Here is a 576,716-nt window from a genome sequence, read left to right on the forward strand (position 1 = left end):
AAGCTTCAGAACATGAAATTTTCACATCCCACTGTACGAGAAACGGTCTTTCTAGTAGTTGCACATCAAATCTAAGCTGTCTGAAGTGTTTTTCCAAAGTTATCAACATTCTTATGTTTGGCGTTTCGGAACCCACATTATGTCAGGCTGAAAATGCGTTTTCTGCATTGTGCCATAACTTTGCAGAGAAGTTTCAGAACATGCAATTTTTACCTCCCACTACAGCAGAAAGGGTCTTTCTAGCAGTTGCACATCAAATCTAAGCTTTCTGATGAGTTTTTCCAAAGTTATCAACATTTTTATGTTTGGCGTTCCGGAATCGACCTTTTCTCAGGCTAAAAACCCGTTTTCTGCATTGTGCCAAAACTTTGCAGGTAAGCTTCAGAACATGAAAATTTCACCTCCCACTAAAGTAGAAATGGTCTTTCCAGTAGTTGCACATCAAATCTAAGCTGTCTGCAGTGTTTTTCCAATGTTATCAACTTTTTTATGTTTGGCGTTCCGGAATCGACTTTATCTCAGGCTGAAAACGCGTTTTACGCATTGTGCCATAAATTTGCAGGGAAGCTTCAGAACATGAAATTTTCACCTGCCACTATAGCAGAACTGGTCTTTCTAGTAGTTGCACATCAAATCTAAGGTGTCTGAAGTGTTTTTCAAAAGTTATCAACATTTTCATGTTTGGCGTTACGGAATCGACCTTATCTCAGGCTGAAAACGCGTTTTACGCATTGTGCCATTACTTTGCGGCGAAGCTTCAGAACATGGAATTTTCACCTCCCAACATAGCAGAAATGGTCTTTCTAACAGTTGCACATCAAATCTAAGCTGTCTGAAGTGTTTTTCCAAAGTTATCAACATTCTTATGTTTGGCGTTTCGGAACCCACCTTATGTAAGGCTGAAAATGCGTTTTCTGCATTGTGCCATAACTTTGCAGAGAAGCTTCAGAACATGAAATTTTCACCTCCCACTGTGCCAGAAACGGTCTTTCTAGTAGTTGCACATCAAATCTAAGCTGTCTGAAGTGTTTTTCTAAAGTTATCAACATTTTTATGTTTGGCGTTCCGGAATCGACCTTATCTCAGGCTGAAAACGCGTTTTACGCATTGTGCGATAAAGTTGCAGGGAAGCTTCAGAACATGAAATTAGCATCTGCCACTATAGCAGAACTGGTCTTTCTAGTAGTTGCACATCAAATCTGAGCTGTCTGAAGTGTTTTTCTGAAGTCATCAACTTTTTTATGTATGGCCTTCCGGAATCGACCTTATCTCATGCTGAAAACGAGTTTTCTGCATTGTGCCATAACTTTGCAGAGAAGCTTCAGAACATGGAATTTTCACTGCCCACTATAGCAGAAAGGGTATTTCTAGTATTTGCACATCAAATATAAGCTGTCTGAAGTGTATTTCGAAAGTTATCAACATTTTTATGTTTGCCGTTTCGGAACTCACCTTATGTCAGGCTGAAAATGTGTTTTCTGCATTGTGCCATAACTTTGCAGGGAAGCTTCAGAACATGAAATTTTCACCTCCCACTATAACAGAAAGGGTCTTTCTAGCAGTTGCACATCAAATCTAAGCTGTCAGAAGTGTTTTTCCAAAGTTATCAACATTTTTATGTTTGGCGTTCCGTAATCCACCTTGTCTCAGTCTGAAAACGCGTTTTTCGCATTATGCCATAAATTCGCTGGGAAGCTTCAGAACATGAAATTTTCACGTGCCACTATAGCAGAAATGGTCTTTCTAGTAGTTACACATCAAATCTAAGCTGTCTGAAGTGTTTTTCCAAAGTTATCAACATTTTTATGTTTGGTGTTCCGGAATCTACCTTTTCTCAGGCTAAAAACGCGTTTTCTTCATTGTGCCATAAATTTACAGGGAAGCTTCAGAACATGACATTTTCACCTCCCACTATATCAGAAAGGGTCTTTCTAGTAGTTGCACATCAAATCTAAGCTGTCTGAAGTGTCTTTAGATAGTTATCAACATTTTTATGTTTGGCGTTCCGGAATCGACCTTATCTCAGGCTGAAAACGCGTTTTACGCATTGTGCCATTACTTTGCGGGGAAGCATCAGAACATGGAATTTTCACCTCCCAACATGGCAGAAATGGTCTTTCTAACAGTTGCACATCAAATCTAAGCTGTCTGAAGTGTTTTTCCAAAGTTATCAACATTCTTATGTTTGGCGTTTCGGAACCCACCTTATGTCAGGCTGAAAATGCGTTTTCTGCATTGTGCCATAACTTTGCAGAGAAGCTTCAGAACATGAAATTTTCACCTCCCACTGTGCCAGAAACGGTCTTTCTAGTAGTTGCACATCAAATCTAAGCTGTCTGAAGTGTTTTTCTAAAGTTATCAACATTTTTATGTTTGGCGTTCCGGAATCGACCTTATCTCAGGCTGAAAACGCGTTTTACGCATTGTGCGATAAAGTTGCAGGGAAGCTTCAGAACATGAAATTTGCATCTGCCACTATAACAGAACTGGTCTTTCTAGTAGTTGCACATCAAATCTGAGCTGTCTGAAGTGTTTTTCTGAAGTCATCAACTTTTTTATGTATGGCCTTCCGGAATCGACCTTATCTCAGGCTGAAAACGAGTTTTCTTCATTGTGCCATAACTTTGCAGAGAAGCTTCAGAACATGGAATTTTCACTGCCCACTATAGCAGAAAGGGTATTTCTAGTATTTGCACATCAAATATAAGCTGTCTGAAGTGTATTTCGAAAGTTATCAACATTTTAATGTTTGGCGTTCTAGAACCCAACTGATCTCAGGCTGAAAATGCGTTTTCTGCATTGTGCCATAGCTTTGCAGGGAAGCTCCAGAACATGAAATTTTCACCTCCCACTATAGCAGAAAGGGTCTTTCTAATAGTTGCACACCAAATCTAAGCTGTCTGAAGTGTTTTCCAAAGTTATCAACATTTTTATGTTTGCCGTTCCCTAACCCACCTTATCTCAAGCTGAAAGCGCGTTTTCTGCATTGTGCCATGACATTGCAGGGAAGCTTCAGAACATGAAGTTTTCACCTCCCACTATATCAGAAAGGGTCTTTCTAGTAGTTGCACATCAAATCTAAGCTGTCTGAAGTGTTTTTCGAAAGTTATCAACATTTTTATGTTTGGCGATCTGGAATCGACCTTATATCAGTCTTAAAATGCGTTTTCTGCATTGTGCCATAACTTTGCTAGGAAGGTTCAGAAAATGAAAATTTCACCTCTCACTTTAGTAGAAAGGGTCTTTCTAGTAGTTGCACTTCAAATCTAAGGTGTCTGAATTGTTTTTCCAAAGTTATCAACATTTTTATGTTTGGCGTTCCGCAATCCACCTTATCTCAGGCTGAAAACGCGTTTTCTGCATTGTGACATAACTTTGCAGGGAAGATTCAGAACATGAAATTTTCATCTCCCACAATAGCAGAAAGGGTCTTTCTAGTAGTTGCACATCAAATATAAGCTGTCTGAAGTGTTTTTCCAAAGGTATCAACATTTTTATGTTTGGCGTTCCGGAATCGATCTTATCTCAGGCTAAAAATGCGTTTTCTGCATTGTGCTATAACTTTGCGGAGAAGGTTCAGAACATGAAATTTCCACATCCCACTATAGCAGAAAGGGTCTTTCAAGTAGTTGCACATCAAATCTAAGCTGTCTGAAGTGTTTTTCAAAAGTTATCAACATTTTTATGTTTGGCGTTCTAGAACCCACCTTATCTCATGCTTAAAACGCGTTTTCTGCATTGTGCCATAATTTTGCTGGGAAGCTTCAGAACATGAAATTTTCACCTCCCACTGTATCAGAAATGGTCTTTCTAGCAGTTGCACATCAAATCTAAGCAGTCTGAAGTGTTTTTCCAAAGTTATCAACATTTTTATGTTTGGCGTTCCGGAATCGACCTTATCTCAGGCTGAAAACGTGTTTTACGCATTGTGCCATAAATTTGCAGGGAAGCTTCAGAACATGAAATTTTCACATCCCACTGTACCAGAAACGGTCTTTCTAGTAGTTGCACATCAAATCTAAGCTGTCTGAAGTGTTTTTCCAAAGTTATCAACATTCTTATGTTTGGCGTTTCGGAACCCACCTTATGTCAGGCTGAAAATGCGTTTTCTGCATTGTGCCATAACTTTGCAGAGAAGTTTCAGAACATGCAATTTTTACCTCCCACTACAGCAGAAAGGGTCTTTCTTGCAATTGCACATCAAATCTAAGCTTTCTGATGAGTTTTTCCAAAGTTATCAACATTTTTATGTTTGGCGTTCCGGAATCGACCTTTTCTCAGGCTAAAAACCCGTTTTCTGCATTGTGCCAAAACTTTGCAGGTAAGCTTCAGAACATGAAAATTTCACCTCCCACTAAAGTAGAAATGGTCTTTCCAGTAGTTGCACATCAATTCTAAGCTGTCTGCAGTGTTTTTCCAATGTTATCAACTTTTTTATGTTTGGCGTTCCGGAATCGACTTTATCTCAGGCTGAAAACGCGTTTTACGCATTGTGCCATAAATTTGCAGGGAAGCTTCAGAACATGAAATTTTCACCTGCCACTATAGCAGAACTGGTCTTTCTAGTAGTTGCACATCAAATCTAAGGTGTCTGAAGTGTTTTTCAAAAGTTATCAACATTTTTATGTTTGGCGTTCCGGAATCGACCTTATCTCAGGCTGAAAACGCGTTTTACGCATTGTGCCATTACTTTGCGGGGAAGCTTCAGAACATGGAATTTTCACCTCCCAACATAGCAGAAATGGTCTTTCTAACAGTTGCACATCAAATCTTAGCTGTCTGAAGTGTTTTTCCAAAGTTATCAACATTCTTATGTTTGGCGTTTCGGAACCCACCTTATGTAAGGCTCAAAATGCGTTTTCTGCATTGTGCCATAACTTTGCAGAGAAGCTTCAGAACATGAAATTTTCACCTCCCACTGTGCCAGAAACGGTCTTTCTAGTAGTTGCACATCAAATCTAAGCTGTCTGAAGTGTTTTTCTAAAGTTATCAACATTTTTATGTTTGGCGTTCCGGAATCGACCTTATCTCAGGCTGAAAACGCGTTTTACGCATTGTGCGATAAAGTTGCAGGGAAGCTTCAGAACATGAAATTTGCATCTGCCACTATAGCAGAACTGGTCTTTCTAGTAGTTGCACATCAAATCTGAGCTGTCTGAAGTGTTTTTCTGAAGTCATCAACTTTTTTATGTATGGCCTTCCGGAATCGACCTTATCTCAGGCTGAAAACGAGTTTTCTGCATTGTGCCATAACTTTGCAGAGAAGCTTCAGAACATGGAATTTTCACTGCCCACTATAGCAGAAAGGGTATTTCTGGTATTTGCACATCAAATATAAGCTGTCTGAAGTGTATTTCGAAAGTTATCAACATTTTTATGTTTGGCGTTTCGGAACTCACCTTATGTCAGGCTGAAAATGTGTTTTCTGCATTGTGCCATAACTTTGCAGGGAAGCTTCAGAACATGAAATTTTCACCTCCCACTATAACAGAAAGGGTCTTTCTAGCAGTTGCACATCAAATCTAAGCTGTCAGAAGTGTTTTTCCAAAGTTATCAACATTTTTATGTTTGGCGTTCCGTAATCCACCTTGTCTCAGGCTGAAAACGCGTATTTCGCATTATGCCATAAATTCGCTGGGAAGCTTCAGAACATGAAATTTTCACCTGCCACTATAGCAGAAATGGTCTTTCTAGTAGTTACACATCAAATCTAAGCTGTCTGAAGTGTTTTTCCAAAGTTATCAACATTTTTATGTTTGGTGTTCCGGAATCTACCTTTTCTCAGGCTAAAAACGCGTTTTCTTCATTGTGCCATAAATTTACAGGGAAGCTTCAGAACATGACATTTTCACCTCCCACTATATCAGAAAGGGTCTTTCTAGTAGTTGCACATCGAATCTAAGCTGTCTGAAGTGTCTTTAGATAGTTATCAACATTTTTATGTTTGGCGTTCCGGAATCGACCTTATGTCAGGCTGAAAATGCGTTTTCTGCATTGTGCCATAACTTTGCAGAGAAGCTTCAGAACATGAACTTTTCACTTCCCACTACAACAGAAAGGGTCTTTCTAGTAGTTGCACATCAAATCTAATGTGTCTGAAGTGTTTTTCAAAAGTTATCAAGATTTTTATGTTTGGCGTTCCGGAATCGACCTTATCTCAGCCTGGAAACGTGTTTTCTGCATTGTGCCATAACTTTGCAGGGAAGCTTCAGAATATGAAATTTTAACCTCCCACTAGAGCAGAAAGGGTCTTTCTAGTATTCGCACATCAAATCTAAGCTGTCTGAAGTGTTTTTCCAAAGTTATCAACATTTTTAAGTTTGGCGTTCCGGAACCCACCTTATCTCAGGCTGAAATCGCGTTTTCTGCATTGTGCCATAACTTTGCAGGGAAGCTTCAGAACAGGGAATGTTCACCTCCCACTATAGCAGACATGGTCTTTCTAGTAGTTGCACATCAAATCTAAGCTGTCTGAAGTGTTTTTCCAAAGTTATCAACTTTTTTATGTTTGCCGTTGCGGAATCGAACTTATCTCAGGCTGAAAACGCTTTTTACGCATTGTGCCATAACTTTTCAGGGAAGCTTCAGAACATGAAATTTTCACCTACCACTATATCAGAAAGGGTCTTTCTAGTAGTTGCACATCAAATCTAAGCTGTCTGAAGTGTTTTTCCAAAGTTATCAACATTTTTATGTTTGGCGTTCCGGAATCAACCTTATCTCAGGCTGACAACGCGTTTCCTACTTTGTGCCATAACTTTGCAGGTAAGCTTCAGAACATGAAATTTTCACCTCCCACTACAGCAGAAAGGGTCTTTCTAGTAGTTGCACATCAAATCTAAGCTGTCTGAAGTGTTTTTCCAAAGTTATCAACATTTTTATATTTGGCGATCTGGAATCGACCTTATATCAGTCTTAAAATGCGTTTTCTGCATTGTGCCATTACTTTGCTGGGAAGCTTCAGAAAATGAAAATTTCACCTCCCACTTTAGTAGAAAGGGTCTTTCTAGTAGTTGCACTTCAAATCTAAGGTGTCTGAATTGTTTTTCGAAAGTTATCAACATTTTTATGTTTGGCGTTCCGGAATCCACCTTATCTCAGGCTGAAAACGCGTTTTCTGCATTGTGCCATAACTTTGCAGGCAAGATTCAGAACATGAAAATTTCACCTCCCACTTTAGTAGAAAGGGTCTTTCTAGTAGTTGCACATCAAATCTAAGCTGACTGAAGTGTTTTTCCAAAGATATCAACATTTTTATGTTTGGCATTCCGGAACCCACCTTATGTCAGGCTTAAAACGCGTTTTCTTGTTTGTGCCATAACTTTGCAGGGAAGCTTCAGAAAATGGAATTTTCACCTCCCACTTTAGCAGAAACGGTCTTTCTAGTAGTTGCACATCAAAGCTAACCTGTCTGAATTGTTTTTCCAAAGTTATCAACATTTTTATGTTTGGCGTTCCGGAATCGACCTTATCTCAGGTTGAAAACGCGTTTACTGCATTGTGCCACAACTTTGCAGGGAAGCTTCAGAATATGAAATTTTCACATCCCACTATATCAGAAAGAGTCTTTCTAGTAGTTGCACATCAAATCTAAGCTGTCTGAAGTGTTTTTCCAAAGTTATCAACATTTTTATGTTTGGCGTTCCGGAATCGATCTTATCTCAGGCTAAAAATGCGTTTTCTGCATTGTGCTATAACTTTGCAGAGAAGGTTCAGAACATGAAATTTTCACATCCCACTATAGCAGAAAGGGTCATTCAAGTAGTTGCACATCAAATCTAAGCTGTCTGAAGTGTTTTTCAAAAGTTATCAACATTTTTATGTTTGGCGTTCTAGAACCCACCTTATCTCATGCTGAAAACGCGTTTTCTGCATTGTGCCATAAATTTGCAGGGAAACTTCAGAACATGAAATTTTCACATCCCACTGTACCAGAAACGGTCTTTCTAGTAGTTGCACATCAAATCTAAGCTGTCTGAAGTGTTTTTCCAAAGTTATCAACATTCTTATGTTTGGCGTTTCGGAACCCACCTTATGTCAGGCTGAAAATGCGTTTTTTGCATTGTGCCATAACTTGGCAGAGATGCTTCAGAACATGGAATTTTCACTGCCCACTATAGCAGAAAGGGTATTTCTAGTATTTGCACATCAAATATAAGCTGTCTGAAGTGTATTTCCAAAGTTATCAACATTTTATGTTTGGCGTTCCGAAACCCACCTTATCTCAGGTTGAAAATGGGTTTTCTGCTTCGTGCCATAACTTTGCAGGGAAGCTTCAGAACATGACATTTTCACATCCCACTACACCAGAAAGGGTCTTTCTAGTAGTTGCACATCAAATCCAAGCTGTCTGAAGTGTTTTTCCAAAGTCATCAACACTTTTATGTTTGGCGTTCCGGAATCAACATTTTCTCGGGCTCTAAATGCGTTTTCTGCATTGTGCCATAACTTTGCTGGGAAGCTTCAGAACATGAAATTTTGTCCTCCCACTATAACGGAAAGGGTCTTCTAGTAGTTACACATCAAATCTAAGCTGTCTGATGTGTTTTTCGAAAGTTATCAACACTTTTATGTTTGGCGTTCCGGAATCGACCTTATCTCGGGCTCAATATGCGTTTTCTGCATTGTGCCATAACTTTGCTGGGAAGCTTCAGAACAAGAAATTTTAAACTCCCACTATAGCAGAAAGGGTCTTTCTCGTAGTTGCACATCAAATCTAAGCTGTCTGAAGTGTTTTTCCAAAGTTATCAACATTTTTATGTTTGGCATTCCGGAACCCACCTTATCTGAGGCTGAAAACGTGTTTTCTGCATTCTGCCATAACATTGCAGGGAAGCCTCAAAACATGAAATTTTCACCTCCCACTATAGTATAAAGGATCTTTCTCGTAGTTGCACATCAAATCTAAGCTGTCTGAAGTGTTTTTCCAAAGTTATCAACATTTTTAAGTTTGGCGTTCCGGAATCGACCTTATCTCAGGCTGAAAACGCGTTTTACGCACTGTGCCATAAATTTGCAGGGAATCTTCAGAACATGAATTTTTCACCTGCCACTATAGCAGAAACGGTCTTTCTAGTAGTTGCACATTAAATCTAAGCTGTCTGAAGTGTTTTTCCAAAGTTATCAACTTTTTTATGCTTGGCGTTCCGGAATCGACCTTATCTCAGGCTTCAGAACATGAAATTTTCACCTCCCACTGTGCCAGAAACGGTCTTTCTAGTAGTTGCACATCAAATCTAAGCTGTCTGAAGTGTTTTTCTAAAGTTATCAACATTTTTATGTTTGGCGTTCCGGAATCGACCTTATCTCAGGCTGAAAACGCGTTTTACGCATTGTGCGATAAAGTTGCAGGGAAGCTTCAGAACATGAAATTTGCATCTGCCACTATAGCAGAACTGGTCTTTCTAGTAGTTGCACATCAAATCTGAGCTGTCTGAAGTGTTTTTCTGAAGTCATCAACTTTTTTATGTATGGCCTTCCGGAATCGACCTTATCTCAGCCTGAAAACGAGTTTCTGCATTGTACCACAACTTTCCAGGGAAGCTTCAGAACATGAAATTTTCACTTCCAACTATAGCAGAAAGGGTCGTTGGAGTAGTTGCACATCAAATCTAAGCTGTCTGCAGTGTTTTTCCAAGGTTATCACCATTTTTATGTTTGGCGTTCCGGAATCGACCTTTTCTCAGGCTAAAAACCCGTTTTCTGCATTGTGCCAAAACTTTGCAGGTAAGCTTCAGAACATGAAAATTTCACCTCCCACTAAAGTAGAAATGGTCTTTCCAGTAGTTGCACATCAAATCTAAGCTGTCTGCAGTGTTTTTCCAAAGTTATCAACTTTTTTATGTTTGGCGTTCCGGAATCGACTTTATCTCAGGCTGAAAACGCGTTTTACGCATTGTGCCATAAATTTGCAGCGAAGCTTCAGAACATGAAATTTTCACCTGCCACTATAGCAGAACTGGTCTTTCTAGTAGTTGCACATCAAATCTAAGCTGTCAGAAGTGTTTTTCCAAAGTTATCAACATTTTTATGTTTGGCGTTCCGGAATCGACCTTATCTCAGGCTGAAAACGCGTTTTACGCATTGTGCCATTACTTTGCGGGGAAGTTTCAGAACATGGAATTTTCACTACCAACTATAGCAGTAAGGGTCTTTCTAGTATTTGCACATCAAATCTAAGGTGTCTGAAGTGTATTTCGAAAGTTATCAACATTTTTATGTTTGGCGTTCTAGAACCCACCTTATCTCAGGCTGAAAATGTGTTTTCTGCATCGTGCCATAACTTTGCAGGGAAGCTTCAGAACATGACATTTTCACCTCACACCATAGCAGAAATGGTCTTTCTAACAGTTGCACATCAAATCTAAGCTGTCTGAAGTGTTTTTCCAAAGTTATCAACATTCTTATGTTTGGCGTTTCGGAACCCACCTTATGTCAGGCTGAAAATGTGTTTTCTGCATTGTGCCATAACTTTGCAGGGAAGCTTAAGAACATTAAATTTTCACCTCCCACCATAGCAGAAATGGTCTTTCTAACAGTTGCACATCAAATCTAAGCTGTCTGAAGTGTTTTTCCATAGTTATCAACATTCTTATGTTTGGCGTTTCGGAACCCACCTTATGTCAGGCTGAAAATGCGTTTTCTGCATTGTGCCATAACTTTGCAGAGAAGCTTCAGAACATGAAATTTTCACCTCCCACTGTGCCAGATACGGTCTTTCTAGTAGTTGCACATCAAATCTAAGCTGTCTGAAGTGTTTTTCTAAAGTTATCAACATTTTTATGTTTGGCGTACCGGAATCGACCTTATTTCAGCCTGAAAACGAGTTTTCTGCATTGTACCATAACTTTCCAGGGAAGCTTCAGAACATGAAATTTTCACTTCCCAGTATAGCAGAAAGGGTCTTTCGAGTAGTTGCACATCAAATCTAAGCTGTCTGCAGTGTTTTTCCAAAGTTATCAACATTTTTATGCTTGGCGTTCCGGAATCGACCTTATCTCAGGCTGAAAACGCGTTTTCCGCATTATGCCATAAATTCGCAGGGAAGCTTCAAAACATGAAATTTTCACCTGCCACTATAGCAGAAATGGTCTTTCTAGTAGGTGCACATCAAAATCTAAGCTGTCTGCAGTGTTTTTCCAAAGTTATCAACTATTTTATGTTTGGCGTTCCGGAACCGTCCTTTTCTCAGGCTGAAAACGCGTTTTTCGCATTGTGCCATAACTTTGCAGGGAAGATTCAGAACATGAAATTTTCACTACCCACTATAGCAGAAAGGGTATTTCTGGTATTTGCACATCAAATCTATGCTGTCTGAAGTGTATTTCGAAAGTTATCAACTTTTTTATGTATGGCGTTCCGGAATCGACCTTATCTCAGCCTGATAACGAGTTTTCTGCATTGTACCATAACTTTGCAGGGAAGCTTCAGAACACGAAATTTTCACCTCCCACTATAGCAGAAACGGTCTTTCTCGTAGTTGCACATCAAATCTAAGCTGTCAGAAGTGTTTTTCCAAAGTTATCAACATTTTTGTGTTTAGCGTTCCGGAACCCACCTAATCTCAGCCTGAAAACGCGTTTTCTGTATTGTGCCATAACTTTGCAGGGAAGCATCATAACATAAAATTTTCACCTCCCACTAACGTAGAAATGGTCTTTCTAGTAGTTGCACATCAAATCTAAGCTGTCTGCAGTGTTTTTCCAAAGTTATCAACTTTTTTATGTTTGGCGTTCCGGAACCGACCTTATCTCAGGCTGAAAGCGCTTTTTACGCATTGAGCCAGAACTTTGCAGGGAAGCTTCACAACATGACATTTTCATCTCCCACTATAGCAGGAAGGGTCTTTCTAGTAGTTGCACAACCAATCTTAGCTGTCTGAAGTGTTTTTCCAAAGTTATCAACATTTTTATGTTTGGCTTTCCGGAATAGACCTTATCTCAGGCTGAAAACGCGTTTTCTGCATTGTGCCATAACTTTGCAGGGAAGCATCAAAACATGAATTTTTCACCTCCCACTATAGCAGAACTGGTCTTTTTAGTAGTTGCACATCAAATCTAAGCCGTCTGAAGTGTTTTTCTGAAGTTATCAACTTTTTTATGTATGGCGTTCCGGAATCGACCTTATCTCAGCCTGATAACGAGTTTTCTGCATTGTACCATAACTTTGCAGGGAAGCTTCAGAACATGAAATTTTCACCTCCCACTATAGCAGAAACGGTCTTTCTCGTAGTTGCTCATCAAATCTAAGCTGTCAGAAGTGTTTTTCCAAAGTTATCAACATTTTTGTGTTTAGCGTTCCGGAACCCACCTTATCTCAGCCTGAAAACGCGTTTTCTGTATTGTGCCATAACTTTGCAGGGAAGCATCATGACATAAAATTTTCACCTCCCACTAACGTAGAAATGGTCTTTCTAGTAGTTGCACATCAAATCTAAGCTGTCTGCAGTGTTTTTCCAAAGTTATCAACTTTTTTATGTTTGGCGTTCCGGAACCGACCTTATCTCAGGCTGAAAGCGCTTTTTACGCATTGTGCCAGAACTTTGCAGGGAAGCTTCAGAACATGAAATTTGCACCTGCCACTATAGCAGAACTGGTCTTTCTAGTCGTTGCACATCAAATCTAAGCTGTCTAAAGTGTTTTTCCAAAATTATCAACTTTTTTATGTTTGGCGTTCCGGAACCGACCTTATCTCAGGCTGAAAACGCGTTTTACGCATTGTGCCATATCTTTGCAGGGAAGCTTCAGAACATGAAATTTTCACTTCCCACTATATCAGAAAGAGTCTTTCTAGTAGTTGCACATCAAATCTAAACTGTCTGAAGTGTTTTTCCAAAGTTATCAACATTTTTATGTTTGGCGTTCCAGAATCGATCTTATCTCAGGCTAAAAATGTGTTTTCTGCATTGTGCTATAACTTTGAATTGAAGGTTCAGAACATGAAATTTTCACATCCCACTATAGCAGAAAGGCTCTTTCAAGTAGTTGCACATCAAATCTAAGCTGTCTGAAGTGTATTTCCAAAGTTATCAACACTTTTATGTTTGGCTTTCCGGAACCCATCTTATTTCAGGCTGAAAATGTGTTTTACGCATTTTGCCATAAATTTACAGGGAAGCTTCAGAACATGAAATTTTCACCTGCCACGATAGCAGAACTGGTCTTTCTCGTAGTTGCAGATCAAATCTAAGCTGTCTGAAGTGTTTTTCCAAAGTTATCAACATTTTTATGTTTGGCGTTTCGGAACTCACCTTATGCCAGGCTGAAAATGCGTTTTCTGCATTGTGCCATAACTTTGCAGGGAAGCTTCAGAACATGAAATTTTAACCTCCCACTATAGCAGAAAGGGTCTTTCTAGTAGTTGCACATCAAATCTAAACTGTCTGAAGTGTTTTTCCAAAGTTATTAACACTTTTATGTTTGGCGTTCCGGAACCCACCTTATCTAAGGCTGAAAATGCGTTTTCTGCATTGTCCCATAACTTTGAAGGAAAGCTTCAGAACATGAAAGTTTCACCTCCCACTATAGCAGAAAGGGTCTTTCTAGTAGTTCCACATCAAATATAAGCTGTCTGAAATGTTTTTCCAAAGTTATCAACATTTTTATGTTTGGCGTTCCGGAATCGACCTTATCTCAGGCTGAAGACGCGCTTTACGCATTGTGCCATAACTTTGCAGGGAAGTTCCAGAAAATGAAATTTTCACCTCCCACTATAGCAGAAAGGGTTTTTCTAGTAGTTGCCCATTAAATCTAAGCAGTCTGAAGAGTATTTAGAAAGTTATCAACATTTTTACATTTGGTGTTCTAGAACCCATCTTATGTCAGGCTGAAAATGCGTTTTCTGCATAGTGCCATAACTTTGCAGGGAAGCTTCAGAACATGAAATTTTAACCTCCCACTATAGCAGAAAGGGTCTTTCTAGTAGTTGCACATCAAATCTAAGCTGTCTGAAGTGTTTTTCCAAAGTTATCAACATTTTTATGTTTGGCGTTCCGAAACCCACCTTATCTCAGCCTGAAAACATGTTTTCTGCTTTGTGGCATAACTTTGCAGGGAAGCTTCAGAACATGAATTTTTCACATCCCACTGTAGCAGAAAGGGTCTTTCTAGCATTTGCACATCAAATCTAAGCTGTCTGAAGTTTTTTTCCAAAGTTATCAACGTTTTTATGTTTGGCGTTCCGTAATCCACCTTGTCTCAGGCTGAAAACGCGTTTTTTCGCATTATGCCATAAATTCGCTGGGAAGCTTCAGAACATGAAATTTTCACCTGCCACTATAGCAGAATTGGTCTTTCTAGTAGTTACACATCAAATCTAAGCTGTCTGAAGTGTTTTTCCAAAGTTATCAACATTTTTATGTTTGGTGTTCCGGAATCTACCTTTTCTCAGGCTAAAAAAGCGTTTTCTTCATTGTGCCATAAATTTGCAGGGAAGCTTCAGAACATGAAATTTTCACCTCCCACTATAGCAGAAAGCGTCTATCTAGTAGTTGCACATCAAATCTAAGCTGTCTGAAGTGTTTTTCAAAAGCTATCAACATTTTTATGTTTGGCGCTGTGGAATCGACCTTATCTCAGCCCGAAAACGCGTTTTACATATTTTGCCATAACTTTGCAGGGAAGCTACAGAACATTAAATTTTAACATCCCACTATAGCAGAAAGGGTCTTTCTAGTAGTTGCACACCAAATCTAAGCTGTCTGAAGTGTTTTTCCAAAGTTATCAACATTCTTATGTTTGGCGTTTCGGAATCAACCTTATCTCAGGCTGAAAACGCGTTTTACGCATTGTGCCATAACTTTGCAGGAAAGCTTCAGAACATGAAATTTTCAACTCCCACTATAGCAGAAAGGGTCTTTCTAGTAGTTGCACATCAAATCTAAGCTGTCTGAAGTGTTTTTCCAAAGTTATCAATATTTTTATGTTTGGCGTTCCGGAATCGACCTTATCTCAAGCTGAAAACGCGTTTCCTGCATTGTGGCATAACTTTGCAGGGAAGCTTCAGAACATGAAATTTTCACCTCCCACTATAGCAGAAAGGGTCTTTCTAGTAGTTGCACATCAAATGTAAGCTGTCTGAAGTGTTTTTCCAAAGTTATCAACATTTTCATGTTTGGCGTTCTGGAACCCACCTTATCTCAGCCTGAAATCGCGTTTTACATATTTTGCCATAACTTTGCAGGGAAGCTTCAGAACATGAAATTTTAACATCCCACTATAGCAGAAAGGGTCTTTTTAGTAGTTGCGCATCAAATCTAAGCTGTCTGAATTGTTTTTCCAAAGTTATCAACATTTTTATGTTTGGCGTTTCGGAACTCACCTTATACCAGGCTGAAAATGCGTTTTCTGCATTGTGCCATAACTTTGAAGGGAAGCCTCAGAACATGAAATTTTAACCTCCCACTATAGCAGAAAGGGTCTTTCTAGTAGTTGCACATCAAATCTAAACTGTCTGAAGTGTTTTTCCAAAGTTATCAACATTTTTATGTTTGGCGTTTCGGAACTCACCTTATGCCAGGCTGAAAATGCGTTTTCTGCATTGTGCCATAACTTTGCAGGGAAGCTTCAGAACATGACATTTTAACCTCCCACTATAGCAGAAAGGGTCTTTCTAGTAGTTGCACATCAAATCTAAACTGTCTGAAGTGTTTTTCCTAAGTTATTAACACTTTTATGTTTGGCGTTCCGGAACCCACCTTATCAAAGGCTGAAAATGCGTTTTCTGCATTGTCCCATAACTTTGAAGGAAAGCTTCAGAACATGAAAGTTTCACCTCCCACTATAGCAGAAAGGGTCTTTCTAGTAGTTCCACATCAAATATAAGCTGTCTGAAATGTTTTTCCAAAGTTATCAACATTTTTATGTTTGGCGTTCCGGAATCGACCTTATCTCAGGCTGAAGACGCGTTTTACGCATTGTGCCATAACTTTGCAGGGAAGTTCCAGAAAATGAAATTTTCACCTCCCACTATAGCAGAAAGGGTTTTTCTAGTAGTTGCCCATCAAATCTAAGCAGTCTGAAGAGTATTTAGAAAGTTATCAACATTTTTACATTTGGTGTTCTAGAACCCATCTTATGTCAGGCTGAAAATGCGTTTTTGCATTGTGCCATAACTTTGCAGGGAAGCTTCAGAACATGAAATTTTAACCTCCCACTATAGCAGAAAGGGTCTTTCTAGTAGTTGCACATCAAATCTAAGCTGTCTGAAGTGTTTTTCCAAAGTTATCAACATTTTTATGTTTGGCGTTCCGAAACCCACCTTATCTCAGCCTGAAAACATGTTTTCTGTTTTGTGGCATAACTTTGCAGGGAAGCTTCAGAACATGAATTTTTCACATCCCACTGTAGCAAAAAGGTTATTTCTAGCAGTTGCACATCAAATCTAAGCTGTCTGAAGTGTTTTTCCAAAGTCATCAACATTTTTATGTTTGGCCTTGCGGAACCCACCTTATCTCAGGCTGAAAACAGGTTTTACGCATTGTGCCATAACTTTGCAGGGAAGCTTCAGAACATGAAATTTTCACCTGCCACTATAGCAGAAAGGGTCTTTCTAGCATTTGCACATCAAATCTAAGCTGTCTGAAGTTTTTTTCCAAAGTTATCAACGTTTTTATGTTTGGCGTTCCGTAATCCACCTTGTCTCAGGCTGAAAACGCGTTTTTTCGCATTATGCCATAAATTCGCTGGGAAGCTTCAGAACATGAAATTTTCACCTGCCACTATAGCAGAAATGGTCTTTCTAGTAGTTACACATCCAATCTAAGCTGTCTGAAGTGTTTTTCCAAAGTTATCAACATTTTTATGTTTGGTGTTCCGGAATCTACCTTTTCTCAGGCTAAAAACGCGTTTTCTTCATTGTGCCATAAATTTGCAGGGAAGCTTCAGAACATGAAATTTTCACCTCCCACTATAGCAGAAAGCGTCTATCTAGTAGTTGCACATCAAATCTAAGCTGTCTGAAGTGTTTTTCAAAAGCTATCAACATTTTTATGTTTGGCGCTGTGGAATCGACCTTATCTCAGGCTGAAAACGCGTTTTACGCATTGTGCCATTACTTTGCAGGGAAGCTTCAGAACAGGGAATTTTCATTACCCACTATAGCAGAAAGGGTCTTTCTAGTATTTGCACATCAAATCTAAGCTGTCTGAAATGTATTTCGAAAGTTATAAACATTTTTATGGTTCGCGTTCCGGAATCGACCTTATCACAGGCTGAAAACGCGTTTTACGCATTGTGCCATAATTTTGCAGGGAAGCTTCAGAACATGAAAATTTCACCTCCCACTATAGCAGAAAGGGTTTTTTCTAGTAGTTGCACATCAAATCTAAGCTGTCTGAAGTGTTTTTCCAAAGTTATCAACACTTTTATGTTTGGCGTTCCGGAATCGACCTTGTCTCAGGCTGAAAACGTGTTTTCTGCATTGTGCCATAACTTTGCAGGGAAGCTTCAGAATATGGATTTTTCACATCCCACTCTAGCAGAAAGGGTCTTTCTAGTATTCGCACATCAAATCTAAGCTGTCTGAGGTGTTTTTCCAAAGTTATCAACATTTTAATGTTTGGCGTTCCGGAACTCACCTTATCTCAGGCTGAAAACGCGTTTTCTGGTTTTTGCCATAACTTTGCAGGGAAGCTTCAGCACATGACATTTTCACCTCCCACTACAGCAGAAAGGGTCTTTCTAGTAGTTGCACATCAAATCGAAGCTGTTTGAAGTGTTTTTAGAAAGTTATCAACATTTTTATGTTTGGCGTTCCGTAATCCACCTTGTCTCAGGCTGAAAACGCGTTTTTTCGCATTATGCCATAAATTCGCTGGGAAGCTTCAGAACATGAAATTTTCACCTGCCACTATAGCAGAAATGGTCTTTCTAGTAGTTACACATCAAATCTAAGCTGTCTGAAGTGTTTTTCCAAAGTTATCAACATTTTTATGTTTGGTGTTCCGGAATCTACCTTTTCTCAGGCTAAAAACGCGTTTTCTTCATTGTGCCATAAATTTGCAGGGAAGCTTCAGAACATGAAATTTTCACCTCCCACTATAGCAGAAAGCGTCTATCTAGTAGTTGCACATCAAATCTAAGCTGACTGAAGTGTTTTTCAAAAGCTATCAACATTTTTATGTTTGGCGCTGAGGAATCGACCTTATCTCAGGCTGAAAACGCGTTTTACGCATTGTGCCATTACTTTGCAGGGAAGCTTCAGAACAGGGAATTTTCATTACCCACTATAGCAGAAAGGGTCTTTCTAGTATTTGCACATCAAATCTAAGCTGTCTGAAATGTATTTCGAAAGTTATAAACATTTTTATGGTTCGCGTTCCGGAATCGACCTTATCACAGGCTGAAAACGCGTTTTACGCATTGTGCCATAATTTTGCAGGGAAGCTTCAGAACATGAAAATTTCACCTCCCACTATAGCAGAAAGGGTTTTTTCTAGTAGTTGCACTTCAAATCTAAGCTGTCTGTAGTGTTTTTCCAAAGTTATCAACACTTTTATGTTTGGCGTTCCGGAATCGACCTTGTCTCAGGCTGAAAATGTGTTTTCTGCATTGTGCCATAACTTTGCAGGGAAGCTTCAGAACATGGATTTTTCACATCCCACTCTAGCAGAAAGGGTCTTTCTAGTATTCGCACATCAAATCTAAGCTGTCTGAGGTGTTTTTCCAAAGTTATCAACATTTTAATGTTTGGCGTTCCGGAACTCACCTTATCTCAGGCTGAAAACGCGTTTTCTGCTTTTTGCCATAACTTTGCAGGGAAGCTTCAGCACATGACATTTTCACCTCCAACTATAGCAGAAAGGGTCTTTCTAGTAGTTGCACATCAAATCTAAGCTGTCTGAAGTGTTTTTCCAAAGTTATCAACATTTTTATGTTTGGCGTTTCGGAACTCACCTTATGCCAGGCTGAAAATGCGTTTTCTGCATTGTGCCATAACTTTGCAGGGAAGCTTCAGAACATGAAATTTTAACCTCCCACTATAGCAGAAAGGGTCTTTCTAGTAGTTGCACATCAAATCTAAACTGTCTGAAGTGTTTTTCCAAAGTTATTAACACTTTTATGTTTGGCGTTCCGGAACCCACCTTATCTAAGGCTGAAAATGCGTTTTCTGCATTGTCCCATAACTTTGAAGGAAAGCTTCAGAACATGAAAGTTTCACCTCCCACTATAGCAGAAACGGTCTTTCTAGTAGTTCCACATCAAATATAAGCTGTCTGAAATGTTTTTCCAAAGTTATCAACATTTTTATGTTTGGCGTTCCGGAATCGACCTTATCTCAGGCTGAAGACGCGTTTTACGCATTGTGCCATAACTTTGCAGGGAAGTTCCAGAAAATGAAATTTTCACCTCCCACTATAGCAGAAAGGGTTTTTCTAGTAGATGCCCATTAAATCTAAGCAGTCTGAAGAGTATTTAGAAAGTTATCAACATTTTTACATTTGGTGTTCTAGAACCCATCTTATGTCAGGCTGAAAATGCGTTTTCTGCATTGTGCCATAGCTTTGCAGGGAAGCTTCAGAACATGAAATTTTAACCTCCCACTATAGCAGAAAGGGTCTTTCTAGTAGTTGCACATCAAATCTAAGCTGTCTGAAGTGTTTTTCCAAAGTTATCAACATTTTTATGTTTGGCGTTCCGAAACCCACCTTATCTCAGCCTGAAAACATGTTTTCTGCTTTGTGGCATAACTTTGCACCGAAGCTTCAGAACATGAATTTTTCACATCCCACTGTAGCAAAAAGGTTATTTCTAGCAGTTGCCCATCAAATCTAAGCTGTCTGAAGTGTTTTTCCAAAGTCATCAACATTTTTATGTTTGGCCTTGCGGAACCCACCTTATCTCAGGCTGAAAACAGGTTTTACGCATTGTGCCATAACTTTGCAGGGAAGCTTCAGAACATGAAATTTTCACCTGCCACTATAGCAGAAAGGGTCTTTCTAGCATTTGCACATCAAATCTAAGCTGTCTGAAGCTTTTTTCCAAAGTTATCAACGTTTTTATGTTTGGCGTTCCGTAATCCACCTTGTCTCAGGCTGAAAACGCGTTTTTTCGCATTATGCGATAAATTCGCTGGGAAGCTTCAGAACATGAAATTTTCACCTACCACTATAGCAGAAATGGTCTTTCTAGTAGTTACACATCAAATCTAAGCTGTCTGAAGTGTTTTTCCAAAGTTATCAACATTTTTATGTTTGGTGTTCCAGAATCTACCTTTTCTCAGGCTAAAAACGCGTTTTCTTCATTGTGCCATAAATTTGCAGGGAAGCTTCAGAACATGAAATTTTCACCTCCCACTATAGCAGAAAGCGTCTATCTAGTAGTTGCACATCAAATCTAAGCTGTCTGAAGTGTTTTTCAAAAGCTATCAACATTTTTATGTTTGGCGCTGTGGAATCGACCTTATCTCAGCCCGAAAACGCGTTTTACATATTTTGCCATAACTTTGCAGGGAAGCTTCAGAACATTACATTTTAACATCCCACTATAGCAGAAAGGGTCTTTCTAGTAGTTGCACACCAAATCTAAGCTGTCTGAAGTGTTTTTCCAAAGTTATCAACATTCTTATGTTTGGCGTTTCGGAATCAACCTTATCTCAGGCTGAAAACGCGTTTTACGCATTGTGCCATAACTTTGCAGGAAAGCTTCAGAACATGAAATTTTCAACTCCCACTATAGCAGAAAGGGTCTTTCTAGTAGTTGCACATCAAATCTAAGCTGTCTGAAGTGTTTTTCCAAAGTTATCAATATTTTTATGTTTGGCGTTCCGGAATCGACCTTATCTCAGGCTGAAAACGCGTTTCCTGCATTGTGGCATAACTTTGCAGGGAAGCTTCAGAACATGAAATTTTCACCTCCCACTATAGCAGAAAGGGTCTTTCTAGTAGTTGCACATCAAATGTAAGCTGTCTGAAGTGTTTTTCCAAAGTTATCAACATTTTCATGTTTGGCGTTCTGGAACCCACCTTATCTCAGCCTGAAAACGCGTTTTACATATTTTGCCATAACTTTGCAGGGAAGCTTCAGAACATGAAATTTTAACATCCCACTATAGCAGAAAGGGTCTTTCTAGTAGTTGCACATCAAATCTAAGCTGTCTGAATTGTTTTTCCAAAGTTATCAACATTTTTATGTTTGGCGTTTCGGAACTCACCTTATGCCAGGCTGAAAATGCGTTTTCTGCATTGTGCCATAACTTTGAAGGGAAGCCTCAGAACATGAAATTTTAACCTCCCACTATAGCAGAAAGGGACTTTCTAGTAGTTGCACATCAAATCTAAACTGTCTGAAGTGTTTTTCCAAATTTATTAACACTTTTATGTTTGGCGTTCCGAAACCCACCTTATCTCAGCCTGAAAAGCGTTTTCTGCATTGTGCCATAACTTTTCAGGGAAGCCTCAGAACATGAAATTTTAACCTCCCACTATAGCAGAAAGGGTCTTTCTAGTAGTTGCACATCAAATCTAAGCTGTCTGAAGTGTTTTTCCAAAGTTATCAACATTTTTATGTTTGGCGTTTCGGAACTCACCTTATGCCAGGCTGAAAATGCGTTTTCTGCATTGTGCCATAACTTTGCAGGGAAGCTTCAGAACATGAAATTTTAACCTCCCACTATAGCAGAAAGGGTCTTTCTAGTAGTTGCACATCAAATCTAAACTGTCTGAAGTGTTTTTCCAAAGTTATTAACACTTTTATGTTTGGCGTTCCGGAACCCACCTTATCTAAGGCTGAAAATGCGTTTTCTGCATTGTCCCATAACTTTGAAGGAAAGCTTCAGAACATGAAAGTTTCACCTCCCACTATAGCAGAAAGGGTCTTTCTAGTAGTTCCACATCAAATATAAGCTGTCTGAAATGTTTTTCCAAAGTTATCAACATTTTTATGTTTGGCGTTCCGGAATCGATCTTATCTCAGGCTGAAGACGCGTTTTACGCATTGTGCCATAACTTTGCAGGGAAGTTCCAGAAAATGAAATTTTCACCTCCCACTATAGCAGAAAGGGTTTTTCTAGTAGTTGCCCATCAAATCTAAGCAGTCTGAAGAGTATTTAGAAAGTTATCAACATTTTTACATTTGGTGTTCTAGAACCCATCTTATGTCAGGCTGAAAATGCGTTTTCTGCATTGTGCCATAACTTTGCAGGGAAGCTTCAGAACATGAAATTTTAACCTCCCACTATAGCAGAAAGGGTCTTTCTAGTAGTTGCACATCAAATCTAAGCTGTCTGAAGTGTTTTTCCAAAGTTATCAACATTTTTATGTTTGGCGTTCCGAAACCCACCTTATCTCAGCCTGAAAACATGTTTTCTGCTTTGTGGCATAACTTTGCAGGGAAGCTTCAGAACATGAATTTTTCACATCCCACTGTAGCAAAAAGGTTATTTCTAGCAGTTGCACATCAAATCTAAGCTGTCTGAAGTGTTTTTCCAAAGTCATCAACATTTTTATGTTTGGCCTTGCGGAACCCACCTTATCTCAGGCTGAAAACAGGTTTTACGCATTGTGCCATAACTTTGCAGGGAAGCTTCAGAACATGAAATTTTCACCTGCCACTATAGCAGAAAGGGTCTTTCTAGCATTTGCACATCAAATCTAAGCTGTCTGAAGTTTTTTTCCAAAGTTATCAACGTTTTTATGTTTGGCGTTCCGTAATCCACCTTGTCTCAGGCTGAAAACGCGTTTTTTCGCATTATGCCATAAATTCGCTGGGAAGCTTCAGAACATGAAATTTTCACCTGCCACTATAGCAGAAATGGTCTTTCTAGTAGTTACACATCAAATCTAAGGTGTCTGAAGTGTTTTTCCAAAGTTATCAACATTTTTATGTTTGGCGTTCCGTAATCCACCTTCTCTCAGGCTGAAAACGCGTTTTTTCGCATTATGCCATAAATTCGCTGGGAAGCTTCAGAACATGAAATTTTCACCTGCCACTATAGCAGAAATGGTCTTTCTAGTAGTTACACATCAAATCTAAGCTGTCTGAAGTGTTTTTCCAAAGTTATCAACATTTTTATGTTTGGTGTTCCGGAATCTACCTTTCCTCAGGCTAAAAACGCGTTTTCTTCATTGTGCCATAAATTTGCAGGGAAGCTTCAGAACATGAAATTTTCACCTCCCACTATAGCAGAAAGCGTCTATCTAGTAGTTGCACATCAAATCTAAGCTGTCTGAAATGTTTTTCAAAAGCTATCAACATTTTTATGTTTGGCGCTGAGGAATCGACCTTATCTCAGGCTGAAAACGCGTTTTACGCATTGTGCCATTACTTTGCAGGGAAGCTTCAGAACAGGGAATTTTCATTACCCACTATAGCAGAAAGGGTCTTTCTAGTATTTGCACATCAAATCTAAGCTGTCTGAAATGTATTTCGAAAGTTATAAACATTTTTATGGTTCGCGTTCCGGAATCGACCTTATCACAGGCTGAAAACGCGTTTTACGCATTGTGCCATAATTTTGCAGGGAAGCTTCAGAACATGAAAATTTCACCTCCCACTATAGCAGAAAGGGTTTTTTCTAGTAGTTGCACATCAAATCTAAGCTGTCTGAAGTGTTTTTCCAAAGTTATCAACACTTTTATGTTTGGCGTTCCGGAATCGACCTTGTCTCAGGCTGAAAATGTGTTTTCTGCATTGTGCCATAACTTTGCAGGGAAGCTTCAGAACATGGATTTTTCACATCCCACTCTAGCAGAAAGGGTCTTTCTAGTATTCGCACATCAAATCTAAGCTGTCTGAGGTGTTTTTCCAAAGTTATCAACATTTTAATGTTTGGCGTTCCGGAACTCACCTTATCTCAGGCTGAAAACGCGTTTTCTGCTTTTTGCCATAACTTTGCAGGGAAGCTTCAGCACATGACATTTTCACCTCCCACTACAGCAGAAAGGGTCTTTCTAGTAGTTGCACATCAAATCTAAGCTGTTTGAAGTGTTTTTAGAAAGTTATCAACATTTTTATGTTTGGCGTTCCGGAACCCACCTTATGTCAGGCTGAAATTGCGTTTTCTGCATTGTGGCATAACTTTGCAGGGAAGCTTCAGAACATGAAATTTTCACCTCCCACCATAGCAGAAATGGTCTTTCTAGTAGTTGCACATCAAATCTAAGCTGTCTGCAGTCTTTTTCCAAAGTTATCAACATTTTTATGCTTCGTGTTCCGGAATCGACCTTATCTCAGGCTGAAAACGCGTTTTACGCATTGTGCCATAATTTTGCAGGGAAGCTTCAGAACATGAAATTTTCACCTCTCACTATATCAGAAAGAGTCTTTCTAGTAGTTGCACATCAAATCTAAGCTGTCTGAAGTGTTTTTCCAAAGTTATCAACATTTTTATGGTTGGCGTTCCGGAATCGACCTTATCTCTGGCTGATAACGCGTTTTCTGCATTGTGCCATGACTTTGCAGGGAAGCTTCAGAACATGAAAATTTCACTTCCCCTTATAGCAGAAAGGGTCTTTCTAGTAGTTGCACATCAAATCTAAGCTGTCCGAAGTGTTTTTCAAAAGTTATCAACATTTCTATGTTTGGCGTTCCGGAATCCACCTTATCTCAGGCTGAAAACTCGTTTTCTGCATTGTGCCATAACTTTGCAGGTAAGCTTCAGAACATGAAATTTTCACCTCCCACGAAAGCAGAAAGGGTGTTTCTAGTAGTTGCAGTTCAAATCTAAGCTGTCTGAAGTGTGTTTCCAAAGTTATCAACATTTTTATGTTTGGCGTTCCAGAATCGACCTTATATCAAGCTGAAAACGCGTTTTCTGCGTTGTGCCATAACTTTGCAGGGAAGCTTCAGAACATGAAATTTTCACCTACTACAATATCAGAAAGGGTATTTCTAGTCGTGGCACATCAACTCTAAGCTGTCTGAAGTGTTTTTCCAAAGTTATCAACATTTTTATGTTTGGCGTTGCGGAATCGACCTTATCTCATGCTGAAAACGCGTTTTACGCATTGTGCCATAACTTTGCGGGGAAGCTTCAGAACATGGAATTTTCACTACCAACTATAGCAGAAAGGGTCTTTCTAGTAGTTGCACATCAAATCTACGCTGTCTGAAGTGCATTTCGAAAGTTATCAACGTTTTTATTTTTGGCGTTCTAGAACCCAACTTATCTCAGGCTTAAAATGTGTTTTCTGCATTGTGCCATAACTTTGCAGGGATGCTTCAGAACATGAAGTTTTCACCTGCCACAATAGCAGAAAGGGTCTTTCTAGTAGTTGCACATCAAATCTATGCTGTCTGAAGTGTTTTTCAAAAGTTATCAACATTTTTATATTTGCCATACCGGAATCGACCTTATCTCAGGCTGAAACCGTGTTTTCTGCATTGTGCCATTACTTTGCAGGGAAGCTTCAGAACATGACATTTTCACCTCCCACTATATCTGAAAGGGTCTTTCTCGTAGTTGCACTTCAAATCTAAGCTGTCTGAAGTGTTTTTCCAAAGTTATCAACATTTTTATGTTTGGCGTTCTAGAACCCACCTTATCTCAGGCTGAAAATGCGTTTTCTGCATTGCACCATTACTTTGCAGGGAAGCTTGAGAACATGAAATTTTCACCTCCCACTATAGCAGAACGGGTCTTTCTAGTAGTTGCACATCAAATCTAAGCTGTCTGAAGTGTTTTTCCAAAGTTTTCAAGTTTTTTATGTTTGGCGTTCCGGAATCGACCTTATCTCAGGCTGAAAACGCATTTTACGCGTTGTGCCATAAATTTGCTTGGAAGCTACAGAACATAAGATTTTCACCTGCCACTATAGCAGATATGGTCTTTCTAGTAGTTGCACATCAAATTTAAGCTGTCTGACATGTTTTTCCAAAGTTATCAACTTTTTTATGTTTGGCGTTCCGGAATCGACCTTATCTCAGACTGAAAACACGTTTTCTGCATTGTGCCATAACTTTGCAGGGAAGTTTCAAAACATGAAGTGTTCACCTCCCACTATGGCAGAAATGGTCTTTCTAGTAGTTGCACATCAAATCTAAGCTGTCTGAAGTGTTTTTCTGAAGTTATCAACATTTTTATGTTTGGCGTTCCGGAATCGACCTTACATCAGGCTGAAAACGCGTTTTCTCCATTGTGCCATAACTTTGCAGGGAAGCTTCAGAACATGAAGTGTTCACCTCCCACTATGGCAGAAATGGTCTTTTTAGTATTTGCACATCCAATCTAAGCTGTCTGAAGTGTTTTTCCAAAGTTATCCAATTTTTTTTTTTTTTGGTTTTTCCGGAATCGACCTTATCTCAGGCTGAAAACGCATTTTTCGCATTGTGCCATAAATTTGCAGGGAAGCTTCAGAAAATGGAATCTTCAATACCCACCATAGCAGAAAGGGTCTTTCTAATATTTGCACATCAAATCTAAGCTGTCCGCTGTATTTTTCAAAGTTATCAACATTTTTATGTTTGGCATTCCGGAAACGACCTTATCTCAGGCTGAAAATGTGTTTTCTGCATTGTGCCATAATTTTACAGGGAAGCTTCAGAACATGAAATTTTCACTTGTCACTACAGCAGAAATCGTCTTTCTAGTAGTTGCACATCAAATCTAAGCTGTCTGAAGTGTTTTTCAAAAGCTATCAACATTTTTATGTTTGGCGCTGTGGAATCGACCTTATCTCAGGCTGAAAACGCGTTTTACGCATTGTGCCATTACTTTGCAGGGAAGCTTCAGAACAGGGAATTTTCATTACCCACTATAGCAGAAAGGGTCTTTCTAGTATTTGCACATCAAATCTAAGCTGTCTGAAATGTATTTCGAAAGTTATAAACATTTTTATGGTTCGCGTTCCGGAATCGACCTTATCACAGGCTGAAAACGCGTTTTACGCATTGTGCCATAATTTTGCAGGGAAGCTTCAGAACATGAAAATTTCACCTCCCACTATAGCAGAAAGGGTTTTTTCTAGTAGTTGCACATCAAATCTAAGCTGTCTGAAGTGTTTTTCCAAAGTTATCAACACTTTTATGTTTGGCGTTCCGGAATCGACCTTGTCTCAGGCTGAAAACGTGTTTTCTGCATTGTGCCATAACTTTGCAGGGAAGCTTCAGAACATGGATTTTTCACATCCCACTCTAGCAGAAAGGGTCTTTCTAGTATTCGCACATCAAATCTAAGCTGTCTGAGGTGTTTTTCCAAAGTTATCAACATTTTAATGTTTGGCGTTCCAGAACTCACCTTATCTCAGGCTGAAAACGCGTTTTCTGCTTTTTGCCATAACTTTGCAGGGAAGCTTCAGCACATGACATTTTCACCTCCCACTACAGCAGAAAGGGTCTTTCTAGTAGTTGCACATCAAATCTAAGCTGTTTGAAGTGTTTTTAGAAAGTTATCAACATTTTTATGTTTGGCGTTCCGTAATCCACCTTGTCTCAGGCTGAAAACGCGTTTTTTCGCATTATGCCATAAATTCGCTGGGAAGCTTCAGAACATGAAATTTTCACCTGCCACTATAGCAGAAATGGTCTTTCTAGTAGTTACACATCAAATCTAAGCTGTCTGAAGTGTTTTTCCAAAGTTATCAACATTTTTATGTTTGGTGTTCCGGAATCTACCTTTCCTCAGGCTAAAAACGCGTTTTCTTCATTGTGCCATAAATTTGCAGGGAAGCTTCAGAACATGAAATTTTCACCTCCCACTATAGCAGAAAGCGTCTATCTAGTAGTTGCACATCAAATCTAAGCTGTCTGAAATGTTTTTCAAAAGCTATCAACATTTTTATGTTTGGCGCTGAGGAATCGACCTTATCTCAGGCTGAAAACGCGTTTTACGCATTGTGCCATTACTTTGCAGGGAAGCTTCAGAACAGGGAATTTTCATTACCCACTATAGCAGAAAGGGTCTTTCTAGTATTTGCACATCAAATCTAAGCTGTCTGAAATGTATTTCGAAAGTTATAAACATTTTTATGGTTCGCGTTCCGGAATCGACCTTATCACAGGCTGAAAACGCGTTTTACGCATTGTGCCATAATTTTGCAGGGAAGCTTCAGAACATGAAAATTTCACCTCCCACTATAGCAGAAAGGGTTTTTTCTAGTAGTTGCACATCAAATCTAAGCTGTCTGAAGTGTTTTTCCAAAGTTATCAACACTTTTATGTTTGGCGTTCCGGAATCGACCTTGTCTCAGGCTGAAAATGTGTTTTCTGCATTGTGCCATAACTTTGCAGGGAAGCTTCAGAACATGGATTTTTCACATCCCACTCTAGCAGAAAGGGTCTTTCTAGTATTCGCACATCAAATCTAAGCTGTCTGAGGTGTTTTTCCAAAGTTATCAACATTTTAATGTTTGGCGTTCCGGAACTCACCTTATCTCAGGCTGAAAACGCGTTTTCTGCTTTTTGCCATAACTTTGCAGGGAAGCTTCAGCACATGACATTTTCACCTCCCACTACAGCAGAAAGGGTCTTTCTAGTAGTTGCACATCAAATCTAAGCTGTTTGAAGTGTTTTTAGAAAGTTATCAACATTTTTATGTTTGGCGTTCCGGAACCCACCTTATGTCAGGCTGAAATTGCGTTTTCTGCATTGTGGCATAACTTTGCAGGGAAGCTTCAGAACATGAAATTTTCACCTCCCACCATAGCAGAAATGGTCTTTCTAGTAGTTGCACATCAAATCTAAGCTGTCTGCAGTCTTTTTCCAAAGTTATCAACATTTTTATGCTTCGTGTTCCGGAATCGACCTTATCTCAGGCTGAAAACGCGTTTTACGCATTGTGCCATAATTTTGCAGGGAAGCTTCAGAACATGAAATTTTCACCTCTCACTATATCAGAAAGAGTCTTTCTAGTAGTTGCACATCAAATCTAAGCTGTCTGAAGTGTTTTTCCAAAGTTATCAACATTTTTATGGTTGGCGTTCCGGAATCGACCTTATCTCTGGCTGATAACGCGTTTTCTGCATTGTGCCATGACTTTGCAGGGAAGCTTCAGAACATGAAAATTTCACTTCCCCTTATAGCAGAAAGGGTCTTTCTAGTAGTTGCACATCAAATCTAAGCTGTCCGAAGTGTTTTTCAAAAGTTATCAACATTTCTATGTTTGGCGTTCCGGAATCCACCTTATCTCAGGCTGAAAACTCGTTTTCTGCATTGTGCCATAACTTTGCAGGTAAGCTTCAGAACATGAAATTTTCACCTCCCACGAAAGCAGAAAGGGTGTTTCTAGTAGTTGCAGTTCAAATCTAAGCTGTCTGAAGTGTGTTTCCAAAGTTATCAACATTTTTATGTTTGGCGTTCCAGAATCGACCTTATATCAAGCTGAAAACGCGTTTTCTGCGTTGTGCCATAACTTTGCAGGGAAGCTTCAGAACATGAAATTTTCACCTACTACAATATCAGAAAGGGTATTTCTAGTCGTGGCACATCAACTCTAAGCTGTCTGAAGTGTTTTTCCGAAGTTATCAACATTTTTATGTTTGGCGTTCCAGAATCGACCTTATCTCAAGCTGAAAACGCGTTTTCTGCATTGTGCCATAACTTTGCAGGGAAGCTTCAGAGCATGAAATTTTCACTTGCCACTACAGTATAAATCGTCTTTCTAGTAGTTGCACATCAAATCTAAGCTGTCTGAAGTGTTTTTCCAAAGTTATCAACATTTTTATGTTTGGCGTTCCGGAACCCACCTTCTCTCAGGATGAAAACCCGTTTTCTGCATTGTGCCATAACTTTGCTGGTAAGCTTCAGAACATGAAATTTTCACTTCCCACTATAGCAGAAAGGGTCTTTCTAGTAGTTGCACATCAAATCTAAGCTGTCTGAAGTGTTTTTCCAAGGTTATCAACATTTTTATGTTTGGCGTTCCGGAATCGACCTTATCTCAGGCTGAAAACGCGTTTTCTGCATTGTGCCATAACTTTGGAGGGAAGCTTCAGAACGTGGAATTTTCACCTGCCACAATAGCATAAAGGGTCTTTCTAGTAGTTGCACATCAAATCTAAGCTGTCTGATGTGTTTTTCGAAAGTTATCAACACTTTTGTGTTTGGCGTTCCGGAATCAACCTTATCTCAGGCTGAAAATGCGTTTTCTGCATTGTGCCATAACTTTGCAGGGAAGCTTCAGAACATGAAATTTTCACCTCCCGTTATATCAGAAAGGGTCTTTCTAGTAGTTGCACATTAAATCTAAGCGGTCTGAAGTGTTTTTCCAAAGTTATCAACATTTTTATGTTTGGCGTTGCGGAATCGACCTTATCTCATGCTGAAAACGCGTTTTACGCATTGTGCCATAACTTTGCGGGGAAGCTTCAGAACATGGAATTTTCACTACCAACTATAGCAGAAAGGGTCTTTCTAGTAGTTGCACATCAAATCTACGCTGTCTGAAGTGCATTTCGAAAGTTATCAACGTTTTTATTTTTGGCGTTCTAGAACCCAACTTATCTCAGGCTTAAAATGTGTTTTCTGCATTGTGCCATAACTTTGCAGGGATGCTTCAGAACATGAAGTTTTCACCTGCCACAATAGCAGAAAGGGTCTTTCTAGTAGTTGCACATCAAATCTATGCTGTCTGAAGTGTTTTTCAAAAGTTATCAACATTTTTATATTTGCCATACCGGAATCGACCTTATCTCAGGCTGAAACCGTGTTTTCTGCATTGTGCCATTACTTTGCAGGGAAGCTTCAGAACATGACATTTTCACCTCCCACTATATCTGAAAGGGTCTTTCTCGTAGTTGCACTTCAAATCTAAGCTGTCTGAAGTGTTTTTCCAAAGTTATCAACATTTTTATGTTTGGCGTTCTAGAACCCACCTTATCTCAGGCTGAAAATGCGTTTTCTGCGTTGTGCCATAACTTTGCAGGGAAGCTTCAGAACATGAAATTTTCACCTACTACAATATCAGAAAGGGTATTTCTAGTCGTGGCACATCAACTCTAAGCTGTCTGAAGTGTTTTTCCGAAGTTATCAACATTTTTATGTTTGGCGTTCCAGAATCGACCTTATCTCAAGCTGAAAACGCGTTTTCTGCATTGTGCCATAACTTTGCAGGGACGCTTCAGAGCATGAAATTTTCACTTGCCACTACAGTATAAATCGTCTTTCTAGTAGTTGCACATCAAATCTAAGCTGTCTGAAGTGTTTTTCCAAAGTTATCAACATTTTTATGTTTGGCGTTCCGGAACCCACCTTCTCTCAGGATGAAAACCCGTTTTCTGCATTGTGCCATAACTTTGCTGGTAAGCTTCAGAACATGAAATTTTCACTTCCCACTATAGCAGAAAGGGTCTTTCTAGTAGTTGCACATCAAATCTAAGCTGTCTGAAGTGTTTTTCCAAGGTTATCAACATTTTTATGTTTGGCGTTCCGGAATCGACCTTATCTCAGGCTGAAAACGCGTTTTCTGCATTGCGCCATAACTTTGGAGGGAAGCTTCAGAACGTGGAATTTTCACCTGCCACAATAGCATAAAGGGTCTTTCTAGTAGTTGCACATCAAATCTAAGCTGTCTGATGTGTTTTTCGAAAGTTATCAACACTTTTGTGTTTGGCGTTCCGGAATCAACCTTATCTCAGGCTGAAAATGCGTTTTCTGCATTGTGCCATAACTTTGCAGGGAAGCTTCAGAACATGAAATTTTCACCTCCCGTTATATCAGAAAGGGTCTTTCTAGTAGTTGCACATTAAATCTAAGCGGTCTGAAGTGTTTTTCCAAAGTTATCAACATTTTTATGTTTGGCGTTGCGGAATCGACCTTATCTCATGCTGAAAACGCGTTTTACGCATTGTGCCATAACTTTGCGGGGAAGCTTCAGAACATGGAATTTTCACTACCAACTATAGCAGAAAGGGTCTTTCTAGTAGTTGCACATCAAATCTACGCTGTCTGAAGTGCATTTCGAAAGTTATCAACGTTTTTATTTTTGGCGTTCTAGAACCCAACTTATCTCAGGCTTAAAATGTGTTTTCTGCATTGTGCCATAACTTTGCAGGGATGCTTCAGAACATGAAGTTTTCACCTGCCACAATAGCAGAAAGGGTCTTTCTAGTAGTTGCACATCAAATCTATGCTGTCTGAAGTGTTTTTCAAAAGTTATCAACATTTTTATATTTGCCATACCGGAATCGACCTTATCTCAGGCTGAAACCGTGTTTTCTGCATTGTGCCATTACTTTGCAGGGAAGCTTCAGAACATGACATTTTCACCTCCCACTATATCTGAAAGGGTCTTTCTCGTAGTTGCACTTCAAATCTAAGCTGTCTGAAGTGTTTTTCCAAAGTTATCAACATTTTTATGTTTGGCGTTCTAGAACCCACCTTATCTCAGGCTGAAAATGCGTTTTCTGCATTGCACCATTACTTTGCAGGGAAGCTTGAGAACATGAAATTTTCACCTCCCACTATAGCAGAACGGGTCTTTCTAGTAGTTGCACATCAAATCTAAGCTGTCTGAAGTGTTTTTCCAAAGTTTTCAAGTTTTTTATGTTTGGCGTTCCGGAATCGACCTTATCTCAGGCTGAAAACGCATTTTACGCGTTGTGCCATAAATTTGCTTGGAAGCTACAGAACATAAGATTTTCACCTGCCACTATAGCAGATATGGTCTTTCTAGTAGTTGCACATCAAATTTAAGCTGTCTGACATGTTTTTCCAAAGTTATCAACTTTTTTATGTTTGGCGTTCCGGAATCGACCTTATCTCAGACTGAAAACGCGTTTTCTGCATTGTGCCATAACTTTGCAGGGAAGTTTCAAAACATGAAGTGTTCACCTCCCACTATGGCAGAAATGGTCTTTCTAGTAGTTGCACATCAAATCTAAGCTGTCTGAAGTGTTTTTCTGAAGTTATCAACATTTTTATGTTTGGCGTTCCGGAATCGACCTTACATCAGGCTGAAAACGCGTTTTCTCCATTGTGCCATAACTTTGCAGGGAAGCTTCAGAACATGAAGTGTTCACCTCCCACTATGGCAGAAATGGTCTTTTTAGTATTTGCACATCCAATCTAAGCTGTCTGAAGTGTTTTTCCAAAGTTATCCAATTTTTTTTTTTTTTGGTTTTTCCGGAATCGACCTTATCTCAGGCTGAAAACGCATTTTTCGCATTGTGCCATAAATTTGCAGGGAAGCTTCAGAAAATGGAATCTTCAATACCCACCATAGCAGAAAGGGTCTTTCTAATATTTGCACATCAAATCTAAGCTGTCCGCTGTATTTTTCAAAGTTATCAACATTTTTATGTTTGGCATTCCGGAAACGACCTTATCTCAGGCTGAAAATGTGTTTTCTGCATTGTGCCATAATTTTACAGGGAAGCTTCAGAACATGAAATTTTCACTTGTCACTCCAGCAGAAATCGTCTTTCTAGTAGTTGCACATCAAATCTAAGCTGTCTGAAGAGTTATTCCAAAGTTATCAACTTTTTTATGTTTGGCGTTCCGGAATCGACCTTATCTCCGGCTTAAAACGCGTTTTACGTGTTGCGCCATAACTTTGCAAGGAAGCTTCAGAACATGGAATTTTCAATACCCACTATAGCAGAAAGGGTCTTTCTAGTATTTGCACATCAAATCTAAGCTGTCCGCAGTATTTTTCCAAAGTTATCAACATTTTTATGTTTGGCGTTCCGGAATCGATCTTATCTCAGGCTGAAAATGCTTTTTCTGCATTGTGCCATAACTTTGCAGGGAAGCTTCAGAACATGAAATTTTCACCTCCCACTATAGCAGAAAGGGTCTTTCTAGTAGTTGCACATCAATTCTAAGCTGTCTGAAGTGTTTTTCCAAAGTTATCAACTTTTTTATGCTTGGCGTTCCAGAATCGACCTTATCTCAGGCTAAAAACGCGTTTTACGCATTATGCCATGACTTTGCAGTGAAGCTTCAGAACATGGAATTTTCACCTCCCATTATATCAGAAAGTGTCTTTCTAGTAGTTGCACATCAAATCTACGCTGTCTGAAGTGCATTTCGAAAGTTATCAACGTTTTTAATTTTGGCGTTCTAGAACCCAACTTATCTCATGCTTAAAATGCGTTTTCTGCATTGTGCCATAACTTTGCAGGGAAGCTTCAGAACATGAAGTTTTCACCTGCCACAATAGCAGAAATGGTCTTTCTAGTAGTTGCACATCAAATCTAAGCTGTCTGAAGTGTTTTTCAAAAGTTATCAACATTTTTGTGTTTGGCGTTCCGGAATCGACCTTATCTCAGGCTGAAAACGCGTTTTACGCATTGTGCCATAAATTTGCAGGGAAGCTTCAGAACATGAAATTTTCACGTACCACGATAGCAGAACTGGTCTTTCAAGTAGTTGCACATCAAATCTAAGCTGTCTGAAGTGTTTTTCCAAAGTTATCAACATTTTTATGTTTGGCATTCCGGAAACGACCTTATCTCAGGCTGAAAATGCGTTTTCTGCATTGTGCCATAATTTTACAGGGAAGCTTCAGAACATGAAATTTTCACTTGTCACTACAGCAGAAATCGTCTTTCTAGTAGTTGCACATCAAATCTAAGCTGTCTGAAGATTTATTCCAAAGTTATCAACTTTTTTATGTTTGGCGTTCCGGAATCGACCTTATCTCCGGCTTAAAATGCGTTTTACGTATTGTGCCATAACTTTGCAAGGAAGCTTCAGAACATGGAATTTTCAATACCCACTATAGCAGAAAGGGTCTTTCTAATATTTGCACATCAATTCTAAGCTGTCTGAAGTGTTTTTCCAAAGTTAGCAACTTTTTTATGCTTGGCGTTCCAGAATCGACCTTATCTCAGGCTAAAAACGCGTTTTACGCATTATGCCATAACTTTGCAGTGAAGCTTCAGAACATGGAATTTTCACCTCCCATTATATCAGAAAGTGTCTTTCTAGTAGTTGCACATCAAATCTACGCTGTCTGAAGTGCATTTCGAAAGTTATCAACGTTTTTATTTTTGGCGTTCTAGAACCCAACTTATCTCAGGCTTAAAATGCGTTTTCTGCATTGTGCCATAACTTTGCAGGGAAGCTTCAGAACATGAAGTTTTCACCTGCCACAATAGCAGAAATGGTCTTTCTAGTAGTTGCACATCAAATCTAAGCTGTCTGAAGTGTTTTTCAAAAGTTATCAACATTTTTGTGTTTGGCGTTCCGGAATCGACCTTATCTCAGGCTGAAAACGCGTTTTACGCATTGTGCCATAAATTTGCAGGGAAGCTTCAGAACATGGAATCTTCAATACCCACCATAGCAGAAAGGGTCTTTCTAATATTTGCACATCAAATCTAAGCTGTCCGCTGTATTTTTCAAAGTTATCAACATTTTTATGTTTGGCATTCCGGAAACGACCTTATCTCAGGCTGAAAATGCGTTTTCTGCATTGTGCCATAATTTTACAGGGAAGCTTCAGAACATGAAATTTTCACTTGTCACTACAGCAGAAATCGTCTTTCTAGTAGTTGCACATCAAATCTAAGCTGTCTGAAGAGTTATTCCAAAGTTATCAACTTTTTTATGTTTGGCGTTCCGGAATCGACCTTATCTCCGGCTTAAAACGCGTTTTACGTATTGCGCCATAACTTTGCAAGGAAGCTTCAGAACATGGAATTTTCAATACCCACTATAGCAGAAAGGGTCTTTCGAGTATTTGCACATCAAATCTAAGCTGTCCGCAGTATTTTTCCAAAGTTATCAACATTTTTATTTTTGGCATTCCGGAATCGACCTTTTCTCTGGCTGAAAATGCGTTTTCTGCATTGTGCCATGACTTTACAGGGAAGCTTCAGAACATGAAATTTTCATCTCCCACTATGGCAGAAAGGGTCTTTCTAGTAGTTGCACATCAAATCTAAGGTGTCTGAAGTGTTTTTCCAAAGTTATCAACATTTTTATATTTGCCATACCGGAATCGACCTTATCTCAGGCTTAAAACGCGTTTTACGTATTATGCCATAACTTTGCAGGGAAGCTTCAGAACATGGAATTTTCAATACCCACTATAGCAGAAAGGGTCTTTCTAGTATTTGCACATCAAATCTAAGCTGTCTGATGTGTTTTTCCAAAGTTATCAACATTTTTATTTTTGGAATTCCGGAATCGACCTTATCTCTGGCTGAAAATGCGTTTTCTGCATTGTGCCATGACTTTAAAGGGAAGCTTCAGAACATGAAATTTTCATCTCCCACTATGGCAGAAAGGGTCTTTCTAGTAGTTGCACATCAAATCTAAGGTGTCTGAAGTGTTTTTCCAAAGTTATCAACATTTTTATGTTTGGCGTTCCGGAATCAATCTTATCTCAGGCTGAAAATGCGTTTTCTGCATTGTGCCATAACTTTGCAGGGAAGCTTCAGAACATGGAATTTTCACCTCCCATTATATCAGAAAGTGTCTTTCTAGTAGTTGCACATCAAATCTACGCTGTCTGAAGTGCATTTCGAAAGTTATCAACGTTTTTATTTTTGGCGTTCTAGAACCCAACTTATCTCAGGCTTAAAATGCGTTTTCTGCATTGTGCCATAACTTTGAAGGGAAGCTTCAGAACATGAAACTTGCACCTCCCACTATAGCAGAAAGGGTCTTTCTAGCAGTTGCACATCGAATCTAAGCTGTCTGAAGTGTTTTTCCAAAGTTATCAACATTTTTATATTTGCCATACCGGAATCGACCTTATCTCAGGCTGAAAACGCGTTTTCTGCATTGTGCCATTACTTTGCAGGGAAGCTTCAGAACATGAAATTTTCACCTCCCACTATAGCAGAAAGGGTCTTTCTAGTAGTTGCACATCAAATCTATGCTGTCTGAAGTGTTTTTCAAAAGTTATCAACATTTTTATATTTGCCATACCGAAATCGACCTTATCTCAGGCTGAAACCGTGTTTTCTGCATTGTGCCATTACTTTGCAGGGAAGCTTCAGAACATGACATTTTCACCTCCCACTATATCTGAAAGGGTCTTTCTCGTAGTTGCACTTCAAATCTAAGCTGTCTGAAGTGTTTTTCCAAAGTTATCAACATTTTTATGTTTGGCGTTCTAGAACCCACCTTATCTCAGGCTGAAAATGCGTTTTCTGCATTGCACCATAACTTTGCAGGGAAGCTTGAGAACATGAAATTTTCACCTCCCACTATAGCAGAACGGTTCTTTCTAGTAGTTGCACATCAAATCTAAGCTGTCTGAAGTGTTTTTCCAAAGTTTTCAAGTTTTTTATGTTTGGCGTTCCGGAATCGACCTTATCTCAGGCTGAAAACGCATTTTACGCGTTGTGCCATAAATTTGCTGGGAAGCTACAGAACATAAGATTTTCACCTGCCACTATAGCAGCTGTGGTCTTTCTAGTAGTTGCACATCAAATCTAAGCTGTCTGACATGTTTTTCCAAAGTTATGAACTTTTTTATGTTTGGCGTTCCGGAATCGACCTTATCTCAGACTGAAAACGCGTTTTCTGCATTGTGCCATAACTTTGCAGGGAAGTTTCAAAACATGAAGTGTTCATCTCCCACTATGGCAGAAATGGTCTTTCTAGTAGTTGCACATCAAATCTAAGCTGTCTGAAGTGTTTTTCTGAAGTTATCAACATTTTTATGTTTGGCGTTCCTGAATCGACCTTACATCAGTCTGAAAACGCGTTTTCTCCATTGTGCCATAACTTTGCAGGGAAGCTTCAGAACATGAAGTGTTCACCTCCCACTATGGCAGAAATGGTCTTTTTAGTAGTTGCACATCCAATCTAAGCTGTCTGAAGTGTTTTTCCAAAGTTATCCACTTTTTTATGTTTGGTTTTTCCGGAATCGACCTTATCTCAGGCTGAAAACGCATTTTTCGCATTGTGCCATAAATTTGCAAGGAAGCTTCAGAACATGGAATCTTCAATACCCACCATAGTAGAAAGGGTCTTTCTAATATTTGCACATCAAATCTAAGCTGTCTGAAGTGTTTTTCGAAAGTTATCAACATTTTTATGTTTGGCGTTCAGGAACCCACCTTATCTCTGGCGGAAAACGCGTTTTCTGCTTTATGCCATAACTTTGCTCGGAATCTTCAGAACATGAAATTTTAACCTCCCACAATAGCATAAAGGGTCTTTCTAGTAGTTGCACATCAAATCTAAGCTGTCTGAAGTGGTTTTCCAAAGTTATCAACATTTTTATGTATGGCGTTCTAGAATCCACCTTATCTCAGGCAGAAAATGCATTTTCTGCATTGTGCCATAACTTTGCAGAGAAGCTTCAGAACATGAAATTTTCACCTCCAACTATAGCAGAAAGGGTCTTTCTAGCAGTTGCACATCAAATCTAAGCTGTCGGAAGTGTTTTTCTAAAGTTATCAACATTTTTATGTTTGGCGTTCCGGAATCGACCTTATCTCCGGCTGAAAACGCGTTTTACGCATTGTTCCATTACTTTGCGGGGAAGCTTCAGAACATGGAATTTTCTCTACCCACTATAGCAGAAAGGGTCTTTCTAGTATTTGCACATCAAATCTAAGGTGTCTGAAGTGATTTTCGAAAGTTATCAACATTTTTATGTTTGGCGTTCTAGAACCCACGTGATCTCAGGCTGAAAATGCGTTTTCTGCATTGTGCCATAACTTTGCAGGGAAGCTTCAGATCATGAAATTTTCACCTCCAACTATAGCTGAAAGGGTCTTTCTAGTAGTTGAACATCAAATCTAAGCTGTCTGAAGTGTTTTTCCAAAGTTATCAACATTTTTATGTTTGGCGTTTCGGAACCCACCTTATTTCAGGCTGAAAATGCGTTTTCTGCATTGTGCCATAACTTTGCAGAGAAGCTTCAGAACATGAAATTTTCACCTCCAACTATAGCAAAAAGGGTCTTTCTAGCAGTTGCACATCAAATCTAAGGTGTCTGAAGTGTATTTCGAAAGTTATCAACATTTTTATGTTTGGCGTTCAAGAACCCACCTTATCTCAGGCTGAAAATGCGTTTTACGCATTGTGCCAATACTTTGCGGGGAAGCTTCAGGACATGGAATTTTCACTACCCACTATAGCAGAAAGGGTCTTTCTAGTATTTGCACATCAAATCTAAGGTGTCTGAAGTGTATTTCGAAAGTTATCAACATTTTTATGTTTGGCTTTCTAGAACCCACCTTATCTCAGGCTGAAAATGCGTTTTCTGCATTGTTCCATGACTTTGCAGGGAAGCTTCAGAACATGAAATTTTGACATCCCACTGTACCAGAAACGGTCTTTCTAGTAGTTGCACATCAAATCTAAGCTGTCGGAAGTGTTTTTCTAAAGTTATCAACATTTTTATGTTTGGCGTTCCGGAATCGACCTAATCTCCGGCTGAAAACGCGTTTTACGCATTGTGCTATAAATTTGCAGGGAAGCTTCAGAACATGAAATTTTCACCTCCCACTATAGCAGAAAGGGTCTTTCTCGCAGTTGCACATCAAATCTAAGCTGTCTGAAGTGTTTTTCCAAAGTTATCAACATTTTTATGTTTGGCGTTCCGGAATCGAACTTGTCTCAGGCTGAAAACGCGTTTTTCGCATTATGCCATAAATTCGCAGGGAAGCTTCAGAACATGAAATTTTCACCTGCCACTACAGCAGAATGGGTCTTTCTAGCAGTTGCACATCAAATCTAAGCTGTCTGAAGTGTTTTTCCAAAGTTATCAACATTTTTATGTTTGGCGTTCCGGAATCGACCTTATCTCAGGCTGAAAACGCGTTTTTTGCATTGTGCCATAACTTTGCAGGGAAGCTTCAGAACATGAAATTTCCACATCCCACTATAGCAGAAAGGGTTTTTCTAGTAGTTCCACATTGAATCTAAGCTGTCTGAAGTGTTTTTCCAAAGTTATCAACATTTTTATGTTTGGCGTTCCGGAATCGACCTTATCTCAGGCTGAAAACGCGTTTTACGCATTGTGCCATTACGTTGCGGGGAAGCTTCAGAACATGGAATTTTCACTACCCACTATAGCAGAAAGGGTCTTTCTAGTATTTGCACATCAAATCTAAGGTGTCTGAAGTGATTTTCGAAAGTTATCAACATTTTTATGTTTGGCGTTCTAGAACCCACCGTATCTCAGGCTGAAAATGCGTTTTCTGCATTGTGCCATAACTTTGCAGGGAAGCTTCAGATCATGAAATTTTCACCTCCCACTATAGCATAAAGGGTCTTTATAGTAGTTGCACATCAAATCTAAGCTGTCTGAAGTGTTTTTCCAAAGTTATCAACATTTTTATGTTTGGCGTTTCGGAACCCACCTTATTTCAGGCTGAAAATGCGTTTTCTGCATTGTGCCATAACTTTGCAGAGAAGCTTCAGAACATGAAATTTTCACCTCCCACTACAGAAGAAACGGTCTTTCTAGTAGTTGCACATCAAATCTAAGCTGTCTGAAGTGTTTTTCCAAAGTTATCAACATTTTTATGTTTGGCGTTCCGGAATCGACCTTATCTCAGGCTGAAAACGCGTTTTACGCATTGCGCCATAACTATGCAGGGAAGCTTCAGAGCATGGGATTTTCACTACCCACTATAGCAGAAAGGGTCTTTCTAGTATTTGCACATCAAATCTAAGCTGTCTGAAGTGTATTTCGAAAGTTATCAACATTTTTATGTATGGCGTTCTAGAATCCACCTTATCTCAGGCTGAAAATGCATTTTCTGCATTGTGCCATAACTTTGCAGAGAAGCTTCAGAACATGAAATTTTCACCTCCAACTATAGCAGAAAGGGTCTTTCTAGCAGTTGCACATCAAATCTAAGCTGTCGGAAGTGTTTTTCTAAAGTTATCAACATTTTTATGTTTGGCGTTCCGGAATCGACCTTATCTCCGGCTGAAAACGCGTTTTACGCATTGTTCCATTACTTTGCGGGGAAGCTTCAGAACATGGAATTTTCTCTACCCACTATAGCAGAAAGGGTCTTTCTAGTATTTGCACATCAAATCTAAGGTGTCTGAAGTGATTTTCGAAAGTTATCAACATTTTTATGTTTGGCGTTCTAGAACCCACGTGATCTCAGGCTGAAAATGCATTTTCTGCATTGTGCCATAACTTTGCAGAGAAGCTTAAGAACATGAAATTTTCACCTCCAACTATAGCAGAAAGGGTCTTTCTAGCAGTTGCACATCAAATCTAAGCTGTCTGAAGTGTTTTTCCAAAGTTATCAACATTTTTATGTTTGGCGTTCCGGAATCGACTTTATCTCAGGCTGAAAACGCGTTTTACGCATTGTGCCAATACTTTGCGGGGAAGCTTCAGGACATGGAATTTTCACTACCTACTATAGCAGAAAGGGTCTTTCTAGTATTTGCACATCAAATCTAAGGTGTCTGAAGTGTATTTCGAAAGTTATCAACATTTTTATGTTTGGCGTTCCGGAATCGACCTTATCTCAGGCTGAAAACGCGTTTTACGCATTGTGCTATAAATTTGCAGGGAAGCTTCAGAACATGAAATTTCCACATCCCACTATAGCAGAAAGGGTTTTTCTAGTAGTTCCACATTAAATCTAAGCTGTCTGAAGTGTTTTTCCAAAGTTATCAACATTTTTATGTTTGGCGTTCCGGAATCGACCTTATCTCAGGCTGAAAACGCGTTTTACGCATTGTGCCATTACTTTGCGGGGAAGCTTCAGAACATGGAATTTTCACTACCCACTATAGCAGAAAGGGTCTTTCTAGTATTTGCACATCAAATCTAAGGTGTCTGTAGTGATTTTCGAAAGTTATCAACATTTTTATGTTTGGCGTTCTAGAACCCACCTTATCTCAGGCTGAAAATGCGTTTTCTGCATTGTGCCATAACTTTGCAGGGAAGCTTCAGATCATGAAATTTTCAACTCCAACTATAGCTGAAAGGGTCTTTCTAGTAGTTGAACATCAAATCTAAGCTGTCTGCAGTGTTTTTCCAAAGTTATCAACATTTTTATGTTTGGCGTTTCGGAACCCACTTTATCTCAGGCTGAAAATGCATTTTCTGCATTGTGCCATAACTTTGCAGAGAAGCTTCAGAACATGAAATTTTCACCTCCAACTATAGCAGAAAGGGTCTTTCTAGCAGTTGCACATCAAATCTAAGGTGTCTGAAGTGTATTTCGAAAGTTATCAACATTTTTATGTTTGGCGTTCTAGAACCCACCTTATCTCAGGCTGAAAATGCGTTTTCTGCATTGTGCCATAACTTTGCAGGGAAGCTTCAGATCATGAAATTTTCAACTCCAACTATAGCAGAAAGGGTCTTTCTAGTATTTGCACATCAAATCTAAGCTGTCTGAAGTGTATTTCGAAAGTTATCAACATTTTTATGTATGGCGTTCTAGAACCCACCTTATCTCAGGCTGAAAATGCATTTTCTGCATTGTGCCATAACTTTGCAGAGAAGCTTCAGAACATGAAATTTTCACCTCCAACTATAGCAGAAAGGGTCTTTCTAGCAGTTGCACATCAAATCTAAGGTGTCTGAAGTGTATTTCGAAAGTTATCAACATTTTTGTGTTTGGCGTTCTAGAACCCACCTTATCTCAGGCTGAAAATGCGTTTTCTGCATTGTGCCATGACTTTGCAGGGAAGCTTCAGAACATGAAATTTTGACATCCCACTGTACCAGAAACGGTCTTTCTAGTAGTTGCACATCAAATCTAAGCTGTCGGAAGTGTTTTTCTAAAGTTATCAACATTTTTATGTTTGGCGTTCCGGAATCGACCTTATCTCCGGCTGAAAACGCGTTTTACGCATTGTGCCATAAATTTGCAGGGAAGCTTCAGAACATGAAATTTTCACCTGCCGCTACAGCAGAAAGGGTCTTTCTAGCAGTTGCACATCAAATCTAAGCTGTCTGAAGTGTTTTTCCAAAGTTATCAACATTTTTATGTTTGGCGTTCCGGAATCGACCTTATCTCAGGCTGAATACGCGTTTTTTGCATTGTGCCATAACTTTGAAGGAAGCTTCAGAACATGAAATTTTCACATCCCACTATAGCAGAAAGGGTCTTTCTAGTAGTTCCACATTAAATCTAAGCTGTCTGAAGTGTTTTTCCAAAGTTATCAACTTTTTTATGCTTGGCGTTCCGGAATCGACCTTATCTCAGGCTGAAAACGCGTTTTACGCATTGTGCCATTACTTTGCAGGGAAGATTCAGAACATGAAATTTTCACTACCCACTATAGCCGAAAGGGTATTTCTGGTATTTGCACATCAAATCTATGCTGTGTGAAGTGTATTTCGAAAGTTATCAACATATTTATGTTTGGCGTTCCGGAATCGACCTTATCTCAGGCTGAAAACGCGTTTTACGCATTGTGCGATAAAGTTGCAGGGAAGCTTCAGAACATGAAATTTGCATCTGCCACTAGAGGAGAACTGGTCTTTCTAGTAGTTGCAGATCAAATCTTAGCTGTCTGAAGTGTTTTTCTGAAGTCATCACCTTTTTTATGCTTGGCGTTCCGGAATCGACCTTATCTCAGTCTGAAAACGAGTTTTCTGCATTGTACCATAACTTTCCAGGGAAGCTTCAGAACATGAAATTTTCACTTCCCACAATAGCAGAAAGGGTCTTTCGAGTAGTTGCATATCAAATCTAAGCTGTCTGCAGTGTTTTTCCAAAGTTATCAACATTTTTATGTTTGGCGTTCCGGAATCGACCTTTTGTCTGGCTAAAAACCCGTTTTCTGGATTGTGCCAAAACTTTGCAGGTAAGCTTCAGAACATGAAATTTTCACCTCCCGCTAAAGTAGAAATGGTCTTTCCAGTTGTTGCACATCAAATCTAAGGTGTCTGAAGTGTTTTTCTAAAGTTATCAACATTTTTATGTTTGGCGTTCCGGAATCGACCTTATCTCAGGCTGAAAACGCGTTTTACGCATTGAGCCACAAAGTTGCAGGGAAGCTTCAGAACATCAAATTTTCACCTGCCACTACATCAGAAAGGGTCTTTCTAGCAGTTGCACATCAAATCTAAGCTCTCTGAAGTGTTTTTCCAAAGTTATCAACATTTTTATGTTTGGCGTTCCGGAATCGACCTTATCTCAGGCTGAAAACGCGTTTTTTGCATTGTGTCATAAATTTGCAGGGAAGCTTCAGAACATGAAATTTTCACCTCCCACTATAGCAGAAAAAGTCTTTCTAGTAGTTGCACATTAAATCGAAGCTGTCTGAAGTGTTTTTCCAAAGTTATCAACTTTTTTATGCTTGGCGTTCCGGAATCGACCTTATCTCAGGCTGAAAACGCGTTTTTCGCATTATGCCATAACTTTGCAGGGAAGCTTCAGAACATGGAATTTTCACCTCCCATTATATCAGAAAGGGTCTTTCTAGTAGTTGCAGATCAACTCTAAGCTGTCTGAAGTGTTTTTCGAAAGTTATCAACATTTTTATGTTTGACGTTCCGGAATCGACCTTATCTCAGGCTGAAAACGCGTTTTACGCATTGTGCCATAACTTTGCAGGGAAGATTCAGAACATGATATTTTCACTACCCACTATAGCAGAAAGGGTATTTCTGGTATTTGCACATCAAATCTATGCTGTCTGAAGTGTATTTTGAAAGTTATCAACATTTTTATGTTTGGCGTTCTAGAACCCACCTTATCTCAAGCTGAAAATGTGTTTTCTGCATTGTGCCATAACTTTGCAGGGAAGCTTCAGAACATGAAATTTTCACCTCCAACTATAGCAGAAAGGGTCTTTCTAGTAGTTGCACGTCAAATCTAAGCTGTCTGAAGTGTTTTTCCAAAGTTATCAACATTTTTATGTTTGGCGTTTCGGAACCCACCTTATTTCAGGCTGAAAATGCGTTTTCTGCATTGTGCCATAACTTTGCAGAGAAGCTTCAGAACATGAAATTTTCACCTCCCACTACAGCAGAAAGGGTCTTTCTAGCAGTTACACATCAAATCTAAGCTGTCTGAAGTGTTTTTCCAAAGTTATCAACATTTTTATGTTTGGCGTTCCGGAATCGACCTTATCTCAGGCTGAAAACGCGTTTTACGCATTGTGCCATTACTTTCCAGGGAAGCTTCAGAACATGAAATTTTCACTTCCCACTATACCAGAAAGGGTCTTTCTAGTAGTTGCACATCAAATCTAAGCTGTCTGCAGTGTTTTTCCAAAGTTATCAACATTTTTATGTTTGGCGTTCCGGAATCGACCTTATCTCAGGCTGAAAACGTGTTTTCCGCATTATGCCATAAATTCGCAGGGAAGCTTCAAAACATGAAATTTACACCTGCCACTATAGCAGAAATGGTCTTTCTAGTAGTTGCACATCAAATCTAAGCTGTCTGAAGTGTTTTTCCAAAGTTATCAACATTTTAATGTTTGGCGTTCCGGAATCGACCTTTTCTCAGGCTAAAAACCCGTTTTCGGCATTGTGCCAAAACTTTGCAGAGAGGCTTCAGAAAATGAAATTCTCACCTCCAACTATAGCAGAAAGGGATTTTTCTAGTAGTTGCACATCAAATCTATGCTGTTTGAAGTGTTTTTCCAAAGTTATCAACATTTTTATGCTTGGCGTTCCGGAATCGACCTTATTTCAGGCTGAAAATGCGTTTTCTGCATTGTGCCATAACTTTGCAGGTAAGCTTCAGAACATGAAATTTTCACCTCCCACTACAGCAGAAACGGTCTTTCTAGTAGTTGCACATCAAATCTAAGCTGTCTGAAGTGTTTTTCCAAAGTTATCAACATCTTTATGTTTGGCGTTCCGGAATCGACCTTATCTCAGGCTGAAAAAGCGTTTTACGCATTGTGCCATAACTATGCAGGGAAGCTTCATAGCATGGAATTTTCACTACCCACTATAGCAGAAAGGGTCTTTCTAGTATTTGCACATCAAATCTAAGCTGTCTGAAGTGTATTTCGAAAGTTATCAACATTTTTATGTATGGCGTTCTAGAACCCACCTTATCTCCGGCTGAAAATGCATTTTCTGCATTGTGCCATAACTTTGCAGGGAAGATTCAGAACATGAAATTTTCACTACCCACTATAGCAGAAAGGGTATTTCTGGTATTTGCACATCAAATCTATGCTGTGTGAAGTGTATTTCGAAAGTTATCAACATATTTATGTTTGGCGTTTCGGAACCCACCTTATTTCAGGCTGAAAATGCGTTTTCTGCATTGTGCCATAACTTTGCAGAGAAGCTTCAGAACATGAAATTTTCACCTCCCACTACAGCAGAAAGGGTCTTTCCAGCAGTTACACATCAAATCAAAGCTGTCTGAAGTGTTTTTCCAAAGTTATCAACATTTTTATGTTTGACGTTCCGGAATCGACCTTATCTCAGGCTGAAAACGCGTTTTACGCATTGTGCCATTACTTTGCGGGGAAGCTTCAGAACATGGAATTTTCACAACCCACTGGAGCAGAAAGGGTCTTTCTCGTATTTTCACATCAAATCTAAGGTGTCTGAAGTGTATTTCGAAAGTTATCAACATTTTTATGTTTGGCGTTCTAGAACCCACCTTATCTCAGGCTGAAAATGTGTTTTCTGCATTGTGCCATAACTTTGCAGGGAAGCTTCAGAACATGAAATTTTCACCTCCCACCACAGCAGAAAGGGTCTTTCTAGCAGTTGCACATCAAATCTAAGCTCTCTGAAGTGTTTTTCCAAAGTTATCAACATTTTTATGTTTGGCGTTCCGGAATCGACCTTATCTCAGGCTGAAAACGCGTTTTTTGCATTGTGTCATAAATTTGCAGGGAAGCTTCAGAACATGAAATTTTCACCTCCCACTATAGCAGAAAAAGTCTTTCTAGTAGTTGCACATTAAATCTAAGCTGTCTGATGTGTTTTTCCAAAGTTATCAACTTTTTTATGTTTGGCGTTCCGGAATCGACCTTATCTCCGGCTGAAAACGCGTTTTACGCATTGTGCCATAAATTTGCAGGGAAGCTTCAGAACATGAAATTTTCACCTGCCACTACAGCAGAAAGGGTCTTTCTAGCAGTTGCACATCAAATCTAAGCTGTCTGAAGTGTTTTTCCAAAGTTATCAACATTTTTATGTTTTGCGTTCCGGAATCGACCTTATCTCAGGCTGAATACGCGTTTTTTGCATTGTGCCATACCTTTGAAGGAAGCTTCAGAACATGAAATTTTCACATCCCACTATAGCAGAAAGGGTCTTTCTAGTAGTTCCACATTAAATCTAAGCTGTCTGAAGTGTTTTTCCAAAGTTATCAACTTTTTTATGCTTGGCGTTCCGGAATCGACCTTATCTCAGGCTGAAAACGCGTTTTACGCATTGTGCCATTACTTTGCAGGGAAGATTCAGAACATGAAATTTTCACTACCCACTATAGCCGAAAGGGTATTTCTGGTATTTGCACATCAAATCTATGCTGTGTGAAGTGTATTTCGAATGTTATCAACATATTTATGTTTGGCGTTCCGGAATCGACCTTATCTCAGGCTGAAAACGCGTTTTACGCATTGTGCGATAAAGTTGCAGGGAAGCTTCAGAACATGAAATTTGCATCTGCCACTAGAGGAGAACTGGTCTTTCTAGTAGTTGCAGATCAAATCTTAGCTGTCTGAAGTGTTTTTCTGAAGTCATCACCTTTTTTATGCTTGGCGTTCCGGAATCGACCTTATCTCAGTCTGAAAACGAGTTTTCTGCATTGTACCATAACTTTCCAGGGAAGCTTCAGAACATGAAATTTTCACTTCCCACTATAGCAGAAAGGGTCTTTCGAGTAGTTGCATATCAAATCTAAGCTGTCTGCAGTGTTTTTCCAAAGTTATCAACATTTTTATGTTTGGCGTTCCGGAATCGACCTTTTGTCTGGCTAAAAACCCGTTTTCTGCATTGTGCCAAAACTTTGCAGGTAAGCTTCAGAACATGAAATTTTCACCTCCCGCTAAAGTAGAAATGGTCTTTCCAGTTGTTGCACATCAAATCTAAGGTGTCTGAAGTGTTTTTCTAAAGTTATCAACATTTTTATGTTTGGCGTTCCGGAATCGACCTTATCTCAGGCTGAAAACGCGTTTTACGCATTGAGCCATAAAGTTGCAGGGAAGCTTCAGAACATCAAGTTTTCACCTGCCACTACATCAGAAAGGGTCTTTCTAGCAGTTGCACATCAAATCTAAGCTCTCTGAAGTGTTTTTCCAAAGTTATCAACATTTTTATGTTTGGCGTTCCGGAATCGACCTTATCTCAGGCTGAAAACGCGTTTTTTGCATTGTGTCATAAATTTGCAGGGAAGCTTCAGAACATGAAATTTTCACCTCCCACTATAGCAGAAAAAGTCTTTCTAGTAGTTGCACATTAAATCGAAGCTGTCTGAAGTGTTTTTCCAAAGTTATCAACTTTTTTATGCTTGGCGTTCCGGAATCGACCTTATCTCAGGCTGAAAACGCGTTTTTCGCATGATGCCATAACTTTGCAGGGAAGCTTCAGAACATGGAATTTTCACCTCCCATTATATCAGAAAGGGTCTTTCTAGTAGTTGCAGATCAACTCTAAGCTGTCTGAAGTGTTTTTCGAAAGTTATCAACATTTTTATGTTTGACGTTCCGGAATCGACCTTATCTCAGGCTGAAAACGCGTTTTACGCATTGTGCCATAACTTTGCAGGGAAGATTCAGAACATGATATTTTCACTACCCACTATAGCAGAAAGGGTATTTCTGGTATTTGCACATCAAATCTATGCTGTCTGAAGTGTATTTTGAAAGTTATCAACATTTTTATGTTTGGCGTTCTAGAACCCACCTTATCTCAAGCTGAAAATGTGTTTTCTGCATTGTGCCATAACTTTGCAGGGAAGCTTCAGAACATGAAATTTTCACCTCCAACTATAGCAGAAAGGGTCTTTCTAGTAGTTGCACGTCAAATCTAAGCTGTCTGAAGTGTTTTTCCAAAGTTATCAACATTTTTATGTTTGGCGTTTCGGAACCCACCTTATTTCAGGCTGAAAATGCGTTTTCTGCATTGTGCCATAACTTTGCAGAGAAGCTTCAGAACATGAAATTTTCACCTCCCACTACAGCAGAAAGGGTCTTTCTAGCAGTTACACATCAAATCTAAGCTGTCTGACGTGTTTTTCCAAAGTTATCAACATTTTTATGTTTGGCGTTCCGGAATCGACCTTATCTCAGGCTGAAAACGCGTTTTACGCATTGTGCCATTACTTTCCAGGGAAGCTTCAGAACATGAAATTTTCACTTCCCACTATACCAGAAAGGGTCTTTCTAGTAGTTGCACATCAAATCTAAGCTGTCTGCAGTGTTTTTCCAAAGTTATCAACATTTTTATGTTTGGCGTTCCGGAATCGACCTTATCTCAGGCTGAAAACGTGTTTTCCGCATTATGCCATAAATTCGCAGGGAAGCTTCAAAACATGAAATTTACACCTGCCACTATAGCAGAAATGGTCTTTCTAGTAGTTGCACATCAAATCTAAGCTGTCTGAAGTGTTTTTCCAAAGTTATCAACATTTTAATGTTTGGCGTTCCGGAATCGACCTTTTCTCAGGCTAAAAACCCGTTTTCTGCATTGTGCCAAAACTTTGCAGAGAGGCTTCAGAAAATGAAATTCTCACCTCCAACTATAGCAGAAAGGGATTTTTCTAGTAGTTGCACATCAAATCTAAGCTGTTTGAAGTGTTTTTCCAAAGTTATCAACATTTTTATGCTTGGCGTTCCGGAATCGAACTTATTTCAGGCTGAAAATGCGTTTTCTGCATTGTGCCATAACTTTGCAGGTAAGCTTCAGAACATGAAATTTTCACCTCCCACTACAGCAGAAACGGTCTTTCTAGTAGTTGCACATCAAATCTAAGCTGTCTGAAGTGTTTTTCCAAAGTTATCAACATCTTTATGTTTGGCGTTCCGGAATCGACCTTATCTCAGGCTGAAAAAGCGTTTTACGCATTGTGCCATAACTATGCAGGGAAGCTTCATAGCATGGAATTTTCACTACCCACTATAGCAGAAAGGGTCTTTCTAGTATTTGCACATCAAATCTAAGCTGTCTGAAGTGTATTTCGAAAGTTATCAACATTTTTATGTATGGCGTTCTAGAACCCACCTTATCTCCGGCTGAAAATGCATTTTCTGCATTGTGCCATAACTTTGCAGGGAAGATTCAGAACATGAAATTTTCACTACCCACTATAGCAGAAAGGGTATTTCTGGTATTTGCACATCAAATCTATGCTGTGTGAAGTGTATTTCGAAAGTTATCAACATATTTATGTTTGGCCTTTCGGAACCCACCTTATTTCAGGCTGAAAATGCGTTTTCTGCATTGTGCCATAACTTTGCAGAGAAGCTTCAGAACATGAAATTTTCACCTCCCACTACAGCAGAAAGGGTCTTTCTAGCAGTTACACATCAAATCTAAGCTGTCTGAAGTGTTTTTCCAAAGTTATCAACATTTTTATGTTTGACGTTCCGGAACCCGCCTTATCTCAGGCTGAAAACGCGTTTTACGCATTGTGCCATTACTTTGCGGGGAAGCTTCAGAACATGGAATTTTCACAACCCACTGGAGCAGAAAGGGTCTTTCTCGTATTTTCACATCAAATCTAAGGTGTCTGAAGTGTATTTCGAAAGTTATCAACATTTTTATGTTTGGCGTTCTAGAACCCACCTTATCTCAGGCTGAAAATGTGTTTTCTGCATTGTGCCATAACTTTGCAGGGAAGCTTCAGAACATGAAATTTTCACCTCCCACCACAGCAGAAAGGGTCTTTCTAGCAGTTGCACATCAAATCTAAGCTCTCTGAAGTGTTTTTCCAAAGTTATCAACATTTTTATGTTTGGCGTTCCGGAATCGACCTTATCTCAGGCTGAAAACGCGTTTTTTGCATTGTGTCATAACTTTGCAGGGAAGCTTCAGAACATGAAATTTTCACCTCCCACTATAGCAGAAAAAGTCTTTCTAGTAGTTGCACATTAAATCTAAGCTGTCTGAAGTGTTTTTCCAAAGTTATCAACTTTTTTATGCTTGGCGTTCCGGAATCGACCTTATCTCAGGCTGAAAACGCGTTTGTCGCATTATGCCATAACTTTGCAGGGAAGCTTCAGAACATGAAATTTTCACCTCCCATTATATCAGAAAGGGTCTTTCTAGTAGTTGCACATCAACTCTAAGCTGTCTGAAGTGTTTTTCGAAAGTTATCAACATTTTTATGTTTGACGTTCCGGAATCGACCTTATCTCAGGCTGAAAACGCGTTTTCTGCATTGTGCCATAACTTTGCAGGGAAGCTTCAGAACAGGGAATGTTCACCTCCCACTACAACAGAAAGATTCTTTCTAGTAGTTGCACATCAAATCTAAGCTGTCTGAAGTGTTTTTCCAAAGTTATCAACATTTTTATGTTTGGCGTTGCGGAATCGACCTTATCTCAGGCTGAAAACGCGTTTTACGCATTGTGCCATAACTTTGCAGGGAAGCTTCAGAACATGGAAGTGTTTTTCCAAAGTTATCAACATTTTTACGTTTGGCGTTCTAGAACCCACCTTATCTCAGGCTGAAAATGCATTTTCTGCATTGTGCCATAATTTTGCTGGGAAGCTTCAGAACACGAAATTTTCATCTCCCACTATATCAGAAAGGGTCTTTCTAGTAGTTGCACATCAAATCTAAGGTGTCTGAAGTGTTTTTCCAAAGTTATCAACTTTTTTATGTTTGGCGTTCCGGAATCGAACTTATCTCGGGCTGAAAACGCTTTTTACGCATTGTGCCATAACTTTGCAGGGAAGCTTCAGAACATGAAATTTTCACCTCCCACCATAGCAGAAATGGTCTTTCTAGTAGTTGCACATCAAATCTAAGCTGTCTGCAGTCTTTTTCCAAAGTTATCAACATTTTTATGTTTCGCGTTCCGGAATCGACCTTATCTCAGGCTGAAAACGCGTTTTACGCATTGTGCCATAATTTTGCAGGGAAGCTTCAGAACATGAATTTTTCACCTCCCACTATATCAGAAAGACTCTTTCTAGTAGTTGCACATCAAATCTAAGCTGTCTGAAGTGTTTTTCCAAAGTTATCAACATTTTTATGTTTGGCGTACCAGAATCGATCTTATGTCAGGCTGAAAACGGGTTTTCTGCATTGTGCCATAACTTTGCAGGGAAGCTTCAGAACATCAAATTTTCACCTCCCACTATAGCAGAAAGGGTCTTTCTAGTAGTTGCACATCAAATCTAAGCTGTCTGAAGTGTTTTTCAAAAGTTATCAACATTTTTATGTTTGGCGTTCCGGAATCCAACTTATCTCAGGCTGAAAACTCGTTTTCTGCATTGTGCAATAACTTTGCAGGTAAGCTTCAGAACATGAAATTTTCACCTCCCGCTAAAGTAGAAATGGTCTTTCCAGTAGTTGCACATCAAATCAAAGGTGTCTGAAGTGTTTTTCTAAAGTTATCAACATTTTTATGTTTGGCGTTCCGGAATCGACCTTATCTCAGGCTGAAAACGCATTTTACGCATTGAGCCATGAAGTTGCAGGGAAGCTTCAGAACATCACATTTTCACCTGCCACTACAGCAGAAAGGGTCTTTCTAGCAGTTGCACATCAAATCTAAGCTCTCTGAAGTGTTTTTCCAAAGTTATCAACATTTTTATGTTTGGCGTTCCGGAATCGACCTTATCTCAGGCTGAAAACGCGTTTTTTGCATTGTGTCATAACTTTGCAGGGAAGCTTCAGAACATGAAATTTTCACCTCGCACTATAGCAGAAAAAGTCTTTCTAGTAGTTGCACATTAAATCTAAGCTGTCTGAAGTGTTTTTCCAAAGTTATCAACTTTTTTATGCTTGGCGTTCCGGAATCGACCTTATCTCAGGCTGAAAACGCGTTTTTCGCATTATGCCATAACTTTGCAGGGAAGCTTCAGAACATGAAATTTTCACCTCCCATTATATCAGAAAGGGTCTTTCTAGTAGTTGCACATCAACTCTAAGCTGTCTGAAGTGTTTTTCGAAAGTTATCAACATTTTTATGTTTGACGTTCCGGAATCGACCTTATCTCAGGCTGAAAACGCGTTTTACGCATTGTGCCATTACTTTGCGGGGAAGCTTCAGAACATGGAATTTTCACAACCCACTGGAGCAGAAAGGGTCTTTCTCGTATTTTCACATCAAATCTAAGGTGCCTGAAGTGTATTTCGAAAGTTATCAACATTTTTATGTTTGGCGTTCTAGAACCCACCTTATCTCAGGCTGAAAATGTGTTTTCTGCATTGTGCCATAACTTTGCAGGGAAGCTTCAGAACATGAAATGTTCACCTCCCACCACAGCAGAAAGGGTCTTTCTAGCAGTTGCACATCAAATCTAAGCTCTCTGAAGTGTTTTTCCAAAGTTATCAACATTTTTATGTTTGGCGTTCCGGAATCGACCTTATCTCAGGCTGAAAACGCGTTTTTTGCATTGTGTCATAACTTTGCAGGGAAGCTTCAGAACATGAAATTTTCACCTCCCACTATAGCAGAAAAAGTCTTTCTAGTAGTTGCACATTAAATCTAAGCTGTCTGAAGTGTTTTTCCAAAGTTATCAACTTTTTTATGCTTGGCGTTCCGGAATCGACCTTATCTCAGGCTGAAAACGCGTTTTTCGCATTATGCCATAACTTTGCAGGGAAGCTTCAGAACATGAAATTTTCACCTCCCATTATATCAGAAAGGGTCTTTCTAGTAGTTGCACATCAACTCTAAGCTGTCTGAAGTGTTTTTCGAAAGTTATCAACATTTTTATGTTTGACGTTCCGGAATCGACCTTATATCAGGCTGAAAACGCGTTTTACGCATTGTGCCATAACTTTGCAGGGAAGATTCAGAACATGAAATTTTCACTACCCACTATAGCAGAAAGGGTATTTCTGGTATTTGCACATCAAATCTATGCTGTCTGAAGTGTATTTCGAAAGTTATCAACATTTTTATGTTTGGCGATCCGGAATCGACCTTATCTCAGGCTGAAAACGCGTTTTCTGCATTGTGCCATAACTTTGCAGCGATGCTTCAGAACAGGGAATGTTCACCTCCCACTACAACAGAAAGATTCTTTCTAGTAGTTGCACATCAAATCTAAGCTGTCTGAAGTGTTTTTCCAAAGTTATCAACATTTTTATGTTTGGCGTTGCGGAATCGACCTTATCTCAGGCTGAAAACGCGTTTTACGCATTGTGCCATAACTTTGCAGGGAAGCTTCAGAACATGGAAGTGTTTTTCCAAAGTTATCAACATTTTTACGTTTGGCGTTCTAGAACCCACCTTATCTCAGGCTGAAAATGCATTTTCTGCATTGTGCCATAATTTTGCTGGGAAGCTTCAGAACACGAAATTTTCATCTCCCACTATATCAGAAAGGGTCTTTCTAGTAGTTGCACATCAAATCTAAGGTGTCTGAAGTGTTTTTCCAAAGTTATCAACTTTTTTATGTTTGGCGTTCCGGAATCGAACTTATCTCAGGCTGAAAACGCTTTTTACGCATTGTGCCATAACTTTGCAGGGAAGCTTCAGAACATGAAATTTTCACCTCCCACCATAGCAGAAATGGTCTTTCTAGTAGTTGCACATCAAATCTAAGCTGTCTGCAGTCTTTTTCCAAAGTTATCAACATTTCTATGTTTCGCGTTCCGGAATCGACCTTATCTCAGGCTGAAAACGCGTTTTACGCATTGTGCCATAATTTTGCAGGGAAGCTTCAGAACATGAAATTTTCACCTCCCACTATATCAGAAAGAGTCTTTCTAGTAGTTGCACATCAAATCAAAGGTGTCTGAAGTGTTTTTCTAAAGTTATCAACATTTTTATGTTTGGCGTTCCGGAATCGACCTTATCTCAGGCTGAAAACGCATTTTACGCATTGAGCCATAAAGTTGCAGGGAAGCTTCAGAACATCAAATTTTCACCTGCCACTACAGCAGAAAGGGTCTTTCTAGCAGTTGCACATCAAATCTAAGCTCTCTGAAGTGTTTTTCCAAAGTTATCAACATTTTTATGTTTGGCGTTCCGGAATCGACCTTATCTCAGGCTGAAAACGCGTTTTTTGCATTGTGTCATAACTTTGCAGGGAAGCTTCAGAACATGAAATTTTCACCTCGCACTATAGCAGAAAAAGTCTTTCTAGTAGTTGCACATTAAATCTAAGCTGTCTGAAGTGTTTTTCCAAAGTTATCAACTTTTTTATGCTTGGCGTTCCGGAATCGACCTTATCTCAGGCTGAAAACGCGTTTTTCGCATTATGCCATAACTTTGCAGGGAAGCTTCAGAACATGAAATTTTCACCTCCCATTATATCAGAAAGGGTCTTTCTAGTAGTTGCACATCAACTCTAAGCTGTCTGAAGTGTTTTTCGAAAGTTATCAACATTTTTATGTTTGACGTTCCGGAATCGACCTTATCTCAGGCTGAAAACGCGTTTTACGCATTGTGCCATAACTTTGCAGGGAAGCTTCAGAACATGAAATTTTCACCTCCAACTATAGCAGAAAGGGTCTTTCTAGTAGTTTCACGTCAAATCTAAGCTGTCTGAAGTGTTTTTCCAAAGTTATCAACATTTTTATGTTTGGCGTTTCGGAACCCACCTTATTTCAGGCTGAAAATGCGTATTCTGCATTGTGCCATAACTTTGCAGAGAAGCTTCAGAACATGAAATTTTCACCTCCTACTACAGCAGAAAGGGTCTTTCTAGCAGTTACACATCAAATCTAAGCTGTCTGAAGTGTTTTTCCAAAGTTATCAACATTTTTATGTTTGGCGTTCCGGAACCCACCTTATGTCTGGCTGAAAATGCGTTTTCTGCATTGTGCCATAACTTTGCAGAGAAGCTTCAGAACATGAAACTTTCACCTCCCACTACAACTGAAAGGGTCTTTCTAGTAGTTGCACATCAAATCTAAGCTGTCTGAAGTGTTTTTCCAAAGTTATCAACATTTTTATGTTTGGCGTTGCGGAATCGACCTTATCTCAGGCTGAAAACGCGTTTTACGCATTGTGCCATAACTTTGCAGGGAAGCTTCAGAACATGGAAGTGTTTTTCCAAAGTTATCAACATTTTTACGTTTGGCGTTCTAGAACCCACCTTATCTCAGGCTGAAAATGCATTTTCTGCGTTGTGCCATAATTTTGCTGGGAAGCTTCAGAACACGAAATTTTCATCTCCCACTATATCAGAAAGGGTCTTTCTAGTAGTTGCACATCAAATCTAAGGTGTCTGAAGTGTTTTTCCAAAGTTATCAACTTTTTTATGTTTGGCGTTCCGGAATCGACCTTATCTCAGGCTGAAAACGCGTTTTACGGATTGTGCCATAATTTTACAGGGAAGCATCAGAACATGAATTTTTCACCTCCCACTATATCAGAAAGAGTCTTTCTAGTAGTTGCACATCAAATCTAAGCTGTCTGAAGTGTTTTTCCAAAGTTATCAACATTTTTATGTTTGGCGTACCGGAATCGATCTTATGTCAGGCTGAAAACGCATTTTACGCATTGAGCCATAAAGTTGCAGGGAAGCTTCAGAACATCAAATTTTCACCTCCCACTATAGCAGAAAGGGTCTTTCTAGCAGTTGCACATCAAATCTAAGCTCTCTGAAGTGTTTTTCCAAAGTTATCAACATTTTTATGTTTGGCGTTCCGGAATCGACCTTATCTAAGGCTGAAAACGCGTTTTTTGCATTGTGTCATAACTTTGCAGGGAAGCTTCAGAACATGAAATTTTCACCTCCCACTATAGCAGAAAAAGTCTTTCTAGTAGTTGCACATTAAATCTAAGCTGTCTGAAGTGTTTTTCCAAAGTTATCAACTTTTTTATGCCTGGCGTTCCGGAATCGACCTTATCTCAGGCTGAAAACGCGTTTTTCGCATTATGCCATAACTTTGCAGGGAAGCTTCAGAACATGAAATTTTCACCTCCCATTATATCAGAAAGGGTCTTTCAAGTAGTTGCACATCAACTCTAAGCTGTCTGAAGTGTTTTTCGAAAGTTATCAACATTTTTATGTTTGACGTTCCGGAATCGACCTTATCTCAGGCTGAAAACGCGTTTTACGCATTGTGCCATAACTTTGCAGGGAAGATTCAGGACATGAAATTTTCAGTACCCACTATAGCAGAAAGGGTATTTCTGGTATTTGCACATCAAATCTATGCTGTCTGAAGTGTATTTCGAAAGTTATCAACATTTTTATGTTTGGCGTTCTAGAACCCACCTTATCTCAAGCTGAAAATGTGTTTTCTGCATTGTGCCATAACTTTGCAGGGAAGCTTCAGAACATGAAATTTTCACCTCCAACTATAGCAGAAAGGGTCTTTCTAGTAGTTGCACGTCAAATCTAAACTGTCTGAAGTGTTTTTCCAAAGTTATCAACATTTTTATGTTTGGCGTTTCGGAACCCACCTTATTTCAGGCTGAAAATGCGTATTCTGCATTGTGCCATAACTTTGCAGAGAAGCTTCAGAACATGAAATTTTCACCTCCCACTACAGCAGAAAGGGTCTTTCTAGCAGTTATACATCAAATCTAAGCTGTCTGAAGTGTTTTTCCAAAGTTATCAACATTTTTATGTTTGGCGTTGCGGAATCGACCTTATCTCAGGCTGAAAACGCGTTTTACGCATTGTGCCATAACTTTGCAGGGAAGCTTCAGAACATGAAATTTTCACCTCCCACCATAGCAGAAATGGTCTTTCTAGTAGTTGCACATCAAATCTAAGCTGTCTGCAGTCTTTTTCCAAAGTTATCAACATTTTTATGTTTCGCGTTCCGGAATCGACCTTATCTCAGGCTGGAAACGCGTTTTACGCATTGTGCCATAATTTTGCAGGGAAGCTTCAGAACATGAATTTTTCACCTCCCACTATATCAGAAAGAGTCTTTCTAGTAGTTGCACATCAAATCTAAGCTGTCTGAAGTGTTTTTCCAAAGTTATCAACATTTTTATGTTTCTCGTTCCTGAACCCACCTTATATCAGGCTGAAAATGCGTTTTCTGCATTGTGAAATCACTTTGCAGGGAAGCTTCAGAACATGGAATTTTCACCTCCCACTATAACAGAAAGGGTCTTTCTAGTAGTTGCACTTCAAATCTAAGCTGTCTGAAGTGTTTTTCGAAAGTTATCAACATTTTTATGTTTGGCGTTCCGGAACCCACCTTATCTCAGGCTGAAAACGTGTTTTCTGCATTGTGCCATAACTTTGCAGGGAAGCTTCAGAACATGACATTTTCACCTCCCACTATAGCCGAAAGGGTCTTTCTAGTAGTTTCACGTGAAATCTAAGCTGTCTGAAGTGTTTTTCCAAAGTTTTCAACATTTTTATGTTTGGCGTTCTGGTACCCACCTTATCTCAGTCTGAAAACGTGTTTTTTGCATTGTGCCATAACTTTGCAGGGAAGCCACAGAACATGAAATTTTCACCTGCCGCCATAGTAGAAAGGGTCTTTCTAGCAGTTGCACATCAAATCTAAGCTGTCTGAAGTGGCTTTCCAAAGTTATCAACATTTTTATGTTTGGCGTTCCGGAATCAATCTTATCTCAGGCTTAACACCCGTTTTCTGCATTGTGCCATATCTTTGCAGGGATGCATCAGAACATGACATTTTAAAGTTCCACTATAGCAGAAAAGGTCTTTCTAGTAGTTGCACATCAAATCTAAGCTGCCTGAAGTGTTTTTCCAAAGTTATTAACATTTTTATGTTTGGCGTTCCGGAACCCACCTTATCTCAGGCTGAAAACGCGTTTTCTCCATTGTGGCATAACTTTGGATGGAGGCATCAGAATATGAAATTTTCACCTCCCAATATTGCAGAAAGAGTCTGTCTTGTAGTTGCACATCAAAACTAAGCTGTCTGAAGTGTTTTTTCCAAAGTCTTCAACATTTTTATGTTTAGCGTTCTGGAACCCACTTTATCTCAGGCTGAATATGCGTTTTACGCATTGTGCCATAACTTTGCAGGGAAGCTTCAGAACATCGAATTTTCACCACTCACTATAGCAGAAAGGGTCTTTCTAGTAGTTTCACGTGAAATCTAAGCTGTCTGAAGTGTTTTTCCAAAGTTTTCAACATTTTTATGTTTGGCGTTCTGGTACCCACCTTATCTCAGTCTGAAAACGTGTTTTTTGCATTGTGCCATAACTTTGCAGGGAAGCCACAGAACATGAAATTTTCACCTGTCGCCATAGTAGAAAGGGTCTTTCTAGCAGTTGCACATCAAATCTAAGCTGTCTGAAGTGGCTTTCCAAAGTTATCAACATTTTTATGTTTGGCGTTCCGGAATCAATCTTATCTCAGGCTTAACACCCGTTTTCTGCATTGTGCCATATCTTTGCAGGGATGCATCAGAACATGACATTTTAAAGTTCCACTATAGCAGAAAAGGTCTTTCTAGTAGTTGCACATCAAATCTAAGCTGCCTGAAGTGTTTTTCCAAAGTTATTAACATTTTTATGTTTGGCGTTCCGGAACCCACCTCATCTCAGGCTGAAAATGCGTTTTCTGCATTGTGCCATAACTTTGCAGGGAAGCTTCAGAACGTGAAATTTTCACCTCCCACTATAGCAGAAAGGGTCTGTCTTGTAGTTGCACATCAAATCTAAGCTGTCTGAAGTGCTTTTCCAAAGTTATCAACATTTTTATGTTTGGCGTTCCGGAACCCACCTTATCTCAGGCTCAAAACGCGTTTTCTCCATTGTGGCATATCTTTGCAGGGAAGCTTCAGAACATGAAATTTTCACCTCCCACTATAGCAGACAGGGTCTGTCTTGTAGTTGCACATCAAATCTAAGCTGTCTGAAGTGTGTTTCCAAAATTATTAACATTTTTATGTTTGGCGTTCCGGAACCCACCTTATCTCAGGCTGAAAACGCGTTTTCTCCATTGTGGCATAACTTTGCAAGGAAGCTTCAGAACATGAAATTTTCACCTCCCACTATAGCAGAAAGGGTCTTTCTAGTAGTTTCACATGAAATCTAAGCTGTCTGAAGTGTTTTTCCAAAGTTATCAACATTTTTATGTTTGGCGTTTCGCAATCGACCTTATCTCAGGCTGAAAACGCGTTTTCTGCATTGTGCCATAACTTTGCAGGGATTCTTCAGAACATGAAATTTTCCACATCCCACTATAGCAGAAAGGGTCTTTCTAGTAGTTGCACATCAAATCTAAGCTGTCTGAAGTGTTTTTACAAAGTTATCAACATTTTCATGTTTGGCGTTCCGGAATCAACCTTATCTCAGCCTGAAAACGCGTTTTCTGCTTTGAGCCATAACTTTGCATGGAAGCATCAGAATATGAAATTTTCACCTCCGAATATTGCAGAAAGAGTCTGTCTTGTAGTTGCACATCAAAACTAAGCTGTCTGAAGTGTTTTTTCCAAAGTCTTCAACATTGTTATGTTTAGCGTTCTGGAACCCACTTTATCTCAGGCTAAATATGCGTTTTACGCATTGTGCCATAACTTTGCAGGGAAGCTTCAGAACATCGAATTTTCACCACTCACTATAGCAGAAAGGGACTTTCTAGTAGTTTCACGTGAAATCTAAGCTGTCTGAAGTGTTTTTCCAAAGTTTTCAACATTTTCATGTTTGGCGTTCTGGTACCCACCTTATCTCAGTCTGAAAACGTGTTTTTTGCATTGTGCCATAACTTTGCAGGGAAGCCACAGAACATGAAATTTTCACCTGCCGCCATAGTAGAAAGGGTCTTTCTAGTAGTTGCACATCAAATCTAAGCTGTCTGAAGTGTTTTTCCAAAGTTATCAACATTTTTATGTTTGGCGTTCCGGAATCGACCTTAACTCAGGCTGAAAACGCGTTTCACGCATTGTGCCATAACTTTGCAGGGAGGCTTCAGAACATCGAATTTTCACCACTCACTATCGCAGAAAGGGTCTTTCTCCTAGTTGCACATCAAATCTAAGCTGTCTGAAGTGTTTTTTCCAAAGTCTTCAACATTTTTATGTTTAGCGTTCTGGAACCCACCTTATCTCAGGCTGAAAATTCATTTTCTGCATTGTGCCATAACTTTGCAGGGACGCTTCAGAACATGAAATTTTCACCTCCCACTATAGCAGAAAGGGTCTTTCTAGTAGTTGCACATCAAATCTAAGCTGTCTGGTGTTTTTCCAAAGTTATCAACATTTTTATGTTTCTCGTTCCTGAACCCACCTTATATCAGGCTGAAAATGCGTTTTCTGTATTTTGAAATCACTTTGCAGGGAAGTTTCAGAACATGGAATTTTCACCTCCCACTATAACAGAAAGGGTCTTTCTAGTAGTTGCACTTCAAATCTAAGCTGTCTGAAGTGTTTTTCGAAAGTTATCAACATTTTTATGTTTGGCGTTCCGGAACCCACCTTATCTCAGTCTGAAAACGTCTTTTCTGGATTGTGCCATAACTTTGCAGGGAAGCTTCAGAACATGAAATTTTCACCTCCCACTTTAGTAGAAAGGGTCTTTCTAGTAGTTGCACATCAAATCTAAGCTGTCTGAAGTGTTTTTCCAAAGTTATCAACATTTTTATGTTTGGCGTTTCGGAATCGACCTTATCTCAGGCAGAAAACGCGTTTTACTCATTGTGCCATAACTTTCCAGGGAAGCTTCAGAACATCGAATTTTCACCACCCACTGTAGCAGAAAGGGTATTTCTAGTAGTTGCACGTCAAAACTAAGCTGTCTGAAGTGTTTTTCCAAAGTAATCAACATTTTTATGTTTGGCGTTCCGGAATCAACCTTATCTCAGGCTGAAAACGCGTTTTTGGAATTGTGCCATAACTTTGCAGGGAAGCTTCAGAACATGAAATTTTAAACTTCCACTATAGCAGAAAAGGTCTTTCTGGTAGTTGCACATCAAATCTAAGCTGTCTGAAGTGTTTTTCCAAAGTTTTCAACATTTTTATGTTTGGCGTTCGGGAACCCACCTTATGTCAAGTTGAAAACGCGTTTTCTGCATTGTGCCTTAACTTTGCAGGAAACTTCAGAACATGAAATTTTCACCTCCCACTATAGCAGAAAGGGTCTTTCTAGAAGTTGCAGATCAGATCTAAGCTGTCTGAAATGTTTTTCCAAAGTTATCAACATTTTTATGTTTGCCGCTTTGGAACCCACCTTATCTCAGTCTGAAAACGTGTTTTCTGCATTGTGCCATAACTTTGCAGAGAAGCCTCAGAACATGAAATTTTCACCTGCCTCTATAGTAGAAAGTGTCTTTCTAGTTGTTGCACATCAAATCTAAGCTGTCTGAAGTGTCTTTCCAATGTTATCAACATTTTTATGTTTGGCGTTCCGGAATCGACCTTATCTCTGTCTGAAAGCGCGTTTTACGCATTGTGCCATAACTTTGCATAAAGCTTCAGAACATTACATTTTCACATCCCACTATAGCAGAAAGGTTTTTCTCGTAGTTGCATATCAAATCTAAGCTGTCTGATGTGTTTTTCCAAAGTTATCAACATTTTTATTTTTGGCATTCCGGAATCGACTTTATCTCAGGCTCAAAATGCGTTTTCTGCATTGTACCATAACTTTGCAGAGAAGCTTCTGAACATTAAATTTTAAACTCCCACTATAGCAGAAAGGGTTTTTCTAGTAGTTGCACATCAAATCTAAGCTGTCTGAAGTGTTTTCCCAAAGTTATCAACATTTTTATGTTTGGCGTTGGGGAATCAACCTTATCTCAGGCTGAAATCACGTTTTCTGCATTGTACCATAACTTTGCAGGGAAGCTTCAGAACATGGAATTTTAACCTCCCACTATAGCAGAAAGGGTCTTTCTAGTAGTTGTACATCAAATCTAAGCTGTCTGAAGTGTTTTTCCAAAGTTTTCAACATTTTTATGTTTGTCGTTCCGGAACCCGCCTTATCTCAGGCTGAAAGCGCGTTTTCTGCATAGTGCCATAACATTGCAGGGAAGCTTCAGAACATGAAATTTTCACCTTCCACTATAGCAGAAAGGGTCTTTCTAGTAGTTGCACTTCAAATCTAAGCTGTCTGAAGTGTTTTTCCAAAGTTATCAACACTTTTATGTTTGGCGCTCCGAAACCCACCTTATCTCAGGTTGAAAACGGGTTTTCTGCTTCGTGCCATAACTTTGCAGGGAAGCTTCAGAACATGACATTTTCACATCCCACTACACCAGAAAGGGTCTTTCTAGTAGTTGCACATCAAATCTAAGCTGTCTGAAGTGTTTTTCCAAAGTTATCAACACGTTTATGTTTGGCGTTCCGAAACCCACCTTATCTCAGGTTGAAAACGGGTTTTCTGCTTCGTGCCATAACTTTGCATAAAGTTTCAGAACATGAAATTTTCACCTTCCACTGTATCAGAAAGGGTCTTTCTCGAAGTTGCACATCAAATCTAAGCTGTCTGAAGTGTTCTTCCAAAGTTATCAACATTTTTATGTTTGGCGTTCCGGAATCGACCTTATCTCAGGCTGAAATCGCGTTTTCTGCATTGTGCCATAACTTTGCAGGGAAGCTTCAGAACATGAAATTTTCACCTCCCACTATAGTATAAAGGATCTTTCTAGTAGTTGCACATCAAATCTAAGCTGTCAGAAGTGTTTTTCCAATGTTATCAACATTTTTATGTTTGGCGTTTCGGAACCCACCTTATCTCAGGCTGAAAACGCGTTTTCTGCATTGTGCCACAACTTTGCAGGGAAGCTTCAGAACATTAAATTTTCACTTCCCACTATAGCAGAAAGGGTCTTTCTAGAAGTTGCTAATCAAATCTAAGCTGTCTGAAGTGTTTTTCCAAAGTTATCAACATTTTTATGTTTGGCGTTCCCGAACCCACCTTTTCTCAGGCTGAAAACTTGTTTTCTGCATTGTGCCATAACTTTGCAGGGAAGCTTCAGAACATGAAATTTTTTCTACCCACTATAGCAGAAAGGGTATTTCTAGTAGTTGCACATCAAATCTAAGCTGTCTGAAGTGTTTTTCAGAAGTTATCAACATTTTTATGTTTGGCGTTCCGGAATCGACCTTATCTAAGGCTGAAAACAGGTTTTACGCATTGTGCCATAACTTTGCAGGGAAGCTTCAGAACATGAAATGTTCACCTCCTACTATAGGAGAAAGGGTCTTTCTAGTCGTTGCACATCAAATCTAAGCTGTCTGAAGTGTTTTTCCAAAGTTATCAACATTTTTATGTTTGGCGTTCCGGAACCCACCTTATCACAGTCTGAAAACGCTTTTTCTCTATTGTGCCATAACTTTGCAGGGAAGCTTCAGAATATGAAATTTTCACCTCCCACTTTCGCAGAAAGGGTCTTTCTAGTAGGTGCACATCAGTATAAGCTGTCTGAAGTGTTTTTCCAAAGTTATTAACATTTTTATGTTTGGCGTTCCGGAATCGACATTATCTCTGATTGAAAACGTGTTTCACTCATTGTGCCATAAATTTGCAGTGAAGCTTCAGAACATGAAATTTTCACCTGCCACTACAGCAGAACTGGTCTTTCTAGTAGTTGCACATCAAATCTAAGCTGTCTGAAGTGTTTTTCAATAGTTAAAAACATTTTTAAGTTCGGCGTTCCGGAATCGATCTTATCTCAGGCTGAAAACGGGTTTTACGCATTGTGCAATAACTTTGCAGGGAACGTTCAGAACATGAAATTTTCAGCTGCCACTATAGCAGAACTGGTTTTTCTAGTAGTTGCACATCAAATCTAAGCTGTCTGAAGTGTTTTTCCAAAGTTATCAACATTTTTATGTTTGGCGTTCCGGAATACACCTTCTCTCAGGCTGAAGACGTATTTTACGCATTGTGCCATAAATTTGCAGTGAAGCTTCAGGACATGAAATTTTCACCTGCCACTATAGCAGAACTGGTGTTTCTAGTAGTTGCATATCAAATCTGTGCTGTCTGTAGTGTTTTTCCAAAGTTATCAACATTTTTATGTTTGGCGTTCCGGAATTGACCTTATCTCAGGCTGAAAACGCGTTTTTCGCATTATGCCATAAATTTGCAAGGAAGCTTCAGAACATGAAATTTTCACCTGCCACTAGAGCAGAAATGGTCTTTCTAGTAGTTGCACATCAATTCTAAGCTGTCTGTAGTGTTTTTCCAAAGTTATCAACATTTTTATGTTTGGCGTTCCAGAGTTGACCTTATCTCAGGCTGAAATCGCCTATAACGCATTGTGCCATAAATTTGCATACAGCTTAAGAACATGAAATTTTCACCTCCCACTATGGCAGAAATGGTCTTTCTAGTAGTTGCACATCAAATCTAAGCTGTCTGAAGGTTTTTTCCAAAGATATCTACATTTTTTTGTTTGGCGTTCCGGAATCGACCTTATCTCAGGCTGAAAAAGCGTTTAACGCATTGTGCCATAACTTTGCAGGGAAGCTTCAGAACATGGAATTTTCACGACCCACTATCGCAGAAAGGGTCTTTCTAGTATTTGCACATGAAATCTAAGGTGTCTGAAGTGTATTTCGAAAGTTATCAACATTTTTATGTTTGGCGTTCTAGAACCCACCTTATCTCAGGCTGAAAATGCGTTTTCTGCATTGTGCCATAACTTTGCAATGAAGCTTCAGAACATGAAATTTTCACCTCACATTATATCAGAAAGGGTCTTTCTAGTAGTTGCACATCAAATCTAAGCTGTCTGAAGTGTTTTTCCAAAGTTATTAACATTTTTATGTTTGGCGTTGCGGAATCGACCTTATCTCATGCTGAAAACGCGTTTGACGCATTGTGCCATAACTTTGCAGGGAAGCTTCAGAACATGGAATTTTCACTACCAACTATAGCACAAAGGGTCTTTCTAGTAGCTGCACATCAAATCTAAGCTGTCTGAAGTGTTTTTCCGAAGTTATCAACATTTTTATGTTTCGAAGTCCGGAATCGACCTTATCTCAGGCTGAAAACAGGTTTTTCGGAGTATGCCAAGAATTTGCAGGGAAGCTTCAGAACATGAAATTTTCACCAGCCACTATAACAGAAATGGTCTTTCTAGTAGTTGCACATCAATTCTACGCTGTCTGAAGTGTTTTTCCAAAGTTATCATCATTTTTATGTTTGGTGTTCTAGAACCCACCTTATTTCAGGCTGAAAACGTGTTTTCTGCATTGTTTCATTACTTTGCAGTGAAGCCTGAGAACTTAAAATTTTCACCTCCCACTATAGTAGAAAGGGTCTTTCTAGTAGTTGCACATCAAATCTAAGCTGTCTGAAGTGTTCTTCCAAAGTTATCAACATTTTTATGTTTGCCGTTCCGGAATCGACCTTATCTCAGGCTGAAAACGCGTTTTCTGCATTGTGCCATAACTTTGGAGGGAAGCTTCAGAACATGAAAATTTCACCTCCCACTATATCAGAAAGGGTCTTTCCAGTAGTTGCACATCAAATCAAATTGTCTGACGTGTTTTTCCAAAGTCATCAACATTTTCATGTTTGGCCTTCCGGAACCCACCTCATATCAAGCTAAAAACGTGTTTTCTGCATTGTGCAATAACATTGCAGGGAAGCTTCAGAACATGAAGTGTTCACCTCCCACTATGGCAGAAATGGTCTTTTTAGTAGTTGCACATCCAATCTAAGCTGTCTGAAGTGTTTTTCCAAAGTGATCTACTTTTTTTTGCTTGGCGTTCCGGAATCGACCTTATCTCAGGCGGAAAACGCGTTTTCATCTCAGGGTCTTTCTAGTAGTGCAACTACTAGAAAGACCCTTTCCACTATAAAGGGTCTTTCTAGTAGTTGCACATCAAATCTAAGCTGTCTGAAGTGTCTTTCGAAAGTTATCAACATTTTTGTGTTTGGCGTTCCGGAATCGACCTTATCTCAGGCTGAAAATGCGTTTTCTCCATTGTGCCATGACTTTGCAGGGAAGCTTCAGAACATGAAATTTTCACCTCCCACAATAGCAGAAAGGGTCTTTCTAGTAGTTGCACATCAAATCCAAGCTGTCTCAAGTGTATGTCGAAAGTTTTCAACATTTTTATGTTTGGCGTTCTAGAACCCACCTTATCTCAGGCTAAAAATGCATTTTCTGCATTGTGCCATCACTTTGCAGAGAAGCTACAGAACATGGAATTTTCACTACCCACTATAGCAGAAAGGGTATTTCTAGTATTTGCACATCAAATATAAGCTGTCTGAAGTGTATTTCGAAAGTTATCAACATTTTTGTGTTTGGCGTTCCGGAATCGACCTTATGTCAGGCTGAAAATGCGTTTTCTGCATTGTGCCATAACTTTGCATGGAAGCTTCAGAACCTGAAATTTTCACCTCCCACAATAGCAGAAAGGGTGTTTCTAGTTGTTGCATTTCAAATCTAAGCTGTCTGAAGTGATTTTCCAAAGTTATCAACATTTTTATGTTTGGCGTTGCGGAATCGACCTTATCTCAGGCTGGAAACGCGTTTTACGCATTGTGCAATAACTATGCAGGGAAGATTCAGAACATGGAATTTTCACTACCCACTATATCAGAAAGGGTCTTTCTAGTAGTTGCACATCAAATCTAAGCTGTATGAAGTGTTTTTCAAAAGTTATCAGCATTTTTTTGTTTGGCGTTCCGGAATCGAACTTATCTCTGGCTGAAAACGCGTTTAACGCATTGTGCCATAACTTTGCAGCCAAGCTTATGAACATGAAATTTTCACCTCCCACTATAGCAGAAAGGGTCTTTCTAGTAGTTGCACATCAAATCTAAGCTGTATGAAGTGTTTTTCAAAAGTTATCAACATTTTTATGTTTGGCGTTGCGGAATCGACCTTATCTCATGCTGAAAACGCGTTTTACGCATTGTGCCATAACTTTGCAGGGAAGCTTCAGAACATGAAATTTTCACCTCCCGTTATATCAGAAAGGGTCTTTCTAGTATTCGCACATCAAATCTAAGCTGTCTGAAGTGTTTTTCCAAAGTTATCAACATTTTTATGTTTCGAGCTCCGGAATCGACCTTATCTCAGGCTGAAAACGGGTTTTACGCAGTATGCCATGAATTTGCAGGGAAGCTTCAGAACATGAAATTTTCATCAGCCACTATAACAGAAATGGTCTTTCTAGTAGTTGCACATCAATTCTCCGCTGTCTGAAGTGTTTTTCCAAAGTTATCATCATTTTTATGTTTGGCGTTCTAGAACCCACCTTATCTCAGGCTCAAAATGCGTTTTCTGCATTGTGCCATAACTTTCCAGGGAAGTTTTTGAACATGAAATTTTCACCTGCCACTGTCGGAGAAACGGTCTTTCTAGTAGTTGCACAATAAATCTAAGCTGTCTGAAATGTTGTTCCAAAGTTATCAACATTTTTATGTTTGGCGTTCCGGAACCCACCTTATTTCAGGCTGAATACGTGTTTTCTGCATTGTTTCATTACTTTGCAGTGAAGCCTGAGAAAATGAAATTTTCACCTCCCACTATAGTAGAAAGGGTCTTTCCAGTAGTTGCACATCAAATCTAAGCTGTCTGAAGTGTTTTTCAAAAGTTACAAAAATTTTTAAGTTTGGCGTTCCTTAATCAACCTTATCTCAGGCTGAAATCGCGTTTTACGCATTGTGCCATAACTTTGCAGGGAAGATTCAGAACATGAAATTTTCACCTGCCACTATAGCAGAACTGGTCTTTCGAGTAGTTTCACATCAAATCTATGCTGTCTGTAGTGTTTTTCCAAAGTTATCAACATTTTTATGTATGGCGTTCCGGAATCGACCTTATCTCAGCCTGAAAACGAGTTTTCTGCATTGTACCATAACTTTGCAGGGAAGCATCAGAACATGAAATTTGCACCTGCCACTGTAGCAGAACTGGTCTTTCTTGTAGTTGCACATCAAATCTAAGCTGTCTGGAGTGTTTTTCAAAAGTTATCAGCATTTTTTTGTTTGGTCTTCCGGAGTCGACCTTATCTCAGGCTGAAATCGCGTTTTACGCATTGTGTCATAACTTTGCATAAAGCTTAAGAACATGAAATTATAACATCCCACTATAGCAGAAAGGATCTTTCTAGTAGTTGCACATCAAATCTAAGGTGTCTGAAGTGTTTTTCCAAAGTTATCAACATTTTTATGTTTGGCCTTCCGGAATCGACGTTATCTCAGGCTGAAAAGCGTTTTTCGCATTTGCCATAAATTTGCAGTGAAGCTTCAGGACATGAAATTTTCACCTGCCACTATAGCAGAACTGGTATTTCGAGTAGTTGCACATCAAATCTAAGCTGTATGAAGTGTTTTTCAAAAGATAACAACATTTTTAAGTTTGGCGTTCCGGAATCGACCTTATCTCTGGCTGAAAACGCGTTTTACGCATTGTGCCATAACTTTGCAGGGAAGCTTCAGAACATGAAATTTTCACCTGCCACTATTGCAGAAATGGTCTTTCTAGTAGTTCCACATCAAATCTAAGCTGTCTGTAGTGTTTTTCTAAAGTTATCAACAATTTTATGTTTGGCGTTCCGGAGTCGACCTTATCTCAGATTGAAATCGCGTTTTACGCATTGTGCCATAACTTTGCATAAAGCTTAAGAATATGACATTTTCACCTCCCACTATAGCAGAAATGGTCTTTCTAGTAGTTGCACATTAAATCTAAGCTGTCTGTAGTGTTTTTCAAAAGTTATCAACATTTTTATGCTTGGCGTAATGAAATGGTTCTTATCTCAGGCTGAAAACGCGTTTTCTGTATTGTGCCAAAACTTTGTAGGGAAGCTTCAGAACATAAAATTTTCACCTGCCACTATAGCAGAAATGGTCTTTCTTGTAGTTGCACATCAAATCTAAGCTGTCTGAAGTGTTTTTCCAAAATTATTAACATTTTTATGTTTGGCGTTCCGAAATCGACACAATCTCAGGGTGAATACGCGTTTTACACATTGTGCCATAACTTTGCAGGGAAGCTTCAGAACATGAAATTTTCACCTCCCACTATATCAAAAAGGGTCTTTCTGGTAGTTGCACATCAAGTCTAAGCCGTCTGAAGTGTTTTTCCAAAGTTATCAACTTTTTTATGTTTGGCGTTCTAGAACCCACCTTATCTCAGGCTGAAAATGCGTTTTACGCATTGTGCCATTACTTAGCAGAGAAGCTTCAGAACATGAAATTTTCACCTCCCACTATGGCAGAATGTGTCTTTCTATTAGTTGCACATCAAATCTAAGCTGTCTGAAGTGTTTTTCCAAAGCTATCAATATTTTTTTGTTTGGCGTTCCGGAACCCACCTTATCTCAGGTTCAAAAAAGGTTTCTGCATTGTGCCATATCTTTGCAGGGAAGCTTCAGAACATCAAATTTTCACATCCAAGTATAGCAGAAAGGGTCTTTCTAGTAGTTGCACATCAAATCAAAGCTGTCTGAATTGCTTTTCCAAAGTTATCAACATTTTTATGTTTGGCGTTCCGGAACCCACCTTATCTCAGGCTGAAAACGCGTTTTCTTCATTGTGCCATTACTTTGCAGGGAAGCTTCAGAACATGAAAATTTCACCTCCCACTATAGCAGAAAGGGTATTTCTAGTAGTTGCACATCAAATCTAAGCTGTCTGAAGTGTTTTTCCAAAGTTATCAATATTTTTATGTTTGGCGTTCCGGAACCCACCTTATCTCAGGCTGAAAACGCCTTTTCTGCATTGTGCCATAACTTTGCAGGGAAGATTCAGAACATGAAATTTTCACCTCCCACTATAGCAGAAAGGGTCTTTCTAGTAGTTGCATATCAAATGTAAGCTATCTGAAGTGTTTTTCCAAAGTTAACAACATGTTTATCGTTAGCGTTCCGGAACCCACCTTATCTCAGGCTGAAAATGCGTTTTCTGCATTGTGCCATAACTTTGTAGGGAAGCTTCAGAACATAAAATTTTCACCTGCCACTATAGCAGAAATGGTCTTTCTTGTAGTTGCACATCAAATCTAAGCTGTCTGAAGTGTTTTTCCAAAATTATTAACATTTTTATGTTTGGCGTTCCGGAATCGACACAATCTCAGGGTGAATACGCGTTTTACACATTGTGCCATAACTTTGCAGGGAAGCTTCAGAACATGAAATTTTCACCTCCCACTATATCAAAAAGGGTCTTTCTGGTAGTTGCACATCAAGTCTAAGCCGTCTGAAGTGTTTTTCCAAAGTTATCAACTTTTTTATGTTTGGCGTTCTAGAACCCACCTTATCTCAGGCTGAAAATGCTTTTTACGCATTGTGCCATTACTTAGCAGAGAAGCTTCAGAACATGAAATTTTCACCTCCCACTATGGCAGAATGTGTCTTTCTATTAGTTGCACATCAAATCTAAGCTGTCTGAAGTGTTTTTCCAAAGCTATCAATATTTTTTTGTTTGGCGTTCCGGAACCCACCTTATCTCAGGCTCAAAAAAGGTTTCTGCATTGTGCCATATCTTTGCAGGGAAGCTTCAGAACATCAAATTTTCACATCCAAGTATAGCAGAAAGGGTCTTTCTAGTAGTTGCACATCAAATCAAAGCTGTCTGAATTGCTTTTCCAAAGTTATCAACATTTTTATGTTTGGCGTTCCGGAACCCACCTTATCTCAGGCTGAAAACGCGTTTTCTTCATTGTGCCATTACTTTGCAGGGAAGCTTCAGAACATGAAAATTTCACCTCCCACTATAGCAGAAAGGGTATTTCTAGTAGTTGCACATCAAATCTAAGCTGTCTGAAGTGTTTTTCCAAAGTTATCAATATTTTTATGTTTGGCGTTCCGGAACCCACCTTATCTCAGGCTGAAAACGCCTTTTCTGCATTGTGCCATAACTTTGCAGGGAAGATTCAGAACATGAAATTTTCACCTCCCACTATAGCAGAAAGGGTCTTTCTAGTAGTTGCATATCAAATGTAAGCTATCTGAAGTGTTTTTCCAAAGTTAACAACATGTTTATCGTTAGCGTTCCGGAACCCACCTTATCTCAGGCTGAAAATGCGTTTTCTGCATTGTGCCATAACTTTGCAGAGAGGCTTCAGAACATGAAATTTTCACCTCCCACTATAGCAGAAACGGATTTTTCTTGTAGTTGCACATCAAATCTAAGCTGTTTGAAGTGTTTTTCCAAAGTTATCAACATTTTTATGTTTGGCGTTCCGGAATCGACCTTATCTCAGGCTGAAAAAGCGTTTTCTGCAATGTTCCATAACTTTGCAGGGAAGATTCAGAACATGAATTTTTCACCTCCCACTATAGCAGAAAGGGTCTTTCTAGTAGTTGCACATCAAATCTAAGCTGTCTGAAGTGTTTTTCCAAAGTTATCAACATTTTTATGTTTGGCGTTCCGGAATCGACCTTATCTCAGGCTGACAACGCGTTTTCTGCATTGTGCCATAACTTTGCATGGAAGCCTCAGAACATGAAATTTTCACCTCCCACTACAGCAGAAAGGGTCTTTCTAGTAGTTGCACATCAAATCTAAGCTGTCTGAAGTGTTTTTCCAAAGTTATCAACATTTTTATGTTTGGCGTTCCGGAACCCACCTTATCTCAGGCTGAAAACGAGTATTCTGCTTTGTGTCATAATTTTTCAGGGAAGCTTCAGAACATGACATTTTCACCTCCCACTACAGCAGAAAGGGTCTTTCTAGAAGTTGCACATCAAATCTAAGGTGTCTGAAGTGTTTTTTGAAAGTTATCAACATTTTTATGTTTGGCGTTCTGGAATCGACCTTATCTCAGTCTTAAAATGCGTTTTCTGCTTTGTGTCATAATTTTTCAGGGAAGCTTCAGAACATGACATTTTCACCTCCCACTACAGCAGAAAGGGTCTTTCTAGTAGTTGCACATCAAATCTAAGCTGTCTGAAGTGTTTTTTGAAAGTTATCAACATTTTTATGTTTGGCGTTCCGGAATCGACCTTATCTCAGGCTGAAAAAAGGTTTCTGCATTGTGCCATATCTTTGCAGGGAAGCTTCAGAACATCAAATTTTCACATCCCAGTATAGCAGAAAGGGTCTTTCTAGTAGTTGCACATCAAATCAAAGCTGTCTGAATTGCTTTTCCAAAGTTATCAACATTTTTATGTTTGGCGTTCCGGAACCCACCTTATCTCAGGCTGAAAACGCCTTTTCTTCATTGTGCCATTACTTTGCAGGGAAGCTTCAGAACATGAAAATTTCACCTCCCACTATAGCAGAAAGGGTATTTCTAGTAGTTGCACATCAAATCTAAGCTGTCTGAAGTGTTTTTCCAAAGTTATCAACATTTTTATGTTTGCCGTTCCGGAACCCACCTTATCTCAGGCTGAAAACGCCTTTTCTGCATTGTGCCATAACTTTGCAGGGAAGATACAGAACATGAAATTTTCACCTCCCACTATAGCAGAAAGGGTCTTTCTAGTAGTTGCATATCAAATGTAAGCTGTCTGAAGTGTTTTTCCAAAGTTATCAACATGTTTATCGTTAGCGTTCCGGAACCCACCTTATCTCCGGCTGAAAATGCGTTTTCTGCATTGTGCCATAACTTTGCAGAGAGGCTTCAGAACATGAAATTTTCACCTCCCACTATAGCAGAAAGCGTCTTTCTCGCAGTTGCACATCAAATCTAACCTGTCTGAAGTGTTTTTCCATAGATATCAACATTTTTATGTTTGGCGTTCCGGAATCGACCTTATCTCAGGCTGAAAATGCGTTTTCGGCATTGTGCCATGACTTTGCAGGGATGCTTCAGAGCATGAAATTTTCACCTCCCACGAGAGCAGGAAGGGTCTTTCTCGTAGTTGCACATCAAATCTAAGCTGTCTGAAGTGTTTTTCCAAAACAATCAACATTTTTATGTTTGGCGTTCAGGAACCCACCTTATCTCAGGCTGAAAACGCGTTTTACGCAATGTGCCATAACTTTGCATGAAGCTTCAGAACATAAAATTGTCACCTCCCACTATATCAGAAAGGGTCTTTCTAGTAGTTGCAGATCAAATCTAAGCTGTCTGAAATGTTTTTCCAAAGTTATCAACATTTTTATGATTAGCGTTCCGGAATCGAACTTATCTCAGCCTGAAAACGCATATTACGCATTGTGCCATAACTTTGCAGGGAAGCTTCAGAACATGCAATTTTCACCTCCCACTACACCAGAAAGGGTCTTTCTAGTAGTTGCACATCAAATCTAAGCTGTCTGAAGTGTTTTTCCAAAGTTATCAACACGTTTATGTTTGGCGTTCCGAAACCCACCTTATCTCAGGTTGAAAACGGGTTTTCTGCTTCGTGCCATAACTTTGCATAAAGTTTCAGAACATGAAATTTTCACCTTCCACTGTATCAGAAAGGGTCTTTCTCGAAGTTGCACATCAAATCTAAGCTGTCTGAAGTGTTCTTCCAAAGTTATCAACATTTTTATGTTTGGCGTTCCGGAATCGACCTTATCTCAGGCTGAAATCGCGTTTTCTGCATTGTGCCATAACTTTGCAGGGAAGCTTCAGAACATGAAATTTTCACCTCCCACTATAGTATAAAGGATCTTTCTAGTAGTTGCACATCAAATCTAAGCTGTCAGAAGTGTTTTTCCAATGTTATCAACATTTTTATGTTTGGCGTTTCGGAACCCACCTTATCTCAGGCTGAAAACGCGTTTTCTGCATTGTGCCACAACTTTGCAGGGAAGCTTCAGAACATTAAATTTTCACTTCCCACTATAGCAGAAAGGGTCTTTCTAGAAGTTGCTAATCAAATCTAAGCTGTCTGAAGTGTTTTTCCAAAGTTATCAACATTTTTATGTTTGGCGTTCCCGAACCCACCTTTTCTCAGGCTGAAAACTTGTTTTCTGCATTGTGCCATAACTTTGCAGGGAAGCTTCAGAACATGAAATTTTTTCTACCCACTATAGCAGAAAGGGTATTTCTAGTAGTTGCACATCAAATCTAAGCTGTCTGAAGTGTTTTTCAGAAGTTATCAACATTTTTATGTTTGGCGTTCCGGAATCGACCTTATCTAAGGCTGAAAACAGGTTTTACGCATTGTGCCATAACTTTGCAGGGAAGCTTCAGAACATGAAATGTTCACCTCCTACTATAGGAGAAAGGGTCTTTCTAGTCGTTGCACATCAAATCTAAGCTGTCTGAAGTGTTTTTCCAAAGTTATCAACATTTTTATGTTTGGCGTTCCGGAACCCACCTTATCACAGTCTGAAAACGCTTTTTCTCTATTGTGCCATAACTTTGCAGGGAAGCTTCAGAATATGAAATTTTCACCTCCCACTTTCGCAGAAAGGGTCTTTCTAGTAGGTGCACATCAGTATAAGCTGTCTGAAGTGTTTTTCCAAAGTTATTAACATTTTTATGTTTGGCGTTCCGGAATCGACATTATCTCTGATTGAAAACGTGTTTCACTCATTGTGCCATAAATTTGCAGTGAAGCTTCAGAACATGAAATTTTCACCTGCCACTACAGCAGAACTGGTCTTTCTAGTAGTTGCACATCAAATCTAAGCTGTCTGAAGTGTTTTTCAATAGTTAAAAACATTTTTAAGTTCGGCGTTCCGGAATCGATCTTATCTCAGGCTGAAAACGGGTTTTACGCATTGTGCAATAACTTTGCAGGGAACGTTCAGAACATGAAATTTTCAGCTGCCACTATAGCAGAACTGGTTTTTCTAGTAGTTGCACATCAAATCTAAGCTGTCTGAAGTGTTTTTCCAAAGTTATCAACATTTTTATGTTTGGCGTTCCGGAATACACCTTCTCTCAGGCTGAAGACGTATTTTACGCATTGTGCCATAAATTTGCAGTGAAGCTTCAGGACATGAAATTTTCACCTGCCACTATAGCAGAACTGGTGTTTCTAGTAGTTGCATATCAAATCTGTGCTGTCTGTAGTGTTTTTCCAAAGTTATCAACATTTTTATGTTTGGCGTTCCGGAATTGACCTTATCTCAGGCTGAAAACGCGTTTTTCGCATTATGCCATAAATTTGCAAGGAAGCTTCAGAACATGAAATTTTCACCTGCCACTAGAGCAGAAATGGTCTTTCTAGTAGTTGCACATCAATTCTAAGCTGTCTGTAGTGTTTTTCCAAAGTTATCAACATTTTTATGTTTGGCGTTCCAGAGTTGACCTTATCTCAGGCTGAAATCGCCTATAACGCATTGTGCCATAAATTTGCATACAGCTTAAGAACATGAAATTTTCACCTCCCACTATGGCAGAAATGGTCTTTCTAGTAGTTGCACATCAAATCTAAGCTGTCTGAAGGTTTTTTCCAAAGATATCTACATTTTTTTGTTTGGCGTTCCGGAATCGACCTTATCTCAGGCTGAAAAAGCGTTTAACGCATTGTGCCATAACTTTGCAGGGAAGCTTCAGAACATGGAATTTTCACGACCCACTATCGCAGAAAGGGTCTTTCTAGTATTTGCACATGAAATCTAAGGTGTCTGAAGTGTATTTCGAAAGTTATCAACATTTTTATGTTTGGCGTTCTAGAACCCACCTTATCTCAGGCTGAAAATGCGTTTTCTGCATTGTGCCATAACTTTGCAATGAAGCTTCAGAACATGAAATTTTCACCTCACATTATATCAGAAAGGGTCTTTCTAGTAGTTGCACATCAAATCTAAGCTGTCTGAAGTGTTTTTCCAAAGTTATTAACATTTTTATGTTTGGCGTTGCGGAATCGACCTTATCTCATGCTGAAAACGCGTTTGACGCATTGTGCCATAACTTTGCAGGGAAGCTTCAGAACATGGAATTTTCACTACCAACTATAGCACAAAGGGTCTTTCTAGTAGCTGCACATCAAATCTAAGCTGTCTGAAGTGTTTTTCCGAAGTTATCAACATTTTTATGTTTCGAAGTCCGGAATCGACCTTATCTCAGGCTGAAAACAGGTTTTTCGGAGTATGCCAAGAATTTGCAGGGAAGCTTCAGAACATGAAATTTTCACCAGCCACTATAACAGAAATGGTCTTTCTAGTAGTTGCACATCAATTCTACGCTGTCTGAAGTGTTTTTCCAAAGTTATCATCATTTTTATGTTTGGTGTTCTAGAACCCACCTTATTTCAGGCTGAAAACGTGTTTTCTGCATTGTTTCATTACTTTGCAGTGAAGCCTGAGAACTTAAAATTTTCACCTCCCACTATAGTAGAAAGGGTCTTTCTAGTAGTTGCACATCAAATCTAAGCTGTCTGAAGTGTTCTTCCAAAGTTATCAACATTTTTATGTTTGCCGTTCCGGAATCGACCTTATCTCAGGCTGAAAACGCGTTTTCTGCATTGTGCCATAACTTTGGAGGGAAGCTTCAGAACATGAAAATTTCACCTCCCACTATATCAGAAAGGGTCTTTCCAGTAGTTGCACATCAAATCAAATTGTCTGACGTGTTTTTCCAAAGTCATCAACATTTTCATGTTTGGCCTTCCGGAACCCACCTCATATCAAGCTAAAAACGTGTTTTCTGCATTGTGCAATAACATTGCAGGGAAGCTTCAGAACATGAAGTGTTAACCTCCCACTATGGCAGAAATGGTCTTTTTAGTAGTTGCACATCCAATCTAAGCTGTCTGAAGTGTTTTTCCAAAGTGATCTACTTTTTTTTGCTTGGCGTTCCGGAATCGACCTTATCTCAGGCGGAAAACGCGTTTTCATCTCAGGGTCTTTCTAGTAGTGCAACTACTAGAAAGACCCTTTCCACTATAAAGGGTCTTTCTAGTAGTTGCACATCAAATCTAAGCTGTCTGAAGTGTCTTTCGAAAGTTATCAACATTTTTGTGTTTGGCGTTCCGGAATCGACCTTATCTCAGGCTGAAAATGCGTTTTCTCCATTGTGCCATGACTTTGCAGGGAAGCTTCAGAACATGAAATTTTCACCTCCCACAATAGCAGAAAGGGTCTTTCTAGTAGTTGCACATCAAATCCAAGCTGTCTCAAGTGTATGTCGAAAGTTTTCAACATTTTTATGTTTGGCGTTCTAGAACCCACCTTATCTCAGGCTAAAAATGCATTTTCTGCATTGTGCCATCACTTTGCAGAGAAGCTACAGAACATGGAATTTTCACTACCCACTATAGCAGAAAGGGTATTTCTAGTATTTGCACATCAAATATAAGCTGTCTGAAGTGTATTTCGAAAGTTATCAACATTTTTGTGTTTGGCGTTCCGGAATCGACCTTATGTCAGGCTGAAAATGCGTTTTCTGCATTGTGCCATAACTTTGCATGGAAGCTTCAGAACCTGAAATTTTCACCTCCCACAATAGCAGAAAGGGTGTTTCTAGTTGTTGCATTTCAAATCTAAGCTGTCTGAAGTGATTTTCCAAAGTTATCAACATTTTTATGTTTGGCGTTGCGGAATCGACCTTATCTCAGGCTGGAAACGCGTTTTACGCATTGTGCAATAACTATGCAGGGAAGATTCAGAACATGGAATTTTCACTACCCACTATATCAGAAAGGGTCTTTCTAGTAGTTGCACATCAAATCTAAGCTGTATGAAGTGTTTTTCAAAAGTTATCAGCATTTTTTTGTTTGGCGTTCCGGAATCGAACTTATCTCTGGCTGAAAACGCGTTTAACGCATTGTGCCATAACTTTGCAGCCAAGCTTATGAACATGAAATTTTCACCTCCCACTATAGCAGAAAGGGTCTTTCTAGTAGTTGCACATCAAATCTAAGCTGTATGAAGTGTTTTTCAAAAGTTATCAACATTTTTATGTTTGGCGTTGCGGAATCGACCTTATCTCATGCTGAAAACGCGTTTTACGCATTGTGCCATAACTTTTCAGGGAAGCTTCAGAACATGACATTTTCACCTCCCACTACAGCAGAAAGGGTCTTTCTAGAAGTTGCACATCAAATCTAAGGTGTCTGAAGTGTTTTTTGAAAGTTATCAACATTTTTATGTTTGGCGTTCTGGAATCGACCTTATCTCAGTCTTAAAATGCGTTTTCTGCTTTGTGTCATAATTTTTCAGGGAAGCTTCAGAACATGACATTTTCACCTCCCACTACAGCAGAAAGGGTCTTTCTAGTAGTTGCACATCAAATCTAAGCTGTCTGAAGTGTTTTTTGAAAGTTATCAACATTTTTATGTTTGGCGTTCCGGAATCGACCTTATCTCAGGCTGAAAAAAGGTTTCTGCATTGTGCCATATCTTTGCAGGGAAGCTTCAGAACATCAAATTTTCACATCCCAGTATAGCAGAAAGGGTCTTTCTAGTAGTTGCACATCAAATCAAAGCTGTCTGAATTGCTTTTCCAAAGTTATCAACATTTTTATGTTTGGCGTTCCGGAACCCACCTTATCTCAGGCTGAAAACGCCTTTTCTTCATTGTGCCATTACTTTGCAGGGAAGCTTCAGAACATGAAAATTTCACCTCCCACTATAGCAGAAAGGGTATTTCTAGTAGTTGCACATCAAATCTAAGCTGTCTGAAGTGTTTTTCCAAAGTTATCAACATTTTTATGTTTGCCGTTCCGGAACCCACCTTATCTCAGGCTGAAAACGCCTTTTCTGCATTGTGCCATAACTTTGCAGGGAAGATACAGAACATGACATTTTCACCTCCCACTATAGCAGAAAGGGTCTTTCTAGTAGTTGCATATCAAATGTAAGCTGTCTGAAGTGTTTTTCCAAAGTTATCAACATGTTTATCGTTAGCGTTCCGGAACCCACCTTATCTCCGGCTGAAAATGCGTTTTCTGCATTGTGCCATAACTTTGCAGAGAGGCTTCAGAACATGAAATTTTCACCTCCCACTATAGCAGAAAGCGTCTTTCTCGCAGTTGCACATCAAATCTAACCTGTCTGAAGTGTTTTTCCATAGATATCAACATTTTTATGTTTGGCGTTCCGGAATCGACCTTATCTCAGGCTGAAAATGCGTTTTCGGCATTGTGCCATGACTTTGCAGGGATGCTTCAGAGCATGAAATTTTCACCTCCCACGAGAGCAGGAAGGGTCTTTCTCGTAGTTGCACATCAAATCTAAGCTGTCTGAAGTGTTTTTCCAAAACAATCAACATTTTTATGTTTGGCGTTCAGGAACCCACCTTATCTCAGGCTGAAAACGCGTTTTACGCAATGTGCCATAACTTTGCATAAAGCTTCAGAACATAAAATTGTCACCTCCCACTATATCAGAAAGGGTCTTTCTAGTAGTTGCAGATCAAATCTAAGCTGTCTGAAATGTTTTTCCAAAGTTATCAACATTTTTATGATTAGCGTTCCGGAATCGAACTTATCTCAGCCTGAAAACGCATATTACGCATTGTGCCATAACTTTGCAGGGAAGCTTCAGAACATGCAATTTTCACCTCCCACTACACCAGAAAGGGTCTTTCTAGTAGTTGCACATCAAATCTAAGCTGTCTGAAGTGTTTTTCCAAAGTTATCAACACGTTTATGTTTGGCGTTCCGAAACCCACCTTATCTCAGGTTGAAAACGGGTTTTCTGCTTCGTGCCATAACTTTGCATAAAGTTTCAGAACATGAAATTTTCACCTTCCACTGTATCAGAAAGGGTCTTTCTCGAAGTTGCACATCAAATCTAAGCTGTCTGAAGTGTTCTTCCAAAGTTATCAACATTTTTATGTTTGGCGTTCCGGAATCGACCTTATCTCAGGCTGAAATCGCGTTTTCTGCATTGTGCCATAACTTTGCAGGGAAGCTTCAGAACATGAAATTTTCACCTCCCACTATAGTATAAAGGATCTTTCTAGTAGTTGCACATCAAATCTAAGCTGTCAGAAGTGTTTTTCCAATGTTATCAACATTTTTATGTTTGGCGTTTCGGAACCCACCTTATCTCAGGCTGAAAACGCGTTTTCTGCATTGTGCCACAACTTTGCAGGGAAGCTTCAGAACATTAAATTTTCACTTCCCACTATAGCAGAAAGGGTCTTTCTAGAAGTTGCTAATCAAATCTAAGCTGTCTGAAGTGTTTTTCCAAAGTTATCAACATTTTTATGTTTGGCGTTCCCGAACCCACCTTTTCTCAGGCTGAAAACTTGTTTTCTGCATTGTGCCATAACTTTGCAGGGAAGCTTCAGAACATGAAATTTTTTCTACCCACTATAGCAGAAAGGGTATTTCTAGTAGTTGCACATCAAATCTAAGCTGTCTGAAGTGTTTTTCAGAAGTTATCAACATTTTTATGTTTGGCGTTCCGGAATCGACCTTATCTAAGGCTGAAAACAGGTTTTACGCATTGTGCCATAACTTTGCAGGGAAGCTTCAGAACATGAAATGTTCACCTCCTACTATAGGAGAAAGGGTCTTTCTAGTCGTTGCACATCAAATCTAAGCTGTCTGAAGTGTTTTTCCAAAGTTATCAACATTTTTATGTTTGGCGTTCCGGAACCCACCTTATCACAGTCTGAAAACGCTTTTTCTCTATTGTGCCATAACTTTGCAGGGAAGCTTCAGAATATGAAATTTTCACCTCCCACTTTCGCAGAAAGGGTCTTTCTAGTAGGTGCACATCAGTATAAGCTGTCTGAAGTGTTTTTCCAAAGTTATTAACATTTTTATGTTTGGCGTTCCGGAATCGACATTATCTCTGATTGAAAACGTGTTTCACTCATTGTGCCATAAATTTGCAGTGAAGCTTCAGAACATGAAATTTTCACCTGCCACTACAGCAGAACTGGTCTTTCTAGTAGTTGCACATCAAATCTAAGCTGTCTGAAGTGTTTTTCAATAGTTAAAAACATTTTTAAGTTCGGCGTTCCGGAATCGATCTTATCTCAGGCTGAAAACGGGTTTTACGCATTGTGCAATAACTTTGCAGGGAACGTTCAGAACATGAAATTTTCAGCTGCCACTATAGCAGAACTGGTTTTTCTAGTAGTTGCACATCAAATCTAAGCTGTCTGAAGTGTTTTTCCAAAGTTATCAACATTTTTATGTTTGGCGTTCCGGAATACACCTTCTCTCAGGCTGAAGACGTATTTTACGCATTGTGCCATAAATTTGCAGTGAAGCTTCAGGACATGAAATTTTCACCTGCCACTATAGCAGAACTGGTGTTTCTAGTAGTTGCATATCAAATCTGTGCTGTCTGTAGTGTTTTTCCAAAGTTATCAACATTTTTATGTTTGGCGTTCCGGAATTGACCTTATCTCAGGCTGAAAACGCGTTTTTCGCATTATGCCATAAATTTGCAAGGAAGCTTCAGAACATGAAATTTTCACCTGCCACTAGAGCAGAAATGGTCTTTCTAGTAGTTGCACATCAATTCTAAGCTGTCTGTAGTGTTTTTCCAAAGTTATCAACATTTTTATGTTTGGCGTTCCAGAGTTGACCTTATCTCAGGCTGAAATCGCCTATAACGCATTGTGCCATAAATTTGCATACAGCTTAAGAACATGAAATTTTCACCTCCCACTATGGCAGAAATGGTCTTTCTAGTAGTTGCACATCAAATCTAAGCTGTCTGAAGGTTTTTTCCAAAGATATCTACATTTTTTTGTTTGGCGTTCCGGAATCGACCTTATCTCAGGCTGAAAAAGCGTTTAACGCATTGTGCCATAACTTTGCAGGGAAGCTTCAGAACATGGAATTTTCACGACCCACTATCGCAGAAAGGGTCTTTCTAGTATTTGCACATGAAATCTAAGGTGTCTGAAGTGTATTTCGAAAGTTATCAACATTTTTATGTTTGGCGTTCTAGAACCCACCTTATCTCAGGCTGAAAATGCGTTTTCTGCATTGTGCCATAACTTTGCAATGAAGCTTCAGAACATGAAATTTTCACCTCACATTATATCAGAAAGGGTCTTTCTAGTAGTTGCACATCAAATCTAAGCTGTCTGAAGTGTTTTTCCAAAGTTATTAACATTTTTATGTTTGGCGTTGCGGAATCGACCTTATCTCATGCTGAAAACGCGTTTGACGCATTGTGCCATAACTTTGCAGGGAAGCTTCAGAACATGGAATTTTCACTACCAACTATAGCACAAAGGGTCTTTCTAGTAGCTGCACATCAAATCTAAGCTGTCTGAAGTGTTTTTCCGAAGTTATCAACATTTTTATGTTTCGAAGTCCGGAATCGACCTTATCTCAGGCTGAAAACAGGTTTTTCGGAGTATGCCAAGAATTTGCAGGGAAGCTTCAGAACATGAAATTTTCACCAGCCACTATAACAGAAATGGTCTTTCTAGTAGTTGCACATCAATTCTACGCTGTCTGAAGTGTTTTTCCAAAGTTATCATCATTTTTATGTTTGGTGTTCTAGAACCCACCTTATTTCAGGCTGAAAACGTGTTTTCTGCATTGTTTCATTACTTTGCAGTGAAGCCTGAGAACTTAAAATTTTCACCTCCCACTATAGTAGAAAGGGTCTTTCTAGTAGTTGCACATCAAATCTAAGCTGTCTGAAGTGTTCTTCCAAAGTTATCAACATTTTTATGATTGCCGTTCCGGAATCGACCTTATCTCAGGCTGAAAACGCGTTTTCTGCATTGTGCCATAACTTTGGAGGGAAGCTTCAGAACATGAAAATTTCACCTCCCACTATATCAGAAAGGGTCTTTCCAGTAGTTGCACATCAAATCAAATTGTCTGACGTGTTTTTCCAAAGTCATCAACATTTTCATGTTTGGCCTTCCGGAACCCACCTCATATCAAGCTAAAAACGTGTTTTCTGCATTGTGCAATAACATTGCAGGGAAGCTTCAGAACATGAAGTGTTCACCTCCCACTATGGCAGAAATGGTCTTTTTAGTAGTTGCACATCCAATCTAAGCTGTCTGAAGTGTTTTTCCAAAGTGATCTACTTTTTTTTGCTTGGCGTTCCGGAATCGACCTTATCTCAGGCGGAAAACGCGTTTTCATCTCAGGGTCTTTCTAGTAGTGCAACTACTAGAAAGACCCTTTCCACTATAAAGGGTCTTTCTAGTAGTTGCACATCAAATCTAAGCTGTCTGAAGTGTCTTTCGAAAGTTATCAACATTTTTGTGTTTGGCGTTCCGGAATCGACCTTATCTCAGGCTGAAAATGCGTTTTCTCCATTGTGCCATGACTTTGCAGGGAAGCTTCAGAACATGAAATTTTCACCTCCCACAATAGCAGAAAGGGTCTTTCTAGTAGTTGCACATCAAATCCAAGCTGTCTCAAGTGTATGTCGAAAGTTTTCAACATTTTTATGTTTGGCGTTCTAGAACCCACCTTATCTCAGGCTAAAAATGCATTTTCTGCATTGTGCCATCACTTTGCAGAGAAGCTACAGAACATGGAATTTTCACTACCCACTATAGCAGAAAGGGTATTTCTAGTATTTGCACATCAAATATAAGCTGTCTGAAGTGTATTTCGAAAGTTATCAACATTTTTGTGTTTGGCGTTCCGGAATCGACCTTATGTCAGGCTGAAAATGCGTTTTCTGCATTGTGCCATAACTTTGCATGGAAGCTTCAGAACCTGAAATTTTCACCTCCCACAATAGCAGAAAGGGTGTTTCTAGTTGTTGCATTTCAAATCTAAGCTGTCTGAAGTGATTTTCCAAAGTTATCAACATTTTTATGTTTGGCGTTGCGGAATCGACCTTATCTCAGGCTGGAAACGCGTTTTACGCATTGTGCAATAACTATGCAGGGAAGATTCAGAACATGGAATTTTCACTACCCACTATATCAGAAAGGGTCTTTCTAGTAGTTGCACATCAAATCTAAGCTGTATGAAGTGTTTTTCAAAAGTTATCAGCATTTTTTTGTTTGGCGTTCCGGAATCGAACTTATCTCTGGCTGAAAACGCGTTTAACGCATTGTGCCATAACTTTGCAGCCAAGCTTATGAACATGAAATTTTCACCTCCCACTATAGCAGAAAGGGTCTTTCTAGTAGTTGCACATCAAATCTAAGCTGTATGAAGTGTTTTTCAAAAGTTATCAACATTTTTATGTTTGGCGTTGCGGAATCGACCTTATCTCATGCTGAAAACGCGTTTTACGCATTGTGCCATAACTTTGCAGGGAAGCTTCAGAACATGAAATTTTCACCTCCCGTTATATCAGAAAGGGTCTTTCTAGTATTCGCACATCAAATCTAAGCTGTCTGAAGTGTTTTTCCAAAGTTATCAACATTTTTATGTTTCGAGCTCCGGAATCGACCTTATCTCAGGCTGAAAACGGGTTTTACGCAGTATGCCATGAATTTGCAGGGAAGCTTCAGAACATGAAATTTTCATCAGCCACTATAACAGAAATGGTCTTTCTAGTAGTTGCACATCAATTCTCCGCTGTCTGAAGTGTTTTTCCAAAGTTATCATCATTTTTATGTTTGGCGTTCTAGAACCCACCTTATCTCAGGCTCAAAATGCGTTTTCTGCATTGTGCCATAACTTTCCAGGGAAGTTTTTGAACATGAAATTTTCACCTGCCACTGTCGGAGAAACGGTCTTTCTAGTAGTTGCACAATAAATCTAAGCTGTCTGAAATGTTGTTCCAAAGTTATCAACATTTTTATGTTTGGCGTTCCGGAACCCACCTTATTTCAGGCTGAATACGTGTTTTCTGCATTGTTTCATTACTTTGCAGTGAAGCCTGAGAACATGAAATTTTCACCTCCCACTATAGTAGAAAGGGTCTTTCCAGTAGTTGCACATCAAATCTAAGCTGTCTGAAGTGTTTTTCAAAAGTTACAAAAATTTTTAAGTTTGGCGTTCCTTAATCAACCTTATCTCAGGCTGAAATCGCGTTTTACGCATTGTGCCATAACTTTGCAGGGAAGATTCAGAACATGAAATTTTCACCTGCCACTATAGCAGAACTGGTCTTTCGAGTAGTTTCACATCAAATCTATGCTGTCTGTAGTGTTTTTCCAAAGTTATCAACATTTTTATGTATGGCGTTCCGGAATCGACCTTATCTCAGCCTGAAAACGAGTTTTCTGCATTGTACCATAACTTTGCAGGGAAGCATCAGAACATGAAATTTGCACCTGCCACTGTAGCAGAACTGGTCTTTCTTGTAGTTGCACATCAAATCTAAGCTGTCTGGAGTGTTTTTCAAAAGTTATCAGCATTTTTTTGTTTGGTCTTCCGGAGTCGACCTTATCTCAGGCTGAAATCGCGTTTTACGCATTGTGTCATAACTTTGCATAAAGCTTAAGAACATGAAATTATAACATCCCACTATAGCAGAAAGGATCTTTCTAGTAGTTGCACATCAAATCTAAGGTGTCTGAAGTGTTTTTCCAAAGTTATCAACATTTTTATGTTTGGCCTTCCGGAATCGACGTTATCTCAGGCTGAAAAGCGTTTTTCGCATTTGCCATAAATTTGCAGTGAAGCTTCAGGACATGAAATTTTCACCTGCCACTATAGCAGAACTGGTATTTCGAGTAGTTGCACATCAAATCTAAGCTGTATGAAGTGTTTTTCAAAAGATAACAACATTTTTAAGTTTGGCGTTCCGGAATCGACCTTATCTCTGGCTGAAAACGCGTTTTACGCATTGTGCCATAACTTTGCAGGGAAGCTTCAGAACATGAAATTTTCACCTGCCACTATTGCAGAAATGGTCTTTCTAGTAGTTCCACATCAAATCTAAGCTGTCTGTAGTGTTTTTCTAAAGTTATCAACAATTTTATGTTTGGCGTTCCGGAGTCGACCTTATCTCAGACTGAAATCGCGTTTTACGCATTGTGCCATAACTTTGCATAAAGCTTAAGAATATGACATTTTCACCTCCCACTATAGCAGAAATGGTCTTTCTAGTAGTTGCACATTAAATCTAAGCTGTCTGTAGTGTTTTTCAAAAGTTATCAACATTTTTATGCTTGGCGTAATGAAATGGTTCTTATCTCAGGCTGAAAACGCGTTTTCTGTATTGTGCCAAAACTTTGTAGGGAAGCTTCAGAACATAAAATTTTCACCTGCCACTATAGCAGAAATGGTCTTTCTTGTAGTTGCACATCAAATCTAAGCTGTCTGAAGTGTTTTTCCAAAATTATTAACATTTTTATGTTTGGCGTTCCGGAATCGACACAATCTCAGGGTGAATACGCGTTTTACACATTGTGCCATAACTTTGCAGGGAAGCTTCAGAACATGAAATTTTCACCTCCCACTATATCAAAAAGGGTCTTTCTGGTAGTTGCACATCAAGTCTAAGCCGTCTGAAGTGTTTTTCCAAAGTTATCAACTTTTTTATGTTTGGCGTTCTAGAACCCACCTTATCTCAGGCTGAAAATGCGTTTTACGCATTGTGCCATTACTTAGCAGAGAAGCTTCAGAACATGAAATTTTCACCTCCCACTATGGCAGAATGTGTCTTTCTATTAGTTGCACATCAAATCTAAGCTGTCTGAAGTGTTTTTCCAAAGCTATCAATATTTTTTTGTTTGGCGTTCCGGAACCCACCTTATCTCAGGCTCAAAAAAGGTTTCTGCATTGTGCCATATCTTTGCAGGGAAGCTTCAGAACATCAAATTTTCACATCCAAGTATAGCAGAAAGGGTCTTTCTAGTAGTTGCACATCAAATCAAAGCTGTCTGAATTGCTTTTCCAAAGTTATCAACATTTTTATGTTTGGCGTTCCGGAACCCACCTTATCTCAGGCTGAAAACGCGTTTTCTTCATTGTGCCATTATTTTGCAGGGAAGCTTCAGAACATGAAAATTTCACCTCCCACTATAGCAGAAAGGGTATTTCTAGTAGTTGCACATCAAATCTAAGCTGTCTGAAGTGTTTTTCCAAAGTTATCAATATTTTTATGTTTGGCGTTCCGGAACCCACCTTATCTCAGGCTGAAAACGCCTTTTCTGCATTGTGCCATAACTTTGCAGGGAAGATTCAGAACATGAAATTTTCACCTCCCACTATAGCAGAAAGGGTCTTTCTAGTAGTTGCATATCAAATGTAAGCTATCTGAAGTGTTTTTCCAAAGTTAACAACATGTTTATCGTTAGCGTTCCGGAACCCACCTTATCTCAGGCTGAAAATGCGTTTTCTGCATTGTGCCATAACTTTGTAGGGAAGCTTCAGAACATAAAATTTTCACCTGCCACTATAGCAGAAATGGTCTTTCTTGTAGTTGCACATCAAATCTAAGCTGTCTGAAGTGTTTTTCCAAAATTATTAACATTTTTATGTTTGGCGTTCCGGAATCGACACAATCTCAGGGTGAATACGCGTTTTACACATTGTGCCATAACTTTGCAGGGAAGCTTCAGAACATGAAATTTTCACCTCCCACTATATCAAAAAGGGTCTTTCTGGTAGTTGCACATCAAGTCTAAGCCGTCTGAAGTGTTTTTCCAAAGTTATCAACTTTTTTATGTTTGGCGTTCTAGAACCCACCTTATCTCAGGCTGAAAATGCGTTTTACGCATTGTGCCATTACTTAGCAGAGAAGCTTCAGAACATGAAATTTTCACCTCCCACTATGGCAGAATGTGTCTTTCTATTAGTTGCACATCAAATCTAAGCTGTCTGAAGTGTTTTTCCAAAGCTATCAATATTTTTTTGTTTGGCGTTCCGGAACCCACCTTATCTCAGGCTCAAAAAAGGTTTCTGCATTGTGCCATATCTTTGCAGGGAAGCTTCAGAACATCAAATTTTCACATCCAAGTATAGCAGAAAGGGTCTTTCTAGTAGTTGCACATCAAATCAAAGCTGTCTGAATTGCTTTTCCAAAGTTATCAACATTTTTATGTTTGGCGTTCCGGAACCCACCTTATCTCAGGCTGAAAACGCGTTTTCTTCATTGTGCCATTACTTTGCAGGGAAGCTTCAGAACATGAAAATTTCACCTCCCACTATAGCAGAAAGGGTATTTCTAGTAGTTGCACATCAAATCTAAGCTGTCTGAAGTGTTTTTCCAAAGTTATCAATATTTTTATGTTTGGCGTTCCGGAACCCACCTTATCTCAGGCTGAAAACGCCTTTTCTGCATTGTGCCATAACTTTGCAGGGAAGATTCAGAACATGAAATTTTCACCTCCCACTATAGCAGAAAGGGTCTTTCTAGTAGTTGCATATCAAATGTAAGCTATCTGAAGTGTTTTTCCAAAGTTAACAACATGTTTATCGTTAGCGTTCCGGAACCCACCTTATCTCAGGCTGAAAATGCGTTTTCTGCATTGTGCCATAACTTTGCAGAGAGGCTTCAGAACATGAAATTTTCACCTCCCACTATAGCAGAAACGGATTTTTCTTGTAGTTGCACATCAAATCTAAGCTGTTTGAAGTGTTTTTCCAAAGTTATCAACATTTTTATGTTTGGCGTTCCGGAATCGACCTTATCTCAGGCTGAAAAAGCGTTTTCTGCAATGTTCCATAACTTTGCAGGGAAGATTCAGAACATGAATTTTTCACCTCCCACTATAGCAGAAAGGGTCTTTCTAGTAGTTGCACATCAAATCTAAGCTGTCTGAAGTGTTTTTCCAAAGTTATCAACATTTTTATGTTTGGCGTTCCGGAATCGACCTTATCTCAGGCTGACAACGCGTTTTCTGCATTGTGCCATAACTTTGCATGGAAGCCTCAGAACATGAAATTTTCACCTCCCACTACAGCAGAAAGGGTCTTTCTAGTAGTTGCACATCAAATCTAAGCTGTCTGAAGTGTTTTTCCAAAGTTATCAACATTTTTATGTTTGGCGTTCCGGAACCCACCTTATCTCAGGCTGAAAACGAGTATTCTGCTTTGTGTCATAATTTTTCAGGGAAGCTTCAGAACATGACATTTTCACCTCCCACTACAGCAGAAAGGGTCTTTCTAGAAGTTGCACATCAAATCTAAGGTGTCTGAAGTGTTTTTTGAAAGTTATCAACATTTTTATGTTTGGCGTTCTGGAATCGACCTTATCTCAGTCTTAAAATGCGTTTTCTGCTTTGTGTCATAATTTTTCAGGGAAGCTTCAGAACATGACATTTTCACCTCCCACTACAGCAGAAAGGGTCTTTCTAGTAGTTGCACATCAAATCTAAGCTGTCTGAAGTGTTTTTTGAAAGTTATCAACATTTTTATGTTTGGCGTTCCGGAATCGACCTTATCTCAGGCTGAAAAAAGGTTTCTGCATTGTGCCATATCTTTGCAGGGAAGCTTCAGAACATCAAATTTTCACATCCCAGTATAGCAGAAAGGGTCTTTCTAGTAGTTGCACATCAAATCAAAGCTGTCTGAATTGCTTTTCCAAAGTTATCAACATTTTTATGTTTGGCGTTCCGGAACCCACCTTATCTCAGGCTGAAAACGCCTTTTCTTCATTGTGCCATTACTTTGCAGGGAAGCTTCAGAACATGAAAATTTCACCTCCCACTATAGCAGAAAGGGTATTTCTAGTAGTTGCACATCAAATCTAAGCTGTCTGAAGTGTTTTTCCAAAGTTATCAACATTTTTATGTTTGCCGTTCCGGAACCCACCTTATCTCAGGCTGAAAACGCCTTTTCTGCATTGTGCCATAACTTTGCAGGGAAGATACAGAACATGAAATTTTCACCTCCCACTATAGCAGAAAGGGTCTTTCTAGTAGTTGCATATCAAATGTAAGCTGTCTGAAGTGTTTTTCCAAAGTTATCAACATGTTTATCGTTAGCGTTCCGGAACCCACCTTATCTCCGGCTGAAAATGCGTTTTCTGCATTGTGCCATAACTTTGCAGAGAGGCTTCAGAACATGAAATTTTCACCTCCCACTATAGCAGAAAGCGTCTTTCTCGCAGTTGCACATCAAATCTAACCTGTCTGAAGTGTTTTTCCATAGATATCAACATTTTTATGTTTGGCGTTCCGGAATCGACCTTATCTCAGGCTGAAAATGCGTTTTCGGCATTGTGCCATGACTTTGCAGGGATGCTTCAGAGCATGAAATTTTCACCTCCCACGAGAGCAGGAAGGGTCTTTCTCGTAGTTGCACATCAAATCTAAGCTGTCTGAAGTGTTTTTCCAAAACAATCAACATTTTTATGTTTGGCGTTCAGGAACCCACCTTATCTCAGGCTGAAAACGCGTTTTACGCAATGTGCCATAACTTTGCATAAAGCTTCAGAACATAAAATTGTCACCTCCCACTATATCAGAAAGGGTCTTTCTAGTAGTTGCAGATCAAATCTAAGCTGTCTGAAATGTTTTTCCAAAGTTATCAACATTTTTATGATTAGCGTTCCGGAATCGAACTTATCTCAGCCTGAAAACGCATATTACGCATTGTGCCATAACTTTGCAGGGAAGCTTCAGAACATGCAATTTTCACCTCCCACGAAAGCAGAAAGGGTGTTTCTAGTAGTTGCACATCAAATCCAAGCAGTCTGAAGTGTTTTTCCAAAGTTATCAATGTTTTTATATTTGCCGTTCCGGAACTCACCTTATCTCAGGCTGAAAATGCGTTTTCTGCATTGTGCCATAACTTTGCAGGGAAGCTTCAGAACATGAAATTTTCACCTCCCACTATAGCAGAAAGGGTCTTTCTCGTAGTTGCACATCAAATCTAAGCTGTCTGAAGTGTGTTTCCAAAGTTATCAACATTTTTATGTTTGGCGTTCCAGAATCGACCTTATCTCAAGCTGAAAATGCGTTTTCTGCATTGTGCCATAACTTTGCAGGGAAGCTTCAGAACATGAAATTTTCACCTCCCATTATATCAGAAAGTGTCTTTCTAGTAGTTGCACATCAAATCTACGCTGTCTGAAGTGTATTTCGAAAGTTATCAACGTTTTTATTTTTGGCGTTCTAGAACCCAACTCATCTCATGCTTAAAATGCGTTTTCTGCATTGTGCCATAACTTTGCAGAGAAGCTTCTGAACATGAAATTTTCACTTCCTACTATAGCAGAAAGGGTCTTTCTAGTAGTTGCACTTGAAATCTAAGCTGTCTGAATTGTTTTTTCAAAGTAATCAACATTTTTATGTTTGGCGTTCCGGAATCGACCTTATCTCAGGCTGAAAACGCGTTTTCTGCTATGTGCCATAACTTTGCAGGAAAGCTTCAGAACATGAAATTTTCACCTCCCACTATATCAGAAAGGGTCTTTCGAGTGGTTGCACATCAAATCAAAGCTGCCTGAAGTGTTTTTCCAAAGTTATCAACAAATTTATTTTTGGCGTTCCGGAATCGACCTTATCTCAGGCTGAAAACGCGTTCTACGCATTGTGCCATAACTTTGCGGGGGACCTTCAGAACATGACATTTTCACAACCCACTTTCGCAGAAAGGGTCTTTCTAGTAGTTGCACATGAAATCTATGCTGTCTGAAGTGTTTTTCAAAAGTTATCAACATTTTTATGTTTGGCGTTCTGGAATCGGCCTTATCTCAGGCTGAAATTGCGTTTTCTGCATTGTGCCATAACTTTGCAGGGAATCTTCAGAACATGACATTTTCAGCTGCCACTATAGCAGAACTGGTCTTTCGAGTAGTTGCACATCAAATCTAAGCTGTCTGAAGTGTTTTTCCAAAGTTATCAACATTTTTATGTATGGCGTTCCGGAATCGACCTTATCTCAGCCTGAAAACGAGTTTTCTGCATTGTACCATAACTTTGCAGGGAAGCATCAGAACATGAAATTTGCACCTGCCAATGTAGCAGAACTGGTCTTTCTTGTAGTTGCACATCAAATCTAAGCTGTCTGGAGTGTTTTTCAAAAGTTATCAACATTTTTATGTTTGGCCTTCCGGAACCCACCTGATCTCAGGCTGAAATGCGTTTTCTGCATTGTGCCATAACTTTGCAGGGAAGCTTCAGAACATGAAATTTTCATATTCCACTGTAGCAGAAAGGGTCTTTCTAGTAGTTGCACATCAAATCTAAGCTGTCTGAAGTGTTTTTCTAAAGTTATCAACATTTTTATGCTTGGCGTACCGGAATCGACCTTATGTGAGGCTGAAAACGCGTTTTCTGCATTGTGCCATAACTTTGCAGGGAAGGTTCAGAAAATGAAAATTTGACCTCCCACTATATCAGAAAGGGTCTTTCTAGTAGTTGCACATCAAATCTAAGCTGTCTGAAGTGTTTTTTCTGAAGTTATCAACTTTTTTATGTATGGCGTTCCGGAATCGACCTTATCTCAGCCTGAAAACGAGTTTTCTGCATTGTACCATAACTTTGCAGGGAAGCTTCAGAACATGAAATTTGCACCTGCCACTGTAGCAGAAATGGTCTTTCTAGTAGTTGCACATCAAATCTAAGCTGTCTGAAGTGTTTTTCCAAAGTTATCAACATTTTTTTGTTTGGTGTTCCGGAATCGACCTTTTCTCAGGCAAAAAACGGGTTTTCTGCATTGTGCCATAACTTTGCAGGGAAGCTTCAGAACATGAAATTTTCACCTCCCACTAAAGCAGAAATGGTCTTTCTAGTAGTTGCACATCAAATCTAAGCTGTTTGGAGTGTTTTTCCAAAGTTATCAACTTTTTTATGTTTGGCGTTCCGGAACCGACCTTATCTCAGGCTGAAAACGCGTTTTACGCATTGTGCCATAACTTTGCAGTGAAGCTTCAGAACATGACATTTTCACCTCCCACTAAAGCAGAAAGGGTCTTTCTAGTAGTTGCACATCAAATCTAAGCTGTCTGAAGTGTTTTTCTAAAGTTATCAACATTTTTATGCTTGGTGTACCGGAATCGACCTTATGTCAGGCTGAAAACGTGTTTTCTGCATTGTGCCATAACTTTGCAGGGAAGCTTCAAAACATGGAATTTTCACCTCCCACTATATCAGAAAGGGTCTTTCTAGTAGTTGCACATCAAATCTAAGCTGTCTGAAGTATTTTTCTGAAGTTATCAACTTTTTTATGTTTGGCGTTCCGGAATCGACCTTATCACAGGCTGAAAACGGGTTTTACGCATTGTGCCATAACTTTGCAGGGAAGCTTCAGAACATGAAATTTTCACCTCCCACTACAGCAGAAAGGTTCTTTCTAGCAGTTGCACATCAAATTTAAGCTGTCTGAAGTGTTTTTACAAAGTTATCAACATTTTTATGTTTGGCGTTCCGGAACCCACCTTATGTGAGGCTGAAAACGCGGTTTACGCATTGTGCCATAACTTTGCAGGGAAGATTCAGAACATGGAATTTTCACCTCCCGCTATAGCAGAAAGGGTGTTTCTGGTATTTGCACATCAAATCTAAGCTGTCTGAAGTGTATTTCGAAAGTTATCAACATTTTTACGTTTGGCGTTCTAGAACCCACCTTATCTCAGGCTGAAAATGCATTTTCTGCATTGTGCCATAACTTTGCAGAGAAGCTTCAGAACATGGAATTTTCACTGCCCACTACAGCAGAAAGGGTATTTCTAGTATTTGCAGATCAAATATATGCTGTCTGAAGTGTATTTCGAAAGTTATCAACATTTTTATGTTTGGCGTTGTAGAACTCACCTTATGTCAGGCTGAAAATGCGTTTTCTGCATTGTGCCATAACTTTGCAGGGAAGCTTCAGAACATGAAATTTTAACCTCCCACTGTAGCAGAAAGGGTCTTTCTAGTAGTTGCACATCAAATCTAAGCTGTCAGAAGTGTTTTTCCAAAGTTATCAACATTTTTACGTTTGGCGTTCCGGAACCCACCTTATCTCAGGCTGAAAACGCGTTTTCCTAATTATGCTATAAATTCGCAGGGAAGCTTCAAAACATGAAAATTTCACCTGCCACTGTAGCAGAAATGGTCTTTCTAGTAGTTGCACATCAAATCTAAGCTGTCTGAAGTGTTTTTCCAATGTTATCAACATTTTTATGTTTGGTGTTTCGGAATCGACCTTTTCTCAGGCTAAAAACGGGTTTTCTGCATTGTGCCATAACTTTGCAGGGAAGCTTCAGAACATGAAGTTTTCACCTGCCACAATAGCAGAAATGGTCTGTCTAGTAGTTGCTCATCAAATCTAAGCTGTCTGAAGTGTTTTTCAAAAGTTATCAACATTTTTGTGTTTGGCGTTCAGGAATCGACCTTATCTCAGGCTGAAAACGCGTTTTACGCATTGTGCCATAAATTTGCAGGGAAGCTTCAGAACATGAAATTTTCACGTACCACGATAGCAGAACTGGTCTTTCAAGTAGTTGCACATCAAATCTAAGCTGTCTGAAGTGTTTTTCCAAACTAATCAACATTTTTATGATTGGCGTTCCGCAATCGACCTTATCTCAGGCTGAAAACGCGTTTTCTGCATTGTGCCATAACTTTGCAGGGAAGCTTCAAAACATGATGTTTTCACCTCCCACTATAGCAGAAAGGGTCTATCTAGTAGTTGCACATCAAATCTAAGCTGTCCGAAGTGTTTTTCCAAGGTTATCAACTTTTTTTATGTTGGCGTTCCGGAATCGACCTTATCTCAGGCTGAAAACGCGTTTTTCGCATTGTGCCATAAATTTGCCAGGAAGCTTCAGAACATGAAATTTTCACTTACCACTACAGCAGAAAGGGTCTTTCTAGTAGTTGCACATCAAATCTAAGCTGTCTGAAGTGTTTTTCAAAAGTTATCAACATTTTTGTGTTTGGCGTTCCGGAATCGACCTTATCTCAGGCTGAAAACGCGTTTTACGTATTGTGCCATAACTTTGCAGGGAAGCTTCAGAACATGGAATTTTCAATGCCCACTATAGCAGAAATGGTCTTTCTAGTATTTGCACATCAAATCTAAGCTGTCTGATGTGTTTTTCCAAAGTTATCAACATTTTTATTTTTGGCATTCCGGAATCGACCTTATCTCTGCCTGAAAATGCGTTTTCTGCATTGTGCCATGACTTTACAGGGAAGCTTCAGAACATTAAATTTTCATCTCCCACTATGGCAGAAAGGGTCTTTCTATTAGTTGCACATCAAATCTAAGGTGTCTGAAGTGTTTTTCCAAAGTTATCAACATTTTTATGTTTGGCGTTCCGGAATCGATCTCATCTCAGGCTGAAAATGCGTTTTCTGCATTGTGCCATAACTTTGCAGGGAAGCTTCAGAACATGAAATTTTCACCTCCCACTATAGCAGAAAGGGTCTTTCTAGTAGTTGCACATCAATTCTAAGCTGTCTGAAGTGTTTTTCCAAAGTTATCAACTTTTTTACGCTTGGCGTTCCAGAATCGACCTTATCTCAGGCTAAAAACGTGTTTTACGCATTGTGCCATAACTTTGCAGTGAAGCTTCAGAACATGGAATTTTCACCTCCCATTATATCAGAAAGTGTCTTTCTAGTAGTTGCACATCAAATCTACGCTGTCTGAAGTGCATTTCGAAAGTTATCAACGTTTTTATTTTTGGCGTTCTAGAACCCAACTTATCTCAGGCTTAAAATGCGTTTTCTGCATTGTGCCATAACTTTGCAGGGAAGCTTCAGAACATGAAATTTTCACCTCCCACTATTGCAGAAAGGGTCTTTCTAGTAGTTGCACATCAAATCTATGCTGTCTGAAGTGTATTTCAAAAGTTATCAACATTTTTAGATTTGCCATACCGGAATCGACCTTATCTCAGGCTGAAACCGTGTTTTCTGCATTGTGCCATTACTTTGCAGGGAAACTTCAGAACATGAAGTTTTCTCCTGCCACAATAGCAGAAGTGGTCTTTCTAGTAGTTGCACATCAAAATCTAAGCTGTCTGAAGTGTTTTTCAAAAGTTATCAACATTTTTGTGTTTGGCGTTCCGGAATCGACCTTATCTCAGGCTGAAAACGCGTTTTACGCATTGTGCCATAAATTTGCAGGGAAGCTTCAGAACATGAAATTTTCACGTACCACGATAGCAGAACTGGTCTTTCAAGTAGTTGCACATCAAATCTAAGCTGTCTGAAGTGTTTTTCCATACTAATCAACATTTTTATGATTGGCGTTCCGCAATCGACCTTATCTCAGGCTGAAAACGCGTTTTCTGCATTGTGCCATAACTTTGCAGGGAAGCTTCAAAACATGAAGTTTTCACCTCCCACTATAGCAGAAAGGGTCTATCTAGTAGTTGCACATCAAATCTAAGCTGTCTGAAGTGTTTTTCAAAAGTTATCAACATTTTTATATTTGCCATACCGGAATCGACCTTATCTCAGGCTGAAACCGTGTTTTCTGCATTGTGCCATTCCTTTGCAGGGAAGCTTCAGAACATGACATTTTCACCTCCCACTATATCTGAAAGGGTCTTTCTCGTAGTTGCACTTCAAATCTAAGCTCTCTGAAGTGTTTTTCCAAAGTTATCAACAATTTTATGTTTGGCGTTCAAGAACCCACCTTATCTCAGGCTGAAAATGCGTTTTACGTATTGTGCCATAATTTTGGAGGGAAGCTTCAGAACATGGAATTTTCAATACCCACTATAGCAGAAAGGGTCTTTCTAGTATTTGCACATCAAATCTAAGCTGTCTGATGTGTTTTTCCAAAGTTATCAACATTTTTATTTTTGACATTCCGGAATCGACCTTATCTCTGGCTGAAAATGCGTTTTCTGCATTGTGCCATTCCTTTGCAGGGAAGCTTCAGAACATGACATTTTCACCTCCCACTATATCTGAAAGGGTCTTTCTCGTAGTTGCACTTCAAATCTAAGCTGTCTGAAGTGTTTTTCCAAAGTTATCAACATTTTTATGTTTGGCGTTCTAGAACCCACCTTATCTCAGGCTGAAAATGCGTTTTCTGCATTGCACCATAACTTTGCAGGGAAGCTTGAGAACATGAAATTTTCACCTCCCACTATAGCAGAACGGGTCTTTCTAGTAGTTGCACATCAAATCTAAGCTGTCTGAAGTGTTTTTCCAAAGTTTTCAAGTTTTTTATGTTTGGCGTTCCGGAATCGACCTTATCTCAGGCTGAAAACGCATTTTACGCGTTGTGCCATAAATTTGCTTGGAAGCTACAGAACATAAGATTTTCACCTGCCACTATAGCAGATATGGTCTTTCTAGTAGTTGCACATCAAATCGAAGCTGTCTGACATGTTTTTCCAAAGTTATCAACTTTTTTATGTTTGGCGTTCCGGAATCGACCTTATCTCAGACTGATAACGCGTTTTCTGCATTGTGCCATAACTTTGCAGGGAAGTTTCAAAACATGAAGTGTTCACCTCCCACTATGGCAGAAATGGTCTTTCTAGTAGTTGCACATCAAATCTAAGCTGTCTGAAGTGTTTTTCTGAAGTTATCAACATTTTTATGTTTGGCGTTCCGGAATCGACCTTACATCAGGCTGAAAACGCGTTTTCTCCATTGTGCCATACCTTTGCAGGGAAGCTTCAGAACATGAAGTGTTCACCTCCCACTGTGGCAGAAATGGTCTTTTTAGTATTTGCACATCCAATCTAAGCTGTCTGAAGTGTTTTTCCAAAGTTATCCAATTTTTTTTTTTTTGGTTTTTCCGGAATCGACCTTATCTCAGGCTGAAAACGCATTTTTCGCATTGTGCCATAAATTTGCAGGGAAGCTTCCGAACATGGAATCTTCAATACCCACCATAGCAGAAAGGGTCTTTCTAATATTTGCACATCAAATCTAAGCTGTCCGCTGTATTTTTCAAAGTTATCAACATTTTTATGTTTGGCATTCCGGAAACGACCTTATCTCAGGCTGAAAATGCGTTTTCTGCATTGTGCCATAATTTTACAGGGAAGCTTCAGAACATGAAATTTTCACTTGTCACTACAGCAGAAATCGTCTTTCTAGTAGTTGCACATCAAATCTAAGCTGTCTGAAGAGTTATTCCAAAGTTATCAACTTCTTTATGTTTGGCGTTCCGGAATCGACCTTATCTCCGGCTTAAAACGCGTCTTACGTATTGTGCCATAACTTTGCAAGGAAGCTTCAGAACATGGAATTTTCAATACCCACTATAGCAGAAAGGGTCTTTCTAGTATTTGCACATCAAATCTAAGCTGTCTGATGTGTTTTTCCAAAGTTATCAACATTTTTATTTTTGGCATTCCGGAATCGATCTTATCTCAGGCTGAAAATGCGTTTTCTGCATTGTGCCATAACTTTGCAGGGAAGCTTCAGAACATGAAATTTTCACCTCCCACTATAGCAGAAAGGGTCTTTCTAGTAGTTGCACATCAATTCTAAGCTGTCTGAAGTGTTTTTCCAAGGTTATCAACTTTTTTATGCTTGGCGTTCCAGAATCGACCTTATCTCAGGCTAAAAACGCGTTTCACGCATTGTGCCATAACTTTGCAGTGAAGCTTCAGAACATGGAATTTTCACCTCCCATTATATCAAAAAGTGTCTTTCTAGTAGTTGCACATCAAATCTACGCTGTCTGAAGTGCATTTCGAAAGTTATCAACGTTTTTATTTTTGGCGTTCTAGAACCCAACTTATCTCAGGCTTAAAATGCGTTTTCTGCATTGTGCCATAACTTTGCAGGGAAGCTTCAGAACATGAAACTTGCTCCTCCCACTATAGCAGAAAGGGTCTTTCTAGCAGTTGCACATCGAATCTAAGCTGTCTGAAGTGTTTTTCCAATGTTATCAACATTTTTATATTTGCCATACCGGAATCGACCTTATCTCAGGCTGAAAACGCGTTTTCTGCATTGTGCCATTTCTTTGCAGGGAAGCTTCAGAACATGAAATTTTCACCTCCCACTATAGCAGAAAGGGTCTTTCTAGTAGTTGCACATCAAATCTATGCTGTCTGAAGTGTTTTTCAAAAGTTATCAACATTTTTATATTTGCCATACCGGAATCGACCTTATCTCAGGCTGAAACCGTGTTTTCTGCATTGTGCCATTACTTTGCAGGGAAGCTTCAGAACATGACATTTTCACCTCCCACTATATCTGAAAGGGTCTTTCTCGTAGTTGCACTTCAAATCTAAGCTGTCTGAAGTGTTTTTCCAAAGTTATCAACATTTTTATGTTTGGCGTTCTAGAACCCACCTTATCTCAGGCTGAAAATGTGTTTTCTGCATTGCACCATAACTTTGCAGGGAAGCTTGAGAACATGAAATTTTCGCCTCCCACTATAGCAGAACGGGTCTTTCTAGTAGTTGCACATCAAATCTAAGCTGTCTGAAGTGTTTTTCCAAAGTTTTCAAGTTTTTTATGTTTGGCGTTCCGGAATCGACCTTATCTCAGGCTGAAAACGCATTTTACGCGTTGTGCCATAAATTTGCTTGGAAGCTACAGAACATAAGATTTTCACCTGCCACTATAGCAGATATGGTCTTTCTAGTAGTTGCACATCAAATCTAAGCTGTCTGACATGTTTTTCCAAAGTTATCAACTTTTTTATGTTTGGCGTTCCGGAATCGACCTTATCTCAGACTGAAAACGCGTTTTCTGCATTGTGCCATAACTTTGAAGGGAAGTTTCAAAACATGAAGTGTTCACCTCCCACTATGGCAGAAATGGTCTTTCTAGTAGTTGCACATCAAATCTAAGCTGTCTGAAGTGTTTTTCTGAAGTTATCAACATTTTTATGTTTGGCGTTCCGGAATCGACCTTATCTCAGACTGAAAACGCGTTTTCTGCATTGTGCCATAACTTTGAAGGGAAGTTTCCAAACATGAAGTGTTCACCTCCCACTATGGCAGAAATGGTCTTTTTAGTATTTGCACATCCAATCTAAGCTGTCTGAAGTGTTTTTCCAAAGTTATCCAATTTTTTTTTTTGGGTTTTTCCGGAATCGACCTTATCTCAGGCTGAAAACGCATCTTTCGCATTGTGCCATAAATTTGCAGGGAAGCTTCCGAACATGGAATCTTCAATACCCACCATAGCAGAAAGGGTCTTTCTAATATTTGCACATCAAATCTAAGCTGTCCGCTGTATTTTTCAAAGTTATCAACATTTTTATGTTTGGCATTCCGGAAACGACCTTATCTCAGGCTGAAAATGCGTTTTCTGCATTGTGCCATAATTTTACAGGGAAGCTTCAGAACATGAAATTTTCACTTGTCACTACAGCAGAAATCGTCTTTCTAGTAGTTGCACATCAAATCTAAGCTGTCTGAAGAGTTATTGCAAAGTTATCAACTTTTTTATGTTTGGCGTTCCGGAATCGACCTTATCTCCGGCTTAAAACGCGTTTTACGTATTGCGCCATAACTTTGCAAGGAAGCTTCAGAACATGGAATTTTCAATACCCACTATAGCAGAAATGGTCTTTCTAGTATTTGCACATCAAATCTAAGCTGTCCGCAGTATTTTTCCAAAGTTATCAACATTTTTATGTTTGGCGTTCCGGAATCGATCTTATCTCAGGCTGAAAATGCTTTTTCTGCATTGTGCAATAACTTTGCAGGGAAGCTTCAGAACATGAAATTTTCACTTGTCACTACAGCAGAAATCGTCTTTCTAGTAGTTGCACATCAAATCTAAGCTGTCTGAAGAGTTATTCCAAAGTTATCAACTTTTTTATGTTTGGCGTTCCGGAATCGACCTTATCTCTGGCTTAAAACGCGTTTTACGTATTGTGCCATAACTTTGCAGGGAAGCTTCAGAACATGGAATTTTCAATACCCACTATAGCAGAAAGGGTAGTTCTAGTATTTGCACATCAAATCTAAGCTGTCTGATGTGTTTTTACAAAGTTATCAACATTTTTATTTTTGGCATTCCGGAATCGACCTTATCTCTGGCTGAAAATGCGTTGTCTGCATTGTGCCATGACTTTACAGGGAAGCTTCAGAACATGGAATTTCCATCTCCCACTATGGCAGAAAGGGTCTTTCTAGTAGTTGCACATCAAATCTAAGGTGTCTGAAGTGTTTTTCCCAAAGTTATCAACATTTTTATGTTTGGCGTTCCGGAATCGATCTTATCTCAGGCTGAAAATGCGTTTTCTGCATTGTGCCATAACTTTGCAGGGAAGCTTCAGAACATGAAATTTTCACCTCCCACTATAGCATAAAGGGTCTTTCTAGTAGTTGCACATCAATTCTAAGCTGTCTGTAGTGTTTTTCCAAAGTTATCAACATTTTTATGTTTGGCATTCCGGAAACGACCTTATCTCAGGCTGAAAATGCGTTTTCTGCATTGTGCCATAATTTTACAGGGAAGCTTCAGAACATGAAATTTTCACTTGTCACTACAGCAGAAATCGTGTTTCTAGTAGTTGCACATCAAATCTAAGCTGTCTGAAGAGTTATTCCAAAGTTATCAACTTTTTTATGTTTGGCGTTCCGGAATCGACCTTATCTCCGGCTTAAAACGCATTTTACGTATTGTGCCATAACTTTGCAAGGAAGCTTCAGAACATGGAATTTTCAATACCCACTATAGCAGAAAGGGTCTTTCTAGTATTTGCACATCAAATCTAAGCTGTCCGCAGTATTTTTCCAAAGTTATCAGCATTTTTATTTTTGGCATTCCGGAATCGACCTTATCTCTGGCTGAAAATGCGTTTTCTGCATTGTGCCATGACTTTACAGGGAAGCTTCAGAACATGAAATTTTCATCTCCCACTATGGCAGAAAGGGTCTTTCTAGTAGTTGCACATCAAATCTAAGGTGTCTGAAGTGTTTTTCCAAAGTTATCAACATTTTTATGTTTGGCGTTCCGGAATCGATCTTATCTCAGGCTGAAAATGCTTTTTCTGCATTGTGCCATAACTTTGCAGGGAAGCTTCAGAACATGAAATTTTCACCTGCCACTATAGCAGAAAGGGTCTTTCTAGTAGTTGCACATCAAATCTATTCTGTCTGAAGTGTTTTTCAAAAGTTATCAACATTTTTATATTTGCCATACCGGAATCGACCTTATCTCAGGCTGAAACCGTGTTTTCTGCATTGTGCCATTACTTTGCAGGGAAGCTTCAGAACATGACATTTTCACCTCCCACTATATCTGAAATGGTCTTTCTCGTAGTTGCACTTCAAATCTAAGCTGTCTGAAGTGTTTTTCCAAAGTTATCAACATTTTTATGTTTGGCGTTCTAGAACCCACCTTATCTCAGGCTGAAAATGCGTTTTCTGCATTGCACCATAACTTTGCAGGGAAGCTTGAGAACATGAAATTTTCACCTCCCACTATAGCAGAACGGGTCTTTCTAGTAGTTGCACATCAAATCTAAGCTGTCTGAAGTGTTTTTCCAAAGTTTTCAAGTTTTTTATGTTTGGCGTTCCGGAATCGACCTTATCTCAGGCTGAAAACGCATTTTACGCGTTGTGCCATAAATTTGCTTGCAAGCTACAGAACATAAGATTTTCACCTGCCACTATAGCAGATATGGTCTTTCTAGTAGTTGCACATCAAATCTAAGCTGTCTGACATGTTTTTCCAAAGTTATCAACTTTTTTATGTTTGGCGTTCCGGAATCGACCTTATCTCAGACTGAAAACGCGTTTTCTGCATTGTGCCATAACTTTGCCGGGAAGTTTCAAAACATAAAGTGTTCACCTCCCACTATGGCAGAAATGGTCTTTCTAGTAGTTGCACATCAAATCTAAGCTGTCTGAAGTGTTTTTCCAAAGTTATCAACATTTTTATGTTTGGCGTTCCGGAATCGATCTTATCCCAGGCTGAAAATGCTTTTTCTGCATTGTGCCATAACTTTGCAGGGAAGCTTCAGAACATGAAATTTTCACCTGCCACTATAGCAGAAATGGTCTTTCTAGTAGTTGCACATCAAATCTAAGCTGTCTGAAGTGTTTTTCCAAAGTTATCAACTTTTTTATGCTTGGCGTTCCAGAATCGACCTTATCTCAGCCTAAAAACGCGTTTTACGCATTATGCCATGACTTTGCAGTGAAGCTTCAGAACATGGAATTTTCACCTCCCATTATATCAGAAAGTGTCTTTCTAGTAGTTGCACATCAAATCTACGCTGTCTGAAGTGTTTTTCCAAAGTTATCAATATTTTTATGTTTGGCGTTCCGGAACCCACCTTATCTCAGGCTGAAAACGCGTTTTCTCCATTGTGCCATAACTTTGCAGGGAAGCTTCAGAACATGAAGTTTTCACCTGCCACAATAGCAGAAATGGTCTTTCTAGTAGTTGCACATCAAATCTAAGCTGTCTGAAGTGTTTTTCAAAAGTTATCAACATTTTTGTGTTTGGCGTTCCGGAATCGACCTTATCTCAGGCTGAAAACGCGTTTTACGCATTGTGCCATAAATTTGCAGGGAAGCTTCAGAACATGAAATTTTCACGTACCACGTTAGCAGAACTGGTCTTTCAAGTAGTTGCACATCAAATCTAAGCTGTCTGAAGTGCTTTTTCCAAGGTTATCAACTTTTTTTAAGTTGGCGTTCCGGAATCGACCTTATCTCAGGATGAAAACGCATTTTTCGCATTGTGCCATAAATTTGCAAGGAAGCTTCAGAACATGAAATTTTCACTTGCCACTACAGCAGAAAGGGTCTTTCTAGTAGTTGCACATCAAATCTAAGCTGTCTGCAGTGTTTTTCCAAAGTTATCAACTTTTTTATGTTTGGTGTTCCGGAACCGACCTTATCTCAGGCTGAAAACGCGTTTTACGCATTGTGCCATAACTTTGCAGGGAAGCTTCAGAACAAGAAATTTTCAACTCCCACTATAGCAGAAAGGGTCTTTCTAGTACTTGCACATCAAATTGAAGCAGTCTGAAGTGTTTTTCCAAAGTTATCAACATTTTTATGTTTGGCGTTCCGGAACCCACCTTATCTCAGCCTGAAAATGCGTTTTCTGCATTGTGCCATAACTTTGCAGGGAAGCTTCAGAACATGAAACTTGCACCTCCAACTATAGCAGAAATGGTCATTCTAGTAGTTGCACATCAAATCTAAGCTGTCTGAAGTGTTTTTCTGAAGTTATCAACATTTTTATGTTTGGCGTTCCGGAATCGACCTTATCTCAGGCTGAAAACGCGTTTTACCCATTGTGCCATAATTTTGCAGGGAATCTTCAGAACATGAAATTTTCACCTCCCACTATGGCAGAAATGGTCTTTTTAGTAGTTGCACATCCAATCTAAGCTGTCTGAAGTGTTTTTCCAAAGTTATCCACTTTTTTATGTTTGGTTTTTCCGGAATCGACCTTATCTCAGGCTGAAAACGCATTTTTCGCATTGTGCCATAAATTTGCAGGGAAGCTTCAGAACATGGAATCTTCAATACCCACCATAGCAGAAAGGGTCTTTCTAATATTTGCACATCAAATCTAAGCTGTCCGCTGTATTTTTCAAAGTTATCAACATTTTTATGTTTGGCATTCCGGAAACGACCTTATCTCAGGCTGAAAATGCGTTTTCTGCATTGTGCCATAATTTTACAGGGAAGCTTCAGAACATGAAATTTTCACTTGTCACTACAGCAGAAATCGTCTTTCTAGTAGTTGCACATCAAATCTAAGCTGTCTGAAGAGTTATTCCAAAGTTATCAACTTTTTTATGTTTGGCGTTCCGGAATCGACCTTATCTCCGGCTTAAAACGCGTTTTACGTATTGCGCCATAACTTTGCAAGGAAGCTTCAGAACATGGAATTTTCAATACCCACTATAGCAGAAAGGGTCTTTCTAGTATTTGCACATCAAATCTAAGCTGTCCGCAGTATTTTTCCAAAGTTATCAACATTTTTATTTTTCGCATTCCGGAATCGACCTTATCTCAGGCTGAAAACGCGTTTTACGCATTGTGCCATAATTTTGCAGGGAATCTTCAGAACATGAAATTTTCACCTCCCACTATGGCAGAAATGGTCTTTTTAGTAGTTGCACATCCAATCTAAGCTGTCTGAAGTGTTTTTCCAAAGTTATCCACTTTTTTACGTTTGGTTTTTCCGGAATCAACCTTATCTCAGGCTGAAAACGCATTTTTCGCATTGTGCCATAAATTTGCAGGGAAGCTTCAGAACATGGAATCTTCAATACCCACCATAGCAGAAAGGGTCTTTCTAATATTTGCACATCAAATCTAAGCTGTCCGCTGTATTTTTCAAAGTTATCAACATTTTTATGTTTGGCATTCCGGAAACGACCTTATCTCAGGCTGAAAATGCGTTTTCTGCATTGTGCCATAATTTTACAGGGAAGCTTCAGAACATGAAATTTTCACTTGTCACTACAGCAGAAATCGTCTTTCTAGTAGTTGCACATCAAATCTAAGCTGTCCGCAGTATTTTTCCAAAGTTATCAACATTTTTATTTTTGGCGTTCAGGAATCGACCTTATCTCCGGCTTAAAACGCGTTTCACGTATTGTGCCATAACTTTGCAGGGAAGCTTCAGAACATGGAATTTTCAATACCCACTATAGCAGAAAGGGTCTTTCTAGTATTTGCACATCAAATCTAAGCTGTCTGATGTGTTTTTCCAAAGTTATCAACATTTTTATTTTTGGCATTCCGGAATCGACCTTATCTCTGGCTGAAAATGCGTTTTCTGCATTGTGCCATGACTTTACAGGGAAGCTTCAGAACATGAAATTTTCATCTCCCACTATGGCAGAAAGGGTCTTTCTAGTAGTTGCACATCAAATCTAAGGTGTCTGAAGTGTTTTTCCAAAGTTATCAACATTTTTATGTTTGGCGTTCCGGAATCGATCTTATCTCAGGCTGAAAATGCGTTTTCTGCATTGTGCCATAACTTTGCAGGGAAGCTTCAGAACATGGAATTTTCACCTCCCATTATATCAGAAAGTGTCTTTCTAGTAGTTGCACATCAAATCTACGCTGTCTGAAGTGCATTTCGAAAGTTATCAACGTTTTTATTTTTGGCGTTCTAGAACCCAATTTATCTCAGGCTTAAAATGCGTTTTCTGCATTGTGCCATAACTTTGAAGGGAAGCTTCAGAACAGGAAACTTGCACCTCCCACTACAGCAGAAAGGGTCTTTCTAGCAGTTGCACATCGAATCTAAGATGTCTGAAGTGTTTTTCCAAAGTTATCAACATTTTTATATTTGCCATACCGGAATCGACCTCATCTCAGGCTGAAAACGCGTTTTCTGCATTCTGCCATTACTTTGCAGGGAAGCTTCAGAACATGAAATTTTCACCTCCCACTATAGCAGAAAGGGTCTTTCTAGTAGGTGCATATCAAATCAAAGCTGTTTGAAGTGTTTTTCCATAGTTATCAACACTTTTATGTTTGGCGTTCCGGAATCGACCTTATCTCAGGCTGAAAACACGATTTACGCATTCTGCCATAACTTTGCAGGGAAACTTCAGAACATGAAATTTTCACCTCCAACTATAGCAGAAAGGGTCTTTCTAGTAGTTGCACATCAAATCTAAGCTGTCTGAAGTGTTTTTCCAAAGTTATCAACATTTTTATGTTTGGCGTTCTGGAACCCACCTTATCTCAGGCTGAAAACGCGTTTTCTGCATTGTGCCATAACTTTGCAGGGCGACTTCAGAACATGAAATTTTCTCCTCCCACTATATCAGAAAGGGTATTTCTAGTAGTTGCACATCAAATCTAAGTTGTCTGAAGTGTTTTTCCAAAGTTATTAACATTCTTATGTTTGGCGTTCCGGAATCAACCTTATCTCAAGCTGAAAACGCGTTTTACGCAATTTGCCATAACTTTGCAGGAAAGCCTCAGAACATGAAATATTCACCTCCCACTATAGCAGAAAGGGTCTTTCTCGTAGTTGCACATCAAATCTAAGCTGTCTGAAGTGTTTTTCCAAAGTTATCAACATTTTTATGTTTGGCCTTCTGAAATCAACCTCATCTCAGGCTGAAAACGAGTTTTACGCATTGTGCCATAACTTTGCAGCGAAGCTTCAGAACATGAAATTTTCACCTCCCACTATAGCAGAAAGGGTCTTTCTCGTAGTTGCACATCAAATCTAAGCTGTCTGAAGTGTTTTTCGAAAGTTTTCAACATTTTTATGTTTGGTGTTCCTGAATCGACCTTTTCTCAGGCTGAAAACGCGTTTTCTGCATTGTGCCATAACTTTGCAGGGAACCTTCAGATCATGAAATGTTCAAATCCCTCTGTAGCAGAAAGGGTCTTTCTAGTAGTTGCACATCAAATCTAAGCTGTCTGAAGTATTTTTCGAAAGTTTTCAACATTTTTATGTTTGGTGTTCCTGAATCAACCTCATCTCAGGCTGAAAAGCGTTTTTGTGCATTGTGCCATAACTTTTCAGGGAAGCTTCAGAACATGAAATTTTAACCTCCCACTATAGCAGAAAGGGTCTTTCGAGTAGGTGCATATCAAATCAAAGCTGTTTGAAGTGTTTTTCCATAGTTATCAACACTTTTATGTTTGGCGTTCCGGAATCGACCTTATCTCAGGCTGAAAACACGATTTACGCATTCTGCCATAACTTTGCAGGGAAACTTCAGAACATGAAATTTTCACCTCCAACTATAGCAGAAAGGGTCTTTCTGGTAGTTGCACATCAAATCTAAGCTGTCTGAAGTGTTTTTCAAAAGTTATCAACATTTTTATATTTGCCATACCGGAATCGACCTTATCTCAGGCTGAAACCGTGTTTTCTGCATTGTGCCATTACTTTGCAGGGAAGCTTCAGAACATGACATTTTCACCTCCCACTATATCTGAAAGGGTCTTTCTCGTAGTCGCACTTCAAATCTAAGCTGTCTGAAGTGTTTTTCCAAAGTTATCAACATTTTTATGTTTGGCGTTCTAGAACCCACCTTATCTCAGGCTGAAAATGCGTTTTCTGCATTGCACCATAACTTTGCAGGGAAGCTTGAGAACATGAAATTTTCACCTCCCACTATAGCAGAACGTTTCTTTCTAGTAGTTGCACATCAAATCTAAGCTGTCTGTAGTGTTTTTCCAAAATTTTCAAGTTTTTTATGTTTGGCGTTCCGGAATCGACCTTATCTCAGGCTGAAAACGCATTTTACGCGTTGTGCCATAAATTTGCTGGGAAGCTACAGAACATAAGATTTTCACCTGCCACTATAGCAGAAAGGGTCTTTCTCGTAGTTGCACATCAAATCTAAGCTGTCTGAAGTGTTTTTCCATATGTATCAACATTCTTATGTTGGGCGTTCCGGAATCAACCTTATCTCAGACTGAAAACGTGTTTTCTGCATTGTGCCATAACTTTGCAAGGAAACTTCAGAACATGAAATTTTCACCTCCAACTATAGCAGAAAGGGTCTTTCTAGTAGTTGCACATCAAATCTAAGCTGTCTGAAGTGTTTTTCCAAAGTTATCAACATTTTTATGTTTGGCGTTCTGGAACCCACCTTATCTCAGGCTGAAAACGTGTTTTCTGCATTGTGCCATAACTTTGCAGGGCGACTTCAGAACATGAAATTTTCTCCTCCCACTATATCAGAAAGGGTATTTCTAGTAGTTGCACATCAAATCTAAGTTGTCTGAAGTGTTTTTCCAAAGTTATCAACATTCTTATGTTTGGCGTTCCGGAATCAACCTTATCTCAAGCTGAAAACGCGTTTTACACAATTTGCCATAACTTTGCAGGAAAACCTCAGAACATGAAATTTTCACCTCCCACTAGAGCAGAAAGGGTCTTTCTCGTAGTTGCACATCAAATCTAAGCTGTCTGAAGTGTTTTTCCAAAGTTATCAACATTTTTATGTTGGCCTTCTGAAATCAACCTCATCTCAGGCTGAAAACGCGTTTTACGCATTGTGCCATAACTTTGCAGGGAAGCTTCAGAACATGATATTTTCACCTCCCACTATAGCAGAAAGGGTCTTTCTCATAGTTGCACATCAAATCTAAACTGTCTGAAGTATTTTTCGAAAGTTTTCAACATTTTTATGTTTGGTGTTCCTGAATCGACCTTATCTCAGGCCGAAAACCCGTTTTCTGCATTGTGCCATAACTTTGCAGGGAAGCTTCAGAACATGAAAATTTCACCTCCCACTATAGCAGAAAGGGTCTTTCGAGTAGGTGCATATCAAATCAAAGCTGTTTGAAGTGTTTTTCCATAGTTATCAACACTTTTATGTTTGGCGTTCCGGAATCGACCTTATCTCAGGCTGAAAACACGATTTACGCATTCTGCCATAACTTTGCAGGGAAACTTCAGAACATGAAATTTTCACCTCCAACTATAGCAGAAAGGGTCTTTCTAGTAGTTGCACATCAAATCTAAGCTGTCTGAAGTGTTTTTCCAAAGTTATCAACATTTTTATGTTTGGCGTTCTGGAACCCACCTTATCTCAGGCTGAAAACGCGTTTTCTGCATTGTGCCATAACTTTGCAGGGCGACTTCAGAACATGAAATTTTCTCCTCCCACTATATCAGAAAGGGTATTTCTAGTAGTTGCACATCAAATCTAAGTTGTCTGAAGTGTTTTTCCAAAGTTATTAACATTCTTATGTTTGGCGTTCCGGAATCAACCTTATCTCAAGCTGAAAACGCGTTTTACGCAATTTGCCATAACTTTGCAGGAAAGCCTCAGAACATGAAATTTTCACCTCCCACTATAGCAGAAAGGGTCTTTCTCGTAGTTGCACATCAAATCTAAGCTGTCTGAAGTGTTTTTCCAAAGTTATCAACATTTTTATGTTTGGCCTTCTGAAATCAACCTCATCTCAGGCTGAAAACGAGTTTTACGCATTGTGCCATAACTTTGCAGCGAAGCTTCAGAACATGAAATTTTCACCTCCCACTATAGCAGAAAGGGTCTTTCTCGTAGTTGCACATCAAATCTAAGCTGTCTGAAGTGTTTTTCGAAAGTTTTCAACATTTTTATGTTTGGTGTTCCTCAATCGACCTTTTCTCAGGCTGAAAACGCGTTTTCTGCATTGTGCCATAACTTTGCAGGGAACCTTCAGATCATGAAATGTTCAAATCCCTCTGTAGCAGAAAGGGTCTTTCTAGTAGTTGCACATCAAATCTAAGCTGTCTGAAGTATTTTTCGAAAGTTTTCAACATTTTTATGTTTGGTGTTCCTGAATCAACCTCATCTCAGGCTGAAAACGCGTTTTACGCATTGTGCCATAACTTTGCAGGGAAGCTTCAGAACATGAAAATTTCACCTCCCACTATAGCAGAAAGGGTCTTTCGAGTAGGTGCATATCAAATCAAAGCTGTTTGAAGTGTTTTTCCATAGTTATCAACACTTTTATGTTTGGCGTTCCGGAATCGACCTTATCTCAGGCTGAAAACACGATTTACGCATTCTGCCATAACTTTGCAGGGAAACTTCAGAACATGAAATTTTCACCTCCAACTATAGCAGAAAGGGTCTTTCTGGTAGTTGCACATCAAATCTAAGCTGTCTGAAGTGTTTTTCCAAAGTTATTAACATTTTTATGTTTGGCGTTCTGGAACCCACCTTATCTCAGGCTGAAAACGCGTTTTCTGCATTGTGCCATAACTTTGCAGGGCGACTTCAGAACATGAAATTTTCTCCTCCCACTATATCAGAAAGGGTATTTCTAGTAGTTGCACATCAAATCTAAGTTGTCTGAAGTGTTTTTCCAAAGTTATTAACATTCTTATGTTTGGCGTTCCGGAATCAACCTTATCTCAAGCTGAAAACGCGTTTTACGCAATTTGCCATAACTTTGCAGGAAAGCCTCAGAACATGAAATTTTCACCTCCCACTATAGCAGAAAGGGTCTTTCTCGTAGTTGCACATCAAATCTAAGCTGTCTGAAGTGTTTTTCCAAAGTTATCAACATTTTTATGTTTGGCCTTCTGAAATCAACCTCATCTCAGGCTGAAAACGAGTTTTACGCATTGTGCCATAACTTTGCAGCGAAGCTTCAGAACATGAAATTTTCACCTCCCACTATAGCAGAAAGGGTCTTTCTCGTAGTTGCACATCAAATCTAAGCTGTCTGAAGTGTTTTTCGAAAGTTTTCAACATTTTTATGTTTGGTGTTCCTGAATCGACCTTTTCTCAGGCTGAAAACGCGTTTTCTGCATTGTGCCATAACTTTGCAGGGAACCTTCAGATCATGAAATGTTCAAATCCCTCTGTAGCAGAAAGGGTCTTTCTAGTAGTTGCACATCAAATCTAAGCTGTTTGAAGTGTTTTTCCAAAGTTATCAACACTTTTATGTTTGGCGTTCCGGAATCGACCTTATCTCAGGCTGAAAACGCGTTTTACGCATTGTGCCATAACTTTGCAGGAAAGCTTCAGAACATGAAATTTTCACCTCCCACTATACCAGAAAGGGTCTTTCTCGTAGTTGCACATCAAATAGAAGCTGTCTGAAGTGTTTTTCCAAAGTTATCAACACTTTTATGTTTGCCGTTCCGGAATCGACCTTATCTCAGGCTGAAAATACGATTTACGCATTCTGCCATAATTTTGCAGGGAAGCTTCAGAACGTGAAATTTTAATATCCCACTATAGCAGAAAGGGTCTTTCTAGTAGTTCCACATCAAATCTAAGCTGTCTGAAGTGTTTTTCCAAAGTAATCAACATTTTTATGTTTGGCGTTCTGGAAACCACCTTATCTCAGGCTGAAAACAGGTTTTCTGCATTGTGCCATTACTTTGCAGGGAAGCTTCAGAACATGAAATTTTCAACTCCCACTATAGCAGACAGGGTCTTTATAGTAGTTGCACATCAAATCTAAGCTGTCTGAAGTGTTTTTCCAAAGTTATCAACATTTTTATGTTTGGCGTTCTGGAACCCACCTTATCTCAGGCTGAAAACACGTTTTCTGCATTGTGCCATAACTTTGCAGGGAGACTTCAGAACATGAAATTTTCTCCTCCCACTATAGCAGAAAGGGTATTTCTAGTAGTTGCACATCAAATCTAAGCTGTCTGAAGTGTATTTCCAAAGTTATCAACATTTTTATGTTTGGCGTTCTGGTACCCACCTTATCTCAGGCTGAAAACGCGTTTTCTGCATTGTGCCATAACTTTGCAGGGAAGCTTTAGAACATGACATTTTCACCTCCCACTAGAGCAGAAAGGGTATTTCTAGTAGTTGCACATCAAATCTAAGCTGTCTGTAGAGTTTTTCCTGAGTTATCAACATTTTTATGTTTGGCGTTCTGAAATCAACCTCATCTCAGGCTGAAAACGCGTTTCACGCATTGTGCCATTACTTTGCAGGGAAGCTTCAGAACATGAAATTTTAACCTCCCACTATAGCAGAATGGGTCTTTCTAGTCGTTGCACATCAAATCTTAGCTGTCTGAAGTGTTTTTCCAAAGTTGTCAACATTTTTATGTTTGGCGTTCTGAAATCAACCTCATCTCAGGCTGAAAACGCGTTTTACGCATTGTGCCATAACTTTGCAGGGAAGCTTCAGAAAATGAAAATTTAACCTCCCACTATAGCAGAAAGGGTCTTTCTTGTAGTTGCACATCAAATCTAAGCTGTCTTGAAGTGTTTTTCTAAAGTTATCAACATTTTTATGTTTGGCGTTCCGGAACCCACCTTATCTCAGCCTGAAAACGCGTTTTACATATTTTGCCATAACTTTGCAGGGAAGCTTCAGAACATGAAATTTTCTCCTCCCACCATAGCAGAAAGGGTATTTCTAGTAGTTGCAAATCAAATCTAAGTTGTCTGAAATGTTTTTCCAAAGTTATCAACAGTCTTATGTTTGGTGTTCCGGAACCCACCTTATTTCAGCCTGAAAACGCGTTTTACATATTTTGCCATAACTTTGAGGGAAGCTTCAGAACATGAAATTTCACCTCCCATCATAGCAGAAAGGGTCTTTCTAGTAGTTGCACATCATATGTAAGCTGTTTGAAGTGTTTTTCCAAAGTTATCAACACTTTTATGTTTGGCGTTCCGGAATCGACCTTATCTCAGGCTGAAAACACGATTTACGCATTCTGCCATAACTTTGCAGGGAAGCTTCAGAACATAAAATTTTCATATCTCACTATAGCAGAAAGGGTCTTTCTAGTAGTCTCACATCAAATCTAAGCTGTTCTGAAGTGTTTTTCCAAAGTTATCAACATTTTTATGTTTGGCGCTCCGGAATCGACCTTATCTCAGTCTGAAAACGCGTTTTCTGCATTGTGCCATAACTTTGCAGGGAAGCTTCAGAACATGAAATTTTTACCTCCCACTATAGCAGAAAGGGTCTTTTTAGTAGTTGCACATCAAATCTAAGCTGTCGAAAGTGTTTTTCCAAAGTTATCAACATTTTTATGTTTGGCGTTTCAGAATCGAACTTATCTCCGGCTGAAAACGCGTTTTCTGCATTGTGCCATAACTTTGCAGGGAAGCTGTAGAACATGAAATTTTCACCTCCCACTAGAGCAGAAAGGGTATTTCTAGTAGTTGCACATCAAATCTAAGCTGTCTGTAGAGTTTTTTCTGAGTTATCAACATTTTTATGTTTGGCGTTCTGAAATCATCCTCATCTCAGGCTGAAAACGCGTTTCACGCATTGTGCCATTACTTTGCAGGGAAGCTTCAGAACATGAAATTTTAACCTCCCACTATAGCAGAATGGGTCTTTCTAGTAGTTGCACATCAAATCTTAGCTGTCTGAAGTGTTTTTCCAAAGTTCTCAACATTTTTATGTTTGGCGTTCTGAAATCAACCTCATCTCAGGCTGAAAACGCGTTTTACGTATTGTGCCATAACTTTGCAGGGAAGCTTCAGAAAATGAAATTTTAACCTCCCACTGTAGCAGAAAGGGTCTTTCTTGTAGTTGCACATCAAATCTAAGCTGTCTGAAGTGTTTTTACAAAGTTATCAACATTCTTATGTTTGGCGTTCCGGAATCAACCTTATCTCAGGCTGATAACGCGTTTTACGCATTGTGCCATAACTTTGCAGGGAAGCTTCAGAACATGAAATGTTCGCCTCCCACTATAGCAGAAAGGGTCTTTCTCGTAGTTGCACATCAAATCTAAGCTGTCTGAAGTGTTTTTCGAAAGTTTTCAACATTTTTATGTTTGGTGTTCCTGAATCGACCTTATCTCAGGCCGAAAACGCGTTTTCTGCATTGTGACATAACTTTGCAGGGAAGCTTCAGAACATGAAAATTTCACCTCCCACTATAGCAGAAAGGGTATTTCGAGTAGGTGCACATCAAATCAAAGCTTTTGAAGTGTTTTTCCAAAGTTATCAACACTTTTATGTTTGGCGTTCCGGAATCGACCTTATCTCAGGCTGAAAACACGATTTACGCATTCTGCCATAACTTTGCAGGGAAGCTTCAGAACATAAAATTTTCATATCCCACTATAGCAGAAAGGGTCTTTCTAGTAGTCTCACATCAAATCTAAGCTGTCTGAAGTGTTTTTCCAAAGTTATCAACATTTTTATGTTTGGCGCTCCGGAATCGACCTTATCTCAGTCTGAAAACGCGTTTTCTGCATTGTGCCATAACTTTGCAGGGAAGCTTCAGAACATGAAATTTTTACCTCCCACTATAGCAGAAAGGGTCTTTCTAGTAGTTGCACATCAAATCTAAGCTGTCGAAAGTGTTTTTCCAAAGTTATCAACATTTTTATGTTTGGCGTTTCGGAATCGACCTTATCTCCGGCTGAAAACGCGTTTTCTGCATTGTGCCATAACTTTGCAGGGAAGCTGTAGAACATGAAATTTTCACCTCCTACTAGAGCAGAAAGGGTATTTCTAGTAGTTGCCCATCAAATCTAAGCTGTCTGAAGTGTTTTTCCAAAGTTATCAACATTTTTATGTTTGGCGTTCTGAAATCAACCTCATCTCAGGCTGAAAACGCCTTTCACGCATTGTGCCATTACTTTGCAGGGAAGCTTCAGAACATGAAATTTTAACCTCCCACTATAGCAGAATGGGTCTTTCTAGTAGTTGCACATCAAATCTAAGCTGTCTTGAAGTGTTTTTCTAAAGTTATCAACATTTTTATGTTTGGCGTTCAGGAACCCACCTTATCTCAGCCTGAAAACGCGTTTTAAATGTTTTGCCATAACTTTGCAGGGAAGCTTAAGAAGATGAAATTTTAACCTCCCACTATAGCAGAAATGGTCTTTCTTGTAGTTGCACATCAAATCTAAGCTGTCTTGAAGTGTTTTTCCAAAGTTATCAACATTTTTATGTTTGGCGTTCAGGAACCCACCTTATCTCAGCCTGAAAACGCGTTTTACATATTTTGCCATAACTTTGCAGGGAAGCTTAAGAACATGAAATTTTAACATCCCACTATAGCAGAAAGGGTCTTTCTAGTAGTTGCACATCAAATCTAAGCTGTCTGAAGTGTTTTTCCAAAGTTATCAACATTCTTATGTTTGGCGTTCCGGAATCAACCTTATCTCAGGCTGATAACTCGTTTTACGCATTGTGCCATAACTTTGCAGGGAAGCTTCAGAACATGAAATGTTCGCCTCCCACTGTAGCAGATAGGGTCTTTCTAGTAGTTGCAGATCAAATCTAAGCTGTCTGAAATGTTTTTCCAAAGTTATCAACATTTTTATGTTTGCCGTTCTGGAACCCACCTTATCTCAATCTGAAAACGTGTTTTCTGCATTGTGCCATAACTTTGCAGGGAAGCCTCAGAACATGAAATTTTCACCTACCGCTATAGTAGAAAAGGTCTTTCTAGTAGTTGCACATCAAATCTAAACAGTCTGAAGTGTCTTTCATAAGTTATCAACATTTTTATGTTTGGCGTTCCGGAATCAACCTTATCTCAGGCTGAAAACGCTTTTTCGGCATTGTGCCATAACTTTGCAGGGAAGCTTCAGAACATGAAATTTTCAATTCCCATTATAGCAGAAAGGGTCTTTCTCGTACTTGCACATAAAATCTAAGCTGTATGAAGTGTTTTTTGAAAGTTTTCAACATTTTTATGTTTGGCGTTCCGGAATCGACCTTATCTCAGGCTGAAAATGCGTTTTCTGCAATGTGCCATAACTTTGCAGGGAAGTTTCAGAACATGAAATTTTCAACTCCCACTATAGCAGAATGGGTCTTTCTAGTAGTTGCACATCAAATCTAAGCTGTCTGAAGTGTTTTTCCAAAGTTTTCAACATTTTTATGTTTGGCGTTCCGGAATCGACCTTATCTCAGGCTGAGAACGCGTTTTAAGCATTGTGCCATAACTTTGCATAAAGCTTCAGAACATTACATTTTCACATCCCACTATAGCAGAAAGGGTCTTTCTCGTAGTTGCACGTCAAATCTAAGCTGACTGATGTGTTTTTCCGAAGTTATCAACATTTTTATGTTTGGCGTTCCGGAATCAACCTTATCTCAGGCTGAAAACGCGTTTTACGCATTGTGCCATAACTTTGCAGGAAAGCTTCAGAACATGAAATTTTCAATTCCCTCTAAAGCAGAAAGGGTTTTTCTCCTACTTGCACATCAAATCTAAGCTGTCTGAAGTGTTTTTCCAAAGTTATCAACATTCTTATGTTTGGCGTTCCGGAATCAACCTTATCTCAGGCTGATAACGCGTTTTACGCATTGTGCCATAACTTTGCAGGGAAGCTTCAGAACATGAAATGTTCGCCTCCCACTATAGCAGAAAGGGTCTTTCTCGTAGTTGCACATCAAATCTAAGCTGTCTGAAGTGTTTTTCGAAAGTTTTCAACATTTTTATGTTTGGTGTTCCTGAATCGACCTTATCTCAGGCCGAAAACGCGTTTTCTGCATTGTGACATAACTTTGCAGGGAAGCTTCAGAACATGAAAATTTCACCTCCCAATATAGCAGAAAGGGTATTTCGAGTAGGTGCACATCAAATCAAAGCTTTTGAAGTGTTTTTCCAAAGTTATCAACACTTTTAAGTTTGGCGTTCCGGAATCGACCTTATCTCAGGCTGAAAACACGATTTACGCATTCTGCCATAACTTTGCAGGGAAGCTTCAGAACATAAAATTTTCATATCCCACTATAGCAGAAAGGGTCTTTCTAGTAGTCTCACATCAAATCTAAGCTGTCTGAAGTGTTTTTCCAAAGTTATCAACATTTTTATGTTTGGCGCTCCGGAATCGACCTTATCTCAGTCTGAAAACGCGTTTTCTGCATTGTGCCATAACTTTGCAGGGAAGCTTCAGAACATGAAATTTTTACCTCCCACTATAGCAGAAAGGGTCTTTCTAGTAGTTGCACATCAAATCTAAGCTGTCGAAAGTGTTTTTCCAAAGTTATCAACATTTTTATGTTTGGCGTTTCGGAATCGACCTTATCTCCGGCTGAAAACGCGTTTTCTGCATTGTGCCATAACTTTGCAGGGAAGCTGTAGAACATGAAATTTTCACCTCCTACTAGAGCAGAAAGGGTATTTCTAGTAGTTGCACATCAAATCTAAGCTGTCTGAAGTGTTTTTCCAAAGTTATCAACATTTTTATGTTTGGCGTTCTGAAATCAACCTCATCTCAGGCTGAAAACGCCTTTCACGCATTGTGCCATTACTTTGCAGGGAAGCTTCAGAACATGAAATTTTAACCTCCCACTATAGCAGAATGGTTCTTTCTAGTAGTTGCACATCAAATCTAAGCTGTCTTGAAGTGTTTTTCTAAAGTTATCAACATTTTTATGTTTGGCGTTCAGGAACCCACCTTATCTCAGCCTGAAAACGCGTTTTACATATTTTGCCATAACTTTGCAGGGAAGCTTAAGAAGATGAAATTTTAACCTCCCACTATAGCAGAAATGGTCTTTCTTGTAGTTGCACATCAAATCTAAGCTGTCTTGAAGTGTTTTTCCAAAGTTATCAACATTTTTATGTTTGGCGTTCAGGAACCCACCTTATCTCAGCCTGAAAACGCGTTTTACATATTTTGCCATAACTTTGCAGGGAAGCTTAAGAACATGAAATTTTAACATCCCACTATAGCAGAAAGGGTCTTTCTAGTAGTTGCACATCAAATCTAAGCTGTCTGAAGTGTTTTTCCAAAGTTATCAACATTCTTATGTTTGGCGTTCCGGAATCAACCTTATCTCAGGCTGATAACTCGTTTCACGCATTGTGCCATAACTTTGCAGGGAAGCTTCAGAACATGAAATGTTCGCCTCCCACTGTAGCAGATAGGGTCTTTCTAGTAGTTGCAGATCAAATCTAAGCTGTCTGAAATGTTTTTCCAAAGTTATCAACATTTTTATGTTTGCCGTTCTGGAACCCACCTTATCTCAATCTGAAAACGTGTTTTCTGCATTGTGCCATAACTTTGCAGGGAAGCCTCAGAACATGAAATTTTCAATTCCCATTATAGCAGAAAGGGTCTTTCTCGTACTTGCACATAAAATCTAAGCTGTATGAAGTGTTTTTTGAAAGTTTTCAACATTTTTATGTTTGGCGTTCCGGAATCGACCATATGTCAAGCTGAAAACGCGTTTTCTGCATTGTGCCATAACTTTGCAGGGAAGCTTCAGAACATGAAATTTTCAACTCCCACTATAGCAGAATGGGTCTTTCTAGTAGTTGCACATCAAATCTAAGCTGTCTGAAGTGTTTTTCCAAAGTTTTCAACATTTTTATGTTTGGCGTTCCGGAATCGACCTTATCTCAGGTTGAGAACGCGTTTTAAGCATTGTGCCATAACTTTGCATAAAGCTTCAGAACATTACATTTTCACATCCCACTATTGCAGAAAGGGTCTTTCTCGTAGTTGCACGTCAAATCTAAGCTGACTGATGTGTTTTTCCGAAGTTATCAACATTTTTATGTTTGGCGTTCCGGAATCAACCTTATCTCAGGCTGAAAACGCGTTTTACGCATTGTGCCATAACTTTGCAGGAAAGCTTCAGAACATGAAATTTTCAATTCCCTCTAAAGCAGAAAGGGTTTTTCTCCTACTTGCACATCAAATCTAAGCTCTCTGAAGTGTTTTTCCAAAGTTATCAACATTTTTATGTTTGGCGTTCCAGAATCGACCTTATCTCTGGCTGAAAACACGTTGTCTGCATTGTGGCATAACTTTGCATGGAAGCTTTCGAACATGAAATTTTAACCTCCCACTATAGCTGAAAGGGTCTTTCTAGTAGTTGCACATCAAATCTAAGCTGTCTGATGTGTTTTTCCAAAGCTATCAACATTTTTATGTTTGGCGTTCCGGAATCGACCTTATCTCAGGATGAAAAATCGTTTTTTGCTTTGTCCCATAACTTTCCAGGGAAGCTTCAAAACATGAAATTTTGACCTCCCACTATAGCAGACAGGGTCTTTCAAGGAGTTGCACATCAAATCTAAGCTGTCTGATGTGTTTTTCGAAAGTTATCAACATTTTTACGTTTGGCGTTCCGGAACCCACCATATGTCAAGCTGAAAACGCGTTTTCTGCATTGTGCCATAACTTTGCAGGGAAGCTTCAGAACATGAAATGTTCACCTCCCACTATGGCAGAAAGGGTCTTTCTAGTAGTTGCACATCAAATCTGAGCTGTCTGAAGTGTTTTTTGAAAGTTATCAACATTTTTATGATTGGCGTTCCAGAATCGACCTTATCTCAGACTGAAAACGCGTTGTCTGCATTGTGCCATAACTTTGCATGGAAGCTTTCGAACATGAAATTTTAACCTCCCACTATAGCAGAAAGGGTCTTTCTAGTAGTTGCACATCAAATCTAAGCTGTCTGATGTGTTTTTCCAAAGCTATCAACATTTTTATGTTTGGCATTCCGGAATCGACCTTATCTCAGGATGAAAAATCGTTTTCTGCATTGTCCCATAACTTTCCAGGGAAGCTTCAGAACATGAAATTTTCACTTCCCACTATAGCAGAAAGGGATTTTCTAGTAGTTGCACATCAAATCTAAGCTGTCTGAAATGTTTTTTCCAAAGTTATCAACATTTTTATTTTTGGCGTACCGGAACCCACCTTATCTCAGGCTGAAAACGCGTTTTCTGCATTGTGCCTTAACATTTCTGGGGAGCTTGAGTACATGGAATTTTCACCTCCCACTATAACAGAAAGGGTCCTTCTAGTAGTTGCACATCAACTCTAAGCTGTCTGAAGTGTTTTTCCAAAGTTATCAACATTTTTAAGTTTGGCGTTCGGGAAGCCACCTTATCTCAGGTTGAAAACGCGTTTTCTGCATTGTGCCATAACTTTGCAGGGAAGCTTCAGAACATGAAATTTTCGCCTCCCACTATAACAGAAAGGGTCGTTCTAGTAGTTGCACATCAACTCTAAGCTGTCTGAAATGTTTTTCCAAAGTTATCAACATTTTTATGTTTGCCGTTCTGGAACCCACCTTATCTCAATCTGAAAACGTGTTTTCTGCATTGTGCCATAACTTTGCAGGGAAGCCTCAGAACATGAAATTTTCACCTACCGCTATAGTAGAAAAGGTCTTTCTAGTAGTTGCACATCAAATCTAAACAGTCTGAAGTGTCTTTCATAAGTTATCAACATTTTTATGTTTGGCGTTCCGGAATCAACCTTATCTCAGGCTGAAAACGCTATTTCGGCATTGTGCCATAACTTTGCAGGGAAGCTTCAGAACATGAAATTTTCAATTCCCATTATAGCAGAAAGGGTCTTTCTCGTACTTGCACATAAAATCTAAGCTGTATGAAGTGTTTTTTGAAAGTTTTCAACATTTTTATGTTTGGCGTTCCGGAATCGACCTTATCTCAGGCTGAAAATGCGTTTTCTGCAATGTGCCATAACTTTGCAGGGAAGTTTCAGAACATGAAATTTTCAACTCCCACTATAGCAGAATGGGTCTTTCTAGTAGTTGCACATCAAATCTAAGCTGTCTGAAGTGTTTTTCCAAAGTTTTCAACATTTTTATGTTTGGCGTTCCGGAATCGACCTTATCTCAGGCTGAGAACGCGTTTTAAGCATTGTGCCATAACTTTGCATAAAGCTTCAGAACATTACATTTTCACATCCCACTATAGCAGAAAGGGTCTTTCTCGTAGTTGCACGTCAAATCTAAGCTGACTGATGTGTTTTTCCGAAGTTATCAACATTTTTATGTTTGGCGTTCCGGAATCAACCTTATCTCAGGCTGAAAACGCGTTTTACGCATTGTGCCATAACTTTGCAGGAAAGCTTCAGAACATGAAATTTTCAATTCCCTCTAAAGCAGAAAGGGTTTTTCTCCTACTTGCACATCAAATCTAAGCTCTCTGAAGTGTTTTTCCAAAGTTATCAACATTTTTATGTTTGGCGTTCCAGAATCGACCTTATCTCTGGCTGAAAACACGTTGTCTGCATTGTGGCATAACTTTGCATGGAAGCTTTCGAACATGAAATTTTAACCTCCCACTATAGCTGAAAGGGTCTTTCTAGTAGTTGCACATCAAATCTAAGCTGTCTGATGTGTTTTTCCAAAGCTATCAACATTTTTATGTTTGGCGTTCCGGAATCGACCTTATCTCAGGATGAAAAATCGTTTTTTGCTTTGTCCCATAACTTTCCAGGGAAGCTTCAAAACATGAAATTTTGACCTCCCACTATAGCAGAAAGGGTCTTTCAAGGAGTTGCACATCAAATCTAAGCTGTCTGATGTGTTTTTCGAAAGTTATCAACATTTTTACGTTTGGCGTTCCGGAACCCACCATATGTCAAGCTGAAAACGCGTTTTCTGCATTGTGCCATAACTTTGCAGGGAAGCTTCAGAACATGAAATGTTCACCTCCCACTATGGCAGAAAGGGTCTTTCTAGTAGTTGCACATCAAATCTGAGCTGTCTGAAGTGTTTTTTGAAAGTTATCAACATTTTTATGATTGGCGTTCCAGAATCGACCTTATCTCAGACTGAAAACGCGTTGTCTGCATTGTGCCATAACTTTGCATGGAAGCTTTCGAACATGAAATTTTAACCTCCCACTATAGCAGAAAGGGTCTTTCTAGTAGTTGCACATCAAATCTAAGCTGTCTGATGTGTTTTTCCAAAGCTATCAACATTTTTATGTTTGGCATTCCGGAATCGACCTTATCTCAGGATGAAAAATCGTTTTCTGCATTGTCCCATAACTTTCCAGGGAAGCTTCAGAACATGAAATTTTCACTTCCCACTATATCAGAAAGGGATTTTCTAGTAGTTGCACATCAAATCTAAGCTGTCTGAAATGTTTTTTCCAAAGTTATCAACATTTTTATTTTTGGCGTACCGGAACCCACCTTATCTCAGGCTGAAAACGCGTTTTCTGCATTGTGCCTTAACATTTCTGGGGAGCTTGAGTACATGGAATTTTCACCTCCCACTATAACAGAAAGGGTCCTTCTAGTAGTTGCACATCAACTCTAAGCTGTCTGAAGTGTTTTTCCAAAGTTATCAACATTTTTAAGTTTGGCGTTCGGGAAGCCACCTTATCTCAGGTTGAAAACGCGTTTTCTGCATTGTGCCATAACTTTGCAGGGAAGCTTCAGAACATGAAATTTTCGCCTCCCACTATAACAGAAAGGGTCGTTCTAGTAGTTGCACATCAACTCTAAGCTGTCTGAAGTGTTTTTCCAAAGTTATCAACATTTTTATGTTTGGCGTTCGGGAACCCACCTTATCTCAGGCTGAAAACGCGTTTTCTGCATTGTGCCATAACTTTGCAGGGAAGCTTCAGAACATGAAATTTTCAACTCCCACTACAACAGACAGGGTCTTTGTAGTAGTTGCACATCAAATCTAAGCTGTCTGAAGTGTTTTTCGAAAGTTGTCAACATTTTTATGTTTGGCGTTCCGGAACCCACCTTGTCTCTGGCTGAAAACGCGTTTTCTGCTTAGTGCCATAACTTTGCTGGGAATCTTTAGAACATGAAATTTTAACCTCCCACAATAGCATAAAGGGTCTTTCTTGTAGTTTCACATCAAATCGAAGCTGTCTGAAGTGTTTTTCCAAAGTTATCAACATTTTTACGTTTGGCGTTCCGGAGCCCACCTTATCTCAGGCTGAAAACGCGTTTTCTGCATTGTCCCATAACTTTGCAGGGAAGCTTCAGAACATGAAATTTTCTCTTCCCACTATAGCAGAAAGGGATTTTCTAGTAGTTGCACATCAAATCTAAGCTGTCTGAAATGTTTTTTCCAAAGTTATCAACATTTTTATTTTTGGCGTTCCGGAACCCACCTTATCTCAGGCTGAAAACGCGTTTTCTGCATTGTGCCATAACTTTGCAGGGAAGCTTCAGAACATGAAATTTTAACCTCCCACAATTGCAGAAAGGGTCTTTCTAGTAGTTGCACATCAAATCTAAGCTGTCTGAAGTGGTTTTCCAAAGTTATCAACATTTTTATGTTTGGCGTTCCGGAACCCACCTTATCTCTGGCTGAAAACGCTTTTTTTGCATGGTGCCTTTACTTTTCTGGGGAGCTTCAGAACATGGAATTTTCACCTCCCACTATAGCAGAAAGGGTCTTTCTAGTAGTTGCACATCAAATCTAAGCTGTCTGAAGTGTTTTTCCAAAGTTATCAACATTTTTACGTTTGGCTCTCCGGAATCCACATTACCTCAGGCTGAAAACGCGTTTTCTGCATTGTGCCATCACTTTGCAGGGAAGCTTCAGAATATGAAATTTTCACCTCCCAATATAGCAGAAAGGGTTTTTCTAGTAGTTGCACATCAAATCTAAGCTGTCTGAAATGTTTTTTCCAAAGTTATCAACATTTTTATTTTTGGCGTTCCGGAAGCCACCTTATCTCAGGCTGAAAACGCGTTTTCTGCATTGTGCCATAACTTTGCAGGGAAGCTTCAGAACATGAAATTTTCAACTCCCACTACAACAGACAGGGTCTTTGTACTAGTTGCACATCAAATCTAAGCTGTCTGAAGTGTTTTTCGAAAGTTATCAACATTTTTATGTTTGGCGTTCCGGAACCCACCTTATCTCAGGCTGAAAGAGCGTTTTCTGCATTGTGCCATGACTTTGCAGGGAAGCTTCAGAACATGACATTTTAACCTCCCACTGTAGCAGAAAGGGTCTTTCTAGTAGTTGCACATCAAATCTAAGCTGTCTGAAGTGTTTTTCCAAAGTTATCAAAATTTTTATGTTTGGCGTTCCGGAATCGACCTTATCTCAGGCTGAAAACGCGTTTTTTGCATTGTGCCATAACTTTGCATGGATGCTTCCGAACATGAAATTTTCATGTCCCACTATCGCAGAAAGGGTCTTTCTAGTAGTTGCACATCAAATCTAAGCTGTCTGAAGTGTTTTTCCAAAGTTATCAACATTTTTATGTTTGGCATTCCGGAATCGACCTTATCTCAGGCTGAAAACGCATTTTCTGCATCGTGCCATAACTTTGCAGGGAAGCTTCAGAACATGAAGTTTTCACCTCCCACTATAGCAGAAAGGGTCTTTCGAGTAGTTGCACATCAAATCTATGCGGTCTGAAGTGTTTTTCCAAAGTTATCAACATTTTTATGTTTGCCGTTCCGGAATCGACCTTATCTCAGGCTGAAAACGCGTTTTCTGCTTTTTGTCATAACTATGCAGGGAAGTTTCAGAACGTGAAATTTTCACATCCCACTATAGCAAAAAGGGTCTTTCTAGTACTTGCACATCAAATCTAAGCTGTCTGAAATGTTTTTCCAAAGTTATCAACATTTTTATGTTTGGCGTTCCAGAATCGACCTTATCTCAGGCTAAAAATGCGTTTACTGCATTGTGCCATAACTTTGCAGGGAAGCTTCAGAACATGAAATTTTCACATCCCACTATAGCAGAAAGGGTCTTTCTAGTACTTGCACAACAAATCTAAGCTGTCTGAAATGTTTTTCCAAAGTTATCAACATTTTTATGTTTGGCGTTCCGGAACCCACCTTATCTCAGGCTGAAAACGCGTTTTCTGCATTGTGCCATAACTTTGCATGGATGCTTCCGAACATGAAATTTTCATGTCCCACTATCGCAGAAAGGGTCTTTCTAGTAGTTGCACATCAAATCTAAGCTGTCTGAAGTGTTTTTCCAAAGTTATCAACATTTTTATGTTTGGCGTTCCAGAATCGACCTTATCTCAGGCTGAAAATGCGTTTTCTGCATTGTGCCATAACTTTGCAGGGAAGCTTCAGAACATGAAATTTTCACATCCCACTATAGCAGAAAGGGTCTTTCTAGTACTTGCACATCAAATCTAAGCTGTGTGAAATGTATTTCCAAAGTGATCAACATTCTTATGTTTGGCGTTCCGGAACCCGCCTTATCTCAGGCTGAAAACGCGTTTCCTGCATTGCGCCATAACTTTGCAGAGAAGCTTCAAAACATGAAAATTTCACCTCCCACTATCGCAGAAAGGGTCGTTCTAGTAGTTGCACATCAAATCGTAGCAGTCTGAAGTGTTTTTCCAAAGTTATCAAAATCTTTATGTTTGGCGTTCCGGAACCCACCTTATGTCAGGCTGAAAACGAGTTTTCTGCATTGTGTCATAACTTTGCAGAAAAGCTTCAGAACATGAAATTTTCACATCCCACTATAGCAGAAAGGGTCTTTCTAGTAGTTGCACATCAAATCTTAGCTGTCTGAAGTGTTATTCCAAAGTTATCAACTTTTTTTATTTTTGGCCTTCCGGAATCGACCTTATCTCAGTCTGAAAACACGTTTTCTGCATTGTGCCGTAACTTTGCAGAGAAGCTTCAGAAAATGAAATTTTCACTTCCAACTACAACAGAAAGGGTGTTTCTAGCAGTTGCACATCAAATCTAAGCTGTCTGAAGTGTTTTTCAAATGTTATCAACATTTTATAGTTGGCGTTCCGGAATCAACCTTATCTCAGGCTGAAAACGTGTTTCACGCATTGTGCCATAACTTTACAGGGAAGCTTCAGAATATGAAATGTTCACCTCCCACTGTAGCAGAAAGGGTCTTTCTAGTAGTTGCACATCAAATCAAAGCTGTCTGAAGTGTTTTTGCAAAGTTATCAACATTTTTATGTTTGGCGTTCCGGAATCGACCTTATCTCAGGCTGAAAACGCGTTTTTTGCATTGTGCCATAACTTTGCATGGATGCTTCCGAACATGAAATTTTCATGTCCCACTATCGCAGAAAGGGTCTTTCTAGTAGTTGGACATCAAATCTAAGCTGTCTGAAGTGTTTTTCCAAAGTTATCAACATTTTTATGTTTGGCATTCCGGAATCGACCTTATCTCAGGCTGACAACGCGTTTTCTGCATTGTGCCATAACTTTTCAGGGAAGCTACAGAACATGAAATGTTCGCCTTCCACTATAGCAGAAAGGGTATTTCTCGTAGTTGCACATCAAATCTAAGTTGTCTGAAGTGTTTTTCCAAAGTTATCAACATTCTTATGTTTGGCGTTCCGGAATCAACCTTATCTCAGACTGAAAACGTGTTTTCTGCATTGTGCCATAACTTTGCAGGGAAACTTCAGAACATGAAATTTTCAACTCCAACTACAGCAGAAAGGGTCTTTCTAGTAGTTGCACGTCAAATCTAAGCTGTTTGAAGTGTTTTTCCAAGGTTAACACCATTTTTATGTTTGGCGTTCCAGAAACAACCTTATCTCAGGCTGAAAACGCGTTTTACGCAATTTGCCATAACTTTGCAGGAAAGCATCAGAACATGAAATTTTCACATCCCACTATAGAAAAAAGGGTTTTTCTAGGAGTTGCACATCAAATCTAAGCTGTCTGAAGTGTTTTTCCAAAGTTATCAACATTCTTATGTTTGGCGTTCCGGAATCAACCTTATCTCAGGCTGAAAACGCGTTTTACGCATTGTGCCATAACTTTCCAGGAAAGCTTCAGAACATGAAATTTGCAACTCCCACTATACCAGAAAGGGTCTTTCTAGTAGTTGCACATTAAATCTAAGCTGTTTGAAGTGTTTTTCCAAAGTTATCAATATTTTTATGTTTGGCGTTCCGGAATCGACCTTATCTCAGGCTGAAAACGCGTTTTCTGCATTGTGCCATAACTTTGCAGGGAAGCTTCAGAACATGAAATTTTCACATCCCACTATAGCAGAAAGGGTCTTTCTAGTACTTGCACATCAAATCTAAGCTGTGTGAAATGTATTTCCAAAGTGATCAACATTCTTATGTTTGGCGTTCCGGAACCCGCCTTATCTCAGGCTGAAAACGCGTTTCCTGCATTGCGCCATAACTTTGCAGAGAAGCTTCAAAACATGAAAATTTCACCTCCCACTATCGCAGAAAGGGTCTTTCTAGTAGTTGCACATCAAATCGTAGCAGTCTGAAGTGTTTTTCCAAAGTTATCAAAATCTTTATGTTTGGCGTTCCGGAACCCACCTTATGTCAGGCTGAAAACGCGTTTTCTGCATTGTGTCATAACTTTGCAGAGAAGCTTCAGAACATGAAATTTTCACATCCCACTATAGCAGAAAGGGTCTTTCTAGTAGTTGCACATCAAATCTTAGCTGTCTGAAGTGTTATTCCAAAGTTATCAACTTTTTTTATTTTTGGCCTTCCGGAATCGACCTTATCTCAGTCTGAAAACACGTTTTCTGCATTGTGCCGTAACTTTGCAGAGAAGCTTCAGAAAATGAAATTTTCACTTCCAACTTCAACAGAAAGGGTGTTTCTAGCAGTTGCACATCAAATCTAAGCTGTCTGAAGTGTTTTTCAAATGTTATCAACATTTTATAGTTGGCGTTCCGGAATCAACCTTATCTCAGGCTGAAAACGTGTTTCACGCATTGTGCCATAACTTTACAGGGAAGCTTCAGAATATGAAATGTTCACCTCCCACTGTAGCAGAAAGGGTCTTTCTAGTAGTTGCACATCAAATCGAAGCTGTCTGAAGTGTTTTTGCAAAGTTATCAACATTTTTATGTTTGGCGTTCCGGAATCGACCTTATCTCAGGCTGAAAACGCGTTTTTTGCATTGTGCCATAACTTTGCATGGATGCTTCCGAACATGAAATTTTCATGTCCCACTATCGCAGAAAGGGTCTTTCTAGTAGTTGGACATCAAATCTAAGCTGTCTGAAGTGTTTTTCCAAAGTTATCAACATTTTTATGTTTGGCATTCCGGAATCGACCTTATCTCAGGCTGAAAACGCGTTTTCTGCATTGTGCCATAACTTTTCAGGGAAGCTACAGAACATGAAATGTTCGCCTCCCACTATAGCAGAAAGGGTATTTCTCGTAGTTGCACATCAAATCTAAGTTGTCTGAAGTGTTTTTCCAAAGTTATCAACATTCTTATGTTTGGCGTTCCGGAATCAACCTTATCTCAGACTGAAAACGTGTTTTCTGCATTGTGCCATAACTTTGCAGGGAAACTTCAGAACATGAAATTTTCAACTCCAACTACAGCAGAAAGGGTCTTTCTAGTAGTTGCACGTCAAATCTAAGCTGTTTGAAGTGTTTTTCCAAGGTTAACACCATTTTTATGTTTGGCGTTCCAGAAACAACCTTATCTCAGGCTGAAAACGCGTTTTACGCAATTTGCCATAACTTTGCAGGAAAGCATCAGAACATGAAATTTTCACATCCCACTATAGAAAAAAGGGTTTTTCTAGGAGTTGCACATCAAATCTAAGCTGTCTGAAGTGTTTTTCCAAAGTTATCAACATTCTTATGTTTGGCGTTCCGGAATCAACCTTATCTCAGGCTGAAAACGCGTTTTACGCATTGTGCCATAACTTTCCAGGAAAGCTTCAGAACATGAAATTTGCAACTCCCACTATAGCAGAAAGGGTCTTTCTAGTAGTTGCACATTAAATCTAAGCTGTTTGAAGTGTTTTTCCAAAGTTATCAATATTTTTATGTTTGGCGTTCCGGTATCGACCTTATCTCAGGCTGAAAACGCGTTTTCTGCATTGTGCCATAACTTTGCAGGGAAGCTTCAGAACATGAAATTTTCACATCCCACTATAGCAGAAAGGGTCTTTCTAGTACTTGCACATCAAATCTAAGCTGTGTGAAATGTATTTCCAAAGTGATCAACATTCTTATGTTTGGCGTTCCGGAACCCGCCTTATCTCAGGCTGAAAACGCGTTTCCTGCATTGCGCCATAACTTTGCAGAGAAGCTTCAAAACATGAAAATTTCACCTCCCACTATCGCAGAAAGGGTCTTTCTAGTAGTTGCACATCAAATCGTAGCAGTCTGAAGTGTTTTTCCAAAGTTATCAAAATCTTTATGTTTGGCGTTCCGGAACCCACCTTATGTCAGGCTGAAAACGCGTTTTCTGCATTGTGTCATAACTTTGCAGAGAAGCTTCAGAACATGAAATTTTCACATCCCACTATAGCAGAAAGGGTCTTTCTAGTAGTTGCACATCAAATCTTAGCTGTCTGAAGTGTTATTCCAAAGTTATCAACTTTTTTTATTTTTGGCCTTCCGGAATCGACCTTATCTCAGTCTGAAAACACGTTTTCTGCATTGTGCCGTAACTTTGCAGAGAAGCTTCAGAAAATGAAATTTTCACTTCCAACTACAACAGAAAGGGTGTTTCTAGCAGTTGCACATCAAATCTAAGCTGTCTGAAGTGTTTTTCAAATGTTATCAACATTTTATAGTTGGCGTTCCGGAATCAACCTTATCTCAGGCTGAAAACGTGTTTCACGCATTGTGCCATAACTTTACAGGGAAGCTTCAGAATATGAAATGTTCACCTCCCACTGTAGCAGAAAGGGTCTTTCTAGTAGTTGCACATCAAATCGAAGCTGTCTGAAGTGTTTTTGCAAAGTTATCAACATTTTTATGTTTGGCGTTCCGGAATCGACCTTATCTCAGGCTGAAAACGCGTTTTTTGCATTGTGCCATAACTTTGCATGGATGCTTCCGAACATGAAATTTTCATGTCCCACTATCGCAGAAAGGGTCTTTCTAGTAGTTGGACATCAAATCTAAGCTGTCTGAAGTGTTTTTCCAAAGTTATCAACATTTTTATGTTTGGCATTCCGGAATCGACCTTATCTCAGGCTGACAACGCGTTTTCTGCATTGTGCCATAACTTTTCAGGGAAGCTACAGAACATGAAATGTTCGCCTCCCTCTATAGCAGAAAGGGTATTTCTCGTAGTTGCACATCAAATCTAAGTTGTCTGAAGTGTTTTTCCAAAGTTATCAACATTCTTATGTTTGGCGTTCCGGAATCAACCTTATCTCAGACTGAAAACGTGTTTTCTGCATTGCGCCATAACTTTGCAGGGAAACTTCAGAACATGAAATTTTCAACTCCAACTACAGCAGAAAGGGTCTTTCTAGTAGTTGCACGTCAAATCTAAGCTGTTTGAAGTGTTTTTCCAAGGTTAACACCATTTTTATGTTTGGCGTTCCAGAAAAAACCTTATCTCAGGCTGAAAACGCGTTTTACGCAATTTGCCATAACTTTGCAGGAAAGCATCAGAACATGAAATTTTCACATCCCACTATAGAAAAAAGGGTTTTTCTAGGAGTTGCACATCAAATCTAAGCTGTCTGAAGTGTTTTTCCAAAGTTATCAACATTCTTATGTTTGGCGTTCCGGAATCAACCTTATCTCAGGCTGAAAACGCGTTTTACACATTGTGCCATAACTTTCCAGGAAAGCTTCAGAACATGAAATTTGCAACTCCCACTATAGCAGAAAGGGTCTTTCTAGTAGTTGCACATCAAATCTAAGCTGTTTGAAGTGTTTTTCCAAAGTTATCAATATTTTTATGTTTGGCGTTCCGGAATCGACCTTATCTCAGGCTGAAAACGCGTTTTCTGCATTGTGCCATAACTTTTCAGGGAAGCTTCAGAACATGAAATGTTCGCCTCCCACTATAGCAGATAGGGTCTTTCTAGTAGTTGCACATCAAATCTAAGCTGTCTGAAGTGTTTTTCCAAAGTTATCAACATTTTTATGTTTGGTGTTCTGGAACCCACCTTATCTCAGGCTCAAAACGCGTTTTTTGCATTGTGCCATTACTTTGCAGGGAGACTTCAGAACATGAAATTTTCTCCTCCCACTATAACAGAAAGGGTATTTCTAATAGTTGCACATCAAATCTAAGTTGTCGGAAGTGTTTTTCCAAAGTTATCAACATTCTTATGTTTGGCGTTACGGAATCAACCTTATCTCAGACTGAAAACGTGTTTTCTGCATTGTGCCATAACTTTGCAGGGAAACTTCAGAACATGAAATTTTAACCTCCCACTATAGCAGAAAGGGTCTTTCTAGTAGTTGCACATCAAATCTAAGCTGTCGAAAGTGTTTTTTTAAAGTTATCAACATTTTTATGTTTGGCGTTTCGGAATCGACCTTATCTCAGGCTGAAAACGCGGTTTCTGCATTGTGCCATTACTTTGCAAGGAAGCTTCAGAACATGAAATTTTAACCTCCCACTATAGCAGAAAAGGTCATTCTAGTAGTTGCACATCAAATCTAAGCTGTCTTGAAGTGTTTTTCTGAAGTTATCAACATTTTTATGTTTGGCGTTCCGGAACCCACCTTTTCTCAGCCTGAAAACGCGTTTTACATATTTTGCCATAACTTTGCAGGGAAGCTTCAGAACATGAAATTTTCACCTCCCACTATAGCAGAAAGGGTATTTCTCGTAGTTGCACATCAAATCTAAGTTGTCTGAAGTGTTTTTCCAAAGTTATCAACATTCTTATGTTTGGCGTTCCGGAATCAACCTTATCTCAGACTGAAAACGTGTTTTCTGCATTGTGCCATAACTTTGCAGGGAAACTTCAGAACATGAAATTTTCACCTCCAACTACAGCAGAAAGGGTCTTTCTAGTAGATGCACGTCAAATCTAAACTGTTTGAATTGTTTTTCCAAAGTTAACACCATTTTTATGTTTGGCGTTCCAGAAACAACCTTTTCTCAGGCTGAAAACGCGTTTTACGCAATTTGCCATAACTTTGCAGGAAAGCCTCAGAACATGAAATTTTCACATCCCACTATAGAAAAAAGGGTTTTTCTAGGAGTTGCACATCAAATCTAAGCTGTCTGATGTGTTTTTCCAAAGTTATCAATATTTTTATGTTTGACGTTCCGGAATCGACCTTATCTCAGGCTGAAAACGCGTTTCCTGCTTTGTGGCATAACTTTGCAGGGAAGCTTCAGAACATGAAATTTTCACCTCCCACTGTAGCAGAAAGCGTCTTTCTAGTAGTTTCACATCAAATGTAAGCTGTCTGAAGTGTTTTTCCAAAGTTATCAACATTGTTATGTTTGGCGTTCCGGAATCAACCTTATCTCAGGCTGAAAACGCGTTTTCTGCATTGTGCCATAACGTTGATAGGAAGTTTCAGAACATGAAATTTTAACCTCCCACTATAGCAGAAAAGGTCATTCTAGTAGTTGCACATCAAATCTAAACTGTCTTGAAGTGTTTTTCTAAAGTTATCAACATCTTTATGTTTGGCGTTCCGGAACCCATGTTATCTCAGCCTGAAAACGCGTTTTACATAATTTGCCATAACTTTGCAGGGAAGCTTCAGAACATGAAATTTTAATTTCCCACTATAGCAGAAAGGGTCTTTCTAGTAGTTGCACATCAAATCTAAGCTTTCTGAAGTGTTTTTCAAAGTTATCAACATTCTTATGTTTGGCGTTCCGGAATCAACCTTATCTCAGGCTGAAAACGCGTTTTACGCATTGTGCCATAACTTTCCAGGAAAGCTTCAGAACATGAAATTTGCAACTCCCACTATAGCAGAAAGGGTCTTTCTGGTAGTTGCACATCAAATCTAAGCTGTCTGAAGTGTTTTTCCAAAGTTATCAACATTTTTATGTTTGGCGTTCCGGAACCCGCCTTATCTCAGGCTGAAAACGCGTTTCCTGCATTGCGCCATAACTTTGCAGAGAAGCTTCAAAACATGAAAATTTCACCTCCCACTATCGCAGAAAGGGTCTTTCTAGTAGTTGCACATCAAATCGTAGCAGTCTGAAGTGTTTTTCCAAAGTTATCAAAATCTTTATATTTGGCGTTCCGGAACCCACCTTATGTCAGGCTGAAAACGCGTTTTCTGCATTGTGTCATAACTTTGCAGAGAAGCTTCAGAACATGAAATTTTCACATCCCACTATAGCAGAAAGGGTCTTTCTAGTAGTTGCACATCAAATCTTAGCTGTCTGAAGTGTTATTCCAAAGTTATCAACTTTTTTTATTTTTGGCCTTCCGGAATCGACCTTATCTCAGTCTGAAAACACGTTTTCTGCATTGTGCCGTAACTTTGCAGAGAAGCTTCAGAAAATGAAATTTTCACTTCCAACTACAACAGAAAGGGTGTTTCTAGCAGTTACACATCAAATCTAAGTTGTCTGAAGTGTTTTTCCAAAGTTATCAACATTCTTATGTTTGGCGTTCCGGAATCAACCTTATCTCAGACTGAAAACGTGTTTTCTGCATTGCGCCATAACTTTGCAGGGAAACTTCAGAACATGAAATTTTCAACTCCAACTACAGCAGAAAGGGTCTTTCTAGTAGTTGCACGTCAAATCTAAGCTGTTTGAAGTGTTTTTCCAAGGTTAACAACATTTTTATGTTTGGCGTTCCAGAAACAACCTTATCTCAGGCTGAAAACGCGTTTTACGCAATTTGCCATAACTTTGCAGGAAAGCATCAGAACATGAAATTTTCACATCCCACTATAGAAAAAAGGGTTTTTCTAGGAGTTGCACATCAAATCTAAGCTGTCTGAAGTGTTTTTCCAAAGTTATCAACATTCTTATGTTTGGCGTTCCGGAATCAACCTTATCTCAGGCTGAAAACGCGTTTTACGCATTGTGCCATAACTTTCCAGGAAAGCTTCAGAACATGAAATTTGCAACTCCCACTATAGCAGAAAGGGTCTTTCTAGTAGTTGCACATCAAATCTAAGCTGTTTGAAGTGTTTTTCCAAAGTTATCAATATTTTTATGTTTGGCGTTCCGGAATCGACCTTATCTCAGGCTGAAAACGCGTTTTCTGCATTGTGCCATAACTTTTCAGGGAAGCTTCAGAACATGAAATGTTCGCCTCCCACTATAGCAGATAGGGTCTTTCTAGTAGTTGCACATCAAATCTAAGCTGTCTGAAGTGTTTTTCCAAAGTTATCAACATTTTTATGTTTGGTGTTCTGGAACCCACCATATCTCAGGCTGAAAACGTGTTTTCTGCATTGTGCCATAACTTTGCAGGGAAGCTTCAGAACGTGAAATTTTCACCTCCCACTATAGCAGAAAGGGTCTTTCTAGTAGTTGCCCATCAAATGTAAGCTGTCTGAAGTGTTTTTCCAAAGTTATCAACATTTTCATGTTTGGCGTTCTGGGACCCACCTTATCTCAGGCTGAAAACGCGTTTGCTGCATTGTGCCATAACTTTGCAGGGAGACTTCAGAACATGAAATTTTCACCTCCCAATATAGCAGAAAGGGTCTTTCTAGTAGTTGCACATCAAATCTAAGCTGTCTGAAGTGTTTTTCCAAAGTTATCAACATTCTTATGTTTGGCGTTCCGGAATCAACCTTATCTCAGGCTGAAAATGCGTTTTACGCATTGTGCCATAACTTTGCAGGAAAGCATCAGAACATGAAATTTTCAACTCCCACTATAGCAGAAAGGGTCTTTCTAGTAGTTGCACATCAAATCTAAGCTGTCTGAAGTGTTTTTCCAAGGTTATCAATATTTTTATGTTTGGCGTTCCGGAATCGACCTTATCTCAGGCTGAAAACGCGTTTCCTGCATTGTGGCATAACTTTGCAGGGATGATTCACAACATGAAATTTTCACCACCCACTGTAGCAGAAAGGGTATTTCTAGTAGTTGCACATCAAATCTAAGCTGTCTGAAGTGTTTTTCCAAAGTTATCAACATTTTTATGTTTGGCGTTCTGGAACCCACCTTATCTCAGCCCGAAAACGCGTTTTACATATTTTGCCATAACTTCGCAGGGAAGCTTCAGAACATTAAATTTTAACATCCCACTATAGCAGAAAGGGTCTTTCTCGTAGTTGCACATCAAATGTAAGCTGTCTGAAGTGTTTTTCCAAAGTTATCAACATTTTCATGTTTGGCGTTCTGGAACCCACCTTATCTCAGGCTGAAAACGCGTTTTACATATTTTGCCATAACTTTGCAGGGAAGCTTCAGAACATGAAATTTTAACATCCCACTATAGCAGAAAAGGTCATTCTAGTAGTTGCACATCAAATCTAAGCTGTCTTGAAGTGTTTTTCTAAAGTTATCAACATTTTTATGTTTGGCGTTCCGGAACCCACCTTATCTCAGCCTGAAAACGCGTTTTACATATTTTGCCATAACTTTGCAGGGAAGCTTCAGAACATGAAATTTTAACATCCCACTATAGCAGAAAGGGTCTTTCTAGTAGTTGCACATCAAATCTAAGCTGTCTGAAGTGTTTTTCCAAAGTTATCAACATTCTTATGTTTGGCGTTCCGGAATCAACCTTATCTCAGGCTGAAAACGCGTTTTACGCATTGTGCCATAACTTTGCAGGAAAGCTTCAGAACATGAAATTTTCACCACCCACTGTAGCAGAAAGGGTCTTTCTAGTAGTTGCACATCAAATCTAAGCTGCCTGAAGTGTTTTTCCAAAGTTATCAACATTTTTATGTTTGGCGTTCTGGAACCCACCTAATCTCAGGCTGAAAACGCGTTTTCTGCATTGTGCCATAACTTTTCAGGGAAGCTACAGAACATGAAATGTTCGCCTCCCACTATAGCAGATAGGGTCTTTCTAGTAGTTGCACATCAAATGTAAGCTGTCTGAAGTGTTTTTCCAAAGTTATGAACATTTTCATGTTTGGCGTTCTGGGACCCACCTTATCTCAGGCTGAAAACGCGTTTTCTGCATTGCGCCATAACTTTGCAGGGAGACTTCAGAACATGACATTTTCACCTCCCACTATAGCAGAAAGGGTCTTTCTAGTAGTTGCACATCAAATCTAAGTTGTCGGAAGTGTTTTTCCAAAGTTATCAACATTCTTATGTTTGGCGTTCCGGAATCAACCTTATCTCAGACTGAAAACGTGTTTTCTGCATTGTGCCATAACTTTGCAGGGAAACTTCAGAACATGAAATTTTAACCTCCCACTGTAGCAGAAAGGGGCTTTCTAGTAATTGCACACCAAATCTAAGCTGTCTGAAGTGTTTTTCCAAAGTTATCAACATTCTTATGTTTGGCGTTCCAGAATCGACCTTATCTCAGGCTGAAAACGCTTTTTACGCTTTGTGACATAACTTTGCAGGGAAGCTTCAGAAAATGAAATTTTCACCTCCCACTATAGCAAAAAAGGGGTTTTCTCGTAGTTGCATATCAAAATCTCAGCTGTCTGAAGTGTTTTTCCAAAGTTATCAACATTTTTATGTTTGGCGTTACGGAACCCACCTTATGTCAGGCTGAAAATGCGTTTTCTGCATTGTGCCATAACTTCTCAGGGAAGCTTCAGAACATGAAATGTTCACCACCCACTATAGCAGAATGGGTCTTTCTAGTAGTTGCACATCAAATCTAAGCTCTCTGAAGTGTTGTTCCAAAGTTATCAACATTTTTACGTTTGGCGTTCCGGAACCCACCTTATCTCAGGCTGAAAACGCGTTTTGTGCATTGTGCCATAACTTCTCAGGGAAGCTTCAGAACATGAAATGTTCACCTCCCACTATAGCAGAAAGGGTCTTTCTAGTAGTTGCACATCAAATCTAAGCTGTCTGAAGTGTTTTTCCAAAGTTGTCAACATTTTTATGTTTGGCGTTCCGGAATCGACCTTATCTCAGGCTTAAAACGCGTTTTACGCATTGTGCCATAACTTTGCAGGGAACCTTTAGAACATGAAATGTTCACCTCCCACTATAGCAGAAAGGGTCTTTCTAGTAGTTGCACATCAAATCTAAGCTGTTTTAAGTGTTTTTCCAAAGTTATGAACATTTTTATGTTTGGCGTTCCAGAATCGACTTATCTGAGGCTGAAAACGCGTTTTACGCATTTTGCTATAACTTTGGAGGGAAGCTTCAGAAAATGAAATTTTCACCTCCCACAATAGCAGAAAGGGTCTTTCTAGTAGTTGCACATCAAATGTAAGCTCTCTGAAGTGTTGTTCCAAAGTTATCAACATTTTTACGTTTGGCGTTCCGGAACCCACCTTATCTCAGGCTGAAAACGCTTTTTGTGCATTGTGCCATAACTTCTCAGGGAAGCTTCAGAACATGAAATGTTCACCTCCCACTATAGCAGAAAGGGTCTTTCTAGTAGTTGCACATCAAATCTAAGCTGTCTGAAGTGTTTTTCCATAGTTATCAACATTTTTATGTTTGGCGTTCTGGAACCCACGTTATCTCAGTCTGAAAACGTGTTTTTTGCATTGTGCCACAACTTTGCAGGGAAGCCACAGAAAATGAAATTTTCACCTGCCGCCATAGTAGAAAGGGTCTTTCTAGCAGTTGCACATCAAATCTAAGCTGTCTGAAGTGGCTTTCCAAAGTTATCAACATTTTTATGTTTGGCCTTCCGGAATCAACCTTATCTCAGGCTGAACACCCGTTTTCTGCATTGTGCCATATCTTTGCAGGGATGCATCAGAACATGACATTTTAAAGTTCCACTACAGCAGAAAAGGTCTTTCTAGTAGTTGCACATCAAATCTAAGCTGCCTGAAGTGTTTTTCCAAAGTTATTAACATTTTTATGTTTGGCGTTCCGGAACCCACCTTATCTCAGGCTGAAAACGCGTTTTCTGCATTGTGCCATAACTTTGCAGGGAAGCTTCAGAACTTGAAATTTTCACCTCCCACTATAGCAGAAAGAGTCTGTCTTGTAGTTGCACATCAAATCTAAGCTGTCTGAAGTGTTTTTCCAAAGTTATGAACATTTTTATGTTTGGCGTTCCGGAACCCTCCTTATCTCAGGCTGAAAACGTGTTTTCTGCATTGTGCCATAACTTTGTAGGGAAGCTTCAGAACATGAAATTTTCACCTCCCACTATAGCAGAAAGGGTCTTTCTAGTACTTGCACATCAAATCTAAGCTGTCTGAAGTGTATTTCAAAAGTTATCAACTTTTTTATGTTTGGCGTTCCTGAATGGACCTTTTCTCAGGCTGAAAACGCGTTTCACGCATTGTTCCATAACTTTGCAGGGAAGCTTCAGAACATGAAATTTTCACCTCTCAGAATGGCAGAAAGGGTCTTTCTAGTAGTTGCACATCAATCTAAGCTGTCTGAAGTGTTTTTCCAGAATTATCAACATTTTTATGTTTGGCGTTCCGGAATCGACCTTATCTCTGGCTGAAAACGCGTTTTACGCATGGTGCCATAACTTTGCAGGGAAGCTTCAGAACATGAAATGTTCACCTCCCACTATAGCAGAAAGGGTCTTTCAAGTAGTTGCACATCAAATCTAAGCTGTCTGAAGTGTTTTTTCAAAGTTATCTACCTTTTTATGTTTGGCGTTCTGGAACCCACCTTATCTCAGGCTGAAAACGCGTTTTACGCATGGTGCCATAACTTTGCAGGGAAGCTTCAGAACATCGAATTTTCACCTCCCACAATGGCTGAAAGGGTCTTTCTAGTAGTTGCACATCAAATCTAAGCTGTCTGAAGTGTTTTTCCAGAATTATCAACATTTTTATGTTTGGCGTTCCGGAATCGACCTTATCTCTGGCTGAAAACGCGTTTTACGCATGGTGCCATAACTTTGCAGTGAACCTTCAGAACATCGAATTTTCACCTCCCACTATAGCAGAAAGGGTCTTTCTAGTAGTAGCACATGATATCTAAGCTGTCTGAAGTGTTTTTCAAAAGTTATCAACATTCTTATGTTTTGCGTTCCGGAATCGACCTTATCTCAGGCTGAAAACGCGTTTTCTGCACTGTGCCATAACTTTGCAGGGATGCTTCAGAACATGAAATGTTCACCTCCCACTATAGCAGAAAGGGTCTTTCAAGTAGTTGCACATCAAATCTATGCTGTCTGAAGTGTTTTTCCAAAGTTGTAAACATTTTTATGTTTGGCGTTCTGAAACCCACATTATCTCAGGTTGAAAACGTGTTTTCTGCATTGTGCCATAACTTTGCATGAAACTTCAGAATATGAAATTTTAACCTGCCACTATTGCAGAAAGGGTCTTTCTAGTAGTTGCAGATCAAATCTAAGCTGTCTGAAGTGTTTTTCCAAAGTTAACAACATTTTTATGTTTGGCGTTCTGGAACCCACCTTATCACAGTCTGAAAACGTGTTTTTTGCATTCTGCCATAACTTTGCAGGGAAGCCTCAGAAGATGAAAATTTCACCTGCCGCTATAGCAGAAAGGGTCTTTCTAGTAGTTGCACATCAAATCTATGCTGTCTGAAGTGTTTTTCCAAAGTTATCAAAATCTTTATGTTTGGCGTTCTGGAACCCACCTTATCTCAGTCTGATAACTTCTTTTCTGGATTGTGCCATAACTTTGCAAGAAAGCCTCAGAACATGAAATTTTCACCTCCCACTATAGCAGAAAGGGTCTTTCTAGTAGTTGCACATCAAATCTAAGCTGTCTGAAGTGTTTTTCCAAAGTTATCAAAATCTTTATGTTTGGCGTTCCGGAATCGACCTTATCTCAGGCTGAAAACGCGTTTTACGCATTGTGCCATAACTTTCCAGGGAAGCTTCAGAACATCGAATTTTCACCACCCACTGTAGCAGAAAGGGTCTTTCTAGTAGTTGCACATCAAATCTAAGCTGTCTGAAGTGTTTTTCCAAAGTTATCAACATTTTTATGTTTGGCGTTCCGGAATCGACCTTTATCTGAGGGTGAAAACGCGTTTTCCGCATTGTGCCATAACTTTGCAGGGAAGCTTCAGAACATCGAATTTTCACCACCCACTATAGCAGAAATGGTCTTTCTCCTACTTGCACGTCAAATCTGAGCTGTCTGAAGTGTTTTTTCCAAAGTTATCAACATTTTTATGTTTAGCCTTCTGGTACCCACCTTATATCAGGCTGAAGATGCGTTTTCTGCATTGTGCCATAACTTTGCAGGGAAGCTTCAGAACATGAAATTTTCACCTCCCACTATAGCAGAAAGGGTCTTTATAGTAGTTTCACGTGAAACCTAAGCTGTCTGAAGTGTTTTTCCAATGTTATCAACATTTTTATGTTTGGCGTTCTGGAACCCACCTTATCTCAGTCTGAAAACGTATTTTCTGGATTGTGCCATAACTTTGCAGGGAAGCCTCAGAACATGAAATTTTCACCTCCCACTATAGTAGAAAGGGTCTTTCTAGTAGTTGCACATCAAATCTAAGCTGTTTGAAGTGTTTTTCCAAAGTTATCAACATTTTTATGTTTGGCGTTCCGGAATCGACCTTATCTCAGGCTGAAAACGCGTTTACGCATTGTGCATTAACTTTCCAGGGAAGCTTCAGAACATCGAATTTTCACCACCCACGATAGCAGAAAGGGTCTTTCTAGTAGTTGCACATCAAATCTAAGCTGTCTGCAGTGTTTTTCCAAAGTTATCAACATTTTTAGGTTTGGCGTTCCGGAATCGACCTTATCTCAGGCTGAAAACGCGTTTTACGCATTGTGCCATAACTTTGCAGGGAAGCTTCAGAACATCGAATTTTCACCACCCACTATAGGAGAAAGGGTCTTTCTAGTAATGGCTCATCAAAGCTAAGCTGTCTGAAGTGTTTTTCCAAACTTATCAACATTTTTATGTTTGGCGTTCTGGAACCCACCTTATCTCAGGCTGTAAACGCTTTTTTTTGCATTCTGCCATAACTTTGCAGGGAATCTTCAGAACATGAAATTTTCATATCCCGCTATAGCAGAAAGGGTCTTTCTAGTAGTTGCACATCAAATCTAAGCTGTCTGAAGTGTTTTTCCAAAGTTATAAACATTTTTATGTATGGCGTTACGGAATCGACCTTATCTCAGGCTGAAAACGCGTTTTCTGCATTGTGCCATAACTTTGCAGGGAATCTTCAGAACATGAAATTTTCACCTCCCACTATAGCAGAAAGGGTCTTTTTAGTAGTTGCACATCAAATCTAAGCTGTTTGAAGTCTTTTTCCAAAGTTATCAACATTTTTATGCTTGGCGTTCCGAAACCCACCTTATCTCAGGCTGAAAACGCGTTTTCTGCATTGTGCCATAACTTTGCAGGGAAGCTTCAAAACATGAATTTTTTACCTCCCACTATAGCAGAAAGGGTCTTTCTAGTAGTTGCACATCAAATCTATGCTGTCTGAAGTGTTTTTCCAAGGTTATCAACTTTTTTTATGTTGGCGTTCTGGAATCGACCTTATCTCAGGCTGAAAACGCGTTTTTCGCATTGTGCCATAAATTTGCAAGGAAGCTTCAGAACATGAAAATTTCACTTGCCACTACAGCAGAAATCGTCTTTCTAGTAGTTGCACATCAAATCTAAGCTGTCTGAAGTGTTTTTCCAAAGTTATCAACATTTTTATGTTTGGGGTTCCGGAATCTATCTTATCTCAGGCTAAAAATGCGTTTTATGCATTGTGCCATAACTTTGCAGGGAAGCTTCAGAACATGACATTTTCACTTCCCACTATATCGGAAAGAGTCTTTCTAGTAGTTGCACATCAAATCTAAGATGTCTGAAGTGTTTTTCCAAAGTTATCAACATTTTTATGTTTGGCGTTCCGGAATCGATCTTATCTCAGGCTAAAAATACGTTTTCTGCATTGTGCTATAACTTTGCAGGGAAGGTTCAGAACATGACATTTCCACATCCCACTATAGCAGAAAGGGTCTTTCAAGTAGTTGCACATCAAATCTAAGCTGTCTGAAGTGTTTTTCAAAAGTTATCAACTTTTTTATGTTTGGCGTTCCGGAACCGACCTTATCTCAGGCTGAAAACTCATTTTTTCGCATTGTGCCATAAATTTGCAAGGAAGCTTCAGAACATGAAAATTTCACTTGCCACTACAGCAGAAATCGTCTTTCTAGTAGTTGCACATCAAATCTAAACTGTCTGAAGTGTTTTTCCAAAGTTATCAACTTTTTTATGTTTGGCGTTCCGGAATCGACTTTATCTCAGGCTGAAAACGCGTTTTACGCATTGTGCCATAAATTTGCAGGGAAGCTTCAGAACATGAAATTTTCACTTCCCACTGTATCAGAAAGAGTGTTTCTAGTAGTTGCTCATCAAATCTAAGCTGTCTGAAGTGTATTTCGAAAGTTATCAACATTTTTATGTTTGGCGTTGTAGAACTCACCTTATGTCAGGCTGAAAATGCGTTTTCTGCATTGTGCCATAACTTTGCAGGGAAGCTTCAGAACATGAAATTTTCACCTCCCGCTATAGCAGAAAGGGTGTTTCTAGTTGTTGCATTTCAAATCTAAGCTGTCTGAACTGTCTTTCGAAAGTTATCAACATTTTTATGTTTGGCGTTCCGGAATCGACCTTATCTCAGCCTGAAAACGCGTTTTCCGCATTATGCTCTAAATTCGCAGGGAAGCTTCAAAACATGAAATTTTCACCTGCCACTGTAGCAGAAATGGTCTTTCTAGTAGTTGCACATCAAATCTAAGCTGTCTGAAGTGTTTTTCCAAAGTTATCAACATTTTTATGTTTGGTGTTCCGGAATCAACCTTTTCTCAGGCTAAAAACGGGTGTTCTGCATTGTGCCATAACTTTGCAGGGAAGCTTCAGAACATGAAATTTTCACCTCCCACTATATCAGAAAGGGTCTTTCTAGTAGTTGCACATCAAATCTAAGCTGTCTGAAGTATTTTTCTAAAGTTATCAACTTTTTTATGTTTGGCGTTCCGGAATCGACCTTATCTCAGGCTGAAAACGGGTTTCACGCATTGTGCCATAACTTTGCAGGGAAGCTTCAGAACATGGAATTTTCACTACCCACTATAGTAGAAAGTGTCTTTCTGGTATTTGCACATCAAAAATAAGCTGTCTGAAGTGTATTTAGAAAGTTATCAACATTTTTATGTTTGGCGTTCCGGAACCCACCTTATGTCAGGCTGAAAATGCGTTTTCTGCATTGTGCAATAACTTTGCAGAGAAGCTTCAGAACATGAAATTTTCACCTCCCACTGCAGCAGAAAGGTTCTTTCTAGCAGTTGCACATCAAATCTAAGCTGTCTGAAGTGTTTTTCCAAAGTTATAAACATTTTTATGTTTGGCGTTGCGTAATCGACCTGATCTCAGGCTGAAAACTCGTTTTACGCATTGTGCCATAACTTTGCAGGGAAGCTTGAGAACATGGAATTTTCACTACCCACTATAGCAGAAAGGGTCTTTCAAGTAGTTGCACATTAAAATCTATGCTGTCTGAAGTGTTTTTCCAAAGTTATCAACATTTTTATGTTTGGCGTTCTGGAACCCACCTTATGTGAGGCTGAAAACGCATTTTACGCATTGTGCCATAACTTTGCAGGGAAGATTCCGAACATGGAATTTTCACCTCCCGCTATAGCAGAAAGGGTGTTTCTGGTATTTGCACATCAAATCTAAGCTGTCTGAAGTGTATTTCGAAAGTTATCAACATTTTTACGTTTGGTGTTCTAGAACCCACCTTATCTCAGGCTGAAAATGCATTTTCTGCATTGTGCCATAACTTTGCAGAGAAGCTTCAGAACATGAAATTTTCACCTCCCGCTATAGCAGAAAGGGTGTTTCTAGTTGTTGCATTTCAAATCTAAGCTGTCTGAACTGTCTTTCGAAAGTTATCAACATTTTTACGTTTGGCGTTCCGGAATCGACCTTATCTCAGGCTGAAAACGCGTTTTCTGCATTATGCTATAAATTCGCAGGGAAGCTTCAAAACATGAAATTTTCACCTGCCAATGTAGCAGAAATGGTCTTTCTAGTAGTTGCACATCAAATCTAAGCTGTCTGCAGTGTTTTTCCAAAGTTATCAACTTTTTTATGTTTGGCGTTCCAGAATCGACCTTATCTCAGGATGAAAACGCGTTTTACGCATTGTGCCATAACTTTGCAGGAAAGCTTCAGAACATGACATTTTCACCTCCCACTATAGCAGAAAGGGTCTTTCTAGTAGTTGCACATCCAATCTTAGCTGTCTGAAGTGTTTTTCCAAAGTTATCAACATTTTTATGTTTGGCGTTCCAGAATCGACCTAATCTCAGGCTGAAAACACGTTTTCTGCATTGTGCCATAACTTTGCAGGGAAGCTTCAGAACATGAAATTTTCACCTCCAACTATAGCAGAAAGGGTCTTTCTAGTAGTTGCACATCAAATCTAAGCTGTCTGATGTGTTTTTCGAAAGTGATCAATACTTTTATGTTTGGCGTTCCGGAATCAACCTTATCTCGGGTTCAAAATGTGTTTTCTACATTGAGCCATAACTTTGCTGGGAAGCTTCAGAACATGAAATTTTAACCTCCCACTATAGCAGAAAGGGTCTTTCTCGTAGTTGCACATCAAATCTAAGCTGTCTGAAGTGTTTTTCCAAAGTTATCAACACTTTTATGTTTGGCGTTTCGGAATCGACCTCATCTCAGGCTGAAAATGCGTTTTCTGCATTGTGCAATAACTTTGCAGAGAAGCTTCAGAACATGAAATTTTCACCTCCCACTGCAGCAGAAAGGTTCTTTCTAGCAGTTGCACATCAAATCTAAGCTGTCTGAAGTGTTTTTCCAAAGTTATAAACATTTTTATGTTTGGCGTTGCGTAATCGACCTGATCTCAGGCTGAAAACTCGTTTTACGCATTGTGCCATAACTTTGCAGGGAAGCTTGAGAACATGGAATTTTCACTACCCACTATAGCAGAAAGGGTCTTTCAAGTAGTTGCACATTAAAATCTATGCTGTCTGAAGTGTTTTTCCAAAGTTATCAACATTTTTATGTTTGGCGTTCTGGAACCCACCTTATGTGAGGCTGAAAACGCATTTTACGCATTGTGCCATAACTTTGCAGGGAAGATTCCGAACATGGAATTTTCACCTCCCGCTATAGCAGAAAGGGTGTTTCTGGTATTTGCACATCAAATCTAAGCTGTCTGAAGTGTATTTCGAAAGTTATCAACATTTTTACGTTTGGTGTTCTAGAACCCACCTTATCTCAGGCTGAAAATGCATTTTCTGCATTGTGCCATAACTTTGCAGAGAAGCTTCAGAACATGAAATTTTCACCTCCCGCTATAGCAGAAAGGGTGTTTCTAGTTGTTGCATTTCAAATCTAAGCTGTCTGAACTGTCTTTCGAAAGTTATCAACATTTTTACGTTTGGCGTTCCGGAATCGACCTTATCTCAGGCTGAAAACGCGTTTTCTGCATTATGCTATAAATTCGCAGGGAAGCTTCAAAACATGAAATTTTCACCTGCCAATGTAGCAGAAATGGTCTTTCTAGTAGTTGCACATCAAATCTAAGCTGTCTGCAGTGTTTTTCCAAAGTTATCAACTTTTTTATGTTTGGCGTTCCAGAATCGACCTTATCTCAGGATGAAAACGCGTTTTACGCATTGTGCCATAACTTTGCAGGAAAGCTTCAGAACATGACATTTTCACCTCCCACTATAGCAGAAAGGGTCTTTCTAGTAGTTGCACATCCAATCTTAGCTGTCTGAAGTGTTTTTCCAAAGTTATCAACATTTTTATGTTTGGCGTTCCAGAATCGACCTAATCTCAGGCTGAAAACACGTTTTCTGCATTGTGCCATAACTTTGCAGGGAAGCTTCAGAACATGAAATTTTCACCTCCAACTATAGCAGAAAGGGTCTTTCTAGTAGTTGCACATCAAATCTAAGCTGTCTGATGTGTTTTTCGAAAGTGATCAATACTTTTATGTTTGGCGTTCCGGAATCAACCTTATCTCGGGTTCAAAATGTGTTTTCTACATTGAGCCATAACTTTGCTGGGAAGCTTCAGAACATGAAATTTTAACCTCCCACTATAGCAGAAAGGGTCTTTCTCGTAGTTGCACATCAAATCTAAGCTGTCTGAAGTGTTTTTCCAAAGTTATCAACACTTTTATGTTTGGCGTTTCGGAATCGACCTCATCTCAGGCTGAAAACGTGTTTCCTGCATTGTGCCATAACTTTGCAGGGAAGCTTCAGAACATGAAATTTTCACCTCCCACTATAGCAGAAAGGGTATTTCTAGGAGTTGCACATCAAATCTAAGCTGTCTGAAGTGTTTTTCAGAAGTTATCAACATTTTTATGTTTGGCGTTGTTGAACCCACCTTATCTCAGGCTGAAAATGCGTTTTCTGCATTGTGCCATAACTTTGCAGGGAAGCTTGAGAACATGAAATTTTCTTCTCCCACTATAGTAGAAAGTTTCTTTCTAGTAGTTGCACATCAAATCTAAGCTGTCTGAAGTGTTTTTCAAAAGTTATCAACATTTTTATGTTTGGAATTGTAGAACCCACCTTATCTCAGGCTGAAAATGCGTTTTCTGCATTGTGCCATAACTTTGCAGAGAAGCTTCTGATCATTAAATTTTCACTTCCTACTATAGCTGAAAGGGTCTTTCTAGTAGTTGCACATCAAATCTAAGCTGCCTGAAGTGTTTTTCCAAAGTTATCAACATTTTTATGTTTGGCGTTCCGGAATCGACCTTATCTCAGGCTGAAAACGCGTTTTACGCATTGTGCCATAACTAAGCGGGGGACCTTCAGAACATGACATTTTCACATCCCACTATAGCAGAAAGGGTCTTTCTCGTAGTTGCACATCAAATCTAAGCTGTCTGAAGTGTATTTAGAAAGTCATCAACTTTTTTATGTTTGGCGTTCCGGAACCCACCTTATGTCAGGCTGAAAATGCGTTTTCTGCATTGTGCAATAACTTTGCAGAGAAGCTCCAGAACATGAAATTTTCACCTCCCACTACAGCAAAAAGGTTCTTTCTAGCAGTTGCACATCAAATCTAAGCTGTCTGAAGTGTTTTTCAAAAGTAATCAACATTTTTATGATTGACGTTCCGGAATCGACCTGATCTCAGGCTGAAAACACATTTTACGCATTGTGCCATAACTTTGCAGGGAAGCTTCAGAACATGAAATTTTCACATCCCACTATAGCAGAAAGGGTCTTTCAAGTAGTTGCACATCACATCTATGCTGTCTGAAGTGTTTTTCAAAAGTTATCAACATTTTTATGTTTGGCGGTCCGGAATCGACCTTATCTCAGGCTGAAAACGCGTTTCACGCATTGTGCCATAACTTTGCAGGGAAGCTTCAGAACATGAAATTTTCACATCACACTGTAGCAGAAAGGGTCTTTCTAGTAGTTGCACATCAAATCTTAGCTGTCTGAAGTGTTTTACTGAAGTTATCAACTTTTTTATGTTTGGCGTTCCGGAACCGACCTTATCTCAGGCTGAAAACGGGTTTTACGCATTGTGCCATAACTTTGCAGGGTAGCTTCAGAACATGACATTTTCACCTCCCACTATTGCAGAAAGGGTCTTTCTAGTAGTTGCGTATCAAATCTAAGCTGTCTGAAGTGTTTTTCCAAAGTTATCAAAACTTTTATGTTTGGCGTTCTAGAACCCACCTTATCTCATGCTGAAAACGTGTTTTCTGCATTGTGCCATAATTCTGCTGGGAAGCTTCAGAACACGAAATTTTCACCTCCCACTGTATCAGAAAGGGTCTTTCTAGTAGTTGCACATCAAATATAAGGTGTCTGAAGTGTTTTTCCAAAGTTATCAACATTTTTATTTTTGGCGTTCCGGAATCTCACCTTATCTCAGGCTGAAAACGGGTTTTACGCATTGTGCCATAACTTTGCAGGGAAGCTTCAGAACATGGAATTTTCACTACCCACTATAGCAGAAAGGGTCTTTCTCGTAGTTGCACATCAAATCTAAGCTGTCTGAAGTGTATTTAGAAAGTTATCAACATTTTTATGTTTGGCGTTCCGGAACCCACCTTATGTCAGGCTGAAAATGTATTTTCTGCATTGTGCAATAACTTTGCAGAGAAGCTTCAGAACATGAAATTTTCACCTCCCACTCCAGCAGAAAAGTTCTTTCTAGCAGTTGCACATCAAATCTAAGCTGTCTGAAGTGTTTTTCAAAAGTTATCAACATTTTTATGTTTGGCGTTCCGGAATCGACCTGATCTCAGGCTGATAACGCGTTTTACGCATTGTGCCATAACTTTGCAGGGAAGCTTCAGAACATGAAATTTTCACATCCCACTATAGCAGAAAGGGTCTTTCAAGTAGTTGCACATCAAATCTATGCTGTCTGAAGTGTTTTTCAAAAGTTATCAACATTTTTATGTTTGGCGGTCGATAATCGACCTAATCTCAGGCTGAAAACGCGTTTTCTGCATTGTGCCATAACTTTGCAGGGAAGCTTAGGATCATGAAATTTTAACCTCCCACGAAAGCAGAAACGGTCTTTCTAGTAGTTGCACATCAAATCTAAGCTGTCTGAAGTGTTTTTCCAATGATATCAAAATTTTTAAGTTTGGCGTTCCGGAACCCACCTTATTTCAGGCTGAAAACGCGTTTTCTGCATTGTGCCATAACTTTCCAGGGAAGCTTCAGATCATGAAATGTTAACCTCCCACTAAAGCAGAAAGGGTCTTTCTAATAGTTGCACATCTAATCTAAGCTGTCTGAAGTGTTTTTCCTAAGTTATCTACATTTTTATGTTTGGCGTTCCAGAATCGACCTTATCTCAGGGTGAAAACGCGTTTTCTGCCTTGTGCCATAACTTTGTAGACAAGCTTCAGAACATACAATTTTCACCTCCCTCGAAAGCAGAAAGGGTCTTTCTAGTAGTTGCACATCAAATCTAAGCTGTCTGAAGTGTTTTACCAAAGTTATCACCATTTTTATGTCTGGCGTTCCGTAATCGACCTTATCTCAGGCTGAAAACGCGTTTTCTGCATTGTGCCATAACTTTGCAGGCAAGCTTCAGAACATGAAATTTTAACCTCGCACTATAGCAGAAAGGGTCTTTCTAGTAGTTGCACATCAAATGTAAGCTGTCTGAAGTGTTTTTCCAAAGTTATCAACATTTTTATGTTTGGCGTTCCGGAACCGACCTTATCTCAGGCTGAAAACGCGTTTTACGCATTGTGCCAGAACTTTGCAGGGAAGCTTCAGAACATGACATTTTCACCTCCCACTATAGCAGAAAGGGTCTTTCTAGTAGTTGCACAAGCAATCTTAGCTGTCTGAAGTGTTTTTCAAAAGTTATCAACATTTTTATGTTTGGCGTTCCGGAATAGACCTTATCTCAGGCTGAAAACCCGTTTTCTGCTTTATACCATAACTTTGCAGGGAAACTTCAGAACATGTCATTTTCACCTCCCACTATATCAGAAAGGGTCTTTCTAGCAGTTGCACATCAAATCTAAGCTGTCTGAAGTGTTTTTCCAAAGTTATCAACATTTTATGTTTGGCGTTCTAGAACCCACTTTATCTCAGCCTGAAAATGCGTTTTCTGCATTGTAACATAACTTTGCAGGGAAGCTTCAAAACATGAAATTTTCAGCTCCAACTATAGCAGAAAGGGTCTTTCTAGTAGTTGCACATCAAATCTAAGCTGTCTGAATTTTTTTTCCAAAGTTATTAACATTTTTATGTTTGGCGTTCCGGAATCGACCTTATCTCTGGCTGAAAACGCGTTTTCTGCATTGTGCCATAAATTTGCAGGGAAGCTTCAGAACATGAAATTTTCACCTGCCACTGTAGCAGAACTGGTCTTTCTAGTAGTTGCACATCAAATCTAAGCCGTCTGAAGTGTTTTTCTGAAGTTATCAACTTTTTTATGTATGGCGTTTCGGAATCGACCTTATCTCTGCCTGAAAACGAGTTTTCTGCATTGTACCATAACTTTGCAGGGAAGCTTCAGAACATGAAATATTCACTTCCCACTATAGCAGAAAGGGTCTTTCTAGTAGTTGCGCATCAAATCTAAGCTGTCTGAAGTGTTTTTCATAAGTTATCAACATTTTTATGTTTGGCGTTCCGGAATCGACCTTATCACAGGCTGAAAACGCGTTTTACGCATTGTGACATAAATTTTTCAGGGAATCTTCAGAACATGAAATTTTCACCTGCCACTATAGCAGAAACGGTCTTTCTCGTAGTTGCACATCAAATCTAAGCAGTCAGAAGTGTTTTTCCAAAGTTATCAACTTTTTTATGTTTCGCGTTCCGGAACCGACCTTATCTCAGGCTGAAAACGCGTTTTTCGCATTGTGCCATGAATTTGCAAGGAAGCTTCAGAACATGAAATTTTCACTTGCCACTACAGCAGAAATCGTCTTTCTAGTAGTTGCACATCAAATCTAAACTGTCTGAAGTGTTTTTCCAAAGTTATCAACTTTTTTATGTTTGGCGTTCCGGAATCGACTTTATCTCAGGCTGAAAACGCGTTTTACGCATTGTGCCATAACTTTGCAGGGAAGCTTCAGAACATGAAATTTTCACTTCCCACTATGTCAGAAAGAGTCTTTCTAGTAGTTGCACATCAAATCTAAGCTGTCTGAAGTGTTTTTCCAAAGTTATCAACATTTTTATGTTTGGCGTTCCGGAATCGACCTTATCTCAGGCTGAAAACGCGTTTTACGCATTGTGCCATTACTTTGCGGGGAAGCTTCAGAACATGAAATTTTCAACTGCCACTACAGCAGAAAGGGTCTTTCTAGCAATTGCACATCAAATCTAAGCTCTCTGAAGTGTTTTTCCAAAGTTATCAACATTTTATGTTTGGCGTTCTAGAACCCACCTTATCTCAGGCTGAAAATGCGTTTTCTGCATTGTGCCATAACTTTGCAGGGATGCTTCAAAACATGAAATGTTCACCTCCAACTATAGCAGAAAGGGTCTTTCTAGTAGTTGCACATCAAATCTAAGCTGTCTGAAGTGTTTTTCCAAAGTTATTAACATTTTTATGTTTGGCGTTCCGGAATCGACCTTATCTCTGGCTGAAAACGCGTTTTCTGCATTGTGCCATAAATTTGCAGGGAAGCTTCAGAACATGAAATTTTCACCTGCCACTGTAGCAGAACTGGTCTTTCTAGTAGTTGCACATCAAATCTAAGCCGTCTGAAGTATTTTCCTGAAGTTATCAACATTTTTATGTTTTGCGTTCCGGAATCGACCTTGTCTCAGGCTGAAAACGCGTTTTACGCATTTTGCCATACATTTACAGGGAAGCTTCAGAACATGAAATTTTCACCTCCCACGATAGCAGAACTGGTCGTTCTAGTAGTTGCACATCAAATCTAAGCTTTCTGAAGTGTTTTTCCAAAATTATCAACATTTTTATGTTTGGCGTTCCGGAATCGACCTTATCTCAGGCTGAAAACGTGTTTTACGCATTGTGCCATAAATTTGCAGGGAAGCTTCAGAACATGAAATTTTCACATCCCACTGTACCAGAAATGGTCTTTCTAGTAGTTGCACATCAAATCTAAGCAGTCTGAAGTGTTTTTCTAAAGTTATCAACATTTTTATGTTTTGCGTTCCGGAATCGACCTTGTCTCAGGCTGAAAACGCGTTTTTCGCATTATGCCATAAATTCGCAGGGAAGCTTCAGAACATGAAATTTTCACCTGCCACTATAGCAGAAAGGGTCTTTCTAGCAGTTGCACATCAAATCTAAGCTGTCTGCAGTGTTTTTCCAAAGTTATCAACTTTTTTATGTTTGGCGTTCCGTAACCAACCTTATCTCAGGCTGAAAACGCGTTTTTCGCATTGTGCCATAAATTTGCAAGGAAGCTTCAGAACATGAAATTTTCAATTGCCACTATAGCAGAACTGGTCTTTCTAGTAGTTGCACATCAAATCTAAGCTGTCTGAAGTGTTTTTCTGTAGTTATCAACTTTTTTATGTATGGCGTTCCGGAATCGACCTTATCTCAGCCTGAAAACGAGTTTTCTGCATTGTACCATAACTTTGCAGGGAAGCTTCAGAACATGAAATTTTCACTTCACACTATAGCAGAAAGGGTCTTTCTTGTAGTTGCGCATCAAATCTAAGCTGTCTGAAGTGTTTTTCAAAAGTTATCAACATTTTTATGTTTGGCGTTCCGGAATCGACCTTATCTCAGGCTGAAAACGCGTTTTACGTATTGTGCCATAAATTTGCAGGGAATCTTCAGAACATGAAATTTTCAACTGCCACTATAGCAGAAACGGTCTTTCTCGTAGTTGCACATCAAATCTAAGCTGTCTGCCGTATTTTTCCAAAGTTATCAACATTTTTATGTTTGGCGTTCCGGAATCGACCTTATCTCAGGCTGAAAACGCGTTTTCCGCATTATGCTATAAATTCGCAAGGAAGCTTCAAAACATGAAATTTTCACCTGCCACCATAGCAGAACTGGTCTTTCTAGTAGTTGCACATCAAATCTAAGCTGTCTGAAGTGTTTTTCCAAAGTTATCAACTCTTTTATGTTTGGCGTTTCGGAACCCATCTTTTTTCAGGCTGAAAATGCGTTTCCTGCATTGTGCCATAACTTTGCAGGGAAGATTCAGAACATGGAATCTTCACTACCCACTATAGCAGAAAGGGTCTTTCTGGTATTTGCACATCAAATCTAAGCTGTCTGAAGAGTATTTAGAAAGTTATCAACATTTTTACATTCGGTGTTCTAGAACCCACCTTATGTCAGGCTGAAAATGCGTTTTCTGCATTGTGCCATAACTTTGCAGGGAAGCTTCAGAACATGAAATTTTCACCTCCAACTATAGCAGAAAGTGTCTTTCTAGTAGTTGCACATCAAATCTAAGCTGTCTGAAGTGTTTTTCCAAAGTTATCAACATTTTTATGTTTGGCGTTTCGGAACTCACCTTATGTCAGGCTGAAAATGCGTTTTCTGCATTGTGCCATAACTTTGCAGGGAAGCTTCAGAACATGAAATTTTCACCTCCCACTATAGCAGAAAGGGTCTTTCTAGCAGTTGCACATCAAATCTAAGCTGTCTGAAGTGTTTTTCCAAAGTTATCAACATTTTTATGTTTGGCGCTCAGTTATCCACCTTGTCTCAGGCTGAAAACGCGTTTTTCGCATTATGCCATAAATTCGCTGGTAAGATTCAGAACATGAAATTTTCACCTGCCACTATAACAGAAATGGTCTTTCTAGTAGTTACACATCAAATCTAAGCTGTCTGAAGTGTTTTTCCAAAGTTATCAACATTTTTATGTTTGGTGTTCCGGAATCTACCTTTTCTCAAGCTAAAAACGCGTTTTCTTCATTGTGCCATAAATTTGCAGGGAAGCTTCAGAACATGACATTTTCACCTCCCACTATATCAGAAAGGGTCTTTCTAGTAGTTGCAGATCAAATCTAAGCTGTCTGAAGTGTTTTTCCAAAGTTATCAACATTTTTATGTTTGGCGTTCCGGAATCGACCTTATGTCAGGGTGAAAATGCAATTTCTGCATTGTGCCATAACTTTGCAGAGAAGCTTCAGAACATGAAATTTTCACATCCCAGTATAGCAGAAAGCGTCTTTCTAGTAGTTGCACATCAAATCTAAGCTGTCTGAAGTGTTTTTCCAAAGTTATCAACATTTTTATGTTTGGCGTTCCGAAACCCACCTTATCTCAGCCTGAAAACGTGTTTTCTGCTTTGTGGCATAACTTTGCAGGGAAGATTCAGAACATGGATTTTTCACCTCCAACTATAGCAGAAAGGGTCTATCTAGTAGTTTCACATCAAATCTCAGCTGTCTGAAGTGTTTTTCAAAAGCTATCAACATTTTTATGTTTGGCGCTGCGGAATCGACCTTATCACAGGCTGAAAACGCGTTTTACGCATTGTGCCATAACTTTGCAGGGAAGCTTCAGAACATGAAATTTTCACCTCCCACTATATCAGAAAGAGTCTTTCTAGTAGTTGCACATCAAATCTAAGCTGTCTGAAGTGTTTTTCCAAAGTGATCAACATTTTTATGTTTGGCGTTCCGGAAACCACCTTATCTCAGGCTGACAACGCGTTTCCTACTTTGTGCCATAACTTTGCAGGTAAGTTTCAGAACATGAAAATTTCACCTCCCACTATAGCAGAAAGGGTCTTTCTAGTAGTTGAACATCATATCGAAGCTGTCTGAAGTGTTTTTCCAAAGTTATCAACACTTTTATGTTTGGCATTCTGGAATCGACCTTATCTCAGGCTCAAAATGCGTTTTCTGCATTGTGCCATAACTTTGCAGAGAAGCTTCTGAACATTAAATTTTAAACTCCCACTATAGCAGAAAGGGTTTTTTCTAGTAGTTGCACATCAAATCTAAGCTGTCTGAAGTGTTTTTCCAAAGTTATCAACACTTTTATGTTTGGCGTTCCGGAATCAACCTTATCTCGGGCTCAAAATGCGTTTTCTGCATTGTGCCATAAATTTGCAGAGAAGCTTCAGAAAATGTAATTTTCACCTCACACTGTAGCAAAAAGGGTCTTTCTACTAGTTGCACATCAAATCTAAGCTGTCTGAAGTGTTTTTCCAAAGTTATCAACACTTTTATGTTTGGCGTTCCGGAATCGACCTTGTCTCAGGCTGAAAACGTGTTTTCTGCATTGTGCCATAACTTTGCAGGGAAGCTTCAGAACATGGATTTTTCACATCCCACTATAGCAGAAAGGGTCTTTCTAGTATTCGCACATCAAATCTAAGCTGTCTGAAGTTTTTTTCCAAAGTTATCAACATTTTAATGTTTGGCGTTCCGGAACTCACCTTATCTCAGGCTGAAAACGCGTTTTCTGCTTTGTGCCATAACTTTGCAGGGAAGCTTCAGCACAGGACAGACCTTATCTCAGGCTGAAAACGGGTTTTACGCATTGTGCCATAACTTTGCAGGGTAGCTTCAGAACATGACATTTTCACCTCCCACTATTGCAGAAAGGGTCTTTCTCGTAGTTGCGTATCAAATCTAAGCTGTCTGAAGTGTTTTTCCAAAGTTATCAAAACTTTTATGTTTGGCGTTCTAGAACCCACCTTATCTCATGCTGAAAACGTGTTTTCTGCATTGTGCCATAATTTTGCTGGGAAGCTTCAGAACACGAAATTTTCACCTCCCACTGTATCAGAAAGGGTCTTTCTAGTAGTTGCACATCAAATATAAGGTGTCTGAAGTGTTTTTCCAAAGTTATCAACATTTTTATTTTTGGCGTTCCGGAATCTCACCTTATCTCAGGCTGAAAACGGGTTTTACGCATTGTGCCATAACTTTGCAGGGAAGCTTCAGAACATGGAATTTTCAATGCCCACTATAGCAGAAAGGGTCTTTCTCGTAGTTGCACATCAAATCTAAGCTGTCTGAAGTGTTTTTCAAAAGTTATCAACATTTTTATGTTTGGCGTTCCGGAATCGACCTGATCTCAGGCTGATAACGCGTTTTACGCATTGTGCCATAACTTTGCAGGGAAGCTTCAGAACATGAAATTTTCACATCCCACTATAGCAGAAAGGGTCTTTCAAGTAGTTGCACATCAAATCTATGCTGTCTGAAGTGTTTTTCAAAAGTTATCAACATTTTTATGTTTGGCGGTCGATAATCGACCTAATCTCAGGCTGAAAACGCGTTTTCTGCATTGTGCCATAACTTTGCAGGGAAGCTTAGGATCATGAAATTTTAACCTCCCACGAAAGCAGAAACGGTCTTTCTAGTAGTTGCACATCAAATCTAAGCTGTCTGAAGTGTTTTTCCAATGTTATCAAAATTTTTAAGTTTGGCGTTCCGGAACCCACCTTATTTCAGGCTGAAAACGCGTTTTCTGCATTGTGCCATAACTTTCCAGGGAAGCTTCAGATCATGAAATGTTAACCTCCCACTAAAGCAGAAAGGGTCTTTCTAATAGTTGCACATCTAATCTAAGCTGTCTGAAGTGTTTTTCCTAAGTTATCTACATTTTTATGTTTGGCGTTCCAGAATCGACCTTATCTCAGGGTGAAAACGCGTTTTCTGCCTTGTGCCATAACTTTGTAGACAAGCTTCAGAACATACAATTTTCACCTCCCTCGAAAGCAGAAAGGGTCTTTCTAGTAGTTGCACATCAAATCTAAGCTGTCTGAAGTGTTTTACCAAAGTTATCACCATTTTTATGTCTGGCGTTCCGTAATCGACCTTATCTCAGGCTGAAAACGCGTTTTCTGCATTGTGCCATAATTTTGCAGGCAAGCTTCAGAACATGAAATTTTAACCTCCCACTGTAGCAGAAAGGGTCTTTCTAGTAGTTGCACATCAAATGTAAGCTGTCTGAAGTGTTTTTCCAAAGTTATCAACATTTTTATGTTTGGCGTTCCGGAACCGACCTTATCTCAGGCTGAAAACGCGTTTTACGCATTGTGCCAGAACTTTGCAGGGAAGCTTCAGAACATGACATTTTCACCTCCCACTATAGCAGAAAGGGTCTTTCTAGTAGTTGCACAACCAATCTTAGCTGTCTGAAGTGTTTTTCAAAAGTTATCAACATTTTTATGTTTGGCGTTCCGGAATAGACCTTGTCTCAGGCTGAAAACGCGTTTTCTCCATTGTGCCATAACTTTGCAGGGAAGCTTCAGAACATGAAATTTTCACCTCCCACAATAGCAGAAAGGGTCTTTCTACTAGTTGCACATCAAATCTAAGCTGTCTGAAGTGTTTTTCCAAAGTTATCAACATTTTTATGTTTGGCGTTCTGGAACTCACCTCATCTCAGGCTGAAAACCCGTTTTCTGCTTTATAACATAACTTTGCAGGGAAGCTTCAGAACATGTCATTTTCACCTCCCACTATATCAGAAAGGGTCTTTCAAGTAGTTGCACATCAAATCTAAGCTGTCTGAAGTGTTTTTCCAAAGTTATCAACTTTTTTATGTTTGGCGTTCCGGAACCGACCTTATCTCAGGCTGAAAACGCGTTTTTCGCATTGTGCCATGAATTTGCAAGGAAGCTTCAGAACATGAAATTTTCACTTGCCACTACAGCAGAAATCGTCTTTCTAATAGTTGCACATCAAATCTAAACTGTCTGAAGTGTTTTTCCAAAGTTATCAACATTTTTATGTTTGGCGTTCCGGAATCGACCTTATCTCTGGCTGAAAACGCGTTTTCTGCATTGTGCCATAAATTTGCAGGGAAGCTTCAGAACATGAAATTTTCACCTGCCACTGTAGCAGAACTGGTCTTTCTAGTAGTTGCACATCAAATCGAAGCCGTCTGAAGTATTTTTCTGAAGTTATCAACTTTTTTATGTATGGCGTTCCGGAATCGACCTTATCTCAGCCTGAAAACGAGTTTTCTGCATTGTACCATAACTTTGCAGGGAAGCTTCAGAACATGAAATATTCACTTCCCACTATAGCAGAAAGGGTCTTTCTAGTAGTTGCGCATCAAATCTAAGCTGTCTGAAGTGTTTTTCATAAGTTATCAACATTTTTATGTTTGGCGTTCCGGAATCGACCTTATCTCAGGCTGAAAACGCGTTTTACGCATTGTGCCATAAATTTTTCAGGGAATCTTCAGAACATGAAATTTTCACCTGCCACTATAGCAGAAACGGTCTTTCTCGTAGTTGCACATCAAATCTAAGCTGTCAGAAGTGTTTTTCCAAAGTTATCAACATTTTTATGTTTGGCGTTCCGGAACCCACCTTATCTCAGGCTGAAAACGCGTATTCTGTATTGTGCCATAACTTTGCAGGGTAGCATCATAACATAAAATTTTCACCTGCCACTAACGTAGAAATGGTCTTTCTAGTAGTTGCACATCAAAACTAAGCTGTCTTCAGTGTTTTTCCAAAGTTATGAACTTTTTTATGTTTGGCGTTCTGGAATCGACCTTATCTCAGGCTGAAAACGCGTTTTACGCATTGTGCCATGAATTTGCAAGGAAGCTTCAGAACATGAAATTTTCACTTCCCACTATATCAGAATGGGTCTTTCAAGTAGTTGCACATCAAATCTAAGCTGTCTGAAGTGTTTTTCCAAAGTTGTCAACTTTTTTATGTTTGGCGTTCCGGAATCGACTTTATCTCAGGCTGAAAACGCGTTTTTCGCATTGTGCCATAAATTTGCAGGGAAGCTTCAGAACATGAAATTTTCACTTGCCACTACAGCAGAAATCGTCTTTCTAGTAGTTGCACATCAAATCTAAGCTGTCTGAAGTGTTTTTCCAAAGTTATCAACATTTTTATGTTTGGCGTTCTGGAAACGATCTTATCTCAGGCTAAAAATGCGTTTTCTGCATTGTGCTATAACTTTGCAGGGAAGGTTCAGAACATGAAATTTCCACATCCCACTATAGCAGAAAGGGTCTTTCAAGTAGTTGCACATCAAATCTAAGCTGTCTGAAGTGTTTTTCAAAAGTTATCAACATTTTTATGTTTGGCGTTCCGGAATCGACCTTATCTCAGGCTGAAAACGTGTTTTACGCATTGTGCCATAAATTTGCAGGGAAGCTTCAGAACATGAAATTTTCACTTGCCACTACAGCAGAAATCGTCTTTCTAGTAGTTGCACATCAAATCTAAGCAGTCTGAAGTGTTTTTCTAAAGTTATCAACATTTTTATGTTTTGCGTTCCGGAATCGACCTTGTCTCAGGCTGAAAACGCGTTTTTCGCATTATGCCATAAATTCGCAGGGAAGCTTCAGAACATGAAATTTTCACCTGCCACTTTAGCAGAAAGGGTCTTTCTAGCAGTTGCACATCAAATCTAAGCTGTCTGCAGTGTTTTTCCAAAGTTATCAACTTTTTTATGTTTGGCGTTCCGGAACCGACCTTATCTCAGGCTGAAAACGCGTTTTTCGCATTGTGCCATAAATTTGCAAGGAAGCTTCAGAACATGAAATTTTCACTTGCCACTATAGCAGAACTGGTCTTTCTAGTAGTTGCACATCAAATCTAAGCTGTCTGAAGTGTTTTTCTGAAGTTATCAACTTTTTTATGGATGGCGTTCCGGAATCGACCTTATCTCAGCCTGAAAACGAGTTTTCTGCATTGTACCATAACTTTGCAGGGAAGCTTCAGAACATGAAATTTTCACTTCCCACTATAGCAGAAAGGGTCTTTCTTGTAGTTGCGCATCAAATCTAAGCTGTCTGAAGTGTTTTTCAAAAGTTATCTACATTTTTATTTTTGGCGTTCTAGAACCCACCTTATCTCAGGCTGAAAACGCGTTTTCCGCATTATGCTATAAATTCGCAAGGAAGCTTCAAAACATGAAATTTTCACCTGCCACCATAGCAGAACTGGTCTTTCTAGTAGTTGCACATCAAATCTAAGCTGTCTGAAGTGTTTTTCCAAAGTTATCAACTCTTTTATGTTTGGCGTTTCGGAACCCATCTTTTTTCAGGCTGAAAATGCGTTTTCTGCATTGTGCCATAACTTTGCAGGGAAGATTCAGAACATGGAATCTTCACTACCCACTATAGCAGAAAGGGTCTTTCTGGTATTTGCACATCAAATCTAAGCTGTCTGAAGAGTATTTAGAAAGTTATCAACATTTTTACATTCGGTGTTATAGAACCCCCCTTATGTCAGGCTGAAAATGCGTTCTCTGCATTGTGCCATAACTTTGCAGGGAAGCTTCAGAACATGAAATTTTCACCTCCAACTATAGCAGAAAGGGTCTTTCTAGTAGTTGCACATCAAATCTAAGCTGTCTGAAGTGTTTTTCCAACGTTATCAACATTTTTATGTTTGGCGTTTCGGAACTCACCTTATGTCAGGCTGAAAATGCGTTTTCTGCATTGTGCCATAACTTTGCAGGGAAGCTTCAGAACATGAAATTTTCACCTCCCACTATAGCAGAAAGGGTCTTTCTAGCAGTTGCACATCAAATCTAAGCTGTCTGAAGTGTTTTTCCAAAGTTATCAACATTTTTATGTTTGGCGCTCCGTTATCCACCTTGTCTCAGGCTGAAAACGCGTTTTTCGCATTATGCCATAAATTCGCTGGTAAGATTCAGAACATGAAATTTTCACCTGCCACTATAACAGAAATGGTCTTTCTAGTAGTTACACATCAAATCTAAGCTGTCTGAAGTGTTTTTCCAAAGTTATCAACATTTTTATGTTTGGTGTTCCGGAATCTACCTTTTCTCAAGCTAAAAACGCGTTTTCTTCATTGTGCCATAAATTTGCAGGGAAGCTTCAGAACATGACATTTTCACGTCCCACTATATCAGAAAGGGTCTTTCTAGTAGTTGCACATCAAATCTAAGCTGTCTGAAGTGTTTTTCCAAAGTTATCAACATTTTTATGTTTGGCGTTCCGGAATCGACCTTATGTCAGGCTGAAAATGCATTTTCTGCATTGTGCCATAACTTTGCAGGGAAGCTTCAGAACATGAATTTTTCACCTCCAACTATAGCAGAAAGGGTCTATCTAGTAGTTTCACATCAAATCTCAGCTGTCTGAAGTGTTTTTCAAAAGCTATCAACATTTTTATGTTTGGCGCTGCGGAATCGACCTTATCACAAGCTGAAAACGCGTTTTACGCATTGTGCCATAACTTTGCAGGGAAGCTTCAGAACATGAAATTTTCACCTCCCACTATATCAGAAAGAGTCTTTCTAGTAGTTGCACATCAAATCTAAGCTGTCTGAAGTGTTTTTCCAAAGTTATCAACATTTTTATGTTTGGTGTTCCGGAAACCACCTTATCTCAGGCTGACAACGCGTTTCCTACTTTGTGCCATAACTTTGCAGGTAAGTTTTAGAACATGAAAATTTCACCTCCCACTATAGCAGAAAGGGTCTTTCTAGTAGTTGAACATCATATCGAAGCTGTCTGAAGTGTTTTTCAAAAGTTATCTATATTTTTATGTTTGGCGTTCTAGAACCCACCTTATCTCAGGCTGAAAACGCGTTTTCCGCATTATGCTATAAATTCGCAAGGAAGCTTCAGAACATGAAATTTTCACTTCCCACTATAGCAGAAAGGGTCTTTCTTGTAGTTGCGCATCAAATCTAAGCTGTCTGAAGTGTTTTTCAAAAGTTATCTACATTTTTATGTTTGGCGTTCTAGAACCCACCTTATCTCAGGCTGAAAACGCGTTTTCCGCATTATGCTATAAATTCGCAAGGAAGCTTCAAAACATGAAATTTTCACCTGCCACCATAGCAGAACTGGTCTTTTTAGTAGTTGCACATCAAATCTAAGCTGTCTGAAGTGTTTTTCCAAAGTTATCAACTCTTTTATGTTTGGCGTTTCGGAACCCATCTTTTTTCAGGCTGAAAATGCGTTTTCTGCATTGTGCCATAACTTTGCAGGGAAGATTCAGAACATGGAATCTTCACTACCCACTATAGCAGAAAGGGTCTTTCTGGTATTTGCACATCAAATCTAAGCTGTCTGAAGAGTATTTAGAAAGTTATCAACATTTTTACATTCGGTGTTCTAGAACCCACCTTATGTCAGGCTGAAAATGCGTTTTCTGCATTGTGCCATAACTTTGCAGGGAAGCTTCAGAACATGAAATTTTCACCTCCAACTATAGCAGAAAGGGTCTTTCTAGTAGTTGCACATCAAATCTAAGCTGTCTGAAGTGTTTTTCCAACGTTATCAACATTTTTATGTTTGGCGTTTCGGAACTCACCTTATGTCAGGCTGAAAATGCGTTTTCTGCATTGTGCCATAACTTTCCAGGGAAGCTTCAGAACATGAAATTTTCACCTCCCACTATAGCAGAAAGGGTCTTTCTAGCAGTTGCACATCAAATCTAAGCTGTCTGAAGTGTTTTTCCTAAGTTATCAACATTTTTATGTTTGGCGCTCCGTTATCCACCTTGTGTCAGGCTGAAAACGCGTTTTTCGCATTATGCCATAAATTCGCTGGTAAGATTCAGAACATGAAATTTTCACCTGCCACTATAACAGAAATGGTCTTTCTAGTAGTTACACATCAAATCTAAGCTGTCTGAAGTGTTTTTCCAAAGTTATCAACATTTTTATGTTTAGTGTTCCGGAATCTACCTTTTCTCAAGCTAAAAACGCGTTTTCTTCATTGTGCCATAAATTTGCAGGGAAGCTTCAGAACATGACATTTTCACCTCCCACTATATCAGAAAGGGTCTTTCTAGTAGTTGCACAACAAATCTAAGCTGTCTGAAGTGTTTTTCCAAAGTTATCAACATTTTTATGTTTGGCGTTCCGGAATCGACCTTATGTCAGGCTGAAAATGCATTTTCTGCATTGTGCCATAACTTTGCAGGGAAGCTTCAGAACATGAATTTTTCACCTCCAACTATAGCAGAAAGGGTCTATCTAGTAGTTTCACATCAAATCTCAGCTGTCTGAAGTGTTTTTCAAAAGCTATCAACATTTTTATGTTTGGCGCTGCGGAATCGACCTTATCACAGGCTGAAAACGCGTTTTACGCATGGTGCCATAACTTTGCAGGGAAGCTTCAGAACATGAGATTTTCACCTGCCACTATATCAGAAAGAGTCTTTCTAGTAGTTGCACATCAAATGTAAGCTGTCTGAAGTGTTTTTCCAAAGTTATCAACATTTTTATGTTTGGTGTTCCGGAAACCACCTTATCTCAGGTTGACAACGCGTTTCCTACTTTGTGCCATAACTTTGCAGGTAAGTTTCAGAACATGAAAATTTCACCTCCCACTATAGCAGAAAGGGTCTTTCTAGTAGTTGAACATCATATCGAAGCTGTCTGAAGTGTTTTTCCAAAGTTATCAACACTTTTTTGTTTGGCATTCTGGAATCGACCTTATCTCAGGCTCAAAATGCGTTTTCTGCATTGTGCCATAACTTTGCAGAGAAGCTTCTGAACATTGAATTTTAAACTCCCACTATAGCAGAAAGGGTTTTTTCTAGTAGTTGCACATCAAATCTAAGCTGTCTGAAGTGTTTTTCCAAAGTTATCAACACTTTTATGTTTGGCGTTCCGGAATCAACCTTATCTCGGGCTCAAAATGCGTTTTCTGCATTGCGCCATAAATTTGCAGAGAAGCTTCAGAAAATGAAATTTTCACCTCCCACTATAGCAAAAAGGGTCTTTCTACTAGTTGCACATCAAATCTAAGCTGTCTGAAGTGTTTTTCCAAAGTTATCAACACTTTTATGTTTGGCGTTCCGGAATCGACCTTGTCTCAGGCTGAAAACGTGTTTTCTGCATTGTGCCATAACTTTGCAGGGAAGCGTCAGAACATGGATTTTTCACATCCCACTATAGCAGAAAGGGTCTTTCTAGTATTCGCACATCAAATCTAAGCTGTCTGAAGTTTTTTTCCAAAGTTATCAACATTTTAATGTTTGGCGTTCCGGAATTCACCTTATCTCAGGCTGAAAACGCGTTTTCTGCTTTGTGCCATAACTTTGCAGGGAAGCTTCAGCACAGGACATTTTCACCTCCCACTATAGCAGAAAGGGTCTTTCTAGTAGTTGCACATCAAATCTAAGCTGTTTGAAGTGTTTTTCCAAAGTTATCAACATTTTTAAATTTGGCTTTCCGGAACCCACCTTATCTCAGGCTGAAATCGCGTTTTCTGCATTGTACCATAACTTTGCAGGGAAGCTTCAGAACATGAAATTTTAACCTTCCACTATAGCAGAAAGGGTCTTTCTAGTAGTTGCACATCAAATCTAAGCTGTCTAAAGTGTTTTTCCAAAGTTATCAACATTTTTATGTTTGGCGTTCCGAAACCCACCTTATCTCGGGCTCAAAATGTGTTTTGTGCATTGAGCCATAACTTTGCTGGGAAGCTTCAAAACATGAAATTTTAACCTCCCACTATAGCAGAACTGGTCTTTCTAGTAGTTGCACATCAAATTGAAGCTGTCTGAAGTGTTTTTCCAAAGTTATCAACATTTTTATGTTTGGCGTTCCTGATCCCACGTTATCTCAGACTGAAAACGCGTTTTCTGAATTGTGCCATAAATTTGCAGGGAAGCTTCAGAACATGAAATTTTCACCTCCCACTATAGCAGAAAGGGTCTTTCTAGTGGTTGCACATCAAATCTAAGCTGTCTCAAGTGTTTTTCCAAAATTATCAACATTTTTTTTTTTGGCGTTCCGGAATCGACCTTATCTCAGGCTGAAAATGCGTTTTCGGCATTGTGCCATGACTCTGCAGGGAAGCTTCAGAGCATGAAATTTTCACCTCCCACTATAGCAGAAAGGGTCTTTCCAGTAGTTGCGGATCAAATCTAAGCTGTCTGAAGTGTTTTTCCAAAGTTATCAACATTTTTATGTTTAGCGTTCCGGAATTGACCTTATCTCAGGCTTAAAATGCATTTTACGCATTGTGCCATAACTTTGCATAAAGCTTCAGAACATGAAATTTTCATCTTCCACTGTAGCAGAAAGGGTCTTTCTAGTAGTTGAAAATTAAATCTACGTTGTCTGAAGTGTTTTTCAAAAGTTATCAACATTTTTATGTTTGGCGTTCCGGAATTGACCTCATCTCCGGCTGAAAACGCGTTTTCTGCATTGTGCCATAACTTTGCAGGGAAGCTTCAGAACATGAAATTTTCACATCCCGCTATAGCAGAAAGGGTCTTCCTAGGAGTTGCACATCAAATCTAAGCTGTCTGAAGTGTTTTTCCTAAGTTATCAACATTTTTATGCTTGGCGTTCCGGAACCCACCTTATCTCAGGCTGAAAACGCGTTTTCTGTATTGTGCCATAACTTTGGAGGGAAGCTTCAGAACATGGAATTTTCACTCCCCACTATATCAGAAAGGGTCTTTCTAGTAGTTGCACATCAAATCTAAGCTGTCTGAAGTGTTTTTCGAAAGTTATCAACATTTTTATGTTTGGCGATCTGGAATCGACCTTATATCAGTCTTAAAATGCGTTTTCTGCATTGTGCCATAACTTTGCTAGGAAGCTTCAGAAAATGAAAATTTCACCTCCCACTTTAGTGGAAAGGGTCTTTCTAGTAGTTGCACTTCAAATCTAAGGTGTCTGAATTGTTTTTCCAAAGTTATCAACATTTTTATGTTTGGCGTTCCGGAATCCACCTTATCTCAGGCTGAAAACGCGTTTTCTGCATTGTGACATAACTTTGCACGGAAGATTCAGAACATGAAATTTTCATCTCCCACAATAGCAGAAAGGGTCTTTCTAGTAGTTGCACATCAAATATAAGCTGTCTGAAGTGTTTTTCCAAAGTTATCAACATTTTTATGTTTGGCGTTCCGGAATCGATCTTATCTCAGGCTAAAAATGCGTTTTCTGCATTGTGCTATAACTTTGCGGAGAAGGTTCAGAACATGAAATTTTCACATCCCACTATAGCAGAAAGGGTCTTTCAAGTAGTTGCACATCAAATCTAAGCTGTCTGAAGTGTTTTTCAAAAGTTATCAACATTTTTATGTTTGGCGTTCTAGAACCCACCTTATCTCATGCTTAAAACGCGTTTTCTGCATTGTGCCATAATTTTGCTGGGAATCTTCAGAACATGAAATTTTCACCTCCCACTGTATCAGAAATGGTCTTTCTAGCAGTTGCACATCAAATCTAAGCAGTCTGAAGTGTTTTTCCAAAGTTATCAACATTTTTATGTTTGGCGTTCCGGAATCGACCTTATCTCAGGCTGAAAACGTGTTTTACGCATTGTGCCATAAATTTGCAGGGAAGCTTCAGAACATGAAATTTTCACATCCCACTGTACCAGAAACGGTCTTTCTAGTAGTTGCACATCAAATCTAAGCTGTCTGAAGTGTTTTTCCAAAGTTATCAACATTCTTATGTTTGGCGTTTCGGAACCCACCTTATGTCAGGCTGAAAATGCGTTTTCTGCATTGTGCCATAACTTTGCAGAGAAGTTTCAGAACATGCAATTTTTACCTCCCACTACAGCAGAAAGGGTCTTTCAAGTAGTTGCACATCAAATCTAAGCTTTCTGAAGAGTTTTTCCAAAGTTATCAACATTTTTATGTTTGGCGTTCCGGAATCGACCTTTTCTCAGGCTAAAAACCCGTTTTCTGCATTGTGCCAAAACTTTGCAGGTAAGCTTCAGAACATGAAAATTTCACCTCCCACTAAAGTAGAAATGGTCTTTCCAGTAGTTGCACATCAAATATAAGCTGTCTGCAGTGTTTTTCCAATGTTATCAACTTTTTTATGTTTGGCGTTCCGGAATCGACTTTATCTCAGGCTGAAAACGCGTTTTACGCATTGTGCCATAAATTTGCAGGGAAGCTTCAGAACATGAAATTTTCACCTGGCACTATAGCAGAACTGGTCTTTCTAGTAGTTACACATCAAATCTAAGGTGTCTGAAGTGTTTTTCAAAAGTTATCAACATTTTTATGTTTGGCGTTCCGGAATCGACCTTATCTCAGGCTGAAAACGCGTTTTACGCATTGTGCCATTACTTTGCGGGGAAGCTTCAGAACATGGAATTTTCACCTCCCAACATAGCAGAAATGGTCTTTCTAACAGTTGCACATCAAATCTAAGCTGTCTGAAGTGTTTTTCCAAAGTTATCAACATTCTTATGTTTGGCGTTTCGGAACCCACCTTATGTAAGGCTGAAAATGCGTTTTCTGCATTGTGCCATAACTTTGCAGAGAAGCTTCAGAACATGAAATTTTCACCTCCCACTGTGCCAGAAACGGTCTTTCTAGTAGTTGCACATCAAATCTAAGCTGTCTGAAGTGTTTTTCTAAAGTTATCAACATTTTTATGTTTGGCGTTCCGGAATCGACCTTATCTCAGGCTGAAAACGCGTTTTACGCATTGTGCGATAAAGTTGCAGGGAAGCTTCAGAACATAAAATTTGCATCTGCCACTATAGCAGAACTGGTCTTTCTAGTAGTTGCACATCAAATCTGAGCTGTCTGAAGTGTTTTTCTGAAGTCATCAACTTTTTTATGTATGGCCTTCCGGAATCGACCTTATCTCAGGCTGAAAACGAGTTTTCTGCATTGTGCCATAACTTTGCAGAGAAGCTTCAGAACATGGAATTTTCACTGCCCACTATAGCAGAAAGGGTAGTTCTGGTATTTGCACATCAAATATAAGCTGTCTGAAGTGTATTTCGAAAGTTATCAACATTTTAATGTTTGGCGTTCTAGAACCCACCTGATCTCAGGCTGAAAATGCGTTTTCTGCATTGTGCCATAGCTTTGCAGGGAAGCTCCAGAACATGAAATTTTCACCTCCCACTATAGCAGAAAGGGTCTTTCTAATAGTTGCACACCAAATCTAAGCTGTCTGAAGTGTTTTCCAAAGTTATCAACATTTTTATGTTTGCCGTTCCCTAACCCACCTTATCTCATGCTGAAAGCGCGTTTTCTGCATTGTGCCATGACATTGCAGGGAAGCTTCAGAACATGAAGTTTTCACCTCCCACTATATCAGAAAGGGTCTTTCTAGTAGTTGCACATCAAATCTAAGCTGTCTGAAGTGTTTTTCGAAAGTTATCAACATTTTTATGTTTGGCGATCTGGAATCGACCTTATATCAGTCTTAAAATGCGTTTTCTGCATTGTGCCATAACTTTGCTAGGAAGCTTCAGAAAATGAAAATTTCACCTCCCACTTTAGTAGAAAGGGTCTTTCTAGTAGTTGCACTTCAAATCTAAGGTGTCTGAATTGTTTTTCCAAAGTTATCAACATTTTTATGTTTGGCGTTCCGGAATCCACCTTATCTCAGGCTGAAAACGCGTTTTCTGCATTGTGACATAACTTTGCAGGGAAGATTCAGAACATGAAATTTTCATCTCCCACAATAGCAGAAAGGGTCTTTCTAGTAGTTGCACATCAAATATAAGCTGTCTGAAGTGTTTTTCCAAAGTTATCAACATTTTTATGTTTGGCGTTCCGGAATCGATCTTATCACCAGGCTAAAAATGCATTTTCTGCATTGTGCTATAACTTTGCGGAGAAGGTTCAGAACATGAAATTTTCACATCCCACTATAGCAGAAAGGGTCTTTCAAGTAGTTGCACATCAAATCTAAGCTGTCTGAAGTGTTTTTCAAAAGTTATCAACATTTTTATGTTTGGCGTTCTAGAACCCACCTTATCTCATGCTTAAAACGCGTTTTCTGCATTGTGCCATAATTTTGCTGGGAAGCTTCAGAACATGAAATTTTCACCTCCCACTGTATCAGAAATGGTCTTTCTAGCAGTTGCACATCAAATCTAAGCAGTCTGAAGTGTTTTTCCAAAGTTATCAACATTTTTATGTTTGGCGTTCCGGAATCGACCTTATCTCAGGCTGAAAACGTGTTTTACGCATTGTGCCATAAATTTGCAGGGAAGCTTCAGAACATGAAATTTTCACATCCCACTGTACCAGAAACGGTCTTTCTAGTAGTTGCACATCAAATCTAAGCTGTCTGAAGTGTTTTTCCAAAGTTATCAACATTCTTATGTTTGGCGTTTCGGAACCCACCTTATGTCAGGCTGAAAATGCGTTTTCTGCATTGTGCCATAACTTTGCAGAGAAGTTTCAGAACATGCAATTTTTACCTCCCACTACAGCAGAAAGGGTCTTTCTAGCAGTTGCACATCAAATCTAAGCTTTCTGATGAGTTTTTCCAAAGTTATCAACATTTTTATGTTTGGCGTTCCGGAATCGACCTTTTCTCAGGCTAAAAACCCGTTTTCTGCATTGTGCCAAAACTTTGCAGGTAAGCTTCAGAACATGAAAATTTCACCTCCCACTAAAGTAGAAATGGTCTTTCCAGTAGTTGCACATCAAATCTGAGCTGTCTGCAGTGTTTTTCCAATGTTATCAACTTTTTTATGTTTGGCGTTCCGGAATCGACTTTATCTCAGGCTGAAAACGCGTTTTACGCATTGTGCCATAAATTTGCAGGGAAGCTTCAGAACATGAAATTTTCACCTGCCACTATAGCAGAACTGGTCTTTCTAGTAGTTGCACATCAAATCTAAGGTGTCTGAAGTGTTTTTCAAAAGTTATCAACATTTTTATGTTTGGCGTTACGGAATCGACCTTATCTCAGGCTGAAAACGCTTTTAACGCATTGTGCCATTACTTTGCGGGGAAGCTTCAGAACATGGAATTTTCACCTCCCAACATAGCAGAAATGGTCTTTCTAACAGTTGCACATCAAATCTAAGCTGTCTGAAGTGTTTTTCCAAAGTTATCAACATTCTTATGTTTGGCGTTTCGGAACCCACCTTATGTAAGGCTGAAAATGCGTTTTCTGCATTGTGCCATAACTTTGGAGAGAAGCTTCAGAACATGAAATTTTCACCTCCCACTGTGCCAGAAACGGTCTTTCTAGTAGTTGCACATCAAATCTAAGCTGTCTGAAGTGTTTTTCTAAAGTTATCAACATTTTTATGTTTGGCGTTCCGGAATCGACCTTATCTCAGGCTGAAAACGCGTTTTACGCATTGTGCGATAAAGTTGCAGGGAAGCTTCAGAACATGAAATTTGCATCTGCCACTATAGCAGAACTGGTCTTTCTAGTAGTTGCACATCAAATCTGAGCTGTCTGAAGTGTTTTTCTGAAGTCATCAACTTTTTTATGTATGGCCTTCCGGAATCGACCTTATCTCAGCCTGAAAACGAGTTTTCTGCATTGTGCCATAACTTTGCAGAGAAGCTTCAGAACATGGAATTTTCACTGCCCACTATAGCAGAAAGGGTATTTCTAGTATTTGCACATCAAATATAAGCTGTCTGAAGTGTATTTCGAAAGTTATCAACATTTTTATGTTTGCCGTTTCGGAACTCACCTTATGTCAGGCTGAAAATGTGTTTTCTGCATTGTGCCATAACTTTGCAGGGAAGCTTCAGAACATGAAATTTTCACCTCCCACTATATCAGAAAGGGTCTTTCTAGTAGTTGCACATCAAATCTAAGCTGTCTGAAGTGTTTTTCGAAAGTTATCAACATTTTTATGTTTGGCGATCTGGAATCGACCTTATATCAGTCTTAAAATGCGTTTTCTGCATTGTGCCATAACTTTGCTAGGAAGCTTCAGAAAATGAAAATTTCACCTCCCACTTTAGTAGAAAGGGTCTTTCTAGTAGTTGCACTTCAAATCTAAGGTGTCTGAATTGTTTTTCCAAAGTTATCAACATTTTTATGTTTGGCGTTCCGGAATCCACCTTATCTCAGGCTGAAAACGCGTTTTCTGCATTGTGACATAACTTTGCAGGGAAGATTCAGAACATGAAATTTTCATCTCCCACAATAGCAGAAAGGGTCTTTCTAGTAGTTGCACATCAAATATAAGCTGTCTGAAGTGTTTTTCCAAAGTTATCAACATTTTTATGTTTGGCGTTCCGGAATCGATCTTATCACCAGGCTAAAAATGCATTTTCTGCATTGTGCTATAACTTTGCGGAGAAGGTTCAGAACATGAAATTTTCACATCCCACTATAGCAGAAAGGGTCTTTCAAGTAGTTGCACATCAAATCTAAGCTGTCTGAAGTGTTTTTCAAAAGTTATCAACATTTTTATGTTTGGCGTTCTAGAACCCACCTTATCTCATGCTTAAAACGCGTTTTCTGCATTGTGCCATAATTTTGCTGGGAAGCTTCAGAACATGAAATTTTCACCTCCCACTGTATCAGAAATGGTCTTTCTAGCAGTTGCTCATCAAATCTAAGCAGTCTGAAGTGTTTTTCCAAAGTTATCAACATTTTTATGTTTGGCGTTCCGGAATCGACCTTATCTCAGGCTGAAAACGTGTTTTACGCATTGTGCCATAAATTTGCAGGGAAGCTTCAGAACATGAAATTTTCACATCCCACTGTACCAGAAACGGTCTTTCTAGTAGTTGCACATCAAATCTAAGCTGTCTGAAGTGTTTTTCCAAAGTTATCAACATTCTTATGTTTGGCGTTTCGGAACCCACCTTATGTCAGGCTGAAAATGCGTTTTCTGCATTGTGCCATAACTTTGCAGAGAAGTTTCAGAACATGCAATTTTTACCTCCCACTACAGCAGAAAGGGTCTTTCTAGCAGTTGCACATCAAATCTAAGCTTTCTGATGAGTTTTTCCAAAGTTATCAACATTTTTATGTTTGGCGTTCCGGAATCGACCTTTTCTCAGGCTAAAAACCCGTTTTCTGCATTGTGCCAAAACTTTGCAGGTAAGCTTCAGAACATGAAAATTTCACCTCCCACTAAAGTAGAAATGGTCTTTCCAGTAGTTGCACATCAAATCTGAGCTGTCTGCAGTGTTTTTCCAATGTTATCAACTTTTTTATGTTTGGCGTTCCGGAATCGACTTTATCTCAGGCTGAAAACGCGTTTTACGCATTGTGCCATAAATTTGCAGGGAAGCTTCAGAACATGAAATTTTCACCTGCCACTATAGCAGAACTGGTCTTTCTAGTAGTTGCACATCAAATCTAAGCTGTCTGAAGTGTTTTTCAAAAGTTATCAACATTTTTATGTTTGGCGTTACGGAATCGACCTTATCTCAGGCTGAAAACGCTTTTAACGCATTGTGCCATTACTTTGCGGGGAAGCTTCAGAACATGGAATTTTCACCTCCCAACATAGCAGAAATGGTCTTTCTAACAGTTGCACATCAAATCTAAGCTGTCTGAAGTGTTTTTCCAAAGTTATCAACATTCTTATGTTTGGCGTTTCGGAACCCACCTTATGTAAGGCTGAAAATGCGTTTTCTGCATTGTGCCATAACTTTGGAGAGAAGCTTCAGAACATGAAATTTTCACCTCCCACTGTGCCAGAAACGGTCTTTCTAGTAGTTGCACATCAAATCTAAGCTGTCTGAAGTGTTTTTCTAAAGTTATCAACATTTTTATGTTTGGCGTTCCGGAATCGACCTTATCTCAGGCTGAAAACGCGTTTTACGCATTGTGCGATAAAGTTGCAGGGAAGCTTCAGAACATGAAATTTGCATCTGCCACTATAGCAGAACTGGTCTTTCTAGTAGTTGCACATCAAATCTGAGCTGTCTGAAGTGTTTTTCTGAAGTCATCAACTTTTTTATGTATGGCCTTCCGGAATCGACCTTATCTCAGCCTGAAAACGAGTTTTCTGCATTGTGCCATAACTTTGCAGGGAAGCTTCAGAACATGAAATTTTCACTGCCCACTATAACAGAAAGGGTCTTTCTAGCAGTTGCACATCAAATCTAAGCTGTCAGAAGTGTTTTTCCAAAGTTATCAACATTTTTATGTTTGGCGTTCCGTAATCCACCTTGTCTCAGGCTGAAAACGCGTTTTTCGCATTATGCCATAAATTCGCTGGGAAGCTTCAGAACATGAAATTTTCACCTGCCACTATAGCAGAAATGGTCTTTCTAGTAGTTACACATCAAATCTAAGCTGTCTGAAGTGTTTTTCCAAAGTTATCAACATTTTTATGTTTGGTGTTCCGGAATCTACCTTTTCTCAGGCTAAAAACGCGTTTTCTTCATTGTGCCATAAATTTACAGGGAAGCTTCAGAACATGACATTTTCACCTCCCACTATATCAGAAAGGGTCTTTCTAGTAGTTGCACATCAAATCTAAGCTGTCTGAAGTGTCTTTAGATAGTTATCAACATTTTTATGTTTGGCGTTCCGGAATCGACCTTATCTCAGGCTGAAAACGCGTTTTACGCATTGTGCCATTACTTTGCGGGGAAGCATCAGAACATGGAATTTTCACCTCCCAACATGGCAGAAATGGTCTTTCTAACAGTTGCACATCAAATCTAAGCTGTCTGAAGTGTTTTTCCAAAGTTATCAACATTCTTATGTTTGGCGTTTCGGAACCCACCTTATGTCAGGCTGAAAATGCGTTTTCTGCATTGTGCCATAACTTTGCAGAGAAGCTTCAGAACATGAAATTTTCACCTCCCACTGTGCCAGAAACGGTCTTTCTAGTAGTTGCACATCAAATCTAAGCTGTCTGAAGTGTTTTTCTAAAGTTATCAACATTTTTATGTTTGGCGTTCCGGAATCGACCTTATCTCAGGCTGAAAACGCGTTTTACGCATTGTGCGATAAAATTGCAGGGAAGCTTCAGAACATGAAATTTGCATCTGCTACTATAACAGAACTGGTCTTTCTAGTAGTTGCACATCAAATCTGAGCTGTCTGAAGTGTTTTTCTGAAGTCATCAACTTTTTTACGTATGGCCTTCCGGAATCGACCTTATCTCAGGCTGAAAACGAGTTTTCTTCATTGTGCCATAACTTTGCAGAGAAGCTTCAGAACATGGAATTTTCACTGCCCACTATAGCAGAAAGGGTATTTCTAGTATTTGCACATCAAATATAAGCTGTCTGAAGTGTATTTCGAAAGTTATCAACATTTTAATGTTTGGCGTTCTAGAACCCAACTGATCTCAGGCTGAAAATGCGTTTTCTGCATTGTGCCATAGCTTTGCAGGGAAGCTCCAGAACATGAAATTTTCACCTCCCACTATAGCAGAAAGGGTCTTTCTAATAGTTGCACACCAAATCTAAGCTGTCTGAAGTGTTTTCCAAAGTTATCAACATTTTTATGTTTGCCGTTCCCTAACCCACCTTATCTCATGCTGAAAGCGCGTTTTCTGCATTGTGCCATAACTTTGCAGAGAAGCTTCAGAACATGGAATTTTCACTGCCCACTATAGCAGAAAGGGTATTTCTAGTATTTGCACATCAAATATAAGCTGTCTGAAGTGTATTTCGAAAGTTATCAACATTTTTATGTTTGGCGTTTCGGAACTCACCTTATGTCAGGCTGAAAATGTGTTTTCTGCATTGTGCCATAACTTTGCAGGGAAGCTTCAGAACATGAAATTTTCACCTCCCACTATAACAGAAAGGGTCTTTCTAGCAGTTGCACATCAAATCTAAGCTGTCAGAAGTGTTTTTCCAAAGTTATCAACATTTTTATGTTTGGCGTTCCGTAATCCACCTTGTCTCAGGCTGAAAACGCGTTTTTCGCATTATGCCATAAATTCGCTGGGAAGCTTCAGAACATGAAATTTTCACCTGCCACTATAGCAGAAATGGTCTTTCTAGTAGTTACACATCAAATCTAAGCTGTCTGAAGTGTTTTTCCAAAGTTATCAACATTTTTATGTTTGGTGTTCCGGAATCTACCTTTTCTCAGGCTAAAAACGCGTTTTCTTCATTGTGCCATAAATTTACAGGGAAGCTTCAGAACATGACATTTTCACCTCCCACTATATCAGAAAGGGTCTTTCTAGTAGTTGCACATCAAATCTAAGCTGTCTGAAGTGTCTTTAGATAGTTATCAACATTTTTATGTTTGGCGTTCCGGAATCGACCTTATGTCAGGCTGAAAATGCGTTTTCTGCATTGTGCCATAACTTTGCAGAGAAGCTTCAGAACATGAACTTTTCACTTCCCACTACAACAGAAAGGGTCTTTCTAGTAGTTGCACATCAAATCTAATCTGTCTGAAGTGTTTTTCAAAAGTTATCAAGATTTTTATGTTTGGCGTTGCGGAATCGACCTTATCTCAGGCTGAAAACGCGTTTTACGCATTGTGCTATAAATTTGCAGGGAATCTTCAGAACATTAAATTTTCACATCCCACTAAGGCAGAAAGGGTCTTTCAAGTAGTTGCATATTAAATCTATGCTGTCTGAAGTGTTTTTCAAAAGTTATCAACATTTTTATGTTTGGCGATCCGGAATCGACCTTATCTCAGGCTGAAAACGCGTTTTCTGCATTGTGCCATAACTTTGCAGGGAAGCTTCAGAACAGGGAATGTTCACCTCCCACTATAGCAGACATGGTCTTTCTAGTAGTTGCACATCAAATCTAAGCTGTCTGAAGTGTTTTTCCAAAGTTATCAACTTTTTTATGTTTGCCGTTGCGGAATCGAACTTATCTCTGGCTGAAAACGCTTTTTACGCATTGTGCCATAACTTTTCAGGGAAGCTTCAGAACATGAAATTTCCACGTACCACTATATCAGAAAGGGTCTTTCTAGTAGTTGCACATCAAATCTAAGCTGTCTGAAGTGTTTTTCCAAAGTTATCAACATTTTTATGTTTGGCGTTCCGGAATCAACCTTATCTCAGGCTGACAACGCGTTTCCTACTTTGTGCCATAACTTTGCAGGGAAGCTTCAGAACAGGGAATGTTCACCTCCCACTATAGCAGACATGGTCTTTCTAGTAGTTGCACATCAAATCTAAGCTGTCTGAAGTGTTTTTCCAAAGTTATCAACTTTTTTATGTTTGCCGTTGCGGAATCGAACTTATGTCAGGCTGAAAATGCGTTTTCTGCATTGTGCCATAACTTTGCAGAGAAGCTTCAGAACATGAACTTTTCACTTCCCACTACAACAGAAAGGGTCTTTCTAGTAGTTGCACATCAAATCTAATCTGTCTGAAGTGTTTTTCAAAAGTTATCAAGATTTTTATGTTTGGCGTTGCGGAATCGACCTTATCTCAGGCTGAAAACGCGTTTTACGCATTGTGCTATAAATTTGCAGGGAATCTTCAGAACATTAAATTTTCACATCCCACTAAGGCAGAAAGGGTCTTTCAAGTAGTTGCATATTAAATCTATGCTGTCTGAAGTGTTTTTCAAAAGTTATCAACATTTTTATGTTTGGCGATCCGGAATCGACCTTATCTCAGGCTGAAAACGCGTTTTCTGCATTGTGCCATAACTTTGCAGGGAAGCTTCAGAACAGGGAATGTTCACCTCCCACTATAGCAGACATGGTCTTTCTAGTAGTTGCACATCAAATCTAAGCTGTCTGAAGTGTTTTTCCAAAGTTATCAACTTTTTTATGTTTGCCGTTGCGGAATCGAACTTATCTCTGGCTGAAAACGCTTTTTACGCATTGTGCCATAACTTTTCAGGGAAGCTTCAGAACATGAAATTTCCACGTACCACTATATCAGAAAGGGTCTTTCTAGTAGTTGCACATCAAATCTAAGCTGTCTGAAGTGTTTTTCCAAAGTTATCAACATTTTTATGTTTGGCGTTCCGGAATCAACCTTATCTCAGGCTGACAACGCGTTTCCTACTTTGTGCCATAACTTTGCAGGGAAGCTTCAGAACAGGGAATGTTCACCTCCCACTATAGCAGACATGGTCTTTCTAGTAGTTGCACATCAAATCTAAGCTGTCTGAAGTGTTTTTCCAAAGTTATCAACTTTTTTATGTTTGCCGTTGCGGAATCGAACTTATCTCAGGCTGAAAACGCTTTTTACGCATTGTGCCATAACTTTTCAGGGAAGCTTCAGAACATGAAATTTTCACCTACCACTATATCAGAAAGGGTCTTTCTAGTAGTTGCACATCAAATCTAAGCTGTCTGAAGTGTTTTTCCAAAGTTATCAACACTTTTATGTTTGGCGTTCCGGAATCGACCTTATCTCAGCCTGGAAACGTGTTTTCTGCATTGTGCCATAACTTTGCAGGGAAGCTTCAGAATATGAAATGTTAACCTCCCACTATAGCAGAAAGGGTCTTTCTAGTATTCGCACATCAAATCTAAGCTGTCTGAAGTGTTTTTCCAAAGTTATCAACATTTTTAAGTTTGGCGTTCCGGAACCCACCTTATCTCAGGCTGAAATCGCGTTTTCTGCATTGTACCATAACTTTGCAGGGAAGCTTCAGAACATGAAATTTTATCCTCCCACTATAACGGAAAGGGTCTTTCAAGTAGTTGCATATTAAATCTATGCTGTCTGAAGTGTTTTTCAAAAGTTATCAACATTTTTATGTTTGGCGATCCGGAATCGACCTTATCTCAGGCTGAAAACGCGTTTTCTGCATTGTGCCATAACTTTGCAGGGAAGCTTCAGAACAGGGAATGTTCACCTCCCACTATAGCAGACATAGTCTTTCTAGTAGTTGCACATCAAATCTAAGCTGTCTGAAGTGTTTTTCCAAAGTTATCAACTTTTTTATGTTTGCCGTTGCGGAATCGAACTTATCTCAGGCTGAAAACGCTTTTTACGCATTGTGCCATAACTTTTCAGGGAAGCTTCAGAACATGAAATTTTCACCTACCACTATATCTGAAAGGGTCTTTCTAGTAGTTGCACATCAAATCTAAGCTGTCTGAAGTGTTTTTCCAAAGTTATCAACATTTTTATGTTTGGCGTTCCGGAATCAACCTTATCTCAGGCTGACAACGCGTTTCCTACTTTGTGCCATAACTTTGCAGGTAAGCTTCAGAACATGAAAATTTCACCTCCCACTATAGCAGAAAGGGTCTTTCTAGTAGTTGAACATCAAATCTAAGCTGTCTGAAGTGTTTTCCCAAAGTTATCAACAATTTTATGTTTGGCGTTCAGGAACCCGCCTTATCTCAGGCTGAAAGCGCGTTTTCTGCATTGTGCCATAACATTGCAGGGAAGCTTCAGAACATGAAATTTTCACCTTCCACTATAGCAGAAAGGGTCTTTCTAGTAGTTGCACATCAAATCTAAGCTGTCTGAAGTGTTTTTCCAAAGTTATCAACACTTTTATGTTTGGCGTTCCGGAATCAACCTTATCTCGGGCACTAAATGCGTTTTCTGCATTGTGCCATAACTTTGCTGGGAAGCTTCAGAACATGAAATTTTCACCTCCCACTACAGCAGAAAGGGTCTTTCTATTAGTTGCACATCAAATCTAAGCTGTCTGAAGTGTTTTTCCAAAGTTATCAACATTTTTATGTTTGGCGATCTGGAATCGACCTTATATCAGTCTTAAAATGCGTTTTCTGCATTGTGCCATTACTTTGCTGGGAAGCTTCAGAAAATGAAAATTTCACCTCCCACTTTAGTAGAAAGGGTCTTTCTAGTAGTTGCACTTCAAATCTAAGGTGTCTGAATTGTTTTTCCAAAGTTATCAACATTTTTATGTTTGGCGTTCCGGAATCCACGTTATCTCAGGCTGAAAACGCGTTTTCTGCATTGTGCCATAACTTTGCAGGGAAGATTCAGAACATGAAAATTTCACCTCCCACTTTAGTAGAAAGGGTCTTTCTAGTAGTTGCACATCAAATCTAAGCTGACTGAAGTGTTTTTCCAAAGATATCAACATTTTTATGTTTGGCATTCCGGAACCCACCTTATGTCAGGCTTAAAACGCGTTTTCTTGTTTGTGCCATAACTTTGCAGGGAAGCTTCAGAAAATGGAATTTTCACCTCCCACTTTAGCAGAAACGGTCTTTCTAGTAGTTGCACATCAAATCTAACCTGTCTGAATTGTTTTTCCAAAGTTATCAACATTTTTATGTTTGGCGTTCCGGAATCGACCTTATCTCAGGTTGAAAACGCGTTTACTGCATTGTGCCACAACTTTGCAGGGAAGCTTCAGAATATGAAATTTTCACATCCCACTATATCAGAAAGAGTCTTTCTAGTAGTTGCACATCAAATCTAAGCTGTCTGAAGTGTTTTTCCAAAGTTATCAACATTTTTATGTTTGGCGTTCCGGAATCGATCTTATCTCAGGCTAAAAATGTGTTTTCTGCATTGTGCTATAACTTTGCAGAGAAGGTTCAGAACATGAAATTTTCACATCCCACTATAGCAGAAAGGGTCATTCAAGTAGTTGCACATCAAATCTAAGCTGTCTGAAGTGTTTTTCAAAAGTTATCAACATTTTTATGTTTGGCGTTCTAGAACCCACCTTATCTCATGCTGAAAACGCGTTTTCTGCATTGTGCCATAAATTTGCAGGGAAACTTCAGAACATGAAATTTTCACATCCCACTGTACCAGAAACGGTCTTTCTAGTAGTTGCACATCAAATCTAAGCTGTCTGAAGTGTTTTTCCAAAGTTATCAACATTCTTATGTTTGGCGTTTCGGAACCCACCTTATGTCAGGCTGAAAATGTGTTTTTTGCATTGTGCCATAACTTTGCAGAGAAGTTTCAGAACATGAAATTTTCACCTCCCACTACAGCAGAAAGGGTCTTTCTAGCAGTTGCACATCAAATCTAAGCTGTCTGAAGAGTTTTTCCAAAGTTATCAACATTTTTATGTTTGGCGTTCCTGAATCGACCTTATCTCAGGCTGAAAACGAGTTTTCTGCATTGTGCCATAACTTTGCAGAGAAGCTTCAGAACATGGAATTTTCACTGCCCACTATAGCAGAAAGGGTATTTCTAGTATTTGCACATCAAATATAAGCTGTCTGAAGTGTATTTCCAAAGTTATCAACATTTTATGTTTGGCGTTCCGAAACCCACCTTATCTCAGGTTGAAAATGGGTTTTCTGCTTCGTGCCATAACTTTGCAGGGAAGCTTCAGAACATGACATTTTCACATCCCACTACACCAGAAAGGGTCTTTCTAGTAGTTGCACATCAAATCCAAGCTGTCTGAAGTGTTTTTCCAAAGTCATCAACACTTTTATGTTTGGCGTTCCGGAATCAACATTATCTCGGGCTCTAAATGCGTTTTCTGCATTGTGCCATAACTTTGCTGGGAAGCTTCAGAACATGAAATTTTATCCTCCAACTATAACGGAAAGGGTCTTCTAGTAGTTACACATCAAATCTAAGCTGTCTGATGTGTTTTTCGAAAGTTATCAACACTTTTATGTTTGGCGTTCCGGAATCGACCTTATCTCGGGCTCAATATGCGTTTTCTGCATTGTGCCATAACTTTGCTGGGAAGCTTCAGAACAAGAAATTTTAAACTCCCACTATAGCAGAAAGGGTCTTTCTCGTAGTTGCACATCAAATCTAAGCTGTCTGAAGTGTTTTTCCAAAGTTATCAACATTTTTATGTTTGGCATTCCGGAACCCACCTTATCTGAGGCTGAAAACGTGTTTTCTGCATTCTGCCATAACATTGCAGGGAAGCCTCAAAACATGAAATTTTCACCTCCCACTATAGTATAAAGGATCTTTCTCGTAGTTGCACATCAAATCTAAGCTGTCTGAAGAGTTTTTCCAAAGTTATCAACATTTTTATGTTTGGCGTTCCTGAATCGACCTTATCTCAGGCTGAAAACGAGTTTTCTGCATTGTGCCATAACTTTGCAGAGAAGCTTCAGAACATGGAATTTTCACTGCCCACTATAGCAGAAAGGGTATTTCTAGTATTTGCACATCAAATATAAGCTGTCTGAAGTGTATTTCCAAAGTTATCAACATTTTATGTTTGGCGTTCCGAAACCCACCTTATCTCAGGTTGAAAATGGGTTTTCTGCTTCGTGCCATAACTTTGCAGGGAAGCTTCAGAACATGACATTTTCACATCCCACTACACCAGAAAGGGTCTTTCTAGTAGTTGCACATCAAATCCAAGCTGTCTGAAGTGTTTTTCCAAAGTCATCAACACTTTTATGTTTGGCGTTCCGGAATCAACATTATCTCGGGCTCTAAATGCGTTTTCTGCATTGTGCCATAACTTTGCTGGGAAGCTTCAGAACATGAAATTTTATCCTCCCACTATAACGGAAAGGGTCTTCTAGTAGTTACACATCAAATCTAAGCTGTCTGATGTGTTTTTCGAAAGTTATCAACACTTTTATGTTTGGCGTTCCGGAATCGACCTTATCTCGGGCTCAATATGCGTTTTCTGCATTGTGCCATAACTTTGCTGGGAAGCTTCAGAACAAGAAATTTTAAACTCCCACTATAGCAGAAAGGGTCTTTCTCGTAGTTGCACATCAAATCTAAGCTGTCTGAAGTGTTTTTCCAAAGTTATCAACATTTTTATGTTTGGCATTCCGGAACCCACCTTATCTGAGGCTGAAAACGTGTTTTCTGCATTCTGCCATAACATTGCAGGGAAGCCTCAAAACATGAAATTTTCACCTCCCACTATAGTATAAAGGATCTTTCTCGTAGTTGCACATCAAATCTAAGCTGTCTGAAGTGTTTTTCCAAAGTTATCAACATTTTTAAGTTTGGCGTTCCGGAATCGACCTTATCTCAGGCTGAAAACGCGTTTTACGCACTGTGCCATAAATTTGCAGGGAATCTTCAGAACATGAAATTTTCACCTGCCACTATAGCAGAAACGGTCTTTCTAGTAGTTGCACAGTAAATCTAAGCTGTCTGAAGTGTTTTTCCAAAGTTATCAACTTTTTTATGCTTGGCGTTCCGGAATCGACCTTATCTCAGGCTTCAGAACATGAAATTTTCACCTCCCACTGTGCCAGAAACGGTCTTTGTAGTAGTTGCACATCAAATCTAAGCTGTCTGAAGTGTTTTTCTAAAGTTATCAACATTTTTATGTTTGGCGTTCCGGAATCGACCTTATCTCAGGCTGAAAACGCGTTTTACGCATTGTGCGATAAAGTTGCAGGGAAGCTTCAGAACATGAAATTTGCATCTGCCACTATAGCAGAACTGGTCTTTCTAGTAGTTGCACATCAAATCTGAGCTGTCTGAAGTGTTTTTCTGAAGTCATCAACTTTTTTATGTATGGCCTTCCGGAATCGACCTTATCTCAGCCTGAAAACGAGTTTCTGCATTGTACCACAACTTTCCAGGGAAGCTTCAGAACATGAAATTTTCACTTCCAACTATAGCAGAAAGGGTCTTTGGAGTAGTTGCACATCAAATCTAAGCTGTCTGCAGTGTTTTTCCAAAGTTATCACCATTTTTATGTTTGGCGTTCCGGAATCGACCTTTTCTCAGGCTAAAAACCCGTTTTCTGCATTGTGCCAAAACTTTGCAGGTAAGCTTCAGAACATGAAAATTTCACCTCCCACTAAAGTAGAAATGGTCTTTCCAGTAGTTGCACATAAAATCTAAGCTGCCTGAAGTGTTTTTCAAAAGTTATCAACATTTTTATGTTTGGCGTTCCGGAATCGACCTTATCTCAGGCTGAAAACGCGTTTTACGCACTGTGCCATAAATTTGCAGGGAATCTTCAGAACATGAAATTTTCACCTGCCACTATAGCAGAAACGGACTTTCTCGTAGTTGCACTTTAAATCTAAGCTGTCTGAAGTTTTTTTCCAAAGTTATCAACTTTTTTATGCTTGGCGTTCCGGAATCGACCTTATCTCAGGCTGAAAACACGCTTTTCGCATTATGCCATAACTTTGCAGGGAAGCTTCAGAACATGAAATTTTCACCTCCCATTATATCAGAAAAGGTCTTTCTAGTAGTTGCACATCAAATCTAAGCTGTCTGAAGTGTTTTTCCAAAGTTATCAACATTTTTATGTTTGGCGTTCCGGAATCGACCTTATCTCAGGCTGAAAACGCGTTTTACGCATTGTGCCATTACTTTGCGGGGAAGTTTCAGAACATGGAATTTTCACTACCCACTATAGCAGAAAGGGTCTTTCTAGTATTTGCACATCAAATCTAAGGTGTCTGAAGTGTATTTCGAAAGTTATCAACATTTTTATGTTTGGCGTTCTAGAACCCACCTTATCTCAGGCTGAAAATGTGTTTTCTGCATCGTGCCATAACTTTGCAGGGAAGCTTCAGAACATGACATTTTCACCTCACACCATAGCAGAAATGGTCTTTCTAACAGTTGCACATCAAATCTAAGCTGTCTGAAGTGTTTTTCCAAAGTTATCAACATTCTTATGTTTGGCGTTTCGGAACCCACCTTATGTCAGGCTGAAAATGTGTTTTCTGCATTGTGCCATAACTTTGCAGGGAAGCTTAAGAACATTAAATTTTCACCTCCCACCATAGCAGAAATGGTCTTTCTAACAGTTGCACATCAAATCTAAGCTGTCTGAAGTGTTTTTCCATAGTTATCAACATTCTTATGTTTGGCGTTTCGGAACCCACCTTATGTCAGGCTGAAAATGCGTTTTCTGCATTGTGCCATAACTTTGCAGAGAAGCTTCAGAACATGAAATTTTCACCTCCCACTGTGCCAGATACGGTCTTTCTAGTAGTTGCACATCAAATCTAAGCTGTCTGAAGTGTTTTTCTAAAGTTATCAACATTTTTATGTTTGGCGTACCGGAATCGACCTTATCTCAGCCTGAAAACGAGTTTTCTGCATTGTACCATAACTTTCCAGGGAAGCTTCAGAACATGAAATTTTCACTTCCCACTATAGCAGAAAGGGTCTTTCGAGTAGGTGCACATCAAATCTAAGCTGTCTGCAGTGTTTTTCCAAAGTTATCAACATTTTTATGCTTGGCGTTCCGGAATCGACCTTATCTCAGGCTGAAAACGCTTTTTCCGCATTATGCCATAAATTCGCAGGGAAGCTTCAAAACATGAAATTTTCACCTGCCACTATAGCAGAAATGGTCTTTCTAGTAGGTGCACATCAAAATCTAAGCTGTCTGCAGTGTTTTTCCAAAGTTATCAACTATTTTATGTTTGGCGTTCCGGAACCGTCCTTATCGCAGGCTGAAAACGCGTTTTTCGCATTGTGCCATAACTTTGCAGGGAAGATTCAGAACATGAAATTTTCACTACCCACTATAGCAGAAAGGGTATTTCTGGTATTTGCACATCAAATCTATGCTGTCTGAAGTGTATTTCGAAAGTTATCAACTTTTTTATGTATGGCGTTCCGGAATCGACCTTATCTCAGCCTGATAACGAGTTTTCTGCATTGTACCATAACTTTGCAGGGAAGCTTCAGAACACGAAATTTTCACCTCCCACTATAGCAGAAACGGTCTTTCTCGTAGTTGCACATCAAATCTAAGCTGTCAGAAGTGTTTTTCCAAAGTTATCAACATTTTTGTGTTTAGCGTTCCGGAACCCACCTTATCTCAGCCTGAAAACGCGTTTTCTGTATTGTGCCATAACTTTGCAGGGAAGCTTCACAACATGACATTTTCATCTCCCACTATAGCACGAAGGGTCTTTCTAGTAGTTGCACAACCAATCTTAGCTGTCTGAAGTGTTTTTCCAAAGTTATCAACATTTTTATGTTTGGCTTTCCGGAATAGACCTTATCTCAGGCTGAAAACGCGTTTTCTGCATTGTGCCATAACTTTGCAGGGAAGCATCAAAACATGAATTTTTCACCTCCCACAATTGCAGAAAGGGTCTTTCTCGTAGTTGCACATCAAATCTAAGCTGTCAGAAGTGTTTTTCCAAAGTTATCAACATTTTTGTGTTTAGCGTTCCGGAACCCACCTTATCTCAGCCTGAATATGCGTTTTCTGTATTGTGCCATAACTTTGCAGGGAAGCATCATGACATAAAATTTTCACCTCCCACTAACGTAGAAATGGTCTTTCTAGTAGTTGCACATCAAATCTAAGCTGTCTGCAGTGTTCTTCCAAAGTTATCAACTTTTTTATGTTTGGCGTTCCGGAACCGACCTTATCTCAGGCTGAAAGCGCTTTTTACGCATTGTGCCAGAACTTTGCAGGGAAGCTTCAGAACATGAAATTTGCACCTGCCACTATAGCAGAACTGGTCTTTCTAGTAGTTGCACATCAAATCTAAGCTGTCTGAAGTGTTTTTCCAAAGTTATCAACATATTTATGTTTGGCGTTCCGGAATCGACCTTATCTCAGGCTGAAAAGGCGTTTTCCGCATTATGCTATAAATTCGCAGGGAAGCTTCAAAACATGAAATTTTCACCTGCCACTATAGCAGAACTGGTCTTTCTAGTCGTTGCACATCAAATCTAAGCTGTCTAAAGTGTTTTTCCAAAATTATCAACTTTTTTATGTTTGGCGTTCCGGAACCGACCTTATCTCAGGCTGAAAACGCGTTTTACGCATTGTGCCATATCTTTGCAGGGAAGCTTCAGAACATGAAATTTTCACTTCCCACTATATCAGAAAGAGTCTTTCTAGTAGTTGCACATCAAATCTAAACTGTCTGAAGTGTTTTTCCAAAGTTATCAACATTTTTATGTTTGGCGTTCCAGAATCGATCTTATCTCAGGCTAAAAATGTGTTTTCTGCATTGTGCTATAACTTTGAATTGAAGGTTCAGAACATGAAATTTTCACATCCCACTATAGCAGAAAGGCTCTTTCAAGTAGTTGCACATCAAATCTAAGCTGTCTGAAGTGTATTTCCAAAGTTATCAACACTTTTATGTTTGGCTTTCCGGAATCGACCTTATCTCAGGCTGAAAACGCGTTTTACGCATTTTGCCATAAATTTACAGGGAAGCTTCAGAACATGAAATTTTCACCTGCCACGATAGCAGAACTGGTCTTTCTCGTAGTTGCAGATCAAATCTAAGCTGTCTGAAGTGTTTTCCCAAAGTTATCAACATTTTTATGTTTGGCGTTTCGGAACCCATCTTATTTCAGGCTGAAAATGCGTTTTCTGCATTGTGCCATAACTTTGCAGGGAAGATTCAGAACATGAAATTTTCACCTCCAACTATAGCAGAAAGGGTCTTTCTAGTAGTTGCACATCAAATCTAAGCTGTCTGAAGTGTTTTTCCAAAGTTATCAACATTTTTATGTTTGGTGTTCCGGAATCTACCTTTTCTCAGGCTAAAAACGCGTTTTCTTCATTGTGCCATAAATTTGCAGGGAAGCTTCAGAACATGAAATTTTCACCTCCCACTATAGCAGAAAGCGTCTATCTAGTAGTTGCACATCAAATCTAAGCTGTCTGAAGTGTTTTTCAAAAGCTATCAACATTTTTATATTTGGCGCTGTGGAATCGACCTTATCTCAGCCCGAAAACGCGTTTTACATATTTTGCCATAACTTTGCAGGGAAGCTTCAGAACATTAAATTTTAACATCCCACTATAGCAGAAAGGGTCTTTCTAGTAGTTGCACACCAAATCTAAGCTGTCTGAAGTGTTTTTCCAAAGTTATCAACATTCTTATGTTTGGCGTTTCGGAATCAACCTTATCTCAGGCTGAAAACGCGTTATACGCATTGTGCCATAACTTTGCAGGAAAGCTTCAGAACATGAAATTTTCAACTCCCACTATAGCAGAAAGGGTCTTTCTAGTAGTTGCACATCAAATCTAAGCTGTCTGAAGTGTTTTTCCAAAGTTATCAATATTTTTATGTTTGGCGTTCCGGAATCGACCTTATCTCAGGCTGAAAACGCGTTTCCTGCATTGTGGCATAACTTTGCAGGGAAGCTTCAGAACATGAAATTTTCACCTCCCACTATAGCAGAAAGGGTCTTTCTAGTAGTTGCACATCAAATGTAAGCTGTCTGAAGTGTTTTTCCAAAGTTATCAACATTTTCATGTTTGGCGTTCTGGAACCCACCTTATCTCAGCCTGAAAACGCGTTTTACATATTTTGCCATAACTTTGCAGGGAAGCTTCAGAACATGAAATTTTAACATCCCACTATAGCAGAAAGGGTCTTTCTAGTAGTTGCACATCAAATCTAAGCTGTCTGAATTGTTTTTCCAAAGTTATCAACATTTTTATGTTTGGCGTTTCGGAACTCACCTTATGCCAGGCTGAAAATGCGTTTTCTGCATTGTGCCATAACTTTGCAGGGAAGTTCCAGAAAATGAAATTTTCACCTCCCACTATAGCAGAAAGGGTTTTTCTAGTAGTTGCCCATCAAATCTAAGCAGTCTGAAGAGTATTTAGAAAGTTATCAACATTTTTACATTTGGTGTTCTAGAACCCATCTTATGTCAGGCTGAAAATGCGTTTTCTGCATTGTGCCATAACTTTGCAGGGAAGCTTCAGAACATGAAATTTTAACCTCCCACTATAGCAGAAAGGGTCTTTCTAGTAGTTGCACATCAAATCTAAGCTGTCTGAAGTGTTTTTCCAAAGTTATCAACATTTTTATGTTTGGCGTTCCGAAACCCACCTTATCTCAGCCTGAAAACATGTTTTCTGCTTTGTGGCATAACTTTGCAGGGAAGCTTCAGAACATGAATTTTTCACATCCCACTGTAGCAAAAAGGTTATTTCTAGCAGTTGCAGATCAAATCTAAGCTGTCTGAAGTGTTTTTCCAAAGCTATCAACATTTTTATGTTTGGCGCTGTGGAATCGACGTTATCTCAGGCTGAAAACGCGTTTTACGCATTGTGCCATTACTTTGCAGGGAAGCTTCAGAACAGGGAATTTTCATTACCCACTATAGCAGAAAGGGTCTTTCTAGTATTTGCACATCAAATCTAAGCTGTCTGAAATGTATTTCGAAAGTTATAAACATTTTTATGGTTCGCGTTCCGGAATCGACCTTATCACAGGCTGAAAACGCGTTTTACGCATTGTGCCATAATTTTGCAGGGAAGCTTCAGAACATGAAAATTTCACCTCCCACTATAGCAGAAAGGGTTTTTTCTAGTAGTTGCACATCAAATCTAAGCTGTCTGAAGTGTTTTTCCAAAGTTATCAACACTTTTATGTTTGGCGTTCCGGAATCGACCTTGTCTCAGGCTGAAAACGTGTTTTCTGCATTGTGCCATAACTTTGCAGGGAAGCTTCAGAACATGGATTTTTCACATCCCACTCTAGCAGAAAGGGTCTTTCTAGTATTCGCACATCAAATCTAAGCTGTCTGAGGTGTTTTTCCAAAGTTATCAACATTTTAATGTTTGGCGTTCCGGAACTCACCTTATCTCAGGCTGAAAACGCGTTTTCTGCTTTTTGCCATAACTTTGCAGGGAAGCTTCAGCACATGACATTTTCACCTCCCACTACAGCAGAAAGGGTCTTTCTAGTAGTTGCACATCAAATCTAAGCTGTTTGAGGTGTTTTTAGAAAGTTATCAACATTTTTATGTTTGGCGTTCCGTAATCCACCTTGTCTCAGGCTGAAAACGCGTTTTTTCGCATTATGCCATAAATTCGCTGGGAAGCTTCAGAACATGAAATTTTCACCTGCCACTATAGCAGAAATGGTCTTTCTAGTAGTTACACATCAAATCTAAGCTGTCTGAAGTGTTTTTCCAAAGTTATCAACATTTTTATGTTTGGTGTTCCGGAATCTACCTTTTCTCAGGCTAAAAACGCGTTTTCTTCATTGTGCCATAAATTTGCAGGGAAGCTTCAGAACATGAAATTTTCACCTCCCACTATAGCAGAAAGCGTCTATCTAGTAGTTGCACATCAAATCTAAGCTGTCTGAAGTGTTTTTCAAAAGCTATCAACATTTTTATGTTTGGCGCTGAGGAATCGACCTTATCTCAGGCTGAAAACGCGTTTTACGCATTGTGCCATTACTTTGCAGGGAAGCTTCAGAACAGGGAATTTTCATTACCCACTATAGCAGAAAGGGTCTTTCTAGTATTTGCACATCAAATCTAAGCTGTCTGAAATGTATTTCGAAAGTTATAAACATTTTTATGGTTCGCGTTCCGGAATCGACCTTATCACAGGCTGAAAACGCGTTTTACGCCTTGTGCCATAATTTTGCAGGGAAGCTTCAGAACATGAAAATTTCACCTCCCACTATAGCAGAAAGGGTTTTTTCTAGTAGTTGCACATCAAATCTAAGCTGTCTGAAGTGTTTTTCCAAAGTTATCAACACTTTTATGTTTGGCGTTCCGGAATCGACCTTGTCTCAGGCTGAAAACGTGTTTTCTGCATTGTGCCATAACTTTGCAGGGAAGCTTCAGAACATGGATTTTTCACATCCCACTCTAGCAGAAAGGGTCTTTCTAGTATTCGCACATCAAATCTAAGCTGTCTGAGGTGTTTTTCCAAAGTTATCAACATTTTAATGTTTGGCGTTCCGGAACTCACCTTATCTCAGGCTGAAAACGCGTTTTCTGCTTTTTGCCATAACTTTGCAGGGAAGCTTCAGCACATGACATTTTCACCTCCCACTACAGCAGAAAGGGTCTTTCTAGTAGTTGCACATCAAATCTAAGCTGTTTGAAGTGTTTTTAGAAAGTTATCAACATTTTTATGTTTGGCGTTCCGGAACCCACCTTATGTCAGGCTGAAATTGCGTTTTCTGCATTGTGCCATAACTTTGCAGGGAAGCTTCAGAACATGAAATTTTCACCTCCCACCATAGCAGAAATGGTCTTTCTAGTAGTTGCACATCAAATCTAAGCTGTCTGCAGTCTTTTTCCAAAGTTATCAACATTTTTATGCTTCGCGTTCCGGAATCGACCTTATCTCAGGCTGAAAACGCGTTTTAAGCATTGTGCCATAATTTTGCAGGGAAGCTTCAGAACATGAAATTTTCACCTCTCACTATATCAGAAAGAGTCTTTCTAGTAGTTGCACATCAAATCTAATCTGTCTGAAGTGTTTTTCCAAAGTTATCAACATTTTTATGGTTGGCGTTCCGGAATCGACCTTATCTCTGGCTGATAACGCGTTTTCTGCATTGTGCCATGACTTTGCAGGGAAGCTTCAGAACATGAAAATTTCACTTCCCCTTATAGCAGAAAGGGTCTTTCTAGTAGTTGCACATCAAATCTAAGCTGTCCGAAGTGTTTTTCAAAAGTTATCAACATTTCTATGTTTGGCGTTCCGGAATCCACCTTATCTCAGGCTGAAAACTTGTTTTCTGCATTGTGCCATAACTTTGCAGGTAAGCTTCAGAACATGAAATTTTCACTACCCACTATAGCAGAAAGGGTCTTTCTAGTAGCTGCACATCCAATCTTAGCTATCTGAAGTGTTTTTCCAAAGTTATCAACATTTTTATGTTTGGCGTTCCGGAATCGACCTTATCTCAGGCTGAAAACGCGTTTTCTGCATTGTGCCATAACTTTGCATGGAAGCTTCAGAACATGAAAATTTCACTTCCCATTATAGCAGAAAGGGTCTTTCTAGTAGTTGCACATCAAATCTAAGCTGTCTGAAGTGTTATTCCAAAGTTATCCACATTTTTATGTTTGGCGCTCCGGAACCCACCTTATGTCAGGCTGAAATTGCGTTTTCTGCATTGTGCCATAACTTTGCAGGGAAGCTTCAGAACATGAAATTTTCACCTCCCACCATAGCAGAAATGGCCTTTCTAGTAGTTGCACATCAAATCTAAGCTGTCTGCAGTCTTTTTCCAAAGTTATCAACATTTTTATGCTTCGCGTTCCGGAATCGACCTTATCTCACGCTGAAAACGCGTTTTACGCATTGTGCCATAATTTTGCAGGGTAGCTTCAGAACATGAATTTTCACCTCTCACTATATCAGAAAGAGTATTTCTAGTAGTTGCACATCAAATCTAAGCTGTCTGAAGTGTTTTTCCAAAGTCATCAACATTTTTATGGTTGGCGTACCGGAATCGACCTTATCTCAGGCTGATAACGCGTTTTCTGCATTGTGCCATGACTTTGCAGGGAAGCTTCAGAACATGACAATTTCACTTCCCCTTATAGCAGAAAGGGTCTTTCTAGTAGTTGCACATCAAATCTAAGCTGTCTGAAGTGTTTTTCAAAAGTTATCAATATTTCTATGTTTGGCGTTCCGGAATCCACCTTATCTCAGGCTGAAAACTCGTTTTCTGCATTGTGCCATAACTTTGCAGGTAAGCTTCAGAACATGAAATTTTAACTACCCACTATAGCAGAAAGGGTCTTTCTAGTAGCTGCACATCCAATCTTAGCTGTCTGAAGTGTTTTTCCAAAGTTATCAACATTTTTATGTTTGGCGTTCCGGAATCGACCTTATCTCAGGCTGAAAACGCGTTTTCTGCATTGTGCCATAACTTTGCATGGAAGCTTCAGAACATGAAAATTTCACTTCCCATTATAGCAGAAAGGGTCTTTCTAGTAGTTGCACATCAAATCTAAGCTGTCTGAAGTGTTATTCCAAAGTTATCCACATTTTTATGTTTGGCGTTCCGGAATACACCTTCTCTCAGGCTGAAATTGCGTTTTCTGCATTGTGCCATAACTTTGCAGGGAACCTTCAGAACATGAAATTCTCACCTCCCACTATAGCAGAAAGGGTCTTTCTGGTATTTGCATTTCAAATCTAAGCTGTCTGAAGTGTATTTCCATAGTTATCAACATTTTTATGTTTGGCGTTCTAGAACCCACCTGACCTCAGGCTGAAAATGCGTTTTCTGCATTGCGCCATAACTTTGCAGCGAAGCTTCAAGACATGAAGTTTTCACCTCCCACTATAGCAGAAAGGGTCTTTCTTGTAGTTGCACAAGCTTCAGAACATGGAATTTTCACTACCCACTATACCAGATAGGGTCTTTCTAGTAGTTGCACATCAAATCAAGCTGTCTGAAGTTTTTTTCCAAAGTTATCAACATTTTTACGTTTGGCGTTCTAAAACCCACCTTATCTCAGGCTGAAAATGCGTTTTCTGCATTGTGCCATAACTTTGCAGGGAAGCTTCAGAACATGCAATTTTCACCTCCCACGAAAGCAGAAAGGGTGTTTCTAGTACTTGCAGTTCAAATCTAAGCTGTCTGAAGTGTGTTTCCAAAGTTATCAACATTTTTATGTTTGGCGTTCCAGAATCGACCTTATATCAAGCTGAAAACGCGTTTTCTGCAATGTGCCATAACTTTGCAGGGAAGCTTCAGAACATGAAATTTTCAGCTACTACAATATCAGAAAGGGTATTTCTAGTAGTGGCACATCAACTCTAAGCTGTCTGAAGTGTTTTTCCGAAGTTATGAACATTTTTATGTTTGGCGTTCCCGAATCGACCTTATCTCAAGCTGAAAACGCGTTTTCTGCATTGTGCCATAACTTTGCAGGGAAGCTTCAGAGCATGAAATTTTCACTTGCCACTACAGTATAAATCGTCTTTCTAGTAGTTGCACATCAAATCTAAGCTGTCTGAAGTGTTTTTCCAAAGTTATCAACATTTTTATGTTTGGCGTTCCGGAACCCACCTTCTCTCAGGATGAAAACCCGTTTTCTGCATTGTGCCATAACTTTGCTGGTAAGCTTCAGAACATGAAATTTTCACTTCCCACTATAGCAGAAAGGGTGTTTCTAGTAGTTGCACATCAAATCTAAGCTGTCTGAAGTGTTTTTCCAAGGTTATCAACATTTTTATGTTTGGCGTTCCGGAATCGACCTTATCTCAGGCTGAAAACGCGTTTTCTGCATTGTGCCATAACTTTGCAGCCATGCTTCTGAACATGAAATTTTCACCTCCCACTATTGCAGAAAGGGTCTTTCTAGCAGTTGCACATCAAATCTAAGCTGTCTGAAGTGTTTTTCCAAGGTTATCAACATTTTTATGTTTGGCGTTCCGGAATCGACCTTTTCTCAGGCTGAAAACGCGTTTTCTGCATTGTGTCATAACTTTGCAGGGGAGCTTCAGAACATGGAATGTTCACCTCTCACTATAGCAGAAATGGTCTTTCTAGTAGTTGCACATTAAATCTAAGCTGTCTGAAGTGTTTTTCCAAAGTTATCAACATTTTTATGTTTGGCGTCGCGGAATCGACCTTATCTCATGCTGAAACCGCGTTTTACGCATTGTGCCATAACTTTGCAGGGACGCTTCAGAACATGAAATTTTCACCTCCCGTTATATCAGAAAGGGTCTTTCTAGTAGTTGCACATTAAATCTAAGCGGTCTGAAGTGTTTTTCCAAAGTTATCAACATTTTTATGTTTGGCGTTGCGGAATCGACCTTATCTCATGCTGAAAACGCGTTTTACGCATTGTGCCATAACTTTGCGGGGAAGCTTCAGAACATGGAATTTTCACTACCAACTATAGCAGAAAGGGTCTTTCTAGTATTTGCACATCAAATCTAAGCTGTCTGAAGTGTTTTTCCAAAGTTATCAACATTTTTATGTTTCAAGGTCCGGAATCGACCTTATCTCAGGCTGAAAATGCGTTTTTCGCAGTATGCCATGAATTTGCAGGGAAGCTTCAGAACATGAAATTTTCACCAGCCACTATAACAGAAATGGTCTTTCTAGTAGTTGCACATCAATTCTACGCTGTCTGAAGTATTTTTCCAAAGTTATCATCATTTTTATGTTTGGCATTCCGGAACCCACCTTATCACAGTCTGAAAAGGCATTTTCTCTATTGTGCCATAACTTTGCAGGGAAGCTTCAGAATATGAAATTATAACCTCCCACTATAGCAGAAAGGGTCTTTGTAGTAGTTGCACATCAAATCCAAGCTGTCTGAAGTGTTTTTCCAAAGTTATCAACATTTTTATGTTTGGCGTTCCGGAATCGACCTTATCTCAGGCTGAAAAGCGTTTTTCGCATTGTGCCATAAATTTGCAGGGAAGCTTCAGAACATGAAATTTTCACATTCCACTATAGCACAACTGGTCTTTCTAGTAGTTGCACATCAAATCTAAGTTGTCTGAAGTGTTTTTCAAAAGTTAAAAACATTTTTAAGTTTGGCGTTCCGGAATCGACCTTATCTCAGGCTGAAAACGCGTTTTCTGCATTGTCCCTTAACTTTGCAGGGAAGCATCAGAACATAAAATTTTCAGCTCCCACTATGACAAACAGGGTCTTTCTAGCAGTTGCACATCAAATCTAAGCTGTCAGAAGTGTTTTTCCAAAGTTATCAACATTTTTATGTTTGGCGTTCCGTAATCCACCTTGTCTCAGGCTGAAAACGCGTTTTTCGCATTATGCCATAAATTCGCTGGGAAGCTTCAGAACATGAAATTTTCACCTGCCACTATAGCAGAAATGGTCTTTCTAGTAGTTGCACATCAAATCTAAGCTGTCTGAAGTGTTTTCCAAAGTTATCAACTTTTTTATGTTTGGCGTTCCGGAATACACCTTCTCTCAGGCTGAAGACGTATTTTACGCATTGTGCAATAAATTTGCAGTGAAGCTTCAGGACATGAAATTTTCAACTGCCACTATAGCAGAACTGATGTTTCTAGTAGTTGCATATCAAACCTGTGCTGTCTGTAGTGTTTTTCCAAAGTTATCAACATTTTTATGTTTGGCGTTCCAGAGTTGACCTTATCTCAGACTGAAAACGCGTTTTCTGCATTGTGCCATAACTTTGCAATGAAGCTTCAGAAAATGAAATTTTCACCTCCCACTATAGCAGAAAGGGTCTTTCTAGTAGTAGCACATCAAATCTAAGCTGTATGAAGTATTTTTCAAAAGTTATCAACATTTTTTTGTTTGGCGTTCCGGAATCGAACTTATCTCTGGCTGAAAACGTGTTTAACGCATTGTGCCATAACTTTGCAGCCAAGCTAATGAACATGAAATTTTCACCTCCCACTATAGCAGAAAGGGTCTTTCTAGTAGTTGCACATCAAATCTAAGCTGTATGAAGTGTTTTTCAAAAGTTATCAACATTTTTATGTTTGGCGTTGCGGAATCGACCTTATCTCATGCTGAAAACGCGTTTTACGCATTGTGCCATAACTTTGCAGGGAAGCTTCAGAACATGAAATTTTCACCTCCCGTTATATCAGAAAGGGTCTTTCTAGTATTTGCACATCAAATCTGAGCTGTCTGAAGTGTTTTTCCAAAGTTATCAACATTTTTATGTTTCGAGCTCCGGAATCGACCTTTTCTCAGGCGAAAAACGGGTTTCACGCAGTATGCCATGAATTTGCAAGGAAGCTTCAGAACATGAAATTTTCATCAGCCACTATAACAGAAATGGTCTTTCTTGTTGTTGCACATCAATTCTACGCTGTCTGAAGTGTTTTTCCAAAGTTATCATCATTTTTATGTTTGGCGTTCTAGAACCCACCTTATCTCAGGCTCAAAATGCGTTTTCTGCATTGTGCCATAACTTTCCAGGGAAGTTTTTGAACATGAAATTTTCACCTGCCACTGTCGGAGAAACGGTCTTTCTAGTAGTTGCACAATAAATCTAAGCTGTCTGAAATGTTGTTCCAAAGTTATCAACATTTTTATGTTTGGCGTTCCGGAACCCACCTTATTTCAGGCTGAATACGTGTTTTCTGCATTGTTTCTTTACTTTGCAGTGAAGCCTGAGAACATGAAATTTTCACCTCCCACTATAGTAGAAAGGGTCTTTCCAGTAGTTGCACATCAAATCTAAGCTGTCTGAAGTGTTTTTCAAAAGTTACAAAATTTTTTAAGTTTGGCTTTCCTTAATCAACCCTATCTCAGGCTGAAAACGCGTTTTACGCATTGTGCCATAACTTTGCAGGGAAGATTCAGAACATGAAATTTTCACCTGCCACTATAGCAGAACTGGTCTTTCGAGTAGTTTCTCATCAAATCCATGCTGTCAGTAGTGTTTTTCCAAAGTTTTCAACATTTTTATATTTGGCCATCCGGAGTCGACCTTATCTCAGGCTGAAATCGCGTTTTACGCATTGTGTCATAACTTTGCATAAAGCTTAAGAACATGAAATTATAACATCCCACTATAGCAGAAAGGGTCTTTCTAGTAGTTGCACATCAAATCTAAGGTGTCTGAAGTGTTTTTCCAAAGTTATCAACATTTTTATGTTTGGCGTTCCGGAATCGACGTTATCTCAGGCTGAAATGCGTTTTTCGCATTTGCCATAAATTTGCAGTGAAGCTTCAGGACATGGAATTTTCACGTCCCACTATAGCAGATCTGGTCTTTCGAGTAGTTGCACATCAAATCTAAGCTGTCTGAAGTGTTTTTCAAAAGTTAACAACATTTTTAAGTTTGGCGTTCCGGAATCGACCTTATCTCAGGCTGAAAACGCGTTTTACGCATTGTGCCATAACTTTGCAGGGAAGCTTCAGAACATGAAATTTTCACCTGCCACTATTGCAGAAATGGTCTTTCGAGTAGTTCCACATCAAATCTAAGCTGTCTGTAGTGTTTTTCTAAAGTTATCAACAATTTTATGTTTGGCGTTCCGGAGTCGACCTTATCTCAGACTGAAATCGCGTTTTACGCATTGTGCCATAACTTTGCATAAAGCTTAAGAATATGACATTTTCACCTCCCACTATAGCAGAAATGGTCTTTCTAGTAGTTGCACATTAAATCTAAGCTGTCTGTAGTGTTTTTCAAAAGTTATCAACATTTTTATGCTTGGCGTAATGAAATGGTTCTTATCTCAGGCTGAAAACGCGTTTTCTGCATTGTGCCAAAACTTTGTAGGGAAGCTACAGAACATGAGATTTTCACCTGCCACTATAGCAGAAAGGGTCTTTCTCGCAGTTGCACATCAAATCTAAGCTGTCTGAAGTGTTTTTCCGAGGTTATCAACATTTTTATGTTTGGCGTTCCGGAATCGAACTTATCTCAGGCTGAACACGCGTATTCTGCATTGTGCCATAATTTGCAGGGAAGCTTCAGAACATGAAATTTTCACGTCCAACTATAGCAGATAAGGTCATTCTAGCAGTTGCACATCAAATCTAAGCTGTCTGAAGTGTTTTTCCAAAGTTATCGACATTTTTATGTTTGGCGTTCCGGAACTCACCTTATCTCTGGCTGAAAACGCGTTTTCTGCATTGTGCCATGACTTTGCAGGGAAGCATCAGAACATGAATTTTTCACCTCCCACTATAGCAGAAATTGTCTTTCTACTAGTTGCGCATCCAATCTAACCTGTCTGAAGTGTTTTTCCAAAGCTATCAACATTTTTTTGTTTGGCGTTCCGGAATCGACCTTATCTCAGACTGAAAACGCGTTTTCTGCATTGTGCCATAACTTTGCTGGGAAGCTTCAGAACATGAAAATTTTACCTCCCACAATAGCAGAAAGGATCTTTCTAGTTGTTGCACATCAAATCTAAGCTGTCTGACTTGTTTTTTCCAAAGTTATCAATATTTTTATGTTTGGCGTTCCGGAATCGACCTTATCTCAGGCTGAAAACGCGTTTTCTGCATTCTGCTATAAGTTTGCAGGGAAGCTTCAGAACATGGAATTTTCACCCCCCACTATAGCAGAAATGGCCTTTCTCGTAGTTGCACATCAAATTTAAGCTGTCTGAAGTGTTTTTCCAAAGTTATCAACATTTTTATGTTTGGCGTTCCGGAACCCACCTTATCTCAGGCTGAAAACGCGGTTTCTGCATTGTGCCAAAACTTTTCAGGCAAGCTTCAGAACATGAAATTTTCACCTCCCACTACAACAGAAAGTGTGTTTCTAGCAGTTGCACAACAAATCTAAACTGTTTGGAGTGTTTTTCAAAAGTTATCAACATTTTTATGTTTGGCGTTCGGGAATCAACCTTATCTCAGGATGAAAACGCGTTTTACGCATTGTGCCATAACTTTGCAGGGAAGCTTCAGAACATGAAATTTTCACATCCCACGAAAGCAGAAAGGGTCTTTCTAGTAGTTGCACATCAAATCTAAGCTGTCTGAAGTGTTTTTTCGAAAGTTATCAACATTTTTATGTTTGGCATTCTAGAACCCACCTTATCTCAGGCTGAAAATGCGTTTTCTGCATTGTGCAATAACTTTCCAGGGAAGCTTCAGAACATAAAATTTTCACCTGCCACTATAGCAGAAATGGTCTTTCTTGTAGTTGCACATCAAATCTAAGCTGTCTGAAGTGTTTTTCCAAAGTTATCAACTTTTTTATGTTTGGCGTTCTAGAACCCACCTTATCTCAGACTGAAAATGCGTTTTACGCATTGTGCCATTACTTAGCAGAGAAGCTTCAGAACATGAAATTTTCACCTCCCACTACAGCAGAAAGGGTCTTTCTCGCAGTTGCACATCAAATCTAAGCTGTCTGAAGTGTTTTTCGAAAGTTATCAACATTTTTTTGCTTGGCGTTCCGGAATCGACCTTATCTCAGGCTGAAAACGCGTTTTACGCATTGTGTCATTACTTTGCAGGAAAGCTTCAGAACATGGAATTTTCACCTCCCACTACAGCAGAAAGGGTCTTTCTCGCAGTTGCACATCAAATCTAAGCTGTCTGAAGTGTTTTTCCAAAGTTATCAACATTTTTTTGCTTGGCGTTCCGGAATCGACCTTATCTCAGGCTGAAAACGCGTTTTACGCATTGTGCAATTCCTTTGCAGGAAAGCTTCAGAACATGGAATTTTCACATCCCACTACAGCAGAAAGGGTCTTTCTAATATTTGCACATCAAATCTAAGCTGTCTGAAGTGTTTTTCCAAAGTCATCAACATTTTTATGTTTGCCCTTCCGGAATCGACCTTATCTGAGGCTGAAAACGCGTTTTCTACATTGTGCCATAACATTGCAGGGATGCTTCAGAAAATGAAAATTTCACATCCAACTATAGCAGAAAGGGTCTTTCTAGTAGTTTCACATCAAGTCTAAGCGGTGTTAAGTGTTTTTCCAAAGTTATCAACATTTTTATGTTTGGCGTTCCGGAATCAACCTTATCTCAGGCTGAAAACGCGTTTTCTGCATTGTGCCATAACTTTGGAGGGAAGCTTCAGAACATGGAATTTTCACTTCCCACTATACCAGAAAGGGTCTTTCTAGAAGTTGCACATCAAATCCAAGCTGTCTGAAGTGTATTACGAAAGTTATCAACATTTTAATGTTTGGCCTTCTAGAACCCACCTGATCTCAGGCTGAAAATGCGTTTTCTGCATTGTGCATTAGCTTTGCAGGGAAGCTTCAGAACATGAAATTTTCACCTCCCACTATAGCAGAAAGGGTCTTTCTAATAGTTGCACACCAAATCTAAACTGTCTGAAGTGTTTTCCAAAGTTATCAACATTTTTATGTTTGCCTTTCCCTAACCCACCTTATCTCATGCTGAAAACGCGTTTTCTCCATTGTGCCATAACTTTGCAGGGAAGCTTCAGAACATGAAGTTTTCACCTCCCACTATGGCAGAATGTGTCTTTCTATTAGTTGCACATCAAATCTAAGCTGTCTGAAGTGTTTTTCCAAAGCTATCAATATTTTTTTGTTTGGCGTTCCGGAACCCACCTTATCTCAGGCTGAAAACGCGTTTTCTGCATTGTGCCATAACTTTGCAGGGAAGATTCAGAACATGAATTTGTCACCTCCCACTATAGCAGAAAGGGTCTTTCTAGTAGTTGCACTTCAAATCTAAGGTGTCTGAATTGTTTTCCCAAAGTTATCAACATTTTTATGTTTGGCGTTCCGGAATCGACCTTATCTCAGGCTGAAAAAAGGTTTCTGCATTGTGCCATATCTTTGCAGGGAAGCTTCAGAACATCAAATTTTCACATCCCAGTATAGCAGAAAGGGTCTTTCTAGTAGTTGCACATCAAATCAAAGCTGTCTGAATTGCTTTTCCAAAGTTATCAACATTTTTATGTTTGGCGTTCCGGAACCCACCTTATCTCAGGCTGAAAACGCCTTTTCTGCATTGTGCCATAACTTTGCAGGGAAGATTCAGAACATGAAATTTTCACCTCCCACTATAGCAGAAAGGGTCTTTCTAGTAGTTGCATATCAAATGTAAGCTGTCTGAAGTGTTTTTCCAAAGTTATCAACATGTTTATCGTTAGCGTTCCGGAACCCACCTTATCTCAGGCTGAAAATGCGTTTTCTGCATTGTGCCATAACTTTGCAGAGAGGCTTCAGAACATGAAATTTTCACCTCCCACTATAGCAGAAACGGATTTTTCTTGTAGTTGCACATCAAATCTAAGCTGTTTGCAGTGTTTTTCCAAAGTTATCAACTTTTTTATGTTTGGCGTTCCGGAACCGACCTTATCTCAGGCTGAAAACGCGTTTTACGCATTGTGCCATAACTTTGCAGTGAAGCTTCAGAACATGACATTTTCACCTCCCACTATAGCAGAAAGGGTCTTTCTAGTAGTTGCACATCGAATCTTAGCAGTCTGAAGTGTTTTTCCAAAGTTATCAACATTTTTATGTTTGGCGTTCCGGAACCCACCTGATCTCAGGCTGAAAAGCGTTTTCTGCATTGTGCCATAACTTTGCATTGAAGCTTCAGAACATGAAATTTTCATATCCCACTGTAGCAGAAAGGGTCTTTCTAGTAGTTGCACATCAAATCTAAGCTGTCTGAAGTGTTTTTCTAAAGTTATCAACATTTTTATGCTTGGTGTACCGGAATCGACCTTATGTCAGGCTGAAAACGTGTTTTCTGCATTGTGCCATAACTTTGCAGGGAAGCTTCAGAACATGGAATTTTCACCTCCCACTATATCATAAAGGGTCTATCTAGTAGTTGCGCATCAAATCTAAGCTGTCTGAAGTATTTTTCTGAAGTTATCAACTTTTTTATGTTTGGCGTTCCGGAATCGACCTTATCACAGGCTGAAAACGGGTTTTACGCATTGTGCCATAACTATGCAGGGAAGCTTCAGAACATGAAATTTTCACCTCCCACTACAGCAGAAAGGTTCTTTCTAACAGTTGCACATCAAATTTAAGCTGTCTGAAGTGTTTTTCCAAAGTTATCAACATTTTTATGTTTGGCGTTCCGGAACCCACCTTAGGTGAGGCTGAAAACGCGGTTTACGCATTGTGCCATAACTTTGCAGGGAAGATTCAGAACATGGAATTTTCACCTCCCGCTATAGCAGAAAGGGTGTTTCTGGTATTTGCACATCAAATCTAAGCTGTCTGAAGTGTATTTCGAAAGTTATCAACATTTTTATGTTTGGCGTTCTAGAACCCACCTTATCTCAGGCTGAAAATGCATTTTCTGCACTGTGCCATAACTTTGCAGAGAAGCTTCAGAACATGGAATTTTCACTGCCCACTACAGCAGAAAGGGTATTTCTAGTATTTGCAGATCAAATATATGCTGTCTGAAGTGTATTTCGAAAGTTATCAACATTTTTATGCTTGGCGTTGTAGAACTCACCTTATATCAGGCTGAAAATGCGTATTCTGCATTGTGCCATAACTTTGCAGGGAAGCTTCAGAACATGAAATTTTCACCTCCCGCTATAGCAGAAAGGGTGTTTCTACTTGTTGCATTTCAAATCTAAGCTGTCTGAACTGTCTTTCGAAAGTTATCAACATTTTTATGTTTGGCGTTCCGGAATCGACCTTATCTCAGGCTGAAAACGCGTTTTCCGCATTATGCTATAAATTCGCAGGGAAGCTTCAAAACATGAAATTTTCGCCTGCCACTGTAGCAGAAATGGTCTTTCTAGTAGTTGCACATCAAATCTAAGCTGTCTGAAGTGTTTTTCCAAAGTTATCAACTTTTTTATGTTTGGTGTTTCGGAATCGACCTTTTCTCAGGCTGAAAACGGGTTTCACGCATTGTGCCATAACTTTGCAGGGAAGCTTCAGAACATGGAATTTTCACTACCCACTATAGTAGAAAGTGTCTTTCTGGTATTTGCACATCAAAAATAAGCTGTCTGAAGTGTATTTAGAGAGTTATCAACATTTTTATGTTTGGCGTTCCGGAACCCACCTTATGTCAGGCTGAAAATCCGTTTTCTGCATTGTGCAATAACTTTGCAGAGAAGCTTCAGAACATGAAATTTTCACCTCCCACTACAGCAGAAAGGTTCTTTCTAGCAGTTGCACATCAAATCTAAGCTGTCTGAAGTGTTTTTCCAAAGTTATCAACATTTTTATGTTTGGTGTTTCGGAATCGACCTTTTCTCAGGCTAAAAACGGGTTTTCTGCATTGTGCCAGAACTTTGCAGGGAAGCTTCAGAACATGAAATTTTCACCTCCCACTAAAGCAGAAATGGTCTTTCTAGTTGTTGCATTTCAAATCTAAGCTGTCTGAACTGTCTTTTGAAAGTTATCAACATATTTATGTTTGGCGTTCCGGAATCGACCTTATCTCAGGCTGAAAACGCGTTTTCCGCATTATGCTGTAAATTCGCAGGGAAGCTTCAAAACATGAAATTTTTGCCTGCCACTGTAGCAGAAATGGTCTTTCTAGTAGTTGCACATCAAATCTAAGCTGTCTGAAGTGTTTTTCCAAAGTTATCAACATTTTTATGTTTGGTGTTTCGGAATCGACCTTTTCTCAGGCTGAAAACGGGTTTCACGCATTGTGCCATAACTTTGCAGGGAAGCTTCAGAACATGGAATTTTCACTACCCACTATAGTAGAAAGTGTCTTTCTGGTATTTGCACATCAAAAATAAGCTGTCTGAAGTGTATTTAAAGAGTTATCAACATTTTTATGTTTGGCGTTCCGGAACCCACCTTATGTCAGGCTGAAAATCCGTTTTCTGCATTGTGCAATAACTTTGCAAGGAAGCTTCAGAACATGAAATTTTCACCTCCCACTAAAGCAGAAATGGTCTTTCTAGTAGTTGCACATCAAATCTAAGCTGTCTGAAGTATTTTTCTGAAGTTATCAACTTTTTTATGTTTGGCGTTCCGGAATCGACCTTATCTCAGGCTGAAAACGGGTTTTACGCATTGTGCCATAACTTTGCAGGGAAGCTTCAGAACATGGAATTTTCACCTCCCGCTATAGCAGAAGGGTGTTTCTGGCATTTGCAGATCAAATCTAAGCTGTCTGAAGTGTTTTTCCAAAGTTATCAACATTTTTATGTTTGGCGTTCCGGAACCCACCTTATGTGTGGTTGAAAACGCGGTTTACGCATTGTGCCATAACTTTGCAGGGAAGATTCAGAACATGGAATTTTCACCTCCCGCTATAGCAGAAAGGGTGTTTCTGGTATTTGCAGATCAAATCTAAGCTGTCTGAAGTGGATTTCGAAAGTTATCAACATTTTTACGTTTGGCGTTCTAGAACCCACCTTATCTCAGGCTGAAAATGCATTTTCTGCATTGTGCCGTAACTTTGCAGAGAAGCTTCAGAACATGAAATTTTCACGTCCCGCTATAGCAGAAAGGGTGTTTCTAGTTGTTCCATTTCAAATCTAAGCTGACTGAACTGTCTTTCGAAAGTTATCAACATTTTTATGTTTGGCGTTCCGGAATCGACCCTATCTCAGGCTGAAAACGCGTTTTCCGCATTATGCTATAAATTCGCAGGGAAGCTTCAAAACATGAAATTTTCGCCTGCCACTGTAGCAGAAATGGTCTTTCTAGTAGTTGCACATCAAATCTAAGCTGTCTGAAGTGTTTTTCCAAAGTTATCAACATTTTTATGTTTGGTGTTTCGGAATCGACCTTTTCTCAGGCTGAAAACGGGTTTCACGCATTGTGCCATAACTTTGCAGGGAAGCTTCAGAACATGGAATTTTCACTACCCACTATAGTAGAAAGTGTCTTTCTGGTATTTGCACATCAAAAATAAGCTGTCTGAAGTGTATTTAGAGAGTTATGAACATTTTTATGTTTGGCGTTCCGGAATCGACCTAATCTCAGGCTGAAAACATGTTTTCTGCATTGTGCCATAACTTTGCAAGGAAGCTTCAAAACATGAATTTTTCACCTCCCACTATAGCAGAAAGGGTCTTTCTAGTAGTTGCACATCAAATCTAAGCTGTCAGAAGTGTTTTTCCAAAGTTATCAACATTTTTATGTTTGGCGTTCCGGAACCCACCTTATCTCAGGCTGAAAACGTGTTTTCTGTATTGTGCCATAACTTTGCAGGTAAGCTTCATAACATAAAATTTTCACCTCCCACTAACGTAGAAATGGTCTTTCTTGTAGTTGCACATCCATTCTAAGCTGTCTGCAGTGTTCTTCCAAAGTTAACAACATTTTTATGTTTGGCGTTCCGGAATCGACCTTATCTCAGGCTGAAAACGCGTTTTCAGCATTATGCTATAAATTCGCAGGGAAGGTTCAAAACATGAAATTTTCACCTGCCACTGTAGCAGAAATGGTCTTTCTAGTAGTTGCACATCAAATCTAAGCTGTCTGAAGTGTTTTTCCAAAGTTTTCAAGTTTTTTATGTTTGGCGTTCCGGAATCGACCTTATCTCAGGCTGAAAACGCATTTTACGCGTTGTGCCATAAATTTGCTTGGAAGCTACAGAACATAAGATTTTCACCTGCCACTATAGCAGATATGGTCTTTCTAGTAGTTGCACATCAAATCTAAGCTGTCTGACATGTTTTTCCAAAGTTATCAACTTTTTTATGTTTGGCGTTCCGGAATCGACCTTATCTCAGACTGAAAACGCGTTTTCTGCATTGTGCCATAACTTTGCAGGGAAGTTTCAAAACATGAAGTGTTCACCTCCCACTATAGCAGAAATGGTCTTTCTTGTAGTTGCACATCAAATCTAAGCTGTCTGAAGAGTTATTCCAAAGTTATCAACTTTTTTATGTTTGGCGTTCCGGAATCGACCTTATCTCCGGCTTAAAACGCGTTTTACGTATTGCGCCATAACTTTGCAAGGAAGCTTCAGAACATGGAATTTTCAATACCCACTATAGCAGAAAGGGTCTTTCTAGTATTTGCACATCAAATCTAAGCTGTCCGCAGTATTTTTCCAAAGTTATCAACATTTTTATGTTTGGCGTTCCGGAATCGATCTTATCTCAGGCTGAAAATGCTTTTTCTGCATTGTGCCATAACTTTGCAGGGAAGCTTCAGAACATGAAATTTTCACCTCCCACTATAGCAGAAAGGGTCTTTCTAGTAGTTGCACATCAATTCTAAGCTGTCTGAAGTGTTTTTCCAAAGTTATCAACTTTTTTATGCTTGGCGTTCCAGAATCGACCTTATCTCAGGCTAAAAACGCGTTTTACGCATTATGCCATGACTTTGCAGTGAAGCTTCAGAACATGGAATTTTCACCTCCCATTATATCAGAAAGTGTCTTTCTAGTAGTTGCACATCAAATCTACGCTGTCTGAAGTGCATTTCGAAAGTTATCAACGTTTTTATTTTTGGCGTTCTAGAACCCAACTTATCTCATGCTTAAAATGCGTTTTCTGCATTGTGCCATAACTTTGCAGGGAAGCTTCAGAACATGAAGTTTTCACCTGCCAAAATAGCAGAAATGGTCTTTCTAGTAGTTGCACATCAAATCTAAGCTGTCTGAAGTGTTTTTCAAAAGTTATCAACATTTTTGTGTTTGGCGTTCCGGAATCGACCTTATCTCAGGCTGAAAACGCGTTTTACGCATTGTGCCATAAATTTGCAGGGAAGCTTCAGAACATGAAATTTTCACGTACCACGATAGCAGAACTGGTCTTTCAAGTAGTTGCACATCAAATCTAAGCTGTCTGAAGTGTTTTTCCAAAGTTATCAACATTTTTATGTTTGGCATTCCGGAAACGACCTTATCTCAGGCTGAAAATGCGTTTTCTGCATTGTGCCATAATTTTACAGGGAAGCTTCAGAACATGAAATTTTCACTTGTCACTACAGCAGAAATCGTCTTTCTAGTAGTTGCACATCAAATCTAAGCTGTCTGAAGAGTTATTCCAAAGTTATCAACTTTTTTATGTTTGGCGTTCCGGAATCGACCTTATCTCCGGCTTAAAATGCGTTTTACGTATTGTGCCATAACTTTGCAAGGAAGCTTCAGAACATGGAATTTTCAATACCCACAATAGCAGAAAGGGTCTTTCTAATATTTGCACATCAAATCTAAGCTGTCCGCAGTATTTTTCCAAAGTTATCAACATTTTTATTTTTGGCATTCCGGAATCGACCTTATCTCTGGCTGAAAATGCGTTTTCTGCATTGTGCCATGACTTTACAGGGAAGCTTCAGAACATGAAATTGTCATCTCCCACTGTGGCAGAAAGGGTCTTTCTAGTAGTTGCACATCAAATCTAAGGTGTCTGAAGTGTTTTTCCAAAGTTATCAACATTTTTATGTTTGGCGTTCCGGAATCGATCTTATCTCAGGCTGAAAATGCGTTTTCTACATTGTGCCATAACTTTGCAGGGAAGTTTCAGAACATGAAATTTTCACCTCCCACTATAGCAAAAAGGGTCTATCTAGTAGTTGCACATCAATTCTAAGCTGTCTGAAGTGTTTTTCCAAAGTTATCAACTTTTTTATGCTTGGCGTTCCAGAATCGACCTTATCTCAGGCTAAAAACGCGTTTTACGCATTATGCCATAACTTTGCAGTGAAGCTTCAGAACATGGAATTTTCACCTCCCATTATATCAGAAAGTGTCTTTCTAGTAGTTGCACATCAAATCTACGCTGTCTGAAGTGCATTTCGAAAGTTATCAACGTTTTTATTTTTGGCGTTCTAGAACCCAACTTATCTCAGGCTTAAAATGCGTTTTCTGCATTGTGCCATAACTTTGCAGGGAAGCTTCAGAACATGAAGTTTTCACCTGCCACAATAGCAGAAATGGTCTTTCTAGTAGTTGCACATCAAATCTAAGCTGTCTGAAGTGTTTTTCAAAAGTTATCAACATTTTTGTGTTTGGCGTTCCGGAATCGACCTTATCTCAGGCTGAAAACGCGTTTTACGCATTGTGCCATAAATTTGCAGGGAAGCTTCAGAACATGGAATCTTCAATACCCACCATAGCAGAAAGGGTCTTTCTAATATTTGCACATCAAATCTAAGCTGTCCGCTGTATTTTTCAAAGTTATCAACATTTTTATGTTTGGCATTCCGGAAACGACCTTATCTCAGGCTGAAAATGCGTTTTCTGCATTGTGCCATAATTTTACAGGGAAGCTTCAGAACATGAAATTTTCACTTGTCACTACAGCAGAAATCGTCTTTCTAGTAGTTGCACATCAAATCTAAGCTGTCTGAAGAGTTATTCCAAAGTTATCAACTTTTTTATGTTTGGCGTTCCGGAATCGACCTTATCTCCGGCTTAAAACGCGTTTTACGTATTGCGCCATAACTTTGCAAGGAAGCTTCAGAACATGGAATTTTCAATACCCACTATAGCAGAAAGGGTCTTTCTAGTATTTGCACATCAAATCTAAGCTGTCCGCAGTATTTTTCCAAAGTTATCAACATTTTTATTTTTGGCATTCCGGAATCGACCTTTTCTCTGGCTGAAAATGCGTTTTCTGCATTGTGCCATGACTTTACAGGGAAGCTTCAGAACATGAAATTTTCATCTCCCACTATGGCAGAAAGGGTCTTTCTAGTAGTTGCACATCAAATCTAAGGTGTCTGAAGTGTTTTTCCAAAGTTATCAACATTTTTATATTTGCCATACCGGAATCGACCTTATCTCAGGCTGAAACCGTGTTTTCTGCATTGTGCCATTACTTTGCAGGGAAGCTTCAGAACATGACACTTTCACCTCCCACTATATCTGAAAGGGTCTTTCTCGTAGTTGCACATCAAATCTAAGCTGTCTGAAGAGTTATTCCAAAGTTATCAACTTTTTTATGTTTGGCGTTCCGGAATCGACCTTATCTCCGGCTTAAAACGCGTTTTACGTATTGTGCCATAACTTTGCAGGGAAGCTTCAGAACATGGAATTTTCAATACCCACTATAGGAGAAAGGGTCTTTCTAGTATTTGCACATCAAATCTAAGCAGTCTGATGTGTTTCTCCAAAGTTATCAACATTTTTATTTTTGGAATTCCGGAATCGACCTTATCTCTGGCTGAAAATGCGTTTTCTGCATTGTGCCATGACTTTAAAGGGAAGCTTCAGAACATGAAATTTTCATCTCCCACTATGGCAGAAAGGGTCTTTCTAGTAGTTGCACATCAAATCTATGCTGTCTGAAGTGTTTTTCAAAAGTTATCAACATTTTTATATTTGCCATACCGGAATCGACCTTATCTCAGGCTGAAACCGTGTTTTCTGCATTGTGCCATTACTTTGCAGGGAAGCTTCAGAACATGATATTTTCACCTCCCACTATATCTGAAAGGGTCTTTCTCGTAGTTGCACTTCAAATCTAAGCTGTCTGAAGTGTTTTTCCAAAGTTATCAACATTTTTATGTTTGGCGTTCTAGAACCCACCTTATCTCAGGCTGAAAATGCGTTTTCTGCATTGCACCATAACTTTGCAGGGAAGCTTGAGAACATGAAATTTTCACCTCCCACTATAGCAGAACGGTTCTTTCTAGTAGTTGCAGATCAAATCTAAGCTGTCTGAAGTGTTTTTCCAAAGTTTTCAAGTTTTTTATGTTTGGCGTTCCGGAATCGACCTTATCTCAGGCTGAAAACGCATTTTACGCGTTGTGCCATAAATTTGCTGGGAAGCTACAGAACATAAGATTTTCACCTGCCACTATAGCAGATGTGGTCTTTCTAGTAGTTGCACATCAAATCTAAGCTGTCTGACATGTTTTTCCAAAGTTATGAACTTTTTTATGTTTGGCGTTCCGGAATCGACCTTATCTCAGACTGAAAACGCGTTTTCTGCATTGTGCCATAACTTTGCAGGGAAGTTTCAAAACATGAAGTGTTCACCTCCCACTATGGCAGAAATGGTCTTTCTAGTAGTTGCACATCAAATCTAAGCTGTCTGCAGTGTTTTTCTGAAGTTATCAACATTTTTATGTTTGGCGTTCCTGAATCGACCTTACATCAGGCTACAAACGCGTTTTCTCCATTGTGCCATAACTTTGCAGGGAAGCTTCAGAACATGAAGTGTTCACCTCCCACTATGGCAGAAATGGTCTTTTTAGTAGTTGCACATCCAATCTAAGCTGTCTGAAGTGTTTTTCCAAAGTTATCCACTTTTTTATGTTTGGTTTTTCCGGAATCGACCTTATCTCAGGCTGAAAACGCATTTTTCGCATTGTGCCATAAATTTGCAAGGAAGCTTCAGAACATGGAATCTTCAATACCCACCATAGCAGAAAGGGTCTTTCTAATATTTGCACATCAAATCTAAGCTGTCTGAAGTGTTTTTCGAAAGTTATCAACATTTTTATGTTTGGCGTTCAGGAACCCACCTTATCTCTGGCTGAAAACGCGTTTTCTGCTTTATGCCATAACTTTGCTCGGAATCTTCAGAACATGAAATTTTAACCTCCCACAATAGCATAAAGGGTCTTTCTAGTAGTTGCACATCAAATCTAAGCTGTCTGAAGTGGTTTTCCAAAGTTATCAACATTTTTCAGTTTGGCGTTCCGGAACCCACCTTATCTCAGGCTGAAAACGCGTTTTTGTGCATTGTCCCATAACGTTTCAGGGAAGCTTCAGAACATAAAATGTTCACCTCCCACTATAGCATAAAGGGTCTTTATAGTAGTTGCACATCAAATCTAAGCTGTCTGAAGTGTTTTTCCAAAGTTATCAACATTTTTATGTTTGGCGTTTCGGAACCCACCTTATTTCAGGCTGAAAATGCGTTTTCTGCATTGTGCCATAACTTTGCAGAGAAGCTTCAGAACATGAAATTTTCACCTCCCACTACAGCAGAAACGGTCTTTCTAGTAGTTGCACATCAAATCTAAGCTGTCTGAAGTGTTTTTCCAAAGTTATCAACATTTTTATGTTTGGCGTTCCGGAATCGACCTTATCTCAGGCTGAAAACGCGTTTTACGCATTGTGCCATAACTATGCAGGGAAGCTTCAGAGCATGGAATTTTCACTACCCACTTTAGCAGAAAGGGTCTTTCTAGTATTTGCACATCAAATCTAAGCTGTCTGAACTGTATTTCGAAAGTTATCAACATTTTTATGTATGGCGTTCTAGAATCCACCTTATCTCAGGCTGAAAATGCATTTTCTGCATTGTGCCATAACTTTGCAGAGAAGCTTCAGAACATGAAATTTTCACCTCCAACTATAGCAGAAAGGGTCTTTCTAGCAGTTGCACATCAAATCTAAGCTGTCGGAAGTGTTTTTCTAAAGTTATCAACATTTTTATGTTTGGCGTTCCGGAATCGACCTTATCTCCGGCTGAAAACGCGTTTTACGCATTGTTCCATTACTTTGCGGGGTAGCTTCAGAGCATGGAATTTTCTCTACCCACTATAGCAGAACGGGTCTTTCTAGTATTTGCACATCAAATCTAAGGTGTCTGAAGTGATTTTCGAAAGTTATCAACATTTTTATGTTTGGCGTTCTAGAACCCACGTGATCTCAGGCTGAAAATGCGTTTTCTGCATTGTGCCATAACTTTGCAGGGAAGCTTCAGATCATGAAATTTTCACCTCCAACTATTGCTGAAAGGGTCTTTCTAGTAGTTGAACATCAAATCTAAGCTGTCTGAAGTGTTTTTCCAAAGTTATCAACATTTTTATGTTTGGCGTTTCGGAACCCACCTTATTTCAGTCTGAAAATGCGTTTTCTGCATTGTGCCATAACTTTGCAGAGAAGCTTCAGAACATGAAATTTTCACCTCCAACTATAGCAGAAAGGGTCTTTCTAGCAGTTGCACATCAAATCTAAGGTGTCTGAAGTGTATTTCGAAAGTTATCAACATTTTTATGTTTGGCGTTCTAGAACCCACCTTATCTCAGGCTGAAAATGCGTTTTACGCATTGTGCCAATACTTTGCGGGGAAGCTTCAGGACATGGAATTTTCACTACCCACTATAGCAGAAAGGGTCTTTCTAGTAATTGCACATCAAATCTAAGGTGTCTGAAGTGTATTTCGTAAGTTATCAACATTTTTATGTTTGGCTTTCTAGAACCCACCTTATCTCAGGCTGAAAATGCGTTTTCTGCATTGTGCCATGACTTTGCAGGGAAGCTTCAGAACATGAAATTTTGACATCCCACTGTACCAGAAACGGTCTTTCTAGTAGTTGCACATCAAATCTAAGCTGTCGGAAGTGTTTTTCTAAAGTTATCAACATTTTTATGTTTGGCGTTCCGGAATCGACCTTATCTCCGGCTGAAAACGCGTTTTACGCATTGTTCCATTACTTTGCGGGGAAGCTTCAGAACATGGAATTTTCTCTACCCACTATAGCAGAAAGGGTCTTTCTCGTATTTGCACATCAAATCTAAGGTGTCTGAAGTGATTTTCGAAAGTTATCAACATTTTTATGTTTGGCGTTCTAGAACCCACGTGATCTCAGGCTGAAAATGCATTTTCTGCATTGTGCCATAACTTTGCAGAGAAGCTTAAGAACATGAAATTTTCACCTCCAACTATAGCAGAAAGGGTCTTTCTAGCAGTTGCACATCAAATCTAAGCTGTCTGAAGTGTTTTTCGAAAGTTATCAACATTTTTATGTTTGGCGTTCCGGAATCGACCTTATCTCAGGCTGAAAACGCGTTTTACGCATTGTGCTATAAATTTTCAGGGAAGCTTCAGAACATGAAATTTCCACATCCCACTATAGCAGAAAGGGTTTTTCTAGTAGTTCCACATTAAATCTAAGCTGTCTGAAGTGTTTTTCCAAAGTTATCAACATTTTTATGTTTGGCGTTCCGGAATCGACCTTATCTCAGGCTGAAAACGCGTTTTACGCATTGTGCCATTACTTTGCGGGGAAGCTTCAGAACATGGAATTTTCACTACCCACTATAGCAGAAAGGGTCTTTCTAGTATTTGCACATCAAATCTAAGGTGTCTGAAGTGATTTTCGAAAGTTATCAACATTTTTATGTTTGGCGTTCTAGAACCCACCTTATCTCAGGCTGAAAATGCGTTTTCTGCATTGTGCCATAACTTTGCAGGGAAGCTTCAGATCATGAAATTTTCAACTCCAACTATAGCTGAAAGGGTCTTTCTAGTAGTTGAACATCAAATCTTAGCTGTCTGAAGTGTTTTTCCAAAGTTATCAACATTTTTACGTTTGGCGTTTCGGAACCCACCTTATCTCAGGCTGAAAATGCATTTTCTGCATTGTGCAATAACTTTGCAGAGAAGCTTCAGAACATGAAATTTTCACCTCCAACTATAGCAGAAAGGGTCTTTCTAGCAGTTGCACATCAAATCTAAGGTGTCTGAAGTGTATTTCGAAAGTTATCAACATTTTTATGTTTGGCGTTCTAGAACCCACCTTATCTCAGGCTGAAAATGCGTTTTCTGCATTGTGCCATAACTTTGCAGGGAAGCTTCAGATCATGAAATTTTCAACTCCAACTATAGCAGAAAGGGTCTTTCTAGTATTTGCACATCAAATCTAAGCTGTCTGAAGTGTATTTCGAAAGTTATCAACATTTTTATGTATGGCGTTCTAGAACCCACCTTATCTCAGGCTGAAAATGCATTTTCTGCATTGTGCCATAACTTTGCAGAGAAGCTTCAGAACATGAAATTTTCACCTCCAACTATAGCAGAAAGGGTCTTTCTAGCAGTTGCACATCAAATCTAAGGTGTCTGAAGTGTATTTCGAAAGTTATCAACATTTTTATGTTTGGCGTTCTAGAACCCACCTTATCTCAGGCTGAAAATGCGTTTTCTGCATTGTGCCATGACTTTGCAGGGAAGCTTCAGAACATGAAATTTTGACATCCCACTGTACCAGAAACGGTTTTTCTAGTAGTCGCACATCAAATCTAAGCTGTCGGAAGTGTTTTTCTAAAGTTATCAACATTTTTATGTTTGGCGTTCCGGAATCGACCTTATCTCCGGCTGAAAACGCGTTTTACGCATTGTGCCATAAATTTGCAGGGAAGCTTCAGAACATGAAATTTTCACCTCCCACTATAGCAGAAAGGGTCTTTCTCGCAGTTGCACATCAAATCTAAGCTGTCTGAAGTGTTTTTCCAAAGTTATCAACATTTTTATGTTTGGCGTTCCGGAATCGAACTTGTCTCAGGCTGAAAACGCGTTTTTCGCATTATGCCATAAATTCGCAGGGAAGCTTCAGAACATGAAATTTTCACCTGCCACTACAGCAGAAAGGGTCTTTCTAGCAGTTGCACATCAAATCTAAGCTGTCTGAAGTGTTTTTCCAAAGTTATCAACATTTTTATGTTTGGCGTTCCGGAATCGACCTTATCTCAGGCTGAATACGCGTTTTTTGCATTGTGCCATAATTTTGCAGGGAAGCTTCAGAACATGAAATTTTCACATCCCACTATAGCAGAAAGGGTCTTTCTAGTAGTTCCACATTAAATCTAAGCTGTCTGAAGTGTTTTTCCAAAGTTATCAACTTTTTTATGCTTGGCGTTCCGGAATCGACCTTATCTCAGGCTGAAAACGCGTTTTACGCATTGTGCCATTACTTTGCAGGGAAGATTCAGAACATGAAATTTTCACTACCCACTATAGCCGAAAGGGTATTTCTGGTATTTGCACATCAAATCTATGCTGTGTGAAGTGTATTTCGAAAGTTATCAACATATTTATGTTTGGCGTTCCGGAATCGACCTTATCTCAGGCTGAAAACGCGTTTTACGCATTGTGCGATAAAGTTGCAGGGAAGCTTCAGAACATGAAATTTGCATCTGCCACTAGAGGAGAACTGGTCTTTCTAGTAGTTGCAGATCAAATCTTAGCTGTCTGAAGTGTTTTTCTGAAGTCATCACCTTTTTTATGTATGGCGTTCCGGAATCGACCTTATCTCAGTCTGAAAACGAGTTTTCTGCATTGTACCATAACTTTCCAGGGAAGCTTCAGAACATGAAATTTTCACTTCCCACTATAGCAGAAAGGGTCTTTCGAGTAGTTGCATATCAAATCTAAGCTGTCTGCAGTGTTTTTCCAAAGTTATCAACATTTTTATGTTTGGCGTTCCGGAATCGACCTTTTGTCTGCCTAAAAACCCGTTTTCTGCATTGTGCCAAAACTTTGTGTGACAAAGTGGCTGCGAGTCACCCATTTGTCTCAGTTAAAGTTATTGTTGTATGCTTGTTTAGTTGATTTAATTCCATCGTTAACCTGGATCATGCGTTCAAACTATCCCGGGTCATGTTTGAGTTGCATCTTCTGGTGTATCAAAAAAATCAACACAAGGAGTTTGGTTATGTTAAAGCACGTTTATTGGTTCAATTAAATGTCAGTTATTTAGGAATTATTTGTTAAGCATGTTGGTTGTGTTACTCACCACGAGGCCTTCAGGTAAAAGGAGGACGTGGCGGCTCACTTCCTGGTTTTATCACCTTGGTGATGTCATTAGTGACGTCATAGAAAGATTCAACTGTGGGGGAGGCCAAGGTAGTGAAGTGTTTTGTTTTGTTTTATTATCTATGATGGAGTGATGGAGCGAGGTTGAGCGTGATGCGGCAGATTGTGGTCAAAGTTTGCTGAGCAGTGCACTTTGTTTCTTACAGTAGAAAGGAGTTGTGGTTGTTAGTGGTATTGGGGATTTACCTGTTGAGAGGTACAGTCCATGTTCAAACGCTTAAAGAGAGCAGCGTGCAGGCCAGAGGGGGAGGCTGCAGCGTGCAGAGGTGTGCACAAGTGTGTAAGAGCAATTTCTGTTATTTCAGTCTTTTCAGTTACGCTGAGTTAACTGTTGAGTTTCTTGGCAATCCATGGTTTTTCTTTTATTATTTCTGGCTATTTTTTTTGCATCCTGGAGCAGCTTGTCAATAAATTTTCTTTGGTGAAGCAAGAAAAGTGTCTCCAGCGTCTGCCTCCTACACCTACTCTGGCCTGGATTACCACACTTTGCAGGTAAGCTTCAGAACATGAAATTTTCACCTCCCGCTAAAGTAGAAATGGTCTTTCCAGTTGTTGCACATCAAATCTAAGGTGTCTGAAGTGTTTTTCTAAAGTTATCAACATTTTTATGTTTGGCGTTCTAGAACCCACCTTATCTCAAGCTGAAAATGTGTTTTCTGCATTGTGCCATAACTTTGCAGGGAAGCTTCAGAACATGAAAATTTCACCTCCAACTATAGCAGAAAGGGTCTTTCTAGTAGTTGCACGTCAAATCTAAGCTGTCTGAAGTGTTTTTCCAAAGTTATCAACATTTTTATGTTTGGCGTTTCGGAACCCACCTTATTTCAGGCTGAAAATGCGTTTTCTGCATTGTGCCATAACTTTGCAGAGAAGCTTCTGAACATGAAATTTTCACCTCCCACTACAGCAGAAATGGTCTTTCTAGTAGTTGCACATCAAATCTAAGCTGTCTGAAGTGTTTTTCCAAAGTTATCAACATTTTAATGTTTGGCGTTCCGGAATCGAGCTTTTCTCAGGCTAAAAACCCGTTTTCTGCATTGTGCCAAAACGTTGCAGGTAAGCTTCAGAACATGAAATTTTCACCTCCCGCTAAAGTAGAAATGGTCTTTCCAGTTGTTGCACATCAAAACTAAGGTGTCTGAAGTGTTTTTCTAAAGTTATCAACATTTTTATGTTTGGCGTTCCGGAATCGACCTTATCTCAGGCTGAAAACGCGTTTTACGCATTGAGCCATAAAGTTGCAGGGAAGCTTCAGAACATCAAATTTTCACCTGCCACTACATCAGAAAGGGTCTTTCTAGCAGTTGCACATCAAATCTAAGCTCTCTGAAGTGTTTTTCCAAAGTTATCAACATTTTTATGTTTGGCGTTCCGGAATCGACCTTATCTCAGGCTGAAAACGCGTTTTTTGCATTGTGTCATAAATTTGCAGGGAAGCTTCAGAACATGAAATTTTCACCTCCCACTATAGCAGAAAAAGTCTTTCTAGTAGTTGCACATTAAATCGAAGCTGTCTGAAGTGTTTTTTCAAAGTTATCAACTTTTTTATGCTTGGCGTTCCGGAATCGACCTTATCTCAGGCTGAAAACGCGTTTTTCGCATTATGCCATAACTTTGCAGGGAAGCTTCAGAACATGGAATTTTCACCTCCCATTATATCAGAAAGGGTCTTTCTAGTAGTTGCAGATCAACTCTAAGCTGTCTGAAGTGTTTTTCGAAAGTTATCAACATTTTTATGTTTGACGTTCCGGAATCGACCTTATCTCAGGCTGAAAGCGCGTTTTACGCATTGTGCCATAACTTTGCAGGGAAGATTCAGAACATGAAATTTTCACTACCCACTATAGCAGAAAGGGTATTTCTGGTATTTGCACATCAAATCTATGCTGTCTGAAGTGTATTTCGAAAGTTATCAACATTTTCATGTTTGGCGTTCTAGAACCCACCTTATCTCAAGCTGAAAATGTGTTTTCTGCATTGTGCCATAACTTTGCAGGGAAGCTTCAGAACATGAAATTTTCACCTCCAACTATAGCAGAAAGGGTCTTTCTAGTAGTTGCACGTCAAATCTAAGCTGTCTGAAGTGTTTTTCCAAAGTTATCAACATTTTTATGTTTGGCGTTCCGGAACCCACCTTATGTCAGGCTGAAAATGCGTTTTCTGCATTGTGCCATAACTTTGCAGAGAAGCTTCAGAACATGAAACTTTCACCTCCCACTACAACAGAAAGGGTCTTTCTAGTAGTTGCACATCAAATCTAAGCTGTCTGAAGTGTTTTTCCAAAGTTATCAACATTTTTATGTTTGGCGTTGCGGAATCGACCTTATCTCAGGCTGAAAACGCGTTTTACGCATTGTGCCATAACTTTGCAGGGAAGCTTCAGAACATGGAAGTGTTTTTCCAAAGTTATCAACATTTTTACGTTTGGCGTTCTAGAACCCACCTTATCTCAGGCTGAAAATGCATTTTCTGCGTTGTGCCATAATTTTGCTGGGAAGCTTCAGAACACGAAATTTTCATCTCCCACTATATCAGAAAGGGTCTTTCTAGTAGTTGCACATCAAATCTAAGGTGTCTGAAGTGTTTTTCCAAAGTTATTAACTTTTTTATGTTTGGCGTTCCGGAATCGAACTTATCTCAGGCTGAAAACGCTTTTTACGCATTGTGCCATAACTTTGCAGGGAAGCTTCAGAACATGAAATTTTCACCTCCCACCATAGCAGAAATGGTCTTTCTAGTAGTTGCACATCAAATCTAAGCTGTCTGCAGTCTTTTTCCAAAGTTATCAACATTTTTATGTTTGGCGTTCCGGAATCGACCTTATCTCAGGCTGAAAACGCGTTTTACGGATTGTGCCATAATTTTACAGGGAAGCATCAGAACATGAATTTTTCACCTCCCACTATATCAGAAAGAGTCTTTCGAGTAGTTGCACATCAAATCTAAGCTGTCTGAAGTGTTTTTCCAAAGTTATCAACATTTTTATGTTTGGCGTACCGGAATCGATCTTATGTCAGGCTGAAAACGCATTTTACGCATTGAGCCATAAAGTTGCAGGGAAGCTTCAGAACATCAAATTTTCACCTCCCACTATAGCAGAAAGGGTCTTTCTAGCAGTTGCACATCAAATCTAAGCTCTCTGAAGTGTTTTTCCAAAGTTATCAACATTTTTATGTTTGGCGTTCCGGAATCGACCTTATCTCAGGCTGAAAACGCGTTTTTTGCATTGTGTCATAACTTTGCAGGGAAGCTTCAGAACATGAAATTTTCACCTCCCACTATAGCAGAAAAAGTCTTTCTAGTAGTTGCACATTAAATCTAAGCTGTCTGAAGTGTTTTTCCAAAGTTATCAACTTTTTTATGCTTGGCGTTCCGGAATCGACCTTATCTCAGGCTGAAAACGCGTTTTACGCATTGTGCCATAACTTTGCAGGGAAGCTTCAGAACATGGAAGTGTTTTTCCAAAGTTATCAACATTTTTACGTTTGGCGTTCTAGAACCCACCTTATCTCAGGCTGAAAATGCATTTTCTGCATTGTGCCATAATTTTGCTGGGAAGCTTCCGAACACGAAATTTTCATCTCCCACTATATCAGAAAGGGTCTTTCTAGTAGTTGCACATCAAATCTAAGGTGTCTGAAGTGTTTTTCCAAAGTTATCAACTTTTTTATGTTTGGCGTTCCGGAATCGAACTTATCTCAGGCTGAAAACGCTTTTTACGCATTGTGCCATAACTTTGCAGGGAAGCTTCAGAACATGAAATTTTCACCTCCCACCATAGCAGAAATGGTCTTTCTAGTAGTTGCACATCAAATCTAAGCTGTCTGCAGTCTTTTTCCAAAGTTATCAACATTTTTATGTTTCGCGTTCCGGAATCGACCTTATCTCAGGCTGGAAACGCGTTTTACGCATTGTGCCACAATTTTGCAGGGAAGCTTCAGAACATGAATTTTTCACCTCCCACTATATCAGAAAGAGTCTTTCTAGTAGTTGCACATCAAATCTAAGCTGTCTGAAGTGTTTTTCCAAAGTTATCAACATTTTTATGTTTCTCGTTCCTGAACCCACCTTATATCAGGCTGAAAATGCGTTTTCTGCATTGTGAAATCACTTTGCAGGGAAGCTTCAGAACATGGAATTTTCACCTCCCACTATAACAGAAAGGGTCTTTCTAGTAGTTGCACTTCAAATCTAAGCTGTCTGAAGTGTTTTTCGAAAGTTATCAACATTTTTATGTTTGGCGTTCCGGAACCCACCTTATCTCAGGCTGAAAACGTGTTTTCTGCATTGTGCCATAACTTTGCAGGGAAGCTTCAGAACATGACATTTTCACCTCCCACTATAGCCGAAAGGGTCTTTCTAGTAGTTTCACGTGAAATCTAAGCTGTCTGAAGTGTTTTTCCAAAGTTTTCAACATTTTTATGTTTGGCGTTCTGGTACCCACCTTATCTCAGTCTGAAAACGTGTTTTTTGCATTGTGCCATAACTTTGCAGGGAAGCCACAGAACATGAAATTTTCACCTGCCGCCATAGTAGAAAGGGTCTTTCTAGCAGTTGCACATCAAATCTAAGCTGTCTGAAGTGGCTTTCCAAAGTTATCAACATTTTTATGTTTGGCGTTCCGGAATCAATCTTATCTCAGGCTTAACACCCGTTTTCTGCATTGTGCCATATCTTTGCAGGGATGCATCAGAACATGACATTTTAAAGTTCCACTATAGCAGAAAAGGTCTTTCTAGTAGTTGCACATCAAATCTAAGCTGCCTGAAGTGTTTTTCCAAAGTTATTAACATTTTTATGTTTGGCGTTCCGGAACCCACCTAATCTCAGGCTGAAAACGCGTTTTCTCCATTGTGGCATAACTTTGGATGGAGGCATCAGAATATGAAATTTTCACCTCCCAATATTGCAGAAAGAGTCTGTCTTGTAGTTGCACATCAAAACTAAGCTGTCTGAAGTGTTTTTTCCAAAGTCTTCAACATTTTTATGTTTAGCGTTCTGGAACCCACTTTATCTCAGGCTGAATATGCGTTTTACGCATTATGCCATAACTTTGCAGGGAAGCTTCAGAACATCGAATTTTCACCACTCACTATAGCAGAAAGGGTCTTTCTAGTAGTTGCACATCAAATCTAAGCTGTCTGAAGTGTGTTTCCAAAATTATTAACATTTTTATGTTTGGCGTTCCGGAACCCACCTTATCTCAGGCTGAAAACGCGTTTTCTCCATTGTGGCATAACTTTGCAAGGAAGCTTCAGAACATGAAATTTTCACCTCCCACTATAGCAGAAAGGGTCTTTCTAGTAGTTTCACATGAAATCTAAGCTGTCTGAAGTGTTTTTCCAAAGTTATCAACATTTTTATGTTTGGCGTTTCGCAATCGACCTTATCTCAGGCTGAAAACGCGTTTTCTGCATTGTGCCATAACTTTGCAGGGATTCTTCAGAACATGAAATTTTCACATCCCACTATAGCAGAAAGGGTCTTTCTAGTAGTTGCACATCAAATCTAAGCTGTCTGAAGTGTTTTTACAAAGTTATCAACATTTTCATGTTTGGCGTTCCGGAATCAACCTTATCTCAGCCTGAAAACGCGTTTTCTGCTTTGAGCCATAACTTTGCATGGAAGCATCAGAATATGAAATTTTCACCTCCCAATATTGCAGAAAGAGTCTGTCTTGTAGTTGCACATCAAAACTAAGCTGTCTGAAGTGTTTTTTCCAAAGTCTTCAACATTGTTATGTTTAGCGTTCTGGAACCCACTTAATCTCAGGCTGAATATGCGTTTTACGCTTTGTGCCATAACTTTGCAGGGAAGCTTCAGAACATCGAATTTTCACCACTCACTATAGCAGAAAGGGACTTTCTAGTAGTTTCACGTGAAATCTAAGCTGTCTGAAGTGTTTTTCCAAAGTTTTCAACATTTTCATGTTTGGCGTTCTGGTACCCACCTTATATCAGGCTGAAAATGCGTTTTCTGCATTGTGAAATCACTTTGCAGGGAAGCTTCAGAACATGGAATTTTCACCTCCCACTATAACAGAAAGGGTCTTTCTAGTAGTTGCACATCAAATCTAAGCTGTCTGAAGTGTTTTTCCAAAGTTATCAACATTTTTATGTTTGGCGTTCCGGAATCGACCTTAACTCAGGCTGAAAACGCGTTTCACGCATTGTGCCATAACTTTGCAGGGAAGCTTCAGAACATCGAATTTTCACCACTCACTATCGCAGAAAGGGTCTTTCTCCTAGTTGCACATCAAATCTAAGCTGTCTGAAGTGTTTTTTCCAAAGTCTTCAACATTTTTATGTTTAGCGTTCTGGAACCCACCTTATCTCAGGCTGAAAATGCGTTTTCTGCATTGTGCCATAACTTTGCAGGGACGCTTCAGAACATGAAATTTTCACATCCCACTATAGCAGAAAGGGTCTTTCTAGTAGTTGCACATCAAATCTAAGCTGTCTGGTGTTTTTCCAAAGTTATCAACATTTTTATGTTTCTCGTTCCTGAACCCACCTTATATCAGGCTGAAAATGCGTTTTCTGCATTGTGAAATCACTTTGCAGGGAAGCTTCAGAACATGGAATTTTCACCTCCCACTATAACAGAAAGGGTCTTTCTAGTAGTTGCACTTCAAATCTAAGCTGTCTGAAGTGTTTTTCGAAAGTTATCAACATTTTTATGTTTGGCGTTCCGGAACCCACCTTATCTCAGTCTGAAAACGTCTTTTCTGGATTGTGCCATAACTTTGCAGGGAAGCCTCAGAACATGAAATTTTCACCTCCCACTTTAGTAGAAAGGGTCTTTCTAGTAGTTGCACATCAAATCTAAGCTGTCTGAAGTGTTTTTCCAAAGTTATCAACATTTTTATGTTTGGTGTTTCGGAATCGACCTTAACTCAGGCAGAAAACGCGTTTTACTCATTGTGCCATAACTTTCCAGGGAAGCTTCAGAACATCGAATTTTCACCACCCACTGTAGCAGAAAGGGTATTTCTAGTAGTTGCACGTCAAATCTAAGCTGTCTGAAGTGTTTTTCCAAAGTAATCAACATTTTTATGTTTGGCGTTCCGGAATCAACCTTATCTCAGGCTGAAAACGCGTTTATGGAATTGTGCCATAACTTTGCAGGGAAGCTTCAGAACATGAAATTTTAAACTTCCACTATAGCAGAAAAGGTCTTTCTGGTAGTTGCACATCAAATCTAAGCTGTCTGAAGTGTTTTTCCAAAGTTTTCAACATTTTTATGTTTGGCGTTCGGGAACCCACCTTATGTCAAGCTGAAAACGCGTTTTCTGCATTGTGCCATAACTTTGCAGGAAACTTCAGAACATGAAATTTTCACCTCCCACTATAGCAGAAAGGGTCTTTCTAGTAGTTGCAGATCAGATCTAAGCTGTCTGAAATGTTTTTCCAAAGTTATCAACATTTTTATGTTTGCCGCTTTGGAACCCACCTTATCTCAGTCTGAAAACGTGTTTTCTGCATTGTGCCATAACTTTGCAGGGAAGCCTCAGAACATGAAATTTTCACCTGCCTCTATAGTAGAAAGGGTCTTTCTAGTTGTTGCACATCAAATCTAAGCTGTCTGAAGTGTCTTTCCAATGTTATCAACATTTTTATGTTTGGCGTTCCGGAATCGACCTTATCTCTGTCTGAAAGCGCGTTTTACGCATTGTGCCATAACTTTGCATAAAGCTTCAGAACATTACATTTTCACATCCCACTATAGCAGAAAGGTTTTTCTCGTAGTTGCATATCAAATCTAAGCTGTCTGATGTGTTTTTCCAAAGTAATCAACATTTTTATTTTTGGCATTCCGGAATCGACCTTATCTCAGGCTCAAAATGCGTTTTCTGCATTGTACCATAACTTTGCAGAGAAGCTTCTGAACATTAAATTTTAAACTCCCACTATAGCAGAAAGGGTTTTTCTAGTAGTTGCACATCAAATCTAAGCTGTCTGAAGTGTTTTCCCAAAGTTATCAACATTTTTATGTTTGGCGTTGGGGAATCAACCTTATCTCAGGCTGAAATCACGTTTTCTGCATTGTACCATAACTTTGCAGGGAAGCTTCAGAACATGGAATTTTAACCTCCCACTATAGCAGAAAGGGTCTTTCTAGTAGTTGTACATCAAATCTAAGCTGTCTGAAGTGTTTTTCCAAAGTTTTCAACATTTTTATGTTTGTCGTTCCGGAACCCGCCTTATCTCAGGCTGAAAGCGCGTTTTCTGCATAGTGCCATAACATTGCAGGGAAGCTTCAGAACATGAAATTTTCACCTTCCACTGTAGCAGAAAGGGTCTTTCTAGTAGTTGCACTTCAGATCTAAGCTGTCTGAAGTGTTTTTCCAAAGTTATCAACAGTTTTATGTTTGGCGTTCCGAAACCCACCTTATCTCAGGTTGAAAACGGGTTTTCTGCTTCGTGCCATAACTTTGCAGGGAAGCTTCAGAACATGACATTTTCACATCCCACTACACCAGAAAGGGTCTTTCTAGTAGTTGCACATCAAATCTAAGCTGTCTGAAGTGTTTTTCCAAAGTTATCAACACGTTTATGTTTGGCGTTCCGAAACCCACCTTATCTCAGGTTGAAAACGGGTTTTCTGCTTCGTGCCATAACTTTGCATAAAGTTTCAGAACATGAAATTTTCACCTTCCACTGTATCAGAAAGGGTCTTTCTCGAAGTTGCACATCAAATCTAAGCTGTCTGAAGTGTTCTTCCAAAGTTATCAACATTTTTATGTTTGGCGTTCCGGAATCGACCTTATCTCAGGCTGAAATCGCGTTTTCTGCATTGTGCCATAACTTTGCAGGGAAGCTTCAGAACATGAAATTTTCACCTCCCACTATAGTATAAAGGATCTTTCTCGTAGTTGCACATCAAATCTAAGCTGTCAGAAGTGTTTTTCCAATGTTATCAACATTTTTATGTTTGGCGTTTCGGAACCCACCTTATCTCAGGCTGACAACGCGTTTTCTGCATTGTGCCATAACTTTGCAGGGAAGCTTCAGAACATTAAATTTTCACTTCCCACTATAGCAGAAAGGGTCTTTCTAGAAGTTGCTAATCAAATCTAAGCTGTCTGAAGTGTTTTTCCAAAGTTATCAACATTTTTATGTTTGGCGTTCCCGAACCCACCTTTTCTCAGGCTGAAAACTTGTTTTCTGCATTGTGCCATAACTTTGCAGGGAAGCTTCAGAACATGAAATTTTTTCTCCCCACTATAGCAGAAAGGGTATTTCTAGTAGTTGCACATCAAATCTAAGCTGTCTGAAGTGTTTTTCAGAAGTTATCAACATTTTTATGTTTGGCGTTCCGGAATCGACCTTATCTAAGGCTGAAAACAGGTTTTACGCATTGTGCCATAACTTTGCAGGGAAGCTTCAGAACATGAAATGTTCACCTCCTACTATAGGAGAAAGGGTCTTTCTAGTCGTTGCACATCAAATCTAAGCTGTCTGAAGTGTTTTTCCAAAGTTATCAACATTTTTATGTTTGGCGTTCCGGAACCCACCTTATCACAGTCTGAAAACGCATTTTCTCTATTGTGCCATAACTTTGCAGGGAAGCTTCAGAATATGAAATTTTCACCTCCCACTTTCGCAGAAAGGGTCTTTCTAGTAGGTGCACATCAGTATAAGCTGTCTGAAGTGTTTTTCCAAAGTTATTAACATTTTTATGTTTGGCGTTCCGGAATCGACATTATCTCTGATTGAAAACGTGTTTCACTCATTGTGCCATAAATTTGCAGTGAAGCTTCAGAACATGAAATTTTCACCTGCCACTATAGCAGAACTGGTCTTTCTAGTAGTTGCACATCAAATCTAAGCTGTCTGAAGTGTTTTTCAAAAGTTAAAAACATTTTTAAGTTCGGCGTTCCGGAATCGATCTTATCTCAGGGTGAAAACGGGTTTTACGCATTGTGCAATAACTTTGCAGGGAACGTTCAGAACATGAAATTTTCAGCTGCCACTATAGCAGAACTGGTTTTTCTAGTAGTTGCACATCAAATCTAAGCTGTCTGAAGTGTTTTTCCAAAGTTATCAACATTTTTATGTTTGGCGTTCCGGAATACACCTTCTCTCAGGCTGAAGACGTATTTTACGCATTGTGCCATAAATTTGCAGTGAAGCTTCAGGACATGAAATTTTTACCTGCCACTATAGCAGAATTGGTGTTTCTAGTAGTTGCATATCAAATCTGTGCTGTCTGTAGTGTTTTTCCAAAGTTATCAACATTTTTATGTTTGGCGTTCCGGAATCGACCTTATCTCAGGCTGAAAACGCGTTTTCTGCATTGTGCCATAACTTTGCAGTGAAGCTTCAGGACATGAAATTTTCACCTGCCACTATAGCAGAACTGGTGTTTCTAGTAGTTGCACATCAAATCTAAGCGGTCTGAAGTGTTTTTCAAAAGTTAAAAACATTTTTAAGTTTGGCGTTCCGGAATTGACCTTATCTCAGGCTGAAAACGCGTTTTTCGCATTATGCCATAAATTTGCAAGGAAGCTTCAGAACATGAAATTTTCACCTGCCACTAGAGCAGAAATGGTCTTTCTAGTAGTTGCACATCAATTCTAAGCTGTCTGTAGTGTTTTTCCAAAGTTATCAACACTTTTATGTTTGGCGTTCCAGAGTTGACCTTATCTCAGGCTGAAATCGCCTATAACGCATTGTGCCATAAATTTGCATACAGCTTAAGAACATGAAATTTTCACCTCCCACTATAGCAGAAATGGTCTTTCTAGTATTTGCACATGAAATCTAAGGTGTCTGAAGTGTATTTCGAAAGTTATCAACATTTTTATGTTTGGCGTTCTAGAACCTACCTTATCTCAGGCTGAAAATGCGTTTTCTGCATTGTGCCATAACTTTGCAATGAAGCTTCAGAACATGAAATTTTCACCTCACATTATATCAGAAAGGGTCTTTCTAGTAGTTGCACATCAAATCTAAGCTGTCTGAGGTGTTTTTCCAAAGTTATTAACATTTCTTATGTTTGGCGTTGCGGAATCGACTTTATCTCACGCTGAAAACGCGATTGACGCATTGTGCCATAACTTTGCAGGGAAGCTTCAGAACATGGAATTTTCACTACCAACTATAGCACAAAGGGTCTTTCTAGTAGCTGCACATCAAATCTAAGCTGTCTGAAGTGTTTTTCCGAAGTTATCAACATTTTTATGTTTCGAAGTCCGGAATCGACCTTATCTCAGGCTGAAAACAGGTTTTTCGGAGTATGCCATGAATTTGCAGGGAAGCTTCAGAACATGAAATTTTCACCAGCCACTATAACAGAAATGGTCTTTCTAGTAGTTGCACATTAATTCTACGCTGTCTGAAGTGTTTTTCCAAAGTTATCATCATTTTTATGTTTGGTGTTCTAGAACCCACCTTATTTCAGGCTGAAAACGTGTTTTCTGCATTGTTTCATTACTTTGCAGTGAAGCCTGAGAACTTAAAATTTTCACCTCCCACTATAGTAGAAAGGGTCTTTCTAGTAGTTGCACATCAAATCTAAGCTGTCTGAAGTGTTCTTCCAAAGTTATCAACATTTTTATGTTTGCCGTTCCGGAATCGACCTTATCTCAGGCTGAAAACGCGTTTTCTGCATTGTGCCATAACTTTGGAGGGAAGCTTCAGAACATGAAAATTTCACCTCCCACTATAACAGAAAGGGTCTTTCCAGTAGTTGCACATCAAATCAAATTGTCTGACGTGTTTTTCCAAAATCATCAACATTTTCATGTTTGGCCTTCCGGAACCCACCTCATGTCAAGCTAAAAACGTGTTTTCTGCATTGTGCAATAACATTGCAGGGAAGCTTCAGAACATGAAGTGTTCACCTCCCACTATGGCAGAAATGGTCTTTTTAGTAGTTGCACATCCAATCTAAGCTGTCTGAAGTGTTTTTCCAAAGTTATCAGCATTTTTTTGTTTGGCGTTCCGGAATCGAACTTATCTCTGGCTGAAAACGCGTTTAACGCATTGTGCCATAACTTTGCAGCCAAGCTTATGAACATGAAATTTTCACCTCCCACTATAGCAGAAAGGGTCTTTCTAGTAGTTGCACATCAAATCTAAGCTGTATGAAGTGTTTTTCAAAAGTTATCAACATTTTTATGTTTGGCGTTGCGGAATCGACCTTATCTCATGCTGAAAACGCGCTTTACGCATTGTGCCATAACTTTGCAGGGAAGCTTCAGAACATGAAATTTTCACCTCCCGTTATATCAGAAAGGGTCTTTCTAGTATTTGCACATCAAATCTAAGCTGTCTGAAGTGTTTTTCCAAAGTTATCAACATTTTTATGTTTCGAGCTCCGGAATCGACCTTATCTCAGGCTGAAAACGGGTTTTACGCAGTATGCCATGAATTTGCAGGGAAGCTTCAGAACATGAAATTTTCATCAGCCACTATAACAGAAATGGTCTTTCTAGTAGTTGCACATCAATTCTACGCTGTCTGAAGTGTTTTTCCAAAGTTATCATCATTTTTATGTTTGGCGTTCTAGAACCCACCTTATCTCAGGCTCAAAATGCGTTTTCTGCATTGTGCCATAACTTTCCAGGGAAGTTTTTGAACATGAAATTTTCACCTGCCACTGTCGGAGAAACGGTCTTTCTAGTAGTTGCACAATAAATCTAAGCTGTCTGAAATGTTGTTCCAAAGTTATCAACATTTTTATGTTTGGCGTTCCGGAACCCACCTTATTTCAGGCTGAATACGTGTTTTCTGCATTGTTTCATTACTTTGCAGTGAAGCCTGAGAACATGAAATTTTCACCTCCCACTATAGTAGAAAGGGTCTTTCCAGTAGTTGCACATCAAATCTAAGCTGTCTGAAGTGTTTTTCAAAAGTTACAAAAATTTTTAAGTTTGGCGTTCCTTAATCAACCTTATCTCAGGCTGAAATCGCGTTTTACGCATTGTGTCATAACTTTGCAGGGAAGATTCAGAACATGAAATTTTCACCTGCCACTATAGCAGAACTGGTCTTTCGAGTAGTTTCACATCAAATCTATGCTGTCTGTAGTGTTTTTCCAAAGTTTTCAACATTTTTATATTTGGCCTTCCGGAGTCGACCTTATCTCAGGCTGAAATCGCGTTTTACGCATTGTGTCATAACTTTGCATAAAGCTTAAGAACATGAAATTATAACATCCCACTATAGCAGAAAGGATCTTTCTAGTAGTTGCACATCAAATCTAAGGTGTCTGAAGTGTTTTTCCAAAGTTATCAACATTTTTATGTTTTGCGTTCCGGAATCGACGTTATCTCAGGCTGAAAAGCGTTTTTCGCATTTGCCATAAATTTGCAGTGAAGCTTCAGGACATGAAATTTTCACCTGCCACTATAGCAGAACTGGTCTTTCGAGTAGTTGCACATCAAATCTAAGCTGTCTGAAGTGTTTTTCAAAAGTTAACAACATTTTTAAGTTTGGCGTTCCGGAATCGACCTTATCTCAGGCTGAAAACGCGTTTTACGCATTGTGCCATAACTTTGCAGGGAAGCTTCAGAACATGATATTTTCACCTGCCACTATTGCAGAAATGGTCTTTCTAGTAGTTCCACATCAAATCTAAGCTGTCTGTAGTGTTTTTCTAAAGTTATCAACAATTTTATGTTTGGCGTTCCGGAGTCGACCTTATCTCAGACTGAAATCGCGTTTTACGCATTGTGCCATAACTTTGCATAAAGCTTAAGAATATGACATTTTCACCTCCCACTATAGCAGAAATGGTCTTTCTAGTAGTTGCACATTAAATCTAAGCTGTCTGTAGTGTTTTTCAAAAGTTATCAACATTTTTATGCTTGGCGTAATGAAATGGTTCTTATCTCAGGCTGAAAACGCGTTTTCTGCATTGTGCCAAAACTTTGTAGGGAAGCTTCAGAACATAAAATTTTCACCTGCCACTATAGCAGAAATGGTCTTTCTTGTAGTTGCACATCAAATCTAAGCTGTCTGAAGTGTTTTTCCAAAATTATTAACATTTTTATGTTTGGCGTTCCGGAATCGACACAATCTCAGGGTGAATACGCGTTTTACACATTGTGCCATAACTTTGCAGGGAAGCTTCAGAACATGAAATTTTCACCTCCCACTATATCAAAAAGGGTCTTTCTGGTAGTTGCACATCAAGTCTAAGCCGTCTGAAGTGTTTTTCCAAAGTTATCAACTTTTTTATGTTTGGCGTTCTAGAACCCACCTTATCTCAGGCTAAAAATGCGTTTTACGCATTGTGCCATTACTTAGCAGAGAAGCTTCAGAACATGAAATTTTCAACTCCCACTACAGCAGAAAGGGTCTTTCTCGCAGTTGCACATCAAATCTAAGCTGTCTGAAGTGTTTTTCCAAAGTTATCAACATTTTTTTGCTTGGCGTTCGGGAATCGACTTTATCTCAGGCTGAAAACGCGTTTTACGCATTGTGCCATTACTTTGCAGGAAAGCTTCAGAACATGGAATTTTCACCTCCCACTACAGCAGAAAGGGTCTTTCTCGCAGTTGCACATCAAATCTAAGCTGTCTGAAGTGTTTTTCCAAAGTTATCAACATTTTTTTGCTTGGCGTTCCGGAATCGACCTTATCTCAGGCTGAAAACGCGTTTTACGCATTGTGCAATTCCTTTGCAGGAAAGCTTCAGAACATGGAATTTTCACATCCCACTACAGCAGAAAGGGTCTTTCTAATATTTGCACATCAAATCTAAGCTGTCTGAAGTGTTTTTCCAAAGTTATCTACATTTTTATGTTTGGTGTTCCGGAATCGACCTTTTCTCAGGCTAAAAACGCGTTTTCTGCATTGTGCCATAAATTTGCAGGGAAGCTTCAGAACATGAAATTTTCACTTGCCACTCCTGCAGAAATGGTCTTTCTAGTTGTTGCACATCAAATCTAAGATGTCTGAAGTGTTTTTCCAAAGTTATCAAGTTTTTTATGTTTGGCCTTCCGGAACCCACCTTATCTCAGGCTGAAAACGCGTTTTCTGCATTGTGCCATAACTTTGCAGGTAAGCTTCAAAACATGAAGTTTTCACCTCCCACTATAGCAGAAAGGGTTTTTCTAGTAGTTGCACATCAAATCTAAGCTGTCTGAAGTGTTTTTCCAAAGTCATCAACATTTTTATGTTTGGCCTTCCGGAATCGACCTTATCTGAGGCTGAAAACGCGTTTTCTACATTGTGCCATAACATTGCAGGGATGCTTCAGAAAATGAAAATTTCACATCCAACTATAGCAGAAAGGGTCTTTCTAGTAGTTGCACATCAAGTCTAAGCGGTGTTAAGTGTTTTTCCAAAGTTATCAACATTTTTATGTTTGGCGTTCCGGAATCAACCTTATCTCAGGCTGAAAACGCGTTTTCTGCATTGTGCCATAACTTTGGAGGGAAGCTTCAGAACATGGAATTTTCACTTCCCACTATACCAGAAAGGGTCTTTCTAGAAGTTGCACATCAAATCCAAGCTGTCTGAAGTGTATTACGAAAGTTATCAACATTTTAATGTTTGGCCTTCTAGAACCCACCTGATCTCAGGCTGAAAATGCGTTTTCTGCATTGTGCCATAGCTTTGCAGGGAAGCTCCAGAACATGAAATTTTCACCTCCCACTATAGCAGAAAGGGTCTTTCTAATAGTTGCACACCAAATCTAAACTGTCTGAAGTGTTTTCCAAAGTTATCAACATTTTTATGTTTGCCTTTCCCTAACCCACCTTATCTCATGCTGAAAACGCGTTTTCTCCATTGTGCCATAACTTTGCAGGGAAGCTTCAGAACATGAAGTTTTCACCTCCCACTATGGCAGAATGTGTCTTTCTATTAGTTGCACATCAAATCTAAGGTGTCTGAAGTGTTTTTTGAAAGTTATCAACATTTTTATGTTTGGCGTTCTGGAATCGACCTTATCTCAGTCTTAAAATGCGTTTTCTGCATTGTGCCATAACTTTGCTGGGAAGCTTTAGAAAATGAAAATTTCACCTCCCACTTTAGTAGAAAGGGTCTTTCTAGTAGTTGCACTTCAAATCTAAGGTGTCTGAATTGTTTTTCCAAAGTTATCAACATTTTTATGTTTGGCGTTCCGGAACCCACCTTATCTCAGGCTGAAAACGCCTTTTCTTCATTGTGCCATTACTTAGCAGGGAAGCTTCAGAACATGAAAATTTCACCTCCCACTATAGCAGAAAGGGTATTTCTAGTAGTTGCACATCAAATCTAAGCTGTCTGAAGTGTTTTTCCAAAGTTATCAATATTTGTATGTTTGGCGTTCCGGAACCCACCTTATCTCAGGCTGAAAACGCCTTTTCTGCATTGTGCCATAACTTTGCAGGGAAGATTCAGAACATGAAATTTTCACCTCCCACTATAGCAGAAAGGGTCTTTCTAGTAGTTGCATATCAAATCTAAGCTGTTTGAAGTGTTTTTCCAAAGTTATCAACATGTTTATCGTTAGCGTTCCGGAACCCACCTTATCTCAGGCTGAAAATGCGTTTTCTGCATTGTGCCATAACTTTGCAGAGAGGCTTCAGAACATGAAATTTTCACCTCCCACTATAGCAGAAACGGATTTTTCTTGTAGTTGCACATCAAATCTAAGCTGTTTGAAGTGTTTTTCCAAAGTTATCAACATTTTTATGTTTGGCGTTCCGGAATCCACCTTATCTCAGGCTGAAAAAGCGTTTTCTGCATTGTTCCATAACTTTGCAGGGAAGATTCAGAACATGAATTTTTCACCTCCCACTATAGCAGAAAGGGTCTTTCTAGTAGTTGCACATCAAATCTAAGCTGTCTGAAGTGTTTTTCCAAAGTTATCAACATTTTTATGTTTGGCGTTCCGGAATCGACCTTATCTCAGGCTGACAACGCGTTTTCTGCATTGTGCCATAACTTTGCATGGAAGCCTCAGAACATGAAATTTTCACCTCCCACTACAGCAGAAAGGGTCTTTCTAGTAGTTGCACATCAAATCTAAGCTGTCTGAAGTGTTTTTCCAAAGTTATCAACATTTTTATGTTTGGCGTTCCGGAACCCACCTTATCTCAGGCTGAAAACGAGTTTTCTGCTTTGTGTCATAATTTTTCAGGGAAGCTTCAGAACATGACATTTTCACATCCCACTACAGCAGAAAGGGTCTTTCTAGTAGTTGCACATCAAATCTAAGGTGTCTGAAGTGTTTTTTGAAAGTTATCAACATTTTTATGTTTGGCGTTCTGGAATCGACCTTATCTCAGTCTTAAAATGCGTTTTCTGCATTGTGCCATAACTTTGCTGGGAAGCTTTAGAAAATGAAAATTTCACCTCCCACTTTAGTAGAAAGGGTCTTTCTAGTAGTTGCACTTCAAATCTAAGGTGTGTGAATTGTTTTTCCAAAGTTATCAACATTTTTATGTTTGGCGTTCCGGAATCGACCTTATCTCAGGCTGAAAAAAGGTTTCTGCATTGTGCCATATCTTTGCAGGGAAGCTTCAGAACATCACATTTTCACATCCCAGTATAGCAGAAAGGGTCTTTCTAGTAGTTGCACATCAAATCAAAGCTGTCTGAATTGCTTTTCCAAAGTTATCAACATTTTTATGTTTGGCGTTCCGGAACCCACCTTATCTCAGGCTGAAAACGCCTTTTCTTCATTGTGCCATTACTTTGCAGGGAAGCTTCAGAACATGAAAATTTCACCTCCCACTATAGCAGAAAGGGTATTTCTAGTAGTTGCACATCAAATCTAAGCTGTCTGAAGTGTTCTTCCAAAGTTATCAATATTTTTATGTTTGGCGTTCCGGAACCCACCTTATCTCAGGCTGAAAACGCCTTTTCTGCATTGTGCCATAACTTTGCAGGGAAGATTCAGAACATGAAATTTTCACCTCCCACTATAGCAGAAAGGATCTTTCTAGTAGTTGCATATCAAATCTAAGCTGTTTGAAGTGTTTTTCCAAAGTTATCAACATGTTTATCGTTAGCGTTCCGGAACCCACCTTATCTCAGGCTGAAAATGCGTTTTCTGCATTGTGCCATAACTTTGCAGAGAGGCTTCAGAACATGAAATGTTCACCTCCCACTATAGCAGAAACGGATTTTTCTTGTAGTTGCACATCAAATCTAAGCTGTTTGAAGTGTTTTTCCAAAGTTATCAACATTTTTATTTTTGGCGTTCCGGAATCGACCTTATCTGAGGCTGAAAACGCGTTTTCTACATTGTGCCATAACATTGCAGGGATGCTTCAGAAAATGAAAATTTCACATCCAACTATAGCAGAAAGGGTCTTTCTAGTAGTTGCACATCAAGTCTAAGCGGTGTGAAGTGTTTTTCCAAAGTTATCAACATTTTTATGTTTGGCGTTCCGGAATCAACCTTATCTCAGGCTGAAAACGCGTTTTCTGCATTGTGCCATAACTTTGGAGGGAAGCTTCAGAACATGGAATTTTCACTTCCCACTATACCAGAAAGGGTCTTTCTAGAAGTTGCACATCAAATCCAAGCTGTCTGAAGTGTATTACGAAAGTTATCAACATTTTAATGTTTGGCCTTCTAGAACCCACCTGATCTCAGGCTGAAAATGCGTTTTCTGCATTGTGCCATAGCTTTGCAGGGAAGCTCCAGAACATGAAATTTTCACCTCCCACTATAGCAGAAAGGGTCTTTCTAATAGTTGCACACCAAATCTAAACTGTCTGAAGTGTTTTCCAAAGTTATCAACATTTTTATGTTTGCCTTTCCCTAACCCACCTTATCTCATGCTGAAAACGCGTTTTCTCCATTGTGCCATAACTTTGCAGGGAAGCTTCAGAACATGAAGTTTTCACCTCCCACTATGGCAGAATGTGTCTTTCTATTAGTTGCACATCAAATCTAAGCTGTCTGAAGTGTTTTTCCAAAGCTATCAATATTTTTTTGTTTGGCGTTGCGGAACCCACCTTATCTCAGGCTGAAAAAAGGTTTCTGCATTGTGCCATATCTTTGCAGGGAAGCTTCAGAACATCAAATTTTCACATCCCAGTATAGCAGAAAGGGTCTTTCTAGTAGTTGCACATCAAATCAAAGCTGTCTGAATTGCTTTTCCAAAGTTATCAACATTTTTATGTTTGGCGTTCCGGAACCCACCTTATCTCAGGCTGAAAACGCGTTTTCTTCATTGTGCCATTACTTTGCAGGGAAGCTTCAGAACATGAAAATTTCACCTCCCACTATAGCAGAAAGGGTATTTCTAGTAGTTGCACATCAAATCTAAGCTGTCTGAAGTGTTTTTCCAAAGTTATCAATATTTTTATGTTTGGCGTTCCGGAACCCACCTTATCTCAGGCTGAAAACGCCTTTTCTGCATTGTGCCATAACTTTGCAGGGAAGATTCAGAACATGAAATTTTCACCTCCCACTATAGCAGAAAGGGTCTGTCTAGTAGTTGCATATCAAATGTAAGCTGTCTGAAGTGTTTTTCCAAAGTTATCAACATGTTTATCGTTAGCGTTCCGGAACCCACCTTATTTCAGGCTGAAAATGCGTTTTCTGCATTGTGCCATAACTTTGCAGAGAGGCTTCAGAACATGAAATTTTCACCTCCCACTATAGCAGAAACGGATTTTTCTTGTAGTTGCACATCAAATCTAAGCTGTTTGAAGTGTTTTTCCAAAGTTATCAACATTTTTATGTTTGGCGTTCCGGAATCCACCTTATCTCAGGCTGAAAAAGCGTTTTCTGCATTGTTCCATAACTTTGCAGGGAAGATTCAGAACATGAATTTTTCACCTCCCACTATAGCAGAAAGGGTCTTTCTAGTAGTTGCACATCAAATCTAAGCTGTCTGAAGTGTTTTTCCAAAGTTATCAACATTTTTATGTTTGGCGTTCCGGAATCGACCTTATCTCAGGCTGACAACGCGTTTTCTGCATTGTGCCATAACTTTGCATGGAAGCCTCAGAACATGAAATTTTCACCTCCCACTACAGCAGAAAGGGTCTTTCTAGTAGTTGCACATCAAATCTAAGCTGTCTGAAGTGTTTTTCCAAAGTTATCAACATTTTTATGTTTGGCGTTCCGGAACCCACCTTATCTCAGGCTGAAAACCAGTATTCTGCTTTGTGTCATAATTTTTCAGGGAAGCTTCAGAACATGACATTTTCACCTCCCACTACAGCAGAAAGGGTCTTTCTAGTAGTTGCACATCAAATCTAAGGTGTCTGAAGTGTTTTTTGAAAGTTATCAACATTTTTATGTTTGGCGTTCTGGAATCGACCTTATCTCAGTCTTAAAATGCGTTTTCTGCATTGTGCCATAACTTTGCTGGGAAGCTTTAGAAAATGAAAATTTCACCTCCCACTTTAGTAGAAAGGGTCTTTCTAGTAGTTGCACTTCAAATCTAAGGTGTCTGAATTGTTTTTCCAAAGTTATCAACATTTTTATGTTTGGCGTTCCGGAACCCACCTTATCTCAGGCTGAAAACGCCTTTTCTGCATTGTGCCATAACTTTGCAGGGAAGATACAGAACATTAAATTTTCACCTCCCACTATAGCAGAAAGGGTCTTTCTAGTAGTTGCATATCAAATGTAAGCTGTCTGAAGTGTTTTTCCAAAGTTATCAACATGTTTATCGTTAGCGTTCCGGAACCCACCTTATCTCAGGCTGAAAATGCGTTTTCTGCATTGTGCCATAACTTTGCAGAGAGGCTTCAGAACATGAAATTTTCACCTCCCACTATAGCAGAAACGGATTTTTCTTGTAGTTGCACATCAAATCTAAGCTGTTTGAAGTGTTTTTCCAAAGTTATCAACATTTTTATTTTTGGCGTTCCGGAATCGACCTTATCTCAGGCTGAAAAAGCGTTTTCTGCATTGTTCCACAACTTTGCAGGTAAGCTTCAGAACATGAAATTTTCACCTCCCACTATAGCAGAAAGGGTCTATCTAGTAGTTGCACATCAAATCTAAGCTGTCTGAAGTGTTTTTCCAAAGTGATCAACATTTTATGTTTGGCGTTCCGGAATCGACCTTATCTCAGCCTGAAAACGCGTATTACGCATTGTGCCATAACTTTGCAGGGAGGCCTCAGAACATGAAATTTTCACCTCCCACTATAGCAGAAAGCGTCTTTCTCGCAGTTGCACATCAAATCTAACCTGTCTGAAGTGTTTTTCCATAGATATCAACATTTTTATGTTTGGCGTTCCGGAATCGACCTTATCTCAGGCTGAAAATGCGTTTTCGGCATTGTGCCATGACTTTGCAGGGATGCTTCAGAGCATGAAATTTTCACCTCCCACGAGAGCAGGAAGGGTCTTTCTCGTAGTTGCACATCAAATGTAAGCTGTCTGAAGTGTTTTTCCAAAACAATAAACATTTTTATGTTTGGCGTTCAGGAACCCACCTTATCTCAGGCTGAAAACGCGTTTTACGCATTGTGCCATAACTTTGCATAAAGCTTCAGAACATAAAATTGTCACCTCCCACTATATCAGAAAGGGTCTTTCTAGTAGTTGCAGATCAAATCTAAGCTGTCTGAAATGTTTTTCCAAAGTTATCAACATTTTTATGATTAGCGTTCCGGAATCGAACTTATCTCAGCCTGAAAACGCATATTACGCATTGTGCCATAACTTTGCAGGGAAGCTTCAGAACATGCAATTTTCACCTCCCACGAAAGCAGAAAGGGTGTTTCTAGTAGTTGCACATCAAATCCAAGCAGTCTGAAGTGTTTTTCCAAAGTTATCAATGTTTTTATATTTGCCGTTCCGGAACTCACCTTATCTCAGGCTGAAAATGCGTTTTCTGCATTGTGCCATAACTTTGCAGGGAAGCTTCAGAACATGAAATTTTCACCTCCCACTATAGCAGAAAGGGTCTTTCTCGTAGTTGCACATCAAATCTAAGCTGTCTGAAGTGTGTTTCCAAAGTTATCAACATTTTTATGTTTGGCGTTCCAGAATCGACCTTATCTCAAGCTGAAAATGCGTTTTCTGCATTGTGCCATAACTTTGCAGGGAAGCTTCAGAACATGAAATTTTCACCTCCCATTATATCAGAAAGTGTCTTTCTAGTAGTTGCACATCAAATCTACGCTGTCTGAAGTGTATTTCGAAAGTTATCAACGTTTTTATTTTTGGCGTTCTAGAACCCAACTTATCTCATGCTTAAAATGCGTTTTCTGCATTGTGCCATAACTTTGCAGAGAAGCTTCTGAACATGAAATTTTCACTTCCTACTATAGCAGAAAGGGTCTTTCTAGTAGTTGCACTTGAAATCTAAGCTGTCTGAATTGTTTTTTCAAAGTAATCAACATTTTTATGTTTGGCGTTCCGGAATCGACCTTGTCTGAGGCTGAAAATGCGTTTTCTGCATTGTGCCATAACTTTGGAGGGAAGCTTCAGAACATGGATTTTTCTCCTCCCACAACAGCAGAAAGGGTCTTTCTAGTAGTAGCACATCATATCTGAGCTGTCTGAAGTGTTTTTCAAAAGTTATCGACATTTTTATGTTTTGACGTTCCGGAACCCACCTTATCTCAGGCTGAAAACGCGTTTTCTGCTATGTGCCATAACTTTGCAGGAAAGCTTCAGAACATGAAATTTTCACCTCCCACTATATCAGAAAGGGTCTTTCGAGTGGTTGCACATCAAATCAAAGCTGCCTGAAGTGTTTTTCCAAAGTTATCAACAAATTTATGTTTGGCGTTCCGGAATCGACCTTATCTCAGGCTGAAAACGCGTTCTACGCATTGTGCCATAACTTTGCGGGGGACCTTCAGAACATGACATTTTCACAACCCACTTTCGCAGAAAGGGTCTTTCTAGTAGTTGCACATGAAATCTATGCTGTCTGAAGTGTTTTTCAAAAGTTATCAACATTTTTATGTTTGGCGTTCCGGAATCGGCCTTATCTCAGGCTGAAATTGCGTTTTCTGCATTGTGCCATAACTTTGCAGGGAATCTTCAGAACATGACATTTTCAGCTGCCACTATAGCAGAACTGGTCTTTCGAGTAGTTGCACATCAAATCTAAGCTGTCTGAAGTGTTTTTCCAAAGTTATCAACATTTTTATGTATGGCGTTCCGGAATCGACCTTATCTCAGCCTGAAAACGAGTTTTCTGCATTGTACCATAACTTTGCAGGGAAGCATCAGAACATGAAATTTGCACCTGCCACTGTAGCAGAACTGGTCTTTCTTGTAGTTGCACATCAAATCTAAGCTGTCTGGAGTGCTTTTCAAAAGTTATCAACATTTTTATGTTTGGCCTTCCGGAACCCACCTGATCTCAGGCTGAAATGCGTTTTCTGCATTGTACCATAACTTTGCAGGGAAGCTTCAGAACATGAAATTTTCATTTTCCACTGTAGCAGAAAGGGTCTTTCTAGTAGTTGCACATCAAATCTAAGGTGTCTGAAGTGTTTTTCTAAAGTTATCAACATTTTTATGCTTGGCGTACCGGAATCGACCTTATGTGAGGCTGAAAACGCGTTTTCTGCATTGTGCCATAACTTTGCAGGGAAGCTTCAGAACATGAAATTTTGACCTCCCACTATATCAGAAAGGGTCTTTCTAGTAGTTGCACATCAAATCTAAGCTGTCTCAAGTGTTTTTCAAAAGTTATCAACATTTTTATATTTTGCGTTCCAGAAACGACCTTTTCTCAGGCTGAAAACGCGTTTTACGCATTGTGCCATAAATTTGCAGGGAAGCTTCAGAACATGAAATTTTCACCTGCCACTATAGTAGAAATGGTCTTTCTCGTAGTTGCACATCAAATCTAAGCTGTCTGAAGTGTTTTTTCTGAAGTTATCAACTTTTTTATGTATGGCGTTCCGGAATCGACCTTATCTCAGCCTGAAAACGAGTTTTCTGCATTGTACCATAACTTTGCAGGGAAGCTTCAGAACACGAAATTTGCACCTGCCACTGTAGCAGAAATGGTCTTTCTAGTAGTTGCACATCAAATCTAAGCTGTCTGAAGTGTTTTTCCAAAGTTATCAACATTTTTTTGTTTGGTGTTCCGGAATCGACCTTTTCTCAGGCAAAAAACGGGTTTTCTGCATTGTGCCATAACTTTGCAGGGAAGCTTCAGAACATGAAATTTTCACCTCCCACTATAGCAGAAATGGTCTTTCTAGTATTTGCACATCAAATCTAAGCTGTCTGAAGTGTTTTTCCAAAGTTATCAACATTTTTATGCTTGGTGTACCGGAATCGACCTTATGTCAGGCTGAAAACGTGTTTTCTGCATTGTGCCATAACTTTGCAGGGAAGCTTCAGAACATGGAATTTTCACCTCCCACTATATCAGAAAGGGTCTTTCTAGTAGTTGCACATCAAATCTAAGCTGTCTGAAGTATTTTTCTGAAGTTATCAACTTTTTTATGTTTGGCGTTCCGGAATCGACCTTATCACTGGCTGAAAACGGGTTTTACGCATTGTGCCATAACTTTGCAGGGAAGCTTCAGAACATGAAATTTTCACCTCCCACTACAGCAGAAAGGTTCTTTCTAGCAGTTGCACATCAAATTTAAGCTGTCTGAAGTGTTTTTCCAAAGTTATCAACATTTTTATGTTTGGCGTTCCGGAACCCACCTTATGTGAGGCTGAAAACGCGGTTTAAGCATTGTGCCATAACTTTGCAGGGAAGATTCAGAACATGGAATTTTCACCTCCCGCTATAGCAGAAAGGGTGTTTCTGGTATTTGCACATCAAATCTAAGCTGTCTGAAGTGTATTTCGAAAGTTATCAACATTTTTACGTTTGGCGTTCTAGAACCCACCTTATCTCAGGCTGAAAATGCATTTTCTGCATTGTGCCATAACTTTGCAGAGAAGCTTCAGAACATGGAATTTTCACTGCCCACTACAGCAGAAAGGGTATTTCTAGTATTTGCAGATCAAATATATGCTGTCTGAAGTGTATTTCGAAAGTTATCAACATTTTTATGTTTGGCGTTGTAGAACTCACCTTATGTCAGGCTGAAAATGCGTCTTCTGCATTGTGCCATAACTTTGCAGGGAAGCTTCAGAACATGAAATTTTAACCTCCCACTGTAGCAGAAAGGGTCTTTCTAGTAGTTGCACATCAAATCTAAGCTGTCAGAAGTGTTTTTCCAAAGTTATCAACATTTTTACGTTTGCCGTTCCGGAACCCACCTTATCTCAGGCTGAAAACGCGTTTTCCTAATTATGCTATAAATTCGCAGGGAAGCTTCAAAACATGAAAATTTCACCTGCCACTGTAGCAGAAATGGTCTTTCTAGTAGTTGCACATCAAATCTAAGCTGTCTGAAGTGTTTTTCCAATGTTATCAACATTTTTATGTTTGGTGTTTCGGAATCGACCTTTTCTCAGGCTGAAAACGCGTTTTACGCATTGTGCCATAACTTTGCAGGAAAGCTTCAGAACATGACATTTTCACCTCCCACTATAGCAGAAAGGGTCTTTCTAGTAGTTGCACATCCAATCTTAGCTGTCTGAAGTGTTTTTCCAAAGTTATCAACATTTTTATGTTTGGCGTTTCGGAACCCACCTTATGTCAGGCTGAAAATGCGTTTTCTGCATTGTGGCATAACTTTGCAGGGAAGCTTCAGAACGTGAAATTTTCACATCCCACTGTAGCAGAAACGGTCTTTCTAGTAGTTGCACATCAAATCTAAGCTGTCTGATGTGTTTTTCGAAAGTGATCAACACTTTTATGTTTGGCGTTCCGGAATCAACCTTATCTCGGGCTCAAAATGCGTTTTCTACATTGAGCCATAACTTTGCTGGGAAGCTTCAGAACATGAAATTTTAACCTCCCACTATAGCAGAAAGGGTCTTTCTCGTAGTTGCACATCAAATATAAGCTGTCTGAAGTGTTTTTCAAAAGTTATCAACATTTTTATATTTGGCGTTCCGGAATCGACCTCATCTCACGCTGAAACCACGTTTTCTGCATTGTACCATAACTTTGGAGGGAAGCTTCAAAACATGAAATTTTGTCCTCCCACAATAGCAGAAAGGGTCTTTCTAGTAGTTGCACATCAAATCTAAGCTGTCCGCTGTATTTTTCCAAAGTTATCAACATTTTTATGTTTGGCATTCCGGAAACGACCTTATCTCAGGCTGAAAATGCGTTTTCTGCATTGTGCCATAATTTTACAGGGAAACTTCAGAACATGAAATTTTCACTTGTCACTACAGCAGAAATCGTCTTTCTAGTAGTTGCACATCAAATCTAAGCTGTCTGAAGTGTTTTTCCAAAGTTATCAACATTTTTATTTTTGGCATTCCGGAATCGACCTTATCTCTGGCTGAAAATGCGTTTTCTGCATTGTGCCATGACTTTACAGGGAAGCTTCAGAACATGAAATTTTCATCTCCCACTATGGCAGAAAGGGTCTTTCTATTAGTTGCACATCAAATCTAAGGTGTCTGAAGTGTTTTTCCAAAGTTATCAACATTTTTATGTTTGGCGGTCCGGAATCAATCTCATCTCAGGCTGAAAATGCGTTTTCTGCATTGTGCCATAACTTTGCAGGGAAGCTTCAGAACATGAAATTTTCACCTCCCACTATAGCAGAAAGGGTCTTTCTAGTAGTTGCACATCAATTCTAAGCTGTCTGAAGTGTTTTTCCAAAGTTATCAACTTTTTTACGCTTGGCGTTCCAGAATCGACCTTATCTCAGGCTAAAAACGTGTTTTACGCATTGTGCCATAACTTTGCAGTGAAGCTTCAGAACATGGAATTTTCACCTCCCATTATATCAGAAAGTGTCTTTCCAGTAGTTGCACATCAAATCTACGCTGTCTGAAGTGCATTTCGAAAGTTATCAACGTTTTTATTTTTGGCGTTCTAGAACCCAACTTATCTCAGGCTTAAAATGCGTTTTCTGCATTGTGCCATAACTTTGCAGGGAAGCTTCAGAACATGAAATTTTCACCTCCCACTATTGCAGAAAGGGTCTTTCTAGTAGTTGCACATCAAATCTATGCTGTCTGAAGTGTTTTTCAAAAGTTATCAACATTTTTATATTTGCCATACCGGAATCGACCTTATCTCAGGCTGAAACCGTGTTTTCTGCATTGTGCCATTACTTTGCAGGGAAGCTTCAGAACATGAAGTTTTCTCCTGCCACAAAAGCAGAAATGGTCTTTCTAGTAGTTGCACATCAAATCTAAGCTGTCTGAAGTGTTTTTCAAAAGTTATCAACATTTTTGTGTTTGGCGTTCCGGAATCGACCTTATCTCAGGCTGAAAACGCGTTTTACGCATTGTGCCATAAATTTGCATGGAAGCTTCAGAACATGAAATTTTCACGTACCACGATAGCAGAACTGGTCTTTCAAGTAGTTGCACATCAAATCTAAGCAGTCTGAAGTGTTTTTCCAAAGTTATCAACATTTTTATGTTTGGCGTTCCGGAACCCACCTTATGTCAGGCTGAATACGCGTTTTCTGCATTGTGCCATAACTTTGCAGGGAAGCTTCAGAACATGAAATTTTCACCTGCCACTATAGCAGAAATGGTCTTTCTAGTAGTTGCACATCAAATCTAAGCTGTCTGAAGTGTTTTTCCAAACTAATCAACATTTTTATGATTGGCGTTCCGCAATCGACCTTATATCAGGCTGAAAACGCGTTTTACGCATTGTGCCATAACTTTGCAGGAAAGCTTCAGAACATGACATTTTCACCTCCCACTATAGCAGAAAGGGTCTTTCTAGTAGTTGCACATCCAATCTTAGCTGTCTGAAGTGTTTTTCCAAAGTTATCAACATTTTTATGTTTGGCGTTTCGGAACCCACCTTATGTCAGGCTGAAAATGCGTTTTCTGCATTGTGGCATAACTTTGCAGGGAAGCTTCAGAACGTGAAATTTTCACATCCCACTGTAGCAGAAACGGTCTTTCTAGTAGTTGCACATCAAATCTAAGCTGTCTGATGTGTTTTTCGAAAGTGATCAACACTTTTATGTTTGGCGTTCCGGAATCAACCTTATCTCGGGCTCAAAATGCGTTTTCTACATTGAGCCATAACTTTGCTGGCAAGCTTCAGAACATGAAATTTTAACCTCCCACTATAGCAGAAAGGGTCTTTCTCGTAGTTGCACATCAAATATAAGCTGTCTGAAGTGTTTTTCAAAAGTTATCAACATTTTTATATTTGGCGTTCCGGAATCGACCTCATCTCACGCTGAAACCACGTTTTCTGCATTGTACAATAACTTTGGAGGGAAGCTTCAAAACATGAAATTTTGTCCTCCCACAATAGCAGAAAGGGTCTTTCTAGTAGTTGCACATCAAATCTAAGCTGTCCGCTGTATTTTTCCAAAGTTATCAACATTTTTATGTTTGGCATTCCGGAAACGACCTTATCTCAGGCTGAAAATGCGTTTTCTGCATTGTGTCATAATTTTACAGGGAAACTTCAGAACATGAAATTTTCACTTGTCACTACAGCAGAAATCGTCTTTCTAGTAGTTGCACATCAAATCTAAGCTGTCTGAAGAGTTATTCCAAAGTTATCAACTTTTTTATGTTTGGCGTTCCGGAATCGACCTTATCTCCGGCTTAAAAGGCGTTTTACGTTTTGTGCCATAACTTTGCAAGGAAGCTTCAGAACATGGAATTTTCAATACCCACTATAGCAGAAAGGGTCTTTCTAGTATTTGCACATCAAATCTAAGCTGTCCGCAGTATTTTTCCAAAGTTATCAACATTTTTATTTTTGGCATTCCGGAATCGACCTAATCTCTGGCTGAAAATGCGTTTTCTGCATTGTGCCATGACTTTACAGGGAAGCTTCAGAACATGAAATTTTCATCTCCCACTATGGCAGAAAGGGTCTTTCTATTAGTTGCACATCAAATCTAAGGTGTCTGAAGTGTTTTTCCAAAGTTATCAACATTTTTATGTTTGGCGTTCCGGAATCGATCTCATCTCAGGCTGAAAATGCGTTTTCTGCATTGTGCCATAACTTTGCAGGGAAGCTTCAGAACATGAAATTTTCACCTCCCACTATAGCAGAAAGGGTCTTTCTAGTAGTTGCACATCAATTCTAAGCTGTCTGAAGTGTTTTTCCAAAGTTATCAACTTTTTTACGCTTGGCGTTCCAGAATCGACCTTATCTCAGGCTAAAAACGTGTTTTACGCATTGTGCCATAACTTTGCAGTGAAGCTTCAGAACATGGAATTTTCACCTCCCATTATATCAGAAAGTGTCTTTCTAGTAGTTGCACATCAAATCTACGCTGTCTGAAGTGCATTTCGAAAGTTATCAACGTTTTTATTTTTGGCGTTCTAGAACCCAACTTATCTCAGGCTTAAAATGCGTTTTCTGCATTGTGCCATAACTTTGCAGGGAAGCTTCAGAACATGAAATTTTCACCTCCCACTATTGCAGAAAGGGTCTTTCTAGTAGTTGCACATCAAATCTATGCTGTCTGAAGTGTTTTTCAAAAGTTATCAACATTTTTATATTTGCCATACCGGAATCGACCTTATCTCAGGCTGAAACCGTGTTTTCTGCATTGTGCCATTACTTTGCAGGGAAGCTTCAGAACATGAAGTTTTCTCCTGCCACAAAAGCAGAAATGGTCTTTCTAGTATTTGCACATCAAATCTAAGCTGTCTGAAGTGTTTTTCAAAAGTTATCAACATTTTTGTGTTTGGCGTTCCGGAATCGACCTTATCTCAGGCTGAAAACGCGTTTTACGCATTGTGCCATAAATTTGCATGGAAGCTTCAGAACATGAAATTTTCACGTACCACGATAGCAGAACTGGTCTTTCAAGTAGTTGCACATCAAATCTAAGCTGTCTGAAGTGTTTTTCCAAAGTTATCAACATTTTTATGTTTGGCGTTCCGGAACCCACCTTGTGTCAGGCTGAATACGCGTTTTCTGCATTGTGCCATAACTTTGCAGTGAAGCTTCAGAACATGAAATTTTCACCTGCCACTATAGCAGAAATGGTCTTTCTAGTAGTTGCACATCAAATCTAAGCTGTCTGAAGTGTTTTTCCAAACTAATCAACATTTTTATGATTGGCGTTCCGCAATCGACCTTATCTCAGGCTGAAAACGCGTTTTCTGCATTGTGCCATAACTTTGCAGGGAAGCTTCAAAACATGAAGTTTTCACCTCCCACTATAGCAGAAAGGGCCTATCTAGTAGTTGCACATCAAATCTAAGCTGTCTGAAGTGTTTTTCAAAAGTTATCAACATTTTTATATTTGCCATACCGGAATCGACCTTATCTCAGGCTGAAACCGTGTTTTCTGCATTGTGCCATTCCTTTGCAGGGAAGCTTCAGAACATGACATTTTCACCTCCCACTATATCTGAAAGGGTCTTTCTCGTAGTTGCACTTCAAATCTAAGCTGTCTGAAGTGTTTTTCCAAAGTTATCAACATTTTTATGTTTGGCGTTCAAGAACCCACCTTATCTCAGGCTGAAAATGCGTTTTACGTATTGTGCCATAATTTTGCAGGGAAGCTTCAGAACATGGAATTTTCAATACCCACTATAGCAGAAAGGGTCTTTCTAGTATTTGCACATCAAATCTAAGCTGTCTGAAGTGTTTTTCCAAAGTTATCAACATTTTTATGTTTGGCGTTCTAGAACCCACCTTATCTCAGGCTGAAAATGCGTTTTCTGCATTGCACCATAACTTTGCAGGGAAGCTTGAGAACATGAAATTTTCACCTCCCACTATAGCAGAACGGGTCTTTCTAGTAGTTGCACATCAAATCTAAGCTGTCTGAAGTGTTTTTCCAAAGTTATCAACATTTTTATGTTTGGCGTTCCGGAATCGACCTTATCTCAGGCTGAAAACGCATTTTACGCGTTGTGCCATAAATTTGCTTGGAAGCTACAGAACATAAGATTTTCACCTGCCACTATAGCAGATATGGTCTTTCTAGTAGTTGCACATCAAATCGAAGCTGTCTGACATGTTTTTCCAAAGTTATCAACTTTTTTATGTTTGGCGTTCCGGAATCGACCTTATGTCAGACTGAAAACGCGTTTTCTGCATTGTGCCATAACTTTGCAGGGAAGTTTCAAAACATGAAGTGTTCACCTCCCACTATGGCAGAAATGGTCTTTCTAGTAGTTGCACATCAAATCTAAGCTGTCTGAAGTGTTTTTCTGAAGTTATCAACATTTTTATGTTTGGCGTTCCGGAATCGACCTTACATCAGGCTGAAAACGCGTTTTCTCCATTGTGCCATACCTTTGCAGGGAAGCTTCAGAACATGAAGTGTTCACCTCCCACTATGGCAGAAATGGTCTTTTTAGTATTTGCACATCCAATCTAAGCTGACTGAAGTGTTTTTCCAAAGTTATCCAATTTTTTTTTTTTTGGTTTTTCCGGAATCGACCTTATCTCAGGCTGAAAACGCATTTTTCGCATTGTGCCATAAATTTGCAGGGAAGCTTCAGAACATGAAATTTTCACTTGTCACTACAGCAGAAATCGTCTTTCTAGTAGTTGCACATCAAATCTAAGGTGTCTGAAGAGTTATTCCAAAGTTATCAACTTTTTTATGTTTGGCGTTCCGGAATCGACCTTATCTCCGGCTTAAAACGCGTTTTACGTATTGCGCCATAACTTTGCAAGGAAGCTTCAGAACATGGAATTTTCAATACCCACTATAGCAGAAATGGTCTTTCTAGTATTTGCACATCAAATCTAAGCTGTCCGCAGTATTTTTCCAAAGTTATCAACATTTTTATTTTTGGCATTCCGGAATCGACCTTATCTCTGGCTGAAAATGCGTTTTCTGCATTGTGCCATGACTTTACAGGGAAGCTTCAGAACATGAAATTTTCATCTCCCACTATGGCAGAAAGGGTCTTTCTAGTACTTGCACATCAAATCTAAGGTGTCTGAAGTGTTTTTCCAAAGTTATCAACATTTTTATGTTTGGCGTTCCGGAATCGATCTTATCTCAGGCTGAAAATGCTTTTTCTGCATTGTGCCATAACTTTGCAGGGAAGCTTCAGAACATGAAATTTTCACTTGTCACTACAGCAGAAATCGTCTTTCTAGTAGTTGCACATCAAATCTAAGCTGTCTGAAGAGTTATTCCAAAGTTATCAACTTTTTTATGTTTGGCGTTCCGGAATCGACCTTATCTCTGACTTAAAACGCGTTTTACGTATTGTGCCATAACTTTGCAGGGAAGCTTCAGAACATGGAATTTTCAATACCCACTATAGCAGAAAGGGTAGTTCTAGTATTTGCACATCAAATCTAAGCTGTCTGATGTGTTTTTCCAAAGTTATCAACATTTTTATTTTTGGCATTCCGGAATCGACCTTATCTCTGGCTGAAAATGCGTTGTCTGCATTGTGCCATGACTTTACAGGGAAGCTTCAGAACATGAAATTTTCATCTCCCACTATGGCAGAAAGGGTCTTTCTAGTAGTTGCACATCAAATCTAAGGTGTCTGAAGTGTTTTTCCCAAAGTTATCAACATTTTTATGTTTGGCGTTCCGGAATCGATCTTATCTCAGGCTGAAAATGCGTTTTCTGCATTGTGCCATAACTTTGCAGGGAAGCTTCAGAACATGAAATTTTCACCTCCCACTATAGCAGAAAGGGTCTTTCTAGTAGTTGCACATCAATTCTAAGCTGTCTGAAGTGTTTTTCCAAAGTTATCAACATTTTTATGTTTGGCATTCCGGAAACGACCTTATCTCAGGCTGAAAATGCGTTTTCTGCATTGTGCCATAATTTTACAGGGAAGCTTCAGAACATGAAATTTTCACTTGTCACTACAGCAGAAATCGTCTTTCTAGTAGTTGCACATCAAATCTAAGCTGTCTGAAGAGTTATTCCAAAGTTATCAACTTTTTTATGTTTGGCGTTCCGGAATCGACCTTATCTCCGGCTTAAAACGCGTTTTACGTATTGTGCCATAACTTTGCAAGGAAGCTTCAGAACATGGAATTTTCAATACCCACTATAGCAGAAAGGGTCTTTCTAGTATTTGCACATCAAATCTAAGCTGTCTGATGTGTTTTTCCAAAGCTATCAACATTTTTATTTTTGGCATTCCGGAATCGATCTTATCTCAGGCTGAAAATGCGTTTTCTGCATTGTGCCATAACTTTGCAGGGAAGCTTCAGAACATGAAATTTTCACCTCCCACTATAGCAGAAAGGGTCTTTCTAGTAGTTGCACATCAATTCTAAGCTGTCTGAAGTGTTTTTCCAAGGTTATCAACTTTTTTATGCTTGGCGTTCCAGAATCGACCTTATCTCAGGCTAAAAACGCGTTTTACGCATTGTGCCATAACTTTGCAGTGAAGCTTCAGAACATGGAATTTTCACCTCCCATTATATCAAAAAGTGTCTTTCTAGTAGTTGCACATCAAATCTACGCTGTCTGAAGTGCATTTCGAAAGTTATCAACGTTTTTATTTTTGGCGTTCTAGAACCCAACTTATCTCAGGCTTAAAATGCGTTTTCTGCATTGTGCCATAACTTTGCAGGGAAGCTTCAGAACATGAAACTTGCTCCTCCCACTATAGCAGAAAGGGTCTTTCTAGCAGTTGCACATCGAATCTAAGCTGTCTGAAGTGTTTTTCCAATGTTATCAACATTTTTATATTTGCCATACCGGAATCGACCTTATCTCAGGCTGAAAACGCGTTTTCTGCATTGTGCCATTTCTTTGCAGGGAAGCTTCAGAACATGAAATTTTCACCTCCCACTATAGCAGAAAGGGTCTTTCTAGTAGTTGCACATCAAATCTATGCTGTCTGAAGTGTTTTTCAAAAGTTATCAACATTTTTATTATTGCCATACCGGAATCGACCTTATCTCAGGCTGAAACCGTGTTTTCTGCATTGTGCCATTACTTTGCAGGGAAGCTTCAGAACATGACATTTTCACCTCCCACTATATCTGAAAGGGTCTTTCACGTAGTTGCACTTCAAATCTAAGCTGTCTGAAGTGTTTTTCCAAAGTTATCAACATTTTTATGTTTGGCGTTCTAGAACCCACCTTATCTCAGGCTGAAAATGCGTTTTCTGCATTGCACCATAACTTTGCAGGGAAGCTTGAGAACATGAAATTTTCACCTCCCACTATAGCAGAACGGGTCTTTCTAGTAGTTGCACATCAAATCTAAGCTGTCTGAAGTGTTTTTCCAAAGTTTTCAAGTTTTTTATGTTTGGCGTTCCGGAATCGACCTTATCTCAGGCTGAAAACGCATTTTACGCGTTGTGCCATAAATTTGCTTGGAAGCTACAGAACATAAGATTTTCACCTGCCACTATAGCAGATATGGTCTTTCTAGTAGTTGCACATCAAATCTAAGCTGTCTGACATGTTTTTCCAAAGTTATCAACTTTTTTATGTTTGGCGTTCCGGAATCGACCTTATCTCAGACTGAAAACGCGTTTTCTGCATTGTGCCATAACTTTGCAGGGAAGTTTCAAAACATGAAGTGTTCACCTCCCACTATGGCAGAAATGGTCTTTCTCGTAGTTGCACATCAAATCTAAGCTGTCTGAAGTGTTTTTCTGAAGTTATCAACATTTTTATGTTTGGCGTTCCGGAATCGACCTTACATCAGGCTGAAAACGCGTTTTCTCCATTGTGCCATAACTTTGCAGGGAAGCTTCAGAACATGAAGTGTTCACCTCCCACTATGGCAGAAATGGTCTTTTTAGTATTTGCACATCCAATCTAAGCTGTCTGAAGTGTTTTTCCAAAGTTATCCAATTTTTTTTTTTTTGGTTTTTCCGGAATCGACCTTATCTCAGGCTGAAAACGCATTTTTCGCATTGTGCCATAAATTTGCAGGGAAGCTTCCGAACATGGAATCTTCAATACCCACCATAGCAGAAAGGGTCTTTCTAATATTTGCACATCAAATCTAAGCTGTCCGCTGTATTTTTCAAAGTTATCAACATTTTTATGTTTGGCATTCCGGAAACGACCTTATCTCAGGCTGAAAATGCGTTTTCTGCATTGTGCCATAATTTTACAGGGAAGCTTCAGAACATGAAATTTTCACTTGTCACTACAGCAGAAATCGTCTTTCTAGTAGTTGCACATCAAATCTAAGCTGTCTGAAGAGTTATTCCAAAGTTATCAACTTTTTTATGTTTGGCGTTCCGGAATCGACCTTATCTCCGGCTTAAAACGCGTTTTACGTATTGCGCCATAACTTTGCAAGGAAGCTTCAGAACATGGAATTTTCAATACCCACTATAGCAGAAATGGTCTTTCTAGTATTTGCACATCAAATCTAAGCTGTCCGCAGTATTTTTCCAAAGTTATCAACATTTTTATGTTTGGCGTTCCGGAATCGATCTTATCTCAGGCTGAAAATGCTTTTTCTGCATTGTGCCATAACTTTGCAGGGAAGCTTCAGAACATGAAATTTTCACTTGTCACTACAGCAGAAATCGTCTTTCTAGTAGTTGCACAACAAATCGAAGCTGTCTGAAGAGTTATTCCAAAGTTATCAACTTTTTTATGTTTGGCGTTCCGGAATCGACCTTATCTCTGGCTTAAAACGCGTTTTACGTATTGTGCCATAACTTTGCAGGGAAGCTTCAGAACATGGAATTTTCAATACCCACTATAGCAGAAAGGGTAGTTCTAGTATTTGCACATCAAATCTAAGCTGTCTGATGTGTTTTTCCAAAGTTATCAACATTTTTATGTTTGGCGTTCCGGAATCGATCTTATCTCAGGCTGAAAATGCGTTTTCTGCATTGTGCCATAACTTTGCAGGGAAGCTTCAGAACATGAAATTTTCACCTCCCACTATAGCAGAAAGGGTCTTTCTAGTAGTTGCACATCAATTCTAAGCTGTCTGAAGTGTTTTTCCAAAGTTATCAACATTTTTATGTTTGGCATTCCGGAAACGACCTTATCTCAGGCTGAAAATGCGTTTTCTGCATTGTGCCATAATTTTACAGGGAAGCTTCAGAACATGAAATTTTCACTTGTCACTACAGCAGAAATCGTGTTTCTAGTAGTTGCACATCAAATCTAAGCTGTTTGAAGAGTTATTCCAAAGTTATCAACTTTTTTATGTTTGGCGTTCCGGAATCGATCTTATCTCAGGCTGAAAATGCTTTTTCTGCATTGTGCCATAACTTTGCAGGGAAGCTTCAGAACATGAAATTTTCACCTCCCACTATAGCAGAAAGGGTCTTTCTAGTAGGTGCACATCAAATCTAAGCTGTCTGAAGTGTTTTTCAAAAGTTATCAACATTTTTATATTTGCCATACCGGAATCGACCTTATCTCAGGCTGAAAATGCGTTTTCTGCATTGCACCATAACTTTGCAGGGAAGCTTGAGAACATGAAATTTTCACCTCCCACTATAGCAGAACGGGTCTTTCTAGTAGTTGCACATCAAATCTAAGCTGTCTGAAGTGTTTTTCCAAAGTTTTCAAGTTTTTTATGTTTGGCGTTCCGGAATCGACCTTATCTCAGGCTGAAAACGCATTTTACGCGTTGTGCCATAAATTTGCTTGGAAGCTACAGAACATAAGATTTTCACCTGCCACTATAGCAGATATGGTCTTTCTAGTAGTTGCACATCAAATCTAAGCTGTCTGACATGGTTTTCCAAAGTTATCAACTTTTTTATGTTTGGCGTTCCGGAATCGACCTTATCTCAGACTGAAAACGCGTTTTCTGCATTGTGCCATAACTTTGCAGGGAAGTTTCAAAACATAAAGTGTTCACCTCCCACTATGGTAGAAATGGTCTTTCTAGTAGTTGCACATCAAATCTAAGCTGTCTGAAGTGTTTTTCCAAAGTTATCAACATTTTTATGTTTGGCGTTCCGGAATCGATCTTATCCCAGGCTGAAAATGCTTTTTCTGCATTGTGCCATAACTTTGCAGGGAAGCTTCAGAACATGAAATTTTCACCTGCCACTATAGCAGAAATGGTCTTTCTAGTAGTTGCACATCAAATCTAAGCTGTCTGAAGTGTTTTTCCAAAGCTATCAACTTTTTTATGCTTGGCGTTCCAGAATCGACCTTATGTCAGCCTAAAAACGCGTTTTACGCATTATGCCATGACTTTGCAGTGAAGCTTCAGAACATGGAATTTTCACCTCCCATTATATCAGAAAGTGTCTTTCTAGTAGTTGCACATCAAATCTACGCTGTCTGAAGTGTTTTTCCAAAGTTATCAATATTTTTATGTTTGGCGTTCCGGAACCCACCTTATCTCAGGCTGAAAACGCGTTTTCTCCATTGTGCCATAACTTTGCAGGGAAGCTTCAGAACATGAAGTTTTCACCTGCCACAATAGCAGAAATGGTCTTTCTAGTAGTTGCACATCAAATCTAAGCTGTCTGAAGTGTTTTTCAAAAGTTATCAACATTTTTGTGTTTGGCGTTCCGGAATCGACCTTATCTCAGGCTGAAAACGCGTTTTACGCATTGTGCCATAAATTTGCAGGGAAGCTTCAGAACATGAAATTTTCACGTACCACTACAGCAGAAAGGGTCTTTCTAGTAGTTGCACATCAAATCTAAGCTGTCTGCAGTGTTTTTCCAAAGTTATCAACTTTTTTATGTTTGGTGTTCCGGAACCGACCTTATCTCAGGCTGAAAACGCGTTTTACGCATTGTGCCATAACTTTGCAGGGAAGCTTCAGAACAAGAAATTTTCAACTCCCACTATAGCAGAAAGGGTCTTTCTAGTACTTGCACATCAAATTGAAGCAGTCTGAAGTGTTTTTCCAAAGTTATCAACATTTTTATGTTTGGCGTTCCGGAACCCACCTTATCTCAGCCTGAAAATGCGTTTTCTGCATTGTGCCATAACTTTGCAGGGAAGCTTCAGAACATAAAACTTGCACCTCCAACTATAGCATAAAGGTTCTTTCTAGCAGTTGCACATCAAATCTAAGCTGTCTGAAGTGTTTTTCTGAAGTTATCAACTTTTTTATGTTTGGCGTTCCGGAATCTACCTTATCTCAGGCTGAAAAAGCGTTTTTCGGAGTATGCCATAAATTTGCAGGGAAGCTTCAGAACATGAAATTTTCTCCAGCCACTATAGCAGAAATGGTCATTCTAGTAGTTGCACATCAAATCTAAGCTGTCTGAAGTGTTTTTCCAAAGTTATCAACATTTTTATGTTTGGCGTTCCGGAATCGACCTTATCTCCGGCTTAAAACGCGTTTTACGTATTGCGCCATAACTTTGCAAGGAAGCTTCAGAACATGGAATTTTCAATACCCACCATAGCAGAAAGGGTCTCTCTAATATTTGCACATCAAATCTAAGCTGTCCGCTGTATTTTTCAAAGTTATCAACATTTTTATGTTTGGCATTCCGGAAACGACCTTATCTCAGGCTGAAAATGCGTTTTCTGCATTGTGCCATAATTTTACAGGGAAGCTTCAGAACATGAAATTTTCACTTGTCACTACAGCAGAAATCGTCTTTCTAGTAGTTGCACATCAAATCTAAGCTGTCTGAAGAGTTATTCCAAATTTATCAACTTTTTTATGTTTGGCGTTCCGGAATCGACCTTATCTCCGGCTTAAAACGCGTTTTACGTATTGCGCCATAACTTTGCAAGGAAGCTTCAGAACATGGAATTTTCAATACCCACTATAGCAGAAAGGGTATTTCTAGTATTTGCACATCAAATCTAAGCTGTCCGCAGTATTTTTCCAAAGTTATCAACATTTTTATTTTTGGCATTCCAGAATCGACCTTATCTCTGGCTGAAAATGCGTTTTCTGCATTGTGCCATGACTTTACAGGGAAGCTTCAGAACATGAAATTTTCAATACCCACTATAGCAGAAAGGGTCTTTCTAGTATTTGCACATCAAATCTAAGCTGTCCACAGTATTTTTCCAAAGTTATCAACATTTTTATTTTTGGCGTTCCGGAATCGACCTTATCTCCGGCTTAAAACGCGTTTCACGTATTGTGCCATAACTTTGCAGGGAAGCTTCAGAACATGGAATTTTCAATACCCACTATAGCAGAAAGGGTCTTTCTAGTATTTGCACATCAAATCTAAGCTGTCTGATGTGTTTTTCCAAAGTTATCAACATTTTTATTTTTGGCATTCCGGAATCGACCTTATCTCTGGCTGAAAATGCGTTTTCTGCATTGTGCCATGACTTTACAGGGAAGCTTCAGAACATGAAATTTTCATCTCCCACTATGGCAGAAAGGGTCTTTCTAGTAGTTGCACATCAAATCTAAGGTGTCTGAAGTGTTTTTCCAAAGTTATCAACATTTTTATGTTTGGCGTTCCGGAATCGATCTTATCTCAGGCTGAAAATGCGTTTTCTGCATTGTGCCATAACTTTGCAGGGAAGCTTCAGAACATGGAATTTTCACCTCCCATTATATCAGAAAGTGTCTTTCTAGTAGTTGCACATCAAATCTACGCTGTCTGAAGTGCATTTCGAAAGTTATCAACGTTTTTATTTTTGGCGTTCTAGAACCCAACTTATCTCAGGCTTAAAATGCGTTTTCTGCATTGTGCCATCACTTTGAAGGGAAGCTTCAGAACATGAAACTTGCACCTCCCACTATAGCAGAAAGGGTCTTTCTAGCAGTTGCACATCGAATCTAAGCTGTCTGAAGTGTTTTTCCAAAGTTATCAACATTTTTATATTTGCCATACCGGAACCCACCTTATCTCAGGCTGAAAATGCGTTTTCTGCATTGCACCATAACTTTGCAGGGAAGCTTGAGAACATGAAATTTTCACCTCCCACTATAGCAGAACGTTTCTTTCTAGTAGTTGCACATCAAATCTAATCTGTCCGAAGTGTTTTTCCAAAGTTTTCAAGTTTTTTATGTTTGGCGTTCCGGAATCGACCTTATCTCAGGCTGAAAACGCATTTTACGCGTTGTGCCATAAATTTGCTGGGAAGCTACAGAACATTAGATTTTTACCTGCCACTATAGCAGATATGGTCTTTCTAGTAGTTGCACATCAAATCTAAGCTGTCTGACATGTTTTTCCAAAGTTATCAACTTTTTTATGTTTGGCGTTCCGGAATCGACCTTATCTCAGACTGAAAACGCATTTTTCGCATTGTGCCATGAATTTGCAAGGAAGCTTCAGAACATGGAATCTTCAATACCCACCATAGCAGAAAGGGTCTTTCTAATATTTGCACATCAAATCTAAGCTGTCTGAAGTGTTTTTCGAAAGTTATCAACATTTTTATGTTTGGCGTTCCGGAACCCACCTTATCTCTGGCTGAAAACGCGTTTTCTGCTTTATGCCATAACTTTGCTCGGAATCTTCAGAACATGAAATTTTAACCTCCCACAATAGCATAAAGGGTCTTTCTAGTAGTTGCACATCAAATCTAAGCTGTCTGAAGTGGTTTTCCAAAGTTATCAACATTTTTAAGTTTGGCGTTCCGGAACCCACCTTTTCTCAGGCTGAAAACGCGTTTTTGTGCGTTGTGCCATAACTTTTCAGGGAAGCTTCAGAACATGAAATGTTCACCTCCCACTATAGCAGAAAGGGTCTTTATAGTAGTTGCACAACAAATCTAAGCTGTCTGAAGTGTTTTTCCAAAGTTATCAACATTTTTATGTTTGGCGTTTCGGAACCCACCTTATTTCAGGCTGAAAATGCGTTTTCTGCATTGTGCCATAACTTTGCAGAGAAGCTTCAGAACATGAAATTTTCACCTCCCACTACAGCAGAAACGGTCTTTCTAGTAGTTGCACATCAAATCTAAGCTGTCTGAAGTGTTTTTCCAAAGTTATCAACATTTTTATGTTTAGCGTTGCGGAATCGACCTTATCTCAGGCTGAAAACGCGTTTTACGCATTGTGCCATAACTATGCAGGGAAGCTTCAGAGCATGGAATTTTCACTACCCACTATAGCAGAAAGGGTCTTTCTAGTATTTGCACATCAAATCTAAGCAGTCTGATGTGTATTTCGAAAGTTATCAACATTTTTATGTATGGCGTTCTAGAATCCACCTTATCTCAGGCTGAAAATGCATTTTCTGCATTGTGCCATAACTTTGCACAGAAGCTTCAGAACATGAAATTTTCACCTCCAACTATAGCAGAAAGGGTCTTTCTAGCAGTTGCACATCAAATCTAAGCTGTCGGAAGTGTTTTTCAAAAGTTATCAACATTTTTATGTTTGGCGTTCCGGAATCGACCTTATCTCCGGCTGAAAACGCGTTTTACGCATTGTGCCATTACTTTGCGGGGAAGCTTCAGAACATGGAATTTTCTCTACCGACTATAGCAGAAAGGGTCTTTCTAGTATTTGCACATCAAATCTAAGGTGTCTGAAGTGATTTTCCAAAGTTATCAACATTTTTATGTTTGGCGTTCTAGAACCCACCTTTTCTCAGGCTGAAAATGCGTTTTCTGCATTGTGCCATAACTTTGCAGAGAAGCTTCAGAACATGAAATTTTCACCTCCCACTACAGCAGAAACGGTCTTTCTAGTAGTTGCACATCAAATCTAAGCTGTCTGAAGTGTTTTTCCAAAGTTATCAACATCTTTATGTTTGGCGTTCCGGAATCGACCTTATCTCTGGCTGAAAATGCATTTTCTGCATTGTGCCATAACTTTGCAGAGAAGCTTCAGAACATGAAATTTTCACGTCCAACTATACCAGAAAGGGTCTTTCTAGCAGTTGCACATCAAATCTAAGGTGTCTGAAGTGTATTTCGAAAGTTATCAACATTTTTATGTTTGGCGTTCCTAAACCCACCTTATCTCAGGCTGAAAATGCGTTTTCTGCATTGTGCCATGACTTTGCAGGGAAGCTTCAGAACATGAAATTTTGACATCCCACTGTACCAGAAACGGTCTTTCTAGTAGTTGCACATCAAATCTAAGCTGTCTGAAGTGTTTTTCCAAAGTTATCAACATTTTTATGTTTGGCGTTTCGGAACCCACCTTATTTCAGGCTGAAAATGCGTTTTCTGCATTGTGCCCTAACTTTGCAGAGAAGCTTCAGAACATGAAATTTTCACCTCCCACTACAGGAGAAACGGTCTTTCTAGTAGTTGCACATCAAATCTAAGCTGTCTGAAGTGTTTTTCAAAAGTTATCAACATTTTTATGTTTGGCGTTCCGGAATCGACCTTATCTCAGGCTGAAAACGCGTTTTACGCATTGTGCCATAACTATGCAGGGAAGCTTCAGAGCATGGAATTTTCACTACCCACTATAGCAGAAAGGGTCTTTCTAGTATTTGCACATCAAATCTAAGCTGTCTGAAGTGTATTTCGAAAGTTATCAACATTTTTATGTATGGCGTTCTAGAATCCACCTTATCTCAGGCTGAAAATGCATTTTCTGCATTGTGCCATAACTTTGCAGAGAAGCTTCAGAACATGAAATTTTCACCTCCAACTATAGCAGAAAGGTTCTTTCTAGCAGTTGCACATCAAATCTAAGCTGTCTGAAGTGTTTTTCCAAAGTTATCAACATTTTTATGTTTGGCGTTCCGGAATCGACCTTATCTCAGGCTGAAAACGCGTTTTACGCATTGTGCCAATACTTTGCGGGGAAGCTTCAGGACATGGAATTTTCACTACCCACTATAGCAGAAAGGGTCTTTCTATAATTTGCACATCAAATCTAAGGTGTATGAAGTGTATTTCGAAAGTTATCAACATTTTTATGTTTGAATTCTAGAACCCACCTTATCTCAGGCTGAAAATGCGTTTTCTGCATTGTGCCATGACTTTGCAGGGATGCTTCAGAACATGAAATTTTGACATCCCACTGTACCAGAAAGGGTCTTTCTCGCAGTTCCACATCAAATCTAAGCTGTCTGAAGTGTTTTTCCAAAGTTATCAACATTTTTATGTTTGGCGTTCCGGAATCGAACTTGTCTCAGGCTGAAAACGCGTTTTTCGCATTATGCCATAAATTCGCAGGGAAGCTTCAGAACATGAAATTTTCACCTGCCACTACAGCAGAAAGGGTCTTTCTAGCAGTTGCACATCAAATCTAAGCTGTCTGAAGTGTTTTTCCAAAGTTATCAACATTTTTATGTTTGGCGTTCCGGAATCGACCTTATCTCAGGCTGAAAACGCGTTTTTCGCATTGTGTCATAACTTTGCAGGGAAGCTTCAGAACATGAAATTTTCACCTCCCACTCTAGCAGAAAAAGTCTTTCTAGTAGTTGAACATTAAATCTAAGCTGTCTGAAGTGTTTTTCCAAAGTTATCAACTTTTTTATGCTTGGCGTTCCGGAATCGACCTTATCTCAGGCTGAAAACGCGTTTTTCGCATTATGCCATGACTTTGCAGGGAAGCTTCAGAATATGAAATTTTCACGTCCCATTATATCAGAAAGGGTATTTCTGGTGTTTGCACATCAAATCTATGCTGTCTGAAGTGTATTTCGAAAGTTATCAACATTTTTATGTTTGGCGTTCTAGAACCCACCTTATCTCAAGCTGAAAATGTGTTTTCTGCATTGTGCCATTACTTTGCAGGGAAGCTTCAGAACATGAAATTTTCATCTCCAACTATAGCAGAAAGGGTCTTTCTAGTAGTTGCACGTCAAATCTAAGCTGTCTGAAGTGTTTTTCCAAAGTTATCAACATTTTTATGTTTGGCGTTTCGGAACCCACCTTATTTCAGGCTGAAAATGCGTTTTCTGCATTGTGCCATAACTTTGCAGAGAAGCTTCAGAACATGAAATTTTCACCTCCCACTACAGCAGAAAGGGTCTTTCTAGCAGTTACACATCAAATCTAAGCTGTCTGAAGCGTTTTTCCAAAGTTATCAACATTTTTATGTTTGGCGTTCCGGAATCGACCTTATCTCAGGCTGAAAACGCGTTTTATGCATTGTGCCATTACTTTCCAGGGAAGCTTCAGAACATGAAATTTTCACTTCCCACTATACCAGAAAGGGTCTTTCTAGTAGTTGCACATCAAATCTAAGCTGTCTGCAGTGTTTTTCCAAAGTTATCAACATTTTTATGTTTGGCGTTCCGGAATCGACCTTATCTCAGGCTGAAAACGCGTTTTACGCATTGTGCCAATACTTTGCGGGGAAGCTTCAGGACATGGAATTTTCACTACCCACTATAGCAGAAAGGGTCTTTCTATAATTTGCACATCAAATCTAAGGTGTATGAAGTGTATTTCGAAAGTTATCAACATTTTTATGTTTGAATTCTAGAACCCACCTTATCTCAGGCTGAAAATGCGTTTTCTGCATTGTGCCATGACTTTGCAGGGATGCTTCAGAACATGAAATTTTGACATCCCACTGTACCAGAAAGGGTCTTTCTCGCAGTTCCACATCAAATCTAAGCTGTCTGAAGTGTTTTTCCAAAGTTATCAACATTTTTATGTTTGGCGTTCCGGAATCGAACTTGTCTCAGGCTGAAAACGCGTTTTTCGCATTATGCCATAAATTCGCAGGGAAGCTTCAGAACATGAAATTTTCACCTGCCACTACAGCAGAAAGGGTCTTTCTAGCAGTTGCACATCAAATCTAAGCTGTCTGAAGTGTTTTTCCAAAGTTATCAACATTTTTATGTTTGGCGTTCCGGAATCGACCTTATCTCAGGCTGAAAACGCGTTTTTCGCATTGTGTCATAACTTTGCAGGGAAGCTTCAGAACATGAAATTTTCACCTCCCACTCTAGCAGAAAAAGTCTTTCTAGTAGTTGAACATTAAATCTAAGCTGTCTGAAGTGTTTTTCCAAAGTTATCAACTTTTTTATGCTTGGCGTTCCGGAATCGACCTTATCTCAGGCTGAAAACGCGTTTTTCGCATTATGCCATGACTTTGCAGGGAAGCTTCAGAATATGAAATTTTCACGTCCCATTATATCAGAAAGGGTATTTCTGGTGTTTGCACATCAAATCTATGCTGTCTGAAGTGTATTTCGAAAGTTATCAACATTTTTATGTTTGGCGTTCTAGAACCCACCTTATCTCAAGCTGAAAATGTGTTTTCTGCATTGTGCCATTACTTTGCAGGGAAGCTTCAGAACATGAAATTTTCATCTCCAACTATAGCAGAAAGGGTCTTTCTAGTAGTTGCACGTCAAATCTAAGCTGTCTGAAGTGTTTTTCCAAAGTTATCAACATTTTTATGTTTGGCGTTTCGGAACCCACCTTATTTCAGGCTGAAAATGCGTTTTCTGCATTGTGCCATAACTTTGCAGAGAAGCTTCAGAACATGAAATTTTCACCTCCCACTACAGCAGAAAGGGTCTTTCTAGCAGTTACACATCAAATCTAAGCTGTCTGAAGCGTTTTTCCAAAGTTATCAACATTTTTATGTTTGGCGTTCCGGAATCGACCTTATCTCAGGCTGAAAACGCGTTTTATGCATTGTGCCATTACTTTCCAGGGAAGCTTCAGAACATGAAATTTTCACTTCCCACTATACCAGAAAGGGTCTTTCTAGTAGTTGCACATCAAATCTAAGCTGTCTGCAGTGTTTTTCCAAAGTTATCAACATTTTTATGTTTGGCGTTCCGGAATCGACCTTATCTCAGGCTGAAAACGTGTCTTCCGCATTATGCCATAAATTCGCAGGGAAGCTTCAAAACATGAAATTTACACCTGCCACTATAGCAGAAATGGTCTTTCTAGTAGTTGCACATCAAATCTAAGCTGTCTGAAGTGTTTTTCCAAAGTTATCAACATTTTAATGTTTGGCGTTCCGGAATCGACCTTTTCTCAGGCTAAAAACCCGTTTTCTGCATTGTGCCAAAACTTTGCAGAGAGGCTTCAGAAAATGAAATTCTCACCTCCAACTATAGCAGAAAGGGATTTTTCTAGTAGTTGCACATCAAATCTAAGCTGTCTGAAGTGTTTTTCCAAAGTTATCAACATTTTTATGTTTGGCGTTCCGGAATCGACCTTATCTCAGGCTGAAAACGCGTTTTACGCATTGTGCCATTACTTTGCAGGGAAGCTTCAGAACATGAAATTTTCACTTCCCACTATAGCAGAAAGGGTCTTTCGAGTAGTTGCACATCAAATCTAAGGTGTCTGAAGTGTTTTTCTAAAGTTATCAACATTTTTATCTTTGGCGTTCCGGAATCGACCTTATCTCAGGCTGAAAACGCGTTTTACGCATTGAGCCATTAAGTTGCAGGGAAGCTTCAGAACATCAAATTTTCACCTGCCACTACAGCAGAAAGGGTCTTTCTAGCAGTTGCACATCAAATCTAAACTCTCTGAAGTGTTTTTCCAAAGTTATCAACATTTTTATGTTTGGCGTTCCGGAATCGACCTTATCTCAGGCTGAAAACGCGTTTTTTGCATTGTGTCATAACTTTGCAGGGAAGCTTCAGAACATGAAATTTTCACCTCCCACTCTAGCAGAAAAAGTCTTTCTAGTAGTTGAACATTAAATCTAAGCTGTCTGAAGTGTTTTTCTAAAGTTATCAACTTTTTTATGCTTGGCGTTCCGGAATCGACCTTATCTCAGGCTGAAAACGCGTTTTTCGCATTATGCCATGACTTTGCAGGGAAGCTTCAGAACATGAAATTTTCACGTCCCATTATATCAGAAAGGGTATTTCTGGTGTTTGCACATCAAATCTATGCTGTCTGAAGTGTATTTCGAAAGTTATCAACATTTTTATGTTTGGCGTTCTAGAACCCACCTTATCTCAAGCTGAAAATGTGTTTTCTGCATTGTGCCATAACTTTGCAGGGAAGCTTCAGAACATGAAATTTTCACCTCCAACTATAGCAGAAAGGGTCTTTCTAGTAGTTGCACGTCAAATCTAAGCTGTCTGAAGTGTTTTTCCAAAGTTATCAACATTTTTATGTTTGGCGTTTCGGAACCCACCTTATTTCAGGCTGAAAATGCGTTTTCTGCATTGTGCCATAACTTTGCAGAGAAGCTTCAGAACATGAAATTTTCACCTCCCACTACAGCAGAAAGGGTCTTTCTAGCAGTTACACATCAAATCTAAGCTGTCTGAAGCGTTTTTCCAAAGTTATCAACATTTTTATGTTTGGCGTTCCGGAATCGACCTTATCTCAGGCTGAAAACGCGTTTTACGCATTGTGCCATTACTTTCCAGGGAAGCTTCAAAACATGAAATTTCCACCTGCCACTATAGCAGAAATGGTCTTTCTAGTAGTTGCACATCAAATCTAAGCTGTCTGAAGTGTTTTTCCAAAGTTATCAACATTTTAATGTTTGGCGTTCCGGAATCGACCTTTTCTCAGGCTAAAAACCCGTTTTCTGCATTGTGCCAAAACTTTGCAGAGAGGCTTCAGAAAATGAAATTCTCACCTCCAACTATAGCAGAAAGGGATTTTTCTAGTAGTTGCACATCAAATCTAAGCTGTTTGAAGTGTTTTTCCAAAGTTATCAACATTTTGATGTTTGGCGTTCCGGAATCGACCTTATCTCGCGCTGAAAAAGCGTTTTCTGCATTGTTCCATAACTTTGCAGGTAAGCTTCAGAACATGAAATTTTCACCTCCCACTATAGCAGAAAGGGTCTTTGTAGTAGTTGCACATCAAATCCAAGCTGTCTGAAGTGTTTTTCCAAAGTGATCAACATTTTATGTTTGGCGTTCCGGAATCGACCTTATCTCAGGCTGAAAACGCGTTTTACGCATTGTGCCATTACTTTGCAGGGAAGCTTCAGAACATGAAATTTTCACCTCCAACTATAGCTGAAAGGGTCTTTCTAGTAGTTGAACATCAAATCTAAGCTGTCTGAAGTGTTTTTCCAAAGTTATCAACATTTTTATGTTTGGCGTTTCGGAACCCACCTTATTTCAGGCTGAAAATGCGTTTTCTGCATTGTGCCATAACTTTGCAGAGAAGCTTGAGAACATGAAATTTTCACCTCCCACTACAGCAGAAAGGGTCTTTCTAGTAGTTGCACATCAAATCTAAGCTGTCTGAAGTGTTTTTCCAAAGTTATCAACATCTTTATGTTTGGCGTTCCGGAATCGACCTTATCTCAGGCTGAAAACGCGTTTTACGCATTGTGCCATAACTATGCAGGGAAGCTTCATAGCATGGAATTTTCACTACCCACTATAGCAGAAAGGGTCTTTCTAGTATTTGCACATCAAATCTAAGCTGTCTGAAGTGTATTTCGAAAGTTATCAACATTTTTATGTATGGCGTTCTAGAACCCACCTTATCTCAGGCTGAAAATGCATTTTCTGCATTGTGCCATAACTTTGCAGGGAAGATTCAGAACATGAAATTTTCACGACCCACTATAGCAGAAAGGGTATTTCTGGTATTTGCACATCAAATCTATGCTGTGTGAAGTGTATTTCGAAAGTTATCAACATTTTTATGTTTGGCGTTCCGGAATCGACCTTATCTCAGGCTGAAAACGCGTTTTACGCATTGTGCCATTACTTTGCGGGGAAGCTTCAGAACATGGAATTTTCACTACCCACTGGAGCAGAAAGGGTCTTTCTAGTATTTTCACATCAAATCTATGGTGTCTGAAGTGTATTTCGAAAGTTATCAACATTTTTATGTTTGGCGTTCCGGAATCGACCTTATCTCAGGCTGAAAATGTGTTTTCTGCATTGTGCCATAACTTTGCAGGGAAGCTTCAGAACATGAAATTTTCACCTCCCACCATAGCAGAAAGGGTCTTTCTAACAGTTGCACATCAAATCTAAGCTGTCTGAAATGTTTTTCCAAAGTTATGAACATTCTTATGTTTGGCGTTTCGGAACCCACCTTATGTCAGGCTGAAAATGCGTTTTCTGCATTGTGCCATAACTTTGCAGAGAAGCTTCAGAACATGAAATTTTCACCTCCCACAGTGCCAGAAACGGTCTTTCTAGTAGTTGCACATCAAATCTAAGCTGTCTGAAGTGTTTTTCTAAAGTTATCAACATTTTTATGTTTGGCGTTCCGGAATCGACCTTATCTCAGGCTGAAAACGTGTTTTACGCATTGAGCCATAAAGTTGCAGGGAAGCTTCAGAACATCAAATTTTCACCTGCCACTACAGCAGAAAGGGTCTTTCTAGCAGTTGCACATCAAATCTAAGCTCTCTGAAGTGTTTTTCCAAAGTTATCAACATTTTTATGTTTGGCGTTCCGGAATCGACCTTATCTCAGGCTGAAAACGCGTTTTTTGCATTGTGTCATAACTTTGCAGGGAAGCTTCAGAACATGAAATTTTCACCTCCCACTATAGCAGAAAAAGTCTTTCTAGTAGTTGCACATTAAATCTAAGCTGTCTGAAGTGTTTTTCCAAAGTTATCAACTTTTTTATGCTTGGCGTTCCGGAATCGACCTTATCTCAGGCTGAAAACGCGTTTTTCGCATTATGCCATAACTTTGCGGGGAAGCTGCAGAACATGAAATTTTCACCTCCCATTATATCAGAAAGGGTCTTTCTAGTAGTTGCACATCAACTCTAAGCTGTCTGAAGTGTTTTTCGAAAGTTATCAACATTTTTATGTTTGACGTTCCGGAATCGACCTTATCTCAGGCTGAAAACGCGTTTTACGAATTGTGCCATAACTTTGCAGGGAAGCTTCAGAACATGAAATTTTCACTACCCACTACAGCAGAAAGGGTATTTCTGGTATTTGCACATCAAATCTATGCTGTCTGAAGTGTATTTCGAAAGTTATCAACATTTTTATGTTTGGCGTTCTAGAACCCACCTTATCTCAAGCTGAAAATGTGTTTTCTGCATTGTGCCATAACTTTGCAGGGAAGCTTCAGAACATGAAATTTTCACCTCCAACTATAGCAGAAAGGGTCTTTCTAGTAGTTGCACGTCAAATCTAAGCTGTCTGAAGTGTTTTTCCAAAGTTATCAACATTTTTATGTTTGGCGTTTCGGAACCCACCTTATTTCAGGCTGAAAATGCGTTTTCTGCATTGTGCCATAACTTTGCAGAGAAGCTTCAGAACATGAAATTTTCACCTCCCACTACAGCAGAAAGGGTCTTTCTAGCAGTTACACATCAAATCTAAGCTGTCTGAAGTGTTTTTCCAAAGTTATCAACATTTTTATGTTTGGCGTTCCGGAATCGACCTTATCTCAGGCTGAAAACACGTTTTACGCATTGTGCCATTACTTTCCAGGGAAGCTTCAGAACATGAAATTTTCACTTCCCACTATACCAGAACGGGTCTTTCTAGTAGTTGCACATCAAATCTAAGCTGTCTGCAGTGATTTTCCAAAGTTATCAACATTTTTATGTTTGGCGTTCCGGAATCGACCTTATCTCAGGCTGAAAACGTGTTTTCCGCATTATACCATAAATTCGCAGGGAAGCTTCAAAACATGAAATTTACACCTGCCACTATAGCAGAAATGGTCTTTCTAGTAGTTGCACATCAAATCTAAGCTGTCTGAAGTGTTTTTCCAAAGTTATCAACATTTTAATGTTTGGCGTTCCGGAATCGACCTTTTCTCAGGCTAAAAACCCGTTTTCTGCATTGTGCCAAAACTTTGCAGAGAGGCTTCAGAAAATGAAATTCTCACCTCCAACTATAGCAGAAAGGGATTTTTCTAGTAGTTGCACATCAAATCTAAGCTGTTTGAAGTGTTTTTCCAAAGTTATCAACATTTTTATGTTTGGCGTTCCGGAATCGACCTTATCTCGCGCTGAAAAAGCGTTTTCTGCATTGTTCCATAACTTTGCAGGTAAGCTTCAGAACATGAAATTTTCACCTCCCACTATAGCACAAAGGGTCTATCTAGTAGTTGCACATCAAATCTAAGCTGTCTGAAGTGTTTTTCCAAAGTGATCAACATTTTATGTTTGGCGTTCCGGAATCGACCTTATCTCAGGCTGAAAATGCGTTTTCGGCATTGTGCCATGACTTTGCAGGGATGCTTCAGAGCATGAAATTTTCTCCTCCCACTATAGCAGAAAGGGTCTTTCTCGTAGTTGCACATCAAATCTAAGCTGTCTGAAGTGTTTTTCTAAAGTTATCAACATTTTTATGCTTGGCGTACCGGAATCGTCCTTATGTCAGGCTGAAAACGCGTTTTCTGCATTGTGCATTAACTTTGCAGGGAAGCTTCAGAACATGAAATTTTCACCTGCCACTATAGCAGAAATGGTCTTTCTAGTAGTTCCACATCAAATCTAAGCTGTCTGAAGTGTTTTTCCAAAGTTATCAAAATTTTTTTGTTTGGTGTTCCGGAATCGGCCTTTTCTCAGGCTAAAAACGGGTTTTCTGCATTGTGCGATAACGTTGCAGGGAAGCTTCAGAACATGAAATTTTCACCTCCCACTAAAGCAGAAATGGTCTTTCTAGTAGTTGCACATCAAATCTAAGCTGTTTGCAGTGTTTTTCCAAAGTTATCAACTTTTTTATGTTTGGCGTTCCGGAACCGACCTTATCTCAGGCTGAAAACGCGTTTTACGCATTGTGCCATAACTTTGCAGTGAAGCTTCAGAACATGACTTTTTCACCTCCCACTAAAGCAGAAATGGTCTTTCTAGTAGTTGCACATCAAATCTAAGCTGTTTGCAGTGTTTTTCCAAAGTTATCAACTTTTTTATGTTCGGCGTTCCGGAACCCACCTGATCTCAGGCTGAAATGCGTTTTCTGCATTGTGCCATAACTTTTCAGGGAAGCTTCAGAACATGAAATTTTCATATCCCACTGTAGCAGAAAGGGTCTTTCTTGTAGTTGCACATCAAATCTATGCTGTCTGAAGTGTTTTTCTAAAGTTATCAACATTTTTATGTTTGGCGTTCCGGAATCGACCTTATCTCAGGCTGAAAACGCGTTTTACGCATTGTGCCATTACTTTCCAGGGAAGCTTCAGAACATGAAATTTTCACTTCCCACTATACCAGAACGGGTCTTTCTAGTAGTTGCACATCAAATCTAAGCTGTCTGCAGTGTTTTTCCAAAGTTATCAACATTTTTATGTTTGGCGTTCCGGAATCGACCTTATCTCAGGCTGAAAACGTGTTTTCCGCATTATACCATAAATTCGCAGGGAAGCTTCAAAACATGAAATTTACACCTGCCACTATAGCAGAAATGGTCTTTCTAGTAGTTGCACATCAAATCTAAGCTGTCTGGAGTGTTTTTCCAAAGTTATCAACATTTTAATGTTTGGCGTTCCGGAATCGACCTTTTCTCAGGCTAAAAACCCGTTTTCTGCATTGTGCCAAAACTTTGCAGAGAGGCTTCAGAAAATGAAATTCTCACCTCCAACTATAGCAGAAAGGGATTTTTCTAGTAGTTGCACATCAAATCTAAGCTGTTTGAAGTGTTTTTCCAAAGTTATCAACATTTTTATGTTTGGCGTTCCGGAATCGACCTTATCTCGCGCTGAAAAAGCGTTTTCTGCATTGTTCCAGAACTTTGCAGGTAAGCTTCAGAACATGAAATTTTCACCTCCCACTATAGCAGAAAGGGTCTATCTAGTAGTTGCACATCAAATCTAAGCTGTCTGAAGTGTTTTTCCAAAGTGATCAACATTTTATGTTTGGCGTTCCGGAATCGACCTTATCTCAGGCTGAAAATGCGTTTTCGGCATTGTGCCATGACTTTGCAGGGATGCTTCAGAGCATGAAATTTTCTCCTCCCACTATAGCAGAAAGGGTGTTTCTCGTAGTTGCACATCAAATCTAAGCTGTCTGAAGTGTTTTTCTAAAGTTATCAACATTTTTATGCTTGGCGTACCGGAATCGGCCTTTTCTCAGGCTAAAAACGGGTTTTCTGCATTGTGCGATAACGTTGCAGGGAAGCTTCAGAACATGAAATTTTCACCTCCCACTAAAGCAGAAATGGTCTTTCTAGTAGTTGCACATCAAATCTATGCTGTTTGCAGTGTTTTTCCAAAGTTATCAACTTTTTTATGTTTGGCGTTCCGGAACCGACCTTATCTCAGGCTGAAAACGCGTTTTACGCATTGTGCCATAACTTTGCAGTGAAGCTTCAGAACATGACTTTTTCACCTCCCACTAAAGCAGAAATGGTCTTTCTAGTAGTTGCACATCAAATCTAAGCTGTTTGCAGTGTTTTTCCAAAGTTATCAACTTTTTTATGTTCGGCGTTCCGGAACCCACCTGATCTCAGGCTGAAATGCGTTTTCTGCATTGTGCCATAACTTTTCAGGGAAGCTTCAGAACATGAAATTTTCATATCCCACTGTAGCAGAAAGGGTCTTTCTTGTAGTTGCACATCAAATCTAAGCTGTCTGAAGTGTTTTTCTAAAGTTATCAACATTTTTATGCTTGGCGTACCGGAATCGACCTTATGTCAGGCTGAAAACGCGTTTTCTGCATTGTGCCATAACTTTGCAGGGAAGCTTCAGAACATGGAATTTTCACCTCCCACTATATCAGAAAGGGTCTTTCTAGTAATTGCACATCAAATCTAAGCTGTCTGAAGTGTTTTTCTAAAGTTATCAACATTTTTATGCTTGGCGTACCGGAATCGACCTTATGTCAGGCTGAAAACGCGTTTTCTGAATTGTGCCATAACTTTGCAGGGAAGCTTCAGAACATGGAATTTTCACCTCCCACTATATCAGAAAGGGTCTTTCTAGTAATTGCACATCAAATCTAAGCTGTCTGAAGTGTTTTTCAAAAGTTATCAACATTTTTATGTTGGGCGTTCCGGAATCTCACCTTATCTCTGGCTGAAAACGGGTTTTACGCATTGTGCCATAACTTTGCAGGGAAGCTTCAGAACATGGAATTTTCACTACCCACTATAGCAGAAAGGGTCATTCTCGTAGTTGCACATCAAATCTAAGCTGTCTGAAGTGTATTTAGAAAGTTATCAACTTTTTTATGTTTGGCGTTCCGGAACCCACCTTATCTCTCAGGCTGAAAACGAGCTTTCTGCATTGTGCCATAACTTTGGAGGGAAGCTTCAGAACATGGATTTCTCTCCTCCCACTATAGCAGAAAGGGTCTTTCTAGTAGTTGCACATCAAATCTAAGCTGTCTGAAGTGTTTTTCAAAAGTTATCAACATTTTCATGTTTGGCGTTCCGGAACCCACCTGATCTCAGGCAAAAAACGTGTTTTCTGCATTGTGCCATAACTTTGCAGGGAAGCTTCAGAACATGAAATTTTCTCATCCCACTGTAGCAGAAAGGGTATTTCTAGTAGTTGCACATCAAATCTAAGCTGTCTGAAGTGTTTTTCAAAAGTTATCAACAGTTTTATGTTTGGCTTTCTAGAACCCACCTTATCTCATGCTGAAAACGTGTTTTCTGCATTGTGCCATAATTTTGCTGGGAAGCTTCAGAACACGAAATTTTCACCTCCCACTGTATCAGAAAGGGTCTTTCTAGTAGTTGCACATCAAATCTAAGCTGTCTGAAGTGTTTTTCAAAAGTAATCAACATTTTTATGTTTGGCGTTCCGGAATCGACCTGATCTCAGGCTGAAAACGCGTTTTACGCATTGTGCCATAACTTTGCAGGGAAGCTTCAGAACATGAAATTTTCACATCCCACTATGACAGAAAGGGTCTTTCAAGTAGTTGCACATCAAATCTATGCTGTCTGAAGTTTTTTTCAAAAGTTATCAACATTTTTATGTTTGGCGATCCGGAATCGACCTTATCTCAGGCTGAAAACGCGTTTCACGCATTGTGCCATAACTTTGCAGGGAAGCTTCAGAACATGAAATTTTCACATCCCACTGTAGCAGAAAGGGTCTTTCTAGTAGTTGCACATCAAATCTTAGCTGTCTGAAGTGTTTTACTGAAGTTATCAACTTTTTTATGTTTGGCGTTCCGGAACCGACCAAATCTCAGCCTGAAAACGGGTTTTACGCATTGTGCCATAACTTTGCAGGGAAGCTTGAGAACATGAAATTTTCACATCCCACTGTAGCAGAAACGGTCTTTCTAGTAATTGCACATCAAATCTAAGCTGTCTGAAGTGTTTTTCAAAAGTTATCAACATTTTTATGTTTGGCGTTCCGGAATCGACCTTATTTCAGGCTGAAAACGCGTTTCAGGCATTGTGCCATAACTTTGCAGGGAAGCTTCAGAACATGAAATTTTCACATCCCACTGTAGCAGAAAGGGTCTTTCTAGTAGTTGCAGATCAAATCTCAGCTGTCTGAAGTGTTTTTCCAAAGTTATCAAAACTTTTATGTTTGGCGTTCCGGAACCCACCTTATCTCTCAGGCTGAAAACGAGCTTTCTGCATTGTGCCATAACTTTGGAGGGAAGCTTCAGAACATGGATTTCTCTCCTCCCACTATAGCAGAAAGGGTCTTTCTAGTAGTTCCACATCAAATCTAAGCTGTCTGAAGTGTTTTTCAAAAGTTATCAACATTTTCATGTTTGGCGTTCCGGAACCCACCTGATCTCAGGCTGAAATGCGTTTTCTGCATTGTGCCATTACTTTGCAGGGAAGCTTCAGAACATGAAATTTTCCTATCCCACTGTAGCAGAAACGGTATTTCTAGTAGTTGCACATCAAATCTAAGCTGTCTGAAGTGTTTTTCAAAAGTTATCAACATTTTTATGTTTGGCGTTCCGGAATCGACCTTATCTCAGGCTAAAAACGTGTTTTCTGCATTGTGCCATAACTTTGCAGGGAAGCTTCAGAACATGAAATTTTCTCATCCCACTGTAGCAGAAAGGGTCTTTCTAGTAGTTGCACATCAAATCTAAGCTGTCTGAAGTGTTTTTCAAAAGTTATCAACAGTTTTATGTTTGGCTTTCTGGAACCCACCTTATCTCATGCTGAAAACGTGTTTTCTGCATTGTGTCATAATTTTGCTGGGAAGCTTCAGAACACGAAATTTTCACCTCCCACTGTATCAGAAAGGGTCTTTCTAGTAGTTGCACATCAAATCTAAGCTGTCTGAAGTGTTTTTCAAAACTTATCAACATTTTTATGTTTGGCGTTCCGGAATCGACCTGATCTCAGGCTGATAACGCGTTTTACGCATTGTGCCATAACTTTGCAGGGAAGCTTCAGAACATGAAATTTTCACATCCCACTAAAGCAGAAAGGGTCTTTCAAGTAGTTGCACATCAAATCTATGCTGTCTGAAGTGTTTTTCAAAAGTTATCAACATTTTTATGTTTGGCGATCCGGAATCGACCTTATCTCAGGCTGAAAACGTGTTTCACGCATTGTGCCATAACTTTGCAGGGAAGCTTCAGAACAGGACATTTTCACCTCCCACTATATCAGAAAGGGTCTTTCTAGTAGTTACGTATCAAATCTAAGCTGTCTGAAGTGTATTACCAAAGTTATCAACAGTTTTATGTTTGGCGTTCCGGAACCCACCTTATCTCAGGCTGAAAACGAGCTTTCTGCCTTGTGCCATTACTTTGCAGGGAAGCTTCAGAACATGGACTTTTGACCTCCCACTATAGCAGAAATGGTCTTTCTAGTAGTTGCACATCAAATCAAGGCTGTCTGAAGTGTTTTTCCAAAGTTATCAACACTTTTATGTTTGGCGTTCCGGAACCCACCTTATCTCAGGCTGAAAACCAGTTTTCTCCTTTGAGCCATAACTTTGCAGGGAAACTTCAGAACATGAAATTGTCACCTCCCACTATAGCAGAAAGGGTCTTTCTAGTATTTGCACATCAAATCTAAGCTGTCTGAAGTGTATTTCGAAAGTTATCAACATTTTTATGTTTGGTGTTCTAGAACTCACCTTATCTCAGGCTGAAAACGCGTTTTCTGCTTTTTGCCATAACTCTGCAGGGAAGCTTCAGAACATGTCATTTTCACCTCCCACAAAAGCAGAAAGGGTCTTTCTAGTAGTTGCACATCAAATCTAAGCTGTCTGAAGTGTCTTTTCAAAGTTATCTACACTTTTATGTTTGGCGTTCCGGAATCGACCTTATCCCCTGCTGAAAACGCGTCTTACGCATGGTGCCATAACTTTGCAGGGATGCTTCAGAACATGAAATTTTCACCTCCCGCTATAGTAGAAAGGGTCTTTCTAGTAGTTGCACATCAAATCTAAGCTGTCTGAAGTGTTTTTCCAAAGTTATCTACATTTTTATGTTTGGCGTTCCGGAATCAACCTTATCTCAGTCTGAAAATGTGTTTTCTGCATTGTGCCGTAACTTTGCAGGGAAGCCTCAGAACATGAAATTTTCAGTTCCCGCTATAGTAGAAAGGGTCTTTCTAGTAGTTGGACATCAAATCTAAGCTGTCTGAATTGTTTTTCCAAAGTCATCAACCTTTTTATGTTTGACGTTCCGGAACCCACCTTATCTCAGGCTGAAAACGCGTTTTCTGCATTGTGTCAAAACTTTGCTGGGACGCTTCAGAACATGAAATTTTCACCTCCCACTATAGCAGAAAGGGTCTTTCGAGTAGTTTCACGTGAAATCTAAGCTGTCAGAAGTGTTTTTCCAAAGTTATCAACATTTTTATGTTTGGCGTTCTGGAACCCACATTATCTCAGTCTGAAAACGCTTTTTCTGCATTGTGCCATAACCTTGCAGGGATACATCAGAACATGAAATTTTCACCTCCCACAATAGCATAAAGGGTCTTTCTGGTAGTTGCACATCAAATCTAAGCTGTCTGAAGTGTTTTTCCAAAGTTATCAACATTTTTATGTTTGGCATTCCGGAATCAACCTTATCACAACTTGAAAACGCATTTTCTGCTTTGTGCCATAACTTTGCAGGGAAGCCTCAGAACATGAAATGTTCACCTCCCACAATAGCAGAAAGGGTCTTTCTAGTAGTTGCACATCAAATCTAAGCTGTCTGAAGTGTATTTGAAAAGTGATCAACATTTTTATGTTTGGCGTTCCGCAATCGACCTTATGTCAGGCTGAAAACGCGTTTTACGCATTGTGCCATAACTTTGCAGGGAAGCTTCAGAACATCGAATTTTCACCACCTACTATAGCAGAAAGGGTCTTTCTCCTAGTTGCACATCAAATCTAAGCTGTCTGATCTGTTTTTCCAAAGTTATCAACATATTTATGTTTGGCGTTCTGGAATCGACCTTATCTCAGGTTGAAAACGCGTTTTTCGCATTGTGCCATAACTTTGCATGGAAGCTTCAGAACATGAAATTTGCACCTCCCACTATAGCAGAAAGGGTCTTTCTAGTAGTTGCACATCAAATCTAAGCTGTCTGGTGTTTTTCCAAAGTTATCAACATTTTTATGTTTCTCGTTCCTGAATCGACCTTATCTCAGGCTGAAAACGTGTTTTACGCATTGTGCTATAACTTTGCATAAAGCGTCAGCACATGACATTTTCACCTCCCACTATAGCAGAAAGGGTCTTTCTAGTAGTTGCAGATCAAATCTAAGCTGACTGAAATATTTTTCCAAAGTTATCAACATTTTTATGTTTGGCTTTCTGGAACCCACCTGATCTCAGTCTGAAAACGTGTTTTTTGCATTGTGCCATAACTTTGCAGGGAAGCTTCAGAACATGAAATTTTCACCTCCCACTATAGCAGAAAGGGTCTTTCTAGTAGTTGCACATCAAATCTAATCTGTCTGAAGTTTTTTGACATGGTTATCAACATTTTTATGTATGGCGTTCCGGCATAGACCTTATCTCAGGCTGAAAACGTGTTTTCTGAATTGTGCCATAACTTTGCAGGGAAGCTTCAGAACATGAAATTTTCACCTCCCACTATAGCAGAAAGGGTCTTTCTCGTAGTTGCACATCAAATCTAAGCTGTCTGAAGTGTTTTTTCCAAAGTCTTCAACATTTTTATGTTTAGCGTTCTGGAACCCACCTTATCTCAGGCTGAAAATGCGTTTTCTGCATTGTGCCATAACTTTGCAGGGACGCTTCAGAACATGAAATTTTCACCTCCCACTATAGCAGAAAGGGTCTTTCTAGTAGCTGCACATCAAATCTAAGCTGTCTGGTGTTTTTCCAAAGTTATCAACATTTTTATGTTTCTCGTTCCTGAACCCACCTTATATCAGGCTGAAAATGTGTTTTCTGCATTGTGAAATCACTTTGCAGGGAAGCTTCAGAACATGGAATTTTCACCTCCCACTATAACAGAAAGGGTCTTTCTAGTAGTTGCACTTCAAATCTAAGCTGTCTGAAGTGTTTTTCGAAAGTTATCAACATTTTTATGTTTGGCGTTCCAGAACCCACCTTATCTCAGGCTGAAAACGTGTTTTCTGCATTGTGCAATAACTTTGCAGGGAAGCTTCAGAACATGAAATTTTCACCTCCCACTATAGCCGAAAGGGTCTTTCTAGTAGTTTCACGTGAAATCTAAGCTGTCTGAAGTGTTTTTCCAAAGTTTTCAACATTTTTATGTTTGGCGTTCTGGAACCCAACTTATCTCAGTCTGAAAACGTGTTTTTTGCATTGTGCCATAACTTTGCAGGGAAGCTTGAGAACATGAAATTTTCACCTCCCACTATAGCAGAAAGGGTCTTTCTAATGGTTTCAGGTGAAATCTAAGCTGTCTGAAGTGGTTTTCCAAAGTTTTTAACATTTTTTTGTTTGGCCTTCGGGAACCCACCTTATCTCAGGCTAAAAACGCGTTTTACGCATTGTACCATAACTTTGCATAAAGCTTCAAAACATGAAATTTTCACCTCCCACTATGGCAGAAAGGGTCTTTGTAGTAGTTACACTTCAAATCTAAGCTGTCTGAAGTGTTTTTCGAAAGTTATCAACATTTTTATGTTTGGCGTTCCGGAACCCGCCTTATCTCAGTCTGAAAACGTGTTTTTTGCATTGTGCCATAACTTTGCAGGGAAGCCACAGAACATGAAATTTTCACCTGCCGCCATAGTAGAAAGGGTCTTTCTAGCAGTTGCACATCAAATCTAATCTGTCTGAAGTGGCTTTCCAAAGTTATCGACATTTTTATGTATGGCGTTCCGGAACCCACCTCATCTCAGGCTGAAAACGCGTTTTCTGCATTGTGCCATAACTTTGCAGGGAAGCTTCAGAACGTGAAATTTTCACCTCCCACGACTGCAGAAAGGGTCTGTCTTGTAGTTGCACATCAAATCTAAGCTGTCTGAAGTGGCTTTCCAAAGTTATCGACATTTTTATGTATGGCGTTCCGGAACCCACCTTATCTCAGGCTGAAAACGCGTTTTCTCCATTGTGTCATAACTTTGCAAGGAAGCTTCAGAACATGAAATTTTCACCTCCCACTATAGCAGAAAGGGTCTTTCTAGTAGTTGCACATCAAATCTAAACTGTCTGAAGTGTTTTTACAAAGTTATCAACATTTTTATGTTTGCCGTTCCGGAATCGACCTTATCTCAGCCTGAAAACGCGTTTTACGCATTGTGCCATAACTTTGCATAAAGCTTCAGCAGATGAAATTTTCACCACCCACTATAGCAAAAAGGGTCTTTCTAGTAGTTGCAGATCAAATCTAAGCTGTCTGAAATGTTTTTCCAAAGTTATCAACAATTTTATGTTTGGAGTTCTGGAACCCACCTTATCTCAGTCTGAAAACATGTTTTTTGCATTGTGCCATAACTTTGCAGGGAAGCCTCAGAACATGAAATTTTCACCTGCCGCTATAGTAGAAAGGGTCTTTATAGTAGTTGCACATCAAATCTAAGCTGTCTGAAGTGTTTTTCCAAAGTTATCAACATTTTTATGTTTGGCGTTCCGGAATCAACCTTATCACACCCTGAAAACGCGTTTTCTGCTTTGTCCCATAACTTTGTAGGGAAGCCTCAGAACATGAAATTTTCACCTCCCACTTTAGTAGAAAGGGTCTTTCTAGTAGTTGCACATCAAATCTAAGCTGTCTGAAGTGTTTTTCCAAAGTTATCAACATTTTTATGTTTGGCGTTCCGGAATCGACCTTATCTCAGTCAGAAAACGCGTTTTACTCATTCTGCCATAACTTTCCAGGGAAGCTTCAGAACATCGAATTTTCACCACCCACTGTAGCAGAAAGGGTATTTCTAGTAGTTGCACATCAAATCTAAGCTGTCTGAAGTGTTTTTCCAAAGTAATCAACATTTTTATGTTTGGCGTTCCGGAATCAACCTTATCTCTGGCTGAAAACGCGTTTTTGGAATTGTGCCATAACTTTGCAGGGAAGCTTCAGAACATGAAATTTTAAACTTCCACTATAGCAGAAAAGGTCTTTCTGGTAGTTGCACTTCAAATCTAAGCTGTCTGAAGTGTTTTTCCAAAGTTTTCAACATTTTTATGTTTGGCGTTCGGGAACCCACCTTATGTCAAGCTGAAAACGCGCTTTCTGCATTGTGCCTTTACTTTGCAGGAAACTTCAGAACATGAAATTTTCACCTCCCACTATAGCAGAAAGGCTCTTTCTAGTAGTTGCAGATCAGATCTAAGCTGTCTGAAATGTTTTTCCAAAGTTATCAACATTTTTATGTTTGCCGCTTTGGAACCCACCTTATCTCAGTCTGAAAACGTGTTTTCTGCATTGTGCCATAACTTTGCAGGGAAGCCTCAGAACATGAAATGTTCACCTCCCACTATAACTGAAAGGGTCTTTCTCGTACTTGCACATTAAATCTAAGCTGTCTGAAGTGTTTTTCCAAAGTTATCAACATTTTTATGTTTGGCGTTCCGGAATTGACCTTATGTGAGGCTGAAAACGCGTTTTCTGCATTGTGCAATAACTTTGCATGGAAGCTTCAGAACATGAAATTTCCACCTCCCACTATAGCAAAAAGGGTCTTTCTAGTAGTTGCACACCAGATCGAAGCTGTCTGAAGTGTTTTTCCAAAGTTATCAACATTCTTATCTTTGGCGTTCCGGAATCAACCTTATCTCAGGCTGAAAACGCGTTTTCTGCATTGTGTCATCACTTTGCAGGAAAGGTGCAGAATATGAAATTTTCACCTCTCACTATAGCAGAAAGGGTCTTTCTAGTAGTTGCACAACAAATCTAAGCTGTCTGAAGTGTTTTTCGAAAGTTATCAACATTTTTATGTTTGGCGTACCGGATCGCACCTTATTGAAAACGACTTTTCTGCATTGTGCCATAACTTTGCAGGGAAGCTTCAGAACATGAAATTTTAAACTTGCGCTATACCAGAAAAGGTCTTTCTAGTAGTTGCACATCAAATCTAAGCTGTCTGAAGTCTTTTTCCAAAGTTATCAACATTTTAATGTTTGGCGTTCCGGAATCGACCTTATCTCAGGCTGAAAACGCGTTTTATGCATTGTGCCATAACTTTGCATAAAGCTTCAGAACATGAAATTTTCACCTCCCACTATAGCAGAAATGGTCTTTCTAGTAGTTGCAGATCAAATCTAAGCTGTCTGAAATGTTTTTCCAAAGTTATCAACATTTTTATGTTTGGCGTTCTGGAACCCACCTTATCTCAGTCTGAAAATGTGTTTTCTGCATTGTGAAATCACTTTGCAGGGAAGATTCAGAGCATGAAATTTTAACCTGCCACTATAGCAGAAAAGGTCATTCTAGTAGTTGCACATCAAAGCTAAGCAGTCTGAGGTGTTTTCCCAAAGTTATCAACATTTTTACGTTTGGCGTACCGGAATCGACCTTATCTCATGCTGAAAACGTGTTTTCTGCATTGTGCCATAACTTTGCAGGGAAGCTTCAGAACATGAAATTTTAAACTTGCGCTATACCAGAAAAGGTCTTTCTAGTAGTTGTACATCAAATCTATGCTGTCTGAAGTGTTTTTCCAAAGTTATCAACATTTTAATGTTTGGCGTTCCGGAATCGACCTTATCTCAGGCTGAAAACGCGTTTTACGCATTGTGCCATAACTTTGCATAAAGCTTCAGAACATGAAATTTTCACCTCCCACTATAGCAGAAAGGGTCTTTCTAGTAGTTGCACATCAAATCTTAGCTGTCTGAAGTGTTTTTCCAAAGTTCTCAACATTTTTATGTTTGGCGTTCTGAAATCAACCTCATCTCAGGCTGAAAACGCGTTTTCTGCATTGTGCGATAACTTTGAAGGGAAGATTCAGAGCATGAAATTTTAACCTGCCACTATAGCAGGAAAGGTCATTCTAGTAGTTGCACATCAAATCTAAGCTGTCTGAAGTGTTTTTCAAAAGTTATCAACATTCTTATGTTTGGTGTTCCGGAATCAACCTTATCTCAGGCTGAAAACGTGTTTTACGCATTGCGCCATAACTTTGCAGGAAAGCTTCAGAACATGAAATTTTCAACTCCCACTATAGCAGAAAGGGTCTTTCTAGTACTTGCACATCAAATCTAAGCAGTCTGAGGTGTTTTCCCACAGTTATCAACATTTTTATGTTTGGCGTTCCGGAATCTATCTTATCTCAGGCTAAAGACGTGTTTTCTGCATTGTGCAATAACTTTGCAGGGAAGCGTCAGAACATGAAATTTTAAACTTGCGCTATAGCAGAAAGGGTCTTTCTAGAAGTTGTACATCAAATCTAAGCTGTCTGAAGTGCCTTTTCAAAGTTATCAACATTTTTATTTTTGGCGTTCTGGAACCCACCTTATCTCAAGCTGAAGATGCGTTTTCTGCATTGTGCCATAACTTTGCAGGGATGCTTCAGAACATGAAATTTTCACATCCCACTATAGCAGAAAGGGTCTTTCTAGTAGTTGCACATCAAATCTAAGCTGTCTGGTGTTTTTCCAAAGTTATCAACATTTTTATGTTTCTCGTTCGTGAAACCCACCTTATCTCAGGCTGAAAACGCGTTTTCAACATTGTGCCATAACTTTGCAGGGAAGCTTCAGAACATGAAATTTTCACCTCCCACTATAGCAGAAAGGGTCTTTCTAGTAGTTTCACGAGAAATCTAAGCTGTCTGAAGTGTTTTTCCAAAGCTTTCAACATTTTTATGTTTGGCCTTCGGGAATCCACCTTATCGCAGGCTGAAAACGCGTTTTACGCATTGTGCCATAACTTTGCATAAAGCTTCAGAACATGAAATTTTCACCTCCCACTATAGCAGAAAGGGTCTGTCTTGTAGTTGCACATCAAATCTAAGCAGTCTGAAGTGTTTTTCCAAAGTTATCAACATTTTTAGCTTGGCGTACCGGAATCTATCTTATCTCAGGCTAAAGACGTGTTTTCTGCATTGTGCAATAACTTTGCAGGGAAGCGTCAGAACATGAAATTTTAAACTTGCGCTATAGCAGAAAAGGTCTTTCTAGAAGTTGTACATCAAATCTAAGCTGTCTGAAGTGTTTTTCCAAAGCTATCAACATTTTAACGTTTGGTGTTCTGGAACCCACCTTATCTCAGTCTGTAAATGTGTTTTCTGCATTGTGACGTAACTTTGCTGGGAAGTCTCAGAACATGAAATTTTCACCTGCTGCTATTGTAGAAACGGTCTTTCTAGTAGTTGTACATCAAATCCAAGCTGTCTGAAGTGTCTTTCCAAAGTTATCAATATTTTTATGTTTGGAGTTCCGGAATCAACCTTATCTCAGGCTGAACAAAAGTTTTCTGCATTGTGCCATAACTTGCAGGGATGCATCAGAACATGACATTTTAAACTTCCACGATAGCAGAAAAGGTCTTTCTAGTAGTTGCACATCAAATCTAAGCTGTCTGAAGGGTTTTTCCAAAATTATTAACATTTTTATGTTTGGCGTTCCGGAACCCACCTTATCTCAGGCAGAAAACGCGTTTTCTGCATTGTGCCATAACTTTGCAGGGAAGCTTCAGAATATGATATTTTAACCTCCCACTATTGCAGAAAAGGTCTGTCTTGTAGTTGCACATCAAATCTAAGCCGTCTGAAGTGTTTTTCCAAAGTTATCAACATTTTTATGTTTGGCGTTCCGGAACCCACCTTATCTCAGGCTGAAAACGTGTTTTCTCCATTGTGCCATAACTTTGCAGGGAAGCTTCAGAACATGAAATTTTCACCTCCCACTATAGCAGAAAGGGTCTTTCTCGTACTTGCACATCAAATCTAAACTGTCTGAAGTGTATTTCAAAAGTTATCAACTTTTTGATGTTTGGCGTTCCTGAATCAACCTTATCTCAGGCTGAATACGCGTTTAACGCATTGTTCCATAAATTTGCAGGGAATCTTCAGAACATCGAATTTCAACCTCCCACTATAGCAGAAAGGGTCTTTCTAGTAGTTGCACATCAAATCTAAGCTGTCTGAAATGTTTTTCCAAAGTTATCTACTTTTTTCTGTTTGGCGTTCTGGAACCCACCTTATCTCAGTCTGAAAACGCGTTTTCTGCATTGTGCCATAACTTTGCAGGGAAGCTTCAGAACATGAAATTTTCACATCCCACTATAGCAGAAAGGGTTTTTCTAGTAGTTGCACATCAAAGCTAAGCTGTCTGAAGTGTTTTTCCAAAGTTATCAACATTTTTATGTTTGGCGTTCCGGAATCGACCTTATCTCAGGCTAAAAACGCGTTTTCTGCATTGTGCCATAACTTTGCAAGGAAGCTTCAGAACATGAAATTTTAAACTTGCGCGATTGCAGAAAAGTTCTTTCTAGTAGTTGTACATCAAATCTAAGCTGTCTGAAGTGTTTTTCCAAAGTTATCCACATTTTAATGTTTGGCGTTCCGGAATCGTCTTTATCTCAGGCTGAAAACGTGTTTTCCGCATTGTGCCGTAACTTTGCAAGGAAGCTTCAGAGCATGAAATTTTAAACTTCCACTATAGCGGAAAAGGTCTTTCTGGTAGTTGCACATCAAATCTAAGCTGTCTGAAGTGTTTTTTCGAAGTTATCAACATTTTTATGTTTGGCGTTCCGGAATCAACCTTATCTCAGGCTGAAAACGCTTTTTCTGCATTGTGCCATAACTTTGCAGGGATGCATCTGTACATGAAATTTTCACTTCCCACAATAGCATATAGGGTCTTTCTAATAGTTACACATCAAATCTATGCGGTCTAAAGTGTTTTTCCAAAGTTATCAACATTTTTATGTTTGGCGTTCCGGAATCGTCCTTATCTCAGGCTGAAAACACGTTTTACGCATTGTGCCATAACTTTGCATAAAGCTACAGAACATTACATTTTCATATCCCACTATAGCAGAAAGGGTCTTTCTCGTAGTTGCACCTCAAATCTAAGCTGACTGATGTGTTTTTCCGAAGTTATCAACATTTTTATGTTTGGCGTTCCGGAATCGACCTTATCTCAGGCTGAAAATGCCTTTTACACATTGTTTCATAACTTTGCAGGGAAGCCTCAGAACATCACATTTTCACCTCCCACTATAGTAGAAAGGGTCTTTCTAGTAGTTGCACATCAAATCTAAGCTGTCTGAAGTGTTTTTCCAAAGTTATCAACATTTTTATGTTTGGCATTCCGGAATCGACCTTATCTCAGGCAGAAAACGCGTTTTACGCATTGTGCCATAACTTTGGAGGGAAGCTTCAGAACATGAAATTTTCAATTCCCATTATAGCAGAAAGGGTCTTTCTCATACTTGCACATCAAATCTAAGCTGTCTGAAGTGTTTTTTGAAAGTTTTCAACATTTTTATGTTTGGCATTCCTGAATCGATCTTATCTCAGGCTGAAAACGCGTTTTCTGCAATGTGCCATAACTTTGCAGGGAAGCTTCAGAACATGAAATTTTCAACTCCCACTATAGCAGAAGGGGTCTTTGTAGTAGTTGCACATCAAATCTAAGCTGTTTGAAGTGTTTTTCCAAAGTTATCAACATTTTTTGGTTTGGCGTTCCGGAATCGACCTTATCTCAGGCTGAAACGCGTTTTCTGCCTTGTAGCATAACTTTGCAGGGAAGCTTCAGAACATGACATTTTCACATCCCATTATAGCAGAAAGGGTCTTTTAAGTAGTTGCACATCAAATCTAAGCTGTCTGAAGTGTTTTTCCAAAGTTATCAACATTTTTATGTTTGGCGTTCCGGAATCTACCTTATCTCAGGCTGAATAAGCGTTTTCTGCATTGTGCCATAAGTTTGCAGGGAATCTTCAGAACATGAAATTTTCACCTCCCACTATAACAGAAAGGGTCTTTCTAGTAGTTGCACATCAAATCTAAGCTGTTTGAAGTGTTTTTCCAAAGTTATCAACATTTTTATGTTTGGCGTTCCGGAATCAACCTTATCTCAGGCTGAAAACGCTTTTTACGGATTGTGCCATAACTTTGCAGGAAAGCTTCAAAACATGAAATTTTCAATTCCCACTACAGCAGAAAGGGTCCTCTAGTAGTTGCACGTCAAATCTAAGCTGTCTGAAGTGTTTTTCCAAAGTTATCAACATTTTTATGTTTGGCATTCCAGAATCGACCTTATGTCTGGCTGAAATCGCGTTTTCAGCATTGTGCCTTCACTTTGCAGGAAAGCTGCAGAATATAAAATTTTCGCCTCCCACTATAGCAGAAAGGGTCTTTCTAGTAGTTGCACAACAAATCTAAGCGGTCCGAAGTGTTTTTCGAAAGTTATCAACATTTTTATTTTTGGCGTTCCGGATCGCACCTTATTGAAAACGCCTTTTCTGCATTGTGCAATACATTTGCAGGGAAACTTCAGAACATGAAATTGTCACATCACACTATAGCAGAAATGGTCTTTCTAGTAGTTGCACATCAAATCTAAGCTGTCTGAAGTGTTTTTCCCAAGCTATCATATTTTTATGTTTGGCGTTCCGGAATTGACCTTGTCTCATGCTGAAAACGCGTTTTCTGCATTGTGCCATAACTTTGCAGGGAAGCTTCAGAACATGACATTTAAACATCCCACTATAGCAGATAGGGTCTTTCTAGTAGTTGCACATCAAATGTAAGCTGTTTGAAGTGTTTTTCCAAAGTTATCAACATTTTTATGTTTGGCGTTCCGGAATCAACCTTATCTCAGGCTGAAAACGCATTTTACATATTTTGCCATAACTTTGCAGGGAAGCTTCAGAACATGAAATTTTCACCTCCCACTATAGCAGAAATGGTCTTTCTAGTACTCGCACGTTAAATCTAACCTGTCTGAAGTGTTTTTCCAAAGTTTTCAACATTTTTATGTTTGGCGTTCCGGAATCGACCTTATCTCAGGCTGAAAACGCGTTTTTACTCAATGTGCCATAACTTTGCATAAAGCTTCAGAACATGAAATTTTCACCTCCCACAATAGCAGAAAGGGTATTTCTAGTCGTTGCAGATCAAATCTAAGCTGTCTGAAATGTTTTTCCAAAGTTATCAACTTTTTTATGTTTGGCGTTCCTGAATCGTCCTTATCTCATGCTGAAAACGCGTTTAACGCATTGTTACATAACTTTGCAGGGAAGCTTCAGAACATCGAATTTTCACCACCCACTATAGCAGAAAGGGTCTTTCTCGTAGTTGCACATCAAATCTAAGCTGTCTGAAGTGTTTTTCCAAAGTTATCAACATTTTTCTGTTTGGCGTTTGCGAATCGACCTTATCTCAGGCTGAAAACGCGTTTTCGGAATTTTGCCATGCAGGGAAGCTTCAGAACATGAAGTTTTCACCTCCCACTATAGCAGAAAGGGTCTTTCTCGTAGTTGCACGTCAAATCTAAGCTGTCTGATGTGTTTTTTCCGAAGTTATCATATTTTTTTGTTTGACGTTCCGGTACCCACATTATCTCAGGCTGATAACGCGTTTTCTGCATTGTGCCATAACTTTGCAGGGAAGCTACAGAACATGAAATTTTCAACTCCCACTATAGCAGAAAGGGTCTTTCTAGTAGTTGCACGTCAAATCTAAGCTGTCTGAAGTGTTTTTCCAAACTTATCAACATTTTTATGTTTGGCTTTCCAGAATGGACCTAATCTGTGGCTGAAAACGCCTTTTCTGCATTGTGATATAACTTTGCAGGCAAGTTTCAGAACATGAAATTTAAACCAGCCACTATAGCAGAAAGGGTCCTTCTAGTAGTTGCACATCAAATCTAACCTGTCTGAAGTGTTTTTCCAAAGTTATCAACATTCTTATCATTGGCGTTCCGGAATCAACCTTATCTCAGGCTGAAAACGCGTTTTCTGCATTGTGTCATCACTTTGCAGGAAAGCTGCAGAATATGAAATTTTCACCTCTCACTATAGCAGAAAGGGTCTTTCTAGTAGTTGCACAACAAATCTAAGCTGTCTGAAGTGTTTTTCGAAAGTTATCAACATTTTTATGTTTGGCGTACCGGATCGCACCTTATTGAAAACGCCTTTTCTGCATTGTGCCATAACTTTGCAGGGAAGCTTCAGAACATGAAATTTTCACCTCCCGCTATAGCAGGAAGGGTCTTTCTAGTAGTTGCACATCAAATCTAAGCTGTCTGAAGTGTTTTTCCAAAGTTATCATATTTTGTTGTTTGGCGTTCCGGAACCCACCTTATCTCAGGCTGAAAACGCGTTTTCTGCATTGTGCCATACCTTTGGAGGAAAGCTTCAGAACATGAAATTTTCAAATCCCACTATAGCAGAAAGGGTCCTTCTCGTAGTTGCACATCAAATCTAACCTGTCTGAAGTGTTTTTCCAAAGTTATCAACAGTCTTAAGTTTGGCGTTCCGGAATCAACCTTATCTCAGGCTGAAAATGCATTTTCTGCATTGTGCCATAACTTTGCAGGGAAGCTTCAGAACATGACATTTAAACATCCCACTATAGCAGAAAGGGTCTTTCTAGTAGTTGCACATCAAATCTAAGCTGTCTGAAGTGTTTTTCCAAAGTTATAAACATGTTTATGTTTGGCGTTCCGGGATCGATCTTATCTCCGGCTCAAAACGCGTTTTCTTCATTGTGCCATAACTTTGCAGGGAATTTTCAGAACATAAAATTTTCACTTCCCACTATAGCAGAAAGGGTCATTCTAGGAGTTGCACATCAAATCTAAGCTGTTTGAAGTGTTTTTCCAAAGTAATCAACATTTTTATGTTTGGCGTTCCGGAATCAACCTTATCTCAGGCTGAAAACGCGTTTTCTGCATTGTGCCATAACTTTGCAGGGAAGCCTCAGAACATGAAATGTTCACCTCCCACTACAACGGAAAGGGTCTTTCTAGTACTTGCAAATCAAATCTAAGCTGTCTGAAGTGTTTTTCCAAAGTTATCAACATTTTTATGTTTGGCGTTCCGGAATTGACCTTATGTGAGCCTGAAAACGCGTTTTCTGCATTGTGCCATAACTTTGCAGGAAAGCTGCAGAATATGAAATTTTCTCCTCCCACTATAGCAGAAAGGGTCTTTCTAGTAGTTGGACATCAAATCTAAGCTGTTTGAAGTGTTTTTCCAAAGTTATCAACATTTTTATGTTTGGCGTTCCGGAATCAACCTTATCTCAGGCTGAAAACGCTTTTTCTGCATTGTGCCATAACTTTGCAGGGAAGCCTCAGAACATGAAATGTTGACCTCCCACTATAACGGAAAGGGTCTTTCTAGTACTTGCACATCAAATCTAAGCTGTCTGAAGTGTTTTTCCAAAGTTATCAACATTTTTATGTTTGGCGTTCCGGAATTGACCTTATGTGAGCCTGAAAACGCGTTTTCTGCATTGTGCAATAACTTTGCATGGAAGCTTCAGAACATGAAATTTCCACCTCCCACTATAGCAAAAAGGGTCTTTCTAGTAGTTGCACACCAGATCGAAGCTGTCTGAAGTGTTTTTCCAAAGTCATCAACACTTTTATGTTTGGCGTTCCGGAATCGACCTTATCTCAGGCTGAAAACACGATTAACGCATTCTGCCATAACTTTGCAGGGAAGCTTCAGAACATGAAATTTTCATATCCCACTATAGCAGAAAGGGTCTTTCTCGTAGTTGCACATCAAATCTAAGCTGTCTGAAGTGTTTTTCCAAAGTTATCAACATTTTTATGTTTGGCGTTCCGGAATCCACCTTATCTCAGGCTGAAAACGCGTTTTCTGCATTGTGCCATAACATTGCAGGGAAGTTTCTGAACATGAAATGTTCACCTCCCAGTATAGCAGAAAGGGTCTTTCTCGTAGTTGCACATCAAATCTGAGCTGTTTGAAGTGTTTTTCCGAAGTTATCAACATTTTTATGTTTGGCGTTACGGAATCAACCTTATCTCAGGCTGAAAACGCGTTTTCTGCATTGTGCCATAACTTTGCAGGGAAGCCTCAGAACATGAAATGTTCACCTCCCACTGTAACTGAAAGGGTCTTTCTAGTACTTGCACATCAAATCTAAGCTGTCTGAAGTGTTTTTCCAAAGTTATCAACATTTTTATGTTTGGCGTTCCGGAATTGACCTTATGTGAGGCTGAAAACGCGTTTTCTGCATTGTGCAATAACTTTGCATGGAAGCTTCAGAACATGAAATTTCCACCTCCCACTATAGCAAAAAGGGTCTTTCTAGTAGTTGCACGCCAGATCGAAGCTGTCTGAAGTGTTTTTCCAAAGTTATCAACACTTTTATGTTTGGCGTTCCGGAATCGACCTTATCTCAGGCTGAAAACACGATTAACGCAATATGCCATAACTTTGCAGGGAAGCTTCAGAACATGAAATTTTCATATCCCACTATAGCAGAAAGGGTCTTTCTCGTAGTTGCACATCAAATCTAAGCTGTCTGAAGTGTTTTTTCCAAAGTTATCAACATTTTTATGTTTGGCGTTCCGGAATCCACCTTATCTCAGGCTGAAAACGCGTTTTCTGCATTGTGCCATAACATTGCAGGGAAGTTTCTGAACATGAAATGTTCACCTCCCAGTGTAGCAGAAAGGGTCTTTCTCGTAGTTGCACATCAAATCTGAGCTGTTTGAAGTGTTTTTCCGAAGTTAACAACATTTTTATGTTTGGCGTTCCGGAATCGACCTTATCTCAGGCTGAAAACGCGTTTTCTGCATTGTGCCATAACTTTGCAGGGAAGCCTCAGAACATGAAATGTTCACCTCCTACTATAACTGAAAGGGTCTTTCTAGTACTCGCACATCAAATCTAAGCTGTCTGAAGTGTTTTTCCAAAGTTATCAACATTTTTATGTTTGGCGTTCCGGAATTGACCTTATGTGAGGCTGAAAACGCGTTTTCTGCATTCTGCAATAACTTTGCATGGAAGCTTCAGAACATGAAATTTCCACCTCCCACTATAGCAAAAAGGGTCTTTCTCGTAGTTGCACACCAGATCGAAGCTGTCTGAAGTGTTTTTCCAAAGTTATCAACACTTTTATGTTTGCCGTTCCGGAATCGACCTTATCTCAGGCTGAAAACACGATTAAAGCATTCTGCCATAACTTTGCAGGGAAGCTTCAGAACATGAAATTTTCATATCCCACTATAGCAGAAAGGGTCTTTCTCGTAGTTGCACATCAAATCTAAGCTGTCTGAAGTGTTTTTCCAAAGTTATCAACATTTTTATGTTTGGCGTTCCGGAATCCACCTTATCTCAGGCTGAAAACGCGTTTTCTGCATTGTGCCATAACATTGCAGGGAAGTTTCTGAACATGAAATGTTCACCTCCCAGTGTAGCAGAAAGGGTCTTTCTCGTAGTTGCACATCAAATCTGAGCTGTTTGAAGTGTCTTTCCGAAGTTATCAACATTTTTATGTTTGGCGTTCCGGAATCGACCTTATCTCAGGCTGAAAACGCGTTTTCTGCATTGTGCCATAACTTTGCAGGAAAGCTTCAGATCATGAAATTTTAACCTCCCACTATAGCAGAATATGTCTTTCTAGTAGTTGCACATCAAATCTTAGCTCTCTGAAGTGCTTTTCCAAAGTTCTCAACATTTTTATGTTTGGCGTTCTGAAATCAACCTCATCTCAGGCTGAAAACGCGTTTTCTGCATTGTGCGATAACTTTGCAGAGAAGATTCAGAGCATGAAATTTTAACCTGCCACTATAGCAGAAAGGGTCTTTCTAGTACTTGCACATCAAATCTAAGCTGTCTGAGGTGTTTTCCCACAGTTATCAACATTTTTATGTTTGGCGTTCCGGAATCGACCTTATCTCAGGCTGAAAACGCGTTTTCTGCATTGTGCCATAACTTTGCAGGGAAGCTTCAGAACATGAAATTTTAAACTTGCGCTATACCAGAAAAGGTCTTTCTAGTAGTTGTACATCAAATCTAAGCTGTCTGAAGTGTTTTTCCAAAGTTATCAACATTTTAATGTTTGGCGTTCCGGAATCGACCTTATCTCAGGCTGAAAACGCGTTTTACGCATTGTGCCATAACTTTGCATAAAGCTTCAGAACATGAAATTTTCACCTCCCACTATAGCAGAAAGGGTTTTTCTAGTAGTTGCAAATCAAATCTTAGCTGTCTGAAGTGTTTTTCCAAAGTTCTCAACATTTTTATGTTTGGCGTTCTGAAATCGACCTTATCTCAGGCTGAAAACGCGTTTTCGGAATTGTGCCATAACTTTGCAGGGAAGCTTCAGAACATGAAATTTTAAACTTGCGCTATACCAGAAAAGGTCTTTCTAGTAGTTGTACATCAAATCTAAGCTGTCTGAAGTGTTTTTCCAAAGTTATCAACATTTTAATGTTTGGCGTTCCGGAATCGACCTTATCTCAGGCTGAAAACGCGTTTTACGCATTGTGCCATAACTTTGCATAAAGCTTCAGAACATGAAATTTTCACCTCCCACTATAGCAGAAAGGGTCTTTCTAGTAGTTGCACATCAAAGCTAAGCAGTCTGAGGTGTTTTCCCAAAGTTATCAACATTTTTATTTTTGGCCTACCGGAATCGACCTTATCTCAGGCTGAAAACGCGTTTTCTGCATTGTGCCATAACTTTGCAGGGAAGCTTCAGAACATGAAATTTTAAACTTGCGCTATACCAGAAAAGGTCTTTCTAGTAGTTGTACATCAAATCTAAGCTGTCTGAAGTCTTTTTCCAAAGTTATCAACATTTTAATGTTTGGCGTTCCGGAATCGACCTTATCTCAGGCTGAAAACGCGTTTTACGCATTGTGCCATAACTTTGCATAAAGCCTCAGAACATGAAATTTTCACCTCCCACTATAGCAGAAATGGTCTTTCTAGTAGTTGCAGATCAAATCTAAGCTGTCTGAAATGTTTTTCCAAAGTTATCAACATTTTTATGTTTGGCGTTCTGGAACCCACCTTATCTCAGTCTGAAAATGTGTTTTCTGCATTGTGCCGTAACTTTGCAGGGAAGATTCAGAGCATGAAATTTTAACCTGCCACTATAGCAGAAAAGGTCATTCTAGTAGTTGCACATCAAAGCTAAGCAGTCTGAGGTGTTTTCCCAAAGTTATCAACATTTTTATGTTTGGCGTACCGGAATCGACCTTATCTCAGGCTGAAAACGCGTTTTCTGCATTCTGCCATAACTTTGCAGGGAAGCTTCAGAACATGAAATTTTAAACTTGCGCTATACCAGAAAAGGTCTTTCTAGTAGTTGTACATCAAATCCAAGCTGTCTGAAGTCTTTTTCCAAAGTTATCAACATTTTAATGTTTGGCGTTCCGGAATCGACCTTATCTCAGGCTGAAAACGCGTTTTACGCATTGTGCCATAACTTTGCATAAAGCTTCAGAAATGAAATTTTCACCTCCCACTATAGCAGAAAGGGTCTTTCTAGTAGTTGCAAATCAAATCTTAGCTGTCTGAAGTGTTTTTCCAAAGTTCTCAACATTTTTATGTTTGGCGTTCTGAAATCAACCTCATCTCAGGCTGAAAACGCGTTTTCTGCCTTGTGCGATAACTTTGCAGGGAAGATTCAGAGCATGAAATTTTAACCTCCCACTATAGCAGAAAAGGTCATTCTAGTAGTTGCACATCAAATCTAAGCTGTCTGAAGTGTTTTTTCAAAAGTTATCAACATTCTTATGTTTGGTGTTCCGGAATCAACCTTATCTCAGGCTGAAAACGTGTTTTACGCATTGCGCCATAACTTTGCAGGAAAGCTTCAGAACATGAAATTTTCAACTCCCACTATAGCAGAAAGGGTCTTTCTCGTACTTGCACATCAAATCTAAGCAGTCTGAGGTGTTTTCCCACAGTTATCAACATTTTTATGTTTGGCGTTCCGGAATCGACCTTATCTCAGGCTGAAAACGCGTTTTCGGAATTGTGCCATAACTTTGCAGGGAAGCTTCAGAACATGAAATTTTAAACTTGCGCTATACCAGAAAAGGTCTTTCTCGTAGTTGTACATCAAATCTAAGCTGTCTGAAGTGTTTTTCCAAAGTTATCAACATTTAAATGTTTGGCGTTCCGGAATCGACCTTATCTCAGGCTGAAAACGCGTTTTACGCATTGTGCCATAACTTTGCATAAAGCTTCAGAACATGAAATTTTCACCTCCCACTATAGCAGAAAGGGTCTTTCTAGTAGTTGCAGATCAAATCTAAGCTGTCTGAAATGTTTTTCCAAAGTTATCAACATTTTTATGTTTGGCGTTCTGGAACCCACCTTATCTCAGTCTGAAAATGTGTTTTCTGCATTGTGCCGTAACTTTGCAGGGAAGATTCAGAGCATGAAATTTTAACCTGCCACTATAGCAGAAAAGGTCATTCTAGTAGTTGCACATCAAATCTAAGCTGTCTGAAATGTTTTTCCAAAGTTATCAACATTTTTATGTTTGGCGTTCTGGAACCCACCTAATCTCAGGCTGAAAACGTGTTTTACACATTGTGCCATAGCTTTGCAGGAAAGCTTCAGAACATGAAATTTTCAACTCCCACTATAGCAGAACGGGTCTTTCTAGTACTTGCACATCAAATCTAAGCAGTCTGAGGTGTTTTCCCAAAGTTATCAACATTTTTATGTTTGGTGTTCCGGAATCGACCTTATCTCAGGCTGAAAATGTGTTTTCGGAATTGTGCCATGACTTTGCAGGGAAGCTTCGGAACATGAAATTTTCACATCCCACGATAGCAGAAAGGGTCTTTCTAGTAGTTTCACTTCAAATCTAAGCTCTCTGAAGTGTTTTTCGAAAGTTATCAACATTTTTATGTTTGGCTTTCCGGTACCCGCCTTATCTCAGGCTGAAAACCCGTTTTACGCATTGTGCCATAACTTTGCATAAAGCTTTAGAACATGAAATTTTCACCTCCCACTATAGCAGAAAGGGTCTTTCTAGTAGTTGCAGATTATATCTAAGCTGTCTGAAATGTTTTTCCAAAGTTATCAACTTTTTTATGTTTGGCGTTCTGGAACCCACCTTATCTCAGTCTGAAAACGTGGTTTTTGCATTGTGCCATAATTTTGCAGGGAAGCCACAGAACATGAAATTTTCACCTCCCACAATGGCAGAAAGGGTCTTTCTAGAAGTTGCACATCAAATCGAAGCTGTCTGGTGTTTTTCCAAAGTTATCAACATTTTTATGTTTCTCGTTCCTGAACCCACCCTATATCAGGCTGAAAATGCGTTTTCTGCATTGTGCCATAACTTTGCAGGGAAGCTTCAGAACATGAAATTTTCACCTCCCACTATAGCAGAAAGGGTCTTTCTAGTAGTTGCACATCAAATCTAAGCTCTCTGAAGTGTTTTTCGAAAGTTATCAACATTTTTATGTTTGGCGTTCCTGAATCGACCTTATTTCAGGCTGAAAACGCGTTTTACGCATTGTGCCATAAGTTTGCATAAAGCTTCAGAACATGAAATTTTCACCTCCCACTATAGCAGAAAGGGTCTTTCTAGTAGTTTCACGAGAAATCTAAGCTGTCTGAAGTGTTTTTCCAAAGCTTTCAACATTTTTATGTTTGGCCTTCGGGAATCCACCTTATCGCAGGCTGAAAACGCGTTTTACGCATTGTGCCATAACTTTGCATAAAACTTCAGAACATGAAATTTTTACCTCCCACTATAGCAGAAAGGGTATGTCTTGTAGTTGCACATCAAATCTAAGCAGTCTGAAGTGTTTATCCAAAGTTATCAACATTTTTATCTTTGGCGTACCGGAATCTATCTTATCTCAGGCTAAAGACGTGTTTTCTGCATTGTGCCATAACTTTGCAGGGAAGCTTCAGAACATGAAATTTTCACCTGCTGCTATTGTAGAAATGGTCTTTCTAGTAGTTGTACATCAAATCCAAGCTGTCTGAAGTGTCTTTCCAAAGTTATCAACATTTTTATGTTTGGAGTTCCGGAATCAACCTTATCTCAGGCTGAACGCCCGTTTTCTGCATTGTGCCATAACTTTGCAGGGATGCATCAGAACATGACATTTTAAACTTCCACTATAGCAGAAAAGGTCTTTCTAGTAGTTGTACATCAAATCTAAGCTGTCTGAAGTGTTTTTCCAAAGTTATCAACATTTTAATGTTTGGCGTTCCGGAATCGACCTTATCTCAGGCTGAAAACGCGTTTTACGCATTGTGCCATAACTTTGCATAAAGCTTCAGAACATGAAATTTTCACCTCCCACTATAGCAGAAAGGGTCTTTCTAGTAGTTGCACATCAAAGCTAAGCAGTCTGAGGTGTTTTCCCAAAGTTATCAACATTTTTATTTTTGGCCTACCGGAATCGACCTTATCTCAGGCTGAAAACGCGTTTTCTGCATTGTGCCATAACTTTGCAGGGAAGCTTCAGAACATGAAATTTTAAACTTGCGCTATACCAGAAAAGGTCTTTCTAGTAGTTGTACATCAAATCTAAGCTGTCTGAAGTCTTTTTCCAAAGTTATCAACATTTTAATGTTTGGCGTTCCGGAATCGACCTTATCTCAGGCTGAAAACGCGTTTTACGCATTGTGCCATAACTTTGCATAAAGCCTCAGAACATGAAATTTTCACCTCCCACTATAGCAGAAATGGTCTTTCTAGTAGTTGCAGATCAAATCTAAGCTGTCTGAAATGTTTTTCCAAAGTTATCAACATTTTTATGTTTGGCGTTCTGGAACCCACCTTATCTCAGTCTGAAAATGTGTTTTCTGCATTGTGCCGTAACTTTGCAGGGAAGATTCAGAGCATGAAATTTTAACCTGCCACTATAGCAGAAAAGGTCATTCTAGTAGTTGCACATCAAAGCTAAGCAGTCTGAGGTGTTTTCCCAAAGTTATCAACATTTTTATGTTTGGCGTACCGGAATCGACCTTATCTCAGGCTGAAAACGCGTTTTCTGCATTCTGCCATAACTTTGCAGGGAAGCTTCAGAACATGAAATTTTAAACTTGCGCTATACCAGAAAAGGTCTTTCTAGTAGTTGTACATCAAATCCAAGCTGTCTGAAGTCTTTTTCCAAAGTTATCAACATTTTAATGTTTGGCGTTCCGGAATCGACCTTATCTCAGGCTGAAAACGCGTTTTACGCATTGTGCCATAACTTTGCATAAAGCTTCAGAAATGAAATTTTCACCTCCCACTATAGCAGAAAGGGTCTTTCTAGTAGTTGCAAATCAAATCTTAGCTGTCTGAAGTGTTTTTCCAAAGTTCTCAACATTTTTATGTTTGGCGTTCTGAAATCAACCTCATCTCAGGCTGAAAACGCGTTTTCTGCCTTGTGCGATAACTTTGCAGGGAAGATTCAGAGCATGAAATTTTAACCTCCCACTATAGCAGAAAAGGTCATTCTAGTAGTTGCACATCAAATCTAAGCTGTCTGAAGTGTTTTTTCAAAAGTTATCAACATTCTTATGTTTGGTGTTCCGGAATCAACCTTATCTCAGGCTGAAAACGTGTTTTACGCATTGCGCCATAACTTTGCAGGAAAGCTTCAGAACATGAAATTTTCAACTCCCACTATAGCAGAAAGGGTCTTTCTCGTACTTGCACATCAAATCTAAGCAGTCTGAGGTGTTTTCCCACAGTTATCAACATTTTTATGTTTGGCGTTCCGGAATCGACCTTATCTCAGGCTGAAAACGCGTTTTCGGAATTGTGCCATAACTTTGCAGGGAAGCTTCAGAACATGAAATTTTAAACTTGCGCTATACCAGAAAAGGTCTTTCTCGTAGTTGTACATCAAATCTAAGCTGTCTGAAGTGTTTTTCCAAAGTTATCAACATTTAAATGTTTGGCGTTCCGGAATCGACCTTATCTCAGGCTGAAAACGCGTTTTACGCATTGTGCCATAACTTTGCATAAAGCTTCAGAACATGAAATTTTCACCTCCCACTATAGCAGAAAGGGTCTTTCTAGTAGTTGCAGATCAAATCTAAGCTGTCTGAAATGTTTTTCCAAAGTTATCAACATTTTTATGTTTGGCGTTCTGGAACCCACCTTATCTCAGTCTGAAAATGTGTTTTCTGCATTGTGCCGTAACTTTGCAGGGAAGATTCAGAGCATGAAATTTTAACCTGCCACTATAGCAGAAAAGGTCATTCTAGTAGTTGCACATCAAATCTAAGCTGTCTGAAATGTTTTTCCAAAGTTATCAACATTTTTATGTTTGGCGTTCTGGAACCCACCTAATCTCAGGCTGAAAACGTGTTTTACACATTGTGCCATAGCTTTGCAGGAAAGCTTCAGAACATGAAATTTTCAACTCCCACTATAGCAGAACGGGTCTTTCTAGTACTTGCACATCAAATCTAAGCAGTCTGAGGTGTTTTCCCAAAGTTATCAACATTTTTATGTTTGGTGTTCCGGAATCGACCTTATCTCAGGCTGAAAATGTGTTTTCGGAATTGTGCCATAACTTTGCAGGGAAGCTTCGGAACATGAAATTTTCACATCCCACGATAGCAGAAAGGGTCTTTCTAGTAGTTTCACTTCAAATCTAAGCTCTCTGAAGTGTTTTTCGAAAGTTATCAACATTTTTATGTTTGGCTTTCCGGTACCCGCCTTATCTCAGGCTGAAAACCCGTTTTACGCATTGTGCCATAACTTTGCATAAAGCTTTAGAACATGAAATTTTCACCTCCCACTATAGCAGAAAGGGTCTTTCTAGTAGTTGCAGATCATATCTAAGCTGTCTGAAATGTTTTTCCAAAGTTATCAACTTTTTTATGTTTGGCGTTCTGGAACCCACCTTATCTCAGTCTGAAAACGTGGTTTTTGCATTGTGCCATAATTTTGCAGGGAAGCCACAGAACATGAAATTTTCACCTCCCACAATGGCAGAAAGGGTCTTTCTAGAAGTTGCACATCAAATCGAAGCTGTCTGGTGTTTTTCCAAAGTTATCAACATTTTTATGTTTCTCGTTCCTGAACCCACCCTATATCAGGCTGAAAATGCGTTTTCTGCATTGTGCCATAACTTTGCAGGGAAGCTTCAGAACATGAAATTTTCACCTCCCACTATAGCAGAAAGGGTCTTTCTAGTAGTTGCACATCAAATCTAAGCTCTCTGAAGTGTTTTTCGAAAGTTATCAACATTTTTATGTTTGGCGTTCCGGAATCGACCTTATTTCAGGCTGAAAACGCGTTTTACGCATTGTGCCATAAGTTTGCATAAAGCTTCAGAACATGAAATTTTCACCTCCCACTATAGCAGAAAGGGTCTTTCTAGTTGTTTCACGAGAAATCTAAGCTGTCTGAAGTGTTTTTCCAAAGCTTTCAACATTTTTATGTTTGGCCTTCGGGAATCCACCTTATCGCAGGCTGAAAACGCGTTTTACGCATTGTGCCATAACTTTGCATAAAACTTCAGAACATGAAATTTTTACCTCCCACTATAGCAGAAAGGGTATGTCTTGTAGTTGCACATCAAATCTAAGCAGTCTGAAGTGTTTATCCAAAGTTATCAACATTTTTATCTTTGGCGTACCGGAATCTATCTTATCTCAGGCTAAAGACGTGTTTTCTGCATTGTGCCATAACTTTGCAGGGAAGCTTCAGAACATGAAATTTTCACCTGCTGCTATTGTAGAAATGGTCTTTCTAGTAGTTGTACATCAAATCCAAGCTGTCTGAAGTGTCTTTCCAAAGTTATCAACATTTTTATGTTTGGAGTTCCGGAATCAACCTTATCTCAGGCTGAACGCCCGTTTTCTGCATTGTGCCATAACTTTGCAGGGATGCATCAGAACATGACATTTTAAACTTCCACTATAGCAGAAAGGGTCTTTCTAGTAGTTGTACATCAAATCTAAGCTGTCTGAAGTGTTTTTCCAAATTTATCCACATTTTAATGTTTGGCGTTCCAGAATCGACCTTATCTCATGCTGAAAACGCGTTTTACGCATTGTGCCATAACTTTGCATAAAGCTTCAGAACATGAAATTTTCACCTCCCACTATAGCAGAAAGGGTCTTTCCAGTAATTGCACATCAAATCTAAGCTGTCTGAAATGTTTTTCCAAAGTTATAAACATTTTTATGTTTGGCGTTCTGGAACCCACCTTATCTCAGTCTGAAAATGTGTTTTCTGCATTGTGCCGTAACTTTGCAGGGAAGCCACAGAACATGAAATTTTCACCTCCCGCTATAGTAGAAAGGGTCTTTCTAGTAGTTGCACATCGAATCTAAGCTGTCTTAAGTTTCTTTTCAAGTTATCAACACTTTTATGTTTGGCGTTCCAGAATCGACCTTATCTCAGCCTGAAAACGCGTTTTACGCATGGTGCCATTACTTTGCAGGGAAGCTTCAGAACATCGAATTTTCACCTCCAACAATGGCAGAAAGGGTCTTTCTAGTAGTTGCACATCAAATCTAAGCTGTCTGAAATGTTTTTCCAAAGTTATCAACATTTTTATGTTTGGCGTTCTGGAACCCACCATATCTCAGTCTGAAAACGTGTTTTTTGCATTGTGCCATAACTTTGCAGGGAAGCTTCAGAACATGAAATTTTCACCTGCCGCTATAGTAGAAAGGGTCTTTCTAGTAGTTGCACATCAAATCCAAGCTGCCTGAAGTGGCTTTCCAAAGTTATCAACACTTTTATGTTTGGAGTTCCGGAATCAACCTTATCTCAGGCTGAACACCCGTTTTCTGCATTGTGCCATAACTTGCAGGGATGCATCAGAACATGACATTTAAAACTTCCACTATAGCAGAAAAGGTCTTTCTAGTAGTTGCACATCAAATCTAAGCTCTCTGAAGTGTTTTTCCAAAGTTATTAACATTTTTATGCTTGGCGTTCCGGAACCCACCTTATCTCAGGCTGAAAACGCGTTTTCTGCATTGTGCCATAACTTTGCAGGGAAGCTTCAGAACATCGAATTTTCACCTCCCACAATGGCAGAAAGGGTCTTTCTAGTAGTTGCACATCAAATCTAAGCTGTCTGAAATGTTTATCCAAAGTTATCTACTTTTTTCTGTTTCTCGTTCCTGAACCCACCCTATATCAGGCTGAAAATGCGTTTTCTGCATTGTGCCATAACTTTGCAGGGAAGCTTCAGAACATGAAATTTTCACCTCCCACTATAGCAGAAAGGGTCTTTCTAGTAGTTGCACATCAAATCTAAGCTCTCTGAAGTGTTTTTCGAAAGTTATCAACATTTTCATGTTTGGCGTTCCGGAATCGACCTTATCTCAGCCTGAAAAAGAGTTTTCTGCATTGTGCCATAACTTTGCAGGGAAGCTTCAGAACATGACATTTAAACATCCCACTACAGCAAAAAGGGTCTTTCTAGTAGTTGCTCATCAAATCTAAGCTGCTTGAAGTGTTTTTCCAAAGTTATCAACATTTTTATGTTTGGCGTTGCGGAACCCACCTTATCTCAGGCTGTAAACGCGTTATCTGCATTGTGCCATAACTTTGGAGGGAAGCTTCAGAACATGAAATTTTAACCTGCCACTATAGCAGAAATGGTCTTTCTAGCAGTTGCAAAACAAATCTAAGCTGTCTGAAGTGTTTTTTTTAAAGTTATGAACATGTTTATGTTTGGCGTTCCGGAATCGATCTTATCTCTGGCTGAAAACACGTTTTCTTCATTGTGCCATAACTTTGCAGGGAATTTTCAGAACATGACATTTTCACCTCCCACTATAGCAGAAAGGGTCTTTCTAGTACTTGCTCATCAAATCTAAGCTGTCTGAAGTGTTTTTCCAAAGTTCTCAACATTTTTATGTTTGGCGTTCCGGAATTGACCTTATGTGAGGCTGAAAACGCGTTTTCTGCATTGTGCCATAACTTTGCACGGAAGCTTCAGAACATGACATTTTCACCTCCCACTATAGCAAAAAGGGTCTTTCTAGTAGTTGCACATCAGATCGAAGCTGTTTGATGTGTTTTTCCAAAGTTATCAACACTTTTATGTTTGGCGTTCCGGAATCGACCTTATCTCAGGCTGAAAACACGATTTACGCATTCTGCCATAACTTTGCAGGGAAGCTTCAGAACATGAAATTTTCATATCCCACTATAGATGTGCAACTACGAGAAAGGGTCTTTCTCGTAGTTGCACATCAAATCTAAGCTGTCTGAAGTGTTTTTCCAAAGTTATCAACATTTTAATGTTTGGCGTTCCGGAATCGACCTTATCTCAGGCTAAAAACGCGTTTTACGCATTGTGCCATAAGTTTGCATAAAGCTTCAGAACATGAAATTTTCACCTCCCACTATAGCAGAAAGGGTCTTTCTAGTAGTTGCACATCAAATCTAAGCTGTCTGGTGTTTTTCCAAAGTTATCAACATTTTTATGTTTCTCGTTCGTGAAACCCACCTTATATCAGGCTGAAAATGCGTTTTCTGCATTGTGCCATAAGTTTGCAGGGAAGCTTCAGAACATGAAATTTTCACCTCCCACTATAGCAGAAAGGGTCTTTCTAGTAGTTGCACTTCAAATCTAAGCTCTCTGAAGTGTTTTTCGAAAGTTATCAACATTTTTATGTTTGGCGTTCCGGAACCCACCTTATCTCAGGCTGAAAACGCGTTTTCAACATTGAGCCATAACTTTGCAGTGAAGCTTCAGAACATGAAATTTTCAACTCCCACTATAGCAGAAAGGGTCTTTCTAGTAGTTTCACTTGAAATCTAAGCTGTCTGAAGTGTTTTTCCAAAGCTTTCAACATTTTTATGTTTGGCCTTCGGGAATCCACCTTATCTCAGGCTGAAAACGCGTTTTACGCATTGTGCCATAACTTTGCATAAAGCTTCAGAACATGAAATTTTCACCTCCCACTATAGCAGAAAGGGTCTGTCTTGTAGTTGCACATCAAATCTAAGCAGTCTGCAGTGTTTTTCCAAAGTTATCAACGTTTTTATGTTTGGCGTACCGGAATCTATCTTATCTCAGGCTGAAGACGTGTTTTCTGCATTGTGCCATAACTTTGCAGGGAAGCTTCAGAACATGAAATTTTAAACTTGCGCAATAGCAGAAAAGGTCTTTCTAGTAGTTGTACATCAAATCTGAGCTGTCTGAAGTGTTTTTCCAAAGCTATCAACATTTTAATGTTTGGTGTTCTGGAACCCACCTTATCTCAGTCTGTAAATGTGTTTTCTGCATTGTGACGTAACTTTGCAGGGAAGTCTCAGAACATGAAATTTTCACCTGCTGCTATTGTAGAAAGGGTCTTTCTAGTAGTTGTACATCAAATCCAAGCTGTCTGAAGTAACTTTCCAAAGTTATCAACATTTTTATGTTTGGAGTTCCGGAATCGACCTTATCTCAGGCTGAAAACGCGTTTTCGTAATTGTGCCATAACTTTGCAGGGAAGCTTCAGAAAATGAAATTTTAAACTTGCGCTATAGCAGAAACCGTCTTTCTAGTAGTTGTACATCAAATCTAAGCTGTCTGAAGTGTTTTTCCAAATTTATCCACATTTTAATGTTTGGCGTTCCGGAATCGACCTTATCTCATGCTGAAAACGCGTTTTAGGCATTGTGCCATAACTTTGCATAAAGCTTCAGAACATGAAATTTTCACCTCCCACTATAGCAGAAAGGGTCTTTCCACTAGTTGCAGATCAAATCTAAGCTGTGTGAAATGTTTTTCCAAAGTTATAAACATTTTTATGTTTGCCGTTCTGGAACCCACCTTATCTCAGTCAGAAAATGTGTTTTCTGCATTGTGCCGTAACTTTGCAGGGAAGCCTCAGAACATGAAATTTTCACCTCCCGCTATAGTAGAAAGGGTCTTTCTAGTAGTTGCACATCAAATCTAAGCTGTCTTAAGTGTCATTTCGAAGATATCAACACTTTTATGTTTGGCGTTCCAGAATCGACCTTATCTCAGTCTGAAAACGTGTTTTTTGCATTGTGCCATAACTTTGCTGGGATGCCACAGAACATGAAATTTTCACCTGCCGCTATAGTAGAAAGGGTCTTTCTAGTAGTTGCACATCAAATCCAAGCTGTCTGAAGTGGCTTTCCAAAGTTATCAACATTTTTATGTTTGGAGTTCCGGAATCAACCTTATCTCAGGCTGAACAAAAGTTTTCTGCATTGTGCCATAACTTGCAGGGATGCATCAGAACATGACATTTTAAACTTCCACGATAGCAGAAAAGGTCTTTCTAGTAGTTGCACATCAAATCAAAGCTGTCTGAAGGGTTTTTCCAAAATTATTAACATTTTTATGTTTGGCGTTCCGGAACCCACCTTATCTCAGGCTGAAAACGCGTTTTCTGCATTGTGCCATAACTTTGCAGGGAAGCTTCAGAATATGATATTTTAACCTCCCACTATTGCAGAAAAGGTCTGTCTTGTAGTTGCACATCAAATCTAAGCCGTCTGAAGTGTTTTTCCAAAGTTATCAACATTTTTATGTTTGGCGTTCCGGAACCCACCTTATCTCAGGCTGAAAACGCGTTTTCTCCATTGTGCCATAACTTTGCAGGGAAGCTTCAGAACATGAAATTTTCACCTCCCACTATAGCAGAAATGGTCTTTCTCGTACTTGCACATCAAATCCAAACTGTCTGAAGTGTATTTCAAAAGTTATCAACTTTTTGATGTTTGGCGTTCCTGAATCAACCTTATCTCAGGCTGAATACGCGTTTAACGCATTGTTCCATAAATTTGCAGGGAAGCTTCAGAACATCGAATTTCAACCTCCCACTATAGCAGAAAGGGTCTTTCTAGTAGTTGCACATCAAATCTAAGCTGTCTGAAATGTTTTTCCAAAGTTATCTACTTTTTTCTGTTTGGCGTTCAGGAACCCACCTTATCTCAGTCTGAAAACGCGTTTTCTGCATTGTGCCATAACTTTGCAGGGAAGCTTCAGAACATGAAATTTTCACATCCCACTATAGCAGAAAGGGTTTTTCTAGTAGTTGCACATCAAAGCTAAGCTGTCTGAAGTGTTTTTCCAAAGTTATCAACATTTTCATGTTTGGCGTTCCGGAATCGACCTTATCTCAGGCTGAAAACGCGTTTTCTGCATTGTGCCATAACTTTGCAAGGAAGCTTCAGAACATGAAATTTTAAACTTGCGCGATTGCAGAAAAGTTCTTTCTAGTAGTTGTACATCAAATCTAAGCTGTCTGAAGTGTTTTTCCAAAGTTATCCACATTTTAATGTTTGGCGTTCCGGAATCGACTTTATCTCAGGCTGAAAACGTGTTTTCCGCATTGTGCCATAACTTTGCAAGGAAGCTTCAGAGCACGAAATTTTAAACTTCCACTATAGCAGAAAAGGTCTTTCTGGTAGTTGCACATCAAATCTAAGCTCTCTGAAGTGTTTTTCCAAACTTTTCAACATTTTTATGTTTGACGTTCGGGAACCCACCTTATCTAAAGCTGAAAATGCGTATTCTGCATTGTGCCATAAATTTGCAGGAAACTTCAGAATATGAAATTTTAACCTCACACTATTGCAGAAAGGGTCTGTCTTGTTGTTGCACATCAAATCTAAGCTGTCTGAAGTGTTTTTCCAAAGTTATCAACTTTTTTATTTTTGACATTCCTGAAGCGACCTTATCTCAGGCTGAAAACGCGTTTTACGCATTGTGCCATAACTTTGCATAAAGCTTCAGAACATGAAATTTTCACCTCCCACTATAGCAGAAACGGTCTTTCTCGTAGTTGCAGATCAAATCTAAGCTGTCTGAAATGTTTTTCCAAAGTTATCAACATTTTTATGTTTGGCATTCCAGAATCGACCTTATGTCTGGCTGAAATCGCGTTTTTAGCATTGTGCCATCACTTTGCAGGAAGGCTGCAGAATATAAAATTTTCGCCTCCCACTATAGCAGAAAGGGTCTTTCTAGTAGTTGCACAACAAATCTAAGCGGTCTGAAGTGTTTTTCGAAAGTTATCAACATTTTTATTTTTGGCGTTCCGGATCGCACCTTATTGAAAACACCTTTTCTGCATTGTGCAATACATTTGCAGGGAAACTTCAGAACATGAAATTGTCACATCACACTATAGCAGAAAGGGTCTTTCTAGTAGTTGCAGATCAAATCTAAACTGTCTGAAGTGTTTTTCCAAAGTTATCATATTTTTATGTTTGGCGTTCCGGAATTGACCTTGTCTCATCCTTAAAACGCGTTTTCTGCATTGTGCCATAACTTTGCAGGGAAGCTTCAGAACATGACATTTAAACATCCCACTATAGCAGATAGGGTCTTTCTAGTAGTTGCACATCAAATGTAAGCTGTTTGAAGTGTTTTTCCAAAGTTATCAACATTTTTATGTTTGGCGTTCCGGAACCCACCTTTTCTCAGGCTGAAAACGCGTTTTCTGCATTGTGCCATAACTTTGCAGGGAACCTTCAGATCATGAAATGTTCAATTCCCACTATAGCAGAAAGGGTCTTTCTAGTCGTTGCACATCAAATCTAAGCTGTCTGAGGTGTTTTTCCAAAGTTATCAACATTTTTATGTTTGGCGTTCCGGAATCAACCTTATCTCAGGCTGAAAACGCATTTTACGCATTGTGCCATAACTTTGCAGGAAAGCTTCAGAACATGAAATTTTCACCTCCCACTATAGCAGAAAGGGTCTTTCTAGTAGTTGCACATCAAATCTAAGCTGTCTGAAGTGTTTTTTCGAAGTTATCAACATTTTTATGTTAGGCGTTCCGGAATCGACCTTATGTGAGGCTGAAAACGCGTTTTCTGTATTGTGCCATAACTTTGCCGGGAAGCTTCAGAAAAAGAAATTTTCACCTCCCACTATAGCAGAAAGGGTCTTTCTCGTAGTTGCACATCAAATCTAAGCTGTCTGAAGTGTTTTTCCAAAGTTATCAACATTTTTATGTTTGGCGTTCCGGAATCGACCTTAGGTGATACTGAAAACTCGTTTTCTGCATTGTGCCATAACTTTGCAGGGAATCTTCAGAACATGAAATTTTAACATCCCACTATCGCAGAAAAGGTCATTCTAGTAGTTGCACATCAAATCTAAGCTGTCTTGAAGTGTTTTTCTGAAGTTATCAACATTTTTATGTTTGGCGTTCCGGATCCCACCTTATCTCAGCCTGAAAACGCGTTTTACATATTTTGCCATAACTTTGCAGGGAAGCTTCAGAACATGAAATTTTAACATCCCACTATAGCAGAAAGGATCTTTCTAGTAGTTGCACATCAAATCTAAGCTGTCTGAAGTGTTTTTCTAAAGTTATCAATATTTTTATTTTTGGCGTTCCGGAATCGACCTTATCTCAGGCTGAAAACGCGTTTCCTGCATTGTGGCATAACTTTTCAAGGAAGCTTCAGAACATGAAATGTTCGCCTCCCACGATAGCAGATAGGGTCTTTCTAGTACTTGCACATCAAATCTAAGCTGTCTGAAGTGTTTTTCCAAAGTTATCAACATATTTATGTTTGGCGTTCTGGAACCCACCTTATCTCAGGCTGAAAACGCGTTTTCTGCATTGTGCCATAACTTTGCAGGGAAGCTTCAGAACATGACATTTTCACCTCCCACTATAGCAGAAAGGGTCTTTCTAGTAGTTGCACATCAAATCTAAGCTGTCTGGAGTGTTTTTCCAAAGTTATCAACATATTTATGTTTGGCGTTCTGGAACCCACCTTATCTCAGGCTGAAAACGCGTTTTCTGCATTGTGCCATAACTTTGCAGGGTAGCTTCAGAACATGACATTTTCACCTCCCACTATAGCAGAAAGGGTATTTCTAGTAGTTGCACATCAAATCTTAGCTGTCTGAAGTGTTTTTCCAAAGCTATCAACATTTTTAAGTTTGGCGTTCTGAAATCAATCTTATCTCAGGCTGAAAACGCGTTTTACGCAATTTGCCATAACTTTGCAGGGAAGCTTCAGAACATGACATTTTAACCTCCCACTATAGCAGAAAGGGTCTTTCTAGTAGTTGCACATCAAATCTAAGCTGTCGAAAGTGTTTTTCCAAAGTTATCAACATTTTTATGTTTGGCGTTTCGGAAGCGAACTTATCTCCGGATGAAAACGCGATTTCTGCATTGTGGCATAACTTTGCAGGGAAGCTTCAGAACATGAAATTTTCACCTCCCACTGTAGCAAAAAGGGTCTTTCTAGTAGTTGCACATCAAATCTAAGCTTTTTGATGTGTTTTTCCAAAGTTAACACCATTTTTATGTTTGGCGTTCCAGAAACATCCTTATCTCAGGCTGAAAACGCGTTTGATGCAATTTGCCATAACTTTGCAGGAAAGCTTCAGAACATGAAATTTTCACCTCCAACTATAGCAGAAAGGGTCTTTCTAGCAGTTGCACATCAAATCTAAGCTGTCTGAAGTGTTTTTCCAAAGTTATCAACATTCTTATGTTTGGCGTTCCGGAATCAACCTAATCTCAGGCTGAAAACGCGTTTTCTGCATTGTGTAATAACTTTTCAGGGAAGCTTCAGAACATGAAATGTTCGCCTCCTACTATAGCAGATAGGGTCTTTCTAGTAGTTGCACATCAAATCTAAGCTGTCTGAAGTGTTTTTCCAAAGTTATCAACATTTTTATGTTTGGCGTTCTGGAATCCACCTTATCTCAGGCTGAAAACGCCTTTTCTGCATTGTGCCATAACTTTGCAGGGAAGCTTCAGAACATGAAATTTTCACCTTCCACTATAGCAGAAATGGTCTTTCTAGTAGTTGCACATCAAATCTAAGCTGTTTGAAGTGTTTTTTCCAAAGTTATCAACATTTTTTGGTTTGGCGTTCCGGAATCGACCTTATCTCAGGCTGAAAACGCGTTTTCTGCCTTGTGGCATAACTTTGCAGGGAAGCTTCAGAACATGACATTTTCACATCCCACTATAGCAGAAAGGGTCTTTTAAGTAGTTGCACATCAAATCTAAGCTGTCTGAAGTGTTTTTCCAAAGTTATCAACATTTTTATGTTTGGCGTTCCGGAATCTACCTTATCTCTGGCTGAATAAGCGTTTTCTGCATTGTGCCATAACTTTGCAGGGAATCTTCAGAACATGAAATTTTCACCTCCCACTATAACAGAAAGGGTCTTTCTAGTAGTTGCACATCAAATCTAAGCTGTTTGAAGTGTTTTTCCAAAGTTATCAGCATTTTTATGTTTGCCGTTCCGGAATCAACCTTATCTCAGGCTGAAAACGCTTTTTACGGATTGTGCCATAACTTTGCAGGAAAATTTCAAAACATGAAATTTTCAATTCCCACTAAAGCAGAAAGGGTTTTTCTCCTACTTGCACATCAAATCTAAGCTGTCTGAAGTGTTTTTCGATAGTTTTCAACATTTTTTTATTTGGCGTTCCTGAATCGACCTTATCTCAGGCTGAAAACACATTTTCTGCATTGTGCCATAACTTTGCAGGGAAGCTTCAGAACATGAAATTTTCAACTCCCACTACAGCAGAAAGGGTCCTTCTAGTAGTTGCACGTCAAATCTAAGCTGTCTGAAGTGTTTTTCCAAAGTTATCAACATTTTTATGTTTGGCATTCCAGAATCGACCTTATGTCTGGCTGAAATCGCGTTTTCAGCATTGTGCCATCACTTTGCAGGAAAGCTGCAGAATATAAAATTTTCGCCTCCCACTATAGCAGAAAGGGTCTTTCTAGTAGTTGCACAACAAATCTAAGCGGTCTGAAGTGTTTTTCGAAAGTTATCATATTTTTATGTTTGGCGTTCCGGAATTGACCTTGTCTCATGCTGAAAACGCGTTTTCTGCATTGTGCCATAACTTTGCAGGGAAGCTTCAGAACATGACATTTAAACATCCCACTATAGCAGATAGGGTCTTTCTAGTAGTTGCACATCAAATGTAAGCTGTTTGAAGTGTTTTTCCAAAGTTATCAACATTTTTATGTATGGCGTTCCGGATTCAACCTTATCTCAGGCTGAAAACGGGTTTTCTGCATTGTGCCATAACTTTGCAGGGAAGCTTCAGAACATGAAATTTTAACATCCCACTATCGCAGAAAAGGTCATTCTAGTAGTTGCACATCAAATCTAAGCTGTCCTGAAGTGTTTTTCTGAAGTTATCAACATTTTCATGTTTGGCGTTCCGGAACCCACCTTATCTCAGCCTGAAAACGCGTTTTACATATTTTGCCATAACTTTGCAGGGAAGCTTCAGAACATGAAATTTTAACATCCCACTATAGCAGAAAGGGTCTTTCTAGTAGTTGCACATCAAATCTAAGCTGTCTGAAGTGTTTTTCCAAAGTTATCAATATTTTTATTTTTGGCGTTCCGGAATCGACCTTATCTCAGGCTGAAAACGCGTTTCCCGCATTGTGGCATAACTTTTCAAGGAAGCTTCAGAACATGAAATGTTCGCCTCCCACTACAGCAGAAAGGGTCCTTCTAGTAGTTGCACGTCAAATCTAAGCTGTCTGAAGTGTTTTTCCAAAGTTATCAACCTTTTTATGTTTGGCATTCCAGCATCGACCTTATGTCTGGCTGAAATCGCGTTTTCAGCATTGTGCCATCACTTTGCAGGAAAGCTGCAGAATATAAAATTTTCGCCTCCCACTATAGCAGAAAGGGTCTTTCTAGTAGTTGCACAACAAATCTAAGCGGTCTGAAGTGTTTTTCGAAAGTTATCATATTTTTATGTTTGGCGTTCCGGAATTGACCTTGTCTCATGCTGAAAACGCGTTTTCTGCATTGTGCCATAACTTTGCAGGGAAGCTTCAGAACATGACATTTAAACATCCCACTATAGCAGATAGGGTCTTTCTAGTAGTTGCACATCAAATGTAAGCTGTTTGAAGTGTTTTTCCAAAGTTATCAACATTTTTATGTATGGCGTTCCGGATTCAACCTTATCTCAGGCTGAAAACGGGTTTTCTGCATTGTGCCATAACTTTGCAGGGAAGCTTCAGAACATGAAATGTTCACCTCCCACTATAGCAGAAAGGGTCTCTCTAGTAGTTGCACATCAAATCTAAGCTGTCTGAAGTGTTTTTCCAAAGTTATCAACATTTTTATGTTTGGGGTTCCGGAATCAACCTTATCTCAGGCTGAAAACGCATTTTACGCATTGTGCCATAACTTTGCCGGAAAGCTTCAGAACATGAAATTTTCACCTCCCACTATAGCAGAAAGGGTCTTTCTAGTAGTTGCACATCAAATCTAAGCTGTCTGAAGTGTTTTTTCGAAGTTTTCAACATTTTTATGTTTGGCGTTCCGGAATCGACCTTATGTGAGGCTGAAAACGCGTTTTCTGCATTGTGCCATAACTTTGCCGGGAAGCTTCAGAACAAGAAATTTTCACCTCCCACTATAGCAGAAAGGGTCTTTCTAGTAGTTGCACATCAAATCTAAGCTGTCTGAAGTATTTTTCCAAAGTTATCAACATTTTTATGTTTGGCGTTCCGGAATCGACCTTATGTGATACTGAAAACTCGTTTTCTGCATTGTGCCATAACTTTGCAGGGAATCTTCAGAACATGAAATTTTAACATCCCACTATCGCAGAAAAGGTCATTCTAGTAGTTGCACATCAAATCTAAGCTGTCTTGAAGTGTTTTTCTGAAGTTATCAACATTTTCATGTTTGGCGTTCCGGAACCCACCTTATCTCAGCCTGAAAACGCGTTTTACATATTTTGCCATAACTTTGCAGGGAAGCTTCAGAACATGAAATTTTAACATCCCACTATAGCAGAAAGGGTCTTTCTAGTAGTTGCACATCAAATCTAAGCTGTCTGAAGTGTTTTTCCAAAGTTATCAACATTTTTATTTTTGGCGTTCCGGAATCGACCTTATCTCAGGCTAAAAACGCGTTTCCTGGATTGTGGCATAACTTTTCAAGGAACCTTCAGAACATGAAATGTTCGCCTCCCACGATAGCAGATAGGGTCTTTCTAGTATTTGCACATCAAATCTAAGCTGTCTGAAGTGTTTTTCCAAAGTTATCAACATATTTATGTTTGGCGTTCTGGAACCCACCTTATCTCAGGCTGAAAACGCGTTTTCTGCATTGTGCCGTAACTTTGCAGGGAGACTTCAGAACATGAAATTTTGTCCTCCCACTATTGCAGAAAGGGTATTTCTAGTAGTTGCACATCAAATCTTAGCTGTCTGAAGTGTTTTTCCAAAGCTATCAACATTTTTAAGTTTGGCGTTCTGAAATCAATCTTATCTCAGGCTGAAAACGCGTTTTACGCAATTTGCCATAACTTTGCAGGGAAGCTTCAGAACATGAAATTTTAACCTCCCACTATAGCAGAAAGGGTCTTTCTAGTAGTTGCACATCAAATCTAAGCTGTCGAAAGAGTTTTTCCAAAGTTATCAACATTTTTATGTTTGGCGTTTCGGAAGCGAACTTATCTCCGGATGAAAACGCGATTTCTGCATTGTGGCATAACTTTGCAGGGAAGCTTCAGAACATGAAATTTTCACCTCCCACTGTAGCAAAAAGGGTCTTTCTAGTAGTTGCACATCAAATCTAAGCTGTCTGAAGTGTTTTTCCAAAGTTATCAACATTTTTATGTTTGGCGTTCTGGAACCCACCTAATCTCAGGCTGAAAACACGTTTTCTGCATTGTGCCATAACTTTTCAGGGAAGCTTCAGAACATGAAATGTTCGCCTCCCACTATAGCAGATAGGGTCTTTCTAGTAGTTGCACATCAAATCTAAGCTATCTGAAGTGTTTTTCCAAAGTTATCAATATTCTTATGTTTTGCGTTCCGGAATCATCCTTATCTCAGACTGAAAACGTGTTTTCTGCATTGTGCCATATCTTTGCAGGGAAACTACAGAACATGAAATTTTCACCTCCAACTATAGCAGAAATGGTCTTTCTAGTAGTTGCACATCAAATCTAAGCTTTTTGATGTGTTTTTCCAAAGTTAACACCATTTTTATGTTTGGCGTTCCAGAAACAATCTTATCTCAGGCTGAAAACGCGTTTTACGCAATTTGCCATAACTTTGCAGGAAAGCTTCAGAACATGAAATTTTCACCTCCAACTATAGCAGAAAGGGTCTTTCTAGTAGTAGCACATCAAATCTAAGCCGTCTGAAGTGTTTTTCCAAAGTTAACACCATTTTCATGTTTGGCGTTCCAGAAACAACCTTATCTCAGGCTGAAAATGCGTTTTACGCAATTTGCCATAACTTTGCAGGAAAGCTTCAGAACATGAAATTTTAACCTCGCACCATAGCAGAAAAGGTCATTCTAGTAGTTGCACATCAAATCTAAGCTGTCTTGAAGTGGTTTTCTAAAGCTATCAACATTTTTATGTTTGGCGTTCCGGAACACACCTCATCTCAGCCTGAAAACGCGTTTTACACATTTTGCCATAACGTTGCAGGGGAGCTTCAGAACATGAAATTTTAACATCCCACTATAGCAGAAAGGGTCTTTCTAGCAGTTGCACATCAAATCTAAGCTGTCTGAAGTGTTTTTCCAAAGTTATCAACATTCTTATGTTTGGCGTTTCGGAATCAACCTAATCTCAGGCTGAAAACGCGTTTTCTGCATTGTGCTATAACTTTTCAGGGAAGCTTCAGAACATGAAATGTTCGCCTCCTACTATAGCAGATAGGGTCTTTCTAGTAGTTGCACATCAAATCTAAGCTGTCTGAAGTGTTTTTCCAAAGTTATCAACATTTTTATGTTTGGCGTTCTGGAATCCACCTAATCTCAGGCTGAAAACGCGTCTTACGCAATATGCCTTAACTTTGCAGGAAAGCTTAGGAAAATGAAATTTTCACCTCCCACTATTGCAGAAAGTGTCTTTCTCGTAGTTGCACATCAAATCTAAGCTGTCTGAAGTGTTTTTCCAAAGTTATCAACATTTTTATGTTTGGCGTTCCGGAACCCACCTTATCTCTGCCTGAAAACGCGTCTTACATATTTTGCCATAATTATGCAGGGAAGCTTCAGAAGATGACATTTTAACATCCCACTTTTGCAGAAAGGGTCTTTCTAGTAGTTTCACATCAAATCTAAGCAGTCTGAAGTGTTTTTCCAAAGTTATCAATATTTTTATGTTTGGCGTTCCGGAATCGACCTTATCTCAGGCTGAAAACGCGTTTCCTGCATTGTGGCATAACTTTGCAGGGAAGCTTCAGAACATGAAATTTTCACCTCCCACTGTAGCAGAAAGGGTCTTTCTAGTAGTTGCACATCAAATCTAAGCTGTCTGAAGTGTTTTTCCAAAGTTATCAACATTTTTATGTTTGGCGTTCCGGAATCGACCTTATCTCAGGCTGAAAACGCGTTTCCTGCATTGTGGCATAACTTTGCAGGGAAGCTTCAGAACATGAAATTTTTACCTCCCACTGTAGCAGAAAGGGTCTTTCTAGTAGTTGCACATCAAATCTAAGTTGTCTGAAGTGTTTTTCCAAAGTAATCAACATTCTTATGTTTGGCGTTCCAGAATCAACCTTATCTCAGACTGAAACCGTGTTTTCTGCATTGTGCCATAACTTTTCAGGGAAGCTTCAGAACATGAAATGGTCGCCTCCCACTATAGCAGATAGGGTCTTTCTAGTAGTTGCACATCAAATCTAAGCTGTCTGAAGTGTTTTTCCAAAGTTATCAACATTTTTATGTTTGGCGTTCTGGAACCCACCTTATCTCAGGCTGAAAACGCGTTTTCTGCATTGTGCCATAACTTTGCAGGGAAGCTTCAGAACATGAAATTTTCACCTCCCACTATAGCAGAAAGGGTCTTTCTAGTAGTTGCACATCAAATCTAAGCTGTCTGAAGTGTTTTTCCAAAGTTATCAACATTTCCATGTTTGGCGTTCTGGAACCCACCTAATCTCAGGGTGAAAACGCGTTTTCTGCATTGTGCCGTAACTTTGCAGGGAGACTTCAGAACATGAAATTTTCTCCTCCCACTATAGCAGAAAGGGTATTTCTCGTAGTTGCACATCAAATCTAAGTTGTCTGAAGTGTTTTTCCAAAGTTATCAACATTCTTATGTTTGGCGTTCCAGAATCAACCTTATCTCAGACTGAAACCGTGTTTTCTGCATTGTGCCATAACTTTGCAGGGAATCTTCAGAACATGAAATTTTAACATCCCACTATCGCAGAAAAGGTCATTCTAGTAGTTGCACATCAAATCTAAGCTGTCTTGAAGTGTTTTTCTGAAGTTATCAACATTTTTATGTTTGGCGTTCCGGAACCCACCTTATCTCAGCCTGAAAACGCGTTTTACATATTTTGCCATAACTTTGCAGGGAAGCTTCAGAACATGAAATTTTAACATCCCACTATAGCAGAAAGGATCGTTCTAGTAGTTGCACATCAAATCTAAGCTGTCTGAAGAGTTTTTCCAAAGCTATCAACATTTTTAAGTTTGGCGTTCTGAAATCAATCTTATCTCAGGCTGAAAACGCGTTTGACGCAATTTGCCATAACTTTGCAGGGAAGCTTCAGAACATGAAATTTTAACCTCCCACTATAGCAGAAAGGGTCTTTCTAGTAGTTGCACATCAAATCTAAGCTGTCGAAAGTGTTTTTCCAAAGTTATCAACATTTTTATGTTTGGCGTTTCGGAAGCGAACTTATCTCCGGATGAAAATGCGATTTCTGCATTGTGGCATAACTTTGCAGGGAAGCTTCAGAACATGAAATTTTCACCTTCCACTGTAGCAAAAAGCGTCTTTCTAGTAGTTGCACATCAAATCTAAGCTTTTTGATGTGTTTTTCCAAAGTTAACACCATTTTTATGTTTGGCGTTCCAGAAACATCCTTATCTCAGGCTGAAAACGCGTTTTACGCAATTTGCCATAACTTTGCAGGGAAGCTTCAGAACATGAAATTTTCACCTTCCACTGTAGCAAAAAGGGTCTTTCTAGTAGTTGCACATCAAATCTAAGCTTTTTGATGTGTTTTTCCAAAGTTAACACCATTTTTATGTTTGGCGTTCCAGAAACATCCTTATCTCAGGCTGAAAATGCGTTTTACGCAATTTGCCATAACTTTGCAGGAAAGCTTCAGAACATGAAATTTTCACCTCCCAATATAGCAGAAAGGGTCTTTCTAGTAGTTGCACATCAAATCTAAGCTGTCTGATGTGTTTTTCCAAAGTTATAAACATTTTCATGTTTGGCGTTCCGGAATCGACCTTATCTCAGGCTGACAAGGCGTTTTACGCATTGTGCAATAACTTTGCAGGGAAGCATGAGAACATGAAATTTTCAGCTCCCACTATGACAAACAGGTTCATTCTAATAGTTGCACATCAAATCTAATCTGTCTGAAGTGTTTTTCCAAAGTTATCAACATTTTTATGTTTGGCGTTCCGAAACCCACCTTATCTCTGGCTGAAAAGCGTTTTTGTGCATTGTGCCATAACTTTTCAGGGAAGCTTCAGAACATGAAATTTTAACCTCCCACAATAGCAGAAAAGGTCATTCTAGTAGTTGCACATCAAATCTAAGCTGTCTTGAAGTGGTTTTCTAAAGCTATCAACATTTTTATGTTTGGCGTTCCGGAACACACCTCATCTCAGCCTGAAAACGCGTTTTACACATTTTGCCATAACTTTGCAGGGAAGCTTCAGAACATGAAATTTTAACATCCCACTATAGCAGACAGGGTCTTTCTAGCAGTTGCACATCAAATCTAAGCTGTCTGAAGTGTTTTTCCAAAGTTATCAACATTCTTATGTTTGGCGTTCCGGAATCAACCTAATCTCAGGCTGAAAACGCGTTTTCTGCATTGTGCCATAACTTTTCAGGGAAGCTTCAGAACATGAAATGTTCGCCTCCTACTATAGCAGATAGGGTCTTTCTAGTAGTTGCACAACAAATCTAAGCTGTCTGAAGTGTTTTTCCAAAGTTATCAACATTTTTATGTTTGGCGTTTTGGAATCCACCTTATCTCAGGCTGAAAACGCGTTTTCTGCATTGTGCCATAACTTTGCAGGGAAGCTTCAGAACATGAAATTTTCACCTCCCACTATAGCAGAAAGGGTCTTTCTAGTAGTTGCACATCAAATCTAAGCTGTTTGAAGTGTTTTTCCAAAGTTATCAACATTTTTTGGTTTGGCGTTCCGGAATCGACCTTATCTCAGGCTGAAAACGCGTTTTCTGCCTTGTGGCATAACTTTGCAGGGAAGCTTCAGAACATGACATTTTCACATCCCACTATAGCAGAAAGGGTCTTTTAAGTAGTTGCACATCAAATCTAAGCTGTCTGAAGTGTTTTTCCAAAGTTATCAACATTTTTATGTTTGGCGTTCCGGAATCTACCTTATCTCTGGCTGAAAACGCTTTTTACGGATTGTGCCATAACTTTGCAGGAAAGCTTCAAAACATGAAATTTTCAATTCCCACTAAAGCAGAAAGGGTTTTTCTCCTACTTGCACATCAAATCTAAGCTGTCTGAAGTCTTTTTCGATAGTTTTCAACATTTTTTTATTTGGCGTTCCTGAATCGACCTTATCTCAGGCTGAAAACACATTTTCTGCATTGTGCCATAACTTTGCAGGGAAGCTTCAGAACATGAAATTTTCAACTCCCACTACAGCAGAAAGGGTCCTTCTAGTAGTTGCACGTCAAATCTAAGCTGTCTGAAGTGTTTTTCCAAAGTTATCAACATTTTTATGTTTGGCATTCCAGAATCGACCTTATGTCTGGCTGAAATCGCGTTTTCAGCATTGTGCCATCACTTTGCAGGAAAGCTGCAGAATATAAAATTTTCGCCTCCCACTATAGCAGAAAGGGTCTTTCTAGTAGTTGCACATCAAATCTAAGCTGTCGAAAGTGTTTTTCCAAAGTTATCAACATTTTTATGTTTGGCGTAACGGAATCGACCTTATCTCCGGCTGAAAACGCGTTTTCTGCATTGTGCCATAACTTTGCAGGGAAGCTTCAGAACATGAAATTTTAACCTCCCACTATAGCAGAAAAGGTCATTCTAGTAGTTGCACATCAAATCTAAGCTGTCTTGAAGTGGTTTTCTAAAGCTATCAACATTTTTATGTTTGGCGTTCCGGAACACACCTCATCTCAGCCTGAAAACGCGTTTTACACATTTTGCCATAACTTTGCAGGGAAGCTTCAGAACATGAAATTCTAACATCCCACTATAGCAGAAAGGGTCTTTCTAGCAGTTGCACATCAAATCTAAGCTGTCTGAAGTGTTTTTCCAAAGTTATCAACATTCTTATGTTTGGCGTTCCGGAATCAACCTAATCTCAGGCTGAAAACGCGTTTTCTGCATTGTGCCATAACTTTTCAGGGAAGCTTCAGAACATGAAATGTTCGCCTCCTACTATAGCAGATAGGGTCTTTCTAGTAGTTGCACATCAAATCTAAGCTGTCTGAAGTGTTTTCCAAAGTTATCAACATTTTTATGTTTGGCGTTCTGGAATCCACCTTATCTCAGGCTGAAAACGCGTTTTCTGCATTGTGCCATAACTTTGCAGGGAAGCTTCAGAACATGAAATTTTCACCTCCCACTTTAGCAGAAAGGGTCTATCTAGTAGTTGCACATCAAAGCTAAGCTGTTTGAAGTGTTTTTCCAAAGTTAACACCATTTTTATGTTCGGCGTTCCAGAAACAACCTTATCTCAGGCTGAAAACGCGTCTTACATATTTTGCCATAACTATGCAGGGAAGCTTCAGAAGATGACATTTTAACATCCCACTTTTGCAGAAAGGGTCTTTCTAGTAGTTTCACATCAAATCTAAGCAGTCTGAAGTGTTTTTCCAAAGTTATCAATATTTTTATGTTTGGCGTTCCGGAATCGACCTTATCTCAGGCTGAAAACGCGTTCCTGCATTGTGGCATAACTTTGCAGGGAAGCTTTAGAACATGAAAATTTCACCTCCCACTTCAGCAGAAAGGGTATTTCTAGTAGTTGCACATCAAATCTAAGCTGTCTGTAGAGTTTTTCCTGAGTTATCAATATTGTTATGTTTGGCGTTCCGGAATCTACCGTATCTCAGGCAGAAACCGTGTTTTCTGCATTGTGCCATAACTTTGCAGGGAAGCTTTAGAACATGAAATTTTCACCTCCCACTGGAGCAGAAAGGGTCTTTCTAGTAGTTGCACATCAAATCTAAGCTGTCTGATGTGTTTTTCCAAAGTTATCAACATTTTTATGTTTGGTGTTCTGGAACCCACCTAATCTCAAGCTGAAAACGCGTTTTCTGCATTGTGCCAAAACTTTTCAGGGAAGCTTCAGAACACGAAATGTTCGCCTCCCACTATAGCAGAAAGGGTCTTTCTAGTAGTTGCACATCAAATCTAAGCTGTCTGAAGTGTATTTCCAAAGTTATCAACATTTTTATGTTTGGCGTTCTGGAACCCGCCTTATCTCAGGCTGAAAACGCGTTTTCTGCATTGTGCCATAACTTTGCAGGGAGACTTCAGAACATGAAATTTTCTCCTCCCACTATATCAGAAAGGGTATTTCTAGTAGTTGCACATCAAATCTAAGTTGTCTGAAGTGTTTTTCCAAAGTTATCAACATTCTTATGTTTGGCGTTCTGGAATCAACCTTATCTCAGACTGAAAACGTGTTTTCTGCATTGTGCCATAACTTTGCAGGGAAACTTCAGAACATGAAATTTTCACCTCCAACTATAGCAGGAAGAGTCTTTCTAGTAGTTGCCCGTCAAATCTAAGCTGTTTGAAGTGTCTTTCCAAAGTTATCACCATTTTTATGTTTGGCGTTCCAGAAACAACCTTATCTCCGGCTGAAAACGCGTTTTACGCAATTTGCCATAACTTTGCAGGAAAGCCTCAGAACATGAACTTTTCACCTCCCACTATAGCAGAAAGGGTCTTTCTAGTAGTTGCACATCAAATCTAAGCTGTCTGAAGTGTATTTCCCAAGTTATCAACATTTTTATGTTTGGCGTTCCGGAATCGACCTTATCTCAGGCAGAAAACGCGTTTTCTGCATTGTGATATAACTTTGCAGGGAAGCTTCAGAACATGAAATTTTCACCTCCAACTATAGCAGGAAGAGTCTTTCTAGTAGTTGCCCGTCAAATCTAAGCTGTTTGAAGTGTCTTTCCAAAGTTATCACCATTTTTATGTTTGGCGTTCCAGAAACAACCTTATCTCCGGCTGAAAACGCGTTTTACGCAATTTGCCATAACTTTGCAGGAAAGCCTCAGAACATGAACTTTTCACCTCCCACTATAGCAGAAAGGGTCTTTCTAGTAGTTGCACATCAAATCTAAGCTGTCTGAAGTGTATTTCCCAAGTTATCAACATTTTTATGTTTGGCGTTCCGGAATCGACCTTATCTCAGGCAGAAAACGCGTTTTCTGCATTGTGATATAACTTTGCAGGGAAGCTTCAGAACATGAAATTTTCACCTCCCACTGTAGCAGAAAGGGTCTTTCTAGTAGTTGCACATCAAATCTAAGCTGTCTGAAGTGTTTTTCCAAAGTTATCAACATTTTTATGTTTGGCGTTCCAGAATCGACCTTATCTCAGGCAGAAAACGTGTTTTCTGCATTGTGCCATAACTTTGCAGGGAAGCTTTAGAACATGAAATTTTCACATCCCACTGGAGCAGAAAGGGTCTTTCTAGTAGTTGCACATCAAATCTAAGCTGTCTGATGTGTTTTTCCAAAGTTATCAACATTTTTATGTTTGGTGTTCTGGAACCCACCTAATCTCAAGCTGAAAACGCGTTTTCTGCATTGTGCCAAAACTTTTCAGGGAAGCTTCAGAACACGAAATGTTCGCCTCCCACTATAGCAGAAAGGGTCTTTCTTGTAGTTGCACATCAAATCTAAGCTGTCTGAAGTGTATTTCCAAAGTTATCAACATTTTTATGTTTGGCGTTCTGGAACCCGCCTTATCTCAGGCTGAAAACGCGTTTTCTGCATTGTGCCATAACTTTGCAGGGAGACTTCAGAACATGAAATTTTCTCCTCCCACTATATCAGAAAGGGTATTTCTAGTAGTTGCACATCAAATCTAAGTTGTCTGAAGTGTTTTTCCAAAGTTATCAACATTCTTATGTTTGGCGTTCTGGAATCAACCTTATCTCAGACTGAAAACGTGTTTTCTGCATTGTGCCATAACTTTGCAGGGAAACTTCAGAACATGAAATTTTCACCTCCAACTATAGCAGGAAGAGTCTTTCTAGTAGTTGCCCGTCAAATCTAAGCTGTTTGAAGTGACTTTCCAAAGTTATCACCATTTTTATGTTTGGCGTTCCAGAAACAACCTTATCTCTGGCTGAAAACGCGTTTTACGCAATTTGCCATAACTTTGCAGGAAAGCCTCAGAACATGAACTTTTCACCTCCCACTATAGCAGAAAGGGTCTTTCTAGTAGTTGCACATCAAATCTAAGCTGTCTGAAGTGTATTTCCCAAGTTATCTACATTTTTATGTTTGGCGTTCCGGAATCGACCTTATCTCAGGCAGAAAACGCGTTTTCTGCATTGTGATATAACTTTGCAGGGAAGCTTCAGAACATGAAATTTTCACCTCCCACTGTAGCAGAAAGGGTCTTTCTAGTAGTTGCACATCAAATCTAAGCTGTCTGAAGTGTTTTTCCAAAGTTATCAACATTTTTATGTTTGGCGTTCCAGAATCGACCTTATCTCAGGCTGAAAACGCGTTTCCTGCATTGTGGCATAACTTTGCAGGGAAGCTTCAGAACATGAAATTTTCACCTCCCACTGTAGCAGAAAGGGTCTTTCTAGTAGTTGCACATCAAATCTAAGCTGTCTGAAGTGTTTTTCCAAAGTTATCAACATTTTTATGTTTGGCGTTCTGGAACCCACCTAATCTCAGGCTGAAAACGCGTTTTCTGCATTGTGCCATAACTTTTCAGGGAAGCTTCAGAACATGAAATGTTCGCCTCCCACTATAGCAGATAGGGTCTTTCTAGTAGTTGCACATCAAATCTAAGCTGTCTGAAGTGTTGTTCCAAAGTTATCAACATTTTTATGTTTGGCGTTCCGGAACTCACCTTATCTCACGCTTAAAAAGCGTTTTCTGCATTGTGCCATAACTTTACAGGGAAGCTTTAGAACATGAAAATTTCACCTCCCACTTCAGCAGAAAGGGTATTTCTAGTAGTTGCACATCAAATCTAAGCTGTCTGTAGAGTTTTTCCTGAGTTATCAATATTGTTATGTTTGGCGTTCCGGAATCTACCGTATCTCAGGGAGAAAACGTGTTTTCTGCATTGTGCCATAACTTTGCAGGGAAGCTTTAGAACATGAAATTTTCACCTCCCACTGGAGCAGAAAGGGTCTTTCTAGTAGTTGCACATCAAATCTAAGCTGTCTGATGTGTTTTTCCAAAGTTATCAACATTTTTATGTTTGGTGTTCTGGTACCCACCTAATCTCAAGCTGAAAACGCGTTTTCTGCATTGTGCCAAAACTTTTCAGGGAAGCTTCAGAACACGAAATGTTCGCCTCCCACTATAGCAGAAAGGGTCTTTCTAGTAGTTGCACATCAAATCTAAGCTGTCTGAAGTGTATTTCCAAAGTTATCAACATTTTTATGTTTGGCGTTCTGGAACCCGTCTTATCTCAGGCTGAAAACGCGTTTTCTGCATTGTGCCATAACTTTGCAGGGAGACTTCAGAACATGAAATTTTCTCCTCCCACTATATCAGAAAGGGTATTTCTAGTAGTTGCACATCAAATCTAAGTTGTCTGAAGTGTTTTTCCAAAGTTATCAACATTCTTATGTTTGGCGTTCCGGAATCAACCTTATCTCAGACTGAAAACGTGTTTTCTGCATTGTGCCATAACTTTGCAGGGAAACTTCAGAACATGAAATTTTCACCTCCAAGTATAGCAGAAAGAGTCTTTCTAGTAGTTGCCCGTCAAATCTAAGCTGTTTGAAGTGTCTTTCCAAAGTTATCACCATTTTTATGTTTGGCGTTCCAGAAACAACCTTATCTCAGGCTGAAAACGCGTTTTACGCAATTTGCCATAACTTTGCAGGAAAGCCTCAGAACATGAACTTTTCACCTCCCACTATAGCAGAAAGGGTCTTTCTAGTAGTTGCACATCAAATCTAAGCTGTCTGAAGTGTATTTCCCAAGTTATCAACATTTTTATGTTTGGCGTTCCGGAATCGACCTTATCTCAGGCAGAAAACGCGTTTTCTGCATTGTGCCATAAGTTTGCAGGGAAGCTTTAGAACATGAAATTTTCACCTCCCACTAGAGCAGAAAGGGTCTTTCTAGTAGTTGCCCGTCAAATCTAAGCGGTTTGAAGTGTTTTTCCAAAGTTATCACCATTTTTATGTTTGGCGTTCCGGAATCGACCTTATCTCAGGCTGAAAACGCGTTTTCTGCATTGTGCCATAACTTTGCAGGGAAGCTTCAGAACATGAAATTTTCACCTCCCAAGAGAGCAGAAAGGGTCTTTCTAGTAGTTGCACATCAAATCTAAGCTGTTTGAAGTGTTTTTCCAAAGTTATCAAGATTCTTATGTTTGGCGTTCCGGAATCGACCTTTTCTCAGGCTGAGAACGCGTTTTCTGCATTGTGCCATAACTTTGCAGGGAAGCTTTAGAACATGAAATTTTCACCTCCCACTTCAGCAGAAAGGGTATTTCTAGTAGTTGCACATCAAATCTAAGCTGGCTGTAGAGTTTTTCCTGAGTTATCAACATTTTTATGTTTGGCGTTCCGGAATCGACCTTATCTCAGGCTGAAAACGCGTTTTCTGCATTGTGCCATAACTTTGCAGGGAAGCTTCAGAACATGAAATTTTCACCTCCCACGAGAGCAGAAAGGGTCTTTCTAGTAGTTGCACATCAAATCTAAGCTGTTTGAAGTGTTTTTCCAAAGTTATCAAGATTTATATGTTTGGCGTTCCGGAATCGACCTTTTCTCAGGCTGAAAACGCGTTTTCTGCATTGTGCCATAACTTTGCAGGGAAGCTTTAGAACATGAAATTTTCACGTCCCACTAGAGCAGAAAGGGTATTTCTAGTAGTTGCACATCAAATCTAAGCTGCCTGAAGTGTTTTTGGAAAGTTATCAACATTTTTATGTTTGGCGTTCCGGAATCGACCTTATCTCAGGATGAAAAATCGTTTTCTGCATTAGCCCATAACTTTGCAGGGAAGCTTCAGAACATGAAATTTTGACCTCCCAATATAGCAGAAAGGGTCTTTCTAGTAGTTGCACATCAAATCTAAGCTGTTTGAAGTGTTTTTCCAAAGTTATCACCATTTTTATGTTTGGCGTTCCAGAAACAACCTTATCTCAGGCTGAAAACGCGTTTTACGCAATTTGCCATAACTTTGCAGGAAAGCCTCAGAACATGAACTTTTCACCTCCCACTAGAGCTGAAAGGGTATTTCTAGTAGTTGCACAACCAATCTAAGCTGTCTGAAGTGTTTTTCGAAAGTTATCAACATTTTTATGTTTGACGTTCTGAAATCAACCTCATCTCAGGCTGAAAACGCGTTTTACGCATTGTGCCATAACTTTGCAGGGAAGCTTCAGAACATGATATTTTCACCTCCCACTATAGCAGAAAGGGTCTTTCTCGTAGTTGCACATCAAATCTAAGCTGTCTGAAGTGTATTTCCCAAGTTATCAACATTTTTATGTTTGGCGTTCCGGAATCGACCTTATCTCAGGCAGAAAACGCGTTTTCTGCATTGTGATATAACTTTGCAGGGAAGCTTCAGAACATGAAATTTTCACATCCCACTATAGCAGAAAGGGTCTTTCCAGTAGTTGCACATCAAATCTAAGCTGTCTGTAGAGTTTTTCCTGAGTTATCAACATTTTTATGTTTGGCTTTCCGGAATCGACCTTATCTCAGGCAGAAAACGCGTTTTCTGCATTGTGCCATAAGTTTGCAGGGAAGCTTTAGAACATGAAATTTTCACCTCCCACTAGAGCAGAAAGGGTCTTTCTAGTAGTTGCCCGTCAAATCTAAGCGGTTTGAAGTGTTTTTCCAAAGTTATCACCATTTTTATGTTTGGCGTTCCGGAATCGACCTTATCTCAGGATGAAAACGCGTTTTCTGCATTGTGCCATAACTTTGCAGGGAAGCTTCAGAACATGAAATTTTCACCTCCCAAGAGAGCAGAAAGGGTCTTTCTAGTAGTTGCACATCAAATCTAAGCTGTTTGAAGTGTTTTTCCAAAGTTATCAAGATTCTTATGTTTGGCGTTCCGGAATCGACCTTTTCTCAGGCTGAAAACGCGTTTTCTGCATTGTGCCATAACTTTGCAGGGAAGCTTTAGAACATGAAATTTTCACCTCCCACTTCAGCAGAAAGGGTATTTCTAGTAGCTGCACATCAAATCTAAGCTGGCTGTAGAGTTTTTCCTGAGTTATCAACATTTTTATGTTTGGCGTTCCGGAATCGACCTTATCTCAGGCTGAAAACGCGTTTTCTGCATTGTGCCATAACTTTGCAGGGAAGCTTCAGAACATGAAATTTTCACCTCCCACGAGAGCAGAAAGGGTCTTTCTAGTAGTTGCACATCAAATCTAAGCTGTTTGAAGTGTTTTTCCAAAGTTATCAAGATTTATATGTTTGGCGTTCCGGAATCGACCTTTTCTCAGGCTGAAAACGCGTTTTCTGCATTGTGCCATAACTTTGCAGGGAAGCTTTAGAACATGAAATTTTCACGTCCCACTAGAGCAGAAAGGGTATTTCTAGTAGTTGCACATCAAATCTAAGCTGCCTGAAGTGTTTTTGGAAAGTTATCAACATTTTTATGTTTGGCGTTCCGGAATCGACCTTATCTCAGGATGAAAAATCGTTTTCTGCATTAGCCCATAACTTTGCAGGGAAGCTTCAGAACATGAAATTTTGACCTCCCAATATAGCAGAAAGGGTCTTTCTAGTAGTTGCACATCAAATCTAAGCTGTTTGAAGTGTTTTTCCAAAGTTATCACCATTTTTATGTTTGGCGTTCCAGAAACAACCTTATCTCAGGCTGAAAACGCGTTTTACGCAATTTGCCATAACTTTGCAGGAAAGCCTCAGAACATGAACTTTTCACCTTCCACTAGAGCTGAAAGGGTATTTCTAGTAGTTGCACAACCAATCTAAGCTGTCTGAAGTGTTTTTCGAAAGTTATCAACATTTTTATGTTTGACGTTCTGAAATCAACCTCATCTCAGGCTGAAAACGCGTTTTACGCATTGTGCCATAACTTTGCAGGGAAGCTTCAGAACATGATATTTTCACCTCCCACTATAGCAGAAAGGGTCTTTCTCGTAGTTGCACATCAAATCTAAGCTGTCTCAAGTGTTTTTCGAAAGTTTTCAACATTTTTATGTTTGGTGTTCCTGAATCGACCTTATCTCAGGCCGAAAACGCGTTTTCTGCATTGTGCCATAACTTTGCAGGGAAGCTTTAGAACATGAAATTTTCACCTCCCACTTCAGCAGAAAGGGTATTTCTAGTAGTTGCACATCAAATCTAAGCTGTCTGTAGAGTTTTTCCTGAGTTATCAACATTTTTATGTTTGGCGTTCCGGAATCGACCTTATCTCAGGCTGAAAACGCGTTTTCTGCATTGTGCCATAACTTTGCAGTGAAGCTTCAGAACATGAAATTTTCACCTCCCACGAGAGCAGAAAGGGTCTTTCTAGTAGTTGCACATCAAATCTAAGCTGTTTGAAGTGTTTTTCCAAAGTTATCAAGATTCTTATGTTTGGCGTTCCGGAATCGACCTTTTCTCAGGCTGAAAACGCGTTTTCTGCATTGTGCCATAACTTTGCAGGGAAGCTTTAGAACATGAAATTTTCACGTCCCACTAGAGCAGAAAGGGTATTTCTAGTAGTTGCACATCAAATCTAAGCTGCCTGAAGTGTTTTTGGAAAGTTATCAACATTTTTATGTTTGGCGTTCCGGAATCGACCTTATCTCAGGATGAAAAATCGTTTTCTGCATTAGCCCATAACTTTGCAGGGAAGCTTCAGAACATGAAATTTTGACCTCCCAATATAGCAGAAAGGGTCTTTCTAGTAGTTGCACATCAAATCTAAGCTGTTTGAAGTGTTTTTCCAAAGTTATCACCATTTTTATGTTTGGCGTTCCAGAAACAACCTTATCTCAGGCTGAAAACGCGTTTTACGCAATTTGCCATAACTTTGCAGGAAAGCCTCAGAACATGAACTTTTCACCTCCCACTAGAGCTGAAAGGGTATTTCTAGTAGTTGCACAACCAATCTAAGCTGTCTGAAGTGTTTTTCGAAAGTTTTCAACATTTTTATGTTTGGTGTTCCTGAATCGACCTTATCTCAGGCCGAAAACGCGTTTTCTGCATTGTGCCATAACTTTGCAGGGAAGCTTTAGAACATGAAATTTTCACCTCCCACTTCAGCAGAAAGGGTATTTCTAGTAGTTGCACATCAAATCTAAGCTGTCTGTAGAGTTTTTCCTGAGTTATCAACATTTTTATGTTTGGCGTTCCGGAATCGACCTTATCTCAGGCTGAAAACGCGTTTTCTGCATTGTGCCATAACTTTGCAGTGAAGCTTCAGAACATGAAATTTTCACCTCCCACGAGAGCAGAAAGGGTCTTTCTAGTAGTTGCACATCAAATCTAAGCTGTTTGAAGTGTTTTTCCAAAGTTATCAAGATTCTTATGTTTGGCGTTCCGGAATCGACCTTTTCTCAGGCTGAAAACGCGTTTTCTGCATTGTGCCATAACTTTGCAGGGAAGCTTTAGAACATGAAATTTTCACGTCCCACTAGAGCAGAAAGGGTATTTCTAGTAGATGCACATCAAATCTAAGCTGTCTGAAGTGTTTTTGGAAAGTTATCAACATTTTTATGTTTGGCGTTCCGGAATCGACCTTATCTCAGGATGAAAAATCGTTTTCTGCATTAGCCCATAACTTTGCAGGGAAGCTTCAGAACATGAAATTTTAACCTCCCACTAGAGCAGAAAGGGTCTTTCTCGTAGTTGCACATCAAATCTAAGCTGTCTGAAGTGTTTTTCGAAAGTTTTCAACATTTTTATGTTTGGTGTTCCTGAATCGACCTTATCTCAGGCTGAAAACGCCTTTTCTGCATTGTGCCTTAACTTTGCAGGGAAGCTTCAGAACATGAAATTTCCACATCCCACTATAGCAGAAAGGGTCTTTCTAGTAGTTGCACATCAAATCTAAGCTGTCTGAAGTGTTTTTCCGAAGTTATTAACATTTTTATGTTTCGCGTTCCGGAATTGACCTTAAGTGAGGCTGGACACGAGTTTTCTGCATTGTGCCATAACTTTGCAGGGAAGCTTCAGAACATGAAATTTTCATATCCCACTATAGCAGAAAGGGTCTTTCTCGTAGTTGCACATCAAATCTAAGCTGTCTGAAGTGTTTTTCCAAAGTTATCAACATTTTTATGTTTGGCGTTCTGGAACCCACCTTATCTCAGGCTGAAAACGCGTTTTCTACATTGTGCCATAAATTTGCAGGGAAGCTTCAGAACATGAAATTTTCACCTCCCACTATAGCAGAAAGGGTCTTTCTCGAGGTTGCACATCAAATCTAAGCTGTCTGAAGTGTTTTTCCAAAGTTATCAACATTTTTATGTTTGGCGTTCCGAAACCCACCTTATCTCAGGCTGAAAAGCGTTTTTACGCATTGTGCCATAACTTTTCAGGGAAGCTTCAGAACATGAAATTTTCACCTCCCACTATAGCAGAAAGGGTCTTTCTAGTAGTTGCGCATCAAATCTAAGCTGTCTGAAGTGTTTTTCCAAAGTTATCAACATTTTTATGTTTGGCGTTCTGGAACCCACCTAATCTCAGGCTGAAAACGCGTTTTCTGCATTGTGCCATAACTTTGCAGGGCGACTTCAGAACATGAAATTTTCTCCTCCCACTATATCAGAAAGGGTATTTCTAGTAGTTGCACATCAAATCTAAGTTGTCTGAAGTGTTTTTCTAAAGTTATCAACATTCTTTTGTTTAGCGTTCCGGAATCAACCTTACCTCAAGCTGAAAACGCGTTTTACGCAATTTGCCATAACTTTGCAGGAAAGCCTCAGTACATGAAATTTTCACCTCCCACTATAGCAGAAAGGGTCTTTCTAGTAGTTGCACATCAAATCTAAGCTGTCTGTAGAGTTTTTCCTGAGTTATCAACATTTTTATGTTTGGCGTTCTGAAATCAACCTCATCTCAGGCTGAAAACGCGTTTTACGCATTGTGCCATAACTTTGCAGGGAAGCTTCAGAACATGATATTTTCACCTCCCACTATAGCAGAAAGTGTCTTTCTCGTAGTTGCACATCAAATCCAAGCTGTCTGAAGTGTTTTTCGATAGTTTTCAACATTTTTATGTTTGGTGTTCCTGAATCGACCTTATCTCAGGCCGAAAACGCGTTTTCTGCATTGTGCCATAACTTTGCAGGGAAGCTTCAGAACATGAAATTTTCCCCTCCCACTATAGCAGAAAGGGTCTTTCCAGCAGTTGCACATCAAATCTAAGCTGTCTGATGTGTTGTTCCAAAGTTATCAACATTTTTATGTTTGGCGTTCCGGAACTCTCCTTATCTCACGCTTAAAACGCGTTTTCTGCATTGTGCCATAACTTTGCAGGGAAGCTTCAGAACATGAAATTCTGACCTCCCAATATAGCAGAAAGGGTCTTTCTAGTAGTTGCACATCAAATCTAAGCTGTCTGATGTGTTTTTCCAAAGTTATCAACATTTTTATGTTTGGCGTTCTGGAACCCACCCAATCTCAAGCTGAAAGCGCATTTTCTGCATTGTGCCAAAGCTTTTCAGGGAAGCTTCACAACATGAAATTTTCACGTCCCACTATAGCAGAAAGGGTATTTCTGGTAGTTGCACATAAAATCTAAGTTGTCTGAAGTGTTTTTCCAAAGTTATCAACATTCTTTTGTTTGGCGTTCCGGAATCAACCTTATCTCAGACTGAAAACGTGTTTTCTGCATTGTGCCATAACTTTGCAGGGAAACTTCAGAACATGAAATTTTCACCTCCAACTATAGCAGAAAGGGTCTTTCTAGTAGTTGCACATCAAATCTAAGCTGTTTGAAGTTTTTTTCCAAAGTTAACACCATTTTTATGTTTGGCGTTCCAGAAACAACCTTATCTCAGGCTGAAAATGCGTTTTACGCAATTTGCCATAACTTTGCAGGAAAGCTTCAGAACATGAAATTTTCACCTCCCACTATAGCAGAAAGGGTCTTTCTAGTAGTTGCACATCAAATCTAAGCTGTCTGAAGTGTTTTTCCAAAGTTATCAACATTTTTATGTTTGGCGTTCTGGAACCCACCTTATCTCAGGCTGAAAACGCGTTTTCTGCATTGTGCCATAACTTTTCAGGGAAGCTTCAGAACATGAAATTTTGACCTCCCAACATAGTAGAAAGGGTCTTTGTAGTAGTTGCACATCAAATCTAAGCTGTCTGATGTGTTTTTCCAAAGTTATCAACATTTTTATGTTTGGCGTTCTGGAACCCACCCAATCTCAAGCTGAAAACGCGTTTTCTGCATTGTGCAAAAGCTTTTCAGGGAAGCTTCAGAACAAGTAATTTTCACTCCCCACCATAGCAGAAAGGGTCTTTCTAGTAGTTGCACATCAAATCTAAGCTGTCTGAAGTGTTTTTCAATAGTTATCAACATTTTTATGTTTGGCGTTCCGGAACCTACCTTATCTCAGGCTGAAAACGCGTTTTCTGCATTGTGCCATAACTTTGCAGTGAAGCCTGAGAACATATAATTTTCACCTCCCGCTATAGTAGAAAGGGTCTTTCGAGTAGATGCACATCAAATCTAAGCTGTCTGAAGTGTTTTTGGAAAGTTATCAACATTTTTATGTTTGGCGTTCTGAAATCAACCTCATCTCAGGCTGAAAACGCGTTTTAAGCATTGTGCCATAACTTTGCAGGGAAGCTTCAGAACATGATATTTTCACCTCCCACTATAGCAGAAAGGGTCTTTCTCGTAGTTGCACATCAAATCTAAGCTGTCTCAAGTGTTTTTCGAAAGTTTTCAACATTTTTATGTTTGGTGTTCCTGAATCGACCTTATCTCAGGCCGAAAACGCGTTTTCTGCATTGTGCCATAACTTTGCAGGGAAGCTTTAGAACATGAAATTTTCACCTCCCACTACAGCAGAAAGGGTATTTCTAGTAGTTGCACATCAAATCTAAGCTGTCTGTAGAGTTTTTCCTGAGTTATCAACATTTTTATGTTTGGCGTTCCGGAATCGAGCTTATCTCAGGCTGAAAACGCGTTTTCTGCATTGTGCCATAACTTTGCAGGGAAGCTTCAGAACATGAAATTTTCACCTCCCACGAGAGCAGAAAGGGTCTTTCTAGTAGTTGCAAATCAAATCTAAGCTGTTTGAAGTGTTTTTCCAAAGTTATCAAGATTCTTATGTTTGGCGTTCCGGAATCGACCTTTTCTCAGGCTGAAAACGCGTTTTCTGCATTGTGCCATAACTTTGCAGGGAAGCTTTAGAACATGAAATTTTCACCTCCCACTTCAGCAGAAAGGGTATTTCTAGTAGTTGCACATCAAATCTAAGCTGTCTGCAGAGTTTTTCCTCAGTTATCAACATTTTTATGTTTGGCGTTCCGGAATCGACCTTATCTCAGCCTGAAAACGCGTTTTCTGCATTGTGCCATAACTTTGCAGGGAAGCTTCAGAACATGAAATTTTCACCTCCCACGAGAACAGAAAGGGTCTTTCTAGTAGTTGCACATCAAATCTAAGTTGTTTGAAGTGTTTTTCCAAAGTTATCAAGATTCTTATGTTTGGCGTTCCGGAATCGACCTTTTCTCAGGCTGAAAACGCGTTTTGTGCATTAGCCCATAACTTTGCAGGGAAGCTTCAGAACATGAAATTTTGACCTCCCAATATAGCAGAAAGGGTCTTTCTAGTAGTTGCACATCAAATCTAAGCTGTTTGAAGTGTTTTTCCAAAGTTATCACCATTTTTATGTTTGGCGTTCCAGAAACAACCTTATCTCAGCCTGAAAACGCGTTTTACGCAATTTGCCATAACTTTGCAGGAAAGCCTCAGAACATGAACTTTTCACCTCCCACTAGAGCTGAAAGGGTATTTCTAGTAGTTGCACAACCAATCTAAGCTGTCTGAAGTGTTTTTCGAAAGTTATCAACATTTTTATGTTTGGCGTTCTGAAATCAACCTCATCTCAGGCTGAAAACGCGTTTTACGCATTGTGCCATAACTTTGCAGGGAAGCTTCAGAACATGATATTTTCACCTCCCACTATAGCAGAAAGGGTCTTTCTCGTAGTTGCACATCAAATCTAAGCTGTCTCAAGTGTTTTTCGAAAGTTTTCAACATTTCTATGTTAGGTGTTCCTGAATCGACCTTATCTCAGGCCGAAAACGCGTTTTCTGCATTGTGCCATAACTTTGCAGGGAAGCTTTAGAACATGAAATTTTCACCTCCCACTTGAGCAGAAAGGGTATTTCTAGTAGTTGCACATCAAATCTAAGCTGTCTGTAGAGTTTTTCCTGAGTTATCAACATTTTTATGTTTGGCGTTCCGGAATGGACCTTATCTCAGTCTGAAAACGCGTTTTCTGCATTGTGCCATAACTTGGCAGGGAAGCTTCAGAACATGAAATTTTCTCCTCCCACTATATCAGAAAGGGCATTTCTAATAGTTGCACATCAAATCTAAGTTGTCTGAAGTGTTTTTCCAAAGTTATCAATATTTTTATGTTTGGCGTTCCGGAATCGACCTTATCTCATGCTGAAAACGCGTTTCCTGCATTGTGGCATAACTTTGCAGGGATGCTTCAGAACATGAAATTTTCACCTCCCACTGTAGCAGAAAGGGTCTTTCTAGTAGTTGCACATCAAATCTAAGCTGTCTGAAGTGTTTTTCCAAAGTTATCAACATTTTTATGTTTGGCGTTCTGGAACCCACCTAATCTCAGGCTGAAAACGCGTTTTCTGCATTGTGCCATAACTTTTCAGGGAAGCTTCAGAACATGAAATGTTCGCCTCCCACTATAGCAGATAGGGTCTTTCTAGTAGTTGCACATCAAATCTAAGCTGTCTGAAGTGTTTTTCCAAAGTTATCAACATTTTTATGTTTGGCGTTCTGGAACCCACCTTATCTCAGGCTGAAAATGCGTTTTGTGCATTGTGCCATAACTTTGCAGGGAAGCTTCAGAACATGAAAATTTCACCTCCCACTATAGCAGAAAGGGTCTTTCTCGTAGATGTACATCAAATCTAAGCTGTTTGAAGTGTTTTTCCAAAGTTAACACCATTTTTATGTTTGGCGTTCCAGAAACAACCTTATCTTAGGCTGAAAACGCGTTTTACGCAATTTGCCATAACTTTGCAGGAAAGCCTCAGAACATGAAATTTTCAACTCCCACTATAGCAGAAAGGGTCTTTCTAGTAGTTGCACATCAAATCTAAGCTGTCTGAAGTGTTTTTCCAAAGTTATTTACATTTTTATGTTTGGCGTTCTGGAACCCACCTTATCTCAGGCCGAAAACGCGTTTCCTGCATTGTGCCATAACTTTGCAGGGAAGCTTCAGAACATGAAATTTTCACCTCCCACTATAGCAAAAAGGGTCTTTCTAGTAGTTGCACATCAAATCTAAGCTGTCTGAAGTGTTTTTCCAAAGTTATCAACATTTTTATGTTTGGCGTTCTGGAACCCACCTTATCTCAGGCTGAAAACGTGTTTTCTGCATTGTGCCATAACTTTGCAGGGCGACTTCAGAACATGAAATTTCCTCCTCCCACTATATCAGAAAGGGTATTTCTAGTAGTTGCACATCAAATCTAAGTTGTCTGAAGTGTTTTTCTAAAGTTATCAACATTCTTTTGTTTAGCGTTCCGGAATCAACCTTACCTCAAGCTGAAAACGCGTTTTACGCAATTTGCCATAACTTTGCAGGAAAGCCTCAGTACATCAAATTTTCACCTCCCACTATAGCAGAAAGGGTCTTTCTAGTAGTTGCACATCAAATCTAAGCTGTCTGATATGTTTTTCCAAAGTTATCAACATTTTTATGTTTGGCGTTCTGGAACCCACCTTATCTCAGGCTGAAAATGCGTTTTGTGCATTGTGCCATAACTTTGCAGGGAAGCTTCAGAACATGAAAATTTCACCTCCCACTATAGCAGAAAGGGTCTTTCTCGTAGATGTACATCAAATCTAAGCTGTTTGAAGTGTTTTTCCAAAGTTAACACCATTTTTATGTTTGGCGTTCCAGAAACAACCTTATCTCAGGCTGAAAACGCGTTTTACGCAATTTGCCATAACTTTGCAGGAAAGCCTCAGAACATGAAATTTTCACCTCCCACTGTAGCAGAAAGGGTCTTTCTAGTAGTTGCACATCAAATCTAAGCTGTCTGAAGTGTTTTTCCAAAGTTATCAAGATTCTTATGTTTGGCGTTCCGGAATCGACCTTTTCTCAGGCTGAAAACGCGTTTTCTGCATTGTGCCATAACTTTGCAGGGAAGCTTTAGAACATGAAATTTTCACCTCCCACTACAGCAGAAAGGGTATTTCTAGTAGTTGCACATCAAATCTAAGCTGTCTGTAGAGTTTTTCCTGAGTTATCAACATTTTTATGTTTGGCGTTCCGGAATCGACCTTATCTCAGGCTGAAAACGCGTTTTCTGCATTGTGCAATAACTTTGCAGGGAAGCTTCAGAACATGAAATTTTCACCTCCCACGTGAGCAGAAAGGGTCTTTCTAGTAGTTGCACATCAAATCTTACCTGGCTGAAGTGTTTTTCCAAAGTTATCAACATTATTATGTTTGGCGTTCCGGAATCGACTTTATCTCAGGCTGAAAACACGTTTTCTACATTGTGCCATAAATTTGCAGGGAAGCTTCAGAACATGAAATTTTCACCTCCCACTATTGCAGAAAGGGTCTTTCTCGTGGTTGCACATCAAATCTAAGCTGTCTGAAGTGTTTTTCCAAAGTTATCAACATTTTTATGTTTGGCGTTCTGGAACCCACCCTATCTCAGGCTGAAAACGCATTTTCTGCGTTGTGCCATAACTTTGCAGGGAGACTTCAGAATATGAAATTTTCTCCTCCCACTATATCAGAAAGGGCATTTCTAATAGTTGCACATCAAATCTAAGTTGTCTGAAGTGTTTTTCCAAAGTTATCAATATTTTTATGTTTGGCGTTCCGGAATCGACCTTATCTCATGCTGAAAACGCGTTTCCTGCATTGTGGCATAACTTTGCAGGGATGCTTCAGAACATGAAATTTTCACCTCCCACTGTAGCAGAAAGGGTCTTTCTAGTAGTTGCACATCAAATCTAAGCTGTCTGAAGTGTTTTTCCAAAGTTATCAACATTTTTATGTTTGGCGTTCTGGAACCCACCTAATCTCAGGCTGAAAACGCGTTTTCTGCATTGTGCCATAACTTTTCAGGGAAGCTTCAGAACATGAAATGTTCGCCTCCCACTATAGCAGATAGGGTCTTTCTAGTAGTTGCACATCAAATCTAAGCTGTCTGAAGTGTTTTTCCAAAGTTATCAACATTTTTATGTTTGGCGTTCTGGAACCCACCTTATCTCAGGCTGAAAATGCGTTTTGTGCATTGTGCCATAACTTTGCAGGGAAGCTTCAGAACATGAAAATTTCACCTCCCACTATAGCAGAAAGGGTCTTTCTCGTAGATGTACATCAAATCTAAGCTGTTTGAAGTGTTTTTCCAAAGTTAACACCATTTTTATGTTTGGCGTTCCAGAAACAACCTTATCTTAGGCTGAAAACGCGTTTTACGCAATTTGCCATAACTTTGCAGGAAAGCCTCAGAACATGAAATTTTCACCTCCCACTATAGCAGAAAGGGTCTTTCTAGTAGTTGCACATCAAATCTAAGCTGTCTGAAGTGTTTTTCCAAAGTTATTTACATTTTTATGTTTGGCGTTCTGGAACCCACCTTATCTCAGGCCGAAAACGCGTTTCCTGCATTGTGCCATAACTTTGCAGGGAAGCTTCAGAACATGAAATTTTCACCTCCCACTATAGCAAAAAGGGTCTTTCTAGTAGTTGCACATCAAATCTAAGCTGTCTGAAGTGTTTTTCCAAAGTTATCAACATTTTTATGTTTGGCGTTCTGGAACCCACCTTATCTCAGGCTGAAAACGTGTTTTCTGCATTGTGCCATAACTTTGCAGGGCGACTTCAGAACATGAAATTTCCTCCTCCCACTATATCAGAAAGGGTATTTCTAGTAGTTGCACATCAAATCTAAGTTGTCTGAAGTGTTTTTCTAAAGTTATCAACATTCTTTTGTTTAGCGTTCCGGAATCAACCTTACCTCAAGCTGAAAACGCGTTTTACGCAATTTGCCATAACTTTGCAGGAAAGCCTCAGTACATCAAATTTTCACCTCCCACTATAGCAGAAAGGGTCTTTCTAGTAGTTGCACATCAAATCTAAGCTGTCTGATATGTTTTTCCAAAGTTATCAACATTTTTATGTTTGGCGTTCTGGAACCCACCTTATCTCAGGCTGAAAATGCGTTTTGTGCATTGTGCCATAACTTTGCAGGGAAGCTTCAGAACATGAAAATTTCACCTCCCACTATAGCAGAAAGGGTCTTTCTCGTAGATGTACATCAAATCTAAGCTGTTTGAAGTGTTTTTCCAAAGTTAACACCATTTTTATGTTTGGCGTTCCAGAAACAACCTTATCTCAGGCTGAAAACGCGTTTTACGCAATTTGCCATAACTTTGCAGGAAAGCCTCAGAACATGAAATTTTCACCTCCCACTATAGCAGAAAGGGTCTTTCTAGTAGTTGCACATCAAATCTAAGCTGTCTGAAGTGTTTTTCCAAAGTTATCAACATTTTTATGTTTGGCGTTCTGGAACCCACCTTATCTCAGGCTGAAAACGCGTTTTCTGCATTGTGCCATAACTTTGCAGGGCGACTTCAGACCATGAAATTTCCTCCTCCCACTATATCAGAAAGGGTATTTCTAGTAGTTGCACATCAAATCTAAGTTGTCTGAAGTGTTTTTCTAAAGTTATCAACATTCTTTTGTTTAGCGTTCCGGAATCAACCTTACCTCAAGCTGAAAACGCGTTTTACGCAATTTGCCATAACTTTGCAGGAAAGCCTCAGTACATGAAATTTTCACCTCCCACTATAGCAGAAAGGGTCTTTCCAGCAGTTGCACATCAAATCTAAGCTGTCTGATGTGTTGTTCCAAAGTAATCAACATTTTTATGTTTGGCGTTCCGGAACTCTCCTTATCCCACGCTTAAAACGCGTTTTCTGCATTGTGCCATAACTTTGCAGGGAAGCTTTAGAACATGAAATTTTCACCTCCCACTTCAACAGAAAGGGTATTTCGAGTAGTTGCACATCAAATCTAAGCTGTCTGATGTGTTTTTCCAAAGTTATCAACATTTTTATGTTTGGCGTTCTGAAATCAACCTCATCTCAGGCTGAAAACGCGTTTTACGCATTGTGCCATAACTTTGCAGGGAAGCTTCAGAACATGATATTTTCACCTCCCACTGTAGCAGAAAGGGCCTTTCTCGTAGTTGCACATCAAATCCAAGCTGTCTGAAGTGTTTTTCGATAGCTTTCAACATTTTTATGTTTGGTGTTCCAGAATCGACCTTATCTCAGGCCGAAAACGCGTTTTCTGCATTGTGCCATAACTTTGCAGGGAAGCTTCAGAACATGGAATTTTCCCCTCCCACTATAGCAGAAAGGGTCTTTCCAGCAGTTGCACATCAAATCTAAGCTGTCTGATGTGTTGTTCCAAAGTTATCAACATTTTTATGTTTGGCGTTCCGGAACTCTCAATTATCTCACGCTTAAAACGCGTTTTCTGCATTGTGCCATAACTTTGCAGGGAAGCTTTAGAACATGAAATTTTCACCTCCCACTTCAACAGAAAGGGTATTTCTAGTAGTTGCACATCAAATCTAAGCTGTCTGATGTGTTTTTCCAAAGTTATCAACATTTTTACGTTTGGCGTTCTGGAACCCACCCAATCTCAAGCTGAAAACGCGTTTTCTGCATTGTGATATAACTTTGCAGGGAAGCTTCAGAACATGAAATTTTCACATCCCACTATAGCAGAAAGGGTCTTTCTAGTAGTTGCACATCAAATCTAAGCTGTTTGAAGTTTTTTTCCAAAGTTATCAACATTTTTATGTTTGGCGTTCTGGAACCCACCTTATCTCAGGCTGAAAACGCGTTTTCTGCATTCTGCGTTAACTTTGCAGGGAAGCTTCAGAACATGAAATTTTCACCTCCCACTATATCACAAAGGGTCTTTCTAGTAGTTGCACATCAAATCTAAGCTGTTTGAAGTGTTTTTCCAAAGTTATCAAGATTCTTATGTTTGGCGTTCCGGAATCGACCTCATCTCAGGATGAAAAATCGTTTTCTGCATCGTCCCAGAACTTTGCAGGGAAGCTTCAGACCATGAAATTTTGACCTCCCAATATAGCAGAAAGGGTCTTTCTAGTAGTTGCACATCAAATCTAACTTGTCTGAAGTGTTTTTCGAAAGTTATCAACATTTTTATGTTTGGCGTTCCGGAATCGACCTTATCTCTGGCTGAAAACGCGTTTTCTGCATTGTGCCATAACTTTGCAGGGAAGCTTCAGAACATGAAATTTTAACCTCCCACTATAGCAGAAAGGGTCTTTCTAGTAGTTGCACATCAAATCTTAGCTGTCTGAAGTGTTTTTCGAAAGTTATCAACATTTTTATGTTTGGCGTTCTGGAACCCACCTTATCTCAGGCTGAAAACGCGTTTTCTGCATTGTGCGTTAACTTTGCAGGGAAGCTTCAGAACATGAAATTTTCACCTCCCACTATATCACAAAGGGTCTTTCTAGTAGTTGCACATCAAATCTAAGCTGTTTGAAGTGTTTTTCCAAAGTTATCAAGATTCTTATGTTTGGCGTTCCGGAATCGACCTCATCTCAGGATGAAAAATCGTTTTCTGCATTGTCCCAGAACTTTGCAGGGAAGCTTCAGACCATGAAATTTTGACCTCCCAATATAGCAGAAAGGGTCTTTCTAGTAGTTGCACATCAAATCTAACTTGTCTGAAGTGTTTTTCGAAAGTTATCAACATTTTTATGTTTGGCGTTCCGGAATCGACCTTATCTCAGGCTGAAAACGCGTTTTCTGCATTGTGCCATAACTTTGCAGGGAAGCTTCAGAACATGAAATTTTAACCTCCCACTATAGCAGAAAGGGTCTTTCTAGTAGTTGCACATCAAATCTTAGCTGTCTGAAGTGTTTTTCCAAAGTTATCAACATTTTTATGCTTGGCGTTCTGAAATCAACCTCATCTCAGGCTGAAAACACATTTGACGCATTGTGCCATAACTTTGCAGGGAAGCTTCAGAACATGAAATTTTAACCTCCCACTATAGCAGAAAGGGTCTTTCTCGTAGTTGCACATCAAATCTAAGCTGTCTGAAGTGTTTATCGAAAGTTTTCAACATTTTTATGTTTGGTGTTCCTGAATCGACCTTATCTCAGGCTGAAAACGCGTTTTCTGCATTGTGCCATAACTTTGCAGCGAACCTTCAGATCATGAAATGTTCATTTCCCACGATAGCAGAAAGGGTCTTTCTAGTAGTTGCACATCAAATCTAAGCTGTCTGAAGTGTTTGTCCAAAGTTATCAACATTTTTATGTTTGGCGTTCCGGAATCAACCTTATCTCAGGCTGAAAACGCATTTTACGCATTGTGCCATAACTTTGCAGGAAAGCTTCAGAACATGAAATTTTCACCTCCCACTATAGCAGAAAGGGTCTTTCTAATAGTTGCACATCAAATCTAAGCTGTCTGGCGTGTTTTTCCGAAGTTATCAACATTTTTATGTTTGGCGTTCCGGAATCGACCTTATGTGAGGCTGAAAACGCGTTTTCTGCATTGTCCCATAACTTTGCAGGGAAGCTTCAGAACATGAAATTTTCACCTCCCACTATAGCAAAAAGGGTCTTTCTAGTACTTGCACATCAAATCTAAGCTGTCTGAAATGTTTTTCGAAAGTTATCAACATTTTTATGTTTGGCGTTCAGGAATCGACCTTATCTCAGGCTGAAAACGCGTTTTCTGCATTGTGCCTTAACTTTGCAGGGAAGCTTCAGAACATGAAATTTTCACCTCCCACTATAGCAAAAAGGGTCTTTCTAGTAGTTGCACATCAAATCTAAGCTGTCTGAAGTGTTTTTCCAAAGTTATTAACATTTTTATGTTTCGCGTTCCGGAATTGACCTTAAGTGAGGCTGAACACGAGTTTTCTGCATTGTGCCATAACTTTGCAGGGAAGCTTCAGAACATGAAAATTTCACCTCCCACTTTCGCAGAAAGGGTCTTTCTAGTAGGTGCACATCAAATCGAAGCTGTCTGAAGTGTTTTTCCAAAGTTATCGACACTTTTATGTTTGCCGTTCCGGAATCGACCTTATCTCAGGCTGAAAACACGATTTACGCATTCTGCCATAACTTTGCAGGGAAGCTTCAGAACATGAAATTTTCATATCCCACTATAGCAGAAAGGGTCTTTCTAGTAGTTGCACATCAAATCTAAGCTGTCTGAAGTGTTTTTCCAAAGTTATCAATATTTTTATGTTTGGCGTTACGGAATTCACCTTATCTCACGCTTAAAACGCGTTTTCTGCATTGTGCCATAGCTTTGCAGGGAAGCTTTAGAACATGAAATTTTCACCTCCCACTTCAGCAGAAAGTGTATTTCTAGTAGTTGCACATCAAATCTAAGCTGTCTGTAGAGTTTTTCATGAGTTATCAACATTTTTATGTTTGGCGTTCCGGAATCGACCTCATCTCAGGCTGAAAACGCGTTTACTGCATTGTGCCATAACTTTGCAGGGAAACTTCAGAACATGAAATTTTCACGTCCCACTATAGCAGAAAGGGTCTTTCTAGTAGTTGCACATCAAATCTAAGCTGTTTGAAGTGTTTTTCCAAAGTTATCAACATTTTTATGTTTGGCGTTCCGGAATCGACCTTATCTCAGGCTGAAAACGCGTTTTCTGCGTTGTGCCATAACTTTGCAGGGAAGCTTTAGAACATGAAATTTTCACGTCCCACTAGAGCAGAAAGGGTATTTCTAGTAGTTGCACATCAAATCTAAGCTGTTTGAAGTGTTTTTCCAAAGTTAAACATTTTTATGTTTGGCGTTCCGGAATCGACCTTATCTCAGGCTGAAAACGCGTTTTCTGCATTGTGCCATAACTTTGCAGGGAAGCTTCAGAACATGAAATTTTAACCTCCCACTATAGCATAATGGGTCTTTCTAGTAGTTGCACATCAAATCTTAGCTGTCTGTAGAGTTTTTCCTGAGTTATCAACATTTTTATGTTTGGGGTTCTGAAATCAACCTCATCTCAGGCTGAAAACGCGTTTTACGCATTGTGCCATAACTTTGCAGGGAAGCTTCAGAACATGATATTTTCAACTCCCACTATAGCAGAAAGGGTCTGTCTCGTAGTTGCACATCAAATCTAAGCTGTCTGAAGTGTTTTTCGAAAGTTTTCAACATTTTTTTGTTTGGCGTTCCTGAATCGACCTTATCTCAAGCTGAAAACGCGTTTTCTGCATTGTGCCATAACTTTGCAGGGAAGCTTCAGAACATGAAATTTTCACATCCCACGAGAGCAGAAAGGGTCTTTCTAGTAGTTGCACATCAAATCTAAGCTGTTTGAAGTGTTTTTCCGAAGTTATCAAGATTCTTATGTTTGGCGTTCCGGAATTGACCTTATCTCAGGATTAAAAATCGTTTTCTGCATTGTCCCAGAACTTTGCTGGGAAGCGTCAGAACATGAAATTTTGACCTCCCAATATAGCAGAAAGGGTATTTCTAGTAGTTGCACATAAAATCTAAGTTGTCTGAAGTGTTTTTTGAAAGTTATCAACATTTTTATGTTTGGCGTTCCAGAAGCGACCTTATCTCAGGCTGAAAACGCGTTGTCTGCATTGTGCCATAACTTTGCATGGAAGCTTCCGAACATGATATTTTAACCTCCCACTATAGCAGAAAGGGTCTTTCTAGTTGTTGCACATCAAATCTAAGCTGTCTGAAGTGTTTTTCAAAAGTTATCAACATTTTTATGTTTGGCGTTCCGGAATCAACCTTATCTCAGGCTGAAAACGCATTTTCTGCATTGTGCCATAACTTTGCAGGGAAGCTTCAGAAAATGAATTTTTCACCTCCCACTATATCAGAAAGGGTCTTTCTAGTAGTTGCACATCAAATCTAAGCTGTCTGAAGTGTTTTTCAAAAGTAATCAACATTTTTATGTTTGGCGTTCCGGAATCGACCTTATCTCAGGATGAAAATGCGTTTTCTGCATTGTGCCATAACTTTGCAGGGAAGATTCAGAACATGAAATTTTCACCTCCCACTATAGCAGAAAGGGTCTTTCTAGTACTTGCACATCAAATCTAAGCTGTCTGAAGTGTTTTTCGAAAGTTTTCAACATTTTTATGTTTGGCGTTCCTGAATCGACCTTATCTCAGGCTGAAAACGCATTTTCTGCAATGTGCCATAACTTTGCAGGGAAGCTTCAGAACATGAAATTTTCAACTTCCACTATAGCAGAAAGGCTCTTTCCAGCAGTTGCACATCAAATCTAAGCTGTCTGAAGTGTTTTTCCAAAATTATCAACAATTTTATGTTTGGTTTTCCGGAATCGACCTTATCTCAGGCTGAAAACGCGTTTTCTGCATTGTGCCATAACTTTGCAGGGAAGCTTCAGAACATGAAATTTTCACCTCCCACTATAGCAAAAAGGGTTTTTCTAATAGTTGCACATCAAATCTAAGCTGTTTGAAGTGTTTTTCCAAAGTTGTCAACATTTTTATGTTTGGCGTTCCGGAACCGACCTAATCTCAAGCTGTAAACGCATTTTGTGCATTGTGCCATAACTTTGGAGGGAAGCTTCAGAACATGAAATTTTAACCAGCCACTATTGCAGAAAGGGTCTTTCTAGTAGTTGCACATCAAATCTATGCTGTTTGAAGTGTTTTTCCAAAGTTATCAACATTCTTATGTTTGGCGTTCCGGAATCGACCTTTTGTCAGGCTGAAAACGCGTTTTCTGCGTTGTGCCATAACTTTGCAGGGAAGCATTAGAACATGAAATTTTCACGTCCCACTAGAGCAGAAAGGGTATTTCTAGTAGTTGCACATCAAATCTAAGCTGTCTGAAGTGTTTTTCCGAAGTTATCAACATTTTTATGTTTGGCGTTCCGTAATCGACCTTATGTGAGGCTGAAAACGCGTTTTCTGCATTGTCCCATAACTTTGCAGGGAAGCTTCAGAACATGAAATTTTCACCTCCCACGATAGCAGAAAGGGTCTTTCGAGTAGTTGCACATCAAATCTAAGCTGTCTGAAATGTTTTTCGAAAGTTATCAACATTTTTATGTTTGGCGTTCAGGAATCGACCTTATCTCAGGCTGAAAACGTGTTTTCTGCATTGTGCCTTAACTTTGCAGGGAAGCTTCAGAACATGAAATTTCCACATCCCACTATAGCAGCAAGGGTCTTTCTAGTAGTTGCACATCAAATCTAAGCTGTTTGAAGTGTTTTTCCAAAGTTATCAACATTTTTATGTTTGGCGTTCCGGAATCAACCTTATCTCAGCCTGAAAACGTGCTTCACATATTTTGCCATAACTTTGCAGGGAAGCTTCAGAACATGACATTTTCACCTCCCACTATAGCAGAAAGGGTCTTTCTAGTAGTTGCACATCAAATCTAAGCTGTCTGAAGTGTTTTTCCAAAGTTATCAACATTTTTATGTTTGGCGTTCTGGAACCCACCTTATCTCAGGCTGAAAACGCGTTTTCTGGATAGTGCCATAACTGTCACGAATCAAGAGATGAGGGAAGTAGGAGCGGGAGCCACGTATAGTGGACGTGGAGACTGGAGCGAGTTATAATAACATTTAATAATTAACCAAACAAGAAAACACAACGGAAAGCGTCACCGAACCGGGAAAAAACAGAGCAAACGCAGAGTGTAAAAACAGTAACGAAACTAACAGAAGTGCACAAACATGAGTAAAAAGTCAAAACAGAAAGCGTCACCGAAAAGGGAGTTAAATGAACATAAATCACAAATGAAACCGAGAATAAACTACAAAAGAAACCAAGAAACACACGGCAAACAGCAAGAAACCAAAAACACTAACTCAGGAACCACAGTTAAACAGACAAAACCAAAATAAGCTAGCTCACAGAACGAGAGAAACGAGAACCAGGAGTTACCACAGGAGCTAGCAAACAGAACCAAAAAAAGCCGAACACAGGGAGAGACACGAGAACCGCAGAAGCCGAACACAGGGAGAGACACGAGAACCAGGAGTTAAACGAGCTAGCTAGCAGACAGAACAAGAGGAGCCGAACACAGGGAGAGATACGAGAACCAGGAGTTAAACGAGCTAGCTGCAGACGAAACAAAAAGCTGAACAGAGAGGGAGTGACACGAGAACCAGGAGTTACCACAGGGGAACGAGAGGAGTCCAAAATCACAGGAATCATCACAGGGAACGTGGAAACACACAGGGACTAGGAGAAGTGGCAAAAAACAAAGACAACGATCTGGCAAACGTTGCTGGAGCCCAGGTGTTCTTGAAGACAGTAATCAGGTGGTAATCGGCTCCAGCCGTGTGCCAAAGGAACAGAGGGAGAGAAGCAAAACCAGGACTCGGAGCCTGGAAGCGGAGCCATGACAATTACTTTGCAGAAAGACTTCAGAACATGAAATTTTCTCCTCCCACTATAGCAGAAAGGGTCTTTCTAGTAGTTGCACATCAAATCTAAGTTGTCTGAAGTGTTTTTCCAAAGTTATCAACATTTTATGTTTGGCGTTCCGGAACCCACCTTATCTCAGCCTGAAAACGCGTTTTACATATTTTGCCATAACTTTGCAGGGAAGCTTCAGAACATGAAATTTTAACATCCCACTATAGCAGAAAGGGTCTTTCTAGAAGTTGCACATCAAATCTAAGCTGTCTGAAGTGTTTTTCCAAAGTTATCAACATTCTTATGTTTGGCGTTCCGGAATCAACCTTATCTCAGGCTGAAAACGTGTTTCCTGCATTGTGGCATAACTTTGCAGGGAAGCTTCAGAACATGACATTTTCAACTCCCACTATAGCAGAAAGGGTCATTCTCGTAGTTGCACATCAAATCTAAGCTGTCCGAAATGTTTTTCGAAAGTTATCAACATTTTTATGTTTGGCGTTCAGGAATCGACCTTATCTGAGGATGAAAACGCGTTTTCTGCATTGTGCCAAAACTTTGAAGTTAAGCTCCAGAACATGAAATTTTCACCTCCCACTATAGCAGAAAGGGTCTTTCTAGTAGTTGCACATCAAATCTAAGCTGTTTGAAGTGTTTTTCCAAAGTTATCAACACTTTTATGTTTGGCGTTCCTGAATCGACCTTATCTCAGGCTGAAAACGCGTTTTCTGCATTGTGCCATAACTTTGCAGGGAAGCTTCAGAACATGAAATTTTCAGCTCCCACTATAGCAGAAAGGGTCTTTCTCGTAGTTGCACATCAAATCTAAGCTGTCTGAAGTTTTTTTCCAAAGTTACCAACATTCTTATGTTTGGAGTTCCAGAGTCAACCATACCTCAGGCTGAAAACATGTTTTCCGCATTGTGCCATAACTTTGCAGGCAAGCTTCAGAACATGAAATTTCCACATCCCACTATATCAGAAAGGGTCTTTCTAGTAGTTGCACATCAAATCTAAGCTGTCTGAAGTGTTTTTCCGAAGTTATTAACATTTTTATGTTTCGCGTTCCGGAATTCACCTTATGTGAGGCTGAACACAAGTTTTCTGCATTGTGCCATAACTTTGCAGGGAAGCTTCAGAACATGAAAATTTCACCTCCCACTATAACAGAAAGGGTCTTTCTAGTAGGTGCACACCAAATCTAAGCTGTCTGTAGAGTTTTTCCTGAGTTATCAACATTTTTATGTTTGGGGTTCTGAGATCAACCTCATCTCAGGCTGAAAACGCGTTTTCTGCATTGTGCCATAACTTTGCAGGGAAGCTTCAGAACATGAAAATTTCACCTCCCACTATAGCAGAAAGGGTCTTTCTAGTAGGTGCACATCAAATCTAAGTTGTCGGAAGTGTTTTTCCAAAGTTATCAACATTCTTGTGTTTGGCGTTCCGGAATCAACCTTATCTGAGACTGAAAACGTGTTTTCTGCATTGTGCCATAACTTTGCAGGGAAACTTCAGAACATGAAATTTTAACCTCCCACTGTAGCAGAAAGGGGCTTTCTAGTAGTTGCACACCAAATCTAAGCTGTCTGAAGTGTTTTTCCAAGGTTATCAATATTTTTATGTTTGGCGTTCCGGAATCGACCTTATCTCAGGCTCAAAACGCGTTTCCTGCATTGTGGCATAACTTTGCAGGGAAGCTTCAGAACATGAAATTTTCACCACCCACTGTAGCATAAAGGGTCTTTCTAGTAGTTGCACATCAAATCTAAGCTGTCTGAAGTGTTTTTCCAAAGTTATCAACATTTTTATGTTTGGCGTTCTGGAACCCACCTTATCTCAGCCCGAAAACGCGTTTTACATATTTTGCCATAACTTTGCAGGGAAGCTTCAGAACATTAAATTTTGACATCCCACCATAGCAGAAAGGGTCTTTCTAGTAGTTGCACACCAAATCTAAGCTGTCTGAAGTGTTTTTCCAAAGTTATCAACATTCTTATGTTTGGCGTTTCGGAATCAACCTTATCTCAGGCTGAAAACGCGTTTTACGCATTGTGCCATAACTTTGCAGGAAAGCTTCAGAACATGAAATTTTCAACTCCCACTATAGCAGAAAGGGTCTTTCTAGTAGTTGCACATCAAATCTAAGCTGTCTGAAGTGTTTTTCCAAAGTTATCAATATTTTTATGTTTGGCGTTCCGGAATCGACCTTATCTCAGGCAGAAAACGCGTTTCCTGCATTGTGGCATAACTTTGCAGGGAAGCTTCAGAACATGAAATTTTCACCTCCCACTATAGCAGAAAGGGTCTTTCTAGTAGTTGCACATCAAATGTAAGCTGTCTGAAGTGTTTTTCCAAAGTTATCAACATTTTCATGTTTGGCGTTCTGGAACCCACCTTATCTCAGCCTGAAAACGCGTTTTACATATTTTGCCATAACTTTGCAGGGAAGCTTCAGAACATGAAATTTTAACATCCCACTATAGCAGAAAGGGTCTTTCTAGTAGTTGCACATCAAATCTAAGTTGTCTGAAGTGTTTTTCCAAAGTTATCAACATCCTTATGTTTGGCGTTCCGGAATCAACCTTAACTCAGACTGAAAATGTGTTTTCTGCATTGTGCCATAACTTTGCAGGGAAACTTCAGAACATGAAATTTTCTCCTCCAACTAAAGCAGAAAGGGTCTTTCTAGTAGTTGCACATCAAATCTAAGCTGTTTGAAGTGTTTTTCCAAAGTTAACATCATTTTTATGTTTGGCTTTCCAGAAACAACCTTATCTCAGGCTGATAACGCGTTTTACGCAATTTGCCGTAACTTTGCAGGAAAGCCTCAGAACATGAAATTTTCACCTACCACTATAGCAGAAAGGGTCTTTCTAGTAGTTGCACATCAAATCTAAGCTGTCGAAAGTGTTTTTCCAAAGTTATCAACATTTTTATTTTTGGCGTTTCGAAATCGACCTTATCTCCGGCAGAAAACGCGTTTTCTGCATTGTGCCATAACTTTGCAGGGAAGCTTCAGAACATGAAATTTTTACCTCCCACTATAGCAGAAATCGTCATTCTAGTAGTTGCACATCAAATCTAAGCTGTCTTGAAGTGTTTTTCTAAAGTTATCAACATTTTTATGTTTGGCGTTCTGGAACCCACCTAATCTCAGGCTCAAAACGCGTTTTCTGCATTGTGCCGTAACTTTGCAGGGAAGCTTCAGAACATGAAATTTTAACCTCCCACTATAGCAGATAGGGTTTTTCTAGAAGTTGCACATCAAATCTAAGCTGTCGAAAGTGTTTTTCCAAAGTCATCAACATTTTTATGTTTGGCGTTTCGCAATCGATCTTATCTCCGGCTGAAAACGGGTTTTAACATTGTGCCATAACTTTGCAGGGAAGCTTCAGAACATGAAATTTTCACCTCCCACTATAGCAGAAACGTCTTTCTAGTAGTTGCACATCAAATCTAAGCTGTCTGAAGTGTTTTTCCAAAGTTATCAACATTTTTATGTTTGGCGTTCCGGAATCGACCTTATCTGAGGCTGAAAACGCGTTTTATGCATTGTGCCATAACTTTGCAGGGAAGCTTCAGAACATGAAATTTTAACCTCCCACTATAGCAGAAAGGGTCTTTCGAGTAGTTGCACATCAAATCTAAGCTGTCGAAAGTGTTTTTCCAAAGTTATCAACATTTTTATGTTTGGCGTTCCGGAACCCACCTTATCTCACCCTGAAAACGCGTTTTACGTATTTTGCCATAACTTTGCAGGGAAGCTTCAGAACATGAAATTTTAACTTCCCACTATAGCAGAATGGGTCTTTCTAGTAGTTGCACATCAAATCTTAGCTGTCTGTAGTGTTTTTCCAAAGTTATCAACATTTTTAAGTTTGGCGTTCTGGAACCCACCTAATCTCAGACTGAAAACGCGTTTTCTGCATTGTGCCATAACTTTTCAGGGAAGCTTCAGAACATGAAATGTTCGCCTCCCACTATAGCAGAAAGGGTATTTCTAGTAGTTGCACATCAAATCTAAGTTGTCTGAAGTGTTTTTCCAAAGTTATCAACATTCTTATGTTTGGCGTTCCGGAACCCACCTTATCTCAGCCTGCAAACGCGTTTTACATATTTTGCCATAACTTTGCAGGGAAGCTTCAGAACATGAAATTTTAACATCGCACTATAGCAGAAAGGGTCTTTCTAGTAGTTGCACATCAAATCTAAGCTGTCTGAAGTGTTTTTCCAAAGTTATCAACATTCTTATGTTTGGCGTTCCGGAATCGACCTTATCTCAGGCTGAAAACTCGTTTTACGCATTGTGCCATAACTTTGCAGGAAAGCTTCAGAACATTAAATTTTCAACTCCCACTATAGCAGAAAGGGTCTTTCTAGTAGTTGCACATCAAATCTAAGCTGTCTGAAGTGTTTTTCCAAAGTTATCAATATTTTTATGTTTGGCGTTCCGGAATCGACCTTAACTCAGGCTGAAAACGCGTTTCCTGCATTGTGGCATAACTTTGCAGGGAAGCTTCAGAACATGAAATTTTCACCTCCCACTATAGCAGAAAGGGTCTTTCTAGTAGTTGCACATCAAATCTAAGCTGTCTGAAGTGTTTTTCCAAAGTTATCAACATTTTTATGTTTGGCGTTCTGGAACCCACCTAATCTCAGACTGAAAACGCGTTTTCTGCATTGTGCCATAACTTTTCAGGGAAGCTTCAGAACATGAAATGTTCGCCTCCCACTATAGCAGAAAGGGTATTTCTGGTAGTTGCACATCAAATCTAAGTTGTCTGAAGTGTTTTTCCAAAGTTATCAACATTCTTATGATTGGCGTTCCGGAATCAACCTTATCTCAGGCTGAAAACGCGTTTTCTGCATTGTGCCATAACTTTGCAGGGAAGCTTCAGGACATGAAATTTTCACCTCCCACTATAGCAGAAAGGGTCTTTCTAGTAGTTTCACATCAAATCTAAGCTGTCTGAAGTGTTTTTCCAAAGTTATCAACATTTTTTTGTTTGGCTTCGGGAATCGACCTTATCTCGGGCTGAAAACGCGTTTTCTGCATTGTGCCATAACCTTCCAGGGAAGCTTCAGAACATGAAATTTTAACCTCACACTATAGCAGAAAAGGTTATTCTTGTAGTTGCACATCAAATCTAAGCTGTCTGAAGTGTTTTTCCAAAGTTATCAACATTTTTATGTTTGGCGTTCCGGAACCCACCTTATCTCTGGCTGAACACGCGTTTTCTGCATTGTGCCATAACTTTGCAGGGAAGCTTCAGGACATGAAATTTTCACCTCCCACTGTAGCAGAAAGGGTCTTTCTAGTAGTTGCACATCAAATCTAAGCTGTCTGAAGTGTTTTTCCAAAGTTATCACCATTCTTATGTTTGGCGTTCCGGAATCAACCTTATCTCAGGCTGAAAACGCGTTTTACGCATTGTGCCATAACTTTGCAGGGAAGCTTCAGAACATGAAATGTTCACCTCCCAGTATAGCAGAAAGGTCTTTCTAGTTGTTGCACAACAAATCTAAGCTGTCTGATGTGTTTTTCCAAAGTTATCAACATTTTTATATTTGGCGTTCCGGAATCGACCTTATCTCAGGCTGAAAACGCGTTGTCTGCATTGTGCCATAACTTTGCATGCCAACTTCTGTACATGAAATTTTCACCTCCCACTGTAGCAGAAAGGGTGTTTCTAGTAGTTGCACATCAAATCTAAGCTGTCCAAAGTGTTTTTCCATAGTTATCAACATTTTTATGTTTGGCGTTCTGGAACCCAAATAATCTCAGGATGAAAACGCGTTTTCTGCATTGTGCCATAACTTTGCAGGGAGACTTCAGAACATGAAATTTTCTCCTCCCACTATAGCAGAAAGGGTCTTTCTAGTAGTTGCACATCAAATCTAAGCTGTCTGATGTGTTTTTCCAAAGTTATCAACATTTTCATGTTTGGCGTTCCGGAATCGACCTTATCTCAGGCTGACAAGGCGTTTTACGCATTGTGCAATAACTTTGCAGGGAAGCTTCAGAACATGAAATTTTCACCTCCCACTGTAGCAGAAAGGGTCTTTCTAGTAGTTGAACATCAAATCTAAGCTGTCTGAAGTGTTTTTCCAAAGTTATCAACATTTTTATGTTTGGCGTTCCGGAATCAACATTATCTCAGACAGAAAACGCGTTTTCTGCATTGTGCCATAACTTTTCAGGGAAGCTTCAGAACATGAAATGTTCGCCTCCCACTATAGCAGAAAGGGTATTTCTGGTAGATGCACATCAAATCTAAGTTGTCTGAAGTGTTTTTCCAAAGTTATCAACATTCTTATGATTGGCGTTCCGGAATCAACCTTATCTCAGGCTGAAAACGCGTTTTCTGCATTGTGCCATAACTTTGCAGGGAAGCTTCAGGACATGAAATTTTCACCTCCCACTATAGCAGAAAGGGTCTTTCTAGTAGTTTCACATCAAATCTAAGCTGTCTGAAGTGTTTTTCCAAAGTTATCAACATTTTTTTGTTTGGCTTCCGGAATCGACCTTATCTCGGGCTGAAAACGCGTTTTCTGCATTGTGCCATAACTTTCCAGGGAAGCTTCAGAACATGAAATTTTAACCTCACACTATAGCAGAAAAGGTTATTCTTGTAGTTGCACATCAAATCTAAGCTGTCTGAAGTGTTTTTCCAAAGTTATCAACATTTTTATGTTTGGCGTTCCGGAACCCACCTTATCTCTGGCTGAACACGCGTTTTCTGCATTGTGCCATAACTTTGCAGGGAAGCTTCAGGACATGAAATTTTCACCTCCCACTGTAGCAGAAAGGGTCTTTCTAGTAGTTGCACATCAAATCTAAGCTGTCTGAAGTGTTTTTCCAAAGTTATCACCATTCTTATGTTTGGCGTTCCGGAATCAACCTTATCTCAGGCTGAAAACGCGTTTTACGCATTGTGCCATAACTTTGCAGGGAAGCTTCAGAACATGAAATGTTCACCTCCCAGTATAGCAGAAAGGTCTTTCTAGTTGTTGCACAACAAATCTAAGCTGTCTGATGTGTTTTTCCAAAGTTATCAAAATTTTTATATTTGGCGTTCCGGAATCGACCTTATCTCAGGCTGAAAACGCGTTGTCTGCATTGTGCCATAACTTTGCATGCAAGCTTCTGTACATGAAATTTTCACCTCCCACTGTAGCAGAAAGGGTGTTTCTAGTAGTTGCACATCAAATCGAAGCTGTCCAAAGTGTTTTTCCATAGTTATCAACATTTTTATGTTTGGCGTTCTGGAACCCAAATAATCTCAGGCTGAAAACGCGTTTTCTGCATTGTGCCATAACTTTGCGGGGAGACTTCAGAACATGAAATTTTCTCCTCCCACTATAGCAGAAAGGGTCTTTCTAGTAGTTGCACATCAAATCTAAGCTGTCTGATGTGTTTTTCCAAAGTTATCAACATTTTCATGTTTGGCGTTCCGGAATCGACCTTATCTCAGGCTGACAAGGCGTTTTACGCATTGTGCAATAACTTTGCAGGGAAGCTTCAGAACATGAAATTTTAACCTCCCACTTTAGCAGAAAGGGTCTTTCGAGTAGTTGCACATCAAATCTAAGCTGTCGAAAGTGTTTTTCCAAAGTTATCAACATTTTTATGTTTGGCGTTCCGGAACCCACCTTATCTCAGCCTGAAAACGCGTTTTACGTATTTTGCCATAACTTTGCAGGGAAGCTTCAGAACATGAAATTTTAACTTCCCACTATAGCGGAAAGGTTCTTTCTAGTAGTTGCACATCAAATCTAAGCTGTCTGAAGTGTTTTTCGAAAGTTATCAACATTTTTATGTTTGGCGTTCCGGAACCCACCTTATCTCAGGCTGAAAACAGGTTTTCTGCATTGTGCCATAACTTTGCATGGAAGCTTCCGAACATGAAATTTTAACCTCCCACTATAGCAGAAAGGGTCTTTCTAGTTGTTGCACAACAAATCTAAGCTGTCTGATGTGTTTTTCCAAAGTTATCAACATTCTTATGTTTGGCGTTCCGGAATCAAACTTATCTTAGGCTGAAAACGCGTTTTACGCATTGTGCAATAACTTTGCAGGGAAGCTTCAGAACATGAAATGTTCACCTCCCACTATAGCAGAAAGGGTCTTTCTAGTAGTTGCTCATCAAATCTAAGCTGTCTGAAGTGTTTTTCCAAAGTTATCAACATTTTTATGTTTGGCGTTCCGGAATCAACATTATCTCAGACAGAAAACGCGTTTTCTGCATTGTGCCATAAGTTTTCGGTGAAGATTCAGAACATGAAATTTTCACCTCCCACTATAGCAGAAAGGTTCTTTCTAGTAGTTGCACATCAAATCTAAGCTGTCTGAAGTGTTTTTCGAAAGTTATCAACATTTTTATGTTTGGCGTTCTGGAACCCACCTTATCTCAGGCTGAAAACAGGTTTTCTGCATTGTGCCATAACTTTGCATGGAAGCTTCCGAACATGAAATTTTAACCTCCCACTATAGCAGAAAGGGTCTTTCTAGTTGTTGCACAACAAATCTAAGCTGTCTGATGTGTTTTTCCAAAGTTATCAACATTCTTATGTTTGGCGTTCCGGAATCAAACTTATCTTAGGCTGAAAACGCGTTTTACGCATTGTGCAATAACTTTGCAGGGAAGCTTCAGAACATGAAATGTTCACCTCCCACTATAGCAGAAAGGGTCTTTCTAGTAGTTGTACATCAAATCTAAGCTGTCTGAAGTGTTTTTACAAAGTTATCAACATTTTTATGTTTGGCGTTCTGGAACCCACCTTATCTCAGGCTGAAAACGCGTTTTCTGCATTGTGCCATAACTTTGCAAGGAGACTTCAGAACATGAAATTTTCACCTCCAACAAAAGGAGAAAGGGTCTTTCTAGTAGTTGCACATCAAATCTAAGCTGTTTGAAGTGTTTTTCAAAGTTAACACCATTTTTATTTTTGGCGATCCAGAAACAACCTTATCTCAGTCTGAAAACGCGTTTTACGCAATTTGCCATAACTTTGGAGGAAAGCTTCAGAACATGAAATTTTCACCTCCAACTATAGATGAAAGGGTCTTTCTCGCAGTTGAACATCAAATCTAAGCTGTCTGAAGTGTATTTCCAATGTTATCAACATTTTTATGTCTGGCGTTCTTGATCCCACCTTATCTCAGGCTGAAAACGCGTTTTCTGCATTGTGCCATAACTTTGCAGGGAAGCTTCAGAACATGAAATTTTCACCTCCCACTACAGTAGAAAGGGCCTTTCTAGTAGTTGCAGATCAAATCTAAGCTGTCTGATGTGTTTTTCCAAAGTTATCAACATTTTTATGTTTGGCGTTCCGGAATCGACCTTATCTCTGCCTGAAAACGCGTTTTACGCATTGTGCCATAACTTTGCAGGGAAGCTTCAGAACATGAAATGTTCACCTCCCACTATAGCAGAAAGGGTCTTTATAGTAGTTGCACATCAAATCTAAGCTGTCTGAAGTGTTTTTCCAAAGTTATCAACATTTTTATGTTTGGCGTTCTGGAACCCAAATAATCTCAGGCTGAAAACGCGTTTTCTGCATTGTGCCATAACTTTTCAGGAAAGCTTCAGAACATGAAATTTTGACCTCCCACTATAGCAGAAAGGGTCTTTCTAGTTGTTGCACAACAAATCTAAGCTGTCTGATGTGTTTTTCCAAAGTTAACACCATTTTTATGTTTGGCGTTCCAGAAACAACCTTATCTCAGGCTGAAAACGCGTTTTACGCATTGTGCAATAACTTTGCAGGGAAGCTTCAGAACATGAAATGTTCACCTCCCACTATAGCAGAAAGGGTCTTTCTAGTAGTTGCACATCAAATCTAAGCTGTCTGAAGTGTATTTCCAATGTTATCAACATTTTTATGTTTGGCGTTCCGGAACCCACCTTATCTCAGGCTGAAAACGCGTTTTCTGCATTGTGCCATAACTTTGCAGGGAAGCTTCAGAACATGAAATTTTCACCTCCCACTATAGCAGAAAGGGTCTTTCTAGTAGTTGCAGATCAAATCTAAGCTGTCTGATGTGTTTTTCCAAAGTTATCAACATTTTTATGTTTGGCGTTCCGGAATCGACCTTATCTCAGGCTGAAAACGCGTTTTACGCATTGTGACATAACTTTGCAGGGAAGCTTCAGAACATGCAATTTTGACCTCCCAATATAGCAGAAAGGGTCTTTCTAATAGTTGCACATCAAATCTAAGCTGTCTGAAGTGTTTTTCCAAAGTTATCAACATTTTTATGTTTGGCGTTCCGGAATCGACCTTATCTCTGGCTGAAAACGCGCTTTACGCATTGTGCCATAACTTTGCAGGGAAGCTTCAGAACATGAAATTTTCACCTCCCACTATAGCAGAAAGGTTCTTTCTAGTAGTTGCACATCAAATCTAAGCTGTCTGAAGTGTTTTTCGAAAGTTATCAACATTTTTATGTTTGGCGTTCCGGAACCCACCTTATCTCAGGCTGAAAACAGGTTTTCTGCATTGTGCCATAACTTTGCATGGAAGCTTCCGAACATGAAATTTTAACCTCCCACTATAGCAGAAAGGGTCTTTCTAGTTGTTGCACAACAAATCTAAGCTGTCTGATGTGTTTTTCCAAAGTTATCAACATTCTTATGTTTGGCGTTCCGGAATCAAACTTATCTTAGGCTGAAAACGCGTTTTACGCATTGTGCAATAACTTTGCAGGGAAGCTTCAGAACATGAAATGTTCACCTCCCACTATAGCAGAAAGGGTCTTTCTAGTAGTTGCACATCAAATCTAAGCTGTCTGAAGTGTTGTTCCAAAGTGATCAACATTTTTACGTTTGGCATTTCGGAACCCACCATATCTCAGGCTGAAAACGCGCATTACGCAGTGTGCCATAACTTTTCAGGGAACCTTTAGAACATGACATTTTCACCTCCCACGATAGCAGAAAGGGTCTTCCTAGTAGTTGCACATCAAATCTTAGCTGTCTGAAGTGTTGTTCCAAATTGATCAACATTTTTACGTTTGGCATTTCGGAACCCACCATATCTCAGGCTGAAAACGCGTTTTCTGCATTGTGCCATAACTTTGCAGGGAAGCTTCAGAACATGGAATTTTAACCTCCCACTGTAGCAGAAAGGGTCTTTCTAGTAGTTGCACATCAAATCTAAGCTGTCTGAAGTGTTTTTCCAAAGTTATTAACATTTTTATGTTTGGCGTTCCGGAATCTACCTTATCTCAGGCTGAAAACGCTTTTTACGCTTTGTGCCATAACTTTGCAGGGAAGCTTCAGAAAATGAAATTTTCACCTCCCACTGTAGCAAAAAAGGGGTTTTCTCGTAGTTGCATATCAAAATCTCAGCTGTCTGAAGTGTTTTTCCAAAGTTATCAACATTTTTATGCTTGGCGTTACGGAATCAACCTTATCTCAGGCTGAAAACGCGTTTTGTGCATTGTGCCATAACTTCTCAGGGAAGCTTCAGAACATGAAATGTTCACCTCCCACTATAGCAGAAAGGGTCTTTCTAGTAGTTGCACATCAAATCTAAGCTGTCTGAAGTGTTTTTCCAAAGTTATCAACATTTTTATGTTTGGTGTTCCGGAATCGACCTTATCTCAGGATGAAAAATCGTTTTCTGCATTGTCCCATAACTTTGCAGGGAAGCTTCAGAACATGAAATTTTCAACTCCAACTATAACAGACAGGGTTCTTTGTAGTAGTTGCACGTCAAATCCAAGCTGTCTGAAGTGTTTTTCCAAAGTTATCAACATTTTTATGTTTGGCGTTCCGGAACCCTCCTTATCTCAGGCTGAAAATGCGTTTTCTGCATTGTGCCATAACTTTGCAGAGAAGCTTCAGAACATGAAATTTTCACCTCCCACTGTGCCAGAAACGGTCTTTCTAGTAGTTGCACATCAAATCTAAGCTGTCTGAAGTGTTTTTCTAAAGCTATCAACATTTTTATGTTTGGCGCTGCGGAATCGACCTTATCTCAGGCTGAAAACGCGTTTTACGCATTGTGCCATAACTTTGCAGGGAAGCTTGAGAACATGGAATTATCATTACCCACTATTGCAGAAAGGGTCTTTCTAGTATTTGCACATCAAATCCAAGCTGTCTGAAGAGTATTTCGAAAGTTATCAACATTTTTATGTTTCGCGTTCCGGAATCTACCATATCTCAGGCTGAAAACGCGTTTTACGCATTGTGACATAACTTTGCAGGGAAGCTTCAGAACATGCAATTTTGACCTCCCAATATAGCAGAAAGGGTCTTTCTAATAGTTGCACATCAAATCTAAGCTGTCTGAAGTGTTTTTCCAAAGTTATCAACATTTTTATGTTTGGCGTTCCGGAATCGACCTTATCTCTGGCTGAAAACGCGCTTTACGCATTGTGCCATAACTTTGCAGGGAAGCTTCAGAACATGAAATTTTCACCTCCCACTATAGCAGAAAGGTTCTTTCTAGTAGTTGCACATCAAATCTAAGCTGTCTGAAGTGTTTTTCGAAAGTTATCAACATTTTTATGTTTGGCGTTCCGGAACCCACCTTATCTCAGGCTGAAAACAGGTTTTCTGCATTGTGCCATAACTTTGCATGGAAGCTTCCGAACATGAAATTTTAACCTCCCACTATAGCAGAAAGGGTCTTTCTAGTTGTTGCACAACAAATCTAAGCTGTCTGATGTGTTTTTCCAAAGTTATCAACATTCTTATGTTTGGCGTTCCGGAATCAAACTTATCTTAGGCTGAAAACGCGTTTTACGCATTGTGCAATAACTTTGCAGGGAAGCTTCAGAACATGAAATGTTCACCTCCCACTATAGCAGAAAGGGTCTTTCTAGTAGTTGCACATCAAATCTAAGCTGTCTGAAGTGTTGTTCCAAAGTGATCAACATTTTTACGTTTGGCATTTCGGAACCCACCATATCTCAGGCTGAAAACGCGCATTACGCAGTGTGCCATAACTTTTCAGGGAACCTTTAGAACATGACATTTTCACCTCCCACGATAGCAGAAAGGGTCTTCCTAGTAGTTGCACATCAAATCTTAGCTGTCTGAAGTGTTGTTCCAAATTGATCAACATTTTTACGTTTGGCATTTCGGAACCCACCATATCTCAGGCTGAAAACGCGTTTTCTGCATTGTGCCATAACTTTGCAGGGAAGCTTCAGAACATGGAATTTTAACCTCCCACTGTAGCAGAAAGGGTCTTTCTAGTAGTTGCACATCAAATCTAAGCTGTCTGAAGTGTTTTTCCAAAGTTATTAACATTTTTATGTTTGGCGTTCCGGAATCTACCTTATCTCAGGCTGAAAACGCTTTTTACGCTTTGTGCCATAACTTTGCAGGGAAGCTTCAGAAAATGAAATTTTCACCTCCCACTGTAGCAAAAAAGGGGTTTTCTCGTAGTTGCATATCAAAATCTCAGCTGTCTGAAGTGTTTTTCCAAAGTTATCAACATTTTTATGCTTGGCGTTACGGAATCAACCTTATCTCAGGCTGAAAACGCGTTTTGTGCATTGTGCCATAACTTCTCAGGGAAGCTTCAGAACATGAAATGTTCACCTCCCACTATAGCAGAAAGGGTCTTTCTAGTAGTTGCACATCAAATCTAAGCTGTCTGAAGTGTTTTTCCAAAGTTATCAACATTTTTATGTTTGGTGTTCCGGAATCGACCTTATCTCAGGATGAAAAATCGTTTTCTGCATTGTCCCATAACTTTGCAGGGAAGCTTCAGAACATGAAATTTTCAACTCCAACTATAACAGACAGGGTTCTTTGTAGTAGTTGCACGTCAAATCCAAGCTGTCTGAAGTGTTTTTCCAAAGTTATCAACATTTTTATGTTTGGCGTTCCGGAACCCTCCTTATCTCAGGCTGAAAATGCGTTTTCTGCATTGTGCCATAACTTTGCAGAGAAGCTTCAGAACATGAAATTTTCACCTCCCACTGTGCCAGAAACGGTCTTTCTAGTAGTTGCACATCAAATCTAAGCTGTCTGAAGTGTTTTTCTAAAGCTATCAACATTTTTATGTTTGGCGCTGCGGAATCGACCTTATCTCAGGCTGAAAACGCGTTTTACGCATTGTGCCATAACTTTGCAGGGAAGCTTGAGAACATGGAATTATCATTACCCACTATTGCAGAAAGGGTCTTTCTAGTATTTGCACATCAAATCCAAGCTGTCTGAAGAGTATTTCGAAAGTTATCAACATTTTTATGTTTCGCGTTCCGGAATCTACCATATCACAGGCTGAAAACGCGTTTTACGCATTGTGCCATAATTTTGCCGGGAAGCTTCAAAACATGAAATTTTCACCTCCCACTATATCAGAAAGAGTCTTTCTTATAGTTGCACATCAAATCTAAGCTGTCTGAAGTGTTTTTCCAAAGTTATCAACATTTTTATGTTTGGCGGTCCGGAATCGACCTTATCTCAGGCTGAAAACGTGTTTTCTGCATTGTGCCACAACTTTGCAGGGAAGCTTAAGAACATGAAATTTTCACGTCCCACTATAGCAGAAAGGGTATTTCTAGTAGTTGCACATCAAATCTAAGCTGTCTGAAGTGTTTTTCGAAAGTTAGCAACATTTTTATGTTTGGCGTTCCGGAATCGACCTTATCTCCGGATGAAAAATCGTTTTCTGCATTGTCCCATAACTTTCCATGGGAAGCTTCAGAACATGAAATTTTCACCTCCCACTATAGCAGAAAGGGTCTTTCTAATAGTTGCACATCAAATCTGAGCTGTCTGAGGTGTTTTTCGAAAGTTATCAACATTTTTATGTTTGGCGTTCCGGAACCCACCTTATCTCAGGATGAAAATGCGTTTTCTGCATTGTCCCATAACTTTCCAGGGAAGCTTCAGAACATGAAATTTTGACCTCCCACTCTAGCAGAAAGGTTCTTTCTAGTAGTTGCACATCAAATCTAAGCTGTCTGATGTGTTTTTCCAAAGTTATCAACATTTTTATGTTTGGCGTTCCGGAATCATCCTTATCTCAGGCTGAAAATTCGTTTTCTGCATTGTGCCATAACTTCTCAGGGAAGCTTGAGAACATGAAATGTTCATCTCCCACTATAGCAGAAACTGTCTTTCTAGTAGTTGCACATCAAATCTAAGCTGTCTGAAGTGTTGTTGCAAAGTCATCATCATTTTTACGCTTGGCGTTCCGGAACCCACCTTATCTCAGGCTGAAAACGCGTTTTCTGCATTGTGCCATAACTTCTGAGGGAAGCTTCAGAACATGAAATGTTCACCTCCCACTATAGCAGAAAGGTTCTTTCTAGTAGTTGCACATCAAATCTAAGCTGTCTGAAGTGTTTTTCCAAAGTTATCAACATTTTTATGTTTGGTGTTCCGGAATCGACCTTATCTCTGGATGAAAAATCGTTTTCTGCATTGTCCCATAACTTTCCAGGGAAGCTTCAGAACATGAAATTTTGACCTCCCACTATAGCAGAAAAGGTCTTTCTAGTAGTTGCACATCAAATCTAAGCTGTCTGAAGTGTTTTTCGAAAGTTATCAACATTTTTATGTTTGGCGTTCCGGAACCCACCTTATCTCAAGCTGAAAACGCCTTTTTTGCATTGTGCCACAACTTTGCAGGGAAGCTTCGGAACATGAAATGTTCACCTCCCACTATAGCAGGAAGGGTCTTTCTAGTAGTTGCACATCAAATCTAAGCAGTCTGAAGTGTTTTTCGAAAGTTATCTACATTTTTATGTTTGCCGTTCAAGAATCAACCTTATCTCAGGCTGAAAACGCGTTGTCTGCATTGTGCCATAACTTTGCATGGAAGCTTCCGAACATGAAATTTTAACCTCCCACTATAGCAGAAAGGGTCTTCCTAGTAGTTGCACATCAAATCTTAGCTGTCTGAAGTGTTGTTCCAAAGTGATCAACATTTTTACGTTTGGCATTTCGGAACCCACCATATCTCAGGCTGAAAACGCGCATTACGCAGTGTGCCATAACTTTTCAGGGAACCTTTAGAACATGACATTTTCACCTCCCACGATAGCAGAAAGGGTCTTCCTAGTAGTTGCACATCAAATCTTAGCTGTCTGAAGTGTTGTTCCAAAGTGATCAACATTTTTACGTTTGGCATTTCGGAACCCACCATATCTCAGGCTGAAAACGCGTTTTCTGCATTGTGCCATAACTTTGCAGGGAAGCTTCAGAACATGGAATTTTAACCTCCCACTGTAGCAGAAAGGGTCTTTCTAGTAGTTGCACATCAAATCTAAGCTGTCTGAAGTGTTTTTCCAAAGTTATTAACATTTTTATGTTTGGCGTTCCGGAATCTACCTTATCTCAGGCTGAAAACGCTTTTTACGCTTTGTGCCATAACTTTGCAGGGAAGCTTGAGAAAATGAAATTTTCACCTCCCACTGTAGCAAAAAAGGGGTTTTCTCGTAGTTGCATATCAAAATCTCAGCTGTCTGAAGTTTTTTTCCAAAGTTATCAACATTTTTATGCTTGGCGTTACGGAATCAACCTTATCTCAGGCTGAAAACGCGTTTTGTGCATTGTGCCATAACTTCTCAGGGAAGCTTCAGAACATGAAATGTTCACCTCCCACTATAGCAGAAAGGGTCTTTCTAGTAGTTGCACATCAAATCTAAGCTGTCTGAAGTGTTTTTCCAAAGTTATCAACATTTTTATGTTTGGTGTTCCGGAATCGACCTTATCTCAGGATGAAAAATCGTTTTCTGCATTGTCCCATAACTTTGCAGGAAAGCTTCAAAAATGAAATTTTCACCTTCCACTATAGCAGAAAGGGTCTTTCTAGTAGTTGCACATCAAATCTAAGCTGTCTGAAATGTTTTTTCCAAAGTTATCAACATTTTTATGTTTGGCGTTCCGGAACCCTCCTTATCTCAGGCTGAAAACGCGTTTTCTGCATTGTGCCATAACTTTGCAGGGAAGCTTCAGAACATGAAATGTTAACCTCCCACTGTAGCAGAAAGGCTCTTTCTAGTAGTTGCACATCAAATATAAGCTGTCTGATGTGTTTGTCCAAAGTTATCAACATTTTTATGTTTGGCGTGCCGGAACCCACCTTATCTCAGGCTGAAAACGCGTTTTCTGCATTGTGCCATAACTTTGCAGGAAAGCTTCAAAAATGAAATTTTCACCTTCCACTATAGCAGAAAGGGTCTTTCTGGTAGTTGCACATCAAATCTAAGCTGTCTGAAGTGTTTTTCCAAAGTTATAAACATTTTTGTGCTTTGCGTTCCGGAACCCACCTTATGTCAGGCTGAAAACGCGTTTTCTGCATTGTTCCTTAACTTTGAAGGGAAGCTTCAGAACATGAAATTTTCAACTCCCACTATAACAGACAGGGTCTTTCTAGTAGTTGCACATCAAATCTAAGTTGTCTGAAGTGTTTTTCGAAAGCTATCAACATTTTTTAGGTTGGTGTTCCGGAAACGACCTTATCTCGGGCTGAAAACGCATGTCTGCATTGTGCCATAACTTTGCAGGGAAGCTTCAGAACATGAAATTTTAACCTCCCACTGTAGCAGAAAGGGTGTTTCTAGTAGTTGCACATCAAATCTAAGCTGTCTGAAGTGTTTTTCCAAAGTCATAAAAATTTTTGTCTTTGGCGTTCCGGAATCGACCTTATATCAGGCTGAATACGTGTTTTCTGCATTGTGCCATAACTTTGCAGGAAAGCTTCAGAACATGAAATTTTCAATTCCCACTAAAGCAGAAAGGGTCTTTCTCCTACTTGCACATCAAATCTAAGCTGTCTGAAGTGTTTTTCCAAAGTTATAAACATTTTTATGTTTGGCGTTCCGGAACCCACCTTATTTCAGGCTGAAAACGCGTTTTCTGCATTGTTCCTTAACTTTGTAGGGAAGCATCAGAACATGAAATTTTCAACTCCCACTATAACAGACAGGGTCTTTCTAATAGTTGCACATCAAATCTAAGTTGTCTGAACTGTTTTTCGAAAGCTATCAACATTTTTTAGGTTGCCGTTCCGGAAACGACCTTATCTCGGGCTGAAAACGCGTTTTCTGCATTGTGCCATAACTTTCCATGGAAGCTTCAGAACATGAAATTTTCAATTCCCACTAAAGCAGAAAGGGTCTTTCTCCTACTTGCACATCAAATCTAAGCTGTCTGAAGTGTTTTTCGAAAGTTATCAACATTTTTATGTTTGGAGTTCCGGAATCAACCTTATCTCAGGCTGAAAACGCGTTTTACGCATTGTGCCATAACTTTGCATGGAAGCTTCAGAACATGAAATTTTAACCACCCACTTTAGCAGAAAGGCTCTTCCTAGTAGTTGCACATCAAATATAAGCTGTCTGGTGTGTTTGTCCAAAGTTATCAACATTTTTATGTTTGGCGTGCCGGAACCCACCTTATCTCAGGCTGAAAACGCGTTTTCTGCAATGTGCCATAACTTTGCAGGAAAGCTTCAAAAATGAAATTTTCACCTTCCACTATAGCAGAAAGGGTCTTTCTAGTAGTTGCACATCAAATCTAAGCTGTCTGAAATGTTTTTTCCTAAGTTATCAACATTTTTATGTTTGGCGTTCCGGAACACTCCTTATCTCAGGCTGAAAACGCGTTTTCTGCATTGTGCCATAACTTTGCAGGGAAGCTTCAGAACATGAAATTTTAACCTCCCACTGTAGCAGAAAGGTAGTTGCACATCAAATCTAACCTGTCTGAAGTGTTTTTCCAAAGTTATAAACATTTTTGTGTTTTGCGTTCCGGAACCCACCTTATGTCAGGCTGAAAACGCGTTTTCTGCATTGTGCCATAACTTTGAAGGGAAGCTTCAGAACATGAAATTTTCAACTCCCACTATAACAGAAAGGGTCTTTCTAATACTTGCACATCAAACCTAAGCTGTTTGAAGTGTTTTTCCAAAGTTATCTACATTTTTATGTTTGGAGTTCCGGAATCAACCTTATCTCAGGCTGAAAACGCGTTTTACGCATTGTACCATAACTTTGCAGGGAAGCTTCAGAACATGAAATTTTAACCTCCCACTGTAGCAGAAAGGGTGTTTCTAGTAGTTGCACATCAAATCTAAGCTGTCTGAAGTGTTTTTCCAAAGTTATAAACATTTTTGTGTTTTGCGTTCCGGAAACCACCTTATGTCAGGCTGAAAACGCGTTTTCTGCATTGTTCCTTAACTTTGAAGGGAAGCTTCAGAACATGAAATTTTCAACTCCCACTATAACAGACAGGGTCTTTCTTATAGTTTCACATCAAATCTAAGTTCTCTGAAGTGTTTTTCGAAAGCTATCAACATTTTTTAGGTCGGCGTTCCGGAAACGACCTTATATCGGGCTGAAAACGCGTTTTCTGCATTGTGCCATAACTTTGAAGGGAAGCTTCAGAACATGAAATTTTCAACTCCCACTATAACAGACAGGGTCTTTCTTATAGTTGCACATCAAATCTAAGCTGTCTGAAGTGTTTTTCCAAAGTTATCAACATTTTTACGTTTGCCGCTCCGGAACCCACATTATTTCAGGCTGAAAACGCGTTTTCTGCATTGTGCCACAACTTTGCAGGGAAGCTTTAGAACATGAAATGTGCAACTCCCACTATAACAGACAGGGTCTTTGTAGTAGTTGCACATCAAATCTAAGCTGTCTGAATTGTTTTTCAAAAGTTATCAACATTTTCACGTTTGGCGCTTCGGAACCCACCTTATCTCTGGCTGAAAACGCGTTTTCTGCTTTGTGCCATAACTATGCTGGGAATCTTCAGAACATGAAATTGTAACCTCCCACAATAGCATAAAGGGTCTTTCAAGTAGTTGCACATCAAATCTAAGCTGACTGAAGTGTTGTTCCAAAGTTATCAACAATTTTGTGTTTGGCGTTCCGGAACCCACCTTATCTCAGGCTGAAAACACGTTTTCTGCATTGTGCGATAACTTTGAAGGGAAGCTTCAGAACATGACATTTTCACCTCCCACTATAGCAGAAAGGGACTTTCGAGTAGTTGCACATCAAATCTAAGCTGACTGACATGTTATTTCCAAAGTTGTCAAGAATTTTATGTTTGCCGTTCCGGAACCCACCTTATCTCAGGCTGAAAACGCGTTTCCTTCATTGTGCCATAACTTTGCAGGGAAGATTCAGAACATGAAAGTTTCACCTACCACTATAGCAGAAATTGTCTTTCTAGTAGTTGCACATCAAATATAAGCTGTCTGAAATGTTTTTTCCAAAGTTATCCAGAATTTTACGTTTGGCGTTCCGGAACCCACCTTATCTCAGGCTGAAAACGCGTTTTCTGCATTGTGATATAACTTTGCAGGGAATCTTCAGAACATGAAATTTTAACCTCCCACAATAGCATAAAGGGTCTTTCTTGTAGTTGCACATCAAATCTAAGCTGTCTGAAGTGTTTTTCCAAAGTTATCAACATTTTTATGTTTGGCATTCTGAAATCAACCTCATCTCAGGCTGAAAACGCGTTTAACGCATTGTGCCATAACTTTGCAGGGGAGCTTCAGAACATGAAATTTTAACCTCCCACTATAGCAGAAAGGGTCTTTCTAGTAGTTGCACATCAAATCTAAGCTGACGAAAGTGTTTTTCCAAAGTTATCAACATTTTTACGTTTGGCGTTCCGGAACCCACCTTATCTCAGCCTGAAAACGCGTTTTACATATTTTGCCATAACTTTGCAGGGAAGCTTCAGAACATGAAATTTTAACATCCCACTATGGCAGAAAGGGTCTTTCCAGTAGTTGCACATCAAATCTAAGCTGTCTGAAGTGTTTTTCCAAAGTTATCAACATTTTTACGTTTGGCGTTCGGGAACCCACCTTATCTCAGGCTGAAAACGCATTTTCTGCATTGTGCCATAACTTTGCAGGGAAGCTTCAGAACATGAAATTTTCACCTCCCACTACAGCAGAAAGGGTCTTTCTCGTAGTTGCAGAGCAAATCTAAGCTGTCTGAAGTGTTTTTCCAAAGTTATCAATATTTTTATGTTTGGCGTTCTGAAATCAACCTCATCTCAGGCTGAAAGCGCTGTTAACGCATTGTGCCATAACTTTGCATGGAAGCTTCAGAACATGATATTTTCACCTCCCACTATAGCAGAAAGGGTCTTTCTAGTAGTTGCACATCAAATCTAAGCTGTCTGAAGTGTTTTTCGAAAGTTTTCAACATTTTTATGTTTGGCGTTCCGGAGTCGACCTTATCTCAGGCTGAAAACACGCTTTCTGCATTGTGCCATAACTTTGCAGGGAATCTTCAGAACATGAAATTTTGACCTCCCAATATAGCAGAAAGGGTCTTTCTAGTAGTTGCACATCAAATCTAAGCTGTCTGAAGTGTTTTTCGAAAGTTATCAACATTTTTATGTTTGGCGTTCCGGAATCGACCTTATCTCGGGATGAAAAATCGTTTTCTGCATTGTCCCATAACTTTGCAGGGAAGCTTCAGAACATGGAATTTTGACCTCCCAATATAGCAGAAAGGGTCTTTCTAGTAATTGCACATCAAATCTAAGCTGTCTGAAGTGTTTTTCCAAAGTTATCAACATTTTTATGTTTGGCGTTCCGGAACCCACCTTATCTCAGGCTGAAAACGCGTTTTCTGCCTTGTGCCGTAACTTTGCAGGGAAGATTCAGAACATGACATTTTCACATCCCACTAGAGCAGAAAGGGTCTTTCTAGTAGTTGCCCATGAAATCTAAGCTGTTTAAAGTGTTTTTCCAAAGTTATCAACATTTTTATGTTTGGCGTTCCGGAATCGACCTTATCTCAGGCTGAAAACGCAATTCACGCATTCTGCCATAACTTTGCAGGGAATCTTCAGAACATGAAATTTTCACATCCCACTATAGCAGAAAGGGTCTTTCTTGTAATTGCACATCAAATCTAAGCTGTCTGAAGTGTTTTTCCAAAGTTATCAACATTTTTATGTTTGGCGTTCCGGAACCCACCTTATCTCAGGCTGAAAACGCGTTTTCTGCCTTGTGCCATAACTTTGCAGGGAAGCTTCAGAACATGACATTTTCACATCCCACTATAGCAGAAAGGGTCTTTCTAGTAGTTGCACATGAAATCTAAGCAGTTTGAAGTGTTTTTCCAAAGTTATCAACATTTTTATGTTTGGCGTTCCGGAATCGACCTTATCTCAGGCTGAAAATGCGTTTTCTGGATTGTGCCATAACTTTGAAGGAAAGCTTCAGAACATGAAAGTTTCACATCCCACTATAGCAGAAAGGGTCTTTCTAGTAATTGCACATCAAATCTAAGCTGTCTGAAGTGTTTTTCCAAACTTATCAAGATTTTTATGTTTGGCATTCCAGAATCGACCTTATCTCTGGCTGAAAACGCGTTTTCTGCATTGTGATATAACTTTGCACGGAAACTTCAGAACATGAAATTTTCACATCCCACTATAGCAGAAAGGGTCTTTCTAGTAATTGCACATCAAATCTAAGCTGTCTGAAGTGTTTTTCCAAAGTTATCAACATTTTTATGTTTGGCGTTCCGGAACCCACCTTATCTCAGGCTGAAAACGCGTTTTCTGCCTTGTGCCATAACTTTGCTGGGAAGCTTCAGAACATGACATTTTCACATCCCACTATAGCAGAAAGGGTCTTTCTAGTAGTTGCACATGAAATCTAAGCAGTTTGAAGTGTTTTTCCAAAGTTATCAACATTTTTATGTTTGGCGTTCCGGAACCCACCTTATCTCAGGCTGAAAACGCGTTTTCTGCATTGTGCCATAACTTTGCAGGGAAGCTTCAGAACATGACATTTTCAGCTCCCACTATAGCAGAAAGGGTCTTTCTAGTAGTTGCACATCAAATCTAAGCTGTCTGATATGTTTTTTCCAAAATTATCAACATTTTTATGTTTGGCGTTCCGGAACCCACCTTATCTCAGCCTGAAAACGCGTTTTCTGCATTGTCCCATAACTTTGCAGGGAAGCTTCAGAACATGAAATTTTCACTTCCCACTATAACAGACAGGGACTTTGTAGTCGTTGCACATCAAATCTAAGCTGTCTGTAGTGTTTTTCGAAAGTTATCAACATTTTTATGTTTGGCGTTCCGGAACCCACCTTATCTCTGGCTGAAAACGCGTTTTCTGCTTTATGCCATAACTTTGCTGGGAATCTTCAGAACATGAAATTTTAACCTCCCACAATAGCATAAAGGGTCTTTCTAGTAGTTGCACATCAAATATAAGCTGTCTGAAGTGTTTTTTCCAAAGTTATCAACATTTTTATGTTTGGCGTTCCGGAACCCACCTTATCTCAGGCTGAAAACGCGTTTTCTGCATTGTGCCATAACTTTGCAGGGAAGCTTCAGAACATGGAATTTTAACCTCCCACTGTAGCAGAAAGGGTCTTTCTAGTAGTTGCACATCAAATCTAAGCTGTCTGAAGTGTTTTTCCAAAGTTATCAACATTTTTATGTTTGGCGTTCCGGAACCCACCTTATGTCAGGCTGAAAACGCGTTTTCTGCATTGTTCCTTAACTTTGCAGGGAAGCTTCAGAACATGAAATTTTCAACTCCAACTATAACAGACAGGGTTCTTTGTAGTAGTTGCACGTCAAATCCAAGCTGTCTGAAGTGTTTTTCCAAAGTTATCAACATTTTTATGTTTGGCGTTCCGGAACCCTCCTTATCTCAGGCTGAAAATGCGTTTTCTGCATTGAGCCATAACTTTGCAGAGAAGCTTCAGAACATGAAATTTTCACCTCCCACTGTGCCAGAAACGGTCTTTCTAGTAGTTGCACATCAAATCTAAGCTGTCTGAAGTGTTTTTCTAAAGCTATCAACATTTTTATGTTTGGCGCTGCGGAATCGACCTTATCTCAGGCTGAAAACGCGTTTTACGCATTGTGCCATAACTTTGTAGGGAAGCTTGAGAACATGGAATTATCATTACCCACTATTGCAGAAAGGGTCTTTCTAGTATTTGCACATCAAATCCAAGCTGTCTGAAGAGTATTTCGAAAGTTATCAACATTTTTATGTTTCGCGTTCCGGAATCTACCATATCACAGGCTGAAAACGCGTTTTACGCATTGTGCCATAATTTTGCCGCGAAGCTTCAAAACATGAAATTTTCACCTCCCACTATATCAGAAAGAGTCTTTCTTATAGTTGCACATCAAATCTAAGCTGTCTGAAGTGTTTTTCCAAAGTTATCAACATTTTTATGTTTGGCGTTCCGGAATCGACCTTATCTCAGGCTGAAAACGTGTTTTCTGCATTGTGCCATAACTTTGCAGGGAAGCTTAAGAACATGAAATTTTCACGTCCCACTATAGCAGAAAGGGTATTTCTAGTAGTTGCACATCAAATCTAAGCTGTCTGAAGTGTTTTTCGAAAGTTAGCAACATTTTTATGTTTGGCGTTCCGGAATCGACCTTATCTCCGGATGAAAAATCGTTTTCTGCATTGTCCCATAACTTTCCATGGGAAGCTTCAGAACATGAAATTTTCACCTCCCACTATAGCAGAAAGGGTCTTTCTAATAGTTGCACATCAAATCTGAGCTGTCTGAGGTGTTTTTCGAAAGTTATCAACATTTTTATGTTTGGCGTTCCGGAACCCACCTTATCTCAGGATGAAAATGCGTTTTCTGCATTGTCCCATAACTTTCCAGGGAAGCTTCAGAACATGAAATTTTGACCTCCCACTCTAGCAGAAAGGTTCTTTCTAGTAGTTGCACGTCAAATCTAAGCTGTCTGATGTGTTTTTCCAAAGTTATCAACATTTTTATGTTTGGCGTTCCGGAATCATCCTTATCTCAGGCTGAAAATTCGTTTTCGGCATTGTGCCATAACTTCTCAGGGAAGCTTGAGAACATGAAATGTTCATCTCCCACTATAGCAGAAACTGTCTTTCTAGTAGTTGCACATCAAATCTAAGCTGTCTGAAGTGTTGTTGCAAAGTCATCATCATTTTTACGCTTGGCGTTCCGGAACCCACCTTATCTCAGGCTGAAAACGCGTTTTCTGCATTGTGCCATAACTTCTGAGGGAAGCTTCAGAACATGAAATGTTCACCTCCCACTATAGCAGAAAGGTTCTTTCTAGTAGTTGCACATCAAATCTAAGCTGTCTGAAGTGTTTTTCCAAAGTTATCAACATTTTTATGTTTGGTGTTCCGGAATCGACCTTATCTCTGGATGAAAAATCGTTTTCTGCATTGTCCCATAACTTTCCAGGGAAGCTTCAGAACATGAAATTTTGACCTCCCACTATAGCAGAAAGGGTCTTTCTAGTAGTTGCACATCAAATCTAAGCTGTCTGAAGTGTTTTTCGAAAGTTATCAACATTTTTATGTTTGGCGTTCCGGAACCCACCTTATCTCAAGCTGAAAACGCGTTTTCTGCATTGTGCCACAACTTTGCAGGGAAGCTTCGGAACATGAAATGTTCACCTCCCACTATAGCAGGAAGGGTCTTTCTAGTAGTTGCACATCAAATCTAAGCAGTCTGAAGTGTTTTTCGAAAGTTATCTACATTTGTATGTTTGCCGTTCAAGAATCAACCTTATCTCAGGCTGAAAACGCGTTGTCTGCATTGTGCCATAACTTTGCATGGAAGCTTCCGAACATGAAATTTTAACCTCCCACTATAGCAGAAAGGGTCTTTCTAGTAATTGCACATCAAATCTAAGCTGTCTGATGTGTTTTTCCAAAGTTATCAACATTTTTATGTTTGGCGTTCCGGAATCATCCTTATCTCAGGCTGAAAATTCGTTTTCTGCATTGTGCCATAACTTCTCAGGGAAGCTTGAGAACATGAAATGTTCATCTCCCACTATAGCAGAAACTGTCTTTCTAGTAGTTGCACATCAAATCTAAGCTGTCTGAAGTGTTGTTGCAAAGTCATCATCATTTTTAGGCTTGGCGTTCCGGAACCCACCTTATCTCAGGCTGAAAACGCGTTTTCTGCATTGTGCCATAACTTCTGAGGGAAGCTTCAGAAAATGAAATGTTCACCTCCCATTATAGCAGAAAGGTTCTTTCTAGTAGTTGCACATCAAATCTAAGCTGTCTGAAGTGTTTTTCCAAAGTTATCAACATTTTTATGTTTGGTGTTCCGGAATCGACCTTATCTCTGGATGAAAAATCGTTTTCTGCATTGTCCCATAACTTTCCAGGGAAGCTTCAGAACATGAAATTTTGACCTCCCACTATAGCAGAAAGGGTCTTTCTAGTAGTTGCACATCAAATCTAAGCTGTCTGAAGTGTTTTTCGAAAGTTATCAACATTTTTATGTTTGGCGTTCCGGAACCCACCTTATCTCAAGCTGAAAACGCGTTTTCTGCATTGTGCCACAACTTTGCAGGGAAGCTTCGGAACATGAAATGTTCACCTCCCACTATAGCAGGAAGGGTCTTTCTAGTAGTTGCACATCAAATCTAAGCAGTCTGAAGTGTTTTTCGAAAGTTATCTACATTTTTATGTTTGCCGTTCAAGAATCAACCTTATCTCAGGCTGAAAACGCGTTGTCTGCATTGTGCCATAACTTTGCATGGAAGCTTCCGAACATGAAATTTTAACCTCCCACTATAGCAGAAAGGGTCTTCCTAGTAGTTGCACATCAAATCTTAGCTGTCTGAAGTGTTGTTCCAAAGTGATCAACATTTTTACGTTTGGCATTTCGGAACCCACCATATCTCAAGCTGAAAACGCGCATTACGCAGTGTGCCATAACTTTTCAGGGAACCTTTAGAACATGACATTTTCACCTCCCACGATAGCAGAAAGGGTCTTCCTAGTAGTTGCACATCAAATCTTAGCTGTCTGAAGTGTTGTTCCAAAGTGATCAACATTTTTACGTTTGGCATTTCGGAACCCACCATATCTCAGGCTGAAAACGCGTTTTCTGCATTGTGCCATAACTTTGCAGGGAAGCTTCAGAACATGGAATTTTAACCTCCCACTGTAGCAGAAAGGGTCTTTCTAGTAGTTGCACATCAAATCTAAGCTGTCTGAAGTGTTTTTCCAAAGTTATTAACATTTTTATGTTTGGCGTTCCGGAATCTACCTTATCTCAGGCTGAAAACGCTTTTTACGCTTTGTGCCATAACTTTGCAGGGAAGCTTCAGAAAATGAAATTTTCACCTCCCACTGTAGCAAAAAAGGGGTTTTATCGTAGTTGCATATAAAAATCTCAGCTGTCTGAAGTGTTTTTCCAAAGTTATCAACATTTTTATGCTTGGCGTTACGGAATCAACCTTATCTCAGGCTGAAAACGCGTTTTGTGCATTGTGCCATAACTTCTCAGGGAAGCTTCAGAACATGAAATGTTCACTTCCCACTATAGCAGAAAGGGTCTTTCTAGTAGTTGCACATCAAATCTAAGCTGTCTGAAGTGTTTTTCCAAAGTTATCAACATTTTTATGTTTGGCGTCCCGGAATCGACCTTATCTCAGGCTGAAAACGCGTTTTACGCATTGTCCCATAACTTTCCAGGGAAGCTTCAGAACATGAAATTATGTCCTCCCGCTATGGCAGAAAGGGTCTTTCTATTAGTTGCACATCAAATCTAAGCTGTCTGAAGTGTTTTTCGAAAGTTATCAACATTTTTACGTTTGCCGTTCCGGAACCCACCTTATATCAGGCTGAAAACGCGTTTTGTGCATGTGCCATTAATTCTCAGGGAAGATTCAGAAAATGAAATTTTCACCTCCCACTATAGCAGAAAGGGTCTTTCTAGTAGTTGCACATCAAATCTAAGCTGTCTGAAGTGTTTTTCGAAAGTTATCAACATTTTCAAGTTTGGCGTTCCGGAATCGAGCTTATCTCAAGCTGAAGACGCGTTTTACGCATTGTGCCATAACTTTGCAGGAAAGCTTCAAAAATGAAATTTTCACCTTCCACTATAGCAGAAAGGGTCTTTCTAGTAGTTGCACATCAAATCTAAGCTGTCTGAAATGTTTTTTCCAAAGTTATCAACATTTTTATGTTTGGCGTTCCGGAACCCTCCTTATCTCAGGCTGAAAACGCGTTTTCTGCATTGTGCCATAACTTTGCAGGGAAGCTTCAGAACATGAAATGTTAACCTCCCACTGTAGCAGAAAGGCTCTTTCTAGTAGTTGCACATCAAATATAAGCTGTCTGATGTGTTTGTCCAAAGTCATCAACATTTTTATGTTTGGCGTGCCGGAACCCACCTTATCTCAGGCTGAAAACGCGTTTTCTGCATTGTGCCATAACTTTGCAGGAAAGCTTCAAAAATGAAATTTTCACCTTCCACTATAGCAGAAAGGGTCTTTCTAGTAGTTGCACATCAAATCTAAGCTGTCTGAAGTGTTTTTCCAAAGTTATAAACATTTTTGTGCTTTGCGTTCCGGAACCCACCTTATGTCAGGCTGAAAACGCGTTTTCTGCATTGTTCCTTAACTTTGAAGGGAAGCTTCAGAACATGAAATTTTCAACTCCCACTATAACAGACAGGGTCTTTCTAGTAGTTGCACATCAAATCTAAGTTGTCTGAAGTGTTTTTCGAAAGCTATCAACATTTTTTAGGTTGGCGTTCCGGAAACGACCTTATCTCGGGCTGAAAACGCATGTCTGCATTGTGCCATAACTTTGCAGGGAAGCTTCAGAACATGAAATTTTAACCTCCCACTGTAGCAGAAAGGGTGTTTCTAGTAGTTGCACATCAAATCTAAGCTGTCTGAAGTGTTTTTCCAAAGTCATGAAAATTTTTGTCTTTGGCGTTCCGGAATCGACCTTATATCAGGCTGAATACGTGTTTTCTGCATTGTGCCATAACTTTGCAGGAAAGCTTCAGAACATGAAATTTTCAATTCCCACTAAAGCAGAAAGGGTCTTTCTCCTACTTGCACATCAAATCTAAGCTGTCTGAAGTGTTTTTCCAAAGTTATAAACATTTTTATGTTTGGCGTTCCGGAACCCACCTTATTTCAGGCTGAAAACGCGTTTTCTGCATTGTTCCTTAACTTTGTAGGGAAGCATCAGAACATGAAATTTTCAACTCCCACTATAACAGACAGGGTCTTTCTAATAGTTGCACATCAAATCTAAGTTGTCTGAACTGTTTTTCGAAAGCTATCAACATTTTTTAGGTTGCCGTTCCGGAAACGACCTTATCTCGGGCTGAAAACGCGTTTTCTGCATTGTGCCATAACTTTCCATGGAAGCTTCAGAACATGAAATTTTCAATTCCCACTAAAGCAGAAAGGGTCTTTCTCCTACTTGCACATCAAATCTAAGCTGTCTGAAGTGTTTTTCGAAAGTTATCAACATTTTTATGTTTGGAGTTCCGGAATCAACCTTATCTCAGGCTGAAAACGCGTTTTACGCATTGTGCCATAACTTTGCATGGAAGCTTCAGAACATGAAATTTTAACCACCCACTTTAGCAGAAAGGCTCTTCCTAGTAGTTGCACATCAAATATAAGCTGTCTGATGTGTTTGTCCAAAGTTATCAACATTTTTATGTTTGGCGTGCCGGAACCCACCTAATCTCAGGCTGAAAACGCGTTTTCTGCAATGTGCCATAACTTTGCAGGAAAGCTTCAAAAATGAAATTTTCACCTTCCACTATAGCAGAAAGGGTCTTTCTAGTAGTTGCACATCAAATCTAAGCTGTCTGAAATGTTTTTTCCTAAGTTATCAACATTTTTATGTTTGGCGTTCCGGAACACTCCTTATCTCAGGCTGAAAACGCGTTTTCTGCATTCTGCCATAACTTTGCAGGGAAGCTTCAGAACATGAAATTTTAACCTCCCACTGTAGCAGAAAGGTAGTTGCACATCAAATCTAAGCTGTCTGAAGTGTTTTTCCAAAGTTATAAACATTTTTGTGTTTTGCGTTCCGGAACCCACCTTATGTCAGGCTGAAAACGCGTTTTCTGCATTGTGCCATAACTTTGAAGGGAAGCTTCAGAACATGAAATTTTCAACTCCCACTATAACAGAAAGGGTCTTTCTAATACTTGCACATCAAACCTAAGCTGTTTGAAGTGTTTTTCCAAAGTTATCTACATTTTTATGTTTGGAGTTCCGGAATCAACCTTATCTCAGGCTGAAAACGCGTTTTACGCATTGTACCATAACTTTGCAGGGAAGCTTCAGAACATGAAATTTTAACCTCCCACTGTAGCAGAAAGGGTGTTTCTAGTAGTTGCACATCAAATCTAAGCTGTCTGAAGTGTTTTTCCAAAGTTATAAACATTTTTGTGTTTTGCGTTCCGGAAACCACCTTATGTCAGGCTGAAAACGCGTTTTCTGCATTGTTCCTTAACTTTGAAGGGAAGCTTCAGAACATGAAATTTTCAACTCCCACTATAACAGACAGGGTCTTTCTTATAGTTGCACATCAAATCTAAGTTCTCTGAAGTGTTTTTCGAAAGCTATCAACATTTTTTAGGTCGGCGTTCCGGAAACGACCTTATATCGGGCTGAAAACGCGTTTTCTGCATTGTGCCATAACTTTGAAGGGAAGCTTCAGAACATGAAATTTTCAACTCCCACTATAACAGACAGGGTCTTTCTTATAGTTGCACATCAAATCTAAGCTGTCTGAAGTGTTTTTCCAAAGTTATCAACATTTTTACGTTTGCCGCTCCGGAACCCACATTATTTCAGGCTGAAAACGCGTTTTCTGCATTGTGCCACAACTTTGCAGGGAAGCTTTAGAACATGAAATGTGCAACTCCCACTATAACAGACAGGGTCTTTGTAGTAGTTGCACATCAAATCTAAGCTGTCTGAATTGTTTTTCAAAAGTTATCAACATTTTCACGTTTGGCGCTCCGGAACCCACCTTATCTCTGGCTGAAAACGCGTTTTCTGCTTTGTGCCATAACTTTGCTGGGAATCTTCAGAACATGAAATTGTAACCTCCCACAATAGCATAAAGGGTCTTTCAAGTAGTTGCACATCAAATCTAAGCTGACTGAAGTGTTGTTCCAAAGTTATCAACAATTTTGTGTTTGGCGTTCCGGAACCCACCTTATCTCAGGCTGAAAACGCGTTTTCTGCATTGTGCGATAACTTTGAAGGGAAGCTTCAGAACATGACATTTTCACCTCCCACTATAGCAGAAAGGGACTTTCGAGTAGTTGCACATCAAATCTAAGCTGACTGACTTGTTATTTCCAAAGTTGTCAAGAATTTTATGTTTGCCGTTCCGGAACCCACCTTATCTCAGGCTGAAAACGCGTTTCCTTCATTGTGCCATAACTTTGCAGGGAAGATTCAGAACATGAAAGTTTCACCTACCACTATAGCAGAAATTGTCTTTCTAGTAGTTGCACATCAAATATAAGCTGTCTGAAATGTTTTTTCCAAAGTTATCCAGAATTTTACGTTTGGCGTTCCGGAACCCACCTTATCTCAGGCTGAAAACGCGTTTTCTGCATTGTGATATAACTTTGCAGGGAATCTTCAGAACATGAAATTTTAACCTCCCACAATAGCATAAAGGGTCTTTCTTGTAGTTGCACATCAAATCTAAGCTGTCTGAAGTGTTTTTCCAAAGTTATCAACATTTTTATGTTTGGCATTCTGATATTAACCTCATCTCAGGCTGAAAACGCGTTTAACGCATTGTGCCATAACTTTGCAGGGGAGCTTCAGAACATGAAATTTTAACCTCCCACTATAGCAGAAAGGGTCTTTCTAGTAGTTGCACATCAAATCTAAGCTGACGAAAGTGTTTTTCCAAAGTTATCAACATTTTTACGTTTGGCGTTCCGGAACCCACCTAATCTCAGTCTGAAAACGCGTTTTACATATTTTGACATAACTTTGCAGGGACGCTTCAGAACATGAAATTTTAACATCCCACTATGGCAGAAAGGGTCTTTCCAGTAGTTGCACATCAAATCTAAGCTGTCTGAAGTGTTTTTCCAAAGTTATCAACATTTTTACGTTTGGCGTTCGGGAACCCACCTTATCTCAGGCTGAAAACGCATTTTCTGCATTGTGCCATAACTTTGCAGGGAAGCTTCAGAACATGAAATTTTCACCTCCCACTACAGCAGAAAGGGTCTTTCTAGTAGTTGCAGAGCAAATCTAAGCTGTCTGAAGTGTTTTTCCAAAGTTATCAATATTTTTATGTTTGGCGTTCCGGAATCGACCTTATCTCAGGCTGAAAACGTGTTTCCTGCATTGTGGCATAACTTTGCAGGGAAGCTTCAGAACATGAAATTTTCACTCCCACTGTAGCAGAAAGGGTCTTTCTAGTAGTAGCACATCAAATCTAAGCTGTCTGAAGTGTTTTTCCAAAGTTATCAACATTTTTATGTTTGGCGTTCTGGAACCCACCTTATCTCAGGCTGAAAACGCGTTTTCTGCATTGTGCCATAACTTTGCAGGGAAGCTTCACAACATGAAATTTTCACTTTCCACTCTAGCAGAAAGTGTCTTTCCAGTAGTTGCACATCAAATCTAAGCTGTCTGAAGTGTTTTTCCAAAGTTATCAACATTTTTATGTTTGGCGTTCTGAAATCAACCTCATCTCAGGCTGAAAGCGCTGTTAACGCATTGTGCCATAACTTTGCATGGAAGCTTCAGAACATGATATTTTCACCTCCCACTATAGCAGAAAGGGTCTTTCTAGTAGTTGCACTTCAAATCTAAGCTGTCTGAAGTGTTTTTCGAAAGTTTTCAACATTTTTATGTTTGGCGTTCCGGAGTCGACCTTATCTCAGGCTGAAAACACGCTTTCTGCATTGTGCCATAACTTTGCAGGGAATCTTCAGAACATGAAATTTTGACCTCCCAATATAGCAGAAAGGGTCTTTCTAGTAGTTGCACATCAAATCTAAGCTGTCTGAAGTGTTTTTCGAAAGTTATCAACATTTTTATGTTTGGCGTTCCGGAATCGACCTTATCTCGGGATGAAAAATCGTTTTCTGCATTGCCCCATAACTTTGCAGGGAAGCTTCAGAACATGGAATTTTGACCTCCCAATATAGCAGAAAGGGTCTTTCTAGTAATTGCACATCAAATCTAAGCTGTCTGAAGTGTTTTTCCAAAGTTATCAACATTTTTATGTTTGGCGTTCCGGAACCCACCTTATCTCAGGCTGAAAACGCGTTTTCTGCCTTGTGCCGTAACTTTGCAGGGAAGATTCAGAACATGACATTTTCACATCCCACTAGAGCAGAAAGGGTCTTTCTAGTAGTTGCCCATGAAATCTAAGCTGTTTAAAGTGTTTTTCCAAAGTTATCAACATTTTTATGTTTGGCGTTCCGGAATCAACCTTATCTCAGGCTGAAAACGCAATTCACGCATTCTGCCATAACTTTGCAGGGAATCTTCAGAACATGAAATTTTCACATCCCACTATAGCAGAAAGGGTCTTTCTAGTAATTGCACATCAAATCTAAGCTGTCTGAAGTGTTTTTCCAAAGTTATCAACATTTTTATGTTTGGCGTTCCGGAACCCACCTTATCTCAGGCTGAAAACGCGTTTTCTGCCTTGTGCCATAACTTTGCAGGGAAGCTTCAGAACATGACATTTTCACATCCCACTATAGCAGAAAGGGTCTTTCTAGTAGTTGCACATGAAATCTAAGCAGTTTGAAGTGTTTTTCCAAAGTTATCAACATTTTTATGTTAGGCGTTCCGGAATCGACCTTATCTCAGGCTGAAAATGCGTTTTCTGGATTGTGCCATAACTTTGAAGGAAAGCTTCAGAACATGAAAGTTTCACATCCCACTATAGCAGAAAGGGTCTTTCTAGTAATTGCACATCAAATCTAAGCTGTCTGAAGTGTTTTTCCAAACTTATCAAGATTTTTATGTTTGGCATTCCAGAATCGACCTTATCTCTGGCTGAAAACGCGTTTTCTGCATTGTGATATAACTTTGCACGGAAACTTCAGAACATGAAATTTTCACATCCCACTATAGCAGAAAGGGTCTTTCTAGTAATTGCACATCAAATCTAAGCTGTCTGAAGTGTTTTTCCAAAGTTATCAACATTTTTATGTTTGGCGTTCCGGAACCCACCTTATCTCAGGCTGAAAACGCGTTTTCTGCCTTGTGCCATAACTTTGCAGGGAAGCTTCAGAACATGACATTTTCACATCCCGCTATAGCAGAAAGGGTCTTTCTAGTAGTTGCACATGAAATCTAAGCAGTTTGAAGTGTTTTTCCAAAGTTATCAACATTTTTATGTTTGGCGTTCCGGAATCGACCTTATCTCAGGCTGAAAATGCGTTTTCTAGATTGTGCCATAACTTTGAAGGAAAGCTTCAGAACATGAAAGTTTCACATCCCACTATAGCAGAAAGGGTCTTTCTAGTAATTGCACATCAAATCTAAGCTGTCTGAAGTGTTTTTCCAAAGTTATCAACATTTTTACGTTTTGCGTTCCGGAACCCACCTTATCTCAGGCTGAAAACGTATTTTCTGAAATGTGCCATAACTTTTCTGGGAAGCTTCAGATCATGAAATTTTCACCTCCCACTAAAGCAGAAATGGTCTTTCTAGCAGTTGCACATCAAATCTAAGCTGTCTGAAGTGTTTTTCCAAAGTTCTCAACATTTTTATGTTTGGCGTTCCGGAACTCACCTTATCTCAGGCTGAAAACACGCTTTCTGCATTGTGCCATAACTTTGCAGGGAATCTTCAGAACATGAAATTTTGACCTCCCAATATAGCAGAAAGGGTCTTTCTAGTAGTTGCACATCAAATCTAAGCTGTCTGAAGTGTTTTTCCAAAGTTATCAACATTTTTATGTTTGGCGTTCCGGAATCGACCTTATCTCGGGATGAAAGATCGTTTTCTGCATTGTCCCATAACTTTGCAGGGAAGCTTCAGAACATGGAATTTTGACCTCCCAATATAGCAGAAAGGGTATTTCTAGTAATTGCTCATCAAATCTAAGCTGTCTGAAGTGTTTTTCCAAAGTTATCAACATTTTTATGTTTGGCGTTCCGGAACCCACCTTATCTCAGGCTGAAAACGCGTTTTCTGCCTTGTGCCGTAACTTTGCAGGGAAGATTCAGAACATGACATTTTCACATCCCACTAGAGCAGAAAGGGTCTTTCTAGTAGTTGCCCATGAAATCTAAGCTGTTTAAAGTGTTTTTCCAAAGTTATCAACATTTTTATGTTTGGCGTTCCGGAATCGACCTTATCTCAGGCTGAAAACGCAATTCACGCATTCTGCCATAACTTTGCAGGGAATCTTCAGAACATGAAATTTTCACATCCCACTATAGCAGAAAGGGTCTTTCTAGTAATTGCAGATCAAATCTAAGCTGTCTGAAGTGTTTTTCCAAAGTTATCAACATTTTTATGTTTGGCGTTCCGGAACCCACCTTATCTCAGGCTGAAAACGCGTTTTCTGCCTTGTGCCATAACTTTGCAGGGAAGCTTCAGAACATGACATTTTCACATCCCACTATAGCAGAAAGGGTCTTTCTAGTAGTTGCACATGAAATCTAAGCAGTTTGAAGTGTTTTTCCAAAGTTATCAACATTTTTATGTTTGGCGTTCCGGAATCGACCTTATCTCAGGCTGAAAATGCGTTTTCTGGATTGTGCCATAACTTTGAAGGAAAGCTTCAGAACATGAAAGTTTCACATCCCACTATAGCAGAAAGGGTCTTTCTAGTAATTGCACATCAAATCTAAGCTGTCTGAAGTGTTTTTCCAAACTTATCAAGATTTTTATGTTTGGCATTCCAGAATCGACCTTATCTCTGGCTGAAAACGCGTTTTCTGCATTGTGATATAACTTTGCACGGAAACTTCAGAACATGAAATTTTCACATCCCACTATAGCAGAAAGGGTCTTTCTAGTAATTGCACATCAAATCTAAGCTGTCTGAAGTGTTTTTCCAAAGTTATCAACATTTTTATGTTTGGCGTTCCGGAACCCACCTTATCTCAGGCTGAAAACGCGTTTTCTGCCTTGTGCCATAACTTTGCAGGGAAGCTTCAGAACATGACATTTTCACATCCCACTATAGCAGAAAGGGTCTTTCTAGTAGTTGCACATGAAATCTAAGCAGTTTGAAGTGTTTTTCCAAAGTTATCAACATTTTTATGTTTGGCGTTCCGGAATCGACCCTATCTCAGGCTGAAAATGCGTTTTCTGGATTGTGCCATAACTTTGAAGGAAAGCTTCAGAACATGAAAGTTTCACATCCCACTATAGCAGAAAGGGTCTTTCTAGTAATTGCACATCAAATCTAAGCTGTCTGAAGTGTTTTTCCAAAGTTATCAACATTTTTACGTTTTGCGTTCCGGAACCCACCTTATCTCAGGCTGAAAACGTATTTTCTGAAATGTGCCATAACTTTTCTGGGAAGCTTCAGATCATGAAATTTTCACCTCCCACTAAAGCAGAAATGGTCTTTCTAGCAGTTGCACATCAAATCTAAGCTGTCTGAAGTGTTTTTCCAAAGTTATCAACATTTTTATGTTTGGCGTTCCGGAACTCACCTTATCTCAGGCTGAAAACACGCTTTCTGCATTGTGCCATAACTTTGCAGGGAATCTTCAGAACATGAAATTTTGACCTCCCAATATAGCAGAAAGGGTCTTTCTAGTAGTTGCACATCAAATCTAAGCTGTCTGAAGTGTTTTTCCAAAGTTATCAACATTTTTATGTTTGGCGTTCCGGAATCGACCTTATCTCGGGATGAAAAATCGTTTTCTGCATTGTCCCATAACTTTGCAGGGAAGCTTCAGAACATGGAATTTTGACCTCCCAATATAGCAGAAAGGGTCTTTCTAGTAATTGCACATCAAATCTAAGCTGTCTGAAGTGTTTTTCCAAAGTTATCAACATTTTTATGTTTGGCGTTCCGGAACCCACCTTATCTCAGGCTGAAAACGCGTTTTCTGCCTTGTGCCGTAACTTTGCAGGGAAGCTTCAGAACATGACATTTTCACATCCCACTAGAGCAGAAAGGGTCTTTCTAGTAGTTGCCCATGAAATCTAAGCTGTCTGAAGTGTTTTTCCAAAGTTATCAACATTTTTATGTTTGGCGTTCCGGAATCGACCTTATCTCAGGCTGAAAATGCGTTTTCTGGATTGTGCCATAACTTTGAAGGAAAGCTTCAGAACATGAAAGTTTCACATCCCACTATAGCAGAAAGGGTCTTTCTAGTAATTGCACATCAAATCTAAGCTGTCTGAAGTGTTTTTCCAAAGTTATCAACATTTTTACGTTTTGCGTTCCGGAACCCACCTTATCTCAGGCTGAAAACGTATTTTCTGAAATGTGCCATAACTTTTCTGGGAAGCTTCAGATCATGAAATTTTCACCTCCCACTAAAGCAGAAATGGTCTTTCTAGCAGTTGCACATCAAATCTAAGCTGTCTGAAGTGTTTTTCCAAAGTTATCAACATTTTTATGTTTGGCGTTCCGGAACTCACCTTATCTCAGGCTGAAAACACGCTTTCTGCATTGTGCCATAACTTTGCAGGGAATCTTCAGAACATGAAATTTTGACCTCCCAATATAGCAGAAAGGGTCTTTCTAGTAGTTGCACATCAAATCTAAGCTGTCTGAAGTGTTTTTCCAAAGTTATCAACATTTTTATGTTTGGCGTTCCGGAATCGACCTCATCTCGGGATGAAAAATCGTTTTCTGCATTGTCCCATAACTTTGCAGGGAAGCTTCAGAACATGGAATTTTGACCTCCCAATATAGCAGAAAGGGTCTTTCTAGTAATTGCACATCAAATCTAAGCTGTCTGAAGTGTTTTTCCAAAGTTATCAACATTTTTATGTTTGGCGTTCCGGAACCCACCTTATCTCAGGCTGAAAACGCGTTTTCTGCCTTGTGCTGTAACTTTGCAGGGAATCTTCAGAACATGACATTTTCACATCCCACTAGAGCAGAAAGGGTCTTTCTAGTAGTTGCCCAAGAAATCTAAGCTGACTGAAGTGTTTTTCCAAAGTTATCAACATTTTTATGTTTGGCGTTCCGGAACTCACCTTATCTCAGGCTGAAAACGCGTTTTCTGCATTGTGCCATAACTTTGCAGAGAAGCTTCAGAACATGAAATTTTCAACTCCCACTATAACAGACAGGGTCTTTCTAGTAGTTGCACATCAAATATAAGTTGTCTGAAGTGTTTCTCGAAAGCTATCAACATTTTTATGTTTGGCGTTCCGGAAACGACCTTATCTCGGGCTGAAAACGCATTTTCTGCATTGTGCCATTACTTTGCAGGGAAGCTTCAGAACATGAAATTTTCACCTCCCACTATAACAGAAATGGTCTTTCTCGTAGTTGCACATCAAATCTAAGTTGTCTGAAGTGTTTTTCCAAAGTGATCAACATTTTTATGTTTGGCGTTCCGGAAACGACATTATCTCGGGCTGAAAACGCGTTTTCTGCATTGTGCCATAACTTTGCAGGGAAGGTTCAGAACATGAAATTTTCACCTCCCTCTAAATCAGAAAGGGTCTTTCTAGTAGTTGCACATCAAATCTAAGCTGTCTGAAGTGTTGTTCCAAAGTTATCAACATTTTTACGTTTGGCGTTCCGGAACCCACCTTATCTCAGGCTGAAAACGTATTTTCTGCATTGTGCCATAACTTTGCAGGGAAGCTTCAGAACATGAAATGTTCACCTCCCACTATCGCAGAAAGGGTCTTTCGAGTAGTTGCACATCAAATCTAAGCTGTCTGAAGTGTTTTTCCAAAGTTATCAACATTTTTATGTTTGGCGTTCCGGAACTCACCTTATCTCAGGCTGAAAACGCGTTTTCTGCATTGTTCCTTAACTTTGCAGAGAAGCTTCAGAACATGAAATTTTCAACTCCCACTATAACAGACAGGGTCTTTCGAGTAGTTGCACATCAAATATAAGTTGTCTGAAGTGTTTCTCGAAAGCTATCAACATTTTTATGTTTGGCGTTCCGGAAACGACCTTATCTCGGGCTGAAAACGCGTTTTCTGCATTGTGCCATAACTTTGCAGGGAAGCTTCAGAACATGAAATTTTCACCTCCCACTATAGCAGAAAGGGTCTTACTAGTCGTCGCACATCAAATCTAAGCTGTCTGAAGTGTTTTTCCAAAGTTATCAACATTTTCACGTTTGGCTCTCCGGAACCCACATTACCTCAGGCTGAAAACGCGTTTTCTGCGTTGTGCCATAACTTTGCAGGGAAGCTTCAGAACATGAAATTTTAACCTCCCACTGTACCAGAAAGGGTCTTTCGAGTAGTTGCACATCAAATCTAAGCTGTCTGAAGTGTTTTTCGAAAGTTATCAACATTTTTATGTTTGGCATTCCAGAACCCAACTTATCTCAGGCTGAAAACGCGTTTTCTGCATTGTGCCATAACTTTGCAGGGAAGCTTCAGAACATGAAAATTTCACCTCCCACTATAGCAGAAAGGGTCTTTCTAGTAGTTGCACATCAAATCTAAGCAGTCTGAAATGTTTTTTCCAAAGTTATCAACATTTTTATGTTTGGCGTTCAGGAACCCACCTTATCTCAGGCTGAAAACGCGTTTTCTGCATTGTGCCATAACTTTGCAGGGAAGCTTCAGATCTTGAAATTTTATCCTCCCACTGTAGCAGAAAGGGTCTTTCTAGTAGTTACACATCAAATCTAAGCTATCTGAAGTGTTTTTCCAAAGTTATCAACATTTTTATGTTTGGCATTCTGAAATCAACCTCATCTCAGGCTGAAAACGCGTTTAACGCATTGTGCCATAACTTTGCAGGGGAGCTTCAGAACATGAAATTTTAACCTCCCACTATAGCAGAAAGGGTCTTTCTAGTAGTTGCAAATCAAGTCTAAGCTGACGAAAGTGTTTTTCCAAAGTTATCAACATTTTTACGTTTGGCGTTCCGGAACCCACCTTATCTCAGCCTGAAAACGCGTTTTACATATTTTGCCATAACTTTGCAGGGAAGCTTCAGAACATGAAATTTTAACATCCCACTATGGCAGAAAGGGTCTTTCCAGTAGTTGCACATCAAATCTAAGCTGTCTGAAGTGTTTTTCCAAAGTTATCAACATTTTTACGTTTGGCGTTCGGGAACCCACCTTATCCCAGGCTGAAAACGCATTTTCTGCATTGTGCCATAACTTTGCAGGGAAGCTTCAGAACATGAAATTTTCACCTCCCACTACAGCAGAAAGGGTCTTTCTAGTAGTTGCAGAGCAAATCTAAGCTGTCTGAAGTGTTTTTCCAAAGTTATCAATATTTTTATGTTTGGCGTTCCGGAATCGACCTTATCTCAGGCTGAAAACGTGTTTCCTGCATTGTGGCATAACTTTGCAGGGAAGCTTCAGAACATGAAATTTTCACTCCCACTGTAGCAGAAAGGGTCTTTCTAGTAGTAGCACATCAAATCTAAGCTGTCTGAAGTGTTTTTCCAAAGTTATCAACATTTTTATGTTTGGCGTTCTGGAACCCACCTTATCTCAGGCTGAAAACGCGTTTTCTGCATTGTGCCATAACTTTGCAGGGAAGCTTCACAACATGAAATTTTCACCTTCCACTATAGCAGAAAGTGTCTTTCTAGTAGTTGCTCATCAAATCTAAGCTGTCTGAAGTGTTTGTCCAAAGTTATCAACATTTTTATGTTTGGCGTTATGAAATCAACCTCATCTCAGGCTGAAAGCGCTTTTAACGCATTGTGCCATAACTTTGCATGGACGCTTCAGAACATGATATTTTCACCTCCCACTATAGCAGAAAGGGTCTTTCTCGTAGTTGCACATCAAATCTAAGCTGTCTGAAGTGTTTTTCGAAAGTTTTCAACATTTTTATGTTTGGCGTTCCGGAGTCGACCTTATCTCAGGCTGAAAACACGCTTTCTGCATTGTGCCATAACTTTGCAGGGAATCTTCAGAACATGAAATTTTCACCTCCCACTACAGCAGAAAGGGTCTTTCTAGTATTTGCACATCAAATCTAAGCTGTCTGAAGTGTTTTTCGAAAGTTATCAACATTTTTATGTTTGGCGTTCCGGAATCGACCTTATCTCGGGATGAAAAATCGTTTTCTGCATTGTCCCATAACTTTGCAGGGAAGCTTCAGAACATGAAATTTTGACCTCCCAATATAGCAGAAAGGGTCTTTCTAGTAGATGCACATCAAATCTAAGGTGACTGAAGTGTTTTTCGAAAGTTATCAACATTTTAATGTTTGGCGTTCCGGAATCCACCTTATCTCAAGCTGAAAACCCGTTTTCTGCATTGTGCCATAACTTTGCAGGGAAGCTTCAGAACATGAAATTTTCACGTCCCACTATGGCAGAAAGGGTCTTTCTAGTAGTTGCACATCAAATCTAAGCTGTCTGAAGCGTTTTTCGAAAGTTATCAACATTTTTATGTTTGGCGTTCCGGAATCGACCTTATCTCAGGATGAAAAATCGTTTTCTGCATTGTCCCATAACTATGCAGGGAAGCTTCAGAACATGAAATGTTCACCTCCCACTATAGCAGAAAGGGTCTTTCTAGCAGTTGCACATCAAATATAAGCTGTCTGAAGTGTTTTTCGAAAGTTATCAACATTTTTATGTTTGGCATTCCAAAATCGATCTTACCTCAGTGTTGGCCAAAAAAACAGAACTGGACAACAAATAACTTTTGGGATCGTTTATCTACTAGATCCTCATAGGATTTTTTACATAATTACAAAAAGATGAAGAAAATGAACCTGACACACTAAAACAAACCGGTAGTGGTCTTGCAGAGGACACTTCTACAAATGAAAACAACACAACACCACATTACACACGGAACAAATAACATATGAACATATGGACCGCTAACCTACTTCTCTTTTGTTTGAACCGCTCTTAATCACACACATGTGTCTGCTCCCGTTCACTCTGTTAAATGAAACACACGACATGAACATGACGTCACGTAACATTACGGGTAACATAGTGGAACACGCACGAAATACTCAATTACACATAGCAAACATGAACAAAACAAAACTATCTTACCTAAACACCGTATCCCTCATATACATGTGCGTCACGCATCTGCACTAAACTAAACTAAAAATGACAATCAATATTTTGTCCAACACCTAAAATACAACAGGGTTCACACATATTAATCACTTACGTTTTCTTATGATGCAGGATGACAAAACACTGAACACTCCGACGTAGACTTCAGCACTCATTCTCTGCAGGCTGCTCAGACTGACGTAATGACGCAACACACGCACATAACACGGTGACATCTATAACTTTGTTAAAGTAACACTGACACGGGACGGTAACATTCAAATAATAACATTAACAACATTTTCCAACTGGTTACATCAGGATGAAAAATCGTTTTCTGCATTGTCCCATAACTTTGCAGGGAAGCTTCAGAACATGACATTTTAACATCCCACTATGGCAGAAAGGGTCTTTCCAGTAGTTGCACATCAAATCTAAGCTGTCTGAAGTGTTTTTCCAAAGTTATCAACATTTTTACGTTTGGCGTTCGGGAACCCACCTTATCCCAGGCTGAAAACGCATTTTCTGCATTGTGCCATAACTTTGCAGGGAAGCTTCAGAACATGAAATTTTCACCTCCCACTACAGCAGAAAGGGTCTTTCTAGTAGTTGCAGAGCAAATCTAAGCTGTCTGAAGTGTTTTTCCAAAGTTATCAATATTTTTATGTTTGGCGTTCCGGAATCGACCTTATCTCAGGCTGAAAACGTGTTTCCTGCATTGTGGCATAACTTTGCAGGGAAGCTTCAGAACATGAAATTTTCACTCCCACTGTAGCAGAAAGGGTCTTTCTAGTAGTAGCACATCAAATCTAAGCTGTCTGAAGTGTTTTTCCAAAGTTATCAACATTTTTATGTTTGGCGTTCTGGAACCCACCTTATCTCAGGCTGAAAACGCGTTTTCTGCATTGTGCCATAACTTTGCAGGGAAGCTTCACAACATGAAATTTTCACCTTCCACTATAGCAGAAAGTGTCTTTCTAGTAGTTGCTCATCAAATCTAAGCTGTCTGAAGTGTTTGTCCAAAGTTATCAACATTTTTATGTTTGGCGTTATGAAATCAACCTCATCTCAGGCTGAAAGCGCTTTTAACGCATTGTGCCATAACTTTGCATGGACGCTTCAGAACATGATATTTTCACCTCCCACTATAGCAGAAAGGGTCTTTCTCGTAGTTGCACATCAAATCTAAGCTGTCTGAAGTGTTTTTCGAAAGTTTTCAACATTTTTATGTTTGGCGTTCCGGAGTCGACCTTATCTCAGGCTGAAAACACGCTTTCTGCATTGTGCCATAACTTTGCAGGGAATCTTCAGAACATGAAATTTTCACCTCCCACTACAGCAGAAAGGGTCTTTCTATTAGTTGCACATCAAATCTAAGCTGTCTGAAGTGTTTTTCGAAAGTTATCAACATTTTTATGTTTGGCGTTCCGGAATCGACCTTATCTCGGGATGAAAAATCGTTTTCTGCATTGTCCCATAACTTTGCAGGGAAGCTTCAGAACATGAAATTTTGACCTCCCAATATAGCAGAAAGGGTCTTTCTAGTAGATGCACATCAAATCTAAGGTGACTGAAGTGTTTTTCGAAAGTTATCAACATTTTAATGTTTGGCGTTCCGGAATCCACCTTATCTCAAGCTGAAAACCCGTTTTCTGCATTGTGCCATAACTTTGCAGGGAAGCTTCAGAACATGAAATTTTCACGTCCCACTATGGCAGAAAGGGTCTTTCTAGTAGTTGCACATCAAATCTAAGCTGTCTGAAGCGTTTTTCGAAAGTTATCAACATTTTTATGTTTGGCGTTCCGGAATCGACCTTATCTCAGGATGAAAAATCGTTTTCTGCATTGTCCCATAACTATGCAGGGAAGCTTCAGAACATGAAATGTTCACCTCCCACTATAGCAGAAAGGGTCTTTCTAGCAGTTGCACATCAAATATAAGCTGTCTGAAGTGTTTTTCGAAAGTTATCAACATTTTTATGTTTGGCATTCCAAAATCGATCTTACCTCAGTGTTGGCCAAAAAAACAGAACTGGACAACAAATAACTTTTGGGATCGTTTATCTACTAGATCCTCATAGGATTTTTTACATAATTACAAAAAGATGAAGAAAATGAACCTGACACACTAAAACAAACCGGTAGTGGTATTGCAGAGGACACTTCTACAAATGAAAACAACACAACACCACATTACACACGGAACAAATAACATATGAACATATGGACCGCTAACCTACTTCTCTTTTGTTTGAACCGCTCTTAATCACACACATGTGTCTGCTCCCGTTCACTCTGTTAAATGAAACACACGACATGAACATGACGTCACGTAACATTACGGGTAACATAGTGGAACACGCACGAAACACTCAATTACACATAGCAAACATGAACAAAACAAAACTATCTTATCTAAACACCGTATCCCTCATATACATGTGCGTCACGCATCTGCACTAAACTAAACTAAAAATGACAATCAATATTTTGTCCAACACCTAAAATACAACAGGGTTCACACATATTAATCACTTACGTTTTCTTATGATGCAGGATGACAAAACACTGAACACTCCGACGTAGACTTCAGCACTCATTCTCTGCAGGCTGCTCAGACTGACGTAATGACGCAACACACGCACATAACACGGTGACATCTATAACTTTGTTAAAGTAACACTGACACGGGACGGTAACATTCAAATAATAACATTAACAACATTTTCCAACTGGTTACATCAGGATGAAAAATCGTTTTCTGCATTGTCCCATAACTTTGCAGGGAAGCTTCAGAACATGAAATTTTCACCTCCCACGATAGCAGAAAGGGTCTTTCTAGTAGTTGCACATCAAATCTAAGCTGTCTGAAGTGTTTTTCGAAAGTTATGAACATTTTTATGTTTCGCGTTCTATCATCGACCTTATCTCAGGATGAAAAATCGTTTTCTGAATTGTCCCATAACTTTCCATGGGAAGCTTCAGAACATGAAATTTTGACCTCCCACTATAGCAGAAAGAGTCTTTCTAATAGTTGCACATCAAATCTAAGCTGTCTGAAGTGTTTTTCGAAAGTTATCAACATTTTTATGTTTGGCGTTCCGGAATCGACCTTATCTCAGGCTGAAAACACGTTTTACGCATTGTGCCATAGCTTTGCAGGGAAGCTTCAGAAAATGAAATTTTCACCTCCCACTATTGCAGAAATGGTATTTCTAGTAGTTGCACATTAAATCTAAGCTGTCAGAAGTGTTGTTCCAAAGTAATCAACATTTTTATGATTGGCTTTCCGGAACCCACCTTATCTCAAGCTGAAAACGCGTTTTCTGCATTGTCCCATAACTTTGCAGGGATGCTTCAGAACATGAAATTTTCACGTCCCACTATTGCAGAAAGGGTCTTTCTAGTAGTTGCACATCAAATCGAAGCTGCCTGAAGTGTTTTTCGAAAGTTATCCACATTTTTACGTTTGGCGTTCCGGAATCGACCTTATCTCAGGATGAAAAATCGTTTTCTGCATTGTCCCATAACTTTGCAGGGAAGCTTCAGAACATGAAATTTTCACCTCCCACTATAGCAGAAAGGGTCTTCTAGTATTTGCACATCAAATCTAAGCTGTCTGAAGTGTTTTTCGAAAGTTATCAACATTTTTATGTTTAGCGTTCCGGAACCCACCTTATCTCAGGCTGAAAACGCGTTTTCGGCATTGTGCCATAACTTTGCTGGGAAGCTTCAGAACATGAAATTTGCACGTCCCACTATAGCAAAAAGGGTCTTTCTAGTAGTTGCACGTCAAATCTAAGCTGTCTGAAGTGTTTTTCGAAAGTTATCAACATTTTTATGTTTGGCGTTCCGGAATCGACCTTATCTCAGGATGAAAAATTGTTTTCTGCATTGTCCCATAACTTTGCAGGGAAGCTTCAGAACATGAAATTTTCACGTCCCACTATAGCAGAAAGGGTCTTTCTAGTATTTGCACATCAAATCTAAGCTGTCTGAAGTGTTTTTCGAAAGTTATCAACATTTTTATGTTTGGCGTTCCGGAACCCACGTTATCACGAGCTGAAAACGCGTTTTCTGCATTGTGCCATAATTTTGCAGGGAAGCTTCAAAACATAAAATTTTTCAGGTCCCACAATAGCAGAAACGGTCTTTCTAGTAGTTTCACATCAAATCTAAGCTGTCTGAAGTGTTTTTCGAAATTTATCAACATTTTTATGTTTGGAGTTCCGGAATCGACCTTATCTCAGGATGAAAAATCGTTTTCTGCATTGTCCCATAACTTTCCACGGGAAGCTTCAGAACATGAAATTTTGACCTCCCACTATAGCAGAAAGGGTCGTTCTAGTAGTTGCACATCAAATCTAAGCTGTCTGAAGTGTTTTTCGAAAGTTATCAACATTTTTATGTTTGGCGTTCCAGAATCGACCTTATCTTAGGCTAAAAACGCGTTGTCTGCATTGTGCCATAACTTTGCAGGGAAGCTTCAGAACATGAAATTTTCACGTACCACTATAGCAAAAAGGGTCTTTCTAGTATTTGCACATCAAATCTAAGCTGTCTGAAGTGTTTTTCGAAAGTTATCAACATTTTGATGTTTGGCGTTCCGGAACCCACCTTATCTTAGGCTGAAAACGCGTTGTCTGCATTGTGCCATAACTTTGCTGGGAAGCTTCAGAATATGAAATTTTCACGTCCCACTATAGCAGAAAGGGTCTTTCTAGTAGTTGCACATCAAATCTAAGCTGTCTGAAGTGTTTTTCGAAAGTTATCAAATTTTTACGTTTGGCGTTCCGTAATCGACTTTATCTCAGGATGAAAAATCGTTTTCTGCATTGTCCCATAACTTTGCAGGGAAGCTTCAGAACATGAAATTTTCACCTCCCACTATAGCAGAAAGGGTCTTTCTAGTAGTTGCACATCAAATCTAAGCTGTCTGAAGTGCTTTTCCAAAGTTATCAACATTTTTATGTTTGGCGTTCCGGAACCCGCCTTATCTCAGGCTGAAAACGCGTTTTCGGCATTGTGCCATAACTTTGCTGGGAAGCTTCAGAACATGAAATTTTCACGTCCCACTATAGCAGAAAGGGTCTTTGTAGTAGTTGCACATCAAATCTAAGCTGTCTGAAGTGTTTTTCGAAAGTTATCAACATTTTTATGTTTGGCGTTCCGGAATCGACCTTATCTCAGGATGAAAAATTGTTTTCTGCATTGTCCCATAACTTTGCAGGGAAGCTTCAGAACATGAAATTTTCACGTCCCACTATAGCAGAAAGGGTCTTTCTAGTATTTGCACATCAAATCTAAGCTGTCTGAAGTGTTGTTCCAAAGTAATCAACATATTTACAATTGGAGTTCCGGAACCCACCTTATCTCAGGCTGAAAACGCGTTTTCTGCATTGTGCCATAGCTTCTCAGGGAAAGTTCATAACATGAAATGTTCTCCTCCCACTATAGCAGAAAGGGTCTTTCTAGTAGTTGCACATCAAATCTAAGCTGTCTTAAGTGTTTTTCCAAAGTTATCAACATTTTTATGTTTGGCGTTCCGGAATCGACCTTATCTCAGTCTGAAAACGCGTTTTACACATTTTGCCATAACTTCTCAGGGAAGCTTCAGAAAATGCAATTTTCACCTCCCACCATAGCAGAAAGGGTCTTTCTAGTTGTTGCACATCAAATCTAAGCTGTCTGAAGTGTTTTTCGAAAGTTATCAACATTTTTATGTTTGGTGTTCCGGAATCGACCTTATCTCAGGATGAAAAATTGTTTTCTGCATTGTCCCATAACTTTGCAGGGAAGCTTCAGAACATGAAATTTTCACGTCCCACTATAGCAGAAAGGGTCTTTCTAGTATTTGCACATCAAATCTAAGCTGTCTGAAGTGTTTTTCGAAAGTTATCAACATTTTTATGTTTGGCGTACCGGAGCCCACCTTATCTCAAGCTGAAAACGCGTTTTCGGCATTGTGCCATAACTTTGCAGGTAAGCTTCAGAACATGAAATGTTCACGTCCCACTTCAGCAGAAAGGGTCTTTCTAGTAGTTGCACATCAAATCTAAGCTGTCTGAAGTGTTTTTCGAAAGTTATCAACATTTTTATGTTTGGCATTCCAGAATCGTCCTCATCTCAGGCTGAAAACGCGTTGTCTGCATTGTCCCATAACTTTCCAGGGAAGCTTCAGAACATGAAATTTTGACCTCCCACTATAGCAGAAAGGTTCTTTCTAGTAGTTGCACATCAAATCTAAGCTGTCTGAAGTGTTTTTCGAAAGTTATCAACATTTTTATGTTTGGCGTTCCAGAATCGACCTTATCTCAGGCTGAAAACGCGTTTTACGCATTGTGCCATAACTTTGCAGGGAAGCTTCAGAACATGAAATTTTCACCTCCCACGATAGCAGAAAGGGTCTTTCTAGTAGTTGCACATCAAATCTAAGCTGTCTGAAGTGTTGTTCCAAAGTAATCAACATATTTACAATTGGAGTTCCGGAACCCACCTTATCTCAGGCTGAAAACGCGTTTTCTGCATTGTGCCATAGCTTCTCAGGGAAAGTTCATAACATGAAATGTTCTCCTCCCACTATAGCAGAAAGGGTCTTTCTAGTAGTTGCACATCAAATCTAAGCTGTCTTAAGTGTTTTTCCAAAGTTATCAACATTTTTATGTTTGGCGTTCCGGAATCGACCTTATCTCAGTCTGAAAACGCGTTTTACACATTTTGCCATAACTTCTCAGGGAAGCTTCAGAAAATGCAATTTTCACCTCCCACCATAGCAGAAAGGGTCTTTCTAGTTGTTGCACATCAAATCTAAGCTGTCTGAAGTGTTTTTCGAAAGTTATCAACATTTTTATGTTTGGCGTTCCGGAATCGACCTTATCTCAGGATGAAAAATTGTTTTCTGCATTGTCCCATAACTTTGCAGGGAAGCTTCAGAACATGAAATTTTCACGTCCCACTATAGCAGAAAGGGTCTTTCTAGTATTTGCACATCAAATCTAAGCTGTCTGAAGTGTTTTTCGAAAGTTATCAACATTTTTATGTTTGGTGTACCGGAGCCCACCTTATCTCAAGCTGAAAACGCGTTTTCGGCATTGTGCCATAACTTTGCAGGTAAGCTTCAGAACATGAAATGTTCACCTCCCACTACAGCAGAAAGGGTCTTTCTAGTAGTTGCACATCAAATCTAAGCTGCCTGATGTGTTTTTCCAAAGTTATCAACATTTTTATGTATGGCGTTCCGGAATCGACCTTATCTCAGGCTGAAAACGCGTTTTACGCATTGTGCCATAACTTTGCAGGGAACCTTTAGAACATGAAATTTTCACCTCCCACTATAGCAGAAAGGGTCTTTCTAGTAGTTGCACATTAAATCTAAGCTGTCTGAAGTGTTATTCCAAAGTTATCAACATTTTTACGCTTGGCGTTCCGGAACCCACCTTATCTCAAGCTGAAAACGCGTTTTTTGCATTGTCCCATAATTTTGCAGGGAAGCTTCAGAACATGAAATTTTCACCTCCCACGATAGCAGAAAGGGTCTTTCTAGTAGTTGCACATCAAATCTAAGCTGTCTGAAGTGTTTTTCGAAAGTTATGAACATTTTTATGTTTCGCGTTCTATCATCGACCTTATCTCAGGATGAAAAATCGTTTTCTGAATTGTCCCATAACTTTCCATGGGAAGCTTCAGAACATGAAATTTTGACCTCCCACTATAGCAGAAAGAGTCTTTCTAATAGTTGCACATCAAATCTAAGCTGTCTGAAGTGTTTTTCGAAAGTTATCAACATTTTTATGTTTGGCGTTCCGGAATCGACCTTATCTCAGGCTGAAAACACGTTTTACGCATTGTGCCATAGCTTTGCAGGGAAGCTTCAGAAAATGAAATTTTCACCTCCCTCTATTGCAGAAATGGTATTTCTAGTAGTTGCACATTAAATCTAAGCTGTCAGAAGTGTTGTTCCAAAGTAATCAACATTTTTATGATTGGCTTTCCGGAACCCACCTTATCTCAAGCTGAAAACGCGTTTTCTGCATTGTCCCATAACTTTGCAGGGATGCTTCAGAACATGAAATTTTCACGTCCCACTATTGCAGAAAGGGTCTTTCTAGTAGTTGCACATCAAATCGAAGCTGCCTGAAGTGTTTTTCGAAAGTTATCCACATTTTTACGTTTGGCGTTCCGGAATCGACCTTATCTCAGGATGAAAAATCGTTTTCTGCATTGTCCCATAACTTTGCAGGGAAGCTTCAGAACATGAAATTTTCACCTCCCACTATAGCAGAAAGGGTCTTCTAGTATTTGCACATCAAATCTAAGCTGTCTGAAGTGTTTTTCGAAAGTTATCAACATTTTTATGTTTAGCGTTCCGGAACCCACCTTATCTCAGGCTGAAAACGCGTTTTCGGCATTGTGCCATAACTTTGCTGGGAAGCTTCAGAACATGAAATTTGCACGTCCCACTATAGCAAAAGGGGTCTTTCTAGTAGTTGCACGTCAAATCTAAGCTGTCTGAAGTGTTTTTCGAAAGTTATCAACATTTTTATGTTTGGCGTTCCGGAATCGACCTTATCTCAGGATGAAAAATTGTTTTCTGCATTGTCCCATAACTTTGCAGGGAAGCTTCAGAACATGAAATTTTCACGTCCCACTATAGCAGAAAGGGTCTTTCTAGTATTTGCACATCAAATCTAAGCTGTCTGAAGTGTTTTCCGAAAGTTATCAACATTTTTATGTTTGGCGTTCCGGAACCCACGTTATCACGAGCTGAAAACGCGTTTTCTGCATTGTGCCATAATTTTGCAGGGAAGCTTCAAAACATAAAATTTTTCAGGTCCCACAATAGCAGAAACGGTCTTTCTAGTAGTTTCACATCAAATCTAAGCTGTCTGAAGTGTTTTTCGAAATTTATCAACATTTTTATGTTTGGAGTTCCGGAATCGACCTTATCTCAGGATGAAAAATCGTTTTCTGCATTGTCCCATAACTTTCCACGGGAAGCTTCAGAACATGAAATTTTGACCTCCCACTATAGCAGAAAGGGTCGTTCTAGTAGTTGCACATCAAATCTAAGCTGTCTGAAGTGTTTTTCGAAAGTTATCAACATTTTTATGTTTGGCGTTCCAGAATCGACCTTATCTTAGGCTAAAAACGCGTTGTCTGCATTGTGCCATATCTTTGCAGGGAAGCTTCAGAACATGAAATTTTCACGTACCACTATAGCAAAAAGGGTCTTTCTAGTATTTGCACATCAAATCTAAGCTGTCTGAAGTGTTTTTCGAAAGTTATCAACATTTTGATGTTTGGCGTTCCGGAACCCACCTTATCTTAGGCTGAAAACGCGTTGTCTGCATTGTGCCATAACTTTGCTGGGAAGCTTCAGAATATGAAATTTTCACGTCCCACTATAGCAGAAAGGGTCTTTCTAGTAGTTGCACATCAAATCTAAGCTGTCTGAAGTGTTTTTCGAAAGTTATCAAATTTTTACGTTTGGCGTTCCGTAATCGACTTTATCTCAGGATGAAAAATCGTTTTCTGCATTGTCCCATAACTTTGCAGGGAAGCTTCAGAACATGAAATTTTCACCTCCCACTATAGCAGAAAGGGTCTTTCTAGTAGTTGCACATCAAATCTAAGCTGTCTGAAGTGCTTTTCCAAAGTTATCAACATTTTTATGTTTGGCGTTCCGGAACCCGCCTTATCTCAGGCTGAAAACGCGTTTTCGGCATTGTGCCATAACTTTGCTGGGAAGCTTCAGAACATGAAATTTTCACGTCCCACTATAGCAGAAAGGGTCTTTGTAGTAGTTGCACATCAAATCTAAGCTGTCTGAAGTGTTTTTCGAAAGTTATCAACATTTTTATGTTTGGCGTTCCGGAATCGACCTTATCTCAGGATGAAAAATTGTTTTCTGCATTGTCCCATAACTTTGCAGGGAAGCTTCAGAACATGAAATTTTCACGTCCCACTATAGCAGAAAGGGTCTTTCTAGTATTTGCACATCAAATCTAAGCTGTCTGAAGTGTTGTTCCAAAGTAATCAACATATTTACAATTGGAGTTCCGGAACCCACCTTATCTCAGGCTGAAAACGCGTTTTCTGCATTGTGCCATAGCTTCTCAGGGAAAGTTCATAACATGAAATGTTCTCCTCCCACTATAGCAGAAAGGGTCTTTCTAGTAGTTGCACATCAAATCTAAGCTGTCTTAAGTGTTTTTCCAAAGTTATCAACATTTTTATGTTTGGCGTTCCGGAATCGACCTTATCTCAGTCTGAAAACGCGTTTTACACATTTTGCCATAACTTCTCAGGGAAGCTTCAGAAAATGCAATTTTCACCTCCCACCATAGCAGAAAGGGTCTTTCTAGTTGTTGCACATCAAATCTAAGCTGTCTGAAGTGTTTTTCGAAAGTTATCAACATTTTTATGTTTGGTGTTCCGGAATCGACCTTATCTCAGGATGAAAAATTGTTTTCTGCATTGTCCCATAACTTTGCAGGGAAGCTTCAGAACATGAAATTTTCACGTCCCACTATAGCAGAAAGGGTCTTTCTAGTATTTGCACATCAAATCTAAGCTGTCTGAAGTGTTTTTCGAAAGTTATCAACATTTTTATGTTTGGCGTACCGGAGCCCACCTTATCTCAAGCTGAAAACGCGTTTTCGGCATTGTGCCATAACTTTGCAGGTAAGCTTCAGAACATGAAATGTTCACGTCCCACTTCAGCAGAAAGGGTCTTTCTAGTAGTTGCACATCAAATCTAAGCTGTCTGAAGTGTTTTTCGAAAGTTATCAACATTTTTATGTTTGGCATTCCAGAATCGACCTCATCTCAGGCTGAAAACGCGTTGTCTGCATTGTCCCATAACTTTCCAGGGAAGCTTCAGAACATGAAATTTTGACCTCCCACTATAGCAGAAAGGTTCTTTCTAGTAGTTGCACATCAAATCTAAGCTGTCTGAAGTGTTTTTCGAAAGTTATCAACATTTTTATGTTTGGCGTTCCAGAATCGACCTTATCTCAGGCTGAAAACGCGTTTTACGCATTGTGCCATAACTTTGCAGGGAAGCTTCAGAACATGAAATTTTCACCTCCCACGATAGCAGAAAGGGTCTTTCTAGTAGTTGCACATCAAATCTAAGCTGTCTGAAGTGTTGTTCCAAAGTAATCAACATATTTACAATTGGAGTTCCGGAACCCACCTTATCTCAGGCTGAAAACGCGTTTTCTGCATTGTGCCATAGCTTCTCAGGGAAAGTTCATAACATGAAATGTTCTCCTCCCACTATAGCAGAAAGGGTCTTTCTAGTAGTTACACATCAAATCTAAGCTGTCTTAAGTGTTTTTCCAAAGTTATCAACATTTTTATGTTTGGCGTTCCGGAATCGACCTTATCTCAGTCTGAAAACGCGTTTTACACATTTTGCCATAACTTCTCAGGGAAGCTTCAGAAAATGCAATTTTCACCTCCCACCATAGCAGAAAGGGTCTTTCTAGTTGTTGCACATCAAATCTAAGCTGTCTGAAGTGTTTTTCGAAAGTTATCAACATTTTTATGTTTGGCGTTCCGGAATCGACCTTATCTCAGGATGAAAAATTGTTTTCTGCATTGTCCCATAACTTTGCAGGGAAGCTTCAGAACATGAAATTTTCACGTCCCACTATAGCAGAAAGGGTCTTTCTAGTATTTGCACATCAAATCTAAGCTGTCTGAAGTGTTTTTCGAAAGTTATCAACATTTTTATGTTTGGTGTACCGGAGCCCACCTTATCTCAAGCTGAAAACGCGTTTTCGGCATTGTGCCATAACTTTGCAGGTAAGCTTCAGAACATGAAATGTTCACCTCCCACTACAGCAGAAAGGGTCTTTCTAGTAGTTGCACATCAAATCTAAGCTGCCTGATGTGTTTTTCCAAAGTTATCAACATTTTTATGTATGGCGTTCCGGAATCGACCTTATCTCAGGCTGAAAACGCGTTTTACGCATTGTGCCATAACTTTGCAGGGAACCTTTAGAACATGAAATTTTCACCTCCCACTATAGCAGAAAGGGTCTTTCTAGTAGTTGCACATTAAATCTAAGCTGTCTGAAGTGTTATTCCAAAGTTATCAACATTTTTACGCTTGGCGTTCCGGAACCCACCTTATCTCAAGCAGAAAACGCGTTTTTTGCATTGTCCCATAACTTTGCAGGGAACCTTTAGAACATGAAATTTTCACGTCCCACTTCAGCAGAAAGGGTCTTTCTAGTAGTTGCACATCAAATCTAAGCTGTCTGAAGTGTTTTTCGAAAGTTATCAACATTTTTATGTTTGGCGTTCCAGAATCGACCTTATCTCAGGCTGAAAACGCGTTGTCTGCATTGTCCCATAACTTTCCAGGGAAGCTTCAGAACATGAAATTTTGACCTCCCACTATAGCAGAAAGGTTCTTTCTAGTAGTTGCACATCAAATCTAAGCTGTCTGAAGTGTTTTTCGAAAGTTATCAACATTTTTATGTTTGGCGTTCCAGAATCGACCTTATCTCAGGCTGAAAACGCGTTTTACGCATTGTGCCATAACTTTGCAGGGAAGCTTCAGAAAATGAAATTTTCACCTCCCACGATAGCAGAAAGGGTCTTTCTAGTAGTTGCACATCAAATCTAAGCTGTCTGAAGTGTTGTTCCAAAGTAATCAACATATTTACGATTGGAGTTCCGGAACCCACCTTATCTCAGGCTGAAAACGCGTTTTCTGCATTGTGCCATAGCTTCTCAGGGAAAGTTCAGAACATGAAATGTTCTCCTCCCACTATAGCAGAAAGGGTCTTTCTAGTAGTTGCACATCAAATCTAAGCTGTCTTAAGTGTTTTTCCAAAGTTATCAACATTTTTATGTTTGGCGTTCCGGAATCGACCTTATCTCAGTCTGAAAACGCGTTTTACGCATTTTGCCATAACTTTTCAGGGAAGCTTCAGAAAATGAAATTTTCACCTCCCACGATAGCAGAAAGGGTCTTTCTAGTTGTTGCACATCAAATCTAAGCTGTCTGAAGTGTTGCTCCAAAGTAATCAACATTTTTACGATTGGCGTTCCGGAACCCACCTTATCTCAGGCTGAAAACGCGTTTTCTGCATTGTGCCATAGCTTCTCAGGGAAAGTTCAGAACATGAAATGTTCTCCTCCCACTATAGCAGAAAGGGTCTTTCTAGTAGTTGCACATCAAATCTAAGCTGTCTGAAGTGTTTTTCCAAAGTTATCAACATTTTTATGTGTCGCGTTCCGGAATCGACCTTATCTCAGGCTGAAAACGCGTTTTACGCATTGTGCCATAACTTTGCAGGGAACCTTTAGAACATGAAATTTTCACGTCCCACTTCAGCAGAAAGGGTCTTTCTAGTAGTTGCACATCAAATCTAAGCTGTCTGAAGTGTTTTTCGAAAGTTATCAACATTTTTATGTTTGGCGTTCCAGAATCGACCTTATCTCAGGCTGAGAACGCGTTGTCTGCATTGTCCCATAACTTTCCAGGGAAGCTTCAGAACATGAAATTTTGACCTCCCACTATAGCAGAAAGGTTCTTTCTAGTAGTTGCACATCAAATCTAAGCTGTCTGAAGTGTTTTTCGAAAGTTATCAACATTTTTATGTTTGGCGTTCCAGAATCGACCTTATCTCAGGCTGAAAACGCGTTTTACGCATTGTGCCATAACTTTGCAGGGAAGCTTCAGAAAATGAAATTTTCACCTCCCACGATAGCAGAAAGGGTCTTTCTAGTAGTTGCACATCAAATCTAAGCTGTCTGAAGTGTTGTTCCAAAGTAATCAACATATTTACGATTGGAGTTCCGGAACCCACCTTATCTCAGGCTGAAAACGCGTTTTCTGCATTGTGCCATAGCTTCTCAGGGAAAGTTCATAACATGAAATGTTCTCCTCCCACTATAGCAGAAAGGGTCTTTCTAGTAGTTGCACATCAAATCTAAGCTGTCTGAAGTGTTTTTCCAAAGTTATCAACATTTTTATGTTTGGCGTTCCGGAATCGACCTTATCTCAGGCTGAAAACGCGTTTTACGCATTGTGCCATAACTTTGCAGGGAACCTTTAGAACATGAAATTTCCACGTCCCACTTTAGCAGAAAGGGTCTTTCTAGTAGTTGCACATCAAATCTAAGCTGTCTGAAGTGTTGTTCCAAAGTTATCAACATTTTTAGTTTTGGCGTTCCGGAATCAACCTTATCTCAGGCTGAACACGCATTTTCTGCATTGTGCCATAACTTTGCAAAGAAGCTTCAGAACATGAAATTTTCACCTCCCACTATAGCAGAAAGGGTCTTTCTAGTAGTTGCACGTCAAATCTAAGCTGTCTAAAGTGTTTTTCGAAAGTTATCAACATTTTTATGTTTGGCGTTCCGGAATCGACCTAATCTCAGGATGAAAATGCGTTTTCTGCATTGTCCCATAACTTTCCAGAGAAGCTTCAGAACATGAGATTTTGACGTCCCACTATAGCAGAAAGGGTCTTTCTAGTAGTTGCACATCAAATCTAAGCTGTCTGAAGTGTTTTTCCAAAGTTATCAACATTTTTATGTTTAGCGTTCCGGAACCCACCTTATCTCAGCCTGAAAACGCGTTTTCTGCATTGTGCCATAACTTTGCAGGGAAGCTTCAGATCATGAAATTTTCACCTCCCACTATAGCAGAAAGGGTCTTTCTAGTCGTTGTACATCAAATCTAAGCTGTCTGAATAGTTTTTCCAAAGTTATCAACATTTTTATATTTGGCGTTCCGGAACCCACCTTATCTCAGGCTGAAAACGCGTTTTCTGTTGTGTGCCATAACTTTGCAGGGAAGCTTCAGAACTTGAAATTTTCACCTCCCACTATAGCAGAAAGGGTCTTTCTAGTCGTTGTACATCAAATCTAAGCTGTCTGAAGTGTTTTTCCAAAGTTATCAACATTTTTATGTTTGGCGTTCCGGAACCCACCTTATCTCTGGCTGAAAACGCGTTTTCTGCATTGTGCCTTTACTTTTCTGGGGAGGTTCAGAACATGGAATTTTCACATCCCACTATAACAGAAAGGGTCCTTCTAGTAGTTGCACATCAAATCTAAGCTGTCTGAAGTGTTTTTCCAAAGTTATCAACTTATTCACGTTTGGTGTTCCGGAACCCACCTTATCTCAGGCTGAAAACGTATTTTCTGAAATGTGCCATAACTTTTCAGGGAAGCTTCAGATCATGAAATTTTCACCTCCCACTAAAGCAGAAAGGGTCTTTCTAGCGGTTGCACATCAAATCTAAGCTGTCTGAAGTGTTTTTCCAAAGTTATCAACATTTTTATGTTTGGCGTTCCGGAACTCACCTTATCTCAGGCTGAAAACGCGTTTTCTGCATTGTGCCATAACTTTGCAGAGAAGCTTCAGAACATCAAATTTTCAACTCCCACTTTAACAGACAGGGTCTTTCTAGTAGTTGCACATAAAATATAAGTTGTCTGAAGTGTTTCTCGAAAGCTATCAACATTTTTAATTTTGGCGTTCCGGAAACAACCTTATCTCGGGCTGAAAACGCATTTTCTGCATTGTGCCATAACTTTGCAGGGAAGCTTCAGAACATGAAATTTTCACCTCCCACTATAACAGAAAGGGTCTTTCTCGTAGTTGCACATCAAATCTAAGTTGTCTGAAGTGTTTTTCGAAAGCTATCAACATTTTTATGTTTGGCGTTCCGGAAACGACATTATCTCGGGCTGAAAACGCGTTTTCTGCATTGTGCCATAACTTTGCAGGGAAGGTTCAGAACATGAAATTTTCACCTCCCACTGTAGCAGAAAGGGTCTTTCTAGTCGTTGTACATCAAATCTAAGCTGTCTGAAGTGTTTTTCGAAAGTTATCAACATTTTTATGTTTGGCGTTCCGGAACCCACCTTATCTCAGGCTGAAAACGCGTTTTCTGGATTGTGCCATAACTTTGAAGGAAAGCTTCAGAACATGAAAGTTTCACCTCCCACTATAGCAGAAAGGGTCTTTTTAGTAGTTGCACATCAAATATAAGCTGTCTGAAGTGTTTTTCCAAAGTTATCAACATTTTTATGTTTGGCGTTCGGGAACCCACCTTATCTCAGGCTGAAAACGCGTTTTTTGCATTGTGCCATAACTTTGCAGGGAAGCTTCAGAACATGAAATTTTCACCTCCCTCTAAAGCAGAAAGGGTCTTTCTAGTAGTTGCACATCAAATCTAAGCTGTCTGAAGTGTTTTTCTTAAGCTATCAACATTTTTATGTTTGGCGTTCCGGAAACGACATTATCTCTGGCTAAAAACGCGTTTTCTGCATTGTGCCATAACTTTGCAGGGAAGCTTCAGAACATGAAATTTTCAGGTCCCACTATAGCAGAAAGGGTCTTTCTAGTAGTTGCACATCAAATCTAAGCTGTCTAAAGTGTTTTTCGAAAGTTATCAACATTTTTATCTTTGGCGTTCCGGAATCAACCTAATCTCAGGATGAAAATGCGTTTTCTGCATTGTCCCATAACTTTCCAGGGAAGCTTCAGAACATGAGATTTTGACGTCCCACTATAGCAGAAAGGGTCTTTCTAATAGTTGCACATCAAATCTAAGCTGTCTGAAGTGTTTTTCCAAAGTTATCAACATTTTTATGTTTGGCGTTCCGGAACCCACCTTATCTCAGCCTGAAAACGCGTTTTCTGCATTGTGCCATAACTTTGCAGGGAAGCTTCAGATCATGAAATTTTCACCTCCCACTATAGCAGAAAGGGTCTTTCTAGTCGTTGTACATCAAATCTAAGCTGTCTGAATAGTTTTTCCAAAGTTATCAACAATTTTATATTTGGCGTTCCGGAACCCACCTTATCTCAGGCTGAAAACGCGTTTTCTCTTGTGTGCCATAACTTTGCAGGGAAGCTTCAGAACTTGAAATTTTCGCCTCCCACTATAGCAGAAAGGGTCTTTCTAGTCGTTGTACATCAAATCTAAGCTGTCTGAAGTGTTTTTCCAAAGTTATCAACATTTTTATGTTTGGCGTTCCGGAACCCACCTTATCTCAGGCTGAAAACGCGTTTTCTGCATTGTGCCATAACTTTGCAGGGAAGCTTCAGAACATGAAATTTTCAACTCCCACTACAACAGACAGGGTCTTTGTAGTAGTTGCACATCAAATCTAAGCTGTCTGAAGTGTTTTTCGAAAGTCATCAACATTTTTATGTTTGGCGTTCCGGATCCCACCTTGTGTCAGGCTGAAAACGCGTTTTCTGCATTGTGCCATAACTTTGAAGGAAAGCTTCAGAACATGAAAGTTTCACCTCCCACTATAGCAGAAAGGGTCTTTCTAGTAGTTACACATGAAATCTAAGCTGTCTGAAGTGTTATTCCAAAGTTATCAACATTTCTATGTTTGGCGTTCCGGAACCCACCTTATCTCAGGCTGAAAACCCGTTTTCTGCATTTTGCCATAACTTTGCAGGGAAGCTTCAGAACATGAAATTTTCACGTCCCACTATAGCAGAAAGGGTCTTTCTAGTAGTTGCACATCAAATCTAAGCTGTCTGAAGTGTTTTTCGAAAGTTATCAACATTTTTACGTTTGGCGTTCCGGAATCGACTTTATCTCAGTGTTGGCCAAAAAAACAGAACTGGACAACAAATAACTTTTGGGATCGTTTATCTACTAGATCCTCATAGGATTTTTTACATAATTACAAAAAGATGAAGAAAATGAACCTGACACACTAAAACAAACCGGTAGTGGTATTGCAGAGGACACTTCTACAAATGAAAACAACACAACACCACATTACACACGGAACAAATAACATATGAACATATGGACCGCTAACCTACTTCTCTTTTGTTTGAACCGCTCTTAATCACACACGTGTGTCTGCTCCCGTTCACTCTGTTAAATGAAACACACAACATGAACATGACGACACGTAACATTACGGGTAACATAGTGGAACACACACGAAACACTCAATTACACATAGCAAACATGAACAAAACAAAACTATCTTATCTAAACACCGTATCCCTCATATACATGTGCGTCACGCATCTGCACTCCGAAACTTCTTCTAACTAAAAATGACGATCAATATTTTGTCCAACTCCTAAAATTCAACAGGGTTCACATATATTAATCACTTACGTTTTCTTATGATGCAGGATGACAAAACACTGAACACTCCGACGTAGACTTCAGCACTCATTCTCTGCAGGCTGCTCAGACTGACGTAATGACGCAACACACGCACATAACACGGTGACATCTATAACTTTGTTAAAGTAACACTGACATGGGACGGTAACATTCAAATAATAACATTAACAACATTTTCCAACTGGTTCCATTCTCCCCTGCTTAACAGTCAACGTCCTCGATGACGGAGAGAGAATTCCGCAGTTCTTTTACAGTCTCCCTAAAGAACGTTGTACCGAGATTGGCAATGATCTGTGAGACAGCTGCAGGATCAATGGATCTAGTTTCCAACACTGACTATGGCTCATGGTGCAAGTTAGAATGCTGCCCTGCAGTAACTCTCTTACTTCTACGAGGAGCAGGTACAGGAAGTGACCTTGTTTTTTCTCTCAGTTCAGGTACTGCTTCAACTTCCAATTCCTGATCTGGAAAATCGTGACTTGGACCTTCACAAAGATCATGAGATGACTAATCTACATCACTTTGATTGTGAATATCACTTCGAACAATCACTTCTATCACCACACCATCTTCTGATGCATCATCAGCCACTAAATCCTGTTCTTGCACCAAAACTTTAGGCTTGTTCTCACATTCGGCATGTCTTGGCTTTGAGATCAGTTCGGGTTTTGAATCACAAGGACGAATGTCTGCTCTATGGACTCTCTTCACTGGTCCTCCCTCCAGGGGTTCCACTGTGTATGTTGTTCCCTGTACATCTACCACAACATGGGGAACCGGTTGCCAAGCATCTTGGATCTTGTTTCGACCAGGAGGTCTGTTTCTCAAGTACACAGTCTGACCCAGCTCAACTGGCGGACAATACACTTTTTCGTTGAGCTTAGCAATTCTCTCAGCAGCTTTACGCTCACAATACTCCTTTGCTCTTGCATGGGCTTCTCTCAATCTTCTCTGATGGATCGCTAACCAGTCATGCTTAATCTCAACAGATGACTCTTGTCCAAGCAACGCATCAACAGGAAGATGAGGTTCAACTCCAAACAACAAAAAGTATGGCGAATAGCCAGTAGTGGAATGTGGCGTAACATTGTAAGCATACACCAACTCTGGCAAATATTCAGGCCATTTGCGCTTCTTTTCTGCTGGAAGGGTGCGAAGCAACTCGTGTAATGTCCTGTTAAATCTTTCACATTGTGCGTTTCCTGTCGGATGATAAGGAGTAGTTCTACTCTTCTTCACTCCGTAGAGTCTACACAGCTCAGATATTACCTCACTCTCGAAATTCCTACCCTGATCAGAATGCAAACGTTCAGGTATTCCATACTTCATAAACCACTCTCTCAGCAACACTTTTGCCGTGGTTTCTGCCTTCTGATCACGTGTCGGAAAAGCTTGCGTGAACTTAGTAAAAACATCTGTGATTACCAGTACATTTTCTCTCCCATCTGAAGCTGGATCTAGAAGAGTGAAGTCAACAGCTACTACCTCAAGTGGTCTACTGGCCAAAAATGCCTTCATTGGAGGGTGGATCTTTGGATGTGGCATTTTTGTTAACACACAGCGCTCACATTTTTTAATCCACTCTTTCACATCTTCTTGGAGTCCGACCCAGAAACATCTCTTTCTGAGAAGTTCTATAGTACGCTCACTGCCTTGGTGACCCATGGAATCATGGACACTTTCCAACACTCTGGATTTCAGACATTCTGGCACTATAAGTTGAAAACATTCACCATGTCTTACATCTTGAATCACCCTATAAAGAAGACCATCTTTCTCTTGAATGTGTGACCAATGTTTCAACAGCCTTAACACGGGTTTTGACAGTTCTTTTCTCTCTTTGAAATTGGGTTTTCTCTTTTTGTCCCAAAACTTTCTAAACATACTCAAAACGACGTCTTCAGATTGAAATGCATGTAACGCCTCCTTTGAGTATCCTGGTAAAGTCGGGGTATTTCCCTGACTTATCGGGTGAACTAATGGAACTCCCTTTTCCATAGCTCTCATCTGTCTGACTTTCAGGGATTCCAATCCAGCAGTAGCTAGTTCAAGTCCAAGTGAGGTCCCTTTGGAGATCACATTACATATGGCAACACAGCCATCGTACTCCAAATCTTCAGACTCAGGCTCCCCTGCTAATGGGTGCCTAGACAAAGCATCAGCAGCTTTATTGCTACTACCTGGACGGTACTGAACTTCAAAATCAAAAGCGGCCAGCTGTGCCATCCACCTCTGTTCTATTGCTTCCAGTTTAGCAGTATTCAAATGACAGAGAGGGTTGTTGTCCGTAATGACTGTAAACTTTGAACCCAATAAGTAACCACGAAACTTTTCTGACACGGCCCATTTCAAAGCCAGTAGTTCAAGCTTCATGCTACAATAATTCTTGTCGCTTTTCTCAGCATTTCTCAAACGACGACTGGCATAAGCAATAACTCTCTTCCTGGATCCTTGTTGTTGGTACAACACAGCTCCTAATCCCTGATTGCTAGCATCGGTCTCAACAATAAAAGGACTGGTGAAATCAGCAAATCCTAATATTGGAGCAGTCGTCAGTTTCTCTTTCAGCACTTCAAATGCCATTTGACACTCTGGCGTCCAAGATTGACACATCATCTGGTTCACCTGAGATGGATATCCAGCATTTAGGCATCTGTTCACTAAGTCATGAAGTGGCCCAGCAAGTCTAGAAAAGTGTTCCACAAACCTTCTGTAGTACCCACAGAACCCCAAAAATGATCTCAATTCCCTCAGGGTCTTGGGCACTGGCCACTGTTTAACTGCGGCTATCTTTCCTTCATCTGTCTCGATTCCCTCCGCTGAGATCTGATGTCCTAAGAAAGTGACTTTGGACTGCAAAAAATGACATTTCTTAAGTTTCACCTTCAGACCGTTGTCTCATAACCGCTTTAAAATCACTTCCAGTCTCTCAAGATGCTCTGAGAATGTTTCAGAGAACACTAGAATATCATCCAAGTAGACCAGCATAATCTGGAAAATCAGATCACTCATGGTAGTTTGCATTAACCGCTGGAATGTTGCAGGTCCGTAACAAACTCCCATGGGCATGCGCAAATATTCAAACAACCCAAAAGGTGTTGAAAATGCAGTTTTGCAACGATCGCTCTCCTTAACAGCTACTTGGTGATAACCACTTGCAAGATCAATTGTCGAGAAGAACTTTGAGCCTTGCAGTGCATCAAAACTCTCGTCAATCCGTGGTAACGGAAAAGCATCTTTCTTGGTCTTCTGGTTGAGTTTACGGTAGTCCACACATAATCTGATACTTCCATCTGTCTTCCTCACCACCACCACAGGGGATGCATACGAACTGGTGCTTTCCTGAATTACTCCTTTTTTTAGTAACTGTGAAATATGTTCTTTAACTTCATTGTACTGATTCGGTGGAATGCGACGATAAGGTATGTTCACTGGCACGTCATCCACTAGTTCAATCTCATGGGTGACTCGATCTGTGTAAGCCAAGTCATCATCAGTCACAGCAAAGACTTCAGGAAATCTAGACAGCAATGTTTTCAACTGCAGCTGTTCGTCTTCAGTACCACCAATATCCAATTTATCCAGTAAACTCTCAATATTAGGATTGGACTGACTGTGTGAATGAACTGAAACTTCCTCTGTACTGCAGGAAACACGCTGAAATTTCACATTCACTTGAGTTTCTTCATTCAAACATGAAAGAGGTGAAAGGATACCAAGCCGGGTTCTAGGATGCAGCCACACATCCTCTTGAGAAAAGTTTACCACCTGCACAGGTACGTATGACTGCTAACCTCCACTACAGTCGGCAGGACCACCACACCACCTGGCAAAGGAACTTTTAATGGCTCTAACAAACTTTGACAAGCGACTTCAGATTTCTGTGGTGATCCTTTGGCAATAACAGTAACCACAGATGCTGCAGGGATATAAACTTGATCTCGACCTGCCACTCTAGACACTGTTTGTCTCCTGATCACACACTCCTGTGTCTGTTGAAAAACACTTCTCCAATCTGAATCAAGTTTTCCTTCCAGAGTGGTCTCAAACTCCTCATGAACCAGCTGACGACATTGACTAATAATGTTCATTCCAACAATGATGGATTCAGACGCTGTGGAACCAGGTAGGTCTTTCACCACAAAGAAGCCACAATTTGGAATTCTGACACCCACTGTCTCTACGGGCCAGCTCTAGATATCCCAAATATGGGATCTCCAGACCGTTTGCCGCAGTGAGTCTAAGCCATCCAGCTGTAGCTAACATGTCCTCATCTGCACCACACAAATGCTCACGAAAAAAGGTTTCAGAAATTGTGCTCACTTGGCTTCCAGTGTCTAACAAGCATTTAGTTAGTACACCCCCCACCTTCATCTCCACCACAGGACATGTTCCAACTGCGCGAGACAACAACTGATCCTGTTCTGAGCTGGTTTCTGGTGACTTTATTTTACGTCCTTTCGTCAATCGATTTCTAACAGAATGAGACACCTGACTTCCATGATCATCAGCTTCTGACTTGTCAGAGTTCTTACTGCAGTTCCTTGCTATGTGTCCCTCCCCTTGACACTTGAGACATATTGGCTTTCCATCTTCAGTAAATTTTAATTGCGTTCGATATTTATTACGAGGTGGAGCTCTTGTACTCATTGCCTGAGTGGTAAGTGACTTGACTGCAGCTGTCAACTCACCTATCTGTTTCCCTTGCTCAGCCACAACTTTGAAAAGTTCGTCCACACTCGCAGATCGTCGTTCCTCCGACCTAACTGCAGAACATCTGATATTTCCATCCAAACTGTCAGAAACCTTGCTTCTGCTCTTTAAACTTTTGTTTGTGGTAGTATCTTCCATTGACCACAAAGAGGCTTCTTCCCTGACATCAATCATTGAACAGTCTGGGTGTGATCTAACAAACTTTCGTAGCTCTCTTTTTAGAACTGGATCCCTCAGACCTTGAATGAATTGGTCTCTCAGTGTTTGTCTATCATCAGCTACTACACTGGCATCGTTATTCAACACAGATCTTAGCAGCTGACATAAGGCGTGTGAATATTCAATCACATCTTCAAAATCCTTTTGCTTCCGATTATAAAAGTCCTGTAACAGTTGTGTAACCCATCTCTTGTCCCTGAATGCTTCAATGAGATATTCAAATAAGTCTCTTACATGAGTGCACCCATAACTGCTTCTGAGTCTTACTTCTTCTAATGCTGATCCTCTGAGCAATGACACAACAAAATCATACTGATCACCTTCAGATTGATTTCTAGCACGCAGAACACGATCTACTTCTTCAATGAAGTCATCTACTGTTCGGCCATCTTTGACGTAATCACCACTGAACGGTGTGATTTGACGTTCCCGGGGAACATAAACATAAGATTTTGTCTGTGCATCTCGACTCAGGGAGGCAATAGTGTGCATGGCTTGTTGATGTTTCCTTTGCAACTCAGCAATTTGTTCTTGCACATCAACATTATCAACTTCAGTTTCTATCTCCAGTGATTCCATGATTTCAGTTTTACTTGCGTTGTAGGAAAGCCGTGAGTCGGTTGGAGTGATGAACTGGTTCAGTCCTGTGCCCAAGTGATGTCACGTCCTCGCTGAATCCTTGGCGATGTAACGTCCGGAAGTTCCTCTCAGTCTGCTCGGAGTTCTGAACACCTCCAGCAGCTCCAGGACGTTCTCTCTTCTCTGCAGTTTTGTATACCACTACCGGTGATTACTATACTGTGTTCCACTTTTCCAAAACAAAACTAATAGATAGATCCCACTTCTGACACCAAAATATGTTGGCCAAAAAAACAGAACTGGACAACAAATAACTTTTGGGATCGTTTATCTACTAGATCCTCATAGGATTTTTTACATAATTACAAAAAGATGAAGAAAATGAACCTGACACACTAAAACAAACCGGTAGTGGTATTGCAGAGGACACTTCTACAAATGAAAACAACACAACACCACATTACACACGGAACAAATAACATATGAACATATGGACCGCTAACCTACTTCTCTTTTGTTTGAACCGCTCTTAATCACATACGTGTGTCTGCTCCCGTTCACTCTGTTAAATGAAACACACGACATGAACATGACGACACGTAACATTACGGGTAACATAGTGGAACACGCACGAAACACTCAATTACACATAGCAAACATGAACAAAACAAAACTATCTTATCTAAACACCGTATCCCTCATATACATGTGCGTCACGCATCTGCACTAAACTAAACTAAAAATGACGATCAATATTTTGTCCAACACCTAAAATACAACAGGGTTCACACATATTAATCACTTACGTTTTCTTATGATGCAGGATGACAAAACACTGAACACTCCGACGTAGACTTCAGCACTCATTCTCTGCAGGCTGCTCAGACTGACGTAATGACGCAACACACGCACATAACACGGTGACATCTATAACGTTGTTAAAGTAACACTGACACGGGACGGTAACATTCAAATAATAACATTAACAACATTTTCCAACTGGTTACATCAGGATGAAAAATCGTTTTCTGCATTGTCCCATAACTTTGCAGGGAAGCTTCAGAACATGAAATTTTCACCTCCCACGATAGCAGAAAGGGTCTTTCTAGTAGTTGCACATCAAATCTAAGCTGTCTGAAGTGTTTTTCGAAAGTTATCAACATTTTTACGTTTGGCGTTCCGGAATCGACTTTATCTCAGGATGAAAAATCGTTTTCTGCATTGTCCCATAACTTTGCAGGGAAGCTTCAGAACATGAAATTTTCACCTCCCACTATAGCAGAAAGGGTCTTTCTAGTAGTTGCACATCAAATCTAAGCTGTCTGAAGTGTTTTTCGAAAGTTATCAACATTTTTACCTTTGGCGTTCCGGAATCGACCTTATCTTAGGATGAAAAATCGTTTTCTGCATTGTCCCATAACTTTGCAGGGAAGCTTCTGAACATGAAATTTTCACCTCCCACTATAGCAGAAAGGGACTTTCTAGTATTTGCACATCAAATCTAAGCTGTCTGAAGTGTTTTTCCAAAGTTATCAACATTTTTATGTTTAGCGTTCCGGAACCCACCTTATCTCAGGCTGAAAACGCGTTTTCTGCATTGTGCCATAACTTTGCTGGGAAGCTTCAGAACATGAAATTTTCACGTCCCACTATAGCAAAAAGGGTCTTTCTAGTAGTTGCACGTCAAATCTAAGCTGTGTGAAGTGTTTTTCGAAAGTTATCAACATTTTTATGTTTGGCGTTCCGGAATCGACCTTAGCTCAGGATGAAAAATCGTTTTCTGCATTGTCCCATAACTTTCCACGGGAAGCTTCAGAACATGAAATTTTGACCTCCCACAATAGCAGAAAGGGTCGTTCTAGTTGTTGCACATCAAATCTAAGCTCTCTGAAGTGTTTTTCCAAAGTTATCAACATTTTTATGTTTGGCATTCCGGAATCGACCTTATCTCAGGCTGAAAACGCGTTTTGCGCAATGTGCCATAACTTTGCATTAAGTTGCAGAACATGAAATTTTTAACGTCCCACTAGAGCATAAAGGGTCTTTCTAGTAGTTGCACATCAAATCTAAGCTGTCTGAAGTGTTTTTCCAAAGTTATCAACATTTTTATTTTTGGTGTTCCGGAATCGACCTTATCTAAGGCTGAAAACGCGTTTTCGGAATTATGCCATGACCTTGCAGGGAAGCTTCAGAACATGAAGTTTTCACCTCCCACTATAGCAGAAAGGGTCTTTCTCGTAGTTGCACGTCAAATCTAAGCTGTCTGATGTTTTCTTTCAAAGTTATCGACATTTTTATGTTTGGCGTTCCGGAAACGACCTTACCTCAGGCAGAAAACGCCTTTTACGCATTGTGGCATAACTTTGTAGGGAAGCTTCAGAACATCAAATTTTCACCTCCCACTATAGCAGAAAGGGTCTTTCTCGTAGTTGCACATCAAATCTCAGCTGTCTGAAGTGTTTTTCCAAAGATATCAACATTTCTATGTTTGGCGTTCTGGAACCCACCTAATCTCATGCTGAAAACGTGTTTTCTGCATTGTGCCGTAACTTTGCAGGGAGACTTCAGAACATGAAATTTTCTCCTCCCACTATAGCAGAAAGGGTATTTCTATTAGTTGCACATCAAATCTTAGCTGTCTGAAGTGTTTTTCCAAAGTTCTGAACATTTTTATGTTTGGCGTTCTGAAATCAATCTTATTTCAGGAAGAAAACGCGTTTTACGCACTGTGCCATAACTTTGCAGGGAAGCTTCAGAACATGAAATTTTAACCTCCCACTATAGCAGAAAAGGTCATTCGAGAAGTTGCACATCAAATCTAAGCTGTCTTGAAGTGTTTTTCTGAAGTTATCAACATTTTTATGTTTGGCGTTCCGGAACCCACCTTATCTCAGCCTGAAAACGCGTTTTACATATTTTGCCATAACTTTGCAGGGAAGCTTCAGAACATGAAATTTTCACCTCCCACTGTAGCTAAAAGGGTCTTTCTAGTAGTTGCACATCAAATCTAAGCTGTCTGAAGTGTTTTTCCAAAGTTATCAACATTTTTATGTTTGGCGTTCTGGAACCCACCTAATCTCAGGCTGAAAACGCGTTTTCTGCATTGTGCCGTAACTTTGCAGGGAGACTTCAGAACATGAAATTTTCTCCTCCCGCTATTGCAGAAAGGGTATTTCTAGTAGTTGCACATCAAATCTAAGCTGTCGAAAGTGTTTTTCCAAAGTTATCAACATTTTTATAATTGGCCTTACGGAATCGACCTTATCTCTGGCTGAAAAAGCGTTTTCTGCATTGTGCCATAACTTAGAAGGGAAGCTTCAGAACATGAAATTTTAACCTCCCACTATAGCAGAATAGGTCATTCTAGTAGTTGCACATCAAATCTAAGCTGTCTTGAAGTGTTTTTCTGAAGTTATCAACATTTTTATGTTTGGCGTTCCGGAACCCACCTTATCTCAGCCTGAAAACGCGTTTTACATATTTTGCCATAACTTTGCAGGGAAGCTTCAGAACATGAAATTTTAACATCCCACTATGGCAGAAAGGGTCTTTCTAGTAGTTGCACATCAAATCTAAGCTGTATGTAGAGTTTTTCCTGAGTTATCAACATTTTCATGTTTGGCGTTCTGAAATCAACCTCATCTCAGGCTGAAAACGCGTTTCACGCATTGTGCCATAACTATGCAGGGAAGCTTCAGAACATGAAATTTTAACATCCCACCAAAGCAGAAAGGGTCTTTCTAGTTGTTGCACATCAATTCTAAGCTGTCTGAAGTGTTTTTCTAAAGTTATCAACATTCTTATGTTTGGCGTTCTGGAATCAACCTTATCTCAGGCTGAAAACGCGTTTTACGCATTGTGCCATAACTTTGCAGGAAAGCTTCAGAACATGAAATTTTCAACTCCCAATATAGCAGAAAGGGTCTTTCTAATAGTTGCACGTCAAATCTAAGCTGTCTGAAGTGTTTTTCGAATGTTATCAACATTTTTATGTCTCGCGTTCCGGAATCGACCTCATCTCAGGCTGAAAACGTGTTTTCTGCATTGTGCCATAACTTTGCAGGGAAGCTTCAGAACATGAAATTTTCACCTCCCACTATATCGGAAAGGATCTTTCTAGTAGTTGCACATCACATCTAAGCTCTCTGAAGTGTTTTTCCAAAGTTATCAACATTTTTATGTTTGGCGTTCCGGAATCGAACTTATCTAAGGCTGAAAACGTGTTTTCGGAATTGTGCCATAACTTTGCAGGGAAGCTTCAGAACATGAAATTTTCACCTCCCACTATATCGGAAAGGATCTTTCTAGTAGTTGCACATCAAATCCAAGCTGCCTGAAGTGTTTTTCGAAAGTTATCAACATTTTTATGTTTGGCGTTCCGGAATCGACCTTATCTCTGGCTGAAAACGCGTTTTATGCATTGTGCCATAACTTTGCAGGGAAGCTTCAGAACATGAAATTTTCAAATCCCACTATTGCAGAAAGGGTATTTCTAGTCGTTGCACATCAAATCTAAGCTGTCTGAAGTGTTTTTTCAAAGTTATCAACATTTTTATGTTTGGCGTTCCGGAATCGACCATATCTAAGGCTGAATACGCGTTTTCGGAATTGTGCCATAACTTTGCAGGGAAGCTTCAGAACATGAAGTTTTCACCTCCCACTATTGCAGAAAGGGTCTTTCTCGTAGTTGCACGTCAAATCTAAGCTGTCTGATGTTTTCTTCCGAAGTTATCAACATTTTTATGTTTGGCGTTCCGGAAACGACCTTATCTCAGGCAGAAAACACCTTTTACGCATTGTGGCATAACTTTGTAGAGAAGCTTCAGAACATCAAATTTTCACCTCCCACTATAGTAGAAAGGGTCTTTCTCGTAGTTGCACATCAAATCTAAGCTGTCTGAAGTGTTTTTCCAAAGTAATCAACATTTTTATGTCTGGCGTTCCGGAATCGACCTTATCTCAGGCTGAAAACGCGTTTTACGCATTGTGCCACAACTTTGCAGGGAAGCTTCAGAACATGAAATTTTCAAATCGCACTACAGCAGAAAGGGTCTTTCTCGTAGTTGCACATCACATCTAAGCTGTCTGAAGTGTTTTTCCAAAGTTATCAACATTTTTATGTTTGGCTTTCTGGAATCGACCTTATCTCAGGTTGAAAACGCGTTTTCGGAATTCTGCCATAACTTTGCAGGGAAGCTTCAGAACATGAAATTTTCAAATCCCACTATTGCAGAAAGGGTCTTTCAAGTAGTTGCACATCAAATCTAAGCTGTCTGAAGTGTTTTTTCAAAGTTATCAACATTTTTATGTTTGGCGTTCCGGAATCGACCTTATCTAAGGCGGAAAACGCGTTTTATGCATTGTGCCATAACTCTGCAGGGAAGCTTCAGAACATGGAAATTTCACCTCCCACTATAGCAGAAAGGGTCTTTCTAGTAGTTGCACATCACATCTAAGTTGACTGAAGTGTTTTTCCAAAGTTATCAACATTTTTATGTTTGGTGTAGCGGAATCGAACTTTTCTCAGGCTGAAAACGCGTTTTACGCATTGTTCCATAACTTTGCAGGGAAGCTTCAGAACATGAAATTTTCAAATTCCACTATCGCAGAAAGGGTCTTTCTAGTTGTTGCACATCAAATCTAAGCTCTCTGAAGTGTTTTTCCAAAGTTATCAACATTTTTATGTTTGGCATTCCGGAATCGACCTGATCTCAGGCTGAAAACGCGTTTTGCGCAATGTGCCATAACTTTGCATTAAGTTGCAGAACATGAAATTTTTAACGTCCCACTAGAGCATAAAGGGTCTTTCTAGTAGTTGCACATCAAATCTACGCTGTCTGAAGTGTTTTTCCAAAGTTATCAACATTTTTTTTTTTGGCGTTCCGGAATTGATCTTATCTCAGGCTGAAAACGTCTTTTACGCATTGTGCCATAACTTTGTAGGGAAGCTTCAGAACATGAAATTTTCACCTCCCACTATATCGGAAAGGATCTTTCTAGTGGTTGCACATCACATCTAAGCTGTCTGAAGTGTTTTTCCAAAGTTATCAACATTTTTATGTTTGGCGTTCCGGAATCGACCTTATCTAAGGCTGAAAACGCGTTTTCGGAATTATGCCATGACCTTGCAGGGAAGCTTCAGAACATGAAATTTTCACGTCCCACTATAGCAGAAAGGGTCTTTCTCGTAGTTGCACGTCAAATCTAAGCTGTCTGATGTTTTCTTTCGAAGTTATCAACATTTTTATGTTTGGCGTTCCGGAAACGACCTTACCTCAGGCAGAAAACGCCTTTTACGCATTGTGGCATAACTTTGTAGGGAAGCTTCAGAACATCAAATTTTCACCACCCACTATAGCAGAAAGGGTCTTTCTCGTAGTTGCACATCAAATCCCAGCTGTCTGAAGTGTTTTTCCAAAGTTATCAACATTTCTATGTTTGGCGTTCTGGAACCCACCTAATCTCAGGCTGAAAACGCGTTTTCTGCATTGTGCCGTAACTTTGCAGGGAGACTTCAGAACATGAAATTTTCTCCTCCCACTATAGCAGAAAGGGTATTTCTATTAGTTGCACATCAAATCTTAGCTGTCTGAAGTGTTTTTCCAAAGTTCTGAACATTTTTATGTTTGGCGTTCTGAAATCAATCTTATATCAGGAAGAAAACGCGTTTTACGCACTGTGCCATAACTTTGCAGGGAAGCTTCAGAACATGAAATTTTAACCTCCCACTATAGCAGAAAAGGTCATTCGAGAAGTTGCACATCAAATCTAAGCTGTCTTGAAGTGTTTTTCTGAAGTTATCAACATTTTTATGTTTGGCGTTCCGGAACCCACCTTATCTCAGCCTGAAAACGCGTTTTACATATTTTGCCATAACTTTGCAGGGAAGCTTCAGAACATGAAATTTTCACCTCCCACTGTAGCTAAAAGGGTCTTTCTAGTAGTTGCACATCAAATCTGAGCTGTCTGAAGTGTTTTTCCAAAGTTATCAACATTTTTATGTTTGGCGTTCTGGAACCCACCTAATCTCAGGCTGAAAACGCGTTTTCTGCTTTGTGCCGTAACTTTGCAGGGAGACTTCAGAACATGAAATTTTCTCCTCCCGCTATAGCAGAAAGGGTATTTCTAGTAGTTGCACATCAAATCTAAGCTGTCGAAAGTGTTTTTCCAAAGTTATCAACATTTTCATAATTGGCCTTACGGAATCGACCTTATCTCCGGCTGAAAAAGCGTTTTCTGCATTGTGCCATAACTTAGAAGGGAAGCTTCAGAACATGAAATTTTAACCTCCCACTATAGCAGAATAGGTCATTCTAGTAGTTGCACATCAAATCTAAGCTGTCTTGAAGTGTTTTTCTGAAGTTATCAACATTTTTATGTTTGGCGTTCCGGAACCCACCTTATCTCAGCCTGAAAACGCGTTTTACATATTTTGCCATAACTTTGCAGGGAAGCTTCAGAACATGAAATTTTAACATCCCACTATGGCAGAAAGGGTCTTTCTAGTAGTTGCACATCAAATCTAAGCTGTATGTAGAGTTTTTCCTGTGTTATCAACATTTTCATGTTTGGCGTTCTGGAATCAACCTTATCTCAGGCTGAAAACGCGTTTTACGCATTGTGCCATAACTATGCAGGGAAGCTTCAGAACATGAAATTTTAACATCCCACTAAAGCAGAAAGGGTCTTTCTAGTAGTTGCACATCAAATCTAAGCTGTCTGAAGTGTTTTTCCAAAGTTGTCAATATTTTTATGTTTGGCGTTCCGGAATCGACCTTATCTCAGGCTGAAAATGCGTTTCCTGCATTGTGGCATAACTTTGTAGGGAAGCTTCAGAACATGAAATTTTCACCTCCCGCTGTTGCAGAAAGGGTCTTTCTAGTAGTTGCACATCAAATCTAAGCTGTCTGAAGTGTTTTTCCAAAGTTATCAACATTTTTATGTTTTTGGCGTTCTGGAACCCACCTTATCTCAGGCTGAAAACGCGTTTTCTGCATTGTGCCATAACTTTGCAGGGAAGCTTCAGAACATGAAATTTTCACGTCCCACTATAGCAGAAAGGGTCTTTCTAATAGTTGCACGTCAAATCTAAGCTGTCTGAAGTGTTTTTCGAATGTTATCAACATTTTTATGTTTGGCGTTCCGGAATCGACCTCATCTCAGGCTGAAAACGTGTTTTCTGCATTGTGCCATAACTTTGCAGGGAAGCTTCAGAACATGAAATTTTCACCTCCCACTATATCGGAAAGGATCTTTCTAGTAGTTGCACATCACATCTAAGCTGTCTGAAGTGTTTTTCCAAAGTTATCAACATTTTTATGTTTGGCGTTCCGGAATCGAACTTATCTAAGGCTGAAAACGTGTTTTCGGAATTGTGCCATAACTTTGCAGGGAAGCTTCAGAACATGAAATTTTCACCTCCCACTATATCGGAAAGGATCTTTCTAGTAGTTGCACATCAAATCTAAGCTGTCTGAAGTGTTTTTCGAAAGTTATCAACATTTTTATGTTTGGCGTTCCGGAAACGACCTTATCTCAGGCAGAAAACACCTTTTACGCATTGTGGCATAACTTTGTAGAGAAGCTTCAGAACATCAAATTTTCACCTCCCACTATAGTAGAAAGGGTCTTTCTCGTAGTTGCACATCAAATCTAAGCTGTCTGAAGTGTTTTTCCAAAGTAATCAACATTTTTATGTCTGGCGTTCCGGAATCGACCTTATCTCAGGCTGAAAACGCGTTTTACGCATTGTGCCACAACTTTGCAGGGAAGCTTCAGAACATGAAAATTTCAAATCGCACTACAGCAGAAAGGGTCTTTCTAGTAGTTGCACATCAAATCTATGCTGTCTGAAGTGTTTTTCGAAAGTTATCAACATTTTTATGTTTGGCGTTCCGGAATCGACCTCATCTCAGGCTGAAAACGTGTTTTCTGCATTGTGCCATAACTTTGCAGGGAAGCTTCAGAACATGAAATTTTCACCTCCCACTATATCGGAAAGGATCTTTCTCGTAGTTGCACATCACATCTAAGCTGTCTGAAGTGTTTTTCCAAAGTTATGAACATTTTTATGTTTGGCTTTCTGGAATCGACCTTATCTCAGGTTGAAAACGCGTTTTCGGAATTGTGCCATAACTTTGCAGGGAAGCTTCAGAACATGAAATTTTCAAATCCCACTATTGCAGAAAGGGTCTTTCAAGTAGGTGCACATCAAATCTAAGCTGTCTGAAGTGTTTTTTCAAAGTTATCAACATTTTTATGTTTGGCGTTCCGGAATCGACCTTATCTAAGGCGGAAAACGCGTTTTATGCATTGTGCCATAACTCTGCAGGGAAGCTTCAGAACATGGAAATTTCACCTCCCACTATAGCAGAAAGGGTCTTTCTAGCAGTTGCACATCACATCTAAGTTGTCTGAAGTGTTTTTCCAAAGTTATCAACATTTTTATGTTTGGTGTAGCAGAATTGAACTTTTCTCCGGCTGAAAACGCGTTTTACGCATTGTTCCATAACTTTGCAGGGAAGCTTCAGAACATGAAATTTTCAAATTCCACTATCGCAGAAAGGGTCTTTCTAGTTGTTGCACATCAAATCTAAGCTGTCTGAAGTGTTTTTCCAAAGTTATCAACATTTTTATGTTTGGCATTCCGGAATCGACCTTATCTCAGGCTGAAAACGCGTTTTGCGCAATGTGCCATAACTTTGCATTAAGTTGCAGAACATGAAATTTTTAACGTCCCACTAGAGCATAAAGGGTCTTTCTAGTAGTTGCACATCAAATCTAAGCTGTCTGAAGTGTTTTTCCAAAGTTATCAATATTTTTTTTTTTGGCGTTCCGGAATTGATCTTATCTAAGGCTGAAAACTTGTTTTACGCATTGTGCCATAACTTTGTAGGGAAGCTTCAGAACATGAAATTTTCACCTCCCACTATATCGGAAAGGATCTTTCTAGTGGTTGCACATCACATCTAAGCTGTCTGAAGTGTTTTTCCAAAGTTATCAACATTTTTATGTTTGGCGTTCCGGAATCGACCTTATCTAAGGCTGAAAACGCGTTTTCGGAATTATGCCATGACCTTGCAGGGAAGCTTCAGAACATGAAATTTTCACGTCCCACTATAGCAGAAAGGGTCTTTCTCGTAGTTGCACGTCAAATCTAAGCTGTCTGATGTTTTCTTTCGAAGTTATCAACATTTTTATGTTTGGCGTTCCGGAAATGACCTTACCTCAGGCAGAAAACGCCTTTTACGCATTGTGGCATAACTTTGTAGGGAAGCTTCAGAACATCAAATTTTCACCTCCCACTATAGCAGAATGGGTCTTTCTCGTAGTTGCACATCAAATCTCAGCTGTCTGAAGTGTTTTTCCAAAGTTATCAACATTTCTATGTTTGGCGTTCTGGAACCCACCTAATCTCAGGCTGAAAACGCGTTTTCTGCATTGTGCCGTAACTTTGCAGGGAGACTTCAGAACATGAAATTTTCTCCTCCCACTATAGCAGAAAGGGTATTTCTATTAGTTGCACATCAAATCTTAGCTGTCTGAAGTGTTTTTCCAAAGTTCTGAACATTTTTATGTTTGGCGTTCTGAAATCAATCTTATCTCAGGAAGAAAACGCGTTTTACGCACTGTGCCATAACTTTGCAGGGAAGCTTCAGAACATGAAATTTTAACCTCCCACTATAGCAGAAAAGGTAATTCGAGAAGTTGCACATCAAATCTAAGCTGTCTTGAAGTGTTTTTCTGAAGTTATCAACATTTTTATGTTTGGCGTTCCGGAACCCACCTTATCTCAGCCTGAAAACGCGTTTTACATATTTTGCCATAACTTTGCAGGGAAGCTTCAGAACATGAAATTTTCACCTCCCACTGTAGCTAAAAGGGTCTTTCTAGTAGTTGCACATCAAATCTAAGCTGTCTGAAGTGTTTTTCCAAAGTTATCAACATTTTCATGTTTGGCGTTCTGGAACCCACCTAATCTCAGGCTGAAAACGCGTTTTCTGCATTGTGCCGTAACTTTGCAGGGAGACTTCAGAACATGAAATTTTCTCCTCCCGCTATAGCAGAAAGGGTATTTCTAGTAGTTGCACATCAAATCTAAGCTGTCGAAAGTGTTTTTCCAAAGTTATCAACATTTTTATAATTGGCCTTACGGAATCGACCTTATCTCCGGCTGAAAAAGCGTTTTCTGCATTGTGCCATAACTTAGAAGGGAAGCTTCAGAACATGAAATTTTAACCTCCCACTATAGGAGAATAGGTCATTCTAGTAGTTGCACATCAAATCTAAGCTGTCTTGAAGTGTTTTTCTGAAGTTATCAACATTTTTATGTTTGGCGTTCCGGAACCCACCTTATCTCAGCCTGAAAACGCGTTTTACATATTTTGCCATAACTTTGCAGGGAAGCTTCAGAACATGAAATTTTAACATCCCACTATGGCAGAAAGGGTCTTTCTAGTAGTTGCACATCAAATCTAAGCTGTATGGAGAGTTTTTCCTGAGTTATCAACATTTTCATGTTTGGCGTTCTGAAATCAACCTCATCTCAGGCTGAAAACGCGTTTCACGCATTGTGCCATAACTATGCAGGGAAGCTTCAGAACATGAAATTTTAACATCCCACTATAGCAGAAAGGGTCTTTCTAGTTGTTGCACATCAAATCTAAGCTGTCTGAAGTGTTTTTCTAAAGTTATCAACATTCTTATGTTTGGCGTTCTGGAATCAACCTTATCTCAGGCTGAAAACGCGTTTTACGCATTGTGCCATAACTTTGCAGGAAAGCTTCAGAACATGAAATTTTCAACTCCCAATATAGCAGAAAGGGTCTTTCTAGTAGTTGCACATCAAATCTAAGCTGTCTGAAGTGTTTTTCCAAAGTTGTCAATATTTTTATGTTTGGCGTTCCGGAATCGACCTTATGTCAGGCTGAAAATGCGTTTCCTGCATTGTGGCATAACTTTGTAGGGAAGCTTCAGAACATGAAATTTTCACCTCCCGCTGTTGCAGAAAGGGTCTTTCTAGTAGTTGCACATCAAATCTAAGCTGTCTGAAGTGTTTTTCCAAAGTTATCAACATTTTTATGTTTGGCGTTCTGGAACCAACCTTATCTCAGGCTGAAAACGCGTTTTCTGCATTGTGCCATAACTTTGCAGGGAAGCTTCAGAACATGAAATTTTCACCTCCCACTATAGCAGAAAGGGTCTTTCTAGTAGTTGCACATCAAATCTAAGCTGTCTGAAGTGTTTTTCCAAAGTTATCAACATTTTTATGTTTTTGGCGTTCTGGAACCCACCTTATCTCAGGCTGAAAACGTGTTTTCTGCATTGTGCCATAACTTTGCAGGGAAGCTTCAGAACATGAAATTTTCACCTCCCACTATAGCAGAAAGGGTCTTTCTAGTAGTTGCACATCAAATCCAAGCTGTCTGAAGTGTTTTTCCAAAGTTATCAACATTCTTATGTTTGGCGTTCCGGAACCATCCTTATCTCAGCCTGAAAACGCGTTTTACATATTTTGCCATAACTTTGCAGGGAAGCTTCAGAACATGAAATTTTAACCTCCCACTATAGCAGAATGGGTCTTTCTAGTAGTTGCACATCAAATCTTATCTGTCTGAAGTGTTTTTCCAAAGTTATCAACATTTTTATGTTTGGCGTTCTGAAATCAACCTCATCTCAGGCTGAAAACGCGTTTTACGCATTGTGGCATAACTTTGCAGGGAAGCTTCGAAACATGAAATTTTTACCTCCCACTATAGCAGAAAGGGTCTTTCTCGTAGTTGCACATCAAATCTAAGCTGTCTGAAGTGTTTTTCCAAAGTTATCAACATTTTTATGTTTGGCGTTCCGGAACCCAGCTCATCTCAAGCTGAAAACGCGTTTTCTGAATTGTGCCATAACTTTGCAGGGAAGCTTCAGAACATGAAATGTTCTCCTCCCACTATAGCAGAAAGGGTCTTTCTAGTAGTTGCACATCAAATCTAAGCTGTCTGAAGTGTTTTTCGAAAGTTATCAACATTTTTATGTTTGGCATTCCGGAACCCCCCTTATCTCAGGCTGAAAACGCGTTTTCTGGTTTGTGCCATAACTTTGCAGGGAAGCTTCAGAACATGACATTTTCACCTCCCACAATAGCCGAAAGGGTCTTTCTAGTAGTTGCACATCAAATCTAAGCTGTCTGAAGTGTTTTTCCAAAGTTATGAACATTTTTATGTTTATCGTTCGGGAATCAACCTTATCTCAGGCTGAAAAGGCGTTTTCTGCATTGTGCCATAACTTTGCAAGGAAGCTTCAGGACATGAAATTTTCACCTCCCACAATAGCCGAAAGGGTCTTTCTAGTAGTTGCACATCAAATTTAAGCTGTCTGAAGTGTCTTTCGAAAGTTATCAACATTTTTATGTTTGGCGTTCCAGAATCGACCTTATCTCAGGCTGAAAACGCGTTGTCTGCATTGTGCCATAACTTTGCAGGGAAGCTGCAGAACATGAAATGTTCACCTCCCACTATAGCAGAAAAGGCCTTTCTAGTAGTTGCACATCAAATCTAAGCTGTCTGAAGTTTTTTTCCAAAGTAATCAACATTTTTACGATTGGCGTTCCGGAACCCACCTTATCTCAGGCTGAAAACGCGTTTTCTGCATTGTGCCATAGCTTCTCAGGAAAAGTTCAGAACATGAAATGTTCACCTCCCACTATAGCAGAAAGCGTATTTCTTGTAGTTGCACATCAAATCTAAGCTGTCTGAAGTGTTTTTGCAAAGTTATCAACATTTTTATGTTGGACGTTCCGGAATCGACCTTATCTCAGGCTGAAAACGCGTTTTACGCATTGTGCCATAACTTTTCAGGGAAGCTTCAGAAAATGAAATTTTGACCTCCCACTATAGCAGATAGGGTCTTTCTAGTAGTTGCACATCAAATCTAAGCTGTCTGAAGTGTTTTTCGAAAGTTATCAACATTTTAATGTTTGGCGTTCCGGAACCCACCTTATCTCAAGCTGAAAACTCGTTGTCTGCATTGTGCCATAACTTTGCAGGGAAGCTTCAGAACATGAAATGTTCACCTGCCACTATAGCAGAAAGGGTCTTTCTAGTAGTTGCACATCAAATCTAAGCTGTCTGAAGTGTTGTTCCAAAGTGATCAACATTTTTACGTTTGGCGTTTCAGAACCCACCTTATCTCAGGCTGAAAACGCGTTTTCTGCATTGGGCCATAACTTTGCAGGGAAGCTTCAGAACATGAAATTTTAACCTCCCACTATGGCAGAAAGGGTCTTTCTAGTAGTTGCACATCAAATCTAAGCTGTTTGAAGTGTTTTTCCAAAGTTATCAATATTTTTATGTTTGGCGTTCCGGAATCGACCTTATCTCAGGCTGAAAACGCGTTTTCTGCATTGTGCCATTACTTTTCAGGGAAGCTTCAGAACATGAAATGTTCGCCTCCCACTATAGCAGATAGGGTCTTTCTAGTAGTTGCACATCAAATCTAAGCTGTCTGAAGTGTTTTTCCAAAGTTATCAACATTTTTATGTTTGGTGTTCTGGAACCCACCTTATCTCAGGCTCAAAACGCGTTTTTTGCATTGTGCCATAACTTTGCAGGGAGACTTCAGAACATGAAATTTTCTCCTCCCACTATAACAGAAAGGGTATTTCTAATAGTTGCACATCAAATCTAAGTTGTCGGAAGTGTTTTTCCAAAGTTATCAACATTCTTATGTTTGGCGTTACGGAATCAACCTTATCTCAGACTGAAAACGTGTTTTCTGCATTGTGCCATAACTTTGCAGGGAAACTTCAGAACATGAAATTTTCACCTCCCACTATAGCAGAAAGGGTCTTTCTAGTAGTTGCACATCAAATCTAAGCTGTCTGAAGTGTTTTTCGAAAGTTATCAACATTTTTATGTTTGGCATTCCGGAACCCCCCTTATCTCAGCCTGAAAACGCGTTTTCTGCGTTGTGCCATAACTTTGCAGGGAAGCTTCAGAACATGACATTTTCACCTCCCACAATAGCCGAAAGGGTCTTTCTAGTAGTTGCACATCAAATCTAAGCTGTCTGAAGTGTTTTTCCAAAGTTATGAACATTTTTATGTTTATCGTTCGGGAATCAACCTTATCTCAGGCTGAAAAGGCGTTTTCTGCATTGTGCCATAACTTTGCAAGGAAGCTTCAGGACATGAAATTTTCACCTCCCACAATAGCCGAAAGGGTCTTTCTAGTAGTTGCACATCAAATTTAAGCTGTCTGAAGTGTCTTTCGAAAGTTATCAACATTTTTATGTTTGGCGTTCCAGAATCGACCTTATCTCAGGCTGAAAACGCGTTGTCTGCATTGTGCCATAACTTTGCAGGGAAGCTTCAGAACATGAAATGTTCACCTCCCACTATAGCAGAAAAGGTCTTTCTAGTAGTTGCACATCAAATCTAAGCTGTCTGAAGTTTTTTTCCAAAGTAATCAACATTTTTACGATTGGCGTTCCGGAACCCACCTTATCTCAGGCTGAAAACGCGTTTTCTGCATTGTGCCATAGCTTCTCAGGAAAAGTTCAGAACATGAAATGTTCACCTCCCACTATAGCAGAAAGGGTCTTTCTAGTAGTTGCACATCAAATCTAAGCTGTCTGAAGTGTTTTTCCAAAGTTATCAACATTTTTATGTTTTTGGCGTTCTGGAACCCACCTTATCTCAGGCTGAAAACGCGTTTTCTGCATTGTGCCATAACTTTGCAGGGAAGCTTCAGAACATGAAATTTTCACCTCCCACTATAGCAGAAAGGGTCTTTCTAGTAGTTGCACATCAAATCCAAGCTGTCTGAAGTGTTTTTCCAAAGTTATCAACATTCTTATGTTTGGCGTTCCGGAACCATCCTTATCTCAGCCTGAAAACGCGTTTTACATATTTTGCCATAACTTTGCAGGGAAGCTTCAGAACATGAAATTTTAACCTCCCACTATAGCAGAATGGGTCTTTCTAGTAGTTGCACATCAAATCTTATCTGTCTGAAGTGTTTTTCCAAAGTTATCAACATTTTTATGTTTGGCGTTCTGAAATCAACCTCATCTCAGGCTGAAAACGCGTTTTACGCATTGTGCCATAACTTTTCAGGGAAGCTTCAGAACATGAAATTTTTACCTCCCACTATAGCAGAAAGCGTCTTTCTAGTAGTTGCACATCAAATCTAAGCTGTCTGAAGTGTTTTTCTAAAGTTATCAACATTCTTATGTTTGGCGTTCCGGAATCGACCTTATCTCAGGCTGAAAACGCGTTTTACGCATTGTGCCATAACTTTTCAGGGAATCTTCAGAACATGAAATGTTCACCTCCCAATATAGCAGAAAAGGTCTTTCTAGAAGTTGCACATCAAATGTAAGCTGTCTGAAGTGTTTTTCCAAAGTTATGAACATTTTTATGTTTATCGTTCGGGAATCAACCTTATCTCAGACTGAAAAGGCGTTTTCTGCGTTGTGCCATAACTTTGCAAGGAAGCTTCAGAACATGAAATTTTAACCTCCCACTATAGCAGAAAAGGTCATTCTAGTAGTTGCACATCAAATCTAAGCTGTCTTGAAGTGTTTTTCTGAAGTTATCAACATTTTTATGTTTGGCGTTCCGGAACCCACCTTTTCTCAGCCTGAAAACGCGTTTTACAAATTTTGCCATAACTTTGCAGGAAAGCTTCAGAACATGAAATTTTCTACTCCCACTATAGCAGGAAGGGTCTTTCTAGTAGTTTCACATCAAATCTAAGCTGTCTGAAGTGTTTTTCCAAAGTTATCAACATTTTTATGTTTGACGTTCCGGAATCGACCTTATCTCAGGCTGACAACGCGTTTTCTGCATTGTGCCATAACTTTTCAGGGAAGCTACAGAACATGAAATGTTCGCTTCCCACGGTAGCAGAAAGGGTCTTTCTAGTAGTTGCACATCAAATCTAAGCTGTCTGAAGTGTTTTTCCAAAGTTATCAACATTTTTATGTTTGGCGTTCTGGAACCCACCTTATCTCAGGCTGAAAACGTGTTTTCTGCATTGTGCCAAAACTTTGCAGGGAAGCTTCAGAACATGAAATTTTCACCTCCCACTATAGCAGAAAGGGTATTTCTCGTAGTTGCACATCAAATCTAAGTTGTCTGAAGTGTTTTTCCAAAGTTATCAACATTCTTATGTTTGGCGTTCCGGAATCAACCTTATCTCAGACTGAAAACGTGTTTTCTGCATTGTGCCATAACTTTGCAGGGAAACTTCAGAACATGAAATTTTCACCTCCAACTACAGCAGAAAGGGTCTTTCTAGTAGTTGCACGTCAAATCTAAGCTGTTTGAATTGTTTTTCCAAAGTTAACACCATTTTTATGTTTGGCGTTCCAGAAACAACGTTTTCTCAGGCTGAAAACGCGTTTTACGCAATTTTCCATAACTTTGCAGGAAAGCCTCAGAACATGAAATTTTCACATCCCACTATAGAAAAAAGGGTTTTTCTAGGAGTTGCACATCAAATCTAAGCTGTCTGATGTGTTTTTCCAAAGTTATCAATATTTTTATGTTTGACGTTCCGGAATCGACCTTATCTCAGGCTGAAAACGCGTTTTCTGCATTGTGGCATAACTTTGCAGGGAAGCTTCAGAACATGAAATTTTCACCTCCCACTGTAGCAGAAAGCGTCTTTCTAGTAGTTGCACATCAAATGTAAGCTGTCTGAAGTATTTTTCCAAAGTTATCAACATTCTTATGTTTGGCGTTCCGGAATCAACCTTATCTCAGGCTGAAAACGCGTTTTCTGCATTGTGCCATAACGTTGTAAGGAAGTTTCAGAACATGAAATTTTAACCTCCCACTATAGCAGAAAAGATTATTCTAGTAGTTGCACATCAAATCTAAACTGTCTTGAAGTGTTTTTCTAAAGTTATCAACATCTTTATGTTTGGCGTTCCGGAACCCATGTTATCTCAGCCTGAAAACGCGTTTTACATAATTTGCCATGACTTTGCAGGGAAGCTTCAGAACATGAAATTTTAACATCCCACTATAGCAGAAAGGGTCTTTCTAGTAGTTGCACATCAAATCTAAGCTGTCTGAAGTGTTTTTCAAAGTTATAAACATTCTTATGTTTGGCGTTCCGGAATCAACCTTATCTCAGGCTGAAAACGCGTTTTACGCATTGTGCCATAACTTTCCAGGAAAGCTTCAGAACATGAAATTTGCAACTCCCACTATAGCAGAAAGGGTCTTTCTGGTAGTTGCACATCAAATCTAAGCTGTCTGAAGTGTTTTTCCAAAGTTATCAACATTTTTATGTTTGGCGTTCCGGAATCAACCTTATTTCAGACTGAAAACGTGTTTTCTGCATTGTGCCATAACTTTGCAGGGAAACTTCAGAACATGAAATTTTAACCTCCCACTATAGCAGAAAAAGGCTTTCTAGTAGTTGCACATCAAATCTAAGCTGTCGAAAGTGTTTTTCCAAAGTTATCAACATTCTTATGTTTGGCGTTCCGGAATCAACCTTATCTCAGGGTGAAAACGCGTTTTCTGCATTGTGCCATAACTTTGCAAGGAAGTTTCAGAACATGAAATTTTAACCTCCCACTATAGCAGAAAAGGTCATTCTAGTAGTTGCACATCAAATCTAAACTGTCTTGAAGTGTTTTTCTAAAGTTATCAACATCTTTATGTTTGGCGTTCCGGAACCCATGTTATCTCAGCCTGAAAACGCGTTTTACATAATTTGCCATAACTTTGCAGGGTAGCTTCAGAACATGAAATTTTAACATCCCACTATAGCAGAAAGGGTCTTTCTAGTAGTTGCACATCAAATCTAAGCTGTCTGAAGGGTTTTTCAAAGTTATCAACATTCTTATGTTTGGCGTTCCGGAATCAACCTTATCTCAGGCTGAAAACGCGTTTTACGCATTGTGCCATAACTTTCCAGGAAAGCTTCAGAACATGAAATTTGCAACTCCCACTATAGCAGAAAGGGTCTTTCTGGTAGTTGCACATCAAATCTAAGCTGTCTGAAGTGTTTTTCCAAAGTTATCAACATTTTTATGTTTGGCGTTCCGGAATCAACCTTATTTCAGACTGAAAACGTGTTTTCTGCATTGTGCCATAACTTTGCAGGGAAACTTCAGAACATGAAATTTTAACCTCCCACTATCGCAGAAAAAGGCTTTCTAGTAGTTGCACATCAAATCTAAGCTGTCGAAAGTGTTTTTCCAAAGTTATCAACATTTTTATGTTTGGCGTTTCGGAATCGATCTTATCTCAGGCTGAAATCGCGGTTTCTGCATTGTGCCATAACTTTGCAAGGAAGCTTCAGAACATGAAATTTTAACCTCCCACTATAGCAGAAAAGGTCATTCTAGTAGTTGCACATCAAATCTAAGCTGTCTTGAAGTGTTTTTCTAAAGTTATCAACATTTATATGTTTGGCGTTCTGGAACCCACCTTATCTCAGCCCAAAAACGCGTTTTACATATTTTGCCATAACTTTGCAGGGAAGCTTCAGAACATGAAATTTTAACATCCCACTATAGCAGAAAGGGTCTTTCTAGTAGTTGCACACCAAATCTAAGCTGTCTGAAGTGTTTTTCCAAAGTTATCAACATTCTTATGTTTGGCGTTTCGGAATCAACCTTATCTCAGGCTGAAAACGCGTTTTACGCATTGTGCCATAACTTTGCAGGAAAGCTTCAGAACATGAAATTTTCAACTCCCACTATAGCAGAAAGGGTCTTTCTAATAGTTGCACATCAAATCTAAGCTGTCTGAAGTGTTTTTCCAAAGTTATCAACATTTTTATGTTTGGCGTTCTGGAACCCACCTAATCTCAGGCTGAAAACGCGTTTTCTGCATTGTGCCATAACTTTGCAGGGAAGCTACAGAACATGAAATGTTCGCCTTCCACTATACCAGATAGGGTCTTTCTAGTAGTTGCACATCAAATCTAAGCTCTCTGAAGTGTTTTTCCAAAGTTATCAACATTTTTATGTTTGGCGTTCTGGAACCCACCATATCTCAGGCTGAAAACGTGTTTTCTGCATTGTGCCAAAACTTTGCAGGGAAGCTTCAGAACATGAAATTTTCACCTCCCACTATAGCAGAAAGGGTCTTTCTAGTAGTTGCCCATCAAATGTAAGCTGTCTGAAGTGTTTTTCCAAAGTTATCAACATTTTCATGTTTGGCGTTCTGGGACCCACCTTATCTCAGGCTGAAAACGCGTTTGCTGCATTGTGCCATAACTTTGCAGGGAGACTTCAGAACATGAAATTTTCACCTCCCAATATAGCAGAAAGGGTCTTTCTAGTAGTTGCACATCAAATCTAAGCTGTCTGAAGTGTTTTTCCAAAGTTATCAACATTCTTATGTTTGGCGTTCCGGAATCAACCTTATCTCAGGCTGAAAATGCGTTTTACGCATTGTGCCATAACTTTGCAGGAAAGCTTCAGAACATGAAATTTTCAACTCCCACTATAGCAGAAAGGGTCTTTCTAGTAGTTGCACATCAAATCTAAGCTGTCTGAAGTGTTTTTCCAAGGTTATCAATATTTTTTTGTTTGGCGTTCCGGAATCGACCTTATCTCAGGCTGAAAACGCGTTTCCTGCATTGTGGCATAACTTTGCAGGGATGCTTCACAACATGAAATTTTCACCACCCACTGTAGCAGAAAGGGTCTTTCTAGTAGTTGCACATCAAATGTAAGCTGTCTGAAGTGTTTTTCCAAAGTTATGAACATTTTCATGTTTGGCGTTCTGGGACCCACCTTATCTCAGGCTGAAAACGCGTTTTCTGCATTGCGCCATAACTTTGCAGGGAGACTTCAGAACATGACATTTTCACCTCCCACTATAGCAGAAAGGGTCTTTCTAGTAGTTGCACATCAAATCTAAGCTGTCTGAAGTGTTTTTCCAAAGTTATCAACATTCTTATGTTTGGCGTTTCGGAATCAACCTTATCTCAGGCTGAAAACGCGTTTTACGCATTGTGCCATAACTTTGCAGGAAAGCTTCAGAACATGAAATTTTCAACTCCCACTATAGCAGAAAGGGTCTTTCTAGTAGTTGCACATCAAATCTAAGCTGTCTGGAGTGTTTTTCCAAAGTTATCAACATTTTTATGTTTGGCGTTCTGGAACCCACCTAATCTCAGGCTGAAAACGCGTTTTCTGCATTGTGCCATAACTTTGCAGGGAAGCTACAGAACATGAAATGTTCGCCTTCCACTATACCAGATAGGGTCTTTCTAGTAGTTGCACATCAAATCTAAGCTCTCTGAAGTGTTTTTCCAAAGTTATCAACATTTTTATGTTTGGCGTTCTGGAACCCACCATATCTCAGGCTGAAAACGTGTTTTCTGCATTGTGCCATAACTTTGCAGGGAAGCTTCAGAACATGAAATTTTCACCTCCCACTATAGCAGAAAGGGTCTTTCTAGCAGTTGCCCATCAAATGTAAGCTGTCTGAAGTGTTTTTCCAAAGTTATCAACATTTTCATGTTTGGCGTTCTGGGACCCACCTTATCTCAGGCTGAAAACGCGTTTGCTGCATTGTGCCATAACTTTGCAGGGAGACTTCAGAACATGAAATTTTCACCTCCCAATATAGCAGAAAGGGTCTTTCTAGTAGTTGCACATCAAATCTAAGCTGTCTGAAGTGTTTTTCCAAGGTTATCAATATTTTTTTGTTTGGCGTTCCGGAATCGACCTTATCTCAGGCTGAAAACGCGTTTCCTGCATTGTGGCATAACTTTGCAGGGATGCTTCACAACATGAAATTTTCACCACCCACTGTAGCAGAAAGGGTCTTTCTAGTAGTTGCACATCAAATCTAAGCTGTCTGAAGTGTTTTTCCAAAGTTATCAACATTTTTATGTTTGGCGTTCTGGAACCCACCTTATCTCAGCCCGAAAACGCGTTTTACATATTTTGCCATAACTTCGCAAAGAAGCTTCAGAACATTAAATTTTGACATCCCACTATAGCAGAAAGGGTCTTTCTAGTAGTTGCACATCAAATGTAAGCTGTCTGAAGTGTTTTTCCAAAGTTATCAACATTTTCATGTTTGGCGTTCTGGAACCCACCTTATCTCAGGCTGAAAACGCGTTTTCTGCATTGTGCCATTACTTTGCAGGGAGACTTCAGAACATGAAATTTTCACCTCCCACTATAGCAGAAAAGGTCATTCTAGTAGTTGCACATCAAATCTAAGCTCTCTGAAGTGTTTTTCCAAAGTTATCAACATTTTTATGTCTGGCGTTCTGGAACCCACCTTATCTCAGGCTGAAAACGTGTTTTCTGCATTGTGCCATAACTTTGCAGGGAAGCTTCAGAACATGAAATTTTCACCTCCCACTATAGCAGAAAGGGTCTTTCTAGTAGTTGCACATCAAATGTAAGCTGTCTGAAGTGTTTTTCCAAAGTTATGAACATTTTCATGTTTGGCGTTCTGGGACCCACCTTATCTCAGGCTGAAAACGCGTTTTCTGCATTGCGCCATAACTTTGCAGGGAGACTTCAGAACATGACATTTTCACCTCCCACTATAGCAGAAAGGGTCTTTCTAGTAGTTGCACATCAAATCTAAGTTGTCGGAAGTGTTTTTCCAAAGTTATCAACATTCTTATGTTTGGCGTTCCGGAACCCACCTTATCTCAGCCTGAAAACGTGTTTTACATATTTTGCCATAACTTTGCAGGGAAGCTTCAGAACATGAAATTTTAACATCCCACTATAGCAGAAAGGGTCTTTCTAGCAGTTGCACATCAAATCTAAGCTGTCTGAAGTGTTTTTCCAAAGTTATCAACATTCTTATGTTTGGCGTTCCGGAATCAACCTTATCTCAGGCTGACAACGCGTTTTACGCATTGTGCCATAACTTTGCAGGAAAGCTTCAGAACATGAAATTTTCACCTCCCACTGTAGCAGAAAGGGTCTTTCTAGTAGTTGCACATCAAATCTAAGCTGCCTGAAGTGTTTTTCCAAAGTTATCAACATTTTTATGTTTGGCGTTCTGGAACCCACCTAATCTCAGGCTGAAAACGCGTTTTCTGCATTGTGCCATAACTTTTCAGGGAAGCTACAGAACATGAAATGTTCGCCTCCCACTATAGCAGATAGGGTCTTTCTAGTAGTTGCACATCAAATCTAAGCTCTCTGAAGTGTTTTTCCAAAGTTATCAACATTTTTATGTTTGGCGTTCTGGAACCCACCTTATCTCAGGCTGAAAACGTGTTTTCTGCATTGTGCCATAACTTTGCAGGGAAGCTTCAGAACATGAAATTTTCACCTCCCACTATAGCAGAAAGGGTCTTTCTAGTAGTTGCACATCAAATGTAAGCTGTCTGAAGTGTTTTTCCAAAGTTATGAACATTTTCATGTTTGGCGTTCTGGGACCCACCTTATCTCAGGCTGAAAACGCGTTTTCTGCATTGCGCCATAACTTTGCAGGGAGACTTCAGAACATGACATTTTCACCTCCCACTATAGCAGAAAGGGTCTTTCTAGTAGTTGCACATCAAATCTAAGTTGTCGGAAGTGTTTTTCCAAAGTTATCAACATTCTTATGTTTGGCGTTCCGGAATCAACCTTATCTCAGACTGAAAACGTGTTTTCTGCATTGTGCCATAACTTTGCAGGGAAACTTCAGAACATGAAATTTTAACCTCCCACTGTAGCAGAAAGGGGCTTTCTAGTAGTTGCACACCAAATCTAAGCTGTCTGAAGTGTTTTTCCAAAGTTATCAACATTTTTATGTTTGGCGTTCCGGAATCAACCTTATCTCAGGCTGAAAACACGTTTTACGCATTGTGCCATAACTTTGCAGGGAAGCTTCAGAACATTAAATTTTAACATCCCACTATAGCAGAAAGGGTCTTTCTAGTAGTTGCACATCAAATCTAAGCTCTCTGAAGTGTTTTTCCAAAGTTATCAACATTTTTATGTTTGGCGTTCTGGAACCCACCTTATCTCAGGCTGAAAACGTGTTTTCTGCATTGTGCCATAACTTTGCAGGGAAGCTTCAGAACATGAAATGTTGGCCTCCCACTATAGCAGATAGGGTCTTTCTAGTAGTTGCACATCAAATCTAAGCTGTCTGAAGTGTTTTTCCAAGGTTATCAACATTTTTATGTTTTGCGTTCTGGAACTCACCTTATCTCAGGCTGAAAACGCGTTTTCTGCATTGTGCCATAACTTTGCAGGGAAGCTTCAGAACATGAAATTTTCACCTCCCACTATAGCAGAAAGGGTCTTTCTAGTAGTTCCACATCAAATATAAGCTGTCTGAAGTGTTTTTCCAAAGTTATCAACATTATTATGTTTGGCGTTCTGGAACCCACCTTATCTCAGGCTGAAAACGCGTTTTCTGCATTGTGCCATAACTTTGCAGGGAGACTTCAGAACATGAAATTTTCTCCTCCCACTATAGCAGAAAGGGTATTTCTAGTAGGTGCACATCAAATGTAAGCTGTCTGAAGTGTTATTCCAAAGATATCAACATTTTTAAGTTTGGTGTTCCGGAACCCACCTAATCTCAGCCTGAAAACGCGTTCTACATATTTTGCCATAACTTTGCAGGGAAGCTTCAGAATATGAAATTTTAACATCCTACTATAGCAGAAAGGGTCTTTCTAGTAGTTGCACATCAAATCTAAGCTGTCTGAAGTGTTTTTCCAAAGTTATCAACATTCTTATTTTTTGCGTTCCGGAATCAACCTTATCTCAAGCTGAAAACGCGTTTTACGCAATTTGCCATAACTTTGCAGGAAAGCCTCAGAACATGAAATTTTCACCTCCCACTATAGCAGAAAGGGTCTTTCTAGTAGTTGCACATCAAATCTAAGCTGTCGAAAGTGTTTTTCCAAAGTTATCAACATTTTTATGTTTGGCGTTTCGAAATCGACCTTATCTAGAGCAGAAAACGCGTTTTCTGCATTGTGCCCTAACTTTGCAGGGAAGCTTGAGAACATGAAATTTTTACCTCCCACTATAGCAGAAAAGGTCTTTCTAGTAGTTGCACATCAAATCTTAGCTGTCTTGAAGTGTTTTTCTAAAGTTATCAACATTTTTATGTTTGGCGTTCTGGAACCCACCTTATCTCAGCCTGAAAAGGCGTTTTACATATTTTGCCATAACTTTGCAGGGAAGCTTCAGAACATGAAATTTTAACAACTCACTATAGCAGAAAGGGTCTTTCTAGTAGTTGCACATTAAATCTAAGCTGTCTGAAGTGTTTTTCCAAAGTTAACAATATTTTTATGTTTGGCTTTCCGGAATCGACCTTATCTCAGGCTGAAAACGCGTTTCCTGCATTGTGGCATAACTTTGCAGGGAAGCTTCAGAACATGAAATTTTCACCTCCCACTGTAGCAGAAAGGGTCTTTCTAGTAGTTGCACATCAAATCTAAGCTGTCTGAAGTGTTTTTCCAAAGTTATCAAAATTTTTATGTCTGGCGTTCTGGAACCCACCTAATCTCAGGCTCAAAACGTGTTTTCTGCATTGTGCCATAACTTTGCAGTGAAGCTTCAGAACATGAAATTTTAACCTCCCACTATAGCAGAATGGGTCTTTCTAGTAGTTGCACATCAAATCTAAGCTGTCTGAAGTGTTTTTCCAAAGTTCTCAACATTTTTATGTTTGGCGTTTCGAAATCGACTTTATCTCCGGCAGAAAACGCGTTTTCTGCATTGTGCCATAACTTTGCAGGGAAGCTTCAGAACATGAAATTTTAACCTCCCACTATAGCAGAAAAGGTCATTCTAGTAGTTGCACATCAAATCTAAGCTGTATTGAAGTGTTTTTCTAAAGTTATCAACATTTTTATGTTTGGCGTTCCGGAACCCACCTTATCTCAGCCTGAAAACGCGTTTTACATATTTTGCCATAACTTTGCAGGGAAGCTTCAGAACATGAAATTTTAACATCCCACTGTAGCAGAAAGGGTCGTTCTAGTAGTTGCACATCAAATCTAAGCTGTCTGAAGTGTTTTTCCAAAGTTATCAACATTTTTATGTCTGGCGTTCTGGAACCCACCTAATCTCAGGCTCAAAACGTGTTTTCTGCATTGTGCCATAACTTTGCAGTGAAGCTCCAGAACATGAAATTTTCACCTCCCACTATAGCAGAAAGGGTCTTTCTAGTAGTTGCACATCAAATCTATGCTGTCTGAAGTGTTTTTCCAAAGTTATAAACATTTTTATGTTTGGAGTTCCGGAATCGATCTTATCTCAGGCTGAATACGCGTTTCCGGCATTGTACCATAACTTTGCAGGGAATTTTCAGAACATGAAATTTTCAACTCCCACTATAGCAGAAAGGGTCTTTCTAGTAGTTGCACATCAAATCTAAGCTGTCTGAAGTGTTTTTCCAAAGTTATCAACATTTTTATGTTTGGCGTTCTGGAACGCACCTTATCACAGGCTGAAAACGCGTTTTCTGCATTGTGCCATAACTTTGCAGGAAAGCTGCAGAATATGAAATTTTCACCTCCCACTATAGCAGAAGGGGTCTTTCTAGTAGTTGCACATCAAATCTTAGCTGTTTGAAGTGTTTTTCCAAAGTTATCAACATTTTTATGTTTGGCGTTCCGGAATCAACCTTATCTCAAACTGAAAACGCCTTTTCTGCATTGTGCCATAACTATGCAGGGAAGCTTCAGAACATGAAATTTTCACCTCCCACTATAGCAGAAAGGGTCTTTCTAGTACTTGCATATCAAATCTAAGCTGTCTGAAGTGTTATTCTGAAGTTATTAACATTTTTATGTTTGGCGTTCCGGAATTGACCTTATGTGAGGCTGAACACGAGTTTTCTGCAATGTGCCATAACTTTGCAGCGAAGCTTCAGAACATGAAAATTTCACCTCCCACTATAGCAGAAAGGGTCTTTCTAGTAGTTGCACATCAAATCTAAGTTGTCGGAAGTGTTTTTCCAAAGTTATCAACATTCTTATGTTTGGCGTTCCGGAATCAACCTTATCTCAGACTGAAAACGTGTTTTCTGCATTGTGCCATAACTTTGCAGGGAAACTTCAGAACATGAAATTTTAACCTCCCACTGTAGCAGAAAGGGGCTTTCTAGTAGTTGCACACCAAATCTAAGCTGTCTGAAGTGTTTTTCCAAAGTTATCAACATTCTTATGTTTGGCGTTCCGGAATCAACCTTATCTCAGGCTGAAAACACGTTTTACGCATTGTGCCATAACTTTGCAGGGAAGCTTCAGAACATTAAATTTTAACATCCCACTATAGCAGAAAGGGTCTTTCTAGTAGTTGCACATCAAATCTAAGCTCTCTGAAGTGTTTTTCCAAAGTTATCAACATTTTTATGTTTGGCGTTCTGGAACCCACCTTATCTCAGGCTGAAAACGTGTTTTCTGCATTGTGCCATAACTTTGCAGGGAAGCTTCAGAACATGAAATGTTGGCCTCCCACTATAGCAGATAGGGTCTTTCTAGTAGTTGCACATCAAATCTAAGCTGTCTGAAGTGTTTTTCCAAGGTTATCAACATTTTTATGTTTTGCGTTCTGGAACTCACCTTATCTCAGGCTGAAAACGCGTTTTCTGCATTGTGCCATAACTTTGCAGGGAAGCTTCAGAACATGAAATTTTCACCTCCCACTATAGCAGAAAGGGTCTTTCTAGTAGTTCCACATCAAATATAAGCTGTCTGAAGTGTTTTTCCAAAGTTATCAACATTATTATGTTTGGCGTTCTGGAACCCACCTTATCTCAGGCTGAAAACGCGTTTTCTGCATTGTGCCATAACTTTGCAGGGAGACTTCAGAACATGAAATTTTCTCCTCCCACTATAGCAGAAAGGGTATTTCTAGTAGGTGCACATCAAATGTAAGCTGTCTGAAGTGTTATTCCAAAGATATCAACATTTTTAAGTTTGGTGTTCCGGAACCCACCTAATCTCAGCCTGAAAACGCGTTCTACATATTTTGCCATAACTTTGCAGGGAAGCTTCAGAATATGAAATTTTAACATCCCACTATAGCAGAAAGGGTCTTTCTAGTAGTTGCACATCAAATCTAAGCTGTCTGAAGTGTTTTTCCAAAGTTATCAACATTCTTATTTTTTGCGTTCCGGAATCAACCTTATCTCAAGCTGAAAACGCGTTTTACGCAATTTGCCATAACTTTGCAGGAAAGCCTCAGAACATGAAATTTTCACCTCCCACTATAGCAGAAAGGGTCTTTCTAGTAGTTGCACATCAAATCTAAGCTGTCGAAAGTGTTTTTCCAAAGTTATCAACATTTTTATGTTTGGCGTTTCGAAATCGACCTTATCTAGAGCAGAAAACGCGTTTTCTGCATTGTGCCCTAACTTTGCAGGGAAGCTTGAGAACATGAAATTTTTACCTCCCACTATAGCAGAAAAGGTCTTTCTAGTAGTTGCACATCAAATCTTAGCTGTCTTGAAGTGTTTTTCTAAAGTTATCAACATTTTTATGTTTGGCGTTCTGGAACCCACCTTATCTCAGCCTGAAAAGGCGTTTTACATATTTTGCCATAACTTTGCAGGGAAGCTTCAGAACATGAAATTTTAACAACTCACTATAGCAGAAAGGGTCTTTCTAGTAGTTGCACATTAAATCTAAGCTGTCTGAAGTGTTTTTCCAAAGTTAACAATATTTTTATGTTTGGCTTTCCGGAATCGACCTTATCTCAGGCTGAAAACGCGTTTCCTGCATTGTGGCATAACTTTGCAGGGAAGCTTCAGAACATGAAATTTTCACCTCCCACTGTAGCAGAAAGGGTCTTTCTAGTAGTTGCACATCAAATCTAAGCTGTCTGAAGTGTTTTTCCAAAGTTATCAACATTTTTATGTCTGGCGTTCTGGAACCCACCTAATCTCAGGCTCAAAACGTGTTTTCTGCATTGTGCCATAACTTTGCAGTGAAGCTTCAGAACATGAAATTTTAACCTCCCACTATAGCAGAATGGGTCTTTCTAGTAGTTGCACATCAAATCTAAGCTGTCTGAAGTGTTTTTCCAAAGTTCTCAACATTTTTATGTTTGGCGTTTCGAAATCGACTTTATCTCCGGCAGAAAACGCGTTTTCTGCATTGTGCCATAACTTTGCAGGGAAGCTTCAGAACATGAAATTTTAACCTCCCACTACAGCAGAAAAGGTCATTCTAGCAGTTGCACATCAAATCTAAGCTGTATTGAAGTGTTTTTCTAAAGTTATCAACATTTTTATGTTTGGCGTTCCGGAACCCACCTTATCTCAGCCTGAAAACGCGTTTTACATATTTTGCCATAACTTTGCAGGGAAGCTTCAGAACATGAAATTTTAACATCCCACTGTAGCAGAAAGGGTCGTTCTAGTAGTTGCACATCAAATCTAAGCTGTCTGAAGTGTTTTTCCAAAGTTATCAACATTTTTATGTCTGGCGTTCTGGAACCCACCTAATCTCAGGCTCAAAACGTGTTTTCTGCATTGTGCCATAACTTTGCAGTGAAGCTCCAGAACATGAAATTTTCACCTCCCACTGCAGCAGAAAGGGTCTTTCTAGTAGTTGCACATCAAATCTAAGCTGTCTGAAGTGTTTTTCCAAAGTTATCAACATTTTTATGTCTGGCGTTCCGGAATCAACCTTATCTCAGGCTGAAAACGCGTTTTACGCATTGTGCCATAACATTGCAGGAAAGCTTCAGAACATGAAATTTTCAACTCCCACTATAGCAGAAAGGGTCTTTCGAGTAGTTGCACATCAAATCTAAGCTGTCTGAAGTGTTTTTCCAAAGTTATCAATATTTTTATGTTTGGCGTTCCGGAATCGACCTTATCTCAGGCTGAAAACGCGTTTCCTGCATTGTGGCATTACTTTGCACGGAAGCTTCAGAACATGAAATTTTCACCTCCCACTGTAGCAGAAAGGGTCTTTCTAGTAGTTGCACATCAAATCTAAGCTGTCTGAAGTGTTTTTCCAAAGTTATCAACATTTTTATGTTTGGCGTTCTGGAACCCACCTTATCTCAGGCTGAAAACGCGTTTTACGCATTGTGCCATAACATTGCAGGAAAGCTTCAGAACATGAAATTTTCAACTCCCACTATAGCAGAAAGGGTCTTTCGAGTAGTTGCACATCAAATCTAAGCTGTCTGAAGTGTTTTCCCAAAGTTATCAATATTTTTATGTTTGGCGTTCCGGAATCGACCTTATCTCAGGCTGAAAACGCGTTTCCTGCATTGTGGCATTACTTTGCACGGAAGCTTCAGAACATGAAATTTTCACCTCCCACTGTAGCAGAAAGGGTCTTTCTAGTAGTTGCACATCAAATCTAAGCTGTCTGAAGTGTTTTTCCAAAGTTATCAACATTTTTATGTTTGGCGTTCTGGAACCCACCTTATCTCAGGCTGAAAACGCATTTTCTGCATTGTGCCGTAACTTTGCAGGGAAACTTCAGAACATGAATTTTTCATCTCCCACTATAGCAGAAAGGGTCTTTCTAGTAGTTGCACATCAAATCTATGCTGTCTGAAGTGTTTTTCCAAAGTTATCAACATTTTTATGTTTGGCGTTCTGGAACGCACCTTATCTCAGGCTGAAAACGCGTTTCCTGCATTGTGGCATAACTTTGCAGGGAAGCTTCAGAACATGAAATTTTCACCTCCCACTGTAGCAGAAAGGGTCTTTCTAGTAGTTGCACATCAAATCTAAGCTGTCTGAAGTGTTTTTCCAAAGTTATCAACATTTTTATGTCTGGCGTTCTGGAACCCACCTAATCTCAGGCTCAAAACGTGTTTTCTGCATTGTGCCATAACTTTGCAGTGAAGCTTCAGAACATGAAATTTTAACCTCCCACTATAGCAGAATGGGTCTTTCTAGTAGTTGCACATCAAATCTAAGCTGTCTGAAGTGTTTTTCCAAAGTTCTCAACATTTTTATGTTTGGCGTTTCGAAATCGACTTTATCTCCGGCAGAAAACGCGTTTTCTGCATTGTGCCATAACTTTGCAGGGAAGCTTCAGAACATGAAATTTTAACCTCCCACTATAGCAGAAAAGGTCATTCTAGTAGTTGCACATCAAATCTAAGCTGTATTGAAGTGTTTTTCTAAAGTTATCAACATTTTTATGTTTGGCGTTCCGGAACCCACCTTATCTCAGCCTGAAAACGCGTTTTACATATTTTGCCATAACTTTGCAGGGAAGCTTCAGAACATGAAATTTTAACATCCCACTGTTGCAGAAAGGGTCGTTCTAGTAGTTGCACATCAAATCTAAGCTGTCTGAAGTGTTTTTCCAAAGTTATCAACATTTTTATGTCTGGCGTTCTGGAACCCACCTAATCTCAGGCTCAAAACGTGTTTTCTGCATTGTGCCATAACTTTGCAGTGAAGCTCCAGAACATGAAATTTTCACCTCCCACTGCAGCAGAAAGGGTCTTTCTAGTAGTTGCACATCAAATCTAAGCTGTCTGAAGTGTTTTTCCAAAGTTATCAACATTTTTATGTCTGGCGTTCCGGAATCAACCTTATCTCAGGCTGAAAACGCGTTTTACGCATTGTGCCATAACATTGCAGGAAAGCTTCAGAACATGAAATTTTCAACTCCCACTATAGCAGAAAGGGTCTTTCGAGTAGTTGCACATCAAATCTAAGCTGTCTGAAGTGTTTTCCCAAAGTTATCAATATTTTTATGTTTGGCGTTCCGGAATCGACCTTATCTCAGGCTGAAAACGCGTTTCCTGCATTGTGGCATTACTTTGCACGGAAGCTTCAGAACATGAAATTTTCACCTCCCACTGTAGCAGAAAGGGTCTTTCTAGTAGTTGCACATCAAATCTAAGCTGTCTGAAGTGTTTTTCCAAAGTTATCAACATTTTTATGTTTGGCGTTCTGGAACCCACCTTATCTCAGGCTGAAAACGCATTTTCTGCATTGTGCCGTAACTTTGCAGGGAAACTTCAGAACATGAATTTTTCATCTCCCACTATAGCAGAAAGGGTCTTTCTAGTAGTTGCACATCAAATCTATGCTGTCTGAAGTGTTTTTCCAAAGTTATAAACATTTTTATGTTTGGAGTTCCGGAATCGATCTTATCTCAGGCTGAATACGCGTTTCCGGCATTGTACCATAACTTTGCAGGGAATTTTCAGAACATGAAATTTTCAACTCCCACTATAGCAGAAAGGGTCTTTCTAGTAGTTGCACATCAAATCTAAGCTGTCTGAAGTGTTTTTCCAAAGTTATCAACATTTTTATGTTTGGCGTTCTGGAACGCACCTTATCACAGGCTGAAAACGCGTTTTCTGCATTGTGCCATAACTTTGCAGGAAAGCTGCAGAATATGAAATTTTCACCTCCCACTATAGCAGAAGGGGTCTTTCTAGTAGTTGCACATCAAATCTTAGCTGTTTGAAGTGTTTTTCCAAAGTTATCAACATTTTTATGTTTGGCGTTCCGGAATCAACCTTATCTCAAACTGAAAACGCCTTTTCTGCATTGTGCCATAACTATGCAGGGAAGCTTCAGAACATGAAATTTTCACCTCCCACTATAGCAGAAAGGGTCTTTCTAGTACTTGCATATCAAATCTAAGCTGTCTGAAGTGTTATTCTGAAGTTATTAACATTTTTATGTTTGGCGTTCCGGAATTGACCTTATGTGAGGCTGAACACGAGTTTTCTGCAATGTGCCATAACTTTGCAGCGAAGCTTCAGAACATGAAAATTTCACCTCCCACTATAGCAGAAAGGGTCTTTCTAGTAGTTGCACATCAAATCTAAGCTGTCTGAAGTGTTTTTCCAAAGTTATCAACATTTTTATGTTTGGCGTTCCGGAATCGACCTTATCTCAGGCTGCAAACGTGTTTTCTGTATTGTGCCATAACTTTGCAGGGAAGCTTCAGAACATGAAATTTTAATCTCCCACTATAGCAGAAAGGGTCTTTCTAGTAGTTGCACATCAAATCTAAGCTGTCGAAAGTGTTTTTCCAAATTTATCAACATTTTTATGTTTGGCGTTTCGAAATCGACCTTATCTCCGTCAGAAAACGCGTTTTCTGGATTGTGCCATAACTTTGCAGGGAAGCTTCAGAACATGAAATTTTAACCTCCCACTATAGCAGAATGGGTCTTTCTAGCAGTTGCACATCAAATCTAAGCTGTCTGAAGTGTTTTTCCAAAGTTCTCAACATTTTTATGTTTGGCGTTCCGGAATCAACCTTATCTCAAACTGAAAACGCCTTTTCTGCATTGTGCCATAACTTTGCAGGGAAGCTTCAGAACATGAAATTTTCACCTCCCACTATAGCAGAAAGGGTCTTTCTAGAACTTGCATATCAAATCTAAGCTGTCTGAAGTGTTATTCCGAAGTTATTAACATTTTTATGTTTGGCGTTCCGGAATTGACCTTATGTGAGGCTGAACACGAGTTTTCTGCAATGTGCCATAACTTTGCAGCGAAGCTTCAGAACATGAAAATTTCACCTCCCACTATAGCAGAAAGGGTCTTTCTAGTAGGTGCACATCAAATCTAAGCTGTCTGAAGTGTTTTTCCAAAGTTATCAACATTTTTATGTTTGGCGTTCCGGAATCGACCTTATCTCAGGCTGAAAACACGATTTACGCATTCTGCCATAACTTTGCAGGGAAGCTTCAGAACATAAAATTTTCAGCTCCCACTATGACAAACAGGGTCTTTCTAATAGTTGCACATCAAATCTAAGCTGTCGAAAGTGTTTTTCCAAATTTATCAACATTTTTATGTTTGGCGTTTCGAAATCGACCTTATCTCCGTCAGAAAGCGCGTTTTCTGCATTGTGCCATAACTTTGCAGGGAAGCTTCAGAACATGAAATTTTAACCTCCCACTATAGCAGAAAAGGTCATTCTCGTAGTTGCACATCAAATCTAAGCTGTCTTGAAGTGTTTTTCTAAAGTTATCAACATTTTTATGTTTGGCGTTCCGGAACCCACCTTATCTCAGCCTGAAAACGCGTTTTACATATTTTGCCATAACTTTGCAGCGAAGCTTCAGAACATGAAATTTTAACCTCCCACTATAGCAGAATGGGCCTTTCTAGTAGTTGCACATCAAATCTAAGCTGTCTGAAGTGTTTTTCCAAAGTTCTCAACATTTTTATGTTTGGCGTTTTGAAATCAACCTCATCTCAGGCTGAAAACGCGTTTTACCCATTGTGCCATAACTTTGCAGGGAAGCTTCAGAACATGAAATTTTAATTTCCCACTATAGCAGAAAGGGTCTTTCTAGTAGTTGCACATCAAATCTAAGCTGTCGAAAGTGTTTTTCCAAATTTATCAACATTTTTATGTTTGGCGTTTCGAAATCGACCTTATCTCCGGCAGAAAACGCGTTTTCTGCATTGTGCCATAACTTTGCAGGGAAGCTTCAGAACATGAAATTTTAACCTCCCACTATAGCAGAAAAGTTCATTCTAGTAGTTGCACATCAAATCTAAGCTGTATTGAAGTGTTTTTCTAAAGTTATCAACATTTTTATGTTTGGCGTTCCGGAACCCACCTTATCTCAGCCTGAAAACGCGTTTTACATATTTTGCCATAACTTTGCAGGGAAGCTTCAGAACATGAAATTTTAACATCCCACTATAGCAGAAAGGGTCATTCTAGTAGTTGCACATCAAATCTAAGCTGTCTGAAGTGTTTTTCCAAAGTTATGAACATTCTTAGGTTTGGCGTTCCGGAATCAACCTTATCTCAGGCTGAAAACGCGTTTTACCCATTGTGCCATAACTTTGCAGGGAAGCTTCAGAATATGAAATTTTAACCTCCCACTATAGCAGAATGGGTCTTTCTAGTAGTTGCACATCAAATCTAAGCTGTCTGAAGTGTTTTTCCAAAGTTCTCAACATTTTTATGTTTGGCGTTTTGAAATCAACCTCATCTCAGGCTGAAAACGCGGTTTATGCATTGTGCCATAACTCTGCAGGGAAGCTTCAGAATATGAAATTTTAACCTCCCACTATAGCAGAATGGGTCTTTCTAGTCGTTGCACATCAAATCTAAGCTGTCTGAAGTGTTTTTCCAAAGTTCTCAACATTTTTATGTTTGGCGTTTTGAAATCAACCTCATCTCAGGCTGAAAACGCGTTTTACCCATTGTGCCATAACTTTGCAGGGAAGCTTCAGAACATGAAATTTTAATTTCCCACTATAGCAGAAAGGGTCTTTCTACTAGTTGCACATCAAATCTAAACTGTCGAAAGTGTTTTTCCAAATTTATCAACATTTTTATGTTTGGCGTTTCGAAATCGACCTTATCTCCGGCAGAAAACGCGTTTTCTGCATTGTGCCATAACTTTGCAGGGAAGCTTCAGAACATGAAATTTTAACCTCCCACTATAGCAGAAAAGTTCATTCTAGTAGTTGCACATCAAATCTAAGCTGTATTGAAGTGTTTTTCTAAAGTTATCAACATTTTTATGTTTGGCGTTCCGGAACCCACCTTATCTCAGCCTGAAAACGCGTTTTACATATTTTGCCATAACTTTGCAGGGAAGCTTCAGAACATGAAATTTTAACATCCCACTATAGCAGAAAGGGTCATTCTAGTAGTTGCACATCAAATCTAAGCTGTCTGAAGTGTTTTTCCAAAGTTATGAACATTCTTAGGTTTGGCGTTCCGGAATCAACCTTATCTCAGGCTGAAAACGCGTTTTACCCATTGTGCCATAACTTTGCAGGGAAGCTTCAGAATATGAAATTTTAACCTGCCACTATAGCAGAATGGGTCTTTCTAGTAGTTGCACATCAAATCTAAGCTGTCTGAAGTGTTTTTCCAAAGTTCTCAACATTTTTATGTTTGGCGTTTTGAAATCAACCTCATCTCAGGCTGAAAACGCGGTTTATGCATTGTGCCATAACTCTGCAGGGAAGCTTCAGAATATGAAATTTTAACCTCCCACTATAGCAGAATGGGTCTTTCTAGTCGTTGCACATCAAATCTTAGCTGTCTGGAGTGTTTTTCCAAAGTTCTCAACATTTTTATGTTTGGCGTTTTGAAATCAACCGCATCTCAGGCTGAAAACGCGTTTTACGCATTGTGCCATAACTTTGCAGGGAAGCTTCAGAACATGAAATTTTAATCTCCCACTATAGCAGAAAGGGTCTTTCTAGTAGTTGCACATCAAATCTAAGCTGTCGAAAGTGTTTTTCCAAATTTATCAACATTTTTATGTTTGGCGTTTCGAAATCGACCTTATCTCGGGCAGAAAACGCGTTTTCTGCATTGTGCCATAACTTTGCAGGGAAGCTTCAGAACATGAAATTTTAACCTCCCACTATAGCAGAAAAGGTCATTCTAGTAGTTGCACTTCAAATCTAAGCTGTATTGAAGTGTTTTTCTAAAGTTATCAACATTTTTATGTTTGGCGTTCCGGAACCCACCTTATCTCAGCCTGAAAAGGCGTTTTACATATTTTGCCATAACTTTGCAGGGAAGCTTCAGAACATGAAATTTTAACATCCCACTATAGCAGAAAGGGTCATTCTAGTAGTTGCACATCAAATCTAAGCTGTCTGAAGTGTTTTTCCAAAGTTATCAACATTCTTAGGTTTGGCGTTCCGGAATCAACCTTATCTCAGGCTGAAAACGCGTTTTACCCATTGTGCCATAACTTTGCAGGGAAGCTTCAGAATATGAAATTTTAAGCTCCCACTATAGCAGAATGGGTCTTTCTAGTAGTTGCACATCAAATCTAAGCTGTCTGAAGTGTTTTTCCAAAGTTCTCAACATTTTTATGTTTGGCGTTTTGAAATCAACCTCATCTCAGGCTGAAAACGCGGTTTACGCATTGTGCCATAACTCTGCAGGGAAGCTTCAGAATATGAAATTTTAACCTCCCACTATAGCAGAATGGGTCTTTCTAGTCGTTGCACATCAAATCTTAGCTGTCTGGAGTGTTTTTCCAAAGTTCTCAACATTTTTATGTATGGCGTTTTGAAATCAACCGCATCTCAGGCTGAAAACGCGTTTTACGCATTGTGCCATAACTTTGCAGGGAAGCTTCAGAACATGAAATTTTAATCTCCCACTATAGCAGAAAGGGTCTTTCAAGTAGTTGCACATCAAATCTAAGCTGTCGAAAGTGTTTTTCCAAATTTATCAACATTTTCATGTTTGGCGTTTCGAAATCGACCTTATCTCCGTCAGAAAACGCGTTTTCTGCATTGTGCCATAACTTTGCAGGGAAGCTTCAGAACATGAAATTTTAACCTCCCACTATAGCAGAAAAGGTCATTCTCGTAGTTGCACATCAAATCTAAGCTGTCTGAAGTGTTTTTCCAAAGTTCTCAACATTTTTATGTTTGGCGTTTTGAAATCAACCTCATCTCAGGCTGAAAACGTGGTTTACGCATTGTGCCATAACTCTGCAGGGAAGCTTCAGAATATGAAATTTTAACCTCCCACTATAGCAGAATGGGTCTTTCTAGTCGTTGCACATCAAATCTTAGCTGTCTGGAGTGTTTTTCCAAAGTTCTCAACATTTTTATGTTTGGCGTTTTGAAATCAACCGCATCTCAGGCTGAAAACGCGTTTTACGCATTGTGCCATAACTTTGCAGGGAAGCTTCAGAACATGAAATTTTAATCTCCCACTATAGCAGAAAGGGTCTTTCTAGTAGTTGCACATCAAATCTAAGCTGTCGAAAGTGTTTTTCCAAATTTATCAACATTTTCATGTTTGGCGTTTCGAAATCGACCTTATCTCCGTCAGAAAACGCGTTTTCTGCATTGTGCCATAACTTTGCAGGGAAGCTTCAGAACATGAAATTTTAACCTCCCACTATAGCAGAAAAGGTCATTCTCGTAGTTGCACATCAAATCTAAGCTGTCTTGAAGTGTTTTTCTAAAGTTATCAACATTTTTATGTTTGGCGTTCCGGAACCCACCTTATCTCAGCCTGAAAACGCGTTTTACATATTTTGCCATAACTTTGCAGGGAAGCTTCAGAACATGAAATTTTAACCTCCCACTATAGCAGAAAGGGTCTTTCTAGTACTTGCATATCAAATCTAAGCTGTCTGAAGTGTTATTCCGAAGTTATTAACATTTTTATGTTTGGCGTTCCGGAATTGACCTTGTGTGAGGCTGAACACGAGTTTTCTGCAATGTGCCATAACTCTGCAGGGAAGCTTCAGAATATGAAATTTTAACCTCCCACTATAGCAGAATGGGTCTTTCTAGTCGTTGCACATCAAATCTTAGCTGTCTGGAGTGTTTTTCCAAAGTTCTCAACATTTTTATGTTTGGCGTTTTGAAATCAACCGCATCTCAGGCTGAAAACGCGTTTTACGCATTGTGCCATAACTTTACAGGGAAGCTTCAGAACATGAAATTTTAATCTCCCACTATAGCAGAAAGGGTCTTTCTAGTAGTTGCACATCAAATCTAAGCTGTCGAAAGTGTTTTTCCAAATTTATCAACATTTTTATGTTTGGCGTTTCGAAATCGACCTTATCTCCGTCAGAAAACGCGTTTTCTGCATTGTGCCATAACTTTGCAGGGAAGCTTCAGAACATGAAATTTTAACCTCCCACTATAGCAGAAAAGGTCATTCTCGTAGTTGCACATCAAATCTAAGCTGTCTTGAAGTGTTTTTCTAAAGTTATCAACATTTTTATGTTTGGCGTTCCGGAACCCACCTTATCTCAGCCTGAAAACGCGTTTTACATATTTTGCCATAACTTTGCAGGGAAGCTTCAGAACATGAAATTTTAACCTCCCACTATAGCAGAATGGGTCTTTCTAGTAGTTGCACATCAAATCTAAGCTGTCTGAAGTGTTTTTCCAAAGTTCTCAACATTTTTATGTTTGGCGTTCAGGAATCAACCTTATCTCAAACTGAAAACGGCTTTTCTGCATTGTGCCATAACTTTGCAGGGAAACTTCAGAACATGAAATTTTCACCTCCCACTATAGCAGAAAGGGTCTTTCTAGTACTTGCATATCAAATCTAAGCTGTCTGAAGTGTTATTCCGAAGTTATTAACATTTTTATGTTTGGCGTTCCGGAATTGACCTTATGTGAGGCTTAACACGAGTTTTCTGCAATGTGCCATAACTTTGCAGCGAAGCTTCAGAACATGAAAATTTCACCTCCCACTATAGCAGAATGGGTCTTTCTAGTAGGTGCACATCAAATCGAAGCTGTTTGAAGTGTTTTTCCAAAGTTATCAATACTTGTATGTTTGGCGTTCCGGAATCGACCTTATCTCAGGCTGAAAACACGATTTACGCATTCTGCCATAACTTTGCAGGGAAGCTTCAGAACATGAAATTTTCATATCCCACTATAGCAGAAAGGGTCTTTCTAGTCGTTGCACATCAAATCTTAGCTGTCGAAAGTGTTTTTCCAAATTTATCAACATTTTTATGTTTGGCGTTTCGAAATCGACCTTATCTCCGTCAGAAAACGCGTTTTCTGCATTGTGCCATAACTTTGCAGGGAAGCTTCAGAACATGAAATTTTAATCTCCCACTATAGCAGAAAAGGTCATTCTGATAGTTGCACATCAAATCTAAGCTGTCTTGAAGTGTTTTTCTAAAGTTATCAACATTTTTATGTTTGGCGTTCCAAAACCCACCTTATCTCAGCCTGAAAACGCCTTTTACATATTTTGCCATAACTTTGCAGGGAAGCTTCAGAACATGAAATTTTAATCTCCCACTATAGCAGAAAAGGTCTTTCTAGTAGTTGCACATCACATCTAAGCTGTCTGAAGTGTTTTTCCAAAGTTATCAACATTCTTATGTTTGGCGGTCCGGAATCAACCTTATCTCAGGCTGAAAACGCGTTTTACGCATTGTGCCATAACTTTGCAGGGAAGCTTCAGAATATGAAATTTTAACCTCCCACTATAGCAGAATGGGTCTTTCTAGTAGTTGCACATCAAATCTAAGCTGTCTTGAAGTGTTTTTCTAAAGTTATCAACATGTTTATGTTTGGCGTTCCGGAACCCACCTTATCTCAGCCTGAAAACGCGTTTTACATATTTTGCCATAACTTTGCAGGGAAGCTTCAGAACATGAAATTTTAACCTCCCACTATAGCAGAATGGGTCTTTCTAGTAGTTGCACATCAAATCTAAGCTGTCTGAAGTGTTTTTCCAAAGTTCTCAACATTTTTATGTTTGGCGTTTTGAAATCAACCTCATCTCAGGCTGAAAACGCGTTTTACCCATTGTGCCATAACTTTGCAGGGAAGCTTCAGAACATGAAATTTTAATCTCCCACTATAGCAGAAAGGGTCTTTCTAGTGGTTGCACATCAAATCTAAGCTGTCGAAAGTGTTTTTCCAAATTTATCAACATTTTTATGTTTGGCGTTTCAAAATCGACCTCATCTCCGGCAGAAAACGCGTTTTCTGCATTGTGCCATAACTTTGCAGGGAAGCTTCAGAATATGAAATTTTAACCTCCCACTATAGCAGAATGGGTCTTTCTAGTCGTTGCACATCAAATCTTAGCTGTCTGGAGTGTTTTTCCAAAGTTCTCAACATTTTTATGTTTGGCGTTTTGAAATCAACCACATCTCAGGCTGAAAACGCGTTTTACGCATTGTGCCATAACTTTGCAGGGAAGCTTCAGAACATGAAATTTTAATCTCCCACTATAGCAGAAAGGGTCTTTGTAGTAGTTGCATATCAAATCTAAGCTGTCGAAAGTGTTTTTCCAAATTTATCAACATTTTTATGTTTGGCGTTTCGAAATCGACCTTATCTCCGTCAGAAAACGCGTTTTCTGCATTGTGCCATAACTTTGCAGGGAAGCTTCAGAACATGAAATTTTAACCTCCCACTATAGCAGAAAAGGTCATTCTCGTAGTTGCACATCAAATGTAAGCTGTCTTGAAGTGTTTTTCTAAAGTTATCAACATTTTTATGTTTGGCGTTCCGGAACCCACCTTATCTCAGCCTGAAAACGCGTTTTACATATTTTGCCATAACTTTGCAGGGAAGCTTCAGAACATGAAATTTTAACCTCCCACTATAGCAGAATGGGTCTTTCTAGTACTTGCATATCAAATCTAAGCTGTCTGAAGTGTTATTCCGAAGTTATTAACATTTTTATGTTTGGCGTTCCGGAATTGACCTTATGTGAGGCTGAACACGAGTTTTCTGCAATGTGCCATAACTTTGCAGCGAAGCTTAAGAACATGAAAATTTCACCTCCCACTATAGCAGAATGGGTCTTTCTAGTAGGTGCACATCAAATCGAAGCTGTTTGAAATGTTTTTCCAAAGTTATCAATACTTGTATGTTTGGCGTTCCGGAATCGACCTTATCTCAGGCTGAAAACACGATTTACGCATTCTGCCATAACTTTGCAGGGAAGCTTCAGAACATGAAATTTTAATCTCCCACTATAGCAGAAAAGGTCTTTCTAGTAGTTGCACATCAAATCTAAGCTGTCGAAAGTGTTTTTCCAAATTTATCAACATTTTTATGTTTGGCGTTTCGAAATCGACCTTATCTCCGGCAGAAAACGCGTTTTCTGCATTGTGCCATAACTTTGCAGGGAAGCTTCAGAACATGAAATTTTAACCTCCCACTATAGCAGAAAAGGTCATTCTAGTAGTTGCACATCAAATCTAAGCTGTCTGAAGTGTTTTTCCAAAGTTATCAACATTCTTATGTTTGGCGTTCCGGAATCAACCTTATCTCAGGCTGAAAACGCAGTTGACGCATTGTGCCATGACTTTGCAGGGAAGCTTCAGAATATGAAATTTTAACCTCCCACTATAGCAGAATGGGTCTTTCTAGTAGTTGCACATCAAATCTAAGCTGTCTGGAGTGTTTTTCCAAAGTTCTCAACATTTTTATGTTTGGCGTTTTGAAATCAACCTCATCTCAGGCTGAAAACGCAGTTTACGCATTGTGCCATGACTTTGCAGGGAAGCTTCAGAATATGAAATTTTAACCTCCCACTATAGCAGAATGGGTCTTTCTAGTAGTTGCACATCACATCTTAGCTGTCTGGAGTGTTTTTCCAAAGTTCTCAACATTTTTATGTTTGGCGTTTTGAAATCAACCTCATCTCAGGCTGAAAACGCGTTTTACCAATTGTGACATAACTTTGCAGGGAAGCTTCAGAACATGAAATTTTAATCTCCCACTATAGCAGAAAGGGTCTTTCTAGTAGTTGCGCATCAAATCTAAGCTGTCGAAAGTGTTTTTCCAAATTTATCAACATTTTTATGTTTGGCGTTTCGAAATCGACCTTATCTCCGGCAGAAAACGCGTTTTCTGCATTGTGCCATAACTTTGCAGGGAAGCTTCAGAACATGAAATTTTAACCTCCCACTATAGCAGAAAAGGTCATTCTAGTAGTTGCACATCAAATCTAAGCTGTCTTGAAGTGTTTTTCTAAAGTTATCAACATTTTTATGTTTGGCGTTCCGGAGCCCACCTTATCTCAGCCTGAAAACGCGTTTTACATATTTTGTCATAACTTTGCAGGGAAGCTTCAGAACATGAAATTTTAACATCCCACTATAGCAGAAAGGGTCTTTCTAGTAGTTGCACATCAAATCTAAGCTGTCTGAAGTGTTTTTCCAAAGTTATCAACATTCTTATGTTTGGCGTTCCGGAATCAACCTTATCTCAGGCTGAAAACGCGTTTTACGCATTGTGCCATAACTTTGCAGGGAAGCTTCAGAATATGAAATTTTAACCTCCCACTATAGCAGAATGGGTCTTTCTAGTAGTTGCACATCAAATCTAAGCTGTCTGAAATGTTTTTCCAAAGTTCTCACACATTTTTATGTTTGGCGTTTTGAAATCAACCTCATCTCAGGCTGAAAACGCAGTTTACGCATTGTGCTATAACTTTGCAGGGAAGCTTCAGAATATGAAATTTTAACCTCCCACTATAGCAGAATGGGTCTTTCTCGTAGTTGCACATCAAATCTTAGCTGTCTGGAGTGTTTTTCCAAAGTTCTCAACATTTTTATGTTTGGCGTTTTGAAATCAATCTCATCTCAGGCTGAAAACGCGTTTTACGCATTGTGCCATAACTTTGCAGGGAAGCTTCAGAACATGAAATTTTAATCTCCCACTATAGCAGAAAGGGTCTTTCTAGTAGTTGCACATCAAATCTAAGCTGTCGAAAGTGTTTTTCCAAATTTATCAACATTTTTATGTTTGGCGTTTCGAAATCGACCTTATCTCAGTCAGAAAACGCGTTTTATGCATTGTGCCATAACTTTGCAGGGAAGCTTCAGAACATGAAATTTTAACCTCCCACTATAGCAGAATGGGTCTTTCTAGTAGTTGCACATTAAATCTAAGCTGTCTGAAGTGTTTTTCCAAAGTTCTCAACATTTTTATGTTTGGCGTTTTGAAATCAACCTCATCTCAGGCTGAAAGCGTGGTTTACGCATTGTGCCATAACTTTGCAGGGAAGCTTCAGAACATGAAATTTTAACCTCCCACTATACCAGAAAAGGTCATTCTAGTAGTTGCACATCAAATCTAAGCTGTCTTGAAGTGTTTTTCTAAAGTTATCAACATTTTTATGTTTGGCGTTCCGGAACCCACCTTATCTCAACCTGAAAACGCGTTTTACGCATTGTGCCATAACTTTGCAGGAAAGCTTCAGAACATGAAATATTCAACTCCCACTATAGCAGAAAGGGTCTTTCTAGTAGTTGCACATCAAATCTAAGCTGTCTGAAGTGTTTTTCCAAAGTTATCAATATTTTTACGTTTGGCGTTCCGGAATCGACCTTATCTCAGGCTGAAAACGAGTTTCCTGCATTGTGGCATAACTTTGCAGGGAAGCTTCAGAACATGAAATTTTCACCTCTCACTGTAGCAGAAAGGGTCTTTCTAGTAGTTGCACATCAAATCTAAGCTGTCTGACTTGTTTTTCCAAAGTTATCAACATTTTTATGTTTTGCCTTCTGGAACCCACCTTATCTCAGGCTGAAAACGCGTTTTCTGCATTGTGCCATAACTTTGCAGGGAAGCTTCAGAACATGAAATTTTCAGCTCCCACTGTAGCAGAAAGGGTCTTTCTAGTAGTTGCACATAAAATCTAAGCTGTCTGAAGTGTTTTTCCGAAGTTATCAACATTTTTATGTTTGGCGTACTGGAACCCACCTTATCTCAGGCTGAAAACGCGTTTTCTGCATTGTGCCATAACTTTGCAGGGAAGCTTCAGAACATGAAATTTTCACCTCCCACAATAGCAGGAAGGGTCTTTCTGGTAGTTGCACATCAAATCTAAGCTGTCTGAAGTGTTTTTCCAAAGATATCAACATTTTTATGTTTGGCGTTCTGGAACCCACCTTATCTCAGGCTGAAAACGCATTTTCTGCATTGTGCCATAACTTTGCAGGGAGACTTCAGAACATGAAATTTTCTCCTCCCACTATAACAGAAAGGGTCTTTCTAGTAGTTGCACATCAAATCTAAGCTGTTTGAAGTGTTTTTCCAAAGTTATCAATATTTTTATGTTTGGCGTTCTGGAACCCACCTAATCTCAGGCTGAAAACGCGTTTTCTGCATTGTGCCATAACTTTGCAGGGAAGCTTCAGAACATGACATTTTCACCTCCCACTATAGCAGAAAGGGTCTTTCTAGTAGTTGCACATCAAATCTAACCTGTCTGGAATGTTTTTCCAAAGTTATCAACATTTTTATGTTTGGTGTTCCTGAATCGACCTTATCTCAGGCTGAACACGCGTTTTCTGCATTGTGCCATAACTTTGGAGGGAAGCTTCAGGACATGAAATTTTCACCTCCCACTATAGCAGAAAGGGTCTTTCTAGTAGTTGCACATCAAATCTAAGCTGTCTGAAGTGTTTTTCGAAAGTTATCAACATTTTTATGTTTGGCGTTCCGGAATCGACCTTATCTCAGGATGAAAAATCGTTTTCTGCATTGTCCCTTAACTTTGCAGGGAAGCTTCAGAACATGAAATTTTGACCTCCCAATATAGCAGAAAGGGTCTTTCTAGTAGATGCACAACAAATCTAAGCTGTCTGAAGTGTTTTTCGAAAGTTATCAACATTTTTATGTTTGGCGTTCCGGAACCCACCTTATCTCAGGCTGAAAACAGGTTTTCTGCATTGTGCCATAACTTTGCAGGGAAGCTACAGAACATTAAATTTTCACGTCCCACTATAGCAGAAAGGGTCTTTCTAGTAGTTGCACATCAAATCTAAGCTGTCTGAAGCGTTTTTAGAAAGTTATCAACATTTTTATGTTTGCCGTTCCGGAATCGACCTTATCTCAGGATGAAAAATCGTTTTCTGCATTGTCCCATAACTTTGCAGGGAAGCTTCAGAACATGACATTTTAACATCCCACTATAGCAGAAAGGGTCTTTCTAGTAGTTGCACATCAAATCTGAGCTGTTTGAAGTGTTTTTCGAAACTTATCAACGTTTTCATGTTTGGCGTTCCGGAATCGACCTTATCTCAGGCTGAAAACGCGATTTACGCATTCTGCCATAACTTAGCAGGGAAGCTTCTGAACATGAAATTTTCAAATCCCACTATAGCAGAAAGGGTCTTTCTAGTAGTTGCACATCAAATCTAAGCTGTCTGAAGTGTTTTTCCAAAGTTATAAACATTTTTATGTTTGGTGTTCTGGAACCAACCTTATCTCAGGCTGAAAACGCGTTTTCTGCATTGTGCCATAACTTTGCAGGGAAGCTTCAGAATATGAAATTTTCACCTCCCACTTTCGCAGAAAGGGTCTTTCTAGTAGGTGCACATCAGTCTAAGCAGTCTGAAGTGTTTTTCGAAAGTTATCAACATTTTTATGTTTGGCGTTCCAGAATCAACCGTCTCTCTGGCTGAAAACGTGTTGTCTGCATTGTGCCATAACTTTGCATGCAAGCTTCCGTACATAAGCTGTCTGAAGTGTTTTTTCAAAGTTGTCATGTTTTTATGTTTGGCGTTCCGGAATCGACCTTATCTCAGGCTGAAAACGCGATTTACGCATTCTGCCATAACTTAGCAGGGAAGCTTCTGAACATGAAATTTTCAAATCCCACTATAGCAGAAAGGGTCTTTCTAGTAGTTGCACATCAAATCTAAGCTGTCTGAAGTGTTTCTCGAAAGTTATCAACATTTTTACGTTTGGCTTTCTGGAACCCACCTAATCTCAGGCTGAAAACGCTTTTTCTGCATTGTGCCATAACTTTTCAGGGAAGCTTCAGAACATGAAATGTTCGCCTCCCACTATAGCAGAAAGGGTCTTTCTAGTAGTTGCACATCAAATCTAAGCTGTCTGAAGTGTTTTTCGAAAGTTATCAACATTTTTATGTTTGGCGTTCCAGAATCAACCGTCTCTCTGGCTGAAAACGTGTTGTCTGCATTGTGCCATAACTTTGCATGCAAGCTTCCGTACATAACCTGTCTGAAGTGTTTTTTCACAGTTGTCATGTTTTTATGTTTGGCGTTCCGGAATTGACCTTGTCTCATGCTGAAAACGTGTTTTCTCCATTGTGCCATAACTTTGCAGGGAAGCTTCAGAACATGACATTTAAACATCCCACTATAGCAGAAAGGGTCTTTGTAGTAGTTGCACATCAAATCTGAGCTGTTTGAAGTGTTTTTCGAAAGTTATCAACGTTTTTAGGTTTGGCGTTCCGGAATCGACCTTATCTCAGGCTGAAAACGCGATTTACGCATTCTGCCATAACTTAGCAGAAAGGGTCTTTCTAGTAGTTGCACTTCAAATCTAAGCTGTCCAAAGCGTTTTTCCAAAGTTATCAACATTTTTATGTTTGGCGTTCTGGAACCCACCTAATCTCAGGCTGAAAACGCGTTTTCTGCATTGTGCCATAACTTTTCAGGGAAGCTTCAGAACATGAAATGTTCGCCTCCCACTATAGCACAAAGGGTCTTTCTAGTAGTTGCACATCAAATCTAAGCTGTCTGAAGTGCTTTTCCAAAGTTATCAACATTTTTATGTTTGGTGTTCTGGAACCCACCTTATCTCAGGCTGAAAACGCGTTTTCTGCATTGTGCCATAACTTTGCAGGGAAGGTTCAGAACATGAAATTTTCACCTCCCACTATAGCAGAAAGGGTCTTTCTAGTAGTTGCACATCTAATCTAAGCTGTCTGAAGTGTTTTTTCAAAGTTATCATGTTTTTATGTTTGGCGTTCCGGAATTTACCTTGTCTCATGCTGAAAACACGTTTTCTCCATTGTGCCATAACTTTGCAGGGAAGCTTCAGAACATGACATTTAAACATCCCACTATAGCAGAAAGGGTCTTTCTAGTAGTTGCACATCAAATCTAAGCTGTCTGAAGTGTTTTTCCAAAGTTATCAATATTTTTATGTTTGGCGTTCTGGAACCCACCTAATCTCAGGCTGAAAACGCGTTTTCTCCATTGTGCCATAACTTTGCAGGGAAGCTTCAGAACATGACATTTTCACCTCCCACTATAGCAGAAAGGGTCTTTCTAGTAGCTGCACATCAAATCTAACCTGTCTGGAATGTTTTTCCAAAGTTATCAACATTTTTATGTTTGGTGTTCTTGAATCGACCTTATCTCAGGCTGAACACGCGTTTTCTGCATTGTGCCATAACTTTGCAGGGAAGCTTCAGAACATGAAATTTTCACCTCCCACTATAGCAGAAAGGGTCTTTCTAGTACTTGCAAATTTAAGCTGTCTGAACTGTTTTTCCGAAGTTATTAACATTTTTATGTTTGGCGTTCCGGAATTGACCTTATGTGAGGCTGAACACGAGTTTTCTACATTGTGCCATAACTTAGCAGCGAAGCTTCAGAACATGAAAATTTCACCTCCCACTATAGCAGAAAGGGTCTTTCTAGTAGGTGCACATCAAATCTAAGCTGTCTGAAGTGTTTTTCCAAAGTTATCAACACTTTTATGTTTGGCGTTCCGGAATCGACCTTATCTCAGCCTGAAAACGCGATTTACGCATTCTGCCATAACTTAGCAGGGAAGCTTCTGAACATGAAATTTTCAAATCCCACTATAGCAGAAAGGGTCTTTCTAGTAGTTGCACATCAAATCTAAGCTGTCTGAAGTGTTTTTCCAAAGTTATAAACATTTTTATGTTTGGCGTTCCGGAATCGATCTTATCTCAGACTGAATATGCGTTTTCTTCATTGTGCCATAACTTTGCAGGGAATTTTCAGAACATGAAATTTTAACCTCCCACTATAGCAGAAAGGGTCTTTCTAGTAGTTGCACATCCAATCTAAGCTGTTTGAAGTGTTTTTCCAAAGTTATCAACATTTTTATGTTTGGCGTTCTGGAATCAACCTTATCTCAAACTGAAAACGCGTTTTCTGCATTGTGCCATAACTTTGCAGGGAAGCTTCAGAACATGAAATTTTCACCTCCCACTATAGCAGAAAGGGTCTTTCTAGTACTTGCAAATTTAAGCTGTCTGAACTGTTTTTCCAAAGTTATCAACACTTTTATGTTTGGCGTTCCGGAATCGACCTTATCTCAGGCTGAAAACACGATTTACGCATTCTGCCATAACTTTGCAGGGAAGCTTCAGAACATGAAAATTTCATATCCCACTATAGCAGAAAGGGTCTTTCTAGTAGTTGCACATCAAATCTAAGCTGTCTGAAGTGTTTTTCCAAAGTTATCGACACTTTTATGTTTGGCGTTCCGGAATCGACCTTATCTCAGCCTGAAAACGCGATTTACGCATTCTGCCATAACTTTGCAGGGAGGCTTCTGAACATGAAATTTTCAAATCCCACAATAGCAGAAAGGGTCTTTCTTGTAGTTGCACATCAAATCTAAGCTGTCTGAAGTGTTTTTCCAAAGTTATAAACATTTTTATGTTTGGCGTTCCGGAATCGATCTTATCTCAGACTGAATATGCGTTTTCTTCATTGTGCCATAACTTTGCAGGGAATTTTCAGAACATGAAATTTTCACCTCCCACTATAGCAGAAAGGGTCTTTCTAGTACTTGCATATCAAATTTAAGCTGTCTGAAGTGTTTTTCCGAAGTTATTAACATTTTTATGTTTGCCGTTCCGGAATTGACCTTATGTGAGGCTGAACACGAGTTTTCTACATTGTGCCATAACTTAGCAGCGAAGCTTCAGAACATGAAAATTTCACCTCCCACTATAGCAGAAAGGGTCTTTCTAGTAGGTGCACATCAAATCGAAGCTGTTTGAAGTGTTTTTCCAAAGTTATCAACACTTTTATGTTTGGCGTTCCGGAATCGACCTTATCTCAGGCTGACAACGCGATTTACGCATTCTGCAATAACTTTGCAGGGAAGCTTCTGAACATGAAATTTTCAAATCCCACTATAGCAGAAAGGGTCTTTCTAGTAGTTGCACATCAAATCTAAGCTGTCTGAAGTGTTTTTCCAAAGTTATAAACATTTTTATGTTTGGCGTTCCGGAATCGATCTTATCTCAGACTGAATATGTGTTTTCTACATTGTGCCATAACTTTGCAGGGAATTTTCAGAACATGAAATTTTCACCTCCCACTATAGCAGAAAGGGTCTTTCTAGTAGTAGCACAACCAATCTAAGCTGTCTGAAGTGTTTTTCCAAATTTATCAACATTTTTATGTTTGGTGTTCTGGAACCAACCTTATCTCAGGCTGAAAACGCGTTTTCTGCATTGTGCCAAAACTTTGCAGGAAAGCTGCAGAATATGAAATATCCACCTCCCACTATAGCAGAAAGGGTCTTTCTAGTAGTTGCACATCAAATCTAAGCTGTCTGAGGTGTTTTTCCAAAGTTATCAACATTTTATGTTTGGCGTTCCGGAATCGACCTTATCTCAGGATGAAAAATTGTTTTCTGCATTGTCCCATAACTTTGCAGGGAAGCTTCAGAACATGAAATTTTGACCTCCCAATATAGCAGAAAAGGTCTTTCTAGTAGTTGCACATCAAATCTAAGCTGTCTTGAAGTGTTTTTCGAAAGTTATCAACATTTTTACGTTTGGCGTTCTGGAACCCTCCTAATCTCAGGCTGAAAACGCGTTTTCTGCATTGTGCCATAACTTTTCAGGGAAGCTTCAGAACATGAAATGTTCGCCTCCCACTATAGCAGAAAGGGTCTTTCTAGTAGTTGCACATCAAATCTAAGCTGTCTTGAAGTGTTTTTCTAAAGTTATCAACATTTTTATGTTTGGCGTTCCGGAACCCACCTTATCTCAACCTGAAAACGCGTTTTACGCATTGTGCCATAACTTTGCAGGAAAGCTTCAGAACATGAAATATTCAACTCCCACTATAGCAGAAAGGGTCTTTCTAGTAGTTGCACATCAAATCTAAGCTGTCTGAAGTGTTTTTCCAAAGTTATAAACATTTTTATGTTTGGCGTTCCGGAATCGATCTTATCTCAGACTGAATATGCGTTTTCTACATTGTGCCATAACTTTGCAGGGAATTTTCAGAACATGAAATTTTCACCTCCCACTATAGCAGAAAGGGTCTTTCTAGTAGTAGCACAACCAATCTAAGCTGTCTGAAGTGTTTTTCCAAATTTATCAACATTTTTATGTTTGGTGTTCTGGAACCAACCTTATCTCAGGCTGAAAACGCGTTTTCTGCATTGTGCCAAAACTTTGCAGGAAAGCTGCAGAATATGAAATATCCACCTCCCACTATAGCAGAAAGGGTCTTTCTAGTAGTTGCACATCAAATCTAAGCTGTCTGAGGTGTTTTTCCAAAGTTATCAACATTTTATGTTTGGCGTTCCGGAATCGACCTTATCTCAGGATGAAAAATTGTTTTCTGCATTGTCCCATAACTTTGCAGGGAAGCTTCAGAACATGAAATTTTGACCTCCCAATATAGCAGAAAAGGTCTTTCTAATAGTTGCACATCAAATCTAAGCTGTCTTGAAGTGTTTTTCGAAAGTTATCAACATTTTTACGTTTGGCGTTCTGGAACCCTCCTAATCTCAGGCTGAAAACGCGTTTTCTGCATTGTGCCATAACTTTTCAGGGAAGCTTCAGAACATGAAATGTTCGCCTCTCACTATAGCAGAAAGGGTCTTTCTAGTAGTTGCACATCAAATCAAAGCTGTCTGAAGTGTTTTTCCAAAGTTATCAAAATTTTTATGTTTGGCGTTCCGGAATCGACCTTATCTCAGGCTGAAAACGCGATTCCTGCATTGTGGCATAACTTTGCAGGGAAGCTTCAGAATATGAAATTTTAACATCCCACTATAGCAGAAAGGGTATTTCTAGTAGTTGCACATCAAATCTAAGCAGTCTGCAGAGTTTTTCCAAAGTTATCAACATTCTTATGTTTGGCGTTCCGGAATCAACCTTATCTCACCCTGAGAACGCGTTTTACGCATTGTGCCATAACTTTGCAGGAAAGCTTCAGAACATGAAATTTTCAACTCCCACTATAGCAGAAAAGGTCTTTCTAGTAGTTGCACATCAAATCTAAGCTGTCTGAAGTGTATTTCCAAAGTTATCAACATTTTTATGTTTGGCGTTCTGGTACCCACCTAATCTCAGGCTGAAAACGCGTTTTCAGCATTGTGCCATAACTTTGCAGGGAAGCTTTAGAACATGAAATTTTCACCTCCCACTAGAGCAGAAAGGGTATTTCTAGTAGTTGCACATCAAATCTAAGCTGTCTGAAGAGTTTTTCGAAAGTTTTCATCATTTTTATGTTTGGTGTTCCTGAATCGACCTTATCTCAGGCCGAAAACGCGTTTTCAGAATTGTGCCATAACTTTGCAGGGAAGCTTCAGAACATGAAAATTTCACCTCCCACTATAGCAGAAAGGGTCTTTCTAGTAGTTGCACATCAAATCAAAGCTGTATGAAGTGTTTTTCCAAAGTTATCAACACTTTTATGTTTGGCGTTCCGGAATCGACCTTATCTCAGGCTGAAAACACCATTTAAGCATTCTGCCATAACTTTGCAGGGAAGCTTCAGAACATGAAATTTTCATATCCCACTATCGCAGAAAGGGTCTTTCTAGTAGTTGCACATCAAATCAAAGCTGTATGAAGTGTTTTTCCAAAGTTATCAACATTTTTATGTTTGGCGTTCCGGAATCGACCTTATCTCAGGCTAAAAACGCGTTTTCTGCATTGTGCCATAACTTTGCACGGAAGCTTCAGAACATGAAATTTTAACGTCCCACTATAGCAGAATCGGTCATTCTAGAAGTTGCACATCAAATCTTAGCTGTCTGAAGTGTTTTTCCAAAGTTATCAACATTCTTATGTTTGACGTTCCGGAACCCACCTAATCTCAGCCTGAAAACGCGTTTTAAATATTTTGCCATAACTTTGCAGGGAAGCTTCAGAACATGAAATGTTCACCTCCCACTATAGCACATAGGGTCTTTCTAGTAGTTGCACATCAAATCTAAGCTGTCTGAAGTGTTTTTCCAAAGTTATCAGCATTTTTATGTTTGGCGTTCTGGAACCCACCTTATCTCAGGCTGAAAACGCGTTTTCTGCATTGTGCCAAAACTTTGCAGGGAAGCTTCAGAACATGAAATTTTCACCTCCCACTATAGCAGAAAGGGTATTTCTAGTAGTTGCACATCAAATCTAAGCTGTCTGAAGTGTTTTTCGAAAGTTTTCAACATTTTTATGTTTGGTGTTCCTGAATCGACCTCATCGCAGGCCGAAGACGCGTTTTCTGCATTGTGCCATAACTTTGCAGGGAAACTTCACAACATGAAATTTTAACCTCCCACCATAGCAGAAACGGTCTTTCTAGTAGTTGCACATCAAATCTAAGCTGTCGAAAGTGTTTTTCCAAAGTTATCAACATTTTTATGTTTGGCGTTCCGGAATCCACCTTATCTCAGGCTGAAAACACGATTTACGCATTCTTCCATAACTTTGCAGGGAAGCTTCAGAACATGAAATTTTCATATCCCATTATAGCAGAAAGGGTCTTTCTTGTAGTTGCACATCAAATCTAAGCTGTCTGAAGTGTTTTTCCAAAGTTATCAACATTTTTATGTTTGGCGTTCCGGAATCGACCTTTTCTCAGGCTGAAAACGCGTTTTCTGCATTGTGCCATAACTTTGCAGGGAAGCTTCAGAACATGAAATTTTAACCTCCCACTATAGCAGAATGGGTCTTTCTAGTAGTTGCACATCAAATCTTAGCTGTCTGAAGTGTTTTTCCAAAGTTCTCAACATTTTTATGTTTGGCGTTCTGAAATCAACCTCATCTCAGGCTGAAAACGCGTTTTCTGGCATTGTGCCATCACTTTGCAGGGAAGCTCCAGAACATAAAATTTTAACATCCCACTATAGCAGAAGGGGTCTTTCTAGTATTTGCACATCAAATCTAAGCTGTCTGTCGTGTTTTTCCAAAGTTATCAACATTTTTATGTTTGGCGTTCCGGAATCGACCTTTTCTCAGGCTGAAAACGCGTTTTCTGCATTGTGCCATAACTTTGCAGGAAGCTTCAGAACATGAAATTTTCAACTCCCACTATAGCAGAAAGGTTGTTTCTAGTAGTTGCACATCAAATCTAAGCTGTCGAAAGTGTTTTTCCAAAGTTATCAACATTTTTGTTTCGCGTACTGGAACCCTCCTTATCTCAGGCTGAAAACGCGTTTTCTGCATTGTGCCATAACTTTGCAGGGAGACTTCAGAACATGAAATTTTCTCCTCCCACTATAACAGAAAGGGTCTTTCTAGTATTTGCACATCAAATCTAAGCTGTCTGTAGTGTTTTTCCAAAGTTATCAACATTTTTATGTTTGGCGTTCCGGAATCGACCTTATCTCAGGCTGAAAACGCGTTTTCTCCATTGTGCCATAACTTTGCAGGGAAGCTTCAGAACATGACATTTTCACCTCCCACTATAGCAGAAAGGGTCTTTCTAGTAGTTGCACATCAAATCTAACCTGTCTGGAATGTTTTTCCAAAGTTATCAACATTTTTATGTTTGGTGTTCCTGAATCGACCTTATCTCAGGCTGAACACGCGTTTTCTGCATTGTGCCATAACTTTGGAGGGAAGCTTCAGGACATGAAATTTTCACCTCCCACTATAGCAGAAAGGGTCTTTCTAGTAGTTGCACATCAAATCTAAGCTGTCTGAAGTGTTTTTCGAAAGTTATCAACATTTTTATGTTTGGCGTTCCGGAATCGACCTTATCTCAGGATGAAAACAGGTTTTCTGCATTGTGCCATAACTTTGCAGGGAAGCTACAGAACATTAAATTTTCACGTCCCACTATAGCAGAAAGGGTCTTTCTAGTAGTTGCACATCAAATCTAAGCTGTCTGAAGCGTTTTTCGAAAGTTATCAACATTTTTATGTTTGCCGTTCCGGAATCGACCTTATCTCAGGATGAAAAATCGTTTTCTGCATTGTCCCATAACTTTGCAGGGAAGCTTCAGAACATGAAATGTTCACCTCCCATTGTAGCAGAAAGGGTCTTTCTAGTAGTTGCACATCAAATCTAAGCTGTCCAAGGCATTTTTCCAAAGTTATCAACATTTTTATGTTTGGCGTTCTGGAACCCACCTTATCTCAGGCTGAAAACGCATTTTCTGCATTGTGCCATAACTTTGCAGGGAGACTTCAGAACATGAAATTTTCTCCTCCCACTATAGCAGAAAGGGTATTTCTAGTAGTTGCACATCTAATCTAAGCTGTCTGAAGTGTATTTCCAAAGTTATCAACATTTTTATGTTTGGCGTTCTGGTACCCACCTAATCTCAGGCTGAAAACGCGTTTTCAGCATTGTGCCATAACTTTGCAGGGAAGCTTTAGAACATGAAATGTTCACCTCCCACTATAGCAGAAAGGGTATTTCTAGTAGTTGCACATCAAATCTAAGCTGTCTGAAGAGTTTTTCGAAAGTTTTCATCATTTTTATGTTTGGTGTTCCTGAATCGACCTTATCTCAGGCCGAAAACGCGTTTTCAGAATTGTGCCATAACTTTGCAGGGAAGCTTCAGAACATGAAAATTTCACCTCCCACTATAGCAGAAAGGGTCTTTCTAGTAGTTGCACATCAAATCAAAGCTGTATGAAGTGTTTTTCCAAAGTTATCAACACTTTTATGTTTGGCGTTCCGGAATCGACCTTATCTCAGGCTGAAAACACCATTTAAGCATTCTGCCATAACTTTGCAGGGAAGCTTCAGAACATGAAATTTTCATATCCCACTATCGCAGAAAGGGTCTTTCTAGTAGTTGCACATCAAATCTAAGCTGTCTGAAGTGTTTTTCCAAAGTTATCAACATTTTTATGTTTGGCGTTCCGGAATCGACCTTATCTCAGGCTAAAAACGCGTTTTCTGCATTGTGCCATAACTTTGCAGGGAAGCTTCAGAACATGAAATTTTAACGTCCCACTATAGCAGAATCGGTCATTCTAGTAGTTGCACATCAAATCTTAGCTGTCTGAAGTGTTTTTCCAAAGTTATCAACATTCTTATGTTTGACGTTCCGGAACCCACCTAATCTCAGCCTGAAAACGCGTTTTACATATTTTGCCATAACTTTGCAGGGAAGCTTCAGAACATGAAATGTTCACCTCCCACTATAGCAGATAGGGTCTTTCTAGTAGTTGCACATCAAATCTAAGCTGTCTGAAGTGTTTTTCCAAAGTTATCAGCATTTTTATGTTTGGCGTTCTGGAACCCACCTTATCTCAGGCTGAAAACGCGTTTTCTGCATTGTGCCAAAACTTTGCAGGGAAGCTTCAGAACATGAAATTTTCACCTCCCACTATAGCAGAAAGGGTATTTCTAGTAGTTGCACATCAAATCTAAGCTGTCTGAAGTGTTATTCGAAAGTTTTCAACATTTTTATGTTTGGTGTTCCTGAATCGACCTCATCGCAGGCCGAAGACGCGTTTTCTGCATTGTGCCATAACTTTGCAGGGAAACTTCACAACATGAAATTTTAACCTCCCACTATAGCAGAAACGGTCTTTCTAGTAGTTGCACATCAAATCTAAGCTGTCGAAAGTGTTTTTCCAAAGTAATCAACATTTTTATGTTTGGCGTTCCGGAATCCACCTTATCTCAGGCTGAAAACACGATTTACGCATTCTGCCATAACTTTGCAGGGAAGCTTCAGAACATGACATTTTCATATCCCATTATAGCAGAAAGGGTCTTTCTTGTAGTTGCACATCAAATCTAAGCTGTCTGAAGTGTTTTTCCAAAGTTATCAACATTTTTATGTTTTGCGTTCCGGAATCGACCTTTTCTCAGGCTGAAAACGCGTTTTCTGCATTGTGCCATAACTTTGCAGGGAAGCTTCAGAACATGAAATTTTAACATCCCACTATAGCAGAAAGGGTCTTTCCAGTAGTTGCACATCAAAACTAAGCTGTCTGAAGTGTTTTTCCAAAGTTATCAACATTATTATGTTTGGCGTTCCGGAATCAACCTTATCTCAGCCTGAAAACGTGTTTTCTGCATTGTGCCATAACTTTGCAGGGAAGCTTCAGAACATGAAATGTTCGCCTCCCACTATAGCAGATAGGGTCTTTCTAGTATTTGCACATCAAATCTAAGCTGTCTGAAGTGTTTTTCCAAAGTTATCAACATTTTTATGTTTGGCGTTCCGGAATCGACCTTATCTCAGGCTGAAAACGCGTTTTCTCCATTGTGCCATAACTTTGCAGGGAAGCTTCAGAACATGACATTTTCACCTCCCACTATAGCAGAAAGGGTCTTTCTAGTAGTTGCACATCAAATCTAACCTGTCTGGAATGTTTTTCCAAAGTTATCAACATTTTTATGTTTGGTGTTCCTGAATCGACCTTATCTCAGGCTGAACACGCGTTTTCTGCATTGTGCCATAACTTTGGAGGGAAGCTTCAGGACATGAAATTTTCACCTCCCACTATAGCAGAAAGGGTCTTTCTAGTAGATGCACAACAAATCTAAGCTGTCTGAAGTGTTTTTCGAAAGTTATCAACATTTTTATGTTTGGCGTTCCGGAACCCACCTTATCTCAGGCTGAAAACAGGTTTTCTGCATTGTGCCATAACTTTGCAGGGAAGCTACAGAACATTAAATTTTCACGTCCCATTATAGCAGAAAGGGTCTTTCTAGTAGTTGCACATCAAATCTAAGCTGTCTGAAGCGTTTTTCGAAAGTTATCAACATTTTTATAGTTGCGTTCCGGAATCAACCTTATCTCAGGATGAAAAATCGTTTTCTGCATTGTCCCATAACTTTGCAGGGAAGCTTCAGAACATGAAATTTTGACCTCCCAATATAGCAGAAAGGGTCTTTCTAGTAGATGCACAACAAATCTAAGCTGTCTGAAGTGTTTTTCGAAAGTTATTAACATTTTTATGTTTGGCGTTCCGGAATTTACTTTATGTGAGGCTGAACACGAGTTTTCTACATTGTGCCATAACTTAGCAGCGAAACTTCAGAACATGAAAATTTCACCCCCCACTATAGCAGAAAGGGTCTTTCCAGTAGGTGCACATCAAATCTAAGCTGTTTGAAGTGTTTTTCCAAAGTTATCAACACTTTAATGTTTGGCGTTCCGGAATCGACCTTATCTCAGGCTGAAAACACGATTTACGCATTCTGCCATAACTTTGCAGGGAAGCTTCAGAACATGAAATTTTCATATCCCACTATAGCAGAAAGGGTCTTTCTAGTAGTTGCACATCAAATCTAAGCTGTCTGAAGTGCTTTTCCAAAGTTATAAACACTTTTATGTTTGGCGTTCCAGAATCAACCGTCTCTCAGGCTGAAAACGTGTTGTCTGAAAACGCGATTTACGTATTCTGCCATAACTTTGCATGCAAGCTTCCGTACATGAAATTTTCACCTCCCATTGTAGCAGAAAGGGTCTTTCTAGTAGTTGCACATCAAATCTAAGCTGTCCAAAGCGTTTTTCCAAAGTTATCAACATTTTTATGTTTGGCGTTCTGGAACCCACCTAATCTCAGGCTGAAAACGCGTTTTCTGCATTGTGCCATAACTTTTCAGGGAAGCTTCAGAACATGAAATGTTCGCCTCCCACTATAGCACAAAGGGTCTTTCTAGCAGTTGCACATCAAATCTAAGCTGTCTGAAGTGTTTTTCCAAAGTTATCAACATTTTTATGTTTGGTGTTCTGGAACCCACCTTATCTCAGGCTGAAAACGCGTTTTCTGCATTGTGCCATAACTTTGCAGGGAAGGTTCAGAACATGAAATTTTCACCTCCCACTATAGCAGAAAGGGTCTTTCTAGTAGTTGCACATCAAATCTAAGCTGTCTGAAGTGTTTTTTCAAAGTTATCATGTTTTTATGTTTGGCGTTCCGGAATTGACCTTGTCTCATGCTGAAAACGCGTTTTCTCCATTGTGCCATAACTTTGCAAGGAAGCTTCAGAACATGACATTTAAACATCCCACTATAGCAGAAAGGGTCTTTCTAGTAGTTGCACATCAAATCTAAGCTGTTTGAAGTGTTTTTCGAAAATTATCAACATTTTTATGTTTGGCGTTCCGGAATCGACCTTATCTCAGGCTGAAAACGCGATTTACGCATTCTGCCATAACTTAGCAGGGAAGCTTCTGAACATGAAATTTTCAAATCCCACTATAGCAGAAAGGGTCTTTCTAGTAGTTGCACATCAAATCTAAGCTGTCTGAAGTGTTTTTCCAAAGTTATAAACATTTTTATGTTTGGCGTTCCGGAATCGATCTTATCTCAGACTGAATATGCGTTTTCTTCATTGTGCCATAACTTTGCAGGGATTTTTCAGAACATGAAATTTTCACCTCCCACTATAGCAGAAAGGGTCTTTCTAGTAGTTGCACATGCAATCTAAGCTGTTTGAAGTGTTTTTCCAAAGTTATCAACATTTTTATGTTTGGCGTTCTGGAATCAACCTTATCTCAAACTGAAAACGCGTTTTCTGCATTGTGCCATAACTTTGCAGGGAAGCTTCAGAACATGAAATTTTCACCTCCCACTATAGCAGAAAGGGTCTTTCTAGTACTTGCATATCAAATTTAAGCTGTCTGAAGTGTTTTTCCGAAGTTATTAACATTTTTATGTTTGGCGTTCCGGAATTGACCTTATGTGAGGCTGAACACGAGTTTTCTACGTTGTGCCATAACTTAGCAGCGAAGCTTCAGAACATGAAAATTTCACCTCCCACTAAAGCAGAAAGGGTCTTTCTAGTAGGTGCACATCAAATCTAAGCTGTTTGAAGTGTTTTTCCAAAGTTATCAACACTTTTATGTTTGGCGTTCCGGAATCGACCTTATCTCAGGCTGAAAACACGATTTACGCATTCTGCCATAACTTTGCAGGGAACCTTCAGAACATGAAATTTTCATATCCCACTATAGCAGAAAGGGTCTTTCTAGTAGTTGCACATCAAATCTAAGCTGTCTGAAGTGTTTTTCCAAAGTTATCAACACCTTTATGTTTGGCGTTCCGGAATCGACCTTATCTAAGCCTGAAAACGCGATTTACGCATTCTGCCATAACTTTGCAGGGAAGCTTCTGAACATGAAATTTTCACCTCCCACTATAGCAGAAAGGGTCTTTCTAGTAGTAGCACAACCAATCTAAGCTGTCTGAAGTGTTTTTCCAAATTTATCAACATTTTTATGTTTGGTGATCTGGAACCAACCTTATCTCAGGCTGAAAACGCGTTTTCTGCATTGTGCCATAACTTTGCAGGAAAGCTGCAGAATATGAAATATCCACCTCCCACTATAGCAGAAAGGGTCTTTCTAGTAGTCGCACATCAAATCTAAGCTGTCTTGAAGTGTTTTTCGAAAGTTATCAACATTTTTAAGTTTGGCGTTCTGGAACCCACCTAATCTCAGGCTGAAAACGCGTTTTCTGCATTGTGCCATAACTTTTCAGGGAAGCTTCAGAACATGAAATGTTCGCCTCCCACTATAGCAGAAAGGGTCTTTCTAGTAGTTGCACATCAAATCTAAGCTGTCTGAAGTGTTTTTCGAAAGTTATCAACATTTTTATGTTTGGCGTTCCAGAATCAACCATCTCTCAGGCTGAAAACGTGTTGTCTGCATTGTGCCATAACTTTGCATGCAAGCTTCCGTACATAAGCTGTCTGAAGTGTTTTTTCAAAGTTGTCATGTTTTTATGTTTGGCGTTCCGGAATTGACCTTGTCTCATGCTGAAAACGTGTTTTCTCGATTGTGCCATAACTTTGCAGGGAAGCTTCAGAACATGACATTTAAACATCCCACTATAGCAGAAAGGGTCTTTCTAGTAGTTGCACATCAAATCTGAGCTGTTTGAAGTGTTTGTCGAAAGTTATCAACGTTTTTATGTTTGGCGTTCCGGAATCGACCTTATCTCAGGCTGAAAACGCAATTTACGCATTCTGCCATAGCTTAGCAGAAAGGGTCTTTCTAGTAGTTGCACATCAAATCTAAGCTGTCTGATGTGTTTTTCCAAAGTTATAAACATTTTCATGTTTGGCGTTCCGGAATCGACCTTATCTCAGGCTGACAAGGCGTTTTACGCTATGTGCAATAACTTTGCAGGGAAGCATGAGAACATGAAATTTTCAGCTCCCACTATGACAAACAGGTTCTTTCTAATAGTTGCACATCAAATCTAATCTGTCTGAAGTGTTTTTCCAAAGTTATCAACATTATTATGTTTGGCGTTCCGGAACCCACCTTTTTTCAGGCTGAAAACGCGTATTCAGCATTGTGCCATAACTTTGCAGGGAAGCTTCAGAACATGAAATTTTCACCTCCCACAATAGCAGAAAGGGTCTTTCTAGTAGTTGCACATCAAATCTAAGCTGTCTGAAATGTTTTTTCCAAAGTTATCAACATTTTTATGTTTGGCGTTCCGGAACCCACCTTATCTCAGGCTGAAAACGCGGTTTCTGCATTGTTCCTTAACTTTGCAGGGAAGCTTCAGAACATGAAATTTTCAACTCCCACTATAACAGACAGAGTCTTTCTAGTAGTTGCACATCAAATCTAAGTTGTCTGAAGTGTTTTTCGAATGTTATCAACATTTTTATGTTTGGCGTTCCGGAACCCACCTTATCTCAGGCTGAAGACGCGGTTTCTGCATTGTTCCTTAACTTTGCAGGGAAGCTTCAGAACATGAAATTTTCACCTCCCACTATAGTAGAAAAGGTCTTTCTAGTCGTTGCACATTAAATCTAAGCTGTCTGAAGTGTTTTTCCAAAGTTATCAACATTTTTGCGTTTGCTGCTCCGGAACCCACATTATCTCGGGCTGAAAACGCGATTTCTGCATTGTGCCATAACTTTGCAGGGAAGCTTCAGAACATGAAATGTTCACCTCCCACTATAGCAGAAAGGGTCTTTCTAGTAGTTGCACATCAAATGTAAGCTGTTTGAAGTGTTTTTCCAAAGTTAACACCATTTTTATGTTTGGCGTTCCAGAAACAACCTTATCTCGGGCTGAAAACGCGTTTTACGCAATTTGCCATAACTTTGCAGGAAAGCTTCAGAACATGAAATTTTGACCTCCCAATATAGCAGAAAGGGTCTTTCTAGTAGTTGCACATCAAATCTAAGCTGTCTGATGTGTTTTTCCAAAGTTATAAACATTTTCATGTTTGGCGTTCCGGAATCGACCTTATCTCAGGCTGACAAGGCGTTTTACGCATTGTGCAATAACTTTGCAGGGAAGCATGAGAACATGAAATTTTCAGCTCCCACTATGACAAACAGGTTCTTTCTAATAGTTGCACATCAAATCTAATCTGTCTGAAGTGTTTTTCCAAAGTTATCAACATTTTTATGTTTGGCGTTCCGGAACCCACCTTTTTTCAGGCTGAAAACGCGTTTTCTGCATTGTGCCATAACTTTGCAGGGAAGCTTCAGAACATGAAATTTTCACCTCCCACAATAGCAGAAAGGGTCTTTCTAGTAGTTGCACATCAAATCTAAGCTGTCTGAAATGTTTTTTCCAAAGTTATCAACATTTTTATGATTGGCGTTCCGGAACCCACCTTATCTCAGGCTGAAAACGCGGTTTCTGCATTGTTCCTTAACTTTGCAGGGAAGCTTCAGAACATGAAATTTTCAACTCCCACTATAACAGACAGAGTCTTTCTAGTAGTTGCACATCAAATCTAAGTTGTCTGAAGTGTTTTTCGAAAGTTATCAACATTTTTAAGTTTGGCGTTCCGGAACCCACTTTATCTCAGGCTGAAAACGCGTTTTCTGCATTGTTCCTTAACTTTGCAGGGAAGCATCAGAACATGAAAATTTCAGCTCCCACTATGACAAACAGGGTCTTTCTAATAGTTGCACATCAAATCTAAGTTGTCTAAAGTGTTTTTCGAAAGTTATCAACATTTTTATGTTTGGCGTTCCGGAACCCACCTTATCTCAGGCTGAAAACGCGTTTTCTGCATTGTGCCATAACTTTGCAGGGAAGCTTCAGAACATGAAATTTTCACCTCCCACTATAGCAGAAAGGGTCTTTCTAGTTGTTGCACATTAAATCTAATCTGTCTGAAGTGTTTTTCGAAAGTTATCAACATTTTTAAGTTTGGCGTTCCGGAACCCACCTTATCTCAGGCTGAAAATGCGTTTTCTGCATTGTCCCATGACTTTGAAGGAAAGCTTCAGAACATGAAAGTTTCACCTCCCACTATAGCAGAAAGGGTCTTTCTAGTAGTTGCACATCAAATATAAGCTGTCTGAAATGTTTTTCCAAAGTTATCAACATTTTTATGTTTTGCCTTCCGGAATCGACCTTATCTCAGGCTGAAGACACGTTTTACGCATTGTGCCATAACTTTGCAGGGAAGTTCCAGAAAATGAAATTTTCACCTCCCACTATAGCAGAAAGGGTCTTTCTAGTAGTTGCACATCAAATCTAAGCTGTCTGAAGTGTTTTTCCAAACTTATCAACATTTTTATGTTTGGCGTTCCGGAATCGACCTTATCTCAGGCTGAAAACGCATTTTCTGCATTGTGCCATAACTTTGCAGGGAAGCTTCAGAACAAGAAATTTTAACCTCCCACTATTGCAGAAAGTGTCTTTCTAGTAGTTGCACATCAAATCTAAGCTGTCTGAAATGTTTTTCCAAAGTCATCAACATTTTTATGTTCGGCGTTCCGGAATCGACCTTATCTCAGGCTGAAGACGCGTTTTACGCATTGTGCCATAACTTTGCAGGGAAGTTCCAGAAAATGAAATTTTCACCTCCCACTATAGCAGAAAGGGTTTTTCTAGCAGTTGCACATCAAATCTAAGCTGTCTGAAGTGTTTTTCGAAAGTTATCAACATGTTTATGTTTGGCGTTCCGGAACACACCTTAACTCGGGCTGAAAACGCGTTTTCTGCATTGTGCCATAACTTTGCATAGAAGCTTCAGAACATGAAATTTTAACCTCCCACTGTAGCAGAAAGGGTCTTTCTAGTAGTTGCACATCAAATCTAACCTGTCTGAAGTGTTTTTCCAAAGTTATCAACATTTTTATGTTTGGCGTTCCAGAACCCACCTTATCTCAGGCTGAAAACGCGTTTTCTGCATTGTCCCTTAACTTTGCAGGGAAGCATCAGAACATAAAATTTTCAGCTCCCACTATGACAAACAGGGTCTTTCTAATAGTTGCACATCAAATGTAATCTGTCTGAAGTGTTTTTCGAAAGTTATCAACATTTTTAAGTTTGGCGTTCCGGAACCCACCTTATCTCAGGCTGAAAATGCGTTTCCTGCATTGTGCCATAACTTTGAAGGAAAGCTTCAGAACATGAAAGTTTCACCTCCCACTATAGCAGAAAGGGTCTTTCTAGTAGTTGCACATCAAATATAAGCTGTCTGAAATGTTTTTCCAAAGTTATCAACATTTTTATGTTTGGCGTTCCGGAATCGACCTTATCTCAGGCTGACAAGGCGTTTTACGCTATGTGCAATAACTTTGCAGGGAAGCATGAGAACATGAAATTTTCAGCTCCCACTATGACAAACAGGTTCTTTCTAATAGTTGCACATCAAATCTAATCTGTCTGAAGTGTTTTTCCAAAGTTATCAACATTATTATGTTTGGCGTTCCGGAACCCACCTTTTTTCAGGCTGAAAACGCGTATTCTGCATTGTGCCATAACTTTGCAGGGAAGCTTCAGAACATGAAATTTTCACCTCCCACAATAGCAGAAAGGGTCTTTCTAGTAGTTGCACATCAAATCTAAGCTGTCTGAAATGTTTTTTCCAAAGTTATCAACATTTTTATGTTTGGCGTTCCGGAACCCACCTTATCTCAGGCTGAAAACGCGGTTTCTGCATTGTTCCTTAACTTTGCAGGGAAGCTTCAGAACATGAAATTTTCAACTCCCACTATAACAGACAGAGTCTTTCTAGTAGTTGCACATCAAATCTAAGTTGTCTGAAGTGTTTTTCGAAAGTTATCAACATTTTTATGTTTGGCGTTCCGGAACCCACCTTATCTCAGGCTGAAGACGCGGTTTCTGCATTGTTCCTTAACTTTGCAGGGAAGCTTCAGAACATGAAATTTTCACCTCCCACTATAGTAGAAAAGGTCTTTCTAGTCGTTGCACATTAAATCTAAGCTGTCTGAAGTGTTTTTCCAAAGTTATCAACATTTTTGCGTTTGCTGCTCCGGAACCCACATTATCTCGGGCTGAAAACGCGATTTCTGCATTGTGCCATAACTTTGCAGGGAAGCTTCAGAACATGAAATGTTCACCTCCCACTATAGCAGAAAGGGTCTTTCTAGTAGTTGCACATCAAATGTAAGCTGTTTGAAGTGTTTTTCCAAAGTTAACACCATTTTTATGTTTGGCGTTCCAGAAACAACCTTATCTCGGGCTGAAAACGCGTTTTACGCAATTTGCCATAACTTTGCAGGAAAGCTTCAGAACATGAAATTTTGACCTCCCAATATAGCAGAAAGGGTCTTTCTAGTAGTTGCACATCAAATCTAAGCTGTCTGATGTGTTTTTCCAAAGTTATAAACATTTTCATGTTTGGCGTTCCGGAATCGACCTTATCTCAGGCTGACAAGGCGTTTTACGCATTGTGCAATAACTTTGCAGGGAAGCATGAGAACATGAAATTTTCAGCTCCCACTATGACAAACAGGTTCTTTCTAATAGTTGCACATCAAATCTAATCTGTCTGAAGTGTTTTTCCAAAGTTATCAACATTTTTATGTTTGGCGTTCCGGAACCCACCTTTTTTCAGGCTGAAAACGCGTTTTCTGCATTGTGCCATAACTTTGCAGGGAAGCTTCAGAACATGAAATTTTCACCTCCCACAATAGCAGAAAGGGTCTTTCTAGTAGTTGCACATCAAATCTAAGCTGTCTGAAATGTTTTTTCCAAAGTTATCAACATTTTTATGATTGGCGTTCCGGAACCCACCTTATCTCAGGCTGAAAACGCGGTTTCTGCATTGTTCCTTAACTTTGCAGGGAAGCTTCAGAACATGAAATTTTCAACTCCCACTATAACAGACAGAGTCTTTCTAGTAGTTGCACATCAAATCTAAGTTGTCTGAAGTGTTTTTCGAAAGTTATCAACATTTTTAAGTTTGGCGTTCCGGAACCCACTTTATCTCAGGCTGAAAACGCGTTTTCTGCATTGTTCCTTAACTTTGCAGGGAAGCATCAGAACATGAAAATTTCAGCTCCCACTATGACAAACAGGGTCTTTCTAATAGTTGCACATCAAATCTAAGTTGTCTAAAGTGTTTTTCGAAAGTTATCAACATTTTTATGTTTGGCGTTCCGGAACCCACCTTATCTCAGGCTGAAAACGCGTTTTCTGCATTGTGCCATAACTTTGCAGGGAAGCTTCAGAACATGAAATTTTCACCTCCCACTATAGCAGAAAGGGTCTTTCTAGTTGTTGCACATTAAATCTAATCTGTCTGAAGTGTTTTTCGAAAGTTATCAACATTTTTAAGTTTGGCGTTCCGGAACCCACCTTATCTCAGGCTGAAAATGCGTTTTCTGCATTGTCCCATAACTTTGAAGGAAAGCTTCAGAACATGAAAGTTTCACCTCCCACTATAGCAGAAAGGGTCTTTCTAGTAGTTGCACATCAAATATAAGCTGTCTGAAATGTTTTTCCAAAGTTATCAACATTTTTATGTTTTGCCTTCCGGAATCGACCTTATCTCAGGCTGAAGACACGTTTTACGCATTGTGCCATAACTTTGCAGGGAAGTTCCAGAAAATGAAATTTTCACCTCCCACTATAGCAGAAAGGGTCTTTCTAGTAGTTGCACATCAAATCTAAGCTGTCTGAAGTGTTTTTCCAAACTTATCAACATTTTTATGTTTGGCGTTCCGGAATCGACCTTATCTCAGGCTGAAAACGCATTTTCTGCATTGTGCCATAACTTTGCAGGGAAGCTTCAGAACAAGAAATTTTAACCTCCCACTATTGCAGAAAGTGTCTTTCTAGTAGTTGCACATCAAATCTAAGCTGTCTGAAATGTTTTTCCAAAGTCATCAACATTTTTATGTTCGGCGTTCCGGAATCGACCTTATCTCAGGCTGAAGACGCGTTTTACGCATTGTGCCATAACTTTGCAGGGAAGTTCCAGAAAATGAAATTTTCACCTCCCACTATAGCAGAAAGGGTTTTTCTAGCAGTTGCACATCAAATCTAAGCTGTCTGAAGTGTTTTTCGAAAGTTATCAACATGTTTATGTTTGGCGTTCCGGAACACACCTTAACTCGGGCTGAAAACGCGTTTTCTGCATTGTGCCATAACTTTGCATAGAAGCTTCAGAACATGAAATTTTAACCTCCCACTGTAGCAGAAAGGGTCTTTCTAGTAGTTGCACATCAAATCTAACCTGTCTGAAGTGTTTTTCCAAAGTTATCAACATTTTTATGTTTGGCGTTCCAGAACCCACCTTATCTCAGGCTGAAAACGCGTTTTCTGCATTGTCCCATAACTTTGCAGGGAAGCATCAGAACATAAAATTTTCAGCTCCCACTATGACAAACAGGGTCTTTCTAATAGTTGCACATCAAATGTAATCTGTCTGAAGTGTTTTTCGAAAGTTATCAACATTTTTAAGTTTGGCGTTCCGGAACCCACCTTATCTCAGGCTGAAAATGCGTTTCCTGCATTGTGCCATAACTTTGAAGGAAAGCTTCAGAACATGAAAGTTTCACCTCCCACTATAGCAGAAAGGGTCTTTCTAGTAGTTGCACATCAAATATAAGCTGTCTGAAATGTTTTTCCAAAGTTATCAACATTTTTATGTTTGGCGTTCCGGAATCGACCTTATCTCAGGCTGAAGATGCGTTTTATGCATTGTCCCTTAACTTTGCAGGGAAGCATCAGAACATAAAATTTTCAGCTCCCACTATAGCAGAAAGGGTTTTTCTAGTAGTTGCACATCAAATCTAAGCTGTCTGAAGTGTTTTTCGAAAGTTATCAACATTTTTAAGTTTGGCGTTCCGGAACCCACCTTATCTATGGCTGAAAACGCGTTTTCTGCATTGTGCCATAACTTTGCAGGGAAGCTTCAGAACATGAAATTTTCACCTCCCACTATAGCAGAAAGGGTCTTTCTTGTAGTTGCACATAAAATATAAGCTGTCTGAAATGTTTTTCCAAAGTTATCAACATTTTTAAGTTTGGCGTTCCGGAACCCACCTTATCTCAGGCTGAAAATGCGTTTTCTGCATTGTCCCATAACTTTGAAGGAAAGCTTCAGAACATGAAAGTTTCACCTCCCACTATAGCAGAAAGGGTCTTTCTACTAGTTGCACATCAAATATAAGCTGTCTGAAATGTTTTTCCACAGTTATCAACATTTTTATGTTTGGCGTTCCGGAATCGACCTTATCTCTGGCTGAAGACGCGTTTTCTGCATTGTGCCATAACTTTGCAGGGAAGCTTCAGAACATTAAATTTTCACCTCCCACTATAGCAGAAAGGGTCTTTCTAGTAGTTGCACATCAAATCTAAGCTGTCTGAAGTGTTTTTCGAAAGTTATCAACATTTTTATGTTTAGCGTCCCGGAATTGACCTTATCTCAGGCTGAAAACGCGTTTTACGCATTGTCCCATAACTTTCCAGGTAAGCTTCAGAACATGAAATTATGTGCTCCCACTATGGCAGAAAGGGTCTTTCTATTAGTTGCACATCAAATCTAAGCTGTCTGAAGTGTTTTTCGAAAGTTATCAACATTTTTACGTTTGCCGTTCCGGAACCCACCTTATCTCAGCAGAAAGGGTTTTTCTAGTAGTTGCACATCAAATCTAAGCTGTCTGAAGTGTTTTTCGAAAGTTATCAACATTTTTATGTTTGGCGTTCCGGAACCCACCTTATCTCAGGCTGAAAATGCGTTTTCTGCATTGTGCCATAACTTTGAAGGAAAGCTTCAGAACATGAAAGTTTCACCTCCCACTATAGCAGAAACGGTCTTTCTAGTAGTTGCACTTCAAATATAAGCTGTCTGAAGTGTTTTTCCAAAGTTATCAACATTTTTTTGTTTGGCGTTCCGGAATCGACCTTATCTCAGGCTGAAGACGCGTTTTACGCATTGTGCCATAACTTTGCAGGGAAGTTCCAGAAAATGAAATTTTCACCTCCCACTATAGCAGAAAGGGTTTTTCTAGTAGTTGCACATCAAATCTAAGCTGTCTGAAGTGTTTTTCGAAAGTTATCAACATTTTTAAGTTTGGCGTTCCGGAACCCACCTTATCTATGGCTGAAAACGCGTTTTCTGCATTGTGCCATAACTTTGCAGGGAAGCTTCAGAACATGAAATTTTCACCTCCCACTATAGCAGAAAGGGTCTTTCTTGTAGTTGCACATCAAATCTAAGCTGTCTGAAGTGTTTTTCGAAAGTTATCAACATTTTTATGTTTGGCATTCCGGAATCGACCTTATCTCAGGCTGAAAACGCGTTTTCTGCATTGTGCCATAACTTTGCAGGAAAGCTTCAGAACTAGAAATTTTAACCTCCCACTATTGCAGAAAGTGTCTTTCTAGTAGTTGCACATCAAATCTAAGCTGTCTGAAATGTTTTTCCAAAGTTATCAACATTTTTATATTTGGCGTTCCGGAACCCACCTTATCTCAGGCTGAAAACGCGTTTTCTGCATTGTGCCACAACTTTGAAGGAAAGCTTCAGAACATGAAAGTTTCACCTCCCACTATAGCAGAAAGGGTCTTTTTAGTAGTTACACATCAAATCTAAGCTGTCTGAAGGGTTTTTCCAAAGTTATCAACATTTTTATGTTTGGCGTTCCGGAACCCACCTTATCTCAGGCTGAAAACGCGTTTTCTGCATTGTCCCTTAACTTTGCAGGGAAGCATCAGAACATAAAATTTTCAGCTCCCACTATGACAAACAGGGTCTTTCTAATAGTTGCACATCAAATCTAATCTGTCTGAAGTGTTTTTCGAAAGTTATCAACATTTTTAAGTTTGGCGTTCCGGAACCCACCTTATCTCAGGCTGAAAATGCGTTTTCTGCATTGTCCCATAACTTTGAAGGAAAGCTTCAGAACATGAAAGTTTCACCTCCCACTATAGCAGAAAGGGTCTTTCTAGTAGTTGCACATCAAATATAAGCTGTCTGAAATGTTTTTCCAAAGTTATCAACATTTTTATGTTTGGCGTTCCGGAATCGACCTTATCTCAGGCTGAAGACGCGTTTTCTGCATTGTGCCATAACTTTGCAGGTAAGCTTCAGAACATTAAATTTTCAGCTCCCACTATAGCAGAAAGGGTCTTTCTAGTAGTTGCACATCAAATCTAAGCTGTCTGAAGTGTTTTTCGAAAGTTATCAACATTTTTATGTTTGGCGTCCCGGAATCGACCTTATCTCAGGCTGAAAACGCGTTTTACGCATTGTCCCATAACTTTCCAGGGAAGCTTCAGAACATGAAATTATGTCCTCCCACTATGGCAGAAAGGGTCTTTCTATTAGTTGCACATCAAATCTAAGCTGTCTGAAGTGTTTTTCGAAAGTTATCAACATTTTTACGTTTGCGGTTCCGGAACCCACCTTATCTCAGGCTGAAAACGCGTTTTGTGCATGTGCCATTAATTCTCAGGGAAGATTCCGAAAATGAAATTTTCACCTCCCACTATAGCAGAAAGGGTCTTTCTAGTAGTTGCACATCAAATCTAAGCTGTCTGAAGTGTTTTTCGAAAGTTATCAACATTTTCAAGTTTGGCGTTCCGGAATCGAGCTTATCTCAGGCTGAAGACGCGTTTTACGCATTGTGCCATAACTTTGCAGGGAAGTTCCAGAAAATGAAATTTTCACCTCCCACTATAGCAGAAAGGGTTTTTCTAGTAGTTGCACATCAAATCTAAGCTGTCTGAAGTGTTTTTTGAAAGTTATCAACATTTTTATGTTTGGCGTCCCGGAATCGACCTTATGTCAGGTTGAAAAATTGTTTTCTGCATTGTCCCATAACTTTCCAGGGAAGCTTCAGAACATGCAATTTTGACCTCCCACTATAGCAGAAAGGGTCTTTCTAGTAGTTGCACATCAAATCTAAGCTGTCTGAAGTGTTTTTCCAAAGATATCAACATTTTTGTGTTTGGCGTTCCGGAACCCACCTTATGTCAGGTTGAAAACGCGTTTTCTGCATTGTGCCATAACTTTGCAGGGAAGCATCAGAACATGAAATTTTCAAATCCCACTATAACAGACAGGGACTTTGTCGTCGTTGCACATCAAATCTAAGCTGTCTGAAGTGTTTTTCGAAAGTTATCAACATTTTTATGTTTGGCGTTCCGGAACCCACCTTATCTCAGGCTGAAAATGCGTTTTCTGCATTGTGCCATAACTTTGAAGGAAAGCTTCAGAACATGAAAGTTTCACCTCCCACTATGACAATCAGGGTCTTTCTAGTAGTTGCACTTCAAATATAAGCTGTCTGAAGTGTTTTTCCAAAGTTATCAACATTTTTATGTTTGGCGTTCAGGAACCCACCTTATCTCAGGCTGAAAATGCGTTTTCTGCATTGTGCCATAACTTTGCAGGGAAGCTTCAGAACATGAAATTTTCAGCTCCCACTATAGCATAAAGGGTCTTTCTAGAAGTTGCACATCAAATCTAAGCTGTCTGATATGTTTTTTCCAAAGTTATCAACATTTTTATGTTTGGCGTTCCGGAACCCACGTTGTCTCAGGCTGAAAACGCGTTTTCTGCATTGTGCCATAACTTTGAAGGAAAGCTTCAGAACATGAAAGTTTCACCTCCCACTATAGCAGAAAGGGTCTTTTTAGTAGTTACACATCAAATCTAAGCTGACTGAAGGGTTTTTCCAAAGTTATCAACATTTTTATGTTTGGCGTTCCGGAACCCACCTTATCTCAGGCTGAAAACGCGTTTTCTGCATTGTGCCATAACTTCTCAGGGAAGCTTCAGAACATTAAATGTTCACCTCCCATTATAGCAGAAAGGGTCTTTCTAGTAGTTGCACATCAAATCTAAGCTGTCTGAAGTGTTTTTCCAAAGTTATCAACATTTTTATGTTTGGCGTTCCGGAATCTACCTTATCTCAGGCTGAAAACGCTTTTTACGCTTTGTGCCATAACTTTGCAGGGAAGCTTCAGAAAATGAAATTTTCACCCCCCACTGTAGCAAAAAAGGGGTTATCTCGTAGTTGCATATCAAAATCTCAGCTGTCTGAAGTGTTTTTCCAAAGTTATCAACATTTTTATGCATGGCGTTACGGAATCAACCTTATCTCAGGCTGAAAACGCGTTTTCTGCATTGTGCCATAACTTTGCAAGGAAGCTTCAGAACATGAAATTTTCACCTCCCACTATAGCAGAAAGGGTCTTTCTAGTAGTTGCACATCAAATCTAAGCTGTCTGAAGTGTTTTTCCAAAGTTATCAACATTTTTATGTTTGGCGTTCCGGAATCGACCTAATCTCAGGATGAAAATGCGTTTTCTGCATTGTCCCATAACTTTCGAGGGAAGCTTCATAACATGAATTTTTGACCTCCCACTATAGCAGAAAGGGTCTTTCTAGTAGTTGCACATCAAATCTAAGCTGTCTGAAGTGTTTTTCCAAAGTTATCAACATTTTTATATTTGGCGTTCCGGAACCCACCTTATCTCAGGCTGAAAACGCGTTTTCTGCATTGTGCCACAACTTTGAAGGAAAGCTTCAGAACATGAAAGTTTCACCTCCCACTATAGCAGAAAGGGTCTTTTTAGTAGTTACACATCAAATCTAAGCTGTCTGAAGGGTTTTTCCAAAGTTATCAACATTTTTATGTTTGGCGTTCCGGAACCCACCTTATCTCAGGCTGAAAACGCGTTTTCTGCATTGTCCCTTAACTTTGCAGGGAAGCATCAGAACATAAAATTTTCAGCTCCCACTATGACAAACAGGGTCTTTCTAATAGTTGCACATCAAATCTAATCTGTCTGAAGTGTTTTTCGAAAGTTATCAACATTTTTAAGTTTGGCGTTCCGGAACCCACCTTATCTCAGGCTGAAAATGCGTTTTCTGCATTGTCCCATAACTTTGAAGGAAAGCTTCAGAACATGAAAGTTTCACCTCCCACTATAGCAGAAAGGGTCTTTCTAGTAGTTGCACATCAAATATAAGCTGTCTGAAATGTTTTTCCAAAGTTATCAACATTTTTATGTTTGGCGTTCCGGAATCGACCTTATCTCAGGCTGAAGACGCGTTTTCTGCATTGTGCCATAACTTTGCAGGTAAGCTTCAGAACATTAAATTTTCAGCTCCCACTATAGCAGAAAGGGTCTTTCTAGTAGTTGCACATCAAATCTAAGCTGTCTGAAGTGTTTTTCGAAAGTTATCAACATTTTTATGTTTGGCGTCCCGGAATCGACCTTATCTCAGGCTGAAAACGCGTTTTACGCATTGTCCCATAACTTTCCAGGGAAGCTTCAGAACATGAAATTATGTCCTCCCACTATGGCAGAAAGGGTCTTTCTATTAGTTGCACATCAAATCTAAGCTGTCTGAAGTGTTTTTCGAAAGTTATCAACATTTTTACGTTTGCGGTTCCGGAACCCACCTTATCTCAGGCTGAAAACGCGTTTTGTGCATGTGCCATTAATTCTCAGGGAAGATTCCGAAAATGAAATTTTCACCTCCCACTATAGCAGAAAGGGTCTTTCTAGTAGTTGCACATCAAATCTAAGCTGTCTGAAGTGTTTTTCGAAAGTTATCAACATTTTCAAGTTTGGCGTTCCGGAATCGAGCTTATCTCAGGCTGAAGACGCGTTTTACGCATTGTGCCATAACTTTGCAGGGAAGTTCCAGAAAATGAAATTTTCACCTCCCACTATAGCAGAAAGGGTTTTTCTAGTAGTTGCACATCAAATCTAAGCTGTCTGAAGTGTTTTTTGAAAGTTATCAACATTTTTATGTTTGGCGTCCCGGAATCGACCTTATGTCAGGTTGAAAAATTGTTTTCTGCATTGTCCCATAACTTTCCAGGGAAGCTTCAGAACATGCAATTTTGACCTCCCACTATAGCAGAAAGGGTCTTTCTAGTAGTTGCACATCAAATCTAAGCTGTCTGAAGTGTTTTTCCAAAGATATCAACATTTTTGTGTTTGGCGTTCCGGAACCCACCTTATGTCAGGTTGAAAACGCGTTTTCTGCATTGTGCCATAACTTTGCAGGGAAGCATCAGAACATGAAATTTTCAAATCCCACTATAACAGACAGGGACTTTGTCGTCGTTGCACATCAAATCTAAGCTGTCTGAAGTGTTTTTCGAAAGTTATCAACATTTTTATGTTTGGCGTTCCGGAACCCACCTTATCTCAGGCTGAAAATGCGTTTTCTGCATTGTGCCATAACTTTGAAGGAAAGCTTCAGAACATGAAAGTTTCACCTCCCACTATGACAATCAGGGTCTTTCTAGTAGTTGCACTTCAAATATAAGCTGTCTGAAGTGTTTTTCCAAAGTTATCAACATTTTTATGTTTGGCGTTCAGGAACCCACCTTATCTCAGGCTGAAAATGCGTTTTCTGCATTGTGCCATAACTTTGCAGGGAAGCTTCAGAACATGAAATTTTCAGCTCCCACTATAGCATAAAGGGTCTTTCTAGAAGTTGCACATCAAATCTAAGCTGTCTGATATGTTTTTTCCAAAGTTATCAACATTTTTATGTTTGGCGTTCCGGAACCCACGTTGTCTCAGGCTGAAAACGCGTTTTCTGCATTGTGCCATAACTTTGAAGGAAAGCTTCAGAACATGAAAGTTTCACCTCCCACTATAGCAGAAAGGGTCTTTTTAGTAGTTACACATCAAATCTAAGCTGACTGAAGGGTTTTTCCAAAGTTATCAACATTTTTATGTTTGGCGTTCCGGAACCCACCTTATCTCAGGCTGAAAACGCGTTTTCTGCATTGTGCCATAACTTCTCAGGGAAGCTTCAGAACATTAAATGTTCACCTCCCATTATAGCAGAAAGGGTCTTTCTAGTAGTTGCACATCAAATCTAAGCTGTCTGAAGTGTTTTTCCAAAGTTATCAACATTTTTATGTTTGGCGTTCCGGAATCTACCTTATCTCAGGCTGAAAACGCTTTTTACGCTTTGTGCCATAACTTTGCAGGGAAGCTTCAGAAAATGAAATTTTCACCCCCCACTGTAGCAAAAAAGGGGTTATCTCGTAGTTGCATATCAAAATCTCAGCTGTCTGAAGTGTTTTTCCAAAGTTATCAACATTTTTATGCATGGCGTTACGGAATCAACCTTATCTCAGGCTGAAAACGCGTTTTCTGCATTGTGCCATAACTTTGCAAGGAAGCTTCAGAACATGAAATTTTCACCTCCCACTATAGCAGAAAGGGTCTTTCTAGTAGTTGCACATCAAATCTAAGCTGTCTGAAGTGTTTTTCCAAAGTTATCAACATTTTTATGTTTGGCGTTCCGGAATCGACCTAATCTCAGGATGAAAATGCGTTTTCTGCATTGTCCCATAACTTTCGAGGGAAGCTTCATAACATGAATTTTTGACCTCCCACTATAGCAGAAAGGGTCTTTCTAGTAGTTGCACATCAAATCTAAGCTGTCTGAAGTGTTTTTCCAAAGTTATCAACATTTTTAAGTTTGGCGTTCCGGAACCCACCTTATCCCAGGCTGAAAATGCGTTTTCTGCATTGTCCCATAACTTTGAAGGAAAGCTTCAGAACATGAAAGTTTCACCTCCCACTATAGCAGAAAGGGTCTTTCTAGTAGTTGCACATCAAATATAAGCTGTCTGAAATGTTTTTCCAAAGTTATCAACATTTTTATGTTTGGCGTTCCGGAATCGACCTTATCTCAGGCTGAAGACGCGCTTTCTGCATTGTGCCATAACTTTGCAGGGAAGCTTCAGAACATTAAATTTTCAGCTCCCACTATAGCAGAAAGGGTCTTTCTAGTAGTTGCACATCAAATCTAAGCTGTCTGAAGTGTTTTTCGAAAGTTATCAACATTTTTATGTTTGGCGTCCCGGAATCGACCTTATCTCAGGCTGAAAACGCGTTTTACGCATTGTCCCATAACTTTCCAGGGAAGCTTCAGAACATGAAATTATGTCCTCCCACTATGGCAGAAAGGGTCTTTCTATTAGTTGCACATCAAATCTAAGCTGTCTGAAGTGTTTTTCGAAAGTTATCAACATTTTTACGTTTGCGGTTCCGGAACCCACCTTATCTCAGGCTGAAAACGCGTTTTGTGCATGTGCCATTAATTCTCAGGGAAGATTCCGAAAATGAAATTTTCACCTCCCACTATAGCAGAAAGGGTCTTTCTAGTAGTTGCACATCAAATCTAAGCTGTCTGAAGTGTTTTTCGAAAGTTATCAACATTTTCAAGTTTGGCGTTCCGGAATCGAGCTTATCTCAGGCTGAAGACGCGTTTTACGCATTGTGCCATAACTTTGCAGGGAAGTTCCAGAAAATGAAATTTTCACCTCCCACTATAGCAGAAAGGGTTTTTCTAGTAGTTGCACATCAAATCTATGCTGTCTGAAGTGTTTTTTGAAAGTTATCAACATTTTTATGTTTGGCGTCCCGGAATCGACCTTATGTCAGGTTGAAAAATTGTTTTCTGCATTGTCCCATAACTTTCCAGGGAAGCTTCAGAACATGCAATTTTGACCTCCCACTCTAGCAGAAAGGGTCTTTCTAGTAGTTGCACATCAAATCTAAGCTGTCTGAAGTGTTTTTCCAAAGATATCAACATTTTTGTGTTTGGCGTTCCGGAACCCACCTTATGTCAGGTTGAAAACGCGTTTTCTGCATTGTGCCATAACTTTGCAGGGAAGCATCAGAACATGAAATTTTCAAATCCCACTATAACAGACAGGGACTTTGTCGTCGTTGCACATCAAATCTAAGCTGTCTGAAGTGTTTTTCGAAAGTTATCAACATTTTTATGTTTGGCGTTCCGGAACCCACCTTATCTCAGGCTGAAAATGCGTTTTCTGCATTGTGCCATAACTTTGAAGGAAAGCTTCAGAACATGAAAGTTTCACCTCCCACTATGACAATCAGGGTCTTTCTAGTAGTTGCACTTCAAATATAAGCTGTCTGAAGTGTTTTTCCAAAGTTATCAACATTTTTATGTTTGGCGTTCAGGAACCCACCTTATCTCAGGCTGAAAATGCGTTTTCTGCATTGTGCCATAACTTTGCAGGGAAGCTTCAGAACATGAAATTTTCAGCTCCCACTATAGCATAAAGGGTCTTTCTAGAAGTTGCACATCAAATCTAAGCTGTCTGATATGTTTTTTCCAAAGTTATCAACATTTTTATGTTTGGCGTTCCGGAACCCACGTTGTCTCAGGCTGAAAACGCGTTTTCTGCATTGTGCCATAACTTTGAAGGAAAGCTTCAGAACATGAAAGTTTCACCTCCCACTATAGCAGAAAGGGTCTTTTTAGTAGTTACACATCAAATCTAAGCTGACTGAAGGGTTTTTCCAAAGTTATCAACATTTTTATGTTTGGCGTTCCGGAACCCACCTTATCTCAGGCTGAAAACGCGTTTTCTGCATTGTGCCATAACTTCTCAGGGAAGCTTCAGAACATTAAATGTTCACCTCCCATTATAGCAGAAAGGGTCTTTCTAGTAGTTGCACATCAAATCTAAGCTGTCTGAAGTGTTTTTCCAAAGTTATCAACATTTTTATGTTTGGCGTTCCGGAATCTACCTTATCTCAGGCTGAAAACGCTTTTTACGCTTTGTGCCATAACTTTGCAGGGAAGCTTCAGAAAATGAAATTTTCACCTCCCACTGTAGCAAAAAAGGGGTTTTCTCGTAGTTGCATATCAAAATCTCAGCTGTCTGAAGTGTTTTTCCAAAGTTATCAACATTTTTATGCATGGCGTTACGGAATCAACCTTATCTCAGGCTGAAAACGCGTTTTCTGCATTGTGCCATAACTTTGCAAGGAAGCTTCAGAACATGAAATTTTCACCTCCCACTATAGCAGAAAGGGTCTTTCTAGTAGTTGCACATCAAATCTAAGCTGTCTGAAGTGTTTTTCCAAAGTTATCAACATTTTTATGTTTGGCGTTCCGGAATCGACCTAATCTCAGGATGAAAATGCGTTTTCTGCATTGTCCCATAACTTTCGAGGGAAGCTTCATAACATGAATTTTTGACCTCCCACTATAGCAGAAAGGGTCTTTCTAGTAGTTGCACATCAAATCTAAGCTGTCTGAAGTGTTTTTCCAAAGTTATCAACATTTTTAAGTTTGGCGTTCCGGAACCCAACTTATCCCAGGCTGAAAATGCGTTTTCTGCATTGTCCCATAACTTTGAAGGAAAGCTTCAGAACATGAAAGTTTCACCTCCCACTATAGCAGAAAGGGTCTTTCTAGTAGTTGCACATCAAATATAAGCTGTCTGAAATGTTTTTCCAAAGTTATCAACATTTTTATGTTTGGCGTTCCGGAATCGACCTTATCTCAGGCTGAAGACGCGTTTTCTGCATTGTGCCATAACTTTGCAGGGAAGCTTCAGAACATTAAATTTTCAGCTCCCACTATAGCAGAAAGGGTCTTTCTAGTAGTTGCACATCAAATCTAAGCTGTCTGAAGTGTTTTTCGAAAGTTATCAACATTTTTATGTTTGGCGTCCCGGAATCGACCTTATCTCAGGCTGAAAACGCGTTTTACGCATTGTCCCATAACTTTCCAGGGAAGCTTCAGAACATGAAATTATGTCCTCCCACTATGGCAGAAAGGGTCTTTCTATTAGTTGCACATCAAATCTAAGCTGTCTGAAGTGTTTTTCGAAAGTTATCAACATTTTTACGTTTGCGGTTCCGGAACCCACCTTATCTCAGGCTGAAAACGCGTTTTGTGCATGTGCCATTAATTCTCAGGGAAGATTCCGAAAATGAAATTTTCACCTCCCACTATAGCAGAAAGGGTCTTTCTAGTAGTTGCACATCAAATCTAAGCTGTCTGAAGTGTTTTTCGAAAGTTATCAACATTTTCAAGTTTGGCGTTCCGGAATCGAGCTTATCTCAGGCTGAAGACGCGTTTTACGCATTGTGCCATAACTTTGCAGGGAAGTTCCAGAAAATGAAATTTTCACCTCCCACTATAGCAGAAAGGGTTTTTCTAGTAGTTGCACATCAAATCTAAGCTGTCTGAAGTGTTTTTTGAAAGTTATCAACATTTTTATGTTTGGCGTCCCGGAATCGACCTTATGTCAGGTTGAAAAATTGTTTTCTGCATTGTCCCATAACTTTCCAGGGAAGCTTCAGAACATGCAATTTTGACCTCCCACTATAGCAGAAAGGGTCTTTCTAGTAGTTGCACATCAAATCTAAGCTGTCTGAAGTGTTTTTCCAAAGATATCAACATTTTTGTGTTTGGCGTTCCGGAACCCACCTTATGTCAGGTTGAAAACGCGTTTTCTGCATTGTGCCATAACTTTGCAGGGAAGCATCAGAACATGAAATTTTCAAATCCCACTATAACAGACAGGGACTTTGTCGTCGTTGCACATCAAATCTAAGCTGTCTGAAGTGTTTTTCGAAAGTTATCAACATTTTTATGTTTGGCGTTCCGGAACCCACCTTATCTCAGGCTGAAAATGCGTTTTCTGCATTGTGCCATAACATTTCAGGGAAGCTTCAGAACATGAAAGTTTCACCTCCCACTATGACAATCAGGGTCTTTCTAGTAGTTGCACTTCAAATATAAGCTGTCTGAAGTGTTTTTCCAAAGTTATCAACATTTTTATGTTTGGCGTTCAGGAACCCACCTTATCTCAGGCTGAAAATGCGTTTTCTGCATTGTGCCATAACTTTGCAGGGAAGCTTCAGAACATGAAATTTTCAGCTCCCACTATAGCATAAAGGGTCTTTCTAGAAGTTGCACATCAAATCTAAGCTGTCTGATATGTTTTTTCCAAAGTTATCAACATTTTTATGTTTGGCGTTCCGGAACCCACGTTGTCTCAGGCTGAAAACGCGTTTTCTGCATTGTGCCATAACTTTGAAGGAAAGCTTCAGAACATGAAAGTTTCACCTCCCACTATAGCAGAAAGGGTCTTTTTAGTAGTTACACATCAAATCTAAGCTGACTGAAGGGTTTTTCCAAAGTTATCAACATTTTTATGTTTGGCGTTCCGGAACCCACCTTATCTCAGGCTGAAAACGCGTTTTCTGCATTGTGCCATAACTTCTCAGGGAAGCTTCAGAACATTAAATGTTCACCTCCCATTATAGCAGAAAGGGTCTTTCTAGTAGTTGCACATCAAATCTAAGCTGTCTGAAGTGTTTTTCCAAAGTTATCAACATTTTTATGTTTGGCGTTCCGGAATCTACCTTATCTCAGGCTGAAAACGCTTTTTACGCTTTGTGCCATAACTTTGCAGGGAAGCTTCAGAAAATGAAATTTTCACCTCCCACTGTAGCAAAAAAGGGGTTTTCTCGTAGTTGCATATCAAAATCTCAGCTGTCTGAAGTGTTTTTCCAAAGTTATCAACATTTTTATGCATGGCGTTACGGAATCAACCTTATCTCAGGCTGAAAACGCGTTTTCTGCATTGTGCCATAACTTTGCAAGGAAGCTTCAGAACATGAAATTTTCACCTCCCACTATAGCAGAAAGGGTCTTTCTAGTAGTTGCACATCAAATCTAAGCTGTCTGAAGTGTTTTTCCAAAGTTATCAACATTTTTATGTTTGGCGTTCCGGAATCGACCTAATCTCAGGATGAAAATGCGTTTTCTGCATTGTCCCATAACTTTCGAGGGAAGCTTCATAACATGAATTTTTGACCTCCCACTATAGCAGAAAGGGTCTTTCTAGTAGTTGCACATCAAATCTAAGCTGTCTGAAGTGTTTTTCCAAAGTTATCAACATTTTTATGTTTGGCGTTCCGGAATCGACCTTATCTTAGGCTTAAAACGCGTTTTACGCATTGTGCCATAACTTTGCACGGAACCTTTAGAACATGAAATTTTCACCTCCCACTATAGCAGAAAGTGACTTTCTAGTAGTTGCACATCAAATCCAATCTGTCTGAAATGTCGTTCCAAAGTTAGCAACATTTTTAAGTTTGGCGTTTCGGAACCCACCTTATCTCAGGCTGAAAACGCGTTTTCTGCATTGTGCCATAACTTCTCAGGGAAGCTTCAGAACATGAAATGTTCACCTCCCACTATAGCAGAAAGGGTCTTTCTAGTAGTTGCACATCAAATCTAAGCTGTCTGAAGTGTTTTTCGAAAGTCATCAACATTTTTATGTTTGGCGTTCCGGAACCTACCTTATGTCAGGCTGAAAACGCGTTTTCTGCATTGTTCCTTAACTTTGCAGGGAAGCTTCAGAACATGAAATTTTCAACTCCCACTATAACAGACAGGGTTCTTTGTAGTAGTTGCAGATCAAATCCAAGCTGTCTGAAGTGTTTTTCCAAAGTTATCAACATTTTTATGTTTGGCGTTCCGGAACCCTCCTTATCTCAGGCTGAAAACGCGTTTTCTGCATTGTGCCATAACTTTGCAGGGAAGCTTCATAACAAGAAATTTTCACCACCCACTATAGCAGAAAGGGTCTTTCTAGTAGTTGCACATCAAATCTAAGCTGTCTGAAGTGTTTTTCGAAAGTCATCAACATTTTTATGTTTGGCGTTCCGGAACCCACCTTATCTCAAGCTGAAAACGTGTTTTCTGCATTGTGCCATAACTTTGCAGGGAAGCTTAAGAACATGAAATTTTCACCTCCCACTATAGTAGAAAGGGTATTTCTAGTAGTTGCACATCAAATCTAAGCTGTCTGAAGTGTTTTTCCATAGTTATCAACATTTTTATGTTTGGCGTTCCGGAATCGACCTTATCTCAGGCTGAAAACGCGTTTTACGCATTGTGCCATAACTTTGCAGGGAATGTTCAGAAAATGAAATTTTCACTTCCCACTATAGCAGAAAGGGTCTTTCTAGTAGTTGCACATCAAATCTAAGCCGTCTGAAGTGTTGTTGCAAAGTCATCATCATTTTTACGCTTGGCGTTCCGGAACCCACCTTATCTCAGGCTGAAAACGCGTTTTCTGCATTATGCCATAACTTCTCAGGGAAGCTTCAGAACATGAAATGTTCTCCTCCCACTATAGCAGAAAGGGTCTTTCTAGTAGTTGCACATCAAATCTAAGCTGTCTGAAGTGTTTTTCCAAAGTTATCAACATTGTTATGTTTCGTGTTCCGGAATCGACCTTATCTCAGGATGAAAAATCGTTTTCTGCATTGTCCCATAACTTTCCAGGGAAGCTTCAGAACATGAAATTTTGACCTCCCACTATAGCAGAAAGGGTCTTTCTAGTAGTTGCACATCAAATCTAAGCTGTCTGAAGTGTTGTTCCAAAGTGATCAACATTTTTACGTTTGGCATTTCGGAACCCACCATATCTATGGCTGAAAACGCGTTTTCTGCATTGTGCCATAACTTCTCAGGGAAGCTTCAGAACATTAAATGTTCACCTCCCATTATAGCAGAAAGGGTCTTTCTAGTAGTTGCACATCAAATCTAAGCTGTCTGAAGTGTTTTTCCAAAGTCATCAACATTTTTATGTTTGGCGTTCCGGAATCGACCTTATCTCAGGCTGAAAACGCTTTTTACGCTTTGTGCCATAACTTTGCAGGGAAGCTTCAGAAAATGAAATTTTCACCTCCCACTATAGCAAAAAAGGGGTTTTCTCGTAGTTGCATATCAAAATCTAAGCTGTCTGAAGTGTTTTTCCAAAGTTATCAACATTTTTATGTTTGGCGTTCCGGAATCGACCTAATCTCAGGATGAAAATGCGTTTTCTGCATTGTCCCATAACTTTCGAGGGAAGCTTCATAACATGAAATATTGACCTCCCACTATAGCAGAAAGGGTCTTTCTAGTAGTTGCACATCAAATCTAAGCTGTCTGAAGTGTTTTTCCAAAGTTATCAACATTTTTATGTTTGGCGTTCCGGAATCGACCTTATCTCAGGCTTAAAACGCGTTTTACGCATTGTGCCATAACTTTGCAGGGAACCTTTAGAACATGAAATTTTCACCTCCCACTATAGCAGAAAGGGACTTTCTCGTAGTTGCACATCAAATCTAATCTGTCTGAAATATCGTTCCAAAGTTAGCAACATTTTTAAGTTTGGCGTTTCGGAACCCACCTTATCTCAGGCTGAAAACGCGTATTCTGCATTGTGCCATAACTTCTCAGGGTAGCTTCAGAACATGAAATGTTCACCTCCCACTATAGCAGAAAGGGTCTTTCTAGTAGTTGCACATCAAATCTAAGCTGTTTTAAGTTTTTTTTTCCAAATTTATCAACATTTTTATGTTTGGCGTTCCAGAATCGACCTTATCTGAGGCTGAAAACGCGTTTTACGCATTTTGCCATAACTTTGCAGGGAAGCTTCAGAAAATGAAATTTTCACCTCCCACTATAGCAGAAAGGGTCTTTCTAGTAGTTGCACATCAAATCTAAGCTCTCTGAAGTGTTGTTCCAAAGTTATCAACATTTTTACGTTTGGCGTTCCGGAACCCACCTTATCTCAGGCTGAAAACGCGTTTTGCGCATTGTGCCATAACTTCTCAGGGAAGCTTCAGAACATGAAATGTTCACCTCCCACTATAGCAGAAAAGGTCTTTCTAGTAGTTGCACATCAAATCTAAGCAGTCTGAAGTGTTTTTCGAAAGTTATCTACATTTTTATGTTTGCCGTTCCAGAATCGACCTTATCTCAGGCTGAAAACGCGTTGTCTGCATTGTGCCATAACTTTGCATGGAAGCTTCCGAACATGAAATTTTAACCTCCCATTATAGCAGAAAGGGTCTTCCTAGTAGTTGCACATCAAATCTAAGCAGTCTGAAGTGTTTTTCGAAAGTTATCTACATTTTTATGTTTGCCGTTCCAGAATCGACCTTATCTCAGGCTGAAAACGCGTTGTCTGCATTGTGCCATAACTTCTCAGGGAAGCTTCAGAACATTAAATGTTCTCCTCCCATTATAGCAGAAAGGGTCTTTCTACTAGTTGCACATCAAATCTAAGCTGTCTGAAGTGTTGTTCCAAAGTGATCAACATTTTTACGTTTGGCATTTCGGAACCGACCATATCTCAGGCTGAAAACGCGTTTTCTGCATTGTGCCATAACTTCTCAGGGAAGCTCCTTAACATTAAATGTTCACCTCCCATTATAGCAGAAAGGGTCTTTCTCGTAGTTGCACATCAAATCTAAGCTGTCTGAAGTGTTTTTCCAAAGTTATCAACATTTTTATGTTTGGCGTTCCGGAACCCACCTTACCTCACGCTGAAAACGCGTTTTCTGCATTGTGCCATAACTTTGCAGGGAAGCTTCAGAACATGAAATTTTAACCCCCCACTATAGCAGAAAGGGTCCTTCTAGTAGTTGCACATCAAATCTAAGCTGTCTGAAGTGTTTTTTCAAAGTTATCAACATTTTTATGTTTGGCATTCCGGAATCTACCTTATCTCAGGCTGAAAACGCTTTTTACGCTTTGTGCTATAACTTTGCAGGGAAGTTTCAGAAAATGAAATTTTCACCTCCCACTATAGCAAAAAAGGAGTTTTCTCGTAGTTGCACATCAAATCTAAGCTGTCTGAAGTGTTTTTCGAAAGTTATAAACATTTTTATGTTTGGCGTTCCGGAATCGACCTAATCTCAGGATGAAAATGCGTTTTCTTCATTGTCCCATAACTTTCGAGGGAAGCTTCATAACATGAAATTTTGACCTCCCACTATAGCAGAAAGGGTCTTTCTCGTAGTTGCACATCAAATCTAAGCTGTCTGAAGTGTTTTTCCAAAGTTATCAACATTTTTATGTTTGGCGTTCCGGAACCCACCTTATCTCAGGCTGAAAACGAGTTGTCTGCATTGTGCCATAACTTTGCATGGAAGCTTCCGAACATGAAATTTTAACCTCCCAGTATAGCAGAAAGGGTTTTCCTAGTAGTTGCACATCAAATCTAAGCTGTCTGAAGTGTTTTTCCAAAGTTATCAACATTTTTATGTTTGGTGTTCCGGAATCGACCTTATCTCAGGATGAAAAATCCTTTTCTGCATTGTCCCATAACTTTCCAGGGAAGCTTCAGAACATGAAATTTTGACCTCCCACTATAGCAGAAAGGGTCTTTCTAGTAGTTGCACATCAAATCTAAGCTGTCTGAAGTGTTTTTCGAAAGTTATCAACATTTTTATGTTTGGCGTTCCGGAACCCACCTTATCTCAAGCTGAAAACGCGTGTTCTGCATTGTGCCATAACTTTGCAGGGAAGCTTCGGAACATGAAATGTTCACCTCCCACTATAGCAGGAAGGGTCTTTCTAGTAGTTGCACATCAAATCTAAGCAGTCTGAAGTGTTTTTCGAAAGTTATCTACATTTTTATGTTTGCCGTTCAAGAATCGACCTTATCTCAGGCTGAAAACGTGTTGTCTGCATTGTGCCATAACTTTGCAGGGAACCTTTAGAACATGAAATTTTCACCTCCCACTATAGCAGAAAGGGTCTTTCTAGTAGTTGCACATCAAATCTAAGCTGTCTGAAGTGTTGTTCCAAAGTGATCAACATTTTTACATTTGGCATTTCGGAACCCACCATATCTCAGGCTGTAATCGCGTTTTCTGCATTGTGCCATAACTTCTCAGGGAAGCTTCAGAACATTAAATGTTCTCCTCCCATTATAGCAGAAAGGGTCTTTCTAGTAGTTGCACATCAAATCTAAGCTGTCTGAAGTTTTTTTTCCAAAGTTATCAACATTTTTATGTTTGGCGTTCCGGAACCCACCTTATCTCACGCTGAAAACGCGTTTTCTGCATTGTGCAATAACTTTGCAGGGAAGCTTCAGAACATGAAATTTTAACCTCCCACTATAGCAGAAAGGGTCCTTCTGGTAGTTGCACATCAAATCTAAGCTGTCTGAAGTGTTTTTTCAAAGTTATCAACATTTTTATGTTTGGCGTTCCGGAATCTACCTTATCTCAGGCTGAAAACGCTTTTTACGCTTTGTGACATAACTTTGCAGGGAAGCTTCAGAAAATGAAAATTTCACCTCCCACTATAGCAAAAAAGGGTTTTTCTCGTAGTTGCATATCAAAATCTCAGCAGTCTGAAGTGTTTTTCCAAAGTTATCAACATTTTTATGTTTGGCGTTACGGAATCAACCTTATCTCAGGCTGAAAACGCGTTTTCTGCATTGTGCCATAACTTTGCAAGGAAGCTTCAGAACATGAAATTTTCACCTCCCACTATAGCAGAAATGGTCTTCCTAGTAGTTGCACATCAAATCTAAGCTGTCTGATGTGTTTTTCCAAAGTTATCAACATTTTTATGTATGGTGTTCCGGAATCAACCTTATCTCAGGCTGAAAACGCGTTTTATGCATTGTGCCATAACTTTGCAGGGAACCTTTAGAACATGAAATTTTCACCTCCCACTATAGCAGAAAGGGTCTTTCTAGTAGTTGCACATCAAATCTTAGCTGTCTGAAGTGTTGTTCCAAAGTGATCAACATTTTTACATTTGGCATTTCGGAACCCACCATATCTCAGACTGAAAACGCGTTTTCTGCATTGTGCCATAACTTCTCAGGGAAGCTTCAGAACATTAAATGTTCACCTCCCATTATAGCAGAAAGGGTCTTTCTAGTAGTTGCACATCAAATCTAAGCTGTCTGAAGTTTTTTTTCCAAAGTTATCAACATTTTTATGTTAGGCGTTCCGGAACCCACCTTATGTCACGATGAAAACACGTTTTCTGCATTGGGCAATAACTTTGCAGGGAAGCTTCAGAACATGAAATTTTAACCTCCCACTATAGCAGAAAGGTTCCTTCTGGTAGTTGCACATCAAATCTAAGCTGTCTGAAGTGTTTTTTCAAAGTTATCAACATTTTTATGTTTGGCGTTCCGGAATCTACCTTATCTCAGGCTGAAAACGCTTTTTACGCTTTGTGCCATAACTTTGCAGGGAAGCTTCAGAAAATGAAATTTTCACCTCCCACTATAGCAAAAAAGGGGTTTTCTCGTAGTTGCACATCAAAATCTCAGCTGTCTGAAGTGTTTTTCCAAAGTTATCAACATTTGTATGTTTGGCGTTACGGAATCAACCTTATCTCAGGCTGAAAACGCATTTTCTGCATTGTGCCATAACTTTGCAAGGAAGCTTCAGAACATGAAATTTTCACCTCCCACTATAGCAGAAAGGGACTTTCTAGTAGTTGCACATCAAATCTAATCTGTCTGAAATGTCGTTCCAAAGTTATCAACATTTTTTTGTATGGCTTTCCGGAACCCACCTTATGTCAGGCTGAAAATGCGTTTTCTGCATTGTGCCATAACTTCTCAGGGAAGCTTCAGAACATGAAATGTTCACCTCCCACTATTGCAGAAAGGGTCTTTCTGGTAGTTGCACATAAAATCTAAGCTGTTTTAAGTGTTTTTCCAAAGTTATCAACATTTTTATGTTTGGCGTTCCAGAATCGACCTTATCTGAGGCTGAAAACGCGTTTTACGCATTTTGCCATAACTTTGGAGGGAAGCTTCAGAAAATGAAATTTTCACCTCCCACTATAGCAGAAAGGGTCTTCCTAGTAGTTGCACATCAAATCTAAGCTCTCTGAAGTGTTGTTCCAAAGTTATCAACATTTTTACGTTTGGCGTTCCGGAACCCACCTTATCTCAGGCTGAAAACGCGTTTTGTGCATTGTGCCATAACTTCTCAGGGAAGCTTCAGAACATGAAATGTTCACCTCCCACTATAGCAGAAAGGGTCTTTCTAGTAGTTGCACATCAAATCTAAGCTGTCTGAAGTGTTTTTCCAAAATTATCAACATTTTTATGTTTGGCGTTCCGGAATCGACCTTATCTCAGGCTTAAAACGCGTTTTACGCATTGTGCCATAACTTTGCAGGGAACCTTTAGAACATGAAATTTTCACCTCCCACTATAGCAGAAAGGGACTTTCTAGTAGTTGCACATCAAATCTAATCTGTCTGAAATGTTGTTCCAAACTTAGCAACATTTTTAAGTTTGGCGTTTCGGAACCCACCTTATCTCAGGCTGAAAATGCGTTTTCTGCATTGTGCCATAACTTCTCAGGGAAGCTTCAGAACATGAAATGTTCACCTCCCACTATAGCAGAAAGGGTCTTTCTAGTAGTTGCACATCAAATCTAAGCTGTTTTAAGTGTTTTTCCAAAGTTATCAACATTTTTATGTTTGGCGTTCCAGAATCGACTTATCTGAGGCTGAAAACGCGTTATCGGAATTGTGCCATAGCTTTGCAGGGAAGCTTCAGAACATGACGTTTTCACCTCCCACTCTAGCAGAAAGGGTCTTTCTAGTAGTTACACATCAAATCTTAGCTGTCTGAAGTGTTTTTCCAAAGTTATCAACATTTTTATGTTTGGCGTTCCGGAACCCACCTTATCTCAGGCTGTAAACGCTTTTTTTTGCATTGTGCCATAACTTTGGAGGGAAGCTTCAGAACATGAAATTTTCAATTCCCATTATAGCAGAAAGGGTCTTTCTCATTCTTGCACATCAAATCTAAGCTGTCTGAAGTGTTTTTCCAAAGTTATCAACATTTTTATGTTTGGCATTCCGGAATCGACCTTATCTCAGGCTGTAAACGCATTTTCTGCATTGTGCCATAACTTTGCAGGGAAGCTTCAGAACATGAAATTTTCACCTCCCACTATAGCAGAAAGGGTCTTTCTAATAGTTGCACATCAAATCTAAGCTGTCTGAAGTGTTTTACCAAAGTTTTCAACACTTTTATGTTTGGCGTTCCGAAACCCACCTTATCTCAGGCTGAAAAAGAGTTTTTGTGCATTGTGCCATAACATCACAGGGACGCTTCAGAACATGAAATTTTCAAATCCCACTATAGCAGAAAGGGTCTTTCTCGTAGTTGCACATCAAATCTAAGCTGTATGAAGTGTTTTTCAAAAGTTATCAACATTTTTATGTTTGGCGTTGCGGAATCGACCTTATCTCAGGCTGAAAACGCATTTTACGCATTGTGCCATAACTTTGCAGGGAAGCTTCAGAACATGAAATATTCACATGCGACTATAGCAGAAAGGGTCTTTCTAGTAGTTGCACATCAAATCTAATCTGTCTGAAGTGTTTTTCCAAAGTTATCAACATTTTTATGTTTGGCGTTCCGGAATCGACCTTATCTCAGGCTGAAAACGCATTTAACTCACTGTTCCATAACTTTGCAGGGAAGCTTCCGAACATCGAATTTTCACGAACCATTATAGCAGAAAGGGTCTTTCTCGGAGTTGCAAATGAAATCTAAGCTGTCTGATGTGTTTTTCCGAAGTTATCAACATTTTTATGTTTGGCGTTCCGGAATCGACCTTATCTCAGGCTGAAAACGTGTTTTCGGAATTGTGCCATAGCTTTGCAGGGAAGCTTCAGAACATGAATTTTTCACCTCCCACTATAGCAGAAAGGGTCTTTCTAGTAGTTACACATCAAATCTTAGCTGTCTGAAGTGTTTTTCCAAAGTTATCAACATTTTTATGTTTGGCGTTCCGGAACCCACCTTATCTCAGGCTGTGAGCGCGTTTTCTGCATTGTGCCATAACTTTGGAGGAAAGCTTCAGAACATGAAATTTTCAATTCCCATTATAGCAGAAAGGGTCTTTCTCGTACTTGCACTACAAATCTAAACTGTCTGAAGTGTTTTTTGAAAGTTTTCAACATTTTTATGTTTGGCGTTCCGGAACCCACCTTATCTCAGGCTGTAAAAGCTTTTTTTTGCATTGTGCCATAACTTTGGAGGGAAGCTTCAGAACATGAAATTTTCAATTCCCATTATAGCAGAAAGGGTCTCTCTCATTCTTGCACATCAAATCTAAGCTGTCTGAAGTGTTTTTCCAAAGTTATCAACATTTTTATGTTTGGCATTCCGGAATCGACCTTATCTCAGGCTGTAAACGCATTTTCTGCATTGTGCCATAACTTTGCAGGGAAGCTTCAGAACATGAAATTTTCACCTCCCACTATAGCAGAAAGGGTCTTTCTAATAGTTGCACATCAAATCTAAGCTGTCTGAAGTGTTTTACCAAAGTTTTCAACACTTTTATGTTTGGCGTTCCGAAACCCACCTTATCTCAGGCTGAAAAAGAGTTTTTGTGCATTGTGCCATAACATCACAGGGACGCTTCAGAACATGAAATTTTCAAATCCCACTATAGCAGAAAGGGTCTTTCTCGTAGTTGCACATCAAATCTAAGATGTATGAAGTGTTTTTCAAAAGTTATCAACATTTTTATGTTTGGCGTTGCGGAATCGACCTTATCTCAGGCTGAAAACGCATTTTACGCATTGTGCCATAACTTTGCAGGGAAGCTTCAGAACATGAAATATTCACATGCGACTATAGCAGAAAGGGTCTTTCTAGTAGTTGCACATCAAATCTAATCTGTCTGAAGTGTTTTTCCAAAGTTATCAACATTTTTATGTTTGGCGTTCCGGAATCGACCTTATCTCAGGCTGAAAACGCATTTAACTCACTGTTCCATAACTTTGCAGGGAAGCTTCCGAACATCGAATTTTCACGAACCATTATAGCAGAAAGGGTCTTTCTCGTAGTTGCAAATGAAATCTAAGCTGTCTGATGTGTTTTTCCGAAGTTATCAACATTTTTATGTTTGGCGTTCCGGAATCGACCTTATCTCAGGCTGAAAACGTGTTTTCGGAATTGTGCCATAGCTTTGCAGGGAAGCTTCAGAACATGAATTTTTCACCTCCCACTATAGCAGAAAGGGTCTTTCTAGTAGTTACACATCAAATCTTAGCTGTCTGAAGTGTTTTTCCAAAGTTATCAACATTTTTATGTTTGGCGTTCCGGAACCCACCTTATCTCAGGCTGTGAGCGCGTTTTCTGCATTGTGCCATAACTTTGGAGGAAAGCTTCAGAACATGAAATTTTCAATTCCCATTATAGCAGAAAGGGTCTTTCTCGTACTTGCACTACAAATCTAAACTGTCTGAAGTGTTTTTTGAAAGTTTTCAACATTTTTATGTTTGGCGTTCCGGAACCCACCTTATCTCAGGCTGTAAAAGCTTTTTTTTGCATTGTGCCATAACTTTGGAGGGAAGCTTCAGAACATGAAATTTTCAATTCCCATTATAGCAGAAAGGGTCTCTCTCATTCTTGCACATCAAATCTAAGCTGTCTGAAGTGTTTTTCCAAAGTTATCAACATTTTTATGTTAGGCGTTTCGGAACCCACCTTATCTCAGGCTGTAAACACTTTTTTTGCATTGTGCCATAACTTTGGAGGGAAGCTTCAGAACACGAAATTTTAACCTCCCACTATACCAGAAAAGGGTCTTTCTAGTAGTTGCACATCAAATCTAACCTGTCTGAAGTGTTTTTCCAAAGTTATCAACATTCTTATGTTTGGCGTTCCGGAATCAACCTTATCTCAGGCTGAAAACGCGTTTTCTGCATTGTGCCATCACTTTGCAGGAAAGCTGCAGAATATGAAATTTTCACCTCCCACTGTAGCAGAAAGGGTCTTTCTAGTAGTTGCACATCAAATCTAAGCTGTCTACAGTGTTTTTCCAAAGTTATCAACTTTTTTATGTTTGGCGTTCCAGAACCGACCTTATCTCAGGCTGAAAGCGCGTTTTACGCATTGTGCCAGAACTTTGCAGGGAAGCTTCAGAACATGACATTTTCACCTCCCACTATAGCAGAAAGGGTCTTTCTAGTAGTTGCACAACCAATCTTAGCTGTCTGAAGTGTTTTTCCAAAGTTATCAACATTTTTATGTTTGGCGTTCCGGAATAGACCTTATCTCAGGCTGAAAACTCGTTTTCTGCATTGTGCCATAACTTTGCAGGGAAGCTTCAAAACATGAATTTTTTACCTCCCACTATAGCAGAAAGGGTCTTTCAAGTAGTTGCACATCAAATCTAAGCTGTCTGAAGTGTTTTTCCAAGGTTATCAACTTTTTTTATGTTGCCGTTCTGGAATCGACCTTATCTCAGGCTGAAAACGCGTTTTTCGCATTGTGCCATAAATTTGCAAGGAAGCTTCAGAACATGAAAATTTCACTCCCCACTACAGCAGAAATCGTCTTTCTAGTAGTTGCACATCAAATCTAAACTATCTGAAGTGTTTTTCCAAAGTTATCAACTTTTTTATGTTTGGCGTTCCGGAATCGACTTTATCTCAGGCTGAAAACGCGTTTTACGCATTGTGCCATAAATTTGCAGGGAAGCTTCAGAACATGAAATTTTCACTTCCCACTGTATCAGAAAGAGTCTTTCTAGTAATTGCACATCAAATCTAAGCTGTCTGAAGTGTTTTTCCAAAGTTATCAACATTTTTATGTTTGGCGTTCCGGAATCGATCTTATCTCAGGCTAAAAATGCGTTTTCTGCATTGTGCCATAACTTTGCAGGGAAGCTTCAGAACATGAAATTTTCACCTCCCACTATAGCAGAAAGGGTCTTTCTAGTCGTTGCACATTAAATCTAAGCTGTCTGATATGTTTTTCCAAAGTTATCAACATTTTTGCGTTTGCCCCTCCGGAACCCACATTATCTCGGGCTGAAAACGCGTTTTCTGCATTGTGCCATAACTTTGCAGGGAAGCTTCAGAACATGAAATTTTAACCTCCCACTGTAGCAGAAAGGGTCTTTCTAGTAGTTGCACATCAAATCTAAGCTATCTGAAGTGTTTTTTCCAAAGTTATCAACATTTTTAAGTTTGGTGTTCCGGAACCCACCTTATCTCTGGTTGAAAACGCGTTTTCTGCATTGTGCCATAAATTTGCAGGGAAGCTTCAGAACATGAAATTTTCACCTGCCACCGTAGCAGAACTGGTCTTTCTAGTAGTTGCACATCAAATCTAAGCTGTCTGAAGTGTTTTTCAAAAGTTATCAACATTTTTATGTTTGGCGTTCCGGAATCGACCTTATCTCAGGCTGAAAACGCGTTTTACGCATTGTGCCATAAATTTGCAGGGAATCTTCAGAACATGAAATTTTCACCTGCCACTATAGCAGAAACGGTCTTTCTCGTAGTTGCACATCAAATCTAAGCTGTCAGAAGTGTTTTTCCAAAGTTATCAACATTTTTGTGTTTAGCGTTCCGGAACCCACCTCATCTCAGGCTGAAAACGCTTTTTCTGTATTGTGCCATAACTTTGCAGGGAAGCATCATAACATAAAATTTTCAACTCCCACTAACGTAGAAATGGTCTTTCTAGTAGTTGCACATCAAATCTAAGCTGTCTACAGTGTTTTTCCAAAGTTATCAACTTTTTTATGTTTGGCGTTCCAGAACCGACCTTATCTCAGGCTGAAAGCGCGTTTTACGCATTGTGCCAGAACTTTGCAGGGAAGCTTCAGAACATGACATTTTCACCTCCCACTATAGCAGAAAGGGTCTTTCTAGTAGTTGCACAACCAATCTTAGCTGTCTGAAGTGTTTTTCCAAAGTTATAAACATTTTTATGTTTGGCGTTCCGGAATAGACCTTATCTCAGGCTGAAAACTCGTTTTCTGCATTGTGCCATAACTTTGCAGGGAAGCTTCAAAACATGAATTTTTTACCTCCCACTATAGCAGAAAGGGTCTTTCTAGTAGTTGCACATCAAATCTAAGCTGTCTGAAGTGTTTTTCCAAGGTTATCAACTTTTTTTATGTTGCCGTTCTGGAATCGACCTTATCTCACGCTGAAAACGCGTTTTTCGCATTGTGCCATAAATTTGCAAGGAAGCTTCAGAACATGAAAATTTCACTCCCCACTACAGCAGAAATCGTCTTTCTAGTAGTTGCACATCAAATCTAAACTATCTGAAGTGTTTTTCCAAAGTTATCAACTTTTTTATGTTTGGCGTTCCGGAATCGACTTTATCTCAGGCTGAAAACGCGTTTTACGCATTGTGCCATAAATTTGCAGGGAAGCTTCAGAACATGAAATTTTCACTTCCCACTGTATCAGAAAGAGTCTTTCTAGTAGTTGCACATCAAATCTAAGCTGTCTGAAGTGTTTTTCCAAAGTTATCAACATTTTTATGTTTGGCGTTCCGGAATCGATCTTATCTCAGGCTAAAAATGCGTTTTCTGCATTGTGCCATAACTTTGCAGGGAAGCTTCAGAACATGAAATTTTCACCTCCCACTATAGCAGAAAGGGTCTTTCTAGTCGTTGCACATTAAATCTAAGCTGTCTGATATGTTTTTCCAAAGTTATCAACATTTTTACGTTTGCCGCTCCGGAACCCACATTATCTCGGGCTGAAAACGCGTTTTCTGCATTGTGCCATAACTTTGCAGGGAAGCTTCAGAACATGAAATTTTAACCTCCCACTGTAGCAGAAAGGGTCTTTCTAGTAGTTGCACATCAAATCTAAGCTATCTGAAGTGTTTTTTCCAAAGTTATCAACATTTTTAAGTTTGGCGTTCCGGAACCCACCTTATCTCTGGTTGAAAACGCGTTTTCTGCATTGTGCCATAAATTTGCAGGGAAGCTTCAGAACATGAAATTTTCACCTGCCACCGTAGCAGAACTGGTCTTTCTAGTAGTTGCACATCAAATCTAAGCTGTCTGAAGTGTTTTTCAAAAGTTATCAACATTTTTATGTTTGGCGTTCCGGAATCGACCTTATCTCAGGCTGAAAACGCGTTTTACGCATTGTGCCATAAATTTGCAGGGAATCTTCAGAACATGAAATTTTCACCTCCCACTATATCAGAAAGAGTCTTTCTAGTAGTTGCACATCAAATCTAAGCTGTCTGAAGTGTTTTTCCAAAGTTATCAACTTTTTTATGTTTGCCGTTGCGGAATCGAACTTATCTCAGGCTGAAAACGCTTTTCACGCATTGTGCCATAACTTTTCAGGGAAGCTTCAGAACATGAAATTTTCACCTACCACTATATCAGAAAGGGTCTTTCTAGTAGTTGCACATCAAATCTAAGCTGTCTGAAGTGTTTTTCCAAAGTTATCAACATTTTTATGTTTGGCGTTCCGGAATCAACCTTATCTCAGGCTGACAACGCGTTTCCTACTTTGTGCCATAACTTTGCAGGTAAGCTTCAGAACATGAAAATTTCACCTCCCACTATAGCAGAAAGGGTCTTTCTAGAAGTTGAACATCAAATCTAAGCTGTCAGAAGTGTTTTTCCAAAGTTATCAACATTTTTATGTTTGGCGTTCCGTAATCCACCTTGTCTCAGGCTGAAAACGCGTTTTTCGCATTATGCCATAAATTCGCTGGGAAGCTTCAGAACATGAAATTTTCACCTGCCACTATAGCAGAAATGGTCTTTCTAGTAGTTACACATCAAATCTAAGCTGTCTGAAGTGTTTTTCGAAAGTTATCAACATTTTTATGTTTGGTGTTCCGGAATCTACCTTTTCTCAGGCTAAAAACGCGTTTTCTTCATTGTGCCATAAATTTACAGGGAAGCTTCAGAACATGACATTTTCACCTTCCACTATATCAGAAAGGGTCTTTCTAGTAGTTGCACATCAAATCTAAGCTGTCTGAAGTGTTTTTCCAAAGTTATCAACTTTTTTATGTTTGCCGTTGCGGAATCGAACTTATCTCAGGCTGAAAACGCTTTTTACGCATTGTGCCATAACTTTTCAGGGAAGCTTCAGAACATGAAATTTTCACCTACCACTATATCAGAAAGGGTCTTTCTAGTAGTTGCACATCAAATCTAAGCTGTCTGAAGTGTTTTTCCAAAGTTATCAACATTTTTATGTTTGGCGTTCCGGAATCAAACTTATCTCAGGCTGACAACGCGTTTCCTACTTTGTGCCATAACTTTGCAGGTAAGCTTCAGAACATGAAAATTTCACCTCCCACTATAGCAGAAAGGGTCTTTCTAGAAGTTGAACATCAAATCTAAGCTGTCAGAAGTGTTTTTCCAAAGTTATCAACATTTTTATGTTTGGTGTTCCGGAATCTACCTTTTCTCAGGCTAAAAACGCGTTTTCTTCATTGTGCCATAAATTTACAGGGAAGCTTCAGAACATGACATTTTCACCTTCCACTATATCAGAAAGGGTCTTTCTAGTAGTTGCACATCAAATCTAAGCTGTCTGAAGTGTCTTTAGATAGTTATCAACATTTTTATGTTTGGCGTTCCGGAATCGACCTTATGTCAGGCTGAAAATGCGTTTTCTGCGTTGTGCCATAACTTTGCAGAGAAGCTTCAGAACATGAACTTTTCACTTCCCACTACAACAGAAAGGGTCTTTCTAGTAGTTGCACATCAAATCTAATCTGTCTGAAGTGTTTTTCAAAAGTTATCAAGATTTTTATGTTTGGCGTTGCGGAATCGACCTTATCTCAGGCTGAAAACGCGTTTTACGCATTGTGCCATAAATTTGCAGGGAATCTTCAGAACATTAAATTTTCACATCCCACTAAGGCAGAAAGGGTCTTTCAAGTAGTTGCATATTAAATCTATGCTGTCTGAAGTGTTTTTCAAAAGTTATCAACATTTTTATGTTTGGCGATCCGGAATCGTCCTTATCTCAGGCTGAAAACGCGTTTTCTGCATTGTGCCATAACTTTGCAGGGAAGCTTCAGAACAGGGAATGTTCACCTCCCACTATAGCAGACATGGTCTTTCTAGTAGTTGCACATCAAATCTAAGCTGTCTGAAGTGTTTTTCCAAAGTTATCAACTTTTTTATGTTTGCCGTTGCGGAATCGAACTTATCTCAGGCTGAAAACGCTTTTTACGCATTGTGCCATAACTTTTCAGGGAAGCTTCAGAACATGAAATTTTCACCTACCACGATATCAGAAAGGGTCTTTCTAGTAGTTGCACATCAAATCTAAGCTGTCTGAAGTGTTTTTCCAAAGTTATCAACATTTTTATGTTTGGCGTTCCGGAATCAACCTTATCTCAGGCTGACAACGCGTTTCCTACTTTGTGCCATAACTTTGCAGGTAAGCTTCAGAACATGAAAATTTCACCTCCCACTATAGCAGAAAGGGTCTTTCTAGAAGTTGAACATCAAATCTAAGCTGTCTGAAGTGTTTTCCCAAAGTTATCAACAATTTTATGTTTGGCGTTCGGGAACCCACCTTATCTCAGGCTGAAAATGCGTTTTCTGCATTGTGCCATAAATTTGCAGAGAAGCTTCAGAAAATGAAATTTTCACCTGCCACTATAGCAAAAATGGTCTTTCTAGTAGTTGCACATCAAATCTAAGCTGTCTGAAGTGTTTTTCCAAAGTTATCAACACTTTTATGTTTGGCGTTCCGGAATCGACCTTATCTCAGCCTGAAAACGTGTTTTCTGCATTGTGCCATAACTTTGCAGGGAAGCTTCAGAATATGAAATTTTAACCTCCCACTATAGCAGAAAGGGTCTTTCTAGTAGTTGCACATCAAATCTAAGCTGTCTGAAGTGTTTTTCCAAAGTTTTCAACATTTTTATGTTTGTCGTTACGGAACCCGCCTTATCTCAGGCTGAAAGCGCTTTTTTTGCATTGTGCCATAACATTGCAGGGAAGCTTCAGAACATGAAATTTTCACCTTCCACTATAGCAGAAAGGGTCTTTCTAGTAGTTGCACATCAAATCTAAGCTGTCTGAAGTGTTTTTCCAAAGTTATCAACACTTTTATGTTTGGCGTTCCGGAATCAACATTATCTCGGGCTCTAAATGCGTTTTCTGCATTGTGCCATAACTTTGCTGGGAAGCTTCAGAACATGAAATTTTATCCTCCCACTATAACGGAAAGGGTCTTTCTAGTAGTTACACATCAAATCTAAGCTGTCTGATGTGTTTTTCTAAAGTTATCAACACTTTTATGTTTGGCGTTCCGGAATCAACCTTATCTCGGGCACTAAATGCGTTTTCTGCTTTGAGCCATAACTTTGCTGGGAAGCTTCAGAACATGAAATTTTCACCTCCCACTACAGCAGAAAGGGTCTTTCTAGTAGTTGCACATCAAATCTAAGCTGTCTGAAGTGTTTTTCCAAAGTTATCAACATTTTTATGTTTGGCGATCTGGAATCGACCTTATATCAGTCTTAAAATGCGTTTTCTGCATTGTGCCATTACTTTGCTGGGAAGCTTCAGAAAATGAAAATTTCACCTCCCACTTTAGTAGAAAGGGTCTTTCTAGTAGTTGCACTTCAAATCTAAGGTGTCTGAATTGTTTTTCCAAAGTTATCAACATTTTTATGTTTGGCGTTCCGGAATCCACCTTATCTCAGGCTGAAAACGCGTTTTCTGCATTGTGCCATAACTTTGCAGGGAAGATTCAGAACATGAAAATTTCACCTCCCACTTTAGTAGAAAGGGTCTTTCTAGTAGTTGCACATCAAATCTAAGCTGCCTGAAGTGTTTTTCCAAAGATATCAACATTTTTATGTTTGGCATTCCGGAACCCACCTTATGTCAGGCTTAAAACGCGTTTTCTTGTTTGTGCCATAACTTTGCAGGGAAGCTTCAGAAAATGGAATTTTCACCTCCCACTTTAGCAGAAATGGTCTTTCTAGTAGTTGCACATCAAATCTAACCTGTCTGAATTGTTTTTCCAAAGTTATCAACATTTTTATGTTTGGCGTTCCGGAACCGACCTTATCTCAGGTTGAAAACGCGTTTACTGCATTGTGCCACAACTTTGCAGGGAAGCTTCAGAACATGAAATTTTCACATCCCACTATATCAGAAAGAGTCTTTCTAGTAGTTGCACATCAAATCTAAGCTGTCTGAAGTGTTTTTCCAAAGTTATCAACATTTTTATGTTTGGCGTTCCGGAATCGATCTTATCTCAGGCTAAAAATGCGTTTTCTGCATTGTGCTATAACTTTGCAGAGAAGGTTCAGAACATGAAATTTTCACATCCCACTATAGCAGAAAGGGTCTTTCAAGTAGTTGCACATCAAATCTAAGCTGTCTGAAGTGTTTTTCCAAAGTTATCAACATTCTTATGTTTGACGTTTCGGAACCCACCTTATGTCAGGCTGAAAATGCGTTTTTTGCATTGTGCCATAACTTTGCAGAGAAGTTTCAGAACATGAAATTTTCACCTCCCACTACAGCAGAAAGGGTCTTTCTAGCAGTTGCACATCAAATCTAAGCTGTCTGAAGAGTTTTTCCAAAGTTATCAACATTTTTATGTTTGGCGTTCCTGAATCGACCTTATCTCAGGCTGAAAACGAGTTTTCTGCATTGTGCCATAACTTTGCAGAGAAGCTTCAGAACATGGAATTTTCAGTGCCCACTATAGCAGAAAGGGTCTTTCTAGCAGTTGCACATCAAATCTAAGCTGTCTGAAGTGTTTTTCCAAAGTTATCAACATTTTTATGTTTGGCATTCCGGAACCCACCTTATCTGAGGCTGAAAACGTGTTTTCTGCATTCTGCCATAACATTGCAGGGAAGCCTCAAAACATGAAATTTTCACCTCCCACTATATTATAAAGGATCTTTCTCGTAGTTGCACATCAAATCTAAGCTGTCTGAAGTGTTTTACCAAAGTTATCAACATTTTTATGTTTGGCGTTCCGGAATCGACCTTATCTCAGGCTGAAAACGCGTTTTACGCACTGTGCCATAAATTTGCAGGGAATCTTCAGAACATGAAATTTTCACCTGCCACTATAGCAGAAACGGTCTTTCTAGTAGTTGCACATTAAATCTAAGCTGTCTGAAGTGTTTTTCAAAAGTTATCAACTTTTTTTTGCTTGGCGTTCCGGAATCGACCTTATCTCAGGCTTCAGAACATGAAATTTTCACCTCCCACTGTGCCAGAAACGGTCTTTCTAGTAGTTGCACATCAAATCTAAGCTGTCTGAAGTGTTTTTCTAAAGTTATCAACATTTCTATGTTTGGCGTTCCGGAATCGACCTTATCTCAGGCTGAAAACGCGTTTTACGCATTGTGCGATAAAGTTGCAGGGAAGCTTCAGAACATGAAATTTGCATCTGCCACTATAACAGAACTGGTCTTTCTAGTAGTTGCACATCAAATCTGAGCTGTCTGAAGTGTTTTTCTGAAGTCATCAACTTTTTTATGTATGGCCTTCCGGAATCGACCTTATCTCAGCCTGAAAACGAGTTTCTGCATTGTACCACAACTTTCCAGGGAAGCTTCAGAACATGAAATTTTCACTTCCAACTATAGCAGAAAGGGTCTTTGGAGTAGTTGCACATCAAATCTAAGCTGTCTGCAGTGTTTTTCCAAAGTTATCACCATTTTTATGTTTGGCGTTCCGGAATCGACCTTTTCTCATGCTAAAAACCCGTTTTCTGCATTGTGCCAAAACTTTGCAGGTAAGCTTCGGAACATGAAAATTTCACGTCCCACTAAAGTAGAAATGGTCTTTCCAGTAGTTGCACATCAAATCTAAGCTGTCTGCAGTGTTTTTCCAAAGTTATCTTATGTCAGGCTGAAAATGCGTTTTCTGCATTGTGCCATAACTTTGCAGAGAAGCTTCAGAACATGAAATTTTCACCTCCCACTGTGCCAGATACGGTCTTTCTAGTAGTTGCACATCAAATCTAAGCTGTCTGAAGTGTTTTTCTAAAGTTATCAACATTTTTATGTTTGGCGTACCGGAATCGACCTTATCTCAGCCTGAAAACGAGTTTTCTGCATTGTACCATAACTTTCCAGGGAAGCTTCAGAACATGAAAATTTCACTTCCCACTATAGCAGAAAGGGTCTTTCGAGTAGTTGCACATCACATCTAAGCTGTCTGCAGTGTTTTTGTAAAGTTATCAACATTTTTATGTTTGGCGTTCCGGAATCGACCTTATCTCAGGCTGAAAACGCGTTTTCCGCATTATGCCATAAATTCGCAGGGAAGCTTCAAAACATGAAATTTTCACCTGCCACTATAGCAGAAATGGTCTTTCTGGTATTTGCACATCAAATCTAAGCTGTCTGAAGTGTATTTCGAAAGTTATCAACATTTTAATGTTTGGTGTTCCGGAATCGACCTTTTCTCAAGCTAAAAACCCGTTTTCTGCATTGTGCCAAAACTTTGCAGGTAAGCTTCAGAACATGAAAATTTCACCTCCCACTAAAGTAGAAATGGTCTTTCCAGTAGTTGCACATCAAATCTAAGCTGTCTGCAGTGTTTTTCCAAAGTTATCAACTTTTTTATGTTTGGCGTTCCGGAATCGACCTTATCTCAGGCTGAAAACGCGTTTTACCCACTGTGCCATAAATTTGCAGGGAATCTTCAGAACATGAAATTTTCACCTGCCACTATAGCAAAAACGGTCTTTCTCGTAGTTGCACATTAAATCTAAGCTGTCTGAAGTTTTTTTCCAAAGTTATCAACTTTTTTATGCTTGGCGTTCCGGAATCGACCTTATCTCAGGCTGAAAACGCGTTTTTCGCATTATGCCATAACTTTGCGGGGAAGCTTCAGAACATGGAATTTTCACTACCCACTATAGCAGAAAGGGTCTTTCTAGTATTTGCACATCAAATCTCAGGTGTCTGAAGTGTATTTCGAAAGTTATCAACATTTTTATGTTTGGCGTTCTAGAACCCACCTTATCTCAGGCTGAAAATGTGTTTTCTGCATTGTGCCATAACTTTGCAGGGAAGCTTCAGAACATGGAATTTTCACTACCCACTATAGCAGAAAGGGTCTTTCTAGTATTTGCATATCGACCTTATCTCAGGCTGAAAACGCGTTTTACGCATTGTGCGATAAAGTTGCAGCGAGGCTTCAGAACATGAAATTTGCATCTGCCACTATAGCAGAACTGGTCTTTCTAGTAGTTGCACATCAAATCTGAGCTGTCTGAAGTGTTTTTCTGAAGTCATCAACTTTTTTATGTCTGGCGTTCCGGAATCGACCTTATCTCAGCCTGAAAACGAGTTTTCTGCATTGTACCATAACTTTCCAGGGAAGCTTCAGAACATGAAATTTTCACTTCCCACTATAGCAGAAAGGGTCTTTCGAGTAGTTGCACATCACATCTAAGCTGTCTGCAGTGTTTTTCCAAAGTTATCAACATTTTTATGTTTGGCGTTCCGGAATCGACCTTATCTCAGGCTGAAAACGCGTTTTCCGCATTATGCCATAAATTCGCAGGGAAGCTTCAAAACATGAAATTTACACCTGCCACTATAGCAGAAATGGTCTTTCTAGTAGTTGCACATCAAATCTAAGCTGTCTGAAGTGTTTTTCCAAAGTTATCAACATTTTAATGTTTGGTGTTCCGGAATCGACCTTTTCTCATGCTAAAAACCCGTTTTCTGCATTGTGCCAAAACTTTGCAGGTAAGCTTCAGAACATGAAATTTTCACCTCCCACTAAAGTAGAAATGGTCTTTCCAGTAGTTGCACATCAAATCTAAGCTGTCTGCAGTGTTTTTCCAAAGTTATCAACATTTTTATGTTTGGCGTTCCGGAATCGACCTTATCTCTGGCTGAAAACGCGTTTTCCGCATTATGCTATGAATTGGCAGGGAAGCTTCAAAACATGAAATTTTCACCTGCCACTATAGCAGAAATGGTCTTTCTAGTAGGTGCACATCAAAATCTAAGCTGTCTGCAGTGTGTTTCCAAAGTTATCAACTTTTTTATGTTTGGCGTTCCTGAACCGTCCTTATCTCAGGCTGAAAACGCGTTTTACGCATTGTGCCATAACTTTGCAGGGAAGCTTCAGAACATGACATTTTCACCTCCCACTATAGCAGAAAGGGTCTTTCTAGTAGTTGCACATCCAATCTTAGCTGTCTGAAGTGTTTTTCCAAAGTTATCAAGATTTTTATGTTTGGCGTTCCGGAATCGATCTTATCTCAGGCTAAAAATGCGTTTCTGCATTGTGCTATATCTTTGCAGGGAAGGTTCAGAACATGAAATTTTCACATCCCACTATAGCAGAAAGGGTCTTTCAAGTAGTTGCACATAGAATCTAAGCTGTCTGAAGTGTTTTTCAAAAGTTATCAACATTTTTATGTTTGGCGTTCCGGAATCGACCTTATCTCAGGCTGAAAACGCGTTTTACGCATTGTGCGATAAAGTTGCAAGGAAGCTTCAGAACATGAAATTTGCATCTGCCACTATAGCAGAACTGGTCTTTCTAGTAGTTGCACATCAAATCTGAGCTGTCTGAAGTGTTTTTCTGAAGTTATCAACTTTTTTATGTATGGCGTTCCGGAATCGACCTTATCTCAGCCTGAAAACGAGTTTTCTGCATTGTACCATAACTTTCCAGGGAAGCTTCAGAACATGAAATTTTCACTTCCCACTATAGCAGAAAGGGTCTTTCTAGTAGTTGCACATCAAATCTAAGCTGTCTGCAGTGTTTTTCCAAAGTTATCAACATTTTTATGTTTGGCGTTCCAGAATCGACCTTATCTCAGGCTGAAAACGCGTTTTCCGCATTATGCCATAAATTCGCAGGGAAGCTTCAAAACATGAAATTTACACCTGCCACTATAGCAGAAATGGACTTTCTAGTAGTTGCACATCAAATCTAAGCTGTCTGAAGTGTTTTTCCAAAGTTATCAACATTTTAATGTTTGGTGTTCCGGAATCGACCTTTTCTCAGGCTAAAAACCCGTTTTCTGCATTGTGCCAAAACTTTGCAGGTAAGCTTCAGAACATGAACTTTTCACCTCCCACTAAAGTAGAAATGGTCTTTCCAGTAGTTGCACATCAAATCTAAGCTGTCTGCAATGTTTTTCCAAAGTTAACAAAATTTCTATGTTTGGCGTTCCGGAATCGACCTTATCTCTGGCTGAAAACGCGTTGTAGGCATTGTGCCAATACTTTGCGGGGAAGCTTCAGAACATGGAATTTTCACTACCCACTATAGCAGAAAGGGTCTTTCTAGTATTTGCACATCAAATCTCAGGTGTCTGAAGTGTATTTCGAAAGTTATCAACATTTTTATGTTTGGCGTTCTAGAACCCACCTTATCTCAGGCTGAAAATGTGTTTTCTGCATTGTGCCATAACTTTGCAGGGAAGCTTCAGAACATGGAATTTTCACTACCCACTATAGCAGAAAGGGTCTTTCTAGTATTTGCACATCAAATCTAAGCTGTCTGAAGTGTTTTTCTAAAGTTATCAACATTTTTATGTTTGGCGTTCCGGAATCGACCTTATCTCAGGCTGAAAACGCTTTTTCCGCATTATGCTATGAATTGGCAGGGAAGCTTCAAAACATGAAATTTTCACCTGCCACTATAGCAGAAATGGTCTTTCTAGTAGTTGCACATCAAAATCTAAGCTGTCTGCAGTGTGTTTCCAAAGTTATCAACTTTTTTATGTTTGGCGTTCCTGAACCGTCCTTATCTCAGGCTGAAAACGCGTTTTACGCATTGTGCCATAACTTTGCAGGGAAGCTTCAGAACATGACATTTTCACCTCCCACTATAGCAGAAAGGGTCTTTCTAGTAGTTGCACATCCAATCTTAGCTGTCTGAAGTGTTTTTCCAAAGTTATCAAGATTTTTATGTTTGGCGTTCCGGAATCGATCTTATCTCAGGCTAAAAATGCGTTTCTGCATTGTGCTATATCTTTGCAGGGAAGGTTCAGAACATGAAATTTTCACATCCCACTATAGCAGAAAGGGTCTTTCAAGTAGTTGCACATAGAATCTAAGCTGTCTGAAGTGTTTTTCAAAAGTTATCAACATTTTTATGTTTGGCGTTCCGGAATCGACCTTATCTCAGGCTGAAAACGCGTTTTACGCATTGTGCGATAAAGTTGCAAGGAAGCTTCAGAACATGAAATTTGCATCTGCCACTATAGCAGAACTGGTCTTTCTAGTAGTTGCACATCAAATCTGAGCTGTCTGAAGTGTTTTTCTGAAGTTATCAACTTTTTTATGTATGGCGTTCCGGAATCGACCTTATCTCAGCCTGAAAACGAGTTTTCTGCATTGTACCATAACTTTCCAGGGAAGCTTCAGAACATGAAATTTTCACTTCCCACTATAGCAGAAAGGGTCTTTCTAGTAGTTGCACATCAAATCTAAGCTGTCTGCAGTGTTTTTCCAAAGTTATCAACATTTTTATGTATGGCGTTCCAGAATCGACCTTATCTCAGGCTGAAAACGCGTTTTCCGCATTATGCCATAAATTCGCAGGGAAGCTTCAAAACATGAAATTTACACCTGCCACTATAGCAGAAATGGACTTTCTAGTAGTTGCACATCAAATCTAAGCTGTCTGAAGTGTTTTTCCAAAGTTATCAACATTTTAATGTTTGGTGTTCCGGAATCGACCTTTTCTCAGGCTAAAAACCCGTTTTCTGCATTGTGCCAAAACTTTGCAGGTAAGCTTCAGAACATGAAATTTTCACCTCCCACTAAAGTAGAAATGGTCTTTCCAGTAGTTGCACATCAAATCTAAGCTGTCTGCAATGTTTTTCCAAAGTTAACAAAATTTCTATGTTTGGCGTTCCGGAATCGACCTTATCTCAGGCTGAAAACGCGTTTTCCGCATTATGCTATGAATTCGCAGGGAAGCTTCAGAACATGAAATTTTCACTACCCACTATAGCAGAAAGGGTATTTCTAGTATTTGCACATCAAATCTAAGCTGTCTGAAGTGTATTTCGAAAGTTATCAACATTTTTATGTTTGGCGTTCTCGAACCCACCTTGTCTCTGGCTAAAAATGCATTTTCTGCATTGTGCCATAACTTTGCAGAGATGCTTCAGAACATGAAATTTTCACCTCCAACTATAGCAGAAAGGGTCTTTCTAGCAGTTGCACATCAAATCTAAGCTGTCTGAAGTGTTTTTCCAGAGTTATCTACATTTTTATGTTCGGTGTTGCGGAATCGACCTTATCTCAGGCTGAAAACGCCTTTTACGCATTTTGCCATAAATTTGCAGGGAAGCTTCAGAACATGAAATTTTCACATCCCACTGTACCAGAAACAGTCTTTCTAGTAGTTGCACAACAAGTCTAAGCTGTCTGAAATGTTTTTCCAAAGTTATCAACATTTTTATGTTTGGCGTTCCGGAATCGACCTTATCTCAGGCTGAAAACGCGTTTTACGCATTGTGCCATAAATTTGCAGGGAAGCTTCAGAACATGAAATTTGCAACTGCCACTCTCGCAGAAAGGGTCTTTCTAGTAGTTGCACATCAAATCTAAGCTGTCTGCAGTGTTTTTCCAAAGTTATCAACATTTTATGTTTGGCGTTCCGGAATCGACCTTATCTCAGGCTGAAAACGCGTTTTCCGCATTATGCCATAAATTCGCAGGGAAGCTTCAAAACATGAAATTTTCACCTGCCACTATAGCAGAAAGGGTCTTTCCAGTAGTTGCACATCCAATCTTAGCTGTCTGAAGTGTTTTTACAAAGTTATCAACATTTTTATGTTTGGCGTTCCGGAATCGACCTTATCTCAGGCTGAAAACGCGTTTTCTGCATTGTGCCATAACTTTGCAGGGAATCTTCAGAACATGAAATTTTCACTCCCCACTATATCAGAAAGAGTCTTTCTACTAGTTGCACATCAAATCTAAGCTGTCTGAAGTGTTTTTCCAAAGTTATCAACATTTTTATGTTTGCCGTTCCGGAATCGACCTTCTCTCTGGCTAGAAACGCGTTTTCTACATTGTGCCACAAAATTTGCAGGGAAGCTTCAGAACATGAAATGTTCACATCCCACTACAACAGAAAGGGTCTTTCTAGTAATGGCACATCAAATCTAAGCTGTCTGAAGTGTTTTTCCAAAGTTATCAACATTTTTATGTTTGGCGTTCCGGAATACACCTTCTCTCAGGCTGAAGACGTATTTTACGCATTGTGCCATAAATTTGCAGAGAAGCTTCAGGACATGAAATTTTCACCTGCCACTATAGCAGAACTGGTGTTTCTAGTAGTTGCATATCAAATCTGTGCTGTCTGTGGTGTTTTTCCAAAGTTATCAACATTTTTATGTTTGGCGTTCCGGAATCGACCTTATCTCAGGCTGAAAACGCGTTTTCTGCATTGTGCCATAACTTTGCAGTGAAGCTTCAGGACATGAAATTTTCACCTGCCACTATAGCAGAACTGGTGTTTCTAGTAGTTGCACATCAAATCTAAGCTGTCTGAAGTGTTTTTCAAAAGTTAAAAACATTTTTACGTTTGGCGTTCCGGAATTGACCTTATCTCAGGCTGAAAACGCGTTTTTCGCATTATGCCATAAATTTGCAAGGAAGCTTCAGAACATGAAATTTTCACCTGCCACTAGAGCAGAAATGGTCTTTCTAGTAGTTGCACATCAAATCTAAGCTGTCTGAAGGTTTTTTCCAAAGATATCAACATTTTTTTGTTTGGCGTTCCGGAATCGACCTTATCTCAGGCTGAAAACGCGTTTAACGCATTGTGCCATAACTTTGCAGGGAAGCTTAAGAACATGGAATTTTCACGACCCACTATCGCAGAAAGGGTCTTTCTAGTATTTGCACATGAAATCTAAGGTGTCTGAAGTGTATTTCGAAAGTTATCAACATTTTTATGTTTGGCGTTCTAGAACCCACCTTATCTCAGGCTGAAAATGCGTTTTCTGCATTGTGCCATAACTTTGCAATGAAGCTTCAGAACATGAAATTTTCACCTTCCATTATATCAGAAAGGGTCTTTCTAGTTGCTGCACATCAAATCTAAGCTGTCTGAAGTGTTTTTCCGAAGTTATCAACATTTTTATGTTTCGAAGTCCGGAATCGACCTTATCTCAGGCTAAAAACGGGTTTTTCGGAGTATGCCATGAATTTGCAGGGAAGCTTCAGAACATGAAATTTTCACCAGCCACTATAACAGAAATGGTCTTTCTAGTAGTTGCACATCAATTCTACGCTGTCTGAAGTGTTTTTCCAAAGTTATCATCATTTTTATGTATGGTGTTCTAGAACCCACCTTATTTCAGGCTGAAAACGTGTTTTCTGCATTGTTTCATTACTTTGCAGTGAAGCCTGAGAACTTAAAAATTTCACCTCCCACTATAGTAGAAAGGGTCTTTCTAGTAGTTGCACATCAAATCTAAGCTGTCTGAAGTGTTCTTCCAAAGTTATCAACATTTTTATGTTTGCCGTTCGGGAATCGACCTTATCTCAGGCTGAAAACGCGTTTTCTGCATTGTGCCATAACTTTGGAGGGAAACTTCAGAACATGAAAATTTCACCTCCCACTATAACAGAAAGGGTCTTTCCAGTAGTTGCACATCAAATCAAATTGTCTGACGTGTTTTTCCAAAGTCATCAACATTTTCATGTTTGGCCTTCCGGAACCCACCTCATATCAAGCTAAAAACGTGTTTTCTGCATTGTGCAATACCTTTGCAGGGAAGCTTCAGAACATGAAGTGTTCACCTCCCACTATGGCAGAAATGGTCTTTTTAGTAGTTGCACATCCAATCTAAGCTGTCTGAAGTGTTTTTCCAAAGTTATCTACTTTTTTATGCTTGGCGTTCCGGAATCGACCTTATCTCAGGCGGAAAACGCGTTTTCATCTCAGGGTCTTTCTAGTAGTGCAACTACTAGAAAGACCCTTTCCACTATATCAGAAAGGGTCTTTCTAGTAGTTGCACATCAAATCTAAGCTGTCTGAAGTGTCTTTCGAAAGTTATCAACATTTTTGTGTTTGGCGTTCTAGGACCCACCTTATCTCAGGCTAAAAATGCATTTTCTGCATTGTGCCATCACTTTGCTGACAAGCTACAGAACATGGAATTTTCACTACCCACTATAGCAGAAAGGGTATTTCTAGTATTTGCACATCAAATATCAGCTGTCTGAAGTGTATTTCGAAAGTTATCAACATTTTTGTGTTTGGCGTTCCGGAATCGACCTTATGTCAGGCTGAAAATGCGTTTTCTGCATTGTGCCATAACTTTGCAGGGAAGCTTCAGAACCTGAAATTTTCACCTCCCACAATAGCAGAAAGGGTGTTTCTAGTTGTTGCATTTCAAATCTAAGCTGTCTGAAGTGATTTTCCAAAGTTATCAACATTTTTATGTTTGGCGTTGCGGAATCGACCTTATCTCAGGCTGAAAACGCGTTTTACGCATTGTGCAATAACTATGCAGGGAAGATTCAGAACATGGAATTTACACTACCCACTATATCTGAAAGGGTCTTTCTAGTATTTGCACATCAAATCTAAGCTGTCTGAAGTGTATTTCGAAAGTTAACAACATTTTTATGTTTGGCGTTCTAGAACCCACCTTATCTCAGGCCGAAAATGCGTTTTCTGCATTGTGCCATAACTTTACAGGGAAGGTTCAGAACATAAAATTTTCACCTGCCACTATATCAGAAAGGGTCTTTCTAGTAGTTGCACATCAAATCTAAGCTGTCTGATGTGTTTTCCCAAAGATATCAACATTTTTATGTTTGGTGTTCCGGAATCGACCTTATCTCAGGCTGAAAACGCGTTTTACGCATTGTGCCATGACTATGCAGGGAAGATTCAGAACATGGAATTTTCACTACCCACTATATCAGAAAGGGTCTTTCTAGTATTTGCACATCAAATCTAAGCTGTCTGAAGTGTATTTCGAAAGTTAACAACATTTTTATGTTTGGCGTTCTAGAACCCACCTTATCTCAGGCTGAAAATGCGTTTTCTGCATTGTGCCATAACTTTGCAGGGAAGCTTCAGAACATAAAATTTTCACCTGCCACTATATCAGAAAGGGTCTTTCTAGTAGTTGCACATCAAATCTAAGCTGTCTGATGTGTTTTCCCAAAGATATCAACATTTTTATGTTTGGCGTTCCGTAATCGACCTTATCTCAGGCTGAAAACGCGTTTTACGCATTGTGCCATAACTTTGCAGGGAAGATTCAGAACATGGAATTTTCACTACCCACTATAGCAGAAAGGGTCTTTCTGGTATTTGCACATCAAATCTAAGCTGTCTGAAGTGTATTTCGAAAGTTATCAATGTTTTTATGTTTGGCGTTCTAGAACCCACCTTATGTCAGGCTGAAAATGCGTTTTCTGCATTGTGCCATAACTTTGCAGGGAAGCTTCAGAACATGAAATTTTCACCTCCCACAATAGTAGAAAGGGTGTTTCTAGTTGTTGCATTTCAAATCTAAGCTGTCTGAAGTGATTTTCCAAAGTTATCAACATTTTTATGTTTGGCGTTGCGGAATCGACCTTATCTCAGGCTGAAAACGCGTTTTACGCATTGTGCCATAACTATGCAGGGAAGATTCAGAACATGGAATTTTCACTACCCACTATATCAGAAAGGGTCTTTCTAGTATTTGCACATCAAATCTAAGCTGTCTGAAGTGTATTTCGAAAGTTAACAACATTTTTATGTTTGCCGTTCTAGAACCCACCTTATCTCAGGCTGAAAATGCGTCTTCTGCATTGTGCCATAACTTTGCAGGGAAGCTTCAGAACATGAAATTTTCACCTCCCACAATAGCAGAAAGGGTGTTTCTAGTTGTTGCATTTCAAATCTAAGCTGTCTGAAGTGATTTTCCAAAGTTATCAACATTTTTATGTTTGGCGTTGCGGAATCGACCTTATCTCAGTCTGAAAACGCGTTTTACGCATTGTGCCATAACTATGCAGGGAAGATTCAGAACATGGAATTTTGACTACCCACTATATCAGAAAGGGTCTTTCTAGTATTTGCACATCAAATCTAAGCTGTCTGAAGTGTATTTCGAAAGTCAACAACATTTTTATGTTTGGCGTTCTAGAACCCACCTTATCTCTGGCTGAAAATGCGTTTTCTGCATTGTGCCATAACTTTGCAGGGAAGCTTCATAATATAAAATTTTCACCTGCCACTATATCAGAAAGGGTCTTTCTAGTAGTTGCACATCAAATCTAAGCTGTCTGATGTGTTTTCCCAAAGATATCAACATTTTTATGTTTGGCGTTCCGGAATCGACCTTATCTCAGGCTGAAAACGCGTTTTACGCATTGTGCCATAACTTTGCAGGGAAGATTCAGAACATGGAATTTTCACTACCCACTATAGCAGAAAGGGTCTTTCTGGTATTTGCACATCAAATCTAAGCTGTCTGAAGTGTATTTCGAAAGTTATCAACATTTTTATGTTTGGCGTTCTAGAACCCACCTTATGTCAGGCTGAAAATGCGTTTTCTGCATTGTGCCATAAATTTGCAGGGAAGCTTCAGAACATGAAATTTTCACTACCCACTGTAGCAGAAAGGGTGTTTCTAGTTGTTGCATTTCAAATCTAAGCTGTCTGAAGTGTTTTTCCAAAGTTATCAACATTTTTATGTTTGGCGTTCCGGAATCGACCTTGTCTCAGGCTGAAAACGTGTTTTTCGCATTATGCCATAAATTCGCTGGGAAGCATCAGAACATGAAATTTTCACTTGCCACTATAGCAGAAAGGGTCTTTCTAGTAGTTTCACATCAAATCTAGGCTGTCAGAAGTGTTTTTCCAAAGTTATCAACATTTTTATGTTTGGCGTTCCGGAATCGACCTTATCTCAGGCTGAAAACGCTTTTTCCGCATTATGCCATAAATTCGCAGGGAAGCTAAAAAACAGGAAATTTTCACCTCCCACTATAGCAGAAAGGGTCTTTCTAGTTTTTGCACATCAAATCTAAGCTGTCTGAAGTGTTTTTCCAAAGTTATCAACATTTTTATGTTTGGTGTTCCGGAATCGACCTTTTCTCAGGCTCAAAACGCGTTTTTCGCATTGTGCCATAAATTTGCAAGGAAGCTTCAGACCATGAAATTTTCACTTGCCACTACAGCAGAAATCGTCTTTCTAGTAGTTGCACGTCAAATCTGAGCTGTCTGAAGTGTTTTTCTGAAGCTATCAACTTTTTTATGTATGGCGTTCCGGAATCAACCTTATCTCAGCCTGAAAACGAGTTTTCTGCATTGTACCATAACTTTGCAGGGACGCTTCAGAACATGAAATTTTCACTTCCCACTATATCAGAAAGGGTCTTTCTAGTAGTTGCACATCTAATCTAAGCTGTCTGAAGTGTTTTTCAAAAGTTATCAACATTTTTATGTTTGGCGTTCCGGAATCGACCTTATCTCAGGCTATAAACGCGTTTTCTGCATTGTGCCATAACTTTGCAGGGAAGCTTCAGAACATGGAATTTTCACTACCCACTATAGCAGAAAGGGTCTTTCTGGAATTTGCACATCAAATCTAAGCTGTCTGAAGTGTATTTCGAAAGTTATCAACATTTTTATGTTTGGCGTTCCGGAACCCACCTCATGTCTGGCTGAAAATGCGTTTTCTGTATTGTGCCATGACTTTGCAGAGAAGCTTCAGAACATGAAATTTTCACCTCCCACTACAGCAAAAAGGGTCTTTCAAGTAGTCGCACATCAAATCTCAGCTGTCTGAAGTGTTTTTCAAATGTTATCAACATTTTTATGTTTGGCGTTCCGGAATCGACCTTATCTCAGGCTATAAACGCGTTTTCTGCATTGTGCCATAACTTTGCAGGGAAGCTTCTGAACATGAAATTTTCACCTCCCACTATAACAGAAAGGGTCTTTCTAGTAGTTGCACATCAAATCTAAGTTGTCTGCAGTTTTTTTCCAAAGTTATCAATATTTTTATGTTTCGCGTTTCCGGAATCGACCTTATCTCAGGCTGAAAACGCCTTTTTCGGCGTCTGCCAAAAAATTTGCAGGGAAGCTTCAGAACATGAAATTTTCACCAGCCACTGTAGCAGAAATGGTCTTTCTAGTAGTTGCACATCAAATCTAAGCTGTCTGAAGTGTCTTTAGATAGTTATCAACATTTTTATGTTTGGCGTTCCGGAACCCACCTTATGTCAGGCTGAAAATGCGTTTTCTGCATTGTGCCATAACTTTGCAGAGAAGCTTCAGAACATGGAATTTTCACTACGCACTATAGCAGAAAGGGTCTTTCTAGTAGTTGCACGTCAAATCTAAGCTGTCTGAAGTGTATTTCGAAAGTTATCAACATTTTTATGTTTGGCGTTCCGGAATCGACCTTATCTCAGGCTGAAAACGCTTTTTCCGCATTATGCCATAAATTCGCAGGGAAGCTAAAAAACATGAAATTTTCACCTCCCACTATAGCAGAAAGGGTCTTTCTAGTTTTTGCACATCAAATCTAAGCTGTCTGAAGTGTTTTTCCAAAGTTATCAACATTTTTATGTTTGGTGTTCCGGAATCGACCTTTTCTCAGGCTGAAAACGCGTTTTTCGCATTGTGCCATAAATTTGCAAGGAAGCTTCAGACCATGAAATTTTCACTTGCCACTACAGCAGAAATCGTCTTTCTAGTAGTTGCACGTCAAATCTGAGCTGTCTGAAGTGTTTTTCTGAAGCTATCAACTTTTTTATGTATGGCGTTCCGGAATCGACCTTATCTCAGCCAGAAAACGAGTTTTCTGCATTGTACCATAACTTTGCAGGGACGCTTCAGAACATGAAATTTTCACTTCCCACTATATCAGAAAGGGTCTTTCTAGTAGTTGCACATCTAATCTAAGCTGTCTGAAGTGTTTTTCAAAAGTTATCAACATTTTTATATTTGGCGTTCCGGAATCGACCTTATCTCAGGCTATAAACGCGTTTTCTGCATTGTGCCATAACTTTGCAGGGAAGCTTCAGAACATGGAATTTTCACTACCCACTATAGCAGAAAGGGTCTTTCTGGTATTTGCACATCAAATCTAAGCTGTCTGAAGTGTATTTCGAAAGTTATCAACATTTTTATGTTTGGCGTTCCGGAACCCACCTCATGTCTGGCTGAAAATGCTTTTTCTGTATTGTGCCTTGACTTTGCAGAGAAGCTTCAGAACATGAAATTTTCACCTCCCACTACAGCAAAAAGGGTCTTTCAAGTAGTCGCACATCAAATCTCAGCTGTCTGAAGTGTTTTTCAAATGTTATCAACATTTTTATGTTTGGCGTTCCGGAACCCACCTTAAGTCAGGCTGAAAATGCGTTTTTCGGAGTATGCCATAAATTTGCAGGGAAGCTTCAGAACATGAAATTTTCACCTCCCACTATAGCAGAAAGGGTCTTTCTAGTAGTTGCACATCAAATCTCAGCTGTCTGAAGTGTTTTTCCAAAGTTATCAACATTTTTATGTTTGGCGTTCGATTATCGACCTTATCTAATGTTGAAAACGCGCTTTCTGCATTGTGCCATAACTTTGCAGGGCAGCTTAAGAACATGCATTTTTCACATCCCACTACTGCAGAAATGGTTTTTTCTAGTAGTTGCTCATCAAATCTAAGCTGTCTGAAGTGTTTTCCAAAGTTATCAACATTTTTATGTTTGGCGTTCCGAAACCCACCTTATCTCATGCTGAAAACGCGTTTTCTGCTTCGTGCCATAACTTTGCAGGGATGCTTCAGAACAGGAAATTTTCACATCCCACAACAGCAGAGAGGGTTTTTTCTAGTAGTTGCACATCAAATCTAAGCTGTCTGAAGTGTTTATCCAAAGTTATCAACGTTTTTATGTTTGGCGTTCCGGAATCGACCTTATCTCAGGCTGAAAACGTGTTTTCTGCATTGTGCCATAACTTTGCAGGGAAGCTTCAGAACATGAAATGTTCACCTCCCACTATAGGAGAAAGGGTCTTTCTAGTCGTTGCACATCAAATCTAAGCTGTCTGATGTGTTTTTCCAACGTTATCAACATTTTTATGTTTGGCGTTCGATAATCGACCTTATCTCAGGCTGAACACGCGTTTTCTGCATTGTGCCATAACTTTGCAGAGAAGCTTCAGAACATGAAATTTTCACCTCCCACTATATCAGAAAGAGTCTTTCTAGTAGTTGCTCATCAAATCTAAGCTGTCTGAAGTGTTTTTCCAAAGTTATCAACATTTTTATGTTTGGCCTTCCGGAACCCACCTTATCTCAGGCTGAAAAAGCGTTTTCTGCATTGTGCCGTAACTTTGCAGGGAAGCTTCAGAACATGCATTTTTCACATCCCACAACAGCAGAGTGGGTTTTTTCTAGTAGTTGCACATCAAATCTAAGCTGTCTGACGTGTTTATCCAAAGTTATCAACGTTTTTATGCTTGGCTTTCCGGAATCGACCTTATCTCAGGCTGAAAACGTGTTTTCTGCATTGTGACATAACTTTGCAGGGAAGCTTCAGAACATGAAATTTTCACCTCCAACTATAGGAGAAAGGGTCTTTCTAGTCGTTGCACATCAAATCTAAGCTGTCTGAAGTGTTTTTCCAACGTTATCAACATTTTTATGTTTGGCGTTCGATAATCGACCTTATCTCAGGCTGAAAACGCGCTTTCTGCATTGTGCCATAACTTTGCAGAGAAGCTTCAGAACATGAAATTTTCACCTCCCACTACAACAGAAAGGGTCTTTCTAGTAGTTGCACATCAAATCTAAGCGGTCTGAAGTGTTTTTCCAAAGCTATCAACATTTTTATGTTTGGCGCTGCGGAATCGACCTTATCTCAGGCTGAAAACGCGTTTTACGCATTGTGCCATAACTTTGCAGGGAAGCTTTAGAACATGGAATTTTCATTACCCACTAAAGCAGAAAGGGTCTTTCTAGTATTTGCACATCAAATCTAAGCTGTCTGAAGTGTATTTTGAAAGTTATCAACATTTTCATGTTTCGCGTTCCGGAATCGACCTTATCTCAGTCTGAAAACGCGTTTTTCGGAGTATGCCATAAATTTGCAGGGAAGCTTCAGAACATGAAATTTTCACCTCCCACTATAACAGAAAGGGTCTTTCAAGTAGTTGCACATCAAATCTCAGCTGTCTGAAGCGTTTTTCTGAAGTTATCAACATTTTTATGTTTGGCGTTCGATTATCGACCTTATCTCAGGCTGAAAATGCGTTTTCTGCATTTAGCCATAAATTTGCAGGGAACCTTCAAAACATGAAGTTTTCACCTCCCACTGTAGCAGAAAGGGTCTTTCTAGTTTTTGCATTACAAATCTAAGCTGTCTGAAGTGTTTTTCCAAAGTTATCAACATTTTTATGTTTGGCGTTCCGGAATCGACCTTATCTCAGGCTGAAAACGCGTTTTACGCATTGTGCCATTACTTTGCGGGGAAGCTTCAGAACATGAAATTTTCAACTGCCACTACAGCAGAAAGGGTCTTTCTAGCAGTTGCACATCAAATCTAAGCTCTCTGAAGTGTTTTTCCAAAGTTATCAACATTTTATGTTTGGCGTTCTAGAACCCACCTTATCTCAGGCTGAAAATGCGTTTTCTGCATTGTGCCATAACTTTGCAGGGAAGCTTCAGAACATGAAATTTTCACCTCCAACTATAGCAGAAAGGGTCTTTCCAGTAGTTGCACATCAAATCTAAGCTGTCTGAAGTTTTTTTTACAAAGTTATCAACATTTTTATGTTTGGGGTTCCGGAATCGACCTTATCTCTGGCTGAAAACGCGTTTTCTGCATTGTGCCATAAATTTGCAGGGAAGCTTCAGAACATGAAATTTTCACCTGCCACTGTAGCAGAACTGGTCTTTTTAGTAGTTGCACATCAAATCTAAGCCGTCTGAAGTGTTTTTCTGAAGTTATCAACTTTTTTATGTATGGCGTTCCGGAATCGACCTTATCTCAGCCTGATAACGAGTTTTCTGCATTGTACCATAACTTTGCAGGGAAGCTTCAGAACATGAAATTTTCACCTCCCACTATAGCAGAAACGGTCTTTCTCGTAGTTGCACATCAAATCTAAGCGGTCAGAAGTGTTTTTCCAAAGTTATCAACATTTTTGTGTTTAGCGTTCCGGAACCCACCTTATCTCAGCCTGAAAACGCGTTTTCTGTATTGTGCCATAACTTTGCAGGGAAGCATCATAACATAAAATTTTCACCTCCCACTAACGTAGAAACGGTCTTTCTAGTAGTTTCACATCAAATCTAAGCTGTCTGCAGTGTTTTTCCAAAGTTATCAACTTTTTTATGTTTGGCGTTCCGGAACCGACCTTATCTCAGGCTGAAAGCGCGTTTTACGCATTGTGCCAGAACTTTGCAGGGAAGCTTCACAACATGACATTTTCATCTCCCACTATAGCAGGAAGGGTCTTTCTAGTAGTTGCACAACCAATCTTAGCTGTCTGAAGTGTCTTTCCAAAGTTATGAACATTTTTATGTTTGGCTTTCCGGAATAGACCTTATCTCAGGCTGAAAACGCGTTTTCTGCATTGTGCCATAACTTTGCAGGGAAGCATCAAAACATGAATTTTTCACCTCCCACTATAGCAGAAAGGGTCTTTCAAGTAGTTGCACATCAAATCTAAGCTGTCTGAAGTGTTTTTCCAAAGTTATCAACATTTTTATGTTTGGCGTTCCGGAATCGATCTTATCTCTGGCTAAAAATGCGTTTTCTGCATTGTGCTATAACCTTGCAGGGAAGGTTCAGAACATGACATTTCCACATCCCACTATAGCAGAAAGGGTCTTTCAAGTAGTTACACATCAAATCTAAGCTGTCTGAAGTGTTTTTCAAAAGTTATCAACATTTTTATGTTTGGCGTTCTAGAACACACCTTATCTCATGCTGAAAACGCGTTTTCTGCATTGTGCCATAATTTTGCAGGGAAGCTTCAGAACACGAAATTTTCACCTCCCACTGTATCAGTAATGGTTTTTCTAGCAGTTGCACATCAAATCTAAGCTGTCTGAAGTGTTTTTCAAAAGTTATCAACTTTTTTATGTTTGGCGTTCCGTACCCGACCTTATCTCAGGCTGAAAACGCGTTTTTCGCATTGTGCCATAAATTTGCAAGGAAGCTTCAGAACATGAAAATTTCACTTGCCACTACAGCAGAAATCGTCTTTCTAGTAGTTGCACATCAAATCTAAGCTGTCTGAAGTGTTTTTCCAAAGTTACCAACATTTTTATGTTTGGCGTTCCGGAATCGATCTTATCTCAGGCTAAAAATGCGTTTTCTGCATTGTGCTATAACTTTGCAGGGAAGGTTCAGAACATGACATTTCCACATCCCACTATAGCAGAAAGGGTCTTTCAAGTAGTTGCACATCAAATCTAAGCTGTCTGAAGTGTTTTTCAAAAGTTATCAACATTTTTATGTTTGGCGTTCTAGAACACACCTTATCTCATGCTGAAAACGCGTTTTCTGCATTGTGCCATAATTTTGCAGGGAAGCTTCAGAACACGAAATTTTCAACTCCCACTGTATCAGAAATGGTCTTTCTAGCAGTTGCACATCAAATCTAAGCTGTCTGAAGTGTTTTTCAAAAGTTATCAACTTTTTTATGTTTGGCGTACCGGAACCGACCTTATCTCAGGCTGAAAACGCGTTTTTCGCATTGTGCCATAAATTTGCAAGGAAGCTTCAGAACATGAAAATTTCACTTGCCACTACAGCAGAAATCGTCTTTCTAGTAGTTGCACATCAAATCTAAGCTGTCTGAAGTGTTTTTCCAAAGTTATCAACATTTTTATGTTTGGCGTTCCGGAATCGATCTTATCTCAGGCTAAAAATGCGTTTTCTGCATTGTGCTATAACTTTGCAGGGAAGGTTCAGAACATGACATTTCCACATCCCACTATAGCAGAAAGGGTCTTTCAAGTAGTTGCACATCAAATCTAAGCTGTCTGAAGTGTTTTTCAAAAGTTATCAACATTTTTATGTTTGGCGTTCTAGAACACACCTTATCTCATGCTGAAAACGCGTTTTCTGCATTGTGCCATAATTTTGCAGGGAACCTTCAAAACATGAAGTTTTCACCTCCCACTGTAGCAGAAAGGGTCTTTCTAGTTTTTGCATTACAAATCTAAGCTGTCTGAAGTGTTTTTCCAAAGTTATCAACATTTTTATGTTTGGCGTTCCGGAATCGACCTTATCTCAGGCTGAAAACGCGTTTTACGCATTGTGCCATTACTTTGCGGGGAAGCTTCAGAACATGAAATTTTCAACTGCCACTACAGCAGAAAGGGTCTTTCTAGCAGTTGCACATCAAATCTAAGCTCTCTGAAGTGTTTTTCCAAAGTTATCAACATTTTATGTTTGGCGTTCTAGAACCCACCTTATCTCAGGCTGAAAATGCGTTTTCTGCATTGTGCCATAACTTTGCAGGGAAGCTTCAGAACATGAAATTTTCACCTCCAACTATAGCAGAAAGGGTCTTTCCAGTAGTTGCACATCAAATCTAAGCTGTCTGAAGTTTTTTTTACAAAGTTATCAACATTTTTATGTTTGGCGTTCCGGAATCGACCTTATCTCTGGCTGAAAACGCGTTTTCTGCATTGTGCCATAAATTTGCAGGGAAGCTTCAGAACATGAAATTTTCACCTGCCACTGTAGCAGAACTGGTCTTTTTAGTAGTTGCACATCAAATCTAAGCCGTCTGAAGTGTTTTTCTGAAGTTATCAACTTTTTTATGTATGGCGTTCCGGAATCGACCTTATCTCAGCCTGATAACGAGTTTTCTGCATTGTACCATAACTTTGCAGGGAAGCTACAGAACATGAAATTTTCACCTCCCACTATAGCAGAAACGGTCTTTCTCGTAGTTGCACATCAAATCTAAGCGGTCAGAAGTGTTTTTCCAAAGTTATCAACATTTTTGTGTTTAGCGTTCCGGAACCCACCTTATCTCAGCCTGAAAACGCGTTTTCTGTATTGTGCCATAACTTTGCAGGGAAGCATCATAACATAAAATTTTCACCTCCCACTAACGTAGAAACGGTCTTTCTAGTAGTTTCACATCAAATCTAAGCTGTCTGCAGTGTTTTTCCAAAGTTATCAACTTTTTTATGTTTGGCGTTCCGGAACCGACCTTATCTCAGGCTGAAAGCGCGTTTTACGCATTGTGCCAGAACTTTGCAGGGAAGCTTCACAACATGACATTTTCATCTCCCACTATAGCAGGAAGGGTCTTTCTAGTAGTTGCACAACCAATCTTAGCTGTCTGAAGTGTCTTTCCAAAGTTATGAACATTTTTATGTTTGGCTTTCCGGAATAGACCTTATCTCAGGCTGAAAACGCGTTTTCTGCATTGTGCCATAACTTTGCAGGGAAGCATCAAAACATGAATTTTTCACCTCCCACTATAGCAGAAAGGGTCTTTCAAGTAGTTGCACATCAAATCTAAGCTGTCTGAAGTGTTTTTCCAAAGTTATCAACATTTTTATGTTTGGCGTTCCGGAATCGATCTTATCTCTGGCTAAAAATGCGTTTTCTGCATTGTGCTATAACCTTGCAGGGAAGGTTCAGAACATGACATTTCCACATCCCACTATAGCAGAAAGGGTCTTTCAAGTAGTTACACATCAAATCTAAGCTGTCTGAAGTGTTTTTCAAAAGTTATCAACATTTTTATGTTTGGCGTTCTAGAACACACCTTATCTCATGCTGAAAACGCGTTTTCTGCATTGTGCCATAATTTTGCAGGGAAGCTTCAGAACACGAAATTTTCACCTCCCACTGTATCAGTAATGGTTTTTCTAGCAGTTGCACATCAAATCTAAGCTGTCTGAAGTGTTTTTCAAAAGTTATCAACTTTTTTATGTTTGGCGTTCCGTACCCGACCTTATCTCAGGCTGAAAACGCGTTTTTCGCATTGTGCCATAAATTTGCAAGGAAGCTTCAGAACATGAAAATTTCACTTGCCACTACAGCAGAAATCGTCTTTCTAGTAGTTGCACATCAAATCTAAGCTGTCTGAAGTGTTTTTCCAAAGTTACCAACATTTTTATGTTTGGCGTTCCGGAATCGATCTTATCTCAGGCTAAAAATGCGTTTTCTGCATTGTGCTATAACTTTGCAGGGAAGGTTCAGAACATGACATTTCCACATCCCACTATAGCAGAAAGGGTCTTTCAAGTAGTTGCACATCAAATCTAAGCTGTCTGAAGTGTTTTTCAAAAGTTATCAACATTTTTATGTTTGGCGTTCTAGAACACACCTTATCTCATGCTGAAAACGCGTTTTCTGCATTGTGCCATAATTTTGCAGGGAAGCTTCAGAACACGAAATTTTCAACTCCCACTGTATCAGAAATGGTCTTTCTAGCAGTTGCACATCAAATCTAAGCTGTCTGAAGTGTTTTTCAAAAGTTATCAACTTTTTTATGTTTGGCGTACCGGAACCGACCTTATCTCAGGCTGAAAACGCGTTTTTCGCATTGTGCCATAAATTTGCAAGGAAGCTTCAGAACATGAAAATTTCACTTGCCACTACAGCAGAAATCGTCTTTCTCGTAGTTGCACATCAAATCTAAGCTGTCTGAAGTGTTTTTCCAAAGTTATCAACATTTTTATGTTTGGCGTTCCGGAATCGATCTTATCTCAGGCTAAAAATGCGTTTTCTGCATTGTGCTATAACTTTGCAGGGAAGGTTCAGAACATGACATTTCCACATCCCACTATAGCAGAAAGGGTCTTTCAAGTAGTTGCACATCAAATCTAAGCTGTCTGAAGTGTTTTTCAAAAGTTATCAACATTTTTATGTTTGGCGTTCTAGAACACACCTTATCTCATGCTGAAAACGCGTTTTCTGCATTGTGCCATAATTTTGCAGGGAAGCTTCAGAACACGAAATTTTCACCTCCCACTGTATCAGAAATGGTCTTTCTAGTAGTTGCACATCAAATCTAAGCTGTCTGAAGTGTTTTTCCATAGTCATCAACATTCTTATGTTTGGCGTTTCGGAACCCACCTTATGTCAGGCTGAAAATGCGTTTTCTGCATTGTGCCATAACTTTGCAGAGAAGTTTCAGAACATGAAATTTTCACCTCCCACTATAGCAGAAAGGGTCTTTCTAGCAGTTGCACATCAAATCTAAGCTGTCTGAAGGGTTTTTCAAAAGTTGTCAACATTTTTATGTTTGGCGTTGCAGAATCGACTGTATCTCAGGCTGAAAACGCGTTTTACGCATTATGCTATAAATTCGCAGGGAAGCTTCAAAACATGAAATTTTCACCTGCCACTATAGCAGAACTGGTCTTTCTAGTCGTTGCACATCAAATCTAAGCTGTCTAAAGTGTTTTTCCAAAATTATCCACTTTTTTATGTTTGGCGTTCCGGAACCGACCTTATCTCAGGCTGAAAACGCGTTTTACGCATTGTGCCATAACTTTGCAGGGAAGCTTCAGAACATGAAATTTTCACTTCCCACTATATCAGAAAGAGTCTTTTTAGTAGTTGCACATCAAATCTAAACTGTCTGAAGTGTTTTTCCAAAGTTATCAACATTTTTATGTTTGGCGTTCCAGAATCGATCTTATCTCAGGCTAAAAATGTGTTTTCTGCATTGTGCTATAACTTTGAATTGAAGGTTCAGAACATGAAATTTTCACATCCCACTATAGCAGAAAGGCTCTTTCAAGTAGTTGCACATCAAATCTAAGCTGTCTGAAGTGTATTTCCAAAGTTATCAACACTTTTATGTTTGGCTTTCCGGAATCGACCTTATCTCAGGCTTAAAACGCGTTTTACGCATTTTGCCATAAATTTACAGGGAAGCTTCAGAACATGAAATTTTCACCTGCCACGATAGCAGAACTGGTCTTTCTCGTAGTTGCAGATCAAATCTAAGCTGTCTGAAGTGTTTTCCCAAAGTTATCAACATTTTTATGTTTGGCGTTTCGGAACCCATCTTATTTCAGGCTGAAAATGCGTTTTCTGCATTGTGCCATAACTTTGCAGGGAAGATTCAGAACATGGAATTTTCACTACCCACTATAGCAGAAAGGGTCTTTCTGGTATTTGCACATCAAATCTAAGCTGTCTGAAGAGTATTTAGAAAGTTATCAACATTTTTACATTTGGTGTTATAGAACCCACCTTATGTCAGGCTGAAAATGCGTTTTCTGCATTGTGCCATAACTTTGCAGGGAAGCTTCAGGACATGAAATTTTCACCTCCAACTATAGCAGAAAGGGTCTTTCTAGTAGTTGCACATCAAATCTAAGCTGTCTGAAGTGTTTTTCCAAAGTTATCAACATTTTTATATTTGGCGTTTCGGAACTCACCTTATGCCAGGCTGAAAATGCGTTTTCTGCATTGTGCCATAACTTTGCAGGGAAGCTTCAGAACATGAAATTTTAACCTCCCACTATAGCAGAAAGGGTCTTTCTAGTAGTTCCACATCAAATTTAAGCTGTCTGAAATGTTTTTCCAAAGTTATCAACATTTTTATGTTTAGCGTTCCGGAATCGACCTTATCTCAGGCTGAAGACGCGTTTTACGCATTGTGCCATAACTTTGCAGGGAAGTTCCAGAAAATGAAATTTTCACCTCCCACTATAGCAGAAAGGGTTTTTCTAGTAGTTGCCCATCAAATCTAAGCAGTCTGAAGAGTATTTAGAAAGTTATCAACATTTTTACATTTGGTGTTCTAGAACCCATCTTACGTCAGGCTGAAAATGCGTTTTCTGCATTGTGCCATAACTTTGCAGGGAAGCTTCAGAACATGAAATTTTCACCTCCAACTATAGCAGAAAGGGTCTTTCTAGTAGTTGCACATCAAATCTAAGCTGTCTGAATTGTTTTTCCAAAGTTATCAACATTTTTATGTTTGGCGTTTCGGAACTCACCTTATGCCAGGCTGAAAATGCGTTTTCTGCATTGTGCCATAACTTTGCAGGGAAGCCTCAGAACATGAAATTTTAACCTCCCACTATAGCAGAAAGGGTCTTTCTAGTAGTTGCACATCAAATCTAAACTGTCTGAAGTGTTTTTCCAAAGTTATTAACACTTTTATGTTTGGCGTTCCGAAACCTACCTTATCTCAGCCTGAAAAGCGTTTTCTGCATTGTGCCATAACTTTGCAGGGAAGCTTCAGAACATGAAATTTTCACCTCCAACTATAGCAGAAAGGGTCTTTCTAGTAGTTGCACATCAAATCTAAACTGTCTGAAGTGTTTTTCCAAAGTTATTAACACTTTTATGTTTGGCGTTCCGGAACCCACCTTATCTAAGGCTGAAAATGCGTTTTCTGCATTGTCCCATAACTTTGAAGGAAAGCTTCAGAACATGAAAGTTTCACCTCCCACTATAGCAGAAAGCGTCTATCTAGTAGTTGCACATCAAATCTAAGCTGTCTGAAGTGTTTTTCAAAAGCTATCAACATTTTTATGTTTGGCGCTGTGGAATCGACCTTATCTCAGGCTGAAAACGCGTTTTACGCATTGTGCCATTACTTTGCAGGGAAGCTTCAGAACAGGAAATTTTCATTACCCACTATAGCAGAAAGGGTCTTTCTAGTATTTGCACATAAAATCTAAGCTGTCTGAAATGTATTTTCGAAAGTTATAAACATTTTTATGGTTCGCGTTCCGGAATCGACCTTATCACAGGCTGAAAACGCGTTTTACGCATTGTGCCATAATTTTGCAGGGAAGCTTCAGAACATGAAAATTTCACCTCCCACTATAGCAGAAAGAGTTTTTTCTAGTAGTTGCACATCAAATCTAAGCTGTCTGAAGTGTTTTTCCAAAGTTATCAACACTTTTATGTTTGGCGTTCCGGAATCGACCTTGTCTCAGGCTGAAAACGTGTTTTCTGCATTGTGCCATAACTTTGCAGGGAAGCTTCAGAACATGGATTTTTCACATCCCACTCTAGCAGAAAGGGTCTTTCTAGTGTTCGCACATCAAATCTAAGCTGTCTGAGGTGTTTTTCAAAAGTTATCAACATTTTAATGTTTGGCGTTCCGGAACTCACCTTATCTCAGTCTGAAAACGCGTTTTCTGCTTTGTGCCATAACTTTGCAGGGAAGCTTCAGCACATGACATTTTCACCTCCCACTACAGCAGAAAGGGTCTTTCTAGTAGTTGCACATCAAATCTAAGCTGTCCGAAGTGTTTTTCAAAAGTTATCAACATTTCTATGTTTGGCGTTCCGGAATCCACCTTATCTCAGGCTGAAAACTCGTTTTCTGCATTGTGCCATAACTTTGCAGGTAAGCTTCAGAACATGAAATTTTCACTACCCACTATAGCAGAAAGGGTCATTCTAGTAGCTGCACATCCAATCTTAGCTGTCTGAAGTGTTTTTCCAAAGTTATCAACATTTTTATGTTTGGCGTTCCGGAATCGACCTTATCTCAGGCTGAAAATGCGTTTTCTGCATTGTGCCATAACTTTGCAGGGAACCTTCAGAACATGAAATTTTCACCTCCCACTATAGCAGAAAGGGTCTTTCTGGTATTTGCATTTCAAATCTAAGCTGTCTGAAGTGTATTTCGAAAGTTATCAACATTTTTATGTTTGGCGTTCTAGAACCCACCTGACCTCAGGCTGAAAATGCGTTTTCTGCATTGCGCCATAACTTTGCAGCGAAGCTTCAAGACATGAAGTTTTCACCTCCCACTATAGCAGAAAGGGTCTTTCTAGTAGTTGCACAAGCTTCAGAACATGGAATTTTCACTACCCACTATACCAGATAGGGTCTTTCTAGTAGTTGCACATCAAATCAAGCTGTCTGAAGTTTTTTTCCAAAGTTATCAACATTTTTACGTTTGGCGTTCTAAAACCCACCTTATCTCAGGCTGAAAATGCGTTTTTTGCATTGTGCCATAACTTTGCAGGGAAGCTTCAGAACATGCAATTTTCACCTCCCACGAAAGCAGAAAGGGTGTTTCTAGTAGTTGCAGTTCAAATCTAAGCTGTCTGAAGTGTGTTTCCAAAGTTATCAACATTTTTATGTTTGGCGTTCCAGAATCGACCTTATATCAAGCTGAAAACGCGTTTTCTGCATTGTGCCATAACTTTGCAGGGAAGCTTCAGAACATGAAATTTTCACCTGCTACAATGTCAGAAAGGGTATTTCTAGTAGTGGCACATCAACTCTAAGCTGTCTGAAGTGTTTTTCCGAAGTTATCAACATTTTTATGTTTGGCGTTCCAGAATCGACCTTATCTCAAGCTGAAAACGCGTTTTCTGCATTGTGCCATAACTTTGCAGGGAAGCTTCAGAGCATGAAATTTTCACTTGCCACTACAGTATAAATCGTCTTTCTAGTAGTTGCACATCAAATCTAAGCTGTCTGAAGTGCTTTTCCAAAGTTATCAACATTTTTATGTTTGGCGTTCCGGAACCCACCTTCTCTCAGGATGAAAACCCGTTTTCTGCATTGTGCAATAACTTTGCTGGTAAGCTTCAGAACATGAAATTTTCACTTCCCAATATAGCAGAAAGGGTCTTTCTAGTAGTTGCACATCAAATCTAAGCTGTCTGAAGTGTTTTTCCAAGGTTATCAACATTTTTAAGTTTGGCGTTCCGGAATCGACCTTATCTCAGGCTGAAAACGCGTTTTCTGCATTGTGCCATAACTTTGGAGGGAAGCTTCAGAACATGGAATTTTCACCTGCCACAATAGCATAAAGGGTCTTTCTAGTAGTTGCACATCAAATCTAAGCTGTCTGATGTGTTTTTCGAAAGTTATCAACACTTTTATGTTTGGCGTTCCGGAATCAACCTTATCTCAGGCTGAAAATGCGTTTTCTGCATTGTGCCATAACTTTGCAGCCATGCTTCTGAACATGAAATTTTCACCTCCCACTATTGCAGAAAGGGTCTTTCTAGCAGTTGCACATCAAATCTAAGATGTCTGAAGTGTTTTTCCAAGGTTATCAACATTTTTATGTTTGGCGTTCCGGAATCGACCTTTTCTCAGGCTGAAAACGCGTTTTCTGCATTGTGTCATAACTTTGGAGGGGAGCTTCAGAACATGGAATGTTCACCTCTCACTATAGCAGAAATGGTCTTTCTAGTAGTTGCACATTAAATCTAAGCTGTCTGAAGTGTTTTTCCAAAGTTATCAACATTTTTATGTTTGGCGTCGCGGAATCGACCTTATCTCATGCTGAAACCGCGTTTTACGCATTGTGCCATAACTTTGCAGGGAAGCTTCAGAACATGAAATTTTCACCTCCCGTTATATCAGAAAGGGTCTTTCTAGTAGTTGCACATTAAATCTAAGCGGTCTGAAGTGTTTTTCCAAAGTTATCAACATTTTTATGTTTGGCGTTGCGGAATCGACCTTATCTCATGCTGAAAACACGTTTTACGCATTGTGCCATATCTTTGCGGGGAAGCTTCAGAACATGGAATTTTCACTACCAACTATAGCAGAAAGGGTCTTTCTAGTATTTGCACATCAAATCTAAGCTGTCTGAAGTGTTTTTCCAAAGTTATCAACATTTTTATGTTTCGAGGTCCGGAATCGACCTTATCTCAGGCTGAAAATGCGTTTTTCGCAGTATGCCATGAATTTGCAGGGAAGCTTCAGAACATGAAATTTTCACCAGCCACTATAACAGAAATGGTGTTACTAGTAGTTGCACATCAATTCTACGCTGTCTGAAGTGTTTTTCCAAAGTTATCATCATTTTTATGTTTGGCGTTCCGGAACCCACCTTATCACAGTCTGAAAAGGCATTTTCTCTATTGTGCCATAACTTTGCAGGGAAGCTTCAGAATATGAAATTATAACCTCCCACTATAGCAGAAAGGGTCTTTCTAGTAGTTGCACATCAAATCCAAGCTGTCTGAAGTGTTTTTCCAAAGTTATCAACATTTTTATGTTTGGCGTTCCGGAATCGACCTTATCTCAGGCTGAAAAGCGTTTTTCGCATTGTGCCATAAATTTGCAGGGAAGCTTCAGAACATGAAATTTTCACATTCCACTATAGCACAACTGGTCTTTCTAGTAGTTGCACATCAAATCTAAGTTGGCTGAAGTGTTTTTCAAAAGTTAAAAACATTTTTAAGTTTGGCGTTCCGGAGTCGACCTTATCTCAGGCTGAAAACGCGTTTTACGCATTGTGCCAGAACTTTGCAGGGAAGGTTCAGAACATGAAATGTTCAGCTGCCACAATAGCAGAACTGGTTTTTCTAGTAGTTGCACATCAAATCTAAGCTGTCTGAAGTCTTTTTCCAAAGTTATCAACTTTTTTATGTTTGGCGTTCCGGAATACACCTTCTCTCAGGCTGAAGACGTATTTTACGCATTGTGCCATAAATTTGCAGCGAAGCTTCAGGACATGAAATTTTCAACTGCCACTATAGCAGAACTGATGTTTCTAGTAGTTGCATATCAAATCTGTGCTGTCTGTAGTGTTTTTCCAAAGTTATCAACATTTTTATGTTTGGCGTTCCAGAGTTGACCTTATCTCAGACTGAAAACGCGTTTTCTTCATTGTGCCATAACTTTGCAATGAAGCTTCAGAAAATGAATTTTTCACCTCCCACTATAGCAGAAAGGGTCTTTCTAGTAGTTGCACATCAAATCTAAGCTGTATGAAGTGTTTTTCAAAAGTTATCAACATTTTTTTGTTTGGCGTTCCGGAATCGAACTTATCTCTGGCTGAAAACGTGTTTAACGCATTGTGCCATAACTTTGCAGCCAAGCTAATGAACATGAAATTTTCACCTCCCACTATAGCAGAAAGGGTCTTTCTAGTAGTTGCACATCAAATCTAAGCTGTATGAAGTGTTTTTCAAAAGTTATCAACATTTTTATGTTTGGCGTTGCGGAATCGACCTTATCTCATGCTGAAAACGCGTTTCACGCATTGTGCCATAACTTTGCAGGGAAGCTTCAAAACATGAAATTTTCACCTCCCGTTATATCAGAAAGGGTCTTTCTAGTATTTGCACATCAAATCCAAGCTGTCTGAAGTGTTTTTCCAAAGTTATCAACATTTTTATGTTTCGAGCTCCGGAATCGACCTTTTCTCAGGCTGAAAACGGGTTTCACGCAGTATGACATGAATTTGCAGGGAAGCTTCAGAACATGAAATTTTCACCTGCCACTATAGCAGAACTGGTCTTTCGAGTAGTTGCACATCAAATCTAAGCTGTCTGAAGTGTTTTTCAAAAGTTAACAACATTTTTAAGTTTGGCGTTCCGGAATCGACCTTATCTCAGACTGAAATCGCGTTTTACGCATTGTGCCATAACTTTGCATAAAGCTTAAGAATATGACATTTTCACCTCCCACTATAGCAGAAATGGTCTTTCTAGTAGTTGCACATTAAATCTAAGCTGTCTGTAGTGTTTTTCAAAAGTTATCAACATTTTTATGCTTGGCGTAATGAAATGGTTCTTATCTCAGGCTGAAAACGCGTTTTCTGCATTGTGCCAAAACTTTGTAGGGAAGCTACAGAACATGAGATTTTCACCTGCCACTATAGCAGAAAGGGTCTTTCTCGCAGTTGCACATCAAATCTAAGCTGTCTGAAGTGTTTTTCCGAGGTTATCAACATTTTTATGTTTGGCGTTCCGGAATCGAACTTATCTCAGGCTGAACACGCGTATTCTGCATTGTGCCATAATTTGCAGGGAAGCTTCAGAACATGAAATTTTCACGTCCAACTATAGCAGATAGGGTCATTCTAGCAGTTGCACATCAAATCTAAGCTGTCTGAAGTGTTTTTCCAAAGTTATCGACATTTTTATGTTTGGCGTTCCGGAACTCACCTTATCTCTGGCTGAAAACGCGTTTTCTGCATTGTGCCATGACTTTGCAGGGAAGCATCAGAACATGAATTTTTCACTTCCCACTATAGCAGAAATTGTCTTTCTACTAGTTGCGCATCCAATCTAACCTGTCTGAAGTGTTTTTCCAAAGCTATCAACATTTTTATGTTTGGCGTTCCGGAATCGACCTTATCACAGACTGAAAACGCGTTTTCTGCATTGTGCCATAACTTTGCTGGGAAGCTTCAGAACATGAAAATTTTACCTCCCACAATAGCAGAAAGGATCTTTCTAGTTGTTGCACATCAAATCTAAGCTGTCTGACGTGTTTTTTCCAAAGTTATCAATATTTTTATGTTTGGCGTTTCGGAATCGACCTTATCTCAGGCTGAAAACGCGTTTTCTGCATTCTGCCATAACTTTGCAGGGAAGCTTCAGAACATGGAATTTTCACCCCCCACTATAGCAGAAATGGCCTTTCTCGTAGTTGCACATCAAATTTAAGCTGTCTGAAGTGTTTTTCCAAAGTTATCAACATTTTTATGTTTGGCGTTCCGGAACCCACCTTATCTCAGGCTGAAAACGCGTTTTCTGCATTGTGCCAAAACTTTTGAGGCAAGCTTCAGAACATGAAATTTTCACCTCCCACTACAACAGAAAGTGTGTTTCTAGCAGTTGCACAACAAATCTAAACTGTTTGGAGTGTTTTTCAAAAGTTATCAACATTTTTATGTTTGGCGTTCGGGAATCAACCTTATCTCAGGATGAAAACGCGTTTTACGCATTGTGCCATAACTTTGCAGGGAAGCTTCAGAACATGAAATTTTCACATCCCACGAAAGCAAAAAGGGTCTTTCTAGTAGTTGCACATCAAATCTAAGCTGTCTGAAGTGTTTTTTCGAAAGTTATCAACATTTTTATGTTTGGCATTCTAGAACCCACCTTATCTCAGGCTGAAAATGCGTTTTCTGCATTGTGCAATAACTTTCCAGGGAAGCTTCAGAACATAAAATTTTCACCTGCCACTATAGCAGAAATGGTCTTTCTTGTAGTTGCACATCAAATCTAAGCTGTCTGAAGTGTTTTTCCAAAGTTATCAACATTTTTATGTTTGGCGTTCCGGAATCGACACAATCTCAGGGTGAATACGCGTTTTACACATTGTGCCATAACTTTGCAGGGAAGCTTCAGAACAGGAAATTTTCACCTCCCACTACAGCAGAAAGGGTCTTTCTCGCAGTTGCACATCAAATCTAAGCTGTCTGAAGTGTTTTTCCAAAGTTATCAACATTTTTTTGCTTGGCGTTCCGGAATCGACCTTATCTCAGGCTGAAAATGCGTTTTACGCATTGTGTCATTACTTTGCAGGAAAGCTTCAGAACATGGAATTTTCACCTCCCACTACAGCAGAAAGGGTCTTTCTCGCAGTTGCACATCAAATCTAAGCTGTCTGAAGTGTTTTTCCAAAGTTATCAACATTTTTTTGCTTGGCGTTCCGGAATCGACCTTATCTCAGGCTGAAAACGCGTTTTACGCATTGTGCATATTCCTTTGCAGGAAAGCTTCAGAACATGGAATTTTCACATCCCACTACAGCAGAAAGGGTCTTTCTAATATTTGCACATCAAATCTAAGCTGTCTGAAGTGTTTTTCCAAAGTCATCTACATTTTTATGTTTGGTGTTCCGGAATCGACCTTTTCTCAGGCTAAAAACGCGTTTTCTGCATTGTGCCATAACATTGCAGGGATGCTTCAGAAAATGAAAATTTCACATCCAACTATAGCAGAAAGGGTCTTTCTAGTAGTTGCACATCAAGTCTAAGCGGTGTTAAGTGTTTTTCCAAAGTTATCAACATTTTTATGTTTGGCGTTCCGGAATCAACCTTATCTCAGGCTGAAAACGCGTTTTCTGCATTGTGCCATAACTTTGGAGGGAAGCTTCAGAACATGGAATTTTCACTTCCCACTATACCAGAAAGGGTCTTTCTAGAAGTTGCACATCAAATCCAAGCTGTCTGAAGTGTATTACGAAAGTTATCAACATTTTAATGTTTGGCCTTCTAGAACCCACATGATCTCAGGCTGAAAATGCGTTTTCTGCATTGTGCCATAGCTTTGCAGGGAAGCTTCAGAACATGAAATTTTCACCTCCCACTATAGCAGAAAGGGTCTTTCTAATAGTTGCACACCAAATCTAAACTGTCTGAAGTTTTTTCCAAAGTTATCAACATTTTTATGTTTGCCTTTCCCTAACCCACCTTATCTCATGCTGAAAACGCGTTTTCTCCATTGTGCCATAACTTTGCAGGGAAGCTTCAGAACATGAAGTTTTCACCTCCCACTATGGCAGAATGTGTCTTTCTATTAGTTGCACATCAAATCTAAGCTGTCTGAAGTGTTTTTCCAAAGCTATCAATATTTTTTTGTTTGGCGTTCCGGAATCGACCTTATCTCAGTCTGACAACGCGTTTTCTGCATTGTGCCATAACTTTGCATGGAAGCCTCAGAACATGAATTTTTCACCTCCCACTACAGCAGAAAGGGTCTTTCTAGTAGTTGCACATCAAATCTAAGCTGTCTGAAGTGTTTTTCCAAAGTTATCAACATTTTTATGTTTGGCGTTCCGGAACCCACCTTATCTCAGGCTGAAAACGAGTATTCTGCTTTGTGTCATAATTTTTCAGGGAAGCTTCAGAACATGACATTTTCACCTCCCACTACAGCAGAAAGGGTCTTTCTAGTAGTTGCACATCAAATCTAAGGTGTCTGAAGTGTTTTTCGAAAGTTATCAACATTTTTATGTTTGGCGTTCTGGAATCGACCTTATCTCAGTCTTAAAATGCGTTTTCTGCATTGTGCCATAACTTTGCTGGGAAGCTTTAGAAAATGAAAATTTCACCTCCCACTTTAGTAGAAAGGGTCTTTCTAGTAGTTGCACTTCAAATCTAAGGTGTCTGAATTGTTTTTCCAAAGTTATCAACATTTTTATGTTTGGCGTTCCGGAATCGACCTTATCTAAGGCTGAAAAAAGGTTTCTGCATTGTGCCATATCTTTGCAGGGAAGCTTCAGAACATCAAATTTTCACATCCCAGTATAGCAGAAAGGGTCTTTCTAGTAGTTGCACATCAAATCAAAGCTGTCTGAATTGCTTTTCCAAAGTTATCAACATTTTTATGTTTGGCGTTCCGGAACCCACCTTATCTCAGGCTGAAAACGCGTTTTCTTCATTGTGCCATTACTTTCCAGGGAAGCTTCAGAACATGAAAATTTCACCTCCCACTATAGCAGAAAGGGTATTTCTAGTAGTTGCACATCAAATCTAAGCTGTCTGAAGTGTTTTTCCAAAGTTATCAATATTTTTATGTTTGGCGTTCCGGAACCCACCTTATCTCAGGCTGAAAACGCCTTTTCTGCATTGTGCCATAACTTTGCAGGGAAGATTCAGAACATGAAATTTTCACCTCCCACTATAGCAGAAAGGGTCTTTCTAGTAGTTGCATATCAAATGTAAGCTGTCTGAAGTGTTTTTCCAAAGTTATCAACATGTTTATCGTTAGCGTTCCGGAACCCACCTTATCTCAGGCTGAAAATGCGTTTTCTGCATTGTGCCATAACTTTGCAGAGAGGCTTCAGAACATGAAATTTTCACCTCCCACTATAGCAGAAACGGATTTTTCTTGTAGTTGCACATCAAATCTAAGCTGTTTGAAGTGTTTTTCCAAAGTTATCAACATTTTTATGTTTGGCGTTCCGGAATCGACCTTATCTCAGGCTGAAAAAGCGGTTTCTGCATTGTTCCATAACTTTGCAGGTAAGCTTCAGAACATGAAATTTTCACCTCCCACTATAGCAGAAAGCGTCTTTCTAGTAGTTGCAGATCAAATCTAAGCTGTCTGAATTGTTTTTCCAAAGTTATCAACATTTTTATGTTTGGCTTTCCGCAACCCACCTTATCTCTGGCTGAAAACTGGTTTTCTGCTTTGTGGCATAACTTTGCAGGGAAGCTTCAGAAAATGAAATTTTCATCTCCCACTATAGCAGAACGGGTCTTTCTATTAGTTGCACATCAAATCTAAGCTGTCTGAAGTGTTTTTCCAAAGCTATCAACATTTTTATGTTTGGCGTTCCGGAACCAACCTTATCTCAGGCTGAAAACGCGTTTTACGGATTGTGCCATTACTTTGCATAAAGCTTCAGAACATGAAATTTTAACCTCCCACTATATCAGAAAGGGTCTTTCTAGTAGTTGCAGATCAAATCTAAGCTGTCTGAAATGTTTTTGCAAAGTTATCAACATTTTTATGATTAGCGTTCCGGAATCGAACTTATCTCCGCCTGAAAACGCATATTACGCATTATGCCATAACTTTGCAGGGAAGCTTCAGAAAATGCAATTTTCACCTCCCACGAAAGCAGAAAGGGTGTTTCTAGTAGTTGCACATCAAATCCAAGCAGTCTGAAGTGTTTTTCCAAAGTTATCAATGTTTTTATATTTGCCGTTCCGGAACTCACCTTATCTCAGGCTGAAAAAGCGTTTTCTGCATTGTTCCATAACTTTGCAGGTAAGCTTCAGAACATGAAATTTTCACCTCCCACTATAGCAGAAAGGGTCTATCTAGTAGTTGCACATCAAATCTAAGCTGTCTGAAGTGTTTTTCCAAAGTGATCAACATTTTATGTTTGGCGTTCCGGAATCGACCTTATCTCAGGCTGAAAACGCGTATTACGCATTGTGCCATAACTTTGCAGGGAAGCCTCAGAACATGAAATTTTGACCTCCCACTATAGCAGAAAGGGTCTATCTAGTAGTTGTTCATCAAATCTAAGCTGTATGAAGTGTTTTTCAAAAGTTATCAACATTTTTTTGTTTGGCGTTCCAGAATCGAACTTATCTCTGGCTGAAAACGTGTTTAACGCATTGTGCCATAACTTTGCAGCCAAGCTAATGAACATGAAATTTTCACCTCCCACTATAGCAGAAAGGGTCTTTCTAGTAGTTGCACATCAAATCTAAGCTGTATGAAGTGTTTTTCAAAAGTTATCAACATTTTTATGTTTGGCGTTGCGGAATCGACCTTATCTCATGCTGAAAACGCGTTTTACGCATTGTGCCATAACTTTGCAGGGAAGCTTCAAAACATGAAATTTTCACCTCCCGTTATATCAGAAAGGGTCTTTCTAGTATTTGCACATCAAATCTAAGCTGTCTGAAGTGTTTTTCCAAAGTTATCAACATTTTTATGTTTCGAGCTCCGGAATCGACCTTTTCTCAGGCTGAAAACGGGTTTCACGCAGTATGCCATGAATTTGCAGGGAAGCTTCAGAACATGAAATTTTCACCTGCCACTATAGCAGAACTGGTCTTTCGAGTAGTTGCACATCAAATCTAAGCTGTCTGAAGTGTTTTTCAAAAGTTAACAACATTTTTAAGTTTGGCGTTCCGGAATCGACCTTATCTCAGACTGAAATCGCGTTTTACGCATTGTGCCATAACTTTGCATAAAGCTTAAGAATATGACATTTTCACCTCCCACTATAGCAGAAATGGTCTTTCTAGTAGTTGCACATTAAATCTAAGCTGTCTGTAGTGTTTTTCAAAAGTTATCAACATTTTTATGCTTGGCGTAATGAAATGGTTCTTATCTCAGGCTGAAAACGCGTTTTCTGCATTGTGCCAAAACTTTGTAGGGAAGCTACAGAACATGAGATTTTCACCTGCCACTATAGCAGAAAGGGTCTTTCTCGCAGTTGCACATCAAATCTAAGCTGTCTGAAGTGTTTTTCCGAGGTTATCAACATTTTTATGTTTGGCGTTCCGGAATCGAACTTATCTCAGGCTGAACACGCGTATTCTGCATTGTGCCATAATTTGCAGGGAAGCTTCAGAACATGAAATTTTCACGTCCAACTATAGCAGATAGGGTCATTCTAGCAGTTGCACATCAAATCTAAGCTGTCTGAAGTGTTTTTCCAAAGTTATCGACATTTTTATGTTTGGCGTTCCGGAACTCACCTTATCTCTGGCTGAAAACGCGTTTTCTGCATTGTGCCATGACTTTGCAGGGAAGCATCAGAACATGAATTTTTCACTTCCCACTATAGCAGAAATTGTCTTTCTACTAGCTACGCATCCAATCTAACCTGTCTGAAGTGTTTTTCCAAAGCTATCAATATTTTTATGTTTGGCGTTCGGGAATCGACCTTATCTCAGACTGAAAACGCGTTTTCTGCATTGTGCCATAACTTTGCTGGGAAGCTTCAGAACATGAAAATTTTACCTCCCACAATAGCAGAAAGGATCTTTCTAGTTGTTGCACATCAAATCTAAGCTGTCTGACGTGTTTTTTCCAAAGTTATCAATATTTTTATGTTTGGCGTTCCGGAATCGACCTTATCTCAGGCTGAAAACGCGTTTTCTGCATTCTGCCATAACTTTGCAGGGAAGCTTCAGAACATGGAATTTTCACCCCCCCACTATAGCAGAAATGGCCTTTCTCGTAGTTGCACATCAAATCTAAGCTGTCTGAAGTGTTTTTCCCAAGTTATCAACATTTTTTTGCTTGGCGTTCCGGAATCGACCTTATCTCAGGCTGAAAATGCGTTTTACGCATTGTGTCATTACTTTGCAGGAAAGCTTCAGAACATGGAATTTTCACCTCCCACTACAGCAGAAAGGGTCTTTCTCGCAGTTACACATCAAATCTAAGCTGTCTGAAGTGTTTTTCCAAAGTTATCTACATTTTTATGTTTGGTGTTCCGGAATCGACCTTTTCTCAGGCTAAAAACGCGTTTTCTGCATTGTGCCATAACATTGCAGGGATGCTTCAGAAAATGAAAATTTCACATCCAACTATAGCAGAAAGGGTCTTTCTAGTAGTTGCACATCAAGTCTAAGCGGTGTTAAGTGTTTTTCCAAAGTTATCAACATTTTTATGTTTGGCGTTCCGGAATCAACCTTATCTCAGCCTGAAAACGCGTTTTCAGAATTGTGCCATAACTTTGGAGGGAAGCTTCAGAACATGGAATTTTCAATTCCCACTATACCACAAAGGGTCTTTCTAGAAGTTGCACATCAAATCCAAGCTGTCTGAAGTGTATTACGAAAGTTATCAACATTTTAATGTTTGGCCTTCTAGAACCCTCATGATCTCAGGCTGAAAATGCGTTTTCTGCATTGTGCCATAGCTTTGCAGGGAAGCTTCAGAACATGAAATTTTCACCTCCCACTATAGCAGAAAGGGTCTTTCTAATAGTTGCACACCAAATCTAAACTGTCTGAAGTTTTTTCCAAAGTTATCAACATTTTTATGTTTGCCTTTCCCTAACCCACCTTATCTCATGCTGAAAACGCGTTTTCTCCATTGTGCCATAACTTTGCAGGGAAGCTTCAGAACATGAAGTTTTCACCTCCCACTATGGCAGAATGTGTCTTTCTATTAGTTGCACATCAAATCTAAGCTGTCTGAAGTGTTTTTCCAAAGCTATCAATATTTTTTTGTTTGGCGTTCCGGAATCGACCTTATCTCAGTCTGACAACGCGTTTTCTGCATTGTGCCATAACTTTGCATGGAAGCCTCAGAACATGAAATTTTCACCTCCCACTACAGCAGAAAGGGTCTTTCTAGTAGTTGCACATCAAATCTAAGGTGTCTGAAGTGTTTTTCGAAAGTTATCAACATTTTTATGTTTGGCGTTCTGGAATCGACCTTATCTCAGTCTTAAAATGCGTTTTCTGCATTGTGCCATAACTTTGCTGGGAAGCTTTAGAAAATGAAAATTTCACCTCCCACTTTAGTAGAAAGGGTCTTTCTAGTAGTTGCACTTCAAATCTAAGGTATCTGAATTGTTTTTCCAAAGTTATCAACATTTTTATGTTTGGCGTTCCGGAATCGACCTTATCTCAGGCTGAAAAAAGGTTTCTGCATTGTGCCATATCTTTGCAGGGAAGATTCAGAACATCAAATTTTCACATCCCAGTATAGCAGAAAGGGTCTTTCTAGTAGTTGCACATCAAATCAAAGCTGTCTGAATTGCTTTTCCAAAGTTATCAACATTTTTATGTTTGGCGTTCCGGAACCCACCTTATCTCAGGCTGAAAACGCGTTTTCTTCATTGTGCCATTACTTTCCAGGGAAGCTTCAGAACATGAAAATTTCACCTCCCACTATAGCAGAAAGGGTATTTCTAGTAGTTGCACATCAAATCTAAGCTGTCTGAAGTGTTTTTCCAAAGTTATCAATATTTTTATGTTTGGCGTTCCGGAACCCACCTTATCTCAGGCTGAAAACGCCTTTTCTGCATTGTGCCATAACTTTGCAGGGAAGATTCAGAACATGAAATTTTCACCTCCCACTATAGCAGAAAGGGTCTTTCTAGTAGTTGCATATCAAATGTAAGCTGTCTGAAGTGTTTTTCCAAAGTTATCAACATGTTTATCGTTAGCGTTCCGGAACCCACCTTATCTCAGGCTGAAAATGCGTTTTCTGCATTGTGCCGTAACTTTGCAGGTAAGCTTCAGAACATGAAATTTTCATCTCCCACTATATCAGAAAGGGTCTTTCTAGTAGTTGCAGATCAAATCTAAGCTGTCTGAAATGTTTTTGCAAAGTTATCAACATTTTTATGATTAGCGTTCCGGAATCGAACTTATCTCAGCCTGAAAACGCATATTACGCATTATGCCATAACTTTGCAGGGAAGCTTCAGAACATGCAATTTTCACCTCCCACGAAAGCAGAAAGGGTGTTTCTAGTAGTTGCACATCAAATCCAAGCAGTCTGAAGTGTTTTTCCAAAGTTATCAATGTTTTTATATTTGCCGTTCCGGAACTCACCTTATCTCAGGCTGAAAATGCGTTTTCTGCATTGTGCCATAACTTTGCAGGGAAGCTTCAGAACATGAAATTTTCACCTCCCACTATAGCAGAAACGGATTTTTCTTGTAGTTGCACATCAAATCTAAGCTGTTTGAAGTGTTTTTCCAAAGTTATCAACATTTTTATGTTTGGCGTTCCGGAATCGACCTTATCTCAGGCTGAAAAAGCGTTTTCTGCATTGTTCCATAACTTTGCAGGTAAGCTTCAGAACGTGAAATTTTCACCTCCCACTATAGCAGAAAGGGTCTATCTAGTAGTTGCACATCAAATCTAAGCTGTCTGAAGTGTTTTTCCAAAGTGATCAACATTTTATGTTTGGCGTTCCGGAATCGACCTTATCTCAGGCTGAAAACGCCTATTACGCATTGTGCCATAACTTTGCAGGGAAGCCTCAGAACATGAAATTTTCACCTCCCACTATAGCAGAAAGCGTCTTTCTAGTAGTTGCAGATCAAATCTAAGCTGTCTGAATTGTTTTTCCAAAGTTATCAACATTTTTATGTTTGGCTTTCCGCAACCCACCTTATCTCTGGCTGAAAACTGGTTTTCTGCTTTGTGGCATAACTTTGCAGGGAAGCTTCAGAAAATGAAATTTTCATGTCCCACTATAGCAGAACGGGTCTTTCTATTAGTTGCACATCAAATCTAAGCTGTCTGAAGTGTTTTTCAAAAGTTATCAACATTTTTATGTTTGGCGTTCCGGAACCCACCTTCTCTCAGGATGAAAACCCGTTTTCTGCATTGTGCCATAACTTTGCTGGTAAGCTTCAGAACATGAAATTTTCACTTCCCACTATAGCAGAAAGGGTCTTTCTTGTCGTCGCACATAAAATCTAAGCTGTCTGAAGTGTTTTTCAAAAGTTATCAACATTTTTATGTTTGGCGTTGCGGAATCGACCTTATCTCAGGCTGAAAACGCGTTTTACGCATTTCGCCATAAATTTACAGGGAAGCTTCAGAACATGAAATTTTCACCTCCTACGATTGCAGAACTGGTCTTTCTCGTAGTTGCACATCAAATCAAAGCTGTCTGAAGTGTTTTTCCAAAGTTATCAACATTTTTATGTTTGGCGTTCCGGAATCGACCTTGTCTCAGGCTGAAAACGCGTTTTCTGCATTGTGCCATAACTTTGCAGGGAAGCTTCAGAACATGAAATTTTCTCCTCCCACAATAGCAGAAAGGGTCTTTCTAGTAGTTGCACATCCAATCTACGCTGTCTGAAGTGTTTTTCAAAAGTAATCAACATTTTTATGTTTGGCGTTCCGGAATCGACCTTATCTCACGCTGAAAATGCGTTTTCTGCATTGTGCCATAACTTTGGAGGGAAGCTTCTGAACATGAAATTTTCACTTCCTACTATAGCAGAAAGGGTCTTTCTAGTAGTTGCACTTGAAATCTAAGCTGTCTGAATTGTTTTTCCAAAGTAATCAACATTTTTATGTTTGGCGTTCCGGAATCGACCTTGTCTCAGGCTGAAAATGCGTTTTCTGCTTTGTGCCATAACTTAGCAGGAAAGCTTCAGAACACGAAATTTTCACCTCCCACTATATCAGAAAGGGTCTTTCTAGTAGTTGCACATCAAATCTAAGCGGCCTGAAGTGTTTTTCCAAAGTTATCAACATTTTTATGTTTGGCGTTCCGGAATCGACCTTATCTCAGACTGAAAACGCGAGAATCTTCAGAACATGAAATTTTAACCTCCCACTAAAGCAGAAAGGGTCTTTCTAGTAGGTGCACATAAAATCCAAGCTGTCTGAAGAGTTTTTTCAAAAGTTATCAACATTTTTATGTTTGGCGTTGTTGAACCCACCTTATCTCAGGCTGAAAATGCGTTTTCTGCATTGTGCCATAACTTTGCAGGGAAGCTTCAGAACATGAAATTTTCTCCTCCCACAATAGCAGAAAGGGTCTTTCTAGTAGCTGCACATAAAATCTAAGCTGTCTGAAGTGTTTTTCCAAAGTTATCAACATTTTTATATTTGGCCTTCCGGAATCGACCTCATCTCACGCTGAAAACATGTTTTCTGCATTGTACCATAACTTTGCAGGGAAGCTTCAGAACATGAAATTTTCTCCTCCCACAATAGCAGAAAGGGTCTTTCTAGTAGTTGCACATCCAATCTACGCTGTCTGAAGTGTTTTTCAAAAGTTATCAACATTTTTATGTTTGGAATTGTAGAACCCACCTTATCTCAGGCTGAAAATGCGTTTTCTGCATTGTGCCATAACTTTGCAGAGAAGCTTCTGAACATGAAATTTTCACTTCCTACTATAGCAGAAAGGGTCTTTCTAGTAGTTGCACTTGAAATCTAAGCTGTCTGAATTGTTTTTCCAAAGTAATCAACATTTTTATGTTTGGCGTTCCGGAATCGACCTTGTCTCAGGCTGAAAATGCGTTTTCTGCATTGTGCCATAACTTTGGAGGGAAGCTTCAGAACATGGATTTTTCTCCTCCCACAACAGCAGAAAGGGTCTTTCTAGTAGTTGCACATCATATCTGACCTGTCTGAAGTGTTTTTCAAAAGTTATCGACATTTTTATGTTTTGGCGTTCCGGAACCCACCTTATCTCAGGCTAAAAACGCGTTTTCTGCTTTGTGCCATAACTTTGCAGGAAAGCTTCAGAACATGAAATTTTCACTTCCCACTATATCAGAAAGGGTCTTTCGAGTGGTTGCACAACAAATCAAAGCTGCCTGAAGTGTTTTTCCAAAGTTATCAACAAATTTATGTTTGGCGTTCCGGAACCCACCTTATGTGAGGCTGAAAACGCGGTTTACGCATTGTGCCATAACTTTGCAGGGAAGATTCAGAACATGGAATTTTCACCTCCCGCTATAGCAGAAAGGGTGTTTCTGGTATTTGCACATCAAATCTAAGCTGTCTGAAGTGTATTTCGAAAGTTATCAACATTTTTACGTTTGGCGTTCTAGAACCCACCTTATCTCAGGCTGAAAATGCATTTTGTGCATTGTGCCATAACTTTGCAGAGAAGCTTCAGAACATGGAATTTTCACTGCCCACTACAGCAGAAAGGGTATTTCTAGTATTTGCAGATCAAATATATGCTGTCTGAAGTGTATTTCGAAAGTTATCAATATTTTTATGTTTGGCGTTGTAGAACTCACCTTATATCAGGCTGAAAGTGTGTTTTCTGCATTGTGCCATAACTTTGGAGGGAAGCTTCAGAACATGAAATTTTCACCTCCCGCTATAGCAGAAAGGGTGTTTCTAGTTGTTGCATTTCAAATCTAAGCTGTCTGAACTGTCTTTCGAAAGTTATCAACATTTTTATGTTTGGCGTTCCGGAATCGACCTTATCTCAGCCTGAAAACGCGTTTTCCGCATTATGCTATAAATTCGCAGGGAAGCTTCAAAACATGAAATTTTCACCTGCCACTGTAGCAGAAATGGTCTTTCTAGTAGTTGCACATCAAATCTAAGCTGTCTGAAGTGTTTTTCCAAAGTTATCAACATTTTTATGTTTGGTGTTCCGGAATCGACCTTTTCTCAGGCTAAAAACGCGTTTTCTGCATTGTGCCATAACTTTGCAGGGAAGCTTCAGAACATGGAATTTTCACTACCCACTATAGTAGAAAGAGTCTTTCTGGTATTTCCACATCAAAAAATAAGCTGTCTGAAGTGTATTTAGAAAGTTATCAACATTTTTATGTTTGGCGTTCCAGAACCCACCTTATGTGAGGCTGAAAACGCATTTTACGCATTGTGCCATAACTTTGCAGGGAAGATTCCGATCATGGAATTTTCACCTCCCGCTATAGCAGAAAGGGTGTTTCTGGTATTTGCACATCAAATCTAAGCTGTCTGAAGTGTATTTCGAAAGTTATCAACATTTTTACGTTTGGCGTTCTAGAACCCACCTTATCTCAGGCTGAAAATGCATTTTCTGCATTGTGCCATAACTTTGCAGAGAAGCTTCAGAACATGAAATTTTCACCTCCCGCTATAGCAGAAAGGGTGTTTCTAGTTCTTGCATTTCAAATCTAAGCTGTCTGAACTGTCTTTCGAAGGTTATCAACATTTTTATGTTTGGCGTTCCGGAATCGACCTTATCTTAGGCTGAAAACGCGTTTTCCGCATTATGCTATAAATTCGCAGGGAAGCTTCAAAATATGAAATTTTCGCCTGCCACTGTAGCAGAAATGGTCTTTCTAGTAGTTGCACATCAAATCTAAGCTGTCTGAAGTGTTTTTCCAAAGTTATCAACATTTTTATGTTTGGTGTTTCGGAATCGACCTTTTTTCAGGCTGAAAACGGGTTTCACGCATTGTGCCATAACTTTGCAGGGAAGCTTCAGAACATGGAATTTTCACTACCCACTATAGTAGAAAGTGTCTTTCTGGTATTTGCACATCAAAAATAAGCTGTCTGAAGTGTATTTAGAGAGTTATCAACATTTTTATGTTTGGCGTTCCGGAACCCACCTTATGTCAGGCTGAAAATCCGTTTTCTGCATTGTGCAATAACTTTGCAGAGAAGCTTCAGAACATGAAATTTTCACCTCCCACTACAGCAGAAAGGTTCTTTCTAACAGTTGCACATCAAATCTAAGCTGTCTGAAGTGTTTTTCCAAAGTTATCAACATTTTTATGTTTGGTGTTTCGGAATCGACCTTTTCTCAGGCTAAAAACGGGTTTTCTGCATTGTGCCAGAACTTTGCAGGGAAGCTTCAGAACATGAAATTTTCACCTCCCACTAAAGCAGAAATGGTCTTTCTAGTAGTTGCACATCAAATCTAAGCTGTCTGCAGTGTTTTTCCAAAGTTATCAACTTTTTTATGTTTGGCGTTCCGGAACCGACCTTATCTCAGGCTGAAAACGCGTTTTACGCATTGTGCCATAACTTTGCAGGAAAGCTTCAGAACATGACATTTTCACCTCCCACTATAGCAGAAAGGGTCTTTCTAGTAGTTGCACATCCAATCTTAGCTGTCTGAGGTGTTTTTGCAAAGTTATCAACATTTTTATGTTTGGCGTTCCGGAATCGACCTAATCTCAGGCTGAAAACACGTTTTCTGCATTGTGCCATAACTTTGCAGGGAAGCTTCAAAACATGAATTTTTCACCTCCCACTATAGCAGAAAGGGTCTTTCTAGTAGTTGCACATCAAATCTAAGCTGTCTGAACTGTCTTTCGAAAGTTATCAACATTTTTATGTTTGGCGTTCCGGAATCGACCTTATCTCAGGCTGAAAACGCGTTTTCCGCATTATGCTATAAATTCGCAGGGAAGCTTCAAAACATGAAATTTTCACCTGCCACTGTAGCAGAAATGGTCTTTCTAGTAGTTGCACATCAAATCTAAGCTGTCTGAAGTGTTTTTCCAAAGTTATCAACATTTTTATGTTTGGTGTTTCGGAATCGACCTTTTCTCAGGCTGAAAACGGGTTTCACGCATTGTGCCATAACTTTGCAGGGAAGCTTCAGAACATGGAATTTTCACTACCCACTATAGTAGAAAGTGTCTTTCTGGTATTTACACATCAAAAATAAGCTGTCTGAAGTGTATTTAGAGAGTTATCAACATTTTTATGTTTGGCGTTCCGGAACCCACCTTATGTCAGGCAGAAAATCCGTTTTCTGCATTGTGCAATAACTTTGCAGGGAAGCTTCAGAACATGAAATTTTCACCTCCCACTAAAGCAGAAATGGTCTTTCTAGTAGTTGCACATCAAATCTAAGCAGTCAGAAGTGTTTTTCCAAAGTTATCAACATTTTTATGTTTGGCGTTCCGGAACCCACCTTATCTCAGGCTGAAAACGTGTTTTCTGTATTGTGCCATAACTTTGCAGGTAAGCTTCATAACATAAAATTTTCACCTCCCACTAACGTAGAAATGGTCTTTCTTGTAGTTGCACATCCAATCTAAGCTGTCTGCAGTGTTCTTCCAAAGTTATCAACATTTTTATGTTTGGCGTTCCGGAATCGACCTTATCTCAGGCTGAAAACGGGTTTTACGCATCGTGCCATAACTTTGCAGGGAAGCTTCAGAACATGAAATTTTCACCTCCCACTACAGCAGAAAGGTTCTTTCTAGCAGTTGTACATCAAATCTAAGCTGTCTGAAGTGTTTTTCCAAAGTTATCAACATTTTTATGTTTGGCGTTCCGGAACCCACCTTATGTGTGGTTGAAAACGCGGTTTACGCATTGTGCCATAACTTTGCAGGGAAGATTCAGAACATGGAATTTTCACCTCCCGCTATAGCAGAAAGGGTGTTTCTGGTATTTGCAGATCAAATCTAAGCTGTCTGAAGTGTATTTCGAAAGTTATCAACATTTTTACGTTTGGCGTTCTAGAACCCACCTTATCTCAGGCTGAAAATGCATGTTCTGCATTGTGCCATAACTTTGCAGAGAAGCTTCAGAACATGGAATTTTCACTGCCCACTACAGCAGAAAGGGTATTTCTAGTATTTGCAGATCAAATATATGCTGTCTGAAGAGTATTTCGAAAGATATCAACATTTTTATGTTTGGCGTTGTAAACTCACCTTATGTCAGGCTGAAAATGCGTTTTCTGCATTGTGCCATAACTTTGCAGGGAAGCTTCAGAACATGAAATTTTCACCTCCCGCTATAGCAGAAAGGGTGTTTCTAGTTGTTGCATTTCAAATCTAAGCTGTCTGAACTGTCTTTCGAAAGTTATCAACATTTTTATGTTTGGCGTTCCGGAATCGACCTTATCTCAGCCTGAAAACGCGTTTTCCGCATTATGCTCTAAATTCGCAGGGAAGCTTCAAAACATGAAATTTTCACCTGCCACTGTAGCAGAAATGGTCTTTCTAGTAGTTGCACATCAAATCTAAGCTGTCTGAAGTGTTTTTCCAAAGTTATCAACATTTTTATGTTTGGTATTCCGGAATCGACCTTTTCTCAGGCTAAAAACGGGTTTTCTGCATTGTGCGATAACTTTGCAGGGAAGCTTCAGAACATGAAATTTTCACCTCCCACTATATCAGAAAGGGTCTTTCTAGTAGTTGCACATCAAATCTAAGCATTCTGAAGTATTTTTCTGAAGTTATCAACTTTTTTATGTTTGGCGTTCCGGAATCGACCTTATCTCAGGCTGAAAACGGGTTTCACGCATTGTGCCATAACTTTGCAGGGAAGCTTCAGAACATGGAATTTTCACTACCCACTATAGTAGAAAGTGTCTTTCTGGTATTTGCACATCAAAAATAAGCTGTCTGAAGTGTATTTAGAAAGTTATCAACATTTTTATGTTTGGCGTTCCGGAACCCACCTTATGTCAGGCTGAAAATGCGTTTTCTGCATTGTGCAATAACTTTGCAGAGAAGCTTCAGAACATGAAATTTTCACCTCCCACTACAGCAGAAAGGTTCTTTCTAGCAGTTGCACATCAAATCTAAGCTGTCTGAAGTGATTTTCCAAAGTTATCAACATTTTTATGTTTGGCGTTGCGTAATCGACCTGATCTCAGGCTGAAAACTCGTTTTACGCATTGTGCCATAACTTTGCATGGAAGCTTGAGAACATGGAATTTTCCCTACCCACTATACCAGAAAGGGCCTTTCAATTAGTTGCACATCAAATCTATGCTGTCTGAAGTTTTTTTCCAAAGTTATCAACATTTTTATGTTTGGTGTTCCGGAACCCACCTTATGTGAGGCTGAAAACGCATTTTACGCATTGTGCCATAACTTTGCAGGGAAGATTCCGAACATGGAATTTTCACCTCCCGCTATAGCAGAAAGGGTGTTTCTGGTATTTGCACATCAAATCTAAGCTGTCTGAAGTGTTTTTCGAAAGTTATCAACATTTTTACGTTTGGCGTTCCGGAACCGACCTTATCTCAGGCTGAAAACGCGTTTTACGCATTGTGCCATAACTTTGCAGGAAAGCTTCAGAACATGACATTTTCACCTCCCACTATAGCAGAAAGGGTCTTTCTAGTAGTTGCACATCCAATCTTAGCTGTCTGAAGTGTTTTTCCAAAGTTATCAACATTTTTATGTTTGGCGTTTCGGAACCCACCTTATGTCAGGCTGAAAATGCGTTTTCTGCATTGTGGCATAACTTTGCAGGGAAGCTTCAGAACGTGAAATTTTCACATCCCACTGTAGCAGAAACGGTCTTTCTAGTAGTTGCACATCAAATCTAAGCTGTCTGATGTGTTTTTCGAAAGTGATCAACACTTTTATGTTTGGCGTTCCGGAATCAACCTTATCTCGGGCTCAAAATGCGTTTTCTACATTGAGCCATAACTTTGCTGGGAAGCTTCAGAACATGAAATTTTAACCTCCCACTATAGCAGAAAGGGTCTTTCAAGTAGTTGCACATCAAATCTAAGCTGTCTGAAATGTTTTTCCAAGGTTACCAACATTTTTATATTTGGCGTTCCGGAATCGACCTCATCTCACGCTGAAACCACGTTTTCTGCATTGTACCATAACTTTGGAGGGAAGCTTCAAAACATGAAATTTTCTCCTCCCACAATAGCAGAAAGGGTCTTTCTAGTAGTTGCACATCAAATCTAAGCTGTCCGCTGTATTTTTCCAAATTATCAACATTTTTATGTTTGGCATTCCGGAAACGACCTTATCTCAGGCTGAAAATGCGTTTTCTGCATTGTGCCATAATTTTACAGGGAAGCTTCAGAACATGAAATTTTCACTTGTCACTACAGCAGAAATCGTCTTTCTAGTAGTTGCACATCAAATCTAAGCTGTCTGAAGAGTTATTCCAAAGTTATCAACTTTTTTATGTTTGGCGTTCCGGAATCGACCTTATCTCCGGCTTAAAATGCGTTTTACGTATTGTGCCATAACTTTGCAAGGAAGCTTCAGAACATGGAATTTTCAATACCCACTATTGCAGAAAGGGTCTTTCTAGTATTTGCACATCAAATCTAAGCTGTCCGCAGTATTTTTCCAAAGTTATCAACATTTTTATTTTTGGCATTCCGGAATCGACCTTATCTCTGGCTGAAAATGCGTTTTCTGCATTGTGCCATGACTTTACAGGGAAGCTTCAGAACATGAAATTTTCATCTCCCACTGTGGCAGAAAGTGTCTTTCTAGTAGTTGCACATCAAATCTAAGGTGTCTGAAGTGTTTTTCCAAAGTTATCAACATTTTTATGTTTGGCGTTCCGGAATCGATCTTATCTCAGGCTGAAAATGCGTTTTCTGCATTGTGCCATAACTTTGCAGGGAAGATTCAGAACATGGAATTTTCACCTCCCGCTATAGCAGAAAGGGTGTTTCTGGTATTTGCAGATCAAATCTAAGCTGTCTGAAGTGTTTTTCCAAAGTTATCAACATTTTTATGTTTGGCGTTCCGGAACCCACCTTATGTGTGGTTGAAAACGCGGTTTACGCATTGTGCCATAACTTTGCAGGGAAGATTCAGAACATGGAATTTTCACCTCCCGCTATAGCAGAAAGGGTGTTTCTGGTATTTGCAGATCAAATCTAGGCTGTCTGAAGTGGATTTCGAAAGTTATCAACATTTTTACGTTTGGCGTTCTAGAACCCACCTTATCTCAGGCTGAAAATGCATTTTCTGCATTGTGCTATAACTTTGCAGAGAAGCTTCAGAACATGAAATTTTCACCTCCCGCTATAGCAGAAAGGGTGTTTCTAGTTGTTCCATTTCAAATCTAAGCTGTCTGAACTGTCTTTCGAAAGTTATCAACATTTTTATGTTTGGCGTTCCGGAATCGACCCTATCTCAGGCTGAAAACGCGTTTTCCGCATTATGCTATAAATTCGCAGGGAAGCTTCAAAACATGAAATTTTCGCCTGCCACTGTAGCAGAAATGGTCTTTCTAGTAGTTGCACATCCAATCTTAGCTGTCTGAAGTGTTTTTCCAAAGTTATCAACATTTTTATGTTTGGCGTTCCGGAATCGACCTAATCTCAGGCTGAAAACACGTTTTCTGCATGTGCCATAACTTTGCAGGGAAGCTTCAAAACATGAATTTTTCACCTCCCACTATAGCAGAAAGGGTCGTTCTCGTAGTTGCACATCAACTCTAAGCTGTCAGAAGTGTTTTTCCAAAGTTATCAACATTTTTATGTTTGGCGTTCCGGAACCCACCTTATCTCAGGCTGAAAACGTGTTTTCTGTATTGTGCCATAACTTTGCAGGTAAGCTTCATAACATAAAATTTTCACCTCCCACTAACGTAGAAATGGTCTTTCTTGTAGTTGCACATCCAATCTAAGCTGTCTGCAGTGTTCTTCCAAAGTTATCAACATTTTTATGTTTGGCGTTCCGGAATCGACCTTATCTCAGGCTGAAAACGGGTTTTACGCATCGTGCCATAACTTTGCAGGGAAGCTTCAGAACATGAAATTTTCACCTCCCACTACAGCAGACAGGTTCTTTCTAGCAGTTGTACATCAAATCTAAGCTGTCTGAAGTGTTTTTCCAAAGTTATCAACATTTTTATGTTTGGCGTTCCGGAACCCACCTTATGTGTGGTTGAAAACGCGGTTTACGCATTGTGCCATAACTTTGCAGGGAAGATTCAGAACATGGAATTTTCACCTCCCGCTATAGCAGAAAGGGTGTTTCTGGTATTTGCAGATCAAATCTAAGCTGTCTGAAGTGTATTTCGAAAGTTATCAACATTTTTACGTTTGGCGTTCTAGAACCCACCTTATCTCAGGCTGAAAATGCATGTTCTGCATTGTGCCATAACTTTGCAGAGAAGCTTCAGAACATGGAATTTTCACTGCCCACTACAGCAGAAAGGGTATTTCTAGTATTTGCAGATCAAATATATGCTGTCTGAAGAGTATTTCGAAAGATATCAACATTTTTATGTTTGGCGTTGTAGAACTCACCTTATGTCAGGCTGAAAATGCGTTTTCTGCATTGTGCCATAACTTTGCAGGGAAGCTTCAGAACATGAAATTTTCACCTCCCGCTATAGCAGAAAGGGTGTTTCTAGTTGTTGCATTTCAAATCTAAGCTGTCTGAACTGTCTTTCGAAAGTTATCAACATTTTTATGTTTGGCGTTCCGGAATCGACCTTATCTCAGCCTGAAAACGCGTTTTCCGCATTATGCTCTAAATTCGCAGGGAAGCTTCAAAACATGAAATTTTCACCTGCCACTGTAGCAGAAATGGTCTTTCTAGTAGTTGCACATCAAATCTAAGCTGTCTGAAGTGTTTTTCCAAAGTTATCAACATTTTTATGTTTGGTATTCCGGAATCGACCTTTTCTCAGGCTAAAAACGGGTTTTCTGCATTGTGCGATAACTTTGCAGGGAAGCTTCAGAACATGAAATTTTCACCTCCCACTATATCAGAAAGGGTCTTTCTAGTAGTTGCACATCAAATCTAAGCATTCTGAAGTATTTTTCTGAAGTTATCAACTTTTTTATGTTTGGCGTTCCGGAATCGACCTTATCTCAGGCTGAAAACGGGTTTCACGCATTGTGCCATAACTTTGCAGGGAAGCTTCAGAACATGGAATTTTCACTACCCACTATAGTAGAAAGTGTCTTTCTGGTATTTGCACATCAAAAATAAGCTGTCTGAAGTGTATTTAGAAAGTTATCAACATTTTTATGTTTGGCGTTCCGGAACCCACCTTATGTCAGGCTGAAAATGCGTTTTCTGCATTGTGCAATAACTTTGCAGAGAAGCTTCAGAACATGAAATTTTCAGCTCCCACTACAGCAGAAAGGTTCTTTCTAGCAGTTGCACATCAAATCTAAGCTGTCTGAAGTGATTTTCCAAAGTTATCAACATTTTTATGTTTGGCGTTGCGTAATCGACCTGATCTGAGGCTGAAAACTCGTTTTACGCATTGTGCCATAACTTTGCATCGAAGCTTGAGAACATGGAATTTTCCCTACCCACTATAGCAGAAAGGGCCTTTCAATTAGTTGCACATCAAATCTATGCTGTCTGAAGTTTTTTTCCAAAGTTATCAACATTTTTATGTTTGGTGTTCCGGAACCCACCTTATGTGAGGCTGAAAACGCATTTTACGCATTGTGCCATAACTTTGCAGGGAAGATTCCGAACATGGAATTTTCACCTCCCGCTATAGCAGAAAGGGTGTTTCTGGTATTTGCACATCAAATCTAAGCTGTCTGAAGTGTTTTTCGAAAGTTATCAACATTTTTACGTTTGGCGTTCCGGAACCGACCTTATCTCAGGCTGAAAACGCGTTTTACGCATTGTGCCATAACTTTGCAGGAAAGCTTCAGAACATGACATTTTCACCTCCCACTATAGCAGAAAGGGTCTTTCTAGTAGTTGCACATCCAATCTTAGCTGTCTGAAGTGTTTTTCCAAAGTTATCAACATTTTTATGTTTGGCGTTTCGGAACCCACCTTATGTCAGGCTGAAAATGCGTTTTCTGCATTGTGGCATAACTTTGCAGGGAAGCTTCAGAACGTGAAATTTTCACATCCCACTGTAGCAGAAACGGTCTTTCTAGTAGTTGCACATCAAATCTAAGCTGTCTGATGTGTTTTTCGAAAGTGATCAACACTTTTATGTTTGGCGTTCCGGAATCAACCTTATCTCGGGCTCAAAATGCGTTTTCTACATTGAGCCATAACTTTGCTGGGAAGCTTCAGAACATGAAATTTTAACCTCCCACTATAGCAGAAAGGGTCTTTCAAGTAGTTGCACATCAAATCTAAGCTGTCTGAAATGTTTTTCCAAGGTTACCAACATTTTTATATTTGGCGTTCCGGAATCGACCTCATCTCACGCTGAAACCACGTTTTCTGCATTGTACCATAACTTTGGAGGGAAGCTTCAAAACATGAAATTTTCTCCTCCCACAATAGCAGAAAGGGTCTTTCTAGTAGTTGCACATCAAATCTAAGCTGTCCGCTGTATTTTTCCAAATTATCAACATTTTTATGTTTGGCATTCCGGAAACGACCTTATCTCAGGCTGAAAATGCGTTTTCTGCATTGTGCCATAATTTTACAGGGAAGCTTCAGAACATGAAATTTTCACTTGTCACTACAGCAGAAATCGTCTTTCTAGTAGTTGCACATCAAAAATAAGCTGTCTGAAGTGTATTTAGAAAGTTATCAACATTTTTATGTTTGGCGTTCCGGAACCCACCTTATGTCAGGCTGAAAATGCGTTTTCTGCATTGTGCAATAACTTTGCAGAGAAGCTTCAGAACATGAAATTTTCACCTCCCACTACAGCAGAAAGGTTCTTTCTAGCAGTTGCACATCAAATCTAAGCTGTCTGAAGTGATTTTCCAAAGTTATCAACATTTTTATGTTTGGCGTTGCGTAATCGACCTGATATCAGGCTGAAAACTCGTTTTACGCATTGTGCCATAACTTTGCATCGAAGCTTGAGAACATGGAATTTTCCCTACCCACTATAGCAGAAAGGGCCTTTCAATTAGTTGCACATCAAATCTATGCTGTCTGAAGTTTTTTTCCAAAGTTATCAACATTTTTATGTTTGGTGTTCCGGAACCCACCTTATGTGAGGCTGAAAACGCATTTTACGCATTGTGCCATAACTTTGCAGGGAAGATTCCGAACATGGAATTTTCACCTCCCGCTATAGCAGAAAGGGTGTTTCTGGTATTTGCACATCAAATCTAAGCTGTCTGAAGTGTTTTTCGAAAGTTATCAACATTTTTACGTTTGGCGTTCCGGAACCGACCTTATCTCAGGCTGAAAACGCGTTTTACGCATTGTGCCATAACTTTGCAGGAAAGCTTCAGAACATGACATTTTCACCTCCCACTATAGCAGAAAGGGTCTTTCTAGTAGTTGCACATCCAATCTTAGCTGTCTGAAGTGTTTTTCCAAAGTTATCAACATTTTTATGTTTGGCGTTTCGGAACCCACCTTATGTCAGGCTGAAAATGCGTTTTCTGCATTGTGGCATAACTTTGCAGGGAAGCTTCAGAACGTGAAATTTTCACATCCCACTGTAGCAGAAACGGTCTTTCTAGTAGTTGCACATCAAATCTAAGCTGTCTGATGTGTTTTTCGAAAGTGATCAACACTTTTATGTTTGGCGTTCCGGAATCAACCTTATCTCGGGCTCAAAATGCGTTTTCTACATTGAGCCATAACTTTGCTGGGAAGCTTCAGAACATGAAATTTTAACCTCCCACTATAGCAGAAAGGGTCTTTCAAGTAGTTGCACATCAAATCTAAGCTGTCTGAAATGTTTTTCCAAGGTTACCAACATTTTTATATTTGGCGTTCCGGAATCGACCTCATCTCACGCTGAAACCACGTTTTCTGCATTGTACCATAACTTTGGAGGGAAGCTTCAAAACATGAAATTTTCTCCTCCCACAATAGCAGAAAGGGTCTTTCTAGTAGTTGCACATCAAATCTAAGCTGTCCGCTGTATTTTTCCAAATTATCAACATTTTTATGTTTGGCATTCCGGAAACGACCTTATCTCAGGCTGAAAATGCGTTTTCTGCATTGTGCCATAATTTTACAGGGAAGCTTCAGAACATGAAATTTTCACTTGTCACTACAGCAGAAATCGTCTTTCTAGTAGTTGCACATCAAATCTAAGCTGTCTGAAGAGTTATTCCAAAGTTATCAACTTTTTTATGTTTGGCGTTCCGGAATCGACCTTATCTCCGGCTTAAAATGCGTTTTACGTATTGTGCCATAACTTTGCAAGGAAGCTTCAGAACATGGAATTTTCAATACCCACTATTGCAGAAAGGGTCTTTCTAGTATTTGCACATCAAATCTAAGCTGTCCGCAGTATTTTTCCAAAGTTATCAACATTTTTATTTTTGGCATTCCGGAATCGACCTTATCTCTGGCTGAAAATGCGTTTTCTGCATTGTGCCATGACTTTACAGGGAAGCTTCAGAACATGAAATTTTCATCTCCCACTGTGGCAGAAAGTGTCTTTCTAGTAGTTGCACATCAAATCTAAGGTGTCTGAAGTGTTTTTCCAAAGTTATCAACATTTTTATGTTTGGCGTTCCGGAATCGATCTTATCTCAGGCTGAAAATGCGTTTTCTGCATTGTGCCATAACTTTGCAGGGAAGTTTCAGAACATGAAATTTTCACCTCCCACTATAGCAAAAAGCGTCTTACTAGTAGTTGCACATCAATTCTAAGCTGTCTGAAGTGTTTTTCCAAAGTTATCAACTTTTTTATGCTTGGCGTTCCAGAATCGACCTTATCTCAGGCTAAAAACGCGTTTTACGCATTATGCCATAACTTTGCAGTGAAGCTTCAGAACATGGAATTTTCACCTCCCATTATATCAGAAAGTGTCTTTCTAGTAGTTGCACATCAAATCTACGCTGTCTGAAGTGCATTTCGAAAGTTATCAACGTTTTTATTTTTGGCGTTCTAGAACCCAACTTATCTCAGGCTGAAAACGCGTTTTCTGCATTGTGCCATAACTTTGCAGGGAAGCTTCAAAACATGAAGTTTTCACCTCCCACTATAGCAGAAAGGGTCAATCTAGTAGTTGCACATCAAATCTAAGCTGTCTGAAGTGTTTTTCCAAGGTTATCAACTTTTTTTATGTTGGCGTTCCGGAATCGACCTTATCTCAGGCTGAAAACGCGTTTTTCGCATTGTGCCATAAATTTGCAAGGAAGCTTCAGAACATGAAATTTTCACTTGCCACTACAGCAGAAAGGGTCTTTCTAGTAGTTGCACATCAAATCTAAGCTGTCTGCAGTGTTTTTCCAAAGTTATCAACTTTTTTATGTTTGGTGTTCCGGAACCGACCTTATCTCAGGCTGAAAACGCGTTTTACGCATTGTGCCATAACTTTGCAGGGAAGCTTCAGAACAAGAAATTTTCAACTCCCACTATAGCAGAAAGGGTCTTTCTAGTACTTGCACATCAAATTGAAGCTGTCTGAAGTGTTTTTCCAAAGTTATCAACATTTTTATGTTTGGCGTTCCGGAACCCACCTTATCTCAGCCTGAAAATGCGTTTTCTGCATTGTGCCATAACTTTGCAGGGAAGCTTCAGAACATGAAACTTGCACCTCCAACTTTAGCATAAAGGTTCTTTCTAGCAGTTGCACATCAAATCTAAGCTGTCTGAAGTGTTTTTCTGAAGTTATCAACTGTTTTATGTTTGGCGTTCCGGAATCGACCTTATCTCAGGCTGAAAACGCGTTTTACGCATTGTGCCATAATTTTGCAGGGAATCTTCAGAACATGAAATTTTCACCTCCCACTATATCAGAAAGGGTCTTTCTAGTAGTTGCACATCAAATCTAAGCTGTCTGAAGTGTTTTTCCAAAGTTATCAACATTTTTATGTTTGGCGTTCTAGAACCCACCTTATCTCAGGCTGAAAATGCGTTTTCTGCATTGTGCCATAATTTTTCTGGGAAGCTTCAGAACACGAGATTTTCATCTCCCACTATATCAGAAAGGGTCTTTCTAGTAGTTGCACATCAAATCTAAGCTGTCTGAAGTGTTTTTCCAAATTTATCAACATTTTTATGTTTGGTGTTCCGGAACATACCTTATCACAGTCTGAAAACGCATTTTCTCTATTGTGCCATAACTTTGCAGGGAAGCTTCAGAACATGAAATTTTCACCTCCCACTATAGCAGAAAGGGTCTTTCTAGTAGTTGCAAATCAAATCTATGCTGTCTGAAGTGTTTTTCAAAAGTTATCAACATTTTTATATTTGCCATACCGGAATCGACCTTATCTCAGGCTGAAACCGTGTTTTCTGCATTGTGCCATTACTTTGCAGGGAAGCTTCAGAACATGACATTTTCACCTCCCACTATATCTGAAAGGGTCTTTCTCGTAGTTGCACTTCAAATCTAAGCTGTCTGAAGTGTTTTTCCAAAGTTATCAACATTTTTATGTTTGGCGTTCTAGAACCCACCTTATCTCAGGCTGAAAATGCGTTTTCTGCATTGCACCATAACTTTGCAGGGAAGCTTGAGAACATGAAATTTTCACCTCCCACTATAGCAGAACGGGTCTTTCTAGTAGTTGCACATCAAATCTAAGCTGTCTGAAGTGTTTTTCCAAAGTTTTCAAGTTTTTTATGTTTGGCGTTCCGGAATCGACCTTATCTCAGGCTGAAAACGCAGTTTACGCGTTGTGCCATAAATTTGCAGGGAAGCTTCAGAACATGGAATCTTCAATACCCACCATAGCAGAAAGGGTCTTTCTAATATTTGCACATCAAATCTAAGCTGTCCGCTGTATTTTTCAAAGTTATCAACATTTTTATGTTTGGCATTCCGGAAACGACCTTATCTCAGGCTGAAAATGAGTTTTCTGCATTGTGCCATAATTTTACAGGGAAGCTTCAGAACATGAAATTTTCACTTGTCACTACAGCAGAAATCATCTTTCTAGTAGTTGCACATCAAATCTAAGCTGTCTGAAGAGTTATTCCAAAGTTATCAACTTTTTTATGTTTGGCGTTCCGGAATCGACCTTATCTCCGGCTTAAAACGCGTTTTACGTGTTGCGCCATAACTTTGCAAGGAAGCTTCAGAACATGGAATTTTCAATACCCACTATGGCAGAAAGGGTCTTTCTAGTATTTGCACATCAAATCTAAGCTGTCCGCAGTATTTTTCCAAAGTTATCAACATTTTTATTTTTGGCATTCCGGAATCGACCTTATCTCTGGCTGAAAATGCGTTTTCTGCATTGTGCCATGACTTTACAGGGAAGCTTCAGAACATGAAATTTTCATCTCCCACTATGGCAGAAAGGGTCTTTCTAGTAGTTGCACATCAAATCTAAGGTGTCTGAAGTGTTTTTCCAAAGTTATCAACATTTTTATATTTGCCATACCGGAATCGACCTTATCTCAGGCTGAAAACGCGTTTTCTGCATTGTGCCATTACTTTGCAGGGAAGCTTCAGAACATGAAATTTTCACCTCCCACTATAGCAGAAAGGGTCTTTCTAGTAGTTGCACATCAAATCTATGCTGTCTGAAGTGTTTTTCAAAAGTTATCAACATTTTTATATTTGCCATACCGGAATCGACCTTATCTCAGGCTGAAACCGTGTTTTCTGCATTGTGCCATTACTTTGCAGGGAAGCTTCAGAACATGACATTTTCACCTCCCACTATATCTGAAAGGGTCTTTCTTGTAGTTGCACATCAAATCTAAGCTGTCTGAAGAGTTATTCCAAAGTTATCAACTTTTTTATGTTTGGCGTTCCGGAATCGACCTTATCTCCGGCTTAAAACTCGTTTTACGTATTGTGCCATAACTTTGCAGGGAAGCTTCAGAACATGGAATTTTCAATACCCACTATAGCAGAAAGGGTCTTTCTAGTATTTGCACATCAAATCTAAGCTGTCTGATGTGTTTTTCCAAAGTTATCAACATTTCTATTTTTGGAATTCCGGAATCGACCTTATCTCTGGCTGAAAATGCGTTTTCTGCATTGTGCCATAACTTTGCAGGGAAGCTTCAGAACATGGAATTTTCACCTCCCATTATATCAGAAAGTGTCTTTCTAGTAGTTGCACATCAAATCTACGCTGTCTGAAGTGCATTTCGAAAGTTATCAACGTTTTTATTTTTGGCGTTCTAGAACCCAACTTATCTCAGGCTTAAAATGCGTTTTCTGCATTGTGCCATAACTTTGAAGGGAAGCTTCAGAACATGAAACTTGCACCTCCCACTGTAGCAGAAAGGGTCTTTCTAGCAGTTGCACATCGAATCTAAGCTGTCTGAAGTGTTTTTCCAAAGTTATCAACATTTTTATATTTGCCATACCGGAATCGACCTTATCTCAGGCTGAAAACGCGTTTTCTGCATTGTGCCATTACTTTGCAGGGAAGCTTCAGAACATGAAATTTTCACCTCCCACTATAGCAGAAAGGGTCTTTCTAGTAGTTGCACATCAAATCTATGCTGTCTGAAGTGTTTTTCAAAAGTTATCAACATTTTTATATTTGCCATACCGGAATCGACCTTATCTCAGGCTGAAACCGTGTCTTCTGCATTGTGCCATTACTTTGCAGGGAAGCTTGAGAACATGACATTTTCACCTCCCACTATATCTGAAAGGGTCTTTCTCGTAGTTGCACTTCAAATCTAAGCTGTCTGAAGTGTTTTTCCAAAGTTATCAACATTTTTATGTTTGGCGTTCTAGAACCCACCTTATCTCAGGCTGAAAATGCGTTTTCTGCATTGCACCATAACTTTGCAGGGAAGCTTGAGAACATGAAATTTTCACCTCCCACTATAGCAGAACCGTTCTTTCTAGTAGTTGCACATCAAATCTAAGCTGTCTGAAGTTTTTTTCCAAAGTTTTCAAGTTTTTTATGTTTGGCGTTCCGGAATCGACCTTATCTCAGGCTGAAAACGCATTTGACGCGTTGTGCCATAAATTTGCTGGGAAGCTACAGAACATAAGATTTTCACCTGCCACTATAGCAGATGTGGTCTTTCTAGTAGTTGCACATCAAATCTAAGCTGTCTGACATGTTTTTCCAAAGTTATCAACTTTTTTATGTTTGGCGTTCTGGAATCGACCTTATCTCAGACTGAAAACGCGTTTTCTGCATTGTGCCATAACTTTGCAGGGAAGTTTCAAAACATGAAGTGTTCACCTCCCACTATGGCAGAAATAGTCTTTCTAGTAGTTGCACATCAAATCTAAGCTGTCTGAAGTGTTTTTCTGAAGTTATCAACATTTTTACGTTTGGCGTTCCGGAATCGACCTTACATCAGGCTGAAAACGCGTTTTCTCCATTGTGCCATAACTTTGCAGAGAAGCTTCAGAACATGAAGTGTTCACCTCCCACTTTGGCAGAAATGGTATTTTTAGTAGTTGCACATCCAATCTAAGCTGTCTGAAGTGTTTTTCCAAAGTTATCCACTTTTTTATGTTTGGTTTTTCCGGAATCGACCTTATCTCAGGCTGAAAACGCATTTTTCGCATTGTGCCATAAATTTGCAAGGAAGCTTCAGAACATGGAATCTTCAATACCCACCATAGCAGAAAGGGTCTTTCTAATATTTGCACATCAAATCTAAGCTGTCTGAAGTGTATTTCGAAAGTTATCAACATTTTTATGTATGGCGTTCTAGAATCCACCTTATCTCAGGCTGAAAATGCATTTTCTGCATTGTGCCATAACTTTGCAGAGAAGCTTCAGAACATGAAATTTTCACCTCCAACTATCGCAGAAAGGGTCTTTCTAGCAGTTGCACATCAAATCTAAGCTGTCGGAAGTGTTTTTCTAAGGTTATCAACATTTTTATGTTTGGCGTTCCGGAATCGACCTTATCTCCGGCTGAAAACGCGTTTTACGCATTGTTCCATTACTTTGCGGGGAAGCTTCAGAACATGGAATTTTCTCTACCCACTATAGCAGAAAGGGTCTTTCTAGTATTTGCACATCAAATCTAAGGTGTCTGAAGTGATTTTCGAAAGTTATCAACATTTTTATGTTTGGCGTTCTAGAACCCACGTGATATCAGGCTGAAAATGCGTTTTCTGCACTGTGCCATAACTTTGCAGGGAAGCTTCAGATCATGAAATTTTCACCTCCAACTATAGCTGAAAGGGTCTTTCTAGTAGTTGAACATCAAATCTAAGCTGTCTGAAGTGTTTTTCCAAAGTTATCAACATTTTTATGTTTGGCGTTTCGGAACCCACCTTATTTCAGGCTGAAAATGCGTTTTCTGCATTGTGCCATAACTTTGCAGAGAAGCTTCAGAACATGAAATTTTCACCTCCCACTACAGCAGAAACGGTCTTTCTAGTAGTTGCACATCAAATCTAAGCTGTCTGAAGTGTTTTTCCAAAGTTATCAACATCTTTATGTTTGGCGTTCCGGAATCGACCTTATCTCAGGCTGAAAATGCATTTTCTGCATTGTGCCATAACTTTGCAGAGAAGCTTCAGAACATGAAATTTTCACCTCCAACTATAGCAGAAAGGGTCTTTCTAGCAGTTGCACATCAAATCTACGGTGTCTGAAGAGTATTTCGAAAGTTATCAACATTTTTATGTTTGGCGTTCTAGAACCCACCTTATCTCAGGCTGAAAATGCGTTTTCTGCATTGTGCCATGACTTTGCAGGGAAGCTTCAGAACATGAAATTTTGACATCCCACTGTACCAGAAACGGTCTTTCTAGTAGTTGCACATCAAATCTAAGCTGTCTGAAGTGTTTTTCCAAAGTTATCAACATCTTTATGTTTGGCGTTCCGGAATCGACCTTATCTCAGGCTGAAAATGCATTTTCTGCATTGTGCCATAACTTTGCAGAGAAGCTTCAGAACATGAAATTTTCACCTCCAACTATAGCAGAAAGGGTCTTTCTAGCAGTTGCACATCAAATCTAAGGTGTCTGAAGTGTATTTCGAAAGTTATCAACATTTTTATGTTTGGCGTTCTAGAACCCACCTTATCTCAGGCTGAAAATGCGTTTTCTGCATTGTGCCATGACTTTGCAGGGAAGCTTCAGAACATGAAATTTTGACATCCCACTGTACCAGAAACGGTCTTTCTAGTAGTTGCACATCAAATCTAAGCTGTCTGAAGTGTTTTTCCAAAGTTATCAACATTTTTATGTTTGGCGTTCCGGAACCCACCTTATTTCTGGCTGAAAATGCGTTTTCTGCATTGTGCCATAACTTTGCAGAGAAGCTTCAGAACATGAAATTTTCACCTCCCACTACAGCAGAAACGGTCTTTCTAGTAGTTGCTCATCAAATCAAAGCTGTCTGAAGTGTTTTTCCAAAGTTATCAACATTTTTATGTTTGGCGTTCCGGAATCGACCTTATCTCAGGCTGAAAACGCGTTTTACGCATTGTGCCATAACTATGCAGGGAAGCTTCAGAGCATGGAATTTTCACTACCCGCTATAGCAGAAAGGGTCTTTCTAGTATTTGCACATCAAATCTAAGCTGTCTGAAGTGTATTTCGAAAGTTATCAACATTTTTATGTATGGCGTTCTAGAATCCACCTTATCTCAGGCTGAAAATGCATTTTCTGCATTGTGCCATAACTTTGCAGAGAAGCTTCAGAACATGAAATTTTCACCTCCAACTATAGCAGAAAGGGTCTTTCTAGCAGTTGCACATCAAATCTAAGCTGTCTGAAGTGTTTTTCCAAAGTTATCAACATTTTTATGTTTGGCGTTCCGGAATGGACCTTATCTCAGGCTGAAAACGCGTTTTACGCATTGTGCCAATACTTTGCGGGGAAGCTTCAGGACATGGAATTTTCACTACCCACTATAGCAGAAAGGGTCTTTCTAGTATTTGCACATCAAATCTAAGGTGTCTGAAGTGTATTTCGAAAGTTATCAACATTTTTATGTTTGGCTTTCTAGAACCCACCTTATCTCAGGCTGAAAATGCGTTTTCTGCATTGTGCCATGACTTTGCAGGGAAGCTTCAGAACATGAAATTTTGACATCCCACTATAGCAGAAAGGGTCTTTCTCGCAGTTGCACATCAAATCTAAGCTGTCTGAAGTGTTTTTCCAAAGTTATCAACATTTTTATGTTTGGCGTTCCGGAATCGAACTTGTCTCAGGCTGAAAACGCGTTTTTCGCATTATGCCATAAATTCGCAGGGAAGCTTCAGAACATGAAATTTTCACCTGCCACTACAGCAGAAAGGGTCTTTCTAGCAGTTGCACATCAAATCTAAGCTGTCTGAAGTGATTTTCGAAAGTTATCAACATTTTTATGTTTGGCGTTCTAGAACCCACCTTATCTCAGGCTGAAAATGCGTTTTCTGCATTGTGCCATAACTTTGCAGGGAAGCTTCAGATCATGAAATTTTCACCTCCCACTATAGCATAAAGGGTCTTTATAGTAGTTGCACATCAAATCTAAGCTGTCTGAAGTGTTTTTCCAAAGTTATCAACATTTTTATGTTTGGCGTTTCGGAACCCACCTTATTTCAGGCTGAAAATGCGTTTTCTGCATTGTGCCATAACTTTGCAGAGAAGCTTCAGAACATGAAATTTTCACCTCCCACTACAGAAGAAACGGTCTTTCTAGTAGTTGCACATCAAATCTAAGCTGTCTGAAGTGTTTTTCCAAAGTTATCAACATTTTTATGTTTGGCGTTCCGGAATCGACCTTATCTCAGGCTGAAAACGCGTTTTACGCATTGTGCCATAACTATGCAGGGAAGCTTCAGAGCATGGAATTTTCACTACCCACTATAGCAGAAAGGGTCTTTCTAGTATTTGCACATCAAATCTAAGCTGTCTGAAGTGTATTTCGAAAGTTATCAACATTTTTATGTATGGCGTTCTAGAATCCACCTTATCTCAGGCTGAAAATGCATTTTCTGCATTGTGCCATAACTTTGCAGAGAAGCTTCAGAACATGAAATTTTCACCTCCAACTATAGCAGAAAGGGTCTTTCTAGCAGTTGCACATCAAATCTAAGGTGTCTGAAGTGTATTTCGAAAGTTATCAACATTTTTATGTTTGGCGTTCTAGAACCCACCTTATCTCAGGCTGAAAATGCGTTTTCTGCATTGTGCCATGACTTTGCAGGGAAGCTTCAGAACATGAAATTTTGACATCCCACTGTACCAGAAACGGTCTTTCTAGTAGTTGCACATCAAATCTAAGCTGTCGGAAGTGTGTTTCTAAAGTTATCAACATTTTTATGTTTGGCGTTCCGGAATCGACCTTATCTCCGGCTGAAAACGCGTTTTACGCATTGTGCCATAAATTTGCAGGGAAGCTTCAGAACATGAAATTTTCACCTCCCACTATAGCAGAAAGGGTCTTTCTCGCAGTTGCACATCAAATCTAAGCTGTCTGAAGTGTTTTTCCAAAGTTATCAACATTTTTATGTTTGGCGTTCCGGAATCGAACTTGTCTCAGGCTGAAAACGCGTTTTTCGCATTATGCCATAAATTCGCAGGGAAGCTTCAGAACATGAAATTTTCACCTGCCACTACAGCAGAAAGGGTCTTTCTAGCAGTTGCACATCAAATCTAAGCTGTCTGAAGTGTTTTTCCAAAGTTATCAACATTTTTATGTTTGGCGTTCCGGAATCGACCTTATCTCAGGCTGAATACGCGTTTTTTGCATTGTGCCATAACTTTGCAGGGAAGCTTCAGAACATGAAATTTTCACATCCCACTATAGCAGAAAGGGTCTTTCTAGTAGTTCCACATTAAATCTAAGCTGTCTGAAGTGTTTTTCCAAAGTTATCAACATTTTTATGTTTGGCGTTCCGGAATCGACCTTATCTCAGGCTGAAAACGCGTTTTACGCATTGTGCCATTACTTTGCAGGGAAGCTTCACAACATGAAATTTTCACCTCCAACTATAGCTGAAAGGGTCTTTCTAGTAGTTAAACATCAAATCTAAGCTGTCTGAAGTGTTTTTCCAAAGTTATCAACATTTTTATGTTTGGCGTTTCGGAACCCACCTTATTTCAGGCTGAAAATGCGTTTTCTGCATTGTGCCATAACTTTGCAGAGAAGCTTCAGAACATGAAATTTTCACCTCCCACTACAGCAGAAACGGTCTTTCTAGTAGTTGCACATCAAATCTAAGCTGTCTGAAGTGTTTTTCCAAAGTTATCAACATCTTTATGTTTGGCGTTCCGGAATCGACCTTATCTCAGGCTGAAAACGCGTTTTACGCATTGTGCCATACCTATGCAGGGAAGCTTCATAGCATGGAATTTTCACTACCCACTATAGCAGAAAGGGTCTTTCTATTATTTGCACATCAAATCTAAGCTGTCTGAAGTGTATTTCGAAAGTTATCAACATTTTTATGTATGGCGTTCTAGAACCCACCTTATCTCAGGCTGAAAATGCATTTTCTGCATTGTGCCATAACTTTGCAGGGAAGATTCAGAACATGAAATTTTCACTACCCACTATAGCAGAAAGGGTATTTCTGGTATTTGCACATCAAATCTATGCTGTGTGAAGTGTATTTCGAAAGTTATCAACATATTTATGTTTGGCGTTCCGGAATCGACCTTATCTCAGGCTGAAAACGCGTTTTACGCATTATGCGATAAAGTTGCAGGGAAGCTTCAGAACATGAAATTTGCATCTGCCACTAGAGGAGAACTGGTCTTTCTAGTAGTTGCAGATCAAATCTGAGCTGTCTGAAGTGTTTTTCTGAAGTCATCACCTTTTTTATGTATGGCGTTCCGGAATCGACCTTATCTCAGCCTGAAAACGAGTTTTCTGCATTGTACCATAACTTTCCAGCGAAGCTTCAGAACACGAAATTTTCACTTCCCACTATAGCAGAAAGGGTCTTCCGAGTAGTTGCATATCAAATCTAAGCTGTCTGCAGTGTTTTTCCAAAGTTATCAACATTTTTATGTTTGGCGTTCCGGAATCTACCTTTTGTCTGGCTAAAAACCCGTTTTCTGCATTGTGCCAAAACTTTGCAGGTAAGCTTCAGAACATGAAATTTTCACCTCCCGCTAAAGTAGAAATGGTCTTTCCAGTTGTTGCACATCAAATCTAAGGTGTCTGAAGTGTTTTTCTAAAGTTATCAACATTTTTATGTTTGGCGTTCCGGAATCGACCTTATCTCAGGCTGAAAACGCGTTTTACGCATTGAGCCATAAAGTTGCAGGGAAGCTTCAGAACATCAAATTTTCACCTGCCACTACAGCAGAAAGGGTCTTTCTAGCAGTTGCACATCAAATCTAAGCTCTCTGAAGTGTTTTTCCAAAGTTATCAACATTTTTATGTTTGGCGTTCCGGAATCGACCTTATCTCAGGCTGAAAACGCGTTTTTTGCATTGTGTCATAACTTTGCAGGGAAGCTTCAGAACATGAAATTTTCACCTCCCACTATAGCAGAAAAAGTCTTTCTAGTAGTTGCACATTAAATCGAAGCTGTCTGAATTGTTTTTCCAAAGTTATCAACTTTTTTATGCTTGGCGTTCCGGAATCGACCTTATCTCAGGCTGAAAACGCGTTTTTCGCATTATGCCATAACTTTGCAGGGAAGCTTCAGAACATGGAATTTTCACCTCCCATTATATCAGAAAGGGTCTTTCTAGTAGTTGCAGATCAACTCTAAGCTGTCTGAAGTGTTTTTCGAAAGTTATCAACATTTTTATGTTTGACGTTCCGGAATCGACCTTATCTCAGGCTGAAAACGTGTTTTACGCATTGTGCCATAACTTTGCAGGGAAGATTCAGAACATGATATTTTCACTACCCACTATAGCAGAAAGGGTATTTCTGGTATTTGCACATCAAATCTATGCTGTCTGAAGTGTATTTCGAAAGTTATCAACATTTTTATGTTTGGCGTTCAAGAACCCACCTTATCTCAAGCTGAAAATGTGTTTTCTGCATTGTGCCATAACTTTGCAGGGAAGCTTCAGAACATGAAATTTTCACCTCCAACTATAGCAGAAAGGGTCTTTCTAGTAGTTGCACGTCAAATCTAAGCTGTCTGAAGTGTTTTTCCAAAGTTATCAACATTTTTATGTTTGGCGTTTCGGAACCCACCTTATTTCAGGCTGAAAATGCGTTTTCTGCATTGTGCCATAACTTTGCAGAGAAGCTTCAGAACATGAAATTTTCACCTCCCACTACAGCAGAAAGGGTCTTTCTAGCAGTTACACATCAAATCTAAGCTGTCTGAAGTGTTTTTCCAAAGTTATCAACATTTTAATGTTTGGCGTTCCGGAATCGACCTTTTCTCAGGCTAAAAACCCGTTTTCTGCATTGTGCCAAAACTTTGCAGAGAGGCTTCAGAAAATGAAATTCTCACCTCCAACTATAGCAGAAAGGGATTTTTCTAGTAGTTGCACATCAAATCTAAGCTGTTTGAAGTGTTTTTCCAAAGTTATCAACATTTTTATGTTTGGCGTTCCGGAATCGACCTTGTCTCGCGCTGAAAAAGCGTTTTCTGCATTGTTCCATAACTTTGCAGGTAAGCTTCAGAACATGAAATTTTCACCTCCCACTATAGCAGAAAGGGTCTATCTAGTAGTTGCACATCAAATGTAAGCTGTCTGAAGTGTTTTTCCAAAGTTATCAACATTTTTATGTTTGGCGTTTCGGAACCCACCTTATTTCAGGCTGAAAATGCGTTTTCTGCATTGTGCCATAACTTTGCAGAGAAGATTCAGAACATGAAATTTTCACTACCCACTATAGCAGAAAGGGTATTTCTGGTATTTGCACATCAAATCTATGCTGTGTGAAGTGTATTTCGAAAGTTATCAACATTTTTATGTTTGGCATTCCGGAATAGACCTTATCTCAGGCTGAAAACGCGTTTTACGCATTGTGCCATAACTATGCAGGGAAGCTTCATAGCATGGAATTTTCACGACCCACTATAGCAGAAAGGGTCTTTCTAGTATTTGCACATCAAATCTATGCTGTGTGAAGTGTATTTCGAAAGTTATCAACATATTTATGTTTGGCGTTTCGGAACCCACCTTATTTCAGGCTGAAAATGCGTTTTCTGCATTGTGCCATAACTTTGCAGAGAAGCTTCAGAACATGAAATTTTCACCTCCAACTACAGCAGAAAGGGTCTTTCTAGCAGTTACACATCAAATCTAAGCTGTCTGAAGTGTTTTTCCAAAGTTATCAACATTTTTATGTTTGGCGTTCCGGAATCGACCTTATCTCAGGCTGAAAACGCGTTTTACGCATTGTGCCATTACTTTGCGGGGAAGCTTCAGAACATGGAATTTTCACTACCCACTGGAGCAGAAAGGGTCTTTCTAGTATTTTCACATCAAATCTAAGGTGTCTGAAGTGTATTTCGAAAGTTATCAACATTTTTACGTTTGGCGTTCTAGAACCCACCTTATCTCAGGCTGAAAATGTGTTTTCTGCATTGTGCCATAACTTTGCAGGGAAGCTTCAGAACATGAAGTTTTCACCTCCCACCACAGCAGAAAGGGTCTTTCTAGCAGTTGCACATCAAATCTAAGCTCTCTGAAGTGTTTTTCCAAAGTTATCAACATTTTTATGTTTGGCGTTCCGGAATCGACCTTATCTCAGGCTGAAAACGCGTTTTTTGCATTGTGTCATAACTTTGCAGGGAAGCTTCAGAACATGAAATTTTCACCTCCCACTAAAGCAGAAAAAGTCTTTCTAGTAGTTGCACATTAAATCTAAGCTGTCTGAAGTGTTTTTCCAAAGTTATCAACTTTTTTATGCTTGGCGTTCCGGAATCTACCTTATCTCAGGCTGAAAACGCGTTTTTGGCATTATGCCATAACTTTGCAGGGAAGCTTCAGAACATGAAATTTTCACCTCCCATTATATCAGAAAGGGTCTTTCTAGTAGTTGCACATCAACTCTAAGCTGTCTGAAGTGTTTTTCAAAAGTTATCAACATTTTTATGTTTGACGTTCCGGAATCGACCTTATCTCAGGCTGAAAACGCGTTTTACGCATTGTGCCATAACTTTGCAGGGAAGATTCAGAACATGAAATTTTCACTACCCACTATAGCAGAAAGGGTATTTCTGGTATTTGCACATCAACTCTATGCTGTCTGAAGTGTATTTCGAAAGTTATCAACATTTTTATGTTTGGCGTTCTAGAACCCACCTTATCTCAAGCTGAAAATGTGTTTTCTGCATTGTGCCATAACTTTGGAGGGAAGCTTCAGAACATGAAATTTTCATCTCCAACTATAGCAGAAAGGGTCTTTCTAGTAGTTGCACGTCAAATCTAAGCTGTCTGAAGTGTTTTTCCAAAGTTATCAACATTTTTATGTTTGGCGTTTCGGAACCCACCTTATTTCAGGCTGAAAATGCGTTTTCTGCATTGTGCCATAACTTTGCAGAGAAGCTTCAGAACATGAAATTTTCACCTCCCACTACAGCAGAAAGGGTCTTTTTAGCAGTTACACATCAAATCTAAGCTGTCTGAAGTGTTTTTCCAAAGTTATCAACATTTTTATGTTTGGCGTTCCGGAATCGACCTTATCTCAGGCTGAAAACGCGTTTTACGCATTGTGCCATTACTTTCCAGGGAAGCTTCAGAACATGAAATTTTCACCTCCCACTATACCAGAAAGGGTCTTTCTAGTAATTGCACATCAAATCTAAGCTGTTTGAAGTGTTTTTCCAAAGTTATCAACATTTTTATGTTTGGCGTTCTGGAATCGACCTTATCTCGCGCTGAAAAAGCGTTTTCTGCATTGTTCCATAACTTTGCAGGTAAGCTTCAGAACATGAAATTTTCACCTCCCACTATAGCAGAAAGGGTCTATCTAGTAGTTGCACATCAAATCTAAGCTGTCTGCAGTGTTTTTCCAAAGTTATCAACATTTTTATGTTTGGCGTTCCGGAATCGACCTTATCTCAGGCTGAAAACGTGTTTTCCGCATTATGCCATAAATTCGCAGGGAAGCTTCAAAACATGAAATTTACACCTGCCACTATAGCAGAAATGGTCTTTCTAGTAGTTGCACATCAAATCTAAGCTGTCTGAAGTGTTTTTCCAAAGTTATCAACATTTTAATGTTTGGCGTTCCGGAATCGACCTTTTCTCAGGCTAAAAACCCGTTTTCTGCATTGTGCCAAAACTTTGCAGAGAGGCTTCAGAAAATGAAATTCTCACCTCCAACTATAGCAGAAAGGGATTTTTCTAGTAGTTGCACATCAAATCTAAGCTGTTTGAAGTGTTTTTCCAAAGTTATCAACATTTTTATGTTTGGCGTTCTGGAATCGACCTTATCTCGCACTGAACAAGCTTTTTCTGCATTGTTCCATAACTTTGCAGGTAAGCTTCAGAACATGAAATTTTCACCTCCCACTATAGCAGAAAGGGTCTATCTAGTAGTTGCACATCAAATCTAAGCTGTCTGAAGTGTTTTTCCAAAGTGATCAACATTTTATGTTTGGCGTTCCGGAATCGACCTTATCTCAGGCTGAAAATGCGTTTTCGGCATTGTGCCATGACTTTGCAGGGATGCTTCAGAGCATGAAATTTTCACCTCCCACTATAGCAGAAATGGTTTTTCCAGTGGTTGCACATCAAATCTAAGCTGTCTGAAGTGTTTTTCCAAAACAATCAACATTTTTATGTTTGGCGTTCCGGAACCCACCTTATCTCAGGCTGAAAACGCGTTTTACGCATTGTGCCATAACTTTGCATAAAGCTTCAGAACATAAAATTGTCACCTCCCACTATATCAGAAAGGGTCTTTGTAGTAGTTGCAGATCAAATCTAAGCTGTCTGAAATGTTTTTCCAAAGTTATCAACATTTTTATGTTTGGCTTTCCGCAACCCACCTTATCTCTCGCTGAAAACTGGTTTTCTGCTTTGTGGCATAACTTTGCAGGGAAGCTTCAGAAAATGAAATTTTCAGCTCCCACTATAGCAGAACGGGTCTTTCTATTAGTTGCACATCAAATCTAAGCTGTCTGAAGTGTTTTTCCAAAGCTATCAACATTTTTATGTTTGGCGTTCCGGAACCCACCTTATCTCAGGCAGAAAACGCGTTTTACGCATTGTGCCATAACTTTGCATAAAGCTTCAGAACATGAAATTGTAACCTCCCACTATATCAGAAAGGGTCTTTCTAGTAGTTGCAGATCAAATCTAAGCAGTCTGAAATGTTTTTCCAAAGTTATCAACATTTTTATGATTAGCGTTCCGGAATCGACCTTATCTCAGCCTGAAAACGCATATTACGCATTGTAACATAACTTTGCAGGGAAGGTTCAGAACATGAAATTTTCACCTCCCACTATATCAATAAGGGTCTTTCTAGTAGTTGCACATCAAATCTAAGCTGTCTGAAGTGTTTTTCCAAAGTTATCAACATTTTATGTTTGGCGTTCCGGAACCCACCTTATCTCAGGCTGAAAACGCGTTTTCTGCTTTGTCCCATAACTTTGCAGGGAAGCCTCAGAACATGAAATTTTCACCTCCCACTATATCAGAAAGGGTCTTTCTAATAGTTGCAGATCAAATCTAAGTTGTCGGAAGTGTATTTAGAAAGTTATCATCATTTTTATGATTAGCGTTCCGGAATTGACCTTATCTCAGCCTGAAAACGCATATTACGCATTGTGCCATAACTTTGCAGAGAAGCTTCAGAACATGAAATTTTCACCTCCCACTACAGCAGAAAGGTTCTTTCTTGCAGTTGCACATCAACTCTAAGCAGTCTGAAGTGTTTTTCCAAAGTTATCAACATTTTTATGTTTGGCGTTCCGGAACCCACCTTATGTCAGGCTGAAAATGCGTTTTCTGCATTGTGCCATAACTTTGCAGAGAAGCTTCAGAACATGAAACTTTCACCTCCCACTACAACAGAAAGGGTCTTTCTAGTAGTTGCACATCAAATCTAAGCTGTCTGAAGTGTTTTTCCAAAGTTATCAACATTTTTATGTTTGGCGTTGCGGAATCGACCTTATCTCAGGCTGAAAACGCGTTTTACGTATTGTGCCATAACTTTGCAGGGAAGCTTCAGAACATGGAAGTGTTTTTCCAAAGTTATCAACATTTTTACGTTTGGTGTTCTAGAACCCACCTTATCTCAGGCTGAAAATGCATTTTCTGCATTGTGCCATAATTTTGCTGGGAAGCTTCAGAACACGAAATTTTCATCTCCCACTATATCAGAAAGGGTCTTTCTAGTAGTTGCACATCAAATTTAAGGTGTCTGAAGTGTTTTTCCAAAGTTATCAACTTTTTTATGTTTGGCGTTCCGGAATCGAACTTATCTCAGGCTGAAAACGCTTTTTACGCATTGTGCCATAACTTTGCAGGGAAGCTTCAGAACATGAAATTTTCACCTCCCACCATAGCAGAAATGGTCTTTCTAGTAGTTGCACATCAAATCTAAGCTGTCTGCAGTGTTTTTCCAAAGTTATCAACATTTTTATGTTTGGCGTTCCGGAATCGACCTTATCTCAGGCTGAAAACGTGTTTTCCGCATTATGCCATAAATTCGCAGGGAAGCTTCAAAACATGAAATTTACACCTGCCACTATAGCAGAAATGGTCTTTCTAGTAGTTGCACATCAAATCTAAGCTGTCTGAAGTGTTTTTCCAAAGTTATCAACATTTTAATGTTTGGCGTTCCAGAATCGACCTTTTCTCAGGCTAAAAACCCGTTTTCTGCATTGTGCCAAAACTTTGCAGAGAGGCTTCAGAAAATGAAATTCTCACCTCCAACTATAGCAGAAAGGGATTTTTCTAGTAGTTGCACATCAAATCTAAGCTGTTTGAAGTGTTTTTCCAAAATTATCAACATTTTTATGTTTGGCGTTCCGGAATCGACCTTATCTCGCGCTGAAAAAGCGTTTTCTGCATTGTTCCATAACTTTGCAGGTAAGCTTCAGAACATCAAATTTTCACCTCCCACTATAGCAGAAAGGGTCTATCTAGTAGTTGCACATCAAATCTAAGCTGTCTGAAGTGTTTTTCCAAAGTGATCAACATTTTATGTTTGGCGTTCCGGAATCGACCTTATCTCAGGCTGAAAATGCGTTTCCGGCATTGTGCCATGACTTTGCAGGAATGCTTCAGAGCATGAAATTTTCACCTCCCACTATATCAGAAAGGGTCTTTCTAGTAGTTGCAGATCAAATCTAAGCTGTCTGAAATGTTTTTCCAAAGTTATCAACATTTTTATGTTTGGCTTTCCGCAACCCACCTTATCTCTCGCTGAAAACTGGTTTTCTGCTTTGTGGCATAACTTTGCAGGGAAGCTTCAGAAAATGAAATTTTCAGCTCCCACTATAGCAGAACGGGTCTTTCTATTAGTTGCACATCAAATCTAAGCTGTCTGAAGTGTTTTTCCAAAGCTATCAACATTTTTATGTTTGGCGTTCCGGAACCCACCTTATCTCAGGCAGAAAACGCGTTTTACGCATTGTGCCATAACTTCGCATAAAGCTTCAGAACATGAAATTTTAACCTCCCACTATATCAGAAAGGGTCTTTCTAGTAGTTGCAGATCAAATCTAAGCAGTCTGAAATGTTTTTCCAAAGTTATCAACGTTTTTATGATTAACGTTCCGGAATCGACCTTATCTCAGCCTGAAAACGCATATGACGCATTGTAACATAACTTTGAAGGGAAGGTTCAGAACATGAAATTTTCACCTCCCACTATATCAGAAAGGGTGTTTCTAGTAGTTGCAGATCAAATCTAAGTTGTCTGAAGTGTATTTAGAAAGTTATCATCATTTTTATGATTAGCGTTCCGGAATTGACCTTATCTCAGCCTGAAAACGCATATTACGCATTGTGCCATAACTTTGCAGAGAAGCTTCAGAACATGAAATTTTCACCTCCCACTACAGCAGAAAGGTTCTTTCTTGCAGTTGCACATCAACTCTAAGCAGTCTGAAGTGTTTTTCCAAAGTTATCAACATTTTTATGTTTGGCGTTCCGGAACCCACCTTATGTCAGGCTGAAAATGCGTTTTCTGCATTGTGCCATAACTTTGCAGAGAAGCTTCAGAACATGAAACTTTCACCTCCCACTACAACAGAAAGGGTCTTTCTAGTAGTTGCACATCAAATCTAAGCTGTCTGAAGTGTTTTTCCAAAGTTATCAACATTTTTATGTTTGGCGTTGCGGAATCGACCTTATCTCAGGTTGAAAACGCGTTTTACGCATTGTGCCGTAACTTTGCAGGGAAGCTTCAGAACATGGAAGTGTTTTTCCAAAGTTATCAACATTTTTACGTTTGGCGTTCTGGAACCCACCTTATCTCAGGCTGAAAATGCATTTTCTGCATTGTGCCATAATTTTGCTGGGAAGCTTCAGAACACGAAATTTTCATCTCCCACTATATCAGAAAGGGTCTTTCTAGTAGTTGCACATCAAATCTAAGGTGTCTGAAGTGTTTTTCCAAAGTTATCAACTTTTTTATGTTTGGCGTTCCGGAATCGAACTTATCTCAGGCTGAAAACGCGTTTTACGCATTGTGCCATAATTTTGCAGGGAAGCTTCAGAACATGAATTTTTCACCTCCCACTATATCAGAAAGGGTCTTTCTAGTAGTTGCACATCAAATCAAAGCTGTCTGAAGTGTTTTTCAAAAGTTATCAACATTTTTATGTTTGGCGTTCCGGAATCCACCTTATCTCAGGCTGAAAACTCGTTTTCTGCATTGTGCCATAACTTTGCAGGTAAGCTTCAGAACATGAAATTTTCACTACCCACTATAGCAGAAAGGGTCTTTCTAGTAGTTGCACATCCAATCTTAGCTGTCTGAAGTCTTTTTCCAAAGTTATCAACATTTTTATGTTTGGCGTTCCGGAATCGACCTTATCTGAGGCTGAAAACGCGTTTTCTGCATTGTGCCATAACTTTGCAGGGAAGCTTCAAAACATTAATTTTTCACCTCCCACTATAGCAGAAAGGGTCTTTCTAGTAGTTGCACATCAAATCTAAGGTGTCTGAAGTGTTTTTCCAAGGTTATCAACATTTTTATGGTTGGCGTACCAGAATCGACCTTATCTCTGGCTGATAACGCGTTTTCTGCATTGTGCCATAACTTTGCAGGGAAGCTTCAGAACATGAAAATTTCACTTCCCACTATAGCAGAAAGGGTCTTTCTAGTAGTTGCACATCAAATCAAAGCTGTCTGAAGTGTTTTTCAAAAGTTATCAAAATTTTTATGTTTGGCGTTCCGGAATCCACCTTATCTCAGGCTGAAAACTCGTTTTCTGCATTGTGCCATAACTTTGCAGGTAAGCTTCAGAACATGAAATTTTCACTACCCACTATAGCAGAAAGGGTCTTTCTAGTAGTTGCACATCCAATCTTAGCTGTCCGAAGTCTTTTTCCAAAGTTATCAACATTTTTATGTTTGGCATTCCGGAATCGACCTTATCTCAGGCTGAAAACGCGTTTTCTGCATTGTGCCATAACTTTGCAGGGAAGCTTCAAAACATTAATTTTTCACCTCCCACTATAGCAGAAAGGGTCTATCTAGTAGT

This window comes from Synchiropus splendidus, chromosome 7 (genome assembly GCF_027744825.2).
Source record: "Synchiropus splendidus isolate RoL2022-P1 chromosome 7, RoL_Sspl_1.0, whole genome shotgun sequence".
Lineage (NCBI taxonomy): Eukaryota > Metazoa > Chordata > Actinopteri > Syngnathiformes > Callionymidae > Synchiropus > Synchiropus splendidus.